Source organism: Mastigoproctus giganteus, chromosome 11 (genome assembly GCF_048544385.1).
Source record: "Mastigoproctus giganteus isolate SK-2022 chromosome 11, ASM4854438v1, whole genome shotgun sequence".
NCBI classification, from domain to species: Eukaryota; Metazoa; Arthropoda; class Arachnida; order Uropygi; family Thelyphonidae; genus Mastigoproctus; species Mastigoproctus giganteus.
The window spans coordinates 62,342,949-62,830,535 of NC_143585.1; the positions used below are offsets into that span (position 1 = coordinate 62,342,949).

The 487,587-nt window shown below is 36.9% G+C and overlaps 4 protein-coding genes across 4 annotated transcripts; 2 read left to right on the top strand and 2 right to left on the bottom strand.

Moving 5' to 3' along the window:
* Positions 1 to 32,869: 32,869 nt before the first annotated feature.
* On the bottom strand, positions 32,870 to 88,219 carry LOC150078055 (amidophosphoribosyltransferase-like). The gene is made up of 8 exons (XM_090384446.1): positions 88,083 to 88,219; positions 80,278 to 80,545; positions 75,186 to 75,438; positions 70,008 to 70,235; positions 57,934 to 58,061; positions 46,649 to 46,870; positions 41,921 to 42,197; positions 32,870 to 32,981 (listed from the first exon to the last, which is right to left on the bottom strand). The coding sequence occupies exons 1-7, from the start codon at positions 88,217 to 88,219 to the stop codon at positions 41,937 to 41,939; spliced, it is 1,497 nt and encodes a 498-aa protein (XP_090240572.1). The 3' UTR covers positions 32,870 to 32,981; positions 41,921 to 41,936.
* Positions 88,220 to 115,495: 27,276 nt separating this feature from the next.
* LOC150078056 (uncharacterized) lies at positions 115,496 to 135,002 on the bottom strand. The gene is made up of 2 exons (XM_090384215.1): positions 134,388 to 135,002; positions 115,496 to 116,527 (listed from the first exon to the last, which is right to left on the bottom strand). Exons 1-2 carry the CDS (start codon positions 134,397 to 134,399, stop codon positions 115,508 to 115,510), a joined length of 1,032 nt encoding a protein of 343 aa, XP_090240341.1. The 5' UTR covers positions 134,400 to 135,002; the 3' UTR covers positions 115,496 to 115,507.
* Positions 135,003 to 139,305: 4,303 nt separating this feature from the next.
* LOC150078057 (uncharacterized) lies at positions 139,306 to 139,779 on the top strand. Its single transcript, XM_090384447.1, has one exon. It carries the CDS (start codon positions 139,306 to 139,308, stop codon positions 139,777 to 139,779), a length of 474 nt encoding a protein of 157 aa, XP_090240573.1.
* Positions 139,780 to 203,154: 63,375 nt separating this feature from the next.
* On the top strand, positions 203,155 to 487,328 carry unc-45 (unc-45 myosin chaperone). The gene is made up of 21 exons (XM_090384191.1): positions 203,155 to 203,477; positions 208,905 to 209,161; positions 218,047 to 218,222; positions 227,780 to 227,869; positions 247,980 to 248,150; positions 264,520 to 264,688; positions 276,547 to 276,705; positions 282,174 to 282,351; positions 292,099 to 292,168; positions 311,715 to 311,807; positions 324,643 to 324,777; positions 351,405 to 351,499; positions 355,769 to 355,910; positions 375,680 to 375,820; positions 412,881 to 412,996; positions 438,736 to 438,802; positions 454,770 to 454,883; positions 458,861 to 458,976; positions 463,656 to 463,773; positions 469,848 to 469,997; positions 487,007 to 487,328. Exons 2-21 carry the CDS (start codon positions 208,906 to 208,908, stop codon positions 487,292 to 487,294), a joined length of 2,844 nt encoding a protein of 947 aa, XP_090240317.1. The 5' UTR covers positions 203,155 to 203,477; position 208,905; the 3' UTR covers positions 487,295 to 487,328.
* Positions 487,329 to 487,587: the final 259 nt, after the last annotated feature.

A 487,587-nucleotide genomic window follows, 5' to 3' on the forward strand; every position in this document is an offset into this window, starting at 1 on the left:
CGCTGAGGCTCATAATAATCTAATACTAATAACCTATCAGGAGCTAATCGACTTCAACGAGTTGATTATAATTTACTTTGGTGTTGGCAGGCTTTCACAGATTGATCTACTTAAGCTGCTTGTGTGAAAGTCGTTGTTAACTTATGATGTCAAGTACGGACAACTGAATGCACCCTCTCTAAACATAGATCTATCATGAGATCTTGATATTTTGGTGCATTAACCCATCATAATTACTGGCATTAGCATTCAAAGTTTTGTGGTTAGCAATGGAGACAACGTGCATCTGATTAGAGATCCACTACCCGTTTCTCTCCCTCCATTTCCACAGCCTATTTTACTGTCCCGTTTACCTACTTAAATTTTCGCTTCACTAGCGAAGCATTAAAATAGGCCACCAAAGGAGCGATTCCCACACTTCCCTTCTAATGTATAACGGCCATCTTCTCGCTTATGCAAAACACTGCTTTCTCTAGAAACATCTGTTAGTAAAACATAATTGTAAAAGAAAACAATTATAATTGTTTTCCTTTACAATTATGTAAAATAATTGTAAACTTCCCTTTTCTCTGCTACTGTTTATAACGTAGAGAGATGTTGCTGATGAAATCCTACTTACGAAATCCCAGACGAATCAACCACATGAGCGAGTCTGATTAATTTGTGTAACAATTCCGTAGGTGTTTTTACCCCATACATGACCCTCGTGGATAGCACATTTGGTGTAATCACTGTTCGCCCCACACCTAGTGGAAAAAGACCAGAGCTCAAATTCCGTCAATGACGTGAGGAATTTTTATGGGCCTTTTTCGCAACTTGGCCGAGTTAATCGGTCTCAGGCGAAGGTAGAATGGTTTATTCTCCTGGATATTCGGGGTTTTTTCTTCCAGCAAACAGCAAATCGACTACAGAACACACGATTTACAGACATATTATACACGCTACAATATGGTCAAGGTTGTTGATGTGTCTAAAATCCTACAAACAGGGCTGTCCAAACCATGGTCCGCGGAACGATTTTGTGCGTCCCTCCTGTGGGTTAGGTCTTGATTTTCACGAGCGAAAAATAAAACTTTCGTCGCAAAACACTACTTGCGAGGCGTCTCCGTAGCCAGGTGGGCAGGAACAGCAGTGCGTAGCACACGCTTCTTGATTAGACTGGGGTTCGAGCCCGTCACCACCAAATACGGAGGGTGCGGAAAGGTCAAGGGAATGACCACCGCATATTCCCGGAGCAATATGGACTTAGTTGCTAATGCTCCTAAAAACCAAATAACAAACAACAACAAACTACTTGCGAGCGCAAACCTTCTAGCGTGACTTCAAGTGCATTTCGTTGCGTCTATGCTAGATGTCTCGTTTCAACGTGCATGCTCCGAGGGGTCGCCCATCGTTAGTGTCGTTCGTTTACCAAGGTTGTACTTATCTAATAATTACTAGATAAGCATTGCGATTGATTTCCATGTTATCTTCAATATACTTCACTTCTACTTAATAAATTACTACTTATCGTAGAACAACCATGTCTCACAAGAAAAGAAAAATTGAAGAAAAAAAGCAAGTGTATCAAAGCCGATGGGAATCAGACTATTTGATTACAAACAACAAGAATAAAATTCAATGGCTTGTTTGCATGCAAGTTTTGTCAGTGCCTAAAGAGTATAATGTGAAACGACAATACACTACACTACATTACACAGTAAAAGATTTGAGATGTATATTGGGGAATCAAGAAGCACCATTATTGAGGAATATAAGGAGAAATTGATGCATCAAACGAGTTTTTTTGCTAAACTTAGCACTGCACAAAGTTCTAGCTTTGCCGCTTCGTACAAAGTAGCATTGGAGTTAGCGAAAGCAAAAAAGCCTTTTAGTGACGGTGTGATTGTGAATAAATGTGCAGTTGAAATGGCAAAACAATTTAATGAGCCGAAATTATTCTATCAACTGTGCTACCCACGAGGGTATGTGTGTGTGTGCGCGCACGAGTTATGCGTCAACTAAGGGCTATGAGGCATCAGTATATTGTGTCTGCTATGAATTGCGTTTATTCTGTGATCGATTTGTCTCTTTGATGGACGAAAAACCCAAGCTTCTGGGGAAATAACTCCACGCAACCCATACCGGAGACGACTTACTCGGCTGCGTTTTCTAAAAAAGCCCATAAAAATTCCTCGCATCGACGGGATTCGAATTCACGCCGTTTCCACCCGGTGTGGACAGGACGGTAATTATTAATTATATTAGCATTAGCATAGGCATATAATGCAAGAAAGCAAGCTTATACAGCATCAGCCAAAAAAAAAAAAAAAAAAACCACTTCCCATTTCAGCCATCAATTCGCTCCAAATGTTTGTCTAGTTCTGGTTTGAATTATTTAAGCTGTCAACTTCTACAACGACAGATGGAAGTTTGTTCCCGCAATCAACCACCCGCTGGCTAAAGGCAAATTTCCGCACATTTATTCTACAACTGTCTTTCCTCAATTTGAATTTATGTCCCCCCTCAAGCGATTAATCTGAGCAAGAGGAAGAATCTCATCAGCATTGAGCTTGTTTAATCTATCGAAGCCTTAAACACCTCAATCAGCTCACCTCGCAGGTGCCTAGTTACCAAACATTAATTTTCAAATCTGCCTTTCTTCGTAAGAGCAACGCTTTGTTCCATTCACTAATCTTGTTGCCCTTCTCTGTACTCTATATTCACTGTACTACCGCGCGGACAGTGCGAAGTATTTTTTAACTCTCTGATATGTGATGGGAATCCAACCCGGGTTCGAAGATGTGTAATTTAAAGCTCTTACGGAAAATCGAAATTGCGCCTCTGTATCCACTTGTTGCTTTCCCCAAGAAGCTGTCAATTTCGCGAGTACTACGCCAATCTTCTGTATTGTGTGTGTGTCTGTGTGAGTGAATGAGTCATAGATAAAGAAAGAGAGACAAAAATGCAGTAACAATGCAATCAAGTTCACGGTCATCTGCTATTCAGAAGATGCACTCTGTCCTCCATTCTTCTCCGTAATGATATTTTGTGTCATGAGAACTTGATAATTGGCATATGTTGTACGTGACCTTTTCTTACGGCTGAAATGCGGCCATCTAGACAGCTGCAATTTCGGGTTAGAGTTCGACGTTGACGAGTGACTTAAGAGATAACCATGAGAAGTTGGTGTCGATATCTGTAAAATGATACCGCACTGAACGTCCACACAATGAAAGATTACTTTCCTCGAAATTAATATACTTGTAATCAAAAGTCGCGCAAGGTGCAGAGTTTTCGAGCTACCGAGTTTATTTAAATTACTTTAAGGGTCACCGAGGACAATACATGATGTTGAATACATTATAGCGAGTTCATTCTTCGTTTAGAACAGGTTAGAGTAGCATTAATAAAAATTTTTAAAAAAATGTACATTTTTTTTTCTTTCACTGCTTAATTTACAGTGCTGCTTTTCTCTCTCTCTCTCTCTCTCTCTTTTTTTTAATTATAATTTCAAATCAGTAGGAAAAGGTATCATGATTTATTTAGACGTTTTGGAAATATGGCCAGTACTGCAAATTTGGCATGAACTTAACATGTAAAGAGCTTCAGTGAGAGAACAATGAATACACTGAATGCTTAATAAGACTACAGTGAATATTTTGTATGAAAACAGAAAACTTATAAAAAATCAGTTTACAAATACATGCTGAGCTTCGGTATAAAGAGACACTTTCTTCCTAACTTCGATTCCTAAGTTAGCGAGAAACAAGACTAAGTAGAAGGACAGTTTCTTTACACCTGAAAGTTGTTCTCATTGATATATTCAACCTAAACTTTGGATATCTGATTTCAAAAATATTGTCTATGACCACAGAACACCATTGGTTTCCAATTGTAGTAGGTCTTCTTGAACTAATAATAACTGTTTTGTACAATGTGCAATCATCTCCTGCTGAAATGCCAACAGGAATCTTGAAACTACCATTGCTTTGTTGTGCAAGTGAAAAAATTGAAATACATCAAAGTCGTTATTTGGGTCGAATTTACTATCAAGTGTCAACTTTCCCTGCGAAGCAGACACAAGTCACGAAGCTTTGAAAAGTAGAAACATTAGTAAATCAAAATTTAATTTTCATTATTACTTAATCCATTCATTTAAAACGCTAAAAAAAATGTTTTTCCACTTACACTTTCGCTCTTATGTAATCATATTCGATTAAATCCCCATGTAGTTAGAAGGATTTTCTTGTGGGAGATTCACAAATCGACCCAGAACCATGTTGGCGGAGAGAACATCGCTATCAATAAACCTTGAGGCCATATGGACAAATCAACGAGAGACCGACGATCAGCCTATGCTGAAGGCTTGATGTGGTTCGAATGAAGAGACTTCAAGACGGTTTTCCAGTCCTGTCCACTTCTAATCGGGCTGATGATGATAGTGCTTCAGTAGACCTTCCTGCTTCTATAGACAAAGACACTGCAGGATTATCCGCGAACCCTGACTCTCCACCACCTAATGAATTCCAGTCTAATCCAAACACTGGTGTGTATGCGGAAAAGGGATTTTGTATTAAGATCTACTCTCTCTGATATCATCTCTGATGGAGGTAAACTAACTAAACCAGTTAGTTTAACTCCATCTAGCCAGTTATAACGGACATCCAAGACACTTGGTCAGCGATGGAGCAGCTGCTTACCAATGTAATTCTAGAAAACGAGCGTTTGAAAACTAGGCTGGAGGAAAAAGAATTTCAATTGAGTAAGTTAGAGGTAAAATATAGTAGACCTTCTGGTTCTGCTATGCCCCCTCTGTCGTATGCACTAGCGACACAGCTCTATATTCCAACACAAAGTATTGCTACCAAACGGGGAATAACAACTAAGCCTTCACAGCAGCAGCAGCATGTGATTTTAATTAAGGCTCAGGAGGGCAGCACCTTTTCTACCAGCGGAGGTCAGACATAAAATAAAAACAAAACTGTCATCTGACATCAAGAACGTCAAAATAAAGTACATGAGAAAAATAAGAGCAAACGGAGTTCTTATTGAGACGGCTACGTGTCAGGATCTGGAGAAGATTAGAAACTGTTCTAGACTGCGAGAGTGCGGTCTTAAGCCGGAGACATCATTAGGCCCCACTGTCGTAATATATGCCATACACAAAGATGTAAAGATAGTGGACGATTTCTTTCACACGATTTCTTTCTTTCTTTCACTCAGGAGGTCAAAGAACAAATAAAGCCGCGTTTTTCTACGAAGCATAAACCAAACAACTCAAGTGTGAATTGGAATCTTGAGGTCTCAAGAAATATTCGCAAGATTCTTTTATCTGTTCGCAGGGTATATCTCGGTTGGACCTCACATACAGTGAAAGATTACACCATTGTTCCCAGGTGTTTTAAATGTCTGGGATATGGCCACACCACACTGCAAGAGTTTGTACTCAGCAGCAGAAAACTTGTAGGCATTGTGGACTTATGGGTCATAATTTTTGTGACTGCCCAAATAAAGATAAACCATCAGAGTGTCCAAATTGTAAGAAGAGGAAAAGAAATTGTGAGAATTCATTTAGAGATTCGAAATGTCCTGAGTATTTAAAAGCCGTTGATATGATTAGGTCAAAGACCTCTTACGGATAGGACACCATCAACAGGTACAGCTTCAAGTTCAAATTACACAAAACTTAAATTCTTACAACTGAATTGCTAGCGGTCAATTTCAGTTATGAATGATTTAACTACTATTGCTCAAGAGCATTCCGTACAGGTTCTTGCTCTTCAAGAACCTTATTCAAATAAAGGTTTTGTTGAGGGTCTATCTATTCGTTATCGGATTATACAGTCCAACCCTATCACTGTATGGACTGGCGGAAATGCCCAACAATGGATCTGGGCTTCAATCGTGATTACAGATCCAACCCTCACGGTTACAAAAATTCCTAGTCTGTGTTCCACGCATGCTGTGTGTTTGCTTGGAAGGTTGGTTTGGGCAGATTTATCTGGTGTCGCTTTATTGCCAGTTCTCACAGTACCAGGGTTCCATTCAACCTTTCGTCGATCATCTGGATGCAACATCATTACAATCCCTTACGGATAAACAGGTCATCGTTTTGATGGATGCGAATGCAGTCCACCTTGTGGACTGCATTCGCATCCATCAGACAAATCAAAAAGGAGAGTTGCTGAAGGACCTTATTCTTTCACAACGTTTAAGAAAATTCTTAACACTTCTGGACATCCTCCGACTTGTGGAACCCCTCAAAGACATTCCTACATCGATGTGTCTCTTGTTACCTCTTCCATTGCCTCTAAGATCAGTGACTGGAAATTACACACAAGCTGGTCCACTAGCGACCATAATGTAATCACCTTCTGTTAGGGTGCTGACATCTCTAGAACCAGATAGGATACAACTGATAACCATAGGTATCATACACAATCGGCCAAATGGCAAATTTTTGAGTTCCCTCAAGGAGTCTCTTTCATCAGACGAGCTCAACTTCATGGAAACTCTTTCTGTTGACAACCAGGTAAATTTCATTCAGGACAATATACTACAGGCGTGTGACAAATAGATGTGTTTTAGGAAGAGGAAATCTTATCATGTTCCCTAGTGGTCACCAGTTTTATCGAACCTGAAATCGCTAACTAGACGAACAAGACGCGAACTTCAGAGGCAAAAAAGGGATAGAACCCGTTCATCCCTGGGAATACTGGTGTTACAAAATAGATATAAGCAAGCTCGACGGCAATATCACCAAGAGATATATAGACAGAAAAAGACTACATGGGAAAGTAAGGCGAGTTCCCAGGGAAATGCTGATCCCTGGGGACTGGTGTACAAGTTACTGAGTAACAAGATCCTGCCTGGAGAGGTGTTTGCTTCAATTAAAACTACAGAGAATCAGGACACCCTTTCGTGGACGTCTACTATTAATAAAATTCTTGATGTAATCATACACCAGGACGATGGAACGTGTGAGCTTCCGGAGAAGGTGAAAATTAAATCTAAAAGTTCGACTTATATTGGACAATCTGAAGAGCCTCCTTTCACATTTGAAGAGGTAGATAATGCAATAAATTCAATGCGCTCTGGGAAATGTCCAGATTTTGATGGTCTTGAAGTGGACGTCCTCAAAAGAGCCTGGAACGTTGTTTCTCCTTTTATTCTCAAGCTGTTTAATTCTTGTCTACAACGTGGACTTTTTCCTAAAGCCTGGAAAAGTGCAAATCTTAAGATACTCCTTAAACATCTGAAGAAACCTGAGGACGACCAGGCTTCATACAGGCCGATTGCCTTGCAACCAGTTATGGGCAAGGCACTGGAAAAAGTGATCGCTAATCGGCTATTTATTCACACTAATAAAGCATTATCATCTCTGGATCAATTTGGTTTTACTCGTGGCAAGGGGAGTGAGGATGCAATTGCCAGACTCCTTACTTTGCAAAAGTAAACTGATAAAAAATACCTTCTTGGCATCTTTGTGAACTTCAAAGGGGCCTCTGACATCGTTTAGTGACAGAGTTCTCTGGAGAGATTCCGGGAAGCCGGGGGTTTTAGACCAATCTGCAAATAACTTACAAGCTATTTTTACCAGCGCTCTATCGTAGTTAAGAGTGGTACTACACAGGTCTCTAGACAAGTTACAAGGGGTTGCTCACAGGGATAAATTCTTGGCCCCTTGTGTTGGAATGTTGTGTTTGATTCACGGCTCACCAAGAAATTTGAAGGAACAAAGATGATTGCCTATGCATACGATCTTACCATCCTTGTCCGTGGAAATTCAAGGAAGAATCTGAAAGACACAGCTAACTCCGTCTTACAAGAACTTTCAACTTAGTCTGCAATTCACAAACTGCAAGTTTCAACAACTAAAACATCGCGGAAGTTTTAGTTGTGTGGACATGTGTATATGTAAAGGGCGGCTCCTAGAACGTTTGTTCAACTCCGCCTCGTATCTCTGTGAAGAATAGCATCACTACAAATGGGCCAGATATGTGTGTGACGTCGGTTTGTGTGTATTATGTGTGTGTTCTGTTGTTCTGTTCTGGCCGCTTGGCTACCCAGAAGCATCAGTCACCTGGACAGATGATTCTGGGTACTCGTCCACACCACGGAAAGGTGGGCCAGTCCATGTAAAGCACGTACTGTTTCAAGAGAGAGACTCTGGCCCATCTGACGTTGCCAGAAGGTAGGCCAGGATCCTCTGGGGGCTCATTCCAGAGGGGAAAAAAAAAATCACCCATGGTGCTGGATATGGAACCGAAATGAATAAAAATGAAGCAGAAGAAAATAAAACATGTATAAAAAAATAATAATAATAAATAATTAAAGTAAGTAAAATGGAAGAAGGTAGTGGTCCTGCTAAAAAAAAAAAAAAAAAAAAAAAAAAAAAAGCCAAATAAATTAGTAAACAAAAAAAAAAAGCCAAATAAATTAGTAAACAAAAAAAAAAGAGAGTGGTGCTTTTTTTTTTAATATATTAAATAAAAAAAATGTAATTTATTGAATAGGATGTTTTAGTTGTTGAAAAAAGTTTAGTTTTAAAAGGAAAATTAGATAGAGGACGTCTGCCACTTGTAAAGTATAGAGGACAGACAATTAAATATACCGCCATAACAAAATATTTAGGTATTCAACTTGATGCCTTAAATTTTCTACCCTATGCAAGATTTGTGAAAGAGAAGTGCAAGTCTTTCTTATCCCGAGTGAGACAGGTAACCAGGCAGGAATTGGGCCTGAGAGGTCATTCCTCAGGTTATTCTATAATCGTGCTTTTTTACCTATCATTGCTTATGCGGCTGGAGCGTGGGGACATATGGGCAACAAGTCCGCAATTATGAAACAGCTTCTGCAGGACAAGCGTGCTGCTCTCCTGATGATGTCACTGGCGTGTAAGACCACTTCTACTATGGCTTTGCAAGTGTTATTGGGAAAATTACCTCTACACTATGAAATACAATACAGATATCAATATATGTATCACCAGAAGAAATCAATACCTGTTACTTTGGATGATGTGCAACTTGACCTAGATGCTTCTTTAACATCTGAGAAAAGAAGGCTTCGTTCCATTTATGTAGATAAATGGAACGAAGCCTTCCATTTATGGTCAACTTCGGAACTTGGGGCGTGACCAAACAGTTTTTACCATCGGTGAAGAAGTTCAGGAAGAGAGAATCTTTGTGGTTTGCACCTGGCATGCATGGTACATTTTTACTTACCGGCCACGGGAGTATTAACAGCGTTTAAAATTGTCTTTATTGACACATTTTCTTATAACAAAAAGCGCCTTTAATACAAGCATTTGAATTGTCAATATTTATCTCTCAAACATAGAATATTTAAAAATATATCATTACAAAGTTCCGGCCTGGAAAGTAACCTAACTTCCACCTTTTTCATTATTATTTTATATAAGAAATAATCTAAATAACAAAATTCTTAAGGAAAGTACCGCTAAAGCAAAAGCGCTTAAATCGTTTTCGCTTTAGCGGCACTTTCCAGGAACGCACTTTCGCATTAATTAAGCAACGACAAACTATTAGCTCGCTGGCTCGCATGACATGTTCTTGTTTATCGTTTCTCATTCGACGAGATCACATAACGTATTTCAATATCTTCCAAATGACTTCGATCACAATTGAAAACAATAGACATAAGTAACAACTAGCCGGGAAACGCATGATTTGAAAGACAGCGCATTAGAATCATGACGGATAGATAAGTACTCTTTCTTTGAGAGGGATTATCTCGTATGACAACCTCTGATTTGTTGCTTAAACTAAGCTGTTATTAGGGTTCTGTTTATGTTTTGAATTGACCCGAAGATGACCATCAAATAGAACGGAGCAAATAATTGATGTCGACTGTCCCCATTTCGTGCTGCACAAGGTCATCATTACAAGGTCAGGAATGTTAGCCGACATCGCCACTATAAAATGAAATTTAAGCATTCGTTGTACACTCATAGACCAATAATACTTTCCTGGACTTGCGTTGTGGAACAGAGACCATGAATACCGTGAAGGTAAGAGACAACGATTTCGTTATTGAGTGTAAATCGTATTAGCGTGTATTTCATTTGAAAGACTATAACGGTACTTTTAATGTAAAAGGAAATGATGTGAATGTTCCTGTATGCAAGGTCTTACACCAGTGGTGTATTCGGGCCGGAACAACGTTCCGGTACTTTTTTCTAAATGTTTGTTGTTTAACTACACGGTCCACCATTAGAATTATGGAATCCGACCTTGGTTGCGGTCTCATCGTTCTGCTGTTGACCAACAAACAAAAAGGGAAGTCACGCAATAATACGTAATCGATCCTGTATGGGAATTTCTATGATTCTTCCGAACAGTATTTTTTATATTATTTTGGAGGTTTGTTTTCGTTTTTTTCGTTTTTGTTTTTCACTTTTGAAATTTTTATTTAATAGTTAATGCTATTTAAGTCCGTACGCATTCTAATAAACAGCTGTCACCGTCCCCCACAATTATTTCTCGCTTCTTTAACGGGAAAATCGAACGAAGTTAATAAATGATACTTTTTGACTTTTATATTACTTATATCTTTAATTTGGTGACGAAATCTTTGTTCAAATTTGACTTTACTGAAAGATATTTAAGAACATGCGGTAACAAACGTTAAAAGTTAGTTGGGAGAAATTCTACAGAAGGTCAAGATCATTTATTAGTTTCCCCGCGTTCATACACGCTACTACTTACTTGTAGCGTTGATATGTAATGCTTACTTTCAGATATGCCAAAAAATTTCACTAAAAGTTCTTACAGATACAGTACAAAGTGAGTACCACGAATTACGTGGGGGAAAGACATACGGAGTGAGAGGTGCTAGTGAATTAACTTTTTAACTGCCTGTAGAATTCCTCCAAGCAGGTAAAGCGTTTTCACTCCGTATGCCTTTTATCCAAAAAAAAAAAAAAAAAAAAAAAAAAACAAAGAAATTACAGCGAATTAAAAGCATTTGCTGTACAAGCAGCGAGAAGCAGTGGGCGGAGCTACTCGTGCCCATCACTCCTTGTCGGACAGATCTATGAGCAAGCACCATAAACTTAATTTTAACAGAATATCCTTTTACCATTTATCCTACCACTTCACCATCCCTTTATCCATAATAATAACATTTCCCAATTGTCATATTGCTTAAATCTAAGTATATCATGTATATGTCAAAATTATTCTTTGCATCCAGTTCCTTTGTGATGACGTCATAACAGCTAATCAGTTTGGTCGGGCATGATCTTCCCTTAATTAAGAGTCCTATGCTATGATTGTCATATATTTTGCCCAAATATAACTAAATTTTGGAGGGCCTGTAGGGACGAACTGGCCCTGGCGACCGAACAGACATCGCCGCCGGGGCCAACAGCAAATTTCGGTTATTGACTATTAGTCATAAAACGTTAAGTGATTCAGATGGGGCCAAAATTATTAGCAACGCGGGGATGCCAAAACCTGCTAGTCCAGCCCTTGCTTTTACTGCCGTTATAAGGAAATCTCCTATTTAGCTAGAACTGCCTCCTCCAAATGGGCTTGCGAACATAATTTATAAATTTATTTTATTCAGCTCGATGATGTGGGATGTAATATTCCTTTTTTGCAATTATATGATAACGGAAACAAAAAATAATAAAATAAGTTCACACGTAGTATTAGTATTATTAGCCATATGGTACAAGGAAGCCCGAGGCTTATGCTGCACAAGCCAAAAAAAAAAAAAAAAAATTCCCGAGTTACCCTGAGAGACAGAGTGAGTATCGTTTCAATTTGTAACAGAATTTCCAGTTAAGTTAAAGATTTCTTTTAATTTGCATTTACATGTAGATACAGATATTAATTACCTAAATAATAATGATAATAATAAAAAAGTTACTTAAACTTTAGTCCAGGTTTAGAAATTTAACTTGCGATAGTTTTTTTAGTTACATGCTTACTAAATAAAAAAATAATAGTAGGTTCCATTAGTGTATGTTTTATTTCGTGTCGAACGTTTAGAAATTTTAACGATGAAGTAAATAAATTTGTTTCATGTTATATTTCTTTGCTGAAAGGCTCAGAACATTCCGGACGCAGTTCCGATTCGTCATACTCATACGCATCGGCAATGTCAGGTATAGGCTTCAACTGCCTTCTGTATTATCTTGACGGCGTTTTCGTTTTTTTTTTTTTTTTTTTTTTGCAAAAATTCCTATTTCGAGCACTGATTTAATGCAATTAATAGAAGCAGAACGCTATTAATGGTTGCGTGTTTAATCAGTTTAGGGAACTTAACTGTAATTTCGCCAAATCCTCATTACATTTTGTACATCTCTTTTCTTTCGCATTAGATTATGATTTTTAAATATTAAAGAACACCATTTTCACTTTTCCATACCTGAACTAAAACGAATCCATCATGATTGTAGCAGGCGTCAAGCAAACATCTTCTTTCAGCATGTATAGTATAAGCAGACGAAACAAGGAACGTATAACGCCCCCTCTCGTTAATTTATTTTCACACTTCATTAGATAATGTTTCGCCCTCATTTTGGGAGGAAACTATACCAGTGCTGTAAAATTTACCAGTAATATACCAGTGATATACCAGTAATATAAAATATATCAGAAAATATACCAGTGCTGTAAAAGTTTAATGAATTGTATTATTTATTGTGCCTTTCGTATTTGTAATCCATTCAGTGCAACTGCGTTTTATCGTTTTCTATCAAATTAAAAAAAAAACATATTAAAAAGTCCAGTTATATCAGGAGTCAGCAACCTTTTTTGAGTGAAGAGCCATTTTTGATCTAATTAAAAAAAAAAAGAGAGAATCCGAAGAACCGAACCTCAGCTCAAGCAGGGAGGAGGGTGAGTTTTTTAAGAAATGGAATAGACCGGGAAGGTGTTTTATTAAAAACATAAATTTTGAAATATTATTTGTTAATACCCGAAAAAAAAAAAAACCTAACAAACATCCAATTAGGTACGAATTAATGTGACTTTTGCTGCTGAACTTCAGCGCGTCTCTCACCATCAGGCGAGTATGGTGTAATTTTCATCTTTAAACATTCTGAGACTGGCATTGTTCAGACAGTTTCTTGATTTATTTTTAATATAGTCCATGGTCGAAAATATTTGCCGCAGAAATACGCCGAACTGAGAGGGGGAAAAAAAACTATTATATTAGGCCACCCAAATATTTAAATTCATCTGCCGTGCATTGAGTATTATGTCTGTAAATTGCGTGTGTTCTATGGTCGATTTGCCTGTTTCGCTAGGCGCCTCCGTAGCCAGGTGGGAAGAAGCACACGCTTCTTGATTAGACCGGGGTTCGAGCCCGTCACCACCAAATACGGAGGATGCGGAAAGGTCAAGGCAATGACCACCGCATATTCCCCGAGCAATATGGCCTTAGTTGCTAATGCTCCAAATAACAAACAAACAAACCTGTTTCGCAGTACCCCCCCCCATTTTCTGGGGGGGTAACCTTGCTATCTACGCCTGAGACCGACTAACCGAACTGAGAGAAGTCCAAACCCAAATATTTTCAAATTATACTTGTCCGCAGGGCGCGCCGTCCACGTGTGCAATGTGTGCAACGCACACAGGCGCCAGGAGGCCAAAGGTAAAATTCGTTGCAAAGTACTTAAAAATAATTCGATGGCGCCTTATTTCATGACATTATCATTCTAAAAATTAAAATTGTTGATAATTAATAAAATTAATAGTGATAATTTTGGGTTGATTTAGAAAGAAATTATGTTAAATTTTAGAATATTATTTTCTGATGTTTTTAATTAATGGGGCGCCGTATAAATTTTTGCACACAGGCGCTGCACACTTCTGGCGCGCTCCTGCTTGTCCGATAAGCTACTCCCGCATCGAACACAATTTGGTCTTGCTTTTTCAACTCATCTATCACCACCCATTTGTGCGGAATTGCAAGGCTAGCCATCTGCCTTTCCAAATCCTCAATTTCAGTTTTAAGGCATTTGTCTTGCACTCCACATATCCTTGATTTCTAAGTCCTCGAACTCCATTTCAAATTGTGCTTCGTGGGCTAAAAGTTAAACCGCAGTTATATGCTCAAAGAGCTATATGCGGCTCGCAGGTTGCCGACCCCTGAGTTATATGATAACAGTGCCATGCCAGTAAAAAATGATATAAAAATAGACAGCAGCTTCGAGAGTTTAACTCAGTCCGCGTTTTACCTACCCCCAAGTAGCATCACTGGAGGTAAGGTTAAACCATTTACACAAGAATTTACATTAAGTTATTTGACTTGAATTTATATTTTACATATAGTTTAGTATGTGTATAGTTGGGCCCCTCCTCGTGGCGTGGACGGGTACTGGGAAGAAGCCTTCCTAGTAGCCAAGCGGCCAGAAACAGCTAAACAATACACACCAGTAGCATAGCTACCCTTTTTCGGGGCCGGCAGCAAAGAACATGTTCGGGCCCCTACTTAATTAAAGTGTGTAAGATCTGAAAATCTTACAAAAATAAAATATTTTTTTTGACTTCTGAAGTTAGTTTTCCTTTTTGGATTCTTGCCGTTGGGAGAAATGTTAATAGCGTCAGTTTCAATAAACAAGAATTATCCAGTAAGGATTGTAAAACTTAAAAGGTAGGAAGAACGAAAAACAGTAAAATTAGCTTTACATCCGTCAAAACAGAAAACTGACGGAAAATATTATAGCAAGCCCAGCAGGAGGTACGGCGCAACAAACCACTTATAGTTATGGGGAGTCACTCACCGGAAACGCATTCGGCAAAACGCACACACAAGCCTCTAAAAATAGACGCGATGGTCTCCAGTGACACATTTGTGGTTTGTCTGAAGTGCTTTTGAGACAAGCTGTGATGACACAGAAGGAGTTGTTTTGATGCATTCGGCCTACATGAAAGAGCTCAACGGATGTCAATAGGTAGGAAATAAAAAAAGGAGAGGGGTATTGTGAATCACATGCTACAGGGCTGGCTGACCTGCCAACAAATGAAAGGATAAAAATTAATATAGGAAGGAGGAGATTGGTAGAACCACTGTAGGAAGGCGTGACAAACTCGGAAGAAAAATTGTGGATGGAGACGGACAAAAAAAGAGTGTCAGTGTCAGTGAGTTGGGCAGTAAGATGAGAGTGGGTCAGTGTCAGTGAGTGGGGCAGTAAGATGAGAGTTGGAGAAGAAAAGAAAGGAATGAGTTTTTTTAGATAGAGTAGCCGGTGGAGAAAAGTGGCTAAGTTTTAATGTGTAGTCAGTATGAGGGGTAGATAAGCTTTAAGTGAACAGTTAAGTCGTTGATCTAATAAGTTAGTGAGAGAAGCAGTCGAGTAAGTGGAAAGATGAAGTTGGAGCGCAGAAGTCGGTCAGACAGTCAGTCAAAAGTAGACTGAGTTTCGAAGTGAGAGATGAACACGTGCCATAGGAAAGAGGGAAAATTTTTCAAGATCCTTAAAGTAGATGAGGAGTCAACTCCATTATGAAGGAACGAGATTGCCTGATATTTCTGAGAGCAAGTACGCTGGAGCTGATGAAATCCGAAGCCGGACAAAAAGAGTACAGCCATTCTGATCAGATGAAATTAATGCGTCCTTAAAGAAAAAAAAAAGTACCCAGGAAGGAATCCAGTATCTTCTGTCGAACTCCCCCAGTGATTGTGAGATGCGACCCAGATAGAAAGATCCCCTACTCGCTTAGAGAAGGATGTACCGTGAAGTCTGCCAAGTTATGTCAGTAAGTGATTAGTTTGCTTAAGTACTCTCACCATCACATCGATTATAGACACTCGATAACCAATTTATCAGAACTTTTGATTGAACACATATGTATAAGTAGTACTATATTGTAATGAATAAGTTAGTGAATGATATGAACTGAAGGACATTACCCAGGGCAAGTCATATATATACATAAATAAATTTTGGAAGGGAATAGATATAAAATTTTTGAAGTGATTGATACTTGTTAATATTTGGTAGAAAAAAAAAAAAAAAGTGAATGACTAAGTATGAATTTTGGAAGGGGATAGATGGATGTCAGTAACCCCCGAATGTGCAAGTAGTTAATTGTAGAAATTGATAGTAATAATTACCTTGATTAGAGAAGGTTGTAGGCTATAATCTGTTAGAAAACAGAGTAATGATTTATACTGAAATTAAGAGTATCGGAGCTTTATCTATTTGGAGTAGGAATTGTTTTGTAATGAAAGGAGAATGTTAATAGATTCGTTTGAAAGTCAATTGAACTCAGGAGTGAGGAAGTAGAAACATTTTGTTAGTTTAAAAGAGGAGATAGTTGTTTATGATTTATGTAAAGGAAATAGCCCTCCTTGAGTTTGCTCAATAGGCAAATTACTTTGCTCATTTACATTGTTATAAGAAGATGAAATTAAATCTATTTGGTCATGAGTTTAATAAATTTCTTTTGTTTGATGTATCTATGTAAAAGTGTCCAATAAACTGTATTTTTATTATACAACATTTGTGTGTCTCTTTGTTATTCTGAGAAAAAGCCTATCCAAAGGGAATTAAACTCATCAAGGAGATTTTCCCCTAGAACTTGGAATTTTCTGAAGTAAAGTAGTCAGATGCACAAGTGGGGATAAATATAAAAAAGGGGATTTATACGAATATAATAAAATAAATAAAATAAATATATTCATTAATATACATACAAAACAAATAAAAATAATAAAATATAAATACTAAGGTAAAATATCTACATCAAAACAATTAAATCTTCCCCCCCCCACAAGTGTAAAGTGTAAAGTGTGTTTTGGGTCTAACGGCACCAGGGGTTACCCCATCTCCGTGTAGTCTACATTGTCACGTGTTACAGAACACTGTAAAGGCCAGAGATTTAAAAGTGTATGGATATTGTTGGATGTAGTGTCGTGTACCGTTGTTCATCTGGCTATTTAGCCGCTGGACCCCTACTGAGGCCCAACGTTGCCCACACTTAGCCCCGTGGAGGCAAGCCAGGTACACCAGTATTTTTAAATAAGTACTCTGGCAGGTCCTGCCACCTAATTTCCTGAGATTTCAGTGGCTAGGACCAAAAAAAAAAAAAAAAAAAAGTGGGGGGTGCACTAGAGGTTGGGTCAGGCCAAGGAGTTTTAAGTTATACAGTGTGGAATTTAGAATTTTGGGTGTAGGGCTAGGATAATTTTGACATGGGATGAACGCTAGTTGGAAAGCTAGAGGGGGAGGGGAGACTAAAGGCTGGGGGGTGAGAGACAGAAGTATAGGGTCGATAGAGTAGATGACCCCAAAATCAGTGAGGCAAGCCCATGCCACACCAGAAGGAAAGAGGGGGTGGTGGGGAGGAGACAAGGGGACCTTCACCTCCTCCCGGCCAGGACAGGGGAGAAACAGGGCCGTGCAAGGGAGCACGGGTTCAGGATCGCCACATGGCATTGGCAGCAATGCTGCGTGAAGTCATAGTTGGCAGAGTCCAGTCCGAGAAGGTAAGATTCGAGTAGTGCAGTCCTGGGACAGACGGGTCCCGTCCAGGTGGTGAAGTCATTTCAGTAGTGAGCTGCATGAAGATATATTTGGTAGAGTCAATCAGAGAGGATCAAATCCGAGTAGTGTCAATCCTGGGACAAAGAAGTCCCGTCCAGATAGTGGAGTCATTTCAGTGGTGAGTCAACTTGGTGGGAGGCGAAGCCGGAGCGGCAGTCATGGTAGATGAAGGTGATGTTGAGACTGCATTGTAAAGGCACAATTATTGTGCAGGTTGAAAGGCTTCACGGGGATTGCAGTATGCTGAAGCAAGTAGTGGTCTTTACACATGGCTGATTAGGCCGTTTCATTGTCTGGTTGGGTCTGATTCTGTGGTTGTGGTAGGGTTTTCTGCCTAGTGAAGAGGCTCTGAGCAAAGTTCGAAAAGGCTGTGTAGGTATGGTGGTCTTCCAGGAGACATTGCTCCTGATCTCTAGGGATGAAATGAATTTGTGTGATGAGAGATCTGAGGTCATCATATAGTAGGCAGTCATGCATCAAGTGATCCCAGGTTTCCTGGGCACCACAGGTGCAAAGGGGGCTGTCGGAAAGTCCAAGAAGGTTCAGTTTACTGCGAAAGGCACCATGCCCTGTTAGGAGGTATGTGGTTAGAAGGCCTGGGGAGAACCAGGATGGTGATTTGGGATATACTTTGCATATGTCTGGTATAAATTTGCGGGTGATGGCCCCTTTGGTGGATTCAGACCATCTGGCTTGCCAGGTCTGTTGTAAGTAGGTTAGGAGTCTGCTTTTTTCGCTGGAATAGGTGTTAGCAGGATCCGTGGTAAAATCAATAAAGGTGGTAGACTTTCCTCTGCTGAGCTGATACAGCATCCCCACATGGGCCCCCCTACTTAATTACTTAATTAATGAAAATTGCAAAAAAGAGGAGACATCCAAAGATGCCAGGCCTCTAAAGGGCCTCCGGGCCGGAAAAATTGCCTTGCCTGCCTACGCCACCGACACACACACTATGCAAACATAACACTACACTCATTTCTGGCCATTGAATAGAGTCTTGTATATCATTACAGAGAACCATGGCGGAGATAAACTAACGTTTAGGGGCCACCTTGCGTAAGACACAACACATGTCCACATATTTTACATACGTTTATTATTTCCATGCTAACATACTATTCAAATCCATTTATATGATGAAAATACTTTTTTTTTTGAGGTTCATCTGGAACCTCAAAAAAGTGTTTTCAGCCGCTCATTATAACATCATGCTTATGGAGAAAATAATTAACTGACATACATTTGACTGACAGTAACCAAATTGCTCACAGAAGGCGAAGCAATAATGCACAGGAACATATTCTTGTACAGATTGGTTCTAAACAAGGCCACAAAAGTATGAACTGAACAGCAATTCAGGAGATTGAAAAATTCCCCAAGGGTCTGCAATGAAAACAATGCTTTAGTAAATCAGTTGATGACTGCAATTCATCAAAGCAATGTAAAGCTTATTAAATATGCTCAGCTTCTGCTCTACTTGAGAGACACTTTTAAAGGGAAGGTTCACTTTTAGGTGTCTTACTGAGCCAATTAAGGATACATAGTACATATAGTATTTCAATTAACAGGCACTGGGATCCATTGAGCTTATTTTTAGGTTTAGGCTATTTGTCATCTGGACCCTTTTATTTATGGTCTTTTCTTTTTTTGTCATATTTGGGCTAAAAATTTTTTGAATATAATGTTAAAATTGGATTACATATTAATCACCACCCTCCCCACACCTGGTGAAAACGGCCTCAGTTCTCATCCTGTCAGTGACCCAATGTAGTTATATGATGCATCTCCTGTGCCAAAACCGATTTTTCCCCCCTTACCCTTCAAAGAAAATAGAGTTGTTTTTTTTCCAGAAATACAATTATAACATTTTCAGACAAAACTGAAGATGGAGAAAACTTTCCTACTGAGAAAAAAGCAGTTGAACAGGCAAAATTTAAATTTAGAAATCATAAAATCTAAGAGCAATACTAATTCAATTTTAATATCAAATTCAAAACTTCCACCCAAAATATGACAAAAAATGTCAGACAAGTAGCCTAAAATTATTAAAAATAAGCAAGATATACCCAGTGCCTTTTAAATGAAACACCCTGTATAAGGCAGCAGGAGTCTGAAGGTTGTGTAAATTTTTTGGCAAGTTTTGCCTATTTCGTGAGATAAAAGAAAACAGTTTTCAAGAAAAAAAAAAATTTCCTTCCTTGCCAAAGATTAACTCAGCCATAGTGTGAAAGACCATAAAACATCTGCCTGTTATAACTAGAACTCAGTTCCTTATACAGTTGTTGTTGGTTTAGGAATTTATTAGGTGCATCGGCAACTATGGCCATAGTGTGCCATTCTTACACAGGGAAGAAAATACTGATCATATCACAATTTCAGCTGTGAAGGTAGTAGCTAGCTAGAAAACATGCAGCACTAAACCTCCATAGCTACATTCAGTGGCATTGCTATAATTTTTGGGCCTAAAGTTCACTAAATGGTCTATCTGTTTTTATTCAATATAAAATGCCAGTGCAATGCATTATATAAAAATATTATTTATAATGTACATTTTAAGTAATATTCAACTAATCTAAACTATAAAAAGCTGTTGAAAATTAGAAAAAAAAATTAAAAATTAATAAATAAGGACTTATTTATTAAAAATTCATCTTTGCCTTTATGTTTGTAAAATCACTAATTAGTTTTTAAGGTCCATTTTGGTAGCTATTTTGTGTTCAATAGCTAGTACAGCAAAATCATTTAATCTTGTTGGCACTATAGAACTTCTTTTGTAGCCTTCTATTTTTAATTTTAATATTAAATGATCTTTCAGCATTAGCCACCATTACCAGAAATGTAAGAAATAACATATGGCAGCTCTCTACTATATTATATAACAATATTATTTGATATAGCTTTTCTTTTATAATATTTGTAAAAAATGTTCTATTGCAACAGACCCGAGAGTCCCTCAATCTTCATGTGCACTTACACTTTGCTAATTCTTGCACCATGATAGCTAAACTTCTGGCTAAATTGCCTGGCCACTTTATTAGCCCTATGAGCTGAGCATGGTGGACCAAATTATTTCCATTCCATCATGTAGCACAGAGTAAACTAAGTGTTGTAAAGTGACAAAAATAATAGTGAACCATTCATGTAACAACCAATCATAATTCATGTTCTCAATTTCTGGAGTAATGTGGGTAGAGGACTGTATTGATGAACCACGCCATTCCATTTCATCCAACAGATGTTCAATGGGATTGGGCTTGCCAAGACAGATGCTTGAGTTTTTTGTGTTTCTCAAACCAATCTTTCACACATCACAGTGGATGGCTGCATTGTCATCCTGAAAGCACCCCTGTCAATAGGGATAAATATCCAACATTGCCAAATGTGCTTGATCTGCAATTGGCATTCATGGTGATCTCCTGTGAGATTACTGGATCAAGTGTATGCAGTGAAAACATTCCCAACACCATTACACCTCCAGCAACCTGTATGTTGGTCCACAATAGGCTGATTCCAGTGTTTTGTGTGATTTCTTCCATATGTCCACACTTCCATCAGTGTGGGAAAGCATAAATCACCTGATTTGCCTTTAAGTTCAATCCTTGGTATTCCTGGAACCAACACAGCCATATTTTCTAATTTGGTATCTAAGATCAGTGACTTTGGAGAAGGTTCCTACTCCATTAGTGCATTCTTTGTAGGGGTTTTCATATGGTACAAGTAATGTTGCCTTGTGATGTTCCCAAACTTAATGCACAGTTAACTATTCCATTGTTTGGCAACAATTACACTTTTTAATCCACTCCAATGTCAAGAACATCAGTTTTCACCCTTACACTTTCAGCTGCATCTGTTCGTGGATGTTTCCTGAATGTTTTTCCATCCAGTAAATTATACAGTTTTTGAACACTTAAGAAGTGAATCTGTCCTCTCTGCAGCACCTGCTAAATATGCACCAACAATCATACCTCTCTGGAAGTCTGGGATTCTATTCTTCATTGCCAATGACCTGATTTGGACAATAATCAGATCTCACAGCTTTACAGTGCTTTCCTGTGCACATCACACACACACACACACACACACACACACACACACACACACACACACACACACACACACACACACACACACACACACACACACACACACACCATGTGACTCCTTTGATTTATCATACTTTTACAGATTGTTGCATATAACCCAAACTTCTATAGTCCTGATAAAGTAGCCAGGCAATGTACCACAACTAAGATTGTGCTGCTCTGCACTGCCTGGCCAGATGTTAGAGGACTAAGTCTGGCTGCATATTGCATTAAAACCATAGGGTAAAGATCCTCATTATTACCCCAATAATTAGGCAGCTTAAGAATAATCTTGCATCATTTTCAGATGTAATATTTCTTCATACAACTTGCACCAGACAGAGTATTATCACTCAGTTTGTTAAATACATTTGTTTTCTCAACCAATTCAGTCTATCATCATACAGACTATCTGCACCTATGCAAATGTAGCTTGTTATTACTAGCTGCCTGAAAAGCATATTGGAGCTCCATTTACAAATAAAATCCTTCATTCCAAGGTTGATTCCTCCTATTTGCTCTCTTAGTTTATAGATACTTCTGGCATTGCAGTCTTTCTCCAACCTCTTGCTACAGAGTTATCATCTGCAAGTCATGATCATGATATTGACATATTTATGTTACTTCATCTTCTTAAAAATATATGCAACTACTATTAAATGTCTGATCTCAAATACCCTATAAAAATCTGTGCTGTCCTTTATCTCTCACTTGTATTTGTTAAAAATGTAACTTTCCCCATACTGATTTATTTAATATTTCATCATACAATTTTGTTATCTCCTTCCTTACTTAGCTAATAATGTGATTATCTTGCTACCTTGAAGTTTGTGAAAAAATCAAACTTTTTTACTTTGCATTTGTTAACTCGTACATTTATCACACAATTGGTCTAGTTGTCTTTGTTATAACACATTTTGTTGAGACAACCTGTAACATATTATGTAATTAAAAAAACCCAGCCTGTCACACAAGAAATTTGCTCATACATAACCTAATTGTTCTCTGACCGTTTTTTCTGATGGTGGTTCACTGGCCACTCTGACATGATTTATAAGTCAATTAATCACTTTGATGACAGATTTTATTCATATTAGTTACTCCCAAGACTGCTTGGGAATATCTTAACCTAACCTGATGTCATACATAAAAAACAAAAAGTGGGCTAACACAACTTAAAACTATAAATGAATCTGGCAAATTTCCTTACCCACCTGTATTATCACATGGGTAAGGAAATTAAAACTGAAAAAACAGATAACTGGATGGATTTGGAAGATAACAGAAAAAAATAAAAACTAACTGCTTCACCAACAAATAAAATATATTGAAACAATTGTGGCTTTCTGTCTTGCATTCGTAATCTAAATATGTCCACACTCACATCCAGTTACTTAATTGCTAACAATGGTATCAGATAGATTTTATGTATATATATTGAGAGAGATAGAGAGAGGGATTGAATATTGAAGATACAAATCATTAAAGCTGATAATGGTCCATCACTTCTCAAAAAAAAATGTTAATTTGTAATTAAACTTAATGTTTTCTATATACAGTACTTACGATATTTACCAGAACTTTTATTATGTTATTATGTAATTTTAGCATGTTTCCAAAGGTTAAAGAGCTACCACAGGATTTACTATCTGTGATAGTCAATGCTGCTATGAAGATTACTTTTTGACAAGACATACATAATGATCCAAAAGTGCTTGTGTTGAAAGTTTTGCTACACAAAGTGAATCTATATCTGAACTGTTGCAGCCAACAGAGTAAATCTATTGATCCTATTGCATATCTCTTGATAGATTACATTCTGTAGATATGTATATTTCATCCAGCAATCATATGTATTATAAATTCTTAATATTTTCCAGAACAGTGCATACACCACTTGTATTATTATTTTACTTTTACAATGTGATTACTATATAATTAAAGTAAATTTTTACCATTAATCTGGGCTATAGATATTTTGTAATAAACAATAAGAGTATCATTTCAATGAATATTGTTTTGTTATAATATTTATACACTGTTGACATATGAATTACAACTATCCTCCTTGATATTCTTTTTTATTATTTTATTTTTAGTTTCTGGTACTGACATGTCTTCTGGCTATCAAGGTGGAGTGTTCATCAAATAACATGGAAAATCAACCAAAAAGCATAGAAAAGGGTGACCTTGAAGCAAAAGCATCAGATGACCTGCTTTTCATTGATATGCCTACTCAATTTCCACCAGAAATGAATTATCCTACAGAACGACAAATTCCACCCAGGCAATTTGGTGCTGGTACTAGAAATTATTTTTCAGTTGGCAGACGCCCTTCAAATAAAAATAGAAGGAAGCTTTTCAACCAACGTCCCACCTTTGATACTTATGATTTTGAGGACAGCCATTATGAAAAAGCTCAATCTTCCCAATTTCCATCTCCAATTGCATTAAAGGTCATGGCACATCTTCCAGAAAATATGACTTCAGGAAAAGGTGGAATTCCTTTCACTGTGTTTCGTCTGCCTTTACCATTTCGCATTGTTGCTATCAGCTCCAATAACTTGCTTAATCGACTGAAGAAGGCAAAATTTGAAGAAATTCCAGTTTCTCTACAGCAGCTACGTCATGTACCAATGATGATTGTCAGTGTTAGTCCTCAAGAAGATACCAGTTCATTATACAATTCAAATTCTTTCAGACCATCTGTCATATATGATGACTGATGGAAACAAGATCATGTGGGCATTTAAGAAAGTAACTGTCATGTTCCAAGGATTATGATACATACTTTGAACAGCACTTTTACATGCCATTTGACAATGTAATATAGAACTTAATCAGATCCATGTTTGACGTTAGCTGAAATCGCCACATCTCATTCACATTTATCCTACCACAGGAGTTGTGCTTCTGATCAACTGTGCTGATATGTGGCGAAAAAATCTTCATTAACACACAATACTGTTTTGAACTGCTCCTAAGGAATAATACCACTCTAGTGATGATGTATGACCATTTAGTATGCAAACTCAAAACTCATTCAAAATGTAGAAGGCTGGGAACCAGCCCTCAGCTGAATTTTGTAGTTGACAACAAGGTGAATTTCCAGGAATTTTAAAACAGGAGATATGTGTACCAATTTAAATTTACATATAACATGAAATTATTATTAACAGAAATGTGAATTATAAGATGAGATTATTTATAACTTAATATTTGATCACATTTTTGTTCATGGGTTAATGTCTAAAATTTTAAGCAAAGGTTGAAACATTAGTAAATGCTTGGGCTATCAATTATATATTATTAATGTTCAATGATTGGTGGCTTTTGATGGCACACACACACACACAGTTCAGTCTGTCATCAGCTTACTTTTCCTTCCAAATTCAGTGTTTCTTGGTATTCATTAATTTATCACTTTACATGTCAATCAAACTGAGAGATGTAATATGATTAGCATACCACATCTGCCAATCAATAAGTGAAAAATAGACTGCACAGAGTTAAAGTGAAAAAAAAAAAAAAAAATCGCAATGAAATAATACTTTCATTACAAAACATTTTTTAATATATATTTTGTAATCATATTGGCCCAATTTTTTTAAAACTTGATTTTTATCTGGCTTATTTTTTTTAAAACAATATTTTTGTTGTGTAAGCAAAACCAAATTAAACTTAATATTATCAATAAACAGCATTAAGTAATTAACTTAACCAAACCTCATGATTATATAGTATTAACTAATGGGTGAATCATTTGAACTCCAAATCAATAAATATTAACAGCATAATTGATACTGTGAATAGATATGAAGCAGATACTTCTGATGCTGAGTTTGAGTTTGCCAAAATGCCTAAATTTTTACCAAAATTTATCTAAACAACAAATGTTCTGATTCCTTAAACCTTTATCTTAAGTCTAATTTTATTAAACCTTAGCAGTAAATTTCAGGTTATTAAAATGCTAATTTATAGCCAAAATGAGTGTTTACTACATGACAATAAATTAGTTTTTTCAACAATCTATATAATGTGTTTAATTCATTTCAAAATTATATTATACTATTATTGTTAAAAAAAAAGTTCTACTCAGATACTCTGTATAATATAATAATTTATAAAGTATAACTACAGTGGAAACCAAATTAATCATCATAATGGTTGAGAAGGCTCTAATGTTGAAAAATTTAATGCTGTGTGCCATCTTAAAAATCTCGTCCAGTAACAGTTACACTAAAAACTTTTATAAAGGTTCTGGAAACTGAAATATCACACTTGAAGTGTTTTCACGATTTGTCAACTCACAAATTTAACCATCTTTTTTGATTCCTGGATAGTTAGGGTATTAACTAGTGAGGTGGAAATTGGAAATCCAAATACCATTCTAGCATGTATGAATATGTACAATTTTTTTTTTTTACTTTTTTTTTAATTATTGGAAAAAACTGCAGATAAATGTACTTTTAATTTGACAAGTCTTCAATACCCATTTTGTGTTTTGCTATACACCAATACTTTGTCAAGATATGAAGCAGATACTCCCAATGCAAACTGCCAGTGGATGGAAATATATTTGCCTACATAAAATCAAAATAAAAAAAATAATAATAAATAAATTGCTTTAAAATTTAACAATTTTTTTAGGAAAAGATGACATTTGCATCAGGATTCCATGATAAAAATAATACTCTTTCTATGGTGGTAATACTTTTGCAGATAATGTGAAAAAGACCTGGGGTTAATAAAAGGCTGCCAGGACAGCTCGTGAGGTTTTGTCAATGATATACAGGAATTTTGTTAGCAAGTGATTATCCCTTTTTATAAGGCAATGGTCAAGCTATAGTGTGGCCTGACAAGATTGGTGAGGAGAACAAAGGAGCACTCTTACCAAGAAAGGCTTCAGTTCTACAAATTGCAGTGTCCAGAGACTAGGCACCTGTGAAGTGGAGTGTTCTGACTGAGGTGTTTAAGGCTTTGAATGGTTTGAGCAAGGTAAATGCTGATGGAATTCTTCCTCTTGCTCAGATTATGTACTTGAAGGGCATAAATTCAAATTGAGGAAAGGTGGTTGTAGAATAGATGTGCGGAAAAAGATGCATAGAAATCGGCTCACTAGTGGATTTACTGAGTTAATATGTCAAATATAGGTGAAATGCACAACTGGTATTGCAGATTATTATAACATGATTTCTCCAAAATGTTATACAGTCGGTCCTCGTATAACACGTGTTTACATTACACGAATTCGATCATACACGATTTATAAATAGGGGAACGATAACTTATATAACACGAACCGAATTCGCTTATGCACGATTCGCCTTTGTGTTTACAAGAAATGGCAGTCGAACGCAGAATCACCCCAACCGAACGCAACACGATAGGAATGAAGAGAAGATTCTGAAAATGTATTTATGTTTTTTATATCAGTGAAGGGGAAACATATTTCACCATAATAACGTAAAAACCAACACAATTCCAGCTATCGATATAACCGCAAATACAATTAGATCGAGTTTACTAACAGTTTATAACAGATTCCACTAGCAGAAACGCAACTGGAAATTGTTTTTATTTTTTTATGGTAGTAATCCCCAGAAATGTGCTTTAGTATAATGTGAGGTGTTAATAGTGTATCTCGGCCTTTACGGTGTTGTTTATTCAGTTGCTACACGGACACAGCTTTGTTTATGTGTATCAAGCGTGCCTCCTCGTTTTGTAATTATTCCCAAAAAATTAGTAAAATACTTAAAAGGTGTGAAAAGGAAGCGTCCTGGCGAAGACACTGCAGATTCAGAGAGAAAAAAAGAAGCAATATCGATAAACAGAGGCAGACTGGGTCAAAAATTCTTACCTGGGAAAATTTATAGTGGCCTCATACTACGGTTTATGGCCAAAATCACACCGGCCTCCGGCCCACCGGGATTTCCCGAGTAAGGCTTATGGCCAGTCCGCCTCTGTCGATAGAGAAAAAATATGAAATTGTGAAACGCTTTGACCAAAATGAAAGACCATGCGATATTGCACGTGCTACAGGCCGAAATGACGCAACGCCGAGAATTAGAAAGAATGCAGAGAAAATAAAAACAACTTTCATAGTGGGAACAACTCAAAGTGTAATTAAAATCCATTAGATTAAGACACAAAGAATTGGAAGAGATGGAACGGCTGTCATCTGTTTGGATAGAAAATCAAACAAAAAACAAGTTTGCTTACGATAGAAGCAAAATCATTAGCAATATTTTATTACGTAATAGTCGTAATAAAATACGTAAGCATTTTATTACGACTTACGTATTATAATTTATACTTACGTATTATAAAATACGTAAGTATTTTATTACGACTATTTTATTTAATATAATAATTTTTTTACTATTTTATTAATAAATTTTTATTATTTAAATAAAAAATAAATATTTTTTATTATTTATTATATTGTAATAAAAAAATATAATATTATTTTTTATTACGTATTTTAATCGTTATAAAATACTTACGTATTTTATAACGATTAAAATTACCCGATTATTTATTGTGTTTGGTAATGTTTTGATTCCAAATGTGTTCAATCTTGGGTGATCGGCACCTAACCCCACTTTTCCCATAGGGCCTGTTGTTTATATTGCACGATTTTGCATTGCACGAGGGTTTCTAGGAACACAACTATCGTGCTATACGAGGACAGACTGTACTTGATTACATTACAAGATGGTAAGGCAACATTAAATTAAAAACATCATTAAGAAATGAACAGTATGTTAGGATGGTACTTTTTGTTTGTTTTTTTGACATCAAAATATTTATCCTATTAGCTTCTTGGGGGAAGGGTGATTACATATACACAGCAATTTGAAGTATAAAAATTCTCAAAAAAGCTAAAAGGAATGATGAACAACCTTATCAGTTGGTAAGTCCTCTTGGTATCCTTGTTCTTTTGAAATATCAGTAATACAATTTATTACAATTGCAGTCAAATTAGAAATGATTGATAGATTTGCACCTGTAGTCAGAATAAAATTATTCTGACTACAGGTGCAAATCTATCAATCATTTCTAATTCTTCCACAATGGAAACATACAAACAGAGATTGCAAAGGTGTGATTTACAGAGCTTGGAAACAAGGAATCCTAGAGAGGATCTGATTGTGGCATAAGGCAGGAATTGAAAGGGGACTGAATGACGGTGGAATTTTTACATTGAAATGGGATAGAAAAACTAGGGTGGCATAAATATAAGCTGCTGAGGGAAAACTAAGACTGGATTTCAGGAAGTTCACATTTGGCCTACGTGTTTTTGACCAACGGAATAAACTGTCCTCAGAGCGGTTGAATTTGACAGTCTGATAAACTTTAAATGGATAAGTAATTTCTGGTGGCGGGAAGAGTATGATAAAAGGTATATGGGTTATATAGATCATTTTTATTTTTATTTTGCTGATGCATCAAAAGTCTAGTTACCTTGCATTTTATGGCCTTTAATAAATGGCTCAAAAAATAAATTACCAATTGTGAATGTGCTATAATATAATTATATATATGATTCAACAGGCAGTGTTATTATTTTTGAAAGTGCATTATAGCAGATTCTTCACTATATAAAAAAAAGTGGAAATTGTGACCTGTGTGCTACTGATATTTCAAATCTAATGTCTAAGTTTGCTGAAGTAAATCCAAATTAACAACAATAATAGTCTGGGTATACTACTTCAGTGGTTCAGTTTTGAACCACTGAAGTAGTACTGGTTAGTGGTTCCCTACCTTTTGTCACTCAAGTCACACCTGAAGTCAAAAGATGCATATTTACGGCACATCTAAATAGTAATTGCCACTGAACTTGATAGTGTTTTTCCTAATCTCGCGGCACATCAATGTGCCAGGCCCCACAGTTTGGGAACCACTGCACTACTTCAATAAGTTCTAGATATATTGTTCCCATGGTATGAAAAATGGCAGTTGAATATCATTATCATCCAAAACTGTCATTTATTCCACGAGTGTACACATCACAATGGTAATACAAATTATTGGTAAATGAAGGTTAATGTCTTACTTAGGTAGCAAACAAACTCAAGGTAACTGATAATAAAAAAAACTTGAACTAGGCCACATTCTGAACAGGAGAGGGTACAGAGAAGAACAAGATTAGTTGTGGGCAAAAAAAGAGAAATGAGTTTTGAAAATTATGTTTGTAAATCAGGCATCTGTGTGGTGACTATATTTAAAACTATTTAAATATAGTCACCACAATATTTAAAGCTTTAAAAGAGTTGAGAAACTAAACATTGAGGGATATATTTACTCTTTCTCAGATTACATCCACAAAAGGTCACCAATGATAATATAATGTTTCACCAATGTCTCCAATTTCACCTCTCCAAGTGTCTCTCACTTGGGCTGAAGCTGGACAATCTTGGGAGTAGGGGAATAACTTCCTAAAGTTATTCCAGGTTTTTCAGCCCACATAACATGCAAATCAGCCAGTAAACATACAGTCACTCCTCGTATAACATGATAGTTGTGTTCCTAGAAACCCTTGTGCAATGCAAAATTGTGCAATATAAACAACAGGCCCTATGGGAAAAATAGGGTTAGGTGCCGACCACCCAAGATTGAACACACATTTGTAACCAAAACATTACCAAACACAATAAATAATCGTAATAAAATACATAAGTATTTTATTACGACTATTACGTAATAAAATATTGCTAATGCTTTTGCTTCTATCGTAAGCAAACTTGTTTTTTGTTTGATTTTCTATCCAAACAGATGACAGCCGTTCCATCTCCTCCAATTCTTTGTGTCTTAATCTAATGGATTTTAATTACACTTTGAGTTGTTCCTGCTATGAAAGTTGTTTTTATTTTCTCTGCATTCTTCGTAATTCTCGGCGTTGCCTCATTTAGGTCTGTAACACGTGCAATATCACATGGTCTTTCATTTCGCTCAAAGCATTTCACAATTTCATATTTTTTTCTCTATCGACAGAGGCAGACTAGCCATAAGCCTTACCGGGAAACCCCGGTGGGTTGGAGGCCAGTGTGATTTTGACCATAAACCATAGTATGAGGTCACTATAAATTTTCCCGGGTAAGAATTTTTGACCCAGTCGATATTACTGTTTATCGATATTACTTTTCTTTTTCTCTCTGAATCTGCAGTGTCTTCACCAGGACGCTTCCTTTTCACACCTTTTAATTTTACTCATTTTTAGGGAATAAAGCACAATTACAAAACGAGGAGGCATGCTTGATACACATAAACAAAGCTGCGCGTGTGTAGCAACTGAATAAGCAACAACACCGTAAAGGCAGAGAGAGATACACTATCAACACCTCACATTTTACTAAAGCACATTTCTAGGGGTTACTACCATAAAACAATAAAAACAATTTCCAGTTGCATTTCTGCTAGTGGAATCTGTTATAAACTGGTAGTAAACTCGATCTAATTGCATTTGCGATTATACCGATTGCTGGAATTGTGTTGGTTTTACGTTATTATGGTGAAATGTGTTTCCCCTTCACCGATATAAAAAACATATATACATTTTCAGAATCTTCTCTTCATTCCTATCGTGTTGCATTTGGTTGGAGTGATTCTCGTTCGACTGCCATTTCTTGTAAACACAAAGTCAAATCGTGCATAAGTGAATTCGGTTCGTGTTATATAAGATATCGTTCCCCTATTTATAAATCGTGTATGATCGAATTCGTGTTGTGCAAACACGTGTTATATGAGGACTGACTGTACTTCTATAGACATAAAAGACTGGAGCAATATGGACTAAGATGCCAAGTCGCCATAAAAAATCAATGGCCGATGAATTTAAACTGGAAGAAGATAATTTCATTAAATAATAGATGTGGAAAAATTCTCCTTTAGCCAAAGATGAAATTTCATGTACCTCAATATGACTCCCATCTAATCTTGTTATGGATGTGGAAATTTATCTAAATTTAAAAAATAACTTAGACAAGGTTTTTTTTTTGTTTGTTTGTTCTGTTTTGTTTTGCTGATCATACATAAGCTTGTATCACTTTGCCAATTCCAATACTTTTGATTCAGGGTCTTTTGCCTCAACTTTATCTTCTTCATGACAATGAATTTTCAGAATATAAAACACAAAAGTATTAAAGGGATATATATTAACCCATTCAGGAGTAATACATATTTATGTTTTTCATGTGTGGGCTTAAAGAATCACATTTACACTTTTCAAAGTTCTTTAAAACTAAAAAACCATCTCTTATCTGTGTTTCCAAGTAATAGTATGTGCAGTTTATAATAGATGGTAGCACAAAAATAGTTCTGAAAATAGAGGAAATTGCACCTGTTAGTCTCAGTTTTCTGATTTGGGCTTAAAGCAGAAAGCTTCTCTGGAATTTAGAACCAAAAGCTGATGAAACTGAATATATAAAGATGTGTATATTCAGTATATACATCTTTATCAATATATATATTTATATGTGACATATAAAGATGTAGAGGAAATTACTGCTATAAAAATAACAATAATTATTATTATTTTAAAAATAATACTAATAATAATAATAATAACGGTAATGAGTTTTTTGTGTGTATATTTTTGCAATTTATTTTTTAAATGTGATTTGGATTTTGTAAATAATTTTACTCTAATGTCCAGTAATAAAGACAAAATAAGAGCAAACTGATATTTAAAATTGCTCAAAATTCCATGAAGAAATTCATTCCAAAGAACCAGACCATAGCAGAAAACTCACTACCAAAAATTTTCTGGGCAGGGCAGAAAGTAAGATATAATTACAGCTCGTGAGGTTATATCAATGATATAAAGGAACTCTGCTAGTAGAGATAAAAAGTTTTCCGAATGTGTATGGATTCACGATAGTGAGTCCATGCACCTTTTGGAAAACTTGTTTGTGAAAGGGCTAATAAATGAAACTGAGGTCAAAAAACATTTTGCTATGACAATAACTGAAATAAAAAAGTAAATTCAATGAAATGTTTATATGATTTGAAAAATGAAACTTTTCTGTGAAACAGAACCATTTTCAAGGTCCAGACTACCTTCCCTCACCCCCACGGTAGCTACTGAGAAAAACAGTGTGGAATAATAATCCTGATATCCAGTAAATAAATTAAAATTATTCTCAATACTTAATATAAAATTATTTATTTACAGTTATTTACAATATCAGATCTATATACAATAGCTGCTGCTTTTTTTCAGTAGTAAAAATTAAATCTTAACAATATTTGTTTTGTTATCCTGAATTATGAGAGAGAGAAAATTAATTCTTCTTTCACCTGCTTTGAACTTGAATATAGGCAGCAATTTGGGACATAAGTGGTTCATTATGGCAAAATAAATATCCCTGCAAAAATGAGGTGTTCATCTAAGGAATAAAAAATATATTAACTTAGCAAACATTTTTATATAAATATATAAATTATATAAATTGAATAAACATTAATTAATCATTGCCATTAATATCTGCACTTGTTGTTCTTATTTTCTTGAACACTGCCACTAGTATGTTATCATACCATTTACTGAATATTTCAATTTTATTAATCATGATGAGTTAATACTTGTTGGTACTGCATATTAAAAAAAAATGGAAATGAAGGTTCAGAACATTGCAGACTATGCTTGTTATCTGACTGCAATTATACAGGGTGATTGCAGCTTAAAAAATATACTGTTTAGCTGTAATTAAAATGCAAATGTAAAATACATGCTATATGTGCAATATAAATCCTCTCTGCATTTATTTTTAGTTACCACTTTAAGGACAAGGTGGGATTATTAGCCCACCTTGTCCTAATCCCACCTTGTTTATACTCCGGCACAATCTTGTGCCAGAGTATAAAAAAGGTTGATTTATTGTAAACTCCACCAGGTCAGTGGAGTTTACAATAAATCAATCAATATAAATGTTAATCGTATTTAGCAGTCATGGGCTTGAACCCCACTCCAATCAAAACAGTGTGTGCTACTGCACTCCCACTCCTGACTACTTGGCTACATTGTCCTAATTCCATACAAAATACTACACATAACCACCCTCGAGGAACATTGTATGAACGGCATACCTCTTTTGTCGAGAACAGCTCTTTGTGCAGTTAACAAGGAAATGGTGCTAGATAAGCAAATGTGGCTGACATGATTGATGAACAGGAGTTTGTGAATCTTTCACTCACAGTCCAAGAAAGTTGCCATCACAAACAATTTGAAATATTCTACAGAAGAGACTTTATTTTAAGCCATGCAAGTTGACACTTGTGCAAAAATTAACAATAATAAACAAGGTCAATTAATAATCTAAATCGTGATAATACCATGCATCGACAGATCCACAACAAATAATCCAGTGGCAAATTGCCTCAATGAAGACGTTACTGAGTGGCCGTATCAAGAAGCTAATACTTCATATACCAGTCTGCCGGATTCCCCGCCAATCCAGAATGCTATACACTGTCTCAGTAGCCTTATGCCGAATAGACTGAATAACAAATCATATGGGAACAGAAATGAAATTTTCTTCAAAAGAAAAGTTGTTCAAAGACCTCCCGTCCCTTCCTACACATCTAGTCGTAGCGGGTACAGCCGAAACAACTCCATCTTGGCAGCTGGTACACAATACCCTACCAATAACAATTATGGTAGATTGTCAGGTGCATCATTCTCCTCTCGAATAAAACCCATGATCACAAGACCCATCCAACAATCTAAAGCAATCTTTGTTTCCCGAGTCGACCCTCAGACTACTCCAGACCAAATTGTGTCTGAATGCCTACGACTCATGAATATAACTGTAAGAGTCACCCTACTGAAGAGGGCAGCCACATATGCGTCCTTCAAAATTGAGTGTGACGAAAAAGATATTAATAATGTTGCCGCCACTTCCTTCTGGCCAGCGGGAGCTCTCATCAGACCTTTTTATCACAACGGCCAGCCGAGATTAAATCTACCTCGCTATGTATATCCCAGTAAGCCAACCACAAACTCACAAGTATGACGCCAAAGGAAGGAAACCAGACCATCGCAGAATATATGTACCCCGTCAGTTACACAGGATACTGAACCGCTACCGGATCGCCATTCAGATGTCAATCGAATTTCTACAATAGTCACTACCCGACACATGACACAAAGTAAGACTATACCCCGTAGAAGACCTACTAGAACACAGATAAAACCATTATCCATGGGGAAGATTTTTTATCAGAATGTTAGGAGCATACGAAACAAGTTGGACACATTGGAACAAATGCTCTTGTCACGGTCTGCTGATGTTATCTGTCTTACAGAGACCTGGCTCCAGCCACATCAAGAGTCTCTGGTCGCTGCTGACGCTGCTGGATACAATGCCTACCTCAAATCCAGATCTGTAGCGAGGGGTGGAGGAGTAGCCCTGTTTGTACGTGACATAGCACTTCAAATAATCTCGGTCGCCTACTCAGATTCAGAGTTTTATGAGGCATTACTCGTCACTCTAAAAGTCCACTCAGCACTCTTGGATATAGCAGTCGTTTACATTCCACCTGTTCCTAGTCTAGAAATGATAAATAATGTAGTAGACTGGCTTCTCAACAAATTACATGTGTCAGCCACCCATATAGTATGTGGAGATTTCAACCTTACACCACAGTTCAATAACCTACTGGACACCATGTTAAATAAACTACAGCCATGTTCCATCTCTCTTATCAATGACCAACCTACAAGAGGTGAAAATAGACTTGACCTAATTCTGTCTTCTGGTAATTGATGTACCCCCCGAAATGTTCTTTCCATCCGATCATAGCCCAATTGCAATGCTCATAATGCTACCGTATGTGGACTTCAATGTCAAAGAAAAAATGAAGAGCCAGCTTGTCACTTCGCCAGCCTTTCTGGACCCAAATAAATGCTTATTTGCTGCCAGCTGTATCCCGTGGGAATGTCTACTCAAATGTGATGCCTTATTTGCAACAACTCTCTTAACAAGTTGGATCAACTCTATTACAGAATTTGCGGCTTCCAAAGTAGTAAGGATGTCATCAAAATCTAAAACCTGGTGGAACTCTAGCCTATCTACATCGTTTAAACTAAAGCAAACTCTGCACAGAAAATGGAAACTGTCTAATGACACACAAGATAGAATTAACTACTCGAGGGCCAGAGCAATATTTAATAGGGAAAAATCTAGAGCAATCAACCGCTACATGAAAGACACACTTGACAGGGGAAAGCTACCTCGTTGCACACATAAAAGTGACACAAATCAGGGGCTTGACAAAGAAGCGTGGATGGACCACATCAGCAGATTCTCCAGCATATATCATGAGTCTCAAGTCAGGGAGTTTGAGTGGGATCAATTAGTTTACAATGAGATGGAGTCTGTTCCTATAACTAAAGAAGCACTAATACAGAGTATTAACTCCCTCAGGCCAACTAACACAGTTGATGGAGTCCCCCACTTCATGGTAAAGTGTCTTAGTCCTTACCTAATTGAACCACTCCAAGCAATTTATAGCTCTATCCTTGCTTGCCGAGTTTTCCCTGAGAACTGGAATAAGTACGCTGTAATTCCAATGCCGAAAATTACAAAGCCTAACCTTGTGGAGCACTATAGGCCAATATCTACTGCATCTACCCTGTTAAAAGTACTGGAGAAAGCTCTGTTGCCAAAGTTGTCGAATCAGATACTGGCTGGGCAGCCTCAACAAATTCATTATTCAATGACTGCAAGATCAACAATAACTAACCTCCTCACAGTTCAGGCCACGATACTAAATGCTTTCCAAGCCAGAAAGGAAATTGCAATAATTTATGCCGATATAAAAGCAGCCTTCGATAGTCTGGATGTACATGCCTTACTTCATCTGCTCCAACACGCCTTCCAAATAAAAGGAAATTTGCTGAAGTTCCTACAGGCCCTACTTACTTGTCGGTCCATTTATTACCGCACAGATAGTCAGATCCTCCAACGCCAACTCCATGCAGGAGTTCCACAGGGTGGAGTTTTATCAGGACTCCTCTTTACCGCCATGATGATCCCGTTCTGCAATGGTAGGGATGATGTATGCACTTATGCAGATGACATTAAGATCCTAACACCCATCCAACCGTCCATGAACAACAGGGCATTGTGTGAGCAGATTAATTATAAGCTTCTGAACTTATTCGTGTACTTGGACAAATTTGGCTTGGCCCTAAATCCGCAGAAGACTGTAATCATGGTGTACTTGCTCAAAAAAATCGCCTACGCTCGTACACCCGAAACTTAATGGCAAACCTATCCCAGTTATTGAGACGCATAGAGATCTGGGAGTAACATTTGATACGAAACTTACGTTCAACTCTCATATTGACCTGATTGTAAAGAAAATGAACTACTTACATTGGGCAACAAAACAGCACCTCTTGCACGTGAAACAGACTGCAACAACCGCACGATATTTAAGAACCACAGTGTATTCAGCAATTTTGTATGGCGCTGAATTGTGGGCGTCAGCCACCCCTACCCACATTAGGAGAATATATGCGAGTGAATTCTGGCTGCTGAAGTGGGCAAACCATAAGCACCACCTCCCTCAACAGTTAAGGACCACGCAGCTCTCTGAACAGCTTAAACTGCAGCATTTACCAGACATCATTTCCTGGAAACGATTAATAACTACAATCAAAATGATGACTGGCACAATATCATCACCATGCTTCTGGCAGCTTTGTGAGTGGCACATCCCGCCATCTGCATTGAGAGGCACAAAATTCTTGAGAATGAAGACCAACAGACTGAAGATGGCCGACAGGTTTATACCCGCCAGTGCGTTAGAATCAATTCAGTGCCTAACACATATCGGAATTGACCTACTAAGGCTCATAGAAGACCCAAAATATAGGAAACAAACCGCAGTGTGGCTCGCTGAGGCTACTGTTGCCTAGTAGTTGTGCGAATTTCTGTCAAGAACTGTGTGTACGCAATTGTATATCTCGCACAAGTTGATCAGTGGATGTGATGTTAAGATGAACTTTTGTATTACAATTGCCAGGACTCTAGACAGAAATGTAGTGAAGAGTAATGTAGTTTAAATGTCATCTTTTCGTGTATATTTAACCTTTCTTGTATATTTTAGACATTCTTTTATTCGCATTTTATGATAATCCCCTGGCATTGTCTGCCGTGAAGGGAATTTGTCACTTACCAATGTACACCTATATTTTAAATTTGGTAGGACAAATAAAGATTTATTTATTTACCAATTTCTTAAGAAAGAAGTTCTACTAGTTCTAGCTCCAGGCATAATAAACTTGTTAACAACACTCCACACTTAAATTTAATATTTTCAAGACTATTATTGAAAAAATAATACTAATATACCATAAAGCTAATTTGGGAAATCAATGTTACAATTTTGGCTCTACAGGAAAAGATGCAATTCAGCTATCTACCGACCAAGATATCCTAACATTCAAAATAAAATGAAATCGTACAAATAAAAATAACAATGATGACAAGAATAAGTCATGAAAATGATAAGAATAATCAAAAAATTATTTTTATGATTTAATTTTTTTCTTTTAACATTAGCCAAACTGAAGGTAAAAAATTGAAGGTAGAGAAAGCCCACATGAGAAGCACGCAAAAGTTCGATGAAATTTACTGGTAAAAGTACTTTGCTGTAGCGGCATTTGTATTGTTGCTCACTCAGTAAACATACAGTGGGTGTTATCAGTCAGGAGTAGAAATTGAATCCCATGGGAGATTAAAACTCTCCTGAAGTGGAGGGGGTAACCTGACCTTTTTTTCTTTAGAATCACTGGTGGACTAGTGTTTGTTTTTTAAGAAAAAAAAAGGCAAAGGTAAAGGAAGCCCGCACGAGAAGCATGGAAAACTTTGAAAACGTTTACCAGTGCAACTATGTTACGAACATTTTTTACGACGCCAGAACTTCCAATATGACTCTGTTCATGATTCAATTAGTGATTCTAAAGAAAAAAAGGTCAGGTTACTCCCTCCACTTCGGGAGGGTTTCAAGCTCACATGGGATTCAACTCCTACTCCAGACCGATAACACCCACCATCTGTTTACCGAGTGAGCAACAATACAAATACTGTTACCGCAAAGTACTTTTACCAGTTGTTTGTTTGTTTGTTGTTTGGTTTTTAGGAGCATTAGCAACTAAGGCCATATTGCTCCGGGATATGCGGTGGTCATTCCCTGACCTTTCCGCATCCTCCATATTTGGTGGTGACGGGCTCGAACCCCGGTCTAATCAAGAAGCGTGTGCTACGCACTGCTGCTCCTTCCCACCTGGCTACGGAGGCGCCACTTTTACCAGTAAATTTCATCGAACTTTTGCATGCTTCTTGTCGTGTGGGCTTTCTTTACCTTAGCCACATTAAGGTATCTTGGTCTTAGATAGCAGACCTAAGTATCAAGTAATTTTTTTTCTTTTCTTTTTTTTTTTTTTTTTCAAGAAAACCCTAAACCTACAGCATTTAGTACCATGCATGGACTGAAAGCTGCAAAGATAGATGATATGTGTTGATATTAGACTTGAATTTTTATATAGTGTAATTTTTGGGAAACACAAGCAAGGAAGGGCTGTTTCAGAAAACAGAAATACACCTCCATGGGCTGCAGTTTCTGTTTTCCTGTCATGCCTGTACAAAGTACATTTCTTTATTGAGGGAGTCACTTGTGGAGATAAAAATGTTTCCTGTAAACAAATGCCTGCTGGATTAAAATCTCAGATTAGGTCATAAAGTTCATCTGTATTAGTACATAGTCCTTGACAATTTCATTGTAAAATACACTTCATTATTTAGTTTTAGTGGTAGGATGATCTGGTTGCTTTTTAGAGGCAGTAGGCTTATTGCGATCTATTTTAATTTTATCTTTTTTAGGAAAGGTAGGCCGTCCAGTGTCCATATCTTCTTCGGCATAAATTTCTAATATAGGTTCTTGTTGAGTTTTGTCATCTACATCCATTTCTGCAGTATTAATTTGACTTTTAGTAGAAAATTCAGCTTTTGCCATCCTGGTCTCACTTTGGGACTTGATGCCACTAGTAGAGGGGATGATGGAAATTGGAGTATTACAAGTCTGGTCTCTGTTGTTTAGCTTCAAAGATGACTGAGTAACTGAAAGCTGAGTTCTTGCCCATTCAGCAAGTGATATGTTAGGTGGAACTGAGGCATTGGTTTGTGTAGCAACCAAACAATATTTCTTTGTAACATTTACATATGTATGTGCATATGCAGGAGTATCTTTCAGTATTTGTTGTCTCACTTCCTGATAAGTCACTTTATTTTCAACTTTAAATTTCTGTATTTTTTTCCCAAGTTTCCATAACTCGCAATTTTTAGAATATGCAGGATGATCTTCCTTGCAATTAGGACAAACTGGAGATGTTGTAGTACATCTGTTTGAGTGTGATCCTGGGATCCACATTTTGGACATATTGTGTTTCTTCGACATGTCTGAAAGTGTCCGAACTTCTGACACTTATAACACCGTATTGTATTTGGTATATAGGGGCGGATATGGCAATTTAGATAACCAGCTTTAACAGTATTTGGTAAGTTTGGATTACTGAATGTGAGTATTACACTATGGGTTGGAATGAGATTGCCATCCTCACGAGTCAGAAGTCTCTTAGCTTGTATGACCTTTTGATCTTTTAGTTCTTGCACAAGCTCCTTTTCTGTTACATTCAATAGATCCCACTTAGAGATAACACCTTTGGAACTATTTAGGGTTGTGTAGGGAGAGATTTTAATGGGAATTCCACCAAATGTTGTCACCTTTAACAATTCTGAATCTTTCGACTGTGTAGTTTCCACAAGTAAATCCCCTGACTGTAACCTTTTGATCATTTTAGGTGATCCAGCAGCATTTTTTAAATATCTCTGTATTATAAATGGAGAGTTTGCTCACTGGTCGACTAGTTAAGGAATGGATAATCAGGAAAGTTGGATACCCAGGTTGGTGACTGGCTTTTTTTAAGCACTTATGTTGTGCACTACCTTCATCAGAATTATACCAATCTATGGTATTTGAGCTCAAAGGCTCTAAGGTTGGATAATTTTCTTTATCCACGTCGGCTCCTTTTTGCCCTGAGGGATTACCTTTTCCACCCAGGTTACAGGCCTCGCCACAGGGAGGCAGAAGCAGTGTCACTTGTGGCCAAGCATAGGAGTTAGTACAGTTAGTATATAATAAAGAAAAAGGTACTTTCCTTTTTCTGGCTCTCTTTTTATGCTTTTAAAAAGTAGAGCTAATTAACAGAAAGACTTTTAAACCAAAATAAACAAGGAAAAACTCAGTCACTCTAGAAAAACCCTCTATGAATCGCAGTAGAAATAGCACAGAAGGTCACTTGGCCTCAAGATTCACTTGGCACCCGGGGCCACTCACTTCCCGATTTAAATGAGCACCAAGTGGGGTAAAACTCATTTCCCAATTTATCTTTCTGCTTTAATGCGTGCACAACAGTTTAAAGCATTTAAAATTACTTAACAGTTTAAAACAATTTACAGAGTATAAAAATCACGCTCATCCCAGTAAATGCATTCTGACCCCATCCTGAAGTGGCATAAAAGCCTAACCTTTTTTCACTAATGAAATTCTATTACAAAACCCACACTTCTTTTGCTTAATTCCGTCGCAAATTAGTGCTGTAAGCCAACTTAACTTTTTTAAAAATACATAACTAAGAAAACAAAAATTCAACTTATCTTTCAACTAGAATCAAGCTGTAATTATAGAAAATGAATGGTCAGTGATAACGTCACGATCTGAAAAGAGAACTAGTCACATGATAAAAAAAAGTGCAACACATAAAAGCGAATAAGAAACACACAAAATTATACGTACACTGACATTAAATAATGACCTACCAATCAGAATTAAGCAACTCCACCTCCTCTATAACACAAACAGCAAGCCATGTAGTTTCGCGTTCACTCATCCGACCGTAAGCTTAACTGCATTTTAACTATATAAATATTACAATTAGCTTTATATTGCCATATGGGGTTGCAAATTACTTGAAACATGCTCCTGCACACTGGACAATATCATTAGATAAAAGAGAAAGGAAAAAATAGATGTATCCCAATTACTTTCACACATATCTCCTAGGCATAAGAGCAGAAATAGTATCCTTAGTTCATCAAAAAAATCACTGCTTTTATAAGCATCTGTGATTGTTTGTTTCTCCATTAAAATTTTACCATCTTTCCTTTATATAATACTGAAATAAAATGGAATCACTTTAAACAGGAATAAAAATTATTTTATTTATTTTAGATTTTAAAAATATCTAATGTAACCTTACCAGTTTATTGTTTGGTTTACCATTCTAGCTCCACGGGGTATTGTCCTGTGAGACACGCGGTGCAATGACCAATAACTTTGTTGTTTTTTTTATCAGCTCCTTTCTGCACACAGCTGACTAAGCCATCTACAGAAAGATGTACTAAACTAGAAGCACCAAGTGAGGCTGCTAATTGAGCAGAATCTTTTTCATTAGCAATAAGTTCTTCTCGTGTTGGAATGTTAATTCCCATGTAACAGGGATGGTAGAGAGGAGGAGAAGCTATTCTGAGGTGAACCTGTGAAATTAAAAGAATAAACAGAAATTAGAAATTTTTAATAAATATTAACTTAATTGTTAAATACATAATTTTATGTGCTTTAGTTGAGCATATAACTTCAACTTGAACCACATAACTTTTAGCAATTTTTATGATACTGTTTAATTACAGCATATCTAATAAATATAATGCTTATTAAGGCAAACAAATTATATTAAAGTAATATTTATCAAAAGGAGACATATTATTATTATTATTATTATTATTATTATTATTATTATTATTATATAATAATAATAATATTACAAATTTAGAAAAAAATTACATATTAATAATATGGACTGTCAGAAAAGAAATTATTATAATACTCTTAAAACAACTTATAATCTCAGTTTATGGTTTTCACAAGAATAAAAAGTGCCCTGAATTGTTTTCAGGATGTTAAATGATATATTCAAACTCACTGAAAGCACCTATTATGAGTTTGAATACCATACATTTATGGAATGATTGCCTTCACAGCATGAGCAACTTTTTTTAGCTTATTGGGATACTGAAGCAATTAACTGGACACAGCTGTAAGGAAACATTGATTCAGAAATTGCAATTGGACCCAAAGCAACAGTATCCTGTCTTCAGGGAAAACAATCCTTAGCTGAAATTCCCCTCAGTTCTGGGAATGAATACATCTACATTATATATAGGTAAATGGTACTGATTATGACTCATTATATAAAGAAAAAAGGTGCTAAACAACTTAACACATGTCATAGCACCCCAAATCCCTTAGGTTTGATGTATTTCTCTTGAACTCAACTGAAAAAAAATCTACAATAAAACTTCACTTAAATGGACTATATGAGGGAAGGGCCTGTCTGCTAAATCCAATTATCTGTTACACTCAAGAGAAATATGTCTCACTGCTGAAGCTTCTAGGATATTATGAAAAAGTGCTGTACCAGGAAATTAAAAAATATTAAATGTGGTTATATTGTGCTCTACTGCATTTACTAATTGAATGGTACATGGTCAGCCTTATGAACTGTGAGCACTATCTCAAAAATATTTTAACTGACAATAAATATTATAAGAGTATGCTAGTTACATTAATTATCATGTACAGATGAAAAGCCTAGTTCACTGTAGTCTAACCCAAGGACAGAGATATTCTGACAGTTTAATGACAACTTGGATTTTAATGTACAAAGATTATGACATCACAAAGAGTGGAATAAAATACTCACATTACTAAAAGTAAATTAAGTTAAAGGGATACTTAATATCATATTTAATGATGAAAGCTAAGTTTATTTATTTGTTATATGCTGTTATCAGTATATCAAATCACTCAGCATTCATATACAAGTTATGTTAACATAACTTGTATATGAATGCTTAGTGTGCAAGTGGCAAAAGGAATGATAAATTCCAAGCTAATTGGAAAGTAGCTGCTACACTTTACGTTGATAGGAAACAAGAGGGGCAGGGGGGAAATTGCCATCTGCTATAATTTATAAACTGTAACGAATGAGCCTGGTGTACTGGGGTCCATGGTTTTTAATAACATACACGTATAAGTTATAAATCCAGTTTAATGTAAGATAAATGTCAGTTGATGAAGAGACACGCGTCTCGAAAGCTACTGTTAGTATATATTTGTATTCTTACATTAAACTGGATTTATAACTTATACGTGTATGTTATTTATAAACTGGTTATCTTATCTGTAATAACACCATATAATGCTTATTACTTCCCATAGTTATTTGCATGTACCATACTAAAAGTATCCACAGCAGGGTGGAAAAAAAAGAGTAGAAAAAAGCTTTAAATGAAGCTAAAAACATGTCACAGCAGCAGTAGTAGTAGTCAGGAGAGGGGCAATCAAGATTAGATGAAGGCCTTGATTCTATAGAAGTGAGACTTAACTCTGTGAAACTCAAAATATGATCTATTATAACATTATGATATTAATGCCACTGCTTTGAGAAGTAGAATTAATTCCATAAGTTGAATGATGCATATGAAAAAGAAAAGCCAGGTCTCCCAAAGTAGTTTAATAATATATCTCTAAATAATTCTGTATCAAAATTGATCTACCAACTGCGAAAGGCCACACACAAACAAAGTTCCTGGATTGGTGTTGTTGCAGTCATGTTTGATGAGGCTGAAAACAAATGGAAGTAGTATGTCATAGTTCAAACTTCCTCCAACAGATGGTGGTACAGAGATTGTCCAGTAGGCTGACAGGTTGCAAGTAACAACCAGTTTTGTTAGTAGCATTAATGTTCCATGTCCCAATTTTGCAATGGAGAAACAAATTAATATATAATTTTGCTTTAAACTGAGAATATCTGCAACAGAAATGTATGAAATTTAAAAAATTGTTTATGGTGAAGAAACATTAAGCTGTACCAGTGTGTTTGAAGGGTATAAGCAATTCAAAGACAGACATGAAGATCTTTGTGATGGCCCAAGAAGTGGGCATCTGTCAAGAGGACAGAGTTGCAAATGTTTTGGAAATTGTGGCAATAGTTAGACTCTCAGAATGATGGCTGATCTGATGAGTTGGATATGAATAAAGAGATGATTCATCAATTCTGCATGAAGATTTAAGGGAAAGGAAGGTCTGTGCAAAATTTGCTGCACAGCCTCACGGATGAGTGGAAGCAACAAAGAGTGTGATCATGCGAAAATTTCATCCAAGGCATTCTTAATTTCCTCAACTTATTATCACTGGAAATGAGTGTTGGGTGTTTCAGTACACTCAGAGATGAAACAGAGCATGCACTGGACTTCAAAATCTCACCAAGTTCCAAAAGGTTTTGTTTGCAGAAGTCCAGGATGAAGGTAATGCTGACCATTACCTTCATCCTGGTTTTTTGTATATGAATGTTTTTTGACAAACAGGATATGATTCACAAGGAATTTGTATCTGAAGGGAAGATAGTCAATGCTGCATTCTGCATACAGGTGCTTCAGAGACTACTGAGGTACATTACCCGGATGAGGACACAATTTTAAGAGAAAAGCAGCTGGTCTCATTGCATGATAATGCCCCGCTCATTCCACACTTACGAAGAAATTTCTGACAAATCACAGTATTGTACAGATCGACCATCCACACTGCTCTCCCAATCTAGCACCAGCAGACATTTTCCTCTTTCCCAAGGCAAAAACTGCCCTCAAAGGAAAGAGATTTTAGTATGTTGAGGGCATATACAAAAGAAAATGTAACCTCTGAAATGCATTCGCTAAGTTTTTTCAAAAAATTTTAGAATGGTGTGATAAGTGCTGATTACTTTGAATAAAAATAAAATTACACACCTCATATATATAGGATTTTTTTTTTGTGCCCCCTACACCTCCTGCAAGTCTGTCGCACTGATAGTGAATCACCCTGTGTATATATATAAATGGAACAGTATTTTAGCCTTTCATATTCATTGATCATGTATATACAGTGAATGCCAGCTTAATATTTTAAACAAGAATCACAAGGATAACAAACTAAGTTTTCTATTGTCAATTATCAAACAGATACTAATTTTGCCTGCAAAAAGTAAATAATCCTGTGACCCAATGACAAACTTCCCCATCCCATAAATCAATTTGAATAACATAAAAAAAATTAAAAATAAAATACATTAGTTAAAATAAATAAATAAATACACAAAACTTGAAAATCAAACAGCTGTATTGTACATTTATGTACCATACAGATGTTTGAAGCTTTGAAGTGAAATCCCTGTGCAACTTATAAGGGAAATTGTAAAATATTCTCTTTTAATAATGTAGCTATGGATTTAAAAAGTAAATCTTTGTGTAAAAAATGAAACAGAACAGAAGAATGATGGTTGACATAAGCTCAAGTTTCATACAGCCTGAAAAAACAAAAATACTCAGAGATTATGCATACTGAGAATAATTTAGAAAAATCATATGGGTCAAAATATAAATGACAGATTACTAACTTCTTTGTTTAATTAATCACTGTAAGTTACAATTTGTAAATGTTCTTAGGCTGTGCAATTTTCTTATAACTTTCATGATATCAGCATTTTTTGAGATTGTACTCAAATAATTATTCTGATATTTTCATTACACAGTTCCAATGTTAACCTTTGATGTTTTTTCTTAATTACTAATTAGTAATCAAAGGAACTTCATTACCTTTGGAAATTCGTAAGAATAAAAATCTGTATTTGCTACTATTTAAAAATCATTTTTATTAAAATTTATCAAACTACAGCTGCTCAATTTAAAATTTATTATTTGTAATGAAACATATCATATCACTTTGTGCACTGAACAAATGAATAAAGATAATAACAAAAGTAATAAAAAGGAATTAAACTGCAATGTCATAAATGGCTGCTTATATATTTTTAATATATAAGGAGCCATCTATAAAAATATACTGAAAATATATCAAAACAAAAACTATACATTTTGTATGAAAGCTTTACCTCTTTTGCTCCAGCTGCTTTAAGCATCTCAATAATTGCCTTAATGGTATTTCCCCGTACAATAGAATCATCAATGAGAATAACTCTTTTCCCATATACATTATCACTAAGCGGCCGAAATTTTTTTCTCACTGCAAGCTGCCTAAGTCTTTGGGTAGGTTGAATAAAAGTGCGACCCACATATCTGTTCTTACATAAAACTTCGGCATAAGGAATACCAGACTGAAAATATGAGACTCAAGTTTAATGAAGAAAAAAATCTCAAAGACTAAAGCAAAACCATTTAAGATAAATTATGATACATCCTTCATAATTTTACTTCTCAATTCTATAAATAAAATCAAAATCACAGTTTATATGCTGTAAGTAAATTTTAAAAATTTAAACATTTGTTTTTTAAAAATTCCTAAATATAACAATTTAAAAATGAAAAACAATTATTAGCATAAAATACAATACATTTAACATAATATATAATTTAAGAAAGTCAGATTTATGGTGTCTTCTGTGTGTAGCGATTTGTTCACTTACTATTCATTTGGAGAGGTCTGGATTCAAGAGAGAGTGGATGAATTATTCGCAATGTGGTATGCACACAATGGCAAAACGTACGGTAACTGTGGCCCAGCCATGGGTGTTAAATGGAGTTAAAAAAGAAAGACTTAGAATAACTGAATTTATAATTCATTTTAAAAATAATGACTACAACTGTTATTATCTCAATTAATTATTATAAAAGCCTGTATTTTATATAAAAAAAAGTTACAGGCTTTTGAATAAGAATTTAATGACAGGTTTATTTGATAATTTGTTTTTACATTATTTAATAATTAAATTCCATTTATATAGTAGTATGTAATAATTTAATTAAAAATTAATGAATATCAAAAGTGCATATTTGATATTTGGCCACAGGTGTCAAAAATCCTCGCTATTCTACTGAGAATGCACTATGAACTTGTCAACTTTTTTTCTAGCCTTGGCCATCTAGAGAATAAATGCAAATTTATTTATTTATTTTATTTATGAGGGCTGTTCCATAAAGAATGATCACATTTTTTTATGAATTTCTATTTCTAGCTAAGCTACAGAATTTAAGAACAAATCAAGCTGCATCATATAGCATCTGCATAGCTGACTCATGTACAAGGTGTGACCTCAGCAGTTGGTCAAGTTTATGCCCATTCAGTTTAGCATATGTAACAATGGATATAACATGTGAGGAACAGTATGCTGCTCTCAAAATTTGTTTCCATCTCAAAAAAAAAACATCAGCCAAAGCATATGAAATGCTAAACGAGGCTTATGGTGAATCTACACTTTCACATAACACAGTTTGCATGTGGTATAGAATGTTTAAAGACAGACATGATTTAATCACAAAAATCAGTGGTCCTGGAACTCCAACTAGTGCTGTCACCACAGAAACCATAAACACTGCTTCTGTAATCGTGAGAGAAGATCGTTGTATAACAGAAAGGCGACAGGCAGAGATAATGAGAATATCAGTAGGGAGCACATACAATATTCTCCATGATTATTTATATGACACGTGTTTGTGCATGCTGAGTTCCTGACACTAATCACACCTGAGCAACAGCAAATTTGCACGGAGGTTTGTCAGGAGCTGCAATGAATGGTTACTGAAGATGGTGAGGTTCTGCACAGGTGATAACCTTGTGCAGAACCTCATGGGGTGAGACATGGCTTCGTCATTTCGACCTAGAGAGTAAGCAACAAAGCTCTGTTTGGAAGTCTACGTCATTGCCAACACTGAAAAAAGAACAAGTTGTGGCTTCTGCAGGAAAAGTTATGATCATCCCACTTTTTGATATTCAAGGAATAGTTTACCAGCATGTTGTGCTATGTCATACAACTGTTATGAGACCTAACTACAGAATTTACTGCACACTTTGTGCAATTACATTTTTCGCAAACTACCACAACTGCACACAGATAGGTGCATGCTGCATCATGACAATGCAAGCCCTCATATTGCTCATACTGTCATCGAGTACTCTTAGCCAGCATTAATGTCAAATGTGTTGCTCTTCTGCCCTACAGCCCTTGCACCCTGTGATTTATTTTATTTACAAATTTCAAGGAGTTATGAGGAAAACATTTCCAGTCATCAGACATTGTAAAGGCATTGGAGGCAATTCTCAAATACATGTCAAAAAATGGCATCAACCATGTTTTTGAAGGATGGCAGAAACATTGGACTCATACATTTGGCCTGTGTGGATGTGCCTTTCTGCCGCTCTTGGAACAGAGAAGTTTTTTCTGATTTATTTTCTGCTTTATTAGTTTAAATTGACATATTAACTTATTTTCTAGAGTAGCTTTATATTCCTATTTACGGTACATAAGTTTAAAGTAACTTAGATAGAGATTTTGTAGGTATTACTTAGTATCGGAAAGGGTATCAAATCCACGTGTTTACCGTTCGTAAATAGCCGCCATTGTTACGCGAAAATTAATCAATTAAATCTATTAATCTTGTCGAACTTCATTGGCAATTAAATTGTACTTTTAACTATACATATAACCACTTAAGTTACGTAACATAAATAATTAGTAAAAATAAATAATTAATACATAACTTGATACGGAAGTTATATAAAGGGATTTCGTAGATAATACTCGTTACTGAAACACAAATATTTCGTAGATAACACTCGTTACTGAAACAAATATTTCATAGATAACACTCGTAGATTTCGTAGATAACACTCGTTTTTTTTTTTTTTTTTTTGATTTGGTAGTTGTTGGCGCATCGGCTTCTGTGGCCATATTGCACCTCCCAAGGATTTTGCAGTACTTTGATCCAAGCCCGAGGCGGGAATCGAACCCGCGACCTTTGGGTTGCCGGGCAGGTACTTTACCCACTCGGCTAGCCCGGTCGGCATATCACTCGTTACTGAAACATAAATATAGCGTTATAACTGTGTTGGGATACAAGTTTAGGATTTAATTTTGTACTGAAATTGAAATTTTATTGAAAGTAAATCGAAATCATGACTCAAAAAAGAGCAGCAAAGCAAAAGGCTCAAGCTAATGGGAATGCTGTGGCTCAGGGGAGAATTGAGGGGGGGGGGCAGTTGCCCTCTGAATCACAGCCTTTTAAGATGCACTATTTGCTTGATGTTTGCAGAGCAGTCAGGTATGGGACATGATACTGCCATGGGGGATGTCTTTGTATGTGCGCGATGCAAGGAATGTAAGGAAATCAGGCGACAACTCAGTGTTGTTATGGGCCTATATGAGAGCTTGAAGGACAGGGGTGGATGCCCTCGAAGGATTACAAGTGAGGGGCCCATCAAGCTCTCAGCTGCCCACACCAATGCCAGAGCTTGCACTTGGTCATCGCGCAACACAGCGGCAACCCCCAAGGCAGAATGCGCTGGTCCCAAAGGAACTAGTAGTCGTTGGTGACTCTATTGTCAGGGAAACGGGAAACATGCTTTGTAAAAAGGATAGGTGGAACAGGACCAGGGTCTGTCTGCCAGGGGCAAAGGTTGATGACGTTGTAGAGCGGATATCATCTTTTAAGGGAACAAAAGGTGATATAGTTGTACACGTTGGCAACTAATGATATTAAGAGTAGGAGACCGGCGGAATTACTTAACAAGTACAGGTCACTGATGAAAAAAAGCCGTGAATTAGAGTTGAATTTGAAAGTGTCTGCAATTCTGCCCAGACACAATAGGAAGGAGTATATGATGAGAGCCCTGTCGATCGATTCGGCCCTGGAAAGATTGTGCAGGGCTCGAGGGGTAGAATTTTTTTTCAGCCTGGTCTGTACTTGTTAACAGGAGAGACTGCTTCTACAGGGATGGGATACACTTAAATAGAAAGAGTGCAAGAATGTTTGATGATGCTATCGAGGTAGTGTTAGGTGGGTCGGAAAACTGCCCCAAAAGATTGGGGGGGGGGGTATAAGGACTAATAGATTAACAGTAGCCACTGGTAGAGGAGAAAGTGATTCTTGCACTGCTTCTATTGGAATGAGAAGCAGCCTGGAAAATAAGATGCAGGATATTTCAGAGACTGCTGGGAATCATGGGGGTACAAGTAAACACATGGGTTGTGTTAGGGTGGCTAAGAGGAAGAGCAAGTGCATGTATACTTGCGTTCACACCAATGCTAGGAGTTTAGTAAATAAATTTGATGAATTTGAGGTATTGCTCAAAACATCAAAGGCAGATATTTTGTTGGGATTTCAGAGACGTGGTGTCACACAGATATAAGGAATGCAGAACTGGAATTTGGCGAGTACAATGTCTACAGAAAGGATAGACAGGATAGGAAGAGAGGAGGGGTTATGCTATTAGTTAAGAAACACATAAAATCCAAGGAAGCGAAGCCAGTCGACATCGCTGGACAGTGCAGTGTCGAGTCAGTTTGGTGTGACATAAGCATTGGGAGATCAAAATTGAGAGTAGGAGTGTGCTATAGGCCTAATGACTCTGATGAGTATAATAAGAAACTGTACAGAGAAATCGAGTGGGCTAGTAAATCAGAGAGTCTTATAATGGGGGATTTTAATTTCCCAGATATTGACTGGAATTTGGGGGCTGGTCACTCACACACTAGCAAGGCTTTTGTGGATTTATTGGATGATTGTTTTCTACATCAGCATGTTAGGGAGGCAACTAGAGGGAGTAATACTCTTGATTTGATTATTAGTAGTGATTCTTCATGCATTAAGAATCTGCAGATAAATGAACCACTAGGTGGCAGTGATCACAGTGTTCTGAAGTGGGATTTACTCAAAGAGGTAACTACCATTAGGGGTAAAGGAAAGGGTTTTTGCTTTCGTAAAGGTGACTACGATGGACTGAGACAGTATTTAAATTCTATACAGTGGGATCAACTGATGATGTTACCAACAGCAAATTCAAAATGGGAAGCATTCAAAGAACTTATCTTAGAAGCTACTAGGCTTTACATACCAACTAAGAAATATTGTTCAAGGTTTAGGCCTAAATGGATGTCAGATGAACTAATGAGGCATATGGCAGAGAAGAAAAATGCATGGGATACATACAAATTAACATGTGACACAGAAGCCTATGATAGATACAAGTTGATCTGTAACCAAGTTACAAAGGAGGTTAGGCAGGCGAAGGCAGATTACAAGAAATCCTTGGCAAGGGATGCGAAGAAAAACAGCAAAGAGTTCTTTACTTATGTAAACTCTAGAAGGAAGGGAATGAATCAGATTTTTAGCATTAGCATTAGTAGAGGCATATGATGCAAGAAAGCAAGCTTATTCAGCATCAGCCAAAAAAAAAAAAAAAAAAACCACTCCCATTTCACCCCTCCGTTCGTTCAAAATACCTGTCCAGTTGAGCTTTAAATTTGTTTAGGCTATCAACTTCAACAACAAGTGATGGAAGTCGGTTCCACCAACCAACCACCCGCTGGCCAAGGCAAATTTCCGCACATCTATCCGCCATCCGTCCTTCCTCAATTTGAATTTATGCCCTCTGAGGTGATTATTCTGAGCAAGTTGAAGAATCCCATTGGCATTGAGCATGCTCAAACCATTCAAAGCCTTATACACCTCTATCAGATCACCTCGCCGGTGCCTAGTCTCCAGACTCTTTAATTTGCAAAACTTAAGCCTTTCTTCGTAAGAGCAACCCTTTGTTCCATTTACTAATCTTGTTGCCCTTCTCTGTACCCGTTCCAGCAGCTCTACATCCTTCTTGAAATGAGGCCTCCAGACCTGTATACAGTATTCAAGATGTGGCCTAACCATTGCCTTATACAAGGGAATCATCACCTCCTTATCCCTGCTAGAAAAATTCCTGTATATCATTGACAAGACACCATGAGCTACTCTTGCAGCTCGTCTGCACTGCTCAGAGAACTTCATATCTGCCTGCACAATTACCCCCAGGTCCTTTTCATTCTCCACCACTGTCAGTGTAGTACCGCAGAGTTGATACGTTGCTCTGGGGTTACTGTTTCCCATATGTAGTACTTTACATTTGTCAATGTTAAACTTCATTTGCCACCTCTCAGCCCATCTGTTCAACCTTTCTAGATCCTGTTGCAGCAGCATAGCGTCAGTAGTGTCCTTAACGACCCTGCCAACCTTTGTATCATCTGCAAACTTGGACATTAAACTTGATATCCAATCATCAATATCATTCATAAACACCGAAAACAACAACGGACCCAACACTGAACCTTGAGGAACTCCACTAATAACATTAGTCCACGATGAGCAGTGTCCATTGATTACCACTCTCTGTCTTCTGCCACTTAACCATCCCCTTATCCATAGCAGCAATTTGCCTCCAATGCCACACTGCTCCAATTTGTGCAGCAGTCTTCCATGTGCAACAGTATCGAAAGCCTTTCTAAGATCCAAATATATAATATCAAAGTTATTCCCTGCATCCAGTTCTTTTGTGACTACATCATAGTATCCAATCAAATTGGTCAGGCAAGACCTGCCCTTAACAAAACCATGCTGCGTCTGAGCTATAACGGAATTCTTGTCTAGATGATCCTGCAGTGCTTCTTTAACCAGTGCCTCCATTAATTTACCTGGAACAGAAGTTAAACTAACAGGTCTATAATTACTTGTGTCAGCCTTTGATCCTCCTTTGTGAATTGGGGTTACATTTGCACATCTCCAGTCTATGGGTACCTCCCCTGAGTCCAAAGAAGCTCTCATAATTATGGCTAGGGGTTTGCATACTTCCTTTGCTGCCTCCTTTAAAATAACTGGATAGATCCCATCCACCCCAGGTGCCTTTTTTATGTTTATCCTCAACAATCTCTCCTCCACTTTCCTCTCAGTTATTACAAAATCATCCAGCTCACTGCCAATGTTTACTTTACCTACATCATTCTCCTTCCTGAATAACTCCTCATGCGTGAATATAGATGCAAAATACTCGTTTAGATTGTTAGCCACCTGAGCAGGATCCTCAACTGTTGACCCATCAATATCCAGTGGACCAATCTGATTCATCCCTTTCCTTCTCAAGTTCAAGTATGTAAAGAACTCTTTTCTGTTTTTCTTTGCATCCTTTGCCAAGGATTTTTCGTAGTCTGCCTTTGCCTGCCTAATCTCCTTTGTGACTTGGTTACAGACCAACTTATATCTATCATAGGCTTCCATGTCACCCATTAATTTGTATGTATCCCATGCATTTTTCTTCTTTGCCACATGTCTCATTAGTTCATCTGACAACCATTTAGGCCTAAACCTTGAACAATATTTCTTAGTTGGTATGTAAAGCCTGGTAGCCTCCAAGATTAGTTCCTTGAATGCTTCCCATTGGTCCACTTGATATCGATGGGTCAACTGTTGATGATCCTGCTCAGGTAGCTAACTAACTAAATGAATATTTTGCATCGACATTCACACATGAGGAGTTATTCAGCGAGGGGAATGCCAGAGGTGTATTCAACTCTAGCAGTAAGCTACAGAATCTTGAAATAACTGGGAGTAAAGTGGAGGAGAAATTGTTGAAGATAAACACAAGAAAGGCACCCGGGGTGGATGGGATCTATCCAGTTATATTAAAGGAGGCAGCAAAGGAAGTAAGCAAACCCTTAGCCATAATTATGAGAGCTTCCTTGGACTCAGGGGAAGTACCCATGGACTGGAGATGTGAAAATGTGACCCCAATTCACAAAGGAGGATCAAAGGCTGACACAAGTAATTATAGACCTGTGAGTTTAACTTCTGTTCCTGGAAAATTAATGGAGGCACTGGTTAAAGAAGCACTGCAGGATCATCTAGACAAGACTTCAGTTATAGCTCAGACACAGCATGGTTTTGTTAAGGGGAAGTCTTGCCTGACCAATTTGATTGGATACTATGATGCAGTCACAAAAGAACTGGATGCAGGGAATAACTTTGATATTATATACTTGGATCATAGAAAGGCTTTTGATACTGTTGCACATGGAAGACTGCTGCACAAATTGGAGCAGTGCGGCATTGGAGGCAAATTGCTGCTATGGATAAAGGGGTGGTTGAGGGGGAGAAGACAGAGTGGTAATCAATGGACACTGCTCATCGTGGACTAATGTTATTAGTGGAGTCCCTCAGGGTTCGGTTTTGGGTCCTTTATTGTTTTCTGTATTTATAAATGATATTGATGGTGGTATATCAAGCTTAATGTCCAAGTTTGCAGACGATAAGAAGGTTGGCAGAGTTGTCAAGGACACTACTGACACTATGCTGCTGCAACAGGATCTGGAAAGGTTGAGCAGATGGGCTGAGAGGTGGCAAATGAAGTTTAACATTGACAAATGTAAAGTACTACATATGGGAAACAGCAACCCCAGAGCAACGTATCAACTCTGTGGTACTACACTGACAGTGGTAGAGAATTAAAGGGACCTGGGGGTGGTTGTGCAGGCAGATATGAAATTCTCTGAGCAGTGCAGACGGGCTGCAAGAGTAGCTCATGGTGTATTGTCAATGATATATAGGAATTTTTCTAGCAGGGATTAGGAGGTGATTATTCCCTTGTATAAGGCAATGGTCAGGCCACACCTAGAGTACTGTATACAGACCTGGGGGCCTCATTTCAAGAAGGATGTAGAGCTGCTGGAACAAGTACAGAGAAGGGCAACAAGATTAGTGAATGGAACAAAGGGGTGTTCTTACGAAGAAAGGCTTAAGTTTTGCGAATTACAGTGTCTGGAGACTAGGCACCAGCGAGGTGATCTGATAGAGGTGTACAAAGCCTTGAATGGGTTGAGCATGCTCAATGCTGATGGGATTCTTCCTCTTGCTCAGAATAATCACCTGAGAGGGCATAAATTCAAATTGAGGAAAGACAGATGTAGGATAGATGTGCGGAAATTTGCCTTTAGCCAGCGGGTGGTTGGTAGGTGGAACAGACTTCCATCCCTTGTCGTGGAAGTTGATAGCCTAAATAAGTTTAAGGCTCAGCTGGACAGGTATTTTGAACGAACAGAGGGGTGAAGTGGAAGTGGTTTTTTTTTTTTTTTTTGGCTGATGCTACATAAGCTTGCTTTCTTGCATCAAATGCCTCTACTAATGCTAAGTGCATTTCATCAAATGAAGATATGCTGTTTGAAGAAATTGGGATTCAGAAAATTTGCCTGCATCATAACACCCCTGCAAACATGGCACTTTCCATTCAAGAATTTCTTGCAAAGCACACTCCATCACTGTGGTTCTCCATCCACCATACTCACCAGATTAAGCTCCCCATGTTTTTTTTTTTTTTTTTTTTTTTTTTGTCTGGAAAAATTATTCAGAATGTGACACAGGAACTAATAGCAATTCCAAAAGAAACCTATAAGGAATGCTTCCAGAAGTAGCAGAAGTGTTCATTGGAATCAGTATACACAGTGTCAAGAAGACTACTTAAAAGGAGATCCATCTGAATAGTTGGTAAGCTCATCATTTTCCCAATATTAGTTGAGTACCCGGACTTTCTGATCATACCTCATGATCAGAAAGAAGTTTACCACATACATTTTCTTCTATGATCCTTCCTCACCAGTACTACTCAGTGCTCTCAACAGTAACTTTTAGATATTTTTTTTTATTCCCATAAGGTGCAAATCATATTTAACTATAAGATAAATTTTCTTAATACCTCTGCAGAAAATCCTAAAGCAGCAGGCATAGCTGATTCAAGAATTGCACTTATAGCATCAGCTTCTACAAGTATGACAAGCAAGTGATCTCTCTGCTAAAGATGAAGAGAGACTCATTAGTGTGTTAAAGGCTAGAAAATATGCAAACTGACTTATAATGAAGGACGGCAAATTCTAGTGTGTAAAGCAAATATATCTGTATAACACCACGTGCAGTAACCTTCAATTCATAAAAATATCCATACAAATATTTCTGATAATGTGAAATGTCACCTTTCACTATGAGCAAAGGCAACTTTCAAGCCAACATCAATATACTGTATTTGGTAGAAGATCCATATTTGAGAAACATAATGCATACAGGTATTTGAAAAATACATAGTCATGTAACATGTAAAAGATCTAACTCATGGTGTCTCACCATGATGGGTATTATACATAATAACAAACTTGATTAAAACCCAGAAGAAAAGTAAATTTCTGTAAAACTATAAAAGGCACTATTTTTAGAAAAAATGGGAAGCTAGCACGTATGTATTAACAAATTTTTTAATAACTTAAGTTTTGTGTGTAACTTTTATTTTAAGTGAATGGAAAGGGAGGGAGATTAATGTTTAGCAGCCTATTACTCTCCAGCAAGTTGGCTAAACACCATGCCCATACTTCTGGTGCAGCACTACTATGTTCAATTGACTCTGACTGAATAGCCATATTTGACACATCATAAAGTCACAGCCTTTCTCTGTCCATTGGATGGCTATGTGTGACCTTATCTGTTTCAGTGAGCCTATGCCAAAAAGCTTCAAATAAGTTAAAGGCAGATGTTTATGAAACTTTCTGTCAGGTTATCAGTTACATTCTGAGCCTGAAAGTTATTCAAAGAGTTTTATTAAAAAGAAAAAGGTTATATCTCCTAGACTACTGTGTAAAAAAAAAAGACCAATTATACCATGACACTAATACAGCAATTAATGCAACAACTGCAATTACAGTCATACCAGGCATAGTGAAATTCTGCTATCATATGCTGATGTGCTTCGAAAATTTGATGTTCTCTGAAGAAACAGTGTCGATGGGTCCCCTCTCTTTATTTTATTTCAATTTGTGGATGTGGCACTATCTTTGGTGAATGTAGGGATGCTTTTTTTTTGTTGTTAGTTGTTGGCACATCGTCTTCTGTGGCCATAATGCACCTCCCAAAGTTTTTGCATTTACTCTGATCCAAGCCCGAGGCGGGATTCGGACCCACAACCTTTGGGTTGCCAGGCAGACACTTTATCCACCCGGCTAGCCCAGTCAGCGTGTAGGAGTGCATCTCCTTATGCAGTTACACTACTAAGGATAAGAGCTACTTTATTTTCTTTTTCTTTTTTTTATGATTTTATTTTAATTTGACTGTTAAGGTATCTTGATATTCAGGCAGAAAAACTGCACCCTACAAAGTATAACCTTAATTATTGCATTAACGAATTCGGATAATTAGTTTTTTTTTTTACAAAATAATCTTATTCAAAGAGATTAAACAATAAGAAGTTTACCAGATACATTTTTTTCTGTGATCTTTCCTCACCAGTACTATTCAGTGCTCTCAACAGTAACTTTTAGATATTTTTTTTTTCATTCCCATAAGGTGCAAATCATATTAAACTATGAGATATAAATTTTCTCGATACCTCTGCAGAAAATCCTAAAGCAGCAGGTGTGGCAGATTCAGGAACTGCACTTACAACATCAGCTTCTACAAGTGCTTCTCTTGCCAGTTGTCTTCCACACTCCTGACGAACTGTATACACCATCTGACCTAGAAAAGATTTTCAGCTGCAATTAATGAATACAAAAAATAGAGGGGGGAACCTGTCCTTTTAAAGCAACTCTTAAATTAAATATCATATTTTCAGCTATATCAAAGACATATCCATATATAAACAGCCATAAATATATAGCTACGTTCAGGTTAAAATATCATTATAGGACCTTACTTTATTTTTAAAAAAATTATGCACAAAACATTTGTGTTTATCGTTTTGCTTAATATATAAAAAACTTTTATTAACAAAAGTATTTTAAGTTTTTTTTTATTTCATGTAATATGCCAACAATGGCATATTATATGAATGTAATTTTCTATTGCAGGTTTTTTTTTAACCTTTTACCCATTGGTAAAAGGTCAAAACACCATAAGCACTTGGTTTAATTTGATAACTGAAGATCCAACTGTTCTTGAAAAGTTACACTTGGACAACTCCACTGGATGGGTAACTCTATTGAAGTGGCAAGAACTACTTTATTATGATGGTATTTCAAAAAATAAGGCACTAAGCACCCTAAGTGAAGGAATATACTATACAAATTCCTGTATGACACACAAGAACATGAAGGCATCTAACTTAATATGGATGAAGTCAGTATCAAGCACCTTTAGTTACAAAACAACAACATGCTGCATATCACCATGGACTGCAAATCATTTTCCAGCCAAATGCTCCTTCAGGAGTCCTAATAAATATAAATCACTTGGGGCAAGATCAAGGCTGCATGATGACACAAAAGCATAATCATGTAAATCATCAACATAAGTACCATTAACATTAGAACTTAAGTGGCAAATAAGTGGAATCAGCAGAATAAATGGGTCAACATGATATTAGAATAGCAAATATACCAGACAAGATGATGAATACTGCAGTAAATAATAATCATAAATTAGTTTATTCTGGAAGTAAGATATTGCAAGAAATGTAGCAATAGTTTTTATAACTGGTTTGGAAGAAAGTTTAATTGGCTGATAAGTATTATCCAGTAGAGCTGTTTGGACAAGATTTAAGATAGAAAGCTTAGCGATGAAATTTGTCTATACATGTGGCTCATAAAAGAAATAAAATAGAAGAGTTCTAAAATTAATAAACCTTATTGCAATATAAAGAAAAGTGCAAGAGAGATAAGATATACATAAAAGAGGGTAAAGAAAAATCTTGGAAGATTTTTGGAAGATAAGATAAACATGTAAACAGGAAAATGGAAAAATATATTTTGGTATTTGGTTAAAATCTCCATACATGGTTGTTGTTGTTGTGGTGGTGTTTTTTTAGTGCAAGGGCAACTTAGGCCATATTGCACCTCCCAAATCAATTGACTTTACATACGGGACCTGCTTGTACAGCAGTTAAAAACAATCATACACTTTAATTTGTTTTAAATAGAGAAATAATTCAGAGAGATTTGCTCCTTTGCCTATGATGCTATTGAGAGACAAAGGTTGTTGCAGATCTGAGATGGAACTAAAAGCCATTCGTCGGGCGTTCTTAAACAAGCTACATTCGACAAGTATATGTTTTACTGTAAGTGGATGTGAGCAGTTTGCACATTGCGGAGGATCATTCCCTGTAAGCAGATAGAGATGTGTGAGGTGAGTGTGACCTATTCGGATTCTGGCTAAGATTACTTCTTCTTTTCTATTTTTACGAAAGCTAGAAGTCCATAATTGTGGTTCAGATTTTATTTGAAATAGCTTGTTATTTGTTTGCATTTTCCACAGAAGTGTCCATTGTTCCATGCATGTTTTCTGAATTTTGTGTCTGTAATCAGGATATGGGACTAGATCATTTGTTGAGGCTATATTAGGCCGACTGGGCTAGCCGGGTGGGTAAAGTGCCTGCCTGGTAACCCAAAGGTCACGGGTTCGAATCCCGCCTCGGGCTTGGATCAAAGTACTGCAAAAACCTTGGGAGGTGTATTATGGTCACAGAAGTCGATGCGCCAACAACTACCAAAAAAAAAAAAAAAAAGAGGCTATATTAGAAGGATGCTTTGCAGCATCATCTGCACATTCATTTCCTGCTCCATACATGGGGGAAGAGAAACCATAAGGTAATCTAAAATTATAAGGGCAAAATAAAAACAGAAGAGGAGGATATTTTAGATATAAAATCTTTAATGACTTTCTAAATGAAAGAGCTAAAGACACTGTAAAAGAGGAAAAGATTGAAATAGGGAAAATTTTGGAAACTATCTCTATTACTGAGGTCACAAAAATAAAGAAAAGGTCACAGAAAATATCAAGTCTGAAAATGTACTATACTAACTGTAGATGAAATCAGACCTGAAATGCTGAAAGATAAAGAGAAAATACTATCATGGTGATTATAAAATACTATCTTGGATAATGTGATATTACATTATCCAAATAATTTTCCGAAGGACAACTTAGTATTAGTATTATTAGCATTAATTAAGCCAAATGATGCAAGGGGATGCAAAAAATTCTACAGCAGCCAAAAAACAAAAAAATTCTTGAGTCAATTACAATTTGCCCATTTCTGAAAAATAACATTCGAATTCCTCCTTGAACATTGTCAGACTCTCTACTTCAACTACCTTGAGACGCAAATTATTCCAACAAACAACTTGATATCCAAAGATAAACTTCATTAGATTTAATCTTCCATTGCTTCTCAAAATTTTACATTTGTGTCCCCTTGATGTTGTATCAAGTGCCAACATGAAAATATCCCTTATTCATTCTGCTTATTCCTTTAAGAGTCTTAAACAATTCTATCAGGTCATTCTTGGGTTGTCTAGTATCCCAGGCTTTGAAGTACATCTACTTAAATGTTCTTCATAGGGGCAGCCCTCAGCACTCCCAACCAGGGGTTGCAAACAGACTCCCAATCACTTTAGCTCCCTTCTTTGGATCCTCTCTAGATGTTCTATGTCCTTTTGCTGTATTCAGGTCTGGAGGCCTGAATGCTCGGATCTCCATACCAGAATGCTACATTCCAAACAAGGTCACACAGTTGTTTGTAAAGAGAAATAATAACACCTTTCTTCCTGTTGTCAAAGGTCCTATAGATCATTAATAATTAATGATTAATATAATATAATTATTAATATTAATATTAATATAATTATTATACATCCATGAGCCTTACTAGCTGCCTGCTTTCGCCAAAAAAAAACTTCATATCTGCTTGTATTGTAATCCCTATTCATTGTCATCCTGAACCACCTTTAATTTCATGACCTTTGGTCTGTGTGTGTATGACCCCTGGATTTCTTTTTTCCAAAATGCACAACCATAAATATTTAGCAGAATTTAACTTACATTGCCATCATTAGGACCATTTCTGAAGGACTAAGACTAAAAACAATCTTAGTGTATAAAAAGGGAAATAAAACTGGGCATGGAAATTATAGAGAAGTTTCACTCGATAGCATGTCAGGTAAAATCTCTGCAAGTATCAAATATTCACAAGACATGGGAATATAAAAATAATTTGTATTTAGGTGTTGTTCCTGAAAATGCATACAATAAAGTATATCTGCTCTTTCAACTTTTTAAAAATATAGCACAAGGTATAATCTTTGAAGGGACTAAAAAGTTTGCATAAAAATAGCAAATCTGCAGTGAGGCAGCAGGACTGTACATTATCACCACTTCTTTTACAATTTTCATGGACCATTTAATAAACTAATTTAAGTTATTGTAAAAGTTTAGTGTGGAAGATATAAGAATTGGATCATTATTTATGTTAAATAATGGCTTGCAAGATTTCATGAATCTCTAAATAAATTAAATAAAGACTGTAAAGAATTTGATGTGAAGATCAGTTACACAAAACAAAAGTTATTGTGAAAGTTGGGAAAGACAAGGAATATTTAGAGTGTGGATCAATTATCCAAAAACTGGAACTAGACAGTAAGTTTGTGTATCCAGGAACAGTCTTTAACGAAGATGAAAGATTAGATATGGAAATAAACAATGGACTGTGTAGAGCAGGAGGGATCAGATGCCAGTTAAACAGATTCATTCAGAGCAAAGTAGAAATCTGAAAATAATTTGGCTATTTATAACAGGTTTCAAGCCTATTGTAACTTATGGAGTTGACAGCTGGGTAAGACAAAGAGATTGATCAAAAGTGTAAAACTTCAAAAATGAGAGTTTAATAAAAATAAATGAAACCAACAATGGAAGCAATAACAAGATCATATTACAAATGAAGAAATAAGAAAACATGTGGGGAAACAAATATCCAATCAATGGTACATGAAGCATACTTAAGATAGTATGGAGATGTAGAACGGGTAGGAGATTGAAGATTAGCTTAACAGATATTTTAAGCAAAAATAAATGGTAACAGGCCCAGAGACAGACTCTACAAGGCCATTTGATAATAACTTTTTCCAATAGTTCATTACTTTCTTAAATAAAGGATAATTTTTTTTTACAACCAGTCTACAATTGTCTTTTCTTAATTTGGGTCTATGTCTCATTATTTGAGTCATCATAGAAAGAGAACATTTATTTACATCATTAATTTTGTCAAACCTTAGGCATCTGATTTTCCAAAATTTTCAAAACTGGAGTCTTTTCATGCAAGAACATTTCTTTGCATTCACAACTAATCTTGTTGTCTTCCTTTTTATCCTTTCAAACAAGTTGATATCATTCCTGAAGTTAGGTTTCCAGGACTGGATACAGTATTCAAGGCGTGGTCAGACCATTCATTTGTACAGTGATAATTAACTCTATCTCTACTGATAAAATTCCTGTATATCAAGGCTTCTTATGCATTGTCTTTGCAGCCTAAGTGCAGTGCTGAGAGAACTGATGTACTGTAATGACCCAAAGATTCTTTTTTACTTTTCACAGTGTTCAGTGTTCTATTCCCCAAGCTAATAATTTAATTTGGTATTATCATGAGCCAGGTGCAGAATTTGACATTTACAAGTATTAAAGCTTAATTGTTATTTTTCAGACTAGTTGTACACTATTCTACCAAAGGTTATGGGATACCCCAATCCCTCTGATTGCAGAATTTTGTGTGTGACAAAATATACAAACATTTTGGCCTATAAAGGTGATAGTCAATTAGCCCAAAATTAATTTTAAATAAATACACTGAATGATGAGTATACAGAAAGAGCTAGAGATTCAAAGGAAGAACAGAGATGTCACATGGGATACGTATCTATGCATGCTCAGGAATTAAGCAATCACACTGAAAACTGGCAATGGAGGTTCAGAGGCAACACTCAGTCCAAGAAATGAGAGACAGCCATAATATACTGGTTGATAAGGAGCCAGTGTGATTACCCCATATTGAAATCAGACCATCGAGAATCCGACTTTGAAGTTGTGAGCAGTCACAGGAAAACTTGTAAGTGTTTCCACAACAGCAGAGAGATAGCTGGATGACATGGATTTTCATGGAAAAGTATTAGTATTAGCAGTGGCAAATGATGTAAGGAATCAAAAAGGCTTACATAGCATCAACCAAAAAAAAAAAAAAAAAAAAATTTTATCCCCTCGTGTGTTGTCTGAGCAAAAGTAAGGATGCAATCAGCATTTAGCTTACTCAATCCATTCAAAGCCTTAAACACCTCAATCAGATCTCTTTGTAGGTGTCTAGTTTCCAGACACTGCATCCCACAAGCCTTTGATAACAAAAAAAAAAAAAAAAAAAATGCAAACCATTGATTACAAGTGCAAGGCATGCTAAATATGGACTGCTGTGGATCAATGAGTCACACTACATATACTCTTCCAAGCTGAGAGAAATATTTGGATATGGGGGGGATGCCTGGAGTACACCCACTACTTGACTGTGTTGTTCTAACTGTGAAACTGGGAGAATAAGGTTTCTTTGTCTGGTGATGTGGACTACTGGCAGCAATACATGGAACCATGAATGCTGTATCCTACATTAATTTTCTGGACATTTCTATATGCATTTCATTGTGGCAATTTTATGGAAGTGTAAATTACACTTTCCAATACAACAATACTCCACAACTCAAGCAAGAATAGTGACTACATGGTTTGAAAAGGATAACATCACCACACTGTAGTTTCTAGCATAGAGCTCCCCACTCCAACCCAACTAAATTTCTTTGGGATGAACTGTAAAACAGAATTAGGGTAAGGTCAAGATAGCACCATCTTTGTTAGTGAAGCTCAGAAATGCTTTAGAGTAGGACTGGAGTACAATACCACAGTTTGTCTCCAGAAGGTACCATAAAATCTTCCACAACACATTGGAGTGGTCATTGAGGCCAAAGGTCAGCCAACACACTATTAATTTCTTTGAATGAATATGTCCTGTTGTATATTCAGTTAAGTGTCCCAAGACTTTTGCTAGGACAGTGTAATTTAAGACTTGCTGTAGCAACACACTCTGGTTCGCATTTTAACATCCATGCCAACTTTAATACCTCAGCAAGATTTTAACATGAAATCTCAGCAAGTTTTGATAATTTTGTTAATAAAAATTATAAACAAGAGGGAGCCCCCAGCACAGAACTCTGAAGGACACAATTCTTAATACTATTCCATTCAGAGCACTGCCCATTTATAACTACTCTTCGTCTTTCACCAATTAACTATCTCTTTATCCACAGTAGCAATAAACTCCCCAGTGCCATATCACTTCAACTTATTGTATATAAGTTCATGTGGAACTGTGTCAAAAACCTTCTGAAATCTAGGTAAATTATATCAAAATTATTTTTTGCATCCAGTTCCTCTGTGACCACCTTGTGATACCTGATAAGATTAATCAGACAAGGGTTCCCCTTAATAAAACCATGTTGTGACTAATAATCACATTACTATGTGAGTGAAATTTTCAATATTAAAATGATTCAAGAACTAGGAGTCATAAATTAAAATTATGGGGAAAGAGATTTAGAGAGAATTGTAAAAAAATTTTCTTTTATCCAGAGAGTTGTTAATTGGTGGAATAAATTACCTTCGTAGACAGCTGAGATAAATAGCTTGAGGAAATTCAGATATTGGCTATACAGTTACCTAAGTAAGGAGGAAAACGCAGAGATTGTTTATTTTTGTTTAGTTATTTATTTCATTTTATTATTCTTTTTATATTTTTTTGGCCAGTGCAGCAAAAGTCTATGGCTTCCTTCCACTATATGACTAATACTTGTAATGTTAATACTATCAAAGTTTGTTTGTTATTTGGTTTTTAGGAGCATTAGCAACTAAGGCCATATTGCTCCGGGATATGCGGTGGTCATTCCCTGACCTTTCCACATCCTCCATATTTGGTGGCGATGGGTTCGAACCCTGGTCTAATCAAGAAGCATGTGCTACACACTGCTGCTCCTTCCCACCTGGCTACGGAGGCGCCTACTATCAAAGTGAAGACTCAGCACTGCACCCTTATCATATACTCCATAATTTATCCTTCCATTGAAGTAAGAAGTGCAGGTCTATAGTTGTCTGGATCACTACCTCCATTGTGTATGGAAGATGGCACATTCCAGTTTTCTAGAATTTCACTTGAGTTTAAGGAGGCCTTTATCATTACAGATAAAGGTTTGGTGCCCTTCTTAGCTGCTTCCTTCATTATAAACAGATAGATACCAACAGCCCCTTGTGCTTCCTTCACTTTTAAACATAATAATTTTTCATCCAGAGATTTTTTTACTAATTGCAAATTCATTTAATGCTGAATAATTGTTAGCTGAACTAACAGTCTTCTCTCTTGAAAAGTACTCTTCATTAGCCATCTGGTTGAGATTACACAGTAGAGAATTAGCATTAGTAGAGGCATATGATGCAAGAAAGCAAGCTTATACAGAATCAGCCAAAAAAAAAAAAAAAACTTCCTGTTTCACCCGTCCATTCGCTCCAAAAGTTTATCCACTTCTTCCTTGAATTTATTTAAGCTATCAACTTCCACAATGACAGATGGAAGTTTGTTCCAGCAATCAACTACCCACTGGCTAAAAGCAAATTTCCGCACATCTGTTTGATAACTGTCTTTCCTCAATTTAAGTTGATGCCCCCTCAGGTTTGTAATCAGAAGAAAAGGAAGAATCCCATCAGCATTGAGCCTGCTCAATCCATTCAAGGCCTTATACACTTCAATCAGATCACCTTGCAGGTGCCTAATCTCCAGATGCTGCAATTTGCAGAACTTAAGCCTTTCTTTGTAAGAGACCCCTTTGTTCCCCTCACCAGTCTTTTTGCCCTTCTCTGTACTCGCTCTAGCAACTCTACATCCTTCCTTAAAGGAGGCTTCCAGACCTGTACACGGTACTCAAGGTGTGGGTGGCCTGACCATTGCCTTATACAAGGGGATAATCACCTCCTTATCCCTGCTAGAAAAATTCCTGTATATCATTGACAAGACCCCATGACCTGTCTGTCTGGCAGCCTGTCTGCAATGCTCAGAAAACTTCATATCTGACTGCACAATTATCCCCAGGTCTCTTTCATTCTCCACTGTCCCGAGTGTAACACCACCTAGTTGGTACATTTCTCTGGAGTTATTGCTACCCATATGCAGTACTTTGCAGTTGTCAATGTTAAACTTCAGTTGCCACTGCTCAGCCCATCTGCCCAACATTTCCAGATCCTGTTGCAGCAGCATACTGTCTTTACTGTCATTAACAACCCTGCCAACCTTTGTATCATCTGCAAACTTTGATATTAACCTTCATCAATATCATTGATAAATATACAAAACAACAATGGGCCCAATGCCGAACCCTGGGGGACTACATTAATAACAATAGTCCATGAAGATCAGTGTCCACTGATTACCACTATCTGTCTTTTCCCACTCAACCATCCTTCTATCCATTGTAGCAACTTGCCCTTAATGCCATACTGCTCCAAATCATATAGTAGTCTTCTGTGTGCAACAGTATCAAAATATTTTCTGAAATCCAGGTATATGATATCAAAATTATTTTTTGCATCCAGTTCTTCTGTGACCACATCATAGTATCCAATCAAATTGGTCAGACAAGACTTACCCTTAACAAACTCATGCTGTGTCTGAATTATTATGCAGTCTTGTCTAGATGATCCTTTACTATGTCTTTACTATTTTTTACTTTACTTTACTATGTCTCATTATTTCTTTACTTTATCTTTACTATGTCTTACCCCCCCAGAACAACAAGGATGAAATTATGCTAGGGCAGACTATGAAGAGAGTTTCCACCAAATTAATAATAGTGATAGCTATATAGTGCTAGGAAGCCACAGGTTGCTGCACTGGCTGAAAAAAAGAGTAGATAAGAAAATACAAATTATTTGCTTCCCTGCGAAGACAACCTGTTCCAGCAATCAAAGACGCACTGGCTAAAAGAAAATTTCCTACAATCTAGTCTAAACCTCTTCCCCAGTAATTTGAATTTATGCTCCTCAGTTCTAGAATTCTCTATAACAGTGAAAATTCCACCTCATTCATTTTACTTACCCCTCTCAGAGTCTAATAAACCTCAACCAGGTGACTTGTTGCCAAGCTGTGTAGCCCACATATTCGAAGTCTTTCCTCATATGGTCACCCTTTTGCCAATATCACCCTGCAAGTTGCTTGCCTTTGGATCAGGTGCCTCTGTAGCCAGGTGGGAAGGAGCAGCAGTGCATAGCACACGCTTCTTGATTAGACCGGGGTTCGAGCCCGTCACCACCAAATATGGAGGATGCGGAAAGGTCAGGGAATGACCACCGCATATCCCGGAGCAATATGGCCTTAGTTGCTAATGCTCCCAAATAACAAACAAACAAACAAACAAAGCCTTTGGATACTTTCAAGAAGCTCAACGTCTTTTCAGATGAGGTTTAAATACTTGAACGTAGAATTCCAAATGTGGTCATACAATTGCCTTATACAGTGGGATTATGACCTCCATATCTCTACAGGATAATGTTCGATAAACCATCAATAGGACAACATGGGCTTTCCTGGCTGCCTGTTTACACTGCTCAGAAAACTTCATATCTGCCTGTGTTATAACTTCTAGATCCCTTTCTCCCTCTACTGTTTTTAATTCAACCTCACTTGGTGGGGATGAATTAAAATTTCCCAAGCGTAAGACCTTAAGCATGCAGTTTCTTCATACTTTAAAAAATAATTTTTTAAATTTATAATTTTGCTATTCCCCAAGTGTAAGGACTTGCATATTGCTACATTCTAACGTTGCTGCCACTTTTCTGACCATTTTTGCAGCCTGTTCAAGTCATCCTGAAGGAGTACTGCTTAGTACTGATCATTAACTACTCTACCAATCTTTATGTCATATCTGCAAATTTTGACATCACGTCTTCTATCCCATCATTGATGTCATTTATGAAAATCAGAAATAACAGTGGTCTCTTTAGGTAATGTGCAGATATCGTAGTAGCTTTCTTTTTTCTGATACCAATTTCCTTGATTCTTTGGTCATTCTTTTTTGTTTTTAGTATGTGCCAAAAAATTATTTTTTAAAGTATGAAGAAACTGCATGCTTAAGAATTTTGGCTGCTCCCACTGAATTGAACTCAAATGGTTCCAGGAACATGAAAGTTAATTCATGTGATTTCTGAGGTCAAGTATAACATGAATGTAACAGCAATCAAAGAGGCATTTCAAAATGTACAAATCATCATATTTTGTCACAAATGGAGTATCTCGGTCAATGACTGAACTGGGTTCCACTCGTCAGCAAAAAACAAGATGGCACAATTATAAATCTCAGGTCAACCACCAAGAGTCAATAGGATGGATTGGAAAGATGTTGGCCAAATCCCAGTTCCTGCTGTTTCATGCTGATAAGAAGATCAGAATATGATGAAAACAGTATGAGTCCATGGAACCATACTACCAGGTGTCAACAATGGGTAGCGGTGGCACTGTGATGTTGTTATTTGTTGTTTGTTATTTGATTTTTAGGAGCATTAGCAACTAAGGCCATATTGCTCCGGGAATATGCGGTGGTCATTCCCTTGACCTTTCCACATCTTCCGTATTTGGTGGTGATGGGCTCGAACCCCGTTCTAATCAAGAAGCATGTGCTACGCACTGCTGCTCCTTCCCACCTGGCTACGGAGGTGCCCATGTGATGTTGTGGGGAGTGTTTTCATGGTGCTTGGTGTGGTGCTTTCATGGCATTTTCATGGTGTGGCATCGATACCAGTGAAGTATCGATGCCACAAGTTATTTGGAAATTGTTTCTAAGGTGCATACACCCATGGCTGCAGGGTATCCATCTGCAAATGGTTCTTCTAAAAGGATAATATACTATGCCACAAGGTCAGAATTGTACACAACTGGTTCCAGGAACATGAAAGTGATTTCAACCTAGTGTGGCAGCCTCCCAAGTCATCAGATCTCAATCAATCCAACTGATGAGGTGGAACAAGCTCTGTGGAGTAGAAATCTGCAACTATCCAACTTGTAACTGTGGGAAGCAATTGAGTCGACATGGACAAGCATCCTTGTGGTATGCTTTCATGCATAGTGAACTATTCTTAATGGTTCCAGGCTGTTCTGGGGACTAAAAATGAACCTACTTGCTTTTAGGTAGGTGTAGCAAAAAAGGCCACTCCATGTGGCCACATTTTTGGTACACCTACTAACATTACTGTAAAGAACAATGAAGATGGGCAAAACAATTTTAGATCTCTATTATATTTCCCTAACTGGGAAAGCAATTGTGCATGCTTAACACATATTGCTTTTCCAGTTGATTTGGTTTTTTGTTTGTTTCATTCAGAAGTTCTGTATTGGCAAAGTGACATTTTATTCAGTTTTCATTCCTGTTAAATTACAGTTTTCATTCCTGTTAAATTACAGTTTTCATATTTATATTTTATTCAAAACTCTTCACTCTTTCTGTATATAAGAATAATTAATTCAGGTATCATATGTGATTAAATTTTTTTTTCAGTATAATTTGAATAGTTTGAGGAATAATTTGAATTGACTGAAATTGATTTGGATCTTTCTTTACTCACCTTCAATAATGCTGGCTGGACTGGCAAAATATACATATTCAAATATACAGAATGCTGGTAATTTGGAATCAGGCCTTGGTACAATGCAGACAGAATGGAAACCATCCTTTGTAATTTTCACAATTTCACCTGGTACAACCTCTCGAACCAATAAGGCAGAAAGTGAAGCAAATGAACAAGATTCTGATGATACGACAAATCCTTCATATTCCTTTTCACCTACATGACCTGTAATGTAATACAGTTCCACATTAATTTTAGAAGTGAACAAATGGCACACAATTCCATGAGTATTAAATAACAGACTGCTCTCTAGCAGAGTTTTAAGAAATAAATTAAGTTACATTATCATAAATTCAATGGTTAGTCAATTAATAAGTAATAAGAGATAATTATTAGAGACACATAGTGAACTAAGTACACTAATAAAAATATAAAAATTCATCAATCCTTTTCCCCCACCAAACTTTTTTCAAAGAATAATTTTATTTACCAAGCCTTGCATGTCTTTACTTGAAATATATGTGGTCCCAGTTCTACTGTCAATGAATGCAAGTGTTCATCTCTACCAATTTTTTCTAACAGAATCTCAACTATCAATTTTTCCTCAACCATTACTTGTCTCAACTCTCCAAGTTACTTTCTCTATGGTGCCCACTCTTAGAAGGTGGCACATGTATAGAGGGTGTGCCAAAATTGAACAAAACAAACAAAGAAATATATTCTAGAGCTAAAAATAAGAAAAGAGTTCCTATAAACTTGTCTCAAAAGTCTTTATTTCTAAGATATATTATAGATTAATTAAAATTACTAAACATAAAAAGAAACTGAAATAAACCTCTAAAACGAAAACATCTAAAGCAGGTGTTCAATGATCTCCATTTTGTTTAATACAGCATCCAGCATGATGAATCAGTGATTGCCTGCGATGTCTTCTAGACTATTCTTAATGGTTTCAGCAGCTTCCAAAATGTGACTTCTCAGTTCATTCCATGTGGTAATGTGCACAGAAGACATAAGAAACTATACACTGCATGTGACCCCACAAAAAAGTAATGTAAGGGTGTACCGATTTTTTCTAACAGAATCTCAACTATCAATATTTCCTCAACCATTACTTGTCTCAACTCTCCAAGTTACTTTCTCTTTGGTGCCAGATGATCATGGTGACCATTATATGGGAATATTCCGACTAATCCATCAGTTATTGCACTCTGTTTTTAAAAAGTCAGAAACACCATGGGAAAAGTGGACAGGGATGCCATTGTCCACCATACACTTGCAGAAAAAAATTTGCCCAACCTGACAATAATCCGGTACTTGTGACAGGAGACTCTTGAACAGCACAAAGTATTTGCTCATTAACATTTACAATTCATCAAAATCTCCTTCTAATAGCATTTGCTTGCAATGGTTTCAACATACCTGTTTCTCTAAGTCATCTTTCCACAGCAGAAAATGTTTATGATTTGGTACTCATCAAGTTGGCATATCTGCAAACAGCAGTCACAGAATTCTTATGAAAGTCACCATAAATTAAAATCATATCAGTTAGCTTGGCAAAATAAATAGATCTGTACAGTCTCTCATAATATCACTTTAGCAAATGCTGCACTGTAAACAATACACATTGACATGGCTATTATGTATGCTGTCACATTGGTTATTCACAACTGAACAATTAGCATTAGCATGATTTGTGTTGTGAAAAACACTATTCATGTTAGTGTTGATATGCATGTTTTATGTTGTTTAAGCTCAGCTTTAAACAGATATTTTTATGACATAAATTTCAATATAAAAATGTCTTGCTCTTTTACACGGTTTAATAATATATGATTAATGTTTAATATCTTGGAAATAAAGACTTCTGAGACATGTTTATAGAAATTTTTTTTTTTTCCCTATTTTTAGCTGTAGCATATATTTCTCCTATATCTGTTCCTTGCAATTTTGAACATCCTGTATATGTCAAATAAAATATTCCTTGCTCAGTGTCTTCATAATCTAGCTTAAATGGCTGGTTGCCCCCACATCTTTTTCGATCTTAATCATGGGTTCCCGATTAAATACCATGAAGAGTTGTAGGCCCTTCACTAGCAAAAAAAGTTTTGGAAGGTAAAACTAAATCATTTATTTTTATTGTTTGTTTCATCAAATTTAATGCCACATAGGATATATAATAACTTCTACAAAGACTACAGATTCTTCAGTTTAACAGGAAATAATGTAACTAAGGTAACAAAACAGCATTGCCAATCAACAAAACTGCTTTTCCTAAATTAAGATGAACTCAGAACATGTAGCTATCTCTGTCAGAGCACAGCAGCAATCATCTTGCACTGTTAATTGTTGCCGCAACCTATTTTGATGTAAGTAAATGCAAATAAACTGCCCTCATAGAGAGAAACACCTAGATACAAATGCAACAGGTTACTGGGTTGAGTGAAGTATTGACTACTTTGGTCATACTGCAACAGTTCATGTGATGTTGCTTGCTCCCACAAGGGACAAAGCTGGGTCCCCTGGACCCTTGATGTTTCTAATTTTTTTAATGCTACTTATGTAAGTATTCAAGTGTAATGCCTAAGTTTGCTAATGATACAAAGGTGGGAAGGGTGGTTATTGACATTAATCACAGTATATTACTTTTAAGGAGATCTAGATAAACTATTTGGATGGGCTGAAAAATGAAAACTAAGTCATAACACCGATAAATGCAAAGTACTGTATTTGGGTAACAGTAATCACAGGATAACATACCATTTGGGTAGTGCCAAACTCAAGGTTTGGCACCCCCCAAATCATTATGATAATGAAAAATAACTATAGGTTCACTAGTTCCCTATGCAGCCAGACAGGTTGCTAGGACAGCTCATGGTGTTCAGTCGATGATATACAAAAACTTTTCCAGTAGCAACAAGAAGTGCTTATCATATTTAATAAAGCAATAAGGCCATATCTTGAGCATTGAATGCAGGTTTTGCAACCTCATTTTAGGAAAGGTGCAGAGAAAAACAGCAAGATTGGTAAGTGGCCAAAAAAAGGTCTTCTTACTAAGAAAGACCTGAATTCTGTAAATTGCAATGTTTGGAAACCAGAAAAATCAAATCACTGAAATCACTAATAAGATATCTGTTTGAAGATCTAATTGGTGTGCTTTAAAAGGTGGAGTAAATTAAATGCTGTGGGCATCTTTACTATTCTCATAAATTTAAATTGGTGAAGGATGGCCACAGAACAGGAACATGAAAATTTATCTTCAAGTAACTAATTAGAGTGTGTTTAGTGTCAAACAGCACCAGGGAAATGATTAGGGGAATAAACATCATGTAGTGTTGTAGAGAAAAAGAAGTTTGAATAAATTTAAAGAAGGATTTGACAAATTATTGGCAGGGATGAGCCAAGTTTTTTTGTTTTTTTGCTGATGCTGTACTTATACTCCAAAGGTTTCTTGTGTGTTTTTTCTTTAAAAGCACGTTCACGGACTGATTTTGCATTCTGTGCAGACTGATAAATCAAGAACAATTTATAGAGTAAACCCTACTCCCTCCACCTGAGTGGCGAGTATTGCATAAAGGTCTGAAATTGGCTAACCGCATCTCCCAAACTGAAGAGACATTTATGAATTTCTTCAGTCTCCGGGAGGATTTGAAATCCCTGACATTTTCCCAATGAGTGACAAGCAACACACTCACCATACTGAACAACTCAATAGGATACAAACTGCAAATATCATTCATTTTTTCATATCCATTCATCATATCACACCAGAAATCTTCAATGTGATTTTTTCTGAAAATATTTCTGGCTAAAAAATCCCTGATAGGTTCCACGAACCCTTGTTGAAGTGATGGCACTGTTTCTGCAAGTTTTTAGGTATCTCTTTGTGTACTAAGTTATACCAGTGCATTTATGAATATGCTAATTTTAAAATGATTGTTCAACCAAGCAACATGCAAATCAGCCTTTAAAAACACCTTATACAACTATGCCACACTCTCCTTTAACAAGTATATAGGTTTTAGAACACAGTAAATGAATTACATTCTAGTGAAGTTGATCTGGAACCTAGATCGCAACATTCAATCCCAGTGCTTAGACCCTGGTTCCAGGCCAACTTTCAAAAGCATAATTAAAAATGCGTCCCTATACATACAATACATCAACCTTATTTAATAGTAATTTGTTATTCATTTAATTTGTTAAATGAAATTACAGTAATGAAAAAAAAAGGCCAAAGGTCATTGATACCTTGTGAAACTGTCTGTTAAAATATTTGAAGCAGATAGAAAAAACAACAGGAATGACAATTTTTTATTTTTATTTTACACATTTTCATTTTTGGTTGACAAGTTAAGACATGAAGTTCTCTAAGCAGTGAAAACAGGGTGCTAGTATGACTCATGGGATTTTGTCGATGATATTGAAGAATTTTGCCAGAAGGGATAAGGAGTTGATTATCCCATTGTATCAAGCAATGGTTAGGCCACACCTAACAATGCAGAATAGATGTAAAGAAGAGCAAAACATTTGATGAGATAGATAGTCACAGGATCTACATGCAGAAATTTGCTTTCAGCCAGTTGAAACAAATTTCCATCTGGTGTTGTGAAAGTGGTAGTTTGAACAAATTTAAGGAAGACCTACACAAATTATTAGAAGGGATAGACAGGTGATGTGGGAAGTGATTTTTTTTTTTGTCTGATGCTGCATAAGCTTTAATCAGAAATGCATCTTTGCTTCCCTACGTGTAAATTTTAATTTTGTTTTTAGTTCTATCACACCCTATTGTTTTTTAATATTTACTTTTTGTCCCTTTCAAATGTTTTAGCAACAATTTTACAAGGGTAAGTTTAGATATTTCAAGTAAACTGTAACAAATAATTAACCTTCAAAAGAAATGTGAACAATTTCTCATATTTTGAATTTAATATTAACAAAACTTCCTATTCAGCAAAAATCTAATGTAAACAGAAAAACTTTTCTATTCTAAATACAATAATAAGAGCATGTAATTTGTGTAACCATTTTCCTCAATGCTGGTATATATTGCATAATACTGTATTCTTCTATACATGAGTTTTGTATAAATTTAATTTCTAACAAAAATTTGCTTCAGAATCAAGTAAAATAATAAAATTCAAATAATTGTAACTTTTGAAAAGGTATACTTACCTACTCTAGCACTAGGTGGTACTAATTTTCCAATACATAATGGCCTGTTCCCAAAAGGATCCCTTATAGCATATATAGCCTCTTCATACATTAACAACAATGAATAAGAGGTTGGAGTCAGCAACATCAAATGTTGTATTCTGGCTGCCCAGTCAGGACCATTAAGTTCTTTCTCTGGTGGAGGCATACAAAGAATTTGTGTAATTAGTTCACTGTCAGAGCCTGTAGACAAACCAATGCCTTTCTCTAATATCTAGAAATGATAAGAATAACATATAAACTTTTGCATGTCATTAACAAATATAATATGACAAACAGTATAGTTAAGCTATCAACAATTCAACATCATTGACCTTTAAGCTACTGATAACAAAAACCCCTCAAATTATTCTATAACATTCCCCAGTGAAAAGGGAAGGAGAGAAGAGCATTATGTGACAATGCATGTCTTATTCAGGTAGTAGCACTATCCATTATGAATAACTGGATTTTTCTAATTAATCTCAATGATATATTATTTGCATAATGAAGCATGTTGAAAATATGTTTCTAAGCCTTGAAAGTAATATACTGTATCTGGTTATAAATTTCTGTTTAAATAAATAGAAATTTATAATTAGATGAAAATTCCTGCAACTAATAGTTGAAAATATTGACATATCATAGCAGACTCATCAATTGGAACTATAATGTAAGAAAGAGAAACTTTTAGTATTTTGATTCACCATCATCATCATCAACCATTTTCAAACCACTGCAGGATGAAGGCCTCTCCAGCAACTTTCCAGTTCCTTCTGTTTTGTGCAATGGCCATGCATTTATTACACACAAACTCGTGAATTTCACCTTTCCATCTTGGTTGTTGTCTTCTGGGTTTTCTTCTAGCTCCTCTTGGGTGCCATTCTGTTATTTTCTTAGTCCATCTGTTATCTTCGAGCTATGTGTCCTGCCCAAGACCATTTTAGTTCTTTAGTTTTGATAAGAATGTCCTTTACTTGAGTTTGCTGCCTAAGCCCTGTATTTCTCTTCTTATCTAAAAGACTGATTCCTAATATAATTCATTCCATTCTTTGCTGTGTAGTTCTCAGCTTCGCTTCCATTCTTTCGGTGTGTGCCCAAGTTTCACTTCCATAAGTCACGGTGGGGAGTATACATTGGTTCATTATTTTACATTTCAGACAAATTGGGATATTGCTCCTCAGTATGTGACTATATTTCCTGAATGCTATCCATCCAAAATTTATTCTTCTCTTGACTTTCAGCCATTTATCATTATTATATCTGATGACTTGTCCCAGATAAGTATATGAATCCACCTTTTCAATTACTGCTCCTTCAATGATTATATCCCTTTCTGTGTCATACTTTTTCATCATTACTTTTGTTTTAGCCATATCTATCTTTAGTCCGACATCCTTACTATATATATATATACTCTGCATAACTGATTAAGATATTCCTCTAATTCTTTGGGATCATGGCTTATGATCACAATGTCATCTGCAAATCATAAATGGTTTAGGTATTTTCCATTCACACTGACTCTTTTTCTGCGACCAGTCTAGTCTTCCAAAAAGCTTCCTCAAGGCCAGCAGTAAACAACTTCAGAGATGTGTCTCCTTGTTGAACTTCTTTCTCAATTTTAAATTTGCTACAGTCTTTGTCTAGTCTAATAAAGGAGGTAGCATTCTCATATATTTTCTTCAAAATCATAATATATGGGGTATCTATTCCTCGTCTTTCCAGTGCCCGAAACATTTCCTTCTGCTGTATGGAATCAAATGCCTTTTCATAATCCACAAATGCCAGGCATAATGGTGTTTTATATTTATTTGCTTTCTCCATTAGCTGTGATATTAAGTGAATGTAATCCGTAGTTGAGAATCCTGTCCTAAAGCCAGCTTGCCCTTTTGGTTGATTCTCATCGAGTATTCTTTCTAATCTGTTAGTAATGACCCTTGTGAACAACTTGTAGATGTGAGATAACAAGCTAATTAGTCTATAATTTCCATTTTCTGATTTATCTCCTTTCTTATGCAGCAAAACTATGATTGCATTATTCTACTCCTTAGGCGTCACACCTTTTCTAATGCATTTTGTGAAGAGCCTTGCCAGTTTCTGTGTCCTGACTCTTCCTCCCAATTTTAACAACTCTACAGTAACTTCATCTTCCCCCATGGCTTTCTGATTCTTCATTTTTTTCAATGCATGTTCTACCTCATCAGGAAGGATATTGGGTATGTTGTATGTATTACTAATTTGTGATCCATCTTCCCCACTGCTGGCATCATTCACTCGCTCCTTGTATAATTCTCTATAGTAGTCTTCTGCTATTTATAAGTACATCATCGCTATTCTTGAGTTTCAGTATCATTTGTCTTTCTGTATTACTGTTCATGGCTGCTGATTTAAGTCCTATGTTTCCCCTTAATGCTTCTACTTTTCTTGTGTTAAATCTTCTTATGTCCTTTCTGAGTCTCTTTCTAATGGCTTTGCATAACTCAGTATACTCAATTTTATCCTTGTCAGTGTTTATCCTGCTCTTTGTTTGTCGTCTTTGGTTCATCATGATGTGTTTCTGATTCATACATTTATTGTAATAATACACCTAATAAAAATTATAATCTCCTTCAAAGAGATCTAAAATTGCACATAATAATTTTAATGCTGTTAGTAATCTTGGAGTTATAAATAAAAAAATTAAATTTCAGTTAAAGCTTTAAACAGCTGCATACGATAGTACCGTTATATGCCAAATTTTTTACCCCACCCCAAACAAAATTTTACCCAGCCTTCATTGTTTGCACACCTTATACAATGACAAAGATTTTCACGTCAAATTAATATGATGATACCAGTTAAGGGTTATTCAATGATCAGCAAAGATCGTGTGCAAGATCATGATAAAGCAGTCCTATGAGATTTTTCTAAAACTGTGTTAGTATTATGGAAAAGGTTTGAAAAAAGGTATGGGATAAGAATTATACTTTCATACCGTACTGCCACCCTTGTAGACCACTAGTTTTCAACTTTTTACCCTCTGCTCCATTTAATCTATTATTCATATTCTCAGGGATAAGTTTATAACTCTACCCACCCTCAAGTATGTACACAGCACTCCCTCCACAAAACGTTTTTTTATTGTCCCAATAATATATTTGAAAATATGGGTGGCTGCCCACAGGCACTTGTCTGCTCTGTCCCTGCTTATTTGAATTTCCCATACTCTGCATATTTTTAAATATTTTCTTTTCTGAACGATTGTCCAATTTTCATACAAAAATACAAGAAACCAAAAATAAATCTCTGAAAGAGATATAAATAAAATTAAAAGTGGAAACATAACTAGACCAGAATTCAGAATAGAGATAATACGTTGTGTTTAATTTTTTGCTGTTAGTAATGGAAACTACATGGTTCTTCTCTAAAAAAACTTTCACCTAAGCAGTTCATTACAATGAAGCTCATGATAAAACAAATATTCTTTATAAAAAAGCAACTTTCACAACACAGGTAAGAAATTTAGTAATTACAATAAGAAATAAAGTTTCATATTTCTTATCGTAATTACTAAATTTCACATTTCTGAGTGATAAAGGTGCCCCTGATACTTTTCATTGTTGAAAGACTGCAGCTTAAGTCTTTCGATAACAAAGCTTTAGCATACCTTTCAGTCTTGCTAAGAGAGAGAGAGAGAGAGAGAGAGAGAGCTCAAAGTAGCTCCAAAACACAGACCAATATGGTAATTGTGTTTAGGTTGTTTAGTTTGAAGAATTTGCTTAGCTGATTCCATATTAATTTCATTAAACTAAATATTAAGTGTGTATATATTATCTATATTGTCTGGAGATCTTCAAATAGCCTAGTTTTGTCTGCAATTGCTTTCTCTACTTTTTAACTGTTGCTTTGCAATTTCTTTCTCTATTTTCTATCCATTACTTTGCAACTGCTTTCTGTACTTTCAAGCTGTGTCAATAATTACTTTCCAAATAATTGCAGACACAATTTATAATAGGTGCTAATAAGAAAAACAGCTTCAAAAATTGGAACTAAAACTTGTACTTGATTATAAAAGACGAATTTATATGAATTCTCTGGAATTCTCATCTATAACTTGATGAAACTGAATAATGTGATATATAAATAGATGTGGGGGATATTACTGCATATCAAAAAACAAAAAATAACAATGGGCTTATTTATTTTTTCATGATATTTTGCTACCATTTTTTTTTTCAATTCTGATTTGATTTTTTTACAATAATTTCAATCTAACATTGAACAATCAAGCAAAATGAGAATACATTACTATTTAAAAAGTTTAATAAAAAGTGTTCATTTTTATGGAAATTTGAATTGCACAAAGAAACTTATTCCATAGAATCATCATCATCATCGAAACTCACAACCTGTAGTCCACTTTGGTTCAGAAAATTCACAATTGAGGCTAATACACGTTCAACATGAGTTAAAGGTAAGAAATTACATCTTGCTTTGCCAAGGGAAAATCAGTGTGCAGCCCCAGTCATTTTTGCAAGAGGCCCTTGCTTTTCTGCTACACTACTGGTTCAATGTCACTCATACCTTGTCTACATCTTCACTAATTTGTCATGAAGGATTTCCACATATTAATATATACAATCATGTACCAAATAAGATTGAAATAGGTGCATTATGGCCTTAGTAGCCCTTGCACCAATAAATCCAACAAACAACAACAACAACATATTAATATATGGCTAGTTGAATATTTGATTAAGTATGACCAATATCAAGATTATTTTTTAACTCCTATACAGAGAACATCTGTATTATTCTGTTAGCCTGTATACTTTAGTCTTAATTTCATTTTCAAATAGAAAAGAACAATTCCCAAAAAAGTAATAATTTCTCCTCCCCCTTCAAAAAAGGGGGGAAGGAAAACGTCATTCATAAAAGTTAATGATGTATGCAACAACACCAGATTTGATTCTAAAAACATTATTATGCCATCACAGCACAAAAACCAAATGTGCAAAAATTGCTTTAATGAATTTAAAGATTTTTTTTTCTTTTATTCTTTTTAATCAAAAACTTTAAAAATTTAGCCTACCTTTTTACGTAGTAATGACCCATTAACCAGTTCACCATTGTGGGCTACTGAAAGCATTCCATGTATAGTATGGACAACAAATGGCTGAATGTTTTGATGATCAGTTCCACCAACAGTGGAGTACCTAGTATGGCCAATACCAAGATTACCTTTTAACCTCAATAAGTCCTCCTCTTTGAAAATATGACTTACTAGTCCAGTACCACGATGTGTAGTTATACTATTTACATCTCCTTTGCTGGTAACAATTCCTGCACTCTCCTGACCTCTGAAAAAAAAATAATAAAACAAAATAAAATAATATATATATATATATATATACACACATACACAAATAAAATTTTGCACAAATTATTTAAATAAATACAAACTATAGAAATTCTTTAAATAAATATATTAGTAAAAATGATTCAAAGAAGCAAATATATATGGACAAGGCCATGTACAATTATATTTATATATATGGGCAAGGCCATGTATACTGCATGTTTCAGTTAAAAGGCAATGAGGTTTCTCTCTCACCCACTTATTTTTAGAATTGGGCTATTTATCATCTAGACCTGTGTCACATTTGAGCTGAAATTTTTGAATGTGGCATTAAGACAAGACTTGGTAATACCACTCAGATTTTACTATTTTTAAATTAAATATTTGCCTAACCAACTGGTTTTTTCTCAATGGAAGTTATTCCCTGTCTCTGGTTTAGTCTAAAAATGTTGTGTCATATCAGTGACTGCTGTATTTGTTGTACCAGGTTGTGTTAGCTGATAATTACAATCAATAAATGGCAATAAGTCTTATAAAAATAAATATAAGAATTCTACTTACACAATCAGCTGAGCAAAATATACAAAAACAAAATATATATACAACAACACATCCACCAAAAACTTGTAATCTTTATTACATTATCCACTGGCAAATTATAATGCAACTACCACACTTTAAACTAAATCCAAAAATAAATTAATATTAGATAACTAAGTCCCTCTAGAAGTGATTTTTTCGACCGGTGATGTTCATTTTTACTACAAACACATGGTGTTCTTCAGTAGCATACCTAGGAAGAAGGGGGTACAGGGGGAGCATTTGCTCCCCCCTGCAACATTTTTGCCTTAAATGGCGCCTATGGAAGGGTGCACTATTTCTTGATGGGGAAATAGACCATAACACAAACAGACAGTAAAAGCGCCTATTTTGTCACCATTGCTCCTCTCAAGGAAAAACCTGGGTACTACACTGGTGTTCTTTTTCAACAAATGCAACCAATTATTACACGACCGGCACAAAATCGTATGCAGAACGCCTAAAACTCAGATCTGACTTTTTTTCTTTACATACTTCTCAAATTCCGACAAAATCAGGGATGCCCATTGAGAGCCAAAATTATACTAGAGGAATATTAAAATTTACAATCACGTCACTTTGATGGTAATTTAAATTTTTCTTCAGTGTTTTGCTTACACGCCGCTGGGTTAATTAAATTCCCGACTTTTCCTGTCCCAGACAAACCCCGGCATGGGCGTGCCTGTCCAAAAAGTGATACAGATGCCATAAGTTGAAATAAAAAATCTACCAAGTGACACTGATGTCAATTTTAGTGCCCCTCAATCAATGTCTTTATTTTCGATATGCATCATTAATCGTTTTAAAAATTCAAAAACATTGTCATAAAATGACAGTTCTGCAGTGCACATCATCACGTCATATAACGCACGCTTTTTCAAGCAGCGTTGCCATTAAGTGCTCGGTGGTAGTTGTAGTTTTTTAAATAATATATTTTAAAATATGTCTACAATTTAAAAAAAATAAATTAAAAATGGTAAATGACAGTGAACTATTTTGAATTATTTTTGTCAATTTTAAAAGCAAAACAAGGGAGCTCCAAAGGTGGGAAGGCAACAGGTGCGTTCTTGGTTAGTTTTCGCCTGGGCAAATTTATGATTTCCTAGTCAGTCCCGGAGAATCACGAACGGTTTGGAACCCTGTGGTATTATGGCAGTATGTAAGTGTTAGTGGTGGCAATATAATTTACTTTAACTTACAATTTTATTTACATTATAAATCTCAGATCAACAACATTTGATTGACTTAAATGTAGCAATTCTCCTACTTGTTTTGATATTACGTCCTTCTTTACACTACAATTACCTTTCTCCGGGGTGGAGAATTTATCCAAATTTCTCCGATTTAGATTTTCAAAGGAAAATTAACCAAATATTGTTGCACTTCGGTTTAGTTTCTAAGTCGTGTTTAATTTAAATATCACTTATAATTAAAAAAATATATTAAAAATAATATATAATATACAAAAATACTTCCTCATAAACTCCGCTTTGCATGCTCGTGGCGTCAGAGGTGGACCTAGATAGGAGCCAGAGGTGCCACAGTCTCCCCTCATGATTAAAAGAAACTACTGTGGATTTTTTTTTACTGCTACATGATGATTAAAGCTCAATGATTCCCCAGAACACTGATTTAGCCTACTTCCCCTTACTAAACCCTAGGACTCCCCCCTGTATGGCGTATTTTATAATTGTAATTGAGACGATTCCTTGCAAGCTGTTATATCGTTGGAAATTTACATTTTGCATGCCCCAAAAACAAGGGATAGGAAAAAGCCCTTTGTTTTTTCACTCTTACCCCTCCCACGAAATTTTTCTCTGGATTCATATTATCAGTGTTCGCGACCTTTTAAAAACACATGTATAGTCAAATCCCAATTTAACCGAAAGATTATTTATATAGTCTTTCCGTTAAATGGAGATAAAAAAAGGCTTATCCGCTAAATCAGATTTATTTTCTGCAATAAAACAGTTACAATGAAGCTGCATTTCTCTCTTCTTGCAGTGGCTGTATAGAGTACACAATACTCTATACAGTTAACTGTTTCTCCTCCCTCCTCTTCCGTATTCACTCCAAGAGTTCGTTTATGTTAATTTCTTTAACACCTCATTATTGAAGACCAGCCTTGTCTTGTTGTAAAGACCGGCCTTCTTGAAGTAGTTTATCATTACTGTTGGGCTACATTGTCCAGAGCTTTTTCAGCACATGCGGGTTTTTTTTGTTTTTTTTTCATAATTTCACCCCTAATCTCCACAAATACTGATTCCTACCATCATCATCTTCATTGATAGCATTGATAATAAGTTTTGTTATACAAGACTCTCAGAGTTTTCTTCTGATGTCTCAATTATCATCAACTATGAATCAATTACTTTATTTATTATTTTTCCCCAACACTTTTGTATAGCTCCAGAATTATCATGTCAACCTGGATCTTTGCCACCATTTATCCTATTCTAAAATTAATGCAGGTTCTTCAATTTTATGTATCTTTTTATTAGTTCCAAGAAAATTTCCTAAGAACAATGTAAAATATGTATTTCTTGTTGCTTTCACTATCTTGCATCTTGTGTTCATTTGAAATATTTCGTCGACAAACTAAACATGGTGACAAAGAATTACTGACATTATACGTGGCCAGGTGCCGAAAATAGGCTCCCAGCCACGCAGTATCAGTAATTAGTCTTGGTGATCTCAGTTCGATTTCCGTCGACGACTACAGGAATTCCAAGTTCTCTGCATTCGAAGATGTAGTTAACCGATCTCAGGCGGAGGGTATATGATTTTCCCCAGTGAGTTATTCCGTGGTTTGTTTCTTATTCCTCACAACATGCTAGTCAATGCTTGAACACACATTTCTACAGAAATAGTACACTTACGAGACATAATACACTTAACCGTACGTGTATTAAACACGTACCTTAAATTTATTAAATTAACAAAATAAGAAAAGAAAAAAAAATTAAGCGGCAGGCCTCTTACAACTTTAAAATGCCGATCAAGGAAAATTTTTCTCTTATTCCACAATCACCAGTCCGTTGCTGGTTCTTTTTCTTGACAATAGGGTCTTGTTAATATGGAAGCTCGACTTGTTGATTGTTGTTTTTGATACAATCATCTAATTTGTTCATAGTGCTCCAATTCATACACTCATCATTGTGTATATCTCTACCAATATGTGTATGCGTTCACGGGCGATCTGCAAGTTGGGCTGAAAACTCCAGCTGTTTGAGTGTAAGCCACTGCATCTGCCCTCCGCTCTCTCGTCGAGAAAGCGGAGGCAAAATGAACGGAATTACAGTATTTGGGCTTTTCATGTAGTTGGAGGAACTAAATTGTATTGTTTAAATCCGGTCTTTACAGTCTTGATACACCGCTGCTTGCTGATGAGTGTGATGATGACCTCCTACCTATCAATTCCTGATATATTACAAGAAATGCAGTAACGTTCCTTCTGCGTCTTTACTGCAAAGCCAGAGCTATTCAATGATTTTATTCCAACAACAAAATTTTACAAACTAATTTTTAAATACAGATTTCTAAGATAAATTCTTTCTTCTGCTTTTCTGTTAGAAGATCATTAACAACGTCATCAACTTTCGAGCGGCCACTGGTTTACTTCAAAAACCAATGAAAGAAATGTTTTTATGAATTTTTTGCTTGCTCAAATATGAAAAAGCCCCCAACTGTATCTTTATATTTTCATTGGAGATGTATGGCTGTAAAACATTCTTTAAGGTTCCCTTTTGGAATTGTTGTTGTAGGGTTTTAGACGCATCAGCAACTTACGCCATATTGTGCCATATGTAATATGTCTGTAAATTGCGTGTTTGCTGTGATCGATTTTCCGTTTGCCGGACGAAAAACCCCAGTTTCCTGGAAATGATACCTTCGCTTGAGACATAGCCAGTATAGAAAAGACAATGATTAATCCAACTATGCTTTCCACGAGGGAGCCTGTTTCAAAGTAAAAATGTTCATTTTTCCCATAGTCTTGGTTTCGTTTTCACAGTTTTTTTTGGAACGAAAGTTAGCCTTTAAGGCAGTTAGAGAAATAACACAATTTTAAAAATTCAGTTTTTAATATATATTTTTTAATTTAAACAAAATTATTTTTTTTAATAATAATAATATTATTTTTGAATAACAAGACTGTTGCTTCCAAATACCATTTTTGTTGGTATCATTTAATATAGTGTAAGAAGTAACAATAATTTTTTTTTTCCAGAAATTTGATTGGTGAAAATTGTACAAGCGCCTGCTGCGGTAACAGTTTTGACACGTCCGCAGGAAGTTCAAAAAAAGTTCGTATTGCGAGTAAGTTAGTGCTGTGGAAATAACTTCAAAAAAAAACAAAATTTATAGAGACGCTTCTGAATTCCTTTAAAAAAGAAAAAAAAAAAAAAAAAAGATTTAATGAAAAGTAATTTTAACATGTTTGATAATGTGGTGAGGCCTACGAACACCAAAAGACGGCTCTCTCTCTCCATGATACCCAGATTTATTTTTTCGGATTACTTAAATAGAAACGACCTTCAAGTTAACATCGAATCAGAACTGTCAACCATAACTGTTCAAAAACTACGTCAAGTTTCATCCGACATGGTGAAAAAGGTTTGTGTTCACTAGTGGCGTTCACAATCATGAGTCTAGCCCCCTGATGCAATGTAATTTATTTATTTTTTACATAACTTTCTCGTTTTTGTTTTTCTTTTGTGCTTTTTTCCTGACCTGAGAATCCTCGTACAACTGCACCACAGTATAATCCACTACGTTTTTACATTTTGGAAAGGATACTTCCAGCAGTTATTGCATCTCTATTATAATTCTGTTTATAATAATTGAAATAAAACTTAAAAGTATACTATGGGTTGCGTGTCTTTTGAACTACCCTATAGAATCATTGAGACAAAACAAAGACACTCATGAACTAGGCGCACACCCGTGATTTTTCTTTTATTTGGGGGGGGGGGGGGAATAGGTTAGGTGTGTATGTTAAACGCCTAAGCAACTAAGACTATAAAGACCAGTATATTGTGTTTGTAATTACGTTCATTCTTCAGTCTGTTTGCTGTTTACTATGCAAAAAGCCCCGATTTCCTGGAGAAAAAACCATGCAACCCTAGACTGAGACCGACTAACTCAGCTACTTGTGAAAAAATCCCTCCCGTCACTGAGGGGAAAACAAAAAAATAAAAAAAAAGTGATGACCCCAAAGTCAAAGTAGCGACATCGATATCTTTGTAGGGGGAAGGGACTTTAGCCCGGAAACTTTCTCCTGGGTAAAAAATGGGTACGCCACTGCAACTAATAAAAGATTGCTAATTAACAGAAATCTCTGTGGGACATCTGCAGCCCTTTCTTCCAACCAACTTCAATAAAAGCTTTGAATTGCATCTCCAGTTTCCAGTATTTGGCGGTACATGCTAGGTGGAACCTAGCATGTACCGCCAAATACTGGAAACTGTTTTTATCATAAAAATACAGTACAACAACAAACACCATAATACAGTATTTAGAAATCTGTACAAAAATTGATTGGTATTAATGCGAACAAATTGAAAAGAATTTTAAAACAGACATCAAAATAGTTTACCAGTAGTTTGGAAATCGCACGTCTATTATAATTCCCTTTATTTATTACCTGAGAAAAATGAAGTGTGGATATGTCATGCAAGATTCTCAACTTTAAATGTTTAGTAGTGTATATGACGATGTTTACTTCTTGATATAAACTCCGGGTTAGGACAGACAGGAGAAAATGAAATAGAAAAAAAAAAAAAAACACCCATTTTTTCGCTAATTTACGTTCCAAAATCTGAGTAGGAAAATAATACAATGAAGTCAAATTCAAGCTGTTGCCATGCCGCCTTAAATTCCAGTGCCATGCGAATACAAGGTTTGCGGAAGTGGTTAGCATGACCTTGTTCTTATCATATATAGAGTTTCTTTCCTCGTCATAAATAGGAATTCACATCAATGTATGCATAAGATACGCTTTTTGTTGTTGTTATTAATTATATTTCCATTAAAATTATAAAAAATAAAATTGCAGTTGTGCTCTCGTTTTTGTTTTTCTTCTACTGAAATAGAATCCAATGAATTCCAAAATTGCATTCAGATTAATTAGCATCGATGACACATGCGTACAATGCCTATGATATAATAATAATTAAAAAAAACTCATTTCGTGCAGTTGTACGTTGCGCCACCACTTAATTAAAAGCGAGTAAACTATTTTTCCTGAAAAATACTAAACTAATTCAGAAACTATTTGTAAACGCTTTCCTGCAGATTAAGCAGTATCAACCCAAAATTGCCCATGCATCTATCTTTCTCAGTATTTAAAAGTGGAATTGGTAAAATCCTGCTTTCAAATTACTACAAATAAACAGTGAAGATGGAGCCTTAGTTGCTAATGCTCCTAAAAACCAAATAACAAACAACAGTGAAGGAGTCGTTGTATGGAATGCTAATTTATTATCACTTTTCATTTATTATCAATTCCTAAAAATAAAGAAAATATACGCTTTGTTTTCGTTATTTTTCAGGAACTGGTAATTAGGGAACTTAGTAATTGTGTACTTTAGCAGAAAATTCTGCACTTTAATATCTCCATTTCTTGTTTTATTTATGCATTAAGGTATCATTGTTATTATTGTGGAAACTTCACATGAAATTCTACTATGTCTATGACATCATGTGCTTTTCAAAAAGAAAAAAATAATTTTATTCATTTCTTTTAAGTAAATCGTATACTAATTAACTTTTTATTTAATTAAGTATTAATTTTCTTAAATAGCATATCACTCCTTCATAAATCAAATTCGAAATTTATACTTCTACCCTAGAGATTTCTAGATTCACCGCTGTATTATTCCATCATTAACTCAATAACTTTATGATGAACTTAAGACTATATTACATTATTAATTTCACAATAAATAAAACTGACTTACCGGTGTTGAAGTCCTATTAATCCTAGATAAATAAGATGAGAAATATCTAAACTTGTTGGCCAGGCATCACTAGCTACAACCCCAAATATGCCACAGGCCTCGTGCAGTTCGTCTGACTGTTGACATGGAGTCTCCATGTTTAACAGACTATTACGAGAAAAAGCTATAGTCACCTGATTATATATTTTTAACTTAATAAGGAGAAGGTCACACTGAATTGCAAACTTTTGCGAATATTTTTGTGATCACTGGTGAGAATCACGTGTAGACAAACAGCACTGCGCGCCACGTGTTTAAAATACTGCTTTGGGGCCAGTTACTCACTCAATGAACAAAGAGTCTTCAGCCAATCAGAATCGTCGCTTTTTATAACTTTTGCGAACTTGTCCGCAAACAAGTCTCTGGTCTAGTAGTGGCAGAAGCAGGGAAGAAACTGCCTTAGGCAATTAGTCTAAGGTTAAAAACTATATTAAAAGGTAGGGTATAGATTCTAGAATTCCTTCCATAAAGTTACGCAATGTGGTACTGCAAAACCCGGAAATACAGAGGATGGGCGCTACTGCTCAAATGTGGGTTCAAAATAGACAATTAACTGCGTGGAGGTGCCCGCCAGATCCGAACTTACGCCTGGACAAAAAAAAAAAAAAAAAAAACAGAAGTGGTAACTCTTTAGTTCCCATAATTTGATAGTGCTTATAAATTAGTGTCTTTGTTGTCATTATTTGAAAATTTTCTTCCTAGATTCTTTTGTATAGATTCATATACAGATATTTTGTCTAGCATCTGCAGATGGAATACTGTCATTAATAATATACCGAAATGAATGAAAAAAAAATATATAATAATAAATACTGTAGTGTACTCTTTATTGTATAATTAGAGAAAAATTAATAGTGTAACTATACAAGTCTTTCACCAAGAGGGAGGCCAGTTGTTAAGAATAAAAGGAAAGTTAATAGATTACAATAAATTAAATAATTAAGAGTTATACAATAATATCATGGCAAAAAGTAAATTACAAGAGTCAGTCACACCAGGTGCTAGATTTTCAGGATTGGAGTCGGAGCAGATTAAAGAGTAGTTTTACGATTTTTTTTTTTTTTTTTTTAACCATGGCGAATCTTTTGGAGTGAATTCGTTTTGGTATCCTCTTTATATCCGTTATTTAGAACTTGCTGTGACAGTTAAGTGTAGGCTTTGGCCTCGGTCTAGAATCTAGAGGTCTAGACCATGGTACCATCATCTAGACTAGAAATGATGGTACACTCCACGAACACTGCACCCAGATGTTTGGCTCGGAGCAGTAGCGTAGCCAGGATTTTTTGTCAGCAGGTACATTCACAAAAAAGGCACCTGCCTAATGCTCAAAAGCGTTACCAGATTTCGGTGTCAGGGGATACAATGTACCTCCTGACCCTGGCTACACCACTGGCTCGGAGATTGCCGACTGCATTTTAAGTGTACCCTTTCCAGAGTATTTAGAATATACAATAGCGAACAACAGCTTCACTGAGTAGGTGTGGTTCTTGAGCTATAAGCGTGGTGCGTTATTGGGGAACGAGGTGAAGTTTCGTAGTTGCCCATTTCAGCAGCCAGAATTTTTTTTTTTTTTTTTTTTTTTTTGCTTTTACAATCGTGGAAGCAGCGGTGGCTCATATTTCACTGCCGTAGACATAGAGGATTGCACTAATGAACTTCTGTACTGTGGAGATATTCTTGACATGGAGAAGCTGTATTTTTAAGTGCCGATGATGCTTTGCAAACCGTTAAGAGTCGTAGAATAATATTTGAAATCGCATTACCCCCCAGTAAGGATTTGAAATTACTTGAATCTGGTTTTAGAGAGTGAGAAAAAGTTGTGCTGACTTATCTGTACTTATGGGGAGGCCAACCGAGAACAGGTAGTTCTCAAGGTCAGCAGGTTTACTATTAATCAGTCTGGAAGCTGCTACACAAGAAGAAATGCGGATGACCCGTATTAAGATCATTGGCGTATGATTAAATATCACACCACCCGAGGGTAACTGACACGACTACAGTCGTGAATGACAGACTGGAGAAGATTCTGCCGTGTGGGACCCTGCATTAATCGTTCTGCATGCTATTTGGTCGCAAAACTTGACAACAGCTCTTTCGTGAAGGAGCGTATTCAAAAACTACAGAGGTTACCATAGCCAGAAAAGATCCATCAGCGTTTGGATGTTATGGCCATTTTGGCTTTCTCTTCGAAATTCTCCTCTCTCCCCACTGTCTGGGATGCTTCTGGTTGAGACAATCTTGCAATAAAGTCTAGAGGTTAAAATAAAATAAAAGCTCTTACTGTCCGTAGTTGGATTTGATTTGATCATGCACATTGAGAAACGATTGCACTGAAACCAGTGTTGAAGGGGGGGGGGGGAGTTTCATCTCCGGCGGAATAAAATTCCACTCCGATGAAAAATGGTAATTTTTATTTTATAAAACACGAATTCAATAAATTTATGTAAAACAAACAACACGAAAAATCACATCAACTAATATGGTACTTATTAGGTGGTACACGGCGAAAATAAATCACTAAAATTCAAAAGACGAAATTTTCAAAATAATTAAATGGGCAATATTTCTGGCCGCACAAATTGTAACTAAAAGCCACTATTTCAAGTGTCCGCATTTTCGTTTTATAATTTTCAGGTTCTCTTTATTTCACACGAACCATCGCTCGATAGTGTTTTGTGGTTTATTTCTTTTTTTCTTTTACTAATGATAATAATTCTATAACTTTATAAAATTCTTAATATCACTTTATACCACCAGATTTTTTTCCTTATTTATGCCCCCAGTTTTTACCCCTCCTACATTAACACCTGACTCGTTTAATTTTTCAGAAAATTTCAGATTCAAGGGGTCTAGTACTTCATGTAGGCCTCCTCCGGTTTGGCTGGGTATTCAGAAAGACGGACACAACTCAGGTGCATCATATATAATATTGTTTATTCACACTATTTACAAGACAAATTAACTGAGTACATCATTAGTAGGTAAAATTTGTTAAATTTCTAGCATTAAATGTGTGCAATGGTTTTTTTTTTTTTTTTTATGAAAACCCCAAACACGAAAGGTATCAAAACCTATAGTACTTAGTACCATGCATGGGTTGAAGGAGAAGTATGGGGGGGGGGGGGGGCATGCCGGAAACTTCGCTCTAGAGACTAAACATGGGTTTCACCACTTCACGCCTCCAATAAGCAAAGTGGTGGTATTTCACCGGTTGATGAAAGTCATCTACCACCTATCACTATGTTTCTTCATGTCTCTTGACAATAGCTCCATCAGGTCGAAGTTAACATCTCACAAAATACTATTCATTATCCTTACAGTAGTGTTTCTGCTCAGGGCGGCCATCATTTTCTATATAGGCATTGTCAGGATCCTCCTGGAAATCGTCGTCTGTCTAGTGGGCGGCTATTCTTCTATTGGAATCTGCTTTCCTTCCGAAACTCTCACCTCTCTCTGTTCTGTAACTGTTAAATATCGCCAGGGTACTCATTTTCTCCCCCCCCCCCCGGTCTGCGCTGGGTGTCCGAATCGTTCCACGACTCCAGGATGCTTGACAGAATTGTCAGGTTTCGCTTCTCTGCTCTATCGGGAAACAGGAACTTTCAAAGTTCCCTTTCTCTTTCTTTTCTTCTCCACTCCCCTTATTTTCGATATCTCTCACTTATCTTTCAATACAGAGACCTTCGGTTTCTGCCATACTGCTCAGGTCGGTTCGCTTTTTCATCCTTCCCCTGATTGGGTTATCCTTTTTTCTGCAACGACTATTCTCTTCCAGGACTGGCCTTTCGAACTGTCCCTAAAACAGCGGCCACAACTCCCACTACCACACTTCAACGATTCTCTCAACTCTCTTTCCCCTTTTCTTTTTTTTTTTTTTTTTCGACTCAAAAACAACAATCTCCTGGTTCTCTTCCCCGCATCGCCTTTTTGTTCCTTCCTACCCCCTAATTTTTAGCCAATCATAGCCCGATCCCTATCTACCTCTTCATCCTCATTCGCTCACCCTTACTACTTCCGTGTCGAGGCCCTTATCCCTTCCAAGGGGACTTCCGACTTCTCGAATTTTCTCGAAGCTTCGCCGGAACTTCCGGGTGCTTAGAAGTTTCTAGATTCTTCCATATAATAAAATAAATAAATTTTTTGTTTATACTCCGGGACGACCAAACGGTCAGAGGAGTTCACAATTACAAGAAACAGCACCGTATTCAGCAGTCACGGGTTTGAACCCCGGTCACTCAAGGCACGTGTACGTATGCACCCGTGCCTGACCACTAGGCTACGGCGGCCGTAAGTCCATCCCGGTTCACTTACTCCTTTAGTCATGCTTTGTTTCAAGCTACCGTTCCTTGAAATTATTAAAGTGCTCCCAGAGTCGGCCTGTTGCATCTAGGGGCAAGCTATCCCATCACGGTGTATGTTCAATCGCGGGTCTCCCCTTCCCTCATAGTCTTAAAAGTCCGAACCTTCTTGGGTTAAAAGCGGTCCCTTTATTCCTTTTTATCAGAGAACTGCCCTCGTTTTGTTTATAGTAAACAAGGACTGCCTTTTACTGGTGCTCCCATTGTACTGTTGTGCTCCGAACGGCTTCCCCCCCCCCCCCCCCGTTGCTACGTTAATCCTTCCTCTACCTAACCTTACTGGAGATATAGCGAGCGCACGCAAATCTGGTAACCGTCCGATTTATTTTACTAAACTATCATTTATTTTATTTTTTCTACTCTATATTTTCTTTTCTCCGGGATATTTCTATTATCATGTATACTTGTAAGAATAGGGTTCTTACAGTTTCACACAAACGGTCTACTTGTGACTAATTCTTTGTTTGTATATCGCAAACAAGATTGCAGGCCGGGAATAGGTTCGCCTGAATTGGTTCCTGACAGATGCTTTTGTAAATGTAATTATAAAGTGTCCCGCAGCTTTCAGAAGAGTCTGCAGCCACTAATTCAGTCGTCAGCAGTTTCGCTTTATTTTTTTTTTTTTTTTTTTTTTACAGCAAGGATATACTTGGGGCTAATTCTTCCTTTGTACTTTGTATACCACAAACAAGATGGTTTGGTCGTAGCCTATAAACAATACATTTTATATCATTTTTATTATATATGCATCTGTACTGTAATATTGAAAGATTGCATGCAGATAAGCTTTCTATCTTTTTTTTTTTTTTTTTTTTGCAAATTTTAATCGGTGATTTTCATATTATTAAACTGTGATTATTGTCTGAACAGTAATGTGGTTTTTGTGAACTGACTATTAGTATTTAGATGTTAAATAATAAATATTTCCTTTTGTTTTCTCATATTCTCTTATTATAACATTAATAAATATACAGATTTGTTTGTAACATATACATATGTTGCAAATATTAAATAATAATAAAAAATATAGTACATATACCCGCCGAAGTTTACATTCTCCCCCCCCGCCCCGGTGCAAACGCTCTGGATTCAACACTGACTGAAACTCATTTGTCTGCTGTCTAATTCATTAGATATTTCCTTATTTGGAATTATAAATATCATAAATTGTTAAGAAATATTCATAAAAGGTGATCGGCCCGTAAAAGTAATAAATGAACCATATATATCAATGGTATTTATAAGAAATTGAAGAGGTGTATTAAAAAATCGTAATATGGTTTTTAGACTCGAGACACCGCTTTTTTGGCAGAAGGAATCCAAAGATCATAATGGATATATAAGTTAATTAAGAGGATGAAAATAGAGAATGAACTGCAAACGGGGATTGGAACTACAGAAAACATGGAAAAATGTGAAAAACCTCATGATTTCAATGTCTTCTTCAAGAGTAAACCATCAAAATCACAGGAAAGATAGCAAGAAGTAGGGCCTCTGTTTCTGACATGAAATATACGTTTACATACAGAGGCAGTGGTAAAGGAATTTTAATTTAGCGGGAATAGTGAACGTATATTTCATAGTTGACCTTGGATTGACCATACGCGGTTATATACTTGAGTGTTGATTTATTTAATATCGATGTAGATACACCATAGATAGCTATTTCGTAGTTTTTTCTTAAAGAGAAAACTACGAAAAAAAGCATCATTTCATCTGTATCTCATATTGTGATCATCCTTCACAATGAGAGACAGATGAAATGATGCCTTTTACACTACTTTCATAGTTTTCTCTTTAAGAGCTATGTGTGGTGATCTACACCGATATTAAATAGGTAATTTCAAGCTCTTATGATATTATGCCTAGTTGATTTAGTTTTTGATTATAGTACAAACCTTTTGACATCTCTCATATTATTGGATTAACTTCGCAGCTGGGTTGCCATGTTGGTAATACCAGTGTAACTGCCCACCCACCGATAAAAGGACAACAAGCCTTGAATACCAGTGTACCTGCCCACTCACCGATGAAAGGCCAACAAGCCTTGAAACCGTCACCAGAGGAGCCTGATATTCACGGAGTTTCAGAGAATAGGTAACAACAGTCTTCTCTACTGGGGAAGCGTTGCCTATTCGAGGAATTTATGAGTGGTGTGAGTTGAAGGAGTTACTGTCCCTTTCATTCTTCTACACCGTTTCTTTTTTGATTCCACTCCTACTATAACTTTCCCTATACTTTTTGCTTTTCTAATAGGGACAAGTGGATAGTAGAGCTATTATCCCACACATATACAAACAAGCCTTGAAACGGTGCCGTCTGGTTGTGGTACCCACCCGAGAATAAATAACAATAGACTTCTCTATTAGTGAAGCGTTGCTTATTCGAAGTAGTGCAATACATGGTAACTCGTTGTGAAGGATGATCACAATATGAGATACAGACGAAATGATGCCTTTTACACTACTTTCGTAGTTTTCTCTTTAAGAGCTATCTATGGTGTATCTAAACCGATATTAAATAGATAATTTCAAGCTATTATGATATTATGCCTAGTTGCATTTAGTTTTTGATACTTGGGTGTATAACCGTGTATGGTTAACTACTCCTTGCATCCTTTGCTCATCCGCTTAAATCCTTTCTGCTGTTCAGCCATCATGTTCTGGCTCTCCAAGTGATCTGATGTCTTCTTGGTTATGCAGCTAGTCAAGATGATACACATCGTTGGGAGTCAGGTGATCGTCCTGTAGTTCACCTGGTTTCTTGTACCTTGGTATTTAGCCTTCAGATATGTAACCCTTGAGTAAGAAACTGTAGGACTTGTGTGGGGGGGGGGTTTATTTAGGAATATGTATATATATTATTTATTTTTATTTTAATTTTAATTTATTCCCCTATTAACAACTCCCCTTTATTATGACTCCCCACTTGCGCATCTGACTATTTTACTTCACAGGAGACCTTAGGTTTCGGGGGGAATTTGTAGGTGTATATTATCCTCTTTAGATGAACTAGTGTCCAGTACAACAAATAATTACACACATGTTATACAACAAAAGACAAGTTTATTATGCATATATTCATGATCATAAATAGAATAAAAATATAACAATTGAATATAAACCTAAGACCACCTGATTTGGTCTCATCTTATTATACACTTCTATCTTAATCTAGCATTGGTTGAAACCATCAATTACAATACCAAGTTTCATTCCCTCCAGTATACATTCAATCCTACATCCTTTAAAACATCAATAACAAAATCGATCTCTTTCTATAATTTTTTTTCTTCTTTAGTTATTGATCAATGCATCAATTTAAATCGTTATTAGCAAAATCACAATCCTCTTTCTATTAACTCTTACATAATTCAATACTACATTCAATCCTGCATCCTTAAAGAAACCTTCAATAACAAAATCGATCCCTTTCTATAATTTTCTTAGGATATTGATCATGCATCACTTAAAACCGTTAATTAACAAAAATAACAATCCTCTTCTATTAACTCTTACATAAGTCAATACTACATTCAATCCTGCATCCTTAAAGAACCTTCAATAACAAATTCGATCCCTTTCTATAATTCGCTTCAGGTATTGATCATGCATCAATTAAAACCGTTAATTAACAAAAATAACAATCCTCTTCTATTAACTCTTACATAATTCAATACTACATTCAATTTATCTATCATAAAGATTATTAAAAGGTATCACTGTCTTCTATTTCCCATCCAAAATTTCTAAATGTTATCTATTAGCTTGTCCTGGCTAATGTTCCTTCAGCACATTTCCTAATTTTAACTTATCCTTGCTACTGAGTAATTCTCATGTACAGTATCTTTCTAAAGTCCTACTATTTAATTTCGGGGTCCCTACAGTTCGTAGTGTGTATGAGAACAATTATGTGACTAACCACTTACTTTGTTATCTCGGGGTTCTGCGGCATGTCCTTTGTCCTTCTTGCGGTGAACATCAGATCATCTTCATCTAGAACTCATCTTTCAATCTTTGGAGAGTTCGGCAGGGGTTTCCGGGTTTGCTACTTGGGTTTCGAGTGCCCTTGCTCCTAAAAGAATGATTCACTCATCTGATCAGCACATTTGTTCTCCTTTCTGTACGGCTCCGGATTCTATCTGCTTCAGCTCCATTACCTCCGGGCATCAGGCATTTTTGTTTATCCTGCAATAAGCTAACTTAATGGCGTTTAGCTTTCTCCATTATTATGGTTGCCTACGGCGCTTTAGTGAGCTCAAAAAAACTCTGCAAACTCTGAACTCTCCTTACTGAAACAAAACTGTGTCGGCTACTGGCTGACGGATTGACTAACTGCTACATCTTAACTTGCTCCCCTCTCTTCTTCCCAACACTCATCTAACTGCCCAACTCACTGACACTGACCCGCTCTCCCCTCTTCAACTCCTCCGCACTTCTTCTACCACTCTCCGACCAAAAACAATCTTTTTTCACTTTTTCTCTCCCCTCTCCTTGTGTCGGTATCCATCCACAACTTTCTCCCGGAATTTTCCACGCCTCCCCACCGTGTTTTCTTCCAATCACTCTCTCTTTTCCAAATTTTTTTTTTTTTTTCTTTTCATTTGTTGAAAAGCCTCGGTCAGCCTGCCCCGTAGCACGTGAACAATACTCCCTATTTTCAACCTGTTGGATCTGTGGCCATCCGGTGTGTTCCTTTGAAGTAGCCGGTTTTCCAAAACAACACATTACCCTACACATATAACGCCTCGTCTCTAAGGCATTTTAAAACCACAAAGAAACGACATTGGTGACTATAGCATCTGTTTTTGGGAACTTGTGCGTGTGTTTACGAACCAATTTCCTGTCTGCGGTAATTTGGCTGTACTAAAGTGTCTCGGAATAACCCTCACTTGTTTGTCGTAGTAAGCCACCCGCTGTGCTTTCCGTAGTGTTCCTTGTTTTAGCGAAAGTAAGGCTAATTGTTCTGTTTTCGTTTCATTACCCTTTCCCAGGACAACTAATTTGGTTCTGCCAGTGTTATGTAGGAAATTTTACAATAGGAAAATTTTTTAATATTTTCAGCCCCTACCAGAATAAATTTGATTTCAAAACTGCAGATTTTATTCCTATATCTCATTAATGGCAAGAATCTAAACAAAAAGAACTAATTTTTCAAATAATAAAAAATCAGATTTTTTTTAATCTTGCAGACTGTCTCTGGGTGACATCATTCGGGTGAACTGCTCCGCTGCTTCTTGTGCGTGAAATTGAGCTTCTTGTACTAGTATTATTATTTTGTTCGTATGTTTGTTTCCACTTTTCAAACTAGCCATGAAAAGTAATCGCTACTCAAACATTAAAGCTTTTCAAAGGTCGTTACAAAGCTCAGGGCCTATTCAGGTATGGGCAGAGGGGGCATATGCTTCCCTTAACCAAAATTTTGAAATTAAACCTGGAGCTGGTTTCCATGCCCCCCCCCCTTACCTGGATACGCCACGAACAAAACTGATATTGAATATGCCAGAAAACGCCAGTAAAAGCGTATTGATGTATTATTATTATTATTATTATTATTATTATTATTATTATTAGCCATATGGTGCAAGGAAGCCTGAGGCTTATGCTGCACCAGCCAAAAAAAAAAAAAAAAATTGATTCACTCTGTGACCCAGAGAGAGAGAGAGAAGTAGAAGGAAATCACCAAGAAAGAGAAGAATGATGATATCCAGCTGAGGACCCTGGGTGTGCCAAGCCCACACTCAACAGATGTGAGCCCCTGAGGTAATGGGTAAGAGGAAATTACTTTATAGCTATAAAACCTAAGCAGTTCGTGAGTATCTTTGAATTCTTCCTTACACACTCAGTCCTGGAACTCCTCAGACACAGGTTGAACGTATTTGTCTTGGGGAGAGAAATTCATGTTGTTCTCTCTTGCATATATGTTGCTAGAAATATAAGTGCAGTATATACATTAGCCATAATAGTCATTAAAATCATGAAGGTCATTCTTTCCCGTACACCAATAGTTCGCCATCGCAATTAATTTGTCACAAATATGAGAAAGCATATAAGCCAAAAATTTGGCTAATATTTTTTTTTCATTCGTTGCGTAATGATATAAAATGAAATGAATTTAAGTAATTTAACCATTTTGAAGACACCTATCTTAGTAATTTATTTTTAGTTTATTATTCTGCCTTATAACGTCCATTGCATTTCACATTACGTCATACATATTCTCTAATGTTTTATTAGCTTAAGTGATGTCAGTAGACATTACAATATACTCTACTTTATTCTAAAGCCATATCTGGTTATGATTCACGGTTATTTGATCGTGCGAATGCCCTTGTGATTATGTCTGTTCATTCCCCAATTGCTCAATTCATATATTGATTACACCACTCAGGTTTCTGACTAACTATCGAATTACAGGAATGTTATTTTATTAGTGTTGAACCAGAAATCAAATAAAGAACATACATTTTAAGAACACTGCGCTGTCATTTGGTACATGTCAAGGCTTCCGTACACACACACACACACACGCACGCACGTAAGCAATTTAAATTTACTCTGGTCATCAAGTTTCAAAAACAGATGCAATAATTATTGAAGTGAATTATAGCGGGAAGATTTGCTTAACGGAAAGTTTTACTTGTCATTTAATCCAGGTTATTTCTTCTTCATTTTTATCTTTCTGGACTTGACCTTCCTAACTCTTTAAGAAATGAACCCTGCTGATTCTTAAAATAACCTTTGCCCCGCTGATTCTTAAAATAAATAACAGCAAAAGCAAATTTAAAATCGAAATATCACGAAAGCGATGAAAGATAATATTTTCAAAGAAAAATATATTAGTTTTAATTAGTATCAGTATTAATATTGCAGAATCGTGTAAAGAAACAAAACTTATGTGCTGTTTAAAATAAATGGTTAAATTTTAGTAAAAGACTCTTACCCGTGGATCTTTGCGACACAGAGCAAAAGATAAGCTTAGCTCCTCTTACTGCTTTGCGTAATTTTGTTTCCCAATTTAAAACCAGCAATAAGGGGTGGGGGACATTTAAACTGTTTCTTGGGAACCGGGTTACCCACTCGGAATTAAAATCAGAAAACGATTGTCCCCCTTTACTGCTGGTTTTAAATCGGGAAACAAAATTAAGCGAAGGAATAGATCGTCCAATCAGTGTGAAACAGGAGGCGCAGCTAGATCTGGCCATCATTTGATGTCTCAAAGATTCAAGGGTGAGTCTCTTTCTGGAGATGAACCAAATAAATTAATACAGTATGTAAATAAAGATAATTTTAAAATAAATTAATTAAAATAAAAACAAAATCATTTTGTATTTGATTTATCGCTTCCAAATATTCATCTAATTCCTTTGCCCAGCCGAGTGGTCAAACGCGTGGGTACATTAGTACACTTATTTGAGTTGACCGTGGTTTAAACCATCGTGACTGTTAAATACAGGTACTGTTCTTGTATTCTGTCCATCTCGTAAATTCCTGTGACTCTATTCAGCAGTCGCGGTGTATAAAAGAAAATTGATTTATTTTATTAGCTTTTCTGACTCTATAGAGTGGATAAATGTTAACTTGTTCCAATAGTCGAATTCTCTTTCACAAAAAGACATATTTTTAAATTCAAGTTTACAGTTATCTTTCCTTAATACGAATCTAGTCCCCTTTTACTCCTCATGATAGTACATCTGTTGACCTATACAATCCTGACAATCCATCACTCTCTCCGTATACGAACTGGTTTTTTGGTTACAGCTTGTGCATTATAAATATTTTAAAGGAAATAAAATCCTCATTTTTTGCATCTATTCGAGTACATGGCTGTTAGGAATCGGTCAAGTGTGATATAAAAATTAATCCTTCAGTGTTTTCCGTGGTGAATTTGGTGATATATTATAACTCTTATATTATCTCAATTTGTTTCTTCGCATGATTATAATGCTTATAAATGATCTAAGTAACACAGTGGAAATAAAAATAATAAATGGTAAACAAATGATATACTGCAGACACAATATCTCCGACTTTGTTTGCTCCCCATGGGGAAGCTTTCAGAAGATTAGACTGGTCGCAAAAAGGAGTCAATGTGAATGGAGAGTACGTAAACTATTTACGATTTTCGGATGAGATTGTGATCATAAGCCATGGTCCCAAAGAATTAGAGGAAAATCTTAATCAGTTATGCAGAGTTAGCAAGGATTTCGGATTAAAGATGAATATGGCTAAAACAAAAGTAATGATGAAGAAGTATGCCATAGAAAGGGATATAATGATTGAAGGAGCAGTAATTGAAAAAGTAGATTCATATACTTATCTGGGACAAGTTATTAGCTGTAATAATGATAAATGGCTGGAAGTCAAGAGAAGAATAAATTTTGGATGGATAGCAATCAGGAAATATAGTAACTTACTGAGGAACAATATCCCAATTTATCTGAAACGTCAAATAATGAACCAATGTATACTCCCCACCATGACTTCTGGAAGTGAAACTTGGGCACTCACCAAAAGAATAGAAGAGAAGCTGAGAAGTACACAGCGAAGAATGGAACGAATTATATTGGGAATCAGACTGTTAGATAAGAAGAGAAACACATGGATTAGGCAGCAAACTCATGTAAAGGACATTCTTATCAAAACTAAAGAACTGAAATGGTCTTTGGCAGGGCACATAGCTCGAAAATATGATGACAGATGGACTAAGAAAATAACAGAGGAGTACCCAAGAGGAGCTAGAAGAAAATCTGGGAGACAACGACGGAGATGCACAGATGAAATTCACGAGTTCCTGGGTAGTAAATGGATGTCCATTGCACAAAACAGAAGTAACTGGAAAGTTGCTGGAGAGGCCCTCATCCTGCAGTGGATTGAAAATGGCTGATGATGATGATAATGATATTGCTGTTCGGTGAGTACAATATTCAGGAAAAATACAATAAACAGTATATGCTTATAAGTCTCTTTATTAACTTCTCAAAACAAGTTAACAAATAAATAATCATTTAATATATAAATACTGTACAGGGAAAAATTTGAGAGAGAGACATTTCTGAAATACTTTAGTTTATCAAATCAAATACCTTTACTATATTTAATGAACCAGATTAATCACTTATTTTCTTATATTTAATGTTGCAGTTCATCTAGTATACCAGTGATTGAAGGGATAAGAAAGACTATACGAGGAGTATGGAGTGTGTTTATAAATCCTCAGATATCCGCCATGTCTGTGTTCATAACCAGCTCCACCATGATCATAGTCATTGGGAGGGCTGAAGACTGCAATGTAAGGATGGTTGTAGGAATGCTGTGCAGTTGCTACTCTGAGAGTCGCAGAAAGAAGAAACAAAGCAACTGAGATCATTAGGAACTGAAATAAACAACACACAGAGATATAGTGGTATACCAATATTGTAGGAATTTAAACATAATAGCGAAATATCAAGAAATTAGAAAAATTTTTAAATATTAAAATAAGGTACATTGAAATATTAGGAACTTGAATTAGACATTTGGGCTCTATTACGGTCAGCTTTCTGTGTTCATCTGTTCACTGCCATTTTTCAACTGGATGGCAAATTTGCATTTGATTAGCCACCACATATTTTGGTAGATTTCCTTTTGTTTTCTGGGTTCTTGACCGTGTAGAAAAAGGCCTATGTTCGAATCCCATAGTTTCTCGATAGGAAGAATTTTTATGAGTCTTAGTTACACCGTGGCCAGATAGTCTGTTTCTTAGGGAGGTTGCATGGTTTTGTTTTCTTCTTGAAGTCTGGGTTTCATCCAGCAAACAGTAATACAGTGGCAGACAAAAAAACTGAATCACCTTTAAAAAAGTAACATTTGTAGTGAAACGTATAAGATATTGTTTGATTATAGTCATGTTGTTTGTCGCAAAGCAAAGGTATTGCGTCAGATTCTATTGCATCAGGCAGTAATTTCAAGGTATTGCATCAGGCAGTAATTGCAAGGTATTGCATCAGCCGTTTCTATAAATACGGCGTTGGAAGTGTATACACGCTCATTAGCATCCTGTTTTGCGAAAGTGTAAGCATGGCTCCATATGTTCAGCTGACACCAAGAAAAAAAAAAGTGTAGCTGTTGCTTTGTCCCAGGAAGGACTTTCTACGAGTGTTATCGCTGATAAAATAGGCTGCCACCAGTCAACAGCATCTTGGGTACTGAAATTAAAGCATAAAACCGAACCGGTGATGTGAAGAGAAGAACTGGATCAGGCCGTAAGAGAGCGACTACGCCTTCCCAAGATCGATATTTGAAACGGCTATGCCTTCGTAATCGCCATGCTAATGCTCCTGATCTAAAACTGGAATTGAAATGGCCTCTGGTGTTGAAACAAGTGCACGAACTATTCAAGACGGCTTTCGGAATGTGATCTGCATGCCTATCGGCCCAAGAAGAAGCCTTTGTTGACCCAACAGATGAGGAAGAAGCGACCTGCTTGGGCTAAAACGCATGTTTCATGGATAAAAGAGCAATGGGGACACCGTCATCTTTTCTGACGAATTGAAATTCAATCTGCATAGCTCGGATGGGAAGCGATATGTCAGAAGACGAAAAGCGAGGTATACCATCCTGACTGCATAACACCGACTGTAAAGTTCCCCCCCGGTCAGGTGGTCTGGGGATGCATAACAAGCAAAGGGGCGGAGCGATTAAGTTTATTAACGGAACGCTGAATGCAGAAACCTACACTGGTTTCTGCATTTTCCTTGGAGGAGTGCCTGAAACCCGTTATTAGGGATCATCACACAGACAAGGTGTGGCAAGGTGCAGGACTCAGAACCTTGCCACACAGCAAAATTGGTAAGTTTTATGCTATTTATATTTAATGATGAGTTTGTCTTCTTGTCTCACAAGGCTTAAAACATACTTACACTAATGTTTTCCATCGTTTTTCTCCTTTAAGGTGCAGTCATACCTCAGAAATGCTGGCATTAGTGTTGGACTGGTCCGGCAACAGTGCAGATTTGAAACCTATTGAAAATTGCTGGTACATAATATCGTCTAAAATTGCTTAGAAGAAGCCAACAAGTAAGATTCAGCTGCAGGAGGACATTGTAAAAGTGTGGTACCACGAAATTGGGCAACGGTATAACCAGAAGTTATTATTATTATTATTATTATTATTATTATTATTATTGCTCTTATATTATTTCTCCCTGATTGGGGAGAAATAATAATAATAATAATTATTATTATTATTATTAGCCATATGGTGCAAGGAAGCCAGAGGCTTAAGCTGCACCAGCCAAAAAAATTCTCGAGTTACCCTAAGAGAGAGAGAGAGAGAGAGAGAGAGAGAGAGAGAGAATCAGAAGTAGAAAGGAATCACCAAGAAAGAGAAGAATTATGATATACAGCTCAGGACCCTGGGTGTGCCAAGTCCATACTCACTAGATGTGAGCCCCCAGTGTTAAATTGTTGATTAACTCTATGCCAGATCGTTGCAACGCTGTAATTGCAGCTCGAGAAAAAAACAACGAAATGCTGAGGACTTATTTTGCTGAATTACAGTACATAATACTATTACGTTATCTTGTCATTTCAGTTTGTACACGTAAATGCAATAGAATGTATGTTTGGTTGTCACGATTGCCATTTGCATGATTTCTCATATTTACATTAATTACGCATTTTACCCTTTGGGAAGATATTTATGGTAATTAGATATATCAGGTGGAGTCTTTTTATTGGATTTCATTCACAGAGATACATATCCCATCTAACAAATGCATTTCGAACATTTCTGTAACCCACAATGCAGCGCAAAACACATTATTTGCAAAATTCACAAGTGATGCAGTTTTTTTGTCTCCCACTGTAGAGTAAGTTGCATCAGTGCAATTCAAACATTCCAATCTGGATTCTTGATCACTGCTCAAAGTGTTCCAGAGCATCTCTTTGACTAACCTCTCTCGTAAATTAGTGACCTCCGGTTCACTGAAAATCTAATCCATACTTTTGCTAAAGAAAATACACTGCATTCCACTTTCCATTTGGACAAATACCAGTTACTAAATGCTGGTGTCTGAAAGTCAGTCTTCAGTAGGGTGTGGGTAGAAGACAAAGAACATAATTAATTTCAAATTCCTTCTGTCCTAAAATACAACCATGTCTTTTTTCTGTAGAAAAAAAAAAAGTCTGCCGTACCTACACTTACCCTCAATCACATTTCTTTTCTTAGATTAATTTTAACTTCTAATTTTTCCTGATACAAGCATATCGCCAATATTGCTTCCACTGCTTCTAATAAAAAAAAAAAGGGCCTTATTATTTTTATACTTTTTTTTCAGAAAAATGTTGTGTAAATCTGACACTCGCAGGGAGCACAGTTGATTTAATCACCGTCCTTCCTACGCAGCGGATGGGAAAGGCGTGGGTTCGAATCCGGTCAATGACGCGGCAAATTTTTATGGGCTTCTTTCATAACGTGGCTTAGTTAGTCGGGCTCAAGAAAGAGCAGCATAGTTTTTCTCCATAAACTCGAATTTTTGAAGAAACTCAAGCTAACAGGCTAACCGACCACAGTTTACACAATTTACGCATTATTTACTATAAAAGATTAGTTTATTGAAATTGCCATATTCAAAACAATTTGATATAGAAACTGAAATACTTTTCTCGATGCTGTTAATGAAATATCAATTCTTAAAGAATATTATTCATGGGCAGTGGCCAAAAACAGTAGGTCTATAATCATTTTTTGTCTTTTGACGATTATATCTTTTGTCCACCGTATTTATTTACTCCAATACTGCTCCAGTTTATACAAAATGCATTCAGTTAGGACTGTGCCAAAACCTTTACTAAAGCTAATTTCAATATCTTAAAATAACGATTATTATTATTATTATTATTATTACCCAGCTCTTTCGTGACAATCCTTTAGTAGCTTATTAAATTGGTTAAAAAGTTCATTCTTAACAAAATCCTGCAATTTTTACTTTATATAACTCCATTCCACTCCAGATAACGTTGAGCTGTATTCTTAACTGTGGACGACAATGTTTCCCCTTGTTTGGAAGTCAAAATATAAGTTGGTGATCCATTTAATCCTTAAAACTTCCATTTTGAATTTGTAAAGACGTTTTCACGCCTACAATGTATAAGGAGTTCGCTTGAATCCAAGGATGTTCGCATTGTTTTAAAAGTTTCCTGACCTGTTTCTCTGCTTCCTTTGATATAACTGGATTCTATCAGCTTCTGATATACCATTCATTTTTAATTCACTTTGAACTTTTCAAACGACAGTTGAAACATTTACCTCATCTTTGTTTCGAAGTAATGGTTGAATTACTTTGTTTGAGTTAGTCCAAAGGCAACTCGTTGTTGTTGTAGGATTTTGGGAGCATCAGCGACTAAGGCCATATTGTTCCGTTTTATAAATTGAGGTATTCTAAGGCAAGCTATTAAGCTATCAATTAACTTTAATTGTAAGCAGTTCTGCTATAAGGGCTTTCAGTTAATTCCTTTGATAATTATATTTCAAAAAGAGAAAAAAGATTTAGAGATACAAACAACGAAGATAGAAAAAGAAAACATACCTTTTGGCACATGTTTATTGCCTTCCTAAATAAATATTCAGGAACTCGAATACACTTCCTGTTATATATCACGCGACACCCTTTGACGTACAAAATGCAAATATTTCCCCGGTCACTTGACTATGAACTGAACCTTTGTTAATTGCAAATTTAGTTTTGTAGAACCATTTGCTGCTTGATCCTGGTCCAGTTTCTTTTGATTCTAGTTTTGCCGTTGTGCACCTACTTAGATCAAATAGATTTAGGTCATTTTCCCGGTGATCTGCGCTAGTAAGGCACGGATCACTGGCACCCCGCCCTGTATCAGGTTAAGAAATTACAACAGCCCACGGTGGGTTGTGAGTAAGTAACTGTACCTATTTGGTCCGAAGATAAGAGAATAAAAAGAAAATATTTGCCTAACGACCTGCCTTTATTCGGCTTTCATTCACCAGCTGAAGATGGCGCTGACAGAGGAATGGACGATGTTACCGCAAGAACTTATCAACAACATTGTTCTAAGTATGGAGAGGCGGTGCAAAGCCTGCATCGACATTAGGGGTGGCCATATCTCCTACTGAGGACCACCTCTTCCCTTTGTTCCATCTTTGGCAGTGATGCATCTGTATCATGGCAGCCAGTGCTATGTTGCCGTTTTTGAATAAAGTCCCTCTGTACGGTTTTGTTTCTGTTGTGTCGGTGTTGTTTCCTTTATCATTTCTGTACCTCACGAGGTTCCTTTGGTATGCTTTTCCCATATTGAGGCCACTCCTATGAGAAGCTACAGGTGAAAACCTGACTGGTCCTTAAATTTTGCACACCAGTATATCATATATATATATATGTAAATTAATAATGCACATTTGTCTCGAAATACTGTCCTCCTGAATATGACTCCAGTGTTGTCCCTTTGCTTCTGAAACTGTTGGTTTGGAACAGAGGTAAGGTGTGGCATCGTATTTTCAAAGATCATCTAAACATCTTCTGGTCTAATGAACAGGGATGTGATGAATAAGGGAGCTAGCAGGGAAATTTTTTAAGAGTAAAAAGCTTGCGAATCCAGAGGTCAGCTTGGATTTTTTTTGGCCAAAACAACTAATACTGATGGTTTTATTCGTTGTATTATGCCTATAAATTATATGTGTTCTGCAGGCGATTTCCTATTTTGCAGGATGAAAAACCCGAAATTCCTTGGAGAAGAACAGTACAATTCTCTCTCCTGAGACTAATTAACTCAGCTGTGGCGTGAAAAAAATTAAAAAAGAATAAAATAAATAAATAAAAAAATCCAGTCTTGACCGAGTGGGTTGCATGTTAACGTAACTGACACAGTTTCTGTTGATTGGATGAGTTTATATTTTGGTAGTTGGCGAATAATATATTGAACTTGTACAGTTACTTCAAATAAATAATTTTTATTGTATACCTAGTAAGCTTTACTACGAAAAATAACGTAACTGCATGTAACTTATAACCACCCTCTGCTTCAGGCTGTAGTTTGGTACCACGTCTAGGTTGGTATGTGTGTTAAGCGCCAAAGCAAGTATGGCTATGTTTCTGGGAAGAAAACCCGTGCAGCCCTCTCCTAAGACCGACGAACTCGGCCACGTTTGGAAAAAAACTCATAAAAATTCCTCGCTTCACTGGAGTATTGGAAGTGGCGAAACAACCATACCTCAGTCTCGCTGCTGTGGTCAGGGTGACCCGATGGCTGATTTGGTACGGTTGTTAAAGATCACACGAGGCACCATTCGGAAGTCTGGTTGAGGAGTAGAATTTATAGTTTTGCTACTGATTCGAACCGAGGCCTTTTCCACCAGGTATGGTATGTATCTGATGTGCGGTCCTTAATGCACGATAATAGTGTTTAAAGACATTACCGCTAGGTAACGTCGCCCGTTTTACATTTCCAGCTATTGTTTACAATTGTGTAGCTGTTGTTATTTCCGTCTCCTGAATATCTTCTCGCTATTTCGTTATAGCCTTAGTTAATTACAAGTATCATACATGTCTGAAAAGCGACATGTCTTAAAATGATGTAATTAGTTTTTTGTGCCGCACCCGAGTGAGATATAAATACAAGCTTTTTTGTAAACCAGCACAGTGTTATAATCACCGTCCTTCCCACACTGTGTGGAAAGTCTGAGTTCGAACCCTGTCAGTGACGCAAGGAACTGTATATACAGATTTGGACAGAGACAGAATTCGTAAACTGGAAAGGTCTTGCACACGAGGTTGGAGCATTGGCAATAGTTCTCCAAGTGTACCTCAACATTAATCAGTTATAAGACGAGCTAGCCCACATTAGAAACGGCATTTACAGGAATTATACTCGTATATACAACAGTATTTACTTACAAATTCTATTTACATAGATTATATATATATATATATATATATACGGTGTATACCAAACAGTATTTTATTACATATCATGGTGAGAGTGCAGAGTTCTTTCTTATCTAATGCACTAGAGCAGTGGAGTCTTGCGTTGATAATTTACACAGTCAACATTACTCATTCTGCACGGGTAGGACAGTAGTATCGTCACCGTCCTCTCCACGCCGGGTGGAAAAGGCGCGGGTTCGAATCCCGTTGATGACGCGAGGAACTTTTATGGGTTTTTTTCACTCTCTGAGTTAGTTGGTCTCAGGAATAGATAGCAAGGTTTTTTTTCCCGGAAACTTGGTTTTCTTGTCCAGCAAACAGCAAATCAACCACAGAACACACGCAATTTACAGATATATTTATACAGTGCAATATAGCATAAGTTGCTGATGCGCCTAAAATACTACAACAACCAACTGACCATAAGGGTTTCATCAGCTGAAATGTGTTTTTCTAGGATTTGCTTTCTGTAATGCATATTTTTACAATATTTATCACTTTATATACTTAATTGGATATTTTGTAGATGAGGAACATATCTCTCAGAGAATTCAGATTTGTGAAGGTTAGCCGAAGTGGGAGTCGAGGGTTAGAATGATTTCTTCCCACCTTCTTTGAACCAGAGATTAAAGCTTTTATAGTTGGTATCTATTCGGATGGATATGAGTCCAGCTGGAATGAGGAGATAGACTGGGCCTCCTTAGTCACCAGAACCCAGTCCAATTGAATACCAGTGGGAATAGGGGGAACGAAATCTTTGTAGTAGAGATCAACAAACATCCAATTTTTAACAAGTGCGGCAGGCAGGTTAGTCAACATGGACCAGCTTTTCTCTGACACCCTTTCGACTCATCATTGCATGAATACTTGTACGAATTCAGGCTGTTCTAGCAGTAGACATAGTATTAGTCTAGTAGTAGTAGTAATATTAGTAATGGCAAATGATGCAAGAAAGCAAGCTTATATAGCATCAGCCAAAAAAAAAAAGAAAAAAAAAAAAAAAAAAGAAGAAAATCTTAACAATTCACCCATTCGTACCCTCCAAGAATTTGTCTAGTTCTTTCTTGAATTTATTCAACCCATCCACTTCTACAACAACAACAGATGGAAGCCTGTTCCAACAATCAACCACCCGCTAGCTGATGGCAAACTTCCGCACATCCATCCTGCAATCATGCTTGCTCAACTTGAATTTATGTCCCCTCTTATGTTTAGTCTCAGCAAGTGAAAGAATACCATTGACATTCAGTTTACTCAATCCATTCAAGTCTTTAAACAGATCAATCAAATTTCCCTACCGGTGCCTGGTCTCGAGACGCTGCAATTCGCAGAATTTTCTAGGTAAAATCACCCTTTTGTTCCCTTCATCAGTCTGGTTGCCCTTCTCTGCACCCGTTCCAGCAGATCTATATCCTTTCTAAAGTGAGGCCTTCAGACCTGTATACAGCACTCAAGATTTATATATAAAAAAAAAAATACATTACGTTCACTCGTATTTTTCTTTCATATATCCATATATGTATTGTTTGTTTGTTTATTTGGTTTTTAGGAGCATTAGCAACTAAGGCCATATTGCTCCGGGATATGCGGTGGTCATTCCCTGACCTTACCGCATCCTCCGTATTTGGTGGTGACGGGCTCGAACCCCAGTCTAATCAAGAAGCGTTTGCTACGCACTGCTGCTCCTTCCCACCTGGCTAAGGAGGCGCCTCATATATGTATTGTGTCTGTAAATTGTGCGTATTCTCTAGTCAATTTGCTGGACGTAAAAACTCCAGTTTCTGGGGAAAAGTTTTGTACGCCTGAGACCGACTAACTCAGTCACAGAGCGAAAAAAGCCAATCAAAGTTCCTCGCGTCATCAACGGGATTCGAACCCGGGCCTTTTCCACCCGGTATGCGGAGGACGGTGACGATATCACTGTGCTATACACACGCAAACGGACTTATATTAAGGGATAATCACCTCTTTATTCCTGCTAGCAAAGTTTCTGTATATTATTGAAAAACCCTATGAGCTGTCCTAGCAGCATGTCTGAGCTGTTCAGAGAATTTCATGTCTAACTGCACAATTATCCCCAGGTCTTTTTCATTCTCGCCTACCTGAGTATAGTACCACACAGTTGATAAGTTACTCTGCGGCTACTGCTACTCATATGCAGTACCTTGCTTTTGTCAATGTTAAACTTCAACTGCCATTTCTCAGCTCATCGACCCAATTTTCCTAGTTCTTATTGCAGCAGCTCACCGTGATGACTGTCGTTAACCACCTTCCCAACCTTTGTATTATCTGAAAATCTAGACATTAAGCCTGATATACTTTCATGAATATCATTGATAAATATTGAAAACAACAATGGGCCCAGCACTGAACCCTGGGGAACTCCACTAATAAATGTTCACGAAGAACAGTGCCCGTTGTTGCAGTAGCTGTCAGGTCTGTAATTACTCACGTTGCCTTTTGGATCCCCTTTATGAATTGGGAATACATTCGCACATCTTCCCTGAATCCAAGGATGTTCTGATAACGATGGCTAAAGGTTTGCTTACCTCCTTTGCTGCCTTCCTTAATATAATTGGATAGATTCCATCAGCCCCATGAGCCTTTTTTAATGTCCATCTTCAACAAATTCTACTCCACTTTCCTTTCAGTTATCACAAAGTCATTTAGCTCCTCGTTAGAATTTGTTAAACTTCTGGTCCCCCCTTTCCTAAAGAATTCCTCATGTGTAAATATAGATGCAAAATACCTATTCAATTTATCTGCACAACCTGAGAAGGGTCATCAACAGTTAATCCACAGACATCAAGTGGCCCAATGTACTTCACCCCTTCCTTCTACTGTTAATCAAGCATAGAAATATCTGCTGTTTTATTTTGAATTTTTACCAGAGATTTCTCATAATCTGCTTTAACTTTCCTAATCTCCTTTGTGACTTGATTACAGACTAATTTATCTCTACCATTGGCTTCTGCATCACCTGATAATTTATATGCATCACATGCACTTTTCTTCTGTGCCACGTGTCTTAATATTTTATCTAACATCCATTTAGGTCTAAGCCTTGAACAGTATTTCTTCGTTGGTATGAAGACTTTCTTCATACCAACGAAGTAGCGTCTTTGATTACTTCCTTGAATACTTCCAATACCTCCTTATATAACTATTTACCTGTGTGATATTTAATTTCCAGTTTAGGTTGTGTACAGGTAGTGAGCAATTGCACAGTTTTGCACATTTGAAAAGAAAATGCACGATGTACAATAATATCATATTAGCCTCCAAATGGAATGAAAATTTTGTTATTTCTTTACTATTCTGTGACCCAGAGAATTGACAACAAATCCCAGAACCAGAACACGGCCTACTCTCTTTCCATAAAATATTGGCAATGAAAAAAGAAAAGAAGTGGTTTCAAAGTTGACATCTGAAAGCGTTTTAAATTGAGTAATAATATATTCATTCTGTGCCAATCTTTAGTAAGATTTTTTTTCAAGAAATTTGTCAATAACATTACTAAAAGACAAGAAGGTCCCATGAAATAAAGTCGCCACGTTTGATTCGTTTTCATATTGGCTCTAATTATAGTTTCAAATTAAAACTGCTATTATTGTCTTAACCTTAAAATATTAACCGCTTAAATTTTTTAAGGTTTAAGACTAGTTTATTTTAAGACCTTTTTATTCTAGTCTCTGTAGCTACGACCTTCCATTTTGTTTTTAATTGTTAAGAACTGGAGGAATTACCTCTACGATGTCTTCTAGAACACTTCAGTGCTGTACTTTCCGTTGTTGAATAACTATGCAAATAGTTTACATGTATTCCACACCCTCGTAGACAAAATCAATTTTGTTTTTAAGGAAACTCTTAAACGTATCATTGACAATTAATCCATCAATGATAAATGATTACTGTCCAATATAGGTATAAACATTAAATATTCTCGTCACAGAAATTCTACAATCTATGAGAACCATATTAGAGTGGCTGGAGACACTGCGCTAATCACAAGGACTTGGAAATCTCTGAAGAGTCTTGATACTTTTTTTTTTTGTTTGTCTCTGTGGCTCTCGCGACTGGCCCACTGGAGCCCTTTCTTAGACCACTGATCTATGATCAAGCAGTGTGGAAGGAAACTCCCACACTCGGTTCCCATATCAACTGGAGAAACGTTTATTACACTGTGGCCCACTTAGTCGGCGTTGGCAGTATATTACTGGTTTTTTTTCTCCATCCATAAACTTGTTTAAAGACACAACAAATCCCAATGTGATACCCCATGGTGGGCTAGCTGTCTCGACGATTACTCTTAACAACAAAATCCAACCCTAGTGTATTTACATTCACGGAACATTTATAAAATGTATGTTATCAATAATCTCAGAAAGAATTTTTTACAGAATGGTCTGTGATTTCGAAGGTTAATTGGTTAAAAAGCAATTCAGTAAACTGGATTTGGACACGAAATTAAAGATGAAGAATTGCTAAACGAAATCCATTACTGAACTGGATTTGATGATTCTGGATCCTTAATTAAATGCATTGCAAATTGACTAAAATACTTAAGAGAGTGGTAATTTTAAATAAGAACTCAGAAAGCGCAAATAACTTCGGAAAAAAAAGAGTGCCAGAGACATTAAATTTGCAATTAACATTCTTTATTCTGTGCATCATGTTATCATCTCTCGATGACTTGTAAAAGCTGCGAATGCGCATGCAAGCAGTAAATGAACATGGCATTAAACATACACCGATGAGCCAAAACATTATGACCAGAGAGTCGTTATGCAAATCGAAGCAACTGCAGAGGAACTACGGCGCGTGCACGGGTCGGGAGACGGTATAAAAAAAAAACACCTGATACTGAGCTCCATTAATCAGTGTTACTCTTGTTCTTCAGATGGGAAAGGCAGCGGACTTAAGCGAGTTTTACAAATGCCAAATTTTAATGGCCAGACGAATGGGTCAGAGCATATCCGAAACGGCACGGCTGGTGGGATGCTCATCAGCCGTGGTTAATACCTACCTACCGAAAGTGGTCCAAGGAGAGAAAACCCACGAACCGCCGGCGAGTTGTTGGAAGACCACGGCTCATCGATGCTTGAGGTGAGCGAAGGCTCTCCCGAATGGTATGTGGCAACAGAAGGGCGACTGTGGCGCAACTCGCTGGTAATTGGAATGTTGGTGATGGGAGTAATTAATATGTAACAACACACAATACATCGAATCCTGCTGAAAATGGCGCTGCTGAAAAAACGTAGCCACAGGCCACTCCGAGTGCCCATGCTAACCACGGTTCACTGGGACAGCACCTACAATGGGCACGCAAGCATCGAAACTGGAACTTATGTGATTGGAAGAAGGTCGTCTGGTCCAATGTTTGTTTGTTATTTGGTTTTTAGGAGCATTAGCAACTAAGGCCATATTGCTCCGGGATATGCGGTGGTCATTCCCTAACCTTTCCGCATCCTCCGTATTTGGTGGTGACAGGCTCGAACCCTGGTCTAATCAAGAAGCGTGTGCTAAGCACTGCTGCTCCTTCCCACCTGGCTACGGAGGCGCCTTCTGGTCCAATGAATCACGTTTCCTCTTGTACCATGTGGGCGGCCGGTTACGTGTGTGTCGTTTACCTGGGGAAGTGATGGCGCCTAGATGCACTGTGAGACAAAAACAGGCTGGTGGCAGCGGTGTCATGCTCTGGGCGATGTTCTGCTAGGATATCCTGAGTCCAGTCAGCCACGACGTCTACCACCTACCTAAACATCATTGCTGACCAGGTACACCCTTTCATGGCAACGGTCTTCCCCTCTGGTGGTGCCATCTTTCAGCAGGATAATGTTTGTTTGTTTGTTTGTTATTTGGTTTTTAGGAGCATTAGCAACTAAGGCCATATTGCTCCGGGATATGCGGTGGTCATTCCCTGACCTTTCCGCATCCTCCGTATTTGGTGGTGACGGGCTCGAACCCCGGTCTAATCAAGAAGCGTGTACTACGCAGTGCTGCTGCTCCTTCCCACCTGGCTACGGAGGCGGCGCAGGATAATGTGCCATGCCACACCGCCCGGATTGTTCGAGGCTGGTTCGCAGAACATGAGGAAGACTTCTAGGTATTGCTCTGGCCTCCAAATTGCACAGACATCAATCTCATCGAACATCTGCGGTGTGTGTTGGAACGGCAACTCCAATCTGCGGCGTCTCAACCACGGACCTTACAAGAGTAAAAGATCTGCTGGTTATGCGTTGGTACAAGATACCACAAGACACATTTAGAAATCTTGTAGCGTCCATACCTCGCCGGGTACGAGCTGTTTTGGCTGCACGTGGAGGACCAACATCATATTAGGTAGGTGGTCATAATGTTTTGGCTCATCGGTATAGAAGAACGTGTGTTCATTGTGGAATTCAGTATGACTTTTGTAGGCAATTTCGATATTGTAAGGCACCATAAAAATCTTCAATATTGATACTTGTGAAAATGTTCAGAGAGATTGGGAATGTGAATGGCGAGCCGTGCTCGAAGATCGACTGTTGTGGGCAAGGAACGTTTAGCACAGGTCAAGTTAGCAAAAGTATGACAGCATGTCCACATAAGTCACTATGTTTGCATAAGTAAAGGAGCCTTGCAAATAAGGTAGCAAGAAGAACTGAAATGCAACAATATTTCCAACGTCATTGTGAACAAGATGTAGGAAGTGTTTTTCGAATATGTTTCATTCTTCTTTTTCTTCTCTAGCACTGTTTTACTCTAAATTATTCGCATTTTCAGGTTTTCATTTCAAATGATCTCCCTGTATAAAAAAATTTGTGCCCTGACAAAATTCCTTTAAATAGATGCATTTAGTTATACATCCTAGTGTTTTTTCAAATATAGTGGAAACTTAATTGAACTGGCAACAGTTCCATTAAGTTTCGACACTTAATGTTAAATATTAACCTATATTTATTGATCTATAGACAAAATCAAATATTACTCAAGCTGCAGTGACCTTAATAGTATCTCCAGGAATTTTAGTTAATTTTTAGTTTAGTTGATTCAAACAAGACACAATTTTAGCTTTCATTTTGATATTAGATGCATTGTACATTTTACAGTCAGAAATTCTTAAACAAATCCTCTATTGACTTTTTGATATCAGATTCCAGCTGCGCAGAATAGTTTGAGCCTGTATTCCAATGATTCACTTTAGAAGTATAGGATTCAGAATTCCATCTGTTCTCTCTGTAATTCTGTTGATTCCAACCCTGAGTTTGTTGTTGAGAATTGCCGTTCCATGGTCCCTTCTTATCTCCGTTGCTATTCCATCTATTGAATGTGTTCTGCTGAGAACCAGTGGACCAGCTGTTGATTCTTTCATGTTGATTACCAGAATTCCATTGATGAGGCTGGCCACTCTGGAAATTATTATTGTTGGATAAATTAATCCTCTTTTCCCATCCCGTCCTATGAGTTCGACTAAAGGAATTTGGACCGTGGGAGACGATTTCTTGCCCGTATCCCTTAACAAATCCCTTTCCTCCTCCACCTCCTACTCCTCCAAAATTGTTTTTATTTCCATTGTCATCGTCAAACTGTATCTTCTGAGGTGCAGGAAGGTGACTGTTTGTCTGCTGGGTGCCGAAGTTCCGCGTTGGTATTTGGGGAAATTTATCCACACCAGGTGGCGTTCTGCTGTTCCATCGTGACTGTGTTGGATTCGAATTGGCACTGTTTTTATTGTTCCACTGATTTCGATTAATGGGCGTTGGACTGCTCCGTCTAACGAAATTGTGATTATGATTTTGAAATGGCGATATATGGTTAACACGATGAATACCAACGACACCTGGTGGAGATATTTTACCAAAAGTTTCTTCGAAATCTTCAATCGAAGGTACGGAGTTTCTCGTAAGAAATTCTCGTACAGAAAGTGATGGTCCTTGAGAGGGCCAGAAATTATCAAAATCTGGACCAGAAAAAAATTCTTTTATAACTTCGTCAGGATCAGTAATTTCACGATGATATTGATAATGATAACTGTAAACCTTTGGAGAATTTGCACTTGGAGTACTGTCGTTACTTTCAGATTGTTTAGCAGAGATCCCGAGTGCATTGACTGTGATGATGAAGAGAACCTAGAAAGACAAACGAGTGAGTCTTAAGAAAAATATATTCAATCAGTATCTCAATTAATATTAATATATTTTAAATAAAACATTTAAAAATTTAGTTCTATACTTCCATGTGACTTTTAATAAAAAGATGTACTTATAAATTACACCTGAAAGTTTGGAATCACAGCTTATGACAAAAAATATTGAAATGATTAATGTCAACAACTATACTGAATTTTCACCAAAATATTCTTCACCAATACACTGGTATGCAAAACTTAAGGACCAACACTGTTTCTAAAGATTACAACCACAAAATCTTTACTTAAGGTACACTTTACTGATGAGAGTAGATTCAGTCTCAGCAGTGATTCTGGACATCAGCTAATCTGGCGAGAGGTTGGCACACGGTATCACCCCGCAAACATCACTGAAAGGGATCGATATCAACGAGGTGTTCTCGTCTGGGGAGGCGTTATCTTGGATGGACGTACACAACTCCATATATTGGAAGGCGGTACTGTAACCGGTGTACGCTATTGTACTGAGGTAATCCTTCCCCATGTGTGTCTGTTTCGAGGTTCCATTGGCCCCGAGTTCGTGTTTATGATAACGCCACACCTCATCGCACTGCAGCTATTGATATGCTTTTGGAAACTGAGGACATTGTTCGTAAGGATTGGCCTGCCCGTTCCCATCGATCTAAATCTCATCGAACACATATGGGACGCTCTAGGGAGACGCCTAGTGGCACGTCCACACCCACCAGAAAATATTCACCAGCTGAAGATGGCGCTGGCAGAGGAATGGACAATGTCACCACAAGAACTAATCAACAACATTGTTCTAAGTATGGACAGGCGGTGCAAAGCCTGCATCGACATTAGGAGTGGCCATATCTCCTACTGAGGACCACCTCTTCCCTTTGTTCCATCTTTGGCAGTGATGCATCTGTATCATGGCAGACAGTGCTACGTCGACATTTTGAAATAACCTCCCTCTGTACCATTTTGTTTCTGTTGTTGTGTCGATGTTGTTTCCTTTATCATTTCTGTACCTCACGAGGTTCCTTTGGAAACTTGACTGGCCCTTAAATTTTGCATACCAGTATATTTTATCACTGCCTTACACAGACGTGGCATTTTGGCGATTAATTTTATAATGATGTCTTGACTAACATTATTCAAAGCGATCTGCAAGGTTTTCCATACATTTTGGAAAGATGGACAGACCAAGGAATTGACGGTCTAAATGATCCCACAAAAGCCCTATTGGGTTTAAGCCAGGCGATTATAAGTTGCAATACCGCACCGGTTGTTTAGCATTAGCATTAGTTGAGGCATATGATGCAAGAAAGCAAGCTTATACAGCATCAGCAAAAAAAAAACAATACACCCTTCCCATTTCATCCACCGGTCACTCCAAAAGTTTGTCTAGTTCAGCCTTAAATTTATTTAAGCTATCAACTTCCACAACAACAGATGGAAGTCTGTTCCAGCAATCACCTACCCGCTGGCTAAAGGAAAACTTCCGCACATCTATTCTACAACTGTCTTTCCTCAATTTGAATCATGCCTCCTCAGGTTCTTAATCTGAGCAAACGGAAGCATCTCGTCAGCACTGAGCCAGCTCAAACCATTCAGTTTTTTGATAGTTTTTTATACATAATAGAAAATATTTTAATAAAAATTAAGAAAAATCAAACGTGATTTCAAAATTTTAAGTGGAAATGTATATATATAACAAAATAATCTAGAGGATCTAACTGCATCGAATTGATTAGGTGTGTGTTAAGTGCCAAAGAAACTAAGGCTATGAGGTACCAGTGTACTGTGACTGTCTGTAATAGCCTCTATTCTTCGGTCGGCTTGCTGTATATTGGACAGAAAACCTGAGGTTCCGGAATAAAAGACTATGCAGCCACCCTCGCCTTAGACCAACTACCTCAGCCACGTTGTGAAAAAAAAAAAACAAAAACATTAAAATTCCTCTCACATTGACAGGATGAGAACTCAGGCCTTCACCGGGTGTAAGAAAACGGTGACTGTACACTGAATACACTGTAATACACATTAGGGTATTATTGTGTGTGTTGTTGGCTGAATTGATCTCCCACGTGCAACAGCAATAATAAACTAAAAAGAGTTTCCTAGCTGTGAACAAGATGTATAATTAGTTATATCATTTTATCAGTTAATTTCTTCTTAAAGGTTAAGTGATTATGCTAACTTTCCACATACGTTGAAAGGTCCGGGTTCGATTCCGTCGTCAGACAGAAATAAAATACTTGTAGTTCTGTTTAGCTGATAGGAAATTTCAGTATATATATATTTTTTTCTTTTTTCATATGGTAGCTGAATTTGTTGGCACCAGGATGGATTTTAGGTTTTCGTGGAGGTCTAAGTTTTGCAACCTCCAATAAGCAAAAACAATCAAAGAACACGAGAAATTTACATAATTGATACTAACGCCTCATGGCTTTAGTATATCATGAGTTCGAATACGATCAATGATGGAAGAAATTTTTATGGGCTTTTGGTAAACAAAGGTACCACAATAATGTCCGACGCGAAAAATGATCATCTGAGATGATAATGAAAGCATCCTCATGTAGCCACTTTCAAATCAGATAATAGTGGCAGCCGGGGAGTTTTCAAATCTTTTAAAAGTATCTTTCTGACTGAAAGTTTCATTACCTACGTGAAAGGGTTCCAAGTCGTGATCGAATTAGGCAGTCTCTGACTGGAGTTTTACGCTTCTTCTTCAGGAAACTGATTTTTCTTTATTTATTTTTTATCTCCCACTTCGCAAATCAACAGCACGCATGAATTTTTCAGTATTTGGCGGCTTGATGTAGTTTAAAAGCAATCTGTCATGTCTTTAAGGATTTTGTATTAAGGTCTGAATCTAGTGGAGAAACTACAGTATATCCAGGTCCATTGCCGGAAAGAGGCCCGAAGACGCCCTTTTTTTTTTGCTTTAAAGAAGACTTTAAAGCAAAAAAAGGGCGCACGTCAAATGTGTTGAAAGGCATTGGGAGGCATCCAGTACTGATAAAAAAGCAGCTGAGACCTTTAAAATTGAATTCCAAGTGTTTGTTGATCAGGAGGATTATTTTTTACCCACCAGGTTTTTAACATTGACGAAACCGGCCTCTTCTGGAAGTGAAGTGAATACCCAGGAGAACGTACATGAATGAGTATGAGGCTAGTTTACTTGGGAATAAGCCTATGAAAGATAGGCTCACTCTCCTGTTGGATGCCAATGCCTCTTGGATTTTATGCTGAAGCCTTTGCTTGTGTATCACTCTAATACACCCCCCCGCAGAGTATTTAAACAACAAAAGGTCGGCAAAGGCATGTTGAGAGCGTTTTGGCGCAGTAACAAGAAGGCCTAGGTTACGGGATATGTCTTCAATGAATGGGAGATTGAAGTTGAGTTATCTTGAGAAAAATAAGCTTCCTGTGAAGGCACTGCTCCTGCTGGATAATGCGCCAGGCTATGATCCCAACCTTGTTCAATCTCTTGAGGCACAATTTGATCTTGTTTAAGTCAAATTTTTGCCACCAAACACCATTCTTCTTCTTCAACCAATGGACCAGCAAGTGACTGCAAACTTCAAGAAAACCTACACCACGAAAATGTTCACAAGTTGCTTTGCACCGACCTCTGGTGAAATTGCTGTCACCCTCAAAGGTTTTTGGAGATCGAAGTTCAACGTGCTGGATTGTGTGAGGCTGATTGTAAGTTCTTGCAATGATGCTTCCACCAGGTGCTTAAATTCAGCCTTGAAAAACGTCTGGCCTTTAATTATCCATAACGCTGACGGATTTGAAGATGATGGTGCTTTGACAAATGATATTGTCACTCCTGAAAAATCGATGGGTCTGGAAGTTGGCGAAGAGGATGTGGAGGGCGTTATTGATGCTCATAGGCGTGAGCTAACAACAGAGGAGCTACAAGAGTTGGAGAAAATTACGGAGAGTGACACTGTAGGGTAAGAGGAAGAAAAATACACCCAAACAAAAGTGTCAGCTGAAGAGTTGAAGATTGTCATTTCTTGTTGTGAGCGTTTAAGAGAAGTGATAAAACATTCCTACATTGAAAATACTGAACTAATGATGTGCAAAATGGAGGACAAAGTCATTTCTTACTTCAGAAAGCTACAAAAAAAGTGGTAAAAAACAGTCCATTTTGGACAGTTTCTTTACCAGTAGCAACAAAAAACTGAAAAGACATCCGACGCTGGATATAGAGTCCCACCACCACTATACCACCATTGATTTCATCAGCTCTGCACTTCAAGTCAAAGGTAAATGCTAATTTATTGTTTGCTTTTTATTTTAAGATGTTTTATGACTATTTTTATCATTAATTTTTAACATGTAAGAAATACCTATTTTATGTGTTGTTTGGGAACGAATTACAGGAAACCAACGTATTATTGGTTTCAACTTACAATATTTTCAACATACAATGGGTTTTGTGGAACGAATTACCATCGGATGTTGGGACCCCACTGTAATATAATATTCTATAACCTATTCTTCTGTACTAATTGTTCTACACATAAAATAAACTAAAACTTTAAATATAAAACTTTAAAGACAGCAAAAAAATAAAACTATGTGCCATCAAGATCACGATGGAGTACCCTTGCACCTCATTATTTCAGATAAATTCAACGAATTCAAAATTCAAATCTGCCACGCAACTAAACAGATTTCACTGCTTAATTCTCATGGCTAAAGAAAGGATTCAGGAAGGGGATAATTGAAATAATTACCCCCCCTTCCAATATTATTTCAAAATCATGTTATGCTTCAGCATTATCTGTAAATAATGGCAATTGTTATTATCATTTAAAGATAAACTGAACGGATATTGATTGATTAAATTGTAGTTACCCTTCGGACCCACCTATCCCACCCAAATTGGAGTCCTTACCATTAAGGCTGGATTTGCTCTTGAATGGGTGATTGACTCCATGGGAACAGATACGCGCATGCGTACAGGATGTATAATTATCGGATTTGAAAAAAAAATCCCAGCCAGGGATGGCGAAATGGGGAAGGAGGTGGGTCAGCTGCCCCAGGCGTTAACATCGTGTAGCGGGCTTGGAATTGGAGCCCTTACGAGTGCTGGATCTCGGAGCCCCTGGTCCCAGCTGGTTCTAATTGCAATTAATCACATAGCCAATACATAAACATTAACTGGCGGCTCTTAATCTGAAGATAACCTCGAGGCGAGAAGTTGTTTATGCATCTATTCATAGATGGCACCACTGATCAACATAATGACTCCTGTACTGGAAATTCTTCACGCTATCAATGACATTGCTCTTAAAAAAGGGGAAATGACATTTTTATATCCAAAGTGACCCGCTATTACATGTTTTAACGTCTGAAATGCACTTGTTTAAAATGCTTTCTCACTTATATCGCTTTTCTTTTTCTTTCTTTCTTTTTTTTTTAAGATTTTAGAAAGAATAAACCCACTAGTTTGGTTTGTTTGTAGTAGGGTTTTAGGCGCATCAGCAACTTAGGTCATATCGCTCCGTGTGCAATATATTTATAAGTTGTGTGTGTTTCTTTGGTCGATTTGCTATTTGCTGGATGAAAAATCCTAGTTTCCGGGAGAAAGAAACATGCTATCTTCGCCTCAAGCCGACCATCTGATCCACATTGTGAAAAAGGTCCATAAAAATTCCTCACCTCATCGACGGAACTCGAAGTCAGGTCTTTTCCAGCAGGTGTGGAGAGGATAGCGATACTACCAACTGTCTATCCACGAGGGCAAATAACCCAAATATAACTCTCTCTCTCTCGATTTTTGGAGAGGAATGATTGAGCCTGAATTCAAGGAATCGTTTATGGTGTGTTGTTATTTACGAAAATCGATGTCTTTGTAATGTGTTCAATGTGGCGACGATATTATTATTATTATGTTAATACTAATTTATCCTGTTTTTAATACTCATATGTTTAGCTGAATTTAATAAATTTTTAAAAATTTTTCATTGTTTTTAATGGCATGCAAAAAAGATTAAAGGTGCCAAAAAAAAAAAAAAAAAAAAAAAAAAAGAAACTGAAAAATCAATGTTATCTACCAAAATATTGATGAAATATGAAAAATGGCCTGCAAAATGGAGGGGTGCCTCTTATGACGCTTTCTCGCTGAAGGGCTAGAGCTAGTCTCCTAGAAAGGAGACTAGCGCTATAACCGGAATTTTCTCTACGTGAAAATTCAAAAATATTCATGGCTTTATTGCATAATATGTAATGGCAGCCATTATGACGATGTAACGTACGAATTACCATTGTCATATACGATAATAACATAATAATTCGCATAATTGTCAAATTTACTTTTAGCTGTATTCCTCTCCCCCTTTCTAAAACTGTGTAGAACAAGCGCTAAGGAGGCCTTCAGCAGAACTGTTCTATCTCTTCATGTCTTTTTGCTGCCAACACGATTTAAACTGCTTAGATAATACAATGATCTTAATGCTCAAAAGCAGAACAAATTTTTCCAGTTGCAACGAGTTGCCCTAGTATTGCATTACTTCCAAACAGGCGACCAGTCGTAAGGTAAATTTACCATTTATTTAAAAGATGAGATATTACTATGACGGACATGTTTGGGACTAACTGGTCCACCATCAGATAACTATTATTATAATAACGGTCCACGGACCGTTACTCAAATCCGTATGTGTGTGTATTGTGTCTGTAGAAGTGTGTTCATGGGCCGATTTGCATGTGGTGCGGACTGAAAAACTCGGAATAATTCACGGAATCCTACTTTCTCCGCTTGAGATCTGCTAACTATAGCCTCGATTGAAGAGAACTTTAGAAATTCCTCCAGTCGTAGACGGGTTTCAAACCCAGGTCCATTATCAAAAAGCAGTGTCTTATATACACTGTTCAGACAAAACGTTATGACGACCTATCTATCAGTGGGTATGTCCTCCTCCTCTTGCCGACAGTACCGCCGCCACATGGCGAGGTATAGACTTACAAAGGCCTCTGAACGTTGCAGGAGGTATGCTGTACCATGTCGCCAGAATCGCGTTCCGTAGATCTGCTATACTCCGTGATTGTATCCGTGGCTGAGTTAGTTGGTCTCAGGCGTAGATAGCAAGGTTTTTCTCCGTTGTAACTGGGATTTTTTCGTCCAGCAAAACAGGAAAATCAACCATAGAACATACGCAATTTACAGACACAAATACGGGTTAATGTATTTAATTACGGGCAACCCTAAAATAATAATAATAATAATAGTCCGTGGTTGAAGATCTGCGCGTGTAGCACAGATCTTCAACCACGGTGGTGTCGTCACCGTCCTCCCACACTGGGTGAAAAAAGGCCCGCGTTCGAATCCCGTCACTGACTCGAGGAACTTTTATGGACTTTTTTCACTCTCTGTTCCTCCCCCCCCACCCCGGCAACTCGGGTTTTTCGTCCAACAAAACAGGCAAATCGACCATAGAACACTCGCAATTTACGGACATAATACACAATGCACGCAGATGAATATAAATGTTCCGGTGGCCTAATATGATAATTTAGTCCGTGGTGGAAGGTCCAAACGCCGGATCTGTAGATCCACATAATTCCTGATATTCCTATGGAATTCATATCCGGCGAATTCGGCGGTCAAAGGTAGCACCTGTAAGTCACTTTCGTGTCCGGCGAACCACTCTCGAACAATACTGGCAACATGGCAGGGCACATTATCCTGCTGTTAGAACGCCACTCACAGATTATGCCGAACAGTGTCTACAGCTGCCATCCAGGTGATAGCTGGAACTCTGCCGCTTGATCTATTTGTTATCTTCAGAGGGCTTAACTTCAGAATTAAAAAGAAAATACCAACGAAGATACAGGGCCTAGAACTAAATCTCAATACTGACCCCAAAGCAGAAATAGCTCGCTGTTATAAGGAACTCGTCAACATTTGGCAGTCTAGATGGAACACCTCACACACAGGCTCCGTTACCAGAAAATTCCTCCCTGATGTCACTTTCACAACCCTGAAAACGGTAAAGACCTGGCTTTCCCTCACCTTGGAATCCTCCTACTTGGTTACCGGACACGGGTCCCTCAACGAAAAGTTACATCTACTGGGTTTGCTACCAACAGATCGCTGTTTCTGCGGCAGTTCAGAGAATTGGAAACATCTTCTTTTCGAATGCAGGTTGTACGATGACTTAAGAAGGACCTTGCTGCAGGCTGTGCCAGGCATCTCAGAACAGCAACCAGAGCCTCTACTCCAAACACCTGACAATCTAAAGGCATTCCGATCCTATGCATCCGAAGTCTTTGAGCGCAGGAAGCAGAGCTACATAGTTGTTACTGCACCTAACAATACCTCTTCGGTGACTTAAAGAGTTCTATATTCGCATGCCACCATCTTCTTCATTTTTTTTTTTTTTTTTTTTCTTCTCCACGTGCTGTCTGGAGTTCCCACTCTAGTGCAGCTAGTTTATTATTCATTCATTTTCATTTCATTTCATTTATTTATTTATTTTATTTATCTTTCTCTTCTTTAATTTCTAAATCAAATTATTCTTTTCCTTATTTTTATTAAATTATTATTGTTCTTATTTATTTAATTTGTTCTTCTCTCGCTCTGCCTTGAGATCCCACTCTAGCGCAGCCGATTTATTTACTCATTTTATTATTTTATATCTATTTTTTTTTTTCACGCGCTCTGCTTCGAGTTCCACTCTAGTGCAGCCAATTTATTTATTTATTTTATTTTATTATTTTTATTTCTATTTTTATTTTATTATTTTTATTCCTATTTTTTATTATATATATATATATATATATTTTTTTTTTTTTTTTTTTTTTTTCACGCGCTCTGCCTTGAGTTCCCACTCTAGCGCAGCCAGTTTATTTAAATTGTTTTTTTCTTCTTCTTCTTCTTCTTCTTATTTCTTTATTTTTTTTTATTTTTTTTTTATCATTATTATTTAATATATATATATTTTTTTTATTAATTAATTTATTATTATTATTTTACTTTTTTTTTTTCCTAACTGCACCACGGGTGGTTTTTTTTTTTTTTTTTTTTTCTGGGCTCTTCTGTCTTTATCTCCTCCCTCTGGAATGGGCCCCAGAGGAATCTGTTCCACCTTCTGGCAACACTAGGTGGGTCAGAGTCTCTCTTGAGACAGTACGTGTTTTTCTGGGACTGGCCCACCTTCCCGTGGTGTGGACGAGTACCCAGAATCATTTGTCCAGGCGACTGATGCTTCTGGGTAGCCAAGTAGCCAGAACATAACAACAGAACACACACATAATACACACAAACGTACGTCACACACATATCTGGCCCATTTGTAGTGATGCTGTTCTTCACAGAGACACAAGGCGGAGTTGAACAAACGTTCTAGGTGCCGCCCTTACATATACACATGTCCACATGCTGTTAGAACGCAATCGTGCCATCCGGGAAGACAGCCACGATGAAAGGATGTGTGTACCTGATCAACCACAATGGACGGGTAGTTTGTAGTATTCAGAGTGCAGCCTAACCCAGAGGTATAAAGGCTCCAAGAGATACCCAGGAAACCATCCTCCATGCCAAAACACTGCCGCCACCTGCTGGACAGAGACATTGCTGCGATTCCTCTCCGCAGTTTATCGCCGTACCCTCCATGTATTGTCTACACGGCATAGCAGGATATGAGATTCATTGGAAAAGGCAACTTTTTTTTTTTTTTTTTTTTCAGTCGTCAATGGTCCAATGACGCTGTTCAGATGCAAACTTTAGGAGAGCGGTTGGCGATCAGTGGCCGTAAGCATGGGTACTTTGACCGGGCGCCAACTTCGACAGCCCATACGGAGGAGGGTTAATTGAATCGTGGTCTTGGAAACACCAGTGTCGTTCCCTGGTTAAAATCCATGGTTAGCCGTTCTACTGTGTTCCGTCTATCAGCTCGCATAAGGCGAGGACAGCCTACGTTCACCACGACCATCGATGAGGCGTTGACGCCCTCTGGTCCGGCAAGTGCTGCTCTTTCCACTATCCGTCCACACTTAAAACATCTTGCTTTGACTGGACAGTGTATATGTGATCACGTGATGAAAAATCCGTTGTAAAGAAGTTGTTCGGTGTGAGCTGCCATCCGACACGAAGCTTAAAAGTTATAATATAGCTAATGCTATATAGCCTCAGAGAAATTATAAGAAGTTTGCAGTACTATCTTGTCCTTTCACGTGTTTTTGCGGCTAGCAGGATCGACACAACAGTGTCTCGTGTTTTAAACAAATGGCCAATTAACCATTTAGCAAGGTCAACTGTTTCAAAGAGGTGCAATACCAGGGTAACTTACAAAGGCAAAGTTTGTTCTGCTATGACCATTAAGTTTGAAACTATTAAGGTTTCCAACTGCATTACGTAAGCAGTTAGAAACTTGCTGGCTGCAAAAATAAATGGAATGACATGATAGTTTTGTTTTTCTTCATGAGCTTTTTTAAAGTCCTCTTCTTCGACACTTCCGGGTTCAAATATTGTAATACATATAGAGACTGCATCTGAATAAACACATGAAGCTTCTTGAAATGTCCAAAGATGGACATGACATGATAGTTGTGCAAAGTTCTTATAATTTCCCTGAGGCCAACCATATTTTATTTTTGTTTTATTAAGACAAAACATGCTGCACCACACATTACACAGTTGCAGTGCATGAAACACACTCTCTTGAACAGCAGCACTTATATACTCATTATTTAAGAACTTTATTGAAATTTTCCAAAATTAAGTGTATTTCATTTAATTATCGCTATTATTAATATTATTTTATAGAATTAGCACTATGAAAAATTGACAAACGTCTGGACCATGCAAGAATCCTTTAATAACCACTAGATTGACACCATTAGCTTTAAACTCCAGGTCCTTCATGTAAATCTTGGCTTTCTAACTTAGCTTGCTAACACTGCTCAAGAAAAATAACTTATTACAACTGGCTTGCCTATAAACTGACACATTCGTTTCCTGCCTACATTAAATCTCAAGATAGTTTCAAACAAGTTATTCCTAAATCCCAACTCAAATGTTAAGTCTATAAATAAAAAGTCGCCTCTTCTCCAAATGGCGGTTGGCTTTCTGTTTTTTTTTTCCTAAAGTCATTGGCCTCAACCTCAGCCCATCCTTGCTTCCATCTCTTTTACTTCCTGATGTTTCTGTTGCGTCTTCATCTAGCGATAAATCTAAAGCTGATTTTCAAATATCCAACTTTTCCTCTTACTCCCGCATTGACGATCTTGATAAGTCCCTTCTTACCCTACAGAAACGCCCCACTCATTATTTCCGTTCACGTTTTTCCTTCATAAAGAGGTCAAGAAAAATCTTTAAAAATCTCGGTACCAACAAATATCGAGTTTAACAGAACTTCTCCAATGATTCTTAAAACTCATACTCTTGGTTTGTATCGTTTCTTTTCCACTGGTATTTTGCAAATCCTCAAGATTCCACGTGAAAAATGAAAAGTAGGAAATAAGCTCGATTAAGACAACATCGTTGATGATGGCATCTGTACGAAGGTTCTCAAAGCCATGAAAATAACCCAGAGGCCAAGATCATCCTCATACCTTTAAGTTTACATCACCTTTCTTTGCTCGCTAGCACGAAAATATGCACTGCTTATCTTAACATGTTATTATGGAGGGGAACGGGTTTTTACGACTCAAGCAATATTTTACACACGATGTTCAACCAATAATAGCCGAATTTGAGCTCAGCCTGTCTTATTAACTATTGTATTACAGCAATTCCATCGGTGAATCTATTATAAACGCTGAAATAAATTCGAATAAAAAAGTGCCTTTTTAAATAAAGAAAAGGTGAATTATACAGCTACAGTAAGAAAGATTGGATGCTGTTATTTAATATTTGTATTTCGTGCACCTTATTGTTATTATCTACTATTAAAGATGCAAAGATTTAAAATATTACCATTTATTATATTTTTACACCTTACTTTCATTGTTTCTTCTTTCTTATATAAATCGTGAGATGGTTTAATAGTTTCTTCATTCTTTCGCTTAATTTATGGAATTTTTCACCTACTTTGAATATTCTTACAATGTCTGGAAGTTAGAGACCTATTTTCTGTTTGGTATTTACCTACCTTGACCCGAATTTTTCGAGTTCCATTCATTTTCATGCAAAGCGCATCTTCGTATCCTTGAACACATTGTGATTAAGTTATTTGTGGTGAGAGAAATGGATACAATATTTAGCTGTAAGAAAAGAAGTATCAGCTATGACAAGTTAGACTTTTATTCTAATTTCATGGCTCTCGTGGAGAGCACGATTGGTGTAATATTACTCCTACTAGATGGAAAAAACTTGAGTTCGAATCCCGTCAATGACGCGAGGAATTTTATGTGGTTTTTGTGACAACGTGGCTGAGTTCGTCGGTCTCATGAGGGGTAGCCTGTTTCATGTAACAAAATTGTCCTCAGCTCCTCATTTAACGTATGCAAACAATTGTGCTGATGAACAGTTTTCCATTTCATCCCACAGAAATTCAGTGGAACTGGGCTAACCGGGGTCGATGCTTGAAATCGTTCTAATGATCCTTTTACACATCTGGCTCAGCAGGTGGTTGCATTGTTCTCTTGAAAGTATCTCGGATAAGCGTTCAACATTGCAGAGTGTATCTGATCTGAAACGATGTTCAGACATGCTCTGGCATTCACGGCTCCCTCCAGTAGGATCAAGGAACCAAGGATATGCCGCGAAGATATCCCCACACCATCGCACCTCCTCAAGCACCTGTACTGTCAGTACAAAACATAATGGTTCCAGTTACTTGTGTGATTTCCTATACTGTACATTCGCATTATCCTATCGGTGCTAGAAGCTTAAATTGTGATTCACCGAACTACTTGACTTGCCTCAAGTCCTCGGAGACTATCCTTTGTGTTCCTGGCACCAGCACAGTCCAGATCAATACCTTCAGTGAGGGCAAAGAACCATACTTCTTTGTATGACTCTTCGCATGGTGCGTGCTTTTTTTTCCTCCTCCCGTCCAGTAAAGACTCGAATAACACTAGTCTTTTAACGCTCGACAAGAGCCACTGTCCTCTCTGCTGCATCAAGTGTATAGGGGCAAGCATCAGGAGTCTGATTGCCAATATGAATTTAGAAGGGGAAGATCTGCTGAGGATGTCATAGTGGAGGTGATATCAAAGGTACACTGTACTGAGAGTAAATATCTGCTTGGAATATATTTGGGCTTCAGAGGAGCTTTGGACCTCATTGTGGGAGAGTGTTTTGATGAGACTAAGGCAAGTGGATTGTCCAGGTGATCTATTCAGACTGATGCGTAGCTATTTTGATCGGCGTCAAGTTGAGGTACGAAGTAAGTATGAAAGGGTGAAATACCAAGTAACGAGAGGAGTTCCGCAGGGGTCCATTATTGGGCCCTATATGTGGAACTTCGTCTTAGATGAGCTTCTAAACCAAAACTAGGATGGCGTCGATCTGGTAGCTTATGCAGATAATGCTGTGATAATAGTATATGGGGACTCCAGGCTGGGACTGGAGCAGGAATCAGAAATGGTGTTAAAAAAGATACAAGCTTGGGAAAGTGTCCATAAGCTAAATGTCTCTCAAAGTAAATCAAAATGTATGATGGTGAAAGTTAGTTTGAGTACTCACAGATGTCCCACGGTAACGTTGGAGCTTACTCTGGGTTTTACGTCTGAGGTTAGATATTTGGGAGTTATTCTAGATCCTCGACTAAGTTTTCTTCCGCATATTAAGATGCTTATGGAAAAGGTAAGAGCTATATATGGGAAGCAGAGGAGGATACCTAGAGTTGATTGGAGACTCAAAGGAAGAAACCTTTATGTCTTGTACAAGTGTATCTTTGTTCCTATAATAGCGTATGCTTGTGGAGCCTGGGGCTCTTATACAGAGGCATTTTATTTTTTTTTATTTACTATCAGTTTATTAACACAAGGTTCACCCCCTGTACAGCAAATGGGCTAGAAGAGCGGCACAGCGGTCTGCCCTTCTTAGTGTTAAAAGAGCCTGTCGGACAGTCTCTAATGATGTCATACAGGTTTTGACTTGTAAGATGCCAATAGATTCGGTGATAGTTGAAAGATGTTTGTTATATCAGACCAAGAGAAACCGGCCTCTGGAAAGTCTAGGGGTTCGGTCTTGTCCAGATGAGGGGAAAGAGTATACTAGGATGGATTTGAAGGCAAAGTCGAGGAGAATAAGAGCAGAGTTAATGAGTATCTGGCAAGAAAGATGGAGGCTGTCCGATAAGGGCAGGGTAACATATGATTTTATTCCTGATGTAAGGCAAGTGGAGAGTTGGCCGCGGTTGGGGGTTCTTTCAAACTATGGTAGTTAAAGGACATGGATTGAGATAGAAATTGTGTCAGTTGGGACTCGCTGATAATGATAAGTGTAGATGTGGAGAAGTTGAAACCTCTAGGCACATCATCTTGGAATGTGAAAGATATGGTTTGCATCGCATGAGATTGTTAAGAAGGCTTGAATGTTCCATCCCTCTGTGCTGCAGCGGTTTTTTTGTTGAGAAAGAGTTGTAATATTTATTGATTTTATGGCTGAAGTGGTCTTGAAGCTTGGGATGTATAGTATATAGTCATTGTTATTTTAAAAAGGTAGAGTTTATGTAAATAGATCTCTTGTGGTGTACAGAGTATAGTTAAGTAGTTATATGATTTAAAGCTTGAAATAATCAAAAACCATTATAGAAAGAGAACTAGATAGTAGCGACCCACCTCCACGTGGCTGGGGGCGGAAACTTCTCTGCAATGCTTGAAATATTTTTCGGCGGCAGGGAAGGCCAAGTAGGTCGATTTTAAATTATGTGTATTAACGTTGTTGAACTATTGTTTAAGGAACGTGTGTGAAGTGTATTCTCTATGATGATGTTCTCTCTGCTGTAACACCTGCTAAAAGCACACCGACAATCTTACCTCTTTGGCTGTCTGAGATCCTGCCCGTTCCCCATTGAACAGGACAAATGGGAAACTACAATAATAGAGTATTTCGCAAAGAAATTCTTGAATGGAGTGCGCTAGGTGTTCAGGGGCGTTGCAGTCTTTCCCATACCAGGTGGAAAAGGCCTGAGTTCGAATTCCGTTAACAACGTGGGGGAATTTTTGTTTGTTTGTTTTTTTTCACAAAAAACATTGTTCTAAAATTTATCCAAAGTCACCTTACGGCCATTCGTTACATGGTAAAACTGATGTATAATAATAACTGGAAGACAATATTAAACTATACTGCACGCCATCTTGGATTAAAACTTGCCACTACCACATAAAAGGACTGCCAACGAAGGGAGAGTAACAAAAAGGATCGGTATTTAGTGCGACCCACAGTCTGCATCCCTGTAAACTGAGTGAAAGTAACACTCTTCAATGAACAAATGGAAATGACAATGCCTGACCTGGAACGATATCAAATGGGGTCATGTGGTCTTCATAGATGAATTAACATTCAGCCTTGTAACTATTTGGGATGGTTTGGTACCTATGAAAGATCACGTAAATATGTCTTCACCTTTCCGAGCGGAAATTTAACGGATTGTAGATATTGGGAGGAAATATTTGAATATTAAATTTACCCGTTTGTGGACATCATTGATTTTATTCTTTTTAATGGATGACGATGATGACGCACTACCAGGACTTGCTTGGATTAATACTCAGATTAAAAGGGTATGGAGTAAGAAGAAATGGGAATGCACTCCCCTTTCGCCATCTTAATCTCATAGAGCAGTTTGTTTATTTTGTTGTTTAATATTTGAGTGGAGGCAATTATTATTTGGTCTGTTAGCCGGTTAAAAAAACCCGACTTTAAAAATTCTTTCCGCTTGGACAGTGTTGACCTTCACTACCGTGGCTAACGGCAGAAGACTATAGCGCAAAGCTTCGCAAACTGTGGTACGAACATCCCTGGTGTGTCTGTTTTAGGGAGTATACCAGAACTGTTGGATAAGTATACAAATATTATGGTATATTCGTGAAGTGGAGTGTTCATGCTCAAAGTTAGCCCTCTGAAGGTATGAAAATAAATGTAGTTTGAAAATAAAATTTATTCTCGATATGAGAGGATGAATACATTGATGTGAGAGATCATAGTCTGTATTAGTACCATTCTCTATCTGACGTTCTAACCTCAAATGGAGAATGTACTAATCCAGACAGTAAGTACCTAGTACTATCTGTATTAGTACATTTTGTTGAATCGTGGTCAATAAATTGCTGATGGACGTTTGTGAAAATTCGTTTATAATCGTATCCTAGGTCTCACTTTTGTGTTAAAGCAAACAATTTAAGGATCAAATTAAATTAGCGGCAGCATAGCAGAGTGCTCTTCTCTGCTGATCACTTTAATTCTGATATTTTTGAAGCGTTGTCTAAAAATTCGAAAAAAAATATATCAAGAATTTTCTAAAATTGAAACTATTTCCAGCGCTTTGGAATCTTCTTAATACTCTTTTTTTTTTTGCAAATATCCAGAGATTTCGTTCTATCACTCTTTCGAACTGTTGCATTTACTATAATTTTTTTACAACGAATTTATATATATATAATCTTTATTGTATACAAACATGGTATATACAATAGACCCTTCACAGCAGTAATGCCAGGGGTTTTAGAATTTAGTTTTGTGCATACTCCATATAAGTGACACTTTGGAGATTTTATTTTTATTTTATTTATTTTGTTTAGCAACTAAAGATGCTAAACAAAATAAATAAAACGCCTGCCCGAATAATATGATCAGCGACTCAGAAGCCTTCTGAAAGCAAAGCTGAATGGAGGGAACACAGTTAAAGCCATAAACACCTAAGCAGTCCCAGTGCTAACATACTCCTTCGGGGTGATAGATTGGATTAACACCGAACTGGGGGATATCATGAGAAAAACAAGGACAATGATGACCAAGAGCCACCAACAACACCCGAAGTCAGCTGTGGAGAGACTGACGATAGCTCGGAAAGAAGGAGGGACTTAGTAGACCTAATCGAGCGACAGAAGACAGCTATAGCTAACCTGACTAGGACTAGATCAAGAAGTACACGGATCTAAGACACAAAATCAAAGAGTTGTGAAATATGAAACAAGTAACGACCATCCCGATCATTGTATCAACCATCGGTATGGTGCCAAAGACCCAACAAAACAGCTTAGCAGTAATAGGTCTCCCAGCGAACACATAGAAGGAACTGCAGAAAGTCGCAATCCTGAATATGTATCTGTAGGACAGTCATATAGTTCCTCGACCAACAATAACACCAAAGATAACAACCACGCTATGCACGTGGTAATAGAACCCGTCACGGGGTGGAACTACCATCAGGGAGAAATAATAATAATTGCATATTGTCGATGCTTACTACCTCTCATGAAGCTCGAGTTTTTTGTCCAGCAAGCGAAAAATCGACCCCATAACACATGCAATTTACAGATGGTATACACGGAGCTATAGTCGCTGATGCTACTACAACAGCTACCTCTCATCTTTCTCTATCATTCCAACTTAAAAAAAACAAACAAAAAACGACATGGCTTGGTACGTTACTGAAAGGTAAATTTTCCATAAATTGTAACGACTGTACATCTTATTGTCCAACACACATCTTTCTTACAAGTGATCTTAATTTACAAATCTTACAAGTGATCATTTACAAAATCTGTTGATGCCAGAAGATAACCTGAAACTATGGCAGTTTCATGAAGAGAACAACGAAAGCGTGAATTCCAATAACATCGCCGATCAGTTCCAAAAGTGATCCTCGCAATTAATCAGAAACAAATAAAACGCAAGCGCATTTTCTCAAAATACTTTAAAATTTCCTTACCGTAAACATCATGACGGCTTCCGAGCTTCTTCATGTGCCTCAAAACTAATTCCGAACAACTTACAAGCTCGGAGGTACCAAATCCTCTTTGCCGCTTCCGGACGAAACAAAGCGTTGGTCAGTAACGGGTTTGTATCCTTTACGGTCTGATGCAGCTTCTAACGATCACGATCTTTCGTTCTTCCTTTCACGATGTCATATAGCTCCGGAGGACAGCGACGGGCTCGGTTTTATTCAACTGACCTGGAAGATACCGGGTAATTAGAAAGTTCCCAGTCCTCTGTGCCGTCAAATGACCTTTGTTCTACATCGTGACGCTCGTACCACTTATCAGCATCTGAAACTTTCGCTTTTCTGAATGGGCGAACAGTATGGTACCCGTAGGTGGAAGAACGCCTCGGAAGCGGCGCGAGGTTAACCGGGTCGTAAACACCTTTTTTTTGCCGAATACGTCTTTCTCTTTTTCGCCCTGTTCCGTTTATGTGTGCGTGCTTTAATTAGTCACAGCTTTAATTAGTGTCCAGTGGTTTTTGAACTGGTATAGGCCCAATTAAATGTAATGAATACCGGGGGTATCTTTCCAAACGAGAATTAAAGAACAGGAAGCACAGGTGTTTTCCGGTCTTACCAACTCTCACTTACTCACCACCAACAATAGGACAGTTAAACCTTCTTAAGTCCAACAGCTGAAGGCCATCATTATGACGCTTATTACTTCACAGCAAACATTTGTAAAGAGGAATCGCGCGTTTCATCATGATAAAAGTAATTTTCGTGATAACCTTACGTTCCAGAAGATTACTACTACGGTAACTCCACCCCCTTCCTCGGAATTGGGCAATATGGAAAACAAACAATATAATTTGGTCTTTAGGCAGGATCTTTTGCGTATTTATTTGTATTAACATCCAGATCAGATGATCGTGATGGCATATTTTGTTTCACCCTAAACGTAATCAAATGTTTTTTTTACATCCTTAAAATAAAGGAAAATAGAAATATTGAGGTTAATGAATATTGTGAAAATATATATAATCTTTATTGTATACAAAAGTGATATATACAATACTGTATACCCTTCGCAACAGCAATTCCAGGAGCTTGGCATTGGCTGGTAGACAATGGCCGGTTAGTCTATTAAGGATCTGTCTCCGATATTTCCGATCCTTTGCAAATTTGTAGAGGTCGCCGTCAATTGCCTGGACTGAGGTGAGTATCTGTCTGGGAAAAAAATGATCACAAAGGACTAGTCTTTAGGGAGGACTATAAGGGTGGGAGCTGACCTCAGTGCGGGTTGAGAGATTCTCCAGCCGCACACTCCCCAGATGTTTGGCTCTGAAATTATTCCGGAAGTCAATTCGGCAATTAAGCGAGGTCGCTTAACTGCCGAATTGACTGATGGCGACCTCGCCAAAGTTTAGCGAGGTCGCCATCGAAGTTGTTCTTTGCTGGGGTCGACGACAATGTTTATGCGTAATCCAACGAAGGAGCCAGTATTCAGCGGAGTATCCTCTACAAATTTGCAAAGGATCGGAAATACCGGAGACAGATCCTTAATAGACTACCCTCAACCAGGCAAACTGCACATTAACATGGGAAGTATAATAATATCCAATATATTGTAACGAGGGAGTATACAGAAGTGTATACGTACCGACGAGTCACACCCAGTTCCTAACGTGGAGCAGTTGTTGTTTGGTAGTCCAGTGCATTTGGCACAATTTCGTTAGGAGCTTGTCAATGTGGGGTTTGAAGCTCAGTTTATAATAGAAGATGATTCCCAAGTCCGTGTGCATCTTGACCACTGGAAATGGAACATCGTCTGGAGAAGCTTGGATTTCAGTGGGTTGGCGCTTGAGGGAAAATACAATTTGTGCTGATTTGGCAGGGTTAATCAGGAATCCAAATTGATAGAGATAGGATCCTAAGTCGAGTAACTTTTCATTGATCTTTTTATTGATGTTTGAGATATGCTCGCCGGGGTTAATCTGAGTATATAGGTTGATATCATTAGCATAACAGGGTAAATCTTCTCTCTGTTGCACAAATGGAATAATAACTGCAGTTATTATTAGATCACATCAGAATACGTACACGCAAAAATATTAGCTGCGACCAAGTACAAATAAAAATATTTAAGCGCGGTAATTTTGATAGAAATAAACTGTTTACAGCACTGACAAAATATAGCTGAATAAATTATTACGTTTCAACGTCGAATTTTTCATACAAGGTTGGCAGAGGGCGTTCCGGTCTACGTGCACTACCCTACCAAAAGCTAAGGAAAATTTATACTTGTAAACGATAAACGATAAATGGATTTATTCATATAAATTAATATGTTGGCCTTTGTTATTCGTGGTCTCTACTAATGAAGAGGGCTGGCTAGGCCTTGCCCTAATTCTGCAATCCACTTCATCCCGAAGACATTCGACTAAGTTGAGGTAGGAAGCACTTATTGAACTCTGGCCACTGGCACTTTTCATAGTTTGTAGTACAGCCACTTACAGGCTTTCCTGAAGCCGTTGCCAGCTCCAAAATCAGATTCTTCATGCAAGTTGACATAACCAGCCGTCTCAAGGCGCATTGGCCCATGTCTGTATTTCAGTCCTTCGTCGTTTCTTGGGCTCAGTGTCACCTCTAAACATCTAAAAATTATTAACTTAGAAATGCTTAAATCCTGAGCAATAGAATGGACAAACATTTTCCCAAGATGGCGTCCAACTATTAATACCCTTCGTTGTTGTAGAGGGTTTTTAGGAGCATCAGCGACTAAAGCCATATTGCTCTCTGTATACTGCTGGAAAAGGCCCTGGTTCGAATCCGGTCGATGATGTGAGGAACTTTTATGGGCTTTTTTCACTCCGTGCCTTAGTTAGTCGATCTGAGGCGTAGATAGCAAGATCCCCCACCCAGAAACTGGGATTTTTCGTTTCAGCAAAACAGGCAAATCAAGCAAATAACACATGTAATTTACAGGCACAATACTCATGGATATATGTAATAACTTACCCTAATATAATGGTTTGGTTTTTGTAAACTGCGTGTGCCCTGTGGTCGATTTTCTGTTTGCTGGAGGAAAAACATTGCCCTTTGAAACTCTGTTACCTCCTCCCGTATGCTCAACGTTCGAGGTACAGGTCCAAAGTTTGATTATATTACTTATGTACACAACCAAAAGTCATCACACTTTTGGTCGTGTATATAAGTAATATAATCAGATTCCTCGCCGTGTGACTGCCCTTATATATGTTTAAGGGCAGTCACTTATGTATATATATATATGTTAGAGCCGTCCGAAAATTGCGTCTACCCATATGTATTTTGCCTGAAAACTGTTCGTTCTATGGTTGGTTGTTTATTTATTGGACGAAAAACCTGAGTTTCTGTGGTGGATGGGGGGGGGAAACTTTGCTGTCCTCGCCTGAACCAAGCCACGGAACAGAAAAAAAAAAAACCCACGCGTCATTGACTGGATTGAACCCAGGTCGTTTCCATCAGCTGTGGAGATGATATTGAAAAGTAAAGAAAATCAGTTGGTATTCTGAGGGAAAATTAGGGATTGAGTTGTTTAGAATTAGCGCAGACGAAACTATGGCAATGCTTCTGTGTGCCGCATCTATAATTTGCGTGTATTTTATAGTCTGTTTTACTGATTTTTCCAAAATGAACCCAGTTACCAAGGAATGCTACTGTTGCAAAACATTGCCTAACTCTGGAAAGGCTCATAAAAATTTCCACGAATATCGATGACACTGGAGGATCGCAGTCCCTCCATGCACGGTACAGAGAAACGCAAATCATGATCAATAAGCTGACCAGGAAGGCGTGAACTGAAAATGGCAAGTGCTGTCAGTTCGTAGCGGAAGATACTAACTGGCACATATCCTTATCACTATCTAGGAACATGATATTCTTGTCAAACAGGAAATAAAGCTTGAGAATTTAAAGCCATAAAATAAAGTCTGCCTATATATAAGGTACGTACACAGAATGATTAAAATAAAAAGAAAAACTAAAAAAAAAAAAAAATATATATATATATATATATCGAGTGAGATGTGTGTCTCTTTATAGACTTAAAGTTTGGACAAAATGTAGTAAATAGAGTGACTAGAAGAAAAGTTTTAGAAGTGAAAACTCCAGAATACTAACGAGACGATAGACGAAAGTCACCTTCCATCGTCGGCTATTACAAGCTGAAATGATGAATTTAGAAAAAATAAAATAAATTTTTTTTTTCCTCTAATTTTCTCTTTATTTTATTTAAAATTTTGCAGTTTTCTTGTTTTGCCGTTTTCCTTTTCCTTTCCTTTTTCAATCATTCTGTGTACTTTATATTTATGATGACTATACTTCATTCAAAGAAGGATCATGGCCTGAAGATCATTGCACAGCGGTCATGATCCCATTCCCAAAAAGCACAATACCAAGGAATGCAGCCAATCCCGGACTATCAGCCTTATCCCATATGTATCCAAAATCTTACTAAAAATAATAAAACAGAGAATCAATGACAAAATCAACAGATATTTAGCATCCGACCAATTTGGTTTCAGGAAAGATAGGGGCACAAGCGATGCCATTCGCAACCCTCATGGGACAGATTTATTGATCTAGGAACAAAAAACCTTTACATTTGCTTCATTGATTACGAGAAAGCCTTCGATAGAATACAATGGTCAAAACTCTCAATCCTGAAAAAAATAGGAATGGAAAAAAACATACTAAACTTAATAAAAACATTGTACAAAGACCAGAAAGCCATAGTATATATTGACAACTTGGAAACAGACCCAACAAAAATAAAAAAATGAGTTCGACAAGGCTGCCTACTTTCTCCAGGTCTATTTAACATCTATGCGGAGAAAATGATGGCAGAAGCCCTTGAAAACAGCAATTTGGGAGGTGACCATAAATGGCAATTGTAGCAACCAGAAAGAGTGCCTTGATCGAGATGTTACAGCTGATCAACCACACAGCCGAGGCTTATGATATGAAAATTAATATGAATAAAACTAAGTGCATGACATTCTCAAAGGACCCCAAAGCTATGATCATCAAAACAGGAAACAATAATATTGAACAAATACCAAAATTTAAATATTTAGGACAAATGATAAGTCAAGATGCAAGATGCACCGATGAAATAAAAGCACGAATTGGACAAGAAAAACAAGCTTTCAGGGAAAAACAAAAAATTCCGACAACAAAGTATTTCAATGAGCATATAAAGAAAAGAATTCTAAAATCCTATGTTTGGAACACGTCCCTATATGCATCCGAAACCCGGACGATAAACAAACGAGACGGACAGAGAATTGAAGCATTCGAGATGTGGTGCTGGAGAAAATACAAGAAAATAAGCTGGACCGAAAAAAAAGACCAATGAAGAAGTCTTAGAAGAACCAGGAGAAAAACGAAAAATGATAAACCTAATCAAGGAGCGAAGAGGAAGGTGGTTCGGACACAATCTAAGACACAGTGAAATGCTAAGCCTGATTATAGAAGGAAAGATTAATGGAACTAGACCCAGAGGGAGACCTAGAAACAATTTCATAAAGCAACTGCAAAGGGATACATCAACAAGATCATACCAGGACTTGAAGAAGTTGACACTCAACAGAGAGATGTGGAAAAAAGTCATCAGTGCTACCAACCAGTCGTAGAGACTGAAAGAACCCATGATGATGATGATGATACTTCATTATTATCTCCACCAGAAACTCGCTGGATGTGGATATTTATATTTGTGTCTTCGCATTTTTCTTTCATTTTTCGCAGCTTCTGGTGGCTTTCGTAGTGTAAGGGTTATAGCAGCTCAACTCAGGCCTTGAAGGGTTGAGGAGTTCTTGAAACTCTACGTTGTTCCTTCTCCTGCGGAGTGCCCTGTCCGAATTTCTTTTTCTGCTTCTTTCCAGCTATTTTCATTTATTCTTTATAAATGGCGAATAACTTATACTGTCATTTCATTAAGCGAATTTTATTTTCTCTAAATTCATCATTTCAGCTTGTGATAGCTTTAAACTAGTAAGGAGAACCACCACTCACTGGCACTCTGCAGTTTCACTTCTAAGAAAAAATTCTTCTAGTTATTCTACTGGCTTTATCTAGAAGCAGTTGTAGTGCAACTGCACTTGCTGTAACATGATTCAGTAGAATAAAGTCACGTACTAGAAGTGATATTCTAAAGTTGGCATCATAAAATGATAACCATATTTAATAGAATCAATTCGAATGCATTTTATGTTTTATTATTATTTATTTATTATTATTTTCTTCTTATTATTATTATTACGTACCTGAAACCACTTTGATTGCCCTGCTGCGTTTGTTTTGATCTCTCCTCTAGATTCGGCTTGACACCGTTAAAAGCTAGGAAACCACGAGGGAGTTCTGTTTTGTTTTTATTTCTTTTTAAGTAGTAAACCACTCCATTGATTATCCTGTTCTCCTTTCTCACTTAAACTGTGACTTCCTCCTCCCTCTTGTATCTATTGTTTGCGTCAGGATCCTATAAGGAGAATTTCTCGTTTAATTTATAGTACTGGTTTTGATATTTTTATTTATTTATTTTGCCTCATAATCACGTTTTTTTAGATAACTCAAACCACATTTTAGACAGTGCACTGATTTTAATTTATTACATTAATATTACCATTCATAATTAAATTTGACTAGGATGTTATTTATATATACAGTCGCTGGCCAAAAAATTAGAAACCTTTATTATGTCTAGTAAGCCGTCTTTTGCCCGAATTTAGCTCGACCATCTTTTTTTTTTTTTTTGGTGGGGATTCCACTTAGGTTTCTGGGGGAGTCTAGTTCCCTCAGGCACCTACGAAGCCGAACTGCCCTTTCCACCATGTCCCAGACATTCTCAATTGAATTGAGATCTGGAGAATTAGGTAGCCCGTAGATGTTGGAAATCTGGTGAATATTCCTCAAACCATTCAGATACAATTGTTGCACGATGGACAGTTGCGTTGTTGTCGTCTTGAAAGAATCCACTGCTTTATTTTTGCGGTGGATGAAGTTGATTTATTTTTGCGGTGGATGAAGTTGATTTATTTTTGCGGTGAGGTGAAGTTGGTCCGATATGACAAAAAGATATTCATTGGAGATGACAGCCTTCGCAGTTATGAGCAGTCGCAGTCCATATCAACAGAATATGCCGCATACAATGATACAACCTCCAGCCACTTGAGTGGTGGACACAAGACATTCTAGATACATGGCTTCATGAGATTCACACCACATTTTCATCCCATCATTGGTGCAAAAAAGTATAAGTCGATCTTATCACACTACATTATCTTTTTCGGCTGTTCCAGAGTCCACTCTTGGCATTGGCGGCACCACCACTCCAGTCGAATCTTTCGATCTTTTCCATAAAGGCGTGGCTTTCATATAGGCGTCGACCACCAAATCCGACGCCTAGTTAAGTTGGAATTGGATCTTTCTTTGCTTAAATTGAATTTTTCAATGATTTACTGTACCTTCTATTTTGAAGCACAGTTCGCTATAATAAATAACCCATGATTTTTATATGGTTCTCGGAGTACCGACTTTTTCTGCATATCTTTCTTTCACTGAACTGTGACCACCCCCATCCGTAATGGACTATGCAGCATAGCTTTCAGTGTAAAAAGCAGAACAGCTTTGTACGTTGTTGTGAGAGCAGTGGTAATTTGCATGTGGTCGTGCAAGTCACTTTGACTTGCACGACCACATGGAAAGTAGCAGTTATGGGATGTAGTAAACTAAAGATATTACAGAGTTTCAAAAGGAGATCTGGGGCGACCACGGCTCGTGGACTCACGGCCCACTGTGGTTAAAGTGTACAAAGTATGGCGTCGAACGGCTCAAATCACTTTCGCCAATAGAACTGTAAAGGATTACGCAAAGTTCATGGTAAGCGAAAGGTGCAGCACCGGCTCAACGGTAGGTCCTGTGCGACAGTCCATATTAAAACAACATGAGGAATGCAAGAGCGAATACCGTGGTGTCAATAACACGCTGGTTGGACACTGGAGGGCTGGAAACGAGTGCACTGCCGGATGAGCCCAAATATCTGGTGCAACACGCCAACGGACGTCTTCTTGTGTGGCGAAATCAACACGAGTCCTGGGACTCATTGTACTGGTGTTCCTATGCAGGTGGCAGTGGTTGCTTAATATGGAGCATGAGTTGTTAGTAACACCTAGGACCCTCTGGTGCGTACGAATAATGTTACACTGGTGAGGTCCACCAGCAGCTCTTAAGAGACCGTGTGCATCCTGCCACGTTGCATTTTTTTTTCTTGTACAGAAACCAGATCTTCCAAGACGATAATGCGCAGTATCATCGGGCTGACACTGTGCACAATTGGTTCGACGAAGACAGTGAAGATATCACCCATCTTGATTGGCCTTAAAATTCGTATGACCTTAATCCAATTGGACATCTGTGGGTTGTTTTGGAACGGAAGTGAGGCGTATGAATACGCAACCATCATCTGTTCCGATCCTGTGGAAAGTCTTTCAGGCAGCATGGCTGCAGATCCCTGCGGACGTTTTCAGACATCTAGTGGAGTCAATGTCTAGGCGAATAGCGGCGTTAACAGTGCGAACGGTGGCGAAACACGGTATTAGGACGTGGTCATAATTCAGTGATCACTCAGTGTATATACGCTGAGTGATCACTGAATAATGACTACCCCTATGAAAACTGAATCCGAACCGTTGACCACGTGAGGTACGAGAGTGCGCAGTTAATCGACCTACCTAGCATAGATAAGGTGTCCGTGGTTCTGGAAAGTTGCTGGAGAGACCTTCATCCTGCAGTAGATTGAAAATGGCTGATGATGATGGTTCAGTAGGTAGTAAAATTCCGAGCGTGGTGGGTAAAAGGAAGGATTTATTGGACTTTGATAAAGAACAGATTGTGGGTGCTCGACGGGCTGGTGCCTCGATTTCTCAAACGGCTGAACTGGTGGGGTGTTCTAGAGCTTCCATAGTTAAAATGTACCAGGACTGGCGTCAAAATGGTCAAACAACGACCCGACGGCAAAACTGCAAAGGTCAACAAAAGGTTGATGTTAGAGGTGAGCGCCGGTTCAGACGACTCGTACAGGCGAACAGGCGCAGCACTGTTGAAGAGTTGACCACCCAACACAACACGGGCCAACCTGGAACAATATCTGGCATGATCATGCTTCGCACTTCGCAAGTATGGGCTATACCAGCAGACGACCCCTACGGCATCCTCTCCTAACCAAGGTTAATCGGCGTAAAATACTCGCCTGATGCAAAGAGCATGCAAGTAGGATGTTAGAAGACTGGAAGAAGGAGTGCTAGTCGGATGAGTCACATTATTTACTCCACACCGTGGATGGTCGTGTACGGATTTGGCGTAAACAACATGAGGCTCTTGATCCATCATGCATGATATCAAAAGTGCAGGCCAGTGGAGGAGGTTGTGTGATGTGGGGCATGTTTCACTGGCAGGAACTTGAACCCCTGGTGCATGTGGAACAACACATCAGTGGTCTCTGATATCGTCAACTGCTTGCTGACTGTGTACACCCCGCCATGTTACACTTCTTCCCGAATGGCGATGGTGTCTTCCAAGATGACAACGCGCTGAGCCATCGGGCACTTGTGCAGGAATGGTTTGAGGAACATAGTTCTGATGACTTCCAGCATATCGATTGGCCTCCGAACTCCGCCGATATCAATCCAATAGAGCACTTGTGGGACACTATGGAAAGGCATATCAGGCGTCTGGATACACCAGTCACCTCCATACCTGCATTGCTGGGCGCGTTACACACAGCTTGGTTGGCCATTCCTCCCGAACGCTTCCGACATCTTGTTGAATCAATGCCACGTCGGATAGCTGCTGTACTGAGCGCAAAAGAAGGACCTACGAAGTATTAGGTAGGTGCTCATAATTCAGTGATCACTCAGTATACAGTAGATTGTCGAAATAACGGCACTCCAAATAACGGAACATTCAAGCTAACGGCACATTGAGATCGGATTTTTATATACAGCGCAGATGTCTTAAGTGCTGAAAAAAAAAAAAAAAAAACCCCACCGGCAAGTCATGTGATTACTGTATTTTTTACGTTCCCCATTTTCAAAGTGAATTCTATACTGATATCACAGATTATACCGCTGTTTTACATTTATTTTAAATTAAAAGCCCCTCACTATGGCTCCTAAAGGTAATAAATCTCATACAGAGAAGAAAAGAAGAACAAAGTTAAAGCTTAGTGACAAACTTGATATATGTGCAGTTAATAAAATGGCATTCTTAACCTCTTTATTTTTTATTTAGATTCATTAATTCTGCATGAAATATATTAAAATTTTCTAAATAACAGAAAAATCGAAATAACGGCGCCTTGAAACCCAGAAGGTGCCTTTATTCTGAAAGTCCACTGTGTATATATATATATATATATATATATATTTTTTTTTTTTTTTTTTTTTTTTAAATCTTAAAATTAACAAAGCAAAATAGAATTACAGTCACTTTTCGAGATATTTTGAATCGATTTGTTCCACCGTTCTGGGAGTTTTCAAATTTCGACCAATTGAAAGAAATCTTTCGTTTGATGTCGAACTCAAGGTAGAACTGAATTTCTTTTCCTTAAGTGCTGTTTCAGTGGAATGAACAAATGGAACTCAAACCATTGAGTGGCATACTCTGCTGTCGACTGGGATAAGAGGCTGATCACTCAGCCCAAGCAACAGAACCTGACACCACGCTCATCATCATCATCATCTGTTATCGTTCCGCTATTCCACGGGTCGAAGTATGAAGCCTCTCCACCTTGCCCTGTCCGTTTACTTCTCTATGTCGTTGATTTCACTTTAGTTTCCTCCCCTCTTAATGACATCGGTCTTTATCATGTCCTGCCACCTCATTTTTTTGCTCTCCCACTTGGTGTTTTGTCTCTTAATTGTAAATCAAACATTCTCCTTGGCAAACGCCTCTCGTTCATCCTCTTGACATGTCCAAACCATTTGAACGAGACCTTTCAATCCTATTCTGGAGTTTTTCAACCTAAATTCTCTCCCTAATCACATCATTCCTGATTTTGTCGCGTCCTGTCTTTCCGGTTATGCTCCTCACAAATCTCATTTCTGCCCCCTGCATTCTGCTTTCATCCTTTTTCCTCATAGTCCAAGGTTCAGATGCATACGTCACATTTGGTACGTAATAGATTTGATATATAGCCTTCTTACAGTGGTATGTTCCTGTTCCAGATCAGATCAATTGTCTGCCAATAGAATCACTTCAATCTTGGTAATAGTGCTTCTTAGATATTTCAAAGTTGTTAACCATTTTTAACTCTTTCCCTACCATTGTCCGTCAGGCTCGCCACTCCTCTTTAGAACAATTGCTTCACTCTTCTCCTGACTGAAAACCAGTCCAAATTCATTGGCCATACTAGCCCACATATCAACTGGCTGTTGCACTTGTTTTCTGCTCTCTCCATATGCAGATATCATCTGCAAAGACCAGATGACTTTCATCTGGTCTTGTCTAAATTGTTTCGCCACTCTACATTGCACATCAATCATGACAGCTATGAGTAGTGGTGACAGAACACCTCCTTGCCTCAAACCTGATGTTATTTCGAAGCTCTCCGTCAACCCCATCACTGTTCTTACTTTGCTCACTGTATATATTCTCAGTTCTCTCCACAAGATGTTCCTATATCCCCAAGTTTCTCAAAACCTCCCACACTTTCTCTCTATTCACGGCATAAAATGCTTTCTTTATGTCCAAAAATGCCATCCACAATTCTTTATTTTGGTCATAACATTTTTCCATCAGTTGCCTGATGCAGAAAATTAGATCCACTGTCAATCTGCCAGGCCTAAAGCCATACTGTTCCTCGGCCATTTGGTTTTCAATCGTTCCTCTTATCTTCTGCTCCAGCACTCTCGTGCAATTTACTTACATGTGATGTCAGTGTGGTGCCTGTATAATTTGAACACTTCTTCCTGTTCCCCTTCTTGAACAACAGGATGATCAAACCTTCTTTCCAGTCAATTGGCACTTATCTCTCATCCCAGATCTTGAGGAGCACTCTGTATGTCCACGCTATCCCTGCCTCATCTGTAGCCTTCAGAATCTCTCCGTTTTTCTCATCTATACCAGCAATACTTATCTTGATGTATTTCCATGCCTGCGCTACATCATTCCACATCAAGTCTGTCTGGTCTCTCTCCGCATCTTCTCTTTTATGATCAACCTGCCTTTGTCTCTTTTGCTGGATGTCCTGCACGTTTAACAGATTTTCAAAATACTTCTTACATGTTTCTCTTATCTCTTCATCCTTGGGTATTAGGTTCTCATTCTCATCCATCAAGTATTTGCTCTGTTCACCGTCTCTTCTCCTGTTCCTCACCATACCATACATCATCTTTTTATTACCGTCGATATCTTGTGGTAGAATTTCACTCCATTCTTCCAGCCACAGTCTTAACACCACACTACCACTGCACTGATCCGTTCTGTTGGATACATCACTCGCATTTTCACATTCATAGGGCAGGGTTTCCACAGTCTGATCGCCTTCATATAAGAAAAACGAAAAGGGAAAAAAATGTCTAAAAGATGACCACTAAACCATTGCTTGTATTTGAAAAAAACAAAAAAAAAAAAAAAAAACACTTGCTGCACTCTACATCATGGCATTCTAAGGCCTACGCCATATCCCATCTATAATATTCATTATGCTTCGGCATCATAAGAACTAGTCCTTTTAAGAAACTAAAAGTCTAAGAAAGAAAATAAACAAAAGACGGAATTTTACAACCAAGAGGTTCATAAAATCACTAAAGTGCTCACGAAGTCTCAAATAATCGCTGCCTTCCACTGGACAAAAGAACTCGGTCAAATTCCCAGTAACAAATTTCTTAAAGACTTCTTCTTCTTCATTGTGTCAAGAAACAAGAGAAGTAGACAGTAGGAGTCTCATGCGTGTCACATTTTACCAAAACTGCCTCCCCCGCCCCTTTCTTGGTAATCGTAATTCTAAACGGCTACAGCAATAAGAACGTTTCCATTCGCGCCAAGATCTGTCCTGGTTTTCCATGATAGATGACGACCTATTAGAAAACAAAGGAAGTAATTTTGATTCACACTGGATTATTTCACGAGCAACGACGAATGTACTGATGATCTATTTTCTCTCCTCCCATAACGGTCGTCTGTCAACCATTTTAATGCGTGCAGTTTTTAGATACGATGTACTACGCCACGTGGCCTGAGTTGCCAGGGCGCTTATTCTGACTAATCCATCCCGATAAGGTTAAGGAGCCTAGAGCTACTAGTTCTAAAATGATGGAACTGGTTATAATAAGTGGGTTGGAAAAGTCAGGAGCACTGGAACAAATAGCTCCGTGTATATTGCGCCAGTTCTGAGGCCGATTTTCTGTTTTGCTGGAAGAAAAACCAGTTTCTAGAAAAAAAACAATGCCACCCTCGTCTGAGACCGACTAACTGAGCTACGTTGTGAAAAAAAGCCCATAAAAATTCTTCCTGTCATCGAAGGGACTCGAACTCAGGTCTTTTACACCCGGTTTGGGGAGGATGGTGATTCTTCCAACTGTGCTACCCACGAGGGCTTTTGAATGGAATCTAGAAGCCTGAGAGAAGTTACGGGGACACCCAGGGCCAGCTCAATGATATATGGTGCTCAATGATATACCCTAGGCCACATGATTGTTGTCACGCCCTCCCATCGATGCGAAGATTTTAATTTTTTTTTAATGATTAATTTTACATTTTATTTACTTATAAAAAGTAAATTAACAAATGAAATACACAAAATTTTTCTTGAGGGCTTTGTTTTTGGGAGGAGGGGTGGCGTTGGTGCCCCCTAAACCTTGACACTCCTAGGCCAGTGCCTACTCGGCCTTACTCTAAAGCCGGCCCTGGAGACATAGCGAACATAGTGTGTATCTGTTAGCGGTTCCAGTGGTCCCCCACAAAACTGGGGACACCACTCCAGATGTGCGAAACAATGTTCCATGGTAGGGTTGATTTGAGATTTGTTAAGAGGGTGTAGCTGTTTAGGAAAAAAAGGTAACGCGGAGGGAGAAAAGGAAAACTTTCAAAGAAAGGAAGTCAAAAAGTTCTAAGTGATTAGTGGAGATAGAGGCAACAGATGGATATTACAGAACTGGATAGAGAGATTTTAAGCCAGAGAAGATGAAAAGAGGAGATTCCAAATTAAAGTGTCTGACAGCGAATATCAGAGCAGACATATGCACAAGAACAACACAAGAAAGGAATCCTAAAGTAAATAATTAGGCCAATTGAGACAATCAGTGGTTGAATCAACTGATAATTGGGATTCTGTTAGAAAAAGTATATGGGGTTTGGCAGCTGTAAGTGGAAGTGAACGTCATTGAGATTGGAAATGAGACCACTTATATTTGTGGAATGAAGGAGGACATTTTTGGGAGGTTAGATCTTTTTGCACGTAGGTTTGTTCTATTAGATTGAATATTAGAAATATATATAAGAATAGCAAAAATAATACAAATCGATACATTGCAATATTTCCCTTCACGGACACCAGGCCATGGGTTAACAGTGATAATACAGTATGTAAGAGAAATGGATAAATAATAACAGAGAATATTGATAAATCCAACATTAAGAAATACATGTATGAAAGCATAAAATGAAGTACAGCTCAAAGTACAGTACAGTTACATACAACACAATATACAAAGAAAATGTAGGTGGAAACAAATAATTTTATTTTATAATACATAACAGGTAACGTTCTTTGCACTGAAGCAAAAATAGTAAGTTCATCATTAATTATCATAATACTGAATAAGTTAGTAAGCTACCTTCATATCAGATGGTATTGTTGGTTTGTGGCATTAAGATGAACTTCGAGGAGAAGGATCAGGGAACAGTGAAATACAACTCAAGGATGCGACGTCTGTATTTCCTATCACAAGCAAACTTGTTAAGATCAGCACCCAATGACTGGGATCATGAGAGCAGCTGAAAAGGCAGAAACCTATCGGACAAATGAAGGCTGCTCAGATGTAGGCACAGAGTTGGAGTGGCTTTGAGAGAAGGCTGAGGGCCTCTCCAAGAGCACAAGTCCCATAATGATGGTGCCGAAATCTTGCCAACGAGCATTTTAACAGTCATGGTAAGGCGTTTCAACCTAATCAACGTGGGGAGCCTGTGAATTTGTAGCAAAATTGACATTTCAATTGCCCTTAACCGTGGAGGAAATTTATGTTTGTTTAAGGTCCATTTTGAGAGCCAAAACTCAGCAGCGAAAAATGGCCTAATTGTGCTAGGTACAGCAGATGCCCATACCTCTACGGAGAGTATACCATGGTTTTATATATTTTCTGGTAATTGTGACTTCATTAATATACTGTAAATGCTGTTTAGCAATCCATCAGAGTCGAGCTGCCTGGGTGAGCTACTTGTCCATATGGTTGCTGAAGCAGAGCTTAGGGTCAAAAACAACCCCGAGATCAGTATGCTTATTGACGATGGGGACAGAAGTATTGCACATTATTGGCTAATATAAAACGATGTTATCTTTAAGGAGAACATCATAAATTCAAACTTTTCTGGGTTTATTTTTAGTCCGAATTGGTTGAGGTAGTTTGTATGCAAATTCCAGGTGTGTATTATTAATTGATGCTCTTATCACAAGAAGATCATCGTGTGGAGCAATCAGTGTGAGGAGCCTCATATCATCAGCATAACATAAAGTATCATGCCTGGACTCAACAAGTGGGGAGATAAGCGCTGTACAAGAGCGAGCCCAGATAAGACAGTAGTAAGAAAAGCAGTGAGGACATGATATGTGAAGTAATGAAATTTTTAGATATGGAGTGCACACAGCAAGAATATATCCAGCTCCTTGACATAACGTGGCCTCGATAGCGCCCCCCCTTCCCAGCATACACTACTCGGACTCTCTCCTGTCACTCTATGACAGAATATAGGCAGCAAGATTATACACTAGCTGATCCGGATGCCGGATACCTCCTAGAAAGTTACCAATAGGTTCGGTCCGGTGGAGTATTTAGCAATCAACCGGCTAATACCGTTTCAAAGCTGTACCTTAGAAATATAAGGGCGATTAGATCTTGCCATGATGTTCATCATATCCTTAAAAGACATCTCATACTGCATGATGGAAAAGACGGGGAGGGGATTATCGGAGCTTTGCTCTGGAGACTAAACATGGGCATAGGTTGTAAATAATGATGATGATTCTCCCTACAGTATAAAATAAATTTATTTAGCAATATTGCTGTCTTAAAACAACAACAACGTTTTATTTCTAATTATCAACAGATATGTCCTTTCCATTATGTTTGAAATTTTAAGGTCACTTCACCACTTCAAGCCTACAATAAGCAAAGTGGTGGAATTTCACTGGTTGATGAGAATCGTCTACCACCTACCATATGCCACCTACATCTACACTTTCTATTGATAAAGTGAAATATTATTGCGTTTATTTTGGATTCGGAAATGGCTTCTAGTGAATGAGGGCTTAGTACCAAAAAGGACTTTAGAAACAGAACTTGGCTACATCGTAACAAGAAAGATGGAATCTAATTAAGTTAGCGAAATACTTATTTATATAATAACGCATCATTATAACGTAAGTTTCCAAGAGAGTATAATTTGTTATGCCTTTCTGGAATTTTACGCAAATAGAATTCGTAAGTCGAAAGTGTAAACACGATTTATTGTACAGTAAGTCACCTTAATGCAAAATAAATATATTATACGCTTGGTATTACTAATCGAAAGTCCGGCATATGCATCAACTGTATAAAAATATTTTAATTTATGTGAAATGAAATGAAAACGCCTCCCAAGCGTAATTTATATCCATATAAGTAATTTATATGGATATGAATTACGCTTGTCTCTAGAAGTATGTGTTCATGAGGGTAAGAAGGGAATTTGCATTTTGTGCAGTGAAAAACCCAGAATAACTCACGGGTAAACTCTAGTCCTTACGCCTGACTTCGGCTAATCACAGCTTCGATTGAAGAGGACTTTGGAAATTCCTCCAGTCGTCGACAGGAATTGAACACAGGCGTCTCCAAACAGTGCAGAAACCACTATAGTCACGGGGGACCATGCAATAAGAGAGTATTGTGTTTGAGGATTTGGCTCAGAGAATAGCAGTCCTATGAGCGTAGGTTGTAAATAATGATGATGATTCTCCCTGCAGTATAAAAGAAATGTATTTTGCATTAATGCTGTCTTGAAACAACAACGTTTTATTTCTAATTATCAACAGATATGCCCGTTCCATTATGTTTGAAATTTTAAGGTCAGTGGGTCACATTAGAATTGCTCATGGACTGTAATACTCAAGGTCGTATCTTGCTGAGAATTAATGAGTGTAACGATCCCTAGCATCGATGAGAGGGGCGGGTTAACCCGAAAACCGCCAGACAGTAACGGTCGATACTGGATAATTTTAAACAGAAGCCATAGACCACAAAAAACCTGATGTTATGCACCTACCAAAGCAGAGGTATCCCTAATCTAAGCCACTCTGTAAACGGTCAAACGGTTAACTAGTTCATATTTAAATAATAATGAAAATTCCCTCCACATATCCATCACATACCTTAGACGCATCTCATATTTTAATAAAAGGATGACCTAAATACGTCATGTTTTTCCGTAACAATGTCCCTGACTACAGGTGGAGGTGAAAGTGTATTAAATTGTAGTTTGCCATGAACTATAGTCGGGGTTTTTACAGCTTTGATTCTCCATAAAGTGATTATATGTGCTCTTCTTTGTATATACTTTACTCAATAACCTCACAGCTTATAGAGTGGTTGGTGGAGGCCGATTCAAACAGACCAACAACGGTTGCACCCAATTAAGTACCAGTGGCGGCGCATCGCTTACAGCCTTAACCTGAAAACATGTACAAAGCAGAACAAGGAACGCTACTAATACGTGCATAACCTGCTATCACCAATAATACACGATTATCAGTACTTAATGTCTGGAAATTTTCATAAATTTTACATTCCAACGTATAATGACTGGAGACCTGAAGAAAAAAGAATTCACAAAACGTGAAAAAAATAAGTGAACTTGGAAAAACTTTCAGTAACGTAAAACAAGATGAATAACAAGATGAATTTTCCTAGCAATGTTTCCAACTGAAAGCAGCAAAGTAAAAAACAGAGAGAGGGAAAAAGAAGAATTAATAACCCAGCTCCTCATAGAATAAAGATAAGTAGAAGGAAATTAATAGCATTCTGAATTTGAACTTTCAATTTGATAGGTTCTAATGAGATAGATGCCAAACCCAGATCAGCCCGATCTCAGGCGGTGGGAGTAAAGGCTTTTTTTTTCCTGTGAGTTATTTAGGATTTTTCAGCCCGCACAACATTCAGATAAGCCCATGATTAAGCTTTTCTTTTTTTCTTTTTGGTGTAGTTTGAAGCAGTATGGCCAAAGTCGATATTTCCAAATATGTCGATATGGCCAAGGCCAAAGACTTATACGCCTAAGAGCCAACAACAATCTCGCAGCCTTTTGAATTAGGAAATGTAACCTTGCCTTCATTCATAATCCGAACAGCATTCGGAAATACTTTGAATCTACGCTCTGGCTCACTAATCTGGTTAACATCTCAAAATTCAGCCTAACATGTCAGTTGAATATTTTCTTATCAGGTGGTTAAATGCTAAGCTTGGACTTCCTATTAAGTCATCTCGAAATCAAGTACCAACAAATTGAAATGCCTATCACAGTTCGCTAATAACAAAACTTTCTATTGCTGATCACTGGCCAGAAAACGTTCTCACTAGCTGGGACCTTCTCCAATGGCGAATTCCACCCAAGGCCACCTGAAATTATCGGACTGTCTAGTCTAAATTTCAAGAATTAATAGATTTGATTCTTATTTCGTTTAAATACAGAAAGGAGTGTTTTTACCTTCCCAAAAATATTTCCAAACTTTCTATCTGGCATCTGAACACATTTAATCTTATACGAGCTAAGAAATCCAGTAGCCTGTTCTGACATGACAGGGGTCATATATTCATTGTCAGCTTGCATGTTGTGTTCCAATAGATGAAAAATCTGGAACAACTCATGGTCGAAAAACTGATGCGGTTAATTGCAACCCGGAGCGAAAAGACCTTGCAGAAATTCCTTCAGTACCGTAGCTTGTTTAGTTTATTTTATTATTATTTTTTTTTTTATCTCTCTTCTTGAATGTTTTGGATAGATCTACTAATGAATCCGTCTTTCAGCTATTAAGGTATTTCAGTTGTTTGTTTGTTATTTGGTTTTTTAGGAGCATTAGCAACTAAGGCCATATTGCTCCGGGGATATGCGGTGGTCATTCCCTGACCTTTCCGCATCCTCCGTATTTGGTGGTCATGGACTCAAACCACGGTCTAATCAAGAAGCGTGTGCTTACTCACTGCTGCTCCTGCCCACAGTTATTCTAAGTTTCAGCTATTAACTAATAGCTGAAACATAATTTACAAATTTTTGTTTCATACAATATTTGAATGGATTGTTATATTTATAATTAATAAGTTGTCCTCAAAATTTCGATCAAACTTAAGCCAAGATTCCTGTTTTCACCATATCTTGATTTTATGATTTTATGCGCATCAGCGACTTAGATCATATTGGACAGTATGTATTTTATCAGTAAATTGCGTGGGTTTTGTGGTCGATTTGTTTGTTTTCTGGACTAGAAATCCGAGTTTCCGGGTGAAAAAAATCATGCCACTCTCGCCCGAGGCCAAATAACTTAGCCACATTGTGAAAAAGGCCCATTCATTGCCAGGATTTGAACTCAGGTCTTTTCACACCGGGGAAGACGGTGAGTCTACTAACAGTGCTACTTGCGAAGGTTGTGTCATCCAACGATTCTTATTCCACTACAGATGTTTGAAAAGAGGCCATGCCTGCCTGCGTAACATTCCAGTACCACATAAATTATGGCCACAGCTGTCCATTACGGCCAAAAGCATGAAACATTTTTCATTTTTATAATGAGCACCCTACATGTGGTAAAAACTGAAAAAAAAGTCTCATGAGAACTTCTTTATCTCGGTCTGAATAGCATTGAGCAATGCATTCCCTCTTGAAACGCTGTATTTTGAGAAGAGTGCGAATTTGATATTTTTTGTTGTTTTCTCTTCTATGGGTATAGATGAGATAGGATTTTACTCATTAAGTTGATTAGTTCATAATAGGACAGTTTGAACTTCCCACTGCTTGATCCACTTTCTTCTCCCCTCATTTGTTAAATTTCCTCCACTTAACTCCGGAGAAGTTGGTCACTCACGATGTCAGATAAGACTCAAACAAAGGCGTGGTAGTGTCGATTCTGAACAAAGTCTGAACATTAATAATGTAGCGTATGTAATTGTGACGTGCTTCACTATATTGTGGCCTATATGCAATTACGACTGTCTCGTCTCCTACCAAGAATTCCAACGCGATGCTTATCAAAGTATACGCCCAGTGTCTATTATCTTCTAGGATCACAATATGATAGAAATACCTTTAGTTCCGAAGTTGGCTCATTTTGTTTGACAGAGATCACATAACTGAAATGTTGCTATTTCATATTTAACCTTAATTGGACTTTGTTCCATTCTATTTGCTAAAGATGTTGACGTGGACAATAAACATATATTGGCTGCCCACCCAGGTTACTGTGTATTATTTTGAAGGAGGTTACTGTGATGGTTCCAGCTTGGTGTTAGTGATGTCAGTACTGTATTAAGATTAGGTAGACTTTAAAGAGTGGTTTACAAAAGTGGATTTAGAAAATCTCTTACGGTTTATCTAATATCAGCATCATTCATTTAACAGTTAATAAAGATTACTGTTTCTGGGGGAAGAATTGTTCAATATACAGCAGATATCCAAATGAATAGAAACCAAGTTTAATAATCTTGGTTATCAACCTGAAAACTACTGAGTTTCATTTCTGTTTATCAAATCATTTTCATTAAAAATCTAGTAGATTCGAAAGGGTGGACCTCATCGTCTTGAAAATATTCATCATGAATTTTTTTATTAAAATAGGACCAACCTGTTTACCAATTTTTATTAAAATATTTTCCATTAGGTATAAAAATCAAAAAAACTTAAATAATATTGAAGAAATATTTTAAGAAATTTCTAGAATATTCCAGAAAGGTGTAGAACACTCCTGAATTTGGAATTTGGTAGAACTTTGTAGATAATTTTAGGATATTCTAGTAAGTGGGGGTATTTTTTCAATATTATATAAGGTTTTAGACGATTCTAGAGGGTTTAGCGATAACACAAATTGAGGAGTAAGAGGTGTACTTATGAAATTTAATATCAGACATTCAGAAAGAGTGTTTGGTGTAAGCTTTGTTTGTTTCTTGATAAACATGGCAAGAAATAAAGAACTGAGTGATGGAAAAAAAGAAGTTCTATTATAGTTTTGTATAAACAAAGTTATTCCATGAGAAGTATTGGCAAAAAACTAGGTGTTTCATTTAAAGGCCTTCAAACTTCAAATTAACGATTCAAGATCTGCAGTTTAAAGAACAAACCATGATCAGGGCGACCGGGTAATAAAACAAGATAAGACCATAACACTGAACTTGTAAACACTATCGACGACTTTCTGCACCTGAAATTCGATTGAGTTCAATAGGAACAGAGAAACTTCCGTGTCTACATCCATTGCAAAACGTCGTCTTAAACAAGGACTGCCTGGTCGTGTAGTGGTCTGAAAACCCTTATTAAAACCGAAAAATCGAAAGAAACGGTTGGCTTAGGCTAAGAGCCATCAACATTGGACAATTCATTGGACGGATGAATTGGACAATTATTGTGGACGGATGAATCCAAATTTTAAACTTTTGGTTACAAGTGTAGAGTTTATGTGAGACGATCAATTGAATCAAAAATGGTGCCACATTGTTTAGTGCCTACAGCCAAACATGGTGGTGGTAGTTCCATCATGAAATGAGGTTGCTTCTGCTTTTCTCGAGTGGATGGCATCGTCGGAATTGAAGGAATTTTAAGAAAAGAAGGCTATAAAAACATTCTTGAACATAATACATTTTCCTCTGTACTTCGACTTTGTGGAATAAATTTCATATCACAACAAGACAATGACCCGAAGAATAGTTCTAAGCTGCGCAGGAACTCTAGCAACTAAACGACAGAAGGGGTATTTCAAATTATGGTGTGGCCACCCCAATCGCCTGACTTAAACCCAATAGAGCTGATAAATTAGGGAATAAATTTTAAAAGTATAAATTAAAAAAATAAATTCTCTCGTTAGCATTAGCTGTTGTTAAAGAACGATTCTTCAAGTTGTATCACTGCCTTACACAGAAGTGCCATTCTGGTGGTTACTTTTATAATAGTGCCTTGACTAACATTCTAAGCGATCTGCAAGGTTTCCCATAAATTTTGTGAAAAGGGGCAGACTTCACGGATTTAACGGTCTAGATCAGGTGTGCCCAAACTTTTCCACATTGTGAGCCACTTTTTATTTACGATTTCTTCTGCGGGATACTAAATTTTTCTTTACTTTAACAAGTAATAATAATAATAAACTTTACTATTCGTAGATTTAGCATATCAGAAATTTAGTCTTCGCAGGCGAGAATTACCTTGCTAAAGGGTGAACCATAGCCAGCGGGCGCCATTTTGGCCACCCCTGGTCTAGATGATCTCATAAAAACTCTATAAATGCAAAAATTCGTTAAGTGAACGAAGAAATATACGTGTAACTATTCCATTCAGTATATGAATTCTGAAGTCGAAAAGAATGTCTATATGTATATATATAAATATAACTGTAAAAATAACGTGTTTAATAATAAAAATAAAATGTTTAATTATAAAAATAAAGAAAGAAAGTGAGAGATGACCGCGAACGTAAGAGGCTGCAAATCAACATACAACACATTGCATAATATACAGAAGCAATATGGGAGAAAACAAACAGAAAATGAGGGAAAATTATTACTATTAAGATGAGATTTATCCATGTTGTGTGTGTGTGTTATGTGCAAAAACAAGTAAGGCTGCGAGGCGTCAGTATATTATATTTATAAATGTGTATATTCTTAGTTTGCTAGAAAGCCATTCAGACAGACGTTACGTCCAAATTGAAAGGTTCACTGTAAGAATGGAATTTAGTGAAGAAAATTCCATGCATTCGGATAATTTCGAGTTATATGGCCTAATTTTCCAAGAAATTCGTAGAAGAATTGGATGATCAATTTCGAAGGCTGTTGAGTATGCTGATAAAGGTAACATTTTGATGCCAAAGTTTATATTCATGCCAAAATCTCACCATGAATGCTTCCACTCATCGGCAGCCAGGGTCTCTTCCATACGATTCTTAGTATAACCTACGTTCTACAGTTTTATGCCCTCGGGGTAACACAGTGCAAATAGGTACCGTCCACCCCACACCGAGTGGAAAAGGGCCGGATTCAAATCCTGTCAGTGACGCGAGGAATTTTTTATTTACTTTTTAACAACTTGGCCGAGTTAGTCGGTCTCACGCAAGGGTTAGAGAATTTTCTCTCCTTTAAACTCAGTTTTTTTTGTCCAGAAAAGAAGCGAATGGTCCACAGAATACATGCTTTTGATTACAGTATTTAGGAATGATCCCATATTTACTACCAGTTTATTGCTGAAAAAATTAACGTTTCTTATGGGACAGATAATCGAATGTAAATATTTTAAACAGCACCTCAAGTTCCATTAAAGAAATAATCAATTTTTTTTATCATTTTCTGACATCATCAACCGCTCAGGAGTTTGCTTATAATTTTCTGTCACTGGTGTTCAGTTATCCATTCAAGGACAAGGAGAAGACGGAAATACCGCAAATGTTTTCCAGACATTTCAAAAATAAGAAACTAAACAGGACTTCAACAAATAAACCCCATCTTTCTTTAATCTACAGACCTTGTGAAAGCATTAAAATGTATACTTATTTCACTAACAATCGTCACATCACTAATTCAGAATGCAGTTGTCACTTCGCCTTACTGCTTCGGCAAGATAACTCACAGACAGCTAATTACATTGTGACCTACAGGTCACCTTATAACAAATAAGGTCAGGTGAGTGACTGTTAGCTCTTAAATGTAATTTCTTAATCCTTCTGTCCCTAGTTTCGTCCAAGCTTCCTTGGAAGAAATGCTGCACAACAACAAACAGGTTTCTAACAAGGTTGTAAACTTTAGATGCGCACTTTCTTGCGTCACAGTTGGCTTCTTTCATATACCTTCAGGTATGAGTTATTTAAATTAAGATACAAAAGGCAGGAATAAACAGCACATTTGTAGGCTGAAATGAAAGTTGCTAAGATAAGCATAGCAGCATTCAAATACTAATTATATGTCTGCTTGGAATTATATTCATATGTGAGGATTGCTTGGAATGCACTCCACCGTATTAGAGAACTCAAGTGGTATGCAACTTCTTTTTTTTTTTTTTTTTTCAGTAGGAAGGATTCAAGGCGGCTAGCAATTCACACGTCTTGAACCACTTTTAGCTCTTCCTTAGCTTTTAGCTTTTATCCCTAGCTTATGTGCATCTCTAGGATTTCTGTTCTCCAAAACTTACATTTAGAAGAAGTAAAATTTGGTTGCCATTTTTCAGACCACATATGTAATGAATCCAAGTCTTTTCTGAAGCATCATGGAATTATATGGATTGCTAAACTCTCACAAAAATTCATTGAGCAGTACGCACTTGAGATAATGGGATGAGTAGTACGGACATATCTCAAATCATCGACTTGAGATAATGTGGAACTACTCAAAATGAACCCACCCCTCCAGTATTGTTGTATTCAGTTTTTCGCCCATGAGAGGTAGCGCCTGATTTCTGTCACTTCCGGGGTTCCATGTTAACACACTCACTGAACGCCATTTAAGGGCACTGTTCACATGATTGAAGTATATCACAACGCAAATTCTGTTTATGATTTACTTCTATAGAGTAAAAAATGGGCTATGGCCGCAGTGATAAATCAGTGGGTTTAAAAGGTAAACGAGCAGCAAGCACAACACCAGAAAGATTAACACACCCACGTGTGTAATCTTTCGTGTGGTGGGTGTGTGTACGCTTGTGGACTTCATCATGCATAATGAATATATGTTGAGGCAACTAAAGCGCCATCGTGGGTAGCACAATAGATATAATCACAGTACTCCCCCCCAAAAGGGGGTTGGTGGAAAAGACTTGAGTTCGAATCCCGTCAATGATACATGAACCCCTATGAGTTTTTATGGTATTTTTCACAAAGTGGCTGAGTTAATCGGTCACAGATGAATGTAGCATGGTTTTTTTCTCCTGGAAACTGGGGTTTTTTGCTCAGCAAACAGCAAATCGACCGCAGATCACATGCAATTTACAGACATTATATACGGCGCAATATGGCGTAAGTTGCTGATGTACCTAAATCCCTACAACAACCAACCAAAGCAATTAAAGCCATAAGATATCATATCTCTTGGCTGATTATTTTGGTGCTTTTCAACCAATCGACTACCACTTTATTCATATTACACAAGTTCGTGTATTTATTGGACTTTATCGTGTATTATACCTGCACAAGTGTGAGCTCGTAGACGGATTTGTTTATTATGCTGGTTAAAAAAAAACAAAAAAACAAGAAATAACTCACGGAGTAACCATCGTTCCTCCGCTTGAGATCTGCTAACTGAGATTGAAGGCGCCTCGACCAATTCCTCCCCACAGACGGGAATTCAATTGGAACTTCAAATGATGAAAACGCATTGCTGAATAGTTAGAGGCTTGTATTCTAGTAATGTCGAATATCGAAGCATTAATGAACTTAATGAAACCTGCATTAATGCAGGCTTCTTTATAGGAACTTATTAAATATTGAAAAGTATTATATTCATTTTAAATTAGATGATAACTTAGCTTTCTATTATTTTTTATTTTTTATTTATTAATTTTTATGAGTTTCTGCTTATTCAAACTCAAGATTTTGATTCCAGTGACTCTTTGTCCTCGTGTTATTTCTTCTTTGACAGAGAAATCGGTTCTTTTAATTGCGCAATATAATTATGGAACACCCTGTAATACATAACCATATTGAAAGGGTTAACGCCTATAAGAAAAACAGGTGCAACGCTTTCAGACGAACAGTTGAGAGCATTGCTGTTTCACTCTTAATGTTAAAAGCACACATCTAAAGTAAGTTTAGGTCACCACACGCTAATTAACTAATACTGGATCCATAATTAATTAATATTTTGTTATATAATTTTCTATAGGTCACGGAACTTACTGATGCCGCCCTAAACGATGCTCTAAGTTGTGCTCGCTGAGGTAGGCGGACACTCGTTCCATATTGTGGCACCGAACGGTGTCATGAGGATGAACAACGCGTGAGAGTGACGGGGGCGATATAATACTTTCCCACTTGTATCATAAGTTTCAAGACAGAGGGCGGAACGCAGTGATGTCTTTCTCAAGGTGAGGCTGTGATGTTTTATCTGATAATGTGCGCTTAGAAGAAACCCAAGTGGGAGCTGAATAGGGTTAAGAGGTGATGAGAATGCATTTTAAACTTCTGTTAATTTCGAACTAATAGCTGAACCGGACTGATTCTCAGTCATTGACCTAGTACTAGTTTATTAATATAAAACCAGATCTCTCTCTCTTTCTTATTGTTTCGCGAGCACAACTCAGGGAAGTTAAAAATCAGTCTTTTCTTTTAATTTTCTCCATCTATTTTATGATCCTACTGGCCAGCAGTGTGAGCGAGCGAAACAGTTTACTTAAGTATCATCGCAGATGAACAGTTTCAAAAAATGTTGCATGTGGGGATAGTTTGCTGCCTTCGTGGGGATAGTCTGCTGCCAGAACAAAGATACGATTAGTCATCAGGCTAAATGTATAAGCAAGTCATTTGAGGAAGATGATGGGAACTTCAGACTTCTGTCCTGGTCAGCACAATCCTCAGATCTCACTCCAGTTAATCATCCAAGGAATGCAATGGAACAACGTCTTCGTGGACACATCCTTTTACCTACGTCTTTGCTTCAATTGCAAGATATTTTGCTGACTGCCTCTGGGGTCACCATTCATTCACAGTCCGGATAAAAGGTGATCTGACAGTATTAGGATATGGTCTAATAATTTGATCAGCCGGTGTAAGGCCATTTTATTGCCTGTTGTTTACTCTTTGTGCAGAATACCACACTCTGAAATACAGCTTAAATGAATCTTGATGTAAGTTAATATCTAAAGACATTATTTTTCTCTGTTGCCCTGGCATTTTTCTGTGAAGGGAACATTCTATATATAGTTTGTTCAATAAAGACTTTTTATTTATAAAATAAATAAAGTTAATTCATGTATCGATTCACCAAGCTTATTTTCTTATTATTTTCAACACGTCTTGTAGTTTAAAGTTTCATTTATTTTTACATATTTCAGTTTGCAAACTGATTTTTGTTTCTATCTTATAAATCGTTATTCCAGTTTAGTAGTTTTCAACTTGTGTTTAGCCTAATCTTAGAGTTCGGCGAAAGTGTTATTGGTTTCCATGAGAGACTGAGAAGGAAAGAGGGGACAGATGTAAACACGACAGCTGATGATCTCTAAAATTAATCTGACAGATCGAGTAACTTTAGTTTTAGGCATAGTGCTCTCATTTTAAGAAACTGGTAATTACACTAACTAGAAGCATTTGTATTTCCAACATATACCTATGATATACCAGTACGCTATATTGCGAAAAAGAAAAAGGAATTGTATCCTCTGTCCTCGTGTTAGGAATAGATTTTTAATATAACCAGGAAAAAAAAAAAAACTCTTTATGCTAGAAGTAAGCTGATCAACGAAATGCATCAGATGGGTCGACGCCATTTACTGTATTTTGTTGATCAAGTGGGAGGCTGCCATATTTACAATCAAACTATTCGTTGATAAAATAATATTACGCATTAAATCAAATAACGCAATTTCTGCCAATATATATGGGATGAAAATAGATATAACCTTTCGTTTTTGGTGATTTTTAAACTGTGGATTAACTTGAATCGAGAATGTTTATCTCGCATCTGCCCCTACAGCTAATAGAATGTTTACGATAGCTTTTATTCTACATTGGATGGAAAAATCTTGGGTTCAAATCCAGTACAGACAAGAGAAATTTTTATAGACTATCACGTAATTGTCGCATTAATCTATATCGTAAGGATGCTGGGTGAAATTTTTCATCCCTCAAAGCAGACAAACCAACTACAAACTATCACGCATAATTTACAGACACTATATACTGATTCCTGGTGGCCTTAGGTGCCTCTGTGAAATTCGAAACCCAACCCAATATGATATACGTTCTTATACGGTATATTTGTTGTCTGTACACAATTCTATAACAGTCTTATGGCATGCATCGTTACTTCAAGTTGTTAGGCAAGTTCTCGGCGATGTTAGGTATACTTTAATGAATCTGAACGGAATAAATTATTGAGATATCTGGAACCGAATGACTATGGCTGATCACTACTCATATGGAGTGCACCGAACTATGGAAGGTTCCGACCACAATGCTTCAGAATGGCGCTCATACTTGTCTCTCGTGTTCCATCACGTCTCAGATGGATTCTGTCAGAGATAGATTACGGACCAGGAAAACAAGTCAGTATTAGAGAAGATACTACCGAGATATTTGTGCGAAATATGGTGTGTCAGAAAGAGCACATGGATGACATACATCTCAGAATTATTATTATTCCATTTATTCTAGGAAATGTTTGCTTTCATCCCTTTTTCACAGCCGACCGGCTAGAAAGGTGTACAAATAGCTAAGAACAGCAATCATTTACAATATTTACAAAATGAAATATTTACAGTATTTACAAAAAACAATTATTGACAATATTACAAGAGGCAACTATTTACAGTGTAGTATCTAAAAAAAAGTAAAGGTTCAACAGTGGTTTTATGTTGCATTTTCACTTGTTACAAAGTATTACTTTTCAATTATACTGTAGTATTACAACTCGTTCCATCTTCTTTATCCGAGCTGTTTTATCAGGGGTGCTTTCGTTCTATAGTTGAAGTAACCTGTGGGCTTCAGATAGGCTCTTCACTCTGTATTGCTTGCTTTGAGAGTATTTCGCAGGGTCTATTGTCAATGAATTAAAAAGGCTGACTGCGTTGTTTGAAAAGAAGTTCTTTACGGGTGAGGCTGGACAGTATACAAAAGGTAGGTAGGGATTGCCATTACTGGGTCCAGCACGTGGAGTAGAGATAAATCCTTGAAGACTGGGGGCGTCGGTCACACAGGTAAACATTTGAGAAAGGAGAAGAATATTGATGGATGCTATGTGAACTCTTCAGATGTGTGATATTTAGGTTGGTATATAAAGCAGCCCTGGAGATGTCGAATGGGTTGCCCCTGACCCTATTCATCCATCGCATTATCCGGTACTCGACTGCCAGGAATCTGTTTATGTACAACGGCGGAGCGGAAGACAAGATTGCCGATGGATATAGTGCAATTGGATCTCCCGACTACGTTGATGCTGAGTAACACCGTCAGTTCTTGTCGAGTTACCCAATCTGAGTAAGTCTTCGTTTTGATGGTTGAAAAATGGTTCTGAAAAGAGAGGCCCTCATCCCATGTCAAGCCGATTTCGGTGTGAGGCTTCAATTTCTTTATCTGCAATCCATAGGCTGTGGTGTCATTTTTGATTCTCTTTTTCGTAAAGGTGATTTGAGCTGACTTAGATATGTCTAGCTCTAGAACTATGTATTTGCAATGGATAGGCTCCAAGGCTGTTTATCAGGGCGAAGGTGATTTGTGAGGTGAGTCTGTTCAGCGTCTTTCAGAATGGTGTCAACATAACATTTTTGGCCTTGTGGCCTTCCGACGAGATGGGACACAATGGCCAGTCTATTTTATTTATTTTTTTTTTGTTTTACGCTGTTAATCACGTTGTTGTAGTTGTCTTTCGTTTCCGTTTATAGTGATATTTCAGGCAATTTGAACCGTTACCATCGTGGGGGCGCAGCTAAATTTTAATTAATTTGCATTTTTGTAAATTTATGCTGTTTTAGCAGCGCATTCCTTCTGCAACACCATTCATCTTTATTTGTTTTTCTCCCCCCCCCCTTTCTTCGTTTGTTGCTGTAGTTTCGTACCAGGTTATTTTATATTCGCCACTTAGCTTGTCATAAGATTGGCATATTGTTATTTTATATATATAAAATATATATAAATAATATATATAAATATATTATATATATAAATACTATATATAAATATATATATATATATATATATAAAAAAATATATATATATAAATAATATGTATAAATACTATATATAAATATATATATATATATATATATAAAAATATATATATATATAAATAATATGTATAAATATATATATATAAATAATATGTATAAATGTATATATATATATAAATAATATGTATAAATGTATATATATATATAAATAATATGTATAAATGTATATATATATATAAATAAATATATATATATTATTATTATTTTTTTAATAGTGTGCTTTTCAGATCTGCTTCGAAAATAGACAAAGAGCAATCTTTTATTTTATCCAGATGCTACCTTCGCAGGTCGAGCCTACAGCCACCTAGTGGCACAATTTGAAACTACTTTACAAAAATTAAAAATAAGAAAAATCAAGAAAGTTTATTTGTAGTTCAAAACTGAATGAACAAACACCGACAAAAAAAAAAAAAAGAAAAAAAAAGCCTTATATATATATATATATATATATATATAGTATTTATATATATAATATATTTATATATATTATTTATATATATTTTTTATATATATATATATATATAAAATAACAATATGCCAATCTATATATATATATATATATATATATATATATATAGAGGGCCCATTATCAGTGATAATTGAGGCTAAGCTAGAGTCTGGAAAAACAGTCACATTCCAAAACACATTAAAAAGTACCAAACATTTTTCAAAAAATCTTTTCATTAGGAAGTCTGTAATTATGCTTTTTTTAAAAAATAATTACTAAAAAAAAGAAAAAGAAAGACAATATCTGGGACCGCAATTAACCCAACCCAACAGATACCAAGTCCGGGATAATTGGCGTTCTACTACATGTGCAAAAAAATTCGAAGACGATTTTAAGGCGAAAACTGAAAAAAAAAAAAAAAAAGTATTTTGAGAATACTTTACTTCGGAATTATTATGCACGAAAATAATTTTTAACATTCGTTTAAAGTCGCGTCCTTATTCAGTTTGAAGAAAACTGATCTTCACATAATATAAGAAGATCCACAGACATTCCTGACAAATTAACATTGCTATACTGGGCTCTCCACACATCTGTTTACGCCTTCTTTGGTGACAGTGTCACTGTCATTGTCACTGTCGCCTTCTTTGGTGACAGTGATTATATCCTTTTCATCTGCAGGAAGTGTAATCATTGGTTTCAGTACACTAGTACCCAACTTGCAAAGTTACATCTTGATTTTGCCAGTTATTCACACTACCCACTACCACACAACACAAGTTAGTTTGATCCAACAATCAACCACTCGCTGGCTGAAGGCAAACAACTTCCGCATATCTTTCCGCACATCCCCAATTTGAATTTATTTCATTTCATGTGCGTTATCTGAGCAAGCGGAAGAATGCCATCAGCATTGAGTTTGCTCAATTCGTTCAAAGCCTTAAACACTTCAGTCAGATCACCTCACAGGTGCCTATTCTTCAGAAGCTGCAATTTGCAGAACTGAAGCGTTTCTTGGTAAGCCACCCTTTTGTTCCCTTCATCAATCTCGTTGCCTTCTCTGCATATCTTCCAGCAGATCGACGTCTTCCCTAAAATGAGGCCTCCAGAACTGTATCCAGTACTCAAGATGCAGCCTAACCACTGCTTTATGCAATGGCATAATTATCCCCTTATCTCTATTAACAAAGTTTGTGTATATCATTGACAAAACTCCATGAACTGCCCCCGAGGCGTGTCTGCAGTGGTCAGAGAATTTCATATCTGACTGCACAGTTATCCCCGGGCTTTTTCATTAGCCACCACTCTGAGTGTATTATTACATAGTTGTAATCTGGGATTACTGCTACCCATATGCAGTAATTTGTATATGTCAATGTGCTAAACTTCAACCGTCATTTCTCAGCACATCTGTCTAATTTTTCTAGATCTTATTGGTGGCTTACCACGATTACTATAATTAACCACGCTACCAACTTTTGTGTCATTTGCAAACTTAGACATTAATTAATATCATTAATAAATGTAAAAAAAAACAACAACAATGGGTTTAACACTGAACCCTAGGGACTCCACTAATAACATTAGTCCATGAAGAACAGTGTCCATTAATAAGCACTCCCTGTCCGTTTCCTCTCAACTATCCCTTTATCCATAGCATAACATACTTAATGTCACACTGCTCCAATTTATATAGAATATTTTATGTGCAACAATATCAAAAGCTTTCCTGAAATCCAAGTATATGACATAAAAATTACTTTTTTTATCCAGTTCCTTTGTTACTGCACCACATTATCCAATTATATTGGTCAGACAAGATTGCCCCTTAACAAATCTATGCTGTGACTGCAGTATAATTGCATTCCTGTCTAGATGGTTGTGCGTTACTTCTTTAACCAGCGACTCTATTATTTTCCCCGGAACAGATGTTTAGCTAACAGTTCTGTAAATACTCGTGTCACCCTTTTTATCTCCCCTTGTGAATTTGGGGGGGGGAGGGGACATTCACACATCTCCAATCCATAGGTTCCGCTCCTGAGTCAAAAGAGGCTCTCATAATGATAATTATGGCTTATCTCCTTTGCTGCTTCCCATAATATAACTGATTAGATCCTATCCACCCTATCACCTTTTTTATGTTAAACTTCAACAATTTCTCTTCCGCTTTTCTTCCATTTATCACAAAATCATTTAGCTTCCAGGTGGAGTTTTCTAAACTTGTGGCATCCCCTTCCTAAAGAACTCTTCATTAATGAATGTAGATACAAAATACCTATTCCGTTTTTCAGCAACCTGAGCAGGATCGTCAACAGTTAAACCATCGACATCAATTTGACCAATGTGATTCAATCCCTTCTTCTAATATAAATAAAGACGTCTTTTCTTGCCTAACCTCCTTTGTGACTCGATTAGGGACTACTTTATATCCACCATAGTTTTCTGTATCATCTGATAATTTAGATGTAAGGGATGCATCTTCTTGTGCCAGAGAAGATGCATCCCTTACATCTTCTCTGCCACAAGTGTTATCAGTTCATCTGATATCCATACAGAGATTCGTATTTTTTTGACCAGTGTGTGCATATGGATAGCCTAAGACTAAGTGACATGTAAGAAAAATATAAATAATAATTCCCGGATTTCTATTGATCTAATTTTAATGAAATTTGGAAAAGGTCTACAATTTTTTCTAAACGGCCCAAATATAAACTTTCATAAAAATAAATCTCCTAGGTGCCGAGTTATAATTGTCAGATTTCTATTGATCCGATTTTAATGAAATTATGGCCCTATAAATATTTCGAGAACGCCCAAATCTTTAGAATAGCTATAAAAAAAAAAGGAAAAAAAGTGTGTATGTGTCAATTTAAATAAGTTCCCTTCTTTTGTTGAAATAATAACTTCCCTAACATGTACCAACATTTAAAATGAAAGTAGGACAGTTTCACGGATGTGAGATCAGACTTTAAAGTTACTAACATTCTTTTTTTAAAAAAAGGGATATTGCAGTATTTCCATCGAAGTGGTGAACTGATATTTCTTTTCACGCTGTAAGGCGTATCTTACACCCTGTAGCTTTTATAAAAGTTCCTCGCATTACACACCTGAAGACACGAATGTAGCAGCCTTTTATCACTCGAATGATCTTACACCATTCGAAGGAAACGGTGAGTGTGATACTATAAAAGTTAATCAGAGCGATATTTCCTGCTTTAACTTAACTCTTTTCTTTTATCATACCTTTCCAAGCAAAAGGTGTGGTTGCCTCTTTCTCCATAAGTAGGAAACGTATAAATACGTGCAATGAATAATGTATTTATATACTTTTTTTTTTGCCTAAATCGTTTTCTGTTATTGTTTACTTAAAAAAAAGTGGCTATGCCAAAGCGGAATGATTTTTTAATTTAAAGATTGCCTCTTATTATTTTGTGGTACTGGATATATATATATTTTTATATGTCTATAGTATTTTTATGAAGAAAATGCACAGTTTATGCTATATAATACGTATAATACATAATGCAACAGACAAGACTTTTTTTTTTTAAATTATTTTCAACATATTTCCCAGTTGTCAAAACTTCGCTGACCATTCAGTGGTGCGAAAAACATTCTTTTAAATCTCTTCTCATTGGTGGATAGAAGGACATAATGTTGTAAAAATTCGTCTCATTAAATTCATGATTGAAAGCTGTCAGATTGTTGAGTCTACTTTCGATCAAAGTATTATTCAGATGATTATTTGCATTTTTTTTCCCTAAATAGGATACATGATACAAATCTGAAGTCACTTCCAGATGATAGAGGATATCTTCAAGTGTTTATCGGAGATGTGGACACCTTTAGTTACGCTGCAGATGTCCCACTTATATTCCAATTCCTCCCATAGTCGGGCCAACATATCGGTGTCAACGCGACCGATTACTTCATAGATAATGCGTTAAGTTACATAATGGCCCACTTCCCTGGAAACATTGCTGAAAAATCAAGTCACCATCACTGTGATCCTGCATTTTGGGTCTAAGGAAATTCTGTAACATTTCCAGATACACGTCTGTGATGACAACTTCTTCAAAATAAAAAGGTCCATCATAAAAAGGTAAATTCTGCTATGATTGCAATTTTACAATTATGCTGCTATCCTACAGGGTGCACGTTTTCTGGTTGGTGAATAAAAACTTGAAGATGCCCTCTATCACCTGGTAGTGGTTTCAGATTTCTATCGTGCGCCCTATTCCCACAATAATGTTTTTATTTTGTAATGGAGGTTTGTGGACATCCTGTATCATGTTAATGTATAAATATCTAATAATTTGTTATCTTTTCTTTCGATACATTAAAATAATCTTCCTCCTAGTGATATTTATTCAGCCAATGGGAGAAGAGAGATGCGGATTAAGTGGTAATACGTAACAAATACTAAAATACGTAACAGAAGCTTGTTTTACTGTGGTAAAACAAGCTTCTGTTTAAGCGTGGTCACGAGCTATTTATCTAACATGACCACGCGGTACCATCCTTGATTTCCATCTGTAATGTATTTATGTATTCATAGCAGAGGAACATGCATAGCCAAGAAGTTGAGATGTGTGTATAAAAGGAGAGATTTGAAGGTGATCATATCCACTAATGATAAAATATTTTTTTAAAATATATATAGGGTACTGTATTGTGGGTATTCTGGCGTAGTCTGTTTGAATAATGATGCACAATAACAAATATATAAAATTTTATTTATTTCTTTGGCAAGTTCAAAATATGGAACTTTATATACATTATACTAAGCCTAATTGATAACATCTATATTCAGTAAGTTAAAATGTTAGGCAAAACAAAGAATGTACAATTGCTGTAACTATAATTTTGTAATAACTGATACACTAACAAACATTTGTTATTTTTGTTTAATATGCGCTAATTAAATTCTATTAATAACATTCAGGGCTTAATTTCTAAAATTTTAACTGTGGGAACGCAAAACTGAAAAGTGTAACCGTTTACTGTATAAATTCTACTCTATTTCAAAATGAAATTTATGATATTATTTATTAATCTATTGATTTTTATTGATTGATTTAGCATTATTGTATGCACATTTATTTTAACATTTTTGTAGTTTTTTTTTTACAAGCTTTCAGTTTTAATATTACTTCTTTTAAGAAACGTGTCCGTGGTAACGTCGCTACTGATGAAATTGAGCCCTGGTGTCATACATGAATGGTATTGAAAAATCGTTAATCTAGTCCGATAAGGTAATTCCTAAGCTGAACGATTATTATGATTCATTTACACGGATTGCAATGATTCATTTACAGAGATCATAAAAGATTCAACAATTACAAGAAACCCTCAAAGATATGAGTTTCTTCTCGTACGAAACGTTAGTTCAGTAACAAAAAATACTTCAACAAAAATGAATAATAATCTACAATATACTACATTATGGCGTTTACAAACTCTTATAATTCCAAGAGCACATTTTTCGTTGCTTTAATGTTGTCGATTTCCAGCGTAATTTTTACCAGAGCCTCTAGAGCGGATGCTGTTATAACCACGTCCGTAGCCAATACCCCCATAAATACCAAGTCCATATCCACCGTGTCCTGCATTCCTTCTTTCACCACGTACATCATGTCTACCACTTTGTCCTGCATACCTTCTTACACCACGTACATCATGTCTACCACTTTGTCCTGCATATATGTTGGCATGTCCACCTCCAGCGCTTTGTCCCCGATCATATGGATAACCGGCATGCACTCTGCTGTAACCACTGGGGCCTCCATATCCGCCATGTCCGATATCATACCCGCCATGTCCATTATGACCTCTGATAAAACCACTATATCCACCTGGTGCCCCATTATATCCAGGAAGAGGCCTGCCATAATTACCATATCCCGGAAGTGGTCTTCCATAACCACTATATCCAGGAAGTGCCCTGTCATGAGCTCCATAGCCAGCATACGTACCAAGGCCTCTGTCATGACCTCCATATCCGTTTCTTCCATGATCTTCATATCCACCTCTTCCGTGACCACGATATCCACCAATTCCTCTGCCGTAACCTGCATAGTCACCATGTCCACCAATTCCTCTGCCGTAAGCTGCATAGTCACCATGTCCACCAATTCCTCTGCTGTAACTTGGATAGTCACCATGTCCACCAATTCCTCTGCCATATGCTATATAACCTCCATGTCCTCCAGCGTAGCCTACAGGTATTCCCCCATAGCTGACAGGTCCTCCAACTCTTCCATGTCCTATATAGCCTCCAGGTGTTCCCCCATAACTACTAGGTCCTCTAACATGGTCTGTAGGTATATTCCCATAGCTAATAGGTGCTCCAACTCTTCCATGTGCTCTGTGACCTTGAGCATAGCCATCAGCATTATAGCCTCCACCATGTGTTCCCAATATCCTAGACTGTCTACCAACTCCTCTTCTATTCCCATAATACCCATTTCCACCTATGATATGCCTAGGTCCATACACACGTCCGTAACCATGGCCTCCATATACACTGCTACCCAATCCGGGGTGACCGTATCCCCTATTAGCTCCATAGCCTTGATCGTAGGTATCTCTGTGTTCTCTAGGGAGACCGATGTTATGTCCTCTATAATCACCATATCTTCCATAATCCCGTCTACTATATCCAGGGCCATGTCCTATAAATGCGTGTCCACCATAACCTCTGTTGTAACTGCCGTAGCCATCATTGCCATATCCAACAGCAGCTCGATGACCGACTGGGTGCACTGGAACACCATAACCCGGACCTCGTATATTACTGCGATGATCTTGATTATAGCTGCCAGATCCTCCCCCGGGATTCCCTCGTCTGTAGCCGATATATGCTCGTTGTTGCTGTCCTCTGTCATGGAGAGTGGACCTTATCGTTTCGGCAACTATGAGGTCAGCATTGTCCTTGAATTTGTCCTCGCCCTTCTCATCTACAGTATTTGCTCTGGATATCGCAAAGAGAAAGGACGTTATTACTACGACGACTAAGGTCATTTTCTAGTAAGAAAAAAAATAAAAATAAATAAGTAGTATTAGTTTTTTCCTGCGTACACAGTGCACAACAAATGAAAAAGACTGGATATACTTAATGATTAAGAGATAATAGAAAACTTAAAAATGATAGAAATATCATAAATTTAAACAATAATAATAATGTAGTTTTAAATGTGCATAACGACAAATTTGTAAATTAATTACAATGAAAATATGAGCAATAGTTTGCCATAACATGTCGTTAATTAAAAAATTGTGAGTTATTTTTGATATCTCTATATCTGATAAATGTTTGGCCCTCGCGGGTAGCTTAGCGGTTTTAATCATCATTCTCTCACACTGAGTAGAAAAGGTATGAGTTCGAATCCCGTCAGTGACTCTAGAAATTTTTATGGCTTGTTTCACAACGTCGCTGAGTTAATTCGCTGGAGAAGGTTGCATGCTTCCTCCGGAGACGTAATTTTCTTTCGGCAAACCGACCGAAGAATAGACGGAGCTAGAGATGTATTATACCGGTACCTTATAGCCTTAGTTGCTTTTGCAATTAGTTTGAGTTGGTCAACGTGGAAGAGCTTCACTCTGGCGCTCTTTCGACAATATGTTGAGTCCATGCAATGAAAAATCCGGATTGTTTTCAGGGCAAAATGAGGACTTATTTGCTATCAGGTATCTGTACCTAATAAAATGGTTACTCACTGTATACAGGGTGTTTCAAAAATGATGGTCAATAATTTAAAGGTGAAAAAATACAAACTAAAATAAGCAAAAAAGTCCCAGTGAACATCGGGCCGCAAATAAACCGTTTTCGAGATAATGCACATTTTCTGTTAAGATCGGCCACTGACTATAGGAGCACTCTAGGAGGGTAGTCTGTATTGCTGAGACCTTGTACACGCTGGATATGGTTGGGGTACAGTAATTGGCAATGTAAAATTCGCCACACACTGCTATGACTCAGTAGACGCTCTTGCAAAGCAACCCTCCTTGTCGAAATGTCTGGATTTTGTTCTATTCTTTCTAACACCCTTTCCTCAACATCAGGTGTTATGCTTCTGGGCCTACCTGCTCGTACTCCATGTGCGAAGCGCCCATGTTCCCTAAGGCGTTGATGTACCCTGATGAATGTGCGCCTGTTGGGCTGCCTTCGGCGGGGAAATGCTTTCTACAAACGTGCAGCCTCGGGTGCACTGCCGTTGGCTTTACCATACATGATGTGCATGTCCACATACTCTTCGTTGCTGTAACCTCTTTCCATGTTGACTGTCCTTTCACAATACTAGTATGCCTGCTACGTCTCAGAGCATTGAGAGAGGGGAAAGGGAGAGAATGAGCATAATTTAACCTAACTTAAACAAACAAGTCAGTGGTGGATCACAACTAGAAATGTGCAATATCTCGAAAACGATTCACTTCAGAACCCATGTTTACTAGGCTTTTTTTGCATATTGTAGTCTGTACAGTTCACCTTTAAATTATTGACCATCACTTTTGAAATACCCTGTATAGCCCTCGCCGTTAGCAAAGTTGGTATAATCACCATCCGCTCCACACCGGGTGGAAAAGTTCTGAGTTCGAATCACATAAATGACGCGAGGAATATTTATGAGTTTATTTTTTTCATGGCTGAGTTAATCGCTCTCAGGCGAGGGTAGTGTGGTTTTTTTTCCCGAAATCTCTGGTTTTTCCAGCAAACAGCAAATTGACCACAGAACACAAGCAGTTTACATACCGCTCAATATGGTTTACGTCGCCAACTTTTCCACACTCATGTCCTCAAACCACTCTGTTACGACCCGAGCAGTATGACATGGCGCATTGTCTTTCTGATACAGGTATGGGCCTTCCCCGAAGTATTGTCATAATGTTGGAAGTGCTTAATTGTCCAGGCTGTCCTGGTATTGCACAGCATTCATGGTTTTGTCTATAACGACTAATGGGACCAAGCCAAACCACGAAAGGATCCCCATACCATGACACTGCCTCCACTAAACTTCATTGTTGGGAGGATACAATCAGGATGGAACTGTTTCCTTGGCATTCGCCATATTCAGGACGACCATCAGACTGGTAGAGCGCGAACCTCGACTGTTTTCCACTGCTCTACAGTCCAGGATTCGCTCTCCTTACACCATGTTAATCGGAGGCTAGCATTTGTTGAGGTGATCAATTCTGTTTAACTGTTAAGGTAATTCTGTTAAACGTGTCATCTTGCATGCCTACTTTTGCAACTGTCTGTTCGACGCCCAGTATGCATATTTATAGCAGGTTCTGTGACGTGTTACATGCATAGGACCTGTTTCCCCATCCATGGAAGGGTGTCCGGATATTAATGGTAGGGCAGGGCAGGGTATATCACAGCTTTGGTAAGCACTTATAAAATAATATAATAATTATTATTATTTTAACGGTTCGCGGAGTAACCAATATCGGTATTCATGGATTGTTCACGAAGCGATTTGCGTGTGGTATGAGCTGAAAAACCTGGAATAACTCACGGGAAAAAAAACCACACTCCCTCTACCTGAGATTGGCTAACTAGTGCCTCCATTGAAGAGAACTTTAGAAATTCCTCCAGTCATCTACGGAACTCGAACCTTTCCAAACATGTGGTTGTTGTCGTTGTAGACTTTTAGGCCATGTTGCGCCGTATATGATATGTTTGTAATGTAAATTGTGCGTGTTCTGTAGTCGAGTTGCTGTTTACTGGACGAAAAACCCGATTTTTCTGGAGCAAAAGCCATGCTGTCCTCGCCTGAGACCGACTAACTCAGCCACGTTGTAAAAAAAGGCCCATAAAAATTCTTCGCTTCATTGACGGGATTAGAACTTGAGTCTTTTCCACCCAGTGTGAGAAGGACGATGATTATACCAACTGTGCTACCCACGAGGGTGTGACAAGTGGTAAAACCACCATAGTGTCACGGAGGATGCACTTATATAATACGTACACATAAATGTGACAAAAATATTGACACTAGAGAAAAACAATGACACTTTTGGATCAGCACACAAAATATATATAAGGCGATTTCTAATATGGATTCCATTCATGTAGAGCTAGAAGCCATATCTTGACTTAAGTTCTTCCTTCTCTGACAACTATCATGAAAAAGTCTAAAGAAACTCAAGCAGTTATACTCGACATTGCTAAGATTTTCCATAGTACTTGACTGAAAAACCTTCTAAGAAACCTGCCGTCTTATTGTCTCCTTTCCAATTTTAATAATTGGGTAATTGGTTTTCTCTCTAACTGCTCACCATCTATAATATTAATATTATATGGCTCTTTATCTTCCTACTTCTCGATTAATGCTGGAAGTCTCCAAAATTCTGTTCAATTCTCCTGTATATTAATGACCTTCTTATATCGTTAATCCTATCAGTACTTTTGCTGCTGCTAGTACACTAACTTTTGTATCATGGATTGGAATATCTTAGAAGAAATAAATATTTGCCAACTTGTTTATTACAATAAGGAAACAGGAAGAATAAATTTAATCTTCCTGTTTGAAAAATATCGCGCATCTGTGTGTTTAAAACTCCAGCATCTTTGATAATATTGAAAATATCACTCTCTTTTCAAAGTAACACCAGACCATCCTCATATGGGGAATTCTAGATAAAAAAAAAAGGTTTCTAGAAAAGTTCTGCTTTAGCAAACAATAATGTACAAAAAAGTGCACGCTACCGGATTCACACCAAATCGCTGTTCATAAAGCAATCCCGTATTGAAAAAGGAACTTACCATTTTGCTGTATGCTTTATCCAGTTCTGATTAGAGAATTTAGTGTCACCCCTTTGAGAGGTGCTTATATAGAGTACCCCACACAATGAGGGCGCGGCTTACAGAGGGAGGTATTACGTGGAACAGTCTTGCGTGTTTGCGGTTCCTTCACCTGGTCCAGTGAAGTCACTTTTCTCAAGGGATGGAAGGTTTAGAAAGGAGAGAAAGAGAGAGAGAGATTAGCCCCTGGCTGCTGTGGGTCAAAGTCATAGTGTCTTATGCGGAAGTAGTGAAAAGGAGGTGTTGCTCACTTTGGTTGATTGTCGCCGCCCTTCTTGTAGGCGATTTAAATTTCTTTACTAATGAGGAAGCGAAAACTAGGGCATGTCGAAATATATTCACTTATCCCGAATGTGATCTGTAATGAAATTCGTTTCTCTCCGTTTGCAACAATTGTTTACTGAACGCTTTTCTTTGTGTTTTGATGATGCTATTACGCACCATTCACCGCTATTTATCAATTAAAACATATCTGGGGCAGTTGACAGGAACAACGCAATTTCCGTATAATTATGATTAATTTGACTCTTAACAAGAGTAAGCTAATAGGAATAATGTCTAATTATATAGAATACAGAATTGTGCTATGCAATGTGAAGAATATGCTATTGTTCACTAATCGCATTGCTGGTTGGATAGATTTGAAACATAATGCTTTTGATAGATTTAGGGGATTAAGAGCATCTGAATATGTTCCCATGACTTACTTTAATACAATAACTTTTTTTTTTTTGCGAAACTCGTTTTGCGAGTTGATCTTCTGTTATCAATATGAAATACCGAATACATCGTCAGAGAGAGAGGGGAGGGGGGGGGGAGTCGGGTCGGGTCGCGACTGGTATCTCGTGTTAATCAGAAGGTTCAAACAGAATGTCCTGAATTGTGATTCAATGGTTACAGTAGAAGTAAGCAAGACAGCCTGTAAGGTCGGTCCCCTGTCAACCTGTGTCAGGCAGGTTCCTCTCTGCGGTATGAATTAATCCAGTTATGATTGCCAATCCCTCTTAGTGTATATCGTGTCTTCGTCCGATGGCCTGTGCGGTTTAGGAGGGCAAAATGCCCGTCATCATTCTGGTTCCAATCGGCACGATGTCATAAAAATTCGTGGTTTGAATTTGAAGTGGGTAGAACATTACACGATATATTGGTTAATATCGCTCATGTATTTTATATCGAAGAATATTCTTTGGGAAGAGGAAGAAGATATTTTCAAGGAGAAATGGATCGAGTTAAGGAAAAGCCTAGTTAAATGTTTTCTGTGGAACATCATGCTTTATGGAGAGAAGGCATGGGCCGTAAAGAAAGAGAACATCAGCAGAATTGAAGCGTTTGATGCGAGATGTGGGAGAAATTTGAAAGAGGGAAATTAATAGATAAGTTAGAAATTAGCAAGTATTGAGGAAGATAGGAGAAAATCGAAGTATGAAAAGAAAGAAAACTTTGGATTGGACCTGTATTGACGGGAGAGAGTGTTTAAGAGAAGTAATTAAAGACAAAGAAGAAGAAACTGGTGTGTAGACCTAGGAAATATTAGATAATTTGGATCTCTAGAGGCTAATGGATATCGTTAGCTGAAATAGAGCGACTAAACAGAGAGAGAGAGAGAGGCGGAGGTGGAGATGAGATGGAGTCCTGCAGAGAACTCACCATAATAGTAATGATTAAATGCTTTCTTTAATATCTAATGTTTAAAAGACGAACCATATCTCAATCTAACAGAATAGCCGATTTCCTTCTGATAGGTGTTCACAACTAAGGATGCCTTTGTAGGTATATTGGCCTAGCCATTTAGTATATGTGTTATTATCCCAATGTAATCTGAAGGATCCTCTGTGGCAACTTAGAGGCGACGGCGACACGATATATCGCCATCTTCCACTCTTTTGGAGAGGTTTAGGTGATTCCCGTCGACGACTGAAGGCATTTCTAAAGTTCTCTTCAATCGTGGCTGTAGTTAGCTGATCTCAGGCAGAGAGAGTAAGGTTTTAACTGTGATTTATCTGTGTGTTTTTCATATATTTTTCATAACAAACGTTAATTATTACTCCATAAATTGGTCGTTTTGGTAGTGAATAATTGATTAATTGGTTGAGCTTTGGTTCTCTCTCTCTCTCTCTCTCTCTCTCTCCACATTCGGTTAGAGTGAAAATAAAGAAACAAATTGCGAATAGCTGTACGAATGAGTAGAGTATGACATTTGAAAGAAACTTCGCCATACGGTTTTCAATACGGCGATGTATTTCTAGAGCAACTTCAGAGAGAAGTTTTAATGAATAAAAGGTCTTCTTTTTTTATAAATATGTGAAACAATTGAAACAAATTAACGACTTACCTTTTTGTATTACGTTTATAGCCAATTTATGTGCTTCCAACCAATCTATACCTTTACAAGCTGCTGAAAATACACTGCTATTCAAAAGGAACAAACACAAAAACGCAGAAAAAGGAAACAAATCAAAAATATTTCAATAAATTACGCTTAAAATAAATTATTTTAATAATTACATAATAATTAATGTCTCACTAACGAAAAATGTTAGTGAAACGTTAATTGTAATTTTTCTTAACAATGCATAAACATTAGGCAGATTTAGATCTGAAATTATAGAGGTGTGCATTCCTTAGCATTAAAAAAATGGCTCATCGATAATCAACGGAAACGTATTCTAATAAGATTTGTGATCTCCGTGAATAGCTATAAAGTCATCACGCCGAGAATGATGCTATTAATTAGTACTACAGGTATCAATCATAGAAGTAGTAAATAGTAGAAAATTTGGGCAGATGAACTGAGAAGTGGCAACTGAAGTTTAACATTGACAACTGCGAAGTACTGCATATGGGTAGAAGTATCCCAGATGAACCTACCAAATGTGTGGTACGTTCCTCTTAGGATGGTAGAAAATGAAAAAGACTTGGGAGTAATTGTGCAGTCAGATATGAAGTTTTCTGAGCAATGCAGACAGGCTGCAAGAGCAGGTCATGGTGCAGAAATTTGTCAGTGACATACAGGAATTTGCTAGCAGGGAAAAGGAGGTGATTATCCCTTTGTATAAGGCAATAGTCAGGCCGCCACGCCTTGAGTACTGCGTACAGGTCTGGAAGCCTCATTTTAGGAAGGATGTAAATTTGCTTGAGCTGTTTGTTATTTGGTTTTTAGGAGCATTAGCAACTAAGGCCATATTGCTCCGGGGATATGCGGTGGTCATTCCCTGACTTTTCCGCATCCTCCGTATTTGGTGGTCACGGGCTCGAATCCCGGTCTAATCAAGAAGCGTGTGCTACGCACTGCTGCTCCTGCCCTCCTGGCTACGGAGGCGCCATTTGCTTGAGCGTGTACAGAGAAGGGCAACAAGATTGGTGAGGGGAATGAAGCGATCCTCTTACCAAGAGAGGCTAAAGTTCTGAAAATTGCAGCAGCTGGAGACTAGGCACCTGAGAGGTGATGTGATTGAGGTGTATAAGGCCTTGAATGGGTTGAGCACGCTGAATTCTGATGGGATTCTACCACTTGCTCAGCTGAATTTATGCCCCCTAACGATCATAAGGGGGCATAAATTCAAATTGAGGACAGACAGTTATAGAATAGATGTGCAGAAATTTGTCTTTAGCCTGCTGGTGGTTAATTGCTGGAACAAACTTCTATCTGTCGTTGTGGAAGTTGATAGCTTAAATAAATTCAAGGAGGAACTAGACAAACTTTTATTATTATTATTATTATTATTATTATTATTATTATTATTATTATTATTATCTGTTTATTTCCATAAGGAAACCACCCCGGGACGGAAAAGTGCCAGGAGGGTGCTAAGTACATATCAGGGTACGAGATACTACGTGCAGTGGGTTACATATACTGAACACGTAGTCTCGTCCCGAAATATTATATACACATTTTATGTTTAATATATACAGTATTTACACATTAATGATTCTGTACATACATTATACAACTCATATATTTACAATTCACTAATAATTCCATCTATAACTTACATATTAACATAACTGTTACAGAAGGTATATTTTTACAGTCAACAAATTATTATTGTTCTTAAAGCAGAAAGTTTCACTTTTATTCACAATTCTTTGGTACTTTGCAGCCGATTCACATTTCGGTAAGTCTGTACGAATCCTGGAAGATCTCTTTCCGGTATGCTGCATCCTCACACAGTTTTTCGGCATCTATGTGTAGTGAGTTAAATATTTTCGCTGCATTTGATGGGAAGAATCTTTGCAGGCTACTAAGATTGTTCAGGACTGAACGCAGTGGATTATTTACTTCTCCGCAACGTCTAGCAGTGGCACGCGGTTTAACTAGAATATTATCCAGGACTGGAGCATCTACTCTGCCTGTGAGCATTTGTGTGAGAGTGTGTATGTTCCTGTTAATTGTCCGCTGCATCCAGGGTGTGATGTTAAGGTTTGAGTAGAGAACGGCCCTTGAGATAGTAAAAGGGTGGCCAGCAACTCTGTTAAGCCATCGCAAGAACCAGTACTCGATCCCAAGGACGGACTTATAATGTGAATCTGGAGCTGAAGACCAGATTTGCGAGGCATACATTGCAATTGGCAGGACACACATTAAAATGTACTTGGTCGCTAGCTGAAGATCCCTAATTCCTACCAGTTCCTGTCTAGTAGCCCATAAAGCGGCGAATATTTTTGTCTTCATATGGGCGAAGTGTTGAGCAAAGGTGAGTCTGTCATCCCACTTAAGACCCAGGTCCAGGTGAGAGTGCACTTTTTCCACACTAGACCCGTTCACAGAGATCGAGATGTCATTTTTATTCTGCTTGTAAGTTATGGTCATTTGGGCAGACTTCTGTGCATTAATACGGAGCCCGATGCAATCCAGGTAGCTCTCAAATTCTCGGATTGTGCTATTTGCCATCTGACAAATACCTTCTGCTGATTCACGGTCTTTGGAAGTGATGAAGAATTTTACATCGTCAGCATATGTTATAAAATTGTAGTACCGTGCAAGAAACGGCTTTAGAGGGAATGGTTGTGTAAAATTGTTTGTTTTTTTGGCTGATGCTACATAAACTCATACGCTTGCTTTCTTGCACATGTCTCTATTACTATTACTATTACTATATACTTAATTTATTTACCTCTAATGGTGCCCTTTCAGTAATATTAACGGAATAGAATCTGGTTCCCCTTTCCCTTCAGATGAAAATGCATCAAGAATCCAATTGAATGCTATATCTCGCCTCATCGGTGAATATATTGTCCGCATGAATCTAGGTGGGCTCCTTTGTGAACAGGGGCTAGGGAATGCAAACAGCTGAACATCGTGAATAAAGATTCTTCTTACTTGGAAGGTGGGGGGGGGGGCTAAGTGACACTTTTCGGGAACTCACAGTGTTTGGTCTTCAGGCTTGTTAACGTGATCCGGGCGTAATATCTCTTGATCCGGTTGACCCAATCTTCCCCAACAGGAGAAAGAGAATCCGCACCCGGAACATAGCCATAAATAGTTTACGTATTTGACATTGAGGTGGTTCAATTCCTTTAAAATTGTATAATTTCGATAATAGATTATTTAATCTATGACGTGATATAACAATATAGTGTCTATCAGTTCATTAACATAAAAAAGCCTCTTCTGAAGCCTTCTAGACGACATGCCCAAATATAAGTGTTATAGATTCAACAAGCTCTGAAGAAAGTTGCTGTGCTGTGAAATATCTAAGGCTCCTTGCAGTTAGGGCTATATTATGGTCATCTTGTATGTAGATGACAAGAGGATGGCTTTGAGAGACGGTTTGTGTACTTTGGAACTAGTTCCCCATTAAAATTACAACATTTGCCAGTCCCGTTTGGCCACTTGTAGTGGTCCTTCCTCAATTCTACACATTGCTTTGCATTTCAAATAATCATTCGAATGGTGTCTTTGTGATATTTTAACAATACTGGCTGATGAAGAAGCTGCGAAATTTTCTTGTTTTCATCTATTTTACGAGATAATGTGACCTTGAGCATGAAATCTCTTGATCCGGTTGATAGAAATCATTTGGTTTCATAAAAGACAGATATTTGAATCGCCACCTTAAAGTTGAGGGCCACTGCACTTGTTTAACCAGTCTCACTTTTAATAAGATTATTACTATATTTAATACCACTCATATACCATGTAAAATTAATAATATAGTTTATTAAGCTAATCACCTAAATCACTATACAATTTAAGGTGACGTTTCAGGTACCTTACCGATATCCATCATCAGACAATGCTGTTGGGGAAGACAGAGAAATTTAAAGGGTTACAAATTTGAATATTACCAATATTACAATTACGTGTACATATATACAATTCCAATAAATTAATAATCGTGGACAATACTAATAATATATTATTAATTAATTATATTAATTAAAATAATTAAAATATTAATAATTAAATATTATTAATATTGATATTAAATATTAATAATGTTGATAATAAATATTAATTGATACATATTAATTAATACCTTACACCTTACTGTTACAATAGAAAACAGATATTAAATTAAGTAAAACCAAATACATAAAGATTACATTCCTACTTGCTGTCAGACTTGGCGATGCTTCCAGAAACCTGAAGTGCAAACAGGCAAGGAGTGCTTCCAGCAGTTAATTTATAGGTGAGGGCAATTAACTGCAGACAGCACCTTGCCAGGTTTCTGGGAGCATCGGCAAGAGGAGTCTGATAGCAGATAAGAAAACCAAATATCTTTATATATTTGGTTTTCTTAATTTAATATCTGTTTTCTGTTGTAACCATAATTTAATACGTTATACTTATTATCCACAATTAAATAACTTATTGGAATTGTATACATGTAATTGTAATTGTAATGTTGTAATTGTGATTGTAATGTTGTAATTGTTATTGTAATATTAAAATTTGTAACCCTTTATATTTATCTTTCCCCCAACATGGTCTGATGATGGGTATCGGTAACATACCTGAAACGTCACCTTAAATTGTATAGTGATTTAGGTGATTAGCTTAATAAACTATATTATTAATTTTATGTGGTATTAATTATAGTAATAATCTTAAAATCTCGCTTTCTTCTTCTTCTGCTTACGGTCCAAATAGACGGACTACAGAGCAGTCCTGTCATCTACTGAGCCATCATTTTCATTACCTATTTAACGGTTTAGTTCAATGTTATTTTGGTGAGATTTCACGATGGGCGCAGTTAAAAATATGGAAGTGTTTTGTTACCTTTTACTCACTGAAATTTGATTATAGTTACGAATAAAGGAGAGCAAGATTTCAAGCTCAATTAACCCTGTTTTAAGTTTATTATAAGAAGTAATATAGAAAATTACCTTCTGTATTCCAAGGTAGCCATTATTGATGTAGCAGCTATGAAACTTGTCCTCTTGGGTATTAAGTGGATGTTATCACTCTTCCAAAAGGTGGAAAATGCCTCAGTTCGAATGCCGTTAATGACATCAGGAATTTTTATGGGCTCTTTACAACGTGACTGAGTTTGTCAGTCACAGATGAGAAGTGCGTGAGTTTTTCTACCGGAGACTGAAGTTTTTCGTCCAGCAAACAGCAAACTGATCGAAGAATAGACGCGGTTATACTGACGCCTTATAGCCTTAGTTGCTTTGACATTAAAACAATAACACACACAATAAAATTTAATATAAGTTTTAAAAAGAGCGTATTGAAAAATTTAAGGATACAATTAAAACTAATTACAACTTCCACAAACACCTACAGATGCTTACAGTAAATCTAATTAGATATACAAAGTTTACTGGGAAGTTGCCACAACCGAAAAGTTTACTGCGTGCGAATGCAGTGTAAGGAGTGTGTGACGGTGGCATTTTTTCTACCCCTATCACGCTTTTGAAGTTATTTATAGATCAAATGTTAATAAATATTATAGTAATGACCAGGCTCCATGGCAGAAACTTCAGTAGCCATTTGAATATTTCTAGGCACCGTGGCAACTGGGAGCTCGAGATTCAAGTCTTAGTGCAGATCATAGTTAAATAATGTTTTAAGTATCTTTAAAACTAGTTTTAAAGATGTTTAAACCGATACAGCCTCACTGACCACCTGGGAGTATCTCCTCTGTTTCCCCCAACCTTCTGCCTCCCCCCATTCTACCTATACACAACACGAACACCCTACACACTAAATTTAATCTAGCCCAAAAATAATCTTCGCCCAGTCTCGGTCTAATTATCAGCACTGCCCTGCTCCTGCCATATGAATGCATGCACATGTGCGGTATGCAAACATCCATAGTAATTATGACTGCATGGATGCATATATATTTATATATATATGTTTCACTGTTGTGTATAAGTGCATATATATGTATGTTCTTATATGTGTATGTGTACATAAGTCTTTTTTTTTTTTTTTTAGGTCCTAGCCGCCGAAATCTCAGGAAATTACGCGGCAGGATATGCCAGAGTAACTTGTCTACTGGGTTCCTGGTCTGCCTCCACGGGGTGAAGGTGGGGCAACGCTGGTCACCAGCAGGGGTACAGAGGCTGAATGACCAGATGAACAACGGTACGACATTACACAGGTACAATACCCACACACTTTTAAACCTCTGGCATTTCCAGCAAACTGGTACACCCACAAAGAAAGCAACGTGGAGATGGGGGGACACCCCTGGTGCTGCATGACAACAATACCTTACACCTTATACCTTATATGAATACAAACTATTCTTTGACTTTTCATAAAAATGGGAATATACAAGAAAAAAATTCTTGTATTACATCAAAATTATAGCATAATGAATCCGACAGTTCGGGTGTACTGGGTGGTTATAAAATAAGTTTCCCTATTCAGGAGATCCTAGTATCAAACAGTTAAAGATAGCGCTGTGAAAATCTGTGGGTATGTCATTTAGGGTATGGGGAAGTGGTTTGTAGAAGAAAAAAAAAAAAAAAAAGTTCAAATTTTCGCCACCAGGGGAGAAATTGGCACTGTAAACATAAGTGGAATACTTAACTTAGGATTAGATTTTAATATCAGAACTTAGAAATCTACAAATATTGTTCTATGTGTTTTCAGTCATTTGAGATGACATTCTGAAAACGGAGGACTGCGTGCGACACAGTTTCGCGTAGCATCTCATTGAGGATGTTGGCTACATGCTGTTTAATGTTTGCTTTCAAATCGACAAGCGTTTGTATGCAGCCACGGTAAGCGCTGTCTTCCAGGCATCCCCATAGCCAGAAATCATAGGGATTGAGATCTGCTGATTGGTCGGGCTAGCCAGAACTGCAGAAAGTCTCTAGAAATGATGCGATCATTACCGAATGTTGAACGGAGCAGTTCCTTCACTTGTCGACCAAATTTGGGAAGGGCACCATCTTGCATGAACACTACGGTCTCCAGGCATTGCCTTTCTTCCAGAGCAGGTGAATAATGTGATCTCTTAGAAGAGCGTAGTACCGTGCACTAGTTACCGTACACCTTATGGGGCTATGAGGTGTAGACTCTTCAAAGAAAAATGGTCTGATTATAAACTCTGCTGTGAATCCACACCATACTGTAACGTATGGACTTTGTAGTGGTCTATCATGCACAGCAGATGGTCGAGAAGTTCCTCATATTCGGCAGGTTTTTGCATTTACAGCGCCATGAAGAGTGAAATGTGCCTCATCAGACCACAAGATCATTCGAGCCCATGTATCGTCAAGTTCCATACGAGCCAGAAATCGTAGAGCAAATTTTATTCGTTGTTGCTGATCACAAGCCTTTAGTTCTTGTACTACATGAATCTTGTACGGGAACCAGCGTAAAATTATTCGAAGCACTTTATGTATAGTAGACCAAGAAAGGTTCAAGTCTCTTGACACACCACTGGCAGGCACTACTGACTGGTAGTGTTTCGCATTCTGACCATTGCAACCATCACTTCATCCACTACTTGCGTTTCGACATGTGGTCGTCTGTTTCTTCCAGCCTGGAATTACAACTAACTCACCGGTCAGTGGTCGCTTCAAATTTCTTTATTAGTTTTTGAAGCCCCATTGACAAGGTCAAAGGTCCTTTACGCAAACTTTTATGTTTCCGATATTAGAACAGTTTTACTAAAAGAGCACGTTCCTTTTTTGTAAGAGCCATAATGGTTATTGACAGTGACGTTGGCCTTTCTGCTTTTATCTAACAGGATGTCATTTGCGTAAGCAGCGTGTCTTGAAGTAAATGACAACTTTTACATATGTTCAGCGCCGTTTTTCCCCTGGTGGCGGAAATTTAAACTTTTTTTATTTTTTTATTCTACAGATCGCTTTCCCATACCCTAAATGACATACCCACCGATTTTCACAGTGCTATCTCTAACCGTTTTGACACTAGGGCCTTCTGAATAGGGAAACTTATTTTATAACCACCCGGTACATTTGAATTTTACCAACATAATAAAAATTTTCGATGTGATCATTTCAAAATTCACATCACAATATATCCGGCATGGTAGCAATGGTGACTGACTCGGAATGAGATCAACTCAGGGCGGAAATAAGAAATGAATTGCGGAAAAAATAGTCGTGTGTCACAGAGTGTTAAAAACATTATCTACAAACAAGCTCCACCATACCCTCTGGGCTTGACAAATACTTCTGACAAAAGCATATATGTCTCTCAGCCTACCTAAAGGAAATAAGCCAATGTTGCAGCCCATTTACTCCTCGAGTACATGACTTTCTCGCTTTTGGCATTTAGAAGCAGGGTGCGAGTTCACATTTAAATTTAAAAGAAATGAGGGCTATCGTGACACAAGCGATAGCGTCTACAGGCAAGCGTACCTTGTATGCGACACTTGTTACTTCCCCAGGAGATTATTGATTCTCTTGTGCTTAAAAAAAAAAAAAATCTCCCTTGCCGGAAAACGTTTTGTTTTATTAATATGCTTATTATTTAGATTATAATGGAGCTCGCTAAAGAAAATTTTGCTGTCTCTACTGTGGTAATGATAAGTTTTGTAATTTCGGGTAATTATTTTAACTTAAATAAATTACGTAATTGTTTGGATGCGAAAGATATTTTTTCCAAAAAAGTGATGAAAGCTGCGCAATCAAATTTAAATTATAAGTTGTAGATTATTATTTTGAATAAACTTTAAATTTACTTCCATTATATTTTAAATTAGTATTTCTTATTTTCATTGGTATCATTGGCAGGGGATAGCCCTTGCCAATGAAAGTAAGGAAACCACCAGCCTATTTACTTTGAAAAGTAATTGATGCGAATCCGGAATGTTGCAGATATATTAAACCAATAGCTGTCCACTTTTTCTGAAGAGGAAGTTTTGTAGCAACACTACTTCCAAAGGGAGCCTTGCTAATCCTTCTCGTCCAAGGCCTCCGGATTCTCTATGTCGCCACTACCCATTGCAGTTTTTTTCTTTTACACTTTACGATATTAATACAGCTAAGTTATTTAACAAGATTAAGTAATAACCATTAGAGAAACAAGACTAAATTATTAGGGGCTGCCAGGGACCAAACTCTGGGTGTCATCAAAAGCAATACGTTTCACAGCAACGATTGAGTCCTCTCACAAATGCCAAGCCAATCCACATGTTTCGAACGGTGCAATGTTCCCGATAGTCCATGAAATTTTTTTTTCGCTGGAACCAACCTACGCAATTCCTAGAAAACGTGACCATTCGGCAACCCGATATCCTCAGCTCCGGAAGTCTCTGCCCACACCCATGCAGAAGGGATTATTGCAGCTCCGAAAGAAGGTTGATACATTCTAGCACTCAAGCTAACCTCCCCGATGTAACTTCAAGGGCTTCCTCAAGGACACATTTCAGCAGCAAAAGCCATCGCGTTAGCGGACCGGTGCCACGCGGCGTTATAACTAAGAAGAAGAGTTCACTGTCGTGATGAAGGGCCGGATAACAACCGAAAAACTGATACATAACAAAATGAAGAAACACATGACTATAGAGACAATAAAGAAATTTATTTATTTAATGGAACATTAGAGGTTGCCCAAGCATCCCCTGTAGTTTCTCCTAAGTCAATAGTGGTAGTGAAAAGAAACATATGGCTTGCCCAATTAGTCCAGGTTCCCAAACTTTCTCGGTTCACGGCGCCCTTACTGTCCCAGTAATTTTTTCACCACACCCCTAGGCCAAAAGAAATACCTAACACAGTGGTTTTTCGGACCTTTTAATAGATACCTATATAATAATTTTATTCTTTATATAGAGGTACTAAATAAAGATCCATTATAGATCACCACAAAATTAAAAAGATACAGTACAATGAATATTGTACCCTTTTTATAATGAAATAAATATATAAATTTCAAAAAATAAATAAATAAATAAATAATAATAATAATAACTTTAAGTAACTGAAACCCAAGTTACACGTCACCCCAAGAATGTTGTTGCAGTACCCCGGTTGAAAACCATTGAATTAGTCAAATGTTTTCACTGACTTTTTTTTTTTTTTTTTGACAACACGTTTCTCTAATTTGTCAACCGGGAGAGATTTCAGACTGCAATCAAAACTGTATTTAAATGAAATTACATAAAACTGCATTCAGATTTAAGGGTATACTGTACTTCGAAACCTTCGATTAGTTCCAGAATTCACCGCGAGAGGGAATTAGTAGTTACACAAACATACGTATGCCTTACACATTTTGAATAGATTTTCAGAATTAAAAAGAAGCGCTTTTTTTCACACTTGGAAAACGTTATTGCTGATCTTTGAAGACGTCCGATGCGTGTGATACTGTTATTCGAGAATGACAGTAGTGCAGAAAAATGTTGAAGTACAGATGGAGGGAAGGACTGAAATAATTAATTTATAATTACTGGAAAATTATTTGTTTGCGTAAGTCTATCATCTTAGAAAGATGATGGACTTACGCAAACAATTTACAGTCCTTTATCTTGGACTTTGAGTTTCGATAATAAATGCGTTATCACACCTTGTAGACCTCCCTGTGGCTAGCTGAGAATAACAGCAAATTCACTCCGTCTTGATACCATTACACGTTTTGTCAAAATTCTCTCCAGTTCAGGATGACAATACGAATTTACACGTTAGATATAATTAATTGCATTCGGATTTAAAGGCATACTTCAAAATACGTACATCTGCTAACTACTTTCTATATTAAGTTCAGACATTATTTAAAATTGCTCTTACAATTACGTGATATGTTAGCACTAAGCGATTATAATTGCTTGCATAAAACCACCTTACACGCTCAGGTCAAGAACTCAAACTTGCGATTAACACTTTCGTCCCAGTTAGGGTGCATATATCCTAAAGCGAATAATCGACCATGTCGTTCTGCCATAACTTAAACAGCATTATTGGTTGCATTATATCCCTAGTATCGATATATGAGATAGGGTCTAATATTTTTATGTTTCCATTTCTCACACTTGCAGCGAGATGTTATCACAAGTCCTCAAAGAATTCCCCCCCCCCCCTCACACATGATTATCCCTTTAGAAAACTTCAGGGGAAGGATTAAACAGCAGGGACCTAATTCTTGTTTTTCCTATTTTAATGAAGTTTGGGATGGCTTCTCAACTGTTTCTTTTAAAAGCTCTAAACATAAAATTCACGAAACTCTATTGCAGTGCTTCAACTGCAATATAAACATAGTGTACTTGTCAGGTGGGTTTTTCTTTTTTTTTTTTTTTTATCTGAACCCCAAACACGAGAGATATTAGAACCTATAGTACTTAGTACCGTGCTTAAGTTGGAGGTTGAGAAGAGGAAAGAAGATATTTGTTGACATTGGACTTGAACTTCTGTAGATTGTAATTTTCAGGAAATACGTATGAAGGAAGGTTGTTCTAGAAAACGGCAGTTGAACGAATAAATGAGGAAGATAAAAAGTTGGTTCTGTGGGTTTGATGTTGGACAGTAAATGGATGTTGGCTGGTGGCGGCACGTGTTCGGACTGTTTAGAAAGAGAGAGTGGGAATTATAGAAGCCAATTCAGAAGAACAGTGCCCATGGAAGTATCTGTAGAAGAGGCATGCAGCAGAAACAGTACGTCTACGAGAAAGCCAGTGGAGAGACTCGATTAGAGATGAATCATTAATTAACCTAACTGCACTCTTCTGAATGGAATCAAGAAGCCTGAGAGAAGTTTTGGGGGCACCACCCCAGTTGTGGGAACAATATTCCATGGAAGGGCGGATTTGCGATTTATACAGAGTGAGCAGCTGTTTGGAAGAAAAGTAACGCCGAGAGCGAAAGAGAAAATCAAGTTTTTTAGATGCAAAGGAAGCAATATTTTTTTTTTGGTAATGTGCTTGTGCCAAGAGAGATTAGAAGTCAGGGTAATCCCCAAAAGAGATATATCATTTTGCCTAGAAATCGGAGTGTCACTAAAGATAAGCATAGGAGCAGAAGAATCCTTTTTGCGAGATATAAGGCAAGACTGAGTTTTAGAAGGGTTGAAATCAACTAAGTTGTCTTTGCCCCACTGGAGAATTACCTGAAGATCGGCATTTAAGGAATTGGTAGCAGATGTTCGAATAGTTCAAGCTGATTGAGCAACACAAGGTTTCTCAAAATGGAAAGTGGAATGCAATGTGCTATCATCGGCAAAACTATGGATAGGATTTCCAGTCAACAGAAGAAGGTCCTTAATATACAAGAGGAAAATAGTGGGGGAAAGAACTGAACCTTGGGGGACACCGGCATTAGTGGAGAAGTTAGAAGACAGAGAACCATCTACCATCACCCTCAGTGAGCGATCAAAGAGAAAACTGGATAACCAATTACTAAAAACAGTTGGCAAACCATAAGATGGAAACTTGTTTAGAAGACCTTTATGCCAAACACGATCGAAAGCCTTGGAGATGTCGAGCAACTACTTGTGTTTCACCTAACCTTTCCATTGAATTAGTCCATAAATGGGTAACATAAGCCAGAATATCACCAGTGGATCGACACTGACGGAATCCATACTGGCGATCGTTGATCAGACGGAAGGTTTCTAGGTAGTTTAAGAGTTAGCAGTTAATTGATTTTTCCATTACTTTAGAAAGAGTAGAAGTAATTGCAATTTGACGATAATTGGATGGGGGGGATTTGTCACCCTTTTTAGGAACTGGTTGGATATGAGCATATTTCCAAGCAGAAGGAAAAACACCTTTGGAATAAAAACGTGAAAAAAGGCGGCAAAGAATAGGAGTAAATTCAGGAGCACAGGTTTTGAGAACAAGTGGAGATATACCATCAGGACCTGGAGCTTTCTTAGCATCAAGATTCATCGAAATCCTTCTGATATCCTTTTGACAGAAGACCACCGGAGGCATTGAATGGAGCGTGTTGGGAATGGTGCGAGGTGTTTTACCAAGATCGTTAATGCATGAGTTGAAAGAAAAATGGTATGCTAGCAGGTCAGCTTTATCCTTGGCTGAAGTGACAACAGAACCATCTGGTTTGGACAGAGGTGGGAGCAGAGATGGGCAAAATTTGCGACCAATAGCTTTGGCAAGAGAGATCAGAATGCTCGGCTACCATTAGGGCAAGAAGCAAGTTTACTACTCTTAGCCTGTTCAAACTCTACTTTGGACTGATTAATAACTGTTTTACAACTGTTGCGAGCTTTGGTGTAGGCAGAAAATGAAACTGAAGAATTAGAAACAAGCCAATTACGATATGCAACATTCTTCTCTTGAACAGCCTTAGTACATTTATTGGAAAATCAAGGTTTAGATAAAGGACGAGATTTTAGAGTGGAGTGAAGGATAAAGGATTCCATTCCTGCAAGAATAATTTCACTGACACGATCTGAGCAAACGTTGACATCAGAAGTTTTGAAACAGTAATCCGACCAAGGAAAAGAAGAAAAGAAGTCTCGCAGGTCATCCCATTTTGCATTCTTGTAATGCCAAACAACACGAGGTTGGGAATAGCCGTGAGATAAAGGCTCCATTGGAGAAGAGGCAATCACCAAGTTGTGGTCTGAAGTGCCTCTCACTTCGTCTGAAGTGCCTCTCACTTCGACCGTGTACTTAGAAGCGTTGTTTGTGAGAAAAAGATCAAGCGTATTGGCTGTAGATTAGGATTGTCCGGTATTCTTGTAGGTAAATGAACAATCTGTGTTAAGTCATTAGTAATTGCAAAAGCCTCAGCATCTCGACCTGCTGGGTCGGTGTGACTAGAAAACGGAAGCCTGCTGGAGTTGCGAACATTAAAATCACCAAGGAAAATTACCTCATTGTTAGGAAAGTTGGACTGGAGAAAGTCAAGTTGCAAAGAGAGGAAATCAAAGAGCTCCAAGTAATTAGTGGAGTTGGGAGAACGGTAGAGACAACAGATGAATTTGACACAATGGGGTAGAGAGATTTTAAGCCAGAGAATATCAAAGAGAGGAGATTCCAAATTGCCAAGTCTCTGACAGGGAATATCGGAACGGACATATGCACAAGTACCACCTATGAGGCGAAAGGAATCATACAGCGAATAATTTGGGCATCTGAGATGAGCAGTAGTTGAATCAACCGATAACTGAGATTCTGTCAGAAAACGTACATGGGGTTTGGCAGACTGCAAGTGGAAATGGACATCGTTGACATTAGAACTGAGACCACATATATTTGTGAAATGAATTAGGAAGTGCTTGGGAGGTTTAGATCTTTTCGCAGATAAGCTTGCTCTATTAGATATCGATTATTGCGTTTCGACAGGTTTTTTTTCTATATTAATGAGTATTGTATATTTGTAACTTTTGCATAGAAAAGATTTGACTTACTCCGTCGTACCTCTACATATCATGTAGAAAAGCGTGTGCGGGGGATTGGCGAACAAAGCAAGCAGGGAGCAGAGTTCCCTAGTATGCCATTAAAAAAATACTCCATGAGGAAGATTCCAAGTTGGATGAATGAGCAAATTACCAGATTACTTCAGCAGAAAAAGACGGCATGGAAAAGTTACATAGCAATAAAATACTGAAGCTTATAACAGCTACAAAGTGAAGTGAATAGTGCTGCGGAAAAGGATATGCTGTCAAAATCAGATGATGAGGATTAACTGGCAAGGAGAGCAAAGAGTGAGGAGAAAGAATTCTTCACATATATAAATGCAAAGAAGAGAAGGACAAATCAGATGGTACCCTTATGTAATGGATGTGGGAAAGTGTTAGATACCCCAGCTGATATTGCTGATGAATTCATCAGTTACTTTGCATCGACATTTACAGAAGAAAACCTTTATGTCAAAGAGAAATGATGGGAGTGAAGTTGAAAAATATGTAATTAATGATATTCATATTTCACATGATTATATAATGAAAAAACTTTCGAGCCTACAGGCGAGTAAGGCTTCTAGGATTGATGGCATATACCCTATAATCGTAAGAAGGGCCGGACTAAGGTATTCCCATGCTCCGGGCAGAAAGATTATTTCTGCGTCCCTTTGTTGTATATCCTAAAAATCTGCATAAGGTTTTTTAAAAAAATCCTTCCCTTGCTCTTCAGCTTCTGGCGCTCCTGTAAACATGGCGCCCGTTCGGCTGCCCTGTTAGTCCATGCCTTAGTCCAACACTGATCTTAAGGGAGGTGGCATGTGAGTGCATTGAACAATTGATGCTAATTGTGAGAGCATCACTGCACTCGAGAGTAATTCCGTTGGATTGGAAAAGCGCCAATGTATCTCCACTACATAAGGGCTGCTCTAACAGTGAAGTGGGAATTTACCACCCAGTCAGTCTAACTTCAGTAGTAGGGAAAATCGGGGAGACAATAATCAAGGGTGAAATATAGCATCATTTAGAAAGAAACTGAATTCTGAAGGATATTCAGCATGGTTTTGTAAAGACAAAATCTATTAACCTGGTTAGCTATTTTGACAGGATTATCCAATAGCTGGACTTTGGAAATAATTTCGACATTGTTTATTTGGATTTCAGCAAAGCATTTGACTCACTCCCACATGAGTAGTTATTTTATAAGCTGGAAGAGATTGGAATCAGGGAAAATCCTAGATGGATAGCTGGATGGCTTCTACTTATGCATATGCCCGTTTTGATATTCCCTGTCAGAGACTTGGCAATTTGGAATCTCCTCTCTTTGATCTTCTCTGGATTAAAATCTCTCTACCTCATTGTGTCAAATTCATTTGTTGTCTCTACCGTTCTCCCAACTCCACTAATCACTTGGAGCTCTTTGATTTCCTCTGTTTGCAAATCGACTTTCTCCAGTCCAACTTTCCTAACAGTGAGGTAATTTTCCTTGGTGATTTTAATGTTCACAACACCAGCTGGCTTCCGTTTTCTAGTCACACCGACCCAGCAGGTCGAGATGCAGAGGCTTTTGCAATTACTAATGATCTAGCACAGATTGTTCATTTACCTATAAGAATACCGGACAATCCTAATCTACAGCCAATACGCTTGATCTTTTTCTCACAAACAACCCTTCTACGTACACGGTCGAAGTGAGAGGTCCTTTAGGCACTTCAGATCACAACTTGGTGATTGTCTCTTCTCCAGTGGAACCTTTATCTCATGGCTATTCCCAACCTCGTGTTGTTTGGCATTACAAGAATGCAAAATGGGATGACCTGCGAGACTTCTTTTCTTCTTTTCCTTGGTCGGAATACTGTTTCAAAACTTCTGATGTCAACGTTTGCTCAGATCGTGTCAGTGAAATTATTCTTGCAGGAATGGAATCCTTTATCCTTCACTCCACTTTAAAATCTCGTCCTTTATCTCAACCTTGGTTTTCCAATAAATGTGCTAAGGCTGTTCAAGAGAAGAACATTACATTTCGTAATTGGCTTGTTTCTAATTCTTCAGTTTCATTTTCACCAAAGCTCGCAACAATTTTAAAGCAGTTATTAATCAGTCCAAACTAGAGTTTGAAGAGGCTAAGAGTAGAAAACTTGCTTCTTGCCCTAATGGTAGCCGAGCATTCTGGTCTCTTGCCAAAGCTATTGGCAGCAACTTTTGCCCATCTCTGCTCCCACCTCTGTACAAACCAAATGGTACTGTTGTCACTTCAGTCAAGGATAAAGCTGACCTGCTAGCATACCATTTTTCTTCCAGCTCATGTATTAATGATCTTGGTAAAACACCTCCCACCATTTCCAACAAGCTCCATTCAATGCCTCCTGTGGTCTTCCGTTAAAAGGATATCAGAAGGATTTCGATGAATCTTGATGCTAAGAAAGCTCCAGGTCCTGATGGTATTTCTCCATTTGTTCTGAAAACCTGTGCTCCTGAATTTACTCCTATTCTTTGCCGCCTTTTTTCACTTTCTTATTCCAAAGGTGTTTTTCCTTCTGCTTGGAAATTTGCTCATATCCAGCCAGTTCCTATAAAGGGTGACAAATCCCTCCCATCCAATTATCGTCCCATTGCAATTACTTCTACTCTTTCTAAAGTAATGGAAAAATCAATTAACCGCCAACTCTTAAACTACCTAGAAACCTTCCGTCTGAACAACGATCGCCAGTATGGATTCCGTCAGTGTCGATCCACTGGTGATATTCTGGCTTATGTTACCCATTTATGGACTAATTCAATGGAAAGGTTCGGTGAAACACAAGTAGTTGCTCGACATTTCCAAGGCTTTCCATCGTGTTTGGCATAAAGGTCTTCTAAACAAGTTTCCATCTTATGGTTTGCCAACTGTTTTTAGTAATTGGTTATCCAGTTTTCTCTTTGATCGCTCACTGAGGGTGATGGTAGATGGTTCTCTGTCTTCTAACCTCTCCACTAATGCCGGTGTCCCCCAAGGTTCAGTTCTTTCCCCCACTATTTTCCTCTTGTATATTAATGACCTTCTTCTGTTGACTGGAAATCCTATCCATAGTTTTTCCGATGATAGCACATTGCATTCCACTTTCCATTTTGAGAAACCTTGTGTTGCTCAATCAGCTTGAACTTCTCGAACATCTGCTACCAATTCCTTAAATGCCGATCTTCAGGTAATTCTCCAGTGGGGCAAAGACAACTTAGTTGATTTCAACCCTTCTAAAACTCAGTCTTGCCTTATATCTCGCAAAAAGGATTCTTCTGCTCCTATGCTTATCTTTAGTGACACTCCGATTTCTAGGCAAAATGATATATCTCTTTTGGGGATTACCCTGACTTCTAATCTCTCTTGGCACAAGCACATTACAAATATTGCTTCCTCTGCATCTAAAAAACTTCGTTTTCTCTTTCGCTCTCGGCGTTACTTTTCTTCCAAACAGCTGCTCACTCTGTATAAATCTCAAATCCACCATGCCATGGAACATGGGCAGTTAGGTTAATTAATGATTTATCCCTAACAGAGTCACTCCACTCGCTTTCTCATAGACGTACTGTTTCTGCTGCATGCCTTTCCCATAGATACTTCCCTGGACACTGTTCTTCTGAGTTGGCTTCTATAATTCCCAGATCTGGGGTGGTGCCCCCCCAAAACCTCTCTCAGGCTTCTTGATTCCATTCTGAAGAGGGCATTTAGGTTAATTAATGATTCATCTCTAACAGAGTCTCTCCACTCGCTTTCTCATAGAAGCACTGTTTCTGCTGCATGCCTCTTCTGTAGATACTTCCATGGGCACTGTTCTTCTGAATTGGCTTCTATAATTCCCGCTCTCTCTCTTTCAAATCAGTCCGAACACGTGCCGCCACCACCCAACATCCATTTACTGTCCAACTTCAAACCCACAGAACCAACTTTTCATCTTCCTCATTTATTCATTCAACTGCCGTTTTCTGGAACAACCTTCCTTCATACCTATTTCCTGAAAATTTCAATCTACAGAAGTTCAAGTGCAATGTCAACAAATATCTTCTTTCGTTTCTCAACCTCCAATCCAAGCACGGTACTAGGTACTATAGGTTCTAATACCTCTCGTATTTGCGGTTCACATAAAAAAAAAAAAAAACAGGACAGGAAGCAGAGGACTGTGATAATTGTTCCTCAAATTGGGTTGATGTACGAAATGGGGTTTTTGATTTTCATAAATGACATCGATGAAGGGATAGAGGGCGTATAATGTATAAATTTGCAAATGATGTAAAGATTGGTAGAGTAGTTAATGATCACCACCAAGCTGAGCTTCTACAGAGTGACCTAGATAGACTTTAGAATGATTAGAAAAATGGCAGCTATGCTTTAATCCACCAAAAGTGTAAGTTATTACACCTGGAGAAAAGTAACCCCAAAATTACTTTTACACTTGGTGGAGTTGAACTAAAGGCTGTAGGAGAGAAAAGGGATTTGCGTGTTACGATGCTGTAAAACATGTTGTCAGTGCCGGATTTAAACTTGTGACCCTAAGCTATAACATGTATGAGGCCCTTCTCTCTTACAGCTCACCTGTGACAAGTTTAAAAAAAGGATTTTTGAAGATGGAGCGAGGCCTCTAGTAATGTGGCTTGTTTAGCTATGTGTAAATCACATAGTTCTCTGAGCATTGTAGACAGGTTGCAAGGAAGGCCCCATGTTGTCCTATCGATGATTTATCGAACAATTGTTAATAGAGATAAGGACATCATAATCCCATTATACAGTATAAGGCTATTTTTAGACCACACTTGGAAGACTGTGTTCAAGTATGGAGACCGCACCTCAAGAAAGACATTGTGCTTCTTGAAAGGGTTAAAAGACAGGTAACTCGACTTGGTGAGTTCGGAAAAAGGGCGTCCATATGAGGAAAGATTTCGAATATGTGGGTTGCAGAGCTTGGAGACTAGGCACCTTAGAGGAGGATTGATTGAGGTGTTTAAGACTCTGAGGGACATAAGTAAAATGAATGAGAACAAAATTTTCACAGTTATAAATGATTCTAGAAATATGGGCCATAATTTGAAGTTACAGAGGTGGGAGATGTTAGGCTGGATTTCAGGAAATTTTATTTTAGCCAGCGAGTTATAAATTACTGGAATAAGTTACTTATATGGGTGGTAAAGGCTGATAGTTTGAGGAAATTCAGAGGTGAGATGGATAATTACCTACGGGAGGAGGGAAAACATAGGTCGTCTATTCGTTTTCTCTTATTAATTATTATTATTTTTTATTTTTATTAGTCTATTTTTTTTATTTATTGGCTGGTGCAACATAAGCCATAGGCTTCCTTGCACCATGTGGCCATTGCCAATATCTGAGGTTGATGCAGGCTCACCAGTTAGAATATAAGGAGATCAAGGCCCACTTGATTGAGAAATACCTTCACAGACTGAGAAGCTTGCTAAAATCAAAACTAAATGGTATTAACATGGTCACAACCATAAACACTTACGCATTCCCAGTAATAATGTACTCTTTCGTGATCATAGATTCGAGATCTATCATCAACGGAAATTCATAAAGACTTCCTGTTATCCTATTGATTTTATCAGACGGGATATAGTTTTAATTACCCAAAACTGAGGTTTCTCTCCCCTCAAAGCAGATAAACACACTAAGAAATTCACACAACTCTTTTTTGTTTTGTTTTTTTATTTTTTAACACCAAAGGAACTAATTGCATTATATGTCAGTATAATCAGTCTGTAAATTATGTTTAATCAATTTATGGAACAAGGATATTGTATATGCAGCTTACAGGCACAATGTCCTAACTTCTCTTTTCCTTTAATTGCCAAAATCCTAAAAACAAATGGGTCCAGTGACCCATTTGTGCTAAATTAATAATGACGTGTGCTAAGATAATTAGGATTATAAGATTTTAGTAGTTGTGTATCATCATGATCTTGGGTCTGGTGTGATGTAATTTATTTCTTGATTTGTATCTTTCATTTTGGTCTTCCCTGAATTCAGGTCGCTCTTACAGCTGTACTACGGCACTATGTGAGATATGCCATTGATCATCAGCACTGTTTATATACAAGATATTTCAAAAATTCATAATATTACAATGTATTATGATGGATATACAGTAGACTCCCGATTGTCCGGGACGGATTAATCGGAGTCTCTAAGGGCCCCGATTAATCCTGTTTCTCTCATGTGGAGCACACCATGGTTGAACTTTATGAAGGTTGCACGTGACACGCCAGCGATTTCTTTTCTCAGTGTGGATCCTGCTAGTCTGTGCATGTAGCACAGTGGTATTGTCACCGTCCTCCCCACACCGGGTGGAAAAGGCCCGGGTTCGAATCCCGTCGATGACGCGAGGAAGTTTAGTAGGCTTTTTTAACTCCGTGGCTGAGTAAGTCGGTCTCAGGGGTAGACAACAAGGTTTTTTCCTTAGAAACTAGAGTTTTTTCGCCAGAAAAACAGGAAAATCAACCAGAGAACACACGCAATTTACAATCATAATACATATATGGGTATATGTAAGAGATTACAGGCGGCCCTAATATAATAATTTGAATTTGTGGCTCCTGCTAACATGCTCCCAGATAACACTGTTCTGATCTAATATAATAATAATCCTAATATAATAATAATAATTGTCTTCCCCATGACCAGATCGACTAGAAAACCTAAGGAAGGTATACTATATTTATCTGATACCAAGGAACTTGAAATCATACCATACATTTAAATATATATTGATTCCAATTGCGAAAACATTCGAATATTTTAGCCAGTGAATGTATGTTGCTAAAGTAAATTGTTAATTCGCTGAATAAGGCATGGCCCAATAACAACTAGGCTATGGGGAACCCAGATGTGGGGAAGAATGCTGCTGGAATTCAGTCTACCCAAAAAGAAAAAGAATCAAAACGAAAAAAAAAAAAAAAAACTAACTGATTTTTCTCTATAGGACGGCAAAGCAGCGGCTCTGACACATAGGACGGCAAAACAGCGGCTCTTGGACTTCCTTACTAAAGAAAAACCACTGGTATGCTGTTGAACTTGGAAATCGTCCAAGCTAGACACGGTTGCCGCAAGCACTTGAAGCTAAGTTATAATTTCATCTGAAACTTGGACTAGTTTATACGAATTATTTCATGTCTCATTGCACAATTACCCCTGGACTTTTTCATTCTCCACTATCCTAAGTGCAGTACCACACAATTTTCATTATCATTATTAGCCATATCGTGCAAGGAAGCCTGAGGCTTTTGCTGCCCTAGGCAAAAAAAAAAAATTCCGAGTTACAGAGAGAGAGAGAGAGAGAGAGAGAGAGAGAGAGAGAGAGAGAGAGAGAGAGAGAGAGAGAGAGAGAGAGAGAGAGAGAGAGAGAGAGAGAATAATGATGATATCCAGCACGGAACCCTAAGTGTGCTAAGCCCATACTCGCCAGATGTGAGCCCTGTGGTGCAGTTGATAAGTTACCCTGGTTGATAAGTTTAGGTAAACTGCAGCCACTATCAATCCACTGCAAGATGGAAGCCTCCTCAACAATTCATGTTCAGAGAATTGATCATAACCTGCCACGCTGGTCCAGTGCGGGTTGACAGATCGACCTTACCATGGGGTTACTGGTACCCAAATGTAGTACCTTGCATTTGTCAATGTTAAACTTCAACTGCCGTTTCTCAGCCCATTGACCCAATTTTCACAGATCTTGTTGTAGTAGCTCACCCTGATGACTGTCGTTAACCACCCTGCCAACCTTTGTATCGTCTGCAAACTTAGACATTAAGCTTGATATACCTTCATCAGCATCATTGATAAATTTTGAAAACAACAATGGACCCAGCACTGAATTATGGGGAACTTAGGCCATGAGAGCAGTGCCCATTGATGACCACTCTCTATCTTCTTCCACTTAACCATCCCTTTATCCATTGCAGTAACATGCCCTTAATGCCACATTGCTCTAGTTTGTACAGCAGTGTTTTATGCGCTACAGTATCAAAAGCCTTCCTGAAATCTAAATATATGATATCAAAATTATTTTTTGCATCCAGTTCCTTCGTCACTGGACCATAGTAACCTATCAGATTGGTTAGACAAGACCTCCCTTTGATAAATCCATGCTGTGGTTGCTGTATAATTGTATACCTGTCCATTGGGTGACAGAGATGCCTGTTTACTAATGTAGAATTTAATTACAGATATAACTACTCTCAAGGGTAAAAAGAAAGGCTTTTGCTTTCGTAAGGGTGAATAAAAAGATCCCAGGCAGTTATTAAATTGTGTTCAGTGGGAGCACTGATGGTGTTATCTGCATTACGTCTTTTAACAGTGATTCCATTATTTTCCTAGGAATAAACTTTAAGCTAACAGGGCTGTAATTACTCATGTCACCTTTTGATTCCCTTTGTGAATTTGGGATATATTCGCACTTCTCCAGTCCGTAGGGACCTCCGCCGAATCCAAGGATGTTCTCGTAATTATGGCTAAGGGTTTGCTATACCTCCTTTGCTGTCTTCCTTAACATAATTGGATAGATTTCATCCAACCTAGGTGACTTTTTTATGTACATCCTCAACAATTTCTCTCCAATTTCCTTACAATTACCAAAAGCTCATTTAGCCCCTCATTAGAGTTCGATAAACTTTTGTTATCCCTACCCTAAAGAATTCCTCAGTGTGAATGTGAAATACCTGTTCAATTTTTCCATAACTTGAGCAGAGCCATTAACAGTTAACCCATGAAAATCAAGTGGCTCAGTGTTATTCAAACCATTCTTTCTACTGTTAATGTAAACATAAAAGTCTTTAGTGTTTTTCATCGAATTCTTAGCCAGCGACTTCTCATAATCTGCCTTAGCTTGCCTAACCTCCTTTTGACTTGATTACAGGCTAATTTATATCTACCATAGGCTTCTATATTACCTGATAATTTATAATATATGACATAGAGTAAAAAAATATGTAGAGGTCCTAAAGTCTCGAAATCTTATTAGACAGTTGGACAGACAACTTGAGTAGCCCAGACCGCTAATTTTCGTAAAATCGGCCAAATACTAATAATTTATTGTAATTTTTCCACGTAGAGGATCTGCGATCTCATTATGGATTTAAAATAAACTTTGTGGATTTTTTGAAAAGGTTAGTATTGTACTAGTATAGGCTATTTTTGGAAATTTTAAATAAAGAAATATTATATATTTTATTTTAAGGCAGAAGAATACTCTTACCTGGGGTTTTCTTCAGGAACGGCTGCATCGGGTGGGGTGTAATTCAGAAGGTGTTGAAATTGCAATTATATGGAAGGAGGACTAAGGAAAAAAGCCAGCTTTTGCCCTAAATCCTTGCATGGAGAGTAATTGTAGGCATAAAGGGAGATGATGTCCTGAAGCCTGATGCGGGCTTATTTGTTAATACCACCTTTGTTAATACCATTTCGTTCCATACGGCAATGGAACGTGTCCGAAGAGTATTCTTCGGGCACGTTGCCATAAAATATATAATGTTCCTTTAAAATTTCCAAAAATAGCCTATACTACCCTTTTCAAAATATCCACAAAGTTTATTGTAAATCCATAATGAGATCGCAGATCCTCTACAAGGAAAAATTACAATAAATTATTAGCATTTGTCCAATTTTACGAAAATTATCAGGTCTCGACTACTCAAGTTGTCTGTTCAACTGATAATTTATATGCGTCCCATGCACTATTCTTCTCTGCCAAATGTCTCAATAGTTCATCTGACATCCATTTAGATTTAGGTCTAAGCCTTGAAAATTATTTCTTCGTAAGTATGAAAAGCCTAGTAGCTTCTTTGATTACTTCCCTGAATACCTCCCATTTAGAATTTGCTGTTGCTAACACCATCATTGATCCCACTGCACACAATATAAAAACTGTCTGAGACCTTTTTAGTCACCCTTACGAAAGCAAAAGCCTTTCCTTTTACCGTTGAGTAGTTATGTCTGTAATTAAATTCTACATTAGTAAACTGGAATCTCTGTCACCCAGTGGGTCTTTTACCTCCAGATTCTTTACTTCATGAAGAATCACTGCTGATAACCAGATCAAGAGTATTACATCCTCTTGTTGTTTCCCTACATGCTGCTGTAGAAAACAGTCATCCAAGATTTAAAGACAGCCATTTATAGACTTAACTCGGATTATTCTGGGTGTGATCGCATAATATTGCTATGCTTTCTTCTGCTTGGTCTTTGTGTAAAAATAGAATCACGCAATGAAGGATTTAATTATGAACTGGTAATTTCTTCTGTCAAAAATTTGAATCATGGTAGAGGGCGTCATATAGATACACGTTTGTTGTCTGTTTATAATGGGGTTTGTAATAAGTTCAGTGACTTTTAAATGCTGTGTCTCTTGTGATGTATTAGAATTTCTCTAATGAACGTCAAAAATATATTCACTTGTTGTAGATTTGGCTTTATATTGTATGACAACTTCCTGTGCGATTTTCTCCCATTGTGCCACTGGCTACTATTTTTGGAAACAATCTGCGCTAAATGTCCAAATTAGGATGGGAGAACCCTCGTTAGTTTTCTCGACGTTCTATTTCATTTGTAGAGTACTAGATTGGCACGTGTTGGCAAGACGTTAGCTAGTGAATGAATGTTCTGGAATATACGTCTTAACGCATTTGTGTATTTATCTCCTGAGTTTGTAGTAAACTGTATGTTACGAAGTAAGTGACATTTTTATATCAGTATTTTGGAAGTAATCGTCCTAGTGTTAACATCATCAGAGAATTTTTTGGTTATCCAGACTTTTCACAATCTGAGTTATATCACGCATAAATCTCTGAGGAACTTGATTACAAACTAATTTATGCTTACTGTAGGATTCTGTGTCTCTAGAAAATTTATGATCATCCCATGCTTTTTTTTTTTTTTGTGTCGGCCACCAAGCTTATTAGAAAGAAGTGCTCAGTTTGAACTCTGCCACGGCCGCATAGATTAGAGGAGTTTATACAACTAATAAAGTAATCGTTATTATTTTTTTATATCAATGTTTTGGAACTAACCGTTCCTCGTAGTGTTAACATCAGTAGTTGATTGCTGGAACAAATGGGTAGTTGATTGCTGGAACAAACTTCCATCTGTCGTTGTGGAAGTTGATAGCTTAAATACATTCATGGAAGAAGTGGACAAACTTTTGAAGCGAATGGATGGGTGAAATGGGAAGTAATAAGCATTCTTTCTTGCCTCCACTAATGCTAATCATGAGAGAATGCTTTGGTTAGCCAGACTTCTCATAATCTGACAGTAATACCACACATAAATCTCTGTGGAACTGAATTACAGACTAATTTATACTTATTGTAGGATTCTGAGTCCTCAGAAAATTTATAATCATTCCATGCATTTTTTTATTTATTTTTTTTTTTTTTTTGTGTGTGTGTGCCACTAAGCTCATTAGAAAGAGGTGTTCTCTTTGAACTCTGTCAGGACTGCATAGGTCAGAGGAGTTTACAGAGCTAATAATTTTGATGAGAATACTCATAACTGTGGTTAACTCAGATGTGCCAATCTAAAATGACAGCATCCTTGAATTAAGGTGAAGGCCCCAGAAATTGGAAATGTATAAATGTCTATCTGTTCACAAAGGTGGTCCAAAGGATGAACTAATTATAAACCTGTAAGTTTGACATATGTGCCATGGAAAATGATGAAGTCAATATTTAAAGGATTAATGCAAAGCTCACCTTGATCAGAATTGCAATATAGGGCAAACTCAGCATGACTTTTAAGAGGAGATAATGCCTGACCGATATGATTAGCTAAATGAGGATATTACAAAGGAACTGGATTAAAATTTTGCTGTCAAAACCACATACTTCAATAAATCTTTTGATTCTGTTCCAGATGAATTAACATTGTATAAATTGCAACAATGCAGCCTTAGTGGGATGAGTTATTGCTAATTAGGAGATTTAGAGTAGTTATAAATGGCCATTGCTTCGTTGACTAATATTGTGAGAGAGATCCCACAGGATTTGATGTTGGGTCCCTTTACTGATTTTACTATTTATTAATGATATTATTGCAAGTATTTAAATTTTAATGCCTAGTTTTCTGATGATACAAAGGTGGCAGAATGGTTAATGAATTAAATCATGGTATACTTCAATAAGATTTAGATAAACTAAGCAGACAGACCAAAAAATGGCAATTAAAGTTTAAAATTGATAAATGTAAGGTACTGCATTTGGATAGTGGTACTCCCAGAATAGCTTGTTAGTTATTTGGTTTTTAGGAGCATTAGCAACTAAGGCCATATTGCTCCGGGAATATGCGGTGGTTATTCCCTGACCTTTCCGCATCCTCCGTATTTGGTGGTGACGGGCTTGAAACCCGGTCTAATCAAGAAGTGTGTGTGCTACGCACTGCTACTCCTTCCCACCTGGCTACGGAGGTCCCCCACCCCCGAATAGCATACCGTCTGTATATCACCAAACTCAAAGTAGCTAATAATAAGACCTAGGGGTAATTGTAGAGTCCAATGTAAAGTTCTTTTAGCAGTGCAGACAGGCTGCTATGAAGGGGCATGGGGTTCCTGTCAATGATAAACATGAACTTTATAAGAAGGGGCGAAGATGGTTAGGCCACTTTTTGAATACTGAAAAAAAATGTTTATTCATGTCAGATATGTGTTCTGTTATCCTTCTTGTTTGTTTTTTTTCATTGAAAACAGTCATGTCTCCATAATCACTCAGAATTGGATATATGTTTATGACCATTTATTTTATTCATTTACTTATTTTTTTTTACTTGTTATTTTTGAGCCCTAAATATTTGCATATACTTTTGAAACACCCTATATATATATAGAGTATGTGTGTGTGTGTATATATATATATATATAGGTATATATATATAGGTATATATTTAACTACTATATGTATAGTAGTTAAAGCCTAGGACCCATGGCTTTACGTACTTACATTAATTATTCTTATATTAATTTCAGATACTCTTTTTTTTTGCCATACATGTGCTCTCAATTCTTCCATGGTAATTACGCCTGACAGTTCAGCACCCCTGCCTAATACACTGATAATAACATATTTTTCTCTATATATATATATGTATATACTTTTGCTCCGTATTACCATGCCCATTGATTCTGTCATTATTGGAACTATTTTTAGAACTCTGTTTCCTTTCCTCCCTTCAAGTTTTAGCTCATAGGGAGGTAGTATGAGTATAGAAGGTGAGGTATGAGAGCCATTTCACTCCTTCAGAAATTATTGCACATGGAGGGCAGTATGAACACATTTGAACCTACTAGCTGCCCAATATTGGGGACCCCCTTTGAAAAAGTTCTAATTAAAATCTTGATCCTGTAGAACTCATTGTGCTTTTAAATTGTGCAGTGATCACAGTGTGTTGAAGTGGGATTTACTCAAGGAGGTAACTACCATCAGAGGTAAAGGGAAGGGTTTTTGTTTTCGTAAAGGCGACTATGATGGTCTGAGACAGTATTTAAATTCTATACAGTGGGACCAACTGATGATGTTACCAACAGCAAACTCAAAATGGGAAGCATTCAAGGAACTAATCTTGGAGGCTACCAGGCTTTACATACCAACTAAGAAATATTGTTCAAGGTTTAGGCCTAAATGGTTGTCAGATGAACTAATGAGACATGTGGCAGAGAAGAAAAATGCATGGGATACATATAAATTAATGGGTGACATGGAAGTCTATGATAGATATAAGTTGGTCTGTAACCAAGTCACAAAGGAGATTAGGCAGGCAAAGGCAGACTACGAAAAATCCTTGGCAAAGGATGCAAAGAAAAACAGAAAAGAGTTCTTTACATACTTGAACTCGAGAAGGAAAGGGATGAATCAGATTGGTCCACTGGATATTGATGGTTCAACAGTTGAGGATCCTGCTCAGGTGGCTAACAATCTAAACGAGTATTTTGCATCTACATTCACGCATGAGGAGTTATTCAGGAAGGAGAATGATGTAGGTAAAGTAAACATTGGCAGTGAGCTGGATGATTTTGTAATAACTGAGAGGAAAGTGGAGGAGAGATTGTTGAGGATAAACATAAAAAAGGCACCTGGGGTGGATGGGATCTATCCAGTTATATTAAAGGAGGCAGCAAAGGAAGTATGCAAACCCCTAGCCATAATTATGAGAGCTTCTTTGGACTCAGGGGAGGTACCCATAGACTGGAGATGTGCAAATGTAACCCCAATTCACAAAGGAGGATCAAAGGCTGACACAAGTAATTATAGACCTGTTAGTTTAACTTCTGTTCCAGGTAAATTAATGGAGGCACTGGTTAAAGAAGCACTGCAGGATCATCTAGACAAGAATTCAGTTATAGCTCAGACGCAGCATGGTTTTGTTAAGGGCAGGTCTTGCCTGACCAATTTGATTGGATACTATGATGTAGTCACAAAAGAACTGGATGCAGGGAATAACTTTGATATTATATATTTGGATCTTAGAAAGGCTTTTGATACTGTTGCACATGGAAGACTGCTGCACAAATTGGAGCAGTGTGGCATTGGAGGCAAATTGCTGCTATGGATAAGGGGATGGTTGAGTGGCAGAAGACAGAGAGTGGTAATCAATGGACACTGCTCAACGTGGACTAATGTTATTAGTGGAGTTCCTCAAGGTTCAGTGTTGGGTCCGTTGTTGTTTTCGGTGTTTATGAATGATATTGATGATGGGATATCAAGTTTAATGTCCAAGTTTGCAGATGATACAAAGGTTGGCAGGGTCGTCAAGGACACTACTGACGCTATGCTGCTGCAACAGGATCTGGAAAGGTTGAACAGATGGGCTGAGAGGTGGCAAATGAAGTTTAACATTGACAAATGTAAAGTACTGCATATGGGAAACAGTAACCCCAGAGCAACGTATCAACTCTGCGGTACCACACTGACAGTGGTGGAGAATGAAAAGGACCTGGGGGTAATTGTGCAGGGAGATATGAAGTTCTCTGAGCAGTGCAGACGAGCTGCAAGAGTAGCTCATGGTGTCTTGTCAATGATATACAGGAATTTTTCTAGCAGGGATAAGGAGGTGATTATTCCCTTGTATAAGGCAATGGTTAGGCCACATCTTGAGTACTGTATACAGGACTGGAGGCCTCATTTCAAGAAGGATGTAGAGCTGCTGGAACGGGTACAGAGAAGGGCAACAAGATTAGTAAATGGAACAAAGGGTTGCTCTTACGAAGAAAGGCTTAAGTTTTGCAAATTACAGAGTCTGGAGACTAGGCACCGGCGAGGTGATCTGATAGAGGTGTATAAGGCCTTGAATGGTTTGAGCATGCTCAATGCCAATGGGATTCTTCATCTTTCTCAGAATAATCACCTCAGAGGGCATAAATTCAAATTGAGGAAGGACGGATGTCGGATAGATGTGCGGAAATTTGCCTTTGGCCAGCGGGTGGTTGGTTGGTGGAACCGACTTCCATCACTTGTTGTTGAAGTTGATAGCCTAAACAAATTTAAAGCTCAACTGGACAGGTATTTCGAACGAACGGAGGGCTGAAATGGGAGAGGGTTTTTTTTTTTTTTTTTTTTTTTGGGCTGATGCTGAATAAGCTTGCTTTCTTGCATCGTATGCCTCTACTAATGCTAATGCTAATGCTAAAATTCATCAGCTTAGTAAAGCACAGATATCATAAAGGGTACTCATTGCTCTTACTCAGAGGTGTATAAAATAACACTGGGGAAAGCTAGACCACTAGACACTAAACTACTCACAAAGATATATGCTATTACCATCTAATGGCAGTGTTCCATACCATCATCCATATTGCCATGGCAAGGGGAATTCAGAAACTTCTCTGTAGCATTATGTATATGTGTGTGTTTATTGCTGTATAATTGAGATCAAAGCAGGTTCCCTTTACTATATAATAATTATTATGCTAATGGAAGGGACATGCTTTTCTTTATTATTATAAAGCATCTTGTCCAAATAATGAGAAACTAAAGTAAATCCAAAAATATGCACAATTTTTGATGCTAATATAGCTTATCTATAGGATATCTGTATCTACCCTTAGATATAGATATCTACTCTTAAGGCGAATACCCATACGTACTGTATGTTATTACTATTATTTTTTTCAGGATGCCTGAAATAACAGAGATAACTTCCACTGTTTTGGAAACCCCTGTTGCTGATGATAAAGAAACCCTTCAGTTGAAAGAGGAAGGAAATAAATTATTTGGTTTGGGAAATTACGGTGCTGCTGTCAAATGTTATTCTAAGGCTCTGAAGTTGTGTTCTGAAAAAAGCTCTGATAGTCTTGTACTTTTCAAAAATCGTGCTGCAGCATATTTGAAACTTGGTCAGAACCAAAAAGCTTTGAATGACACCAATTTAGGTATGTATAATTTTAAATTTCTGTAAATTTATATTGAAAAGTAAATTAAATATTAAATAAATTAATTAAATTGTACTTTAAATTTTATCACTTGAATTCAGGTTTCTCATAACTTATGTCATCTACAGAAAAATACAAGGTTTGATTAAAATGTTTGGTGAGTGATCTTATAATTCTTGGATACATAGTGGGTACCTAAAAGATTGTGATCAGGCCTTAGAATGACATCCTTTGAACATATTAAGTTTTAACGTATAGTTTGCATACACCCATTTATGCAAACTATAAGTTAAAACTTGACATAACATAACTTCACATTTTTAACTAATTGTTACTTGCGGTCTAGTGGTTTTGTCGTAAGTACTGATTATGAGAAAATTGGAATGTGTGTATATTAAATTTTGTTGTAAACTTGGAAAGTCAGCCATGGAAACACATGAAATGTTCATTACAGTTTGTGGAGATGATGATATGGTACAAAAAAAAAAAAAAAAAAAACTCTAAGTTAGTTTTATAGGTTTTATAGGGAAAGTTTTTTTTTTTTTGCTTGAAGATGAAGAAGGAAGCAGTCATCCTTCAGCATCCAAAACCAATCAAGAACATATGTATAGTTTTGATTGGTTTGATTGGATTGATGACTGGCAATTCAAGAAATTGTTTTGGAAGACAGCTAATTCATTTGGTTCGATTTGAGCCATTTTCAATAAGGATTTGGGCATGAGGTTAGTAAGCATCATGTTTGGCACACACATTCTCACTCAAGATCAGACACAGCATCAAGTCCTCATTTTGTCTAAGTTGTTCAAGCAAGCTGAATCAGATTCTATTTGAGTATGCCCAAGAGAGGTGCCTCCGTAGCACACGCTTCTTGATTAGACCGGGGTTCGAGCCCGTCACCACCAAATACGGAGGATGCGGAAAGGTCAGGGAATGACCACCGCATATTCCCGGAACAATATGGCCTTAGTTGCTAATGCTCCTAAAAACCAAATAACAAACAAACATGCCCAAGAGACCAAGGTTAAGAGCAACTAGCAGATAACAATACTGTTACTGAAGCAAAAAAAAAAGCATGCTAGTCAAATGTTAGTTGGGTCTAGGCTACTGTATGTGGCTGTGGAATTTCATGCCCTTGAAAAAAATGGATAAGTTTTTGGAAAATTTTGACTTTTTTCTTAATTACCATATTAAATTATGTTTAATAAATAGTTTTAATTGTCTTAATCATTTTGTTACCTTATTTTTGAATTTAAATAAGGATTTCATAAGTTACAACTTAATCTTCATAGAAAATTTGCTATCGTTAATTTCGGTGCAAACATCACATCTTGTAACTAGCAAATATTAGCAGTACATTGTAGTAGTAGTTAATTTCAGTGTTTTAAGTTATAGTAAATAAATAGTTCAAAGAGCAACTAGTCATGTAGTCTTCTAGTCTACATGACTAGTTGCTCTTTGAGCAACTAGTCATGTAGACTAGAAGACTACATGAGCAACTAGTCTTCTTTTGTATTTAGCTAAGCATTTTGAAAGTCAATAGTGTTATTTAGAAATGTAATAGCATAGTATACACTAGCATTTCCCAAACATTTTTAGTCACAGAACACTTTTCATCTCACAACATATTCACAGAACACTTATGAAACACAAGTTTCGTGGAAGCCAAAGAACTGTTTGCTAATACAGTAGACCCTTGATTTTCCAGGATAGATGGTAAAAAAAATTCCCAGATAATCAATTTCCTGGCTAATCCAAAAATACAGTAAGTTCCCGACATATGTAAAAGATACATTCCCGGACTTCTTATGTAAGTCGAGTTTTACGTAACTCAGGAATAACTTAAAAAATATTGCTACTATATCCCTGACAGGGGCGTATTCAGGGATGGGCAGAGAGGGCATATGCCACCCTTAACCAAAAATTTGAAATTAAAGAAACAGAACGCAGGAGGCATTCTAAAAAAAACCTCAAAAGCCTGGTTGCCATGCTGCCCCTTACGATGTTACCTGGATCTGGTTGCCATGCTCCCCCTAACGATGATACCTGGATACCTAACGACTGATCCCTGATATGCCAAATTTACAAAAACCACATAATATCCTCAGAAGAATGAAGAAAAATAGTTATATATTTTTAATTAGTTCAATTAAAAACTATCTGGAAACAGCGGTGAAGTAGCTGGAGTGGCACATAAGAAAAGAGATGCTTCCATAGCCAGGTGGGCAGGAGCAGCAGTGCGTAGCACACGCTTCTTGATTAGACTGGGGTTCCAGCCTGTGACCACCAAATACGGAGAATGCGGAAAGATCAGGGAATGAACACCTCATATCCCTGGAGCAATATGGCCTTAGTTGCTAATGCTCCTAAAAACCAAATAACAACAACAACAAAATAAGAAAAGAAAACATAAAAGGAAGAAAAAACACAATGTTATTGTACTGTAAAAACTAATTTGTATTTCATAGCCTTGGTTATTATAGTTGACCTCATTGGTGCTGATCACTTCATGGCTTCTCGTATTCTATCTTTCTCCTTTATTGTGTTCACCATTGCCATTGACAAATCTGAATTCCACGCGATACTTGTTAATGTTTGGCCATTTTCATACATCCTTATTATTTTAATTTTTTGATCCAACTCGATCACTTTCCTTTTCTTGATAGATTTAACCATGATAACAGTCAAAATTAATTTTTCTGAAAAGAACTTCACAGGGTTAATGCGAAAACTCACTATTATCACCCCACACGAGCTCACATTTTACTAAAACACATTTCTGGAGGTCACTGCCATAAAACAATAAAAACAATTTGCACTTTCCTAGTTACTGGGCTTTTCTGTTAGTGCATCTAATTGTAGATGGTAAACTACAATAGGTACAGGTAGTAAACTTGATCTTATTGCATTTGCGATAATACGAATAGTTGGAATTCTGTGGGTTTTTAAGTTATTATAGTGAAATGTGTCCCCTTCACTGAAATCTTCAGTCATATAAAAAACGTAAAGTAAGTTCGAACTATGTAAGTTGGGGACTTACTGTATCGAAAAAAATGTTTACCAACCTACGTAAAAAGTATGGCGATAGATAAAAAAAAAAAAAAAAAAAAAACTTAACCATGTACTATTCATGTGTCCAGTGTGATGCTTCCCTTTATTTTTTAAAATGACACATATGGTTTGGTCACCAACATTATAATGGTTCTTTAGAGATTTAATGGATGCACCATTTTCAAACTTTTGAATAATTTCAAGTTTTTGTTTAATTCTCGTGTGTTTGCCCATCATTTTTGTGATTTCTTAAAAAAAAAAAAAAGAAAATTGTTACTATAAAAAAAATTCCAACATTGCTGACATAAATAACGAAACAAAATTTGTCCTTTTGTGGTGCAATGGAACACAACAATCGACATGATGGACTAAAACAAACTAAAGATTTAGTCTCTCTCTCTCTCTCTCTCTCTCTCTCTCTTTTTTTTTTTTTTTTTTTGAGCGATCTTCTAATTACGACTTATAACGCTGCTTCTTATCACTCATTTACGACTTGCAAAACATCTATTTATACCTATTCTAGTTATTACTTGAATTTTATGATTTCAGGTTGATATATTTTTTTTTAAAATGTGGAGTCTTGAATTGTCTCGGTTAATCCGATCCCGGTAAATCGAGTCTGCTGTATTTTATTACATACTGTGCATCAGGAGCATCTTTATTTCTAACACATGTAAAGCAGAAATTCAATAACTCATACTTTCATTTTAGTCTTTTATTAGTTGGTTCCTGTTTTTTCACTTAGGATTTTTGGGGAACAAAAGGCTGTGATTGTTCATCCTCACTTTGAAGTGTGACAATATTCATTTTCATCGACCACAGTTGCACTACTAGAAGTACTTTGCTTCTTGTTTTAAAGTTCCTTTTTTCAACCACAAATCCATGGTCACATATTTTAATAATAATATTTCGAAATACTAATAATTATCAAATAAATTTATACAAGGAAGTGAGTTTAGTTATGATATTGGTTTGCTTCCTCCTCTCCTTCATCCTGTGTACTCTAGGCTAAATCGCATACTAGGTCACCACATTACTACTTTTTCGTAGGTGTCATTACCTCTATGCATACACCCTGACATGACAAAACCAGATTGACTTGAACCCATCCCCAGGAAGCAGATTAGCTAAAAAATATCAGTAAGCTGGTAGCAAGGGGATGCAATGTAGAATGAAAGACAGAATGAATAGGCTGGTCACTAAGTGAAAGAGTGAATTAGGAATTATGGTAAAAGGGAATAAATGTCAGTTTTGGTGAAAGAAAGACAGACCCAGCACGAGGGAAAGAGAGTGAATGAGTGTTATGGTGAATGGGAATGAGTGGAAGAGCAAATGTAATTGGCCGAAAGAATACAAAGTTAATAATAACTTACACTACAAACATTTACTAAAAACACAAACACTATCACTGCATTCTCCCCTGGCCTGCAAAAAACTTGCGGCCAGGCATGTGCTACAACTGAAGAATAATAGTAAATTGTGGTGCCCAGAGAGTGCAGTGCAGAAAGCAAGAGTTGAACAAATGAAATGAAAGCCAGAAGAATGAATGAGAGTTTAAGTGTGTGAGAAAAAGAACACAAATCATAAATGTTACAGTTAGTTCACACTAACTCTAGTTTTAATCTTATATATTCTTTCTTATTTAGCTTAATTATTCCAACAATTTTATTCCACCCCGGGTGAAAAATAGTAATTTTTATTTTATAAAACACGAATTCAATGAATTCATGTCAAATAAACACAACATGAAAAATTACATCGACTAAGTGTGGTACCATTAGGTGGCACATGGCAAAAATAAATCACTAAGATTCAAAAGACATGAAATTTTCAAAATAATTAAATGGGCAATATTTCTGGCTACACAAATTGTAACCAAAAGCCACTATTTCAGGTGTCCTCATTTTCGTTTTATGGTTTTCAGGTTCCCTTTATTTTCCCACAAACCATCTCTTGATAGTTTTCACACAAATGGTTTACTTGTGACTTATTCTTTGTTTGTATATCGCAAACAGGTAAAACTCCAGATCTTGGGTACAAGTCCATATTTTGACTAACAGTCAGAAACAAAGCAGTGATTGACAGGTGCCACTCACTGCATTCCCTGCTCACATGTAACACACTAAAAGTATCGTAATACATCAAAGTCTAAATAAAGATAAAGAGAAATGGCAATACGAAATTAAAATAAGTGAAAAATAATTACAAATTTTCAAAAATAACTACGTTTTTTGCTTAATCCCTCCCCGAAGTCGCGTAAAAACTAATCTTTGTTAAAATATCTCTTACCGCTGTTTTTAAATAGAGAACTCGTTTTCTGCTATAAAAACAATGGTAAGGCAGGGGATAAACAGCCTAACTAAGACTAATGATAGCAAGGGCTCAGCAAAATCTTTGGTTAAAATATCCTTTACCGCTGTTTTTAAATAGGGAACTCATTTTCCGCTATAAAAACAGCAGTAAGGCGGGGAATAAACACCCTAACTAAGACTAACAATAATGAAGGTTATTGTTATGTTTGTTATTTGCTTTTTAGGAGCATTAGCAACTAAGGCCATATTGCTCCGGGATATGCGGTGGTCATTCCCTGACCTTTCCGCATCCTCCGTATTTGGTGGTGACGGGCTCGAACCCCGGTCTAATCAAGAAACGTGTGCTACGCACTGCTGCTCCTTCCCACCTGGCTACGGAGGCGCCAATAATGAAGGCAATCATGGAACCCAACCATACAATATCTCTGTTTAAGACCACGCTCAGAGACAACTTGTTCCCAAGATCTGGAGTTTAGCCCACAAACAAGATCACAGACCGCGAATAGGTTCACCTGAATTGGTTTCTGGCAGATGCTATTGTAATTATAAAGTGTCCTGTGGCTTTCAGGGAAGTCTACTGTAGCCACCAATTCAATCGTTGGCAGTTTTGCTTTATGGTTTTCACATTCCCTTTATTTGTTTTTTTTTCACAGCAGGAGTCTGCTTGTGGCTAATTCTTCCTTTGTATACTGCAAACAAGACGGTTTGGTCGCAGCATGTAAACAGTACATTTTATAACCTTTTTATTATATATGCATCTGTACTGTAATATTGCAAGATTGATGATGATAAGCTTAAAGGGCCTGAATGAGTTATCGGAAAAATTAATAAACTAAGTCATTGATACACATGCAAAGAAAAAGCAAAGAAGAAAATAAGATTATTACAATACAGTAATAATTTTAATCAGTGATTTTCATATTATTAAACTGTAATTATTGTCATTAATGTGGTTTTTGTGAACCGACTGTTTAGATATTTAACATCTAAACTAGTATTTAGATGTTAAATAATAAATATTTCCTTTTGTTTGCTCATATTCTCTTATTATAACATGTATAAATGTAAATATACAGATTTGTTTGTAACATATACATATGTTGTAAATATTAAATATAAAATTTATTAAATATTTATTAAATAAAAAATATACACATATACTACATGTGCCCCCGAAGTTACTAAGATACCTTTCATGTTCAGGTTAAACATAAAAAACAAACACCTTTGAAGTCTATTCAAAAAGTATTTGGCTTGCTATGATATAGTGACAGTATGAGATGGGTGACTTATTTCCCTTGGAAATGGTGTCCTTCTGAGGTGATCCACTTAGCCTAATGATTTTCCCACTCTTGGAAGCACCTTTGGAAAGCCAATTTCAAAATCACAGAAAGATGAGTCATTGCATTACTTTCTGTTGTTTGTACATATTGTCAAATTGATGCTCCTTCACTTTCATCAACCGGTGAAATACCACCACTTTGCTTATTGGAGGCTTGAAGTGGTGAAACCCATGTTTAGTCTCTAGAGCAAAGTTTCTGGCATCCCCCTCCCCTCATACTTCTCCTTCAACCCATGCACAGCACTAAGTACTATAGGTTTTGATACCTTTCGTGTTTGGGGTTTTCATAAAAAAAAAAAAAAAAGAAAAAAAAAAAAAAGTAGCATGGAGCCATATCTGCTAAATTGCAGGTTGCTCTATTTCAGAATTCCTTGTTTAACCAAAAACAGCATAATGAAGGCATCTGAAACTTCAACTGTATCAGTGTTGGAGTTCTGAGATGCCTTTATTGGTTTTTTTTGTTTCTGTTTCTTTATTATTTTATTCTTTTATTGATCCTCTGGAGTGTGTTCATGGTGGGCAATGCTCTCACGGTCAAAAAAATGCTAGCAATATGGACCACATTTTGCTGTGCACTTGCCATACTTTTTTTGGGTCAGGATAGGAGGAGGAAGAAATCTTCCTTTGGGATGACTGCGGTTGGATTATTTCAAATGATACATTTCAAAAATGTCTCATCTTTAGTCACATGTTCAAACAAATTGGAAGTGACTTGCTGGCAGGGTCTGTGTTCCTCTATTAACAGCCACAGCATTTTGTGCAAATGCACCTCATGTTCAAAGTTTCTGTTAAAATGGAATGACGTAATGTGGCAGAGATACAAGCTTCTTCAGGTGATTTCCTGAATAGTTAATCTTTGGCCATTTCATACCAATGTTTGTACTTGAGATACAGATTTCATTATCTGTTAAAATTGAGAGCCATCCAGATCACAGATCACTTTCAGCAGACTCCCTATATCAACATTTGGAACAATGTTGTCAGTTGAAAACTTGTGTGCAGCCTATACAGAGTCCTCATTTGCTATTTTCACATGAAATGTTTCATTTGTGGTTTACTTGATTTTGAAGCAAAATTTAAAATACACACATTGTTTTCAGTGCACTCTGCCATTTTGAAATATGACAAGATATGAAAACACATTCGTTATTGGCTGTTGGCTGACTAACAGACTGCTGTAAGCAAGTAACCCTTACCTCCATGCAGTAAGTACATGCTTACCATCTGGAGGTAAAATGCTCTGTTGTCTCAACCTTAAACAATGAACATAATCCGTAATAATCATAATCAAAGTTTGTTAGATATTAATTAAAAATTTACAAATAACGTGTTGTATGATTTAAATCAAAATTTAACTGAATTGGTATAAGACATAATTCTATTTGAAAGTATTGTTATATATACTCATATGTATGCTGTTATACAATTAGATTAAAATTATGTAATTTTATCCATTAATGCAAAATCGCCAAGCTCAAAATTGTCTTGTAAAATCCAATCCAGTTATCACTGGTCTAAGGTTGAAATTAATTCTCACCATTTTTATCAGGATACTACATTTTTGTCCAAATTTTGAGGATTTTTTATTTTTTTTTTCAATAACAGACAAATGCCTGCATTAAAGATAATTTCAGAACAAAACTCTCATTCTGTATTAATAGTAATTGTTGTTTTGTAATTCATGAATAGTTCTACTAGAACTTCAGTATGCTGTAAAATAATTTTATGTCAGGTTAGAAAATTAGGATATGGCATGAACTGAATGTTGGAATACTAGAGAATGCATTACATTATTGAAATGGTTAATTGGCATAGATAAATGACTGAGAAGTTCAAGAATGTTTGATTTCAATTTTGCAAAGAAATGTAAATGGAGAGGCAAAATGGATCTAAAAATATAAACACACTTTTTATTGTTTATTCAGAACAAAGTTTGTAGATTGTGACTATTATGTGTGCATTTTTGTGTTTTCCTCTTTGTGTTATGTGTGGATTGTTTGTGTTTTTCTCTGATGTGCTATGCTTTTACTTTTAAACTTTTGTATGACGGATAACCAAAATGCTTTCTTCTTGATTATTCTAGTACTGCTTATTATAGGTAACTGTAATGAACAGCATGCATATTTACATTATATCTTAAAACATTTTTTAATGTAATATCAGTTTGATTTTTTTTATGTTAGCTCTAGCACTGGAACCAGCTGATATTAAAGCATTATTTCGACGATGTCAGGCTTATGAGAACTTGGAAAAATATGATGAGGCTTTTAAAGATGCAAGAGCAATACATCATCTTGAACCACAGAATCGAGCAATAGAGCCTGTTCTTAGGCGATTAAACATAAAGCTTCAAGAAATTGTAGGTTCTTTTTATATATATATATATATATATATTTCTAGATATAAGAGGAATTTCTTCTGTAATTATCTTTTGATTTAAATAAGTCTAAAATGCCATTCCATTTGTGAAAGAAGAGTTAGTCTTATTGAGGCTTATTAGAAACACTGTGTTTTTTAGCAATTAAATAGTGGAACATCAAACAAATCATTAATTAGTTATGCCTGGTTGTGACTTTCCATCAAGCATAATTACTGATGAAGTCCTGGTTAATACTCTGAAACTTGTTTTACTTAATGATAAAAAGTTCACCATGCTAGGATGGTAATGCATTACCATTCTGATATTAAGAAACTGTACAGTACATCATTGAACAGAACAACAAAACAGTTTCTATTCATCTTATGTACTGCTGATTTTTCTCTAGAATACCATTCAAGGTATTGAATGGGAGTGCTATTAGTATTCTATTTTTTCCCTCCATTTTTATATAACCCTATAACCTTTACTACTTTATTCTATTTACGCATCACTGACAGCTTTCTTAAAAAAAATGTCCTATCTGTAGATTTGTTCCAAACTCCGTACTTATTTCCTTTTAACCCAGTGCTGTTGTACATTCAAAATATTTTATTTTATATAAGGTTCCTGTTTTACATTTGTCATTGCTTCCACAGTCACACAATTGCCTTCGCTGTGGCTATGGAATCTTTCTTCCTGGAAGGCGAAAAATGTTAAAGCATCAGAAATTGAAAAACCCCTAGTACTCTAATAGCATTGGGGTCAGAAGAAAACAAGAGTTGGCCAAGAGAGAGAGATCACATAGGAAAGATAAAAAAAAAAAAGCGCCTTTAAAGATATATTAAAAAAAAGCCATAGTATTTTATTAAATTCTCCACTTTTGAAAGGGGAATACTGTGTTGGGCCCCCATTTGCAATGATAACAGCCATTATTATCTGAAAACATCCATAGGGATTTGCAACCATGCTGCTTGCAGTGCTTTCCACAGTGTCGGAATAGATGACAGTTGTGTATCCATATGCTACACTTTCCATTCCAAAACATTAGCACTAGCATTAGCATTAGTAGAGGCATTTGATGCAAGAAAGCAAGCTTATGCAGCATCAGCCAAAAAAAAAAATAATAATAAAGTAAAATAATAAATAAAAAATAACCACTTCCACTTCACCCCTCTGTTTGTTCGAAATACCTGTCCAGCTGAGCCTTAAACTTATTTAGGCTATCAACTTCCACGACAAGGGATGGAAGTCTGTTCCACCTACCAACCACCCTCTGGCTAAAGGCAAATTTCCGCACATCTATCCTACATCTGTCTTTCCTCAATTTGAATTTATGCCCTCTCAGGTGATTATTCTGAGCAAGAGGAAGAATCCCATCAGCATTGAGCATGCTCAAACCATTCAAGGCTTTGTACACCTCTATCAGATCACCTCGCTGGTGCCTAGTCTCCAGACACTGTAATTCGCAAAACTTAAGCCTTTCTTTGTAAGAGCACCCCTTTGTTCCATTCACTAATCTTGTTGCCCTTCTCTGTACTAGTTCCAGCAGCTCTACATCCTTCTTCAAATGAGGTCTCCAGACCTGTATACAGTACTCTAGGTGTGGCCTGACCATTGCCTTATACAAAGGAATAATCACCTCCTTATCCCTGCTAGAAAAATTCATATATATCATTGACAATACACCATGAGCTACTCTTGCAGCCCGTCTGCACTGCTCAGAGAACTTTCATATCTGCCTGCACAACCACCCCCCAGGTCCCTTTCATTCTCTACCACTGTTAGTGTAGTACCACAGAGTTGATACGTTGCTCTGGGGTTGCTGTTTCCCATATGTAGTACTTTACATTTGTCAATGTTAAACTTCATTTGCCACCTCTCAGCCCATCTGCTCAACCTTTCCAGATCCTGTTGCAGCAGCATAGTGTCAGTAGTGTCCTTGACAACCCTGCCAACCTTCGTATCGTCTGCAAACCTGGACATTAAGCTTGATATACTATCATCAATATCATTTATAAATACAGAAAACAATAAAGGACCCAATACTGAACCCTGAGGGACTCCATTATTACGATTAGTCCACGATGAGCAGTGTCCATTGATTACCACTCTGTCTTCTCCCCCTCAACCACCCCTTTATCCATAGCAGCAATTTGCCTCCAATGCCACACTGCTCCAATTTGTGCAGCAGTCTTCCATGTGCAACAGTATCAAAAGCCTTTCTAAGATCCAAGTATATAATATCAAAGTTATTCCCTGCATCCAGTTCTTTTGTAACTGCATCATAGTATCCAATCAAATTGGTCAGGCAAGACTTCCCCTTAACAAAACCATGCTGTGTCCGAGCTATAACTGAAGTCTTGTCTAGATGATCCTGCAGTGCTTCTTTAACCAGTGCCTCCATTAATTTTCCAGGAACAGAAGTTAAACTCACAGGTCTATAATTACTTGTGTCAGCCTTTGATCCTCCCTTGTGAATTGGGGTCACATTTGCACATCTCCAGTCCATGGGTACCTCCCCTGGGTCCAAGGAAGCTCTCATAATTATGGCTAAGGGTTTGCTTACTTCCTTTGCTGCCTCCTTTAATATAACTGGATAGATCCCATCCACCCCAGGTGCCTTTCTTGTGTTTATCTTCAACAATTTCTCCTCCACTTTACTCTCAGTTATTACAAGATTCTTTAGCTTACTGCTAGAGTTGAGTACATCTCTGACATTCCCCTCGCTGAATAACTCCTCATGTGTGAATGTCGATGCAAAGTATTCATTTAGTTTGTTAGCTACCTGAGCAGGGTCATCAATAGTTGATCCATCGATATCAAGTGGACCAATCTGATTCATCCCCTTCCTTCTAGAGTTTACATAAGTAAAGAACTCTTTGCTGTTTTTCTTTGCATCCCTTGCCAAGGATCTCTCGTAATCTGCCTTCGCCTGCCTAACCTCTTTTGTAACTTGGTTACAGATCAACTTGTATCTATCATAGGCTTCTGTGTCACGTGTTAATTTGTATGTATCCCATGCATTTTTCTTCTCTGCCATATGCCTCATTAGTTCATCTGACATCCATTTAGGCCTAAACCTTGAACAATATTTCTTAGTTGGTATGTAAAGCCTAGTAGCTTCCAAGATAAGTTCTTTGAATGCTTCCCATTTTGAATTTGCTGTTGGTAACATCATCAGTTGATCCCACTGTATAGAATTTAAATACTGTCTCAGTCTATCGTAGTCGCCTTTACGAAAGCAATACCCCTTCCCTTTATCCCTAATGGTAGTTACCTCTTTGAGTAACTCCCACTTCAGAACACTGTGATCACTGCCACCTAGTGGTTCATTTATCTGCAGATTCTTAATGCATGAAGAATCACTACTGATAATCAAATCAAGAGTATTACGCCCTCTAGTTGTCTCCCGAACATGCTGATGTAGAAAACAATCATCCAATAAATCCACAAAAGCCTTGCTAGTGTGTGAGGAACCAGCCCGCAAATTCCAGTCAATATCTGCGAAATTAAAATCCCCCATTATAAGACTCTCTGATTTACTGGCACACTCTATTTCTCTGTACAGTTTCTTATTATACTCATCAGAGTCATTAGGCCTATAGCACACTCGTACTCTCAATTTTGATCTCCCAATGCTTATGTCACACCAAACTGACTCGACACTGCACTGTCCAGCGATGTCGACTGGCTTCACTTCCTTGGATTTTATGTGTTTCTTAACTAATAGCATAACCCCCTCCTCCCTTCCTATCCTGTCTATCCTTTCTGTAGACATTGTACTCCCCAAATTCCAGTTCTGCATTCCTTATATCTGTGTGACACCGCGTCTCTGAAATCCCAACCTCAAATTCATCAAATTTATTTACTAAACTCCTAGCATTGGTGTACATGCAAGTATACATGCACCTGCTCTTCCTCTTAGCCACCCTAACACAACCCATGTGTTCACTTGTACCCCCATGATTCCCAGCAGTCTCTGAAATATCCTGCATCTTATTTTCCAGGCTGCTGCTCATTCCAATAGAAGGAGTGCAAGAATCACTTTCTTCTCTGCCAGTGGCTACTGTTAATCTATTAGTCCTTGTATCCCTCCAATCTAGCAGTTTTCCGACCCACCTAACACTGCCTCGATAGCATCAGCAAACATTCTTGCACCCTTTCTATTTAAGTGTATCCCATCCCTGTAGAAGCAGTCTCTCCTGTTAACAAGTACAGACCAGGCTGAAAAAAATTCTACCCCTTGAGCCCTGCACAATCTTTCCAGGGCCGAATTGATCGACAGGGCTCTCATCATATACTCCCTCCTATCGTGTCTGGGCAGAATTGCAGACACTTTCAAATTCAGCCCTAATTCACGGCTTTTTTTCATCAGTGACCTGTACTTGTTAAGTAATTCTGCCGGTCTCCTACTCTTAATATCATTAGTGCCAACGTGTACAACTATATCACCTTTTGTGCCCTTAAAAGATGATATCCGCTCTACAACGTCATCAACCTTTGCCCCTGGCAGACATACCCTGGTCCTGTTCCACCTATCCTTCTTACAAAGCATGTTTCCCGTTTCCCTGACAATAGAGTCACCAACAACTACTAGTTCCTTTGGGACCAGCGCATTCTGCCTTGGGGGTTGCCGCTGTGTTGCGCGATGACCAAGTGCAAGCTTTGGCATTGGTTTGGGCAGCGGACAGCTTGATGGGCCCCTCACTTGTAATCCTTCGAGGGCATCCACCCTATCCTTCAAGCTCTCATATAGGCCCATAACAATGCTGAGTTGTTGCCTGATTTCCTTACACTCCTCGCATCGCGCACATACAAAGACATCCCCCATGGCAGTATCATGTCCCATACCTGACTGCTCTGCAAACATCAAGCAAATAGTGCATCTTAAAAGGCTGTAATTCAGAGGGCAACTGCCCCCCCCCCCTCAGTTCTCCCCTGAGCCACAGCAGTCCCATTAGCTTGAGCCTTTTGCTTTGCTGCTCTGGTTTGAGTCATGATTTCGATTTACTTTCAATAAAATTTCAATTTCAGTACAAAATTAAATCCTAAACTTGTATCCCAACACAGTTATAACGCTATATTTATGTTTCAGTAACGAGTGTTATCTGCGAAATCTACGAGTGCTATCTATGAAATATTTATGTTTCAGTAACGAGTGTTATCTACAAAATATTTATGTTTCAGTAACGAGTGTTATCTACAAAATATTTACGTTTCAGTAACGAGTGTTATCTACGAAATATTTACGTTTCAGTAACGAGTGTTATCTACGAAATCTACAAGTATTATCTACGAAATATTTATATTTCAGTAACGAGTGTTATCTACGAAATCCCTTTATATAACTTCCGTATCAAGTTGTGTATTAATTATTTATTGTTACTAATTATTTATGTTACGTAACCTAAGTGGTATGTATAGTTAAAATTACAATTTAATTGCCAATGAAGTTCGACAAGATTAATAGATTTTACTGATTAATTTTCCCGTAACAATGGCGACTATTTACGAACGGTAAACACCTGGATTTGATACTCTTTCCGATACTAAGTAATACCTACAAAATCTCTATCTAAGTTACTTTAAACTTAAGTACCGTAAATAGGAATATAAAGCTACTCTAGAAAATAAGTTAATATGTCAATTTCAACTAATAAAGCAGAAAATAAATCAGGAAAAACTTCTCTGTTCCAAGAGCAGCAGAAAGGCACGTCCGCACCGCAACTCTCATCCTCAGACAGCATCTCACAGGTGTTCAATTGGATTGAGGGCAGGTGAATTTGGGAGCCAATCAAAATGGGTGATATCTTCATTGTGTTGATATCACACAGTGACTGACGCAGTGCATTATCACCTTGGAAGATTCCATTTCTGCCTAGAATGAAATTCAAAATGGCAGGGTTGTCAGTGTACCTCAGCAGTGAAATGTTGATCTGTACACACCAGGGATCCTAGTTCTTGCCAGAAAAACATGTTCCTTATTAAGCAACCACTGCCACCTGCCTGAATAGTGGGTACCATGCGTGATGGGACATTTGCTGCTTGTGCCATATACAAAAGCATCCATTGGTTACATCAGGTATTTGGACTCATCCAACCAGCACATTCATTTCCAGTCCTCCAGTGTCCATCCAGCATGTTAACACACAGCATTCACCATCAATGATGAGGAGAGGGTGTCTCTTGGATCATCTACTGTGGAACCCCATACATCTAAGTGTGCAGCACATCATCATTTGGAATATTATTCTTGCATTCCCCAATTGTATTTAGATGTCAACTGTTGCATAGTGACCACCACCAATGTTGAGCCCATACAATATGCTGCATCCTTCGCTCACCACGAACATCCACCTTGTGTAATTCATTACAGTTCTATTGGTAGGAGATGGTTTGACCCATTCATACACCTTAACCACAGCAGTGGGCCATGAGCAACTGATAAGACATTCAGTTTCTAATATGGATGCATCTGATGCATGAACTCCCACAATCATGCCCTTTTGAAACCATGATATATTTACTACATCCCATAACTGCTACTTTATCACTTTGACTTGCACAACCAGATGCAAATTACCACTGCTGTAGTGTACGAAGCTGTTTGGCTTTTTATACTGTGAGCTATGCGCCATAGTCCATTATGGATGGATGGGGCTATCATAATTCAGTGATCACTGAATTAATATATACAAGGTGTCTCAAAAATATTGTACAAATGTTTAGAGGAGGTAACATCTAACGGAATGTGAATCGCATAGGAACCCATAACCGGAAACGTCACCGTAAGTCAGTACACGGCACTGTTCATCAGTTCGCGAGAGGGAAAATTTCTGGTTTACTCATTCAAGCAGTAGTCGCCACACGAAGAGCATGATTCGATATACGAACTGTGAACTGGCAGCCATGCACCTAGTGTATGGATTAGCAGAGGGCCCACACAATGTGTGCCCCCATGCAGCACAACATTGCTTCGCAATAAATTTGTGGGCAGGTATGGTCAGTGGCTGCTTAGTCGGCCCATACCTGTTACCATCCCACACAAACTCCACTAAATATCGGATCTTTCTTGAACAAGTTCTATGGGTTACTTGATGATGTTCCAGCAAATGTGAGACGCAACATTTGGTTTCAATATGACGGGGCGCCTGCCCATTATGGAAAGTGTGTTCGTGACCATTTGAACAGGCGTTTTGGGCGTCGATGGATTGGCCATGGTGGACCTGTTGCCTGGTCCTCATGCTCACCTGATTTATTTATTGAACCTTGATTTCTTTCTGTGGGGGCCCTCAAATCTATCGTGTATGAATCGCCTGTGGAGACAGAAATGGAGCTCGTGGCGAGACTCTTCTGCACTGCTGCTACTGTCAAAGAAACTCCAGGTGTGTTCAACCGTGTTTGCCAATCCATGCTGCGTCAGTATCACACATGCATCGCATCCTATGGTGGAACCTTCGAGCATCTGTTGTAACATCATGAAATGCATCCATCTTGTACTCCATTGTTAATATTATGTCACATAAATATTTGCCACTAATTACTGTCTTGTGTCATTTCTGCTTCTTGTGCCTCTGCTACTACTTTCCCGTGACGTTTCCGGTTATGGGTTCCTATGCGATTCACATTCCTTTAGATGTTACCTACCTCCCCTAAACATTTGTACCAATATTTTTGAGACACCCTGTATATAAGCCGACCGGGCTAGCCGAGTGGGTAAAGTACCTGCCCGGCAACCCAAAGGTCGCGGGTTCGATTCCCGCCTCGGGCTTGGATCAAAGTACTGCAAAAACCTTGGGAGGTGCAATATGGCCACAGAAGCCGATGCGCCAACAACTACCAAATCAAAAAAAAAAAAAAAAAAAAAAACCCTGTATATATATATATATATATATATATATATATATATATATATAAGTTGCTATATGTTGATATGTTATTTGCTTTATGGTATGAAGCAGCTAATATTTCAACAAACTCTTTGTTGAAAAAGAGCAGTCTGTTTATGCTGTCAGGGTTACTTAGTCTTTATTGTTACATAATGTAGTGTACCTGAAAACATGTAGTACATCACTGTTGATTGAATGTTAAGTGACTGAACTGTAATTTGTTTATGCAGTAACTGAGAGAAGAGTTCAGTTAGTGATGTTAAACAGGAACCTGTTTTTTTTTTCTTTGTTTTTATAACATTTGTTTCTGTGGTTTGTTTGTTATTGTCAGTGTACGCAAAGTTATTCAAGTAAAAGTTGGAAAAAAATTGAAAAGCTCAAATAGCTTTTTCCTTTTAAATAATTGACCTTGCAGATGAAAGTCCACTCTTATTTTATTTAATGTAAATATCAGTTAACTAGAAAACAAAGGTTCTTGGTAAAAACTCACAACTTTAGGTAGATCAAAGTGTCAGTTATGAAAGGTAAATGTTCCATGCTAATAGTTCATTCACTTTCTCAAATTCTCTGAGACTGTATAGTGATTTTGCCATTTGTTACTTGCTTGGAGAGGTCTGGGATTTAATCCCATAGCAGACTGGAGAAATTTTTAATAGCTCTTCAACCAGGGCTTCAGTTAGCCAGTCTCAGGCAGTAGAGTATAGTTAATTCCCATTGTTATTTCTTGTTTTTCAGTCTACAAAACATGCATATATAATGTATACAAAGCACAGTATGATGCTAATGCAATGTATAAATAATAATAACAACTTTCCCCAATTTTGAAAAAGGGCAAATGGGAGATATGCTTCATATTGTTTGGTACAAATAAGAAAAGATAAGGAGTCTTATTTTTAAAAGCATTCCATGTTAACCTCTTAATGCTAACCAGTTTTAACCAGTTTTTTTTAAATAAGGGCATATGAAAAATATATTCTGTATCCAGATATTTTTCTCCTTAGATAATTTTTCTGTTTACCATGGGGAATATATATATATATATATCCCCTATTAAGTTGTTGGGTAAACAACTTGAAAAGGGAAGTGATTCTATTTCAAAATTATTTCATAATGTTAATGTTTCATTCACATTCTGGTTACTAAGCAAAGATATATGGGATTTTATATTCCATTTTGTCTCACTCCACTGCTTTTTTTATAGTTACAGATAAAATAGTAATAATACTGTTTAAGGTAAGTAAAAAAGGCACAAGCAGAAGCTATGAAAAAAAGTCACAGGATGCAGTATATGCCCTTGTTTAAATGTTGAATGAGCTATATGTGAACCCTTTTTAATTGATTGCATTCTTTTTCTGTTTTATCACAAGTTTTTCAATAATGTTTGATAAAATAGAAAAGAGGGCATATGGGACTGTTTAAATAAAATGTAGTTTTTATTACTAGTTAGTAAAAATTTATGTGAAGACAATGAATTTGTTTTCTTAGATTAATAGATTCTGTAAATATTCTGTGGATGGAATGTTAAATAAATATTCCACACTTATTACTACATATAAAAATCAAATGCAATCTAAAATTTACTTATTTCATTGATAATTACATCAAAGAATTTTGTATGAAATTATATCTTTTAAATCAGTTTATAACCTGTTGCTTTCTTGTGTATAGGCCAAAGAACAAGCAAGCACAAGAAATAGGGTGAAACAAATGTTTGATTACCTCTTGAGTGATGCTACCTCAGTTGAAAACAGAAACCAGGTAATTATTCTCAAACCTGATTTTTCAGACTTGGATGCGTTGTATCTAATGATCACAACAGTGATTTATTTATAAAACCAAATTAAATTTATTTTTCAGCTTTCGAAATTTCTGGCTAATCTTTTTATTTTTGCACATTTAATATAACATCTTAAAAGGTTTCATACCTAGGAAAAAAGTATAACTACTTTAATAATAAGTGGACAGGTGAATTGTCATTTAGATTAAATTTATGGATCTGCATCAGGTGGTATACAGGTAAGGCCCTTCTTCAAATTATTTTCACAGTGCCAGTAGGAAAAAACTCCAGGATGCCATGGTTATTAGACATTAGCATTTATGGTTTCATGCATAACAACCAGCAGGTCTAGACAAAATAACATGAAATACCTAAATTATTATTTAAATATTTCATGTGATTTGGTCTAGACCAGGAGTGGCCAACTTAATATGTGATGCGATCTACTTTTTTCCTTCAAAATGGGCCATGATCTACCAATTCAAAAATTTCATTGCACAAGGTGCACAAATCGAGGGATGACTGTATATTTAAAATTCATCATGATCGACTCATTGGCCACCCCTAGTCTAGACCACGACCATTGTTTCACTCTGAGTGTAATGTAATTTTCACAAAACTATTTAGGCGCCTCTGTAGCCAGGTGGGCAGGAGCAGCAGTGTGTAGCACATGCCTCTTAATTAGACCGAGGTTCGAGCCCATGACCATCAAATACAGAGGATGCGGAAAGGTCAGGGAATGACCATTGCATACCCCCGGAGCAATATGGCCTTAGTTGCTAATGCTCCTAAAAACCAAATAACTTCTGTTCCGGGTAAAATAATGAAGTCACTGGTTAAAGATGCATTGCAGGATCATCTAGACAAGACTGCAGCAATAATTCAGACACAGTATGGGTTTGTTAAGGGAAAGTCTTGTCTGACAAATTTGATAGGATATTATGATGTGGTTACAAAGGAACTGGATGCAAAAAATAATTTTGATATCATATATTTGGATTTCAGGAAAGCTTTTGACACTGTTGCGCATGGAAGACTATTGTACAAATTGGAACAGAATAGTATTAAGGGTAAGTTGCTACAATGGATAAAAGGATGGTTAAGTGGGAGAAGACAGAAATCAATGGGTTCTGCTCTTCGTGGACTAATGTTATTAGTGGTGGTCCACTGTTGTTTTGTATATTTATCAATGATATTGATGAAGGTATATCAGGCTTAATGGCCGACCGGGCTAGCCGAGTGGGTAAAGTACCTGCCCGGCAACCCAAAGGTCGCGGGTTCGATTCCCGCCTCGGGCTTGGATCAAAGTACTGCAAAAACCTTGGGAGGTGCAATATGGCCACAGAAGCCGATGCGCCAACAACTACCAAATCAAAAAAAAATCAAAAATCAATCAGGCTTAATGTAGAAGTTTGCAGATGATACAAAGGTTGGCAGGGTTGTTAATGACAGTAATGGCAGTGTGCTACTGCAACAGGATCTAGAAAATTTGGGCAGATGGGCTAAGAAGTGGCAACTGAAGTTTAACCTTGACAAATGCAAAGTACTACATATGGGTAGAAGTAACCCCAGAGAAACGTACCAAACTACACTTAAGGTGGTAGAAAATGAAAAAGACCTGGGAGTAAATGTGCAGTCGGATATGAAGTTTTCTGAGCAATGAAGACAGGCTGCCAGGGCAGGTCATGCGGTTTTGTCAATGATATACAGGAATTTTGCCAGCAGGGGAAAAGGAGGTGATTGTCCCTCTGTATAAGGCAATGGTCAGGCCACGCCTTGAATACTGCGTACAGGTCTGGAGGCCTCATTTTAGGAAGGATGTAGATTTACTTGAGCGTGTACAGAGAAGGGCAACAAGATTGGTGAGGGAAATGAAGGGATCCTCTTACCAAGAGAGGCTTAAGTTCTGCAAATTGCAGTGGCTGGAGACTAGGCACCTGTGCAGTGATCTGATTGAGGTGTATAAGGCCTTGAATGGGTTGAGCATGCTGAATTCTAATGGGATCCTTCCACTTGTTCAGATTACGAACCTAAGGGGGCATAAATTCAAATTAAGAAAAGACAGATGTAAAATAGATGTGCGGAAATTTGCCTTTAGCCAGTGGGTGGTTAATTGCTGGAACAAACTTCCATCTGTCGTTGTGGAAGTTGATAGGTTGAGTAAATTTAAGGAGGAACTGGACAGGCATTTGGAGGGAATGGTGTGATTTTTTTTTTTTTTTTGGCTGATGCTGCATAAGCTCATACCCTTTGCTTTCTTGCATCACATGCCACTACTACTACATTCAGTGGCAAAACAAAATCAGTGCTATAATCTATCTGTTATGTGTCTTACAGAATAGATAAGCCTAAAATGGTCACCCCTATGGGTTTTTGACATTTTATCTGACACATTATATGTGAGAAAAATATATATGTAATTATTTTATGAATGTGCAGTTATTATTAAATACTAATTTTTATAAAGTTTTGACTTGAGATAAAAGCAGTTTTCTGTGATGTCTCCAGTAGATTTCCTGAAGATATTATTTATCACAGAGATCAGCGAATTGTATGCACCAGTCAGTTTAATTCCAAAACATTAATTTTTGCATCTAAAGTGGACCTTCAGTCTTCTCAAATTATCATTAGATCATCTATTTAAAGTAAAATGTTCATTTCCTTAGTAAAGTTAAGTATTAATAATGATACTAATGCTTGCAGCTCAACTAATAGATGTGTTCGTTTCCATACATTACTAAATGATAGACTATTCTTCCATTTTTAGTTGATGGGAGGTAGAAGGTACCATGCATGTTGCAATGTCTGACTTTCTAATACAGCAGAATCCCAATTGTCCAGAATGTATAGAATTGTTATGACAGGTATATGATATTGGTATTAGTAGTGGCAGCTGGTGCAAAAAAAAATCACCTTGCCATCCTCTCTAATAAAATTCTTCCTTAAATTTATTCACCACTACTCACTTCCACAACACCAGATAGAAATTTGTTTCAACAATCAACTGCCATCTGGTTGAAAGCAGATTTCTGCACATCTATCTTGCAACAATCCTTCTTTTAAATCTATGCCTCCTTATTGGAGTCTGGGTGCGAGGTTAGCCTGTGCGGCCATTGCTCCTTAAAGCTCTTCAAACAGAGAAGTTTTTCCTGATTTATTTTCTGCTTTATTAGTTTAAATTGTCATATTAACTTATTTTCTAGAGTAGCTTTATATTCCTAGTTACGATACTTAGTTTAAAGTTTAACTTAGACAGAGATTTTGTAGATATTAATTAGTATCGGTAACGGTATCAAATCCACGTGTCACAAACCAATTTTTTTTTTAACCAAATTTAGTCGATTTATTAACCAACTGTTATATCAAATTATCTTCTATAAGTAGATTATAGACCTAGTCAGGATCCTTAGTTTATTCTAAATTGAGATAGCGAGATTTGGAAGCTAATCAATACTTACGAGTCCGTAGAAATACCGTTCGTGAATTCCCGCCATTTTTACACAATAGCATAAGATTAGTGTCGTATAGTGCATAATATAATATTGTCAATTAATCAGTAAATCTATTAATCTTGATAAACTTTATTGTCAATTAAATTGTACTTTTAACTATATATATATATATATATATATATAACGACTTAATCGTAACAAATAATTAATACATAACTATAGTGGTACACGTGATACGGAAGTTGTATAAAGGGAACTCGTAGAAAACACTAGATACCGAAAAAAATATATATATAACATAACTGTTTTGGGATGTAACTTAAGGATTTAATTTTTGTTTTGAATTTTATTGAATTAAATCGGAATCATGACTCTGACCAGAGCAGCAAAGCAAAAGGCTCAAGCTAATGGGAGTGCTGTGGTTCAGGGGAGAACTGAGGGGGGCAGTTGCCCTCTGAATCACAGTCTATTAAAATGCACTGTTTGCTTGATGTTTGCAGAGCAGTCGGGTACGGGACATGATATTGCCAGGGGGGATGTCTTTGTGTGTGCACGATGTAAGGAGTGCAAGGAAATCAGGCGACAACTCAGCGTTGTTATGGGCCTTTATGAGAGCTTGAAGGACAGGGTGGATGCCCTCGAAGGAAATAAATTGAGGGGCCCATCAAGCTCTCAGCTGCCCACATCAACGCCAGAGCTTGCACTTGGTCATCAGGCAACACAGAAGCAGCCCCCTAGGCAGAATGCGCTGGTCCCACAGGAACTAGTAGTTGTTGGTGACTCTATTGTCAGGGAAACGGGGAACATACTTTGTAAAAAGGATAGGTGGAATAGGACCAGGGTATGTCTGCCAGGGGCAAAGGTTGATGACGTTGTAGAGCGGATATCATCTTTTAAGGGCACAAAAGGTGATATAGTTGTACACGTTGGCACTAATGATATTAAGAGTAGGAGACCGGCGGAATTACTTAGCAAGTACAGGTCACTGTTGAAAAAAAGCCGTGAATTAGGGTTGAACTTGAAAGTGTCTGCAATTCTGCCCAGACACGATAGGAGGGAGTATATGATGAGAGCCTTGTCGATCAATTCGGCCCTGGAGGGATTGTGCAAGGCTCAAGGGGTAGAATTTTTTTCAGCCTGGACTGTACTTGTTAACAGGAGAGATTGCTTCTACAGGGATGGGATACACTTAAATAGAAAGGGTGCAAGAATTTTTGCTGATGCTGTCGAGGCAGTGTTAGGTGGGTCGGAAAACTGCTAGTTGGGGGGATACAAGGACTAATAGATTAACAGTAGCCAGTGGCAGAGGTGGAAGTGATTCTTGCACTGCTTCTATTGAAATGAGCAGAAGTCTGAAAAACAAGATGCAGGATATTTCAGAGACGGCTGGTAGTCATTGCGGTACAAGTAAACACATGGGTTGTGTTAGGGTAGCTAAGAATAGAAACAGGTGCATGTATACCTGCGTGTACACCAATGCTAGGAGTTTGGTAAATAAATTTGATGAATTTGAGGTATTGCTCAAAACATCAAAGGCAGATATTGTTGGGATATCAGAGACGTGGTGTCACACAGATATAAGTAATGCGGAACTGGAATTTGGGGAATACAATGTGTATAGAAAGGATAGACAGGACAGGAGGGGAGGAGGGGTTATGCTATTAATTAAGAAACACATAAAGTCCAAGGAAGTGAAGCCAGTCGACATCGATGGACAGGGCAGTGTCGAGTCAGTTTGGTGTGACATAAGCATAGGGAAATCAAAATTGAGAGTAGGAGTGTGCTATAGGCCTAATGACTCTGATGAGTATAATAAGATATTGTACAGGGAAATAGAGTGGGCCAGTAAATCAGAGAGTCTTATAATGGGGGACTTTAATTTCCCAGATATTGACTGGAATTTGTGCTTTGGTCACTCGCACACTAGCAAGGCTTTTGTGGATTTATTGGATGATTGTTTTCTACATCAGCATGTTCGTGAGGCAACAAGAGGGAGCAATACTCTTGATCTGATTATCAGTAGTGATTCTTCATGCATTAAGAACCTGCAGATAAATGAACCACTAGGTGGCAGTGATCACAGTGTGTTGAAGTGGGATTTACTCATGGAGGTAACTACCATCAGAGGTAAAGGGAAGGGATTTTGTTTTCGTAAAGGCGACTATGATGGTCTGAGACAGTATTTAAATTCTATACAGTGGGACCAACTGATGATGTTACCAACAGCAAACTCAAAATGGGAAGCATTCAAGGAACTAATCTTGGAGGCTACCAGGCTTTACATACCAACTAAGAAATATTGTTTAAGGTTTAGGCCTAAATGGTTGTCAGATGAACTAATGAGACATGTGGCAGAGAAGAAAAATGCATGGGATACATACAAATTAATAGGTGACATGGAAGCCTATGATAGATATAAGTTGGTCTGTAACCAAGTCACAAAGGAGATTAGGCAGGCAAAGGCAGACTATGAAAAATCCTTGGCAAAGGATGCAAAGAAAAACAGAAAAGAGTTCTTTACATACTTGAACTCGAAAAGGAAAGGGATGAATCAGATTGGTCCACTGGATATTGATGGTTCAACAGTTGAGTATCCTGCTCAGGTGGCTAACAATCTAAACGAGTATTTTGCATCTACATTCACGCATGAGGAGTTATTCAGGAAGGAGAATGATGTAGGTAAAGTAAACATTGGCAGTGAGCTGGATGATTTTGTAATAACTGAGAGGAAAGTGGAGGAGAGATTATTGAGGATAAACATAAAAAAGGCACCTGGGGTGGATGGGATCTATCCAGTTATATTAAAGGAGGCAGCAAAGGAAGTATGCAAACCCCTAGCCATAATTATGAGAGCTTCTTTGGACTCAGGGGAGGTACCCATAGACTGGAGATGTGCAAATGTAACCCCAATTCACAAAGGAGGATCAAAGGCTGACACAAGGAATTATAGACCTGTTAGTTTAACTTCTGTTCCAGGTAAATTAATGGAGGCACTGGTTAAAGAAGCACTGCAGGATCATCTAGACAAGAATTCAGTTATAGCTCAGACGCAGCAGGGTTTTGTTAAGGGCAGGTCTTGCCTGACCAATTTGATTGGATACTATGATGTAGTCACAAAAGAACTGGATGCAGGGAATAACTTTGATATTATATATTTGGATCTTAGAAAGGCTTTTGATACTGTTGCACATGGAAGACTGCTGCACAAATTGGAGCAGTGTGGCATTGGAGGCAAATTGCTGCTATGGATAAGGGGATGGTTGAGTGGCAGAAGACAGAGAGTGGTAATCAATGGACACTGCTCAACGTGGACTAATGTTATTAGTGGAGTTCCTCAAGGTTCAGTGTTGGGTCCGTTGTTGTTTTCGGTGTTTATGAATGATATTGATGATGGGATATCAAGTTTAATGTCCAAGTTTGCAGATGATACAAAGGTTGGCAGGGTCGTTAAGGACAATACTGACGCTATGCTGCTGCAACAGGATCTGGAAAGGTTGAACAGATGGGCTGAGAGGTGGCAAATGAGGTTTAACATCGACAAATGTAAAGTGCTGCATATGGGAAACAGTAACCCCAGAGCAACGTATCAACTCTGCGGTACTACACTGACAGTGGTGGAGAATGAAAAGGACCTGGGGGTAATTGTGCAGGCAGATATGAAGTTCTCTGAGCAGTGCAGACGAGCTGCAAGAGTAGCTCATGGTGTCTTGTCAATGATATACAGGAATTTTTCTAGCAGGGATAAGGAGGTGATTATTCCCTTGTATAAGGCAATGGTAAGGCCACATCTTGAGTACTGTATACAGGTCTGGAGGCCTCATTTCAAGAAGGATGTAGAGCTGCTGGAACGGGTACAGAGAAGGGCAACAAGATTAGTAAATGGAAGAAAGGCTTAAGTTTTGCAAATTACAGAGTTTGGAGACTAGGCACCGGCGAGGTGATCTGATAGAGGTGTATAAGGCTTTGAATGGTTTGAGCATGCTCAATGCCAATGGGATTCTTCATCTTTCTCAGAATAATCACCTCAGAGGGCATAAATTCAAATTGAGGAAGGACAGATGTCGGATAGATGTGCGGAAATTGGCCTTTGGCCAGCGGGTGGTTGGTTGGTGGAACCGACTTCCATCACTTGTTGTTGAAGTTGATAGCCTAAACAAATTTAAAGCTCAACTGGACAGGTATTTCGAACGAACGGAGGGGTGAAATGGGAGTGGTTTTTTTTTTTTTTTTTTTGGCTGATGCTGAATAAGCTTGCTTTCTTGCATCATATGCCTCTGCTAATGCTAATGCTATTGTGTTTTGGCTAACAAAGAGTAAGGATGCCATCAAAATTATGCTAACTTAATCCATTCATAGCCTTAAACACCTCAATCAGATCTCCTTGTGGGATCTGATTGAGAACTGAAGTCTTTCTTAGTACAAGTACCATTTATCTCCCTTCATGAATCTCATTCCTCTTCTTTGCATCTATTCCAACAGAACATCCTTCCTTAAATGAGATCAGTATGCAGTACTCAAGGTGTGGCTGGCCATTGTCTTATGCAATGGGATAATCATCTTGTTCCTGCTATCAAAATTCATGTATATCATTGACAAAACTCCATGAGCAGCCAAAGCACCTGTGTACACTGCTCAGAGAACTTTGTGCTTGACTAAACAATTATCCCCAGTTTTTTGTTTTTTTTTTTTCATTCTCTACTACCCAAGTGGTACCATACTTTGGTATGTTATTCTGGGATTATTGCTGCCCATGTGCAGTACCTTGCTTAAACTTCAATTGCCACTTAGCCCATCCACTTAATTTTTTTAGATCTTGTTGCAGTAGCATACTCTAATTGCTGTCATTAACCATCTTAAAACTTAGACATTGAAAACAACAGTGGGTCCAGCACTGAACCCTGGTAGTGGGGGGTGGGGATCTTCACTAATAATGTTAGTCTAAAAGGAACACTGCCTACTTCCTAAATTTAGGAAGATGGGCTGAGAAGTGGCAACTGAAGTTTAACCTTGACAATGCAAAGTACTGCATATGGGTAGAAGAAACCCCAGAGAAATGTACCAACTGTGTGATACTACACTTAAGGTGGTAGAAAATGAAAAAGACCTGGGAGTAATTGTGCAGTTGCAGTCAGATATGAAGCATTTCTGAGCAATACAGACAGGCTGCCAGGGCAGGTCATGGGGTTTTGTCAATGATATATGGGAATTTTGCTAACAGGGAAAAGGAGGTGATTGTCCCTCTGTATAAGGCAATGGTCAGGTCATGCCTTGAGTACTGTGTACAGGTCTGGAGGCCTCATTTTAGGAAGGATATAGATTTGCTTGAGCATGTACAGAGAAGGGCAACAAGATTGGTGAGGGGAATGAAGGGATCCTATTCCATCATACAGTATGATTGATGACTTTTGAGGTTATGATAAACATCGTGGCGAGATCCATTATTCCTTACATTTCGAGGGTAGAGCTCTAAAACGGTGTTTGCAGGCCGGCCGCTAGTTAGTACACAGGACCAAACCTATTGGTAACTCTCTAGGAGGCTTCCGGATCAGCTAGTGTATATTCTTGCTACCTCTACTCTGATGGTTACTGGAGGGAGTCCGAGTAGTGTGTGTGTGTGTGCGTGTGCGGGGGGGCTTGTCGAGGCCACTTTATGTCAAGGATCTGGGTATATTCTTACCATGTGTATGCCATATCCAAAAATTTCATTACTTCACACAGCATGTCCCACCCACTTTTTCTTACTATTGAATACACCATGAATTGTCAAACTAATAGAGCAAGCTTATCTGCAAAAAGATCTAAACCTCCCAAACACTTCCTAATTCATTTCACAAATATACGTGGTCTCAATTCTAATCTCAATGATGTCCATTTCCACTTGCAGTCTGCCGAACCCCATGTACTTTTTCTGACAGAATCTCAGTTATCGGTTGATTCAACTACTGCTCATCTCAGTTGTCCAAATTATTCGCTGTATGATTCATTTCGCCTCAAAGGTGACGCCTCCATAGCCAGGTGGGCTGGAGCAGCATTGCATAGCATATGCTTCTTGATTAGACCGGTGTTCAAGCCCATGACCACCAAATACGGAGGTTGCAGAAAGGTCAGGGGATGACCACCGCATATCCCCTGAACAATATGGTCTTAGTTGCTAATGCTCCTGAAAACCAAATAACAACAACAGCCTCAAAGGTGGTACTTGTGCATATGTCCATTCTGTTATTCCCTGTCAGAGACTTGGTAATTTGGAATCTCCTCTCTTCGATCTTCTCTGGCTTAAAATCTCTCTACCTCATCGTGTCAAATTCATCTGTTGTCTCTACCGTTCTCCCAACTCCACTAATCACTTGGAGCTCTTTAACTTCCTCTCTTTGCAACTTGACTTTCTCCAGTCCAACTTTCCTAACAGTGTGGTAATTTTCCTTGGTGATTTTAATGTTCACAACTCCAGCTGGCTTCCATTTTCTAGTCACACCGACCCAGCTGGTCGAGATGCTGAGGCTTTGATTATTAATGACCTTGCACAGATTGTTCATTTACCTACAAGAATACCGGACAATCCTAATCATACAGCCAACACACTTGATCTTTTTCTCACAAACAACCCTTCTAAGTACACGGTCAAAGTGAGAGGTCCTTTAGGCACTTCAGATCACAACTTGGTGATTGTCTCTTCTTCAATTGAGCCTTTATCTCATGGCTATTCCCAAAATCGTGTTTGTTGGGCATTACAAGAATGCAAAATGGGATGACCTGCGAGATTTCTTTTCTTCTTTTCCTTGGTCGGATTACTGTTTCAAAACTTCTGATGTCAACGTTTGCTGAGATTGTGTCAGTGAAATTATTCTTGCAGGAATGGAATCCTTTATCCCACACTTCTCTTTAAAATCTCGTCCTTTATCTAAATCTTGGTTTTCCAATAAATGTGCTAAGGCTGTTCAAGAGAAGAATGTTGCATATCGTAATTGGCTTGTTTCTAATTCTTCAGCATCATTTTCTGCCTACATCAAAGCTCGCAACAATTGTAAAGCAGTTATTAATCATTCCAAACTAGAGTTTGAACAGGCTAAGAGTAAAAAACTTACTTCTTGCCCTAATGGTAGCCGAGCATTCTGGTCTCTTGCCAAAGCTATTGGCCGCAACTTTTGCCCATCTCTGCTCCCACCTCTGTCCAAACCAGATGGTTCTGTTGTCACTTCAGCCAAGGATAAAGCTGACCTGCTAGCATCCCATTTTTCTTCCAACCCATGTATTAATGATCTTGGTAAAACACCTCCCTCCATTCCCAACACACTCCATTCAATGCCTCCTGTGGTCTTCCATCAAAAGGATGTCAGAAGGATTTTGACGAATGTTGATGCTAAGAAAGCTCCAGGTCCCGATAGTATTTCTCCACTTGTTCTCAGAATCTGTGCTCCTGAACTTACTCCTATTCTTTGCTACCTTTTTTTCACTTTCTTATTCCAAAGGTGTTTTTCCTTCTGCTTGGAAATATGCTCATATCCAGCCAGTTCCTAAAAAGGGTGACAAATCCCTCCCATCCAGTTATCGTCAAATTGCAATTACTTCTACTCTTTCTAAAGTAATGGAAAAATCAATTAACTGCTAACTCTTAAAAACTACCTAGAAACATTCTGTCTGATCAACGATCGCCAGTATGGATTCCGTCAGTGTCGATCCACTGGAGATATTCTGGCTTACGTTACCCATTTATGGACTAATTCAATGGAAAGGTTTGGTGAAACACAAGTAGTTGCTCTTGATATCTCCAAGGCTTTTGATCGTGTTTGGCATAAAGGTCTTCTAAACAAGCTTCCATCTTATGGTTTGCCAACTGTTTTTTGTAATTGGTTATCCAGTTTTCTCTGTGATCGCTCACTGAGGGTGATGGTAGATGGCTCTCTGTCTTCTAACTTCTCCACTAATGCCGGTGTCCCCCAAGGTTCAGTTCTTTCCCCCACTCTTTTCCTCTTGTATATTAATGACCTTCTTCCATTGAATGGAAATCCTATCCATAGTTTTGCTGATGATAGCACATTGCATTCCACTTTCCATTTTGAGAAACCTTGTCCTGCTCAATTAGCTTCAACTTCTCGAAAATCTGCTACCAATTCCTTAAATGCAGATCTTCAGGTAATTCTCCAGTGGGGCAAAGACAACTTAGTTGATTTCAATCCTTCTAAAACTCAGTCTTGTCTTATATCTCGCAATAAGGATTCTTCTGTTCCTATGCTTATCTTTGGTGACACTCCAATTTCTAGGCAAAATGATATATCTCTTTTGAGGATTACCTTGACTTCTAATCTCTCTTGGCACGAGCACATTACAAATATTGCTTCCTCTGCATCTAAAAAACTTGGTTTTCTCTTTCGCTCTCAGCATTACTTTTCTTCCAAACAGCTGTTCACTCTGTACAAATCGCAAATCCACCCTACCATGGAATATTGTTCCCACATCTGGGGTGGTGCCCCCAAAACCTCTCTCAGGCTTCTTGATTCCATTCAGAAGAGGGCAGTTAGGTTAATTAATGATTCATCTCTAACAGAGTCTCTCCACTCGCTGTCTCATAGACGTACTATTTCTGCTGCATGCCTCTTGTACAGATATTTCCATGGGCACTGTTCTTCTGAATCGGCTTCTATAATTCTTCTCTGTCTTTCAAAACGTTCCGAACACGTGCAGCCACCAGCCAACATCCATTTACTGTCCAACTTCAAACTCACAGAACCAACTTTTCATCTTCCTCGTTTATTCATTCAACTGCCATTTTCTCGAACAACCTTCCTTTGTACGTATTTCCTGAAAATTACAGTCTACAGAAGTTCAAGTCCAGTATCAACAAATATCTTCTCAACCTCCAACCGAAGCACGGTACGAAGTACTATAGGTTCTAATACCTCTCGTGTTTGGGGTTTACATAAAAAAAAAAAAAAAAAAAGAGGAAGGCTTAAGTTCTGCAAATGGCTGGAGACTAGGCAATTGTGCGGTTATCTGATTGATGTGTATAAGGCCTTGAATGGGTCGAGCAGCACACTGAATTCTGATGGGATTGTTCCACTTGTTCAGATTAGGAACCTAAGGATACATAAATTCAAATTAATTAAAGACAAATGTAGAATAGATGTGCGGAAATTTGCCTTTAGCCAGCGAGTGGTTAATTGCTGGAACAAAGTTCCATCTGTCATTGTGGAAGTTGATAGGTTAAAAAATTTAAGGAGAAACTGGACAAACATTTAGAGGGAATGGTTGTGTGAAATTTTTTTTTTTTTTTTGGCTGATGCTGCTTAAGTTTGTACGCTTGCTTTCTTGCATCACATGCCACTAATAGTACTACTGATAACCACCTCTGTCTTCTCCCGCTAAACCATCCATAGCATTGTGTTGCCCCCTAATGCTGCACTCTTCCAATTTGTATAGAAATCTTTCATGTCGAACAGTATTCAAAACTTTATTAAAAATCTAATTATATGATGTCAAAATTACTTTTTTGTTCTCCAGTTCCTTTGTTACTGTTTGTTTGTTGTTTGTTATTTGGTTTTTAGGAGCATTAGCAACTAAGGCCATATTGCTCCGGGAATATGCGGTGGTCATTCCCTGACCTTTCTGCATCCTCCGCATTTGGTGGTGACAGGCTCGAACCCCGGTCTAATCAAGAAGCGTGTGCTACGCACTGCTGCTCCTTCTCACTTGGCTACAGAGGCGCGCCCTTTGTTATTGCATCATAGTATCTACTCAGATTGGTCAGAGAAAGTTGCCCCCCCCCACCTAACAAATCCATGCTGCAATTGCCATATAACTACATTCCTGTCTGGATGGTCCTGCATTACTTTTTTAACCAACAAATTCATTATTTTTCCTTTGCATTCCTTGCCAGGGTCTTCTCCTAATCTTAGCCTGCTTAACCCTCTTTGTGACCTGATTGCATATGTGTCTATTGCATGACATGCTGTTATGGTCTTACTTTCAAAATACACTGTAGTAATCTTTGAACTAACGTTTTAAATAAAATTTTCAGATGTGGTCTGAAAAACACCAAATGAAGTTGAATCCTTCTAAATATATGGTCATGTATTTGGTAAAAAGAAATCTGAAGGGCAACAGAAGGATGGAATAGGGAATTACAGGTGATTCTGGATGAGAAAGAGCTAGGGGTTGTGATAAAAGTAAATGTGAAGTTTTCCTTGCAGTGTAAGCAGGGAGCTAGGAAGGCTCAAGGCATGCTGTCATTGATCTGTAAGACCTTTGCTACCAGAAAGAAGGATGTTAAATTATAAAACAACCTAGAATACCTGTGCAAATATTTCACTAAAACAGTTTCAGAGAAGTAAAGATTAATATTGAAGTAATTACAAAAATCTATCCCTTGGCTCCCTTTGTTGCTAGCTAAGGTGTCTGTGAGACAGATTCAGATAATTTGATAATTTTTACATGTATGACTATATTGTCCTTTAAAAAAAATTACAATTATTGCTCAAAAATTAACTGGACCTGGAAACTGCTGTGTAAAGTTGTCCATGAGCAAAAATGGAAACTTTTTTGAAAGTGTTATCCTGAAATTTGTTAATTGTAATGACAAAAGCTAAGAAATTGTCTTCTCTTCAAGGTAAATGGCAAGTTAGTTTCACTGGAAGCTAAATAAATTCTCGGAATTTGAAAATTAGTCTTTTTTTTTTTTTTTTCCCTCTCAGTTTTACTGCTAATAAAACCTATTGTTAAAGGAATCGGGTCTAAAGCTTGTTTAGTCTTTGAGTTATTCAAGTTCAAAGATTATTCTGGATGGAGAGGCATAAGCAAATTGTAAAATAGAATATAGATGGTGAGACAACATTTAGAATATTGTATTCAGGTCTGGAGGCCTCACTTAAAAGATAACATAGACCCTTTAGAGAGAGTCCAAAGAAGGGTAACGAGGTTGGTTAAGAGTGCTAAGGGGTCCTCTGAGAAGTGTCTCAGAGGATGTAGCCTGCAGAGACTTGAGACTGAATGCCTTAGGGTGACCTGAATGAGCTGTTAGGGCTCTTAAAGAAATAAGCAAATTGAATGAAGGAGGTACATTCATGCTTTCTAGTGATGTTAATAATAAAATGATTAGTAATTGAGAGTTTCAATAATAAAATGATTAATAATTGAGAGATTTCAATAATAAAATGATTAGTAATTGAGATTTCAATAATAAAATAATTAGTAATTGAGAGATTTCAATAATCAAATGATATAATATTGAATGAGATTATTGAATGATTAATTTGAATGATATAAATATAATTAAAATAGTGGAATGATTTGCAATAATGAAAATAATCAATTATGACCTCTTGATTATGCTCATCACTAATGCTATCTGGTGAAACTAGGGCAAGAGGTCATGAATATAAAATTCTGGGAAACAACAGAAGATTGAATCTGATGAAGTTCATCTTCTGGCAAAGTTCAAAGTAAAAATGAATGGATAGGTGATGGGAAAATGATCGATTGAGGATTTTCTTTCTTTTTTCATGCAGATTGATGCAGAATCCTTGCATCATTTTCCTTTTTTCATGCAGGTTGATGCAGATCCTTGCATAATTTGGCCTGATTAATGTTAATACTAATATTTTATGGGTCAGTCTTGTAGCAGTAAGACTGAATGTTAATTACTTGTTTTGTGATTGCAGTCATCTATATTTTACAAAGAGTTGGTACCATTTTTGACAAAGGTACAGTATGATGAGCTTATTTTGGACTTGAAGCTGTATCATCAGCATACTAAAGGAGTTAAAAAAAATCTACTTTGCTATATGTAGCAGTTTTTTTCCTGCTTACATGCATTATTAAGTTGACCGAAATTTGAACATGTAATAAAGAAGTGGATGTATATAGTATTTTCAAAACCATATCATTAAAAAGAAAAAATGAAATTTTCAATAGGTACTAAAATTTTTCCATGTTTGAAAGGGCAAGCAGTAGTGAGAAACAGTGGTAATAAGCTATTTTGATGAATTTGTCTGCTAGCATAGTGCATAAAATATGTCAAAAGTGGATACACCTGCTTAAGGGAAGTAAAAAAAAAAAAATGTTAAAATAGAGACTATTTTTATAAAGTGCACCATAATCTCTTTTTCAAAAATATAATTAATAAATGTTCATTTATAATCTGGACAGCTAAAGCCAGAATAATTTACACCTTCCCTAACTGTTTTATTGTACCAGTGCAGTAGCTAACAATGGGCTGTGCACATTTTGTGACAGTGTATGGGAGGATCTTCAATGTTCAATGTCTTTAAAGCCATAAATTTTATTGATGAAGCCTGTAATAAGATTTTCTCCAGCTGAATGATATTTGGAAAAAATTATGCCAAAATGTTTCAATGCATTGGGCAAATTTTTTGCCCCCAAAAAAAGTAGCACACATGGATCCCTAGGAAGAGAGGAAACAAAAATTCATTGTCAATCACTGAATATTTTTAATGAGAATATAGATAGTACTCTATTCTTGGTGCCAATAACTGCTTAAAATAAGGTAATATCAAATTATGGTCTGATATTTTGGATGCTCAGGAACAAACAATCTATTTATAGTATTATGTTTAAGAGAAATTAACTTTCAATATATAGCTTTTCACTTAATGCCCCCCCCTCCATGAAACCAGTTAAGGATATACATTGAAGGATGACTGTATAATTAAACATTTTCAGACAGCCAGTGGATTCCACAAGGTTAACAAGTCTTAGAAAAGTGTATTGTCATTTCATACTATTTTCATTAGTTCACTAGTGGAATCCACAAATATCCAGTATATTTTTTAGTTAAATGCACATGTAATTACACAGATGTATGTCTCATAATCTTTATTTATTATTGGTTATTTTATTACATATACAATTTTCTATATATATATATATAAAAAAATAAAGGAACTCTTGAAAGGTTGGCAAATACTAAGTTTCTCTCCCCATCCACCATTTGAGTTCCTTTTACTAATGTTTGCAAGCAGAATTACTCACTGATTGACAAGAGGATGAATCTGCACTTACCCAAGGCTGCATATTTTACTTTATCTGATCCTCATGCAGTTCTCCGCATATTCAACATTCACACTAACTTTGGGTAATTTTGGTTTCATTAATATCTCAATTCTTAGCCCTGTCAACATCTGAACTATGGGTAATTTTGGTTTTATTAATATGTCAATTCATAAGCCTGGTGATAGGCCTAAGAATTGTGATGGTGACAACATTGAACATGGAATTCAGAAACATTACCTATTATTAAGTAGTTCTATCTGTTGTGTGAGAGTTTAACTTAAGTAATGTAATACTTTGCACAAAATAAAATTCACTTGATAACAATAATTAATGTGGTTTAATTAAATAATTCAATTACAATTCAATTTAATATTTTTAAAACTATCACTTTATTTAACCACATGCAGAAATTACATATACATATATTTTTGGTGAGTTACATCAGAATGGGGTGCTAAAGGAGTCCCTCTTCCCCAGTGACACTGTGGATATGGATAATTTGAATTATACATGCATACCTGTGTACAAACATTTTGAGAAGGTACTAGAAAAGGTGACCTGTTGTTTTATGGTTTTATTTACTTAAGAGATAGGATGTCTTCCTGAGAGACATCCTATTTGTATATACCTCACTTGTTTTTCATATATTATTTACCTTTTGTGATAACAGCCATTGACACTTTAGGAATTGCCATGTCCTATGAAATTGTTTCATAAGACATGGCAATTTGGAATGTCACTTTGGAATTCAAAACAACATCACCAAGGGTGTCAAGACTACTATTCAGGATTTTTAAGAGGTACAAGCTAAAGGTCATAATGATTTATGTACACTGAAATTGAGAATTTTCTAAATGAGCAGAAAACCCACTACACTATCATTATGGGGGACTTCAATGCTAAGTTGGAAAGAGACAAAAGAGTGCAGAAGGGGGAACTATAGGAAATTTTGGAATTGGTGAAAGACTTGTGGAATTTGCAGAATCTCAAGGAATGTCAGTAATGAACACTTTTTCAAGAAAAGGGTGAACAAAAAGTGGACACAGAAGAGCCCAAATGGATTAACAACTAATGAACTCTATTTCATCCTCACTAACAGAAGATATATTGTGAATGATGTTACCGTCCTGAACAAGGTAAATGTTGGAAGTGATCACAGAATGGTAAGATGCATACTTGATATAGATGTAAGAAAAGAAAGAAAAAAACTGACTCAAGTAAGTAATATGAAGGTCTTTGAGATAACAGAAGAGGGAAAAAAGCAGTATGTACTGCAATGTAAGAACAAGTTTGAGCTTCTGCAGACTGTTCAGGACCAAGGTATCGATGAGGAATACTACAACTGTCTGAAGTGATAAAGCCCATGAAACCTATATGTAAAAATAAATCTAAAGAAGAAAAAAATTAGTCAAGAAACACTTGTCATGATGAACCAAAGACAACAAATGAAGAGAAAGATAAACACTGGCAAGGATAAAATTGAGTGTGAATTATGCAAAGCCATTAGAAAGAGACTTAGAGAGGACATAAGAAAATTTAACACAATAAAAGAACAAGTATTAAGGGAAAGCAAAGGACTTAAATCAGCAGCCATGAGCAGTAATACAGGAAAACAAATGATACTGAAACTGAAGAATAGCGATGGTGTACTTGTAAATAGCAGAGAATTCAAATAGCAGAAGACTACTATAGAGAGTTATACAAGGAGCGAGGGAATAATGCCAGCAGTGGGAAAGATGGATCACAAGTTAGTAACACATACAACATACCCAATATCGTTCCTGATGAGGTGGAACATGCATTGAAGAAAATGAAGAATCAGAAGCCCCGGGGGAAAGATGAAGTTACTGTAGAGTTGTTAAAATTGGGAGAAAGAGACATGATACAGAAATTGGCAAGACTCTTCACAAAATTCATTATAAAAGGTTTGACAGCTAAGGAGTGGAATAATGCAATCATAGTTTTGCTGCACAAGAAAGGGGATAAATCAGGAATTTGAAATTATAGCCCATTTAACTTGTTATCCCACATCTACAAGGTTTTCACAAAGATCATTACTAACAGAGTAGAAAGAATACTTGATGAGTATCAATCGAAAGAGCAAACTGACTTTAGGACAGGATTCTCAAATATGGATCACCTTCATGAAATATCACAGCTAATTGAGAAAGCAAATGAATATAAAACACCATTATGCCTGGCATTTGTGGATTATGAAAAGGCATTTGACTCCATACTACATAAAGCAATGTTTCGGGCACTGGAAAGACAAGGCATAGATATCCCATATATTATGATTTTGAAGAAAATATTTGAGAATGCTACCTCCTTTATTAGACTAGACAAAGACAGTAGGAAATTTAAAATTGAGAAGGAGTTCGACAAGGAGACACAGTATCTCCAAGGTTGTTTACTGCTGTCCATCAGAAAGCTTTTGGAAGATTAGACTGGTCGCAGAAAGGAGTCAATGTGAATGGAGAGGGCCCAAACCATTTACGATTTGCAGATGACATTGTGATCATAAGCGATGATCCCAAAGAATTAGAGGAAAATCTTAATCAGTTATGCAGAGTTAGTAAGGATTTCAGAATAAAGACGAATATTGCTAAAACAAAAGTAATGATAAACAAGTATGTCACAGAAAGGGATATAATCATTGAAGGAGCAGAAATTGAAAAGGTGGATTCATACTTATCTGGGACAAGTCACTAGCTGTAATAATGATAAATGGCTGGAAGTCAAGAGAAGAATAAATTTTGGATGGATAGCATTCAGGAAATATAGTCACATACCGAGGAGCAATATCCTAATTTGTCTGAAACAAAAATAATGAACCAATGTATACTCCTCACCATGACTTATGGAAGTGAAACTTGGGCTCTCACCAAAAGAATGGAGGCAAAGCTGAGAACTATACAGCAAAGAATGGAACCAATTATATTAGGAATCAGACTGTTAGATAAGAAGAGAAACACATGGATTAATCAGCAAACTCTAGTAAAGGATATTCTTATCAAAACTAAAAAACTAAAATGGTCTTGGGCTGGACACATAGCTCGAAGACATGATGATAGATGGACTAAGAAAATAACAGAATGGTACCTAAGAGGAGCTAGAAGAAAACTTGGAAGACAACGATGGAGATGGACAAATGAAATTCACAAGTTCCTGGGTAGTAAATGGATGGCCATTGCACTAAACGGAAGGAACTGGAAAGTTGCTGGAGAGGCTTTTTTAAAAATTTTTTTTTTTTTTTTTTTTTCAATCCTGCAGTGGATTGAAATGGCTGATGATGATGAAATTGTTGCACCAATATTCAATCCCTTCTGGAAATAAGTGTTTTTCTTGCCCTGATGCTGCTTGTACTTTTAGTCTTAGATAGTATGTATAACTGTATTCTGTGAAAGAAGCTGTTAACTTTTTGTCCATTGTATGCACAGTACATATTATAAATAAAAAATATAAAATTATCGTAAGGTCAAAACAAAATTTATCCATGTGGATGAGATTTTAATTTTTTTTTAAGATAGTACTAACTGTATCCTACTTTTTGGTTATGATTATAAAAAGTTGTGTGCTTAACTTTTAAAATGGATATTTTCAGTTTTGCTTATGTTTTTGTTATGTGATTTAGGCAGCAAACAATTTAGTGGTACTTTCAAGGGATGTTGCAGGAGCTGAATTGATGATGAAAGAACAAGGTGTACAGAAACTTATAAATGCTATGAAGAGGGAAAAACAGGGAGATATTTCTTTAGCCTGTGTTAGAGTACTTAGTGAACTATGCCGTAATAGTTCTGAAAGAGTAAGTCAATTTCTCTCTCATTGTCTAATTTATTTGTGAATAGTGATCTATAGTATGTGGGTAATGTTAAATAAATTATTTATATTGCATTATAATGTGTTGATGCCATGTATTTATATTGCATTATAATGTGTTGATGCCATGTATTTATATTGCATTATAATGTGTTGATGCCATGTATTTATATTGCATTATAATGTGTTGGTGGATAGGTGCAAGACAGCTACAATTCAGTGAAATTAAATATATTATAATTTACTTTATAATTCTTTCTCTCTATAAAGACATATACATAAGTATGAAAAATTAAAAAAAAAAAAAAAAAACACCACAGATTAGTCATGATGGTCTAAAGGGAAATAAAATACAGAATTATGATAATATGATTTAATGCAGTAATACAAAAATAATATAGTAATACAAATTTATGAAATAAAAGAATCCATTTAACAAAATAATGAAACTATTTTAGATAAAACATAGTTTATATTTAATTTGTTATTTTGACAATTCTTTTCATGATTGGTCTCTTTTTTTTTGTATGTGTGTAGTGACACACATACACACACCCTTTCCAAGAGTTGCACTCTGTTTCCCTGAAATAGCACTATTTACTCCAAATGTCTTTGGAAGAGTTACCTATTAGTATGTTTTGGTGCTGGAGAGGTCCGTTGGAAAAATTTTAATGCACTTCAATTTGATTTTCTAGTCGCCTGCAATTCAGAGAGTTTGCATTCAAAGGAGTGGTCTCTGATTTAAATTGACTTTTAACCAATATTGTAATTAACAAGAAAACAGCTGAATTGCCAGCTAAACCGGGAGTGTTGCAAATCAAAGTTATCTTTTGTGTCCATGAGTAATTTACATCTGTCTATTAATTTTCTGCAGCTATTTGTACTGGCACAAGTTTCCTGTGTCCATGACTGTAAAGTGCTACAGTCATTCATTCATTGCTATAGGTGAAAAATATATCAAATTGGTCACTTCATCGTTCCTTGCATATTATAAAATATACACTTTACACATCCTTCCATCTGGTAGTGTTATAGGAAAGGGAATGTCCACTCAGAACTTTGGTTTAACTGAAGTTTACTGAAACATTGTTTATAAAACTTCTCTTTAGGACCTGTCATTTTCTGACAGGGAGTTTCTTTTAGCTGTACGCTACCCAGTAGCACCACTCAGCAGTGTTGTTTTTAGTTGACTTTTGGTTTCCAGTCAGTTCTGGTTTACATATTGTTTATGCCCTTGTGGGTAGCACAGTTGTTAGAATCGCCATGTCCTGTCAATGATGTGAAGAATTTTACTGGCCTTTTTGAAAATGTGGCTGAGTTAGTCGGTCTCAGGCGAGGGGAGCATGGTTTCCCCCCTATCTGGTTTTTTGTTCATTAAACAGAAAATTGACCTCAGAACACACAATTTACAAACAGTACATAAGGAGCGATATGGCCTTAGTCGTCAATGCTCTAATACAACAACAACAACATATTTTTTATGTGCATTTTATACTAAGTTATTCATTTTGTTTTACATGTAGGTAATTTCATCTTTCCTCCCTCCCTCCCTCCCTCCCTCCCTCCTTCTCTCCCTTCCCTCCCCCTGTCTCTCTCTCTCTCTCTCTGAATAATCTTAAAGAGATCAAGTGAGTCAGCTAGTGCTAATAATGGGAAGAAGGATAAAAGCTATCAGAAAACTTGTCTTTGGAAACTAAATTGACATTCTAAATGACTGGTTTCAGAAGAGAATTAGATTTATAGTACATTTATGGTTTGAGCAATCTAAAAATAAATTAACAATATCACAAGTTTGTGTTGTAAATAATGTAAATATAGCATACATATAAGGTTCTGCATTTTTAGGGTAATTTTTCTTGAACATATACTGTGTTTATGTTTTTTTTGAATAATTTATATATTTGAAGTGTATATTTAAAAGTTTCTGCTACATTTAATTTCTCTAAATGGTATTTAGAGAAATGGTGCCTTAAAAGAAGTGAGAAACACTTGTCACACCAACCAATTAAAATTATTTATATTATATCCTATAGATAAATCTCCCCTTCTTAATATGGATTCTCTTAGTGCTCTGTTTTTTACAGCCGCAATTAAGAGCACTAAGTAGAGGGTGCCTGTATATATTTTAGAAGATAAGAATAATATGTAAAGAATAATAAATTAATAATATGTAAAGATGAACTGTAGAGAAAAATATTAAATATGAAGAAGATAAAGAGATGAGCAAAGTGGCAGAAGCCTATCTCACTAGCATATAGACATGTTAAGATAGAAGTGAATAATGTGGCCAAGCAACTGCAACAATGGAAATATATACGACTATAGTATAATATAGAAATCCATACAGTAATAGAGTTTAGTTATAAAAGGGCAAAAACCAAAATATTTAAAAACCTAAAGTAATAAATTTAAGAAGTTACTGAAGAGACTGGTTAAGATCCAAAAGAGTATGAAACACTACAAATTGAGTAGCATGACCATATGTTAAAAGGACAGGAAACCAAAATGGCAAAAGCAAATAGAAACAACATGGAAAAATAAATGAATACTAGAAAAATACACGGAAAAAGGGAAAAAATAATTAAAAAAAATAAATAATAAAAAATCATAAAATTATTATTATTAACAATAAATAATATATAACAATTGATAATAGCTTCTAAATTTATTATTTTTACTGTATTATTTCATGGTTTTTTATATTACTGTCCAATAAACTTCAACCATTGCAGTTGCTTCACCATATTATTCACTTGCTATCTTAATATGTTTATTTGTTTAAATAATATATGTGCACTGCAAAATTAAAAATTTTATTTTGAAATTAAATTAGATAAATTAGATAATTTGAATGTTAGATAATTGATGTATAGGGAATACATAAAGAAATTTAATATGAATGACTACTAGGGGGCTTTGCCCCCTGCTCATTGCACTCGCTTCTTTTGTTAAAATAAAATAAAATACTTACAGAAGCTTTCGACACTGTGTGTGTCTCTTCCTCAACTATGAATACATAAATATGTTACATATGGAAATCAAGAATGGTACCGTGTGGTGATGCTAGATAAACAAAGCACATGTATGAGGTTTATCTAGCATGATCACACTAAAACAGAAGCTTGTTTTACCACAGTAAAACAAGCTTCTGTTATGTCTTTTAGTATTTGTTATGTATTACCACATAACCCTCTTCTCCCATTGGCTGAATAAATATCACTAGAAGGAAAATTATTTTAATCTATAGAAAGATATTCTTCTTGCTTAATAAATTTATTTTCAGAAAGTTTGTGATAAGTGAATGATTATCATTCAAGCTTCTATGTCAATGACGTTTTGATTTCATCATTTAAAATCTAACGTTATGATATCACTGGTTATAAAAAGACCATAACACATGCAAACAGGTACAAGTTTTAGGAAAATTGCAGCTCAGCAATAGCTTACTGACTTGAAAAGTGACAGTGCATTTGTTGCTGCTGAATATTACCACTTGGTAGTAATTTAGAAGCAGACAGTGAGAAAGAATTAAAATCTAAGAATTACTGCATTTAATATTGTTATATATTTTTTTAATATTATTTTATATTGTTGTACTGCACTGATCAAGAATTTAATGATTTCACTGGAAGAATGATCTCTGTGGAAACATCTCATAGTCATTTTAAATGAAAAGCCTGAATGTCGTGAGTAGATTGCTGCTTCATTACAAGACTTTTATAGTAAGAAGAGATGATGAAAAGAATGTGAAATGGATAGAGGATATGTGGAAAGCTGTAATATGGATTGGAGAATAAAACTTCACAGTTCCAGTTAGATGGACTGTACATATATCTGCCTGTTTTTCACCAAAAGATTTCTGGTAATAATTCTGAAAGAACTCTGACAGATCTCTGAAAGATTTCTTGTATCTTTATGCAGATTTCATTCACTTGTATGTTATGATTTTCAAATAACCATATGTGTTCCAGATACAGACTAACGAAACTTATTGATAGGCCCAGCACCACCATTGAGTTGCTTGTTCTACTCACATTTAGCCCAAGAATAGATATGATGACAAAATTATGGATAATTCCTGTTACTGTGTAAACTTGTTAAACCAACTAAAGAACCAAGTCCAGATATAGACTAACAAAACTTATTGACAGGCTCAGTGCCACTATTAGGTTGCTTGCTCTACTCACATTTAGCATAGAGAATAGGTGCGATGGACAAAAATTAGCATTATGGATAATTCCAGTCACCCTGTAAACTTGTTAGACCAACTAAAGAACTGAGTAAAGCTTTTGTTGAGATCCATTAGATGTATAATATAAAACAAATGTACATACTAATGTATCAGAAACAGACTAATTTAAAACAAGCCATGTCAAAAGAATTGAAACCACCTTACTACTTTAATAAGCCTCATTTTAAATAAAGCTAATAAAACTATAATTTAAAGAAAAACCAAAGATAAATACCCCCCCTCTCTCTCTCTCTCACACACACACATAGCATGGGATGAAATATCTAATAGCATAAGATAAAATCAAGTAGAGTCACAAAGTACACTGACCCCTGATTCATACTTATGCTTGTGACTGTTTTTTGATGGCTGTCAGTAATGCAAGAGAGGAGAAGGAAGGAAAAGAAAGGGGAAGATAAACATCACAGCAGATGTGCAGTATTGACTTTTCATTCAGATGAGTAAAAATTCCATACTTCAACTAGACTATACTTTATGGATTAATACGAGTGATGATGTGTATCTTTAACCTAAACATGGGCACCCTTTACATGGACAGACTTGTTCTGACTGCACTTAAAGATTTATGTACATTCTATAGGTGGGACTTCAACCTATGCAGATTCTTACTTATGTGAGTGGGTACTTCAGAACTTCTTTTCATTCTAAATTACATAAGTGCAAAATACATTAAATATAGACAAAAAAAAAAAACAGACATGAAATTTGATAGCTCAGAGTTAGTGGCACACTTCTTAGAAACAGAACATTATCAGTTTGACTAAACAGCAGGACTGTTTCAAATTTTAAAGATATTTTGGATCCTGAGGGCAAAGGAAGGTTCTGCTGTTTTCTCTTTCTTTCTGTTTCTTCTTCTTTCATCCGTTCAGTGTCAGTGTTCCCATCCCACCTAAAGTGATATAACGGAATGCTCCATGGGCATAAAATTTTCTATGGAGCTTTTCTGTACCCCTTTGTTTATCTAGATGCTAATGCACCATAAAATCCTAAAACAAACAAACAAACTTTTTTTTATCCAAAAAGCAATTATATGTTGCCTTGGATTGGCTCTTCATCTGCTTAATTATCTGTTCAAATGAATTTTCTTTACTTTTATGGCAAACACAAGGTTAAATTTTGAAATTGATCACATTTTTAATCTTAAGGGTCTTAAAGGTCCTATGTCATGCTTGGGATGGATGTCACTTCTGAACTTTAGTTTTTTTTCCCTTTAAATTTTCATTTGGCTTTGTTTGATATGAGTTTACTTAAAGTAGTTTCAATTCTTTTGACAGGGTTTATATGTTTTAAGTTACTTCTTCTGATATAGTAGTATGTACATTTGTTTTACATTATACATTTAATGGATTCTTGGAATAGAAGCCTCACTCAGTTTTTTTATTTAGAGAATAGTGTATGTGATCTACTATGATCATGTGGTTTTATCTGTGATAGTAGCAGAATCTGCATATTTTCTGCAATTCATTTGTGTTTATTGGGGAAAAAAGTATTATGAAGTGTATTATGAAATATTACCTGAAGATTGAATTATCGGCAGCTCCCTCCACTCACCATCACATGTCTAAGCTGTAGTCCAAATTTGTGGATGATAATTTAATTATTTTCTGCAGATACCACCACTCAAATGGCACTGTTTCAAAGCTTGTTGGCTTACTCATTGGTGGGTGGGCAGATACCCTGTTGTTGCAATAGTGACAACCCAGTTATGAAGTATAACTCCACAATATGAGATATGCTTGATGTGGTGATTTAATCTAAAAATATTTCTTGGCTAAATGCTTAAGAGTATGAAAGAGTTGGTTTATGCATGGTTACTGCACGTACATAATTTCTACTACCAAGATAGTATGAATGCATCATTACTTATATCTCATGTTGTTGAATACCTTCACAATGAGTGGCTGAGGTATTGCACTGCTTTGAATAAGTAATGCTTCACCAGTGGAAAAGACTAATGTTACTTATTAATTTGTAATTTTGCCTCTGCCAGGAGCAAAAGTTGATGACGTAGAGCAGATATCATCTTTTCAGGGCACAAAAGGTGATATTGTTATACATGTTGGAACTAATGATATTAAGAGTAAGAGATCTGTAGATTTATTCAACAAGTACAGGTCAATGTTGAAAAAAAGTCTGTGAGTTAGGGTTGAATGTGAAAGTGTCTGCAATTCTGCCCAGACACGACAGGAGGGAGCATATGATGAGAGCCTTGTCAATCAATTCTGCCCTGGAGAGATTGTGCAAGTCTCATGGGGTAGAATTTTTTTCAGCCTGGTCTGTGCTTGTGGACAGGAGAGACTGCTTCTACAGGGATAGGATACACTTAAATAGAAAGGGTGCAAGAATATTTGCTGATGCTATTGAGGCACAGTTAGGTGGGTCGGAAAACTGCTAGCATGGGGGGGATATACAGACTAAAAGGTTAACAGTGGCTGCAGGCAGAGGCAAAAGAGATTCTTGCACTGCTTCTATTAGAATGAGCAGCAGACTGGAAAGCAAGGTAATGGAGATTTCCAAGGCTGCTGGGAGTCATAGTGGAACAAGTAAATACATGGGCTGTGTTAGGGTGGCTAGGAGCAGGAACAGGTGCATGTATACTTGCATGTACACCAGTGCTAGGAGTATAGTTAATAAATTTGATGAGCTTGAAGTGCTAGTCAAGACATCAAAGGCAGATATTGTTGGGATATCAGAGACATGGTGTCACACAGATATAAGCAGTGGTGCAGAGTTGGAATTTGGGGAGTACAATGTGTATAGGAAGGATAGACAGGATAGGAAGGGAGGAGGGGTTATGCTGTTAGTTAAGAAACACATAAAATCTAAGGAAGTGCATCCAATTGATGCTGGTGGACAATGCAGTGTTGAGTCTGTTTGGTGTGAAATAAGCACTGGGAAAGAGAAAATGAGAGTAGGTGTGTGTTATGGGCCTAATGAATCTGATGAGTATAACGAGCAGTTGTGCAGAGAAATAGAGTGGGCCAGTAAATTGCTTTACAGAAAAGTAGCCCCTTGCATCTCGCCCCCCACATCAAGCCCCTGGAACATTTCGCCCCCAGTAGATAATGAGTAGGTTACATTTGTGTACAAATTGTCACGTAGCCTTTAAACTAATTTCTTCCCTTTTTTATGTCCTCAGGGTTCTCTTTCCATTGTGAAAGGATTAACTGGAACTGTTAATCCTTTCACAATTGAAAGAATACATACTCGACCACGAGGGCGATAGTCGCGTGGTTAGTGAACGGACATGGGGGAGGGAACAGCGACTAATCTTTTAGGAGTCTTTTCAGTAACAAGTGAATCTTGTTCTGATTTGTCTAAATTCAAACAATAAAATTCCTGTATCTGGCTCTCCTCACATTTCCTGGCCCAGTGGACAGCGCGCGTTCGCTGTTTTCGCCGCCTCATTATCGGTGGTGCATCGCGTGAACAAGCTGAGCGTCGCAGGCAGTGCAATATCTGCATGTTATTTTTGCATCTTGATTGATTAATCCTCTGTGTACAATGGCAAAAAGTGTTTCGTCGATAAGAGGCAAAATAAAATTGGTAGATGATGACAATTGGTAGATGATCAAATAAAATTGGTAGATGATCAAAGAGAACTAGATGAAAAACATGGAATCTGGGTTTGTAAAAAACGTTCCACCTGCAAAGGGCGTGTTTGGAAGGCCCAGTTGTGAAAGTCGTAACTAAACATAACCATGCAGCTCAAGCTGCAAGGTCAGAAGCATTGCAATTGATTGGTCAAATACGGCAACATGCAACAACCACAAACAAACGGCCACAGCAAATTGTTGCATCAATAATTGCAGAGGCTCGTGCCACTGTCACAGCATTACTTCCTAAAAAGGATTCACTTGAATGAACCATTCATCATGTTCGATGCAACAATGGTACTCCTGCTTTACCGAGCAATCTCCAGGACCTAGTAATTCCACAAAATTATCAAGAAATTATCATCGATAGCAATGTACAACAGTTTTTGATGTATGATTCTCAGAACGAACTGCTTCCGGGTCGCATGCTTATTTTTTCCACTAGTAACAATCTTCAATTATTGGTGCATAGCCAGGAGTGGTTTTCTGATGGAACTTTTAGCACAGTACCCACACATTTCCAGCAGCTTTATACAATTCATGTGGTTCAGTTCAATGCAGTTATTCCAGTGGTCTACGTGCTTCTGCCAAACAAAACTCGTGCGTGCGACACACGTCAAGTTGCTTCAAGAAGTTAAAAATCTAAAACCAGGTCTCCAACCCCAGCGACTTATTACAGATTTTGAACACAGTGCCATGCAAGCCTTCCAACAAGAATTTCCTGGTATTGTAAATACCGGTTGTTTTTTTCATCTTTCCCAAAGCGTTTGGCGAAAGGTACAGAATGAAGGTTTAAAAGCCCGATACGAACAAGACCATGAATTTGCTCGTTGGATCTGAATGATTCCGGCATTGGCATTTATTCCTCCTGCTAACGTTATTCAAGCATTTGAAGATTTAGTTGAAGCTGATGACTTCCCCATTGAAGCTGGTGATTGCAAACTACTTTGAAGATACATATATTGGAAGAAGACAGTGGAGAGGCCGGCAATTACCCATTTTTGCCATCGAATTTTGGAATGTTTACACACGAACACTGAATGATCGGCAACATACTAGCAACGGCGTGGAGGGGTGGCACAGGGGATTTCAGGTAACCTGTGCTACTTTATTCCCAAATATTTACCGATTCATTTAAAGAAACAACAAGGGCTACACAATCTCGAAATTACACAACTAATTGCCGGTAATTCAGGCAATCAAAGAAACAAGAAGTATGCTGCAATTTCTGCTAGAATCAAAAGAATAGTCCAAGATTTTCAAAATCATAACGCGATTGATTACCTTAGAGACATTGATACAACTTTGAGTTTTAAGCAATAATAATGTGCATTTATTCTATTAAAACAAAATAAATTAGAATTATTAAAAAATTAGGTGTATCATTTACATTTCTGTAGCCTACTCAATATCTACAGGAGGCGAAATGCGAGGGGCCACTTTTCTGGATCCCCAGTAAATTAGAGTGTCTTATAATGGGGGATTTTAATTTCCCGGATATTGACTGGAATTTGTGGGTTGGTCACACACACAGTTGATGGATTCCTCCATTACTTTTGAAGGAGAAGAGGTGAGTGCAATGGGACAATAATTGGGTGGGAGGGATATGTCACCGTTTTTTAGGAAGCGGCTGTTTATGAGCAAATTTCCAAGCAGAAGAAAAACACTAGTGGAATAAGAAAGTGTAAAAAGGAAATGCAGAATAGCAGGAAGCTCAGGTGCACAGGTTTTGAGAACAAATGGAGAAATGCCATCAGGACCCAGAGTTTTCTTGTTATCAAGATTGTTAAATTCTTCTGACATCCTTTTGATAGAAGACCACAGGAGGCATTGAGTGGAATGTACTGGGAATAGTAGGAGGTGTTTCACCTCATCTGTGTACTTTTAAGGGTTGTGTGTGTGTGTGTGTGTGTGTGTGTGTGTGTGTGTGTGTGTGTGTGTGTGTGTGTGTGTGTGTGTGTGTGTGTGTGTGTGTGTGTGTGTATTTTCTGGTAGGTAAATAAACAATCTGTGTGAAGTCATTAGTAATTGCAAATACCTCAGCACCTCGACCAGCTGGGTCTGTGTGACTAGAAAACTGAAACCACTTATAGTTGTAAATGTTAATATATCTAATGAAAATTACCTCACTGTTAGGAAAGTTGGACTGGAGAAAGTAAAGTGTCAAAGAAAGAAAGTCAAAGAATACCAACTGATTGGCGGAGCTGATTACCATATTTATTTATAATACAATGATAGAATGAGAAGCAACAGATGAATTTGACAGAATGGGTTAGAGAGATTTTAAGCCAAAGAAAATCAAAAAGAGGAGATTCCAAATTAGTAAATCTTTAACTGGGAAAATCAGAGCAAACATTTGCACAATATCACCTTTGAAGCAAAAGGAATCATGTGATAAATAATTTGGACAACTGCAGTGAACCATGGTTGAGATTCAATGTCAGAAAAAGTAAGTGAGGCTTGGTAGATTGAAAGTGGTAATGGATATCATTGAGATTGGAATTGAGACCATATATGTTTATGAAATGATTGAGGATGTTTTTTGAAGTTTTAGATGTTTTTGCACATAACTTTGTTCTATTAGTTTTACTATTCATGATGCATTAAGTAGAAAAGGAAAAATAAACTTCATGTTGTATGAATTAATGAAATTTTTGGATATGGCATAAACACAGCAAGAATATACCTAGCTCTTTGTCATAACATGGAGCATTGAATTGAGAGTAGTGGGAATGGCCTTGGCACTATCCCACACATACACACTATTTTGACCTCCCCTTCCACTCACTAGCTGGCAGAGTAGAAGCAGCGAGGTTATACACTAGCTGATCTAGATTCCTCTTAGAGAGTTACAAATAGGTTTGGTCTGGTCAACTGTCTAGCAGCCGGCCTGTGAAAACCATTTTTGAGCTATACCATTGAAGTGTAAAGAAGTTTGGATTTTGACTTGATGCCCACCATAACCTCAAAAGACATCAGTTATATTGCATTGTGGAAGAGATGGGGGATTGCAGGAATTTTCTTTTAGAGACTAAACATGGGTTTCACCACTTCAAGCCTCCAATAAGCAAAGTAATGGAATTGCACTAGTTGACGAGAGTCACCTACCACCTAGTATTGTCTAGTGATGCAGAGGGGGTGGCATATCTCTATGTTGTGCGGATGTCATCTTGACCATTGCTTATGTTGGTTTGCATTGCATCTGGGTGTTCACCTCCAGTATGCTAGGTGTGGTCTTGCAGGTACCTCTGTAGCCAGGTGGGCAGGAGCAGCAGTGCGTAGCACACGCTTATTGATTAGACTGGGGTTCAAGCCCATGACTACCAAATACAGAGGATGTGGAAAGGTCAGGGAATGACCACCGCATATCCCCGGAGCAATATGGCCTTAGTTGCTAATGCTCCTAAAAACCAAATAACAACAACCAGGTCTTGCACATAGAGGCACATTATAGCCTTAGTTGCTAATGTGCCAATAAAACCCAACCAACCAATCTTGCACATAGGGGTGGGATATACCCAGTGCTGTCGTCGTAAAATTAGCAGGTATACTCGGCGAATGTTACGTATGCAGAGAGTATACTATTTTTATTAATCAAATTCCAGAGGGTATACGGCATATACCCATTAAAATAATAAAACTATAAGTATTGTCTAAGAATCAAATTCTAATAAATTTATTTTTTAATTTTCAGTAAATATTTTTAAAATATTTGTTTTTTCAAGTCTTTCAAAAACCAGAAGGTATATGCTATTCACCTAAAAAAAAAATCCAGAGGGCACACAGCATATACCCTCCACTACAGCCCTGGATATACCCAGAGTTACTAACAGTCCCACTATCATAATGGTGCAAATAGAGAATTTGGTTATCGCAGAATGATGACTGGATTTTGCTGAAATTTATCTCCTTGACTCAAAATTCACCTGAGCATCAATTCTGTCAGTGTTTAGAACTTCCAGATTGTGACCAGCCTGAGAGACCATCACCTTAGGAAGTTACACATCGCATCGCTCGGTTCTTTCCGCGTTCGCAACTCAAATTAATGATCTGGTATACAACATTTCTTGCAGTGATTGCGACTCGTCTTACCAAGGTTCGACGCGGGTTTTCTCTTAATATTCGTGTAAATTAACACGAAGCCTCAGTTCGTGCTTCTCGTTCAGCAGCGTCAGAATTAGCCTTTCATGCCTTTAACGAAAAACATACTTTTTTATTTAACGAGGCCAAAATACTTAACGTTCAACGTAATTATACGCGACTATTAATTGCAGAAACCGTTGAAATTAAATTACACGAGAATTCTGTTAATGTTCGGTGGCCATATTTGATCTCCGATGTTTGTTTGTTTGTTATTTGGTTTTTAGGAGCATTAGCAACTAAGGCCATGTTGCTCCGGGATATGCGGTGGTCATTCCCTGACCTTTCCGCATCCTCCGTATTTGGTGGTGACGGGCTCGAACCCCGGTCTAATCAAGAAGCGTGTGCTGCGCACTGCTGCTCCTTCCCACCTGGCTACCGAGGCGCCGTCTCCGATGCGTGGACCTTTACGCGCATGCGCAAAGACATATAATCACTATTTAAGTTGCAGGTTTAGCCTGATTTGGTAATTTTCATTCCTGTGATCACGACAGTTGGTCGAAAAGCATTGTCAGCTTCAGGAAGGAAAATCGTTTTGAATATTTTCGTTAGATTCTTTTAATTGCGTTAATTTGAATTTTAATTGTTTTAAAATTGATTTTGAATTGTGTTAAATTGATTATTTATATTTTACTTTAATGTACCGGTAAGTTGTCGATTTTTCCGTTTTAATTTCTGGAGGGTATCATACGGAAGTGTTCTACGTACTATATTGAGGTAAACTCCTCTTATTAATTTACTAATGTCATATTATATAGGTTATAATATAATAATAAAAGAAATACATAATTAAAAGCTATAAAGCTTTGTTTATTTATTATTTAATAAATAAATAAATAATAAATAAACAAAGTTACAAGGGGTAATGGATTTATACCTCTCTTAGTTTTAGGTTCTTGTCCTGAATTTATTTATTACACTTGCAAATTCACTATAAATGACTTAGTTATTTTAATTGGCAAATTGAAGAATGGTGTTAATATACCAATTTGAGAGTCAAACACCATCATCATCAGCCATTTTCAATCCACTGCAGGATGAAGGCCTCTCTAGAAACTTTCAGTTCCTTCCATTTTGTGCAGTGGCCATCCATTTACCACCCACAAACTCATGAATTTCATCTGTCCATCTCCGTTGTTGTCTTCCAGGTTTTCTTCTGTTACCATTCTGTTATTTTCTTAGTCCATCTGTCATCATGTTTTCAAGCTATGTGTCCTGCCCAATTTAGTTCTTTAGTTTTGATAAGAATGTCCTTTACTTGAGCTTGCTGCCTAATCCATGTGTTTCTCTTCTTATCTAACAGTCTGATTCCCAATAAATTTGGTTCCATTCTTCGCTGCGTAGTTCTCAACTTTTCTTCCATTCTTTTGGTGATGCGTGTCCAAGTTTCACTTCCATAAGTCATGGTGGGGAGTATACATTGGTTCATTATTTTGTTTCAGACAAATTGGGATTTTGCTCCTCAGTATATGACTATATTTCCTGAATGCTATCCATCCAAAATTTATTCTTCTCTTGACTTCCATCCATTTATCATTATTACAGCTAATCACTTGTCCCAGATAGGTATATGACTCCAGCTTTTCAATTACTGCTCCTTCAATGATTATATCCCTATCTGTGGCATACTTGTTCATCATTACTTTTGTTTTAGCCATATTCATCTTTAGTCCAAAATCCTTACTAACTCTGAATAACTGATTAAGATTTTCCTCTAATTCTTTGGGATCGTGGTTTATGACCACAATGTCATCTGCAAATCATAAATGGTTTAGGTACACTCCATTCACATTGACTCCTTTCTGCGACCAGTCTAATCTTCTGAAAGCTTCCTCAAGGGCAGCAGTAAACAATTTCAGGGATATTGTGTCTCCTCGTCGAACTCCTTTCTCAGTTTTAAATTTATTACTGTCTTTGTCTAGTCTAATAAAGGAGGTAGCATTCTCATATATTTTCTTCAAAATCATAATATATGGGGTATCTATGCCTTGTCTTTCCAGTGCCTAAAACAGTACTTTATGCTGTATAGAGTCAAAATGCCTTTTCATAATCCATAAATGCCAGGCATAATGGTGTTTTATATTCATTTGCTTTCTCTATTAGCTGTGATATTACGTGAAGGTGATCCATAGTTGAGAATCCTGTCCTAAAGCCAGCTTGCTCTTTCGGTTGATTCTCATCAAGTATTCTTTATAATCTGTTAGTAATGACCCCTGTGAACAACTTGTAGATGTGGGATAACAAGCTAATTGGTCTATAATTTCCAATTTCTGATTTATCTCCTTTCTTATGCAGCAAAACTATGATTGCATTATTGCACTCCTTAGGCTTCACCCTCTTCTAATGCCTTTTGTGAAGAGTCTTGCCAGTTTTTGTGTCATGTCTCTTCCTGCCAATTTTAACAACTCTACAGTAACTTCATCTTCCCTAGGGGCTTTCTGATTCTTCATTTTCTTCAAAGCATGTTCTACCTCATTTGGAGATCGGGTATGTCGTATGAGTTACTAATTTGTGATCCATCTTTCCCACTGCTGGCATCATTCCCTCGCTCCTTGTATATAGTAGTGTTCTGCTATTTGAATTATGCCTTCTCTGCTATTTATAAGTAAACCACTATTTTTCAGTTTTAGTAGTCTTTCTGTATTACTGCTTATGGCTGCTGATTTAAATTCTTTGTTTTCCCTTAATGCTTGTTCTACTTTTCTTGCATTAAATTTTCTTATGTCCTCTCTGAGTCTCTTTGTAATGGCTTTGCATTAGAAACTCAGTATACTCAATTTTCTTCTTGTCAGTGTTTTTCTTGCTCTTCATTTGTTATCTTGGGTTCATCATGACAAGTGTTTCTTGACTAATTTTTTCTTCTTTGGATTTCTTTTTACTTTCTGTGATAAAGCCCAAGGTTTCTTGGGCTTTATCACTATCAGAAAGTTTTGATATTCCTCATTGATATCTTGGTCCTGAGCAGTCTGCAGAAGCTCAAACTTGTTCTTAAGTTCCAGTACATACTGCTTTTTCTCCTCTTCTGTTATCTCAAAGACCTTTTTATTATTTACTCGAGTCAGTTTTTTCCTTTCTTTTCTTACATCTACAGGGTGATTCACTACCAGTGCGACAAACTTGCAGAGGTGTAGGGGGGACACAAAGACGAATCGGAATCACATAGCATTGCAGGGTCCGAAATGCCTTTGTCATGCGGTAGAGGACGTTGAATGGGAGGTCGCGTGAACAGCGATCCCGCTGGAAGTCAGCATTTGCAAACCGTTTCTGTTGAAGAAACCAAGTAGCAAAAGTCCTCCGGAGTGGATAATCCGCAGGCTCCAATGATTGGATGCATTGCAGATGGTATGAACTCGTTTGGTTTGTTGACAGTATCCTCCATACAGTGGATTGGGAAATACCCAATCGTTGGCCTATCGCTCAAGTACTCGTACTCGGATTGCCTTCTGCAAGACGTAGGACATTCTCCTCATTGTCTGGCGTCTTCGTCGTTTGCTCTCGATTCATGGTACCTCTCGTGAAACAATCAGTCTCACGTAACCTTCTGTGCACACGTGCGAAAATCGTATGATGAAGAGCACGCCTGTGTGGGAAACGTTCCTGGTACAAGCGCAGAGCGGCGTGCCCGTTACAGTCCGCAGCTCCATAACGCGAAGTTCATGTCGGCCAGTTCAACGTTTGAATACTCGTCCATCCTACTGCCTCGGGAATGGGTTCGCAAATGCTGACTTCCGGCGGGATCGCTGTTCACGCAACCTCTCGTTCAACGTCCTCTACCGCATGACAAAGGCATTTCAGACCCTGTAATGCTATGTGATTCTGATTCGTCTTTTTGCTCCCTACACCTCCTGCAAGTTTGTCGCACTGGTAGTGAATCACAATGTATATCAAGTGTGCATCTTACTATTCTGTGATTGCTTCCAACATTTACCTTGTTCAGGATGGTAACATCATTCATGATATCTCGTCTGTTAGTGAGGATGAAGTCGATTTCATTAGTTGTTCATTAGTCAAACATCAAGCAAGATATTAAAAAATTGTGAAGCCAATTTTTATCTAAATAGGCTCATTGTTGAAATTTGCCAAATTTATAATTTGGATGATTAGCATCCATTTCTAACATTTTGTGTTGTTCAGTTTTTTTTTATTTTATTTATAGTGTAATAGTGAGCTTATTAAAAGAAATTTATTAGAAACTGGATTTTTCTCCATTTCAGTTTGGGAATGGGTAGCCATATACAGAATCACACACTGAACTTTGAAAACACCAATTTTGCATTACATATATATATATTTTTAATTAAATAAATTAAATGTTTGTTGTGCATCACAAATTCTATAATGCATTTTTTCTCTCCTTATATATCTAGACCACAAAAATCTTGCAGTATATAGGAATTCCATTTATTATTGATAACCTGAATTCAAAGAATGAGCAATATGTGAATGCTGTACAATATTTTATCCAAATTACACTAAATTCACTCACAGGAATGGATATAAAGGAAGCAAAAAAGCCAAATAAAGCATTGTATGGAGGTAAAACTTTTAAAACAATCATTTTTCTTTTAGTTTTTATGATTTTTTTTTAAATGTTATTTCACTGTATGAAGAGATTTGTTTATTGGTTGGGAGTGAAAAGGAATATTCTTGTCAGCATCAACCAGACAGGAAATGTGACTTAATTTTTTAAGTAATAATTTAGTTTGAAGTAGCAAAATAAAATCTGCTTATATAGAAAAAAAAAAGAAAATACCAAACCAGTGAGATAGTATATTTCTTTGCTAGTTTAAGGGTTTCAAAAATGAAAAAACTAGAATTAATGTACTTCTGAAATGCAAAGCTTTAGAAATCTTAAAATACCGTGTAGATAGACTAATAATAAAATAGCAAATGCTAAAAAAAGCGGTATTCACTTGAATAAATCTGCATGGTTTAATTAGAGAGGGTTGGTTAATATTTAGGTTGAATAGTTGAGTTAAAGAGACTAAGGGAGGGGCAAAAATAAAGTGTTATTTCGGAAATTAGAATAGGCCCAAGGGAACAGATATGTACACATCTAATCCTTGGTTGTCATTAAAGTAGGGAATAGTTGAAATTAAATAAATAATATAGTGGACCAATAGTCATTACGGGGACTTTCGTTGGATTACAACGTCTTCAGTTGGCAATTGAGTGGGTAGAGAACGCGCGTGATATTTAAGAAAATATTTATACTCTCGTGATGCACTTTTTGACATGTGGTAACCTCAACCATGAGCGGTTCCAAATCAGTGAAAGGTTGAAGGGGAGTTTAGTGTTTAAGACTAAGATTGGAGTGGTGCCGATACCACTCAATGGCTAGTGCTACATATTGAAGAATTCTATAGCTGGATTTGAGTTTAATAATAGAAACGGTAGAATCAATAAGAGGGGTATGGATATGGGTTCGAGCTTGAGTTGTGAGTTCTGTAACGGTTTGGTTAGTCGTAAGACTGTAGTGGTGGTAATATGCGCGGGTGTTAGAGGTTTTTGATGAGCCAAATTTTGTAGTAGTGCTTCCAATGTAACAAGTGTCGCAGTTTGGCTGGCAATTAATAAGGTATATTATATTATTAAGATCGCTGATGGGATATTTATGTGTGTCTTTGTAAGAGCTGAAAAAAGATCCCAGTTTATTATAAGCAGAAAAGACAAGAGAGATATCGGTATTGTTGCATATGCGCCGAAACTGTCCTACTAGTTCACTGTGATAGGGGAGGACTATGCGGGTGTTTGTATTGTTGTTATGTCTGATCGGGTTATTAATTTTATTTTTGGCGATGGAAATTGTATGTAAGATAAGTTGATGGGGGTAACCTCTGGCTATGAATTTATCAGTGAGGTATTGGATTTCGTTGTGTAGGTCATTTTGTGAAGAGCTAAATTTTAGAGCGCTGTGGATTTGGTTATATAAGACAGCTTTTTTGGTATTAAGGGGGTGATGTGAAGCGAAATGTGAGTATTTGCCATTATGTGTGTTTTTCCTGAACATTTTTGTACTTCGTTTTGTACCTGTAATGTAGATGGCGAGGTTAAGAAAATTGATCTGGTTTAGTCCAATTTCAAGGGTGTAAGCCTGTCATGTACAGAATTAAGTTATGAAAAGAGATTTTCGATGCTTCGTCTATTGCCTATTGCAAGGATGTCGTCAGCGTATCGTATGTATATTTTAATTCAAGGGGGAAGGGGTGTAGAATTTGGTTCTCGATGGTGGCCAGGTAAATTTCGGACAAGGGGGCCGAAATACCTAAGCCCATTGGTAAGCCAAATATTTGTTGAAAAATTTGGTTGTTGAATCTGAAGTATCTGGCATCTAATAAAAGTGTAGTGAGTTCGAGGATGTGGTATATGGAGAGAGAGAGGTGCGTTCTGTTAAGGTGTTATCTGCCGCTAGAAACTCACGTAGAGATGTGACATCGAAGGACGGTAATATGTCACTATCAGATATTACGATATTGTTGATTTTTTGGAAGGCTTGATTGGTGTTGTTAATTTTAAAAGTGGAAAATCTAGTAAGAGGGGATATAATTTTGACTAGGAAGGTAGATAAATTAGCGAAAGCTGATTTGCTGTATGAAACTATTGGTCTTAATGGATGGTCAGTTTTATGTAACTTAATGATCCCGAACATATGGGAAAGGATATTGTTGCAGATTCCTAATTGCTGTAATGTAAAAAGATTAATTTCCTTATTTTGTCTGTGTTTCCTAAGAATTGTATCTAGTTTGTTTTTGAGTTTTGTAATGTTCTGGTTATTGTCACTTATATATGTGTCATGATCTGCTAGGGTAGATTCTTTTCAGTTTAAGTATCTTTGTCTAGTATGATGATCGTATCTCCCTTATCTGCTTTTTGAATGATGACATTAGAGGTTTTGCTAAGTTTGTGTATATCCAGGAGTTGTTGTTTCTTCATGTTAGAGTGGGTTGTGAGTTTGGAGTTTATGATACTATTAGTTTAGTGTATTAGGCGCCATTTGTCGGGATGTTGTTCAAGCTTGGATTGGAGTTCTACTATACAGTCTTTAATAGGTTAGTATTGATCTTTAATGGCAAAATTAAAGCCTTGTTCTTGGCCAGAAAGTTCGGAAGGTGTGAATGACTTGGAAGATAGATTAACGGTGGTAATTTTTGGTAATTAATCCATTTTTTGTTATGTCTTTGTTCTGTGTTTTGGATGGTAGCATTAATACGTATATTATTATAATTGGTAAATTCAGTCCAGGCATGAGGTGTCATTTCTTTTTAAGGTGAAATCTAAGTTGTTGTATGCTGTTTAAAAGATTGTGTTTTTTGTTGAATCTTTATTTGAGTTCATCATGAATAATCATAATGGATGTCCGGTGTATAATATGGGGGTAATTTTTCAAATTATTTTTAGGAAAAAGGAGGGCAAATTTAGGAATGACATTGTGATAAAGACATTTTTGTAAGAAGGAGATGTGTAGCTTATTGGAGAAATATTTAATGAGTATGTTAGAGAGTTGTGTTTTTTTTAGACATATCTGAAGGCATCAGGAAGAGGATAAGAAGTTTTGAAGAAATTGAAAATTTAGAATTGAGAATTAAAAGTTAAAAAATTAAGGAGCGATGCAGATAAGGTGTTGATTATAACGTTAAAATATATCTTTAAAGATGACAATGCAAAACTTTAGAAATCTTAAAATACCGTGTAGATAGACTAATAATAAAATAGCTTGAATAAATCTGCATGGTTTAATTAGAGAGGGTTGGTTAATATTTAGGTTGAATAGTTGAGTTAAAGAGACTAAGGGAGAGGCAAAAATAGTGTTATTTCGGAAATTAGAATAGGCGCAAGGGAACAGGTGTGTACACATCTACTCCTTGGTTGTCATTTTCAGGAAAAACACACATACCGGCAAATACTTACATTTCGCTTCACATCACCCCCTTAGTACCAAAAAAGCCATCTTACATAACCAAATCCACAATGCTCTAAAATTTAGCTCTTCACAACACCCCCTTAGTACCAAAAAAGCCATCTTACATAACCAAATCCACAATGCTCTAAAATTTAGCTCTTCACAAAATGACCTACACAACGAAATCCAATACCTCACCGATAAATTCATAGCCAGAGGTTACCCCATCAACTTATCTTACCTACAATTTCCATCGCCAAAAATAAAATTAATAACCCGATCAGACATAACAACAATACAAACACCCGCATAGTCCTCCCCTATCACAGTGAACTAGTAGGGCAGTTCCCGTGCATATTTAACAATACTGATATCTCTCTTGTCTTTTCTGCTTACAATAAACTGGGATCTCTTTTCAGCTCTTACAAATACACACATAAATATCCCATTAGCGATCTTAATAATATAATATACCTTATTAATTGCCAGCCAAACTGCAACACCTGTTACATTGGAAGCACTACTACAAAATTTGGCTCATCAAAAACCTCTAACACCCGCGCATATTACAACCACTACAATCTTACAACTAACCAAACCATTACAGAACTCACAACTCAAGCTCAAACCACACCCCTCTTATCGATTCTGCCATTTCTATTACTGAACTCAAATCCAGCTATAGAATTCTTCAATATGTAGCACTAGCCATTGAGTGGTATCGACACCACTCCAATCTTAAAGTCTTAAACACTAAACTCCCCTTCAACCTTTCACCGATTTGGAACCTCTCACAGTTGAGGTTACCACATGTCAAAAAGTGCATCACGAGAGTATGAATATTTTCTTAAATATCGCGCGTGTTCTCTACCCACTCAATTGCCAACTGAAGACGTAATACAATGAAAGTCCCCATAATGACTATTAGCCCACTATATTATATATTTAATTTCAACTATTCCCTACTTTAATGACAACCAAGGATTAGATGTGTTCACACCTGTTCCCTTGCACCTATTCTAATTTCCGAAATAACACTTTATTTTTGCCCTTCCCTTAGTCTCTTTAACTCAACTATTCAAACTAAATATTAACCAACCCTCTCTAATTAAACCACGCAGATTTATTCAAGGTGAGTACCGCTTTTTTAAGCATTTGCTATTTTATTATTATTTGTACTTCTGCATTCATTCTATCAGTGGTTGTAACCGCTGATAGCAAATCCCAATTCAATTTGAGGCCGTCAATTGCTTCTTTTTTTTTCTTTTTTTTTTTTTTTTTGGTAGTTTTTGGCACATAGGCTTCTGTGGCCATAATGCACCTCCCAAGGTTTTTGCAGTACTTTGATCCAAGCCCGAGGCGGGAATTGAACCGCGACCTTTGGGTTGCCAGGCAGGCACTTTACTCACCCGGCTAGCCCAGTCGGCCAATTGCTTCTAACACACTAAAAAATATATTTTCACTTATTGTATCTTTCAAGATTTTTAATGCAACTAGCTCTTCAGTTACTACAAAATTTTCATTTGCACTTCGGATATAAATTAGTAATTGAACAACTGTATGGCTTGTACTTCACTCTCATCAATTTCTATTGAAAAATGTGTGAATTCACAAACTTTTTCTACGAGTTTATTTTGAACTCTGAGTACTAAATCTTCAGTTCTTCTTTGTTACAGTTGATGAAGATAAACTTACAGATACAAAATTCTTTACTTTCTCAGGACATACTTCTTCTGCAATTGCCAAACAAATTCATTTTACAAATCCTTGTAAAGGCCCTTCCTTCTTCGGCAGTGATTTGGGAGGCTCGAAAACTAGCTGTAACTGCAGATAAATTTTGATGAATGAAAGTTCAAATCTTCTGTTGATGACTTTGAAAAGTTTGGGTGGGTTCTTGGAGTTTTTTCTGCTGCAAAGCTCCTTAAAATTTATCGTAATTTGGGGCATGTTTTGTGGTGTAGTGATATTTTAGATTATATTCCTTGAACACCGACATGGCTTCATTGGAAATAAGACATGTGCAAGTATCATTGAGCAGTGCAAAAAAGTAATTAATTGGCCATCACTCATTAAAAACATGACATTGAGCACCAACTTTTTCTTTTTTTTCAACATCAACTTCAATGTGATTTTATGGGGTCACTGGAAATAAAAAAAATACTCATGAATTTTGAAGTAAGTAAGCACTGATGTGTCTTAAAATGTTATGAAATATTTTAGCATAAAAGTTATTATTATATTCATATCACTCTTATATCATGTGAAATTAATAATATAGTTTATTAGGCTGTTTGCCTAATAAACTACATTATTATAATATAAAACTATATTATTAATTATAATATAGTTTAATAAGGTGACATTTCAGGTATCTTACCGATACCCATCATCAGACCATGCTGTGGGGAGAACAGAAAGGGCTACAAATTTACCAATATTTTAGGATATTACAGTTACAATTACCAATACTACAATTACAATTAGTAATATTACAATTTGCAAATTATGATTCTAAAGTACAGTCAGTCCTCGTATAACACATGTTTACGCTACATGAATTCGATCATACACGATTTATAAATAGGAGAATGATATCTTATACAGGGTGTTTCAGTTAAACGTTTCAGAACTTCTAAGAGGGGTAGGGTACATCCTGACAACTCGAAATCATATAGCAATGTGGGGTCGGAAATGCTTTCCTGAAGCAGTGTTGTACACAGAAGCACCATAAAGAAAAGAGACAGTAAGTGAGAAATCGTTTTAATAATACATGAAAAGAAGCAAAAGGTACATGGATTAAAGTAAGTGTTCGAAGTTTCTTCCACGGGCTACAATGCACGCCTCACATCTCCGACACATGGACATCCGAACATTCTGGAATACTCCAGGCGAATTTCGAATTTCTTCGGCAGCTACTGCGATTCTTGCAACCAGCTCCTCAGCATTGTCAACAGGGGTGTCATAAACTAGCGATTTCATATGACCCCAGAAATAAAAATCAAGACATGATAGGTCGGGTGACCGAGCAGGCCAACGCACGGGACCACCACAACTTACTTTAATCCATGTACCTTTTGCTTCTTTTCATGTATTATTAAAACGATTTCTCACTTACGGTCTCTTTTCTTTATGGTGCTTCTGTGTACAACACCGCTTCAGGAAAGCATTTCCGACCCCACATTGCTATATGATTTCGAGTTGTCAGGATGTACCCTACCCCTCTTAGAAGTTCTGAAACGTTTAACTGAAACACCCTGTATAACACGAACCGAATTCGCTTATGCACGATTCGCCTTTGTGTTTACAAGAAATGGCAGTCGAACGCAGAATCACCCCAACCGAACGCAACACGATAGGAATGAAGAGAAGATTTTGAAAATGTATTTGTTTTTATATCAGTGAAGGGGAAACACATTTCACCATGATAATGTAAAAACCAACACAATTCCAGCTATCGGTATAATCGCAAATGCAATTAGATCGAGTTTACTATCAGTTTATAACAGATTCCACTAGCAGAAATGCAACTGGAAATTGTTTTTATTGTTTTATGGTAGTAACCCCTAGAAATGTGCTTTAGTAAAATGTGAGGTGTTAATAGTGTATCTCTGCCTTTACAGTGTTGTTTATTCAGTTGCTACACACATGCAGCTTTGTTTATGCGTATCAAGTGTTCCTCCTCATTTTGTAATTGTGCTTTATTCCCTAAAAATTAGTAAAATTCTTAAAAGGTGTGAAAAGGAAGCGTCCTGATGAAGACTGTAGATTCAGAGAGAAAAAGCAAAGCAATATCGATAAACAGAGGTGGACTGGGTCAAAAATTCTTACCTGGGAAAATTTATAGTGGCCTCATACTATGGTTTATGGCCAAAATCACACTGGCTTCCGGCCCACCGGGGGTTTCCCGGGTAAGGCTTATGGCCAGTCCGCCTCTGTCGATAGAGAAAAAATATGAAATTGTGAAACGCTTTGAGCAAAATGAAAGACCATGTGATATTGTACGTGCTACAGGCCTAAATGAGGCAATTTCGAGAATTACAAAGAATGCAGAGAAAATAAAAACAACTTTCATAGCAGAACAACTCAAAGTGTAATTAAAATCCATTAGATTAAGACACAAAGAATTGGAAGATATGGAACGGCTGTCATCTGTTTGGATAGAAAATCAAACAAAAAACAAGTTTGCTTACGATAGAAACAAAAGCATTAGCAATATTTTATTACGTAATAGTTGTAATAAAATACTTACGTATTTTATTACGATTATTTATTGTGTTTGGTAATGTTTTGGTTACAAATGTGTGTTCAGTCTTGGGTGGTCGGCACCTAACCCTATTTTTCCCATAGGGCCTGTTGTTTATATTGCACGATTTTGCATTGCACGAGGGTTTCTAGGAACACAACTGTTGTGCTATACGAGGACTGACTGTATTAAGTTTTGAATTGCTGTTACAATAGAAAACAGGAAATCTAGGATAATACAAAGAGATTAAATTCATACCTGCCGACATCCTCCTCTTGCTGATGCTACCAGAAAATTTATGTGCATACAGGCTGCCAGCAGTTAATTTATAGCAGAGGCATTAACTCCATTAACCGATAGGATAGTGTCATGTTTTTATTCTTGATATGGGATATAGTAGAAACCAGGGGTGACCTTTGCTCCCATACTCTGAACATTAGGGTTCATGTGCAGGCTGGTTCAGGATCTTACTGATACCAATCATCAGACCATGCTGCTGGTGTCAGGTTTTATCCTGGATCCGGGATTCTTGTTTAGTGGAAGCCTAGAGTGACCTTGCTCCCATACTCTGGACAACAACCCACATCAGGGTTGTTGTGCAGGCTGGCAAGGGATTAGGAAATCCCTAATTAATGTCTCTAATGCTTATTGCTATTTAATGACAGGGTCAAGATTAACAGATAATTTTTAACAATGCTTCAAAGAATAGCTTTGAGCGGAAATAACAGAATTAATATCTAACAAGATTAAGCTGACGACACAGAGGCATCAACACTATTAATCAACTGAGAACATTAAAATAATCTGTAAAATGTGTTTTTCATAAATTTATTATGATCATATATAAACAAACATTAATTTTCGCGATCTAATTGAAATATCTGTGAGCTGGATAAAATTATTTTGGGAACTCCTGAGGTACAATATTCCACCTCTTGCCACTTATTTGGAAAGGTGTAATTTTTTCCACCATCTTTTTTTTCTATGAGTGAAAAAATTTCTAAAAGCTTTTTTGGTTGAGGCTAATCTTAGGCTGAGGGAATAGGAAACCACCACAAGAGGTATTCTGAGGTTTTTTTTCAGCTCACACAAACATGCAAATCAGTTGTAAGAGAGTGCATTTTACAATCATAAGTCACATGAAGCTGTGACTGGCGCAGCAAGCCAGTAATGGTTCTAACAAATGCCAAACTGTAAGTTCTAATAACACTTGATCATAGTGTTATTTGATCATAGCTTGGAAAATGGTGGGTAGGATGTAAATTAAAGATTGTATGCTACTTTCTCCTGGAAAATAATCTGGATGATTTGAAAAATCATATTTATCAAATAGTAACACTTTTCAACCAAGGTGCCATGCGCCAAACGTGAGAAAGTTTGAATATCACTTGGACATCGCTGTTGTTGTTATTTGGTTTTTAGAAGCATTAGCAACTAAGGCCATATTGCTCTGTGGGGATATGTGGTGGTCATTCCCTGACCTTTCCGAATCCTCTGTATTTGGTGGTCATGGGCTCGAACCCCGGTCTAATCAAAAAGTGTGTGCTACGCACTGCTGCTCATGTCCACCTGGCTACGGAGGCACCTGGACATTGCTGTGATTCCTCATGAAACTCACTATAGAAAATCTGTAATTTAGAAAAATATAAGTTACTGTTTCGATTTACATTATTATTATTATTTTTATATCAATTATAATTTGATCACAGTAATTTTTTTTAAACTACATAATTCTTTTGTAATAACCCAATATATATATATATATATATAACATGCATTTACACAAACTAAGTATGCCATCATTTACTCTTGACATCTTGGTGAATTGTGTTCCCTGTGAGAAGAGTTAAATATCTAAAAAGGTGGGCCTATTTAACTTTGGGATAGTATTTATAAATAAAAAGCTACATGAGAATTTCATAAAGAATAGTTTAAACTCCACCCCTCTTCTAAACTTTTTTTTTTTTTTTTTTTTTTTTTTATGAAAACCCCAAACACGAAAGGTATCAAAACCTATGGTACTTAGTACCGTGCATGGGTTGAAGGAGAAGTATGGGGGGAGGGGATGCCGGAAACTTTGTTCTAGAGACTAAACATGGGTTTCACCACTTCAAGCCTCTAATAAGCAAAGTGGTGGTATTTCACCAGTTGATGAAAGTCATCTACCACCTACAAATCTGAAGTATTGTTCAAATTTTCTGATGGCTGCATTCATTTGCAATGAATGCCAGAGGCACAGACTTGGATGAACCTTTATTTCGACCTACATTTATCAACATATTAAAGTGTTTAATAGTGATATGTATTTTAAAAGGTTTTAACAAATATAGAAAAGGAAATAGTTAATCCTATGATGAACAAAGATTTCTGGATGACTCTAATGATCACTGAAGGGTTACCACAAATTGAAATAATTGTAAAAACATATTATGAGGTGTGTGATCAAAAAGTTCAGGGACTGAAATAGTATTTGGAAAAATTCTGATCTCTTTGAAATTGTCTCCTTGATACTGTATAGCAATTCAGCTATGTTTGAAACTTTTAGAAGCATTCCTTAGAGGCTTATTTTGGAATTGCTAATGGTTCCTGCATAGCATTCTGAATTATTCCCTCACTTCTTGTTAAACTGACTGTTTGACAGGGCATTAAGCTTGAGAAAGATTCACTGTTTGATCATGTGGGATAAGTGAGAGTGCATTAGCAGATGCTCTTTGAGTGAACTGTGGCTCACATCCATATGGCTGCTAAATTCAAGTAACAGTTTTTTATTGTGAACATTGGCCAGACCTGTTGGTCATGCCAAAGCACAAACAAGAATTCATAATGAACAATGCTCTGTGAGCCAAAAAAATATAAGCATGATCTCTGCATTTGATCATAATTATCTTCCTTTTTTTGGGCCTGGGCAATGACAAGGTCTTTCATCGAGAGAATTGGGCCTTTGTTTCCTGATTATAGACATATGCCCACAATTTGATCATCAGCAATGATGGAAGTAACAAAGGTTAGATTAGTAGCAGTGCACTGACAAAGATTCTGACATGCGAGAACTTCTCACTCTCTCTGAGAACGAGAGGAACAAACTTGGCTGAAACATATCACATTCCAAAATCTTGTGTAAAAAGTGATTCATATATTCCATAAGAAATACCAATTTTATTAGCAACTTTGCAGATGGTTAAATGTTGATGTTGATCACACCTGATCTAACCTGGAGTGACCAACAAGAACACAAATGATTAAATCATTAGTTTTTGAAGTTATATTGGTGGTCAGGGCAAGGATCATCTTTGATGGATGAGCAGCCCTCCTTAAACTTTGTAAAATACTGAAACACCTTCAAATTACATGCAGCATTTTTCCTGAAAGTTGTTTTTAACATTTTGTTGGTTTCTGTTGCACTTTTCCTAATTTGATACAAATTCGCTGATCAGTAATGTTTCCTTGGGATTTGCAATAATTCAGGCTGACTGTAAGTGAATGGGTGATTCATGCATTACCATGTCTAGACAAGTTGCCAAATATGTTGCATCCAGTATAACTTATTATGATGCCACAGTTTCAAGATATAGTCAGTCCCTGATTTTTTTTTTTTTTTTTTTTTGGTTTTTTTTTGACTGTTGTATAAGCTAGCTTCCTTACATCATTTACCAGTACTAATAATAATAATATGAAGTCATGCATTTAGAAACAAATTTTATAAACTTTTAATATATCTATTTATATTTTTATTATTTTTTTTTAATGTCTGTTTATAAACTAAATTATTTCTTAAAAGAAAAGTGACTCTGGTTAAAGAATTCCACTTAAACTTGAAAGTTTTTGCATATGTTCATTACTGAAATGTATCAACATTCTTAGGCATATTTTTCCTTGACTTTTTGTAATATTATATATATTCCTGTGCATTAACTGCATGTACTTAAAATATTATGCATAGGATGAATACTTTGACTCATCTGGTATTTAACTTAGATGATGTGAAATATTGCTCTAAAGTTTTTATAGATAAAGAAATATTAAAAATTTACTTTAACTTAAAAGTGTTTTTATTTGTCAAAAAAATTGCTTTTTCCTTTTTTAAGACTATCTGCTGTCACTAGTTGTAAAAGTCACATGGGTTGTCATAACAAAAACCTAATTTCTAAATTAATTTGCTTATTTAGATATGTTCTATTTGCAACATAAAATATGGTAAACTTATGTTAATTTCATATTAAACTAATGCACAATCTGTATTGGTATATGTAGCCAATGAAAAGACGATTGATACCATTCTAACAACATTAGTGAAGAGTGTATCATCTCGAGTAATGTCAGCCTTAGGAAGAGATGCAATTCTTGAACTTATAATGAAGAATGTGGATTATGATGCTCTGAACTGGGGAAAGAAAGTTGTAGATGTTGGTGGTATGTATAGATACAGTTTTCAAAACTACTTAATAATGTAAAATTCTTTTAATAAGCTTTTTTAGTGCTTATATATGCCAAGCATTCCTTTAATACATTAGTTTCAAAGTTTGATTAGTTTGATTTGAATTTGTTAACTTAGTGTCAGAGCCAGAAACTTTCTAGGCACCTTATTAATGGTTAACAGTTTTTATCATTAATTTACAGGTTAAATTAAGCTTTATAAGCCTTAAATTTTGGGATTCTCTACAAATTTCCTTGTTAGATGGATTTTCCCACTACCATATACACATTTTTCCATGTTCCAAGGATTTTTGTGGAATGAGTAATTATTGGAAATTTGAATAAATCTGGACTGTCAACATGCTTCTGCTGATAAAATCTGTGTCACTATGAAACTGCAATCCTAGACAGATACTAACTAGAAAGAATGGGAATTGGTAGCCAGTAAAACATAACTAATTAAGTTTGAAAAAATGTAATTAATTAACATAAGCCTTTCTATTTTTCACTATATGGACTGTCAGCAAATTTTAGTGTTCCAGTTATTCACTAACAGATGTCAAAAATCATGTGGCCTTATGAAAATCTCTGGCAACATTTCAGAAATTATAAAAGCAATTCCAATAGGTCATAACATGTAAGTTTGTTTCACATTGATAATGAAAGGTAATAAGGTAATAGTCACCGCCATATTGCTCCGCATATCCCCGGAGCAATATGGCAACTAAGGCCATATTGCTCCGGGGATATGCGGTAGTCATTCTCTGACCTTTCCACATCCTCTGTATTTGGCGGTCACGGGCTCGAACTCCAGTCTTATCAAGAAGTGTGTGCTACGCACTGCTGCTCCTGCCCACCTGGCTACGGAGGCGCCAGTCACTGCTTTGTGAATTTTAGTCCTATTAGCATTAAGAAACTGAATTTATGCCAAATTTGGAGAATTTTTGTCTGTTTTAAGTTTCCTAAGGCAATATTGAGTTAAGTAATCATTGGATGCTTAGTATATAAAATGTCAGATTATTTTGATTCAGAAGAAGTCCAGAATCAAAATAATCTTAGTTAACATTTTGTTGTGTTGTGGAACTGGTCATTATATGTAAGCAGGTTTAATGACACTAAGTGTATTTCTCTGATCTTCAGACATTTCTGTTAGATTTTCATTCTCCTTGCCAGTTTTGTGTTTTGATGAGACATGCTCTCACTGCTGATTAGCTATAGGATTCTCTGTATCATGAATATTTCTGTTATAATAACAATTTCATATAATTATGCATAATACTGTATTGGACCGAATATAATCTGACTTTTTTCCCAAAAAGATAATATGAAAATAACAGCCCTTAGCTTAAATTCACAGCACTAAAACTGCATTTATTGGGATCTTGAAAATTAGTTTTTGCTTCCAAGAGCATCAGTGATATTTTAGTTATTCTCGCCAGACAGCACTCCTGCCATTAGTACATGTAAAATGGAATTAGATCTTTTGTAGTGGAGATCCACAACCATTCAATTTGCAACATTTCTGAGAACTGATTGAGTCATGGACCAGTATCCCTGTGTTATACTTTTGATACCTAGTTGAGTCCATACCATGATGAATCCAGGCTGTTCTGAGAGCTAAAGGGGAGCTACTCACTGCTAGATAGGTGTACCTTATAAAATGGCCATTCAGTGTAGGTGCTACTTATCTGATCCCTTCTGAAGCTATCTTGAGTCATCCTGAAGCAGTGCTGCATAATGCTGGTCATCACCACTTGCTTCTGACTGATTTGAATTTATTAACTTAGTGTCAGAGTCAGAAACTTTCTAGGGACCTTATTAATGGTTAACAGTTTTTATCATTAATTTACAGGTTAAATTAAGCTTTATAAGCCTTAAATTTTGGGATCCTCTACAAATTTCCTTGTTATATGGATTTTCCCACTACCATATACACATTTTTCCATGTTCCAAGGATTTTTTGTGGAATGAGTAATTATTGGAAATTTGAATTCATCTGGACTGTTAACATGCTTCTGCTGATAAAATCTGTGTACTATGAAACCGCAATCCTAGACAGATACTAACTAGAAAGAATGGGAATTGGTATCCAGTAAAACATAACTAAGTTTGAAAAAATGTAATTAATTAACATAAGCCTTTCTATTTTTCGCTATATGGACTGTCAGCAAATTGATTCAAAAATTTAAGAAGCTGCCTCGTATCACAAATAACTACAGTATATAACTAATGATCTATGGGCCCACCAGTAGATTGACTCCTTTCCTGGACCTGAGAGGACTAACTCCCAAAACTAACCATCAAGTTGACTCTTATACCTGTAGTGTATTTGTGTCCATGAACCCCATCCTACAATTGTCAACAATACAAGCTAGTGGTAGTGGTTGTCCATTTGACTTCAAGTCAGGGCAATACCTTAATCAATGTATAGCAAAGAAAAGTCATTTTCCATCTGGAGGGATGGACATGTCCATGATGGAAATATCTAGTATCCATGAGAAGTAGATCCAGGGTATGCACCATTGCAGAAGTTAACACCTTCACTGCTGTCTTGACCATGACTTTTATCAACTTTATTCAAAAATTATAGGATTGAATCAACCTGGATTGGGAAGGGCAGAGGCATTTTTGGACTTTCTTCTGTCTGTGGCTGAATTTGTCTGCCAATGGCAAAGGTTGCTTGAAAAAACTATCCAGTTTTCTTCTGTAAAATCAAGAGGAAAATAGTTTTTAAAGTCAGGTAGTTTTTTACATCCAAGTGTGTTAAAAATCCCATGATGCACTTATGCATCAACATGCAATTAATGTGTTAATCACTGCAAGACTCCTCCCCCCCCCTCTTTTTCAATTTAGTCACAAGAAGGCAACCCCCATAGGGTGTGGGTGGGCCACAATGTAGTCAGTATGTTTTTGCTCTAAAGTCATTTATTTCCCCTGTGTATAAATTACCAGAGTAATGTGTGTCTACAATCTCTTATAACAGTTATTTACTTCATTAAATTGCATTCTTAAGTTTTATACTCATGCAGGGAAGAATTCTTTTTATTCAGAATTTGAGTTTATTCTCAACTGCTTATATACAGGAAAGAAAGAACTTTGGTATCCCTGCAATATTTTTCCACTTACTTCAGAGAAATTTTTGGTTAAAAAATTAAGAAAAAGTTTTATCTGTCTTTAATATGTCTGTCTGTCAGAGATCTAGTTATAAGTGATTAACAATTAAGTTGATAAACTTACTGGTTAATTTGCAAATCTTATCTGGCAAATTTTGTTTTCATGGTAAATTAGAAACCTGAAAAAATGTGCACACTTCCTTCCACCTAACTGTCAGTGGCAGAATAAAATGTTAAAAAACAAGATTATATGCTTTTGAATATTTAATTTCATTTGAACTATGTTATGGCAGTGAGAGAAACATTTAATGATAGAGAAAATTATGTTCCCCCCAACAAGGTGTCTAATGCTTGGGACTTAAGGTACATAATTTGCACATCCCCTACCCCATTTGGACAATTGTCCTTCATATTGCATTGTATCTTTTTTTTTTTTCTTTCTTTCTTTTTTTGTACTTAGGTCTCTTTCCTCACTACCATGCTAGTTGAAAGTGAAATACAGTGGATTCCGGTTATTTGGGCCACCAGTTAATCGGGGCAGTTGTTTATTTGGGGCAAATCTTAAAAAACAGAAACCAATCGAGAAAATAGCCAGGGTTTACTTCGTTTAATCAGGGCAGGAGACCGCAGCACTGGAGATTACTCTACAATTGTCTCCAACAGTACCACGTGGTTCAGTCGAAATTCTGGAGATCACAACCATAAAACAATAAAAATAATTAGCAGTCACCTGTATATTGGTCCTTTGATAGATTTCTCTTAGTGAAATCTATCATAAACGGAAAGTAAAATCATTGATCTTACTGAATTTGCGATAATACCGACAGCTGGAATTCTGTGGATTATTATGGTGAAATGTGTTTACACTTCCATGAAATCTTCAATCATATAAAAAAATTAATTTTCAGATCTTCTCTTCATTCGTATTTTTAAAGCTTTGTAACTTGTTACTCGGTTCTCATTTGCGCGTATTGTGTTACTTGCAATTTGTGTGTGCCATGTTCTTTGTTATTGATTGCTTATCTTTTTACTGTTTTAAATTTTAACCCCCACCCACAAATGTCAGTAAACAGAAATGTCAACTTTGTATGTACATATTATAGTATGTATTAATTATTCTGATTTTCACTTATTTTTTAATTGATAAGGTAATAAAGGGTAAATTTCTGCTTAATATAGCTTTGCTTTTATAGCCTGTGGATAATATTCCTCCTATTTTCGCTAATTAGAATTGCTGTTTAATAGAATTAAAATTCAATTCACAAACGTGATCACAATGACCGGCGCTTACTGCACATCGTATAGTGAACAGTACTTTACTATGTTGAGTTCCTTAATGTGATTTCATTGTACAGTGAACCAATTGTAAAAAAAGGGGGGGTACATTGTATTTTTAACTATTTACGTGAAACTTCGGATAATTGAGGCAGCTGCTTAATCAGGCCAAAATGCACTAGTCCCGATGTGTCCCAAATAACCGGAATGGACTGTATTTGAAAATTATTTAGTGTTGTTTTTTTTGTCTTTTTTTAGCTTCTTATTATCAGCACATTAAATTTTCTGATTTATTTAAAATTTTGTTAAGGTAAAATATTCCTTAAATGAAGAAAATTGACCAAACAGTATGACTCGATATTCAGAAACTCCCAAGAAAACTGAGGGAGAAGTTGCTTTGCTTCTTATCCCCTCTGAAGTTCTGCTGTTATGAATCTTTGTGGATTAGAGGTTAAGATGAGTGCTTTCTAATCCAAAAGTTGCAAATTTTGCAGCTGAAGTATTTTAAATTTTTTTTGTTTTTACTTTTTATTTTTATAAATTACTTTCTACTTTTGTTTCATTTTCTATTTTGTTTTCTTTGGTTATAATATTTCTAAACTAATTCATTTTAAGACCATTGCAACGTAATGGTTTTCATTATTAGACTTGCAGTTCAACACTTGGTACCTGTATCTATGTTACCCATCCTTCTTACATTACTTATTAACCCACATAGGCTGATAAGTAATTAAAGCTGAGTATAAAGGTAATACTATCATATCACCAGGTCCAAGGGGACCTAGTGATTTTTTTCTGGGGTTTCAAAATATGGAGTCATCATTTTGCTTCATTTAAAGAATATTTTATCCTTGCAAAGTTTAAAATATATCCAATATGGCATGATCGTGCTCTACATTTCGTTAGTTCCTTCATTTGAACTAAATTTGAAATGAAGGAACTCATTAGTTCCTTCATTTCTCCTTATTATTCTTTCAGCATTTTTGCTCTAATTGGAAAGCAAAAATTGTTAGATAAGATTCACAAATTAATAGAAGTCTTATTACCCAAATTTTAGTGTGCATCTCTATGTTTCAGGCATTTGGTCACTGTTGGAAGTGTCTTCTGAATTACAGGATATTAAATATGAAAGCAGTATGGAAATCACGAACAACACCCGAACTCACGTTGCTGTTGCTTTAGATCGGATATACGGCACCATGGATCATGATAAGGCAAGAGAGGAATATCGGAATAAAGTCATGGAATATGTGAAGTAAGAAAGGCAAAAAAGTTTTTATTTTACAGTGAAATGATTTCATTCACAACAAAAAATTTTTCTGTACAGTTAAATCTATAATATCTTCCTCAGTTTAGTAAGTACAGGTAGTTCCCGACTTTACGAGTTAATTCATTCCTAGCGCGCGCGCGCTTGTAAAGTGAAAACTCGTAAAACGGGATTTTATTTTCCATAGACATAATGTTAAAAACAGGGATTACGATCTCAGCAATGAAATTTAACCATAGTAATGTTAAATAAATAAAGGTCAACAAAACAATGCTTAAACAATTATTTTTTTATCCAAAGAAATGTAAACTTTAAAATCAACCAAATTATAATAATAAAGAAATTATTTATGTCATATAAATGTTAATGAATGTTTATTCTTCATCATCAACTAAATGCACACTTGTTGATGGTTCATCACTCATTGTTGTGGTAGTTGTTGGTTTGTTGGAGTCGTCACCTTCCTCAGAAATACTTCAAAGGTCATTTTTTTTTTTTTTACAAAATAGTCTTCGCTCTTCTTTATGAATTTCACAATAAAATCATGTAACATCAGTGTGGTAACTGCTTTATGTTATCTGAATTCAAGCAGACGAGATGCTTTTGTCTGCCTGAACAAACAAAATGTACGCACAGTAGTACTGTATTGTATAACTATGCACGTGGTTTTAAATGCCATATTTATGAATGTTTAGCCTTTATTTATTGCAATTATAATGTTCATATTTTTGATTTTGTTGATACTTGATACTTGGGGGGAAAAAAAACTCATAAAGTGGGAACTGCCTGTTGTAGTCTGATGATATGCTGTGAATAATAAAAAAAAAAAAGTAAACATAAAGTAAAATTTTTCAAAAATAATTTTCTTAATAATTCTTTGCCTTCCATACTGCAGTAATGCATTTAAAAGATGAAGAATTGAGAGAGCCATTAGCAGAAATATGTATATCTTCTTTCTTGGTTTATCTAACCATACCATATTCTTTTAACACATCAGTGAAGTGGAATTTCCACCACAAAAAAAAAAAAAAAAAATCATATAGAAAAATATTCTGATCCTGCTTTATTCTGAATAACGAGTCAGTAGTAATAAACTACATTTAAGTTCAGTAATTGTGGAGAGAGCCATGGTGACTCATCCAGAAGAAGACCCAATCTTAGAAATATATGTGGAAGAAGGTATGGACACCAGTCAGCCATTCTTCTCCAAAAGGCGCTTCTATAGCCAAGTGGGCAGGAGCAGCAGTGCATAGCACACGCTTCTTGATTAGACTGGGGTTCGAGCCCGTGACCACTAAATACGGAGGGTGTGGAAAGTTCAGGGAATGACCACCGCATAACCCCACGGAGCAATATGACCTTAGTTGCTAATGCTCCTAAAAACCAAATAACAAACAAACAAACAATCTTCTCCAAAAAAAAAGACAAGACAAACTGAAGCCTGAACACCATAAACCAGTCATATTAAAAAAAAAAGTCAGATACAGATTTAACTAAACACCAATAATGCATTATATTTTACAATGGAATTGTAGAGGATTTTGTAGCAGCATTAATGATTTTCAAGACTTAATTAACTGCTACTCGCTAGTTGGTTTCTGCCTACAGGAAACCTATCTGACTTCTCAAATTTCTACCACCATAAAGAACTATTCTATCTATCGACAAGATTGTAATACTTCAAATTCTGCCTGTGGAGGTTGTTGTTGTTGTTGTTGTTGTTATTTGATTTTTAGGAGCATTAGCAACTAAGGCCATATTGCTCCGGGAATATGCGGTGGCCATTTCCTGACCTTTCCACATCCTCTGTATTTGGTGGTCATGGGCTCGAACCCCGGTCTAATCAAGAAGTGTGTGCTACACACTGCTGCTCCTGCCCACCTGGCTACAGAGTTACAGATCAATTTCTCCTCTCCAGTTGCCTTGGTAAATTATTTGAAAAAATTATCCATAATCGACTAGTTTGGATCATTGAAACGCAACACCAATAATCAGCATGGCTTTTGTAAGAATAGGTCCTCCTTAGATCTCACGATCAAGGCTGAGTCTGCAATTTGCAATGCCTTTGCAAAAAATGAACATCTTGTTATGGTTTTCATAGACATAGAGAAGACATTTGACACTACCTGGCATCGTGGCATTCTCAGTGACTCTATGCTCTTGGTCTATGAGGCAACCTGCCTATATTCATCAGGAACTTCCTCCAGAATTGTTCTTTCCAAGTTCGATACCGCAACTCACTTTCTATGACATTTTTACGGGAAGGAGTGCCTCAAGGGTCTGTACTGAGTGCAACCCTTTTTGCCCTTAAAATTGATTCCATCACAAAATAACTTCCAAATACTGTTGAGACCTATCTTTGTGCGGACAATCTCTCCATTTCTTGCCACTCTCAGAATATGAGATCCATTGAATGGCAATTGCATATATCCCTGAATAAAGTCGAAAGGTGGGCAGGGCACAATGGCTATCATCTATCACAACAGAAAACTGTTGCAATCCACTTTTGTAATTAACGAAAAGTGCGTACAAATCCTGATGTCAAACTTTACCATTCCAGTGTGTACAAATTTCAGATGTCAAACTTTACCATTCCAGTGACTAACAATATAAGATTCTTGGGATTAATCCTTGACAGGAAATTAAATTTCTTTGAGCACATTAAATCTGTGTGTACTTCCTGCCTCAAAAAGCTGAACATACTAAGAGCTTTATCTGCCTTGTCTGGGGAGCAGACCATACATCTTTGTTACTCTTATATTGAACATTGATCAGATCCCATTTGGATCATGGTGCTCCAATCTACGATTCTCCCCGAAAGAGTACACTACGCTGCCTGGATCCTATACAGCATAGTACACTGCGGATTGCACTTGGTGCTTTCAGGACATCTCCAACCTATAGTTTATATATTGAAGCCCATGAGCCCCCTCTTTACCTCTACAGAAAAACATTACTACTTAAGTACACAGCTAAAATACAAAGTTGCTGTCAGCATCCTGTTGAGCCATACCTCTTTAATCCACCACTGCAAACTCTCTATAGAAATAAACCTAGTAAAATAAGACAAGCAGTATTACACTTTATCGAATTAACACAGAGTTGGAATGTTCCTATTTTAAACAGGCAAAAAGTAATGAATTACTCCCAACCACCTTGGATTCCCCTTCCTCAATTAACTTTCGATACTTATCATCACAAGTGGGGAAAGAATCGTCTACCGACACTCAATGTGAAACAACTCCATGCAAGCCATATGCAGAAATACGCTGATTTTTGCAATATATACTGATGGCTCCAAATCACATTCAGCTGTTGGAGCAGCGGCAGTATTTCCCTCTACTATTATTTCGGCTGCCCTTCTACCTGAGCATAGCAGCTTCTCTGCAGAACTTTATGCAATAAAATTAGCTTTAGATAACCTGAATCTCTACCCATCTCTAAAATACATAATATACATGGACTTTCTTAGCTCAATTACAGCAATGAAAAACTCCTCCTACAAGGTTCATCTTGTGTTGAATCAAATCAAAAGACTCCTATTACAGATTTAAGAATGTCATTAGTCAGTTACCTTTTTGCTGGATCCCAGCACATTCGAGAATGTGCTGGACTTGCTGATCAAACTTCTAAAAATTTACCAACTGTTGATTTAGCCTCTGTTCCGGTTCCAGCCTCTGACTGCAGTCACATCATACAAACAGCATGTCCCACGCAATGGAAAGAGCTATGGCACACCCAAACCAATAATAAACTCTACAAGTTGAAACACGATTCAAAGCTTTGGCACTCTAGGACCAAAACAGTGCGAAGAGAAGTAGTACTTTCGAAGACACGAATTGGACATACATATCTGACTCACCTCCATCTACTCACAGGTGAAGACCCTCCTCAGGGAACATGCTGTTCAGGAAATTTAGCAGTCAAACATATTCTGATTGACTGCCCTCACTGAGAAATCTTATGAGAGCCAATGATATTGCAACATATTATTGGGACTATATGATAAATTCTAAACTATCTCTGTAAACAAAATCAAGTGGTTATGCCTAAATTTTGTTTTTAGCATTTTCCTGATAGGTGCATTACACACACACACACACACACACACACACACACACACACACACACACACACACACACACACACACACACACACACACACACACACTCAGACAAATTGGGATATTGCTCCTCAGTATGTGACTATATTTCATGATTGCTATCGATCCAAAATTTATTCTTCTTTTGACTTCCAGCCATTTATCATTATTACAGCTAATGACCTATCCAAGATAAGTATATGAATCCACCTCTTCAATTTCTGCTCCTTCAATGATTATGTCCCTTTCTGTGGCATACTTATACTTGTTCATCAGTGCTTTTGTTATAAACATATTTATCTTTAGTCTGAAATCCTTACTAACTCTGCATAACTCATTAAGATTTTCCTCCAATTCTTTGGCATGGCTTATGATCACAATGTCATCTGCAAATTGTAAATGGTTTAGGTATTCTCCATTCACGTTGACTCCTTTCTATGACCAGTCCAATCTTCTGAATGCTTCCTCAAGGGCGGCAGTAAACAGCTTTGGAGATATTGTGTGTCCTTGTTGAACTCCTTTCTCAATTTTAAATTTGCTACTGTCTTTGTCAAGTCTAATAAAGGAGGTACTTCTCATATATTTTCTTCAAAATCATGATGTATGGGATGTCTGTGCGTTGGCTTTCCAATATCTCTGTAAACAAAATCAAGTGGCTATGCCTAAATTTTGTTTTTAGCATTTTCCTGTGAATAGGTCCATTATAGCCACAGCAGCTTATGTGTCATTAAAACTCCATAACACACACACACACACACACACACACACACACACACACACACACACACACACACACACACACACACACTGCCCAAAACATTGTCTTATGCTGTATGGAGTCGAAAGCCTTTTCATAATCCACAAATGCTAGGCATAATAGTGTTTTATATTAATTTGCGCTCTGTGTTAGTTGCGATATTATGTGAAGGTGATCCATAGTTGAGAATCCTGTCCTAAAGTCAGCTTGCTCTTTCAATTGATTCTCATTGAGTATTCTTTCTAATCTGTAGAAAGAACAACTTGTAGATGTGGCATAACAAGCTAATTGGTCTATAATTTCAATTCCTGCCTTTCTTATGCAGCAAAATTATGATTGCATTATTCCATTCCTTAGGTGTCACACCTTTCCTAATGTATTTTATGAAGAGTCTTGCCAGCTTCTGTGTCATGTCTCTTCCTCCTAATTTTAGCAACTCTACAGTAACTTCATCTTCACTTGGGGCTCTTTGATTCTTCATTTTCTTCAATTCATGGCCTACCTCATCAGGAAGGATATTGAGTATGTCGTATGTGTTTCTAATTTGTGATCTATCTTTCCCACTACTAGCATCATTCCCTTGCTTCTTATATAATACCTTGTCATTTATAAGAACACCATCCATTCTTCAGATTCAGTATCATTTATCTTTCTGTATTACTGATCATGACTGCTGATTTAAGTCCTTTGTCCTTAAATTTAAGTCCTCAATTCTTGTTCTACTTTTCTTGTGTTAAATCTTATGTCATTTCTGATATTTTTAATGGCTTTGCATAACTCAGCATACTCAATTTTGTCCTTGTAAGTTTATTTGTTTTCTTTGGTTCATCATGACAAGTGTTTCTTGACTAATTTTTTCTTCTTTGGATTTCATTTTACCTATAGGTTTCTTGGGCTTTATCACTTTCAGAAAGTTTTAATATTCCTCATCGATATCTTGGTCCTGAGCAGTCTGCAGAAGCTCAAGCTTGTTCTTAAGTTCTGGTACATACTGCTCTTTCTCCTCTTCTGTTATCTCAAAGACCATTTTATTATTTACTGGAGTCAGTTTTTTTCTTTCTTTTCTTACATCTATATCAAGTGTGCATCTTATCATTCTGTGATTGCTTCCAACATTTACCTTGTTCAGGACGGTAACATCATTCACAATATATCTTCTTTTAGTGAGGATGAAGTTGATTTCATTAGTTGTTCATTAGTCAAACATCAAGCAAGACATTAAAAAACTGTGTAGCCAATTTTTATCTAAACAGGCTCATTGTTGAAATTTGCCAAATCTCTATTAATTTGGATGATTAGCATCCATTTCTAACATTTTGTGCTGTTCAGGTTTTTTTTTATTTTATTTACAGTGTAATAGTGAACTTATCAAAAGACATTTATTAGGCACCTAATTTCTTCACAAGCTTTGCACCTAGCACGCACACACACACACACACACACACACACACACACATCCTCCTTGGCTAGATCATGTCCTATTCTAGAAAGGTCTTCAAACATTTCACATTTTGCACATTCATGGTGACTCCATTTACATAAAGTTAATTTGATTACAAATTTCTTACTTGTTAATATTTAGCCTTTAGTAATTATATATCTAATAGATCCTTAGTTAGTCAACAGATAGCTTTTAGTAAACATCAGGTAAAGATTAATTTTAGCAGTTTAAATAATTTTTAAATCAGTTAATAATATTATATTTAATAGAATTAAATAAAATTAAACTTAAGTAGATACCTATGAGTATTTACATTCTTGTTATGCTGTCCTTATGTCACCATCAGCCTTGCATACCAAGACTGGTATGTGAGGCTGATGGTGTGTTTATATGTTCTATATGTACTCTGAAACTAAAAATTTTTTGAATCAAAACTTAGGTTAAGGTGGGTCCAATCATAGTTTGTACCTGAGGGTGAGGATATTCAGAGAGAGAGAGAATAGGGGTTTGGCTGTTGTAGGAATAACATCTGTTTGGCAGCTAATCATTGTGAGCATCATAATTGTGTGGGTAGATTCAAGATTACATTAGGAGGGGAGGATGGGGTTGATTAAATTATGTGCAGATGCCAGTATTTCAAAGACAGCCAACCATGACCGGGTGAAACGACCAGCCAAAGGTCACGCATAGGACAGCCACATGTGGTCAATGCCCATGGTTAGTGTTGTGTGTCTTGTCTCATAACACAGTGTAGTGGCCCAGCTAACCACTCAATACAACCTAGGTATAGCAAGACCAATATCTACATGGACTGTGCACTGGACATTAGCTTATATAGGCTGTGATAGTTGATGGCTGTCATGAGTACTTATGCTCACTGCAAGACACAAGAAAACTGAACCTTGAATGGGAATGTCAGCACAAACACTCGACCACTGACATATGGAAATCTGTTGCCTAGTCTGATGAATCCTGTTTCCAACTCTATCATGCTGATGGGTGTATCCACATTTGCAGAAAGGAACATGAAGCCATGGAACTTTGATGTTCTGTCTCTGAGCCATAGGCAATGGTTCTGTGGCTTGGAGACTGTTTCTGTGGCATGTCCTGGATCCTCTGATCACCATTAATGAATGGCTCAATGGGAGTGCCTACCTTTCTATCATCATTGACCAAGTACATCCCTTCATGATGACAGTATATCCAGACAACTCCGGTGTCTATCAACAAGACATGCTGAAAAGCCCAGCAGATTGCCAACTGGTTTCAGGAACATGACAATAAATTCTCTACCTTGCCATCACTGCCCAACTCACCCAATTTCAATATTATTTTTTGTTTGGGACGTACAGGTAAAGGACATTTGATGCCGTGATCATCTACATGATAATGTGTGGGCATTACTGGCCACGTGCAATGCATGGATAGCACTACCACAGCAGAATACCCTGCAATACCTTTGGAGTCCATGCCAGGATGTGTACTGGTTGTATTACAGGCAAAAAGTGGCCTCATGAGCTTTTAGGCAAGTATTGTTAATGTAAAGCCATCTCAGTATATAAGCTTGCTTTCTCATATCATTTGTCACTATTAATACCAATACCTCAACATAATATTTACTTAACTTTTTTGTAATATATTTTACTTATTTCCTTCTAGATTTTAATAAAATTGAAATGCAACAAATATTTAAAGCTCTAGGATTGAAATTTAATAAATTAAACAAGTAGCAACACAAAACTCTGATCATAGTATGCTCTCAACACTTTCATATTGTATTTATTTCTTCCTCGATTTTAATAACAGTTTCAATATAACCAAAAATATAAATTATTAGCCAGATTGTGATTAATAGTTACTCTTCAGATATGGCTAACATAAGAAGGGGATTTCCTTGAGCATTGTTACTGGGACCACTGTTGTATTTGATTTTTTTAAATGATCAATTAATGGGTATAGGATGTGCTATCAAAATTTGAAGATGATATTAAGGTTGTTAGAGTCATTAGTGATCATGCCAAGCAGGGCTTCTTCAGGACAACTTAGCTAGGACAACTTAGCTTCAGGGATGGTCAGAAAAGTGCCACTGATGTCTTAATGCAAAAAAAAAACAGTCTTACACTTGAGGAATAGCAACCCAAAATAACTTATAAACTTGGTGTGATTGAACTAAAAACAGTAGAGGAAGAAAGGGATTTGGAAGTTACGATATGGTTTGATATGAAAGTGCCGACAGTCAGCAAGGAAGACTCGTGATATTCTACTGATTATTTATTGAACAATAGCCTGTATAGGTAAGGAGGTCATAATCTCACTATATAAGGCATTTGTAATACCACACTTGGAATAGTGTTCCATTTGTGGAGTTCATGCCTAAAAAAAAACATCCAGCTTCTTGAATGGGCCCAGACATGGGCAATGTACCTGGTGAGATCGGCAAAGGGTATCCATATGAGGAATGTCTTCAAATATGTGGGCAGCAGAGCTTGGTAAGTAGGCACCTTAGAGGAGACTTGAAGTGGCATATTACAGTATCAAGGCAACTTGTGGAAATGATGTTGGTTCTATGACAATAGGTTTTCCTGTTCAGCTTAAACTTTTCAGCTCAAAAAACACAAAAGAATGAGTAGTAGTTCTGAGCTCTTCATTATGTCTATCTTTTATGCATTCATGCAGATCAAATATGCTTCAGGTTATTGCACTACACGCAATGATGAGATGCCACCACTTTCTGCTGAAAACTGGTGCCTGCAAAACTCAGAAAATAAATTGTTTCTGTAAGAAAGTTTGCTGTTGAAGTAATGTGTGTTATTGAAAGATACCAAGAAAATAACTGAGGTATCAGGTTCTGGAAGTACAAAAATAGTAGCCCATGCAAGAAGGCATACTCATTACCACAGTGAAAACATGCACTCCCTAATATTATTGCCACCATAAAAATCTTATCCACTTCAGATGGTTATTGTATTATGCAAATATAACATAGCCTGTGTTTTTCAGATTATAAAATAGAAACAGTGTATCTTATATTTAGATTTTCAGTGTTTTAATAATTTAACTGTAGCTGCTAATCCTTTTTGTTTCAGCAAAGTTAAAGTTAAATCAAAGCATGAGTTTATTCCTAATTGAAGTATGGGAGGCTGTTATTATAAGTTACTTATTTATTAGAAATAGGAAAGAAATAACATTTTAAAATTTTTGTGTTTTTTAATATGGAAATTTTGATGAGTTTTGCTTTTGTTAAGTTATTGATACTAATAAACCATATTAACCTAATAAACGAGAGGTATTAGAACCTATAGTACTAAGTACTATAGGTTCTAATACGTCTCGTGTTTGGGGGTTCACATAAAAAAAAAAAAAAAAAAAAAATATATATAGTACTGTGTGAAAATTCTGAGATTAAAATTGCCTTTTGTTTGATGTATTTTCAGTGAAAAATTGCGTGGTCTAGATATTGAAAACAAAATAAGGGTAACATCTGCTATTACAACACTTTTGCAAGTGAGTTACTTTTGCAAATATTTATACATTACTGAAAATAAGATATAAGTTATATGTATTGAATTATACATTATATTGATTACACAGACCTAATAGTAAGTAGCACCTCCTGTAGTCCTCAGAACAGCCTCAAGGCATTGGAACATGGACTCTGCAAGTTGTTGAAGTCATTGCATGAGGTGGTAGACTCTGTTACATTCAGTTACATCCCACAGTTTCCTCAGATTGGATCCCTTCTGTGAACAGCCCATCTCATCCCATAGATATGTTTTTTTTTTCCTGGTAATAGTTTGATTTTTTTTTACTATTATAAATATAATTTTTTGTAAGTTTCTTTTATTAATATTTAGTAAATTTTACAATGGTTGTTACAAGATCTGCCTTGAACACTTCATCAGAGGATACCATGACTCATATGGAAATAGCAGATGGCGATTTCCATGTGAGTCATGATTTTATCCTTTGCAGAACCTGTGGCATGTATTCCAAGGTTGACCTAGTGGATAATCCTAGCTCACCTGGAGATTCTTTTCTTTGTCACCGTTGTAAGAAGTGTACTGATATTAAGTTAAAATTTTATGCATTGCTAGAACAATTTAAATCACTGAAAAAACTGGTGCTTGCCCTCGAGAATAACTCTAGTAACCTACCAAGTGATGCACTCCCAATTCAGGCCCCAGAACAGAATGACAAAGTGCAAACTACTTTGGTTCAGAAGGACTTAGTTCTATTAGGAGACTCCATTGTCAGGGAAATGGGAAATATTTTTTGTAATAAGGATAGAATGGACTAGAACCAGGGTATGTCCAACTATTAATGATGTCACCAACAGGCTGTCATTGGAACATGGACTCTGTGAGTTATTGAAGTCATTGCATGAGGAGGAGGTAGACTCAGTTACAGTTTTAAGGGGGGTAAAGAGAATATTATTATTCATGTGGGGGACTAATGACATTAAGCATACATAATCTGACGATTTGTTAGACAAATATAGGACCACGTTGAAGAAATTCCGTGAGTCACAATGTAAATGTGTCTGCAATTCTGTCCGGGCACGATAGGAGGGATTATATGCTGAAAGCCTTGTGGATTCACTCAAGACTTGAAGGACTCTACAAGGCTTTTGGGAGGAAATTTCTATCAGCTTGGCCCGCACTTGTGGTAGAAGGAATCTGTTTTGTAGAGATGGGACACATTTAAACAAAGGTGGTGCAACAGTTTTTGCCAGTATTATTGAGAATACCTTAAAGGATCAGGGAAACTGCTAGTTTGGAGGGACAAGAGTAATATAGAAATGCGTTTACCTGATAATATTGGTCAAAGTAATGCTTGCACATACCTCAAGAGTTCTTGTTTATTACCACAAAGAACATATTAGTAAAATGTTCTGAGGGCAGAAATGTTTCAAATGAGTGAGTAGCTAATCTCAGAGAAGCAATCTTAAATAACTTTAAGGGGTGTGTCAGGGTAGTTAATTATACAAGAACACTAAGTCTTAAATGTTTATACAGTAATGTCAGAAGTGTCATCAATAAAATGATTGAGTTTAGACTGCTGGTTAGGACAAGTAACGGTGACATAATAGGGCTTATGGAAACATGATGCAACGGAAACAATTTGGGATGATGAGTTTCAGTACGGTATGTATAATGTATTTAGGAAGGATAGGGAAGATAGAAAGGGGAGGTAGGGTAAGCTTCTTATCAAAAGCAGCCTGAGTGCTATGAAAGCTTTCCTGGATTCAGCCATTTCAGACATTTAGACTTCTACAGGGATGGGATACACTTAAATAGAAGGAATGCAAGAATATTTTGCTGATGTTATCGAGGCAATGTTAGGTGGGTCGGAAAACTGCTAGCTTGGGGGGATTCACAGACTAATAGATAAACAGTAGCCGCAGGCAGAGGTGGAAATGATTCTTGCACTGCTTCTGTTGGAATGAGCAGCAGCCTGGAAAGCCAGTTGCTAGGGATTTCGGGAACTGCTGAGAGTCATGAAACAAGTAAATACATGGGCTGTGTTAGAGTAGCTAAGAGTAAGAACAGGTGCATGTATACTTGCATGTACACCAATGCTAGGAGTATAGTAAATAAATTTAATGAATTTGAAGTGCTGGTTAAGACATCCAAAGCAGATATTGTTGGAATATCAGAGACGTGGTATCACTCAGATATAAGGGATGCAGAATTGGAATTTAGGGAGTACAATGTGTACAGAAAGGATAGACAGGATAGGAAGGGAGGAGGGGGTTATGCTGTTAGGTAAGAAACACATAAAATCTAAGGAAGTGCATCCAGTTGATGTGGGGGAACAGTGAAATGCTGAGTCAGTTTGGTGTGACATAAGCACTGGGAAAGCAAAAATGAGGGTAGAAGTTTATAGGCCTAATGAGTACAATGAACAATTATACAAAAAAAATAGAGTGGGCCAGTAAATCAGAGTGTCTTATAATGGGGAATTTTAACTTCCCAGATATAGACTGGAACTTGTGGATTGGTCACTCACACTACGAAGGCTTTTGTGGATTTATTGGATGATTGTTTTCTGCTGCAGCATGTTAGGGAGGCAACAAGAGGGAGTAACGCTCTTGATCTGATTATCAGCAGTGATTATTCATGCATTAAGAATTTACAGATAAAGGAACCACTAGGTGCCAGTGATCACGTTGTATTGATGTAGGATTTACTTAAAGTTGTAACTATCATCAGGGGTAAAGGAAAGGGATTTTGCTTTTGTAAAGGCCACTACAGTGGTCTCAGAGATTTTTTTGGTTCTATACAGTGGGACCAACGGATGATGTTACCAACAGCAATTTCTAAATGGGAAGCATTCAATGAAGTAATTTTGGAAGCTACTAGGCTTTTTTTGGAATCTACTAAACTTCCAACTAAGAAATACTGCTCTAGGTTTAGGCCCAAATGGATGTCAGATGAACTAATGAGACTTGTGGCTTAGAAAAAAAATGCATGGGATGCACATAAATTGTCAGGCGACACAGAAGCCTATGGTAGATACAAGCTAATCTGTAATCAAGTCACAAAGGAGGTTAGGCAAGCGAAGGAAGATTATGAAAAATCTTTGGCAAAGAATGCAAAGAAAAACAGCAAAGACTTCTTTACTTATATAAACTCTAAAAGGACGGGGATGAATCAGATTAGTCCACTTGATATCAATGGTTTGACTGTAAATGATTATTCTCCGATAGCTGCCAAACTAAATGAGTATTTTGCATCTACATTCACAAATGAGGAGTTATTCAAGGAGGAGATGGCCAGATGTTTATCAAATTCTAACAGGGAGTTAAATGATTTTATAATAACTGAGAGCAAAGTGGAGGAGAAACTGTTGAACATAAGAAGTTAAACATAAGAAAGGCATCTGGTGTATATGGCATCTATCCAGTTATATTAAAGAAGGTGGCAAAGGAAGTAAGTAAACCCTTAGCCATAATTATGAGAGCATCCTTGGACTTGGGAGAAGTCCCCACGGACTGGAGATGTGAAAATGTATCTCCAATTCACAAAGGGTAACAAGAGTAATTACAGACCTGTTAGTTTGAATTCTGTTCCAGGGAAAATAATGGAGTCACTGGTTAAAGAAGCATTGCAGGATCATCTAAACAAGATAGCAGTAATAACTCAGACACAGCATGGGTTTTTCAAGAGAAAGTCTTGTCTGACCAAATTGATTGAATACTATGATGTGGTAACAAAGAAACTGGATGCAAAAAATTAATTTTGATATCATGTACTTAGATTTCAGGGAAGCTTTTGATACTGTTTCACATGGAAGACTACTGTACAAATTGGAGCGGATGGCATTAAGGGCAATTGTTGCAATGGATAAAGGGATGGTTGAGTGGGAGATGGTAGGGAGTGGTAATCAATGTACAATGTTTTATGTGGACTAATGTTATTAGTGGAGTACTCCAGACCTCCATAGCCTGGGGTACTCCACTAATAACATTATGGGGGAGTGGAAGTGCAGTAGTACACGATCTTTTAGTAGACCGGGTCTCAAGCCCATGACTGCTAAATACGGCTGATCTGCCAAACTGCACTGGACCAGCATGGCAGATTATGGTCCATTTCCATCAGCATAATTGTTGAGGAGGCTTCCATCCTGCAGTGGGTTGATAATGGCTGCAGTTTACCTTTTTTTATCCCAGAGTTCGGTGCTGAGCCCATTGTTGTTTTTTGTATTTATTAATGATATTGATGTAGGTATATCAAGCTTAATATCAAAGTCTGCAAATGATACAAAGGTTGGCAGGGTTGTTAATAACAGTAATGACAGTATGCTGCTGCAACAGGATCTCGAAAAGTTGGGTAGATGGGCTGAGAAGTGGCAACTGAAGTTTAACATTGGCAAATGCAAAGTACTGCATATGGGTAGCAGTAACCCCAGAGAAATGTACTGAGTGTACATTTGTACTACCCTGAGTGTAATGCCAACTGGGTGGCATTACACTCAGGGTAGTAGAGAATGAAAGAAACCTGGGGGTAATTGTGTAGTCAGATATGAAGTTTTCTGAGCAGCGCAGACAGGTTGCCAGAGTAGGTCATGGAGTCTTGTCAATGATATTCAAGAATTTTTCATGCAGGGATAAGGAGGTAATTATCCCCTTGTATAAGGCAATGGTCAGGCCACATCTTGAGTACTGCGTACTGGTCTGGAGGCCTCATATTAGGAAGGATGTATAGTTGCTAGAACGAGTACAGAGAAAGGCAACAAGACTGGTGTTGGGAACAAAGGGGTACTCTTATGAAGAAAGGCTTAAGTTTTGCAAATTACAGCTTCTGGAGTTAGACACCTGTGAGGCAATCTGATTGAGCTGTATAAGGCCTTGAATGGATTGAGCAGGTTCAATGCTGATGGGATTTTTCCTCTTGCTCAGATTACAAACTTGAGGGAGCATAGATTCAAACTGAGGAAAGACAGTTGTAGAATAGATGTGCAGAAGTTTATGACTTTAGCCAATGGGTAGTGGATTGCTGGAACAAACTTCCATCTGTTCTTGTGGAAGTTGATAACTTAAATAAATTCAAGGCAGAACTAGACAAACATTTGGAATGAATGGATCAGTGAAATGTGAAGGGGGTTTTTTTTGGGCTTATGCTGTATAAGTTTTCTTTCTTGCATCATATGCCTCTGCTAATTTTGCATGATTGTATAGAATCTGTAAGGTGTTAAATAGTTGGAAGCAAAGGTATAATGAGAGTGGGAGTAATCTACAGGCCAAGTTATTGTGAAGATTATGATGATAGCCTCTACATGCAAATGGAATGAGCAAGTATGCATCAATGTCTTATTATGGGTGATTTTAATTTGCCTCTAATTGATTGGAGCAAATGGGAAGGAAACTCCATATGGGGACAAAATTTTTAAATCAACATGTCAAGGAAAGTACTAGGGAAAGGAATATTATAAACCTCATCATCACCCATGAACCAGATGACATATTAGGGCTGGCATTACAGAAACCAGTAGAAGGAAGTTTCACAGGGTTCTATGGTGGACGATGAAGAGAGAGGATGGCAGTAGTTAAAGGCAAAGAAACAGGTTATGATTTCAGGAAAGGAAATTACAATGGCTCAAGACATTACATGGCCTCTATTAACTGGGGAAATATCTCACAGAGAGTGAATACAATTGAATTATGGTATATCTTTAAAACATTAATCACAGAAGCCTTGAATGCTTATATACCATTAAAAAAATACTCCTTGAGGAGGATTGCACGTTGGATGAATAAGGAAGTTACCAGTTTACTTGAGCAGAAAAAGACAGCATGGAAAGGTTACAGAGCAATAAAAAGTACTGAAGCCTATAACAACTACAAATTGATCTGTAATAGTGCCACAGAAAAGGTTAGGCTGGTAAAGGCAGATTATGAGAAATCTCTGGCAAAAAGAGCAGAGAGTGGGGATAAGGAATTCTTCACATATATAAATGCAAAGAAGAGAAGGAGAAACCAGATCAGACCCTTACATAATGGGCATGAGATAGTATTAGATACTCCAGCTGAAGTTGCAGATGAACTCAACAGTTACTTTGCATCAATATTTACAGAAGAAAAATCCTTTGTGTCAATGTGAAATTATGGGAGTGAAGTTGAAAAAAATGTAATTAATGATGTTGAAATTTTACATGTTTATTTGGTGAAAAAACTTTCGAGCCTACAGGCCAGTAGGCTCCTAAGATTGATGCCATATACCCTATAATATTAAGGGATGCAGCAAGTGAGTGCATTGAACCATGGAGGCTATTATGAGAGCTTCATTGAACGGGAGTGATTCCGTTGAAATGGAAAAGTGCCATTGTATCTCCAAAACATAAGGGTGGTTCTAAGAGTGAAGTGGGAAATTACTGGCAAGTCAGTCAAACTTCAGTAGTAGGGAAAATCGTGGAGACGATCAAGGGTGGAATTCAAGATCATTTAGATAGAAATGGAATTCTGAAGGATACTCAGCATGGTTTTGTAAAGGGACAATCGTGTTTAACTAACCTGGTTAGCTAATTTGACAGGGTCACTCAAAATCTGGATTTAGGGAATAATTTCAACATTGTTTATTTGGATTTCGGCAAAGCATTTGATTCACTCCCGGATGAGTGGTTACTTTACAAGTTGGAACAGGTTGGAATCACAAGGAAAATCCTTAGATGGATAGCTGGATGGCTTCAGGGTAGGAGGCAGAGGGTTGTGATAAATGGTTATTCCTCAGATTGAGTTCATAGAAGAAGTGGGGTTCCCTAAGGATCAGTATTAGGACCACTGTTGTTTTTGATTTTGCAGATAATGTAAAGATTGGTAGAGTAGTTAATGACCACTGCCAAGCAGAACTTCTTCAAAGTGACCTAGATAGACTCAGGGATGGTCAGAGAAATGGCAGCTATGCTTTAATCCAGCAAAGTGTAAGGTATTGCACCTGGGGAACAGTAAACCCAAAATAACTTATACACTTGGTGGAGTTGAACCAAAGCCGGTAGTGAAGGAAAGGGACTTTGGTGTCAGACATGATGTTCTCCTAGCATTTGTAGATAGGTTACAAGGAAGGCCGATGGTGTCCTGTCAATAATTTATCAAATGACTGCTAGTAGAAATAAGGACATCATAATCCCATTATATAATGCTATTGTTAGACCACACTTGGAATACTGTGTTCAAGTATGGAGACTGTATCTAAAGAAAGACATTGTACTTCTTGAAAGGGGCGAAAATCATTGTTCTTCTTGAAAGGGCCCAAAGACAGGTAACTCACCTGATGAGATTGTCGAAATAGAAATAAGGACATCATAATCCCATTGTATAAGGCTATTGTTAGACCACACTTGGAATATTGTGTTCAAGTATGAAGACTGTATCTAAAGAAAGACATTGTGCTTCTTGAAAGGGGCGAAAATCATTGTTCTTCTTGAAAGGGTCCAAAGACAGGTAACTCACCTGATGAGATTGTCGAAAGGGTGTCCATATTAGGAAAGACTTCGAATATGTGGGTTGCAGAGCTTGGAAACTATGCACCTTAGAGGAGACTTGATTGAGGTGTTTAAGGCTCCGAGAGGCATAAGTAAAATGAATGAGGATGAAATTTTCATGGTTATAAATGATTTTAGAACTAGGGACCATAATTTCAAGTTATGGTGGGGGGGGAGATGTTTAGACTGGATTGCATGAGGTTTTATTTTACCCACCGAGATATAAATTACAGTACTGGAACAGGCTACCTACATCAGTGGTAGAGGCTGACAGTTAGGGGAAATTCAAAGATTAGCAGAATATTTCCCTAATGCTAGGTTGTCCATTTCCTTTTCTCTTAGTAATTAATTATTTTTTAAAAATTTTCTTCTGATTATTATTATTTTTTTTTTCTTCACTGGTGCAGCTTATTAGCATTAGCAAGGGCACATGATGCAAGAAAACAAGCTTATATAGCATCAGCCAAAAAAACCCCACTTATTTTACCCATCCCCTTTCTCCAAATGTTTGTCAAGTTCTGCCTTGAATCTATTTAAGCTATCAACTTCTACAACAACAGATGAAAGTTTGTTCCAGCAATCAACCACCCGCTGGCTAAAGGCAAATTTCCGCACATCTATCCTACAACCGTCTTTCCTCAATTTGATATGCCCTCTCAGGTGATTATTCTGAGCAAGAGGAAGAATCCCATCAGCATTGAGCATGCTCAAACCATTCAAGGCTTTATACACCTCAATCAGATCACCTCACAGGTTCATAGTCTCCAGACACTGTAATTTGGAAAACTTAGCCTTTCTTCATAAGAGCAACCCTTTGTTCTATTCACTAATCCCACTTGCCCTTCTATTTACTTGTTCCAAAAGCTCTACATCCTTCTTAAAATGAGGCCTCCAGACCTGTATACAGTACTCAAGGTGTGGCCTGACCATTGCCTTATACAAGGGGATAATCACCTCCTTATTCCTGCTAGAAAAATTCCTGTATATCATTGACAAGACACCATGAGCTACTCTTGCAGACCGTCTGCACTGCTCAGAAAACTTCATATCTGCCTGCACAATTACCTCCAGGTCCTTTTCATTCTTTACCACTGTCAGTGTGGTACCACAGAGTTGATATGTTACTCTGGGATTACTGCTTCCCATATGTAGTACTTTACATTTGTCAATGTTAAACTTCATTTGCCACCTCTCAGCCCATCTGATCAACTTTTCTAGATCCTGTTGCAGCAGTGTACTGTCATTAGTGTCATTAACAATCCTGCCAACTTTTGTATTGTCTGCAAACTTGGACATTATGCCTGATATACTATCATCAGTATCATTTATAAATACAGAAAACAACAATGGACCCAACACTGTACCCTGAGGGACTCCACTAATAACATTAGTCCACGAAGAGCAGTGTCCATTGATTACCACTCTCTGTCTTCTCCCACTCAACCATCCCTTTATCCATAAGAGCAATTTACCTCTAATGCCACACTGCTCCAATTTGTAGTAGTAGTAGTAGTGACAAGTGATGCAAGAAAGCAAGTGTATGAGCTTATGCAGCATCAGCCAAAAAAAAAAAAAAAAAATCACACCATTCGCTCCAAATGCCTGTCCAGTTCCTCCTTAAATTTATTTAACCTATCAACTTCCATAACGACAGATGGAAGTTTGTTCCAGCAATTAACCACCCGCTGACTAAAGGCAAATTTCTGTATATCTATTCTACATCTGTCTTTTCTTAATTTGAATTTATGCCCCCCTTAGGTTTGTAATCTGAACAAGTGGAAGAATCCCATCAGAATTCAGCATGCTCAACCCATTCAAGGCCTTATACACCTCAATCAGATCACTGTGCAGGTGCCTAGTCTACAGCCACTGCAATTTGCTGAACTTAAGCCTCTCTTGGTAAGAGGATCCCTTTTTTCCCCTCGCCAATCTTGTTGCCCTTCTCTGTACATGCTCAAGCAAATCTACATCCTTCCTAAAATGAGGCCTCCAGACCTGTACGCAGTACTCAAGGCGTGGCCTGACCATTGCCTTATACAAAGGGACAATCACCTACTTTTCCCTGCTAGCAAAATTCCTATATATCATTGAGAAAACTCCATGACCTGCCCTGGCAGCCTACCTGCATTGCTCAGTAAACTTCATATCTGACTGCACAATTACTCCCAGGTCTTTTTCATTTTCTACCACCTTAAGTGTAGTACCACGCAGTTGGTACGTTTCTCTGGGGTTACTTCTACCCATATGCAGTATTTTGCATTTGTCAAGGTTAAACTTCAGTTGCCACTTCTTAGCCCATCTGCCCAAATTTTCTATATCCTGTTGCAGTAGCACACTGCCATTACTGTCTTTAACAACCCTGTCAACCTTTGTATCATCTGCAAACTTCGACACTAAGCCTGATATACCTTCATCAATATCATTGATAAGTATACAAAACAACAGTGGACCCAACACCGAACCCTGTGGGACTCCACTAATAACATTAGTCCACGAAGAGCAGCACCCATTGATTACCACCCTCTGTCTGCTCCTACTCAATTGTAGCAACTTACCCTTAATACCATTCTGCTCCAATTTGTACAATAGTCTTCCATGCACAACAGTGTCAAAAGCTTTCCTGAAATCCAAATATATGATATCAAAATTATTTTTTGCCTCCAGTTTGTAAACACATCATAATATCCTATCAAATTTGTCAGATAAGACTTTCCCTTAACAAACCCATGCTGTGTCTGAATTATTGCTGCAGTCTTGTCTAGATGATCCTGCAATGCATCTTTAGCCAGTGACTCCATTATTTTACCTGGAACAGAAGTTAAACTAACTGGTCTCTAATTACTCGTGTCATCCTTCTATCCCCCTTTGTGAATTGGGGATACATTTGCATGTCTCCAGTCTGTGGGGACCTCCTCTGAGTCCAAGGATGCTCTCATAATTATGGCTAAGGGTTTGCTTAGTTGCTTTTCCGCCTCCTTAATATAACTGGATAGATCCCATCCACCCCCAGATGCCTTTGTTATGTTTAACTTGAACAATTTCTCCTCCACTTTGCTCTCAGTTATTAAAAAATCATTAAGCACCCTGCTTCAATTTGATAACCTTCTGCCATTTTCAAACCTTAATAACTCCTCATGTGTGAATGTAGAAGCAAAATACTCATTCAGTTTGTTTGCTATCTGAGCAGGATCATCAACGGTCAAACCATCGATATAAAGTGGACCAATCAGATTCATCCCCTTCCTTTTAGAGTTTATATAAGTAAAGAAATCCTTGTTGTTTTTCATAGCATCCTTTGCCAAAGATTTCTCGTAATCTGCCTTCGCCTGCCTAACCTCCTTTGTGACCTGATTACAGACTAGCTTATATCTGCCATAGGCTTCTGAGTCGCTTGATAATTTATATGCATCCCATGCATTTTTCTTCTCTGTCACGAGTCTCGTTAGTTCATTTGATTACCATTTAGGCCTAAACCTTGTCATGAAACTCTTCTCATACTATCAAACTACCGCCACCAGGTTGTAGTGTTGATGAAAGGAATGATTGGTCCATTGATTCATGCTGTTGCCATACCCTGATCTTGCTGTGAGCATGGAACAATTAGGACAAGGTGATATTTTTCTACTGCTGCTAGTGTTACTGTTCCTGCTCACTGTACCTACACTGCTTGTTTTTAACTGACAGGAGTGGAACCTGGTAAGATCATCTGCTGTTGCATTCCCTATCTTTGGCAGAGTTCAGCACATTGCACATTCTGATGAACATCTTTACATGGGAAATATGCTTTGTGAAAAAGATAGTTGGAATAGGACCAGGATATATCTGCTTGGGGAAAAAGTTGATGTTGTTGAGTGGCTGTCATCATTTAAGGGCACAAAAGGTGGTATTGTTATACATGTTGGTACTAATAAAATTAAGAGTAGGAGACCTGAGAATTAACTCGACAAGTACAGGGTAATGTTGGGAAAAAGTTTTGAGTTGGATTGAAACTGTAAGTGTCTGCAATTCTCCCGGACACTGTTTGAGGGAGTAATGAGAGCCATGTGAATCAGTTTGGCCTTAGAGAGACTGTGCAAAACATCTAGGGTAAAATTTTTCTTGCTCGATCTGTGTTTGTTAACAGGAGAGACTGTTTTAACAGGGATTGGATACACTTAAATAGAAGGGGTGCAAGAATATTTGAAATAAAGCAGCTACTGGCAGAGGTGTAAGGGATTCTTGCACTGCTTCTATTGGAACATGCAGCAACTTGGAAAGCAGGATGTCAGATTTTGAGGGAACCTGTTGGGTGTCCTCATGGAACAAGCAAATACATGGGCTGTATTAGAGTTAGTAAGAATAAAAACATGCATATACACTAATGCCAAGAGCATAAGAAATAAATTTCATGAATTTGAAGTACTGAATTAAGTTGTCAAATGCAGACATTGTGGAGATATCAGACACATAGTATCACTGAGTCATAAGGGATGCAGAATTTGAACACTGAATAGTGTTCACAGAAAGGACAAGGGACAAGGTATTCTTGTATTGATTGCGGCCTCCAGGGTTACCCCTATATACTGCTGTAGCATCTATAGATTATTTATAGCCGGCAAGTGTGTGTGTGTAAGTATATGTGTGTGTTGTGATGGTTGTTGTTGTTTGCCGGCCCTGGAGTCATAGCAGCCGGGAGGCAGGGAGCAAGCTACCTGCGTCCCGACTCCTGTCCCTAGCCACGTAGAGGCACTCCAGGAATTATCTAAATTACACTAAGTGGGGTTCCAACAAGTGGAATCCCGGTTATATTAAATAAGGAATGGGGAGGAGAAAGTGGGAGAAAAGAAAGTAGAAGAAGAGAGCAAAACACTCTCTCAGGAAAAAGAAGAAATAGGAAAGAGTAAAACACTAGTTGGAAAATCTAACAAGCGAGAGAGCTTGAAGAGGTAAAATTTTGAAGCCTGAAGGCTTGTAATTTTGAAAGAAAGATTCCTCTAGCCGGGAAGGAAGCCCAACCTGCACCGACAAGGGGAGAAAGAAAAGTCTCAAGGAAAGAACATAGGTAATGTACAAGTGGCTATTAGATAGCCACTTAAAAGAATAAATTAAGATAAATAATAAATACTTATATATTTATTATTTATCTTAAATACATAAGTATTTATCCTAAAATTTACCGATATGAAACATAGCAGTAAACATATTAACAAATTACACTGCATAAGCAGAGAGTAAAATATACAATATTTACAAAATAAGTAATTAAAATCTTAGCTGAAAAACCAGTCAACCACAGAAAGAAAGTGGGCGCCTCCGTAGCCAGGTGGGAAGGAGTAGCAGTGAGTAGCACATGCTTCTTGATTAGACTGGGGTTCGAGCCCGTCACCACCAAATACAGAGGATGCGAAAAGGTCAGAGAATGACCACCGCATATCCCGGAGCAATATGGCCTTAGTTGCTAATGCTCCTAAAAACCAAATAACATAACATAACAGAAAGGACAGACAGGACAGGAGGGGAGGGAAGAAGTTATGCTATTAGTTAAGAAGCACATAGAATCTAAGGCAATGTAACTAGTTGATAGAATGGCCATTGCAACGTTGAATCAGTTTGGTGTGATAATATCAAAGGGAAAACAAAAATGAAAGTAGGCATGTGTTATAGATGTAATGCTTGTAATGAGTATAATGAACAGCTGTACAGACAAGCAGAGTAGACCAATAAATGAAATTGTCCTCTAGCAGGGGATTTTCACTTCTGGGTTTGTCACTCCCTCAGTAGCAAGACTTTTATGGATTTATTGGGTGACTGTTTTATACACCAGCCTGTTAGAGAGATAGTGAGAGAAGGGAATATTCTTGATCTGATTATCAGCAGTTAATCTCCATCCATTAAGAATCTACAGATAAAAGAACCACTAGGTGGCAGCAATCAGTTTATTGATGTGGGATTTACTTAAAGATGTAACTACTGTCAAGGGCAAAGGGAAGGGCCTTTGCCTTTGTAAAGGTGGCTACAGTGCTCTCAGACATTTTAAATTCTATTCAGTGGGAACAATTGATGATATTACCAACAGAAAATGGGATGCATTCAAGGAAGTAACTGTGAAAGCTACTAGGCTTTTTGTACAAACTAAGAAATACTGTTCATGGCATAGACCTAAATGGATGTTAGACGAACTTATGAGACTAGTGGTGTAAAAGAAAGATGCATGGGATGCTTATAAATTATCAGGAGATACAGAGACCTGCAGTTAGAATAAACTAGTCTGCAACCAAGTCACAAAGTTAGTTAGGCAAGCTAAGGCTGATTTGCAAAGAAAAGTGGCAAAGACTTCTTTACTTATGAAAGAAGTGGGATGAATGGTATAAGTATTGATGATCCTGGTTGATGATTAAAGGTTGCTGATATACTAAATAGATATTTTGCACCAACATTCACCCATGATGAATTTTTTAGGGATGCCAGAAGTATATCAAATTCAGACAGAGAGCTAAATGATTTTGAGATAACTGAGAGGAAAGTGGAAGCGAAATTGAAGCTAAATGTAAAAAGGTCATGTGGGATGGATGGGATCTATCCAAGTATATTAAAGGAGGCAGCAAAAGAGGTAAGCAAACCTTTATTCATAATTATGAAAGTAGCCGTGGATTCGGGATTTTCTTATGGACTGGAGATTTACAAAAGGGGAATTGAAGATTAACGAGTAGTTACAGACCTATAAGCTTGATTTCTGTTCTCAGGAAAATAATGAAGTCACTGGTTAAATTACTAGGTGGTAGATGACTCATCAACCGGTGCAATACCACCACTTTGCTTATTGAAGGCTTGAAGTGGTGGAACCCATGTTTAGTCTCCAGAGCTAAGTTCCGGTCAACCCTTCCCCATCTCTTCCATCATGCAGTTTGACTGATGACGAGATCCAATCTTCCTTACATTTCGAGGGTACTGCTCTAAAACGGTGTTTGCAGGCCAGCCAGTAGTTAGTACACCAGACCGAACCTATTGGTAACTCTTTAGGAGGCTTCCGGATCAACTAGTGTATAATCTTGCTACATCTCTACTCTGCCAGATAGTGACTGGAGAGAGTCTGAGTAGTGTGTATGGAGGGGGCATTGTCGAGGCCACATTATGTCAAAGATCTGGGTATATTCTTAACATGTGTATGCCATATCCTAAAATTTCATTACTTCATACAGCACTTTTTCTTACTATTGAATACACCATGAATTGTCAAACTAATAGAGTAAGCTTATCTGCAAAAATATCAAAACCTCCCAAACACTTCCTGGTTCATTTCACAAATATACATGGTCTCAATTCTAATCTCAACAATGTCCATTTAGGAGGGAGTATATGATGAGAGCCTTGTCGATCAATTCGGCCCTGGAAAGATTGTGCAAGGCTCAAGGGGTAGAATTTTTTTCAGCCTGGACTGTACTTGTTAACAGGAGAGATTGCTTCTACAGGGATGGGATACACTTAAATAGAAAGGGTGCAAGAATATTTGCTGATGCTATCGAGGCAGTGTTAAGTGGGTCGGAAAACTGCTAGCTTGGGGGGAGACAAAGACCAATAGATTGACAGTAGCCACTGGCAGAGGTGAAAGAGATTCTTGCACTGCTTCTATTAGAATGAGCAGAAGCCTGAAAAACAAGGTGGAGGATATTTCTGAGACTGCTGGGAGTCATTGCAGTACAAGTAAACACATGGGTAAACTGATGCTGCATAAGCTTGCTTTCTTGCATCAAATGCCTCTACTAATGCTAATGCTAATATCAAAACCTCCCAAACACTTCCTGGTTCATTTCACAAATATACATGGTCTCAATTCTAATCTCAACAATGTCCATTTCCACTTGCAGCCTGCCAAACCCCATGTACTTTTTCTGGCAGAATCTCAGTTATCAGTTAATTCAACTACTGCTCATCTCAGTTGCCCAAATTATTCGCTGTATGATTCCTTTCGCCTCAAAGGTGGTACTTGTGCATATGTCCGTTCCGATATTCCCTGTCAGAGAATTGGTAATTTGGAATCTCCTCTCTTCTTTCTTCTCTGGCTTAAAATCTCTCTCTACCTTACTGTGTCAAATTCATCTGTTGTCTCTACCTTTCTCCCAACTCCACTAATCACTTGGAACTCTTTGACTTTCTCCAGTCCAACTTTCCTAACAATGAGGCAATTTTCCTTGGTGATTTTAATGGTCACAACTTCAGCTGGCTTTCGTTTTCTAGTCACACAGACCTAGCTGGTCGAGATGCTGAGGCTTTTGCAATTTCTAATGAACAGATTGTTCATTTACCTACAAGAATACCGGACAATCCTAACCATACAGCCAACATGCTTGATCTTTATCTCACAAACAACATTTCTAAGTACACTGTCGAAGTGAGTGGTCCTTTAGATACCTCAGATCACAACTTGGTGATTGTCTCTTCTCCAATGGAGCCTTTATCTCATGGCTATTCTCAACCTCATATTGTTTGGCATTACAAGAATCCAAAATGGGATGACCTACGAGATTTCTTTTCCTTGGTCAGACTACTGTTTCAAAACTTCTGATGTCAACATTTACTGTGATTGTGTCAGTGAAATTATTCTTGTAGGAATGGAATCCTTTATTCCACACTCCACTCTAAAATCTCGTCCCTTATCTAAACCTTGGTTTTCCAATAAATGTGCTAAGGCTGTTCAAGACAAGAATGTTGCATATCATAATTGGCTTGTTTCCAATTCTTCAGTTTCATTTTCTGCCTACACCAAAGTTCACAACAATTGTAAAGCAGTCATTAATCAGTCCAAACTAGATTTTGAACAGGCTAAGAGTAGAAAACTTGCTTTTTGCCGTAATGGTAGCCGAGCATTCTGGTCACTTGCCAAAGCTATTGGCTAAAACTTTTGCCCATCTCTGCTCCCACCTCTGTCAAAACCAGATGATTCTATTGTGACTTCAGCCAAGGATAAAGCTGACCTGCTAGCATCCCATTTTTCTTCCAACTCATGTATTAATGATCTTGGTAAAACACCTCCCACCATTCCCAACATGCTCTATTCAATGCCTCCTGTAGTCTTCCGTTAAAAGGATGTCAGAAAGATTTTGACGAATCTCGATGGTAAGAAAGCTCCAGGTTCTGATGGTATTTCTCCACTTGTTCTCAAAACCTGCTTCTGTTCCTTGCTGCCTTTTTTCACTTTCTTATTCCAAAGGTATTTTTCCTTCTGCTTGGAAATTTTCTCATATCCAGCCAGTTCCTAAAAAGGGTTACCTATCCCTCCATACAATTATTGTCCCATTGCAATTACTTCTATTCTTTCTAAAGTAATGGAGAAATCAATTAACCACCAACTCTTAAACTACCTAGAAACCTTCCGTCTGATCAACGATCGCCAGTATGGATTCCATCAGTGTCGATCCACTGGTGATATTCTGGCTTATGTTACCCATTTATGGAACAAATTCAATGAGAAAGTTTGGTGAAACACAAGCAGTTGCTCTTGACATCTCAAATTCTTTCGATCGTGTTTGGCATAAAGGTCTTCTAAACAAGCTTCCATCTTATGGTTTGCCAACTGTTTTTTTTGTAATTGGTTATCCAGTTTTTCTCTCTGATCACTCACTGAGGGTGATGGTAGATGGCTCTCTGTCTTCTAATTTCTCCACCAATGCTGGTATCCCCCCAAGGTTCAGTTCTTTCCCCCACTCTTTTCCTCTTGTATATTAATGACCTTTTTCCATTGACTGGAAATCCTATCCATAGTTTTGCCGATGATAGCACATTGCATTCCACTTTCCATTTTGAAAAACCTTGCACTCTTCAATCAGCTTCAACGTCTCGAATATCTACTACCAATTTCTTAAATGCGGATCTCCAGGTAATTCTCCAGTGGTGCAAAGACAACTTAGTTGATTTCAATCCTTCTAAAACTCAGTCTTGTCTTATATCTCGCAAAAATGATTCTTCTGCTCCTATGCTTATCTTTGGTGATACTCCAATTCCTAGGCAAAATGATATATCTCTTTTGGGGATTACTCTGATTTCTAATCTCTCTTGGCACAATCACATTGCAAATATTGTGTAATGTGCTAATCATCTAAAAAACTTGGTTTTCTCTTTTGCTCTCGGCATTACTTTTCTTCCAAACAGCTGTTCACTCTGTACAAATCGCAAATCCACCCTACCATGGAATATTGTTCCCGCATCTGGGGCGGTGCCCCCAAAACCTCTCTTAGGCTTCTAGATTCCATTCAGAAGAGGGCAGTTAGGTTAATTAATGACTCCTCTCTAACAGTCTCTCTCCACTCTCTGTGCCATAGACGTACTATTTCTGCTGCTTGCCTTTTCTACAGATACTTCCATGGGCACTGTTCTTCTGAATTGGCTTCTATAATTCCTGCTCTCTCTTTCAAAACTGGCCAAACACGTGCCACCACCAGCTAACATTCATTTACTGTCCAACTTCAAACTCACAGAACCAACTTTTCCTCTTCCTCGTTTATTCATTCAACTGCCGTTTTCTGGAACAACCTTCCTTCATATGTATTTCCTGAAAATTACAGTCTACAGAAGCTCAAGTCAAATGTCAACAAATATCTTCTTTCATCTTCTCAACCTCCAACCCAAGCATGGTACTAAGTACTATAGATTCTATTACCTCCCGTGTTTGTGGTTTTCATAAAAAAAAAAAAAAAAAGTGATACAGGAATGGAGTTATATGATAATCACAGTGTGGATTTACTCAAGGGCAACCTTGACCAACAAAACATTGACTGTTATGATGTAGTAATAAAGGAACTCAATGCAATAAAAATAATCTTCACACATTATTTTATATGTTATATACTTCGATTTCAAAAGGTCTTTTGATACTGTTCCACATAAGAATGCTGTACAAATTGGAGCATTGTGGCATTAGGGGAAAGTTAGTGCTTTGAATAAATGAATGGTTGACTTTAAGAAGACAAAGATATATCAATGAGCACTGCTCTTCTTGGCCTACTGTTATTAGTGAACTCTCCCAGGTCCATTCAGTCCGGGTCAATTGTTTTCTGTATTTAATAATGATATTGATTAAGGCATCTTGTGGTTAATGTTAAAGTTTGTTGATGATATGAGTTTGGTAGGGTGGTTAATGATAGTAATCAGGGTATGCTGCTGCAAGAAGGTCTGGAAAAATTAGGCAGATAGGCTAAAAAGAGGCAATTTCAGTTTAAGATTAACAAATACAAGTTACTGCATATGGGTAGCAGTAATCCCAGAAAAACATACTGATAGATATTGTAATAGCCATTCATGTGAATTTCCTGTTGGTTGCAGATGTGCATGTGATTTTCTGATTTCCTGTTCTATTCACAAAGTTGGCTCAAATGATGAAATGAGTAATTTACTACAAACCTGTAAGTATGACTTCTGTGTCTTGTTGATTTTGGATTGCCTAGTTAAAGTTTTAATATGAGATCACATGGAAATGAATGGAGTTGTAAGAATTACAGCATAGCTTTATTGTGGAGATCATGTTTAACTAATCTCATTAGCTACTCAGAGGTTATGACTAAAGAATTGTATGCTGAGAACAGAGCAATATGGCCTTATTTGCTAATGCTCCTAAAAACCAAATAACAATAACAATAGTATGCTGAGAATAATTTTGATGTCATTTACTTATATTTTAATAAAGCTTCTGATACAATTTCTCAGTAATGATTATTGTATAAATTGGAGCAATATGACTAGGAGTTGAGTTGCTATTATGAATAAAGGGATGGTTAAGTGGTAGGTGACAGAGTAATTATAAATGGATGCTGCTCTTCATGGATTAGTATTATGAATGGTGTTCTGCTGGGTCACTCCCTTACTGTTTATGATATTATTAATGATATTAATCAATCAGCTTTACTGATTGTTGTATCTTAATCTGATACTTAACTATAGCAACTTTTTAAATAGTCCACAAAAAAGAAAGTGAACAGTTACTCATGTAGCAGTCTGTAATTAAAGGATTAGATCTTTAGTAAATGCTATAAATAAATCTAAATAATGAATATCGTTTCATTGAATTTTTCTAAAAACTGATAATTTTTGTATGTTTCAGGGACCACTTGAAGTAGGGAATTTCTGCCTTGGACAGCAAGGTGTCGTTGAAATGATGTTAGTAATGGCTGGATCAGAAGATTTATTGCAGCAGGTGAGCAGTATTTGAATTATGAAGCCTCTTCTAGATTTTTTTATAATGTATACTTTCTAAATTTAGTTTGATATATTTAAATGCAGAAAAAAAAATACCTCTGGTAATTTGTAAAAAAAAATATTTTTTTTTCCTTCAGCAACAACTCTATAAACAAGGGAGCAGGGGTAAAGTTTTATTTTATGGCTTGAGAAAGGAATTCTTTCCTTTCAGAAGGCATAATTCTTTTATGCACCAATAAAACCAAATCAAAGTGGCACTAGATAAAACTTTTTTTCTTTTTTTTTATAATAAAGTAATAGTAATAATATTCCATTACTATTCATAGCTGTCATGAATGCTGTGCAGTGTTGAGTGGCAAAACAATTTGTATGAGACCAGATGAAAGCCATGCTCTTTGCAGGTGACCTCTGTATATGGGGAGAGAGCAGGGAACAAGTGCAACAGCAAGTTAATAACCTAATAACCAAGGATGAAGAGATAAGAGAAATATGGAAGAAGTATTTTGAAAATCTGTTGAACGTGCAGGACAGTCAGCACAAGGAACAAAGGCAGGTTGATCATAAAAGAGGGGATGAAACAGAACATACTGAGAGGGAGACCAGACAGACTTGATGTTTAATGATGTCATGCAGGCATGGAAATACATCAAGACAGATAAGTCTGCTGGTATGGATGAGATAAATGGAGAGATGCTGAAGGTTACAGATGAGGCAGGGATAGCGTGGACATACAGACTGTTTCACAAGATCTGGGATGAGAGACAGGTGCCAAAGGACTGGAAAGAAGGTTTGGTTATCCCATTGTTCAAGAAGGGGAACAGGAAGAAGTGCAAATTATAGAGGCATCACACTGACATCACATGTAAGTAAGCTGTATGAGAGAGTGTTGGAGCAGAAGATAAGAGAAACGATTGAAAACCAGATGGCCGAGGAACAGTATGACTTTAAGCCTGGCAGATTGACAGTGGATCTAATTTTCTGCATCAGGCAGCTGATAGAAAAATGTTATGAACACAATAAAAAATTATGGATGGATTTTTGGACATAAAGAAAGCATTTTATGCCATGAATAGAGAGAAAGTGTGGGAGGTTTTGAGGAATTTGGGGATAGGGGAGCATCTTGTGGAGAGAATTGAGAATATCTACACAAACACAGTGAGCAAAGTAAGAACAGTGGTGGGGTTAACAGAGAGCTTCGAAATAACATCAGGTTTGAGGCAAGGAGGCATTCTGTCACCACTACTATTCATAACTGTCAGAATGCTGTACAATATAGAGTGGTGAAACAATTTGGACAAAACCAGATGAAAGTCATGCTCTTTGCAGATGACCTCTATATATGGGGAGAGAGCAGGGGAAAAGTGCAACAGCAAGTTGATATGTGGTCTAGTATGGCCAATGAATTTGGACTGGTTTTCAGTCAGGAGAAGAGTGAAGTAATGGTTCTAAAGAGAAGTGACGAGCCTGATGGATACATTACAATGGAAGGGAAAGAGCTTAAAATCTTCAAGTATCTAGGAATCACAAAGACTGGAGTGATAGATGAAGAAATAAGTAGAAGGATACAAGCAGGTGGGAATTTCTACAGGCAGACAAGAGATCTGATCTGGAACAGGAACATACCACTGAATTGTAAGGCCATATACTAGACCTATTACATACTAATTGTGACATATACAGACTATGAGGAAAAAGGATGAAAGCAGGATACAGGGGGCAGAAATGAGATTTGTGAGGAGCATAGTTGGAAAGACAAGGTACGACAAAATCAGGAACGATGTGATTAGGGAGAGAATTCAGGTTGAAAAACTGCAGGACAGGATTGAAAGGTCCCATTTGAAATGGTTCAGACATGTCAAGAGGATGAATGAGGGGTGTTTGCCAAGAAGAATGTTTGATTTACAATTAAAAGACAAAAGACCAAGGGAGAGACCAAGAATGAGGTGGCAGGTCATGATAAAGACCGATGTAATTAAGAGAGGAAGAAGCTGGAATGAAATCAATGATGGAGAGAAGTACACAAACAGGGCATGGTGGCGAGGCTTCTTACATCGACCCTTGGAACATCAGAATGACAGATGATGATAACAAGCAATAATATTAAAAAAAAAAAAAAAACCCAACAACCAACCAAGTAGATAAGAAAACACAAAATTATATGCTTCACTCCTCACACAGGTAAGTATTCAGTTGACCTTTGAATGTATTCAAAATGTCAGCCTCAGCTACCTGTGAGATCAACTTGTTCCAGCAATCAAAGACTCACTGGATAATAGAAAACTTCCTACAATCTAATCTAAGCCTCATGCACTGTAATTTTAATTTATGACCCCTAATTCTGGAATTCTTTATATCCCTCTCAGAGTCTTGTAAACCTTAATCAAGTCACCTCTGCTGTGCCTGGTTTCCAAGCTCTGTAGCCCACATAATCAGAGTCTTTCCTTATACGTTCATCCTTCTACTGATCTCATCATTTGAATTGCCCATATTTGGACCCTTTCAAGAAGCTCAACGTCTCTTTTCAAATGAAGTCTCCATACTTGAACACAGTATTCCAAATGTGGTCCTACAATTCTACAGTGGGATTAGACCTCCGTATCTCTACAGGATAATGTTCGATAAATCATCGATAGGACACCATGGGCTTTCCTGGCTGCCTGTTTACACCGTTCAGAAAACTTCATATCGCATTTTAGCAGCATTTAGCAGCAATTAAACATAGCTGCCACTTCTCTGAACTGATCATCTTTGAAGTCTGTTCAAGTCACCACGAAGAAGTGCTGCTTGGCACTGATTATTAGCGATTCTGCCAATTTTTATGTCATCTGCAATCATGGACTAATGTTATTAGTGGAGTGCCCCAGGGTTTGGTTTGTTTGTTATTTGGTTTTTAGGAGCATTAGCAACTAAGGCCATATTGCTCCGGGGATATGCGGTGGTCCTTCCCTGACCTTTCTGCATCCTCCATATTTCGTGGTCATGGGCTTGAACCCCGGTCTAATCAAGAAGCGTGTGCTATGCACTGCTGCTCTGACCTTATTTGTGGTATTATTACAGATCAACTTTACTGTAGGCTTCAGTACCTTTCATCGCTCTATAATTGTCCCATGCTATCTTTTTCTGCTCTATTCGACCAGCCAGCTCTGCAGTCATCCATTTCAGGATACTCCTCCTGCAATATTTTCTTAAAAGTATGTATGCTTTCATGGCTTCTATGATTTTTTCTTTAAAAGCATTCCATAATTAAAATGTATTCACCATCCCTCAGCAATCTGCCCAGTTCACAGATGCCATATAGATGCCATAAAAAGTCCCCTCTTCTAAAGTTAAAACCCCTGCCTTTACTTTTAACTGCTGCAACATATTTCTTCATCTTCTAACTGACGATTGCACAATCTCTTCCTGACAATGTTTCCCGTACTTTAAGCCCTGATGTCATATAATTCTTTAGTAATGATGAGGTCAAGAATATTCTTGCCCATAGTACTTTCTCTAACATGTTGGTACAAATAATAATAATCTAGTTCAGGAGTGGCCAACTTAATTTTTGATGCGATCTACATTTTTTTTTTTCAAAATGGGCTGCGATCTACCATCTCAAGAATTTCATTGCACATGGTTAAAAAAGTTAATCAACACATATTGAAAAATGTTGTCTTTAAATTTAAATAGAATTCAGAATTCTTATTTTAAATTCATATGTATTTAAAATTTTAATTTATGCGAAGTTTGTGTCCATGTCATCTGCCAAGCTTTGAAAATTGGGGATATACCGTGATAAGGACAACTGTAAAGAATCTTCTGTATGCAAGTCCGTACAAGTAGAGCGAGCCTTCATCTTTGTTTGTTTCAAATAAGAACAGGCCGATTCACACATATGTGGAACCAAAACAGGAATATTCATTGCATTTTTTTTTTTTTTTTTTTTACATTTGGGTACTTTTCTTGGCAAACATATTTCCAAAAGTCTTCTTGTGATGATCTGGCTTATAGCAAGATATAATTTCATTTTGAAGTAATATTTTCTGCATGTGAAAAATTTCAGCGTTTTTTTTTTTTTTTTTTTTTTCTTCAATTTGTTTCGTATCTAAGTCGACATGAAATGGATAAGAAATATACTGAACAATGTCTTCAATTGTTTTAAAATCACTGAATCTAGTTTTAAAATCCTCCACAACAGTCTCAATTTCAGAAACATATTTCTCACTGTTAAATTGAAATGATCTTGCATATTTGCAAAATGGTCGAATTTTTTTTTCTTTAAAATTCTTAACCATTGCCAAAAATTGATATTTATATGCAGAAATACTACTAATCATGTCACCCACATTTTTATTTTTCCTTGTAATTCCAAATTCAGATTACTTAATTTACTGATAAAATCTGCCTAAAAAGCCAGATCACACAACCACTCCATATCTTGTAGCTGCTGATAATCATCTCCCCTTTGATCAATACATTTTTTTAATTTCATTCAGCAAATTTCAAAATCTCTGTAGAAACTTACTCTGACTCAACCACCTCACATCTGTGTGTGATATCATATGTGCTTCATTTTTATCGAGTTGCATTTTGAAAAGTCTCCTTTGAAGAGATTGTTCTCTGATGGAATTCACAATTTTGAAAGCTATGTCCATAACACTTTTAGTATTTAAGTATTTAATCTTTTGCTGGCTAACACATGTTAGCCAGTAAAATATGATACAGTACGTGGTAACTCAAAAAATCTGGGGCTTCATCACCCTTTTGGCATGATGAATGCGATGAATCCATTAAGATGCCCTGTCATTTAGCTCCACCTGTTGTTATTGACACGAGCTTAAATAGTGGTAATTTATTATTTTCAATAAAATTTTTGAATGCGTTAAATATATCAGGACCTCTAGTGTTTTTCTTTTAATGAAACCATACCCAGCAGTTCTTCTCTAGTGGCAAAATCATCAAAAACAATATGAACAAAAACAAGCAATTGAGCTGTATCACTGACGTCTGTAGATTCATCCAGTTGTAAAGAAAAGGACACACAATTAGCAATATGAGCATGCAATTGTTCGCCCACATTTTTTCTCATTTTTTCGATACGTCACATCACAGTATTTAGAGGTAATTGAAGATCTTGAAAAGCACTTTTAATTTCATTTTTATTCTTAAAATTTTCAAAAAGTGAATCTGTTATTTCTAAAATTGCGTCTTTGATGAATTGACCATCAGAAAATGGTTTGCATATTTTGCAATATGACTCACTTTAAATGATGCTACAGTTACTGCTTTAGATTGTAAATCAGGTGTCACGAAGAAATTTTGTTGTGCGAATAATCTGGATTTAAGTTCTTTTAATTTATTTTTTCTAAGGTCACTATTAGGCCGATTGATATTTACCATGGAGTGCATTGAAGTGCCTTTCTAAATTTCCTTTTTTGGGTATAGCTATGGAATCATTGCAAATCAAAAAAACAATATTTTTCTTTTATCATTACAAAAAAGTATTCTAGTTCCCACTCTTGATGAAAATGATAAATTTTACTCTTTTTCTGTAGTATTCATTTTAAATCAAAGGGTATTAAATTAATGTATAAGTACTGTCCAGTTATTTATATTAAGTAAGCTAAATAAGAATTCAACACACACACTATGCTCTCCACAATGTAACTGTGTGAATTTTCACTAAACAAACCTAGCGGCTGCGTGGCGACAAGAGTAATCACGTGGTTCAATGGATAAAGGAAATATTTAAAATTTGTCGTGATCGACCAAAATTAAAGCCGCAATTGACTTGTTGTCCACCACTGATCTAGTTTATTTTAAAAAGTTTTTCCCCATGGCGAGTTTCCCTCCCACTTATTCCAATCAATCTGGGGCAGGTTAAAGTCACCCATAATAAGACATTCACGCTTGCTTGCCCATTCCATCTCCATAAAGACTCTTGTCATATTTTTCACAATCTTCTGGGGTGTAGATTACTCCCACTCTTATTGTTCCTTTGCTTCTAACTAACTCACACCACACAGATTCTGTGCTGGCAGACGTTACTTCAGATGCAGCAAAAGCTCTTTTCATGCTCAGGTTGCTTTTGATAAGAAGCATGACCTCTCTATTCCTTCATCTTTCCTAAATACATTATACATACCGTAGTGGAACCTGTCGTCACCAATTTCCAGGTGGCACCACATTTCTGTTAGCCCTATTATATCAGCATTAGTTGTCCTAACCAGGAGTTCAAATTCAGCCATTTTATTGACAACACTCCTGACATTACTGTAGACACAGTTGCTACTAAGTAATCTTCTATAGTTTACTAACCTGACATACTCCTTGAAGTTATTTAGGTTTGTATCTCAAGCTTTATGTTCCCTCTCATTTGAAACAATTTCTGCCCTCAGAACATCTTATCAACATTGGCTGTTGTGGCAACAAAGTCAATAGTAAATAGTCAACTAAGTAAATAGTAAAATATACACAAATAATGGATATTTTAAGTATACCAATGGGTTAAGTATTAAAATGTTAATATAAATTAAAGATATGCATAAATCTAACAGTAGATAAACTAAAATTTATGGTAACTTCACAAGTTGTATAGTGATTATTTTTATGCACCTGTACAATGTCAAAATCTGAATTCCAAATTAGTTTGCTAGTTCACTTTTACCCATCTTATTTACCACATTAATTACTTTCAGTTTCTCTGAAATTGCCTTTGCATGGAATTTTATTTTTTTGTCATAATCCCCCTCTCCCCACAACCATTACGTATATCATGATTTAGTGGGACAAATTAATAAAATTTAGTGGCAGAAACATTGGTATAAGGTAGTCAGTTATAAGAGAATGAAGTAGAAGAGCAGAGAGAAAATATCAAAACAGCTGCTTGCTGGATTAATAAAGAACAACAAAAAAATTTTGCCACATACTATTTTGAAGTAAGTTTGCACTATTATAAACTAATTAAACTTCTTTTCTTTTTTGCAAATTTTTTTCTTGCTGTATTTTCTAAATGTGAAAAATTTTCTCAGTAAATGTACTGTTGAATATGTACTACTATTTTTATGCTTTCGTATAATGTTAATCGGTGTTTCAGATTGGTTGTAAACTGTATTTATAATCAGTTAGAAACAAAGATATAAAATGGCAGCAGATATTAGAAGATCTCAAGAGAACTTGCACATGAATTATTTGAAATAACATTCAAAATGTATATATATATATACATACCACAAAGAGCCACATATGAAAAAATGTATATATTTATATGTGCACTACTGAAAGGATTAAGTCTTTTAATGAACAATTCTTTGTAAGCTCTACCATTGTTGATGTTTAATTGCTTATGTTCACTAGCACAGATTCTCACAATGAAGGTACCTTCAACTGTAAGGATAGATGCAGAGTACACATCCAGCTTATCAGCTACGCCTTGAGTCATCAGGGACTTTTTTGCATTCATTACATAAGAGGACCTGATTTGCTTTTTCTTCTGACTGTTTGTTTATCTATGTGTAAAACTCTTAATCCCTTTCTTTACTCTTTTAGCCAGCAATTTCTTGTACTTGGTCTTTGCCTCCCTGACCATTTCTGTGGTGCTATTACAAATTATTATTTAGATTATTATTTGTCATATGGCGATCGAGTTTTTTTTATGAAAATCCCAAGCACGAGAGGTATTAAACCTATAGTACTTAGTACTATGCATGGGTTGGAGGTTGAGAAGATAAGAAGGTATTTGTTGACATTAGACTTGAACATCTGTCGATTGTAATTTTCAGGAAATGCATACGAAGAAAGGTTGTTGCAAAAAACAGAAATTGAATGAATAAATGAGGAATAAGAAAAGTTGGTTCTGAGAGCTTGAACTTTGATGGTAAAAGGATTGTGACTGGCTGTGGCATGTGTTTGGACTGCTTTGGAAGAGAGAGCAGAAATTATAGAAGCCAATTCAGAAGACTAGTTCCCATGGAAGTATCTATAGAAAAGGAATGCAGCAGAAACAGAACATATATGAGACAGAGTGGAGAGACTCTGTCAGAGATGAGCCATTAATTAACTTAACTGCCCCCTTTTTAATGGAATCTAGAAGCCTGAGAGATGTTTGGTGGCACTGCTCCAGATGTGGGAACAATATTCCATGGTAGGACAGATTTGTGATTTGTACAGAGTGAACAGCTATTTGGAAGAAAAGTAATGCTGACAGCAAAAGAGAAAACCCAGTTTTTTAGATGCAGAGGAAGCAATATTTGTAATGTGCTTTTGCCAAGAGAGATTAGAAGTCAGGGTAATCCCCAATAGAGATGTATGACCTTGCCTAGAAATCAGTGTCATTCAAGATAAGCATAGGAGCAGAAGAATTCTTTTTTGCAAGATATAAGAGAGGACTGAGTTTTAGAAGAATTTAAATCAACTAAGTTATCTTTGCCCCACTGGAGAATTACATGAAGATCAGCATTTTAGGAATTGGTAGTGTATATTCGTGAGAAGTTGAAGCTGTTTGTTCAGGGTGAGCCTTCTCAAACTGAAAAGTAGCATGCAATATACTATCACCAACAAAACTATGGATAGGATTTCTGTTCAATGGAAGAAGGTCATTAATATACAACAGGAAAAGAGTGGGAGTAAGAACTGAACCGTGGAGAACACTAGCATTAGTGGAGAAGTTAGAAGACAGAGCCATGAACCATCACCCGGAGTGAATGGTCAGGGGTGCCTCCATAGCCAGATGGGCAGGAGCAGCAGTGCATAGCACACGCTTCTTTATTAGCCCAGGGTTCAAGCCCATGAACACCAAATACAGAAGATGCAGAAAGGTCAGGGAATGACCACCGCATATCCCCGGAGCAATATGGCTTTAGTTGCTAATGCTCCTAAAAACCAAAAATAATAACAATGAGCGGTCAGAGAGAAAAACTGGATACCCATCTACAAAAAACAGTTGACAAACCATAAAATGGAAGCTTATTTAGAAGACCTTTATGCCAAACATGATCAAAAGCCTTTGAAATGTCAAGAGCAACTGCTTGAATTTTGCCAAACTTTTCTATTCAGTTTCTCCATAAATGCGTAATATAAGCCAGAATGTCACCAGTGGATCAACACTGATGGAATCTATACTGGTGATCATTGATCGGATGTAAGGTTTCTATATAGCTTAAGAGTTAACAGTTAATTGATTTTTCCATTACTTTAGAAAGAGTATAAATAATTGCAATGCCACGATAATTCAGTGGAAGGGATTTGTCACTCTTTTTAGGAACTCACTGGATATGAGCAAATTTCCAAGAAGAAGGAAAAACACTTTTGGAATAAGAAAGTGAAAAAAGGCGACACAGAACAGGAGTAAGTTCAGGGGCACAGGTTTTGAGAACAAGTGGAGAAATACCATCAGGTCCTGCAGTTTCTTAGAATCAAGATTCTTCAAAATCCTAACATCCTTTTGACGGAAGACCACAGGAGGCATTGAATGAAGGGTACTGGGAATGGTGGGACGTGATTTAACAAGATCATCAATATATGAGTTGGAAGTAAAATAGAATGCTAGCAGGTCAGATCTTTGGCTGAAGCCGCAATAGAACCATCTGCTTTTGACAGAAGTGGAACGGAGATGGGCAAAAGTTGCGGCCAATAGCTTTGGCAAGAGACCAGAATGCTCAGCTATCATTTAGACAAGAAGCAAGTTTTCTACTTTTGGCATATTCAAAATCTAGTTTGGACCAATTAGCAACTGCTTTACAATTGTTGCAAGCTTTGGTATATGCAGAAAATGAACTTTGAGATTTGGAAGCACGCCAATTATGATATGCAACATTCTTCTCTTGAACAGCCTTAGCACATTTATTGAAAAACCAAGGTTTAGATAAAGGATGAGATTTTAAGGTGGAAACTAAATAAAGAATTCCATTCCTACAAGAATAATTTCGCTGACACAATCTGAGTGAACATCAACATCAGACGATTTGAAATAGTAATCCAACCAAGGAAATGAAGAGAAAAAATCTTGCAGATTATCCCATTTTGCATTCTTGTAATGCCAAACAACAAGAGGTTAAGATTGGCCATGATAGAATGGCTCCATTGGAGAAGTTACCATCACTAAGTTGTGATCTGAGGTAGCTAGAGGACCACTCACCTCGACAGTGTATTTAGCAGGGTTGTTTTTGAGAAAAAGATCGAGTGTGTTGGCTGTGTTGTTAGGATTTAGTATTCTGGTAGGTAATGAACAAACTGTGCTAAGTCATTGGTAATTGCAAAAGCCTCAGCATCTTGACTAGCTGGGTCCATGTGACTAGAAAACAGAAGCCAGCTGGAGTTGTGAACATTAAAATCCCTTAGGAAAATTACTTCACTCTTAGGAAAGAGTGAAGTAATTGGACTGAAGGAAGTGTTTCAAAGAGAGAAAAAGAGGAAGTCAAATAATTCCAAGTGATTAGGAGAATGATAGAGGCAACAGATGAATTTGACAGAATCTTGTAGAAGGATTTTAAACCAGAGAAGATCAAAGAGAGGAGATTCCAAATTACTAAGTCTCTGACAGGGAATATCCGAATGGAGATATGCACAAGTACCACCTTTGAAGTGAAAGGAATCATACAACGAATAACTCGGACAACAACTGAGATGAGCAGTGGTAGATTCAGCCGATAACTGAGATTCAGTAATACATGGGGTTGGGCAGACAGTGGAAATAGACATCATTGAGATCAGAACTGAGACTACGTATATTTGTGAAATGAATGAGGAAGTGTTTTGGGAGGTTTAGAATTTTTCTCAGATAAGTTTGCTCTGTTAGTTTGACAGTTCATGGTGTATTCAGTAGTAAGAAATGGTGTTGATGGGGACATACTGTATGAAGTAATGAAATTTTAGAATATGGCATACGCATGATAAGAATATACCCAGCTCCTTAACATACATGGCCTCGACAATACCCCCCCTTTGGCGCCTCCGTAGCCAGGTGGGAAGGAGCAGCAGTGCGTAGCACACGCTTCTTGATTAGACCGGGGTTCGAGCCCGTCACCACCAAATACGGAGGATGTGGAAAGGTCAGGGAATGACCACCGCATATCCCGGAGCAATATGACCTTAGTTGCTAATGCTCATAACCCCCCCCCCCCTACACTACTTGGATTCCTCCAGTCACTGCCTGGCAGAGTAGAGGCAGCAAGGTTATACACTAACTGATTTGGAAGCCTCCTAGAGAATTACCAATAGGTTCGGTTTGGTGTACAAACTAGCGGCCAGCCTGCGAACACCGTTTTAGAGATGTACCCTTGAAATGTAAGAAAGATTGGATCCCATCATGGTGTTTATCATAACCTCAAAAGACATCAATCATACTGCATGATGGAAGAGATGGGTGAGAGCTTACTGGAGCTTTGCTCTGGAGCGTAAACATGGGTTCCACTATTTCAAGCCTCCGATAAACAAAGTGGTGGTATTGCACCAGTTGATGAGAGTCATCTACCACCTAGTATTGCCTTTTAACACAGATGGGCAGCATTCCTCTGTATGATGTGAGCGCCACACCTTGATCCCTTCTTACGTTGGTTCTCACCTGGGTGGCCAACCACAGTGTGCTAGGTGTTGTATTTTGGGACTTGCACATGGGGTTATATCCAGGGTTACTAACACTCCCAACATTGTGAAGGTGCACGCAGAGGATTTGGCTGTCACAGACTGACCAGACTTCACCAAAATTTGGTCCATTGGCTTGAGTGTCACCTGAATATGTTTCATCAGCGTTTTTGACATCCAAGTAGCAAGCACAGCTTGGCATATCTGAACGAATGTTTCTGATAACCTCAAGGTTGTTGTTGTTATTAGGTTTTTAGGAGCATTAGCAACTAAGGCCATATTGCCCTGGGGATATGTGGTGGTCATTCCCTGACCTTTCCGCATCCTCCGTATTTGGTGGTTACGGGCTCGAATCCCGAGTCTAATCAAGAAGTGTGTGCTGTGCACTGCTGCTCCTGCCCACCTGGCTACGGAGGTGCCCTAACCTCAAGGACCAAAAGCTTGTCACTCATATCCATGTTATGTATTTTATCTGGATTTGGAGACTAATTTGCGTGTTATATGGTGAAAAACCGGAATAACACACAGGAAAAAAGCTATTCTCTGGGATTTGCTAACTAACCATAAAAGTGCACTATTTATGTTAACATTTCCATGCCAAAGCATTTTAAATATCATCTGTTATTTGTTTGTAATTGTCATTAAAATTACATGGTATTTGTTAAGATATTTTAAAATTACTATAGCTTGAGAGACATTGCATTTTATATTCTTTCTTAGGAACTGTTTCAGAATACATATCCTAAAGTTTTCAATGATTTTTAATGACATATAAGTAAAATGAAAAAGCAGATTTCGAATTATGAAAAGCTGTATTTTTTTATTATTCTCAGAACAGGGCTAAAATTATAACTTTCTTTTTTGCAGTCATGTTACTTTTTTTTTTTTTTTTTTTTTGCTTCTCTCAATTCTTTTTCATACCCTTTATCAACTGCCTTAGTGGCACTTATTTTTTGGTCTGCCTTGGCTTGAATACTAATTGTTACTCTGTGTTTCAACACTGCCTTTCAATGTTGCTCTGTATAGAAGTTTAAGGTATAGTTGTTACTAGGTTAATAATAATGGAGAGAATGACTCTGTTGCTAATGAGTAGAAGAGTAATTTTAATAAACTTGTCTTTATCTCAAAAGGACAATGTATTCTTACTTGTGTTCTGTTATTTTACAGTTATTACAAAATTAAGAGTATTTTTTTATTTATTATAACAGCATTTAATTAAATATATAAATTAAATTAAATAAATTTAAAAAAATAACTTTAAATATTCATAGAAAGTGGCAGCAGAAGCTATTATTGCTGGAGCTTCCAAGAAGGATAAATGCACTAGCATTGTTAATATGGGAACAGATATACTGAAAAAATTGTACCATTCCAAGAATGACAATATTAAAGTTCGTGCTCTGGTGGTAAGTATAATCTATGCTTTCCCTTCGTAGCTTTATCTGTCCCTTCCATTTATCATATCTGTGTTATATATAAAAAAAGAAAAAGATTGTGTGTGGGGGGGGGCAGTATTAAGAATGTATATAAAATTCAAGATATTAATCACTGCATGGGTAGATATTTATTCATGTAAAAATAGGATATGAACAAACACTTCCAAGCTCTATGGTGCTAACAAAGAGTGTAAGTAAGAATTTAAAGCATATGTAGGTAAGCATGGTAGGCTGATGTGTTCATTGTGCATAATACCAACCTAAAGGAAGTAAGGAAAGGAAAGAAGGTATTGAAAACTAAAAGACTGTAAATAAATAATAATGCTAAAAATGCAAAATATAATCAATATGAGAAAGATAGTATTTACCAAATCACTTATTATTGGCATTGTATGAACAAATAAGATGAAGAATAAGAGTTGAGGCAATAATACTCAGGTATGCTGGAGTCATAAAGCCTGTCCTTCAAAAAAAGGCCCTGCCACCATCACTAGAGTACTACTCCAGAATGCTGCCACTGATGCTACTTACTCTGGTGCTAGGGCCTCTTTTTGAGTTTATTCTGGGAATTTTGGTGGCCACAAATCCATTAAAATTATTGAATTCTCTGGCTACAAATCCAGTTCATTAGTGGCCAGATAATTTAAATTAAAATTATCAAAAGAATCCATGTAACATTGCATTTGCAGTATGAGCTGTTGCATCTTCTTGTTGGAACCAACAGTCTTGTTCAGTTTCTTCAATTAATGAAATAAATTGCACAATAAGTTGTTGATGTGTTTCAATTTTTTTGAAGGAAAGAAGACATGATATGTCTATGGGAAAGAGCACATAGTGAAATTTTAATTCCTCCTAGTTAGGTTGGTTTGTGGTTCTTGGGTCTTTTTACATTTATATACTCTTGCACTTTAAGCTTTTCTTGTATCTTAATTTTTATTACTAGACATAGATTTCTATGGTCATAGTTTCAACTTTATCAGAGGAGATGTTACTAGAAAAGAACAATTGCTGTTGTGCAGTTGGGCACCGCTTCCAGAAAACTGCAAAGATAAAAAAATAATTTTGTTGATTATTTTGAATGTATTCTCTTTAAATACAATAGACTGTGATCCTCCTAAAGTTAGAAAATAACTGAATTTAACTTCCCTATCTTTACATTTCGATTTAAAGAACTCTGGTTCTAGCTGTTGAAAAATTGCATGCTGTTACAAATTCAGACTGTTGTTCATGGCACCAAAGTTTGTCACTCATATCCATAAGTTCATTTTGTCTGTAGATGTGTGTGTGTGTGTGTGTGTGCGTGTGCGTGCTGAAAATTATTCCAAATAACTTAGAGAAAACTATTATACCCTCTACAATGAGACCAGCTAACTAAAGAGGACATATTTCATGTCTGATATATCCACGCTGAGAGATCCATTTTAGCTGATGCTACCCTGAAGAAAAAATTACTGTGTTTCCTCATATCTTTCTTTGTTTCTTTTCCTTCTTGAAATTGATGGTCAGCATTTGCTTTTATGGTTGCTCTTGTACAAATTCCTTAGGTGCCTCCATAGCCAGGTGGACAGGAGCAGCAGTGCATAGCACATGCTTCTTGATTAGACCGAGGTTCGAGCCCGTGACTGCCAAATACAGAGGATGCGGAAAGGTCAGGGAATGACCACCGCATATCCTCGGAGCAATATGGGCTTAGTTGCTAATGCTCCTGAAAACCAAATAACAACAACAAATTCCCTAGCCTTTACCCCAAATTACAGTTTGTACCATTTTGTGCAAAGTTTTGTGCTATTATCTTCCTGGAGTAGGTATCAGCTTTCAGTTTTGTTCTATTTTCAATTTTATTTTTATTATTCCTCTTTGCCATTTTCTTTTGTTTGTTCTGGCTGAATTATATCAAGCTTGTTTGGTAGCAGCAGCAGCTCACTTAACTGCATAATCCTGTTGCAGTTTTCAGCTAAATTACCATGCGGTTAGAAAGTGTTATTTTAATCAATCTTGCTTGATTACATCCATATGTCTTCATTTTTCAAACAACTTTTATTAGTTATTATATTTTTTTTAAAAAACTGATTGTGATGTGCTATAAAATCTGTGCATCCACATTTGAATTTAATGTAACAGAATTAATTTTAAAATTTTTGTTTCTTTTTACGTTACAAAAACCTTGTTTGATCAGTCTAATTTATATGCATCTTAAAAATACTTATCTAATCCCTTTTAAACTAAGTAAATCCTTTGATTCTACAAGATATATGTGGAACTATATTCCATTAGCCGAGTAATTTGGCAGAAGGAGGAAAATTTTGTTATATCCAGTCTATAATTATCTTCCCTTAATTTTTATCTTAGAAAGAGAAAATATGCCCCAACATTAAGCCTACTTAGCCCTTTTAAAGATGTCTTTTAGAGAAATCTAGTTTGCAGACTTGGTGGTAGATTACAGCTGAAGTCTGTTCATGTAAGAATATCTCTTTGCATGCACAGCTTAGTATTGTTTCCCTAATTTGCATCATTTCAACCAGTGATGCTTCCAGACTTATACACAGTATTTATTCAAGATGTCTGACCTTTGATTTGTACAGGTCATAATGAACTTTTCATTTCTACTGGCAAAATTCCTTTAAATTATTTATAGTAACCCCATAAATTGTCCTTACAGTCTTACTACATTGTTTGGTCATGTTGGGCTGTATTATAAACTCATAGATCCTCTGACATCTTCAATTTGTTGACAATATGTTAACAGCAGTAACCAGGGAATATGTGACAATATGTGACATCAGTATCATTAATGAAGTTAATGATATTGATGTTTAATATCAACAGTAAAATATCGATAATTATTGATATTAATTATTAATTAATTTCATACAATAGCACCTTTGTTTTAACAAAAGGGTGCTGTTGTATGAAAATAACCTTAAATTATGAAGACTTAACAGACCTAAACACAAAACCTTCAGGGACCCACTCATAACACTGGTTCACTTTGGAACATTGCCCATTTATAATCACTTTGTTTTTACTATAAGCTTCCCATGGACCTGAAAAATTTAGAAAACTCGGGAAATTGGAAAATTATTCAAGTTTCAGGGAAACCTTAATTATCTGTCTCTTGTTGGTTATTGTAATAGGCTCTTGGTTAATATTTTTCAAATATTGGAAACCACGTTTTAGTCTTTTCAACTTTCAGAAAATACTAATATTACTAGTTAAAAATAATGCAAGGAAGCAAGCTTATAAAAAACTTCCCACATCACCCATCCATCCCTTCTAATAATTAGTCTATTATTTTTTAAATTATTCAAACTACCCTCTACAATGCCAGAGGAAAGTTTTAACAATCAGCTACCTTCTAGTTGAAATAAAATTTCCACACATTATGCACCCTTATGTGTATGTTGTCTTAGTGTGATCAATTTAGCTTACTCAGTCTATTCAAATCCTTAAACACCTCAGTCAGATCTCATCCAGGTGCCTAGTTACTAGACATGGCATTTTATAGAACTGTAATCTTTCTTGGTAAGGTTACTCTTTTGTTCAACTGATTAATCTTTTTGCTCTTTTCTCTGCCCATTCCAGCAAATCACATCTTTTGTAAAATGTAGTTTCCAATCCTGTTTGCAGTAATCAGGATATGGCCTAACAATTGACTATGCAAAGGGATAAGACAAAACCCCCGTGAGCTGTCCTAGCAACTGTTTTGCACTGCTCAGAGAACTTCATGTGTGACTGCATAATCACCCCAAGGTCTTTTTTATTCTTCCCGCTACCCTAAGCATGATACAACACAGTTGTTATGTTATTCGGATTATCGCTACCTTGCAATATTTTGCATTTGTGAATGCTAAACTTCAACAGCCCATTTCCCTAATTTTTCTAGATTTCTTACAGTAATATACCTGATTATTGTTATTAACCATCCTACCAACATTTGTATTATTTGCAAACTTAGACATTAAGCCTGATATACCTTCATCAATATCATTAATAGATATAGGAAACAACAATTCCCATCACTGAACTGTGGTCAACTCCACTAAAACATTACTTCAAGAAGAGCAATGCCTGTTGATAACCACTCTCTGGCTTATCTCACTCAACCATTCCTTTATCGTTAACAGTAACTTTCCCCTATAGCCACACTGCTCAAGTTCATACAGTATTCATTCCTGTGAAACAATAGCAAGAGCTTTCCCGAAATCTAAGGGTATGATGTCAAAATTATTTTTTGCCTGCAGTTCCTTTGCCTCTGTTACTACATCATAGTAGCTGATCATTTTGGTTGGATAAGATCAACCCTTATCCAGTCCACACTGTGATGCCGTGTAACTGCATTCCTGTCTAGATAGTCTTATTTCACTTCTTTTACCAGTGACTCCTTATTTTTCTGGAGACAGAAGTCAAGCTTACAGGTCTGTAATTATTCATTTCACCATCTGAATTCTCTTTGTGAATTCAGAAACTCTGAATTCACAAAGTGTATTGGGATACATTTGCGCATCTCCAATCCATAGGGACCGCCCCTGAATCCAAGGATGATTGCTTAATATGGCTAAAGTTTTGCTTACCTCATTTGCTGCCTGTCTTCATGTAATTGATGTTTTTAGCTCAGCCATTGTGTAGCCCTTTTGGAATGAACAGCATCCTGATTATAATCCACATTCCAATGTTGAGGTTCAGACTGCAATTATGGCTCCCACCATCTCATATGGATGGAAGCTCTCCATTTAACTGCAGCAGGTTTTGCTATTACTTGTAGTGGACATGTATTTTTGTAAAGGGTGGCTAGAACATCGGTTCAACTCCACCTTGTATCCCTGTGAAGAACAGTATCACTTCAACTGGGCCAGATATGTGAGTAATGTAGGTTTATGTGTATTCTGTCGTTGTGTCTGGCTACTTGGCTAGTAGATGATTCTGGGTACTCATCCACACCATGAGAAGGTGGGCCAGTCCTAATTGTGCTTGTAGTATCTCAATTTGAGATTCTGACCCGCCTGATGTTGCCAAAAGGTGGGCCAGATTCCTCCGGGGCCCACTCCAAAGAAGAAAATAAGAAGAAAAAAAAAAAAAAAAAACGAAAAAATTCACGTGGTGTATTTATAATAATAAAAAAAAAAAAAAAGTAAGAAAGGGAGGATTAGTTGGAGTTGTGTGTTGATGGTTTGGAATCAAGGCAGCGAGGTTAGTTAAGGTGCTGATAAGTTGATGGACTTGATCAGGGATCTTGCTCTTGAGACAGTCTTTGTATTCTTGATACTAGACACATTCAAATATTAAGAGGTGCCAATTTTTGCTCTGTCCACAGAAGCATAAGTTAATATTTATAAGCCCAAGTTGATGAAGTTTTTCATTAAGTGATCCATGCCCAGTTATAAGGAATGAGGATTCAAGACTCAGGGAAAGCCAGATCCTAGTATTTTCAGACATAAAAATGGTCACATCTGGGAGAAATTGTTGTTATGTTATTTGGTTTTTAGGAGCATTAGCAACTAAGGCCATATTGCTCCAGGGATGTGCGGTGGTCATTCCCTGACCTTTCCGCATCTTCCATATTTGGTGGTCACGGGCTCAAACCCCAGTCTAATCAAGAAGCGTGTGCTATGCACTGCTGCCCCTGCCCACCTGGCTATGGAGGCATCCAGGGAGAAATTGTAATGGTGGAACTTGCATGCATCCTATTATGGAGGCCGTTATTTTCCAGTGTGACAAGAAATGATGGGCTAATCACATTACCAATTGCTGTCACACTGGGTTTGCAGGGTTGGTGTGTAATGTTCTCCTTCACTTTCACCTCCCCTTTCTGTTTCTTACTCCCCACCCCAAACCATGACTTGCACCAGAAGATCTCTACATGTGCAAGGCTATACTTCTGCCAATATCTCTTATATAATACTTCTGCCAATATACCTCTGTCAATACCCATTGTCATGTTTCTTATTTTGAGTTGGCAAAGAGGCACAATGCCTTGAAGGCTTCTCATAAGGTTTTATATTGGTTTCATGTATTTTATTTTAATTCATGATGATAGAGTTTTTAGCACTTTTATTTATGCATTTTTCTGTCTTTAATTTTTTTTATTTTATATGTATGTGTAATTAAAATTTCAGATTAAAGTTATATGTGAAATAATTAGAGGAGTTTACCTCAATATAATTCGTAGAACACTTCCATATGATACTCTCCAGAAATTAAAATGAAAAAATCAAAAACTTACATTAGAGTAAAAAATAAATAATTAAAAACCAATTTAACATAATTAAAAATCAATTTAACTCAATTAAAAAGAATCTAATGAAAATATTCAAAACGATTTTCCTTCCTGAAGCTGACAACGCTTCAGAAAGGATGGTTGCAAAATAGATGTACAGAAGTTTGCCTTTAGCCAGCATGTGTCGATTGCTGAAACAACATTCCATCTGTTGTTTTGGAAGTGGATAACTTGAAAAATTCAAGGAAGAATTGGACAAACTATTGAATTTTGAAATGGGAAGGGTTTTTTTTTTTTTTTTGGCTGATGCTGTTATAAGCTTGCTTTCTTGTCACTGCTAATATTGATACAAACTCTCTGCAGATCAGTCAGCATGAAATTTTATGCTGAATTCTATTAGACTTATTGAACTTTCCAAAATTTCATTAAAATCAGACCAACAGAAATCAGGCAATTATTATTTCTTTTTCTGTCCATAGGTTATCCGTATACCATAAATTGTCACATAGGTTATCCATATACCATAAATTGTCACATAGGTTATCCATATACCATAAATTGTAACTGAAACTGGCTATTATGTTTTTTGCCATATGTTGGTTTTGGAAGGATGAATGTGTGATGTGCACAAACTAAATCCTCTTGGTTCATGCATAAAATTTGTTGCTTTTTGCTCTTTTTTTGTTGTTGTTATAAATCATGAATTGTTACTATTTGCTAATGCACCTGACATGTAATGCACTTTGTATATTAATGAATTTTTTTAATTTTGACTTCAACAATAATTATGTGAGCATCCTTGGATTCAGGGGAGGCCCTCTCAGACTGGAGATGTGCAAATGAATCCAAATTCACAAGGGGGGGAATCAAAGGGTAACAGGAGTAATTACAGACCTGTTAGTTAAATTCTGTTCCTGTGAAAATAATGGAGTCACTGTTAAAAGAAGTAATGATACTTCAGACATAACATGGGTTTGTTAAGGAGAAATCTTGTCTGACCAATTTGGTCACAAAGGTACTGGATGCAAAAAAGTAATCTGATATTATATACTTGGATTTCAGGAAAGGTTTTGATACTGTTGCACATAAGAGCGCTGTACAAATTGGAGCAGTGTGGCATTAAGGATGAGTTGCTGTTATGGATAAAGGGATGGTGGAGCGGGAGAAGACAGAGGACACTGCTCTTCATGGATTATTGTTATTATTGGAGTTCTGCAGGGTTTGGTATTGGGCCTACTATTGATTTCTGTATTTATCAGTGATATTGATGAAGGCATATCAGGCTTAATGACCAAGTTTGTAGGTGATAGGCAGGGTGATTAATTGACAGTAATGACCATATGCTACTGCAAAAGGACCTAGAAGAGTTAGGCAGACAGTCTAAGAAATGGCAATTGAAGTTTTTTTTTTTTTTTTTTTATGTAAACCCCAAACACGAGAGGTATTAGAACCTATAGTACTTAGTAGTGTGCTTGGTTTGGAGGCTGAGAAGATGAAAGAACATATTTGTTCATATTGGACTTGAACTTTTGTAGACTGTAATTTTCAGGAAATATGTACGAAGGAAGGTTGTTCCAGAAAATGGCAGTTGAATGAATAAACGAGGAATATGAAAAGTTGGTTCTGTGAGTTTGAAGTTGGACAGTAAATGGATGTTGGCTGGTGGCTGCACGTGTTCGGACTGTTTTGAAAGAGAGAGAGGAATTATAGAAGCCAATTCAGAAGAACAGAGCCCATGGAAATATCTGTAGAAGAGGCATGCAGCAGAAACAGTACATCTATGAGACAGCGAGTGGAGAGACTCTGTTAGAGATGAATCATTAATTAATCTAACTGCCCTCTTCTGAATGGAATCAAGAAGCCTGAGAGAGGTTTTGGGGGCACCACCCCAGATGTGGGAACAATATTCAATGATAGGGTGGATTTGCAATTTGTACAGAGTGAACAGCTTTTGGAAGAAAAGTAACGCCGAGAGTGAAAGAGAAAACCAAGTTTTTTAGATGCAAAGGAAGCAATATTTGTAATGTGCTTGTGCCAAGAGAGATTAGAGTCCGGGTAATCCGCAAAAGAGATATACCATTTTGCCTAGAAATCGGAGTGTCACTAAAGATAAGCATAGGAGCAGAAGAATCCTTTTTGCGAGATTAAGACAAGACTGAGGTTTAGAAGGGTTGAAATCAACTAAGTTGTCTTTGCCCCACTGGAGAATTACCTGAAGATTGGCATTTAAGGAATTGGTAGCAGATTTTCGAGAAGTTGAAGCTGATTGAACAGGGCAAGGTTTCTCAAAATGGAAAGTGGAATGCAATGTGCTATCATCGGCAAAACTATGGATAGGATTTCCAGTCAACGGAAGAAGGTCATTAATATACAAGAGGAAAAGAGTGGGGGAAAGAACTGAACCTTGGGGGACACCGGCATTAGTGGAGAAGTTAGAACACAGAGAGCCATCTACCATCACCCTCAGTGAGCGATCAGAGAGAAAAACTAGATAACCAATTACTAAAAACAGTTGGCAAACCATAAGATGGAAACTTGTTTAGAAGACCTTTATGCCAAACACAATCGAAAGCCTTTGAGATGTCAAGAGCAACTACTTGTGTTTCACTGAACCTGTCCATTGAATTAGTCCATAAATGGGTCACCAGTGAATCGACACTGACTGAATCCATACTGGCGATCGTTGATCAGATGGAAGGTTTCTAGATAGTTTAAGAGTTGGCGGTTAATTGTATTCTCCATTACTTTAGAAAGAGTAGAAGTAATTGCAATGGGACGATAATTGGATGGGAGGGATTTGTCACCCTTTTTTAGGAACTGGCTGGATATTTGCAAATTTCCAAGCAGAAGGAAAAACACCTTTGGAATAAGAAAGTGAAAAAAGGCGGCAAAGAATAGGAATAAGTTCAGGAGCACAGGTTTTAAGAAAAGTGGAAAAATACCATCGGGTCCTGGAGCTTTCTTAGCATCAAGATTCATCAAAATCCTTCTGACATCCTTTTGATGGAAGATCACAGGAGGCATTGAATGGAGCGTGTTGGGAATGGTGGGAGGTGTTTTACCAAGGTCATTAATATATGAGTTGGAAGAAAAATGGGATGCTAGCAGGTCAGCTTTATCCTTTGCTGAAGTGACAACAGAACCATCTGGTTTGGACAGAGGTGGGAGCAGAGATGGGCAAAAGTTGCAGCCAATAGCTTTGGCAAGGGACCAGAATGTTCGACCCCCATTAGGGCAAGAAGCAAGTTTTCTACTCTTAGCCTCTTCAAACTCAAGTTTGGACTGATTAATAACTGCTTTACAATTGTGAGCTTTGGTGTAGGCAGAAAAGCACATTTATTGAAAAACCAAGGTTTAGATAAGGGACGAGATTTTTGAGTGGAGTGTGGAATAAAGGATTCTATTCCTACAAGAATAATTTCACTGACACAATCTGAGCAAATGTTGACATCAGAAGTTTTGAAACAGAAGTCTGACCAAGGAAAAGAAATCTCGCACGTCATCCCATTTTGCATTCTTGTAATGCCAAACAACACGAGGTTGGGAATAGCCATGAGATAAAGGCTCCATTGGAGAAGAGACAATCACCAAGTTGTGATCTGAAGTGACTAAAGGACCTCTCACCTTGACCGTGTACTTAGAAGGGTTGTTTGTGAGAAAAAGATCAAGCGTATGATTAGGATTGTCCGGTATTCTTGTAGGAGGCACCTCCGTAGCCAGGTGGGAAGGAGCAGCAGCGCGTAGCACATGCTTCTTGATTAGACCGGGGTTCGAGCCCGTCACCACCAAATACGGAAGATACGGAAAGGTCAGGGAATGACCACCGCATATCCCGGAGCAGTATAGCCTTAGTTGCTAATGCTCCTAAAACACCAAACAACAACAACAACAACAAATCTTGTAGGTAAATGAACAATCTGTGCAAGATCATTAGTAATTGCAAAAGCCTCAGCATCTTGACCAGCTGGGTCGGTGCGACTAGAAAACGGAAGCCAGCTGGAGTTGTGAACATTAAAATCACCAAGGAAAATTAACTCACTGTTAGGAAAGTTGGACTGGAGAAAGTCAAGTTGCAAAGAGAGGAAGTCAAAAATCTCCAAGTGATTAGTGAATTTGGGAGAATGGTAGAGACAACAGATGAATTTTGCACAATGATATAGAGAGATTTTAAGCCAAAGAAGATCAAAGAGAGTAGATTCCAAATTGCTAAGTCTCTGACAGGGACATATGCACAAGTACCACCTTTGAGACGAAAGGAATCATATTGCGAATAATTTGGGCAACTGAGATGAGCAGTAGTTGAATCAACCGATAACTGAGATTCTGTCAGAAAAAGTACGTGGGGTTTGGCAGACTGCAAGTGGAAATGACCATCGTTAAGATTAGAATTGAGACCACGTATATTTGTAAAATGAATTAGGAAGTGCTTGGAATTTTAGATCTTTTCACAGATAAGCTTGCTCTATTAGTTTGACAATTCATGGTGTATTCATTAGTAAGAAAAAGTGGGTGGGACATGCTGTATGAAGTAATGAAATTTTTGGATATGGCATACACATGGTAAGAATATACCCAGATCCTTGACATAACGTTGCCTCGACAATGTTCCCTGCATACACTCTACTAGGACTCCCTCCAGTCACTATCTGGCAGAGTAGAGGTAGCAAGATTATACACTAGCTAATCCGGAAGCCTCCTAGAGAGTTACCAATAGGTTCGGTCTGGTGTACTAATTAGCAGCCGGCCTGCGAACACTGTTTTAGAGCTGTACCCTCGAAATGTAAAGAATATTGGATCTCGCCACGATGTTCATCATAACCTCAAAAGTCATCAATCATACTGCATGATGGAAGAGATAGGGAAGCAGAGTGGTGGTATTGATCCGGTTGATGGAGCAATACCATAGAGGGGCGGCATTCCTCCATGTGGTGTGGGCACCACACCTCGACCCCTGCTTACATTGGTTCACACCTGGGTGGTAACCCACCATGTACTTGGGCATGGAGGTTATACCCAGGATTACTAACAGTCTCACCATCGTGAAGGTGCAAGCAGAGGATTTGGCTGTCACAGACCGTCCGGACTTCACCGAAATTGGATCCACTTAACTTGAGTGTCACCCGAATATCAGTTCCATCAGCGTTTTAGACTCCCAGGTAGCAAGTGCAGCTTGTCTGGCATATCTGAGAGAATGTCTGTGACAACCTCAAGTTTAACATTGACAAGTGCAAACTTCTGCGTATGGGTAGCAGTAATATCAGAGTAATGTGTCAACCGTGTCGGTAGTGTAAAATGAAAAAGACCTTGGGGTAATTGTGCAATCAGATATGAAGTTCTCTGAGCAGTTCACACTGGCTGCCAGGGCAACTCATGGGGTTTTGTCAATAATATACAGGAATATTGCCATCACATAAGAGGTGATGATCCCATTTTATAAGGCAATAGTTAGGCCACATCCCCCCTCGACGTGGGCACCTGTACGTGGTGAGGGGACCTCCCAGTGACGCTGCTGGACTTCCAGACTAGCATCACTGGGATCCAACGCCCACAGCCCAGGTTCCAGGCTTACATCAATGGAATCCGGCGTGTTTGCCGTGCGCTGCGACCCGTGGAAATTCGGAAAGGGGGATCCTGGTGGTTGAGGGGCCCAGCTTCAATACACCACTTTGGCCCCTGCTTTGACAAGACGGGTGGTCCTGGAAGGCCCGGCTAGGATCAATCGGCTAGTAGGCTCGCCTGCGAGGGTCAACCGTGTCAATGCCACGCCCCTACCCTCATGGTCCGAGGGACAGGATTCAGGCTGGCGGCGGTGCGGGTATAGTGTCTGGGTAGCCCTGGCGTCCCACTCCCGAGCGCATTTATTGCATGCCGGGTAGTGGGCGTCCCTTTGGGCTCCGTGGTGGGTGGGGAGCCCGGGCACTGAACAACTAAATAACCTTCATGAATCCTGATAAACTTACTTCTTCAGGGGCCCCAACCCGGTCCCTATCTGAAAACATAGACGGAGAGGCAGATAGTATTATTGCAACAAAGAGGCAGCGAACTGAAACATCATCATCAGGGTCTGTCCCAAGATTTCTAATCATGCATTCTACCACTGAAAAACTGATTGGTAAAATGTCGCCCTTTTTTATCCAAAAAGGGTTAGATGGGTTAGTAGGTTCACCCAAATCAGTTAAGAGGCTCCGCTCTGGAGACCTCTTAATTGAAACTAAAAATGACAGGCAATCCGAACATCTACTCCGAGTAACATCAATCGGAGAAATCCCTATAACGGTGACACCACACAGAACACTCAATTCATCGAGAGGTGTCATTTCGGAGTGGGACCTTCTCGACGTCACCGAGGAGGAAATCTGCTCCGAACTAAAACCACAGGGAGTCATTGCCGTCAAGAGAATCACTGCGCGAAGGGATGGAAAAATAGTTAAAACCAGGAGCGTTATCCTGACTTTTAACTCTCCTAAACCTCCTGACGAGATCAAAGCTGGATACATCAATTGTTCAGTGCGTCCATACGTTCCGAACCCTTTACAGTGTTTTAAATGCCAGAAGTATGGACACTCTCAAATGGCCTGCCGTGGAGTCCTTGCATGCGCACGATGCGGTGCAAAGGACCACGAAACAACAGCATGTTCAGCCGCAAAACCCACCTGTATTAACTGTGAGGGCGAACATCCGGCCTACTCACGAGCATGCCAGAGGTGGAAAGAAGAAAAAGAAATTCAGCGGCTGAAGGCAGAGCTAAATATATCATACCAGGAGGCAAGGAAATCGGTCAAACCCCTGAATATCAACAGACCTACCTACGCCCAGAAGGTAGCAGGGAGATGTTCCGTCGGAACTCAGACGGACATGACCATTCCTCCAAAGGAGTCTTTCACTCCCATCGCGCGGTATCTCTTAAGTTTGCAAAAACCTACACAGAAGGACCAATCAGCTGCCACTCCTATATCGGTACCTCCTAATGCTCCACAAGTAACAAAAGTAATTACGAAAGAAAAGAATAAGAAAGGGGAAGTCCCCCCTAGTTCCCAAGAAAAGATGGATGTCGAGCAGAAGGAGGTACCCGAAGAATCAGTCTTGGAACTCTTTGCGGAGGAGGAAATGGACACGGGACAGCGTCCATTCTTCCCCAAAAAAGACAAATCCAAGACCGATAAAAGTAAGCCCTCAGCACCTCGGAAGCCGCCAGATGGACCCACCAAGCCGAAATAATGGCTAAATTCCTACAATGGAATTGTTGTGGATTCCCGCGAAATATTGATGACATCAAGGCCCTCCTGCAAAAGCACGAGCCAGTTTGCTTTTGCTTGCAGGAGACATATCTAAAGGCAAATGACGATCCCACGATGCATAACACCACAATTTTTCGTAAGGATAGAATTGCGGATGGCTCTGTACATGGGGGAGTGGCTATCCTTGTGGGTAACCAGACCCCAGTGCAGCCCTTACTAATTACAACTAGAATAGAGGCTGTTGCAATTCGCCTTACGGTGGGATTTTTATTAACTGTGTGCTCTATCTATTTGCCACCTGGGACTGACATCTCCCAGGCAGACCTTGATGATCTAACGCAGTTGCCTCCCCCTTTCTTACTTCTCGGGGATATGAATGGACATAACACCCTGTGGGGTAGTGCTAACATCAACGGAAGGGGACGAGTCATTGAGCGTATGCTCAATGACAATGACCTTTCCCTTCTAAATACTGGAACAAACACCTTCTTCCACATGCCTACCCGAACTTTTTCTGCCATTGATCTCTCTATCTGCTCCCCTTCACTCACCTGGGAAGTGGAGGAGAGTCCATACGGAAGTGATCACTTCCCTGTGATAACCTTGTTACACAGTGGGAGACCATGTCTTCCTTTTAGGTTACCACGGTGGAAGATTGATCAGGCTGACTGGACTGCCTTCCAACATCAGGCAAATTTTGATCTTAGCACAGTCAGTCAGGAGCCGATCAACGACGCAGTCAAGTACATCACAGAAATCATCGTCCAAGCAGCTGCTAATGCTGTCCCAAAAACATCAGCCCGGTTTCCACCATTTCCCAAACCTTGGTGGAATTCACAATGCACAGCAGCAAAAAAGGCTCGAAACAAAGCGTGGGGGATATTTCGCCGATATCCTACCACGAACAACCTTATAGCCTTCAAACGTGCACGAGCCAAAGCACGCTACATCCGTCGTCAGAGTCAAAAGGAATCGTGGATCCGTTTTACATCATCTATTAACCAGTCTACCAACTCTAAGGTAGTCTGGGATAAAATCCGGAAAATGAAGGGGAAATATACATCCTACCCTTCTTCAATCCTAGATTATAATGGATGCGCTATTGCAGATCCAACTGCAATAGCTAATTCTCTTGGGGAAACATTCTCTAACATCTCTGCAACATCTTCGTATTCCCCAGAGTTCCTGGTCCTGAAACGTAAAATGGAAAAACAAGCACTTAATTTTAAGACCAAGGGCCTCTATCCCTACAACGTGGCATTCACTGTAGAGGAACTGAAAAGAGCTCTCGCTCTTTCCAAAGCAAGTGCTGTAGGACCAGATGGCATCCATTATGAAATGATTAAACATCTTTCACCAAAATCTATGGATTGTCTGCTCTTTCTGTATAACAGAATCTTTACTGAAGAGCAATTTCCGGACTCCTGGCGAAAGGCAATCGTTCTTGCCTTTCCTAAGCCAGGAAAGGATCCAAAAATTACCACCAATTATCGTCCTATTGCTCTGACTAGCTGTCTGTGCAAAATCCTGGAGAGAATGGTCAATTCTCGTTTAATATGGTATTTAGAATCAAATGACCTTCTCTCCAACATCCAGTGCGGCTTCCGAAGGAACCGGTCCACTTTGGACCATCTTATTAGATTGGAAGCATCCATCCGGGATGCTTTCCTAAAACGCGAACACTTGGTGTCGGTGTTCTTTGACATGGAGAAAGCGTATGACACAACTTGGAGATTTGGCATTTTAAAAGATTTACATAGCCTAGGCCTAAGAGGGCATCTGCCCTTTTTTATTCAAAACTTTTTAGCCAATCGATCGTTCCAAGTTCATGTGGGATCCTCACTCTCTCGCTCCTTTAGCCAAGAGGAGGGAGTACCACAAGGATCAGTATTAAGTGTCACGCTTTTTGCCATCAAAATAAATTCCATCACAGAACAACTTCCTCCAACGGTAAACAGTGCCCTCTATGTTGATGACTTTAGCATTTTTTGCCAGTCGTGCAACATGAGGGTTATTGAAAGACAACTGCAGAAAGCCATTGATAGTCTGAATTCCTGGGCACTTGCTAATGGCTTCAGGTTCTCGCCGGAGAAGACCGTTTGCATACACTTTTGTCGCAAGCGTAATCTTCATCCTGAACCTGAATTAAGGCTCGGACAAAATGCTATTCCAGTAGCAGCGAACACAAAATTCTTGGGACTCATCTTCGATAAAAAATTAACATTTTTGGATCATATTCGTCAACTCCACACAAAGTGCACAAGAGCCCTTAATATGCTCCGCTCGCTCTCCTCCTTATATTGGGGTGCAGACCGATGCACCCTTCTACGGCTTTACCGTGCACTTGTGCGATCCAAATTAGATTATGGGTCCTAAGTATATTCTTCAGCCAGAGACAGTGTACTTCGATGGCTGGATCCTATCCATCATCAGGCTATATGTATCGCTACTGGAGCATTTCGAACATCTCCTGTCCAGAGTTTATACGTCGAAGCAAACAAACCACCGTTATCGTTTCGACGTAAGCAGTTGTCTTTAAAGTACGCTTTAAAATTGAAATCTCTGCCAGACCATCCTACGTGGCCCTTCGTTTTTGAGCCACGATGGGAAAACTTGTACAATACCCGTAAGACTGCCAATCGTCCTTTTGGTATTCGTCTCCAAGAGCTACTCAATGAACTTAATATCAAGGTAGACAAGGTTGCCCAAACATCCAAGCAACCCTTTCCACCCTGGCATGCTCGTGTCCCGGCATGCGACTTGTCGCTTAGAAACTGGGGAAAGTCGGACACTCCATCATGCGTCTACCTGCAGCTTCATTCAGCACACCGAACTGAATATTCCGACTTCGCGCCAGTCTACACAGATGGCTCGAAGTCGGAATCATATGTGGGATCTGCTGCTGTCTTTACAGACAGCACTATATCAGAGCAGATTCCCTCTGAATGCAGCATATTTACTGAGAGCTGCACGCTGTAGAGTTAGCCTTGGATCATATTAGTAAATGTCAATACCAACGGTTCTTTTTATATTCCGACTCTCTTAGCATGTTACAGGCTTTAATATCTGTGAGATATAATCCTCATCCAGTTCTGTCTAGCATTCAGCAGAAGATTCACGTTCTCCATGATCGTGAATATGACATCCGCTTCTGCTGGATTCCCAGCCACATTGGGATTAGGGGAAATGATTTGGCTGACGCCGCAGCCAAATCAGCAATTCCCAATAATAGCCATTGCCTGTTAGTCCCCTATACAGACTACAGGCAAAAAGTACATCAAAAGATACATTCCCAATGGCAGGAGTCGTGAAATAGACAGACTGCAAATAAATTATATTGTATAAAGCCTGTAATTGAACCGTGGCAGTCTAGTCTGCGCAGGAATCGTAAGGAGGAAGTTGTTCTAGCTCGCCTCCGAATAGGACATAGTCATCTTACACATTCTTTTCTGCTGAGAGCAGATGACTGTCCTATGTGCGAGAACTGTGGCACCATTTTATCTATTCATCACATTTTGATTGAATGTCCAGATTTTAGCAATATCCGTTGTACTGCTTTTAACCATCTGACTGAGCCATATACACTCAGTCAGATTTTATCTGACAATGACAATGTGTCTGCTGTTTTTAGTTTTTTAAATTCAATAAATATTTTTATTGAATCACTTATGAGTTTATCAAGTGGAAATCTGCTGTACACCAATGGAAACAGTGAAAGGAGTGAAGGTGGAGTTGGGTTTCTGGTCCATAAAGATTTTAAAAACAACATTTTGGAATTCAAAAGTACATCACCAAGGGTGTCAAGACTAATACTCAAGATTTCTAAGAGGTACAAGCTAAAGATTATAATGATTTATGCACCAACATCGAGCCATGATGATGAAGAGGTTGAAGAAATGTACACTGAAATTGAGAGTCTTCTAGATGAGCAGAAAACCCACTACACTATTATTATGGGGGACTTCAATGCTAAGGTTGGAAAAAGGCAAAACAGCGCAGAAAGAGGAACTATAGGAAATTTTGGAATTGGTGAAAGAAATAAAAGAGGTGAAAGACTTGTGGAATTTGCAGAATCTCAATCAATGTCAGTAATGAACACTTTTTTCAAGAAAAGGGTGAACAGAAAGTGGACATGGAAGAGTCCAAATGGATTAACAACTAATGAAATCGACTTCATCCTCACTAACAGAAGATATATTGTGAATGATGTTACCGTCCTGAATAAGGTAAATGTTGGAAGTGATCATAGAATGGTAAGATGTACACTTGATATAGATGTAGGAAAGGAAAGGAAAAAACTGACTCGAGTAAATAATACAAAGGTCTTTGAGATAACAGAGGAGGAGAAAAAGCAGTATGTACTGGAACTTAAGAACAAGTTTGAGCTTCTGCAGACTGCTCAGGACCAAGATATCGACGAGGAATATTACAACTTTCTGAAAGTGATAAAGCCCAAGAAACCTATAGGGAAACAGAAATCCAAAGAAGAAAAAATTAGTCAAGAAACACTTGTCATGATGAACCAAAGACGACAAATGAAGAGCAAGAAAAACACTGACAGGGAGAAAATTGAGTATACTGAGTTATGCAAAGCCATTAGAAAGAGACTCAGAGAGGACATAAGAAGATTTAACACAAGAAAAGTAGAACAAGCATTAAGGGAAAACAAAGGATTGAAATCAGCAGCCATGAGCAGTAATACAGAAAGACAAATGATACTGAAACTGAAGAATAGCGATGGTGTACTTATAAACAGCAGAGAAGGCATAATTCAAATAGCAGAAGACTACTATAGAGAATTATACAAGGAGCGAGGGAATGATACCAGCAGTGGGGAAGATGGATTGCAAAGTAGCAACACATACGACATACCCGATATTCTTCCTGATGAGGTAGAACATGCATTGAAGAAAATGAAGAATCAGAAAGCCCCGGGGGAAGATGAAGTTACTGTAGAGTTGTTAAAATTGGGAGGAAGAGACATAACACAAAAACTGGCAAGGCTCTTCACAAAGTGCATTAGAAAAGGTGTGATGCCTAAGCAGTGGAATAATGCAATCATAGTTTTGCTGCATAAGAAAGGAGATAAATCAGAAATTGGAAATTATAGACCAATTAGCTTGTTATCCCATATCTACAAGTTGTTCACAAGGGTCATTACTAACAGATTAGAAAGAATACTTGATGAGAATCAACCGAAAGAGCAAGCTGGCTTTAGGACAGGATTCTCAACTATGGATCACCTTCACGTAATATCACAGCTAATGGAGAAAGCAAATGAATATAAAACACCATTATGCCTGGCATTTGTGGATTATGAAAAGGCATTTGACTCCATACAGCATAAGGCAATGTTTGGGGCACTGGAAAGACAAGGCATAGATACTCCATATATTATGATTTTGAAGAAAATATATGAGAGTGCTACATCCTTTATTAGACTAGACAAAGACAGTAGGAAATTTAAAATCGAGAAAGGAGTTCGACAAGGAGACACAATATCTCCGAAGCTGTTTACTGCTGCTCTTGAGGAAGCTTTCAGAAGATTAGACTGGTCGCAGAAAGGAGTCAATGTGAACGGAGAGTACCTAAACCATTTACGATTTGCAGATGACATTGTGGTCATAAGCCACGATCCCAAAGAATTAGAGGAAAATCTTAATCAGTTATGCACAGTTAGTAAGGATTTTGGACTAAAGATGAATATGGCTAAAACAAAAGTAATGATGAACAGGTATGCCACGGAAAGGGAAATAATGATTGAAGGAGCAGTAATTGAAAAGGTGGAGTCATATACTTATCTGGGACAAGTTATTAGCTGTAATAATGATAAATGGCTGGAAGTCAAGAGAAGAATAAATTTTGGATGGATAGCATTCAGGAAATATAGTCACATACTGAAGAGCAATATCCCAGTTTGTCTGAAACGTAAAATAATGAATCAATGTATACTTCCCACCATGACTTATGGAAGTGAAACTTGGGCACTCACCAAAAGAATGGAAGAGAAGCTAAGAACTACACAGCGAAGAATGGAACGAATTATATTGGGAATCAGACTGTTAGATAAGAAGAGAAACACATGGATTAGGCAGCAAACTCAAGTAAAGGACATTCTTATCAAAACTAAAGAACTAAAATGGTCTTGGGCAGGACACATAGCTAGAAGACATGATGACAGATGGACTAAGAAAATAACAGAATGGTACCCAAGAGGAGCTAGAAGAAAACCTGGAAGACAAAGACGGAGATGGATAGATGAAATTCATGAGTTTTTGAGTAGTAAATGGATGGCCAGTGCTCAAAACAGAAGGAACTGGAAAGTTGCTGGAGAGGCCTTCATCCTGCAGTGGATTGAAAATGGCTGATGATGATGATGATGATGAAATATTTTTACTCGTATATAAAATTTTTACATTTTTCTTTTATATATTTGTTATACCTTTTGACATAGTGACCTAACTAATTAGGTCACTGAAAGTTTAAAATTTTTTTTACAAATGACCTGGTCTTGGTGCATTATAGCCTTAGTAGCTAATGCACCAATAAAACCAAAACCAAACCAAAACCAAACTAGGCCACATCTTGAGTACTGCATACAGGTTTGGGGGCCTCATTTTAGGAAGGATGCACTGCTGCCAGAATGAGTGTAGAGAAGGGCAGCGAGATTGATGAGGGGAACAAATTGGTGTTCTTACCAAGAAAAGTTTCATTTTTGCAAATTGCAGTGTCTGGAGACAAGACATATGCAAGGTGATCTGATTGAGATGTTTAAGGTTTTGAATTGATTGAGCAAGCTCGGTGCTAATGGCATTCTTCCTCTTGCTCAGATTATACATACATGAGGGGATACAAATTGAAATTGAGAAAGTTGTTGTTGTTGAAGTAGAATTTATTGGCGCAAGGGCTGCTATGGCCAAAATGCGCCTCATTGAGAAAGAACGGTTGCAGAATAGATGTGTGGAAGTTTGCCTTTAGCCAGCAGGTGATTGATTGCTGGAACAGACTTCCATCTATTTTTGCAGAAGTTGATAGCTTAAATAAATTCAAGGAAAAACTAGACGAACAATTGAAGAGAAGCCGACCGGGCTGGCCGGGTGGTTAAAGTGCCTGCCTGGCAACCCAAAGGTCGCGGGTTTGATTCCCGCCTCGGGCTTGGATCAAAGTACTGCAAAAACCTTGGGAGGTGCATTATGGCCACAGAAGCCTATGTGCCAATAACTACCAAAAAAAAAAAAAAAATTGAAGAGAATAAATAGGTGAAATAGGAAGTGTCTGTTTTTTTTTTTTGGCTAATGCTATATAAGCTCACTTTCTTGCATAATTTGCCACTAATAATGCTAATATCTTTTTCACCTTCCTCTCAGTTATAACAAAATCTTTTATTTCTCTTTTGAATTTGATATACCTCTGCCATTCCTGTTTCTGAAAAATTTATGATATGTGAATGTAAATGCAAAATATATTTTCAGTTTGTCAGCATCCTGAACAGATCATCAAACAGTTATACAATTCATATCTAGTGAACCATTGTGATTCAACCCTTTCCTTCTGGTGTTAACATAAGTAGTCTTTGATACTCTTCTTTGCATCCTTTGCCAGACACTTCTCATAATCTGCCTTAGCTTGCTTAATGCACCTAGTGACTTCATTGCAGACTAGTTTATACTTACTGTATGTTTCTGTTCCCTGATAATTTATAATCATCTCATACATTTTTCTTCTTTTCCACTGATCTCAGTTCATCTGACATCCATTTAAGTGGCGCCTCCGTAGCCAGGTGGGAAGGAGCAGCAGTGCGTAGCACACGCTTCTTGATTAGACCGGGGTTCGAGCCCGTCACCACCAAATACGGAGGATGCGGAAAGGTTAAGGAATGACCGCCGCATATCCTGGAGCAATATGGCCTTAGTTGCTAATGCTCCTAAAAAAAAACCAAACAAACAAACATCCATTTAAGTCTAAGCCTTGTAGGTATCTCTTAGTTGCTATAAAAAGGCTAGTAGCCTCTACAATTACTTTTCTGAATGCTTCTCATTTAGAATTTACAGTTGGTAACATCAGTTGGTCCCACTGAATAGAATTTAAAAACTGTCTGAGACCATTGTAGTCACTTCTATGAAATGAAAAATTATAATTCCTCAGAGCGGTTAATACTAGAATATACATATAGAGAACGGTTAGTATTCAAAAGAGCTTTTGGCCGAGTAGACAGCCTTCTTCAGTTAGACGTATTGAATGGCAGTTAGAATGGAGATGTGCACTGCCAAGTTGGTGCGTGAGACGTGTGGCTAATTGTTTGAGGTTGAAGTTTGTGGCTGTGACGTATGGTGGTGACGCGGCCAGCGTTTGTCTATGGACAGAATTATTGCTTCTGTGATGGGGTTAACTTGACAACCACTGTTCCTGTTCAAAGAGGTATCCGAGCATTTTATGTTTAACAATTCCAACCAGGTGCGCCGTAGGTAATGGTGGGACCTGTCCACAACCACGACATTGCGGTGCGGGTCAATGTCGTGGTGGGTTGTCCAGACATGCTCGGCAATAGCTGAGTGTTCCACATCTGCTAAACGGATCGCCCTTTTATGTTCTGAGAGACGTTTCTCGAGCCGACGTCCAGTCTCTCCAAAGTAGCAGCTAGTGCAGTCACGGCAAGAGATGCGATAGACCAAACCGCTCTGCAGAAGGGTGGGGACAGGTGTTTTCACGTTGGAAATGAGAGAACTCAGTTTCTTGCCTGGGAGTTGGATGCACTTTATCTCATGTGATTTTAGGATTCTACCGATCTGTTGTGACAGGTTGGGGTAGTATGGGATAAATGCCCTCGTGGATGACTCACCACTGTTGACGTTACTGTTGGTCGCTATATTGTCGCGTGCCTGTAGGTCACACCTGTCAAGGATGTCGATGGGATAGCCACACCTCGCAAGGTCCACTTTGACCCTGGTGATCTCTGTGCGTCTTTCACCTGCAGAGCTAGAGTGTGTCCAGGCGCGAGTTAGCAAGGTTCGGGCAGTGGTGAGGTGACCCCGTGCGTGTGCTGACCGAAAGTTGGTAAATTGGCCAGCACACATAGGTTTACGATAAACTGTCGTCTTCAAGCATGTGTCTTCGCGCCAGATGAGGGTATCTAGATATGGTATGGTGTCGTTCGACTCCGGCTCAATCGTGAATTTTATGAAGGGCGATAGTGAGTTGAGGTGGGTTAGGATTCGCTGACCTGAGCCTCTAGGGATAACTACGAACACATCGTCTACATAGCGACACCAAAAGGCGATGTGATCTGGTGCGTGTGTAAACGCACGTCCCTCTAACTCCTCCATCACGATGTTTGCCATGACCGAACTTACAGGGGAAACCATGGCTGTGCCATGCACCTGCAGGTAAATTGAGTCGCTAAACATGATTGCACCCCCTGTTAAGCACAGTCTGAGGGCGGTGGAAATGTCATCAGGTGTCAGTCTGGTTCTGTCGCTAAGGGTTTCATCATTGTCCAAGAGTTGTTTTGCACAAGAGATGGCAAGTTCCACTGGGATGGTGGTAAAGAGTGATATTACATCGAACAATGCCATGACTTGACCTTGTGAGATGGATATAGTGCGGATCCTTTCTATGAACTCAATACTGTTGTCAACGGTGTAGGTGGTCTTGCCAACTAGAGGAGAAAGAAGCCTCGAGACAAACTTAGACAACTCGTAAGTCGGTGATCCACAGCAGGATACAATTGGTCTTAGTGGTGTGTCTTCTTTGTGTACCTTCGGCAGGCCGTAAAACCGTGGGATCTGACACCCAGAGGCACGGAGGTGATTATGGGTTGACTGTGTTATCTTCCCCTGTTTGAGCCAACTATTGATGAGGATATTCACCTCTGACTCCCATCGTTCCAATGGTCTGCTGGGAGTAACGGTTAAGGGTTTGTAGACGGAAGTGTCTCGCAAAGGCAGTAAGGCTTTCGCCACGTAATCAGCGCGGTTCATTACAACCGTACGACGGCCTTTGTCCGCCGGTAGAATAACGATGGACGAATCCCGTTTTTAGTGTCTTGAGGGCAGAAATCTGCATACGGTTGAGGTTTGAATAGACGGGGCGAGCATGGTGTAGAACTGCTGCAGTCTTTAAGCGGATTGCGTTGGCCACATCTTCTGGGAGGCGTGATAAACATGTTTCCACGCCTAAGGCGATGTCAGTGATCGGTGGGTACTTTGGAAGAACGGCAAATGCTATGCCAAGAGTCAATAGGTCTGTTTGTTCTGCAGATAACTGCTTGTTGCTCAGGTTCAATACGAAATCTGTGGAAGAGGCATTATGCTGGCGATGAAATTGACAGGATTCATTAATTAAAGTATTGAACTTACGTGTCTGTTGTGCACAATAACGATCTGATTCTCTGACGGCCTGGTAGCATAAAGTATTGATTACATTGGTGTAAATAGGATCGGGAATCAGAGCCTTAAGGTCGACTAGTAGGGCTGCTTTGCTCGCTGAAGCACGCTGTATGTCACGGTGGAGGCAGCCAATACATATGCGCAGATCTTGAAGCCGAAGTTCCGACAGGCACGTTGAACTGAGTTCTGAGAGTATGAATCACGAATTTAAAGTCTGTAATGTGTGAATAAGAATAAAATATATATTAAAAAAAACATAAACACATAAATTTTTACCATAGGAGCCGATCATTGGGTACAAGCTGTCTGCACTGTGACGTCACAATGGCAAGGTGTATGGTATTTAGGCAACATTTAAAATGTAACAGAGGCTAGGCTAGAAATTTGATTTATATAACTATAACAGGTAATAATTTTTTGAAATTAATAATATTGAGGGTCTTGTGAAAGTGATACTGCAGATAAGCCAAGGGAAATTTGTCAATAAGTTTAAGATATAACTTTCTGATGTTAAAAATAGCAATATTAGAATCACTACATATAGTGGCAATTATGATACTTTGAGAAAGGATAATATCAGAATGAAGGCTTAAATTATAAGATAGCCAATGTGAGAAGTTAACCATGTTAAAAATTAAAGGCATCACGGTTATATTATAAAGGTTAATAATTGCATGCCCATTGTCAGTGTTAATGTGCAGGTCTAAATAATTGGCTTTTTGGTTACTAAAATTATTTTTTTTCCAAAGTAAGCTCCTGGGGATAAAGATGGGCAAAATCATTGAGAAAATTTGGACAATTGAGTACACATAATTCATCAAGGTATCTAAATAAAATAATGTTCTGAGAAAAAGGGAGACTTCAAACAGGTAACATTAACAATGATGCACGAGGCAGGACTGCTCATCGATGTTCCTTGAATTTCCTAGTAAACCACATTACTGTCAATGACAAAGTTATTGAAAACACACAGATCAACAAGATCATTAGCATTAGTTGAGGCATATGATGCAAGAAAGCAAGCTTATTTAGCATCAGTCAAAAAAAACAAAAAACCTTCCCATTTCACTCATCCAGTCACTCCAAATGTTTGTCTAGTTCAGCCTTAAATTTATTTAAGCTATCAACTTCTACAACGACAGATGGAAATCTGTTCCAGCAATCAACTACCCGCTGGCTAAAGGCAAACTTCCACACAACTGTCTTTCCTCAATTCCAATATGCGACATTGAATTTAATTACATTTATATTTGTGGTATATTTCCTGTAGAACTGTTTATAAATTATTTAGATTAATGCTGGTGAAAAGAATTTAAAAATCAAAGGTTTGTATATATGTAATGTTAAAGGTATGTAAGGTATCCAAAACTGGTAGATTATTTAATATTATTTTATTATTAGGTAAAATGCCCAGGATAGGTTTATAATTGCTCAAATGTTTTTCCAGGTATCTAGGCATAACTGCTTCTTTAAGAATAAAATATATATAAGGAAATTTATAATTATTTATGTTTAATGCTAATAATTTTTTGGTAATAATACTGAGAAAAGAGAAAACAAGTTTATAAGTATGACTGGACTGAAATTTTTTTCTTTATAGTTTTATTAGCATAAAAAGCTTCACAGATAAAGACAATTATTAGAAGTTTTTTCTGTGGGGTAATAATAAAATGTTTTTGTAATTCTTGCAATTGCATTTTAATTTTTGCAAAATTGTATTGTCTAAAAGATTTGTGAGGGAGAGATTTTGGGCATATTTTTAAATTTTTTTGATTAATTCAATGAATACTTTATTTATCCACATCTTTGTAGGCTTCAACAGGTTTATTGTGCTTATAGGCCAAAAGTATACAATATTCTAATAGGTCCTGATAGAGTTGTTTTCTGAACTTGAAAGAATTTCTTCAAGTTCAGAATGTGCCATAATACCCAAATCATCAGAAATAATATGATCATAAGTGGGATTGATAAAAGATTAAAAATTTTATTTTTTGCAAATACATTTGCCCAAATTATAATTGCAATATATTAAGCCAAAAGGTTTAGAATATTTATATCTTACTTTAATATGAGCATTTTTGCTGGTGATAGATAGTAGATTATTGTGTGAATTATTTCATTTGTTAATATTGATATAGTTCATAAATTTATATTGAAATTTAAGGAATATAATAGACTGTTTATGTGGAAGGTTACTATGCTGAGATTTTAGTTTAAATTTGCAAATGTCATTGATAAGATGAAAAAAGGTTCTGGACTTAATATCAAAAGTATAAATGAACCTATGTAAGGTTTTAAGCATACTGTGCTTAACACTAAAGAGTACATTATGTATAGATTGCAAATCAGTGTATTGTTGGCTTTTCATGCAACTTTGGTGGTTTACTCTTGATAATGACACTAAGGTTTTGCTGTAGGACAGTATCCTTATTTATTTTTATGCATAAATTTTTATATATATATATATATATATATACACCCCGATTTCATTTGTTCCTTTACTCATTTTCTTGTGTCTCCTAACCTATATTTTTAACTTACATAATTTATCATTTAAAGATTATTAAATTAAACTGTAATTCATAGAGTTTACTCTGTTTCTCTTTCTGTGTCTTGAATTTTTTTTTCTGTATAAATTTATTCAACAGTTTTTAGTACTACATGATTTGTTTATTAATTCGCATAAGATAAACAAGGAAAATTACAATTTGCTTGGTTGGCTGTTTCTTCTAATATAATCATATTTTTTTTTGTTTTTAGGGATTATGTAAACTTGGGTCAGTAGGAGGGTTTGATTCTTCAATTCAACTTTTTACAGATGGATCCAACTTGAAACTTGCTCATGCTTGTCGAAAGTAAGTTGGTATTTAAGTTTGTAATATATGAGAGATGAAGCAGTACTTCTTAAAGGAAGAAGATTTACTGGGGAACAAATTAAATAAGGGTCTCTTGAATGTTCTAAGTTTTGAATTTGATTCAAACTGTCATTTCCAGTTTATAGCAAAGTGAACATAAAATAGCATTATTATTATTATTATTATTATTATTAGCAGCCATATGGTGCAAGGAAGCCTGAAGCTTATGCTGCACCAGCCAAAAAAAAAAATTCTGAGTCACCCTGAGAGAGAGAGAGAGAGAGAGAGAGAGAGAGAGAGAGAGAGAGAAGAATGATTATATCCAGCTCAGGACCCCAGGTATGCCAAGTCCCCTGGCAGAGTGAGCATAAAATAGCATAGTGACAATATGCTATTTCTAGAGTGAAGGAGTTAACATCTAGTGCAGTTTTTTCTTAATTTTTTTTTTTTTTTTTTTCATGTGGATATTGAGTGTTTTCTTTTACCTCATTTTTTTTTTTTTTTTTTTTTTTTTTTTAAATTCTTTTGACCCAAAAAAAAAAAAAACTTGAAGGTAGTCATATGATAAGATAATTTATCACTCGGTATGGAGACTATGAAAGGCAAGTTACTGCTATGGATAAAGGAATGGTTGTGGGAGAAGACAGTGAGTGATTATTAATGGACACTGCTCTTTGTGGACTAAGTGTTAATAGTAGAGTCTACCAGGGCTTAGTGCCGGGCCCATTGTTGTTTTCTGTATTTATTGATGAATCTATATCAAAATTAATGTTTGCAGATGATACAAAGGTAGGCAAGATGGTTAATGGCAGTAATCAAAGTATGCTACTGCAACGTGTTCTATAAAAATTAGGCAGACGGGCTAAGAAATGGCAGTGTAAGTTTAACATTAACAAATGCTAGGTATTGCATATGAGTAGCAGTAATTGAAGATTAATGTACCAACTATGTGGTACTATACCCAGGATAGTGGAAAATGAAAAAGAGGGGCAATTATGCAGTCTGATATGGAATTCTCTGATCAGTGCAGACAGGCTGCTAGGACAGCTCATGAGGTTTCGTCAGTGACTTACAGGAATTTGCTAGCGGGGATAAGGAGGAGTTGATGATCCCATTGTATAAAGTAATGATTAGGATGCATTTTGAATTACCAGTCAAAATGGTAATTCAAAATGCATTTTGAATTACTGGAGGCCTCATTTTAAGAAGGATGTAGACCTGCTAGAACAGGTGCAGAGAAGGGAAACGAGATTAGTAACGAGAACAGAAGGATACTCTTACCAAGAAAGGCTTCAGTTCTGCAAATTGCAGCATCTGAAGACTAGTCACCTGCAAGGTGATCTGTTTGGAGTGTTTAAGGTCCTGAATGGATGGAGTAAGCTGAATGTGAATGGCATTCTTCCTCTTGCTGAGACTACATACATGATGGGGCATAAATTTAAGTTGAGGAAGGATAGTTGCAGAATAGATGTGAGGAAGTTTGCCTTCAGCCAGTGGGTGGTTGATTGTTGGAACAGGCTTCCATTTGTTGTTGTGAAAGTGGATGCATTGAATAAATTCAAGGAATAACTAGACAAAGGAAAGATGCTAAATAAGCTTGCTTTTTTTCATCATTTGCCACTACTACATCACATTGCATGCTTTTCAATTTATGCAGTTTCTGGCGGGCTGCACCAGAGTTGACTATCAGTGATGTTTTCATGAAACAGAAGCACAACGGTACTATGACTATCCAGCAGCATACAAGAAGATCACAGAAGCCCACATCCACAAGGAGGGTTCTTGGAAGGGTAGTATGGTAATTTTATTAGCCATTCCTGCAAAACATCAACCGAGTTTAAGGAATCAGATCAATAGGGATTGAATGTGTAATAGAACACCACCATCAACAAACAATAGGCTGTAGAGAGTAGTGTCCTCTATTATTCCAGCAGAACAGTGATCAGGTTGTTCTGGTCACTGTTCTGCTGCATGTGGGATGTGTTGGTCTAGGCCCTTACCTAACATTCCAGTTAATCCCATAGATTTTAAATAGAGTTTCAATTGGGCCTCTCCACTATCCATTCTAACTTTTGTACATTCATGTCCATAAACCATTCTCAAACAGTACTGGTAGTATGGCATGGGGCATTATCCTGTTAAAACAAACATGGTTCAGCTACATCATGGGGCGCCGACCGGGCTAGCCAGGTGGGTAAAGCGCCTGCCTGGAAACCCAAAGGTCGCGGGTTCAAATCCCACCTCGGGCTTGGATCAAAGTACTGCAAAAACCTTGGGAGGTGCATTATGGCCACAGAAGCCGATGCGCCAACAACCACCAAAAAAAAAAAAAGCTACATCATGGGAAGCATGTGGAATTGTCCAGAATGTAAGGTAGGCATTGGCATCCATAGTTTCATTCACAAAAACCAGTGAATCTCATTACACCCTATTTTGATTAGATGGACAAGTATGAGTATCAGTATGGAGAATGTCTGGAGAGTGTCTGCTGCTGGAGTGCATTGTGTCAACAATGAAGTTTAGAACAGATAGGGTTGTAGACTAGTAATGTTGATGGTTGTGCGGGGGAACGATGAATGCTGATGCCAACCTTACTCTTGCTGTTAACTTGCTCTTAATGCCATACTGCTCCAATTTGTACAGCAGTCTTTTAATTTTCTTTATTAATAAAGTAGTTTCTTCTAAATTAAATAAGATTAAATTGATATCTTCCAGAGCTGTAATAAATTGTACTTCTTTAACCCAAATTTGACAGTGTATTTATTAATTTGAACTGGTTTTATAGTTTTGCTACCCTTTAAAATTGAACAAGGGGGGGGGGTTGAAAAGTTCATGGCCTAAGTATGAAAAGGTAGCTGTACTTAATGTATAGCACTTTGAAACGGCAACCCACCAAGTTTCATGCAGTTTCAATAACATCTTTTTTTTAATTATAGGTCCTGAAGTCAATGAAGTTGTGTGAATGCGGAGAGATGGACTAAATCAGTCACTGTGCAGTCATCCAATATTTGAGACAAAAGGGACTAATGGCAAAGGCATTTCATGAGGTTATGGTATCAATGTTGGAGGAGGATGCCCTTTCCTATTCTATACTTAAGCAGTGGGCAGCAGAATTTAAATGAGGGAGGGAGAGCCTGGAAGATGGCCCACATTACGGAAGATCTGGAATGTCCATCACTTCAGAAGTGCTTGACAATGTGCATGATCTGGTGACAAACGATTGACGGTTCAGTACAGTGTCTTGGCCATCTTTCTGAACATATGTATTACATAATAACAGATTCTCACTATGTAAAAGGTATTAGCACAATGGATCCCAAAGTTGTTGAATAGCAAATCAAAAATGCACTAGAGTTGTCAAGTAAAATGAATATTTACGTTGTTTTCAAGCAGATATAGCAAATTTCCTTGCAAGGTTTGTGACCATGGACGAGATGTGGGTCCATCCCTTTCAGCCAGAGATAAAGGAGCAGTCCAAACAGTGGAAACATGGCTCGTCTCCTCCTGCAAAGAAAACCAAGTCAATTCCTTTGCTGAAAGATGATGTCAATGGATTTTTAAGATGCCGATGGAGTGTTGCTGGCGGATTACCTGCAGAAAGGCCAGATAGCCATAGGAACATATTAGACAAACCTTGTGAAGTATTTACTTGAAAACATCAAGAGAAAAATGCAGAGGAAACTCAACAATTGCCCTGACTTGTGGCAATTGCTGAGTTTTCTCTCAACCATGGCAATGACAGACTTGTGGGCAGGTGTATTGTCCTTGTTTCGCCAGGACAACACACCTGCCCACAAGTGTATCATTGCCATGGTTGCACTGCATGAATGCAGCTTTTAAATCTTGGACCATCCCTCATATTCAGAAGATTTTTTGGTTTGGTTTGTTTTGGGTTTTATTGACACATTAGGAACTGAGGTTATAACATGCAAAAACCAGGTTTTCAACAGGAATAGAAGTATCAGACTTTCGCCTATTTCTTAATTTGAAAAAAGACCTAGGTGGCATCCATTTTCCCACTGACGGGTAACGTCTTTGCTGCATCCACTGCAGCAATGATGGTTCATGATGGTTCAAAAGAAAACTTTATTTTTAGCTGAAATAAATGCATTGCAGCATTGGTTGCAAAAGTGTATTGACTCAAGGGGACTATGTTGAAAAGTAACATACTACCAGACTTCTCAAATAAATTCTTCATACTTAGTTCACAAACTTTTCAAATGTACCTTTCATTTATTTGCTTATAGTGGATTCTCATTTCATTTTTAGGTTCTTAATTAACCCAGCTAAAGATCCAGATCTAAGGAAGTGGGCAGCTGAAGGGCTTTCTTATCTCACTTTAAATGCAGATGTGAAAGAAGAACTCATTGAAGATAAAACAGCCTTGTATGCCCTCATTGATTTAGCTAAGGTAAATTTTTATTGTGACTGAATACTAAAGTATTATTATTGTTGTTGTTGTTATTATTATTGTGTTGGATCATTTCTTATGGGGGTTCCACCCTGCCAAAGCCAGACTGGTACTGGTACCAAGTGCACAGGGTGGTTGTTATATGATAGTCAGAGTTCAGGAGGAACTCTCTGACTATCCTACAGGTGTTCAGGATTGTGACCTTCTGGAGTTTCTTGTGTGTGTTATCCGGGAGACCTATTGCTGCTAGGCAGTTATGTAGAGTTTGGCACCATACTTGTGGTTGACATGATGATCAGGATGGTCGTGACTTGTTGCATATGCCACATCTCTTTGATCTCTTGTCTTAGGTCTGTGTACTTCCTGATCTTTTCCTTGTAGGTTTCCAGTGTTGGGCAATGCTATGTCAATCAGTTAAGTAGCCTTTTCCTTATTGTTGACAAGGGTTATGTCCAATCTGTTGTGGGGATTGTCTTTTCCATTATTATAGCACGGTCCCAGTACAGCCTGTGGATTGGAGTCTTTAGTATGGCATTGGGTTCGTACTTGTAATAGGGTACACTTTCTTTGAGAAACTGATATTTCCTCGCTAGCTTCTGTTTATCCTGGCCACCTGGTCGTGTCTACGAGTGTACTCTGTCTGGGTGAATATCTTGCATCCTGCGGTGATGTGTTGGATCATTTCTGAGGCCAAATGGCATTGTCAACATATGTCATCTGACATCCTGGGCCCCTTTGTGATGTATTTTATATGGTTTCTGGTATTGATTAACTGGTCTTTGATGCTGGGAGTGAATCCTTCAGTCTCGGGGAAGAGCGTAGTGCTCATACACCATACATTAGAAGCCATTTTATCTATGTTGTCCTGATGGAGGTCATTTAGTGTCTACCATGAAGTATCTTCTTTGCCCATCTTTCTAGCTTCATTTACTCTGTCTGAGCAGGAAGGGACTCCTCGCTTAGGTTGAGTGAGGTATGCTGCTTCTCTGTCTTCCTTATTGCTTGTGGTAGAGTGCAATTGTGTTTTTCTGAAAGTAACCCTTCAGGTTAGCTTTTGCTATCTTCTATTGCTCAATCAGGCTCCTTTCTGAGCTGTTGTCTCTCTCTCTCTCTCCAGCTGACTTCGGGTGGTATTGGCGGCTCTTGATCATCATTATCCTTGTGTTTCTGATGATATCCTCCAGCTCAGTGATAGTCCAGTCTATGATCCCAAAGGAGTATGTTAGCACTGGGACTGCATAGGTGTTTATGACTTTAACTGTGTTCCCTCTGTTCAGCTTTGCTTTGAGCAGTCTTCATCATCCCCCTGCATACTCCCCAGGTATTTGTAGGTCTTTTTACCACCGACACAATAAGGAAATAAATAAACCTCGAAGGAAATCGTCCCGCGGAAGATGCCTGGAACCCCAATGGCCTCCGATAATCAAGGCACTAAACCCTGAAGTGGACCTAAAGTCGAATCAATGAGAAATGACTCTATAAACAACATTGAAGCAAACACCACATGGATGGGAAATAAAACAAGAAAGACCCCACAAATGCCGACAGCAAACCCAGACCTTTTGACTGTAAAGACTGCAGAACAGATGGGAACCACCCCATGAATGATCACGCTTTGATCCGATTGCTCCTGGGAATGGACTAGGACCACCAGCAGATCTGCTGCAAAATGCTATATGGTGAGCTGAATGGAGTACCCTAACCCTATTCACCTTAAATTCCCTATCCCAGCAGGAGGGAGAGGAGACATGCTCTGTTTCCTCCCTCCCCTGCCAACCCATCTCTTCGCCTGGTGAGGTATGGGCCTGCCTCACTGACCACCTGGGGCCGCCCTCTCTATCGTCCCCATGCTTCTGCCTTTCACCCCCCCAGTCTTCATCCTCTTCCCCCACTCTACCTATATACCTTATCCATGGCAGGGGGAGATAACTCTTCTTCGTCTCCCCCACCTGCCATCCAAACTTCCCTCTGGTGTGGCATGGGCATACCATACTGCCTAGCAGGGGTCATCTCCTCTATCGACCCCTTACTTCTACCCCCCCAGTATTCAACTTTCCCTCCCTCCCACTTTTATCTTTCATCTAACATATAGTCCACACATCTAAATTTAATAACAACAAAATTCTGTCTGACCTATTAGGCCTTTTAATACATCTCTCTAGCGTTCAACCCCAACCAGCGATTTGCTAACAGCAATCTTATTAAGAATTAACATGAAACACGTGTGTGTGTGTGTATATATATATATTTTTTTTTTTTTTTAGGTCCTAGCCACTGAAATCCCAGGAAACTAGGTGGCAGGACTTGCCGGAGAAACTTGCCATTATTTTGGACCGCCCAATAAGCCGAACAAACAATGGGCACAACACATCACACTGCACAGACATGGCCCACACACACTTTCAAGTCTCTGGCTTGACAGTGTACTGTCCTCGATACAGCGAATACACACGGATATGGGAGAAATCCCAGGTGCCGTCTGACATGAACATACCTTATATCTTATATATACCAGTCTGTAGCTGGTAGTTTCGGGTGAGTAATTTGACAAATGTAACGGGTGAGACAAATGCAACACCCATGGATTCCATGGGTGTTGCATTTGTCTAGACCAAATTCTATCTTGATATCATTGCTGAATTCTTCGGTGATCCGGAGTAATTGCTGGAGAGTTGCTTCTCAGTTGCCACGTAGAGCTTGATGTCATCCATGTACTATGGGTGGGAGATGGTGTACAAGTTTTTCTTTCCTTCCTTGAGGTTATGTCCATACTTGCTTTCTCATGACATCCTTCAGCTCAGTGTTAGTTCAGTCTATGACCCAAAAGGAGTATGTTAGCACTGGAGCTGCATAGGTGTTTATGGCTTTAACTGTGTTCGCTCCATTCATCTTCACTTTCAGCAGGCTAAGTCTCTCATGGTATTTTTCTGTCAGGCAAGCCTTGATTTCATTGTGCTCTAATTGCTGAGCCTGCATTATCCCCAGGTATTTGTAGGTATTTCCCTCTGTCATGACTTCAGTCTCTTTAACAGTCTATAGCTGGTAGTTTCAGCCGACTAATTTTCCCTGGTGCAATCCATGGGTCTTGCATTTGTCAGCCCTTAGATATAATTTGTTGTTAAGTGTATTTAGATTAAGTGTATCCCTTCTACAGGGATGGGATACACTTAAATAGAAAGGGTGCAAGAATATTTGCTGATGCTATCAAGGCAGTGTTAGGTGGGTCAGAAAACTGCTAGCTTTGGGGGATACAAGGACTAATAGATTAACAGTAGGCACTGGCAGAGGTGAAAGTGATTCTTGCACTGCTTCTATTGTAATGAGCAGAAGTCTGAAAAACAAGATGCAGGATATTTCAGAGACTGCTGGGAGTCATTGCAGTATAAGTAAACACATGGGTTGTGTGAGGGTAGCTAAGAATAGAAACAGGTGCATGTATACTTGCGTGTACACCAATGCTAGGAGCTTGGTAAATAAATTTGATGAATTTGAGGTATTGCTCAAAGCATCAAAGGCAGATATTGTTGGGATATCAGAGATGTGGTGTCACACAGATATAAGGAATGCAGAACTGGAATTTGGGGAGTACAATGTCTACAGAAAGGATAGACAGGATAGGAAGGGAGGAGGGGTTAAGCTATTAGTTAAGAAACACATAAAATCCAAGGAAGTGAAGCCAGTCGACATCGCTGGACAGTGTAGTGTCGAGTCAGTTTGGTGTGACATAAGCATTGGGAGATCAAAATTGAGAGTAGGAGTGTGCTATAGGCCTAATGACTATGATGAGTTTAATAAGAAAATGTACAGGGAAATAGAGTGGGCCAGTAAATCTGAGAGTCTTATAATGGGGGATTTTAATTTCCCAGATATTGACTGTTATTTGTAGATTGGTCAGTCACACACTAGCAAGGCTTATGTGGATTTATTGGATGATCGTTTTTTACATCAGCATGTTCGGGAGGCAACTAGAGGCAGTAATATTCTTGATTTGATTATCAGTAGTGATTCTTCATGCATTAAGAATCTGCAGATAAAGGAACCACTGGGTGGCTCCTTTATCTGCAATTTATTCAAAGAGGTAACTACCATCAGGGGTAAAGAGAAGGGTTATTGCTTTCGTAAAGGCAACTACGATGGTCTGAGACCATTTGAATTCTATACAGTGGGACCAACTGATGATGTTACCAACAGCAAATTCAAAATGGGAAGCATTCAAAGAATTTATCTTGGAAGCTACTAGGCTTTACATACCAACTAAGAAATATTGTTCAAGGTTTAGTCCTAAATGGATGTCAGATGAACTAATGAGACACATGGCAGAGAAGAAAAATGCATGGGATACATATAAATTAACACATGACACAGAAGCCTATGAGAGATATAAGCTGGTCTGTAACCAAGTCACAAAGGAGGTTAGGCAGGCAAAGGCAGATTATGAGAAATCTTTGGCAAAGAATGCAAAGAAAAACAGCAAAGATTTCTTTACTTATGTAAACCAAGAAGGAAGGGGATGAATCAGATTGGTCCACTTGATATCGATGGTTCAACTGTTGATGATCCTGCTCAGGTAGCTAACAAACTAAATGAATATTTTGCATTGACATTCACACAATAGGAGTTATTCAGCAAGGGGAATGCCAGAGGTGTATTCAACTCTGGCAGTAAGCTAGATAATCTTGTAATAACTGAGAGTAAAGTGGAGGAGAAATTGTTGAAGATAAACACAAGAAAGGCACCTGGGGTGGATGGGATCTATCCAGTTATATTAAAGGAGGCAGTAAAGGAAGTAATCAAACCCTTAGCCATAATTATGAGAGCTTCCTTGGACTCAGGGGAGGTACCCATAGACTGGAGATGTGCAAATGTGACCCCAATTCATAAAGGAGAATCAAAGGCTGACAAAAGTAATTATAGACCTGTGAGTTTAATTTCTGTTCCAGGAAAATTAATGGAGGCACCGGTTAAAGAAGCACTGCAGGATCATCTAGACAAGACTTCAGTTATAGCTCGGACACAGCATGGTTTTGTTAAGGGGAAGTCTTGCCTGACCAGTTTGATTGGATACTATGATGCAGTCACAAAAAAGCTGGATGCAGGGAATAACTTTGAATCATATATTTGGATCTTAGAAAGGCTTTTGATACTGTTGCACGTGGGAGACTGCTGCACAAATTGGAGCAGTATGGCATTGGAGACAAATTGCTGCTATGGATAAAGGGGTGGTTGAGGGGGAGAAGACTGAGAGTGGTTATCAATGGACGCTGCTCTTCATGGACTAATGTTATTAGTGGAGTCCCCCGTTGTTATTTTTGGTATTTATCAATGATATTGATGAAGGTATATCAGGTTAATGTCTAAGTTTGCAGTCGATACGAGAGTTGGCAGGGTTGTTAATGACAATAATGATAGTATACCACTGCAACAGGATCTGGAAAAGTTGAGAAGATTGGCTGAGGGGTGGCAACTGAAGTTTAACATTGACAAATGTAAAGTACTGCATATGGGTAGCCATAACCCCAAAGTAACGTATCAACTGGGTGGTACTACACTCAGGTAGTGGAGAAGGAAAAGGACCTGGGAGTAATTGTGCAGTCAGATATGAAGTTTTCTGAGCAGTGCAAAAAGGCTGCTCATGGTATCTTTTCAATGATATACTGGAATTTTGTTAACCGGGATTAAGGGGGTGATTTTCCCCTTGTATAAGGCAATGGTCAGGCCACACCTTGGGTACTGTATACAGGTCTGGAGGCCTCATTTTAGAAAAGATATAGAGCCGCTGGTTAGTTAGTTATTTGGTTTTTAGGAGCATTAACAACTAAGGCCATATTGCTCCGGGATATGCGGTGGTCATTCCCCGACCTTTCCACATCCTCCGTATTTGGTGGTAACGGGCTCGAACCCTGGTCTAATCAAGAAGTGTATGCTACGCGGTGCTGCTCCTTCCCACCTGGCTACAGAGCCGCTGGAACGAGTACAGAGAAGGGTAACAAGATTGGAAGTGGAACAAAGGGTTGGTGTTACCAAGAAAAGCTTAATTCTGCAAATTGCATCGTCTGGAGACTAGGCACCTGTGAGGTGTATAAGGCCTTGAATGATTGAGCAAGCTCAGTGCTAATGGTATTCTTCATCTTTCTCAGATTACTCACTTGAGGGGATATAAATTCAAATTGAGGAAGGACAGTTGCAGAATAGATGTGCGGAAGTTTGCTTTTAGCTAGTTGATAGTTAGAACAAATTCCATCTGTTGTAGTGGTCAGCAACTTAAATAAGTTCAAGGCAGAACCAGACAAACATTTGGTGTAATTGGATGGGTGAAATGGAAAGGGTGTTTTTTTTTTTGGCTGATGCTATATAAGCTTGCTTTCTTGCATCATATTCCCTGCTAATGCTAATGTTAATGCTAACATTGATTTGGTAATGCAAGAATAAAAGTTTGAAGTCCACTGAAGAAACCTCCCATGTTGACAAAATAATGAGTTCAAAAACATAGAGAATGAAAAAAATGCAGGGTTTAATAAAATCTGCTTCGCAAGATTTTGATCAACATCAACCTTCTAAATCCACTTCTCGTAAGAAGCTGGACCATCAACATCACAAAATTATATATTTAAGAATTTCCTGAAAATTTGAGTTCAACTGAATTACCTGAGGATTTTCAGTTGATTTCTGTGCAATAACCAACTTCGATTGCATCATCCGAAAAGAAACAAAATCATATTTGAGCTCAACTGCCTGTGGTAGACTGTAGTCGAGCATGAAATCATTTACAAGAACATCTAACATGATCGCAACTCCTATAAATAATTTGAACAACAATTTCTGAAAAATACATTTGGAGCTGTGTTTGTGATATCTGTGATCGATTATGGTATGAAAACGATGTAAAATTATGCCTCTAGGAAGTTATCTATTACTTCTCTTAGAATTTCCAGCTGCAGACGTAATGACTATAAAGGCCCAACTCTTTAACCTTGTCTAAGCCAAGGATGTTTTCAAATAAAATAAAACATCTTTCATGTGTACATAGGCCACATGCTGTTTTTTTATCTAAGAGATTTACTTATGGATTTTCAATGAATCCATAAGTAAATCCCTCCCCCCCCAAAAAAAAATTACTGCACTGACACCAACTTGTTTTAAGTAATCACTTGAAAGTTGATAATACTGCAGAACATCAAAATTTGTTTTCCTCTTGAGATTATTTATTTATTATGTTTATTTTTAAAAATTTTTTTTTGTATATTAACCATAAACATGAAAAATTATTAGAACAGTACTTTAGGACTGCATATGGGTTGAGAAAATCCTTATTGATATTGAGCTTTCTGTAGATTATAACTTTCAAGTAATAAATTAGGAGAAAGGTTCTTCCAGAGAGCAAAAGGAATAAATGAAGAAAGATTAGTTTAGAGTTGAAATATGAATGGATATCAGCTGGTTGATTGATGTGTTTACACTGGTCAAAGGGTCAACATTGTGTGTGTGTGTGTGTGTAGGCTGGCTGGCTGGAAGGAATTATTCTGGTTCTGTGCTGTAATTATTGTATCAAAATTTTGTGATTAAAAAAGATGTAATTAACAAAATAAAAAAAATAATAAAAACATAATTTTTGACAAGTTTGTTGCTGAGATATTCACTTGATTAAATTAATTCAGCTGAATGGTTATATAAACCAAGATAGTCTATTTTATAAGAATGAATTTATAATTATCATAGAAACATCTGTTACTTTGTCTATTAGTCCAGTGTTACTCAAAATGTGGTCTGCTGACTGGTGCCAGTCCATGATGAATTGGAAATTCGTTGTGGACATTACTGATCCATGATGATTCTTCCATTACCAGTCTGCGATGACTTGTATTTTACAAAAGTACTGGTCCGCAATGGATTGGAAATAAATGGAACTGGTCCTTCACCACAGATAGTTTGAGAAGCACTGCATTAGTCTATTTATATACCCTCAAACTACTAGTCTCAGTGGTGAATACACAAATTAATAGTTTAATGGCAGGAAAGATGAAATTTTATTCTTGTAATGCTTCTATTAGGACATGCATTAGCATGGAAAGCAAGTTGGCGGGGAGAATTATATGGCCTGTTGGGCTCATGAGACAAGCAATTATTATGATCTTTGCTATGGTGAATCCATATGATGCCTTCTTATTCAGCATTTTTATGCATATAGCAAGTACATTCAGAAACACTCAGAGCTGGTACATGAAGGTCACGTTCTATTTTTTTTTAAAATAGTAGTTGCATGAAGCAGCATGCTTTCCTATTCGTTTAGTATGTCAGTTCAATATTGATGGTAGGCTTTTGATCACAAGGGATTAAGGGATGATTGCATGTCTTGAAGAGCTGATACACTTTTTTAAAAACCCCTTATTTACTCTTTTATAATATTAAATATTTTATCGTAAATTGTATTCACATTTTATTCATTGTATCTACTCACATTTTAATATGTGAACATTTAAAAATTTGTTTATTTAAAACCAGCAACTTACTGTCCTTTTCACTTAGTATAGATTTTACTTTCATTATTGAAGTGCACATAATACTTCATTATATCAAAGATTTCATCGAACTGAATGATTTATCAGTTTCACCCATTTATACTCTTATTAAACCAGATCCCTCCTATGTGATTGAGCTGATCTATCACCAATTAGGTGCCTCCGTAGCCAGGTGGGAAGGAGCAGCAGTGCGTAGCACATGCTTCTTGATTAGACCGGGGTTCGAGCTCATCACCACCAAATATGGAGGATGCGGAAAGGTCAGGGAATGACCACCACATATCCTGGAGCAATATGGCCTTAGTTGCTAATGCTCCTAAAAACCAAATAACAAACAAACAACTATCACTAATTTACATTAGCCTTACTTGAGACAGTGTATATATATATATATATATATATATACACTGTATATATACACATATGTGTGTATATATATTTATTTTTTGTATAGTTTAAGAACAATAAGTAAAATATATTTCATGTCGGATAAGCTGGTAGTTACTTAACCCTATAATAGCCATAACTGGTCCACGAGGTAAAACCTAGTAAAGGATAATCATTAGTCAAAGCAAAAGTAAAAATAAAACAATTAATCAACATAATAATAATATATATCAAGTCAATTATAGGTAATAGGACACATTGAAAGGGACTTGATCAAGGGTTAACCCTCCCAATATGTCCCCTACAATTAACCCGGCTATCAGTTTCTGATATCATCTGCCTGTTTAACACAGTCAAAAGGTAATTCATGCGATAAATGGATCTGTATAGTTAAAGTTAGACAATAATTTTGTTGTTAACAGGCTGGATGACTTTAGCCCGACCGATAGCTAAGACAGCAAAAGCATATATTAAGGAAGAAGAGACATAAATGAGAACCAATAACCTTCAATTAATAACATTTTACCACGATTTAAGCATGTAGGAATTAGCCTTTCCACAGTCCGCTACTTTTCCATAAAATGCATTATATTATCATATTTTGTTTCATTATACTTACGACGGGAAGTTACGCTCCCGGTAAAATCCGACGTACACTTGCATTATTGCTTTCCCTTTACTTTTAACTTTTACTTTCATATTCTATTTTTCTTACCTCATGAACTATTAGAGTAATTCGAGGGGGATTGAGGTACTATTGCTATTCTTAAACCTCGAATCCGTTCTCCTTTTTTAGCTTATGCTCCTTTTGTACTTATTAATATGACATTAATTGAAGGTTATTGGTTCTCATTTATTTCTCTTCTTCCTTAATATATGCTTTTGCTGTCTTAGCTATCGGGCTAAAGTCATCCAGCCTGTTAACAACAAAATTATTGTCTAACTTTAACTATACAGATCCATTTATCGCATGAATTACCTTTTGACTGAATTACCTTTGTGTTAAACAGGCAGATGATATCAGAAACTAATAGCCGGGTTAATTGTAGGGGACCCTCTCAATATGTCCCCTACAATACAATTAGCCCTTGATAAAGTCCCTTTCAATGTGTCCTATTACCTATAATTGACTTGATATATATTATTATTATGTTGATTAATTGTTTTATTTTTACTTTTGCTTTGACCAATGATTATCCTTTACTAGGTTTTACCTCGTGGACCAGTTATGGCTATTATAGAGTTAAGTAACTACCAGCTTATCCGATATGAAATATATTTTACTTATTGTTCTCAAACTATACAAAAAATAAATAATAAGACTGATGTAATGTTCTATCTAGTTATTAGTAAATTAATAAGAGGAGTATACCTCAATATAGTACGTGGAACACTTCCGTATGATACCCTCCAGAAATTAAAACGGGAAAAAACGAAAAAATCGACAACTTACCGGTACATTAAAGTAAAATATAAATATAATTAAAGTAAAATATAAATAATTAAATAATCAATTTAACACAATTCAAAATCAATTCAAAACAATTAAAATTCAAATTAACGCAATTAAAAGAATCTAACGAAAATATTCAAAACGATTTTCCTTCCTGAAGCTGACAATGCTTTTCGACCGACTGTCGTGATCACAGGAATTAAAATTACCGAATCAGGCTAAACCTGCACCTTAAATAGTGATTATATGTCTTCGCGCATGCGCGTAAAGGTCCACGCATCGGAGATCAAATATGGCCGCCGAACATTAACAGAATTCTCGTGTAATTTAATTTCAACGGTTTCTGCAATTAATAGTCGCGTATAATTACGTTGAACGTTAAGTATTTTGGCCTCGTTAAATAAAAAAGTATGTTTTTCGTTAATGGCATGAAAGGCTAATTCTGACGCTGCTGAACGAGAAGCACGAACTGAGGCTTCGTGTTGATTTACACGAATATTAAGAGAAAACCGCATCGAACCCTGGTAAGACGAGTCGCAATCACCGCAAGAAATGTTGTATACTAGATCATTAATTTGTGTTGCGAACGCGGAAAGAACCGAGCGATTGTTCAGTATAGTGTGTAACTTCCATATAGGCCTAGCTATAATTTTAAATTCGGTATCTTTAAAGAATCTGTTAAGTTTTTTGTGCCACTGTTCAACATATGGGACAGAAATAAATCGACAAAAGATCGATTATCTTTAATCAATTTCTAAATGCTTATAAATATTCAACGACGGATTCTGCTTTGGACTCAGAAATACAAATATTAACTAGCAGATTCTTGAACAGGGGTTATCCCATTAACACAATAAATCGAATTAGGGTACAAGCTAAGGATAGGATAAAAAATACTACACCAATCAACAATAGTAATATCAAAAAATACTTTATTTCTGTCCCATATGTTGAACAGTGGCACAAACAACTTAACAGATTCTTTAAAGATACCAGGGTTCGATGCGGTTTTCTCTTAATATTCGTGTAAATCAACACGAAGCCTCAGTTCGTGCTTCTCGTTCAGCAGCGTCAGAATTAGCCTTTCATGCCATTAACGAAAAACATACTTTTTTATTTAACGAGGCCAAAATACTTAACGTTCAACGTAATTATACACGACTATTAATTGCAGAAACCGTTGAAATTAAATTACACGAGAATTCTGTTAATGTTCGGCGGCCATATTTGATCTCCGATGCGTGGACCTTTACGCGCATGCGCGAAGACATATAATCACTATTTAAGGTGCAGGTTTAGCCTGATTCGGTAATTTTCATTCCTGTGATCACGACAGTCGGTCGAAAAGCATTGTCAGCTTCAGGAAGGAAAATCGTTTTGAATATTTTCGTTAGATTCTTTTAATTGCGTTAATTTGAATTTTAATTGTTTTGAATTGATTTTGAATTGTGTTAAATTGATTATTTAATTATTTATATTTTACTTTAATTATATTTATATTTTACTTTAATGTACCGGTAAGGTGTCGATTTTTTCGTTTTTTCCCGTTTTAATTTCTGGAGGGTATCATACGGAAGTGTTCCACGTACTATATTGAGGTATACTCCTCTTATTAATTTACTAATATTATTATCAACGTAGAACATATTGAGTATTACAGCTCTGATTCATACTATCAAATTAATTTTCAAACTCTTATTGACTATTTCATTCACTTCCTGTCTCTCCAGTAGTATACAATCGATACACACAATTATGGGAGATTTTTTGAATCGCTTGGTACAAAATTACATTAAATCTACACTAAGGTACTCGGCCCAAAGTTACCATATTTCTTTCCTAAAATATTGCCTTCAAAACAACATCGTTCCGAAGTTTGCCAGGGTGAATTTAAATCAAAAAATTTCAGGCATAAAACAACTATCACTGGCGACATCACGTAATATTGTTAAGCTTGCCTTAAAATCTCAATATTCGGATAAACAAAAATACCTTTCCCAGGTTAGGAAGCTTCGCGATAAATTAAAAAATTATCTACATCCGAACGATTGGTCTGTATTGAAGACCTCCATAGATTTGCGACGGGAAGCACAAGCCTCAGAAATAAAAAACAGACACGTTAATAAGTTGCAAACATTATCGAATAGTTCAAGACACGTTCATGCGAATTCTAACACATTGTCGCGAGCTTGCGACCAAGTTCACACGAGTTGGGTGACATCCCCCCCACAGACACATAACGCACTACCACAGAATATGTCGGCTAGTTCACGAACACCCCCCTCACCCAGTATCCAACGAACCAACATATCAACAGGTTACAAATCTTTCCTCGTGTACACTATCGCAGGACCAGATTTCACTTTTATCCAAAGGATTAAATTATAATTTACCACCTCGAAAGCTGCCAAAAAAACAATGCGTAATTGATATTGAATTTGGACTTCGTAGTGTTCCACAAAAAGATGTATTTATTCAACAAGTTAACCAAGTAGTAAATAACATAAAAGAAACGCGACTTCCTAAATTGAATACACATGACAGTTCAGCTTTACGAGAACTTCGAGAAAATAAGGACATTATTATACAGAGGGCAGATAAAGGAGATACAGTGGTAATACTAGATAAACATGATTATATTAATAAGTTAGATTCAGTTGTGTCTGATACCTCCACTTATCGTGAAGTGGACCCGGCACTGTTTACCAATTTGGTAAATCATTACAATAAAACGTTAACCACATATCGTAAAAACGACTACATTACTATGGTTCAGTTGAAGGAATTGAAGGCCAGAACATACAATATTCCTGCACTTTTTGGTCAGGTAAAATTACACAAGCCTGGATTTCCGATTCGACCTATTGTTTCCTACAGGAACTCGGCATTTTCAGCCTTAGCCACACATGTATATAATATTATAAAACCTTTTAGACAAGTTATACAATTTGGGATTAAGAATTACGATACATTATTTAATAATCTTAAAGACTGTAGACTCGGCGACAATGACAATTTATTCTCATTAGATGTTACCTCATTATATACGAATGTAAACGTTGAATACACATTAGATATTATTTGGGATATGTTAAATAAAAACTCGACACCGATTAATTATACGAAGCTGCCCATTAAGGAAATTTTTCACTTAATTAAACTATTAGCTGAGGCTAACTACATCACCTTTCGAGACAAGGTGTACAAACAAATTTTTGGATTACCAATGGGTTTGAGCCTGAGTGGCTTAATGTCAGAGATCTATCTCTCAACGATTGAACAGATACATTTGACACCTTTTCGTCCCCGTATCACATACTATGGGAGGTATTTAGACGATGTTCTAGTTATTACTGATAGTAGTACTATCCAAGACATTTTACATTCGTTTAATAACATTCATTCTAGACTCAAATTTACATTGGAAAGGGAAGATACGGATACTAAGTCATTAAACTTTCTAAATTTCACGCTTACCCGTGACTCGAACAAAATACAATTTAGCATCTATCGAAAACCCACAAACACCGGTATGCTTCTTCATTATAATAGCTACCACCCGTTCACCTACAAAAGATCGATTATCTTTAATCAATTTCTAAATGCTTATAAATATTCAACGACGGATTCTGCTTTGGACTCAGAAATACAAATATTAACTAGCAGATTCTTGAACAGGGGTTATCCCATTAACACAATAAATCGAATTAGGGTACAAGCTAAGGATAGGATAAAAAATACTACACCAATCAACAATAGTAATATCAAAAAATACTTTATTTCTGTCCCATATGTTGAACAGTGGCACAAACAACTTAACAGATTCTTTAAAGATACCGAATTTAAAATTATAGCTAGGCCTATACGGAAGTTACACACTATACTGAACAATCGCTCGGTTCTTTCCGCGTTCGCAACACAAATTAATGATCTAGTATACATTTCTGGCAGTGATTGCGACTCGTCTTACCAGGGTTCGACGCGGTTTTCTCTTAATATTCGTGTAAATCAACACGAAGCCTCAGTTCGTGCTTCTCGTTCAGCAGCGTCAGAATTAGCCTTTCATGCCATTAACGAAAAACATACTTTTTTATTTAACGAGGACAAAATACTTAACGTTCAACGTAATTATACGCGACTATTAATTGCAGAAACTGTTGAAATTAAATTACACGAGAACTCTGTTAATGTTCGGCGGCCATATTTGATCTCCGATGCGTGGACCTTTACGCGCATGCGCGAAGACATATAATCACTATTTAAGGTGCAGGTTTAGCCTGATTCGGTAATTTTCATTCCTGTGATCACGACAGTCGGTCGAAAAGCATTGTCAGCTTCAGGAAGGAAAATCGTTTTGAATATTTTCGTTAGATTCTTTTAATTGCGTTAATTTGAATTTTAATTGTTTTGAATTGATTTTGAATTGTGTTAAATTGATTATTTAATTATTTATATTTTACTTTAATTATATTTATATTTTACTTTAATGTACCGGTAAGGTGTCGATTTTTTCGTTTTTTCCCGTTTTAATTTCTGGAGGGTATCATACGGAAGTGTTCCACGTACTATATTGAGGTATACTCCTCTTATTAATTTACTAATATTATTATCAACGTAGAACATATTGAGTATTACAGCTCTGATTCATACTATCTATCTAGTTATGTATAGATGGCATTAATTAGTTCTTGTTTGGTTAACTTTACATAAGTTATTTATTAATTTTCTATACTTTGTGTATATATATACACACAGTAAACCCCTGCTATTCACGGGGGTTACATTCCTGAGAAATGCCACAAATACCGAAAATGCGAATACTGAGTTATTGCTCCCATAGTAATAAAGGGGTTCCGTTCCAAAGTATGAAATATATAAGAAAAACTAGTCTAAAATTTTGTCAATGTATGTATTATATGTACCTTCATAATATGACTATGTACATAGACAGTACATAGCGAATTGCAAGCATATGGCATCGAAATGAAAATAAGAAACAATTTAATATTAAATGTAATATTTATTAGAAATTTCAAACAAATCTTTCAAACCAGCGCCTTTGCTAGCAAAAAAACTTATCCTGCCAGTGCTATCACCAGTTTCGCTAAAGTGTTAATAAAGGAGTTTTGCCTTTTCAAGAATGATGAGTGAACTTAACAGAATTTTATTTTGAGTTCAGTGTTCTATCCACAGATTTAAAGCCTTTTCCATTTTTTTAAATTTAACATCACGAGTTACAGAGCAAATTTTTGAAGCAATTAGTGCGTTTTCACGGACACTATGGTGGATTTTTTCTTCCGATTTTTTGATTGATCGTACCATTGGCTCATTGATTTTATAATGTTTTGCCACTGAGGATACACTTTCACCATTAGAAATTTTGTCTAATAACTCAGTTTTATTCGCTAATGTCATCACCTTCTTTGATATTTTCACATTTCCCTTGTTATTTGTAGCCATACTTTTGTATGGGTTAGAAAGAACTTGTCCACAATAAAGTCACTTTCTTCCGTTAACACACTCGAAAAAGTCTGTTTTACACTGCAAAATGGTAGATTTATCACTTTTGTAAGCATATCAATTTATAAATTGATAAATTTATTCAATTTATAAGCATATAAATTAAAAGCAAACGATGAAACCTTCCATGACAAGCGCATAACACACTGAACAAGGATTAGCGAGAAACATCCAAGCTTACGATTTTGTCTCCCCCCACCCAATGAGCGCTGTTTTGACCGGAAAAGATGATTTTAGCCACGCCTATATTTTTTTATGGCGGAAAATGTTCACGGCGCTTTAAAATTCACATTTTTTTAGGTTTCATTTTATATTAAATCAGCGAACGCGAATACAGATACCGCGAATAACGGGGGTTTACTGTATTAAAATTGGTGCTTTTTTTTTGTTTGTTTGACAATAAAAAATTTACTAAATTTTGTAGAGACGGAGAACTATCAGTCATTTGTTGTAGAAAGCAGAATTGAAAGGGTATTGTGGCAAGCAACTTTAGGTAGATGCACTGCAATAACTGAGTTCAAAATAAGGAGTTGGTATCATAACAGTGAAAATAAAATCAAAAGTATTACACGATATTTCTGCAAAGAACATCAGAAAACTTGAAAGAAAAGATCTTTTGATGACATTGTAGTGAAATTCCTAAATAAGAAATTTCACCAGAATGTAATCAGATACTAAATATATTACATGATGGTGGATCCACAATGCCTTCTGCTTCTTTTACTTTTGCCTCATACAGTAGACTTTCAGAATGACGGCACCTTCGGGGATTCACAATGCCATTATTTAGATTTTTCCATTTTCTAGAAAGTTTTATTTTTAATATATTTAATGCATAAATAATGAGGCTAAATAAGAAAGAGATTAAGAATGCAATTTTATTAACTGCACATAAAAAACATAAACATGTTGATGACCCAGTGTTATATTCTGCCATTAACACATTGCTACTTACACCTGTTCTATTTTCTGTTATTATATCAAGTTTATCATTAAGCTTTAATGTTTTTAATTCTTCTTTTCTTCTCTGTATGAGGTTGATTAACTTTAGGAGCCATAGTGAGGGGTTTTTAATTTAAAATAAATGTAAAACAGTGCTGTAATTCGTGATATCAGTACAGAATTCACTTTCAAAATGGTGAATTTAAACAAAAAAGTAATCACATGAGTTGCCGTTTTTTTTTTCTTTTTTTTTTCTGGCACTGAAGACATCTGCGCTGTCTGTAAACATCCGATCTTGAATGTGCTGTTATTTCAACAGTCTACTGTATATACATATATGAGGCAAAAGGCCTCATATATGTATATACAGTATAGGAGGCTTATACACATATATATGCAGCATAACTATTGTAACTAACTTTGTTTACTGACTGTTGATTTACTTTTAGTTACCAACTGTTATAACTTCTTGTTCTTTTAAGAATAACTTATTAGTATTTCCATTTAATATATGTGTTGCATTACCATTCTCTGCTATTAAAAGAAATACATATATATTTTTTTAATAATCTGACTTTAGTTATGATTTTTTTCTCACTTTGCCAGAAGCTCAGTTAAAAAAAAAAAAAAATATATATATATATATATATATAATTTTAAAAATATATTATTAGGAACTTATGAATATTCAGAAATTGAATCCAGAGTGAAGTATATTTGCCTTCTGAGAAGGTAGATAATTTATTAGAGCAAAGTGTTCAGAATTAAAATTTACCAAATAGATAGGAAATAATTGAACATATGCAAACAGATACTTATGAAATATTCTGATAATTAGAAAAATATAATATCTAGAACAGAGGTTAAAGACTGGAAAAATTGTAAGATAGGTTTATTCTTTCATTGTTTTCAAAGCACTTAATAAGTTTTTAGCTTTTCAGGAGTGCCAAATTAAGTGTAAAAATTCACACACACACACACACACACACACACTTCTTATGATAATAGTTATGATAACAATCCCTATGTAAGTCGGGGAGTGGCTGTATGCATATACAGCCACTCCCCGACTTACATAGGGGTTGCGTTCCACAGAACTCTACATAAGTCGGAATTTCCCTAAATGCTTATGCAGCACTCACAACTATGCACGCTGAATTTTATTGAAGCAAAAAAAAGAAACGTTCAACGAACACGTAAATAGAATTATTTATTTAATTTTTTTATCTCATGTGCAGAAAATATTACAAAAGTGTATAAAATTACAAAAATTTCAAAATTATAAAATTACAAAAAGAGAGAGTTGACAGGCTTAACGTCAGCAAGTTTTACCTTTCGAGCGTTGTTGCCAGAATTAAATCTCCATCTGATAAGCACGCTGCTGTGGAGATTTAGAAGGGTTTTTTCCAACACATCACAAAATTTCTCTGCAGCTGCAGAATTGGCACTGGTGACTTCACTGCATACTTTAATGTTTTGGAAACCAGTGCGATGCTTGAACCTATTAAACCACCTATTGCTTGCCACGAATTTGACTTGGAGTTCGCCATACTTATCCCTAATATCTTCATAAATACTTCTTGCTTTTGCTTGAATGGCCATTGGACTCAAGAGCACTTGCTTCTGAATCTGATTTCCCATCCATATTATTAATACCTTTTCCATCTTCGATATAGCACCTGAATGCTGTTTTGTGATCACTGTTGATCTTTTAACACGTTCTTTTATACGCGCACTGTCCCTTAAAATAGTATTCACTGTTGAAGCAGTGAGACCTAATTCTGTGCAATGAAACTTTGTCCTGCTTTATACTTCTTAATTAATCATCTTCATTTCTAAATCAGTTTTGTTTCATTTCCTAGCACTGCCAGAACTTGCACTTTCCATTGGTCCCTTTCCCTTCAGCATTATAATAAGTAAATAGGAATGAATAGAAGATTCTAAAAATTTATTTATGTTTTTTATATGATTGAAGATTTCAGTGAAGGGAAACTCATTTCACTATAATACCATAACGTAAAAACCCATAGAATTCCAGTTATCGGTATTATCGCAAATGCAATAAGATCAAATTTACTACCTGTTTATAATAGATTGCACTAACAGAAAAGCCCAATAAACTAGAAAGTGCAGATTGTTTTTATTGTTATATGGTAGTGACCTCCAGAAATGTGTTTTAGAAAAATATCACAAAGGCATTCAAAATCAATTCTTATAATGGAATATATGATAACGATGAATAATGGAAATTGGACTAGATGAAAGTCTAGTCCAGTTTCCATTATAAAAACGACCTTTTAGAGAGATAAATAGCTTAGTTATATAGTGAAAATTTCAACTTCCAAGGTATTGGAACGAATTACCAAAAAAAAAAAAAACAATGTGTTGTTGGGTTCACATTACAATATTTTCATAATACCTCCATTTATTCCTATGGGATAAAAATGCATTTCCACGATTTTTTTAAGTTTGCACCGGCCGGAAAAAACTTACGTGAAGTAGAATTTCCATAAGTCAAGTATTACATAAGCCGGGGAGTGCTTGTATTATGCAAAATGCACTGTTTAGAAATGCAGTAATTACTTCTTAAATAGTTGAAAATTGGGCAAATTCTGCCAACTTTTCAACCATTTAGAACCACATTACAGAGTAACATATATAAAGGTTAGATGTAGTCATTCTTAAAGATGAACCCACTTTAAAATATAAGGATGCCATTTAATAGGCTCAACCAGATAAACTGAAGTGATACATGTGAAGTTAAATATGTTTTTTACCATTTAGAATTAATTTCAAGTTCATTTCATCATTGGTAAAAGTTCTGTATCTTTTATTTATAGTAAAATATAAATAATACAAATAAATGATTTTTTGCATATTACATTCTCTTAACATTTATTTTAAGTTAAAATTTTATCTTGTGTTTTACTGTACTTTGATTTACTTTTCAGGTCGGAGACTTATCTGTGGTATATGGTGTAGTAACAACTCTTGTCAATCTCACTAATAGTTATGACAAGGAAGAAATAATTCCAGAGCTAAAAAAATTGGCAGAATTTGCTAAACAGCATGTTCCTGAGGAGCATATAAAGGTTAAATATTCTATTAGAATAAAGCATTTATATTAGTAATTATTGATAAGATATCTTTTCATTTCTTATTTTCCATAAAGATTGAAATGCTTGAAAATCTGCTCAGCTTCCACTTGATAATGCCTTTGTTTAGCACTACTATTAAAATAAATAGCAAATGCTTAGAAAAGCGGTACTCACCTTGTATAAATCTGCAATAAAATTTTTGGTAGATGGTGGTTTGATTTAGGTGGAAAGAGGCATTAAATAGAACTAAGGCGGGGAATGGAGTGAAAATATTTTAAACAGATTTTAAAATGAGCGCAAGGAAGTAGAAATGCAGATCTCCAATCCTTGGTTGTCACAAAGAGGTTAAAAGACGTAAATGAAAAAAAGAGAGAAGACAGGTGGTGCCAATAGTCGTTACGATGGACTTTCGTGGGTGAACCGTCATCAGTTGGCAAATGGAATAGAAGTGAACGCGTGTTGTATTTAAGGTTATCTAAACTCCCATGATGCTCTTTTTGACACGTGGGAACTTCAGCCGCGAGAGGTTCCAAGCCGGTGAAAGGTTGAAGGGAAGTTTAGCGTTAATAATGTTGAGATCAGAATGGTGTCGGTACCATTCGATGGTGAGGGCTTCATATTGAAGAATTCTGTAGCTCGATCTAAGTTTAATAATAGTGATGGCAGAGTCAACAAGGGGGGTGTGGTTATGGGTTTGAGCATGGGTTGTTAACTCAGTGCAGGATTGACTTGTCTTGAAACTGTTGAAGTGGTAGTATGCGCGGGTATTGGAAGTCGTGGAGGAACCGAATTTGGTGGTTGTGCTGCCGATGTAACAGGTGTCGCAGTTCGGTTGGCATTTTATGAGATATATTAAGTTATTGAGATCATTGATGGGATATTTGTGTGTATCTTTGTAAGAATTAAATAGGGAACTTAGTTTATTGTAAGTGGAGAAGGTGAGGGAGATGTCGGTATCTTTGAATATACGTCGGAATTGTGCTGCGAGTTCACTATGGTAAGGGAGAACTATGCGAGTATTTGTCTTGTGACTGTGTCTGGTTGGGTTATTAATACTGTTTTTAACGGTGGATATTGTGTGTTGGATGAGTTGAGGGGGATAGCTCCTGGCTATGAATTTATCAGTGAGGTATTGAAGTTCATTCTGTAGATCGTTTTGTGAAGAGGTGAATTTGATAGCGTTGTAGATTTGGTTGTGTAAGACGGCTTTTTTGGTACTAAGGGGATGATGTGAAGTGAAATGTAGATACTTACCGGTGTGCGTGTTTTTTCTGAAGATCTTGGTATTTAAATTTGTGTCTGTTGTATAAATAGTAAGATTAAGAAAATTAATCTGGTTGTCCGTTCCGATTTCGAGGGTAAGCTTTAGCCTGTCATGTATTGTATTGAATTTTAAAAAAAGATTGTCTATGGTTGTTCTGTTGCCTATTATTAGGATATCATCGGCGTAGCGGATGTATAATTTAATTTCAGAGGGGAAAGGTTGTAAAATTTGGTTTTCAATAGTGGCGAGATAAATTTCAGAAAGGGGGGCAGAAATGCCTAAACCCATTGGTAAACCAAATGTTTGTCGATAAATTTTATTGTTGAATCTAAAATATCTAGCGTCTAGTAAAAGAGTGGTAAGTTCAAGGATGTGGTCAACTGAAAGAGAGGTACGTTTCGTTAAAGTGTCATCAGCTGTTAGAAGTACGCGTAATGCTTGCAGGGTGAAAGGAATATGCACATTAGTGTATAGGGATATGACGTCAAAAGAAGCTAATACGTCTCCGTCGGATATGGTGGTGTTGCTGATTTTTTGGAAGGCTTGGTTGGTATTATTAATTTTGAATGTAGAGAATCGAGTGAGCGGGGATATAATTTTGACAAGGAAGGTGGATAAATTAGCAAAAGCTGATTTACTAAAAGAAACGATAGGTCTTAGTGGGTGGCCAGGTTTGTGTAACTTGGTTATTCCGAACATGTGGGGCAGAATGTTGTTGCGAATACCTATCTGTTGTAATGTAAAGAGGTTGATTTCTTTGTTCTGTCTGAGTTTTCTGAGAACTGTATCAAGCTTATTTTTAAGTTTTGTAATGTTGTGGTTGCTGTCGTTTGTATATGTATCTTGGTCTGCTAAAATTAACTCCATTTTTTCTGTGTAGGTGTTCTTGTCCAGGATAACGATTGTGTCTCCTTTGTCAGCTTTTTGGATGATGATATTTGGGGTTTTGCTTAGTCTTTGTAAATCCGAGAGTTGTTGTTTTTTTATGTTAGGGAGAGATGTGAGTTTAGAATTTATTATCCTATTAGACTGGTGTATAAGTCGCCACTTATCGGGATGTTGATCGAGTTTAGACTGGAGTTCGATTATACAATCTTTAATTGGATAGTGTTGTTCTTTAATGGCAAAATTGAAGCCAAATTCTAGGCCGGAGAGTTCGGAAGGGGTGAAGGATTTTGAGGAGAGGTTAACGGTGGAGATTTTTGGGGGGGTTTTAGATGTGAGTGTGTTCCATTTTTTGGTGTGTTTTTGTGTTATGTGTTGGATGGTGGCGTTGATGTGTATATTGTTGTGGTTAATATATTCAATCCAGGCGTCCGGTGGCATGTTTCTTTTGAGAAAGAATCGTAATTGGTGTATACAGTTTAAAAGTTGGTGTTTTTTGTTAAATCTTTTCTTAAGTTCTTCACGTATGATCGCGATAGACGTGCGGTGTATGATATGTGGGTATTTTTTACAGTTATTTTTGGGAAAAATGCGGGCGAATTTGGGGATGACGTTGTGATATAAGCATTTTTGTAGGAAAGCTATGTGTAATTTGTTGGAGAAATATTTGATAAGCGCTTTGGAGAGTTGTATTTTCCTATCAGGCATGTCTAAGGGCATCAGGGATGAGATTAGAAATATATAAAAGATATTAACTCGGTGCAGATAAGGTGTTGATTATGACGTTAAGATATCTTATAAGTTTGACAATAGTGAAATTATAGTATCCTTATAATACCGTGATAATTCTGACTAAAAAAATAAATAGCAAATGCTTAGAAAAGCGGTACTCACCTTGTATAAATCTGCAATAAAATTTTTGGTAGATGGTGGTTTGATTTAGGTGGAAAGAGGCATTAAATAGAACTAAGGCGGGGAATGGAGTGAAAATATTTTAAACAGATTTTAAAATGAGCGCAAGGAAGTAGAAATGCAGATCTCCAATCCTTGGTTGTCACAAAGAGGTTAAAAGACGTAAATGAAAAAAAGAGAGAAGACAGGTGGTGCCAATAGTCGTTACGATGGACTTTCGTGGGTGAACCGTCATCAGTTGGCAAATGGAATAGAAGTGAACGCGTGTTGTATTTAAGGTTATCTAAACTCCCATGATGCTCTTTTTGACACGTGGGAACTTCAGCCGCGAGAGGTTCCAAGCCGGTGAAAGGTTGAAGGGAAGTTTAGCGTTAATAATGTTGAGATCAGAATGGTGTCGGGTACCATTCGATGGTGAGGGCTTCATATTGAAGAATTCTGTAGCTCGATCTAAGTTTAATAATAGTGATGGCAGAGTCAACAAGGGGGGTGTGGTTATGGGTTTGAGCATGGGTTGTTAACTCAGTGCAGGATTGACTTGTCTTGAAACTGTTGAAGTGGTAGTATGCGCGGGTATTGGAAGTCGTGGAGGAACCGAATTTGGTGGTTGTGCTGCCGATGTAACAGGTGTCGCAGTTCGGTTGGCATTTTATGAGATATATTAAGTTATTGAGATCATTGATGGGATATTTGTGTGTATCTTTGTAAGAATTAAATAGGGAACTTAGTTTATTGTAAGTGGAGAAGGTGAGGGAGATGTCGGTATCTTTGAATATACGTCGGAATTGTGCTGCGAGTTCACTATGGTAAGGGAGAACTATGCGAGTATTTGTCTTGTGACTGTGTCTGGTTGGGTTATTAATACTGTTTTAACAGTTTCAAGACAAGTCAATCCTGCACTGAGTTAACAACCCATGCTCAAACCCATAACCACACCCCCCTTGTTGACTCTGCCATCACTATTATTAAACTTAGATCGAGCTACAGAATTCTTCAATATGAAGCCCTCACCATCGAATGGTACCGACACCATTCTGATCTCAACATTATTAACGCTAAACTTCCCTTCAACCTTTCACCGGCTTGGAACCTCTCGCGGCTGAAGTTCCCACGTGTCAAAAAGAGCATCATGGGAGTTTAGATAACCTTAAATACAACACGCGTTCACTTCTATTCCATTTGCCAACTGATGACGGTTCACCCACGAAAGTCCATCGTAACGACTATTGGCACCACCTGTCTTCTCTCTTTTTTTCATTTACGTCTTTTAACCTCTTTGTGACAACCAAGGATTGGAGATCTGCATTTCTACTTCCTTGCGCTCATTTTAAAATCTGTTTAAAATATTTTCACTCCATTCCCCGCCTTAGTTCTATTTAATGCCTCTTTCCACCTAAATCAAACCACCATCTACCAAAAATTTTATTGCAGATTTATACAAGGTGAGTACCGCTTTTCTAAGCATTTGCTATTTATTTTTTTAGTCAGAATTATCACGGTATTATAAGGATACTATAATTTCACTATTGTCAAACTTATAAGATATCTTAACGTCATAATCAACACCTTATCTGCACCGAGTTAATATCTTTTATATATTTCTAATCTCATCCCTGATGCCCTTAGACATGCCTGATAGGAAAATACAACTCTCCAAAGCGCTTATCAAATATTTCTCCAACAAATTACACATAGCTTTCCTACAAAAATGCTTATATCACAACGTCATCCCCAAATTCGCCCGCATTTTTCCCAAAAATAACTGTAAAAAATACCCACATATCATACACCGCACGTCTATCGCGATCATACGTGAAGAACTTAAGAAAAGATTTAACAAAAAACACCAACTTTTAAACTGTATACACCAATTACGATTCTTTCTCAAAAGAAACATGCCACCGGACGCCTGGATTGAATATATTAACCACAACAATATACACATCAACGCCACCATCCAACACATAACACAAAAACACACCAAAAAATGGAACACACTCACATCTAAAACCCCCCCAAAAATCTCCACCGTTAACCTCTCCTCAAAATCCTTCACCCCTTCCGAACTCTCCGGCCTAGAATTTGGCTTCAATTTTGCCATTAAAGAACAACACTATCCAATTAAAGATTGTATAATCGAACTCCAGTCTAAACTCGATCAACATCCCGATAAGTGGCGACTTATACACCAGTCTAATAGGATAATAAATTCTAAACTCACATCTCTCCCTAACATAAAAAAACAACAACTCTCGGATTTACAAAGACTAAGCAAAACCCCAAATATCATCATCCAAAAAGCTGACAAAGGAGACACAATCGTTATCCTGGACAAGAACACCTACACAGAAAAAATGGAGTTAATTTTAGCAGACCAAGATACATATACAAACGACAGCAACCACAACATTACAAAACTTAAAAATAAGCTTGATACAGTTCTCAGAAAACTCAGACAGAACAAAGAAATCAACCTCTTTACATTACAACAGATAGGTATTCGCAACAACATTCTGCCCCACATGTTCGGAATAACCAAGTTACACAAACCTGGCCACCCACTAAGACCTATCGTTTCTTTTAGTAAATCAGCTTTTGCTAATTTATCCACCTTCCTTGTCAAAATTATATCCCCGCTCACTCGATTCTCTACATTCAAAATTAATAATACCAACCAAGCCTTCCAAAAAATCAGCAACACCACCATATCCGACGGAGACGTATTAGCTTCTTTTGACGTCATATCCCTATACACTAATGTGCATATTCCTTTCACCCTGCAAGCATTACGCGTACTTCTAACAGCTGATGACACTTTAACGAAACGTACCTCTCTTTCAGTTGACCACATCCTTGAACTTACCACTCTTTTACTAGACGCTAGATATTTTAGATTCAACAATAAAATTTATCGACAAACATTTGGTTTACCAATGGGTTTAGGCATTTCTGCCCCCCTTTCTGAAATTTATCTCGCCACTATTGAAAACCAAATTTTACAACCTTTCCCCTCTGAAATTAAATTATACATCCGCTACGCCGATGATATCCTAATAATAGGCAACAGAACAACCATAGACAATCTTTTTTTAAAATTCAATACAATACATGACAGGCTAAAGCTTACCCTCGAAATCGGAACGGACAACCAGATTAATTTTCTTAATCTTACTATTTATACAACAGACACAAATTTAAATACCAAGATCTTCAGAAAAAACACGCACACCGGTAAGTATCTACATTTCACTTCACATCATCCCCTTAGTACCAAAAAAGCCGTCTTACACAACCAAATCTACAACGCTATCAAATTCACCTCTTCACAAAACGATCTACAGAATGAACTTCAATACCTCACTGATAAATTCATAGCCAGGAGCTATCCCCCTCAACTCATCCAACACACAATATCCACCGTTAAAAACAGTATTAATAACCCAACCAGACACAGTCACAAGACAAATACTCGCATAGTTCTCCCTTACCATAGTGAACTCGCAGCACAATTCCGACGTATATTCAAAGATACCGACATCTCCCTCACCTTCTCCACTTACAATAAACTAAGTTCCCTATTTAATTCTTACAAAGATACACACAAATATCCCATCAATGATCTCAATAACTTAATATATCTCATAAAATGCCAACCGAACTGCGACACCTGTTACATCGGCAGCACAACCACCAAATTCGGTTCCTCCACGACTTCCAATACCCGCGCATACTACCACTTCAACAGTTTCAAGACAAGTCAATCCTGCACTGAGTTAACAACCCATGCTCAAACCCATAACCACACCCCCCTTGTTGACTCTGCCATCACTATTATTAAACTTAGATCGAGCTACAGAATTCTTCAATATGAAGCCCTCACCATCGAATGGTACCGACACCATTCTGATCTCAACATTATTAACGCTAAACTTCCCTTCAACCTTTCACCGGCTTGGAACCTCTCGCGGCTGAAGTTCCCACGTGTCAAAAAGAGCATCATGGGAGTTTAGATAACCTTAAATACAACACGCGTTCACTTCTATTCCATTTGCCAACTGATGACGGTTCACCCACGAAAGTCCATCGTAACGACTATTGGCACCACCTGTGTTCTCTCTTTTTTTCATTTACGTCTTTTAACCTCTTTGTGACAACCAAGGATTGGAGATCTGCATTTCTACTTCCTTGCGCTCATTTTAAAATCTGTTTAAAATATTTTCACTCCATTCCCCGCCTTAGTTCTATTTAATGCCTCTTTCCACCTAAATCAAACCACCATCTACCAAAAATTTTATTGCAGATTTATACAAGGTGAGTACCGCTTTTCTAAGCATTTGCTATTTATTTTTTTAGTCAGAATTATCACGGTATTATAAGGATACTATAATTTCACTATTGTCAAACTTATAAGATATCTTAACGTCATAATCAACACCTTATCTGCACCGAGGTAATATCTTTTATATATTTCTAATCTCATCCCTGATGCCCTTAGACATGCCTGATAGGAAAATACAACTCTCCAAAGCGCTTATCAAATATTTCTCCAACAAATTACACATAGCTTTCCTACAAAAATGCTTATATCACAACGTCATCCCCAAATTCGCCCGCATTTTTCCCAAAAATAACTGTAAAAAATACCCACATATCATACACCGCACGTCTATCGTGATCATACGTGAAGAACTTAAGAAAAGATTTAACAAAAAACACCAACTTTTAAACTGTATACACCAATTACGATTCTTTCTCAAAAGAAACATGCCACCGGACGCCTGGATTGAATATATTAACCACAACAATATACACATCAACGCCACCATCCAACACATAACACAAAAACACACCAAAAAATGGAACACACTCACATCTAAAACCCCCCCAAAAATCTCCACCGTTAACCTCTCCTCAAAATCCTTCACCCCTTCCGAACTCTCCGGCCTAGAATTTGGCTTCAATTTTGCCATTAAAGAACAACACTATCCAATTAAAGATTGTATAATCGAACTCCAGTCTAAACTCGATCAACATCCCGATAAGTGGCGACTTATACACCAGTCTAATAGGATAATAAATTCTAAACTCACATCTCTCCCTAACATAAAAAAACAACAACTCTCGGATTTACAAAGACTAAGCAAAACCCCAAATATCATCATCCAAAAAGCTGACAAAGGAGACACAATCGTTATCCTGGACAAGAACACCTACACAGAAAAAATGGAGTTAATTTTAGCAGACCAAGATACATATACAAACGACAGCAACCACAACATTACAAAACTTAAAAATAAGCTTGATACAGTTCTCAGAAAACTCAGACAGAACAAAGAAATCAACCTCTTTACATTACAACAGATAGGTATTCGCAACAACATTCTGCCCCACATGTTCGGAATAACCAAGTTACACAAACCTGGCCACCCACTAAGACCTATCGTTTCTTTTAGTAAATCAGCTTTTGCTAATTTATCCACCTTCCTTGTCAAAATTATATCCCCGCTCACTCGATTCTCTACATTCAAAATTAATAATACCAACCAAGCCTTCCAAAAAATCAGCAACACCACCATATCCGACGGAGACGTATTAGCTTCTTTTGACGTCATATCCCTATACACTAATGTGCATATTCCTTTCACCCTGCAAGCATTACGCGTACTTCTAACAGCTGATGACACTTTAACGAAACGTACCTCTCTTTCAGTTGACCACATCCTTGAACTTACCACTCTTTTACTAGACGCTAGATATTTTAGATTCAACAATAAAATTTATCGACAAACATTTGGTTTACCAATGGGTTTAGGCATTTCTGCCCCCCTTTCTGAAATTTATCTCGCCACTATTGAAAACCAAATTTTACAACCTTTCCCCTCTGAAATTAAATTATACATCCGCTACGCCGATGATATCCTAATAATAGGCAACAGAACAACCATAGACAATCTTTTTTTAAAATTCAATACAATACATGACAGGCTAAAGCTTACCCTCGAAATCGGAACGGACAACCAGATTAATTTTCTTAATCTTACTATTTATACAACAGACACAAATTTAAATACCAAGATCTTCAGAAAAAACACGCACACCGGTAAGTATCTACATTTCACTTCACATCATCCCCTTAGTACCAAAAAAGCCGTCTTACACAACCAAATCTACAACGCTATCAAATTCACCTCTTCACAAAACGATCTACAGAATGAACTTCAATACCTCACTGATAAATTCATAGCCAGGAGCTATCCCCCTCAACTCATCCAACACACAATATCCACCGTTAAAAACAGTATTAATAACCCAACCAGACACAGTCACAAGACAAATACTCGCATAGTTCTCCCTTACCATAGTGAACTCGCAGCACAATTCCGACGTATATTCAAAGATACCGACATCTCCCTCACCTTCTCCACTTACAATAAACTAAGTTCCCTATTTAATTCTTACAAAGATACACACAAATATCCCATCAATGATCTCAATAACTTAATATATCTCATAAAATGCCAACCGAACTGCGACACCTGTTACATCGGCAGCACAACCACCAAATTCGGTTCCTCCACGACTTCCAATACCCGCGCATACTACCACTTCAACAGTTTCAAGACAAGTCAATCCTGCACTGAGTTAACAACCCATGCTCAAACCCATAACCACACCCCCCTTGTTGACTCTGCCATCACTATTATTAAACTTAGATCGAGCTACAGAATTCTTCAATATGAAGCCCTCACCATCGAATGGTACCGACACCATTCTGATCTCAACATTATTAACGCTAAACTTCCCTTCAACCTTTCACCGGCTTGGAACCTCTCGCGGCTGAAGTTCCCACGTGTCAAAAAGAGCATCATGGGAGTTTAGATAACCTTAAATACAACACGCGTTCACTTCTATTCCATTTGCCAACTGATGACGGTTCACCCACGAAAGTCCATCGTAACGACTATTGGCACCACCTGTCTTCTCTCTTTTTTTCATTTACGTCTTTTAACCTCTTTGTGACAACCAAGGATTGGAGATCTGCATTTCTACTTCCTTGCGCTCATTTTAAAATCTGTTTAAAATATTTTCACTCCATTCCCCGCCTTAGTTCTATTTAATGCCTCTTTCCACCTAAATCAAACCACCATCTACCAAAAATTTTATTGCAGATTTATACAAGGTGAGTACCGCTTTTCTAAGCATTTGCTATTTATTTTTTTAGTCAGAATTATCACGGTATTATAAGGATACTATAATTTCACTATTGTCAAACTTATAAGATATCTTAACGTCATAATCAACACCTTATCTGCACCGAGTTAATATCTTTTATATATTTCTAATCTCATCCCTGATGCCCTTAGACATGCCTGATAGGAAAATACAACTCTCCAAAGCGCTTATCAAATATTTCTCCAACAAATTACACATAGCTTTCCTACAAAAATGCTTATATCACAACGTCATCCCCAAATTCGCCCGCATTTTTCCCAAAAATAACTGTAAAAAATACCCACATATCATACACCGCACGTCTATCGCGATCATACGTGAAGAACTTAAGAAAAGATTTAACAAAAAACACCAACTTTTAAACTGTATACACCAATTACGATTCTTTCTCAAAAGAAACATGCCACCGGACGCCTGGATTGAATATATTAACCACAACAATATACACATCAACGCCACCATCCAACACATAACACAAAAACACACCAAAAAATGGAACACACTCACATCTAAAACCCCCCCAAAAATCTCCACCGTTAACCTCTCCTCAAAATCCTTCACCCCTTCCGAACTCTCCGGCCTAGAATTTGGCTTCAATTTTGCCATTAAAGAACAACACTATCCAATTAAAGATTGTATAATCGAACTCCAGTCTAAACTCGATCAACATCCCGATAAGTGGCGACTTATACACCAGTCTAATAGGATAATAAATTCTAAACTCACATCTCTCCCTAACATAAAAAAACAACAACTCTCGGATTTACAAAGACTAAGCAAAACCCCAAATATCATCATCCAAAAAGCTGACAAAGGAGACACAATCGTTATCCTGGACAAGAACACCTACACAGAAAAAATGGAGTTAATTTTAGCAGACCAAGATACATATACAAACGACAGCAACCACAACATTACAAAACTTAAAAATAAGCTTGATACAGTTCTCAGAAAACTCAGACAGAACAAAGAAATCAACCTCTTTACATTACAACAGATAGGTATTCGCAACAACATTCTGCCCCACATGTTCGGAATAACCAAGTTACACAAACCTGGCCACCCACTAAGACCTATCGTTTCTTTTAGTAAATCAGCTTTTGCTAATTTATCCACCTTCCTTGTCAAAATTATATCCCCGCTCACTCGATTCTCTACATTCAAAATTAATAATACCAACCAAGCCTTCCAAAAAATCAGCAACACCACCATATCCGACGGAGACGTATTAGCTTCTTTTGACGTCATATCCCTATACACTAATGTGCATATTCCTTTCACCCTGCAAGCATTACGCGTACTTCTAACAGCTGATGACACTTTAACGAAACGTACCTCTCTTTCAGTTGACCACATCCTTGAACTTACCACTCTTTTACTAGACGCTAGATATTTTAGACTCAACAATAAAATTTATCGACAAACATTTGGTTTACCAATGGGTTTAGGCATTTCTGCCCCCCCTTTCTGAAATTTATCTCGCCACTATTGAAAACCAAATTTTACAACCTTTCCCCTCTGAAATTAAATTATACATCCGCTACGCCGATGATATCCTAATAATAGGCAACAGAACAACCATAGACAATCTTTTTTTAAAATTCAATACAATACATGACAGGCTAAAGCTTACCCTCGAAATCGGAACGGACAACCAGATTAATTTTCTTAATCTTACTATTTATACAACAGACACAAATTTAAATACCAAGATCTTCAGAAAAAACACGCACACCGGTAAGTATCTACATTTCACTTCACATCATCCCCTTAGTACCAAAAAAGCCGTCTTACACAACCAAATCTACAACGCTATCAAATTCACCTCTTCACAAAACGATCTACAGAATGAACTTCAATACCTCACTGATAAATTCATAGCCAGGAGCTATCCCCCTCAACTCATCCAACACACAATATCCACCGTTAAAAACAGTATTAATAACCCAACCAGACACAGTCACAAGACAAATACTCGCATAGTTCTCCCTTACCATAGTGAACTCGCAGCACAATTCCGACGTATATTCAAAGATACCGACATCTCCCTCACCTTCTCCACTTACAATAAACTAAGTTCCCTATTTAATTCTTACAAAGATACACACAAATATCCCATCAATGATCTCAATAACTTAATATATCTCATAAAATGCCAACCGAACTGCGACACCTGTTACATCGGCAGCACAACCACCAAATTCGGTTCCTCCACGACTTCCAATACCCGCGCATACTACCACTTCAACAGTTTCAAGACAAGTCAATCCTGCACTGAGTTAACAACCCATGCTCAAACCCATAACCACACCCCCCTTGTTGACTCTGCCATCACTATTATTAAACTTAGATCGAGCTACAGAATTCTTCAATATGAAGCCCTCACCATCGAATGGTACCGACACCATTCTGATCTCAACATTATTAACGCTAAACTTCCCTTCAACCTTTCACCGGCTTGGAACCTCTCGCGGCTGAAGTTCCCACGTGTCAAAAAGAGCATCATGGGAGTTTAGATAACCTTAAATACAACACGCGTTCACTTCTATTCCATTTGCCAACTGATGACGGTTCACCCACGAAAGTCCATCGTAACGACTATTGGCACCACCTGTCTTCTCTCTTTTTTTCATTTACGTCTTTTAACCTCTTTGTGACAACCAAGGATTGGAGATCTGCATTTCTACTTCCTTGCGCTCATTTTAAAATCTGTTTAAAATATTTTCACTCCATTCCCCGCCTTAGTTCTATTTAATGCCTCTTTCCACCTAAATCAAACCACCATCTACCAAAAATTTTATTGCAGATTTATACAAGGTGAGTACCGCTTTTCTAAGCATTTGCTATTTATTTTTTTAGTCAGAATTATCACGGTATTATAAGGATACTATAATTTCACTATTGTCAAACTTATAAGATATCTTAACGTCATAATCAACACCTTATCTGCACCGAGTTAATATCTTTTATATATTTCTAATCTCATCCCTGATGCCCTTAGACATGCCTGATAGGAAAATACAACTCTCCAAAGCGCTTATCAAATATTTCTCCAACAAATTACACATAGCTTTCCTACAAAAATGCTTATATCACAACGTCATCCCCAAATTCGCCCGCATTTTTCCCAAAAATAACTGTAAAAAATACCCACATATCATACACCGCACGTCTATCGCGATCATACGTGAAGAACTTAAGAAAAGATTTAACAAAAAACACCAACTTTTAAACTGTATACACCAATTACGATTCTTTCTCAAAAGAAACATGCCACCGGACGCCTGGATTGAATATATTAACCACAACAATATACACATCAACGCCACCATCCAACACATAACACAAAAACACACCAAAAAATGGAACACACTCACATCTAAAACCCCCCCAAAAATCTCCACCGTTAACCTCTCCTCAAAATCCTTCACCCCTTCCGAACTCTCCGGCCTAGAATTTGGCTTCAATTTTGCCATTAAAGAACAACACTATCCAATTAAAGATTGTATAATCGAACTCCAGTCTAAACTCGATCAACATCCCGATAAGTGGCGACTTATACACCAGTCTAATAGGATAATAAATTCTAAACTCACATCTCTCCCTAACATAAAAAAACAACAACTCTCGGATTTACAAAGACTAAGCAAAACCCCAAATATCATCATCCAAAAAGCTGACAAAGGAGACACAATCGTTATCCTGGACAAGAACACCTACACAGAAAAAATGGAGTTAATTTTAGCAGACCAAGATACATATACAAACGACAGCAACCACAACATTACAAAACTTAAAAATAAGCTTGATACAGTTCTCAGAAAACTCAGACAGAACAAAGAAATCAACCTCTTTACATTACAACAGATAGGTATTCGCAACAACATTCTGCCCCACATGTTCGGAATAACCAAGTTACACAAACCTGGCCACCCACTAAGACCTATCGTTTCTTTTAGTAAATCAGCTTTTGCTAATTTATCCACCTTCCTTGTCAAAATTATATCCCCGCTCACTCGATTCTCTACATTCAAAATTAATAATACCAACCAAGCCTTCCAAAAAATCAGCAACACCACCATATCCGACGGAGACGTATTAGCTTCTTTTGACGTCATATCCCTATACACTAATGTGCATATTCCTTTCACCCTGCAAGCATTACGCGTACTTCTAACAGCTGATGACACTTTAACGAAACGTACCTCTCTTTCAGTTGACCACATCCTTGAACTTACCACTCTTTTACTAGACGCTAGATATTTTAGATTCAACAATAAAATTTATCGACAAACATTTGGTTTACCAATGGGTTTAGGCATTTCTGCCCCCCTTTCTGAAATTTATCTCGCCACTATTGAAAACCAAATTTTACAACCTTTCCCCTCTGAAATTAAATTATACATCCGCTACGCCGATGATATCCTAATAATAGGCAACAGAACAACCATAGACAATCTTTTTTTAAAATTCAATACAATACATGACAGGCTAAAGCTTACCCTCGAAATCGGAACGGACAACCAGATTAATTTTCTTAATCTTACTATTTATACAACAGACACAAATTTAAATACCAAGATCTTCAGAAAAAACACGCACACCGGTAAGTATCTACATTTCACTTCACATCATCCCCTTAGTACCAAAAAAGCCGTCTTACACAACCAAATCTACAACGCTATCAAATTCACCTCTTCACAAAACGATCTACAGAATGAACTTCAATACCTCACTGATAAATTCATAGCCAGGAGCTATCCCCCTCAACTCATCCAACACACAATATCCACCGTTAAAAACAGTATTAATAACCCAACCAGACACAGTCACAAGACAAATACTCGCATAGTTCTCCCTTACCATAGTGAACTCGCAGCACAATTCCGACGTATATTCAAAGATACCGACATCTCCCTCACCTTCTCCACTTACAATAAACTAAGTTCCCTATTTAATTCTTACAAAGATACACACAAATATCCCATCAATGATCTCAATAACTTAATATATCTCATAAAATGCCAACCGAACTGCGACACCTGTTACATCGGCAGCACAACCACCAAATTCGGTTCCTCCACGACTTCCAATACCCGCGCATACTACCACTTCAACAGTTTCAAGACAAGTCAATCCTGCACTGAGTTAACAACCCATGCTCAAACCCATAACCACACCCCCCTTGTTGACTCTGCCATCACTATTATTAAACTTAGATCGAGCTACAGAATTCTTCAATATGAAGCCCTCACCATCGAATGGTACCGACACCATTCTGATCTCAACATTATTAACGCTAAACTTCCCTTCAACCTTTCACCGGCTTGGAACCTCTCGCGGCTGAAGTTCCCACGTGTCAAAAAGAGCATCATGGGAGTTTAGATAACCTTAAATACAACACGCGTTCACTTCTATTCCATTTGCCAACTGATGACGGTTCACCCACGAAAGTCCATCGTAACGACTATTGGCACCACCTGTCTTCTCTCTTTTTTTCATTTACGTCTTTTAACCTCTTTGTGACAACCAAGGATTGGAGATCTGCATTTCTACTTCCTTGCGCTCATTTTAAAATCTGTTTAAAATATTTTCACTCCATTCCCCGCCTTAGTTCTATTTAATGCCTCTTTCCACCTAAATCAAACCACCATCTACCAAAAATTTTATTGCAGATTTATACAAGGTGAGTACCGCTTTTCTAAGCATTTGCTATTTATTTTTTTAGTCAGAATTATCACGGTATTATAAGGATACTATAATTTCACTATTGTCAAACTTATAAGATATCTTAACGTCATAATCAACACCTTATCTGCACCGAGTTAATATCTTTTATATATTTCTAATCTCATCCCTGATGCCCTTAGACATGCCTGATAGGAAAATACAACTCTCCAAAGCGCTTATCAAATATTTCTCCAACAAATTACACATAGCTTTCCTACAAAAATGCTTATATCACAACGTCATCCCCAAATTCGCCCGCATTTTTCCCAAAAATAACTGTAAAAAATACCCACATATCATACACCGCACGTCTATCGCGATCATACGTGAAGAACTTAAGAAAAGATTTAACAAAAAACACCAACTTTTAAACTGTATACACCAATTACGATTCTTTCTCAAAAGAAACATGCCACCGGACGCCTGGATTGAATATATTAACCACAACAATATACACATCAACGCCACCATCCAACACATAACACAAAAACACACCAAAAAATGGAACACACTCACATCTAAAACCCCCCCAAAAATCTCCACCGTTAACCTCTCCTCAAAATCCTTCACCCCTTCCGAACTCTCCGGCCTAGAATTTGGCTTCAATTTTGCCATTAAAGAACAACACTATCCAATTAAAGATTGTATAATCGAACTCCAGTCTAAACTCGATCAACATCCCGATAAGTGGCGACTTATACACCAGTCTAATAGGATAATAAATTCTAAACTCACATCTCTCCCTAACATAAAAAAACAACAACTCTCGGATTTACAAAGACTAAGCAAAACCCCAAATATCATCATCCAAAAAGCTGACAAAGGAGACACAATCGTTATCCTGGACAAGAACACCTACACAGAAAAAATGGAGTTAATTTTAGCAGACCAAGATACATATACAAACGACAGCAACCACAACATTACAAAACTTAAAAATAAGCTTGATACAGTTCTCAGAAAACTCAGACAGAACAAAGAAATCAACCTCTTTACATTACAACAGATAGGTATTCGCAACAACATTCTGCCCCACATGTTCGGAATAACCAAGTTACACAAACCTGGCCACCCACTAAGACCTATCGTTTCTTTTAGTAAATCAGCTTTTGCTAATTTATCCACCTTCCTTGTCAAAATTATATCCCCGCTCACTCGATTCTCTACATTCAAAATTAATAATACCAACCAAGCCTTCCAAAAAATCAGCAACACCACCATATCCGACGGAGACGTATTAGCTTCTTTTGACGTCATATCCCTATACACTAATGTGCATATTCCTTTCACCCTGCAAGCATTACGCGTACTTCTAACAGCTGATGACACTTTAACGAAACGTACCTCTCTTTCAGTTGACCACATCCTTGAACTTACCACTCTTTTACTAGACGCTAGATATTTTAGACTCAACAATAAAATTTATCGACAAACATTTGGTTTACCAATGGGTTTAGGCATTTCTGCCCCCCCTTTCTGAAATTTATCTCGCCACTATTGAAAACCAAATTTTACAACCTTTCCCCTCTGAAATTAAATTATACATCCGCTACGCCGATGATATCCTAATAATAGGCAACAGAACAACCATAGACAATCTTTTTTTAAAATTCAATACAATACATGACAGGCTAAAGCTTACCCTCGAAATCGGAACGGACAACCAGATTAATTTTCTTAATCTTACTATTTATACAACAGACACAAATTTAAATACCAAGATCTTCAGAAAAAACACGCACACCGGTAAGTATCTACATTTCACTTCACATCATCCCCTTAGTACCAAAAAAGCCGTCTTACACAACCAAATCTACAACGCTATCAAATTCACCTCTTCACAAAACGATCTACAGAATGAACTTCAATACCTCACTGATAAATTCATAGCCAGGAGCTATCCCCCTCAACTCATCCAACACACAATATCCACCGTTAAAAACAGTATTAATAACCCAACCAGACACAGTCACAAGACAAATACTCGCATAGTTCTCCCTTACCATAGTGAACTCGCAGCACAATTCCGACGTATATTCAAAGATACCGACATCTCCCTCACCTTCTCCACTTACAATAAACTAAGTTCCCTATTTAATTCTTACAAAGATACACACAAATATCCCATCAATGATCTCAATAACTTAATATATCTCATAAAATGCCAACCGAACTGCGACACCTGTTACATCGGCAGCACAACCACCAAATTCGGTTCCTCCACGACTTCCAATACCCGCGCATACTACCACTTCAACAGTTTCAAGACAAGTCAATCCTGCACTGAGTTAACAACCCATGCTCAAACCCATAACCACACCCCCCTTGTTGACTCTGCCATCACTATTATTAAACTTAGATCGAGCTACAGAATTCTTCAATATGAAGCCCTCACCATCGAATGGTACCGACACCATTCTGATCTCAACATTATTAACGCTAAACTTCCCTTCAACCTTTCACCGGCTTGGAACCTCTCGCGGCTGAAGTTCCCACGTGTCAAAAAGAGCATCATGGGAGTTTAGATAACCTTAAATACAACACGCGTTCACTTCTATTCCATTTGCCAACTGATGACGGTTCACCCACGAAAGTCCATCGTAACGACTATTGGCACCACCTGTCTTCTCTCTTTTTTTCATTTACGTCTTTTAACCTCTTTGTGACAACCAAGGATTGGAGATCTGCATTTCTACTTCCTTGCGCTCATTTTAAAATCTGTTTAAAATATTTTCACTCCATTCCCCGCCTTAGTTCTATTTAATGCCTCTTTCCACCTAAATCAAACCACCATCTACCAAAAATTTTATTGCAGATTTATACAAGGTGAGTACCGCTTTTCTAAGCATTTGCTATTTATTTTTTTAGTCAGAATTATCACGGTATTATAAGGATACTATAATTTCACTATTGTCAAACTTATAAGATATCTTAACGTCATAATCAACACCTTATCTGCACCGAGTTAATATCTTTTATATATTTCTAATCTCATCCCTGATGCCCTTAGACATGCCTGATAGGAAAATACAACTCTCCAAAGCGCTTATCAAATATTTCTCCAACAAATTACACATAGCTTTCCTACAAAAATGCTTATATCACAACGTCATCCCCAAATTCGCCCGCATTTTTCCCAAAAATAACTGTAAAAAATACCCACATATCATACACCGCACGTCTATCGCGATCATACGTGAAGAACTTAAGAAAAGATTTAACAAAAAACACCAACTTTTAAACTGTATACACCAATTACGATTCTTTCTCAAAAGAAACATGCCACCGGACGCCTGGATTGAATATATTAACCACAACAATATACACATCAACGCCACCATCCAACACATAACACAAAAACACACCAAAAAATGGAACACACTCACATCTAAAACCCCCCCAAAAATCTCCACCGTTAACCTCTCCTCAAAATCCTTCACCCCTTCCGAACTCTCCGGCCTAGAATTTGGCTTCAATTTTGCCATTAAAGAACAACACTATCCAATTAAAGATTGTATAATCGAACTCCAGTCTAAACTCGATCAACATCCCGATAAGTGGCGACTTATACACCAGTCTAATAGGATAATAAATTCTAAACTCACATCTCTCCCTAACATAAAAAAACAACAACTCTCGGATTTACAAAGACTAAGCAAAACCCCAAATATCATCATCCAAAAAGCTGACAAAGGAGACACAATCGTTATCCTGGACAAGAACACCTACACAGAAAAAATGGAGTTAATTTTAGCAGACCAAGATACATATACAAACGACAGCAACCACAACATTACAAAACTTAAAAATAAGCTTGATACAGTTCTCAGAAAACTCAGACAGAACAAAGAAATCAACCTCTTTACATTACAACAGATAGGTATTCGCAACAACATTCTGCCCCACATGTTCGGAATAACCAAGTTACACAAACCTGGCCACCCACTAAGACCTATCGTTTCTTTTAGTAAATCAGCTTTTGCTAATTTATCCACCTTCCTTGTCAAAATTATATCCCCGCTCACTCGATTCTCTACATTCAAAATTAATAATACCAACCAAGCCTTCCAAAAAATCAGCAACACCACCATATCCGACGGAGACGTATTAGCTTCTTTTGACGTCATATCCCTATACACTAATGTGCATATTCCTTTCACCCTGCAAGCATTACGCGTACTTCTAACAGCTGATGACACTTTAACGAAACGTACCTCTCTTTCAGTTGACCACATCCTTGAACTTACCACTCTTTTACTAGACGCTAGATATTTTAGATTCAACAATAAAATTTATCGACAAACATTTGGTTTACCAATGGGTTTAGGCATTTCTGCCCCCCTTTCTGAAATTTATCTCGCCACTATTGAAAACCAAATTTTACAACCTTTCCCCTCTGAAATTAAATTATACATCCGCTACGCCGATGATATCCTAATAATAGGCAACAGAACAACCATAGACAATCTTTTTTTAAAATTCAATACAATACATGACAGGCTAAAGCTTACCCTCGAAATCGGAACGGACAACCAGATTAATTTTCTTAATCTTACTATTTATACAACAGACACAAATTTAAATACCAAGATCTTCAGAAAAAACACGCACACCGGTAAGTATCTACATTTCACTTCACATCATCCCCTTAGTACCAAAAAAGCCGTCTTACACAACCAAATCTACAACGCTATCAAATTCACCTCTTCACAAAACGATCTACAGAATGAACTTCAATACCTCACTGATAAATTCATAGCCAGGAGCTATCCCCCTCAACTCATCCAACACACAATATCCACCGTTAAAAACAGTATTAATAACCCAACCAGACACAGTCACAAGACAAATACTCGCATAGTTCTCCCTTACCATAGTGAACTCGCAGCACAATTCCGACGTATATTCAAAGATACCGACATCTCCCTCACCTTCTCCACTTACAATAAACTAAGTTCCCTATTTAATTCTTACAAAGATACACACAAATATCCCATCAATGATCTCAATAACTTAATATATCTCATAAAATGCCAACCGAACTGCGACACCTGTTACATCGGCAGCACAACCACCAAATTCGGTTCCTCCACGACTTCCAATACCCGCGCATACTACCACTTCAACAGTTTCAAGACAAGTCAATCCTGCACTGAGTTAACAACCCATGCTCAAACCCATAACCACACCCCCCTTGTTGACTCTGCCATCACTATTATTAAACTTAGATCGAGCTACAGAATTCTTCAATATGAAGCCCTCACCATCGAATGGTACCGACACCATTCTGATCTCAACATTATTAACGCTAAACTTCCCTTCAACCTTTCACCGGCTTGGAACCTCTCGCGGCTGAAGTTCCCACGTGTCAAAAAGAGCATCATGGGAGTTTAGATAACCTTAAATACAACACGCGTTCACTTCTATTCCATTTGCCAACTGATGACGGTTCACCCACGAAAGTCCATCGTAACGACTATTGGCACCACCTGTCTTCTCTCTTTTTTTCATTTACGTCTTTTAACCTCTTTGTGACAACCAAGGATTGGAGATCTGCATTTCTACTTCCTTCGCTCATTTTAAAATCTGTTTAAAATATTTTCACTCCATTCCCCGCCTTAGTTCTATTTAATGCCTCTTTCCACCTAAATCAAACCACCATCTACCAAAAATTTTATTGCAGATTTATACAAGGTGAGTACCGCTTTTCTAAGCATTTGCTATTTATTTTTTTAGTCAGAATTATCACGGTATTATAAGGATACTATAATTTCACTATTGTCAAACTTATAAGATATCTTAACGTCATAATCAACACCTTATCTGCACCGAGTTAATATCTTTTATATATTTCTAATCTCATCCCTGATGCCCTTAGACATGCCTGATAGGAAAATACAACTCTCCAAAGCGCTTATCAAATATTTCTCCAACAAATTACACATAGCTTTCCTACAAAAATGCTTATATCACAACGTCATCCCCAAATTCGCCCGCATTTTTCCCAAAAATAACTGTAAAAAATACCCACATATCATACACCGCACGTCTATCGCGATCATACGTGAAGAACTTAAGAAAAGATTTAACAAAAAACACCAACTTTTAAACTGTATACACCAATTACGATTCTTTCTCAAAAGAAACATGCCACCGGACGCCTGGATTGAATATATTAACCACAACAATATACACATCAACGCCACCATCCAACACATAACACAAAAACACACCAAAAAATGGAACACACTCACATCTAAAACCCCCCCAAAAATCTCCACCGTTAACCTCTCCTCAAAATCCTTCACCCCTTCCGAACTCTCCGGCCTAGAATTTGGCTTCAATTTTGCCATTAAAGAACAACACTATCCAATTAAAGATTGTATAATCGAACTCCAGTCTAAACTCGATCAACATCCCGATAAGTGGCGACTTATACACCAGTCTAATAGGATAATAAATTCTAAACTCACATCTCTCCCTAACATAAAAAAACAACAACTCTCGGATTTACAAAGACTAAGCAAAACCCCAAATATCATCATCCAAAAAGCTGACAAAGGAGACACAATCGTTATCCTGGACAAGAACACCTACACAGAAAAAATGGAGTTAATTTTAGCAGACCAAGATACATATACAAACGACAGCAACCACAACATTACAAAACTTAAAAATAAGCTTGATACAGTTCTCAGAAAACTCAGACAGAACAAAGAAATCAACCTCTTTACATTACAACAGATAGGTATTCGCAACAACATTCTGCCCCACATGTTCGGAATAACCAAGTTACACAAACCTGGCCACCCACTAAGACCTATCGTTTCTTTTAGTAAATCAGCTTTTGCTAATTTATCCACCTTCCTTGTCAAAATTATATCCCCGCTCACTCGATTCTCTACATTCAAAATTAATAATACCAACCAAGCCTTCCAAAAAATCAGCAACACCACCATATCCGACGGAGACGTATTAGCTTCTTTTGACGTCATATCCCTATACACTAATGTGCATATTCCTTTCACCCTGCAAGCATTACGCGTACTTCTAACAGCTGATGACACTTTAACGAAACGTACCTCTCTTTCAGTTGACCACATCCTTGAACTTACCACTCTTTTACTAGACGCTAGATATTTTAGATTCAACAATAAAATTTATCGACAAACATTTGGTTTACCAATGGGTTTAGGCATTTCTGCCCCCCTTTCTGAAATTTATCTCGCCACTATTGAAAACCAAATTTTACAACCTTTCCCCTCTGAAATTAAATTATACATCCGCTACGCCGATGATATCCTAATAATAGGCAACAGAACAACCATAGACAATCTTTTTTTAAAATTCAATACAATACATGACAGGCTAAAGCTTACCCTCGAAATCGGAACGGACAACCAGATTAATTTTCTTAATCTTACTATTTATACAACAGACACAAATTTAAATACCAAGATCTTCAGAAAAAACACGCACACCGGTAAGTATCTACATTTCACTTCACATCATCCCCTTAGTACCAAAAAAGCCGTCTTACACAACCAAATCTACAACGCTATCAAATTCACCTCTTCACAAAACGATCTACAGAATGAACTTCAATACCTCACTGATAAATTCATAGCCAGGAGCTATCCCCCTCAACTCATCCAACACACAATATCCACCGTTAAAAACAGTATTAATAACCCAACCAGACACAGTCACAAGACAAATACTCGCATAGTTCTCCCTTACCATAGTGAACTCGCAGCACAATTCCGACGTATATTCAAAGATACCGACATCTCCCTCACCTTCTCCACTTACAATAAACTAAGTTCCCTATTTAATTCTTACAAAGATACACACAAATATCCCATCAATGATCTCAATAACTTAATATATCTCATAAAATGCCAACCGAACTGCGACACCTGTTACATCGGCAGCACAACCACCAAATTCGGTTCCTCCACGACTTCCAATACCCGCGCATACTACCACTTCAACAGTTTCAAGACAAGTCAATCCTGCACTGAGTTAACAACCCATGCTCAAACCCATAACCACACCCCCCTTGTTGACTCTGCCATCACTATTATTAAACTTAGATCGAGCTACAGAATTCTTCAATATGAAGCCCTCACCATCGAATGGTACCGACACCATTCTGATCTCAACATTATTAACGCTAAACTTCCCTTCAACCTTTCACCGGCTTGGAACCTCTCGCGGCTGAAGTTCCCACGTGTCAAAAAGAGCATCATGGGAGTTTAGATAACCTTAAATACAACACGCGTTCACTTCTATTCCATTTGCCAACTGATGACGGTTCACCCACGAAAGTCCATCGTAACGACTATTGGCACCACCTGTCTTCTCTCTTTTTTTCATTTACGTCTTTTAACCTCTTTGTGACAACCAAGGATTGGAGATCTGCATTTCTACTTCCTTGCGCTCATTTTAAAATCTGTTTAAAATATTTTCACTCCATTCCCCGCCTTAGTTCTATTTAATGCCTCTTTCCACCTAAATCAAACCACCATCTACCAAAAATTTTATTGCAGATTTATACAAGGTGAGTACCGCTTTTCTAAGCATTTGCTATTTATTTTTTTAGTCAGAATTATCACGGTATTATAAGGATACTATAATTTCACTATTGCACTACTATTATTGGAGATGTTTTAATGTAATATTTTATAGGTTATGGCTCAAAATTTCCAAGAATGGTCACGTAAAGCAGTATTATCACAACCAGTGACAATGCTTCTACTGCATTTTGTATTCTGTGGTTGTAAAGTGGTTTTTGTGTAAAAAATATAAAAATAGAAAAATTTATGAAACAGTATGAATCTGAAATTTCTAGTTAAATTGAGAAAAACTTCCACTAAAGTTACAAGTAGTTCATGTTGTCAAAGGGAAGTTTTTGAGTGATACGAAACACTTTTCTGAATGAAGAGAACATTCATGATGATGATTCTTGATCTGAACATCAAATGATAGCATAAACAAAAGAAAATATGGAAACTTGTGTGCCAATTAAAGAATTACTATCAGAATGATAGTAATTACTGACCAGTAGGTTTTAGGAGGGGTACAGCCATTCATGAAGATACAGCTTAGAGAAGGAAATTACAGATTTTACATTAATACATTTATATAATATCAGTGTAGATACACCATAGTTAACCTATAAAATTATGTAGTGTAAAGGCATTGTTTTAATTATAGCTCATATTTTGCTTACTTTCACAACAATATACCAGGTATTGCACTACTTTGAATAAGTAATGCTTCTCTAGTAGAGAAGACTACTGTTACTTATTCTCAGTGAGCACCACCACCCAGATGGCACTGTTTCAAGGCTTGTTGGCCTATCATCAGTGGGCAGGCAGGTACCCTAGTAATGCAAACATGCCATCACAGTTGCGAAGTTAATTCCACAATTTGTCATCTCTCATATTGTGAAATTAACTTTGCAACTGTGATGGCATGTTTGCATTACAAAGCAGTGCAATACCTGGTTCTTGTTGTGAAGGTAGCCACAATATGAGATATAATTAAAACAATGCCTTTACACTACATAGTTAATTTAAACCCATATGGAATTATGCCTTGTGCATTTAGTCTTTAAATTAATTGATTTCGTAAGCAAGGCAAAATTTATATTGATGGTCATTCGCATCTTAAATATTATGCAACTAAATCCATATTTTAGATTATCCCATTTAAGCATTTGAAATTCCAAAAGTGAATCAGCTTAAGATGTTAGTTGGCAGAGAGACTAAACTTTAGAGGCATGTAGTTTTGAAGAGAAGAGCAAGGTCATAACGTATATATATATATTTATTATTATGGGGCTTTAGAGACATCTGAAGAAGGAATAAAGTGTTATGAAATGTATATGTAAATTAATTTAGGTTATGAATCTCCAACAGTGTAGTATGCTTTTTTCTCCATTCAATCATTCCTGGATTTTTAACCATATCCTTCAGCTCCATTTCATTGAATAATCTGGTATACTTTTATAAAGTTTTTGTCAATATTTATTTATGATAAAGATTACGGTGGACCCCCATTTTACGATTGGTTCACTGTACAATCTAATTGCTTTACGATGGACTCTCCTTAATAAAATACCATTCACTATATGATATGTAGCAGGCGCTGGTCGTTGTGATCACATTTGCGATTTGAATTTTAATTCTATTAAACAGCAGTTCTAATAAGCGAAAATAGGAGGAATACTATCCACAGGCTATAAAAGTAAAGATATAAAGCACAAATTTTTACTTTATTACCTTACCAATTAACAAAATTAAATGGTACATGAAAATTGGAAGAATATTTTCTACAGGTTAGCAAAATATAAATAAATTTACGTTTATGTAATAGCATAATTAATACTGTAATATACTAACTAATTGATATTTCTGTTCACTGACTTTTTTTTGGGTTGTAAAATTTAAAACAATAAGCCAATAATAAAGAACAGGGCACACACAAATTGCAACTGACATGATACACGCAAGTGGGATACGGAATAACAAGCTTATGAAGCTTAAAGAATAGGAATGAAGAATCTGAAAATTTATTATTATTTTTTTTTTTATATGATTGAAGATTTCATGGAAGGGGAAACACATTTCACCATAATAACGTAAAAACCCACAAAATTCCAGCTATTGGTATTATTGCAAATGCAATAAGATAGAATTTACTACCTCTTTATGATAGATTTCACTAACTGAAAAGCCCAATTAATCAGAAAATTGCAAATTGTTTTTATTGTTTTATGGTTATGACTTCCAGAAATGTGCTTTAGATATTTGATAATGAACATTTTATAATGATGAAAGTGTAGTGCATTTTAATATTTTAATATTTACAATTTTAATATTTACAATTTACATTATAAAATCACCTTTTAGAGAGATAAATAGCTTAGTTATGTAGTGAAAATTTCAACTTCCAAGATCTTGGAACGAATTATCAAAAAACAGTGTTATTGGGTTCACATTACGATATTTTAATGATACATTGGTGTCTCTGGAACAGATTAATATCGTAAAGCAAGGGTCCACTCTATTGTTATTCTGTTATGAACCAACAGGAATTACCTTTATTTTAGATATAGGAAGCGTCTTTTCCAACCAACTCTCCTAGTTCAACATGCTAATAATTCTTTGGGAAGGCGATATCAATTTTACAAAACATGTGGGACATCTTTCCCACTGTCAGAACCGTAGTGTTCAGACCCCTCGGTCTCAACATTGAGTGCTCAAGACTTCTGTCTTCAAACACCATACCTCTGGCAGCAAGGAAACCATTATGCGGATTTACATAATTAAATTTTGAAGGTCTAAACCGCTTAATAAATATGGACCGATTATCTTCTTCGGTCCTGTAGTGTTAAATTTAGCATTAGAGTTAAATTTAGGGGTCTGAAAAGTTTAATGGATATGGGAGAATTATTCTCTACATTCCTTAAGTCGGACTAGAACTTTTTGGGGCGTCATGTTCACAGGAATAGAGCAACTCACAATTAATCCGAAACTTTTGTCTTATGTAGTGTTTGTTCTTCACGCATGCGTATAAGTGACCAATCGTCGGACAATAGGAATAGTCTATGGATATTGATTGAAGTTTCATGTAGTTTCATCTCTAAGGTTTCCGCAATAAGTAGTTTGTGGTAGTTGTGTTGAATATTTATAATTTTTGTTTCATTAAAGCCGAATGAATATTGTTCATTTATTGCATGGAACAAAAGTTCCGATGCATTTGAACGACCCACCCGCACAGAAGCTTCATGTTGTTTTGTTTGAAGCTGTGCCACTCCCATGGTAGATCCTACATAAACAGCGTCATAATTTTTTGCATGGGATGCTTATACCAGGTCATGCTGTGATTGGAATGTGGTGTTTGAAGGTCGATTTCTGAAGAATGTGTATAATTTGTTCATGGGTTTTGCTATGATTTTCATGTCAGTTCCCTGTACCAGTACTCTACATATGGAATGGTGATGAAATGTATTTTGGTCTTGTTGGATTTTTGTGCAATGTTTGTTGTGAGGTTGTTGTTATTTATTTTTTCACGGGCTATTGTTTTAACTTCGTTTATATAGGTTGGTGGGTAACTCCTATTTGAGAATCTTCTAGTTAATTCATTTATTTCTGTCATTAGAGAAATCTGGGTGGAGGAATATTTAAAGGCGTTAAGAAATTGATTCAGCATGACTCTTTTTTCCCATACACAGATTAGACCAAAAACTAAATTTCAGCATATATAGAAAATCCACTAATAAGGGGATGCTTTTGCATTTCCACAGTTATTAGTGGATTTTCTATATATGCTGAAATTTAGTTTTTGGTCTAATCTGTGTATGGGAAAAATTAAGGAAATTTGTGGAGTGGGTTTCTGCTTCAATTTCTAATTCAAATTTTAATCTCTGATGGATGTTATTAAAAATCTGTGAATATAAATATAAATAATATATATAAATAAATATAAATAGACAATATTCACAGGTATTAAAAATACCTGTGAATATTGTCTATGGTCAAATGATCTGTGATAATTAGGATGTCATCCAGATATTGTCCGTAATATGTGATCTGTGGTATAAATAGATCAAGATGGATATTTTGTAATTTGTCTAAGTATAGTTCAGCAATGAGTCCACTGATGTTTAGGCCCATTGGGAGGCTGAAATCTCTGTCTGTATATTTTTTCTTGAAAGAGAATGTAATTAGCATCTACTAATAGTTTTGTCAGTTCGAAGATTCTGTCTTTGGGGAGTCTGGTGTTATTAATTTTTATGTTATCATCGTTTAAGTAGGCCCAGACTATGTCTAAGGCATAAGGTACATTTACGTTAATGTATAATGAAGTCACATCTAGTGAATATAACTTCATATCCTCCTTGATATGGAGATCTTTAAGGTTTGTGAATAAAGCATCGTAGTTTATGTTAGGAGTTCTAGAAGTGGTTTTAGAATTGGGTAGATGAACATGGCTAACGAAGCAAAAGCTGAATTCTTATATGACACGATTGGGTATCCTGTTTTGTGTAATTTTACTTGGCCAAATAAGGTTGGGATATTGTATGTGCGGGCTTTAATTTGTTTAAGTTGGGCCATAGTGATGTGGTCATCTTTCCTATAGGTGGTGAGCATTTTGTTATATTTGTTAACTAGGCTGTTGAACTCTGATGGTGTAACCTCTTCGTATGTCATTGTGTCTGAAATGATGGTGTATCATTTATTTATATAGTTTCCTTTATTGAGAATAACTACTGTATCGCCTTTGTCGGCCTTTTGAATAATGATATCGCAGTTTTGTCTAAGTGTGTGCAAAGCTTTAGCTTCTTCTCTATGTTGTTTTGATATTGAGGGGATGGTTTGGTTTATGATTCGATTAGTCTGTTGGATTAATACGTTTTTTTTGAGGCAAGTCTCTAAGAGCAAACTCAAGATCAATAATCATTTGTTTCTTGAATTATTAACGTGCTGGACGAGGAGAGTTGGTTGGAAAAGAAGCTTCCTATATCTAAAATAAAGGTAATCCCTGTTGTTTCATAATATAATAGAATATAGGAATTATCGAGCACTTAATAGCTCTCTATTATCAAATCTATTGTTATTCTGTATACATCAGAGCAAGAATATTTATATGGCTAGAGGTCCAATACTGGAAACTTTTTTTTCTGACAGTTTTAATTGATTATATTTCTTCTCCTTTCATTTGTTGTTTTCAAGGATTTCAGTGACACCATGATTACATGTATACAATAGGGCATAAAATTATATTGTATCAAAAGTTCTATTTGATTGTCATTTATTTTTACTTAAGTTTTAGAAATAAACTAATTTCAGCATTTCTCTTCTATGTATATTTGACCAGGTAAAACACCTCCCCACACACACAAAAGGTAAAATTACAGTAAAAAAAGTGTTTTGTATGAGGCCTGTTGTACATTTTTCTACCATTTGTCCAGATCACCCATCAGAGTCATGGTGCTAAATAAATAAAAAAAACAAAATTGTAAGAGATATAAGTCCATTTTGTTGATGCATAATTAAATTCTTTATTACTAAATTAAAAGTTTGATATTTACTTGTGGGTGATCCAATCTTTAAATTAATATCTTGCACATATGCTGATACATAGGCTATTTTTACACCATGAATATATACAGGTATTTATAAATATATGAAAATAGGTGATCCATAGGACTCCAGTTAACTCTACCCCACATATACACACATGTGGATACAAAAGTACACATGCCAATAGCTAACCTATCTAACCTAATATAACCATATTAGTAGGTTAGTTTAAGTTAAGTCACTTGTGTACATGTGCATATTCATAAATACCTTTGTTTATTCATGATGTAAAATCAGCCTACATGTCAGTATTTGTAGTATTTCACTGTAAATACATGTTAGTATTTACAGTAGGGTTGTCAAGTTTTCCTAAAAAAAAAAAAAATTTTTTTTTGTCAATAAAATTAGTTTAAAAAAACACAAGAAAATTCAAATTGTCTGATATTTTAATTGTACTTATTTTGACACTTTTCCCTTTTTAACAATTGTTTATTTTGTTTTACATACTGAAGGAACTCTCTACACTTGGTAGTAGATGACTCTCATCAACCGGTGCAATACCACCACTTTGCTTATTGGAGGCTTTAAGTAGTGAAACCCATGTTTAGTCTCTAGAGCTAAGTTCCGTTCAACCTTTCCCCACCTCTTCCATCATGCAGTGTGATTGATGACTTCTGAGGTTATGATGAGCATCATGGCGAGATTCAATCTTCCTTACATTTCGAAGGTACAGCTCTAAAACGGTGTTTGCAGACCGGCCGCTAGTTAGTACACTGGACTGAACCTATTGGTAACTCTTTAGGAGGCTTCTGGATTAGCTATCTGGCAGAGTAGATTACCTCTGTACTTTTTCTGACAGAATCTCAGTTATCAGTTGATTCAACCACTGCTCATCTTGGTTGCTCAGATTAATCGCTGTATGATTCCTTTTGCCTCAAAGGTGGTACTTGTGCATATGGCTGTTCCGATATTCCCTGTCAGAGACTTGGTAATTTGGAATCTTCTATTTTTGATCTTCTCTGGCTTAAAATCTCTCTACCTTATTGTGTCATATTCATCTGTTGTCTCTAGATTTCTCCCAACTCCAATAATCACTTGGAGCTCTTTGACTTCCTCTCTTTGCAACACCTCTGTCAAAACAAGATGGTTCTGTTGTCACTTCAGCCAAGGATAAAGGTGACCTGCTAGCATCCTATTTTTCTTCCAACTCATGTATTAATGACTTTGTTAAAACACCTCCCACCATTCCCAACACACTCCATTCAATGCCTCCTGTGGTCTTCCGTCGAAAGGATGTCAGAAGGATTTTTACGAACCTTGATGCAAAGAAGGTGCCAGGTCCTGATGGTATTTCTCCACTTGTTCTCAAAACTTGTGCTCTTGAACTTACCCCTGTTCTTTGCCACCTTTTTTCACTTTCTTATTCCAAAGGCGTTTTTCCTTCTGCTTTGGAAATTTGCTCATATCCAGCCAGTTCCTAAAAAGCATGACAAATCCCTCCCATCCAATTATTGTCCTATTGCTATTACTTCTATTCTTTCTAAAGGAATGGAGAAATCTATTAACCGCCAACTCTTAAACTGCCTAGAAAAAAACCTTCTGTCCGATCAATGATTGCCATTATGGATTCCGTCAGTGTCAATCCACTGGTGATATTCTGGCTTATGTTACTCATTTATGGACAAATTCAATGGAAAAGTTTGGTGAAACATGAGCAGTTGCTCTTGACATCTCAAAGGCTTTCGATCGTGTTTGGCATAAAGGTCTTCTAAACAAGCTTCCATCTTATGGTTTGCCAACCGTTTTTTGTAATTGGTTATCCAGCTTTCTCTCTGATTATTCACTGAACTTGGGGGCCACCACTAGTGCTGGTGCCCCCCAAGTTCAGTTCTTTCCCCCACTCTTTTCCTCCTATATATTAATGACCTTCTTCCATTGACTGGGAATCCTATCGGTAGTTTTGTCAATGATAGCACATTGCATTCTACATTCCATTTTGAGAAACCTTGCCCTGCTCAATCAGCTTCAACTCCTTGAATATCCGCTAGCAATTCCTTAAATGCTGATTCCACGTTCTCCAGTGGGGCAAAGACAACTTAGTTGATTTCAATCCTTTCTAAAACTCAAGTCTTGTCTTATATCTCGCAAAAAGGATTCTTCTGCTCCTATGCATATCTTTGGTGACACTCCGATTTCTAGGCAAAATGATATATCTCTTTTGGGGATTACCCTGACTGCTAATCTCTCTTGGCACAAGCACATTACAAATATTGCTTCCTCTGCATCTAAAAAACTTGGTTTTCTCTTTCGCTCTTGGCATTACTTTTCTTCCAAACAGCTGTTCACTCTGTACAAATGGCAGATCTGCCCAACCATGGAATATTGTTCCCACATCTGGGGGCGGTGCCCCCAAAACCTCTCTCGGGCTTCTAGATTCCATTCAGAAGAGGGCATTTAGGTTAATTAATGACTCCTCTCTAACAGAGTCTCTGCACTCACTGTCTCATAGACCTAAGTATGATGCCAGTTTGTTACCACAGTCCAAACTATTATAACTATGATTATGTTTCACATTGTGGTATATTAACCCTAGTTCACATGCTGTCATACTGTTGTATTTTGGTTTTTTAAAACTAACAAAATATCTTGATAACTTTTTTTCACCCGCATTTCCCTTTACTTTTTGCTGATACCCTTTGTATTGTGCGTGTTGCTTAATGTCGAATTGACCACCATGACTGACAGAAAAATTCTTGTTGCACAATTTGCAGTAGGCACGATCCTCTGAAGAAGCTGGAGCCACTCATGCAAAAGTTTGTTCCTACTTCTTTAAGTACGCTTGTTTATACTGCAATTTATTCTTTTTCTTGGGAGGTGTGTTGGGAGAACTAATGGACTGTGATTCTTGCCCTTAACAACTGAAAAACAGAGTGATATTTTCCAAAATTTACATTTGCATTATCAGCACTGTATGCAGAAATATATTTTGGGTTAAGGTGAAAAGCCTCAAGCTTTTCTAACAACATTTCAGATATAGAAATAGCTGTTTCATCAGCCCTTTCAACAACACCTAACAATTTAATTTCTATACCTTTAGTAGGATAAAAATATCTAATGCATATGGGAAAAAGCTTTCTGTTGCCCTTGTTTGAAGCATCTGTAGCTACACAAAAGAACTAACTGCATTTAGTTGGATCAATAGAATGTCCACAAAGTTTTCTACACTTTTAGGAGCTAGAACATTTTTAACTAACAGTTCTGATTTTGTTCTTCCACAACACAATTTTGTTGCAATATCAGAATCATGGAATGAGTATGATGCCAGTTTGTTACCACAGTCCAAACTATTATAACTATGATTATGTTTCACATTGTGGTATATTAACCCTAGTTCACATGCTGTCATACTGTTGTATTTTGGTTTTTTAAAACTAAAAATATCTTGATAACTTTTTTTCACCCGCATTTCCCTTTACTTTTTGCTGATACCCTTTGTATTGTGCGTGCTGCTTAATGTCGAATTGACCACCATGACTGACAGAAAAATTCTTGTTGCACAATTTGCAGTAGGCACGATCCTCTGAAGAAGCTGGAGCCACTCATGCAAAAGTTTGTTCCTACTTCTTTAAGTACGCTTGTTTATACTGCAATTTCTTCTTTTTCTTGGGAGGTGTGTTGGGAGAACTAATGGACTGTGATTCTTTACTCATTCTATCAAAAATTATTCAATGGTAATCTGAAAATAATAATAATAATAAAAATAAAAAATAAAATTATAATAAAAGGTGCATAAATATCAAATATTGTCTGTCACCTTAACAATGTATTTCAAATGTGAAGAGAATATATATTAACAGTATATGATAATTTGTTAATCTTACCTCATCAAAAATAATCCAAAACCCACGTGTCCACTAGGATCTTGCTCTCAATTTGAGAAAGAAAGAAAAAACTATTAAGAAGAAATAATATGCACAAGTGTTTTTATATTTAAAAATACCAATAATAGCACACAGTGTACATTAAATTTCTATAAAGTTCAATATTCCTTACTATAATTTATTAACAACTTCACATTTCAACATGTGATAAACTACATTGCGTCCTTCTCCCACATGATGGACAATGAAAATGAAAGAACAATATGTTCTGCAACCTTCTGCCTTTCAGGCAACTGTTGACAGAACATTGTTGCCAACAGTTTTTGAATAATTGCAGCATCATTTGATGGTTTGGTTGTGTTAGCAACCAACTTTTAACTATATTTATCAGGATGTTTAAAATGTGATTTTCATTGTAAAAAGGGGGAACAAAGGAAGAAACCTACTTACAGGCAAATTAAAAACATAAACAGTAAAATCAACCAAAAAAACGTAGAGCTTATGGCAAAAATATTGGACCTGACAACCCTATTTACAGTGAACTTTTAAATTTGGGTCACCTGCGCATGTTTAAGTACCAAAGATTCTCAATAATTTGTTATCAATCTAATTATACAGCCCCTTCTTATTCTACATTTTTTTTAATACATGTTTACAATTTTTTTTAATACATGTTTATAATAAATTTTTGTATATAACTTGCTGTTTGAGAAATGCCAAGCCTACTGTAATTTTTTTTTTCAGTTATATTGTATTAACTTAACCAGAGCAGACTGCTCAGGACCAAGATATCGATGAGGAATATTACAACTTTCTGAAAGTGATAAAGCCCAAAAAACCTATAGGGAAAAAGAAATCCAAAGCAGAAAACTTAGTCAAGAAACACTTGTCATGATGAACCGAAGAAGACAAATGAAGAGCAAGAAAAACACTAACAGGGAAAAAATTGAATATTGAGTTATGCAAAGCCATTAGAAAGAGACTCAGAGAGGACATAAGAAGATTTAACACAAGAAAAGTAGAACAAGCATTAAGGGAAAACAAAGGATTTAAATCAGCAGCCATGAGCAGTAATACAGAAAGACAAATGATACTGAAACTGAAGAATAGCAATGGTTTACTTATAAACAGCAGAGAAGGCATAATTCAAATAGCAGAAGACTACTATAGAGAATTATACAAGGAGTGAGGGAATGATGCCAGCAGTGGGGAAGATGGATTGCAAAGTAGCAACACATATGACATACCCGATATTCTTCCTGATGAGGTAGAACATGCGTTGAAGAAAATGAAGAATCAGAGAGCCCCGGGGGGAGGGGTGAAGTTACTGTAGAGTTGTTAAAATTGGGAGGAAGAGACATAACACAAAAACTGGCAAGACTCTTCACAAAATGCATTTGAAAAGGTGTGACGCCTAAGCAGTGGAATAATGCAATCATAGTTTTGCTGCATAAGAAAGGAGATAAATCAGAAATTGGAAATTATAGACCAATTAGCTTGTTATCCCACATCTACAAGTTGTTCACAAGGGTCATTACTAACAGATTAGAAAGAATACTTGATGAGAATCAACCGAAAGAGCAAGCTGGCTTTAGGACAGGATTCTCAACTATGGATCACCTTCATATAATATCACAGCTAATGGAGAAAGCAAATGAATATAAAACACCATTATGCCTGGCATTTGTGGATTATGAAAAGGCATTTGACTCCATACAGCATAAGGCAATGTTTCGGGCACTGGAAAGACAAGGCATAGATACCCCATATATTATGATTTTGAAGAAAATATATGAGTGCTACCTCCTTTATTAGACTAGACAAAGACAGTAGGAAATTTAAAATCGAGAAAGGAGTTCGACAAGGAGACACAATATCTCCGGGCGCCTCCGTAGCCAGGTGGGAAGGAGCAGCAGTGCGTAGCACACGCTTCTTGATTAGACCGGGGTTCGAGCCCGTCACCACCAAATACGGAGGATGCGGAAAGGTTAAGGAATGACCACCGCATATCCTGGAGCAATATGGCCTTAGTTGCTAATGCTCCTAAAAACCAAACAACAACAACAACAACAACAACAATATCTCCGAAGCTGTTTACTGCTGCCCTTGAGGAAGCTTTCAGAAGATTAGACTGGTCGCAGAAAGGAGTCAATGTGAACGGAGAGTACCTAAACCATTTACGATTTGCAGATGACATTGTGGTCATAAGCCACGATCCCAAAGAATTAGAGGAAAATCTTAATCAGTTATGCACAGTTAGTAAGGATTTTGGACTAAAGAATATGGCTAAAACAAAAGTAATGATGAACAAGTATGCCACAGAAAGGGAAATAATGATTGAAGGAGCAGTAATTGAAAAGGTGGAGTCATATACTTATCTGGGACAAGTTATTAGCTGTAATAATGATAAATGGCTGGAAGTCAAGAGAAGAATAAATTTTGGATGGATAACATTCAGGAAATATAGTCACATACTGAAGAGCAATATCCCAGTTTGTCTGAAATGTAAAATAATGAACCAATTTATACTCCCCACCATGACTTATGGAAGTGAAACTCGGACACTCACCAAAAGAATGGAAGAGAAGCTGAGAACTACACAGCGAAGAATGGAACGAATTATATTGGGAATCAGACTGTTAGATAAGAAGAGAAACACATGGATTAGGAGCAAACTCAAGTAAAGGACATTCTTATCAAAACTAAAGAACTAAAATGGTCTTGGGCAGGACACATAGCTCAAAGACATGATGACAGATGGACTAAGAAAATAACAGAATGGTACTCAAGAGGAATTAGAAGAAAACCTGGAAGACAAAGGCGGAGATGGATAAATGAAATTCATGAGTTTTTGGGTAGTAAATGGATGGCCAGTGCTCAAAACAGAAGGAACTGGAAAGTTGCTGGAGAGGCCTTCATCCTGCAGTGGATTTAAAATGGCTGATAATGAACCTAACTATTAAGAAATATCAGTATTTTAAACTTTAAACAACCAAATTTAGAAAGTTTTACAGTTTACTTTCCTAAACAAACTAATGTTGTATTATTTTTAGGATGCCAAATATTACGTGGATAGAAGAGCAAAGATTTTGGCAGAAACAGGAGTTACTACTGCTTTGGTTGCTCTCTCTAAAACAGAAAGTAAAAGCAGCAAAGAAATGATAGCCAGGTATTTATTCATATATGTACACAAATGAAGTATAATGTAAAGGTATGTATGCTAAGGTTTAGGGATAAAGCATATAGTTCAGAGTAGAGGCCATAGTAAACCAATACAGGTTGAAACATCTTTTTTATTATTATTTTTTCATGTTATGGATTTGGGCATGCAAAGATAAGGTATATTCATTTAACTGAGTGTGAGTGTGATATAGCTTAGTGAATCTTAGGAAAATAAACATGTCTGCTGTGTTGTATATGTCTAACTGTTAGAGCTGTGTTACGTAAAAGATTTCTAATTCTGCGATTTTGTTGCAATCTGTGTACATTTGTGAATGCTTGATAGCATTCTCTGTTATATGCCACGCACTCTGAGTTTGTCAAACTGTTAGAGCTGTTTTAGAGGGCATGCATCATGGGGAGACCCTCTGGTTGGAGAAGGTAAGAGTGTTCTATGAATGTGTCCAACTCATTTGATCACTATGTCTTCTCATTTGAGGTCTTTGTATGCGTGTAGACCTCTGCTGTATTGTAGGTTTAACTTGGTATAATCCATTTGCTCATGCCAAGATTACTGTCTTCTCTCTTTGCCTCACACACACACATAGCATATTATGATATCCTATGTTTGGAATGCTGAAAGGCTGTTCTGGAGGTATTTCTGCTGTTTTTTCACTTTCATCTCAGTGCATTTCCTAGTCCTAATTTATTGCAAGTAGGATTTCTCATCACAATTTTCTCTCTCTATTACCAGGAAATGACAGTCCCTAAAATAAACTTGGGGAATTGATTTTGCAATATTCCCCATTAGAGGACTATTAGAGGACGTTAATGGGCATTATCCTTTATGGGGGACCCTGTAGTTAATAATGAAAGAAAATAATGAATTTAATACCTCTACCCATTTCTGTACATGTAATTTTACAGGATTTATTTGGATATATGCTCATCAATCCTACTTCCAAACTTCACTTTAAAAGTAGTTAAAATCCTTTAGGCAGTAACCATTTTCCAGTGATAGCTACGTTAATGAATAAAAGATCGGGATCTAGCCAAGTTGAATACTCAGAACAAGCAAACTGTTACATTTATGGCCAGTCAGCTCAATTGTTGCAAAATAATCCATAAATAAAGTGAAGCTACATATTGTAGAAAATGTGTAACCGACCAGAAAGTGTGTTCCCAAAGACCTTTAGCCATTTTCCTATTCACATAAAATTATGGCAGATTTCAATGCAGCTAAAAAAGCAAACAAGAAAACTCAGTGCCTATTCCTCTTATACCCTACTGCAGAAGACGTAATACTTTTCAAATGTGCTAGTTTAAAAGCTGGATACAAAAGACATCAAAATCAGAAGGCTTCCTTATTGGTAACCAAGTAAATAAATATTAAGTCAGTCTGAAATAAAATCTATAAAATTTTACAGGAAAATTACAGAAGGACTTGAACTATATCAAAAACCATTTAAAGATAAAGAATATGCAGTACTCTCGTATTATTATTATTATTTATTGTAAACAAATTCTCTTGATAAAAATATTGTATTGTATTATTATTATTGGCTATATGGTGCAAGGAAGCCTGAGGCTTATGCTGCACCTGCCAAAAAAACAATTTCCCGAGTTACCCTGAGAGAGAGAGAGAGTCGATCAAGTCGAAGGGAATCACCAAGAAAGAGAAGAATGATGATATCCAGCTCAGGATCCTGGGTGTGCCAAACCCATACTCACCAGATGTGAGTCCCTGGGTTAAATTAAGGTCCAAGATGATATGCTGAAATATCTTCCAGTAACATCACTTGAAAACCTGCTTCTCCTTATAATAGGATATACATAGAAGAACAATTCCATGATTACTGGGGTCAAACAATAACCTTGACTTTCCTGAAATTAGGAATAGAGCAAGGCCCAGTGCAGTTATATATGTTACTTGTGCCTAACCCCACTGCTAATACCAAAATGCCATAAATCCACATTCAGCAAAAATAGCTATATGAAAACTCCCAACAAGTACTATGAAACTAAGCTAAACTTAATTTTAGAACATATTACAAAAACCAGATTTATAAGAAACAATACCAAAGTTATGAAATATATCAAACTTATAGCATGTATGTTGTTGTTGTAATTGTTGATCTTTACAAAAATCTATTCAAAAGTAACTTCCACATTAATTTAAATATGGTACTGAACCAATACATTATAGAATTTCTTGATATCATAGTATGTAGTAAAATTCCTTGACAGCTGTATAAAGAATGGACCGATGCACATGTAAAAAACAGAGGAAAGAAACAGAATTTGGGGAAAGTAGCTCATGCTGTATTGCTAGATTATAATAGCACTTTTATGAAAGTATAATGAAACTCAGATTTATTGATGAATTGAGCCTTCTTAATTGTTAAAACTATGAGGAAATTACACTAGGCACATGACCAGGTTTCCATATTCTCCTCCACTTAGGCACTTCCTCCTGTCTGTTATTTGTCTTATAACCTTTGCAGCTGACCGGGCTAGCCGAGTGGGTAAAGTACCTGCCCGGCAACCCCAAAGGTCGCGGGTTCGATTCCCGCCTCGGGCTTGGATCAAAGTACTGCAAAAACCTTGGGAGGTGCAATATGGCCACAGAAGCCGATGCGCCAACAACTACCAAATCAAAAAAAAAAAAAAATAAAAAAATAACCTTTGCTGCATATTTTGTTCTCAATTGACTTAATGCAAAGATGTGTTATCTTAAAATTCACTCCCAGCACTCACTTTATATACATATTCAAATCATACCGATTCAAACTCTGAGTTTGTCAAACTGTTAGGACTGTATTACAGTTTTCACATCATGGGAAGATCCTTTGGTTGGAGGAGGTAAGAGTGTTTTCCCTGCACATGTCCAGCTGATCTGATCTGAACAGTATGGTTTCTCATTTGAGGTCCTTACATGCTTGTAGACCACTGCCATATCATAGGCAGTTTGTTCTGCCATCTCCCTTTGCCTACTACTTACATGATGTGGACAATATATTAGTACATTTTTAAGAATTGTTTTCGTAAAATATTTGGTTATTTTTGTTGTACACTGAATTTTACTGTACATCATAAAAATTTTTGCATTTTTTTTAAAAACACAAATATATTTTCTTCACACTGAAGGCCTCGATACAAATTTCAAATGCTGCCAACATTTCATGTTTGGAAGGTTTAATATTGCCCTCATTTTCATCCAGCTTATTGTCGATATTGTCACTAGTTCATTGAATACTCTCCAAAATAGCTGAATATGCCACTTTGGATATTCAGCTATTATGACATTATTATCAACTCCTAAATATGTGTCAAGAACAGTTTCTCCACTGATCAAACCCCTCGCTTGGAGTTCTTCCCAGGATTGCTCAATATCTTGTAGTAGTTCATCCCTCTCATTGCTGGTAATTGGTGTTTTAGCTAAACCTGCTTTTGCGAAACAATTCTCAATTGTTGTTTCCGTCACATCTTGGCTCCACACTTTCACCACTATATCTGATATACACATCTGCATACCCATAACAGAATTTTTCTGTTTTCTTTCATTATCTTTCTGTCAAAATTTAAAATCCACTGTTAAAAAATTTTACTTGTCATCCAAATTTTTTGTTGTAGTTGTAGTCCAGCTCTAATGACTTGACTCCTTTGAAACATCAGGGTTGTTTACTTTTGCCTATTACCAAAGGGTTGTTTACTTTTGCCTATTACCAAAAGCTTGTTTTTTATTTGCACCAACCAAGACTGTAATTCTCACCTTACTACTTTTATCACCTAAACCAGAGGTTCCCAAACTTTCTCAGTTCACGGCACCCTTAGTGTCCCAGTAAATTTTTCAGGGCGCCCCCTAGGCCAAAAAAAATACCTAACACAGTGGTTTTTGACCTTTTAATAATCCGATTCTCTCTGTGTATATATATAATATTAAAAAGATATGTTATATGATAGTTGTTATAATAATATAATTATAAACAAAATTACAATTCATAATACAAATTATATATACTTATATAATAATTTATTCTTTATTGTAGATGTACTAAATAAACATCAATTATAGATCACCACAAAATTAAACAGATACGGTACAATGGATACCATACACCTTTTTATAATGAAATAAATATATAAATTTAAAAAAAATAATAAGTTTAAATAACTTAAACTCAAATTACATGGCACCTCTGGAATGTTGTTGCGGAACCCTGGTTGAAAACCACTGACCTAAACATTTATCACCTTTAAAAGTCAGTGTCTTGTTCAGCAGACGTTTAAAAAATAGACCTGTTTCATCAACACTGAATATGTCTTTGGGCTCGAGTCCTCCATAATTTTTTTCAAAACTGTTTCTTTCCAATTGGGCACATTTTTCTTTGATTACAACTGCACTTTAACCAGAAATAACTTTTTTGAGTAAGCCATGGCACTTTTTAAATATGTCCAGCCAACCAGAACTGGCTTGGAATTTTTTATGCTCTAGCAAAGATGTGTACTTCATAGCCTTTTCTTTTATTAAGGGCCCTGATATCGGCATGTTTTGGTCTCAAATCAACTTCGCCCACTTTAAAATGGCTTCATATAGGCATAATTTTGCACGCTTCTGACCAGGTACTGTTTCCTTAAACAGCTTGAGAATCAAAACAAGGTTTTTCAGAATAGTTGACACGCTACTGGCAGAGTTACCAAATTTTAAAGCAATTTCTTTTTTTTTAAACTCCCCGATCTATACTATTAAGCACTTCCACTTTTTCCACTACACTCAAAGATTTCTTCTTAGACATTGTAAGGTTACTTGCACAGTAGCTAAAACAAAACTGATTTACTGACCACTTGTACCTACCATACAGAGACAGAGACAGGTGAAATTTAGTGAAAGTGTGGATGATTCATTTCTGCAAAACAACAGGTGAATTTCCAGGATAAAGGAAAATCACATCTCTCCTAGTTCTCTAATAGGGTGCATACAGTAGAAAACAGGTCGAACAGAGCCAATGGTTGGAATATGCCTCAGTCTTTGCCAATGGATGGGGACGCATAGATAGCAGTTGACCAGTGTGACTTCTCAGTACAGTAGAGGCAGCTGTATAGGTTTTACAGGCACCACTAAATTGTGCATTGTTTTAGCTCTTAATTCTTAATTCTTTTAGCTATTTAATTTGAGCTTTCTGCTGCATCCGCTCTGTTGCCTAAAGGCCAGAGGTGTGAACAGTGCCTACCCAGGTCTCTCGAAATCAGTTCATTATATGGAAATTTTCTTCGTTATACAGAAACTATTCCCAATGTAATGACCAAGGGGAAATCAAAAAAAATTGCTAATTAGAAAAATTCATTGTATGGAGGTTTGTTAAAGAGAAGAGTGACTGTATCTAAAAATTTCAGCTGAAAACTATAGGCTATCATCTCCAAGGGTGGAACACCTTTGGAAATTAACTGTGCCAGCAGGCCTCTGTAAAGATATATATCTGAATATTGAGATTGAAATTGATTCAAACAAGGCTAATACTAAAGTATGCGGCAATGTGATTAGAACACATTTGGTTATAGAACTGTGTGGTTTAAGAATTAAAATAACTTCTATTAGAATCCAGATTTTATGAAAATACCACAAAGCTCTCATATATTTAGCTAATTGATAGAGCTTCTTAATGTATCGTTATTTGAAATTCAACTTAATGAGAATAATAGCAATAACAGCTTAACTGATGGTACTCACCTCAAATAATCTGCTTTGTTGTAAGGACTAGGAATCTCAGCCCCTTTATCAGAAATTTACCTAGCCACTATTGAACACCAAGTATTTCAACCCTTCCGCTCGGGCATTAAGCTTTATATGCATTACTCTGACGACGTGTTATTAATAGGAGTCTACTATTGACAGTCTTTTTATTAAATTCAATGCAATACATGAAAGAATTTAGAAAAAGTCGTAAAATGCATGTGTACAATTTTTCTGCTCAAAATCATACCGATCAGTCATCTGTTCTGACTATTGGCTTTATTAGTTCTTCATAGTTTCAATGTTTTATATAGGACAACCAGGGACAAGGTAGTGCACCTCTTCTTCTTCTTCTGGTAAATTTTAATTACAGGTTTTAATAATCCATACTCTATTTATTTTTAAATACCATTTCTGTGCTATTTAATTGAATTTCCACAACTTTGCTTTAAACAAGATCATATTTCCAGCAAGATCATATTTCATTAATCAGAGCACTTTCAAGATAGAATTGTTGATTTTGAGCATTGCAAGGAGAAATTAAGCTTAGAATTACACCCTTGAAATAGAAGTTGACAATAAGATTAGTTTTCTTAATCTTACAATATACAAAACAGGCACAAAGCTAGGAACCAAAATTTATAGAAAAGATGCACACACACACACACACACACACACACACACACACACACACACACACACACACACACACACACACACACACACACACACACACACACACACACACACACACACACAGGGAAATGTTTACACTTTCAGTCACATCACCCACTCAATACTAAAAAATCCGTTCTGTACAACCAGGTCTACAGTGCTATTAAATACAGTTCTTTGCACGACGATTTAGCTACAGAATTACAATATCTTACAGAAATGTTCACAGCTAGGAAATGTCCTTTACAATTAATTCAACACACAATTTCCATTGCCGAAAATAAGATCAACAACACATTTAATCACAACACCCACTGAAACAACAAACAAAACATACGTATCATCCTCCCCTATCACGGTGGACTCGCCAGACAGCTTTGTCAAGTATTTGTCAATACAGACATAACATTAATATTCTCATCACATAATAAAATTGGTACTATGTTTAACACATACAAAGAAACACATGAATATTTAATATGCTACATCAACAACATCATGTACTCGATTAAATGTCAATACAGTTGTAACACATGCTATATCGGGAGTACTGCTGCTACTACATATGGCACAATTAAAACTTCTAACACACATGCATGTTATCACTATAACAGCTTCAAAACTAATCAAGCCAGCACTGAATTCGCACAGCATGTGTATTCTTACAACCACAATCCCATCCCCTAATTGATTTAGCTATCATAATTATAAAATTAAAGCAAAGTTATAAAATTTTTCAAAATGAAGCGCTTGTCATAGAATGGTGTCGCCATAATACCAAGTTTAACGTTTTGAATACGAAACTCTCAACAAACCTTTCACTGGTCTGGAACCTTGAACATGTCAAGTTCCCACATGTTCTAAAATGCATCATGGGAACTTAGGAGTTTTTTTAAATATACAATCCCTTTCTTTCTTTCTTATCATTGCCAACCGAAGACATTTTTTCAAAAGTCATCTGTTCTGACTATTGGCTTTATTAGTTCTTCATAGTTTCAATGTTTTATATAGGACAACCAGGGACAAGGTAGTGCACCTCTTCTTCTTCTTCTGGTAAATTTTAATTACAGGTTTTAATAATCCATACTCTATTTATTTTTAAATACCATTTCTGTGCCATTTAATTGAATTTCCACAACTTTACTTTAAACACCATACAACTAAGCAAATTATTTGAAGTGAGTACCATCAGTTAAGCTGTTATTGCTATTATTCTCATTAAGTCGAAGCTCTCATATATGCAATTTATAAATGACATAGGGATATCAGTCCAAAAGATATAGAACGATTATGGAATCCCACCATATGATTACAGCAGCTTTACACACCACTGTTTCGTTATGCTCTGTTAGAGCTTGTTTTCACATGCTGCTGAAATTTTTATTCACCTGCACTACAAAATAGAAAATGGCAATAAATTAAAATATTTCCATGACATACTGGAATGATATGGTGTTTGCCTGGAATAGTGGTGTTCAAGGGGAAGAGGAGATACTAATAAATAAAATTCCTTTATTTCCTAAGATAATATTAATGATAGTAATAATGGCAAAACACCAGGACAGGTTAACCAGAGGAAACTGAAATGGAATAAAAGCTCTACAAGCTAAACAGCAGATTATATTATTAATGTATATGCAGTAATTTTTTTGAATTACTATTTAAAAAATTACACAGTAATTCAAAAAGTCAGAAATTGTCTTGATCATGTTTTCATGTAGATCAATTTGCAAAACCAAAATTAGGGTATAATTTATTGATTATACAGGTTACAGTTTTGTTAATGAAAAAGGAATCCATTGTCTTCATTCTAGTTAAGTAGTTTGTAAAACAGATGCAAAAATTGTGAATCCAGCTAGAACTGTATACTCCAGTTGAATAAAATCCAGATATCAAGGAAATTGTTCTTAGCTGCAATAAGGTTCAGTAAACTGAGCGATGGAAATGAACTTGAGAATAACCCATCTTTAAATTAAGTCAGAGGAAAAAAAAGAAAAACTAACAGAGGTGACAAGGCAACTTAATAGACAGGAGAAAGTGCTCTGGCAGAGAAGAATTTAGAAAAAGTCGTAAATGCATATGTACAATTTTTCTGCTCAAAACCAGCAAGATTGCATTTCATTGATCAGAGCACTTTCAAGATAGAATTGTTGATTTTGAGCATTGCAAGGAGAAATTAAGATTGGAATTACATGAATCCCCCAAAACCAAAATCATTCTACAGAACAAACAATGATTATTCTTAGACAGTTGATATTTGTAGATAATGCAAATGGAATGTACTCTATTTTAAGAGAACTGACAGATGGTCCAAACTGCCCAATATAATCTAAAAATATTTGTATTGCTCCTTTGGCAAACTCAGAAATATGATCGGTGTCTCTACAACTGGCCAGAATATCAACTGTAAATCTGTATACAGCAGGCCCTCGTTATAATGTGGTTCACTTTATGCTGATTCGCTATAACGCTGTTCTTATATTATAACCTGTATCTGACTATAATGCTGTCACAAATCACTATAACGCTCTTTTACAGATGCATTTTTGGCATATTTAATGAAATCGTTTCATTTGATGGAGTTGATAGCTTGAAAATGAGTAGCAAAGCGGCATTAAAACGTTTCCCACGCCAACTTAAGAAATTTCCCCACACCTAGTGAATTTTCTCGCACGCTAATTTAATTGCAGTACAGTGACTTGTTACATAGTTCTGAGTTCAACATTTTAAAAAATGATCAAGTATATTGCTTGCGTTATGTGCATTTATCCGAAGTCTAGTCATCACTCAGTACAGTATTAGACATAGTGCATGAATGATAGTTTACTTGAACATTGAATCATGATTAATGCAACCAACACAGTTACATTTCCGAAAAGGATAAGAATGAAAAAGCAACAAAGTCTGGACACAGTACGAAGATTATAAATGTAAGAAAAAGACTGAATTTGAAAATTGAATTAGCAAATCGATTCCAGTCAACGACAAGTGGATGTGTGCCATAATTTAGGACTGGCAAGTTTAACTGTAAGAACAATTATAAAAAATAAAGAATTAATTTTAGCAGCTGGAAAGACAGCTGTTTCACTGCAAGCAACTAGGGCTAGGCCAGCTATTAGGATTGAAATGGAGAGACTTTAACTAATTTTATTGAAGATAATATCCAATGCAGAATTCAATTAAGTTAAATATTATAAAAACAGAGAGAGAGAGAGAGAGAGAGAGAGAGAGAGAGAGAGATTAGCCTATATGATCTGAAGAAAACTCACCTAAAAAAAAAAAAAATGTGGAACCATTTAAAACTAGTAAGAGCTGGTTGAATAGATTTAAAATCTATGGAGAAGCAGCAAGTGCAGATCAAGGAGCCAAAACTTTCAAAAAAGAACTTGTTAAAATTATTGAAGAGGGGTATTATGTGTTTATACTTCTCAACAAGTTTTTAACATAGATGAAGCAGGACTTCTTTGGAAACGAATGCCTAAAAGAAGTTTCATATTGAAAGAAGAAAAAAAAACACGCCAGGTTTCAAAGCAGCGAAGAATCAGTTGACTTTATTGTTGAGTGGTAATGCTGCAGGGGATTTAAAGTTAAAAACCCTTTTAGTTTACCAGGAAGAGGGCCAAAGTACAACCAAAATCGACACATTTTTCATGATTAAATTCATGATTTTAATTGGAATTTTAAGTTTAATTTTTATACGTAAGTAGTTACCACATAATTATATACGTATGTAATGCAGAATATTTTATATGTACAAATATTTGAATATTAAATATTTTTACTGACATTTGTGTATCTTTTCACTACCATTTATTATTGATTAGGAAATATCCTATGGCACCGACTGCATCTCACAAATATGTATGTTACCTTATGGGAATGCAGCACTCGCTTAGCGCAGATTCACTTAGCACTCTGTTTTTCCGGAACGAATTATCAGCATTAAGCGGGGGTCACCTGTATGTGCAGAAGTTGGAATTTTGACTGAAGAATTGATTCAGAATGTATGAGAGAGAGAGATTAAAAAATTGTAGAACTAGGCCTTAGTTGAAAAAGTAGTGCTGTTAAAAGAACAAGGCCATATCAAAGGCTGCCACCACATCAGTAAAATACTAGTGTAAAATATGTTTTACTTACCTGGCAATGAAGATGGTTGACATGAGATTTGCAAATGGATTTGGAATGTGTAATCCATAAGGAATAGACGTTGGCCTTATGCTTGCAATATGATAGTGTAAAAAGTAGGCTTATCTTTTTATCTGAAATTAGAGATGGAATGAGCAATTATGTGCACCAAGTTTATTTAATTTCCTATGAGACTATTGCAGCAGATACTAGCATTATCTCACTGTAGAGAAGTAGCTAGTTTACCAGTACCCTAAATTTATGTTATAATTATTAATATTAATAATGTGAACATTTGCTGGTTGTGTGTAGTTTTGCCAATATTTTTCATAGGGGTAGTGTTGTAAAGTTTAATCTGTAATTATTCCAAAAGAAAATTTTTGTCTTTAGAGTTGTGGGGGAAGGGGAGAGGAGTCTTTGAATTTATTTAAGCATGCCATGTTCAGGATCTAATACGTGTATCATATACCACCTAATACTTGTATAATATCATACCATAATACTTGTAAGTATAGAAGAATAAGACTAGTGGAAAGATAAAAGATAAGAACGGAAAAATTCTTTATGACAAAGAACACATAAGGAGAAGTTGGAAGGAATATATAGAAGAGCTATATGATAAAACAAATTAACCGAAAGAAGAAGCGGAGAAGAGATGGGAAAGGTTTAAAAGTAGAAGTAGCAGAAAGAAAATTATGTACAGTAGATCAGAAAAGGATAAGGAAACCATATATCACAGAAGAAATTATAGATAAAATGGAGAAGAGAAGAAAATGGAAGCACCAAAGTTCAGAAGAGGCAAGGATTAGATATAGAAGTTTAAATAATGAACTTAGAAGGGCAACAGATGAAGCAAGAGAAAAATGGTGGGAAGAATAGTGTAGAGAACTAGAGGAAATGGCAAGAACCGGAAAAAGTGATCTAATGTATGAAAAAGTCAAGAGCTTAACAAACAAGAATAAGACTAGTGGAAAGATAAAAGACAAGAACGGAAAAATTCTTTATGAAAAAGAACACATAAGGAGAAGATGGAAGGTTTTTTTTTTTGATTTTTTGATTTGGTAGTTGTTGGCGCATCGGCTTCTGTGGCCATATTGCACCTCCCAAGGTTTTTTGCAGTACTTTGATCCAAGCCCGAGGCGGGAATCGAACCCGCGACCTTTGGGTTGCCGGGCAGGTACTTTACCCACTCGGCTAGCCCGGTCGGCCAAAAAGATGGAAGGAATATATAGAAGAGCTATATGATAAAACAAATAAACTGAAAGTCTGGCCTATGACAGCAGAAGATGAAGAAGAGACCTTAGTACCAAATTAATGAGGAAAGAATTTGAAAGGGCAGTAGTCTCGATAAAAAGAAAGAAGGCAGCTGGACTGGATGACATACCAGTAGAAATTATAAAAAGACTTGGAGAAGAGGTAAAGGAAGAATTGTTCAGGATTTGCAGGAAAATCTATGAATGTGAAATCTGGCCCAAAGACTTTCTAAAATCCATAATTATCCCATTAGAAAAGAATAAATTGTACTGACTATAGGACAATCAGTTTAATTTCCCATTCCTTAAAAATATTATTAAAATTCTCTTAGAATGCATTAAAGCAGAAGCGAAGGAGTGTGAATTCATAGATCAGTTTGGATTCAGAGAAGGGTGCGGGACAAGAGAGGCAATAGGAATATTAAGAGCACTAGCAGAAAGAAGGATGGAAATAGGAAATGATCTGGCAATCTGTTTTGTTGAGTTCACAAAGGCTTTTGATAAAGTGAATTGGATTAAGCTGATGGAAGTCCTAGGAAAGATTGGCCTAGATAAAAGATATAAAACTAATTTGGGAACTTTACAATGAACAGACAGCTGTGGTTCGGATTGATGGAGGGGAATCAGAAGAAGTAGATATTGGTAGGGGTATAAGGCAAGGATATTCCATGAACCCTTTACTATTTAATATATATGCAGAAGCATTGATGAAAGAGTACAAAGAAGAGAGAAAGGAGGTATAAAAGTAGGAGGATAGAAGATAAAGACAATAAGATTTGCAGGTGACCAGGTATTGATTGTTAATAATGAGGAGGAATTACAAAGCTCCTTGGATATCTTGAACAGTAAAGTAAATCAGTACAATATGAAGATTAACAGCAAGAAAACCGAGATAATGTTAATTTCAAAGTGGCCAGGAAGAAGAATCAGTGTAACATTAGATGGAATAATATTGGAACAGGTGGACAGATACAGATACTTGGGAAGCATAATGACAGAAAATGGGAAAACCCTGCAAGAATAAGAACAAGAATTGCAATGGGCAAGAGGCATTTAATAATAGAAAAGAACTATTGAGAAGAAATTTCAAGGCAGAATTAAGGAAGCAAATGGCGAAAACATTAATATGGATTGTTGTACTATATGGCTCAGAGACATGGACACTGGGAAGAAAGGAGATCAGATGGCTAGAAGCTTTTTTGATGTGGGTGTGGAGGAGAATGGAAAGGAGTGAGTAACAAGGAAGTATTGAGGAAAGTAAGAGAAGGGAGAACATTAGTAAAAGAACTAAGAAGACAAAAGAACTTTATAGGACATGTTTTGAGAAAAGAAAGCATGTGAAATTATGTGAAATGGAAAGTGATTGAGATGTGTGGGAAGAGAGCTGTTGGGAGAAGGAGAATCGGAATGATGAATTGGATGGGAAGAGGAAATTATGCAGGAATTAAAAGGAAAGCACAAGATAGAGAAGCATGACATCAATGGAGCCCTGAACCTGCCTGAGGGCAGAGAACTCGAAGAAGAATACTTGTATCCTATACTACATAATACTTGTATAATACCTTACCAAAAAATTTGTATCATATACCACAATGTTTTAAACTGAGGAGCTTTAAAACATTTTCTTTTAAATATTGGCTTGAATAAAATGTCTTGTATATGATACAAGACATTTTATACTTGTAAATACTTGACTTTATTTTATACTTGTAAAAGAATAAGAGAAGTTTACCTCAATATGATACGTAGAACACTTCCATGTGATACTCTCCAGAAATTAAAACAAAAACAATTAAAAAATCGAAAAATCTTACATTACAGTAAGAAATAATTAAAAACAGGAACAGAAATTCTTGTGATCACGACATACCGTCAAAAAGCATAATCAGCTTCAGAAAGGAAAATCGTTTTGCAATTTTTTAATTTAATATTTAATTGTGTTAAATTGATTTTTAATTATTTCTTACTGTAATGTAAGATTTTCAGTTTTTAATTGTTTTCGTTTTCATTTCTGGAGAGTATCATACAGAAGTGTTCTATGTATCATATTGAGGTAAACTTCTCTTATGCTTTTACAAATATTAATATCAACACAGAATGGGTTGAGCATTATAGCTCTGGTTCATACTATCAAATGACTTTTATGCATATACATAGGCTGTATTAGGGTAACTAATATAGTTATCTGTTTTAAAACATTTAAATCAGGCAGCTTTTCCCACTATAAGAACTACTTTAAAAAAAAGTCATGAGAACAACTTGCCATATTTTTTCTTTACAGATGTTTCTCTGTTTTAAATAAAATGTGCTATTTGTAGAATTATTATAATTTTTTATTATAAAAAAACACATTAGGTAAGTACATAAAAATTTGAAGGGGAAGTGAGTAGTTTGAATAAATTCAAGGAAAAACCTAGGTAAATTATTAGAGATGGACAGGTGATGTGGGAGGGTTTTTTTTTTGCTTGCTTTCTTACATCATGTGCCACTGTGACCACCACTACTACTACTAATAATAATAATAATAACACGAACCTAAGATAGGACACCAAAGAGATGTGGCGTATGCAACAAATAACGACCATCCTGATCATCGTGTCAACCACCGATTTGGTGCCAAAGAGCAATAACGAGGAACTCCAAAAAGTTGCAATCCTGAACACCTGTAGGATAGTCAGAGTTCCTCAACCAACAGTAACACCAGACATAACAACCACCTGGTAGGCAATACCCATCACTGGGTGGAACCCCCTCCCCAATCAGGGAGAAATAATATAAGAGCAACAGTAATAATAATAATAATAATAACAATCTATCTATATATATAAAGGAATATTTTACCTTTTCACGTACACACTTTTTGCTTTCTGCAAGGCAGGGCTAACTGCTATTGCATCATACTTCAACAAAGTGATTGACAGGTCTGTTTCAAAGATGCTTTTACGAACTCTTCATTTTTTACAGTCTTTAAATTTTTCTATATATGAAAGAATATTTATAGTGCTTTTAATTTTTAGTTTAGTGCTTTTAATATTTAGAATTCTACAAAAATTTGCTCTCAAGGCAACGATTCAATTTTTTTAAAAGTTTCTTCTGCTATTAGCAAAATTGTTAATAATCGCAGTAATAGAAAAGAGAAAGATCTTATCAGAAAGGCTGAGAAGAAAAGAAAAGATCTTGAGTAGGAAGCAGTACATAAATGCAGCTGAATCGAAAGCATATATTCCACAGATTCATATGTATTCAAATGAAGGGGAATATAATTTCATTTTTCAATGAACATAATTTCCTGTGAAACTGGCTTTTAGTATGACAATAGACAAACATCAAGGTCAAACATTATCTAAGGTTGGTGTTGACTTAACATCACTGTTTTTCGCATGGGCAATTGAAGGCAGCTAAAAATCACTTTGTATTAACAAAAAACAAATAAAAAATGCTGAAGAATAGGGTGTGGGGGATTTCCCCCACTAAAAAAAATTAAAATATAAAAATGTATAATTCAGGTTTGTATGACACAAGGCAGAAGGGAGCGAAGTGACCTTCTGACTTGTAATATAAATAACAATACAGGAAGTACATGAACCTAAGACAGAAGATCAAAGAGATGTGGCATATGAACACAGTAACACTAGACATAACAACGACCACCCTGTGTACTTGGTAGCAATACCTGTCACGAGGTGAACACCCCCCTCCCCCATTCAGGGAGAAATAATATAATAGCAGTAATAATAATGATTTATTATTACTTTTTTTAAATAACAATAACAATGATAATATTGTACAGTATGTACACTACTATACACTGCCCTATCATTAATATCAGCATATTTAAAAATAACCTTTATTTACAGAAAAACTAATAACGTGTGCTGAAACCTTTAGCCTTTATGACAGCCTTTATGATGTCTGGGACAAAAATGCATTACTTACAGACATCTACAAGTAGATAGACCTCAGACAGCCACCATAGCTGAGTGGTTATGTGTGCGGGTGCATAAGTATATGTGCCTTGAGTGACCAGGGTTCAAGCCCGTGACTGTTGAATACGGTGCTGTTTCTTGTATTCTGAGGTGCCTCTGTAGCCAGGTGGGCAGCAGCAATGCGTAGCACACCCTTCTTGATTAGACAGCTGTTCGAGCCCGTGACCACCAAATACGGAGAATGTGGAAAGGTCGGGGAATGACTACCGCATATCCATGGAGCAATATGGCCTTAGTTGCTAATGCTCCTAAAAACCCAAATAACAACAACATGTATTCTGTCTATCTTATGAACTCCTCTGACCATTTGGTCATCCCAGAGTATAAACAGAAAATTTATTTATTTATTCACAGATCTCAACAACCAACAGTCCCAGGTCAAACTATGAATAACAGCCCCATACCATCATTCTGCCACTGCCAAACTTCATTGTCCAAATGATACAGTCTGACGCAGCTTTCTCTGGGTATCTGCTACACCCAGGCATGACCATCAAACTGGTACACCATGTACTGTGAATCGTTACTCTGAACACATTTGCCTAATTTTCCTAGCTCTTGTTTCATTACAATAGCTTGATTACTGTCATTAACCACCTTGTCAGCCTTTGTATCATCTGCAAACTTAGATATTAAGCCTGATATACCTTGATCAGTATCACTAGTTCACAAAGAGCAATGTCCATTCATAACTATTCTCTGTAGAACTGGCAGTGATACTTCACAATATTTTGTTCATAGTGTACTACAAAGTAGTATAATGGATGGCATCGATTTAATTGTATCTGATATTGTGACTACCTTCACAATATCATGGTAACTCGTTGTGAAGGTAGTCACAGTATGAGATAAAATTAAATTGATGGCATTCATTATACTACTTTGTAGTACACTACGAATGAAATATTGTGAAGTATCACTGCCAGTTCTATAGTGAATTGCCAATTGTTGTCCTATTCCTCGTGATTATTTTCTTAATTTATAACTATTCTCTGTATTCACCCACTCAGCCATTCCTTTATCCATAACTTACCCTTAATGCCAAACTGCTCCAATTTGTATAGCAGTGTTTTATATACAGTAGTATCAAAAGCTTTCCTGAAATCCAATTATATGATATCAAAATTGTTTTTTGTATTCAGTTACTACATAGTATCCAATCAGTAGACAAGATCACTCCTTAACAAATTCATGCTGTGACTAAAGTATAACAGCATTCCTGAATGCATTACTTCTTTAACCAATGACTCCATTATTTTCCTGGAACAGAAGTTAAGCTAACAGGTGTGTAATTATTCAATATCACCCTTTGATACCCCTTCTTGAATTTGAGGTATACACTTACATATCTCCATTCCATGGGGACCTTCCCTGAATCCAAAGCTGGTCTTATAATTATGACAAATAGTTTGCTTACCTCTTTTGCTGCCTCCTTTAATATAATTAGATAGTTCCCATCAACCCCAGGTTCCTTTTTTATGTTTAGCTTCAACGATATCTCTTCCAATTTCTTCTCAGTTATCACAAAATCATTTACCTCTCCATTAGAGTTTGATAACCATGTGGCATCTCCGTTCCCTAAAGAAGTCCTCACGTGTGAATGGAGATGCAAAATACCTATTCAGTTTGTCAGCAACCTGAGCAGGATCATCAACAGTTAAACCATCAGTATCGAGTGCAGTAATTCACCAATGTGATTCATTCCCTTTCTTCTTCTAGTGTTTACATAAGTAAAGTCTTTGTTATTTTTCTTTGCACCCTTTGCCAAAGATTTCTCATAATCTGCCTTAGCTTGTCTAATCTCCTTTGTGACGTGATTGCAGATTAGTGTATATCTACCATAGGATTATGTATCATGTGATACAGAATCCTGATATTCTAATAATTTATATACATCTCATGCATTTCTTTTTCTCTGCCACTACTAGTTCTCATTAATTCAGTTAAAGGATGTCAAAGGATTTTGACGAATCTTGATGCTAAGAAAGCTCCCGGTCCTGATGGTATTTCTCCACTTGTTCTTAAAACCTGTGCTCCTGAATTTACTCCTATTCTTTGCTGCCTTTTTTCACTTTCTTTTTCCAAAGGTGTTTTTCCTTCTGCTTGGAAATTTGCTCATATCCAGCCAGTTCCTAAAAAGGGTGACAAATCCCTCCCATCTAATTATCATCCCATTGCAATTACTTCTACTCTTTCTAAAGTAATGGAGAAATCAATTAACCGCCAACTTTTAAACTACCTAGAAACCTTCCTTCTGGTCAATTATTGCCAGTATGAATTCTGTCAGTGTCAATCCACTGGTGATATTCTGGCTTATGTTACCCATTTATGGACTAATTCAATGGAAAGGTTCGGTGAAACACAAGTAGTTTCACTTGACATCTGAATGGCTTTTGATCATGTTTGGCATAAAGGTCTTCTAAACAAGCTTCCATCTTATGGTTTGCCAACTGTTTTTTGTAATTGGTTATCCAGTTTTCTCTCTGATCGCTCACTGAGGGGTGATGGTAGATGGTTCTCTGTCTTCTAACTTCTCCACTAATGCCAATGTCCCCCCAAGGTTCAGTTCTTTCCCCCACTCTTTTTCTCTTGTATATTAATGACCTTCTTCTGTTGACTGGAAATCCTATCCATAGTTTTGCCAGTGATAGCACATTGCATTCCACTTTCCATTTTGAGAAAACTTGTCCTGCTCAATCAGCTTCAACTTCTCGAAAATCTGCTACCAATTCCTTAAATGCCGATCTTCAGGTAATTCTCCAGTGGGGCCAAGACAACTTAGTTGATTTCAACCCTTCTAAAACTCAGTCTTATCTTAAATCTCGCAAAAGGGATTCTTTTGCTCCTATGCTTATCTTTGGTGACACTCCGATTTCTAGGCAAAATGATATATCTCTTTTGGGAATTACCCTGACTTCTAATCTCTTTTGGCACAAGCATATTACAAATATTGCTTCCTCTGCATCTAAAAACTTGATTTTCTTTTTCAACAGAGGCGTTACTTTTCTTCCAACCAGCTGCTCACTTGTGTAAATCGTAAATCCGCCCTACCATGGAATATTGTTCCCACATCTGGGGTGGTGCCCCCAAAACCACACGCTCAGGCTTCTTGATTCCATTCAGAAGAGGGCAGTTAGGTTAATTAATGATTCATCTCTAATAGTCTCTCCACTCGCTGTCTCATAGACGTACTGTTTCTGCTGCATGCCTCTTCTACATATACTTCTATGGGCACTGTTCTTCTGAATTGGCTTCTATAATTTCCGCTCTCTCTCTTTCAAAACAGTCCGAACATGTGCAGCCACCAACCAACATCCATTTACTGTCCAACTTCAAACTCACAGAACCAACTGTTCATCTTCCTTGTTTATTCATTCAACTGCCATTTTCTGGAACAACCTTCCTTCATACGTATTTCCTGAAAATTACAGTCTACAGAAGTTCAAGTCCAATGTCAACAAATATCTTCTTTCGTCTTCTCAACATCCAACCCAAGCACGGTACTAAGTACTATAGGTTCTAATACCGCTTGTGTTTGGGGTTTTCATTAAAAAAAAATTAATCTGACATCTATTTAGGCTGAGCCTTGTCAGTATATCTCAGTTGGTAGAAAATCGTAGCAGCTTCTACAATTTCATCCTTGATTGTTTCCTGTGTAAAGTTTACTGTTGGTATCAACATCCGTTGGTCCTACTGTGTAGAATTTAAAACCCAACTAAGGCCACAGTAGTCAACTTTACTACAAAAGCTCTTCCCTTTTCATTAATGACATTGACGAAGAGATAGAAGGCATGATGTCAAAATTTGCAGATGATGTAAAGATTGGCAGAGTTGTTAATGATCAGTGCCAAGCAAGCACTTCTTCAGGATGACTTGAACTGACTTCAGAGATGGTCAGAGAAGTGGCAGCTATGTTTTAATGTTGCTCAATGCAAGGTCTTACGTTTGGGGAATAGCAACCCACAAAGAAAATTATGCACTTGCTCGGGTTGAATTAAAAGGTGGAGGAGGAAAGGGATCTGGGAATTACAATACAGGCAGATATGAAGTTTTCTGAACAGTGTAAACAGGCAATGAGGAACACCCATGGTGTCCTATCAGTGAATTAGCAAATGCTATCCTGTAGAGATAGTGAAGTCATCATCCCACTATATAAGGCAATTATAAGACCACATTTAGAATACTGTGTTCAAGTATGGAGATCTCATCTGAAAAAAGACTTTGATCTTCTTGAAAGGGTCCAAAGACGAGCAACTCAAATGGTGAGATCAGCAGAATGGTGACTGTATGAGGAAAGATTCCAATTATGTGGACTACAGAGCTTGGCAATCAGGCACCTCAGAGGTGACCCGATTGTGGTTTATATTATTTTGAGAGGGATTATAAAATAAATGAAGTAACTTTTTAGAACAATGGAATTCTCACTGTTCTAAACAGTTCCAGAACTAAGGGTCATAAATTCTAATTACAGGGGTTGAGGTTTAGGAAGAGATTATATTGTAGGAAGTTTTTTAGCCAGCAAGTCATTGAGTTGGAGCAAGTTGTCCTTGCAGGTAGTTGAGGCTGACAGTTTGAATAAATTCGAAGGTCTACTGGGTATTTACCTGTGTGAGAAGGGAAGCATATAATTTGTGTTTTCTTATCTACTTGGTTATTTTGTTATTTTGGTTTTTAGGAGCATTAGCAACTAAGGCCATATTGCTCCGGGATATGCGGTGGTCATTCCTTATCTACTTGGTTATGTTTTTTTTTTTCCTTTCCTTTTTTTCCTTTTTGCTTTTATTTTGCTTTTTTTCCCCCCTCTTTTTTGCCAGTGCAGCAAAAGTCTGTGGATTCTTTTGCACTGTACGGCAAATACTATTACCGTTACTAACTAGTTCTTCCTTGAATTTATTCAAACTACCCATCAGTACAAAACCAGTTTGGAGTTTGTTTCTTCAAACAATCAACCACCCTCTGGCTGAAGGCAAATTTATGCACATATTACCTGCAACCAGCCTTCTTCGATTTGAATTTATGCTCCCTCATGAATAGTCTGAGCAAGAGGAAGGATTCCATCAGTATTGAGCTTACGCAGTCCATTCAAGGCCTTAAATACCCCAATCAGATCTCCTTGCAGGTGCCTAGTCTCCAGACACTGTAATTTACAAAACTGAAGACTTTCCTAGTAAGAGCAACCTTTTTCTCCCCTCACCAATTTTCTCTTTTCTACACCCATTCCAATGAATCCATGTCCTTCCTAAAGTGAGTCTTATATACTTGTGTGCAATACTGAAGATGTGACCTAACCATTGCCATATACAATGGGATAATCACTTTATCACATGCTAGCAAAATCCCCATGAGCTGTCCTGGCAGTCTGTCTGCACTATTCAGAGAACTTCTTATCTGACTGCATAATTATTCCCAGGTCTAAGAGTCCCAGGCAATTCTTCACTCCCTTGAGTGTAGTACCACACACTTGGTACATTAATCTGACATTTATGAAGTACATTTGTTAATATTAAAATTCAATTGCTGCTTTTCATCATATCTGCCTAATTTGCCTAGATCTTGTTTTAGTAGCATACTCTTATTACTGATTAACTCAGACCAACCTTTGTATCATCTGCAAACTTAGACGTTAAGCCTGATATGCTTTTTCCAATGGCATTAATAAATAAAGAAACCAACACAGGCACCAACCCTGAGGGACTACACTAGTAACATTAGTCCATGAAGATAAGTATCCATTGATAACCACTCTGTGTCTTCTCCAACTCAACCATCCTTTTATCCATAGCAACTTTCTCTGACTGCCACATGCTCCAACTTGTATAGCTTTAATTAAGATTAAAATTTAATTTTCCATAGGTTCAAATGTTCAAGGAAATGTAAATATATTTCTATTACATAACTACCATTAGCAGTGATGTTAATATTTGTTAACATTAGCATTAGTTGCGACAAGAAACCAAGATTATAGAGCATCAGCCAAAAAATAAATAAATAAAAATAAAAAATAAAAACCCTTCCCATATCACCCATCTGGTCACTCCAAATATTTGTCTAGTTCAGCCTTAAATTAATTTAAGCTATTAACTTCCACAACAACAAATGAAAGTCTGTTCCAGCAATCAACTACCCACTGGCTAAAGGCATACTTCCGCACATCTATTCTACAACTGTCTTTCCTCAATTTGAATGTATGCCCCCACTCAGGTTCTTAATCTAAGCAAGCGGAAGTATCCCATCAGCATTGAGCCTGCTCAAACCATTCAAAGACTTGTACACCTCAATCAGATAACCTTGCAGGTGCCTGGTCTCCAGATGCTACAACTTACAGAATTTAAGCCTCTCCTGGTAAGAGAATCCCTTTGTTCCTCTCACCAGTCTTGTTGCCCTTCTCTGTACTTGTTCTAGCAACTCTACATCCTTTCTAACTGAGGCCTCCAGATCTGTACGCAGTACTCAAGGTCTGACCTGACCATTATAAAAAGGTATAATCACCTCCTTGTCTCTGCTAGCAAAATTCTGTATATCATTGACAAAACTCCATGACCTGCTCTGGAATCCCATCTGCACAAATACCCCCAGTTCCTTTTCATTCTCCACTACCCTGAGTTTACTACCACCCAGTTGATATGTTACTACTGCTACCCATATGTAGTACTTTATATTTGTCAATATTAAACTTCAGTTGCCACATCTCACCCCATCTGCTCAACTTTTCTAGATCCTGTTACAGTAGCATACTGTCTTTACTATCATTAACAACCCTGCCAACCTTTGTATCATCTGCAAACTTTGACGTTAAGCCCGAAGTACCTTCATCAATATCATTAATAAATACAAATAACAACAATGGGCCCAGCACCGAACCCTGGGGGGGGGTCTCCCCCTCAACCATTCCTTTATCCATTGCAGCAACTTGCCCTTAATGCCATACTGCTCCAATTTGAACAGCAGTCTTCCATGCGCAACATTATCAAAAGCTTTCCTGAAATCCAAGTATGCGATATCAAAATTATTTTTTGTATCCAGTTCCTTTGTGACCACACCATAGTATCCTATCAAATTGGTCAGACTAGACTTCCCCTTAACAAACCCATGTTGTGTCTGAACTATTACTGCAGTCTTGTCTAGGTGATCCTGCATCACTTCTTTAACCAGTAACTCCATTATTTTCCCTGGAACAGAAGTTAAACTAACAGGTCTATAATTATTTGCTTCACACATTGAACCCCCTTTGTGAATTGGGAATATTTGCACATATCCAGTACATATCCAGTACATGGAGACCTCCCCTGAATCTAAGAATGATCTCATAATTATTGCTATGTGTTTGCTTACTTCCCTCACTGCCTCCTACAATATAACTGGATAGATTCCATCTGCCCCAGGTGACTTTTTTATGTTTAACTTCAATAACTTCTCCTCCACTTTGCTTTCAGTTATTACAAAATCATTTAACTCCTTGTTAGAGTTTGATAAACTTCTGGAATTCTACTCCTTGAATAATTCCTCATGTGTGAATGTACATGCAAAATACTCAGTCAGTTTATCAGTCAGGTGCTTGAGCAGGATCATCAATAGTCGAACTATCTATGTTAAGTGGACCAATCTGCTTACCCCCTTCCTTCTATGTTGTATTTCTTTGTATCCTTTGCCAAGGATTTCTCGTAATCAGCCTTCACTTGTCTAACCTCCTTTGTGACTTGATTACAGCCTAGCTTATATCTGCCATAGGCTTCTGTGTCACTTGCTAATTTATATGCATCCCACACATTTTTCTTGGTGCCTCCATAGCCAGGTGGGCAGGAGCAGCAGTGCGTAGCACACGCTTCTTGATTAGACTGGGGTTCAAGCCCATGACCACCAAATACGGAGGATGCGGAAAGGTCAGAGAAGAACCACCGCATATCCCCGGAGCAATATGGCCTTAGTTGCTAGTGCTCCTAAAAAAAAAAACAAATAACAATAACATTTTTCTTCTCTGCCATGAGCCTCATTAGTTCATCTGACATCCATTTAGGCCTAAATCTTGAACAGTATTTCTTAGTTGGTATGAAAAGCCTAGTAGCTTCCAAGATTAATTCCTTGAAGGCTTCCCATTTAGAATTCACTGTTTTTAGCATCATCAGTTGATCCCACTGTATAGAATTTAAAAACTGCCTGAGACCACTGTAAGTCACCTTTACAAAAACAAAATCCCTTCCCTTCACCCTTGATGGTAGTTCATCTTTAAGTAAATCTCACATCAGAAGACTGTGATCTGTCACTTTGTAGTTCCTTCATCTGCAAATTCATAATGCATGAGTCATCACTGCTGATAATCAGATCAACAGTATTACCCCTCTGGTTGCCCCTCGAATATAAATCTCACATCAGAAGACTTAGTAGTCACTTAGTAGTTCCTTCATCTGCAAATTCATAATGCATGAGTCATCACTGCTGATAATCAGATCAACAGTATTACCCCTCTGGTTGCCCCTCGAATACTGTAGAAAACAATCCTCCAATAAATCCTCAAAAGTCTTGCTAGTGTGTGAGTGACTAACCCATAAGTTCTAGTCACTATTTGTAAAGTTAAAATCCCCCTTTACAAGACATTCTGATTAACTGGCCCACTCTGTTTCTCTGCACAATTATTTGTTGTTCTCATCAGAGTCATTAGGCTTATAACACATTTCTACTCTCATTTTCCCTTTCCCAGTGTTTATGTCACACCAAACTGACTCAACATTGCGCTTTCCACCCATATCAACTGGATGCACTTCCTTAGATTTTATGTGTTTCTTAACTAACAGCCTAACCCCTCCTCCCTTCCTACTCTGTTTATCATTTCTGTGCACATTGTACTCCCCAAATTCCAATTCAGCACTGCTTATATCTGTGTGACACCATGTCTCTGATATCCCAACAATATCTGCCTTTGATGCTGTGATTACCACTTCAAATTCATCAAATTTATTTACTGTACTTCTAGCATTGGTGCACATTCAAGTATACATGCACCTGTTCTTACTTTTAGTTACCCTAACACAGCCCGTGTATTTACTTGTTCCATGATGACTCCCAGCAACTTGCTGTCTAGGCTGCTGCTCATTACAATAGAAGCAGTACAAGCATCACTTTCGCCTCTGCCTGTGGCTACTGTTAATCTTTTAGTCTGTGAATGCCCCCAAGCTAGCAATTTTCCGATGTACTTGTTACTTAACAATGTACTTGTTAAGTAATTCTGGCGATCTCCTATTCTTAATGTCATTAGTGCTAACGTGTACAACAGTATCACCTTTTGTGCCCTTAAAAGATGATATCCGCTCTACAATGTGATCAACCTTTGCCCCTGCAGACAATCCCTGGTTCTGTTCCACCTATCCTTTTTACATAGCATGTTCCCCATTTCCCTGACAATAGAGTCACCAACAACTACTAATTCCTATGGGACCAGCGCATTCTGCCTTGGGGTTTGCCGCTGTGTTGCGTGATGAAAATTAATTTATTAAAATCTAAATTAAAAACGTAATTAAAATCTTAGCATTCACCGGAGCTGCACAATCTTGTCCACCACATGGATACCCTTACCAATATAACACAGTTTGCATAAATTTTCCAAATCAGAAAGTGAAATATGCAGTTTTACATTATTATCTTCCATTATTTAATTTATATATATACATATAAGATTTCATATTTATATAGGGATAACCTGAAGGAAATTTTGCCATAGTTCATTCAACAGTCAAACACACCTGTTTAGTTAGTTTTTGAGTGCTGAAGGTTCTAGTTATCCCTTGATTAAGATAGCACTCAGCAATCTTCCTTCAAAATAGTTTTGACGATCAGAAATTTTTGTTTTGAATATACTGTACATGTCTGCCTAATGATCATGTATAAAAAGGAAAAAAAAGTGCAACTGTTTGTTAAAATCTTATTCAAAACAAAACTACTTTGTTTTGAAACTTCCTTCATATTTATTTTATTTGTTTATTTTTAGGGTATTCAATGCTATTTGTGAACATAAAGAGCTGAGAGGAACAGTAGTCCAGCAGGGAGGTGCTAAGGTAAGGTTTAACAAAAAAAAAAAAAAAAAAATTGAACTTTTGGTTGTAGTACTTTTTAAAAAATTTTTTAAAATTAATATGTTATTATTTTGGGACTTTTTAAATTTTATTTTAATACATTCCTGGATTTATTATTATTATTATTAGCCATATGGTGCAAGGAAGCCTGAGGCTTATGCTGCACCAGCAAAAAAAAATTTTAATACCCAGGGAGACAGAGAGAGAGATTACAGGAATGTATTAGAATAAAATCTCCGTTCCACAAGTTTAAAACTGTCAACCTCAACCACCTGGAGAGCCAACTCAAATCAGTGATTTGCTGGCTAAAAGAAAACTTCCTATAATCTAGACTAAACCTCTACACCTGTAATTTGAATATATGGCCCTAGTTTTAGAATTCTTTACAGCAGTGAAAATTCCACCTTCATTCATTTTACTAACCCCCCCCCCCTCTCAGAGCCATATAAACCTCAATCAAGTCTCCCTCAAAGGCATCCGGTTGCCAAACTGTGTAGCCCACATAATCAAAGTCTTTGCTCATGTGGCTGCCCTTGTGCCGACCTCACCTTGCGAGTTACTCATCTTTGTACTCTTTCTAGAAGCTCAATATCTTTTTTAAATGAGGTCTCCATACTTGGGCACAGTATTCGAAATGCAGTATTACAATTGCCTTATACAGTGGGATTATGATCTCCCTATCCCAACAGGATAATGTTTGGTAAATCATTGATAGGATACCATGGGCTTTCCTGGCTGTATCATAACTTTCAGATGCCTTTCTTTCTCTACTGTTTTTAATCAACCCCACCAAGTGTATAAGTTATTTTGTGATTGCTATTTATCCAAATATAAGACCTTGCATTTTTTTTTTAAAATACAGCTGCCACTTTTTTGACTATTCTTGAAGCCTATTCAAGTCATACTGAAGGAGTGCTGCTTGGGACTGATCATTAACAACTCTTTCAATCTTTACTTCATCTACAAATTTTTGATATTACACCCTTTATCCCTTCATCAATGTTGTTAATGAAAATCAAAAACAACGGTAGTCCAAGAACCAATCCTTGGGGGACCGTACTTCTGATGTTACACCAACCTGAAAAATATCTAATAATCATAACCTTCTACCCTGCAGCCACTCTGAAATCTTTCCAGTAATTCCAACATGTTACAGCTTATACAGTTGCGCACGCTCCCTCCTCTCTCTCTCTCTCTCTCTCTCTCTCTCTCTCTCTCTCTCTCTCTCTCTCTCTCTCTCTCTCTCTCTCTCTCTCTCTTTATGAGGGACTGAGTCAAATGCCTTGCCAAAATCCAAATAAACTATGTCGCAATTATCCTCTACATCTAGACCACAAGTAACTGTGTCAGAATAACTTACCAGTTAGCTAAACATGATTTTCCCTTAACAAAACCATTTTATTTCCTTCGGAATGCCATTTATATATAAATGTCCCTTGATCATTGCCTCTAAGATTTTTCCTACCACTGAAGTTAAAGATCTGTAGATACTGACTTCACTCTTGGAACTGCCTCTATGTACTGGCAATAAGAATGTCTCCCAAGTCCAGAGATGCTCTCATAATTAACCTCGATGTTTCAATACACTCTCTGGCCACCTCCGTGAAAACCGCTGGGTATATATATATATATATACCATCAACTCCAAGAGCCTTGCTTGCCGTTAAGTTCAAAAGTTCTAATAAACAGTCATCTGTAATTTTGAAATAATAATTTCACTAATTGAAAACTGCTGAGAGCAGTCCTGTGATTCCAGGCCTTATATTGGACATCATTTGTGGCATTTTTTCTGTTTTTACAGCCAAAGGGAGAGAATGCTTTTTTGTGGTTTCAATATGAAAAGTTTAAAGAGATTAAGCAAAAATTCACTGTTCTATCGTATGAATATAAACACTCGAAGAAAAGGATTGATGCTTTCAAAGGAATTAAAAAGAGAGACTCATTCAGCATTCAGTTCTAGAGTATACACTCACTCACCAGACATTACAGCCGAATCAGCAAGGCAGAAAGTGTGATCCAAATGAAAGTAGCTGTTGTTGGTGACTGTTATCAGAGAAATGGGATTAAGGTATATCTGCCAGGAACAAAAGGTAATCAACTCTTAAGGCACAGGAGGTGATAAGTTCTTGTGGCTTAAGTGAACTTTTATGATGGTAATATTGCAAAGACAGCTGTCACTAAAGAAATAATAAGAAAATACCACAAAACATTTGTGGTATTTTCTTATTATCATGTACATATTTCCATATTATTATGTTTATTTCCACGGAAATAAACATAATTAAACCAGTATAACTTTGAGTGCTTTGTTATCTTCAAATAAGAGGTGATATTGTACATAATGATACTGTACAATTGACAGTACATATTGATACTGTCACTTCAGAATGCCTATTCTTAATATTATTAAGAATAGATCTGAGGGTTTACCTTACGGGTATAGGGCAATGTTGAGAAAAAGCCTCAACAGCAAGGCTTGTGTGGTAGAATTTTTCTTATCATACTTGCTAACATGAGAAAGAGAGAGAGAGAGAGAGAGAGAGAGAGAGAGAGAGAGAGAGAGAGAGCGGGTTTTTACAAGGATGGGATAAAGGGACAATAGAAAGGATGCAAGAATATTTATTGATATCATGAAGTTAATTTTAGATGGGTTAGAACACTGCTGACTTGAGGGGGGCTCATATATGTTTACTAATAGTTAAAAATATCAAGGGCAAAATATCATGATGCAGCAAGTTGGAAGCAAGGTAGAGGATTAGAAGACCTGCTGAGAGTCCCTCTCAGTAGGCAAGAAAATATATGGGCCCTGTTGAGGTTACGGTGTAAGAACAAGTACACATATACCAATGCTAGGAGTTTAATAAATAAATTTGATGAATTTGAAGTATTTTGTTATGTACCAACAGGCAAGAACATTATACAGATATCAGAAAGATGGTACCATAGTGGATGTTGAATTTGAATAAGTTGATTAGATGTGTGGACAGCACAGGAGGGGGAAGAGGAGTTGCTTCTTAACTAAGAAGCATATAGAATCTAGAATGGGAGAACATTATAGGCCAGATCACTACAGTGAATATAATGAAGAATTATACATTGACTGAAAATAGAGTGGGCAGGTAAATTAGAATGTCATATAATAGGAAATGTTAACTTTCCAGATAGTGAGTTGTGGGTTGGTCACATTTCTAGAGTGACAATGTTAGAAAGCAATACTCTTGATCTGATTATTGTCAGTGACTTTTCATGCATAAGTATCTCCAGATGCATAAGATCATCAATATAATATGATCACTGAGCAGTGATCATATTATATTGATGTGGGATTTACTTAAAGCTGTAACTACTGTTGAGGGTAAAGGGGTTTTGCTTTCATAAAATTAACATTGTTACCAACTGCAAATTCTAAATGAGAAGCATTTGAGAAAGTAACCATAGAAATTACCATGGTTTTTATAACTGCTAAGAGATACCATTCAAGGTTTATGCCCAAATGGATGTCAGATGAATTGATAAGACTAATGACAGAGAAGGAAAACATGTGGGATGAATATTGAGGGAATAAATGCATGGAATGAATAAATTATCAAGGACACCAAAACTTACAGTGAGTACAAATGAGTCTGGCTAAGAATGCAAAGAAAAGTATAAAAGATTTGAATGCAAAGAAAAGTATAAAATATTTCTTTACTTATGTTAACATTAGAGTGAAAGATATGAACTACATTGGCCCACTGGATATGAATGACATAACTATTAATGATTCTGTTCAGTTGTTGGTGAATTAAATAAATATTTTGCATCTACATTCACATGATGTTTTTAGAGATGTAAATACCAGAAGTATACCAAATTATAACTGAGAGCTAAATGGTTTTGCAATTACTGAGAAGGAAGTGAATGAGAAATTGTTGAAGCTAAAAGTAAACAAGGTGCCTAGGGCTGATGGGACCTATACAGTTATATTAAAAGAAGCAGCAAAGCAGATAGCAGGTAAAGTGACCATAATACTTTCTTGGATTCAGAGCAGGTACCTACTGATTGAAGATGTTCAGGTGTCTCCCCAATTCACAAAGGGGGATCAAAGGGAATGTGAGGAATTACAGATCTGTAAGCTTGACCTCCATTCTAGGGAATATAATGGAGTCAGTATTTTTGAATACAATGAATATTGCAGTCTTGATAGGAGTGGAGTTATACAGAAAACACAGCATGAATTTGTTAAGGGGGGAGGGGATCTTGTCTGACCAGTCTGATTAGCTACTATGATGCAGTAACAAAGGAACTGGTTGCAAGAAATAATTTTGATATCATATACTCAAATTTTAGTAAGCCTTTTGATACTGTTTCACATAAAAGACTGCTGTACAAATTGGAGGAGCGTGGCATTAGAAGTAGTTATTGCTATGGATAAAGGAATGATTGAGTTGGGGAAGACCAGCAGTTATAAATGGGCACTGCTCTTCTTAGACTAATGTTATTAATGGAGTCCTCCGGGGTTTAGTTCTAAGCTCGTTGTTGTTTTCAGTATTTATTAACGATATTGTTGAGGGAATAACAAGTTTATTGTCTGAGTTGTAGATGATACAATGGTTTGTGGGGTGGTTGATGACAGGAATCAAGCAGTACTACTGAAAAACAAGTAGAAAAATTAGGCAGATGAGCTGAGAAGTGGCAGCTGATGTTTAATACTGATAAATGTCAGGTACTACATATGGGTAGCAGTAATCCCAGAATAACATTACAGACCCATTCTCCACTACCTTGAGTGCGGTACCGCCCAATTGGGTGGTACCACACTCAAGGTGATGGAGAAAGAAAGAGACCTAGAAGTGATTTTACAGTCTAACATGAAGTTCTCTGAGAAGTTCAGACAGGCTGCTAAGCCAGCTCACATGATTCTGTTACTGGTAATGGTTAGGCTGCATACAGGTCTGGAAGTCTTATTTTAAGAAGGATAAGAAATTGGTTGGAATGAGTGCAGAGTGGAGCAGCAGGATTAGTCAAGGACATAAGGATATTCTTATTATGAAAGCCTTCAGTTGTACAAATTGCAGCACTTGGAAACTAGGCACTTTCAAGGAGACCTGATTGAGGTGTTTGCTTTGAATGGATTGACTAAATAAACTAAATGCTGATGGCATCCATGCTCTTTCTTTCTTCAGACTACATACATAAAGAGACATAAACTTAAATTGAATAAGGATAGCTCTGGGTAGGTGTACAGAAATTTTCTTTCAGCCAGAGAATAATTGATTGAAGAAACTTCCATCTGGTGTTGTGGTAGTGGTTAGTTTGGACAATTTTGATAGTTTAAGGAAAGGTTAGACAAGCTACTTGAATTGGATGGACAGATGATGTAGATCTCTCTCCTCCCCTCACTACAGCCATTTATTAAATTTTATGTTCCCTTATGTATGTTGTCTGAGAAAGAATAAGAATGCTATCAGCATTTAGTTTATTCAAAGAAAACACCTCAATCAGGTTTCCTTTAAGTGCCTGGTTTCTAAGTGCTGAATTTGCCAAATGAAAGGCTTTCATAATAAGAGTACCCTTTGTGGTTTTGACTAACCTTGTTGCTCTACTCTGCACTCATTTCAACTAGTTTCTTATGGGCTAAGTGTGTGTGTGGGGGGGGGGGAAGTACTCAACACTTTCTTGTCAGCCTAACTCAGTCTGAAATGATTATCAGGGTAAGTCCTGACATCGTGATGATAATGTGTGGACGTCATCCTGTTGGTAGTAAACCACTTCATCTCCGTATAGCTCATAAATAGTGGGCACAATGAATACATTAAGCTTGTGGAGGTATATATCACCAGTAACTGTCTCTTAAAAAAAAAATCATGGGGTAACAATTCTGTTGATGTGACACCACCATCTAACTCCTGGTAAATTTGCTGCCTTCTCTACATGAATATTTTGATTATCAGGAGACCAATACACATAAATACATTGGTTTACTGTACCACTAAGCTTGAATACTGCCTCATCTGGCCAATCTTGTCAGAAAATCTTTCAACCTTATCCATCACTTTATATCGTTTAAAAAAACTCAATTCAGCAATCATGATTATCTTCATTCATACCGTGTAATAGTCCTGAGTCTTGGCAGAAAAGATTTCTAATTAGTGCTTTGGAGAACCAGATAGTAATTGATTGTTGGAATAAACTACCATCTGGTGTTGTGGGGGTAGCTTGAATAAATTTAAGGAAGAATTAGACATATTAGAGGGGCTGGACAGCTGAGGGGTATTGTTTTTTTTTTTTTTTTTTTTTTTTTTTTTTTGTCTGAAGTATAAGCTTGCTTCCTTCCTTTCATGATTTGCTAGTACTACTGCTATTAATAATAATTCAGTGTACCCTTGCTCTGCCGAATCCTGTTCACAAGGAGTTGGCCTTTTTACAGAATTTTGTGACGATTGCAAATTTCTGCAACATCACAATGATCATGTGGAGGCACCATATCAGCACTAATTCACCATGTGACAAAATATCTGCACTAGTTCACCAGGTGACACACTGCTGCTTTGTACACACCTAATAATAATAGTTTGAGATTTTTAATTAATTTTATTTTAAACCACATCAGTCCTCGCCTATTGATGATCACTGTTTCCCAGATATTTGCTTGCACAATACCATATATTTCAAATTTATCACAAAATTTTGAAATTGTTCTGTGTGATGGTAGTTTTCTGGAAAATTCATGTCTTCACTTAGCTTTGAACTTAGCACTCACTCTTCGATTTCTAGTACCACTTTAAAATTAAAATAAAATAATTTTAATTATTTTATTTTAATTTTAAATGCTGTTCAAACATCAAGCATCCAGCTGCCATGTTGTTTACACTTTGCATATATATGTATCATTTTGCTTATTTTAATAACTGATGGCATCTTTTATCAGCAAATATACTAATCAAGGATGAAAAAAATTAAGTTTAACTATAAATAGATGATTAAATATTTATGATAAAAACGTGTACATCTTTTTGAGAAACCCTGTAGTAAAAGTGACCAAGTTGTTTGGAAGGTAAAATGAAAGTCAGGTTGAAATGTCTTAATTCTTGTACATTCTAACAAAAACAGTGAATGAAATGTTAGTAGGTATACTATTTAAAACTGATAAAGGTCGGTTAAAAATCAATGCACAAATAAAAGTGATAAAAATCAGCTGTCCTTTGGAAACATCCTGTTTCTTTTATCAACCTTAAAACTAATAGTGCTCTTATGTGTAAATCTGATGAAATGCTAATGGTAGATAAATGAGAATGGAGAAAAATGAAAGAAAGAAGAAAAACATATGGTAATCATACAACGCTCACTGCCTGGAAACTGTGACTTATCTGGCACAATGTTAGCTTAGTCATAGTTTCCAGGGTTCTCTGACTTCCATAGAATCAGAGAAGGATCATCAGTTTCAACAGTTGATCTAAACTAAAAAATAACACTGTATTGTCATGATTAATGTGTGCTATTCTTATCATTAATGCTAAGCTAGGATGTCTCTGCTATCACTTGCTTGTTTTTCGTGTTAAACAGTCACTGATTTACACGAAACACATTGGAATTTTAACTGCATATCCTAGTAATTAATAATATGCAAACATTTTTCTACAAATTAATTGTGGCATCTAAGATATCTATCAGTTTAATGTGCCGATACATAATTTTTAATTATCCTACATCATCATCATCATCTGTCATCGTTCCGCTGTTCCACGGGTTGACGTAAGAAGCCTTGCCACCATGTCCTGTCTGTAAACTTCTCTCTGTTGTTGATTTCACTCCAGTTTCTGCTCTCTTAATGGTATCAGTCTTACTTTTGAGGCTTCTTTTTCTGTTGAAGACAATAAATTTAAGCTGCAGATCTGCCAAACCTGTAGCAGCCATATAAGTGTGATAGCTCTTATTTAATGGCAGAGCTTCCTCGCCGTGCCACAGTTCTATCTGTTTATATACTAAATCAGGAATTCAGCTTGTATGTCTTGATATTCCCTGTCTTTCTTCCCAGATTCAAACAATCCTTCAACTGTTATTGTATATATGGGAATTAATAAACAATATTATGCCGATTTGCTAGTCACCACTGAACAAGCAGGTGGCACTGCTTACCTCTTTTAACTCCTGCATATATATTTATATATGTGTGTGTATATATATATATATATATATATATATATACACATATATATTATTTATAAGAATTTTACCAACAGTATATATTAATGATTAATGGTTTATGGACCAGGGATACTGCCAAAATTAAGCAGAAGGAACCCAACGACCATAATGGATACATAAGTTTGTACGTAGAGTGTGGAAAAGGTAAAGGCTAACAGAAATGAAATTGCAACTATGGAGAACAAGGAAGGGATGGACAGAAGTTAAGAAGTAATTAGAAGTATTTAATGCTGCGTATCCTATGATTTCAATGCCGTCTTCCGGGGCCAGCTGCCAAAATTAAAGGAGAAAGCAGCAAGAAGTAAGACCTCAGTTTTTGACATACGCAGCACATGGTAGATTTGAAAAGCCAGTGTAAACGATAAGGTTTGAAATTTTAATTATAAGGCATATGTATATTTCATGGCTGACCTGAGAGAGGCTGAATGCAAAGTGAAAGGTTAAAATGAAAGAGGATAACTTAGTGAGATCGAGTTGGTATATGAGGAGAGAGAAAAGAGGTCTGCACTGCTGCAGAGAAGTTACGAAAAAAATTCGAATAAGTCTGATATAAAGTATTTATGGTATATGCTAGTGACCCCACGTGTAAGAAATTGGAAAAAGTAAGTTAAGAAAATAATTAAAATTAAAATACACTGGCTACCCCATGTGTCGGAAATTTGAAAATGTAAATGAGAGGAAATAGTTTAAATTAAAATAATTAAAATTATCTTTCTATACATTAAAATAATTTTCCTCCTAGTGATATTTATTCAGCCAATGGGAGAAGAGTGGGTTACATGGTAATAAATACTAAAATACGTAACAGAAGCTTGTTTTACTATGGTAAAACAAGCTTCTGTTTTAGTGTGATCATGCTAAATAAACCTCATGCACGCGCTTTGTTTATCTAGTATGACCACGTGGTACCATTCTTGATTTCCATATGTAACATATTTATGTATTCATAGCAGAGGAAGAGACACACACACACAGTGTCGAAAGCTGCTGTAAGTATTTTATTTTATTTTATCTAAAGGAGCGAGAGCAGGGGGTGAAGCTCCCTGGTATTAAATTAAATTAAAATAAAATTACGAATGTAATTTTGGGGTAGGTATTAAACACAAGAAGTAGTCCTCCCAGGATATAAAGGAATAATAATCTGACAAAATGGCGGTAAATAGTTGCCAAACTTTGTTTAGGCAAGAAAAGTGTGTTACAGCAGAAAAAAAGCATCTCGATTTTGCATTTGGTAAACTAATGGCTCACGAGAAATAAAAATATAGAATGGTAGGAAAGCATAAAGAATACAGAAGAAGAAAGAATTAGATTGTGCTCGGGCAGTTTGGGGCTGCTATTCCCATTCCTGTAGTAGGACCCTGAAGGAGCTTTCTCACCTAAACAAAGTTTGGTGACTATTTACTGCACTTTGTCAGCTTATTATTCCTTTCTATCCCGAGAGGACTACTTTTTGTGTTTAATACCTACCCCAAAACTACATTTGTAATTTTATTTTAATTTAATTTAATATTTGTAGAGGAATAAGAGAAATTTACCTCAATATGATACATAGAACACTTCTGTATGATGCTCTACAGAAATTAAAATGAATAAAAGATTAGTGCAAAATGATTACAGTTAAAAAATAAATTGAATACAATTCAAAAAGTAACTAAAATTCAAAAAAACAATTTAGAAAAAAATTAATTAAAAAATCAATGAAAGTTAAACGTAAATTTTTAAAAACAATTTTCCTTCCTGAAGCAAACAATGCTTTTCGACATTTGTCCTCATACATGTACGTGAAACACCATGATTATTTGTCTTCATGCATGTGCACAAAAGATCATGAATCAGAGAATAGATATGGATGACAAACATTAATAGAATTCTCATGTAATTTAATTTTGATGGTTTCTGCAATTAATAGTCTTGTATAATTACGTTGGACACTAAGTATTTTGGCATCGCTAAATAAAAATGTATGTTTTTCATTAACGGCATGAAAGGCCAATTCTGACACTGCTGAACGAGATGCACAAACTGAGGACATGTGCTGTTTTACATGAACAGTGAGTGGAAATAATGTAGATCCTTGGTAAGATGAGTCACAATCACTGCAAGAAATGTTGTCATTTATTTGTGTCGCAAAAGAGGAAAGGACTGAGCAATTGTTCAGTATAGTGTGTAATTTCTGTGTTGGTCTGGCCACAATCTTAAATTCAGTATCTTTAAAGAATCTGTTAAGCTGCTTTTGCCACTGTTCAAATGTATGGGACAGAAATAAAGTATTTCTTTATGTTACTATCGTTGGTTGGTGTAGTTTTTTGTATCCTATCCTTAGCTTGTACCCCAATTTGGTTTATTGTATCAAGGGGGGGTAACCCTTGTTTAAGAATCTGCTGGTAAATATCCATATTTCTGAGTCTAAAGCAGATTCTGTCGTTGAATATTTATAGGTATTAAGAAACTGATTAAAGATAATAGCCCTTTTGTAAGTGAATGGGTGATAGCTGTTATAATGTAGAAGCATACAGGTATTTGTTTGTTTACGATAGATGTTAAATTGGATTTTATTCGCATACCGAGTAAGGGTGAAATTTACAAAATTTAACATCTTTGTATCCATATTTTCCCTTTCCTTTCCAATGAGATTGAGTCTAAGTGGCTTAATATCAGAGGTCTATCTCTCAATGATTGATCTCAACGTTTATGATTGTATAAACGTCTTATACATTTGACGCTTTTTCTATCCCGTATCATATACTACAGGAGGTATTTAGACAATGTTTTGGTTATTACTGATATTAGCATTATTCAAGACATTTTATATTCATTTAATAATATTCATTCTAGACTCAAATTTACATTGGAAAGGAAAGGGAAAGTAACATCCAGTGAGAATAAATTATCATTATCGCAGAGTCTGCAGTCCTTAAGGTTATTAAATAATGTATCATAGTTTTTTTCCCAAATTGTGTTGCCTGTTAAAGGCAATGCAATTTGGGAAAAGGAAAGTTAAAGGAATTGAAGGCCAGAACATACAACATTCCTGTACTTTTCGCTCAGGTAAAACTACATAAGAATGGATTTCCTATTCAGCCAATTGTTTCTTACAGAAACTCAGCATTTTCAACTCTAGTAACACGTGTTTATAATAATACTGTAAACATGTGTTGCTAGAGTTGAAAATGCTGAGTTTCTATAAGAAACAATGGGCTGAATAGGAAATCCATTCTTATGTAGTTTTACCTGACCGAAATACAGGAATGTTGTATGTTCTGGCCTTCAGTTCCTTTAACTGAGATATGGTAATGTCTCAGTTAAAGGAATTGAATCATTTTGCGTTAATCTTTTATTCATTTTAATTTGTGGAGAGTATCATAGAAGTACTTCTATGATACATAGATGTGTTCTATGTATCATATTGAGGTAAATTTCTCTTATTCTTCCACAGATAATGATATCAACGTAGAACATGTTGAGCACCATAGCTCTGTTATATATACCATCAAATTTAATTTAATTTATAGTTAATTTAAACTACTTTCTCTAATTTACAGTTTCAAATTTCCGACACGTGGGGTAGTTAGTGTATTTTAACTTTAATTATTTTCTCAACTTACTTTTTACGATTTCTTACACACTGGATTGCTAGCATATACCATAAATACTTTATATCAAACTTATTTGAAACTTTTTCGTAACTCCTCTGCAGCAGCGCAGCCCTCCTTTCAATCTCCTCATATACCAACTCAACCTCACTAAGTTATCCTCTTTCATTTTAACCTTTCACTTTGCATTCCACCTCTGTTGGGTCAGCCATGAAATATACGTATGACTTATAATTTAAATTTCAATCCTTATCATCTACTTCAGCTTTTCAAATCTACCACGTGCTGTGTATATTTCATGTCAGAAACTGAGGCCTTACTCTTCTTGCTGCTTTTTCCTTTGATTTCGGTGGCTGGCCCCGGAAGAAGGCATTTAAATCATAGGATATGCAGCATTATTAATTTCTGTCCCTTCCTTGTTCTCCATAGTTACAATTTCAGTTCTGTTAGCCCTTTACCTATTCCACACTCTATCTACAAACTTATATATATATGTATTTAATCTATTATGAAATTATGGAATGAAAGTAAAAGTAAGAGTGTGTGTTAAATGTGTTTAATAAAATGTGTTTTAGATCAGATTAATTCCATAAATTATAGATTAAACATTACATCAGTCAGTAATCTAATATCACTGTAAGATTGTAAATTGTGCCATATGATAAAACTTTAGCATAGAAGTAATATGCAGGCCATAAGGCAAAAAGAAATAAGCAGGTCATTAGACAAAAAGAAATAAGCAGGCCATTAGGCAAAAAGAACCCCTAAAGACAAAGATAGCCTGTGCTGGTTTACTTTGCTATACCCTAGAAATAAACATATAATTAGCAATAAAACAAAGAATATAAAATAAAATGATTATGAGGCTAATTATTGATAAAAGGATACCTTGAATGACACTTTTTCGAGGGCTGGCACCATTCAATATATCCAATCAATAATTAGCAAGGTTATCTGTTTCTGTTTATTATCTGTCTGTTTAACTAGGTCCAAATTATACACCATATGGCAGGCAATCTATACTTAAATTTAAATTTAACAGCTAGCCCATTAGGACTAACTGTTATCTTGCCCGTTTGCTGTTAAATTTTACAGTGGTTTAATTTTAGGCGCCTCTGTAGCTAGGTGGGAAGGAGCAGCAGTGTGTAGCACACGCTTCTTGATTAGACCGGGGTTCGAGCCCGTCACCACCAAATATGAAGGATGCGGAAAGGTCAGGGAATGACCACCGCATATCCCGGAGCAGTATGGCCTTAGTTGCTAATGCTCCTAAAAACCAAATAACAAACAAACAAACAGCTTGGTTTAATTTTAAGTATCTTCTAAAATACTTATGGATTTTACTCTTTTTATGAGGAACATATTTTTATGACAACTGCATAAATTTCAAGTTATCTGTAAAAGGAACAAAAATAGAATTTTGGATATTTTTTATGGCTCTTTCTTTTATTTTGATCAACCACCTCATTTTGGTCCCATTTATGCTTGTTAAGCTGTATATCCATTTTTTCATCAAAAAACAGCCATGCTAGTACATGTTTTTATAGGTATATATTAGTGATGGGCATAATTGAGCATCATAATTAAAATAATCAATGAGAACATTTTCATAATTAATTATGAAAATCATTTGATTATGAAATTGAAAACAAAACTTAAGAAGGAAAAAAAAAATAGTGGATGGATTTGAGTAAATCATATTAGTAAATCATATTAGTAAATCATATTAGATCAAATTTGATCTAATATGATTTACTAAAGGTTTATCTTTTAATATCTCTAATTTTTTTTCAGTGTTTGTTTTGATAAGTAGTATTAATTATTTACTTTTATCTTTTTTTCGTGTTGTTTCACTTATATGTAGTGTTTTTCCCCTAACAAAAAAAAAGGTCCCTTAATACAAACTTTTTATTTTTATTTATTTTTTTTTTTTGGTTTGGTAGTTGTTGGCGCATTGGCTTCTGTGGCCATAGTGCACCTCCCAAGGTTTTTGCAGTACTTTGATCCATGCCCGAGGCGGGATTCGAACCCGCGACCTTTGGGTTGCCAGGCAGGCACTTTACCCACCTGGCTAGCCCGGTCGGCTACAAACTTTTTATACCCATTACAATGCAGTTGAACAAAACAACAAAAATTTATAATAAAAAATAAATAATTTTAGAATATATAAACAAAGAAAAGAATTTTAAGATACAGTTTATCATGTTTCATAATGACATAATTTTTCTCTTCTGTCATTGATATGCATTAATTACTTATTATTAATTTCATTCTTCTGAAATGCCATTCTGTTGCTTTCTAGCTGGAATACAGATGTATATTAAAAGTTTTTTGTATTCCGAATTATAAAAATTGACAGGTATGCATCTGGGGATGGTGGGGTCATTGCATTCTCAGGATGTTAGTCTGGTTGTAAAGTTCAGATTCCATCTTGTATTTTGCATATTAACTAAAACTACTCATTTTTTCTAATAATAAATTTAGTTTGTCTTCTATTAATTTATGTTATCAGAATACAGCAATTTAGAATAGCACAGAGCCAATTGGGCAGGCAACATATTTGTGTTTGGGGAGAAATTGCTTTACAAATAGAGAGCAAGAATGTACCACCTTTATATTATTTCCATATAGACCATTATTCATATTATTAAAAAAATGCTCTTTGTTTTGCTCACATTGCCTCTGAATTTAGTTCAGGCATACAAAGTGTGGCAATAAAGTTCCCAGACTGGTGCAATAAAAAGAAAGCAAAGTGAAGGAGTTGAAAGTTTTATTTTTATTAAAATTAACCATCACCTGATTGAATTCACTTATGTCCTTAACATCTTGAAATCTCTTTTCTTTGAACGCAGTTTCATCTTGGAAAAGAAGAAGAAGTCCTCTGATGCTAGATTGGGAGAGTAGGTTAGATGGGTGATCAGTACAGTGCCATGTTTTGTCAGAAATGTCTTCACAAGTGCAGAATGGATGGATGGATGCATTGTTGTGCAATCAGAATCAGCTGCCTTTCTCTCAAAATTACAGCTTCACCCAGGAAATATGCTTCAATAGTCTTTTAAGCACCCAGATGGCATTGACTCTCTCTCTCTCTCTCAGTGCGCCATTAAAAACCAAACCAAACCAAATCTCTCTCTCTCTCTCTGTCAGGCACAAAATCCTGCTAATCACACCCTGTTTGTCAGAAACATGATCAGCATAGTCTTGATCTAAATGAAATGTTTTGGGGATGGCTATGATTTTGAAGTCCACTTCATGCTCTGACACTTTGTTTCTGGGTCATACTGAAAAAGAAACCCTCATCTTGACAATACACTTGAAGAAATTAGGATTGTCTTGACAGTTGACCAGTCTGGATGAAGGCTTTGCCTGATGACACTCTTTATTTCTTCTGCTCATCCATGAAGTTGTGTGGCACAAATTTTGCACAAACTTTCCTTATTTATACCCAACTAATCATTCTCCTTATTCATATCCAGCTCATTAGCCTTCATCTGAGAGTCTCAATCTCTTGTCACTGTTTCCTGAATGTTTGCAACTCTGTCCTCATTTTGAGAGGTTGATGGATGCCCACTTCTTGAGTCATCACAAATATTCTTACATCCATCTCTGAACTGCTTACACTATTCAAATACGCTGGTAAGATTTAGCATTTCATAAACAGTTTTTAACATTTCATACCTTTCCATTTCAGAATTTCCCAGTTTAAAACAAAATTTGATATCTATTCATTGCAAAATCGTGACATAGAATGTTAATGCTATGAATGAAACTGGTTGTTACTTGCAGCCTGTTGGCCTACTGGACAATCTCTGTACCGCCATTTATTTTCAAACTCATCAAACATAACTGCAGCAACACCAGTCTGGGAACTTATTTGCCACACCATGTTATTTTTAATATGATGGGATGGCAATTACTCTTACAATCAAGTAATTATACTTAGTTATAGTTGTAATTACATACAACTGTTTAGCAGCTTAGTTTCCTAGGGAAGTTGATTTCTTGTGATCTTCACTTGTTTCCTATACTAGCTGTATAGGAAACAAGTGAAGAAAAACTAGTTGTAGAAAAACGTTTCCTTGTAGTGATTATACCTAAAGGTTTCAATAGCCTATTTTGTTGTATATTTATGATACATTATCGTTTGTTTCTCTGTTACTGAATACTAGACATTACTATCTCTGTCACTGGAAGGTAATGATAAAGGAAAGCGCATTGCAGCTCAAGCTCTCTCAAGAATTGGTATCACCATCAACCCAGAAGTTGCCTTTCCTGGCCAAAGGGTAAGTCGATCCTTCATGATCTTCAATTACTTGCTTTTCTATATAAAACAAATGAGTAATAGAGTGAGTATACAAAATTAATGAGGGATATTTAGTTGATTATATAAGGCTACCAAAGAGTGCATTAACTGACTACCCAAACAGCTTACACATTCTCAAAAAGTGGTTCAGTATTTAATAATCATCCATCAAATAATTTTGTTAATATACAAGGGCTGTTCAATAAAGAATGATCATAATTTTTCACAAACAACTGTACTGCTTTCTATTTGTAGCTGAGTTGCAGAATTTAAGACCAAACCAAGTTGCATCACATAGCAACTGTGCAGTTGACTCATGCAAATGCTGTGACCATGGCAGTTGGTTAAGTTTATGCCTGTTCAGTTTTGCCTACATAACAATAGATGTGACTTATAAGGAACAGTATGCTGCTCTTAAATTTAGTTTCCGTCTCACTCAAGAAATCATCAACTGAAAAGTATGAAATGTTAAAAAAAGGCTCATGGTTAATCTGTGCTTCCATATAGCACAGCAACAGGTGGCATTAAAACATTTAATGATGGACATGATTCAATTACAAAAATTTGAGGCCTTGTAGCTACAACCACTGCCTTACCACTGAAATCATAAACACTGCTTCTGTAATTGTGAGAGATCATCATATAACAGTAAGGCAACTGGCAGAGATGTTGAGAATATTAGTAGGAAGCACACACAGTATTCTAACCATTTGCAATGACGCATGTTTGTGCACACTGCGTTTGAAGACTACTCACACCTGAGCAACAGCAAGTTCACAAGGAGGTTTTTCAGGAGCTGCAATGGATGGTTACTGAAGATGGTGTGGTTCTGCACAAGGTGATAATGGTAGATGAGACATGGCTTCATCATTTCAACCAGAGAGTAAGCAACAAAGCTCTGTCTGGAAATTTACGTCATTGCCAACACCAAAAAAGAGCAAAATTTATAGCTTCTGCAGGAAAGGTTATGGCCATCTCCTTTTTTTGACATTCATGGAATGGTTTACTAGCATGCTGTGCCATGTCATATGACTCTTATGGGACCTTACTATAGAACTGTACTGCACACTTTGTGGGATCAAATTCAAAGAAGGGGCTGCAAGGAAAATGTTTCTATAAATCAGAAGTTGTAAAGAAGGCGATTCTCAAACGCATGTCAAAAAATTTGACTTCCACTATGTTTTCGAAGAACGGCAAAATGTTGGAGTAAGTGCATTTCATCAAATGGGGACCACTTTGAAAAGTACCATCAAAATATGGATGATTAATAAAGGTATGTTATGAAAAAAAATTTTGACCATTCTTTATCGAACAGCCCTCGTATTTAGTAAACAACATTACATGAAATATACAAACTTAAATATAAAATGGAAGCATGGCAGTGTTTCCCATAAAGAAAGGTTAGTTTATTTTTGCTATCAGGCACATGTTGCCTCAAATCTAGTACAATAATCTGCTAAACTAATCTGTTATAGTCTGTTTTTGATTCAGCTGCATCTGATTAGTGTGATTCTGAACAAAAATGAACTTTTTTTTTTTTTTTCCCATATGCAAATAATATTATTCCTTCATTTCATATTTATAAGGTTACACAAAGGCAATTCAGAAAGTAACAGTAATTTTTAGTTATAATTTTTGAGTATTGAAGAGTATTTGTTTCATTTCAAGAATTAAACGTCTGGTAATAATTTTTTATAGTCAGTTTTAAAACTATCCATAAATGACAAGTAATTATTTATAAAGATCAGAATTGAATTAAACCTTTCTTGAATATTGGCTAATCTACATCTTTGTTACAAATTAAGCATTGTTCAGTAATTCATTTTTCAAATTTTGAAAGAGTAGTGTACAGGAGGTACTTTCTTAACTTTTAAGTTTGGACTTATTCATTTGAGACACTAACACAGACAACCTGAACCTTTTGCTTTTTATATTTCATTATATACACGTGTTAGAGCCTTAAAAACTATAGTTGTAGTTGTCACCTGTCTGCTGAACAGAATCCTCATTTTGGAATAGAAAATTTACTAACCAGGTCATTAATATTTGCCATTATTTTCAAAGTCATTACAAAGAAAAATAAAGGTTGGTAACTTCACTTTTTTAACACAATATTTATTTAGTAAAGTATGAAAATGTGAATCACAAATTATGTAATGCTGGAAGTAGTGAAGCAATGTATTATGATTATATTTTTAAAAACTTATTTTTTTTTGTTAAATGAAATGGGTAAAAATACGTCAAACTTACGGAGTTAGTACATAGTTCCTACAAACCTTTTTTTGGTTGTAGTCAGAATGATCTACTTGACATTACCTGTTTGCTGTATTCTGATTCAGTGATCCTGGTTTAGAATCCATTGAATCTCTGCTTCATAGACTTTCAAAATTTTTTTGATCAAATACATATTTCATGATCAAATAATAAAAGTTATTAGCATACTGGAAAAAATTGACGGTAAAAATGACCTCAAAATAATCTTAGAACTATATTGGAATCAAGAAATAATGATGATAAAGAGAAATCAGTGTCAATAAATAGAGTATGACTGGATTGCATTATGCCTTCAATTCTATTCAATATATAGTTGATACTTAATGAGGAAATTGGAAAAAAAAAAAAAAAAGGAAATAGGCATAAGTGGATGTAATTTTAACAATATGCACTACATTAATGACACAGTCCTAATTGTAGGCTCAAAACTGAATTTAGAAGAGTCAATTTCAGTTATCGACAATAATAGCAAAAGCTTTGTAATGAGGCTCAACATGAACAAAACAAAATTCGTGAGAATAAATATTAATAAAAGAAATAAAGATGATAAAAATAATAAGAAATAAAGATAATAAAAATAATATAAGAACTTAATAACATACAATGAAAGAATACAGCAAACTTCCTCTTATAACTATTTTGGGTTGCTTTATAACAAAGATTGCAAATTTCAACTCAGAGCTCAAAACAAATTGATTAAAACTAAAGCCTTTTGAAACAGTAGATTTACACAAAGAAACAGTGTAGGTACAGAAACAAAAAAAAAATAATAATAATAATAACAACTTATAAAAACATATGCTTGGTCAAAGCTAAGTTATGGTTGTGAAATGTGGTCATTTAACAAAGATATAATAAAGACACTAAATGCCTTTGAGATGGATATGGTGTCATAAAGGAGCACTGAAAATATCATGGAAACAAAAAAAGAATTTAAAAAAAATAAAGATAATCTAAAAAAAAAGTGTCAAAAGAAACTGATTAACTAACCTAATGAAAAGGAAGGTGAAGCTGGTAGGCCATATCCTAAAGGGTTTGGCAGATAAAAGCAGCTTGCTTGCATTAAGGGGGAAATAAAAGGAAGAAGATCAAGAGGAAGGAGAAAAAGATAATAGATTAATGATGTCATACAGTGGCCCCAGGAAACATACTATATAAAAACTAAAAGATTGTTAGAGAACAGAACCTTTTGGTTGGTTATGAGCCTTCTGAAGCATGGTTGTGAAGCTTCTGAATGGAGATAACAAATGAGAAGAAATACACAATAAACAACATCCAAAGTCATGTTACATAAAAAATTACATTATTTTTCAGCACCTATCCTCCAATACGTGGTTACTATTCATACTGAATTACTGAGGGGGAAAAATAACTTTAATAAACTACGTGGGTAGTAATAAAGCAAATTTATTGTGCTAAGTATTTGCAGTGTGTACCAATTCACAAAATACATCTAGTTAATATTGACAACATTTCTGGATTCTGTTTTCAGCTCTGTCATTAGATCTGAGGACTGACATAAGCAGAGTAACTACTACGTATGGACTTGGTCTGGGCTTAGCTATCCATTACCATGCTAGACAGCCCCTTGTGTAAGGTAGAATAGCTTTGAAGTGATTAATATTTCAAAATTGATGATTAAGCGAAATTTTTAAGAATTATTATTATTTTTTTTATGTTCAGTGTGCCGAAGTGGTACGACCTATAATGACTCTTCTTCATCCTGATTGTTCAGGACTTGAGAACTTTGAAGCATTAATGGCTCTGACTAATCTAGCACAAGTCAGTCCTAGTGTGAGGTATGCCAGTTTTGCTCTAATGATTATTATTTTTTTTTTTTAATTTTTTTTTTTTTAGAAATAGTAATAATACTGGTGTGCAATAGCTTTTGAATACAAAATAGCATGAACCATTTAAACAAGATAATTTTGAAATTTATTTCAAAGTTTATAGCTGTATATCTATACAAATACTTGTACATATATATAAACTTACACAGAGAGAGAGAATGTCATCCTTAATTTTTTTACAAAATTCATTCTCTTAAAAAATTTTTGTCTCATGTGTCCTGGTATTACACTACAGCTTTCTGAATTAGAAAAGTGTCCCTATAACATCTTGACATATTAGTCAGTCAGTGTATGAGTTGGGGATGAGAGTCCATAAATCCTGTAAAGCATGACATATGGTGAATAATGTGCAACAATGTTATATGACAGTGAGACTTGGCTTTAGTAATCATTTTTACTCTAGAGAAGTGAAGCCGTACCACATCACTTTTAATATATTATGGAGGGGAAACTAAGCATGCAGTGCAAGTTAACTCCACTTAGATGAGAAAGGTTTATTCCTTTATCACTTGACATGCAGCCGACCGGGCTAGCCAGGTGGGTAAAGTGCCTGCCTGGCAACCCAAAGGTCGCGGGTTCGATTTCTGCCTCGGGTTTGGATCAAAGTACTGCAAAAACCTTGGGAGGTGCATTATGGCCACAGAAGCCTATGCGCCAACAACTACAAAAAAAAAAAAAAACTTGACATGCAAAATAAGCTTTTATTTATTAACTCTTTCAGAAGTATCCACATACATATATACAGTGGTATATATGTATGTGGATACTTGTGATACAAAAAACTGCATCACCTTAAAAAAGTAACATTTGTAGTGCAACGTATAAGATATTGTTTGATTACAGTCATTTTGTTTGTTGCAAAGCAAAGGTATTGTGTCAGATAACGCTTCTATTGCATCAGACAGTAATTACATGGTATTGTGTCAGATAACGCTTCTATTGCATCAGACAGTAATTACATGGTATTGCATCAGCCATTTCTATAAATACAGTGTTGGAAGGGTATACACGCTCATTAGTATCCTGTTTTGCGGAGGTGTAAGCATGGCTCCATATGTTCAGTTGACACCAAGAAAAAAACATGTAGCTGTTGCTTTGTCCCAGGAAGGGCTTTCTGCACGTGCTATCACTGATAAAATAGGCTGCCACCCTTCAACAGTATCCTGGGTGTTGAAATTAAAGCATGAACCAGTGATGTGAAGAGAAGACATGGATCAGGCCATGAGAGAGTGACTATGCCTTCCCAAGATCGATATTTGAAACGGTTATGCCTTCGTGTGATCTGCTTGCCTATTGGCTTAAGAAGAAGCCTTTGTTGACCCAATAAATGAGGAAAAAGTGACTTGCTTGGTAAAACGCATGTTTCATGGACAAAAGAGCAATGGGACACTCATATTTTCTGATGAATCAAAATTCAACCTGCATGACTCAGATGGGAAGCAATATGTCAGAAGACGAAAATCGGAGGTATACCATCCTGACTGCATAACACAGACTGTAAAGTTCCCTGCTGGTAAAATGGTTTAGGGATGCATAACAAGCAAAGGGGTGGGCAAATTAAGTTTATTAATGAAACAGTAAATCCAGAAACCTACACTGCTATCTTGGAGGAAAACCCGTTATTAGGGATCACCACACAGATGTCCAAAACTGCATTTTTCAACAGGACGTAGCACCTTGCCACACAGCAAAATTAGTAAGTTTTATGCTATTTGGATTTAATGATGAGTTTGTCTTCTTGCCTTACAAGGCTTAAATGTTTTCCCTCTTTTTTCTCCCTTAAGGTGCAGTCATACCTTAGAAATGCTGGCATTACAGTGTTGGACTGGCATCAGTCCACATTTGAATCCTATTGGAAATTGCTGGTACATAATGTCGTCTAAAATTGCTCAGAAGAAGCCAACAAGTAAGATTCAGCTGCAGGAGAGCATTTGATTAACTCTATTCCAGATAGTTGCAAGGCTGTAATTGCAGCTCGAGGAGGAAAAACAAAATATTGAGGACTTATTTTGCTGATTTACAAGTTAACGTAATACTATTACGTTAACTTGTCATGTCAATTTGTACACGTAAATACAATAAAATGTATGTTTGCATGATTTCTCATATTTCCATTAATTATCCATTTTACCTTTGGGAAGATATTTATGGCAATTAGGTATATCAGGTGGTTCTTTTATTGGATTTCATTCACAGAGATATATATGCCTAACAAATGCAGTGCAAAATTCACAAATGATGCAGTTTTTTTGTCTGCCACTGTATATATATATATATATATATATATATATATATATATATTTTATATATTTATTTTATTTTTTTTATTACTATAAAGAAATAAAATATTAATTTTAAATTGGTGCTATTGATATGTGGCATTAAATCTATTGCATTAACAATTAAACATTATACTCACATTATTTTATTTAGGGCATGATCCTAATCATTTTTGGATCAGTTTTTGCTGGTGTATTTATAACTTGGATGCATTTCAGGCATTAAGGCCTGACGGTGCCGACTAACAATTTACTGTTTAGTAGCAGTCACATCGCGTAGGTTTTTACAAGTTAAATCCTAATTTTAATAAATTACTAATTTGTATAATCTTGTAGCTAAAAAAAACTATAAAAAGCAATGAATAAAATAAAATAAAAGAGCAATGTGAAAAAGGAATAGAAAATGGTTAGGAAGGAAACAGAAAATTACATTCATGCATGTGGCCATCCCTTTGCTACTTCATTAGGTGCTTTGAACAGACAGATAGCCATATGAAATGAATGTCTCATGCATACCTGTTTGTGTGGTCCCAGTAACAGTTTTACTACTATTAAATATTTTTGCTTATAGTACAGTCAAAGTAAATTTTGATAATATGTTATCAAATGTTAATTTTACCCTGTGTTTGATACTTACAGCAAAGTGGGATTGGAACCCAAAGCCCAACAGATATGCATCAGCATAAAGTACTATAATATTTACCTAAAATTTCTGAAAAACATTATGGGTGGTGGTCGGTAGGAGAGGAGACCATTTCAGACTGCTGCTGGATTTATAGGGGGTTGCAGGGGTGCTATCTGGCCAATTTGCAGGCTTGGCAGCTAGAATAATTAATTTAGCTAAATCTAGGCTTTCACTACTCTAAGTTAATGTTGGATGATTTGCAAATTAGATATTAATGGATCATTTTGATATTAATTGATAAATTTGAAAACGTTAATGTAATTATAATTTTGATTACATAAAAATTAAAGGTAGATACAAAAAAAGACTAAGAAAGAAATAATGTTGTGATTAATAACCTAAATTATGACTTATCTACTGGGCAAGGACTGGTATAGCCTTTCTACAGCATAACAATCATTGTATGCCCAATGGATAACTGTTTACATATATACATCCTCCCAACAAGATGATTTTTTTCTAGCCCTATGGTGCATTAGAAACAAATTTCTGACTTTTTTGGAAAAACATACAATTAACTGGAGTGAATCGCCTAATGTGGTGAAGTAGGTATGTGTTGCACATGTATATTTGAGATATGATTTTGTTTGTGTAAAATAATATGCCTAGATTGAGGGAATTTGCAGAGAAATTTATAAAGGAAAAGGGGGGGGGGATGGATGGTGGTATAATCCAGAAGGAGATCAGACAGATAAAATATTGATTTCTAAAGTGAATTTAACTTCTGTTCCAGGAAAATTAATGGAGGCACTGGTTAAAGAAGTACTGCAGGATCATCTAGAAAAGACTTCAGTTGTAGCTCGGACACAGCATGGTTTTGTTAAGGGAAAGTCTTGCCTGACCAATTTGATTGGATACTATAATGTGGTCACGAAGGAACTGGATGCAGGGAATAACTTTGATATCATATATTTGGATCTTAGAAAGGCTCAATTTTGCTGCATTGTTATAAATATATGGGCTTTGAAAATTCATTTTCTTCATTCCCATCTCAGCTTCGCCCCCTCAGTTTTGGAGATGTAAGTCATCAGCTATGCTTTCATCAGGACATACCCAGATAGACAGTGATACCAAGACTGCTGGGATAATGGCATTGTGGGAGATTACTACTAGTTTCTTAAGAGGGAAAGGCAATTGGCTATGAGAAAAACTCTGAGTGGCAAATATTACTCAGAAAATAGAATGTATAGTAGTACATTATATGTTCAATTAAAATATTTTAAAATGAACAAGACTCAGTTTTCAGATAGCACATATATTACTGTATGATATTTGAAATTGGTTGTTCATTAATCAATTTCAAATATTATACCAAAGAAAGATACACTGAAATTTTAGTAACCATAAGTTACTAAAATTTTAATATATCTTTCTTTGGAGATGTGATAGAGACATATTTTTAGAATGTGCAACCCTTGCTCCAGAGGTGCAAAAAAAAAAAAAAAAAAAAAATTGTTGGCCAGTGTTATTAAAAATAATTTGGAACTCTTTTATATATTTTCATGAATTTTCATATATTTCCATTTCACCAATAAAATTTATCCTGAACTTGAAAAAATGGTTTGGTACCTATTGATTACCTTCGTTGTTTTTCCTTTTTGAATTATTCTCATAGATTTCTGTTTAACTGCTAACATTAACCAAGTGATATTTATTTTTAACAGGAAATGCATTTTGAAAGATCATGGGCTTTCAAAGGTAGAAGAATATATGTATATTGATCATGAAATGTTAAAGAGGGCTGCAACACAATGCACTGTCAACCTCATGCTGTGTGATGAGGTAGGTTTCTACTTTGAATCAAAAAAATTCTGCTATTTATATTAAATATCAATTTTTTTAAATTTTTATTAAACATATTTCTGATATTTGCCATTGTAGAATTGGCAAAGAGGAATGCCACCCCTCTGTATCACTAGGGGACAACTTATCATATACAAAAATGATACACAAAAAAAGAACTGTCTCCTTAATTACCAATAAGGCTTCTTTCAAACAGTCCTTGATGGTAATTATCACAAAGTAATGATGCAAAGGCAGTTATATTCAAAGAAACCATTATTAAGAAATGGTTGCAGGTTCGAATGCTGCATTCAGTATGGGTGATGTGATTGTCCAATAGTTTTTAATGTGAGGTATAAATAGTGTGATAATTTCAGCAATTGGATTGCCTTAGCAACAAAATTAAAACTATTGTGCTATTAAGGTCCGCACAGTTTGTAATCACAATTCTCCCCATTCCAAATGGAAAAGGCCCAGGTTTGAAGTTTGAATCCTCCATGGCTGAGTTAGTTGGTCTCAACAGGTGAAGATAGCAAGGTTTTTAACTCTCAGAAACTCTGATTTTTTTGTCCAGTCGAATAGGCATACTGACCAGTGAACACACAATTTATGAACTTAATTTATGTGGATGAGGTTCTTCATCAATCTTTATATGACAGTTTTTGTTTTTTTAATTGTACTGTTAAGTACTATACTGTGAACTAGCAAAATGAATGATGTCATATTTGAGTACTACTATGTTTGAGTTAAGTACTTTGTAAAAGAATAAGAGTTTACCTCAATATGATACGTAGAACACTTCCGTATGATACTCTCCAGAAATTAAAACGAAAACAATTAAAAAATTGAAAATCTTACATTACAGTAAGAAATAATTAAATCAAATGAACGCAATTAAAAATCAATTTAATGCAATTAAAAATTAAGTCAAAAATTAATTTAACAAAAAAAATTGCAAAAAGGATTTTTCTTCCTGAAGCTGACAATGCTTTTCGACCACATGTCATGATCATAGGAATGAAAATTGCCGAATAGGGGTGAGTATGGAACTTAAATAGGGATTATTTGCCTTTGCATATGCATGTAAAAGACCACGAGTCAGAGATTAGATATGGCTGGTGATTTTTAGGGTCCGTAGTCGAATGACAGACCCTTAGAATGTCACTCAGTTGTCTCTGTCTGTCTGTCCATCTGTCACAGCATTGTACCTCTGGAACCACTCAACCTATTGACTCGAAATTTTGCATGGGTTTGTATGTCATGTGGGCCGACATAATGCCATATTTATCGTTGTTGACAAAAATGTCTGAGAAATGGAGGGGTAAAACGTGGGGGGGACAAAAAATGTCAACAACCTATATACAAAACAAACTAGGCTGCAATGACTGTTAATATACATGTCTTTTCTCATGTCAACTATTTATTAGAAAATTTAAGTAGTTTAAGTGAAGAGGGAGGAAGGAAAAATTCTGTCATGATATAAAAGAAATGGAAAAAGATACCAAAGGGGGCACAGAATTTTAATATGATTGCTCACTACTGCTGGATGCTGAAAAGAGGAACAGCCATTGAAACTAGCTGCTTGAGGAACTCAAAAAAAGTGCAAGTTTAACTCAGTCTGGTGTTATAAAAAATCTAGTTTGCAGCCATCTATTCCTTGACAGAAGGATGTAACCTTTGTTATTTCTGTTTTACATATTTTTATATAAAAAATAACATATTTATAAATTCTGTAAAAAATACAAAATAAATCAGAAGTCTTTACCAAAATTCTCAGATTTTTTTTTTTTTTATTTGTAAAAATTCTGATAAAATTCATAGAACAAATTTCAAGTAACTTCGACAAAATTTCCATTAAAAATGTAGTTCTCATTACTTAACAGCAATAAAACATCAGAGAACTTTTCTTTAAAATGCAGACTCGTGTTATTAATAAAGTGACTTTACAATCTCAGAGAATAATACTACTACTCTACATTTTGAAAAAAAAATCACTATTTTCTCAGAAAAATATATTTCTGAATCATTTTCTAATGCTGATTTCAAAAATTACTTCCATTTGTTTCAATCTCATCAGGATTTTTCAAAAATTAAAAAAAAAAAATTAGATTTTTCACAAATTTTTATTAATTTTAGCAGAATTTGTGTACCAAAATTATAACAAAATGCTATTTTCATCAGACTTTTATATTTAAATATATATTGAAAACATCATTAAAAAGGGCAGTGTGCTAAAAAGTCCATTAAACACTCACCTCTCATTTTAAAACTGATCTACGATGGGTCAAATTTTTGTTTCTTTGGTTTTCTTGTAGATCCTTCTACTTTACAGTCCCTCTTCAGCATCCAGCAATAGTCCACCATCGTGTTGACATTTTACCTTCCCTGGTACCTCATCTCCATGTCCATAACATTCTGGTGAAACCTCTCATACTGTACATTTTGTACAGTCCCACATGGAATGTAAAAATGTACAGGGTGAGAGATTTTTCACCCTGAGACATTTAATTTAATTTAATTAATACATTTATTAATTTAATAAAAATTAATAACATTTCTGGAATCAGCATTAAAAACAGCTATTTGTTTACAAACATCGATAACCATGCAGAGTAGTGTAATTCATTAATCACATTCAACACATTTAAAGAGCTGTTTATTATCTCTTCAGAGTTGCAGGGACATTAAGTATACTACTGGTACTGCTTTTTATGGTGACTTCCACTGACTTAAAACTTATTATGTTAGCAACAATGACCACTGCCAGTAGCAATAAGATCAGTCATTGGATAAATTTGCAATTTGCAAACTTTACATAATACTCTTTGGCTAATAAAATATCGAAAATCTCAGTGGTTAGTTGGTTTGCATATTTTTGACATAGTGGCAGCCAAAGCCATAGTGTGGCAAAAATAAAATTGACCATTGGCTTTTTCATGATCATTTTTCTGTTTTGCGTGGTCTTAGAAGAGAAAAAATCTCCTATCACCCACTAGTCAGGCAGAAGGAAAACAATTTTTAAAAAAATTTTAAACTGCAAAATTTTTTTGTAGTTCTTTCTGTACTCCTAAATTCCTCTCTTCTTCCACTTGGGAAACACATAGTTATCAATTTAAACAGATCCTCATATTATGTATGCTGTATATAAAATATATAAGCTACTACAGTAAACCCCCGCTATTCACAGGGATTACGTTCCTGAGAAATTCCGCGAATACCGAAAACACGAATCTCAGTTATGGCTCCCATAGTAATAAAGGGGTTCCATTCCAAAGTATGAAATATATAAGAAAAGCTAGTCTAAAATTTTGTCTATATATATGTATTATATGTACTTTCATAATATGACTATGTACATAGACAGTACGTAATGAAATGCAAGCATAAGGCATCGAAATGAAAATAAGAAACATTAATATTAAATGTAATATTTATTAGAAATTTCAAACAAATCTTTCAATCCAGCGCCTTTGCTATAGCTAAAAAACTTATCCCGCCAGTTCTATCACCAATTTCACTAAAGTGTTGATAAAGGTGTTTTTCCTTTTCACGAATGATGAGTGAACTTAAGAGAATTTTATTTTGAGTTCAGTCTTCTATCCACAGATTTAAAGCCTTTTCCATTTTTTCTAATTTAGCATCACGAGTTACAGAGCAAATTTTTGAAGCAGTTAGCGTGTTTTCACAGACACTACGGCGGATTTTTTATTCTGATTTCTTGATTGATCGTACCGTTGACTTATTGATTTTATAATGTTTTGCCACTGACGAGACACTTTCACCATTAGAAATTTATCTAATAACTGAATTTTGCTCGCTAATGTCACCATCTTCTTTGATATTTTCACAATTCCCTTGTTATTCGTAGTCACATTTTTGTAGGGGTTAGAAAAGAATTTGTCCACAATAAAGTCACTTTCTTCCGTTAACACACTCACTCAAAAAAGTCTGTTTACACTAACACACTACAAAACGGTAGATTTTTCACTTTTGTAAGCATATCAATTTATAAAGTGATAAATTTATTCAATTTATAAGCATATAAATTAAAAGCAAACGACGAAACCTTCCATGACTAGCACATACTGAACAAGGATTAGCGAGAAACATGCATGCTCGCAGTTTTGTCACCCCTTTCCCCCCAACCACTGAGCGCTGTTTGTTGTTGTTGTTTGTTATTTTGGTTTTTAGGAGCATTAGCAACTAAGGCCATATTGCTCCGGGGATATGCGGTGGTCATTCCCTGACCTTTCCGCATCCTCCGTATTTGGTGGTCACGGGCTCGAACCCCGGTCTAATCAAGAAGCGTGTGCTACGCACTGCTGCTCCTGCCCGCCTGGCTACGGAGGCGCCCCCGCACTGTTTTGACTGGGAAAGATGATTTTAGCCATGCCCGTGTTTTTTTATGGCAGAAAATATTCAAGGCGATTTAAAATTCACATCTTCTTAGGTTTCATTTTATATTAAATCAGAGACCACGAATAGCAGGGGTTTACTGTATTTATAACTTATCTGAGTAATAAATATTCCTTACTTCTCTTAAAAGTCATTTTTATTATACCAATATTACTATTTGGTTTTTCATGGCCTCTGATGTTTACTGCAAGCAATTCAAAGAGTAAAGGCAATTTGTGTATTAAATACTGATAACATACTGTTATGGCCATCAAGTGTACTACACACTGAGACAAATTTAAACACGATGTTGGTTTGCAGTACATTTAGTGTGCCTTTTGATGGTATGGCTTGGTCTTGTTGGTCCTTCTTTCAGATTGCACCATTGAGTAATTCAATATTTGTGGTCTGGGAGAGTGAAATCCTCCAAGATTTAGAGGTAAATATCGGAGGATTTTTAGCTCAGTACTAGAACAAACTGAATATGCAAAGGAAGGTGTACATATAAATGGAAAGACTCAAATGTGGAAGAAGTGTGGAAAATGAAGACTGTTTGGGCTGTCCAACAAACAACCTGAAACATGCATATATATTTCTTTGCATAATCGTAGCCTTCCCCATACTGAACTAATATATGTCTGTGAATCACAAAGATACTTATTCAACCCACAAAATCTGAATTGCTGTACATTGCTCAATGATGGTGCAATCCAAAAGCAGAACAAACACATTGAAGTTGTTGCAGCATAAGACATGCTAATCATATTGCAATCTAGCGTAGAGTTTGAAGTTGTTCATTTGCAATTGTAAGTTGTTCTGGATTGCAAATACAGCAGATTCTCAATTAACCGGAACACTTTAAGACTCCAAATTTAAAAAAAATAATAAAAAAAATAAAAATAATAAAAAAACAACCTGAAATCAAAAAATTCAAGTAATTACTAGAATAGGTATAAACAGATATTTTGCAAGTTGTAAATAAGCGATAGCAGCATTATAAGTTATCATTGGGAGATTAGTATACCCATTATCTTACAATCCCCACTGTCTTCACACCCACCACTGAAAAAAAAGAGACTAAATGTTTAGTTTGTGTTAGTGCGTCACGTCGATTGTTGTGTTCCGTTGCAGCGCAAAAGGACAAATTTTGTTTCGTTATTTATGTCAGGGATGTCGGATTTTTTTTTTTTTTTTTTTTTGTTTAGAAATTGCGAAAATGATAGATAAATGCAAAAGAGTTGTATTTTCAGTTAAACAAAAACTCGAAATTATTCAAAAGTTTGAAAACTGTGCGTCTATTAAATCTCTAAGGAATCATTATAATAAGGATGTATCAAAATGGCCAAACGTTAACAAGTATCGTGTGGAATTCAGATTTGTCAATAATAATATAGTAGCAATATGTTATTAGTCATTCCCAAGTTAACATAAAACTCGACGAAGTAAGAAGTCCTGGAATGTATCTCTTACATATGTTGGGGACTTTTGTATTTTTGGATTAACCAGGAAATCGATTATCCGAGATTTGTTTTTTACCATCTATCCCAGAAAATCGAGAGTCTATTATACATGGATTTGCCATTAATTTTTGAATTGTCATATAATTTTTGATTGTATGAGGACAATTTTTCATTTATCATTTTTTATCTTAACTTTTACTCATTCATTACCATTTCTAGGTTATAAAAATATATGAGAGTCCAGGAGACAGAGTAAAATATCTTCTGCTGTTGTCAGAGGATGATGATATTGATACTGCAAAGGCAGCATCTGCTGCTTTAGCCATGCTAACAGAAGTGAGTAAGAAATCCTGTAAAAAATTGCTGGAGGTAAGTTAACATTAATAATTATTTTTATAGCATTTTTTTACTAATCATACAAAAAACAGCAAATAATACAAATTTTTACATACAAAATATACAACATAAAAAGTTCTAGGACTGAATTTTTCAAAATAATGACCCTGGCTATTTAAATTTTTTTTCACCCATTACTTACATAATTGCAAAAAAGGTCTTTCAGAGTTCTTTTTGAGAGTTTCTTGGTGGCATTTGTTGTAGCTTTCATAACTTCTGCTTCACGAAAATTGCCATCGCTTTAATGAGCACTTTAGTCACATGCCTTAAGGTAAATAAGGAGGATGTTTTAAGACAGTTACAGTGTTTGGAAAGGTATTCATAGCTTACTTTTGCACTAAGCAGGAACATTGTCGTGGAGTAATTCTAAATCAGTTCTCTTCTTCTCTCTTGTATCTTTCAAATGCTTAATGATTTTTTTAAGTACATACTTTTATTAACAGTATGACTTCTTTGTATAAATTCGTAATGAATTCTGCCTTTACAGTCAAAAAATAATTCTAGCATAACTTTGCTTTCAGACCTGTTAGTCTGAATAACATATTTTTTATGGGTCATAAGGATAAGCCCAGTTGATAAGTACATCATTTGTACTTGTCAATTACTAGCCCATACCTTAATTGGACACTGTGTGCAATGATATCACAAGCATTTCCGCCAGTGTAAGGCACATTGAATTTTCACAGTTTTTGGACTATCAACTATCTTATGTATATTGATAAACCATTTGCACTGTTTGTTTTAATAATTATTTTAATAAAAATGCCACAAACGTTAACAAATTTTGGCCATTTCAAGTTACAGTATAAAATAAAAGTTTTCTTAACATTCAGATATTTTTAAGGGATCCAGTCACAAAATGTTTTGACCCTACTTTGTATAACATACAATAAATAAATAAATGCAAAATTAAAAATATATGGCTGTAATTACAGTTTATGGCTGTAATTACAGTTAAAAATATATGGCTGTAATTACCTGCTTTGCTGTCTGCAGAAAAAAGTAATTGATGGAAAGCTTTCATTGCTTTCATAACATTTCAGAGGATCTTAAATTATTTTGACATCATATACTTAAGATTTTAGAAAAACTTTTGGTGCTGTTGCATATAAACTGCTGTACAAATTGGGCAGTGTGGCATTAGGGATAAGTTACTGCTATGTATAAAAGGATGGTTGAGTGGGAGAAGGTAGAGAGTGGTAATCACTCTCTATTATTAGTATAGTCTTCCAGGGTTCAGTGCTGGGCCTATTATTTTATAGTCTTCCAGGGTTCAGTGCTGGGCCTATTGTTTTTAGTATAGTGACTTCTTAATTTATGCGAGGATTATGTTCCAGTACGTCTCATGCAATTTAAATTCACACGTAACGTAAATAATCACCAAAAATTGCAATAATGGTCCTATGAGAGTAACTCTAGCATCTAGGCATGCGAGACAGGTCAAAATCTTTAAGGGCACAAGGGTTTTGATAGTGTAAATGCACACACGTTTCAGTTTATGACCCTCTATATCAGCACCAAACAGAAGTGTTAGCCAATCTTTCACCACCAGGTGCAGTCTTTTCAGAAACTGAAATATAAGTGCAATCAGGCATTTTTTATAAATATAAACCTGTTTCATCAAGGTTGAATATCTGTTTGGGTATGTACTCCCCCTCCTTTATGATTGCCTTCAGTTTCACAGGGAATGCATCCACAGCATTTTTATCAACTGATGCAGCTTTTCCACACGTTTTCATATTATTAAAACCATACCATTGACAATAATTAGCAAACCATCCTGAACTCATCCTGACATTCTTTTAGATCATCATAAAGGGCTTTCTCTTTCACTAGGCTAATGTTAACATGCTTTTTATTTTGGTCACTCATCCATGTAGTAAGCATTTTTTCCATGCATTCCATCAAACTTTACCAAGCATATGATGACTTTTTGTGCAGTTAAGGGCACACCACTCTTAACACTTTCTTTCAGCACTATCTCAAATAGTACTTAATATACTCTTATTCAGACTTAGAGTATGTTTAATGCATGCCATGCTCTCACCTCGTTTGTATCACTTAAGCACTTCTAGTTTCATTTCAAGTGAAATTGATTTCCTTGAGTGCTTACCATTACTTCCACTATGAGGTGCTTACTAGCATCCTCATAGTTGTAGGTAAATGAACAATCTGTGCAAGATCATTAGTAATTGCAAAAGCCTCAGCATCTCGACCAGCTGGGTCAGGGTGACTAGAAAATGGAAGCCAGCTGGAGTTGTGAATATTAAATCACCAAGGAAAATTATCTCACTGTTAGGAAAGTTGGACTGGAGAAAGTAAAGTTGCAAAGAGAGGAAGTCAAAGAACTCCAAGTGATTAGTGGAGTTGGGAGAACGATAGAGACAACAGATGAATTTTACACAATGAAGTAGAGAGATTTTAAGCCAGAGAAGATCGAAAAGAGGAGATTCCAAATTACCAAATCTTTGACGGGGATTATCGGAATGGACATATGCACAAGTACCACCTTTGAAGCGAAAGGAATCATACAGCGAATAATTTGGGCAACTGAGATGAGCAGTAGTTGAATCAACCAATAACTGAGATTCTGTCAAAAAAAGTACATTGGGCTTGGCAGACTGAAAGTGGAAATGGACATTGTTAAGATTAGAATTGAGACCACGTATATTTGTGAAATTAATTAGTAAGTGTTTGGGAGGTTTAGATCTTTTTGCAGATAACCTTACTCTATTAGTTTGACAATTCATGGTGTATTCAATAGTAAGAAAAAGTAGGTGGGACATGCTGTATGAAGTAATGAAATTTTTGGATATGGCGTACACATGGTAAGAATATACCCAGATCCTTGACTTAATGTGGCCTCGATAATGCCTCCCGTATACACACCACTCGGACTCCCTCCAGTCACTGTCTGGCAGAGTAGAGGTAGCAAGATTATACACTAGCTGATCCAGAAGCCTCCTAGAGAGTTACCAATATGTTGGTCTGGTGTACTAACTAGCGGCCGGCCTGCGAACACCGTTTTAGAGATGTACCCTCGAAATGTAAGGAAGATTGGATCTTGCCACGATGTTCATCATAACCTCAAAAGTCATCAATCATACTGCATGATGGAAAAGATGGGGAAGGGCTGACTGGAACTTAGCTGTGGAGACTAAACATGAGTTCCACCACTTCAAGCCTCCAATAAGCAAAGTGGTGGTATTGCACCGGTTGATGAGAGTCATCTACCACCTAGTACTAAGTTGGACTGGAGAAAGTAAAGTTATTCCATTTGGTGTGGGCACCACACCTCAAACCCTGCTTACATTGGTTCACTCCTGAGTGGTCACCCACCGTGAGCTTGTGCATGGAGATTACACCAGGATTACTGGCGCCTCCGTAGCCAGGTGGGAAGGCGCAGCAGTGCAAAACATACGCTTCTTGATTAAACCGGGGTTCGAGCCCGTCACCACCAAATACGGAGGATGTGGAAGGTTAGAGAATGACCACCGCATATCCCCGAGCAATATGGCCTTAGTTGCTAATGCTCCTAAAAACCAAATAACAAACACCCAGGATTACTAACAGTCCCACCATCGTGAAGGTGCAAGCAGACTATTTGGCTGTCACAGACTGTCCGGACTTCACTGAAATTGGGTCCACTTGATTTGAGTGTCACCCGAATATTAGTTCCATCAACATTTTACTTGTTGTTGTTATTTGGTTTTTAGGAGCATTAACAACTACAGCCATATTGCTCTGGGATATACGGTGGTCATTCCCTGACCTTTCCGCATTCTCTGTATTTGGTGGTGATGGGCTCGAACCCCGGTCTAATCAAGAAGCATGTGCTACGCACTGCTGCTCCTTCCCACCTGACTACGGAAGTGCCCTCAGCGTTTTAGACTCCCAGGTAGCAAGTACAGCTTGTCTGTGTTAACCTCAAGGACCAATATATACATATATACAGGGTGATTCACTACCAGTGCGACAAACTTGCCGCAGGTGTACGGAGCACAAAGACGAATCAGAATCACATAGCATTGCAGGGTCCGAAATGCCTTCGTCATGCGGTAGAGGACATTGAACAGGAGGTCGCATGAACAGCGATCCCGCTGGAAGTCAGCATTTGCAAACCATTTCTGTTGAAGAAACCAAGTAGCAAAAGTTCTCCAGAGTGGATAATCCGCAGGCTGCCAATGATTGGACGCGATTCAGATGGTATGAACTCATTTGGTTTGTTGACAGTATCCTCCATACAGTGTATTGGGAAATACTCAATCGTTGGCCTATTGCTCGAGTACTTGTACTCGGATTGCCTTTTGCAAGACGTAGGACATTCTCCTCATTGTCTGGCATCCTCGTCGTTCGCTCTCGATTCATGGTACCTTTTGTGAAACAACCAATCTCGTGTAACCTTCTGTGCACATGTGCGAAAATCATATGATGAGGAGCATGCCTGTGCGGGAAACGTTCCTAGTACAAGCGCAGAGCAGTGCGCCCGTTACAGTCCACAGCTCCATACGCGAGGTGCATGTCGGCCAGTTCAACTTTTGAATACTCATCCATCCTACTGCCTCGGGAACCAGTTCGCAAATGCTGACTTCCAGCGGGATCGCTGTTCACGTGACCTTCCGTTCAACATCCTCTACCGCATGACGAAGGCATTTCAGACCCTTCAGTGCTATGCGATTCGTCTTTGTGCCCCCTACACCTCCTGCAAGTTTGTCGCACTGGTAGTGAATCACAATCACCTTGTATATGTGTGAGAACTGGTGTTATAATAGAAAAATCAGTGAAAAAAAAATAGTTCCAGGTACTGAAGTGGAGAATTAATCTCTGCTTCTAATGAAGTATACTTATATAAATTTAAAAATAGATTTGATATATATATATATATATATATAATAAATAATTTATATTTCACAGCCTCTATATCTCTGTCCAACTACTATATTACTTCTGTTTTTGAATTCTTTGGTATCCATCTATACATTAAAAAAGTTTTCTTCCTAGTGATATTTATTCAAGCCAATGGAAGAAGAGGGCGAGGCAATTACATCACTACAAATGCAATTAATTATTGACAACTACCTTTATAACATTCACCAACCTCGTGCATGTGATATGCAGTCTAAATTTGTTCTATTGTAAAGTTTTTTGTATATTAATGAATATCGTAATTTGTAAATATTGTAGTTTAGTATTTTGTAAATATTTCAATTACATATTTTAGTCCTGCTCTTTCGGATGCAACAGTATGCCTCATATAAATGAAAATGGGTCTGTAGTACTGGATTCCATGGTTTAAGATAATAATAATACAGCACATCCAGTAGAGACAATAACTAGATTTAGTTATTGTCTCTACTAAAAAAGTAAGTTAAGATGAATTAGTCTTAACTTACTTTTTAATAACTAAGTAAGTTAAGACTAATTCATAGCTTTCAGGGTAAACGAACTGCTTCTTCAGCAAGTGAATAAATGCATACAGAATACTAACAAAATACAGATGTTAGAGATAAAATAAAATACTAAATGAGTTGGCATGCTCAGATGCACACATCGTCGCAAGATTGTGTAAACATTCATTCACTAGATCGGTATTCATTGTTGATGCACAGACATGTATGGAATTGCTGCTAGCATTTTGTCGAGTTTCAAAACTGTCAATTCAGATCGATTTGCCTAGGTAACGCTGATCACTCCGCAATCACAGAACACTGCTGGTCAACTCATCATGACCTTTACCCCCAGATACGATTGTGAGGTGATCGACCAATCCCGGCACTACTGTCACCACCTTCGGCTAGAATCATTAAGTATATCGAGCTATCCAAAAGCCTTAAATCGCTGCAAGGGTACAAAGCTACACCCCTTCTTTGAATCAACAGTTTGGAAACCAAACTGTTGATTCAAAGAAGGGGTTTTATAACTATCATTTATTCACTTGCTGAAGAAGGGTTTGTTTACCCTGAAAGCTACGAATTAGTCTTAACTTACTTAGTTATTAAAAATCTAGTTATTGTCTCTACTGGATGTGCTGTATTATTATCATCTTAATATTCCTCGTTATTGTGGAACCCGAAGCAGAAGGCCTTTTCCTAAGTGACCTATGTAAACTCAGGTAAATAATTACATTGTGATATTGGCTGAAGTCCAGTATAGTATAAACTGACAGGTACTTCGATGAAAGTGAGGAAGACGGCGATAATTGACAGGTGAAGGCACCTCCCTTTTCTGAATGTTTTGTGTCATCGAGGAGGAGGGCTTAGCTTAGGTAGGGTGTTTATCCCTCCATCCTGCTGTTTTAAAATGGGAAAAAGAGTTCCCAATTTTAAAAACATTGGCAAATGTGGGAAAAAACACCCTAGGCATATCAACCTAGGAGGATAGAACAAAGCCAATCATTGCTTTGTTCCTGTCTGTTTGTCGAAATATGGGAGTCACAACTTGTCAATCACTGCTTTCCCACTGTTTTGCTTGCCACCATGGTAAACTCCAGAACGGTGTACACCGTTCTGGGGTTTACCATGATATTTACCTGATCTTGAGAATGCCGTACACTACAAATGCACAGGTAAATAATTACATAGGTCATTTCTGATTAGATATCAACCGGTGCATTTCGACAGGTGTGTCTTTTACGTAGAAAAGATCTGACTTGTTCTGTATACCTCTACGTAGAAAAGCATGCATAGGGGTGGGCGAGAAAAGCTAGCAGGGGGTGAAGCCCCTTAGTTACTATTATTTTTAAATTTGATAAAAAATAATATTCCAGCAGAATTAGTGTCTGCTTTGTGAGTGCTATTTCACTATGGGTTCCACATTTGTTCATATGATTATAGTTCCATGAATTTAATTTTTTTCACTCATTTTATATCTAAGCATACTAAGCTGTGGTGTTCATTATGCAGGATACCACTCTAGGGGAAGTGGAAAGAGGAATGTGGAAGTATAAGAAAAGAAGATACTGAAAACTAAAATGTTAAAAAAAATTTTTGCTTTCAAATATTTTAGCTCTGAAATATATTACTGATCCTAATAATGTAATAATATAAATAATCAATATGATATAAAGTAATTGTAATAAGCGAATAAACAACACTGCATTCCATGTAAATTTTAAAGTAACAAAATGATTGAGTTTATTGAAATAAGCTAGAAAGAAAACTTTACAGAAAAGATTCCAATAACCCAACCATTTAGAGACCAATTTTGATATTTCAAAATCCTTGTGGATGGTGTTTTCAACATAAATATAAATATGAGGAAAACGTTTTGAAGTTATGCTGTGTTATTTTTAATCAATTATGCAATAATTATGAAATTGTGACTGTCAATTCTAGAAAATAAATTGAATGAGGGCTAGTTACAGCAATACTCTAGAGTTTTATGAATTAAAGAAATTAAATGAATTAGAAAAGACACTAGTTAGAAGAAAACCATACATTGTATGGTTTTCTTCTAACTAGTGCTAATTAGCATTACTAATACTTATTACTATTTATTATTACATTAGCATTCGATGCACACAATTTATTTCTAAATACATAAATATATATTTATTTATTTAGAATGTGCAGTCAGATGTGAAGTTTTCTGGGCAGTACAGACAGGCTGTCAGGACAGCACATGTGGTTTTGTCAATAATATACAAAAATTTTGCTAGCAGAGTATCCCATTGTACAAGGTAATGGTTAGATTGCATCTTAAGTACTACATACAAATCTGGAGGCCTCATTTTAGGAATATAGATCTGCTGGAATGGGTACAGAGAAGGGCAACAAGATTGGTGATGGGAACAAAAGGGTGGTCTTACCAATTGTCATTCTACAAATTGCAGCATAGAGGCACCTGTGAGGTGATCTGATTTAGGTGTTTAAGGCTTTGAATGGATTTAGCAAGCTCAATACAGACTTGCTCTGAAGGGAACATAAATTCAAATTAAGCAAGGATGGTTGCAGGATAGATGTATGGAAGTTTTGCTTCAGCCAGTGGGTGGTTGATTGTAGGAACAAACTTATATCTGTTGTTGTGGAAGTGAGTAGTTCAAATAAATTGAACTGGAGGGGATGCAAGAAAGCGTGATTATAAAGTATTAGCAAAAAAAATTTCCCAACAAGTGGTGTTGGGAGATTTTTTTTGCTAATACTTTATAATCATGCTGTCTTGCATAATAGTTACACACAGCTAGATTACATATGAGAAATGGCATCTCTTCAGTATGCCACAACATTTCAGTATATATATATATATATACTGAGATAGTCCATATATATACAGCCTATAATGTTTCAATAGTTGTCTGTATATTTACCTGAATGCTGAATTTGTTAAAACATTTCTTGGTAAAATGTGGCATCTACATTACTTTATTGCCATTTTCTTTTAACCAAGGCCCCGAGTGCCAGGCTTTTCTAGTGATCAGGCGATTTCTGTGCAATTATAAAGCGATTCCTAAAGTGAAAGAGTGTTAGATATATCGAGAGTTTAAAGTTAATTCTCTTCTTTAAATATATATAGTTACTGAAAAGTATCAGTGCAAAGGTTCCTAAGAAAGGAAAGTCACCTTTCTTTTATTTATATTCTAGTCCTACTAACCACTAATCTACTTCTGCTTGGTCACTAGGTGGCACCGCTCCTGCCTCCCCATGGCGGGGCCATGGGGAGGCAGGAGAAGCTGGAAAACCTGGGAGGAAAAGCTCTCACTCCCAGGACCAAAAGGAGCAAACATGAATGACTCAAACATTACCACGAATCCCAAAGATCTGACTCCTTTGAGTCGGAAAAATGAGGACAATGTGACTATTGCAACCAAAAGGCAAAAAAAGGAAATAACATCACTTAATGCACCTACCTTTATTGTCTTTAATTCTACGACAGAACAGCCATTAGGAAAGTTGTCGCCATTCGTCATCCAGAAATATTTAGAAAGTGTGGCTGGAACACCAAAAAATGTTAAGCGACTAAAATCAGGCGACATTCTAGTCGAGACAGCAAATACCAAACATGCAGAAAGACTGCTTCAAATGAAAACATTTGGTGGGATCCCAGTATAGGTCTCTCCCCATAATACGCTAAATACATGGAAAGGAGTAATTTCTGAGTGGGACCTTATCAGCGTCTCCAAAGAAGAAATTAAAAATGAACTTGAAAATCAAGGCGTTATAGCTGTGAGAAGGATTAAAATTACAAGAGATGGGACACTTATCCCAACCAGAACTATCATACTGACGTTCAACACTCCTAAACCACCTACATCTGTGAAGGCCGGATATCTAAATTGTAACATCAGACCATACATTACAAATCCTCTCCGCTGCTTTAAATGCCAAAAGTATGGTCATTCACAAATGGCATGCCGTGGTGTAGCTATCTGTTCCAACTGCGGGTCCCAGGAGCACAGCAATCAGAACTGTTCTTCCGAGAAACCGAAATGTCCAAACTGCAAGGGAGACCATTCTGCCTATTCCAAGAATTGTGAATATTGGAAAAGAGAAAAGCAGATTCAGCGGTATAAAGTGGAACATTCTGTCACATACCAAGAAGCTAAGAGAACTATACACTCGACTATCTTAAACAGACCTTCCTACGCACAGGTCATAACGAATCGTCGTACAATAGAAACCCACACAGATTTTACAATTCCTCCAAAGAAATCTATCTCAGACTGGGCACGAGCACTACTTACAATTTCCCAGCCAAAACATCAAGAGAAACTCACCAACACACCACTTTCCGTACCTCCCGATATAAAACACTCAGAGTCGAAAGCCCCTCAAGGAAAACGTAATGTCATAAGTCAGAAGGCAACCGAACAAATGGAGACAGAAGCAACCAACCAAGCAGATGAATCAGTATTAGAGATTTTCGCGGAAGACGATATGGACACCGGAAAACCATATTTCCCCAAAAAGGAAAAACCAACGTGTGAAAGACTTAAAACAGCATCTAGGAAACAGACCAAAAACCTCTCCAAAACCAAATAATGAAAACCATAATCCAGTGGAATTGTAGAGGACTCCACACTAATATAGGTGATATATATGATCTGATTACACAGTATGCACCATTATGTCTTTGCTTACAAGAAACCTACCTCAGACCTCAAGACTCTACCTTAATAAAGAACTATACAGCATATCAAAAGGACATGAGTAACAGGTGGCGCAACCCATGGTGGTGTGGCAATACTAATAAATTCTCGCATTCCTTCCCAGATTGTCCCACTAAACACAACTCTTGAAGCGATTGCAGTACGCATAGCCACTAGATCCCTCATAACAGTAATAACAATTTATGTTCCACCAAACCAAAATTTATTACAACAGGACTTAGAAGACATTGTAAGGCAGTTACCAACCCCCTTCTGTATACTAGGCGACCTCAACGGGCATAGCCCTGTGTGGGGTAACACAACCACAGATCGGAGAGGAAAACAAATTGAAAAATGGATAGACGAGAATGATTTAACTTTGTTGAACGACGGCACACATACTTATACACATCTTCCATCAGGAAATACTACAGCTATAGACCTGTCTGTATGTTCTCCAATACTATTTCCAATACTTGATTGGTCAGTGCACAGTGATCCTCTCAGCAGTGATCACTATCCAATAATCATCACCATGGCATTAGGAACCACATGCAAGTCACGCAAAACTCCCAGATGGAAAATAAATGAAGCAGATTGGGAAACTTATAAATCATTAGCAAAACTAAATGTTGATACTATCAAGCAAAAACCGTTAGATGCAGCAGTACAATATATAACAAATAAAATAATTCAAGCTGCTGAACACTCTATCCCAAAAACATCGTCTCACTTTCCAACACATCCAAAATCATGGTGGAATGCAGAATGTGCGCAGACTAAGAAAGAGCGAAACAAAACCTGGAATACTTTTCGCAGATATCCAACTTTAGAGAACCTCATATTGTTCAAGAAGGCACTGGCAAGAGCCAGATATATTAGGCGGGCCAGTAGGAAAGAATCCTGGATAAAATTTGCATCTACATTAACAAGCTCCACACCATCTAAAACGGTCTGGAATAAAATTAACAAAGTGAGTGGCAGATACCAGATTACTCCAACTCTGATCCTAAACTGGAATGGGCAAGTCACTGCAGAGCCGTCAGAAATAGCCAATGCACTGGGCGAAACCTTTGCCAGAATATCAGCGACCACTTCATATACTCCCAGTTTTCAAATATACAAGGCAAGAATAGAAAGACAAACTGAATTTTTCCACAAGAAATAATGAAGAGTACAACCTACCCTTAACATTCTATGAATTGAAACACGCTCTATCTCAGACAAAGCAAAGGTGCTGTAGGTCCAGACCAAATCCACTATATGATGTTAAAACAACTCGATGATCAATCCCAAATGGCATTACTAGAACTATATAACAGAATCTTCCTAGAAAACCAATTTCCAGACAGTTGGTGTCATGCAATAATTCTTGCTTTCCCAAAATCGGGGAAAGACCTCTCTGACCCACGCAACTACCGTCCAATTGCTCTAACCAGTTGCCTGGGAAAAGTTATGGAGAAAATTATCAATGCTCGTCTAACATGGTTTTTGAACAGAAATAACCTTCTCAATCCAGCACAGCATGGTTTCAGAAAAAATCGTTCAACACTAGATTTACTGATCAAATTAGAAAACAGTGTGCGGAATGCCTTTATCCGAAAAGAGCACCATGTAATGATATGTTTTGACATAGAAAAAGCTTACGATACTGTGTGGCATTATGGAATTATTCAAAACCTATACCACCTTGGATTACGTGGACATCTTCCTAGATATATTCAAAATTTCTTACTCCACAGGTCATTTCAAGTTAGATTGCAGAATACTCTTTCAAAAGTCTTCACCCAAGAAGAAGGTGTGCCTCAGGGGTCTGTGCTTAGCACAACCCTCTTTGCTATCAAAATAAACTCCATAACTGAGCATATACCAAAACTTGTTGATACCGCTTTATACGTTGATGGTTTCAGTATGTCCTATCACTCTCAGAATATGCGAACTATAGAACGGCAGTTACAGGAGCAATAAATAAAATAAGTCAATGGGCACAAACAAATGGCTTCCGGTTTTCCACACAGAAAACTGCATGTATACACTTCTGTAGGAAACGAAACCTACACCCTGATCCTGAACTTAAACTAGATGGATATATGATCCCAGTTGTACCAAACATGAGATTCTTAGGACTTCTCTTAGATAAGAAACTGACATTCCTTGAACATATTAAGCAACTAAGACATTCTTGCATCAAGAAGTTAAATCTACTCAAAGTTCTCTCCGCAACAACTTGGGGTGCAGATCGACATACACTACTTAAACTTTATTGAGCAATAGTGCGTTCCAAGCTGGACTATGGAGCACCTGTTTACGACTCCGCAAGACCAAGTGCACTGAGACGGTTAGATCCCATACACCACAGTGCACTCCGTATAGCACTTGGAGCTTTTCGCACTTCACCTGTACAAAGCCTATATGCAGAAGCCCATGAACCTTCACTACAACTTAGATGACAGAACTTATTATTACACTATGCTGTAAAGATAAAATCCATCACCGATCATCCAAATAGAGAGGTTCTATTTTCATCGTACTTTGAAAACGTATACCAAGCCCATCCACGAATAAACCGCTCTTCCAACATCTGTCTAAAAGATTTACTGTTATGCCGAGAGCTTAATTATGATAGCATAGCTACCACGACTACACGCATCATTCCACCGTGGATTATAATTCAACCTGCGTGTGACCTGCATTTCCAATCTTGGGGGAAAACAAATCTCCCGAGAACAAACTACCAGCAATTACATGCAGCATACAAAGAAAAATATGAACATTACACTTTCGTATACACAGATGGCTCAAAAACAGAAACTTGTGTAGGAGCTGCGATTCACTCTGAAGACTATACTCTCATCCAACAACTTCCAAAAGAATGCAGCATCTTTACAACAGAATTACAAGCCATTTTGATGGCCGTAAACAAAATTAAACATGAACAGATAGCAGACAGCATAATTTTCACTGACTCGCTTAGCTCTGTCATTGCTTTGCAGAATGCCAATACTAAAGCACACCCAGTTTTACAACAGGTACAATATTCAGTATCAAAGCTATTGCAAAATAATCACAAGATCAGTTTCTGTTGGATTCCAGGCCACACAGGAATAACTGGGAATGAAAGAGCAGATAAAGTGGCAAGAGAAGCTGCTACCTCTTACTATGCCTTCTGCTCAATACCATATACCGATTACAAGTCGTTAATCCACCAAAGCAGTTTAAAACAATGGCAACAACATTGGAAAGATCAAAGTAACAACAAACTTCGCGTAATTAAACAAACACTCCGACCATGGACTTCCAGTTACCGATCCAACAGACACGAAGAAGTGATCCTTGCTCGATTGCGAATTGGGCATACCCATATGACCCATTCTTGCCTACTCAGAGGTGAAGACCCTCCTCAATGCCAAAACTGTCAAGTTCCACTCACTGTACATCACTTCATGGTGAACTGTCCAAGATTTACTTCAGAACGTATAAAAGCCTTTCAAATAACCACGAATGCACAAAACAACCTAACGCTCAAAACAATTTTAGATAACCGGCCAAATATTACTGACGTTTTCTTTTTCCTTAAGTTAATTGGATACTACCAAAACATATAAAAATAAATAGTATAACATTTACGAAAAAGCTACGTAATTATAAAATAAAATCTTGGCTTCCATCTGAGCAACATAATAAAAAATGTTGAAATATGAAACTCTAACCTAGATTAGGCGCATTATAGCCTAAGCTGCTTTTGCGCCAATAGCTCTCAAACAACAACAACAACAACAACAATCTTTTAACCAATGTTAAATAGTCTCTTCTAATAATAAACTGTTCAGTTTGCATTATACATTTTGTTACTTATAGTTTAATATTACTACTAAGCAAAATGCTTTACTTTTATTCATAAAAGGTATAAAAATCATCCTGTAAAAAAATATTCTGATTATCAGCAGTGATTATTCGTGTATTAAGAATTTGCAGATAAAGGAACCACTAGGTGGCAGTGATCACATTGTACTGATATGGGATTTACTTAAAGATATAATTACCATCAGGGGTAAAGGGAAGGGTTTTTGCTTCCATAAAGTTGACTACAGTGGTCTCAGACAGTTTTTAAATTCTGTACAGTGGGACCAGCAGATGATGTTACCAACAACAAATTCTAAGTGAGAAGCATTCAAGGAATTAATCGTGGAAGCTACTAGGCTTTTCGTGCCGATTAAGAAATATTGTTCAAGGTTTAGGTCTAAATGAATGTCAGATGAACTAATGAGACTCGTGGCAGAGAAGGAAAATGCATGGAATGCATATAAATTATCAGGCGACACAGAAGCCTATGGTAGATATAAGCTAGTCTATAATCAAGTCACAAAGGAGATTAGGCAAGCGAAGGCAGATTACAAGAAATCTTTAGCAAAGGATGATAAGAAAAACGGCAAGAACTTCTTTTACTTATATAAACCGTAAAAGGAAGGGGATGAATCAGATTGGTCCACTTGATATATGAATGGGTCGACTGTTGATGATCCTGCTCAGATAGCTGACAATGAATGAGTATTTTGCATCTACATTCACACATGAGAAGTTATTAAGAAATTTGAAAGTTATTTGAAAATGCCAGATGTTTATCAAGCTGTAACAGGGTGCTTAATGATTTTATAATAACTGCGAGCAAAGTGAAGGAGAAATTGTTGAAGTTAAACATAAGAAAGCCACCTGGGGTTGATGGGATCTATCCAGTTATATTAAAGGAGGCAGCAAAGGAACTAAGCCAACCCTTAGCCATAATTAAGAGATCATCCTTGGGCTCAGGGGGAAGTCCCCACGGACTAGAGATCTGCAATTGTATCCCCGATTCACAATAGGGGATCTAAGGGTGACAGAAGTAATTACAGACCAGTTAGTTTAACTTTTGTTCCAGGGAAAATAATAGAGTCAACTAGTTAAAGACACATTGCAGGATTATCTAGAGAAGACTGCCACAATAATTCATATACAGCATGGGTTTGTGAAGGGAAAGTCTTGTCTGACAAATTTGATTGGATACTATGATGTGGTTACAAAGGAACTAGATGCAAAAAATAATTTTGATATTGTATACTTGGATTTCAGGAAAGCTTTTGACACTGTTGTGTATAGATTACTGTACAAATTGGAGTAGTATGGTATTAAGGGTAAGTTGCTACGATAAAAGGGTAGTTGAGTGGCATAAAACAGAGAGTTGTAATAAATGGATGCTGCTCTTCATGGACTAATGTTATTAGTGGAGGCCCACTGTTGTTTCGTGTATTTATCAGTGATATTGATGAAGGTATATTAGGCTTAGTGTTGAAGTTTACAGTTGATACAAAGGTTGGCAAGGTTAAGGGCAGTGTGCTACTGCAACGGAATCTGGAAAATTTGGGCAGATGGGCTGAGAAGCGGCAACTGAAGTTTAACATTGACAAATGCAAAGTAACCCTAGAGGAATGTACCAACTGTGTGGTACTACACTTAGGGTGGTAGAAAATGAAAAAGACCTGGGAGTGATTGTGCAGTCAAGATATGAAGTTTTCTGAGCAATACAGACAGGCCAGAGCAGGTTATGGGGTATTGCCAATGATATACAGGAATTTTTATAGCATGGAAAAGGAGATGATTATCCCTTTGTATAAGGCAGTGGTCATGCTATGCCTTGATTACTGTGTACAGGTCTGGAGGCCTCATTTTAGGAAGGATGTAGAGTTGCTTGAGCTTGCACAGAGAAATGCAACAAGATTGGTGAGGGGAATGAAGGGGTCCTCTCACCAAGAAAGGCTTAAATTCTGCAAATTGCAGCAGCTGGAGACTAGGCACCTGAAAGGTGATCTGATTGAGGTGTATAAGACCTTGAATGGGTTGCGCACATTGAATTCTGATGAGATTCTTCCATTTGCTCAGATTATGAACCTGAGAGGGACATAAATTCAAATTGAGGAAAGACAGTTGTAGAATAGATGGGCAGAAAATTTCCTTTAGCCAGCAGATCATTAATTGCTGGAACAAACTTCCATTTGTTGTAGAAGTTGATAGCTTTAATAAATTCAAGGAGGGAACTGGACAAACTTTTAGAGGGAATGGTTGTGTGAAATTTTTTTTTTTTTTTTTTTTTGGCTGATGCTTCATAAGCTCATACGCTTGCTTTCTTGCATCACATGCCTCTATTACTACTACTATTCCATGCATTATTTTGTTTTGTTTCCTCCTCGTTATTTTATTTTTTTTTAAATGGAATATTACCAAAGCATTATATTCCATGCATTATTTTGTTTTGTTTCCTCCTCATTTTATTTTTTTTTAAATGGAATATTACCAAAGAACTTTTGTAAGTGATCACTTCAGTAACCTTATGCTGTGAAGTTTTTGTTTTCCAAATTTTGTCCTATGCCCAAAAGACAAAGAATAAATAAGATTAAAATGCAATTAAAGAAAAAATAAGTTAATCATTTAAAAAAATTATCAAAAAGTAAAAGTAGGCAGCCACACTATTAAACTTACTATAATTCTATCCACTGTCAAGAGTGCTTGCAATTATCCTCCAGATACATAATTTATTTTTCAATAAAATGCATTGTTTCAGTATTATTAAACAAAGTTGCATTTTTTTTTTTTTTTTTTTTACCACTCTATTTGATTTCATTTTTTCATTCAAAATCAGATATCTCCTCATATGCAACCATGTCATGGTAAAGTGTCCTGATTTGGGTTACAGAAAAATCTGTTCACTTTTATATATAAGCAATTAAACTTTTTTTTGCCCCTAGCTCTTTAAAACCTTTGGAGCATATAGAGGTTATCTTATTTTTAAAAATTTTAATTGGAATTCATGCTTGTGTTTTAAAATTCAATTGATTAAAGAGTTAATGAAGCAGATTTACACTTTCAGGTGACAAGGTGGCACGAAATACTTTGCAAGTTAACAGCAAGTGAAGATAAAGAGTTAGCCCATCGTGGTGTGTGCATAGTTTACAACTTGATAAAGTGTACAAAGACCACTGCAGAAAAAGTCATCGAGACAAACTTGCTTGAGATATTAATGGCCCTCATGAGACCAGAGGTTGATGATATTCCACAAAAAGTGAAAACATTAGCATCTGAAGCATTGCAAAAAGCTGAAGAATGGAAACTGATTAAGCCATCAGAAGAGGAACTGGCTGAAAGTGATACTGATTAATATTATATCATGAATAAAAAACTGATTTTATTTATTTTTATGAGGTTTTCTTTTAATAGTTATAAACTTCTGGGCTCAGCAGAAATGATAACTTGTTTTTGATTGTTGCAGACTTGATATATGACAACTTTAGGATACAAAAGTGAAGGGTTAGCCCAAGCAATTAAATGAGCTGATTCATGCACAAAGTCTAATTTAATTCTGGGGCTGGTAACTCCCACACCCAATTGCAGCTATCCTTCAGATACATAATTTATTTTTCAATAAAATGCACTGTTTCAGTATTATTAAAC

What these genes read in the sequence shown, in the direction of transcription:
- LOC150078055 (XM_090384446.1), bottom strand. Translation starts at nt 88,219, where the DNA reads ATGGAGACTCCATGTCAACAGTCAGACGAACTGCACGAGGCCTGTGGC. An exon ending in CTTTAGGATTTTCTGCAGAG is followed by an intron (nt 46,871 to 57,933) that starts GTATCGAGAAAA and finishes TCATATTTTCAG; the next exon opens with TCTGGTATTCCTTATGCCGA. An exon ending in AAGCAGCTGGAGCAAAAGAG is followed by an intron (nt 42,198 to 46,648) that starts GTAAAGCTTTCA and finishes TTAATTTCACAG; the next exon opens with GTTCACCTCAGAATAGCTTC.
- LOC150078057 (XM_090384447.1), top strand. Translation starts at nt 139,306, where the DNA reads ATGGCAATTGTAGCAACCAGAAAGAGTGCCTTGATCGAGATGTTACAG.
- unc-45 (XM_090384191.1), top strand. Translation starts at nt 208,906, where the DNA reads ATGCCTGAAATAACAGAGATAACTTCCACTGTTTTGGAAACCCCTGTT. An exon ending in AAATAAAGCATTGTATGGAG is followed by an intron (nt 264,689 to 276,546) that starts GTAAAACTTTTA and finishes TGGTATATGTAG; the next exon opens with CCAATGAAAAGACGATTGAT. An exon ending in GAAAGTTGTAGATGTTGGTG is followed by an intron (nt 276,706 to 282,173) that starts GTATGTATAGAT and finishes TCTATGTTTCAG; the next exon opens with GCATTTGGTCACTGTTGGAA.